At 45.2% G+C, this 576716-nt stretch overlaps 1 protein-coding gene and 1 long non-coding RNA gene across 7 annotated transcripts; both read left to right on the top strand.

The window, feature by feature from the left end:
* Window positions 1-54802: 54802 nt before the first annotated feature.
* LOC138246050 (uncharacterized) lies at window positions 54803-89372 on the top strand. The gene is made up of 3 exons (XR_011194213.1): window positions 54803-54846; window positions 86338-86388; window positions 88942-89372. It is a non-coding gene; the product is annotated as an uncharacterized lncRNA (long non-coding RNA).
* A 102795-nt stretch (window positions 89373-192167) lies between these two features.
* On the top strand, window positions 192168-531576 carry RHBDF2 (rhomboid 5 homolog 2). 6 transcript variants are annotated; one of them, XM_069200228.1, is made up of 19 exons: window positions 192168-192293; window positions 362575-362653; window positions 444666-444822; window positions 446032-446165; window positions 448293-448488; window positions 450461-450694; window positions 452314-452442; window positions 453264-453397; window positions 459513-459722; window positions 467530-467641; window positions 467722-467796; window positions 468625-468786; window positions 472187-472290; window positions 473146-473209; window positions 473709-473803; window positions 477217-477292; window positions 497945-498045; window positions 518807-518960; window positions 529312-531576. In XM_069200228.1, exons 3-19 carry the CDS (start codon window positions 444688-444690, stop codon window positions 529729-529731), a joined length of 2535 nt encoding a protein of 844 aa, XP_069056329.1. In that variant the 5' UTR covers window positions 192168-192293; window positions 362575-362653; window positions 444666-444687; the 3' UTR covers window positions 529732-531576. The 6 variants fall into 6 exon arrangements, with proteins under 6 accessions (XP_069056329.1, XP_069056333.1, XP_069056331.1 ...); XM_069200230.1 differs by lacking the exon at window positions 192168-192293 and adding an exon at window positions 193672-193757; XM_069200231.1 differs by lacking the exon at window positions 192168-192293 and adding an exon at window positions 228223-228291.
* The last annotated feature ends 45140 nt before the right edge of the window (window positions 531577-576716 follow it).

Raw genomic sequence — 576716 nt, 5'->3', positions numbered from 1 at the left:
TTGGAGTATATGGTTTGTGTTGCCCATATACCAATGTGCTTCTATTGCAATCTACTGTAATTCTACACTGTTTGCATTACTTTTCTTGCTATTACTTACCTAATTTTGGTATTGTGTACATATATCTTGTGTATATAACTTATCCTCATACTGAGGGTGCTCACTGAGATACTTTTGGCATATTGTCATAAAAATAAAGTACCTTTATTTTTAGTAACTCTGTGTATTGTGTTTTCTTGTGATATTGTGCATATGACACCAGTGGTATAGTAGGAGCTTTACATGTCTCCTAGTTCAGCCTAAGCTGCTTTGCCATAGCTACCTTCTATCAGCCTAAGCTGCTAGAAACACCTCTTCTACACTAATAAGGGATAACTGGACCTGACACAAGGTGTAAGTACCTCTGGTACCCACTACAAGCCAGGCCAGCCTCCTACAGAGAGTGTCAGTCTGCGTGTGACACTGGTGTTGGAGAGTCTGTCTTGGTGTGAGAGTGAGAGTTTCTGTCTGGGTGTGAGAGTAGGCGTGAGAGTGTCTCTCTGTGTGTGAAACTGCGTGTGAGAGTGCTTGTCTGCGTGTGACAGTGGTTGTGAGAGCATCTGGATGTGTGAGTGCCTGTCTGGATGTAAGTGATTGTGAGAGTGCTTCTCTGGCTGTGAGAGTGAATGTGAAAGTGTCTGGGTGTGACACTGTGCGTGAGAGTGTCTAGGTGTGTGAGTGGATGTGAGAGTGTCTCTCTGGGTGTTTGAGTGGCTGTGAGAGTGTCTGTCTGGAGATGAGCCTGGGTGTGAGTGTGTTTGGTGTGCCACAGGCTGTGAGGGTGTCTGGGTGTGTGAGTGGATGTCAGAGTGTCTACCTGGGTGTGAGAGTATCTCTCTGGGTGTAGTAGTGTCTCTCTGGGCGTGAAAGTAGGTATGAGAGTATCTGACTGGTGTGAAAGTGGGTGTATGAGTGTCTCTGTAGGTGTGTGAGTGGGAGTGAGAGTGTCTGTCTGGATGTGAGACTGGGTGTGAGGGAGTCCGTCTGGGTGTGACACTGGGTGTGAAAGTGTCTGGGTGTGAGAGTTTCTGTCTGAGTGTGAGAGTGGGCGTGAGAGTGTCTCTGGGTGTGTGAGTGGGTGTGAGAGTATCTCTCTGGGTGTGTGAATGGGTGTGAGAGTGTCTGGGTGTGAGACTGGGTGTGAGAGTGTCTGTCTGGGTGTGAGAGTGGGTGTAAGAGTGTCTGTCTAGTCGTGAGAATGGGAGTGAGAGTGTCTCTCTGGGTATGTGAGTGGGTGTGCGCCTGGCTGTGAGAGTATCTAGGTGTGACACAGGCTGTGAGGGTGATTAGGGTGTGTGAGTGAATTTGAGAATGTCTACCTGGGTGTGAGAGTATCTCTCTGGGTGTAAGAGTGTCCCCCTGGGTGTGAGACTAGGTATCTGCCTGGGTGTGAAAGTGGGTGTATGAGTGTCTGTCTGGTTGTGTGAGTGGGTGTGAATGTCTCTTGGGTGTGTGAGTGGGTGTGGGGGTGTCTGTGTGTGAGACTGGGTGTGAGAGTGTCTCTCTGGATGTTATAGTGCCTCTCAAAGTGTTATAGTGTCTTGGCTTGGGAGTGGGTGGGTGAGTGGCTGGGTGTTACAGTGGGTGTAAGAGTGTCTCTCTGGGTGTGAGACATGGTGTGAAAGTGTCTGGGTGTGATAGTGTCTGAGTGTGAGAGTGGGTATGAGCAGTTCCGTCTGTGTTTGAAAGTGGGTGTGAGAGTGTCTCTCTGGGAGTGAGACTGAGTGTGAGAGTGTCTGGCTGTGAAATGGATGTGAGTGTCTGTGTGGGTGTGAGAGTGTCTGAGTGTGAGACAGTGTGACAGTGTTTCTCTGGATGTGAGACTGTCAGGGTGTGAGAGTGGGTGTGAGAATGTCTGTCTGGGTGTAAGAGTGGGTGTGAGAGTGTCTGGTTGTGAGAGTGTTAGAGTGTATCTCTAGGTGTGTGAGTGGGTGTGAGTGTCTCTCTGGGTGTGTGAGTGGGTGTGAGAGTGTCTGTCTGGGTGTGAGCTTGGGTGTGAGAGTCTCAGTCTGGGTGCGGCACTGGGTGTGAAAGTGTCTGAGTGTGAGAGTGGGTGTGAGAGTTTCTATCTGGGTGTGAGAGTGGGTGTGGGAGTGCCTAGGCTTGAGAATGGGTGTGAGTGTTTCCCTGGGTATGTGAGTGGGTGTGAGAGTAGTCCTCTGGGTGTGTGAGTGGGTGTGACAATGTCCAGGCGTGAGAGTGTCTGGGTGTGACCAGGCTGTGAGGGTGTCTAGGTGTGAGTGGATAGGAGAGTGTCTACCTGGGTGTGTGAGTATCTCTCCAGGTATAAGAGTGTCTCTCTGGGTGTGAGACTGCGGTGAGAGTGTCTGTGTGTGACACTGGGTGTAAGAGTGTCTAAGTGTGAGAGTGGGTGTGAGAGTTTCTGTCTGGGTGTGAGAGTGTCTTTCTGAGTGTGAGACTAAGTGTGAGAGTGTCCTTCTGGGTGTGAGATTGTGCATAAGAGTGTGTTTGTGGGCCTGTAATAAGATGTGTCAATGTATAATTATGTTTTTTTGTACTTGCGTCAGGATCTTCGATTTTGCTGTGGATTTACACTGGGGGGCCGCACTGAGAACCGTGGGTTGATCTTCAGTTCTCACAAAGGTTTTTAAAAAACCTTTTCAGGCATTTTGTTCACACAATTCGCACTTTTACCATATTAATAAAAGACACATGGGGTTGGGGAAGCGGTGCCCCAACCCCTTCATTTAAATTCCACGCTAGTTTTCAGCTCCGGGGACCATTTCCCAATAAATAAAATGGCAAGTTTTGTGTCAGGTTGCTGCTACCTAATCAGGACTTTGCTTTAATACGTAGATTGGGTGGATCTGCGGAGGATCTGCATCACTAGGTATCTACTTCTTTTTCCTTTTTTATCTCTAAAACTATTGAATGGATGTACACCAAATTACAAAAGGAGATCTTCCTGGACCAAAAGCTAGCTTTCTGCTAAATTTGGTGTAATTCCATTCAGTAGTTCAGGCTGTAGTTGTGTTCAAAAACCCTATGGGGATTTGTATAGGGAAAACACGTTTTGAGACACCCACCCCGGCCCTGTTTTTTTGTCCCCTGAATCACCCTGAAACTTTTAAGACAGCAGCTGAAGTGACTGGCAAACTGGTTTTGAAAATGTCATTAAGATTTTGTGTGTGTGTGTTTGTGTCTGTGTGTACACTCATTTAAAATACCAAAGGTTACAGGGACATTTTAGTTAGGTTCAGAATTTACTCACACAAAACCAGAGAAATTCAACAGTTATAGTTAGAGTTATTTCAAGTAACTAAAACTTGTGTCCTAAGGTAACTATTCTTCGCGCCCACACCATGCACAGTTATCTGATCAGTAATTTTACTGGAGAGGTTACAGCGACATTATCAATGATTAAAGATGTCACGAGTGCTGTAATTTGTGGGGTAATTAGCAGTGCATGGCAAAGGCGCAAGTCATAGTTACGTTGGGGCACGTTGAGGCACAAGTTATAGTTACTTGAAATAACCTCTAGGGCATGTGTGAACTATACATGTGCACATTTATTTTTTGGGGGGGTGCATCAAAGGGGGCCATAGGCCCCCAACACCCTTGGATTTGCATTACCTAAGTTGCGAATACCTAAAAGTAATTCGCAAATCAGGAAATGCAAAATAATGGAGTCCCATTTCCTAATAGCGATTGCGAATTTTAAGAAATCGCTATTATGGATTTGCTATTTTCTTACATACCATTTTGCATTTCTCAAATAGCGATTTCTTAAAATTCGCTATTTAGGGAATGCAAAATGGTACTTTGATACATCTGGCCCATAGTTCTTTAGTCTGTGGATATCTACATTGCATCATATAACAATATTTGAAAATTGCTGGCAATGTTAAATACATTGAACACATAGGAGAGCAATTCATCAAAATTCAGTTTGATTTTGAAATATAAGGAAATCCTAGCCTCAGTAGGCAATTACAGTATTATAATCCTTTTATTTAACCTGGCTTATCCCAGGTTAAATAAAACACAATATCAAATAATACGAAAATATTAGATAAAAATGTAAAAATGAAATATGAATAATTGAAAATATAGTTTCACTCTCCAACACCAGTGCTTTGCTGGAACAGTCAGTCTGCCCCTGTTAAAAACATCTAGAAAAGAATGTTAAACATAACACAGCCAGAACCTCTTGAGCCATTCTCAAATTCAGGGCAGGGATTCTGACCAATTTGGTGATACAGAGGTTGGTCCGGGAATCTTGGTATATTAGAGGCAGTATTGGGGCAATCTTCTTTTTAATATCATATCTGGCCATATGCAAAGCAAGAACGTTGTAACCCATCGGCCTCTCCTCAGCCCCTCAAACTGTCCCTTCCAATTCTCCTGGCCCCATCCTTGTTTGACCCTCCCCTTTGTTGGGTTCCTTGTCCTTTTCCTTTAATGACTTGCTGCACATGTTGCAATTTCAGAGACATTAATTTGAGTATTCTCTTTCTTTTTCTCCTATGAAGTGACACAGTGATTGGTGACTGTCACCAATTTTGCTCTTTCCATCCAATGCATATGGTGTTTAATTGACTCTTAATATTTGGTATTAATCACTGCACAAAAACAGTCTCATCAACTTCCTGAGCAATTTCCAGTGGACATGCTATCCCTGACTGACATCCCAAAGTATGTTTAAGTAATCAGCTGCTGTCTTTCTTTTATTTTACTTGCAATTCAAAATTTTAGTCAAATTAGTTATCAGTGGGTATACTTGTGAAATCGCCTTTAACAGTGCATCCTTCACTGTATTCAACTGTCCATCATCCTGGGGCTATCCTCCACCATGGTGCATTCCTCACCTGCCTTTCCCTCACCACACTTGGCACCATCAATCACACAAACGAATTCATATCTGCCCAAGTGGGTCTACATACATCAAACACACTCTGTAGTTCTTGTCGCAACTGAGTTGGACTTTCCCAGATGTTGGGGGATCATTTGTTTATGCTCATTACATCACAGGTGCGCAAGGAATGTAAACCACAACTCTACCTGTGAGTGCTGGGTAGTCCCTCAAAGGGAAAAGGTTGGACTCTGTTCATCAGCTTCAGTTGGATGAGGAGGCTGTTAAGACAGCGGTCCTGGAGTTTGTCTCAAACTTTCAAGAAAGATCATAGTACTTTGCTCTTGTCGGTCTCTGCACCCAGGAGCAGAACACGTGTGCTCTAGATTGATCCACAGTAGTGGAATCAGCCTCTGACTTGGACTCTTTGTAGCCATTCACATTGCAGTGCTCACTTGCACATTACTTCCTTGTGCTCCAGCTGCCGGTGATCCTACATCTACTGTTCCATTTTTGAATGCATCATCCTCTGCACCCCCACACTCATCATCCAACACAAGGAACATGCCCAAAAAATCCTTCTCCCTTGTGTGATCCTGTTCTCTTTCTATTGGGTTTTAGTAGTCTGGAAAAATAAATAGGGAGGAGGAGCAGCAATTGGAGCACAGGCCCTAACTCGTAATTTGGCTGATTTGATGTTCCAGTTTTTCCTGAGTATCTTTCATACTGCATACTTGGAATTCATGTTTTTGTTTCTGTGCCTCCTTCTGCCCTTGTACAGAGAATGGCCACTGTTGAGCATATTTTTTATTCCTATGGCCTTTCTGCTAATTATCAGATATTTCATTTTCAACATCCCACCTTCATTAGTGAATTCAACCGACTCATAAATATTTGCACATATGTTTACCATATTGATGGTACATAGTATGAGCGGGAGTCCCTTCCAGTAGGGGCTCACTATGTTTAGATTGTCTGCCCCCCATCATGATTCTTTATAGTCCACTCACATTTTGTGGAAGGGTCTGCATGCCATGTGCCCACAGCTCATCCTGTGGAGGGAGGCAGGAATGGCAACAGAAAAAAGGATAGGATTCCCTCCAGTTATTTCATCTAACTGATCTAACAGATCTTGTGGGGGCAGGTAGGGAAGGTATCATGCACTCACACCCAAAGATCTCATTGTGTTTGACAAACCTTAAGTCTACACCCAAAGCAGCTAATGAATGGGTCAGCGCAGCTATTTCAGAAGGTCTCTTTCACTCAGAAGTTCATCTTGAAGGGTTTGTGCTGTGGTTCGTGAAAGTCCCGCCTATCATCCCTGCTACTGCACTACTTCTAAATCCGACTTGCTCTATAACTTGGGTCCACCCTCATACTAATTTTCCTTTTTTCCCCGGAATCCTCTCAGTTCAACATATATAGCCATTTTCTTTTTTATTAAACCATAGTCTTCTACCCAGATGACAATTGTGTGTCCTGAAAAATACATTAGTCACAGACAATATGCAAGGAAACAACAAACAAATGGTAAATCTAATGTGCAGGTGGCAAGATCTTCTCCCGAATAAGTCATCAACATCTTTGAGGAGAAGATATCATTCATACATACATTAATAGGTTCATTATTCCTCCAAGTTCCCCCTTACACTTGCCAGGTTTGAAAGCAAGATTGCACTGCTAGGAAATGTGCAAAGGTACAACTCTGCGGCTTCAGGCTTCCAGTACATATTAAAGCCTTGAAAATTTGCAAACATACCCAGTGTCACATTAGGTTTTCAAACTAACTTTAAAAAAATCTATATTTGATTAAAATGGTTGATTCATTCAGGGCCACTCAATCAATCAATCAATCAGTATTTGTAAAGCGCGGCACTATCACTACTGGGGGTATCTGGGCGCTGGAGGTGTAAGGTCTGATTCAAAGAGCCAGGCCTTGAGTTTTTTTTTAAGTCTGCAAGGGGGGGGGTTGTTCATAGGGTCAGGGGCAATGCAGGAGAAGGAATGGCCATCACTGCATCTACGATGGTTGCGGGGGGTGTGCGCAGGTTTCTGGCTTGTTGATTGAAGTTCAGGCGGTGGTTGATGTATGCCGGTCCTTTATCATGTAAAACTTTGAAGGCATGCGTTAGGATCTTGAGTATCTTTCATACTGCATACTTGGAATTCATGTTTTGTTTCTGTGCCTCCTTCTGCCCTTGTACAGAGAATGGTCACTGTTGAGCATATTTTTTATTCCTATGGCCTTTCTGCTAATTATCGGAACTTTCATTTTCAACATCCAACCCTTATTAGTGAATCCAACCTACTCATAAATATTTGCACATATGTTTACCATATTGATAGTACATAGTATTTTGAACTGGCATTTCTTTTGGATGGGGAGCCAATGGAGTTTTCTGAGATGGGGGGTGATGTGGGTTTGTTTTGGAAGGTCTAGGGAGAGTCTTGCTACTCTGTTCTGTATGATCTGGGGTCTCTTGAAGAGGTGGGTAGAGGTGCTGGAGTAGAGTTCAGATTATGGGTTTTAACAATGTCTGCGAGGGGTCATGTATGTGTTGAACAGGGAAGGGCTAAGGGATAGTCCTTGGGGTACGTTGCAGATGATATTTGTAGGTTCAGAGGTGAAGGGAGGTAGGCGGAAACTCTGCAGACACTCTGCGTACATCCTGTAAGAAAGTTAGTGATCCACTTGAGGGTGTTCCCCTGGATCCTGATGTTATTGAATCTGTTGATGAGGTTGCGGTGGGATATGGTGTTGAATGCTGCTGAAAGGTTAAGAAGGATCAGAGCGCAGTCTCTCTGCAGTTGAGGAGTGTTCTAATATTGCCTGTGGCTGCGATCAGTGTGGATTCTCCATGCTGTGGTAGGTGCGAAATCCTGATTGGGAGGCATCAAGCAAGTTGTGTTTTTCCAGGTATTCGGTAAGATGTTGGTTGATGGCCTTTTCAAGTACTTTGACAGGATAGGGGAGCAGGATAGGGGAGCAGCGAGATTGGTCAATAATTTTTGAGTTTGCTGGGGTCGGATAAGGGATTCTTTAGCAGGGGTCTGACCTCTGTGTGTTTCCATCTGTCAGCGAAGGCTGCCGTGGTGATTGAGGCGTTGAGGATGCTGGTGAGTTCCATGCCGATTTCATTGGTTCCGAGGTTGAAAAAATGGTGGGGACATAGGTCGGTGGGTGCTCTGGAGTTGATGGGTGACATGATGGCCGTGGTAGTCTGTGTGGAGAGGAGTCCATGTAGTGATTTTTTGGTTGGTGTTCGTGGGTTGGCCGAGGCTGTTGAGGCTGAGATCTGTAGGTTGGGGGTCAAAGTTGTTGTTGATGGTGGCTGTCTTGCTGTGGAAATAGTCCAAGAGGGTGTCTCAAAGTTCTTGGAAAAGGTGGATTTTGTCATATGTGGATGCATGGCTGTGGTACTTCGTTAGTGTGGTTGGCTGCTGTTTCGATGCAATCTGTGAGGGCTGATCTTTTGGCTTCCTTGATGTGCTGGGTTTAGTTACTGAGGGCTGCTTTGTAGGTGGTTTTGTTAGAAAGGTTTCTGGTGGAGCGCCATAATTTCTCTAGTCAATAGCAGTTGTACTTGATGGTTCTGCCCTTTGGGGTGTACCAGCTGGCTTGTCTTGAGGTTTTGTTGGATTTTGCTGCCTCCTTAGTGGTCACTCTGCGCATTTGGCCATCCAGGCAGAGAAGTTCTAGATGGCCTACTCTAGGTCTGACAAGGCTTCGGGCTAGGTGGTGCTGAGGCTCTGAGTGCATTGCGTTTCTGTCATCTTAGTCCATCTTCGGTAAGAGGAGCTGTGGTGCTTGGTGGTGATATGCTGTGCATCGGGGATGGTGAAGTGAACGATGGTGTGGTCGGACCAGATGAGTTCTGTGACGTGGCTGTATTTGACTCTGCCTCTTGAGGTGAAGATGGGGGTCGAGTGTGTGTCCAGCTTTGTGTGTAGGGTTGGTGACCAGTTGGATAAGGCCAATGTTGTTCATGTTCTCCAGGAGAGTGGTGGAGTTGGTGCTGTTGGGTTCATTGTTGGAGATGGCTCTTTTTGCAGGGTTATCCCCCTGTCTTTTTGCTTTTGCCTCCAGTATTTTGGACTATGTGCTGGATTTCGCTTTTTTCTGGTTTTGGTCCTCGGGCACTTTACCACTGTTGATCAGCACTTAAGTGCAAGTGCTCCCTGTGTAAATTGCGATTATGATTGTTCATCCAGGATTGGCATATTTGACTTACTAGTAACCCTCCAGTATAGTGCACCATGTGTGCCCAGGGCCTGTAAATCAAAGGCTTCTAGTGGGCCTGCAGCACTGATTGTGTCACCCACATAAGTAGCCCTGTAAACGTTTATCAGACTTGCCATTGCAGTGTCTCTGTGTGGAGTTTTAAACTGCCTTGTTGACCTGGCAAGTGCACCCATTTGCCAGGCCCAAACCTTTTAGAACACTTCTGGATCAAGAGGAGCCTCTGCCAAGGAGAAGAGCTGAAGAGGGGGAGTACTTCCCCTTTGCTATGTGTGCTTTGCTAGGTTGGCCTGCAGTTGCTGCTTCTGCTTTGGAGATGACAAAGACTGGACTTTGCTGTGTATCCTGCTTGTGAAGTTTCTCCAAGGGCTTGGACTGAGCTTTCCTCCTCTTAAGAAGTTTCAAAGACTTCACCTGCCAGCCCCTGGGTTCTCTAAGGACCCTGACTTGCCAAGAGGTGCCCACTCCAGTTCCTGGGCCCTAGGCGTGAAGTCTGGCAGAAAAACAAGAAGATCCAGGCACACCGACTCCAGAGGACTCTAGAACTGGCACCGCTGCCTGCACCCAAAGCATTGGTCCCCACTGAAGTGTGACGACCGTGACTGACACTGCAGGCCCGATGACACCACAGCACCTTTGAAGTCCCACAACAGTGAGTCCCGAATGCGTGTCACCAACGTTCGTCACACCTGACTTCCCATGCGGCACTTGTGCCCCGTGGTGTGACCGTGACACTGTGAAGCCACCTCATATTCAACCGCTGGACTTATTGACCCCACTGGATTGTAAGGAACTGAAGCCTTGCTGCCAATGCTGCCTCACCTCCACTACCTCCGTAAGGAACCGACGCATCATTTCCCCTGAATAGCAGTAAGGAACCGACGACTCACCTCCTGCATAGCAGTACGGAACAGATGCCACACCAGCTCCAGCGACGCCTCACCTCCCCAACTCCATCTTTGACTCTGCCTCATTTCTGAGGTACTGTACCGGAGGTCCGTGCGACTCCATGACTGATTCTGCACTCCTTCGTGAGTGGTGTTTGACTGTTGGGAACGACTCCAGCACAACGCAGTTGGAGCTATTGTGTTTCTAAGTGATTGTACTGGGATTTAATCTTTTAAAATTCATATTTTTGCTTGTGTATGTCGCATCTTTCTCATTTTGGTCTTGTTTTACTTAGATAAATATTGGCTAGTTTTCTAAACTGGTGTGGTGTTCATTTGTAGTGTTTTCACTGTGTCACTGTCTGTGGGTACAAATACTTAACACATTGTCTCTGAGATAAGCCTGACTGCTCGTGCCAAGCTACCATGGGGTTGAGCAGGGGTTATCTGAGGAGTGTGTCTCCCGTACCCTGACTAGAGTGATGGTTCCTACTTGGACAGGGAGTATACCAACTGCCAACTAGAGCACCTATTTCTAACAGTCATCGATGTGGAAATTGCAGTCATCAAGTAGGATGTAGTGATTTGAGTCAATAGCTAGAGGGACAATAAGGTTGGAGATGGTTACAGAAGGCAGGTCAAGATCCCGGGAAGTCTGTATGCGAGGAGGCCTCTCATTGTTGTCTTGGCCTTGGTCAGAAGTTGGAAGTTGAGGTGGGGTCTTTGTCGGTGGTGATGCAGCAAATTGTTTCCTTGAAGATGTTGGCGTTGTCTCCGTTATGTTTGTTCGTCTGGTCTTGGTGTATCAACTTGTAGCCATCAGGTGTTGCGGTGACGATGTCAGTGTTTTTTGGAAATGAAAGCAATGTTGCAGGAAAGGGTGGTGATGGTGTCCTAGATGTCTGTGGTGTGTTTGCAGAGGGATCAGGCATTGAGCAGGATGCACTGAAGTGGTTCCAGGGTGTTAATGTTTTTCTGGGCAGGTGTTGCATGTGATTCTGTATGGATGTGCAGTCCTGTTCTGCAGGAGAGGCAGCAGTGGGGGCAATTGAAGCATCCTTCGTTTGCTTGAGGGAAGGTGGTGCAGCAGATGCGGTGTGGCCTCCAGGTTAAGGGCCAGGAGCTCCTCAGCAGTGTATCAGTGGGCGGCAGGAGGGTGAGTGTTCCTGCGCTAGGTGCGGTCCAGGCGTGACGGATGCAGATGGGCTTGCCTTTGTCACACTATTGATGCGCCCGCTGTGTGCCTCTGCTGCATGCATCCGCTGTGTTCTGCACTGTAGCCTCCATTCTGTAGGTCTGGGGAGGGGTGCTTGGTGGCGGGAGGGGGGAGGAAGGAAACGGTGGGAAGTGGTTGGGAAGCGAGTGGGAGAGCAATGTGAGGTGAGGAAAAAGGCAACAAAATAAGCAACAGAGGATTATAGTAATGGGACAATAAAGGCGAAAGGCACCAAAATAAGCAAACAGAGGATTATAGTAATGAGGCAATAAAGAATAGTCTAACAATAATGAACACTCACCACAATGAGAACGGGTGAAGGAAAGGCAACAAGAGAAGCTATGTGGAGAATGCGGGTAAATGAACAGCAGTGTCGGGAGACCTGTCGCAGGGGAAACTGGCACAAAGACCTGCACTTATGGAATTATTAACAGTGTATTGTTCACACCCGGAAATGGATTGGCCCAAAATGAAGAGTGCGCCTGAAGGGGATCTGACCTCACAGCTTTCAATTTCAAATAATATTTGTGTCTTCTTTTGAGGGTCTTTCCTATCCGTCTTGTCCATATTTCGTGCTCTTATTCCTTGCAGCTTTGTATTTCATCATGTATTTTGTCTCTTGTTCTCTATTTCCCTTATTCCTTCCTGACCCCCTGATATCTTTTAGTTGTGGGTTACCATCACAGACGTTTGCCGGGGAGGGGGGGATCGACTGGTTTTATGACCAGACCATGCTGCATACTCATAGATGAGAGCAGCGTGTTAAGCCATTCTATTTGTTGGTTGACCATCTTATGGATGCCAATGTGCCTGGATCCTTGATGGCACCGTGTAACCCATCCTTGTTCCGGGATCTCCTATACCTTCACGGGTGTGGTTGTTTTGCATGTTTAACCCGTTGCACCTCTCTGTGTTCCAATGTCAATTCTCTTCCATATCAAAGTGCTGTTGAGTTGTTGGAACGCTGACCAGAAAGGCTACAGGAATAGTCAACCCGCATGTGCTTCCTTGATGATACACTTCCCTGCAAATCCCACAGTTAATGAGAAAGCTGGAAAGAGGAATTACAAAGAAAATGGCGGTTGCATATCTGCTTATTTTTCTGCAAGACAGGGGCATCAGTGTTTAAGGGGAGATCTGCATCCATGTGTTAAGCAACACACCTGGGCACTCGCCTTTACCCACATGGCACGGCCTAGATTGCGACTGCTTTAGGTTTCACCATAGGATTCCTGTGTGGCAGTTCTAGTTAGGACCCATTTTTATTTCCTGACGAGAGCTGTAGACTGAAAAGCCACCAGGCTGCCAGTTTCACAGGCTAGTGCCGACAAAACACACACTCTCCCAGACACGTGCCTTGTGTTGGGGTTTCTCCTTAGTGGCTCGGGTTTTCCAGTAAGGGAGTCCAGTGGGCCTGGAGACTGAAAGAGGAATAGGGAGTGAAATAGGAACAGAAAATGAGGGAGTGATGACGAGACAGGGAGGGAGGCGTACACAGTGCCTAGAGGAATGAATGATGGAGTGAGAGACAGGGAGAGACAGAGAGTGAGTTCGACTGTAATCGTCATCCTGTAGAAATATAAAACGCAGGATGTGTATGGGTATGTTTTATATAATGGTATTTCTTCTCACAAGTGAACATGATCCAATCTTAAAAGGTCTAAAGCATCAGTAGTTAAAGTAGGTTAAAATGCACAATGTCCTGCTTTCCTCATCTGTCTACATTGAGATAAACGTTGGGCAATTTCCTCTTCGAAATATTTTTACTTTCGCGCTCTGCCATCTAGTGGACACAACTCCTGAAAGCTTCATGGACAGCATTATTTAAGCGAGAAAGAAGGGAAATGAGCCACGTACAGTTTTATCTCTCAATATGATTCCTTCGCTGCATAGTGTATATTTTTATTTATTTGAATTTTCTGTTAGCGCGAACAAGACCCACTGGGATTTTAGAACATATGGATACGATTCGATAACAGATTTCACATGCACAATGCCCCAGGAATGAAAATGAAGGTAGGTAGGTGCATGAAACTAAAAGTGTGTGTAACGCGGGCCTCAGTGGAAGGCAACAAGACAAAGTCCAAGCACATATTTATATTTTATTGGACTGCGAAGTTAGTTATAGGTTTTCAGTGGAGCAATGCATAGTGTGAATAAAGACCTGACAACATTTTAGAACTGGAAAGTGGGAGATTTTGAAAAGAAAATCGGGGTGGGGGAATGTAATTTCCCCCTTGACTTCTGTTGAAGCAGATGCAATTTCCGTCGGAAGACAGCCAAAATGAAGCAATTTTTTGCTTAAAAAAATAAGGAGTCGCTCCCCGAATCGGGTCTATTAGCATGTATGTGAATTCATGGTGGACATCTGTCATCCGTACTGAGTGTGAGCACAATGAGCACACGAGGAGATGGTAAGCTGTGAGTAGGCGATTTTTCAGGCGGTTTTGGCACAAAGTGAAGGTTTGGTCATGCCCGATACTTATAGGGTTGTTGTTCCAGATCTTTGGAGAAAAAAGCAGAATACTAAGCCAGTTAAAATGGAGACTTGGTTGCAGTGAATAGGTTTCGATTACCAATTGTAGGTGCTGCGAAGTTTGTCTCCCTCTCCCTGAGATTATGATGCTATATTTTTTTAGATAATAGGAGGCGTTTAGTTTCTTCAGAGCTTTGAATATCGCACCACCAGATCTGTAAGGCTGGGGAAAAAAGCAATTTAAGGTCAACATGTGCTGTGTTGTTGTGATGCTGTGAAATGTCGTTGCCTGTAATCAGTTTTGCTAGTGCATACTTGTAGGAAAGTACCATCTTGCCTGGCATGTTACCACCATATTTCACTGTATGTATGTTGTTTTAGTCCTTGTGTCACTGGGACCCTGCCAGGCAGGGCCTCAGTGCTCATAGTATGTGCCCTGTATGTGTTCCCTGTGTGGTGACTAACTGTCTCACTGAGGCTCTGCTAACCAGAACCTCAGTGGTTATGCTCTCTCTGCTTTCCAAATTTGTCACTACAGGCTAGTGACTAAATTTACCAATTCACATTGGCATACTGGTACACCCATATAATTCCCTTGTATATGGTACTGAGGTACCCAGGGAATTGGGGTTCCAGGAGATCCCTATGGGCTGCAGCATTTCTTTTGCCACCCATAGGGAGCTCTGACAATTCTTACACAGGCCTGCCCCTGCAGCCTGCGTGAAATAACGTCCATGTTATTTCACAGCCATTTACCAGTGCACATTAGTAACTTATAAGTCACCTATATGTCTAACCTTCACCTGGTGAAGGTTGGGTGAAAAGTTACTTAGTGTGTGGGCACCCTGGCACTAGCCAAGGTGCCCCCACATCGTTCAGGGCAAATTCCCCGGACTTTGTGAGTTAGCGTCACAATGGTAACTCCGAACATGGCCATGTAACATGTCTAAGATCATGGAATTGTCACTCCAATGCCATTCTGGCATTGGGGGGAAAATTCCATGATCCCCCGGGTCTCTAGCCCAGAACCCGGGTACTGCCAAACTGCCTTTTCAGGGTTTGCACTGAGGCTGCTGCTGCTGCCAACCCCTCAGACAGGTTTCTGCCCTCCTGGGGTCCAGGCAGCTCTGGCCCAGGAAGGCAGAACAAAGGATTTCCTCTGAGAGAGGGTGTTACACCTTCTCCCTTTGGAAATAGGTGGGAAGGGCTGGGGAGGAGTATCCTCCCCCAGCCTCTGGAAATGCTTTGATGGGCACAGATGGTGCCCATCTCTGCATAAGCCAGTCTACACCGGTTCAGGGATCCCCCAGCCCTGCTCTGGCGCGAAACTGGACAAAGGAAAGGGGAGTGACCACTCCCCTGACCAGTACCTCCCAGGGGAGGTGCCCAGAGCTCCTCCAGTGTGTCCCAGGCCTCTGCCATCTTGGAAACAGAGGTGTTGGGTGCACACTGGACTGCTCTGAGTGGCCAGTGCCAGCAGGTGACGTCAGAGGCTCCTTCTGATAGGCTCTTACCTCTCTTGGTAGTCAAACCTCCTAACTTGGTAGCCAAACCTCCTTTTCTGGCTATTTAGGGTCTCTGCTTTGGGGAATTCTGCAGATAACGAATGCAAGAGCTCATCAGAGTTCCTCTGCATCTCCCTCTTCACCTTCTACCAAAGGATCGACCGCTGACTGCTCCAGGATGCCTGCAAAACCGCAACAAAGTAGCAAGACGACTACCAGCAACATTGTAGTGCCTAATCCTGCCGGCTTTCTCGACTGTTTCCAGGTGGTGCATGCTCTGGAGGTAGCCTGCCTTCACCCTGCACCAGAAGGTCCGAAGAAATCTCCCGTGGGTCGACGGACTCTTCCCCCTGCTAACGCAGGCACCAAAAGACTGCATCACTGGTCCTCTGGGTCCCCTCTCATCCTGACGAGCGTGGTCCCTGGAACACAGAAACTCTGTCCAAGTGACTCCCACAGTCCAGTGACTCTTCAGTACAAGTTTGGTGGAGGTAAGTCCTTGCCTCCCCACGCTAGACTGCAAAGCTGTGTACCGCGTGATTTGCAGCTGCTCCGGCTCCTGTGCAATCTTCCAGGATTTCCTTTGTGCACAGCCTAGCCTGGGTCCCCAGCAGTCCGTTCTGCAGTGCACAACCTTCTGAGTTGTCCTCCGACGTCGTGGGACTCCCTTTTGCAACTTCGCGTGGACTCCGGTTCACTCTTCTTCCAAGTGCCTGTTGGGGTACTTCTGCAGGTGCTGCCTGCTTCTGTAAGGGCTCTCTGAGTTTCTGAGCGCCCCCTGTGTCTCCTCCTCCAAAAGGCGACATCCTGGTTCTTCCTGGTCCTCAGCAGCACCCACAAACCTCTACCTTGACCCTTGCAGCTAGCAGGGCTTGTTTGCAGTATTTATGCGTGGGAACACCTCTGCAAGCTTCATTGTGACGTGGGACATCTGTCTTCCAAAGGAGAAGTTCCTTGTCCTCTTCTTTCTTGCGGAACTCCAAGCTTCTTCCAACCGGAGGCAGCTTCCTTGCACCTTCATCCGGGGTTTCCTGGGCTCCTGCCCCCCTGGACACTGTTGCGACTATTGGACTTGGTCCCCTTGTCTTACAGGTACTCAGGTCCGGAAATCTGTTGTCAGTGCACTGCTGGTGTTTGTTCTTCCTGCAGAATTCCCCTGTCACAACTATTGTGCTCTCTGGGGGTAGTAGGTGTACTTTACTCCTACTTTTCAGAGTCTTGGGGTGGGGTATTTTTCTAACCCTCACTGTTTTCTTACAGTCCCAGCGACCCTCTACAAGCTCACATAGGTCTGGGGTCCATTCGTGGTTTGCATTCCACTTTTGGAGTATATGGTTTGTGTTGCCCCTAAACCTATGCTTGCCTAGGGCAACTGATTGTAATTCTACACTGTTTGCATTACTTTTCTTGCTCTTACTTACCTAATTTTGGTTTGTGTACATATAAATTGTGTATAGTACTTACCTTCTTACTGAGGGTACTCCCTGAGATACTTTTTGCATATTGTCATAAAAATAAAGTAACTTTATTTTTAGTAACTCTGTGTATTGTGTTTTCTTATGATATTGTGTATATGATATAAGTGGTATTGTAGGAGCTTTGCATGTCTCCTAGTTCAGCCTAAGCTGCTTTGCCATAGCTACCTTCTATCAGTCTAAGCTGCTAGAAACACCTCTTCTCTACTAATAAGGGATAACTGGACCTGGCACAAGGTGTAAGTACCTTTGGTACCCACTACAAGCCAGGCCAGCCTCCTACATTGGTTGTGCAGCGTTGGGATAAGTACTTGTAACTACTTACCACTTTGTCATTTTGCACTTTTCATAAGAGAATCATATACCAAACAGTTCAGTGTATGTACACTTAACCAAAACTCTTCTTCCAAGTGCCTGTTGGGGTACTTCTGCAGGTGCTGCCTGCTTCTGTAAGGGCTCTCTGAGTTTCTGAGCGCCCCCTGTGTCTCCTCCTCCAAAAGGCGACATCCTGGTTCTTCCTGGTCCTCAGCAGCACCCACAAACCTCTACCTTGACCCTTGCAGCTAGCAGGGCTTGTTTGCAGTATTTATGCGTGGGAACACCTCTGCAAGCTTCATTGTGACGTGGGACATCTGTCTTCCAAAGGAGAAGTTCCTTGTCCTCTTCTTTCTTGCGGAACTCCAAGCTTCTTCCAACCGGAGGCAGCTTCCTTGCACCTTCATCCGGGGTTTCCTGGGCTCCTGCCCCCCTGGACACTGTTGCGACTATTGGACTTGGTCCCCTTGTCTTACAGGTACTCAGGTCCGGAAATCTGTTGTCAGTGCACTGCTGGTGTTTGTTCTTCCTGCAGAATTCCCCTGTCACAACTATTGTGCTCTCTGGGGGTAGTAGGTGTACTTTACTCCTACTTTTCAGAGTCTTGGGGTGGGGTATTTTTCTAACCCTCACTGTTTTCTTACAGTCCCAGCGACCCTCTACAAGCTCACATAGGTCTGGGGTCCATTCGTGGTTTGCATTCCACTTTTGGAGTATATGGTTTGTGTTGCCCCTAAACCTATGCTTGCCTAGGGCAACTGATTGTAATTCTACACTGTTTGCATTACTTTTCTTGCTCTTACTTACCTAATTTTGGTTTGTGTACATATAAATTGTGTATAGTACTTACCTTCTTACTGAGGGTACTCCCTGAGATACTTTTTGCATATTGTCATAAAAATAAAGTAACTTTATTTTTAGTAACTCTGTGTATTGTGTTTTCTTATGATATTGTGTATATGATATAAGTGGTATTGTAGGAGCTTTGCATGTCTCCTAGTTCAGCCTAAGCTGCTTTGCCATAGCTACCTTCTATCAGTCTAAGCTGCTAGAAACACCTCTTCTCTACTAATAAGGGATAACTGGACCTGGCACAAGGTGTAAGTACCTTTGGTACCCACTACAAGCCAGGCCAGCCTCCTACATTGGTTGTGCAGCGTTGGGATAAGTACTTGTAACTACTTACCACTTTGTCATTTTGCACTTTTCATAAGAGAATCATATACCAAACAGTTCAGTGTATGTACACTTAACCAAAACAGTTTGCTTTTCTTCTCTAAAACGTTTTACAAAGTTCTGAAAAGTTTCTTAAAACTTCTAAAAGTTTTCTAAAAGTTAGAAAACGTTTTTTATCTGTGCTTTAAAAAGTTCTGAAACTTTTTCTCTCTTCTCACCATCTCTAAAACTTTTGCTATCATGTCTGTGGTAGATTCTGCTCCCAAAACTGTCAATGCTACTTATGACATTTTGAATTACAAGAGCTTAAGGAGTCTCTGCTTAGATAGAGGTTTAGTTATAGGAAAGAACCCTATAAAAGAGTTTCTGTATAACATGCTTATGGTGAATGACCAGAACCAGTCTGGTTCATCTAATGAGAGGTTAATAGAAGCCTCCCAGTCTGACTCAGAGGAACCCCTTGAGGAAGCTGGGGAGGGTTCTGACAAGGGTCTGCCCCCTAGCAGGACACCTAGTAATGTTGGTAGTAATGGAGGGTCCCATCTCAGTAGGGCATCCTTTATTCCTAGAGGCCAAGTTACCAGGGTCCAGACAGATAGGGACATGTCCCCCTCTGAAGTTTCCAATTTGTCATCTGTGTCAAAGCATTACCAACCCACCCACCCTGAGGATAACTTGTTAGAAAGGGAACTCAAAAAGTTGAGGGTTGAAGAAACCAGACTGAAGCTTAAACAGCAACAGCTGACTTTAGATAGGGAATCCCTAGACATTGAGAAGGAAAGACAGAGGTTGGGGTTAGTACCCCATGGTGGCAGCAGCAGTATTCCTGATAGTAATCCTGTTAGAGAGCATGATTCCAGGAATCTGCACAAGATAGTCTCCCCTTACAAGGAGGGGGATGACATCAACAAGTGGTTTGCTGCACTTGAGAGGGCCTGTATGGTACAGTTGGTCCCTCAAAGGCAGTGGGCTGCTATTTTGTGGCTATCTTTCACTGGAAAGGGTAGGGATAGGCTCCTTACTGTTAGAGAAAGTGAAGCTAACAATTACACAGTATTGAAGGATGCACTCTTGGATGGATTTGGCTTAACCACTGAACAATACAGGATTAAGTTCAGAGACACCAGAAGAGTCCTCTCAAGACTGGACAGATTTTGTGGACTGTTCAGTGAAGGCCTTGGAAGGGTGGTTACATGGCAGTAAGGTATCTGACTATGAAAGCCTGTATAATCTTATTCTGAGAGAGCATATTCAGAATAACTGTGTGTCTTACTTGTTACACCAATACCTAGTGGACTCGGATCTGACCTCTCCCCAAGAACTGGGAAGGAAGGCAGACAAGTGAACAGAAAAGTTCATACAGGGGGTGACAAGGATGGCAAGAAGAAGGATGGTAAGTCTTCTTACAAGGGTGGGGACAAAGGTAAAAATACTGAGTCTTCATCAGGCCCACAAAAATCCACTGGGTGTGGTTTGCCCAAATCCTCTTCCAATAATCAACCTAAAAAGCCTTGGTGTTATTTGTGTAAAGTCAAAGGCCATTGGGCAACTGATTCCAGTTGTCCAAAGAAAAACACCAAACCTCCCACTACCACAACCCCTGCTGCAAATTCTAGTGCCCCTAGTAATAGCAGTGGTGGTGGGAAACCTACAAATAGCCAATCCAAGGGTGTAGCTGGGCTCACCATTGGCAATGTAGTTGGGGTTGTTCTTGTTAGAGAGACCACAGAGGCTGTTTTAGTCTCTGAAGGTGCCATTGATTTGGCCACCTTGGTTGCTTGTCCCCTTAATATGGATAAGTACAAGCAACTTCCCCTAATAAATGGTGTTGAGGTTCAGGCCTACAGGGACACAGGAGCCAGTGTAACTATGGTGATAGAGAAACTGGTCCACCCTGAACAACACCTACTTGGTCAGCAGTACCAAGTGACAGACGCTCATAACAACTCTCTTAGCCACCCCATGGCTGTTGTGAATCTCAACTGGGCGGGGGGGTTACTGGTCCAAAGAAAGTTGTGGTTGCCTCAGATTTACCTGTAGACTGTCTACTAGGGAATGATTTAGAGACATCAGCTTGGGCAGAAGTGGAGTTGGAGGCTCATGCAGCAATGCTGGGCATTCCTGGGCATATTTTTGCTTTAACCAGGGCTCAGGCCAAAAAGCAAAAAGGACAGGGTAACTTGGATCCTGGAACAATGGACCAAGTGCTACCTAAAGCTAGGGGTAGCAAGGGAAAATCCCTACCCACTATCCTTCCCTCTACAGATGATTCCCCTTCTGGGGAAGAGGAATTTCCTCCCTGTGCAGAACCTTCACCAGATGAGCTGGCAGCAGACACTGCTGAGCTTTTGGGTGGAGGGGGGCCTGCCAGGGAAGAGCTGAGTGTGGCACAGCAAACCTGTCCCACATTAGAGGGTCTCAGACAGCAAGCTGTCAAGCAGCAAAATGGGGATGTCAGTGACAGCCATAGAGTTTACTGGGAGGACAACCTCTTGTACACAGAGGCAAGGGACCCAAAACCTGGAGCAGCCAGGAGATTGGTCATTCCCCTGCAGTACAGAGAGTTCCTCCTAACTCTTGCACATGACATTCCTTTGGCTGGGCATTTGGGCCAGATCAAAACATGGGAAAGACTTGTCCCCTTGTTTCACTGGCCTAGGATGTCAGAGGACACTAAAGATTTTTGCAAGTTTTGTGTGACCTGCCAAGCCAATGGCAAGACTGGTGGCACTCCAAAGGCCCCTCTAATCCCACTTCCAGTGGTTGGGGTGCCCTTTGAAAGGGTAGGGGTTGATATAGTTGGCCCCCTTGACCCTCCTACTGCTTTACGCAATAGGTTTATCTTGGTGGTTGTGGACCATGCCACAAGATATCCTGAAGCAATTCCTCTAAGGACCACTACAGCTCCTGCAGTGGCAAAGGCCCTCCTGGGAATCTTTTCCAGGGTGGGGTTTCCTAAAGAGGTAGTATCAGACAGGGGTAGCAACGTCATGTCTGCATACTTGAAAGCAATGTGGAAGGAGTGTGGTGTTACCTACAAGTTCACCACTCCTTACCATCCACAGACTAATGTACTGGTAGAGAGGTTTAATAAAACTCTCAAAGGTATGATAATCGGACTCCCTGAAAAACTCAGGAGGAGATGGGATGTCCTGTTACCTTGCCTCCTTTTTGCTTACAGGGAGGTACCCCAGAAAGGAGTGGGCTTCAGCCCCTTTGAACTCCTCTTTGGACACCCTGTAAGAGGTCCACTCACTCTTGTGAAGGAGGGTTGGGAACAACCTTTAAAAGCTCCTAAACAGGACATAGTGGATTATGTACTTGGCCTAAGATCCAGAATGGCTGAGTACATGAAAAAGGAAGGTAAAAACATTCAGGCCAGCCAGGAGCTGCAAAAGCAATGGCATGACCAGAAGGCTGTTCTGATCCAGTACCAACCAGGACAGAAGGTGTGGGTATTGGAGCCTGTGGCCCCAAGTGTACTCCAGGACAAATGGAGTGGTCCCCATCTAATTGTTGAGAAAAAGGGTGAGGTTACCTATTTGGTAGACCTGGGCACTGCCAGGAGTCCCCTTAGGGTGATTCATGTCAACCGCCTGAAACCCTACTATGACAGGGCTGACCTCACCCTGCCATGGCAACAGATGAGGGACAGGAAGAAGAGAGTGACCCTCTCCCTGATCTCTTTTCTACCACTAAAGCAGATGCCTTAGTGGAGGGAGTAGTTTTGGCAGATTGTCTGAGTGCAGAACAGAAAGACAACTGCATCAATCTCCTTGGACAATTTTCTGACCTCTTTTCAATTGTGCCAGGTACAACATCCTGGTGTGAACACACAATTGATACTGGAGACAGCTTGCCTGACAAAAGTAAGATTTATAGGCAGCCTGACCATGTCAGGGACTGTATTAAACAAGAGGTGCAGAAAATGTTGGATCTGGGAGTGATTGGGCCTTCTGAAAGCCCATGGGCTAGCCCAGTGGTGCTTGTACCAAAGCCTCACACCAAAGATGGAAAAAAGGAGATGAGGTTTTGTGTAGACTACAGAGGTCTCAATCAGGTAACAAAAACTGATGCTCACCCTATACCCAGGGCAGATGAGCTCATTGATACACTGGCATCTGCCCAGTATCTTAGCACTTTTGATTTGACTGCAGGGTATTGGCAGATCAAATTGGCAGAAGATGCTAAACCTAAGACTGCATTTTCAACTATTGGAGGGCTCTACCAATTTACAGTGATGCCCTTTGGTTTGAAAAATGCACCTGCCACTTTTCAGAGGTTGGTGAACACAGTCCTGCAAGGGTTGGAGGCTTTCAGTGCAGCATATCGTGATGATATTGCTGTCTTTAGCTCCACCTGGGATGAGCACCTGGTCCACCTTTGGAAAGTTTTGGAGGCCCTGCAAAAGGAAGGCCTCACTATCAAGGCCTCAAAGTGCCAGATAGGGCAGGGTAAGGTGGTTTATCTGGGGCACCAGGTAGGTGGAGAACAGATTGCACCACTACAGGGGAAAATCCAAACAATCATGGATTGGGTTCCCCCTACAACTCAGACCCAGGTGAGAGCCTTTTTAGGCCTCACAGGGTATTATATTACAGGAGATTCATTAGAAACTATTGCTCCATAGCAACCCCTCTTACTGATCTCACAAGTAAGAAAATGCCTAAAAAGGTATTATGGACAGCGAGCTGTCAGAAAGTTTTTGAGGAGCTCAAACAGGCCATGTGCTCTGCACCTGTCCTAAAAAGCCCATGTTACTCCAAGAAATTAATTGTTCAAACTGATGCATCTGAATTATGGGTAGGGGCAGTCTTATCACAAATAAATTCTGAGGGCCAGGATCAACCAGTTGCTTTTATCAGCAGAAGGTTGACCCCTAGAGAAAAGCGTTGGTCTGCCATAGAGAGGGAGGCCTTTGCTGTGGTCTGGGCACTGAAAAAGTTGAGGCCATACCTGTTTGGCACTCACTTTATTGTTCAGACAGACCACAAATCTCTACTTTGGCTAAAACAAATGAAAGGTGAAAACCCTAAATTGTTGAGGTGGTCCATATCTCTACAGGGAATGGACTATACAGTGGAACATAGACCTGGGAGTACCTACTCCAATGCAGATGGACTCTCCAGATATTTCCACTTAGACAATGAAGAATCATCAGGTCATGGCTAGTCTTATTGTCCTTCGTTTGGGGGGGGGTTGTGTAGGAAAGTACCATCTTGCCTGGCATGTTACCCCCATATTTCACTGTACGTATGTTGTTTTAGTCCTTGTGTCACTGGGACCCTGCCATGCAGGGCCCCAGTGCTCATAGTATGTGCCCTGTATGTGTTCCCTTTGTGGTGACTAACTGTCTCACTGAGGCTCTGCTAACCACAACCTCAGTGGTTATGCTCTGTCTGCTTTCCAAATTTGTCACTACAGGCTAGTGACTAAATTTACCAATTCACATTGGCATACTGGTAAACCCATATAATTCCCTTATATATGGTACTGAGGTACCCAGGGTATTGGGGTTCCAGGAGATCCCTATGGGCTGCAGCATTTCTTTTGCCACCCATGGGGAGCTCTGACAATTCTTACACAGGCCTGCCACTGCAGCCTGCGTGAAATAACGTCCACGTTATTTCACAGCCGTTTACCACTGCACATAAGTAACTTATAAGTCGCCTATATGTCTAACCTTCACCTGGTGAAGGTTGGGTGCAAAGTTACTTAGTGTGTGGGCACCCTGGCACTAGCCAAGGGGCCCCCACATCGTTCAGGGCAAATTCCCCGGACTTTGTGAGTGCGGGGACACCATTACACGCGTGCACTATACAGAGGTCACTACCTATGTATAGCGTCACAATGGTAACTCCGAACATGGCCATGTAACATGTCTAAGATCATGGAATTGTCACCCCAATACCGTTCTGGGTACCATCCGGGTCTCTAGCACAGAACCCGGGTACTGCCAAACTGCCTTTCCGGGGTCTCCACTGCAGCTGCTGCTGCTGCCAACCCCTCAGACAGGTTTCTGCCCTCCTGGGGTCCAGGCAGCCCTGGCCCAGGAAGGGAGAACAAAGGATTTCCTCTGAGAGAGGGCGTTACACCCTCTCCCTTTGGAAATAGGTGTGAAGGGCTGGGGAGGAGTAGCCTCCCCCAGCCTCTGGAAATGCTTTGATGGGCACAGATGGTGCCCATCTCTGCATAAGCCAGTCTACACCGGTTCAGGGATCCCCCAGCCCTGCTCTGGCACAAAACTGGACAAAGAAAAGGGGAGTGACCACTCCCCTGACCAGTACCTCCCAGGGGAGGTGCCCAGAGCTCCTCCAGTGTGTCCCAGACCTCTGCCATCTTGGAAACAGAGGTGTTGGGGGCACACTGGACTGCTCTGAGGGGCCAGTGCCAGCAGGTGATGTCAGAGACTCCTCCTGATAGGCTCTTACCTGTCTTGGTAGCCAATCCTCCTTTGCTGGTAGCCAAACCTCCTTTTCTGGCTATTTAGGGTCTCTGCTTTGGGGAATTCTTTAGATAACGAATGCAAGAGCTCACCAGAGTTCCTCTGCATCTCCCTCTTCACCTTCTACCAAAGGATCAACCGTTGACTGCTCCAGGACGCCTTCAAAACCGCAACAAAGTAGCAAGACGACTACCAGCAACATTGTAGCGCCTAATCCTGCCGGCTTTCTCGACTGTTTCCAGGTGGTGCATGCTCTGGGGGTAGCCTGCCTTCACCCTGCACCAGAAGCTCAGAAGAAATATCCTGTGGGTTGACAGAATCTTCCCCCTGCTAACACAGGCACCAAAAGACTGCATCACTGGTCCTCTGGGCCCCCTCTCATCCTGACGAGCGTGGTCCCTGGAACACAGCAACTCTGTCTAAGGTACTCCCACAGTCCAGTGACTCTTCAGTCCAAGTTCGGTGGAGGTAAGTCCTTGCCTCCCCACGCTAGACTGCAAAGCTGTGTACCACGTGATTTGCAGCGCCTCCGGCTCCTGTGCACTCTTCCAAGATTTCCTTTGTGCACAGCCTAGCCTGGTTCCCCAGCACTCCGTCCTGCAGTGCACAACCTTCTGAGTTGTCCTCCGACGTCATGGGACTCCCTTTTGTAACTTTGCGTGGACTCCGGTTCTCTCTTCTTCTGAGTGCCTGTTAGGGTACTTCTGCGGGTGCTGCCTGCTTCTGTGAGAGCTCTCTGAGTTGCTGATCGCCCCCTCTGTCTCCTCCTCAAAAAGGCGACATCCTGGTCCTTCCTGGTCCTCAGCAGCACCCAAAAACCTCTACTGCGACCCTTGCAGCTTGCAAGGCTTGTTTGTGGTATTTCTGCGTGGGAACACCTCTGCAAGCTTCATCGTGACGTGGGACATCTGTCTTCCAAAAGAGAAGTTCCCTCTCCTCTTCTTTCTTGCAGAACTCCAATCTTCTTCCAACCGGAGGCAGCTTCCTTGCACATTCATCCGGGGTTTCCTGGGCTCCTGCCCCCCCGGACACTGTCGCAACTATTGGACTTGGTCCCCTTGTCTTACAGGTACTCAGGTCCGGAAATCCGTTGTCAGTGCACTGCTGGTGTTTGTTCTTCCTGCAGAATTCCCCTATCATGACTATTGTGCTCTCTGGGGGTAGAAGGTGTACTTTACTCCTACTTTTCAGGGTCTTGGGGTGGGGTATTTTTCTAACCCTCACTGTTTTCTTACAGTCCTAGCGACCCTCTACAAGCTCACATAGGTCTGGGTTCCATTCGTGATTCGCATTCCACTTTTGGAGTATATGGTTTGTGTGGCCCCTATACCTATGCTTGCCTATGGCAACCTATTGTAATTCTACACTGTTTGCATTACTTTTCTTGCTCTTACTTACCTAATTTTGGTTTGTGTACATATTACTTGTGTATAGTACTTACCTTCTTACTGAGGGGAATCACTGAGATACTTTTGGCATATTGTCATAAAAATAAAGTACCTTTATTTTTAGTAACTCTGTGTATTGTGTTTTCTTATGATATTGTGCATATGATATAAGTGGTATCGTAGGAGCTTTGCATGTCTCCTAGAGCAGCCTAAGCTGCTTTGCCATAGCTACCTTCTATCAGTCTAAGCTGCTAGAAACACCTCTTCTCTACTAATAAGGGATAACTGGACCTGGCACAAGGTGTAAGTACCTTTGGTACCCACTACAAGCCAGGCCAGCCTCTTACAATACTTCCAGTGGAACTGTCCAGATAGCAAAGAGGCCAGTGGGGATGGAACTCCCAGGGGAGCAAGGCAAGCACAACAAGGAGACAGACTCCAGAAGGGCAGTTACAAGCTAGAGTACGATGTAGGTATACTGAGGAAGGACCAGGGAGCAGCTATCAGACCAGAACAAGCAAGGGCAGGCTCGGGACAGTAATCTGGCTCAGGGGAACGGACAGGGTCTGGACAGGCTGATGGGCCCGCTCGGGCATTTCTGAATTCGGGACCTACCAGGGCAAACATTGACAGGCTCTGGACTGGCAAGGACGGGCCAGTGTTGACACACTGACTGACACATGAGTCAATTACCTGACTCTTCCTGCCCCGGAGGAGGGACATTGCGGGATGGAGCCGAACCGACGAGGTGTTGGGCCAGCCCTAGATCCCTGGGGCATCCCCCTCACAGTTTGTCTCTAAGCCTGGGGGTGGGCCCTAGCTGGGATTAGAGGGCTTTCACCTCAGCTTCGGCCGCCCCCTGCCATCCTCACGCCACCCTAAGAACGCCTCGAATAAATCCTTGCCCTTGTCTCTAATCCCTGTAAACGGATCATTAAAGTGTGCCGACAGCGAGGCGAGGACCCAGCGCAGCAGCCTGACCTAGACAGAAGCCGCCTTTCTCAGGCCTCCGCCCGGGCATGCAGCGATGAGCCGTACGCAGCCCGGCGCCTGGTGATGAAGGCTCGGCCATGTGTACAACCATGCTGGTAATCAGCACCCTGGCGATCCTGCTGCGGAGGCGGTTCTTCAACAAGGTGCAACCGTACGTATCGCACACCTGGCTGCCCTGCGGCCCCTCCATCCCCGTCACATTCTCAAAGAAGATTGGACTTCTGGGTCCGGGTCTGACAGTGTCTCTGAGCCAACTTGAGTCCGACCACACGGTAGCTAAGCTCCCGACCGAGTCCCAGAGGCCTAGTTTCTTGGTGGCGTGTGTGTGTGTAGCGGGCGGGCGGGGGGAAGGGTGCGTTATGTATTCTATAGTAAATATTTGGGTACAGGTGTTTTAAGTCGGGTATTGTAAGGTGTTTGTCGGATTTCACTTTGGATTTTTACACACACACACACACGAAAACACGCACACACTCGTCTGTTTTTAAGGACCTAAAGTGGTTAGTATTACTATGTCACCTAAGTCACTGTGCTAGAGTTTCTGAGTGAACACTCCCAGTAACTGAAGCCACCCCATTAATGTACTCAATCCTATTTCCAGCATTTATTAAACCGTTAATACATGCCTCTTACTATAGTGATATTTCCCAATGCACTAAAGTGCAACGCTCCTGCATGTTAAACGCTTACAAGAGACTAGAGTACTTTTGTTCAGGATGTGTGCTCTCTTGTATGCTTTTAATATGCAGGAGTGTTTCAATTTAGTACGCAGGCTGTGCCACTATATTGAGAAGCATTTATTATAACTGTTAAAAATGCCTTTCAATATAGTAATATTAACTGATGTACTAAAGTGAAACACTCCTGAATGGTAAACGCATACAAGAGATTAGAGCACTTTTAAATATGTCACTTCAGGATGCACACATCCTGAACTCACACATTTAAAAGTGCTCTCTTGTATGCTTTTAACATGCGTGTGCGTTTCACTTCAGTACATCAGTTTATATCACTATATTGAGAGGCATTTATTAACCGTTTTAATAAATGCCTCTCAATATAATGATATAAAATGACGTACTAAAGTAAAATGGCACAAATGAAAAGAGCACACAAAAGGAACACTTTTAAATACATGAGTTCAGGATGTGTGCTCTGCTATGCCAGCCTGCGGTTTGTTTTTATTATTTGTAAAACAGTCAAAACAAGTTACAAGCTGGCAAGCATGATAGAAAGCTTCCATGCCCCATTCCACTTACCTAGCAAATCCTGCTCTGGAACACGCATGGCGGCATGCAATAGGGTGTGCTGTTGCCGTTTCTGTCCAGGATGGGAGGCTGGAGGGTGCTACGTGTGCCCTCTCAGCCTCCGATGCAAAAGCATGAATGCGGCTTAAGGTCATGGAGTCTCATGACTGTAACCTCGAGTCACATGCCTTCTGTCTTTCACAGGCTGCCAGCAATACCATTTCCCAACATGTCACAGGTGAGGAATTGGGAAAGGGTGTCGCTTAAAGCCTGTGAAAGGGATGGACAGGCAGTCTATGGAATATAGGGCTTATACCCCAAATGCCCCGGACTCTTTGTAAATATGACGCTGCTGGTGTCTTTAATGAGAGGTCTCTGCAGTCTCCCGAACATTGCAGGCCTGGGCTAGTGCTAGGTCAGTCCTGAGCCTGCATAGGCTTTTTTTTTTTTTTTTAAAGGAAAATGCTGAGGGACACATGCTCTCTAGAGCATGTGTCCCATGCAAAATTGCCTGACTCTCATGTGGCAAGCAGGAACGGAAGCCAGGCACATGAGCAGCAACCCACAGGCTTAAAGCCCTTATTTAATTAAACAAATAACTTATGTGGATGGTAGTTACTGTTTGCAATTATCATCCACATTACTTTAAAACGACAAGTTTGGTGCCGCCCTGGCGCCCTCAAGTGGCAGCCGCTGCTGGTATTGAGTTTTAAGGGCCCTGAATAGTCACCCTCCTCTCCCTTTCTACTGCTCCTTAAGCCCCTCTCAAGTCCAGATTCTCTTATAATGGTTTTTAACCAGTGTGATTGTTGGAAATTCTGAAGCCCCCCCCCCATTTTTACTGCCCAAGCTAGACCCCTGCCGAGTCCTGCCTGAAGCCGCAACAGAGATTATGCCCCTCTGAGCCCAGGCTCTAGACCCTGCAGTTTCACTGCTGTTTCATTTTGCATGAAACATAAACAGCATTTCTCTGCAAATGTCTCTAGTAGACTCACATTATCCACATTAAGAAAATTAAATGAAAATGCTATATACACAACGGTCTGCTTAAGAATTATTCAAAGTCATCAGGGCAAGATTCTCTGCAGAACAGAGCTGGCTGTAGTGTGGGCGGGCTGAAAGGCTGGGGCCCTGAACAGAGCCCACTTTGCTTATGCCTTAAAACGACTCTGCGCCCAAGCCAAATTCCCAGGGTTGAAAAAAAACAGAGATGAGATTCTGTGTAGACTACAGAGGCCTAAATGTACTCACTAAAGTCCACTGCATACCAAGAGCAGATGAGCTCACTGACAAGTTGGGGGCTGAAAAATATCTGAACACCTTTCACCTCCCTTCAGGTTATTGGCAAATAGCCCTCACACAAGAAGCCAAGGAGAGGGCTCCCTTTTCAAATCCTTTTCAATTCACAGCGATGCTCTTTGGGTTGGTAATGCACCGACCTCCTTTTGGGAGTTAGTAAATTGGGTACTTTCAGGCTTACAAAGCTTTAGTGCAGCATATCTGTATGCTAATGCTTTCTTTAGTTCAGTGGAGAGATCACCTGATTCACCTCACGGAAGTGCTTCAAGCCCTTCAACAGGCAGGGCTGACTATCAATGCAAGTGCGTGCCATATAGGGAAAGGGCCAGGAGTGCACTTGGGCCACCAAGTAGGTGAAGGTCATGTTCGACCTCTCCGGTGGAGGCCTGGTGCAACCTCTCCAGCCCAAAATCCAGACAGTTCTGACCTGTGAAGCCCCAATCAGAGCCTTTTGGTGCCTGACTGGGTATTACAGGAGGTTTGTAAAATAATATGGTACCATTGTGGCACTTTTAACAGAGTGAACCTCCAAGAAACTGCCAAGGAGAGTCATATGGACTGTCTTATGTCAAAAGGCCTTTGACACCCTTAAGGATTAAAATTGATCTGGTGCCGGGTTGAATTTAATGTTACAATTAAAGTTAGCAACTTTTAGAAAGTTGCCGCTCTGTGCCTCATCTGGTCACATGGGCTTTGGCACACAGGCAACTTTCTGCCTGCCTGGAGAGACGTGTGAATGACTCCCAGGCTTTAGAACAAAGGCAGTTGCCGCAGAGTGAGGTGTAACTTCCTCTCCCAGGATGGCCACTTGGGGTGTTAGTTCAAATGGCGAGCTTCAAAGGAGAAGCCACCTTTGTTGTAAATGGCGACACACTCCCTGGCAGGCTGCCTTTCGTTAATGTAGACAGGTTCAAGACAGGGACATAGAGAGAATCCCAGTGCCCAAACCAGTTTTCCCGTGGGAGTGTAGCCCCCAGGTAGCCATACCTCCAGGGTAGGCTACCAAGCTCTTGACAACTGAGGAGCGATCCCAACACTGTAGGAAACACATCACCAGAAGAGAAGGAATCTAGTTGCCCATGTCTGGTGACCATGTGGTCCCCACAGGGCACTGTGCCTCAGGGAACTTTCCTGGGATAAAAATGGCACCCTGCCCCTCAGGTCACTTTGGATTGGACAGAAGGACTGTCAAGCTGCCCTTGAACCTGCACAAAGAGAGGCTGCCCCGTTAGAGCGACTGCACATGTTGTACTTTGGTCTAGTGAAGAAGTTTAGACTGTGTCTGTGGCTCCTGGCTTGGGAAAAAGTTAATTCCCAGCCCCAGATCAAAGCAGTGACTCAAGGATCATTTGGCTGATCCCCGATCCCTTCTAACTTGCTCTAGGGACAAAAGAGCTGAAGAAGCCCAAACCAACAGGTTGGTAGCCACCGCAGATGTTTTATCGCTACTAGTGGCCGGGCATACAAAGAGACAAATCCGAGATAACCAAATGTTTCACCTGAGTCTGCTGGACCTGAGAGTGCAATCCAATTCTGGATTCATCACCCACAAGGGACACTAGCCCCCACCTAAGGATTTTGCCCCAACCGCGGTGCAAGGAGACCGGTAGCCAGCATCGGCTGACCAGCTACTGCAATGTAGAGAACTTCGAGAGTCCCTGACCTCTGTGGCGAAAGTCGCCCCACTTCACCCGTGAACCAAGGAGCAACCACAAAGGCACCCACAACCACTGCACCTCAATCGGAGCATCCTTATGAATCCTTTCACCTGTATTGTCAGCTTTGGGACCACTCCATTGAACTCTGACTGTTGTCCTGGAAAGTTTGGAACCTGCACTAAAAATGCTCTGGTGGCCAGGTAACTGTCTAAATTAAACTTTCTGGCACCTAGACCTTCATCCTGTCAGATATGGTCACCCAGTCCTGGCTCGATTCAAACTGGAGTAGCCAAACCAATCTTTTCAAACTTTTCAAAAGTCTACAAACTTTTTGTTGACCAATGCTTGTTTATGGTTGCATTTAAAAGTGATAACACTTTTTAAAATCTGTATCCCTGAAACCCTCCAGTGTATTTTGCTCAACAAGGTCTCTAAAAATGTATACAAATGTACTCTATTTATTTAAATTGGTGTCCCAGTTCTTTCATGTTGTGTGACTTTCTTATTTTGTTGTTTGGTACGGTTAAATGCTTTACACTAAGTTCCTTTGCTAAGCCTTACTGCTCAAAGACACAGCTATCCAGGGTTGAACTAAAGGTGATACAAACAAGCCTGACTGGGCGCAAGACTGTTTTTGCGAGTGTGTTCCACGATAAGGTCCCGCAGCCATATCATATAATACACTCAGATACTCACATTGGTGCCTAGCGATGCAATCCAGAACTTGTGTTTAGCTGTACGATACAAGTAATAAGTTAGTAACCACTGAAAGAACCCGCCAAGTTGACATTGAGCAAGACGTTTAACAAGTTGCAAAGTTCTGAAATTTCAAAGGCACCTGTTTTCCTGAAGTAGCAAAAAGTCTTTGCAAAGCCTTCAAAGATGGAGACCAGGAGAATCAACTTGACTACTTCGCCCACGCTCAAGATTAACATCCTGAGGAATACTGCTTCAAAAGAGGATCTCGAGAAAGCCCTCAAATCTTGGGAAGAATCCAGAGGAACCAGATTTAGCTGGAAAAAGAAATCATCCCTGCCGACAGTGGGAATGAGGAGGATGAGGAGGATCACCTGGAAACAAAAGGGGCAATGAGAGTGGAGTCCCCACAATTTGATCAAGGATCAACTCCCTGTCTGGGAGTGAAAGGAGCTCTTCTTCAGTGAGGAGACCCCAAGACAAAGGAGTCCAGCTCAGCCTCTTAGAGATCCACTAGAAGAAGCTGGCTGTGGAAGAAAAGAAGTTGACCCAAGGACATAGTGACAGCAACAGAAAGGCAGCGGTAACTGCAGAGGATGCCTGTGACCCCAGGTTGCCTAAGGGTATTGTTCCAAAATACAAAGAGTGGGATAACATAGACAAGTGACTGGCATCCTATGAAAGAGCTCTCATAATGAGAAGGGTGGGTGCACAACATTGGAAGTCTTTGCTGTGGGAGCTCATCCCAACAGTATGGAGCGATAAGCTACTGACACTTGAGGATGAGATGGCAGATTCTTTTACCCACATGTAGGGGACACTCATTGAGCTCTTTGGTGTTACCCCAGAAAGGTATAGACAAGAGTTTAGAAGCATATACTATAAGGGAGCAACACAGAAATGTGTTGACATTGTAGATGCCTCTGTGAAGGCCCTTGATGGCTGGATTAATGGTAACAAGGTGGATACTTATGGGCTCTACAATATAGTGAGGAAAACACAAATTACAAATTGTACCTCATAGAAGTTACACCAGCATGTGGTAGACTCTAATTTATCTAGTCCTATAGAGTTGGGAAACATAGCTGATGAGTGGGTGTGCACTAGGTTGCCCAGAAAGTCCCAAGGCGGTGAACACAAGAAAGTGGGGCCAGGTTCCCCCTCAGGAGAAAGAAGGTGACAAGTTTAGAAAGTCAGAAAAGCCCAAAAAGACCCCAAAAGATGCCCAAGGAGGAGAGCCCAGAGGCACATCCCCATCAAAGGGGAGAGGGTACCCCGAAAAGAATTATGACACATTAAAGGCTTGGGTGTGCTATGACTATAAACAACCAGGGCACAAGAGGGGTGATTCTGCATACACCAAAAAGTTACCCACTGGTGACACTCCCAAGGATATTGCCAGTGCTGGGACTAGGGTGGAAGTTGTCCCTGTTGATTGCAGGGGTTATACTGAAGCCTCACTAGTTTCCTTGGGTGGGGAAGAAATTGAACCCGTGGCCCATTGGCCTGCCAGTATGGTGAAATACAGACAGTGACCAAGAATCAACGGGGTTGGACAAGTGATGTAGGTGTTAGCGCGTGTAGCACACAGAGCCCTCCAAGACAAATGGACTGGGCCTTTCCCTATCTTGGAAAAGAAGGGTGAGGTCACATAAATGGTGGATTTGGGAACCGCAAACATCCATTTTGTCCTTTGTCAAATTAAGGGTGGCACACACAGTGCTGCTGCCCTGAGTGGACACTCTGTCTTACATGCCCTGGGGCCCATATACTAGGGACTTATAGGTAAGCCAGACCATGCCAACTGGGTATAGCCAATTCGACTTATATTTTTTAAGGGGTCAGACCACTGGTACTGAAAGCTGGCTAGCAGACCTCAGTGCACTTTTAGAGTCGAAAGACCAGCAGCATCAGTGCAAAACTGTTGAGGTGACAATGCAAAAAGTCACACATGGTCCAGAATAGACTAAAGCCACCCACAAATATGTTGTTAAATGAGGTTTTCTAACATAGAACTCCCTCTTTCTCCCATGTAATTTGTTGTTTTTTCATCTTAAATTCAGACCCACTTATAATAAAAGGCACTACTCTTGTGAAGCAGAAGTGCTGGTTCAGACCGAATCTTGATTTACAAATTATGCTAGAATAGTACCCAGGTTGAAAATAAAAGCAATTGCAGAAATTGGGTGGCAGTAATACTGATTTCTGCAGTAATAGCCCATTTCTCTGTCGACAATTAGTGTCCCTCTTGTAATTGGTAGGTAATTCCAGTACGACAATTACACACAGTATTTGTCTTACCAAAGTCAAGATCCAGCATCCTCGTAACTTGGTTCATGGTATTGCCCTTCTTATCTAACATCCAGTGACTTTTGCAGATACTCTGTCATCACCATCCATGTGACAGAGACAAGGAGAATAGACAGGATGTGGACTGAGTAATAACTGGCAGTTTTGTGCTCCCTTGTTTTCATGCTTGTCTAAGCATTTTACTCCGTGTGCTGGGCCATGTGTGTGTGTTTCCTGATGCTGTTCAAGAAGGTGGAAGGCCATAGCTGCAAAAACATTGCATGGCTTCAGCCCTGCGCAGTGTCTGAAGGGATTTTATGTCAGCAAAAACAGTTGACTTTACTAATCTTTTTTTGATCAGTGAGAGTTCAGCTTTTCTTCCAGAGCTCTAGGCTATGTAAGCTGTACAGTTCATAAGTTCCAACCTTCATAGTAACATGTGAAGGTTTTCTTCATATGTTGGCTGCCCTGGAAAGTTTTTTTTGCATAGTTATCACAATATATTATTTTCTGCCAATCTCCCAGCTCATAGCCAAACCAATTCATTGTTGGGATACATAGACATTCATTCTGACCACTCCTTGAACAATGTTAGGGAACTTCTAACAGGCTGTCCAGAGGAGAGCCTAAACGGGCTGAACCCCACTTTCTTCTGATACTCATCCCTGTGGGATTAAAGTAAATATTGAGGAGATTCCAACCTCCTTTTCTTTAGGTTCTCTAAGGCTCCTCTCATGTTCTTTAATATTGTGTTAAGTCTCTCAGTAAGGCCACTGTGTAGAACACATCTGTAAATCTTTGCTTATCTCCCATAGTGTTCACTTATGCAGACATTAAGTTGGGTTTGTGGAATTTTCACTGATTAAGATACTAATCTGGGTTCTGGTTGTCATTCATCACTCTTCCCATTTAAAGGGCAAAACTTGAGCGTTGTAAATTCCTAACAGAACTTTTCTTGCCACATAAATTTAAATGAAAAGTAAAAAACAGTTGACATAAGCGACCCGATTCAAAGCGCCATGAGCGAAAAGGAGGGAAACAAGAGTAAAAGAAGTTCCCACACAGTCAAATGTATCGGCAATCATGCAATTATCCATGTAACAGGGGCAGTCTGCAAGGCGGTAACAAAACTGCCCCACGGAGGGACAAACGTAAAGCATTTACCAATGATAACAAAGTATTTTTGAAAGGCAGGCCCACGAAAGAGTGAAAGTGATGGGCATGCAGTAGGCATGGTTAAAAGACCACAATACTTATAACAGGTCAAAGCGCGTGCGCACTCGACCTAAAAAAGAACTACCAAAAAAGTATGCTTCAGGCCATAACAAAAAAGTGAAAAAGATGACAGCACTCGAGAATAAACATCCCTTCTTCTCACAGATTCATTTTGATACCTACACTATGTTCAAGTTTGGGAACACAACTGTTGTGGAGGCGTCTCAACAAAAGGCCATGAGTTGCACATAATCATGCTTCCGTTTGCACTAGATGAAATCACAGAGTTGACCACTTACCCCAATCTAAATTTCTCAACAGCCTCATAATATCTGTTAAAGGCTAGGAGTGGAACCCACAGAAAGCCTCTCCGGCTCCCTTCTCTTTAGGGTCCTGCTGCTGCCTTCATGATCCCTGAGACCAGACATAGCAAGCGTCAAGACGGGTACAGGTTTGGTGTAATGATTTTTTAATGTTTTATTTTATTTGAACATTTATAATGTTCACGACCACTCATCACGTCTCAAGGCGCAGTTCACTTGATTCCAGACAGACCAATACCATGCCGCACAGTGGATGAACAGCAAGTTTTCAATTGTTTTCTACATTTCAGGAGATAGGCTTCTGCTCTCAGGTAAAAATGAAGAGAGTACTAAAGTTTAGGCCTAGGGTGGAAAAACTATACCGCCCTATTTTGATCTGAGTGAGCATGTAGGGGTATGCTTCTGTACTTTCTGGAAGAGAACGGCGGCCTAGCTCAGTACTAGATTTTATGAAGTAAGCAAGCAGCTTCGAATTGGATTTGGTGTCTACAGGGAGCACATGCAGTTGCTTTCTGTGATCGGACGCACTGTCGGATTTCTTGATAACGATGGCGTATTGGATGCATTAGAGACACGTGGTTCTTTTATTTGGAAGGCCACGGTAGGTAGCATTACCAAAATATCGCTTAGATAGAATATAGGTGTCGGCTGCTGTGAATTTATGGGAAAAAGATAATAAGGGGAGAATGTTTTTCAGTATCCTAAAATAGTAAAAACAGGAATCGTAACTGTGCCGATTTGCGATTCAGAAATCAAGCATGATACTAGGAGCTGGCGAGACTAGAGTAGGGCCGTCGCCCATTGTGGAAGACCAGAGGCAATTATTCCCTTTTGATGCACCCAGAATCTCAGCTTTTGAAGGGTGTAGCTTCAAAAAATTTTTAGACATTCAGGGGGTCATTCTGTGGCCAGGGTTGGCAGGAGCACCGCCAACAGGCTGGCGGTGCCCCGCAGGGCATTCTGACCGTGGCGGTTTGGCCGCGGTCAGTAGTGGAAAATCGGCGGTCTCCCGCCGGTTTTCCGCTGCCCAAAAGAATCCGCCATGGCGGCGCAGCTCGCTGCGCCGCCATGGGGATTCTGACACCCCATACCGCCATCCTGTTCCTGGCGGCTATGGGGTGTCGTTGGGCCCCTGGGGGCCCCTACAGTGCCCATGCCAATGGCATGGGCACTGCAGGGGCCCCCATAAGAGGGCCCCACAAAGAATTTCACTGTCTGCATTGCAGACAGTGAAATTCGCGACGGGTGCCACTGCACCCGTCGCACCTTCCCACTCCGCCGGCTCAATTCTGAGCCGGCGTCCTCGTGGGAAGGGTGTTTTGCACTGGGCTGGCGGGCGGCCTTTTGGCGGTCGCCCGCCAGCCCAGTGCAAAACCCAAAATACCCTCAGCGGTCTTTCGACCGCGGAGCGGTATTTTGGAGGGGGGAACTCTGGCGGGCGGCCTCCGCCGCCCGTCAGAGTCAGAATCACCCCCTCAGTTTTGAGTGGTGGTAAGTATTACGTTTATATTAGCTTCAGAATCTATGCAACTGGTCTGTAACTTAAACACACATTGCGTCATCTGCATAGCAATAAGTCTTCATATTATAAAGTTGGAGTCAGCCAGAGGGCAGAAATAACATTTAAAATAGAGCCGGAACAAAACTGAAGCCAGCGACACTTCCAAGAATAGCGGTATGGATTGTGGGACAACATCCTGCAACACTACAGTTTGTGATCTTCCTGTCAAAAAAGAGAAACACATTTTAGAGAAGTATAGGCTTTCAAGACGTAATAGAATGCAGTGGTCACACCGAAGCTTGTTTAAAGTGGTCAGGCATAATGCGTCTCGATACACAGGCGTTAAGAATATTACACATCCTCAGAGAAGAAACAACATCGCCGTTTGGGCACCCCCTCCCCGAGCAGCGAACACTTTTTAGAAGTCATGTATTTCGATATGGCATCCTGTAGTGGCCATGTGTGGTGTTACAGTAAAAGCAGTGTATATTGCCCCCCCCGAGCACCCCATCTGTTACTCCTGGCGACACCTGATTGATGTGCATGGACTTTTCCATCACTGTCAAATAGGAAGACCAGATGTCATTGGGGCAGGCCCAGTTTTCAATGCAACTCTCAAGTATCTTTAGGGGAATTGAAATACAATGATTGTCCTGCGTTTTTTCATGTAACAATATTTTTTATGTAACAATTTTAAGTAAGATACTTCTTATTATAGTACATGTATAATAACTATTTGTTATTGACATATTCTGCTATATTGTGAAGCACTCTGATGCCTCCACGAAAGTCCACGCTATGTATAATCACAAAACTTAAAAAATTAATTCTCTGAACACATCTTTTAGGTTACACTGTGTGCTCCGCTGCTCATTCCTGCAGGGAAAGCCCACACGTGCAGGGGTAGCTTCTTCGCAATGGCGAAGGAGCGTCTCCCCACTGGCTGAGCCAGCAGCTGAAAAATAAAATTATATTTTACTATTGTTTTAGTTTTCAGCTGCTGGCTCAGTCAGCAAGTGCAGGGAGGGTGGGCCTTTGAGGGATAGTGGGACAGGGAAGAGAAGTAGAGTGCACCCAAGTGCGCATGTTAGTTTGGCCGGTCGTCTTAGGCCAGCCAAACTGACATGCACACTCGGGTTTCTCTGGCAGACTAAGCCACTCAGACCATTCCTGGTGCTGCTCTAATGCTAGTTATAGCACGATAGCAACGCTAGGATTGCGTGGGGAGTCTGTGCTGGTGTCCCAGAGACTGCTGGGACACCAAACCATCGACAGAAGAGGAGTGATGTGGCAGCAGCAAAGGTACGTTTTTTATTATTAATATTTTATTTTCCCCCCTTCCCCCTTTGCTGTCGGCCCCTCCCCTTGAAATTTGCGGCAGCCGCCACTGTTCATGCAACCAGGACATAGTGAAAGTACACGTTTGAACAACAGTAAACAATATAAAGACCAATAGTCTAACACAAAATAAACGGATTAAATATACAATTGCATTGAGGATTAGAGTTAGAGGTAGCTTACCTTGGGTTGGGGGGGATCTGTGGAATCCATGGGATTTCTGTTGTGGTCTCAGCCTCTGGAAGCCTGGTAGGATGAGGCAGATCCTCACAGCAGAGGGCCTTTCCCCAGTCTTACTTCTCTGATAAAGGCATGTGGAATGTCTCCTGGTTCCCATACACGTCAGTAAACCTCTGAGGATGGGTCAGGAGAAGTTAAAGTGGCTAGGGAAATCAACACCATGCCAGTGTGTAGACAGACAAAGGGAAAGAGAGAGGAAGGTGATAAGGCATTAGAGAAGAGATAAATGAAGAGTGTGCAAAATAATGAAGAAAGGATGAGGAGGAAGAGAAAGTGTATCAAAAAGAAACAGAAGGAGTAGAATGAATTAAAGTAGGGCTTGAAAATAGTTATGAGAGGAAAGAAAAGCATAAATGAGAGAAAGAGTAGAAAATAGTGAAATGTGGGTGAAGAAAGCGAAGTAAGAAAAGTGGGAGGAATACAATGAAAATGTATGAGAGAAGGGAGGATTCAGTATAATGGAAAGTAAAGGAGACCACAAGGTGTAGCATATAATTGAATGAAAGGAAAGAGGAACAATGAGAAAAAATAATGTATCAGCGCAGAGAAAGAATAAATCAAAAAGGCGTTTACAAGGACGTAAGATGGTTTAAAAGGAAAAGCAGACGAGAGAAAAGAGAAATAAATAGAAAAGAAAAGGTCAAGGAAGGTAAATAATAAGAAGGGAAACAAAGCTCTAGTTAAATACAAGGCATAGCAAGTATGAGAGGAAGATGGAAGGGTACAGAATGGAGGAGGAAGAACGTACGAAGTGGAAGGAAGAGAAGAGGAAGTAAGTTAACAATAGAATTTAGGGTAAGAACAGAAAAGGGAAGACTGGACGAGACAAAGCATGAGAAGAAACAGTCTGGAACAGAAGAGAAACATCGGTTGCGCTGAAGGTAAAGCAGTTCTTGGAAGAAGACATGTAAATGAGGGAAAGAGATAGGAGTTTAGGAGAATTTAAGTCATGGGATGAAAGAGTTTTTAAAAAAAAACTCGGAGTGGTAAATTAATGTAAAGGAAACAGAAATGAGGAATTAATAGAAAGAATGGGCGGATTTGAGGGCTGAAAAAAGAAAGGTAATGAATGTCAGAAGTATGAGAGGAGGGAGGAGGCCCGAAAGTGAGAGGAAATGAAAGAAATAAAGATAGTGCAGGAAAAAAGGGACCAAGTGAGATAAAGGATGCTCTGTTACAGGCAAGCAATGGAAAGTAATTGAAGAACAACAAAATGAATGACTATAAAAAGAACGAATCAGGTGGAAAGAATGAGCAACAAACAATTGAATACAAAGAATGAACAAGGGAAGGAATAACAGAAGTGAACGGGAAGGTCTGAGCAAGACAGAAAGAAACAGATTGGAAGCAGGAGACAGGGCAGAGAAGAAGGGAACACAATATTATTAGAGATGAATAGAAAGACCTGAACGAAGGAGATGGCATGAGAAGAGAGAATTGGGGTTGAAAGATAAAGTATGATAATAAATATGAATGAGAAGAGGGAATGTCTTCCTAGAGAAAGGAGTAGAAGTTAAAGAAAAACAAAGAGAATGTCTGTGAGGCAGTAACAATTCCAGTGGTCAGGCCTCAATCCTAGTGTACTGTGCGTTACGCACTATCAACGTTTGTCACTAATATTGTACTTTCGGGTCAATGCAAATGTAGGCCTTTAAATAACAGAATAGCTCTAAAATGGATATTCAAAATGTTTAAGAAAACTTTCATTCATGAAACAGAAACGACTTCATCAAGCCCCATGAGATAGATGCCTGCTTTTGTATTCTGTCTCGTCTGGTCACGATTCTGCCCTTCTCATCCTTTTTTTTTATATATATATGCTGGCTTCCAAATTGTAGGCAGGTCCCGCTTTTTGTGTAGAAAATCTGGTCATCCTACGGTAAGGGTGTTTAAGACCTCGAGGGATAGAAGATAAGAGAGAGAGAGCAAAAGAGAGAGGACAATTTCTGTTCTTGCATTTAGTGTGGGAGTGTAAGGAAATGGCTCCCTGTTGCAGTTAACCCAAACTTTTTGCCTGATACTGATGCTGACTTGACTGAGAAGTGTGCTGGGACCCTGCTCAATAGGCCCCAGCACCAGTGTTCTTTCACCTAAAATGTACCATTGTTTCCACAATTGGCACACCCCTGGCACACAGATAAGTCCCCTGTAAAAGGTACCAGTGGTACCAAGGGCCCTGTGACCAGGGAAGGTCCATAAGGGCTGCAGCATATGTTGTGCCACCCTAAGGGACCCCTCACCTAACACATGCACACTGCCATTGCAGATTGTGTGTGTTGGTGGGGAGAAAAAGGCAAAGTCGACATGGCATCCCCCTCAGGATGCCATGCACACAAAATACTGCCTGTGGCATAGGTAAGTCACCCCTCTAGTAGGCCGTACAGCCCTAAGGCAGGGTGCACTATACCACAGGTGAGGGCATAGCTGCATGAGCAATATGCCCCTACAGTGTCTAAGTCTATTCCTAGACATTGTAAGTACAGTTGTGGCCATATTAAGTATATGGTCTGGGAGTTTGTCAAAAACGAACTCCACAGCTCCATAATGGCTACACTGAATACTGGGAAGTTTGGTATCAAACTTCTCAGAATAATAAACCCACACTGATGCCAGTGTTGGATTTATTAAAAAATGCACACAGAGGGCATCCTAGAGATGCCCCCTGTATTTTACCCAATTGTTCAGTGCAGGACTGACTGGTCTGTGCCAGCCTGCTGCTGAGAGACGAGTTTCTGACCCCATGTGGTGAGGGCCTTTGTGCTCTCTGAGGACAGAAACAAAAGCCTGCTCTGGGTGGAGGTGTTTCACACCTCCCCCTGCAGGAACTGTAACATCTAGCAGTGATCCTCAAAGGCTCAGGCTTCGTGTTACAATGCCTCAGGGCACTCCAGCTAGTGGAGATGCCCGCCCCCTGGACACAGCCCCCACTTTTGGTGGCAAGTCCAGGGGAGATAATGAGAAAAACAAGGAGGAGTCACACACCAGTCAGGACAGCCCCTAAGGTGTCCTGAGCTGAGGTGACCCCTGCCTTTAGAAATCCTCCATCTTGATTTTGGAGGATTCCCCCAATAGGAATAGGGATGTGCTCCCCTCCCCTCAGGGAGGAGGCACAAAGAGGGTGTAGCCACCCTCAAGGACAGTAGCCATTGGCTACTGCTCTCCCAGACCTAAACACAGCCCTAAATTGAGTATTTAGGGGCTCCCAGAACCGAGGAAGATAGATTCCTGCAACCTGAAGACGAAGAAGGACTGCTGACCTGAAGCCCTGCAGAGAAGACGGAGACACCAACTGCTTTGGCCCCAGCCCTACCGGCCTGTCTCCCCACTTCGAGAAAAACTGCAACAGCTACGCGTCCCCCAGGGTCCAGCGACCTCTGAAGCCTCAGAGGACTACCCTGCATCTAAAAGGACCTAGAAACTCCCGAGGACAGCGGCCCTGTTCAACCAACTTGCAACTTTGCAACAAAGAAGCAACTTTTAAAGACCACACGTTTCCCGCCGGAAGCGTGAGACTTTCCACTCTGCAACCGACGTCCCGGCTCGACCTGCAGAAAACCAACACTACAGGGAGGACTCCCCGGCGACTGCGAGCCTGTGAGTAGCCAGAGTTGACCCCCCTGAGACCCCACAGCGACGCCTGCAGAGGGAATCCAGAGGCTCCCCCTGACCGCGACTGCCTGCTTCAAGGAACCCGACGCCTGGGAAACACACTGCACCCGCAGCCCCCAGGACCTGAAGGAACTGAACTCCAGTGCAGGAGCGACCCCCAGGCGGCCCTCTTCCTAGCCCAGGTGGTGGCTACCCCGAGGAGCCCCCCTTGACTGCCTGCATCGCTGAAGAGACCCCCGGGTCTCCCTATTGATCTCTATTGAAAACCCGACGCCTGTTTGCACTCTGCATCCGGCCGCCCCTGTGCCGCTGAGGGTGTACTTTCTGTGCCTGCTTGTGTCCCCCCCGGTGCCCTACAAAACCCCCCTGGTCTGCCCTCCGAAGTCGCGGGTACTTACCTGCTGGCAGACTGTAACCGGGGCACCCCTATTTCCTTTGAAGCCTATGCGTTTTGGGCACCACTTTGACCTCTGCACCTGACCGGCCCTGAGCTGCTGGTGTGGTAACTTTGGGGTTGCCTTGAACCCCCAACGGTGGGCTACCTTGGACCCAACTTTGAACCCTGTAAGTGTTGTACTTACCTGTGAAACTAACATTTACTTACCTCCCAAAGGAACTGCTGATTTTTGCAGTGTCCATTTTCAAAATAGCTTATTGCCATTTTTGCCAAAACTGTACTTGACGATTCAAAGTTCCTAAGATACCTGAGTGAAATACCTTTCATTTAAAGTATTGTTTGTAAATCTTGAACCTGTGGTTCTTAAAATAAACTAAGAAAAGATATTTTTCTATATAAAAACCTATTGGCCTAGAATTGTCTTTGAGTGTGTGTTCCTCATTTATTGCCTGTGTGTGTACAACAAATGCTTAACACTACCCTCTGATAAGCCTACTGCTCGACCACACTACCACAAAATAGAGCATTAGAATTATCTCTTTTTGCCACTATCTTACCTCTAAGGGGAACCCTTGGACTCTGTGCATGCTATTTCTTACTTTGAAATAATACATACAGAGCCAACTTCCTACAGGGAGGAATTAATCGTACTGCGGTTCTGAAAGGAGAGGGGGCACCATAAAGTTTCTTTAAAAAACAAAGCACCATGAGTCCTTGAATACATGAAGAAGTGACACCTTTTTAGGCTCACTCCTATGTTTGGTTGCTAGCCTTTAAGGCCACGCATGTTCATTTCTTGTATTGTTGTAATAGGTTACAAGGGGAGCTTCTCTATTACAAATAAGAGCTCTCAATTTACATTTCACAGTTTGTATGAGAAGGGCATGCAGGAAACACAAAAGAAAGTACACATTGCTTTCTGGGTGCTGTCTTTCCCTGTTAAGGGTAGGTGAGTGATGTGCAAAGTGTGCTTTTCCAATTGCACTATTTATTGCTATGAGACCATCTTTTTGACCGCCAATATCTTGATGCATATTCATTCTGATCATATTTCACCTTTGGAGATGATCAACAAGCGGGGGCTGAAATACCCTGAGTATGAGACTACAATATGCTGCTTTTGACAATTTGAACCACAGACTTCAATACATATTCATATTTTTTGTATTTTTAAATCATGCTAGTCATAAATATTTTATACAATTATTCACAATTCTTGATTTTCTGACCCTTGATATTGCTTCTACGTATTGAGTGCCATAGAACACTTTTTCCACGGATGTTTCGCCGTGTACTAAGTATGATATTGTGACTATCTGATAGGCTCCACTTGGAAGGAAATGTCGTTAGACCTGTGAAGAGTTTGCCATAAAGGAATGGCTTAACGTTCACATAGTTAGCCTTTGAGGGATCGGTCCATTTTTATTTGTTTTAAAGTTCATGAGCATCAGACTGCCTGAAGGTTAGGGGTGTCTGAGGGATCAAGTTACATGAAGTATAGTGTGACATACATTTCCTCATATTCTTTATACAGATTGCAGAGCCGCCAATATCTGCATAATTTTGGAATGATATGTCCATTTCTCTGTGCTTTCAAGTTTAGATTCAGGACTATTACACTCGTGGACTGGAAATGTTCGCCAATAGCTGTGTATCTTTGTTATTTGTCTCCATGGTTAATAGTATAGACTGCACATTAATTTGTTGTTTGAGCATTCCTTTTGTTCGGCAACATAAGCAAAACAAGCTTTGGCAAAGCCAACAGGTCTGGCATTGGCTACGTGACGTTTGGCTTTGTCCGAACTTTTTTCATTTTGTTTTTTGCAAACCTTTCTTGGTGAGGAAGCAGCTGAATGAACCCTGAACAGTCTTAAAAACGTTGGCTAAAAGGAAAGCTATTGTTTTGGTCTCTAAAAGCACACATTGCCATAGTAGACCCTGTACTTTAGAGAACTACTAAATATTCTCCATGTATAAGGGAGAATCCCATCATTCACAGTGACCTTAGTGAATGGCTGAAGTGGGCTACTTGACAGCCCATGACTATCCTGTTGTGAGCGGAAGAAAAATATGAATGACTCAATGAATAAAGAGGCTGCCTGAAAACCCCTGTTGGTAAGTCCAGGATGCATATAATTTTAATAAAATAACGTCTTGGCTATCACGTGACATAACAAACACTGGCAAAGCCAATAAATCTGGCAGCGACTGGGAATCTTTTTGCATGGGCAATGTGTGTTTTGTCTTGTCATTTTTTCTAAAACATTATTCTTAGGGGGACTGCCTGGACCTTCACCAATATAAATAAATGGCTAAAAGCAAAAATATTCTTTTGGTCTCAATAGGCAGACATTGTCACAGTAGTCCCCGAGACTGAAAGGGACTACTTTGTGTGCAGATATGCTCCTGGTCAGAGGACAGAATGCTGTCACTCCTGGTGAATCTAGCCATGCTGAAGGGGATTGGGCCCTTCCCCCATGCTTTGTGCTGCAGTGAGTGGAAGGAAAATATGAAAGACCCAGCACCAGGCCACTGAATGAAAAGTGCTGGCATAAAGCTATTATATGTAAATATAGAACTTTAGTAAAATCAAAAGGTTTTGGCTAACTCCAGAGCCTAAAATGACAGCTGGGCATTTTGTGGATAAACTGGTCTACACCACATCGCCTGATGATCTTGTCAAATGGCTCCGTACGATAGTATTTGAATGATTTTTATTGAATTTGCAAACACGTGGTTATACATGGCATTTTGAAGTATGTACAAGCATATCAAGATGCACACAACATAAAGCATATGTTTTCGCTCATCGTTGGATGTGGGCTAAGGGCACTAAAATTCATCAACGAGTTTCAGTCTCGATCTGTAACCTACCAGTTGCCATGCCACCTGTATAATTTGCTTAACATAAAATATTTAAAAATGAATAGAAAAAAATATATTGTTGCCTTGATGTGCGCACAACGTTTGCACAATTTTTGCTGGCCCATGTACCCTGTCACGCCAGAATCAGGCCCAGTACATTGCTTGACAAAAGTTGTCGCATTTAGGTGTAAATCGGACGATACCACTCCTTAGTTCACTTGGGTGTTCTGTGTTTGAAGCCTGTGTTTTGAATCCTTAGTGCTGATGGAGGTTTTGAAACATTTCAATCACGATGCACGCGTTTAAATTTGATATTTGAATACAGATCATAAATACATTTCTACAAAGGTTTAAGATTGATAATTTGATGCCATACATAAGCTTGCATTAAAACAGTATTTACCAGTACTCGCTGGCTATCAATGTAAAATGATTTGATGTACGGGAGTGCTAAAGTGTTTTTTGACCTTCGTCAGATTTTCAAACAGCCTCGGGTTACCCTGGCCCTGGTGAAGTTTTTCATACGATCGTAAGAACATTTACCTAAGAAGTGCAAAAAATAAACATGCTGCCAAAAATATCTTCTTTCTGCTTGTCACTGTACAGCTAGAAAAACAGAGTAAAACAAAAGCAAGTTCTGATAGAGGCCTTTAACTATTGATTACTCACTCTTTAAATGTTCCCAGGCATCAGACTGGATCCAGAAACTTTTCGTCAGGACCTCTGTGCGCCAGTAGGTGGTGCCAAGCACCTCTACACTGATGCTGTTCTGCTCCAGAAATGACGTGTGGGTCCTATATAGGTGCAACTTCCACAAGCTGTCAGTTCCATTCTTTCTGCGCCACCAAATGGGAATCCAGAGCTACCTCTCATCTCTGTAGAAACCCATTTAACACAGGAATTTGAAAACCCAGTGTGCAAGGGAAATGCCACCTGCCAAAACAACAGGTTTTATACCATAAAGGAGTGTCATGAGCAACAGTTTGTGAAAGATCGTGATGCAGTTTGCCTGTGGTGCCTGAAGTTGAGCCATGACTAAGGCCTGCAGTGACTTGTGACAATAAAACGGAAGGCCATCAGAGGCTGCAAGGCAAAATTCTGTGTTGCACGCACAAGAAGACTCTGTAATGAAACCCGTCCAAGTCAAAGGGTCAGTTCTTGTCCAGAAATCGTAGGAGTCGTACCGAGGTCGGTCATCATTGAGCTCCAAATCTTTGGTAAATCGAAGAGAAGCACAACAAATCCAAGTGGGATTTAGGTCCTTCCTGCCACTAACACACTCCTGAAAAGGCATAAGGGTATCTCCATCCCTTGCAATCTTCTTCAAGAGTCTCTCAAGGTCAGACCTTATCCCACAATTTGCCCTGGCACAACCTGAGTTTCAGGTCCATCTGCGACATTGAGGCAGATTGAAGAGTTCCCCAAGGCTATGATCCAACACTTTGTATCCTTACCAACTCCCTCTGGCACACCTTCGGGCCTCAAGGATTTGAGAAGCCCTCCATTTCGGGTGCCACTGGCAGGTCCACCCCTTCCGAATCCACCACTTGGCCTCCACTGGCTTCTTTTCCGACTGTCTCTGTTGCCATGCTCCATGGTGGCTCCTGGAGCCTTGATGACAATACCAACTACTATCGATGCCAGAGCACCTATTGTGTTTGCCAGCAACAAGTCAGCATCGCTGGGACCTCGATCAAGGCCACACTCAGCTTCCATCAAAGGGCCACCACCCCTGCTGGGCTCGGCACCCCCCATAAGGAAGAACACATATGTGGCATTCCTTGTTTAGCACATACTTAGGCAATGATTGTGATGCAGGTGATGAAATTGGGAAACTGTACCACGAGGAGAATTGGTATGATGACTTTCATGATGCCAGTGGCCTTGATACGTCCCCTCAGAGGGGCCTCCTTTCACCCCCGGTCCTGCCACTGAGGAGAGTGGTTCCTACACAATGGCCATGCTTAGAGCAGCCAAGGTTCTTGACCTTCAGCTCCCCACCTTGGAGGTACAAACCAATGTTTTGGTGGAATTCCTCCAGCCCTTTTGGAATCTGTCTTATGGCAGAAAGTGTAAGCCTTTTTGGCCAAGGTGGCTATCAAGAGTGTGCCTGCACCACAAGTAGGTTGTGATTGTTATTCCTGCTACTTTTGGTGCCCAAGAAGGATGGAGGCCTTTAGTCTATTTTAGACCAATGCCCTCTGAACACCTTCCTGTAGAACGACAACTTCAAGATGCTCACACTGGCCCAGGTCTTGGCTGCCCCAACCCTTGAGACTGGAGGGTGGCATTAGACCGGTAGAATGCCTGTTTCCATATATCTGTCCTGTAGGCCCATCAGGGCAACTTTCGAATCATGGTGGGAGAGGTGCATTTTCAGTTCACTGTGCTCCCTTTTGGTCTGACTAATTGCCCTTGGGCATTCACTAAAGTGATGACAGTGGTAGCAGCACACCTTCAGCCGTGAGTGGTCCCAGTCTTCCCCTGCCTCAAAGACTGGCTGTTGATGGCAGTCTCTCGGCAGGCAGTCCTCAACTATCTCCAGACTGTGCCAAGGCTCCTGTCATCTCCGGAGTTCACTATCAATGTGTCAAAGTCACACATGACACCCACTCAAACACCCCCCTTTATCTGAGCCATCATGGACACTGTTCTGTTTTGTGCTCTTCCCCAAAATGGAGAGTATGGGACATTTAGGCAGTGATCCTGACCTTTCAGCCTCTGTCCTAGATTTCAGTGAGGTGGACTCTGAGGCTGCTTGGACTGATGGCCTACTGCATCCTGCTGGTCAAGCACACCAGGTGGCATATGTGGTCTCTGCAGAGCGATCTAAAGTTTCAGTGGTCCCAACATCATAAGACCTCTCCAACCACATATCAGAGGAGACTGCGAAAGATCTGCAGTTGTGGTTTCTGGACTATGATTGAGCCAGCAGCAGACCTCTCTCCCTACCCTACTTAGATTTGACATTGGTCACCGATATGTCCTTTCTGGGTTGTGGCGGGAGTGGAACTAGGGACTCCACTCCTTCCCACCAATGCCACTCCTGCTCTGAGTTCTGAAGATGATCAAGAATGACTGACCCCAAGTCATCCTAGTGGGCCCAGATTGGTCATGGATAGTATGGTATTAAGAATTCCTGGGCTTAAACATCTTTCCTCTGATCAAGATGCCCCTCTGGGATGATCTGCTGTTGCAACAACAGGGCAGGGTTCTGCACCTGGGCCTTCGCTACCTCCACCTTTGTGTGTGGAGATTGAGCAGTGGCAGCTGAACATTTTGACCTTTCAGAGGTGGTTGATCTTGGCTACCAGTTGTACCTGGATAAAAATTGTATATGTCTGTTGTGGGGACAAATATGGGGTTTTGTGCAGCGCACGCCAGATTAACTTCCTCCAGTCCGTTGTCTTATGTTTTGTTGCTTGTTTTGTCTCTTGCCCAGCAAGGCTTTGCTTTGGGCACAGTTAAGAGGCACCTTTCAGTTATTTTTGTCTTTTTACAGTTGCCAGAACGTCCCTCATTGTTTTAGCCACCAATTGTGATGCATTTTTTGAAAGGTCTCTAACACTTGTTTTCCCCCTCTCCTTTCGTTATGGACCTTAACTTGGTACTCAAATATTTGAAGTGCTCTCCCTATGACACACTTCATAGCTGTCCCTTGCAGCTCCTCGCATCAAGATGGTGTTTCTTGTTGCCATCACCTCAGCCCACTTCAGAGTGCATCTCAGCGAGTGAGCTTCAGGTCCCCTATATTCACCCACCATCACCTTCTTCCCAGACAAATTACTTCTGCGGACACATCATTATTACCAAAACACTATTTCATGACAGTCAAACCATCACCATGCTAGTATTCTATGCTCCACCTCCACACTCTAAGAAGGAGAAGAGACTCCATCGCTTGGACTCTAGAAGAGCACTGAGCTTTTAAATGTGTCATACCAATGAACACCGGGTGGACCATCAACTCTTGTGGGGTTCACTGTGCCAACAAAAAGGCATGGCTGGACAGAAATACTATTTTCCATTGACCGTACTCTGCTTCAAGATCTGATACACAATGGCCAAGAACCAGCCTCCAGAGGGTCTGCCAGCCAACTCCACTAGGGTCAAGTCTGCTACCACTGCGTTAGCATGTGGTATTTCAGTCCTAGACCTCTGCCAGGTGGCAATGTGGGCATCGCTCCATAAGTTCACAAAGCCATAGTGTCTAGACAGCCAGGTTTGAATAAAGGAGACCACAATACTAACAAAAAAGCTTTTCTCACAATAACAAATGGGTATATATTCAATTAAAGAGCTTATTTTATTATTATATATACATAATAAAACCATAATCCTACATAAAAGACATATCAAAGGAAATCCCTATCTCAACACCCTAAAATAGAAGGACAGAAAAAAGTGCAAAGATCAAGTGCTCATGATCAGAAAAAGAAACAAGAGATAATAAATCTCATAACCATCTAACATAACATATTCTAAAAAATAGCCTGTTGGTTAATCTTCTGCATTGAAACAATCCTCAATTCAAGAGGCATTAAATTGCCATTTTAGTCCTTCATCCATACTATATACAGTAACCAAAATCAGGCTACAGCATCACTGCTGACGTTTCGACCCCCTTTCCGCTCTTGGGTCAATTCAAAAGTTTAGGCCTGAAGAAGACCAGTGGATCTCTCTAAAGGGATGGGATGAGAACAATAAAGGGAAAATACAGTTGGAAGCCTGTGATGGGGAAAAAGGGGAGGAGTGGAGTGATGGATGAGGCAGGTCCACAAGGGGATGTAACACGGAGGTGGAGAAAAGGGTGTAATGCGGAGGTGGAAGAGGAGGTGGAACAAGGTGCAGGAAGAGAAGAAAGTTAAACGACCTGAAAAAGTGATGACTGCAAAGAATGGAGTTGGTAAAAGGATGCAGGAGGAGGTGAAAAGATGAGAGGGTGAAGTAAGGGTGCAGGAGAAAATGGAAATTTCAAGAGTAAGAGGAAGTGAAATGATGTACATAAGCGGGAGAAAAGAGGAGGAGGTGAAACGAAACGCCCAAGGTGAGTTTAAACAACGTGCAGCAGGGGTGAAACCAGATGTAAGATGAGCACGAGTTGAAAGATGTGCAGGAAATGGTGAAATGAAGCGGAGGAGGTAGTGAAACGGAAAAGAAGGACAGAGAGAAGGCGGGAGTGGGTCAAAGGTACAGGAGCGAGCAAGTTGGAGAGGAGAGTGTGAAACGAGCAGAGAGCAAAGGGAGAAGGTGAAGGAGTAAAGGCCCACTACACATGCACTTCAACTAAAACACACACACTAACTCCAGGATTACATATTTACATAGATCCAGTTAAATGCACATTACCCCTTGACATCAAGTGGGTATATACGCTGGGCCTACGACTCATACGTGACAGCTGCTGCAAGATGAAACTAAGTTTACAGGTGGAATACAGTTAAAGTATAACACTCTACGCATAATTGTAGAGACATGAGCATGGCTTTTCCCTGAACACGCAACTTAGGTTTTCTAACTAGAAGTAAATCAAAAGTTTAGTGACAAACTTCATTTTTAATTATGAGTTTTGGAGAAAACGAGTGGCAGTGTAAAAAGGGACGGTGCAACTAAACACAATACGTAGTGTGGAAATCATGGTTTATGTTAGCTCAACCAGTTCAAAAGAGTTAACAAAACAGCATAGATGGGCGAAATGTTCCCATCCAAAAGCAACTAACTGCCAGTGGCGTCTTAAAGCCATCGCTTGAAGTAGCGCTGCTTGCCGTGGTCCTGTTTCTAGTCATAGTTTCTTCGGCTTCATTCAAAATATGTCAGATGACATATTTTTCACTTCCAGGTACTGTGGTGAGGATGTTGACGTGGGCCTTGATGCAAGCAAAGAGAATGCACCCTCCCCCCCCCCCCCCTCCAATTTAGACGTGAAAGCCCCCTGGCATCTAAGACTGAGCGGGGGTGGGAGTAGTGGCCCCCCCTGCACCCTGATGTTAGTGTACTTGCTCCTGCAATTGTAGCTATCTGCAAGGTGGTGCACCAGATGGTCTGTGAGGGAGTGTGGATGGTCTGAAGACTGAAGCATGTGTGTGGCGGGGGTTCGGAGGCCCTTCTGAGACGGATATGGATCTGAGAGATCCTCTGAAATGATCTGTAAGGGGCTGCGGCGAGCGCACATGCGCAGAGGTAAAGGACATTACATGCTAATCAATTAATGTGTCTCTTTGCCTCCTGCAGACTCCATGATGGTGTGGAGGAGAACAGGGTCTGCAGCGTGCAGACCGCTCAGCTGCTGTCACCCCACAGGTACCTGTACTGGGCGGGGGACGGAGTCGGGCAGGTAGCACGGCCAGGGCAGATATAGAGGTGCGGTTGAAAATAAACGAAATCCTCCCGACTGGACTCAGCAGGGGAAGTAGAAGACAGGCAAGAAAGGAATGAGTGGGTGCGAAGAGATCAGGAGACGGGGGGCGGAGCATCAAGGAGAAGCAGTCCTTTACAGGTCGTCACTCATTCATTCACTCATTCAGGCTGACAGTAACCTTCGTTGGATTGGTTTTAGTCCAGCTTTTTCCGTTCTCGTTTACATTTACAGAGGTATACTTTGTAAAAAGTATAAAACACCCTTCCACAGTGATTTCTCAACATAAAACAATCAGGGCTGTATGAATGGTGCATTGGTGTGTATATATGTCTCTTAGCCATAAACAGCAATGTGGTGGTTGGGAGACAAGGGGCTGAGGGTACTCGATTGGGCATGTATTAAATTGCATTAACCCTTTTTTTGTAAGAAACGGATGGTTTACATGATTAGGACAGAACTACAGTAATTTTCAGCCAGATCCTAATCTGGAGTTAGAGCCAAAATTCCAGCCTCACCAGTGTTTCAGTATATTGGTATGTTTGTAGCCCATTTACAGAATCTGGACTACCCCATATATGTCGATTTATGATGCAGTCAGCATTATAGTTTATACCTGAATTCAGACATTTCTATAATTTACCATAACAATACTACAGCAATCACCCCACATTTAGGATCCGATAAAGGGTATTTAGATCAATTTCAAGCGCATTCCTTCTGCAAGTACTGAAGAAGATTTACGAGTATTGTATTTTTATTTTACCTTGGTGTTTAGTATAGTGCCACTGTGTTCCCTTTCAGCCACTTTAGAGCAGTTACAGGTTTTGGAGACAGAGGGAGAGAAAATGAGAAGAAAACGGAGGGTGAAAGTAAACACGGGGGGCAAGGGGCAAGCAGAAATTATGGGTCAGGGTTGAAGGATGAAGTTAAATGCAGGGACTTCTTGAAGAGTTAGATTATTGTAGATCAGATCGGTTGTATGATGGAATCACGCATGCTGGAACAACGCATGCCTTAACGCGGTCTGCACCACAACCGTGTTGTTTCCATACATGCCTTTACAACAAATTTTTGTTGTAAAAGCATGCCTAGTAAATGTGTGTGTGGAAACAGCATGCAAAATGGCATGTGTGGTTCTTTCATGCAACCCCCCCCACCTGCCCTGAGGCCCAAAGCGATCCCCACCCAGTGCTTAATTTGTAAATAAAAACGTGCCGGCGCTCAAAGCCCTCCTCTTAAACACGCGGCTGCTGCAATTAAATGTGGGAAAACGGAATACTGCGGCAGCGTAATCCTGAAGCCATCTCGGGCCTCTTCAATCCATTTAAAGCCACTCCCTGCCCCTTCAGCTTACTCTTGCAGCTTTCTGCTTTCTCCCATTGTGGCGCTTTTTTGTTTTTCTCTTCCTCTGTCTTTCCCATGTGTGTCTTTTGCTCGCAGCAAAGGCTTGGGGCAGAAGAATAAGCGCCGGCCCTAAAAAACATAAGTGCTGGTGTTCAGCACCGGAAACAACAAGCACAAATTAAGCACTGCCCCCAACCCATATACCTAAACTACCCCGAGACCCCCACCTGCCCTAAAAACAGAACTACCCCAACCCCCACCCCCACTCCTAAAAATTGAATTACCACGACCCCCCAATCTGCCCTAAGCCCTAAAGAAAACTACCCTAACCCCCCCAGCCCTTCCCCTAAAATCTAAAGTACCCAGACAACCCCCATCCACCCTAAGCCCTAAATCCACCCCACCGCAAAAAACTACCCACAGATCCTCCCCCAACCCCACTTACCTCACTGCGTCCTCTCCCGATCCTTCCTCCTCTTCTCTCCTCCCGCTTCCCGCCCTTCCTTATACCTTCCACCACCTCTTTAAAAATAAACTACTCAACCCTAAGCCCTAGAAAAAAATACCCCGACTTCAACCCCTAGAAAATAAAAAATGTCCCAAGCCGCTCACCCTAAGCCCTAAAAAAAACAAATCCCCCACCCATGCCACCTTAAAAAAAAAAAGCCCTCCCAGACCCCTTCACCCACCCCCACCCCTGCCACTTACCTCACTGCATCCTCCGTGTCCTCTCTCGAACACCACATGGCTGTTTCTGTGCCTTAACCACGCATATTCGTAGTTTAGCACATGCATGGTAGAGGCACAGAAAAAGCCATGCATTGTTCCGGCAAGCGTGGTTACGCTTGCGTGGGAAACGTCTGCGTTGTTAAGGATGTGTGGTTAAGGACGTTTCCCGATCAGAGTCAGTGTCTACGGTAAATTCACTGGGTGGTGGCTAGGAAGAAGCTGGATCGGATGCTCAGAAGTATAAGCTTTGAGTAATGTTTAGACAGTCGGTATGATGGTACAGCGTAGCCCACAGGCCAAGAAGGACAGCCCATATGCGTGCTCTGTGCCTTTGGTGGATGGAAGCCTTAAGGGTGGAAAGTAGTTCAAGTTCTGTGGGCAGAATCAGTTTCAGACTAGCGAGATAAAGTGAAACATTAGGGTCGAACCTGATGTAAAGGCGCGGGTAGTGCGAGGTAGGGTCAGATGAGAAGTATGGGAGAGGGGTAACCTTGGTTCTATGTGTCCTGACTTGTATGTATCATGGCTGAACCGCAGACAGCTCGGAGGGTGGGGCTTGGATTGAAGGCCAGAGAGAATGATCACAGTCTGTCCAGGTCAGGGCTGGGGAACTGCCAGTTTTCAGGTGATCTCTGTAGGGAGGCTCAGGTCTGAGTGTGAAGAATACACAATTAAGTCATATTTGTATTACTTTCTTGTGCTCAGAGAATCCAGACGGTGACGCCCCCAAGTGCAGATGGTCATCCCGATGCAGATGGTGCTAGAAGCAGGTATGATGATGGTAACATGTTTTCATATTACACTGCCCCGAAAGACAGGTCTGTACCACTGTCAGGATGAGCAAGTACAATTGCTGGAGTTAACAGTGTTGGTGCATTAAATAATTCTGCACACTATGCTTCTGTAGCATCATGTCCTTGATACATTCGCCTCCCTATGCAACCTGAGTACGCCGCTTGCACTATACTCGCTTTGGTAGCTTCTGTCATTGTGAAACACGTCGGTGTGGATCTCGTTTCACTGGGGATCCTCTTCTCTGTGGACTGTCTGGTTTCCCTGGACACAGGTTCTTTGTTACAGTGGGGTTGAGTCCAGAGGTTGAACTGAACAGATATCAGCTGCCACTCATCCGTCTGTGCCACAACCAAGTTCCAAACAGTCCTGAGGCGGTTCAACACAGAAAATGGCTGAAAAAGGACGCTCTGGTCAGAGGGCAGGCTATTGTGCACCCCTGCCAAGTGCATGGACCCTTCCAGAAGTGCATTATATGGAGAAGAGAGACCGATATGATGTAAGGCCGTCTATGGTTTTCAAGGCTGTCGTGAACAGGTGGTAGAATATGTCTCTGCGTGTTTCTGATTGACCAGAATGCTCATTAACTTCTTTGTATACTGAAGCGTTTGTCTAAAAAATGATTGGGAGGCTGAGGGTAGGGACTGAAAGAGTGAACAATAGTTAGTCGATGTGAGGTCTTGTGATACTCGACATGGCCTATTATGAGTGCAGTATCTATAAAGCGAGTGTAAACGGAGGACAGTGTTTTTCCACCAGCCGTGACTAAAGGTGATACCAGCTCTGAGATGCCACCCACTGTGGGAGTGATATAACATTGGAAGGTGTGCAGTACTTTCGTATAGTGTTTTTTTCAGTTGCATGCATGCATTAAAACGTGAGATACACACATATATATATATATATATGTATATGTATACTCGTCAAAGTTTAAAGTGAAATTATAGGTAGATTCAAATGTTAGTCAAAACTTAACATTTTAAACTAAAAAACAACTGAAATTCACCAGTTATAGTTTACTGAGGTAACTAGGATTTGTGCCTTCACCATGCTCTGTTTATGACCTCACAGATTACATCACCCACAACATGTTCAGTGACATCATTGATGACAGCACAGGGCATGGTAGGCAAGTTCTAGTTAGCTCAGTAAATTATAACTTGTGAATTTCAGTGTTTTGTTGAGTTTAAAATGTTATGTTTTAACTGCCATTTTCACATCGCTATAATATCACTTTAACCCTTGTTCTTTCATTGAACATATATATTAAAAAGTGGCACTGTGTAATTATGATTTAGACATGCTTTTAATTGAAAAATATTTTTTTCATTTACCTATATTTTTGACCCCATACACGGATCTGCATTGTCACTTGGCGTACAAAGATAACCTCTGGCATGCTAATTTTGGTAAAGATCCATGCAAGAAAAAAGTAAAATAGGGAGGGTGAAAAAATAAGACATTTTACTTTTGCTTACAGCAGTAAAACACTGAATGGAATTACGCCTGATTTGGACTAGAACTTTAATCGGAAAGTGTGCTGTGATGTAAATCAGTTGTGTAGTTTTATTTTGTACAACTCTGACCTTTAAAACGGAGAGTCAAAAATGAATGATTACTATTTGATTTGTTTTTTACAAATGTGATTGGCTGAAGAAACGCTGAGATATTTTTTTTTACCATTTTGAATCCCACAATTCACAGGTTTTGTTCTGTGGAAAATCATACAACAGACATGGTGAGGTATCATAAGAGGTGCCCCACCGAGGGAAGTGCTAGGGGGCACCGAGAGGCATGGACATTTTTACAAAAAACACAAAATATGGATTAAAGGTGCGACACTTGCAACATTAATGAAAACCGCAAGTCTGCACCCGCCATTTTGTGAGAGGAAAATGGCAACTTTTATGCTGAAGCTCACTTTCATTAAAATTGCAAGTTTTCCCCAACCAACCAGCTCAGAGCAGGGGGGGTGCAGACCTGGCTGCAGTAGAGCCCTTGCTGCCCTGACACCAACAGCTGCAGTGTAAAGCTGAATGATGTGCACCGCAGAGTTGATTGCCTGCAGCAGGGTGGGCACAGGGTAGGGGTTCTCCACACACTGGAGGTTGGGCGCAGGGCCCTGCTGTAGTGGAGGCTGCCTGCTCTAAGGGCTGCACATGCAGTTTATGGCCGAAAGCCTTGTGCAGTAGATGTTGGCAGACCATGACGGGTTGGGTGCCTGGCTTAAGGCCGTGCACAGTGGGGATGACTGTACGTGGCAGAGTAGGTGCAAGGTGGGGTATGTCCTGCTGGCAACACCCCCAAAGAATGTGTGTAATGGATGTTGGCTTGCTGAAGTGGGTTGGGCTCAGTGCCTAAATGCCGAAAGCCGTGTGCAGTGGGGGTGGGCGTATGTGGCAGAGCGAGCACGAGGCAGGTGCAGATTGTGGTCATAGGCCAGGAACTTCAGCCAAACCCTTATGCACCTGGCCAGCGGCGACCCAATTGTTGTGTATAGATTTGATGGTAATTAAGTACAATATGAGTTTAACTGAAAAAATACAGTTCAAAAGAGAGTTATGGTTCAGGCTCAAACATAAAAAACACTGAAATTCAGCAGTTATGGTGATTAACACACACAACACACCCGACAACTCAACCAGTCTACCATACTCAAAACAAGAATCTGCCAATTATTAAAAACAGCTAACAAGTCCAACAGTGTTGTCGACTTTGAGATTTTTTTACTGTGTGTTATTATTAATAACTGGTGAAGGTCAGTGTTTTGGGGTTTTTGAACCAGAACAATGCCTCACTTTTTACCTGTGCTTTTTCAGTAAAAAAATATATATATATTACTTAGTGGCAATCGCCACTAGGTAGTAATAGTTAGGACCTAGTTTCTATAGAAGAAGAGTTTTTTTGACTTGCCTATACCTTTAGTGCCCGTTGATAAATCTTCACAACATTTTCCCCAAAAATGTGACGCTCACTTCAGCTGCTGGAAAGTTTCAGGGTGATCCGTCAAGCGGGGGCAAAGAAAAAGTGGGGATCCCAAAACGTGTTTTTCCCAAGTTAATTCCCATAGGATTTCTTTAACATGATTACAGCCAAAACCGCTGGACGGAGTTACACCAAATTTGGCAGAAAGGTGGCTTTTGGTGCAGAAAGGGCCCTTTTTGTTATTTGGTGTAATTCCGTTCAGTAGTTTTTGAGATATTAAAGAAAAATCAAATTTGTATGTATAGGGACGCAAAGGCTCCACAAACCCTCTTGATCTCGTGCTGAGATCTGACTGACTGCCAACACTTCAACCAGGAAGTGTTGGCAGCCATGTTGGGACTCGGCTTTACCTGAGTCCCAGAAAAAAAGACAAAAAAAGGAAAAGGGGCCAGGGTACGGACATCCTGACCCCATAGCTCTGGTGCTGGGGTCCCAGAGGGAAAAGGCATTTTTTTCACCGAAAATCGTGGCGGATCTGCGAATCTGTTGAAAATTATAAAAAAGAAAAACAAGTGCAGGCTCCTGCGCTTGTTTTGAAAAAGGCCCCCAGGTGGGTTAGGTCACGGGGGCATTATTTTAAAAACAGAGGGGGGTGCACAGGGCCCCCCTCCTCAGGCTGTTAGGGCCCGGGGACCACCACCTCCATGGGCCTTTATTTGAAAAAAAGGAGAGGGGCACACGGGCCCCCCTCCCTGAGGCTCTAGAATTTGCGGGGACCACCATCTCTACAAGGCTAAATTAGCTGTAATGGGGGGCGGCACTGAGCCCCAGGGACCACCACCTCTCTGAGACTAAATACAATGTAATGAGGGAGGCCCTGCGGACTCCCCAGGGCCAGATGTTCTAAAGAATGGGAGAGGGCAGCCCTGAAAAGTAAAGGAGGAGACCACAGGGCCCCCTTCTGGAGCCAGTAATTGCCTTGGGGACCGCAGACCCCAGGGCAGGCTCCTGCTATGTCCTGGGGTGCCCACCTCCGGGACATAGTTGTTTGCTCTAACTTGGCAGAAGCTTTGACAGCTCCTGCCAAGTCAGAGAAAACACTCCCCTTCTAGCGGATGAGAGTTGTCAAAGTGCTCTCGCCCTCTGGGAACAGAGATGCAGGCAAGGAAAGAGATGAAACTATTGGTCTTGTACACAGGGAGCTACATGTTTATCAACTCCCTGAGTGCAATAGCTTTGGGGGATCCCACAGTAGCTGGAGATCCCGCTGGGACCCCAGGGGCCTTGAGGCTCCCCCTGCAGTCCCATTGCAAACTGGGTGCCCTGACTGGGACCAGGACATCCAAGGACACATGGCCGAGCCCCGGTGGGTGGAGTTCCTATGGCCAAAATCAGCCCAGGGAGGGGGGCCCGGTGGCCCCCTCCCCTATTGAATTGGGGTGGGCCTCGGGGATGAGGGCAGGACAGCCCTCCTTCCCCATTGAATTGTAGTGGGCCCTAGGGAATGGGGTCCCCGGAGCCAAAATCGTTTGGTGAAGGGGGACTGTACTGTCCCCCTCCCCCATTTCTATAAATAATAAAAGATCTTCTCCTATTGCCAGGATGATGGACAGCTTATCAAAGGGTCCCCCAGAGCATTTGGCACCAATTTTGGGGGTCACGTTTTTGATGCAGATGGATATGAGGACATCTCCACAAAACAAAGAAGCACTTATGTCATATAGATAAGCGGAAGAACCCTGGTTTGGTGAAGATGTACGTCTTTGTAGTCTTGCTGGCCTCTCTATAGCAGGATTCATGTTATCGCAGGATTTTAGAGAAAGATGCACAAGTCATAATCACATTGCTAAACGCACAAAAGGTTGCAGAGACACTTCCTCGTGGTCCGCTACACAGCTGCAGTGTAGAATGCGTACTAGACACTTACCCAAGGAGGCAGATAGAACTCCTCTTGGGTAGATATTTTGTGGAAAAGTGTGGACTCTTGTGGATAAAAGGGCAGGTGAAGTTCCTTTGTGGCTGAGTCACTCACACAGCTACTGACACACACATGCACAGACACTCACATGTCCACTCACAGATGCACTCAGTTATTCGCTCAGACACTCATGCACCCACTCACAGACCCATTCAGATACTCACACACCCACTCACAGACCCACACACACCCACTCACAGACCCACTCAGACAGTCATGCACCCAACCACAGACCCACTCAGACAATCACGTACCTACTCGCATATCCACTCAGACAGTCATAAATCCACTAACAGACCTACTCAAAAAGTCATGCATCCACTCGCACATACACTCAGAGACTCATCCACCCACTCAGTCCCACTCAGAGACCCATGGTCCCACTGACAGACCCACTGAGGTACTCATGCACACACTTGCAGACCTGCTCAAAGACTTATGGATGCAGAGTTGAGTGGTTATAGGGGGTTGGCCGCAGGTGGTTGTAGGGGGATGGCCGTTGGACCTAAGGCCAACCCCTGCTGCTAATGGCCACATGGTTGAGTAGTTATAGCTCCACAGGCCAGGCCCTGTGGCCAACCCCTGCAGCGCATGGCTTTCGGCGGCAAGGGTGAATGGATTAATGTATAGTAATTAAAATTACTTTGCATTAAAAAAACATAGAAATTCACTGGAAAAACCAAAGTTTTGCAGGGGCGTTATAGTTAGATAATAGAATTGAAAAACATAGAAATTAACTTACAAAACTAAGGTTACAGGGATGGTATAGTTAGGTTCTGAATTTACTCACACAAAACCATAGAAATTCAACAGTTATAGTTAGAGTTATTTCGAGTAACTATTGATTCCGCCTTAAGGTAACTATAACTCACGCTCTCACCATGCACTGTTAATTACCCCAGACATTACAGCACTCTTGACAACTTTTATAACATCAATAAAAATATCAATGAAACATTAGCAGTCAAATTATTAAAGAAAAGCTGTCCATGGCAGGGGTGCGAGTTATAGTTACCTAGGGTGCGAGTTATAGTTACTTGAAATAAATCTAACTACTGAATTTCTATGGTTTTGTATGAGTAAATCCAGAACCTAGCCATAATGTGTGACGCCGCGAGGACCTGCGGCACCCCACTTGCGGACCGCGGTCAGATCGGCAGTCCGAGTCCTGGACAGCCGTTTCTGCCGCAGGCCGCGTTTTGAGCCGCGTTTCGGGCCGCTACCTATTTTTCGGTCCACAGTCAATCTTTCTTTGGGAGCTGCTTCGCGCGCCCCCCGCTTTTCGCCCTTATAATCTCTCTTACCTATTCTTCTCCCTTTTTTTCTTTTTTATTGTTTTCTCTTTCTTTATGGTTTTCCTCTTAGACATCTTTTCTTCATCCCAGGAGTCTGTGTTTCCTTCCCTGCATGCTTTGCTTCCTCTTTTACACCATGGCTATTTTTCCATTCACTCAAATGTGGCTTTTCCCAATTCAAGATGGGGTCTTTGGAACTTCCTGCGTGTCACTTCCTGTTTTCCCGTATATAAGCACAGTTGGTCTTCTTTTCCTTGTGTTGGAAACACTTCCGTTCTGGTGGTGCTCCTCTCTCCTGTTTCCGGTGATTCTTGGACTTCTCCTGTTTTTTCTTGGCTGCAGTATTGCTGATTCCAGTTTATATTACGCTTCTCTTTTTTCTTACCTCCTTTCCAAGAGTTCCTTGCTTCTGAGGTTTTTCCCAGGACTGGGTTTTTTCATCTGGGACTCCTTCTGGAGGTCACTGTCTGCTTGGTGTTACTCTATCAGCAGCAACGTGGCTACTGGAAAGGGTTGCCCTTACCTTGGTCAGTCCAGAACCAGCAAGAGACCAGGTGGTGCCTCAAGATTGACAAACAATTGCGGTAAGAAGCATTCAGATCGTGACATAATGTCCCTGTAACCTTTGGCTTTTTAAGTGACTAGATATATATATTACCTAGTGGCGGTTGCCATGAGGTAGTTATAGTTAGGATCTAGTTTCTGTAGAAGAAGTGTTTTTTGTTTTGGTAATAACTTTGGTGCCGTTTGATGAATCTTCACGAAATTTTCTAAGAAAATATAATGCTTACTTCAGCATCTGTCTGGAAAGTTTTGGGGTGATCCGTCAAGCAGGGAAGGAGAAAAAGAGTGTCCCAAAACGCTCTTTACCCATGCATTTTTCCATAGGGATTTTGAACTGGAATAGCGCCTGAACCACTGGAAGGATTTACACCAAATTTTGCAGAAAGGTAGCTCTTAGTCCAGAAAGTGATCTTTTTGTTATTTGTTTTAAATCCATCCAGTAGTTTTTTAGAAATTAAAGAAAACCCATATATAGGGACGTGAAGGCACCGCAAATCCTCCCAATCTCGTGCTAAGATCTGATTGGCTGCCAGCACTTCAACAACTAAATGTTGGCAGCCATGTTGATACTCTGCTTCAGTCGAGTCCCCAAAAAACAAAAATTAAAAAAAAGAAAAGGGGCCAGAGTAGGGACACCCTGACCCTTTAGCTCTGGTGCTGGGGTCCCAGAGAAACCAACCCAGAGCAAAAAAGGATTTTTTTTTTTAGTTTTCAGCCGGAGACGCGTCGGATCCGCCAAAAAAAAGAACCGCGTGATCCAGCACTTATTTTAGTGAAGCACCGAGGTGGGCCAGGTCCTAGGGGCATTTACATTCTGAATATGGGAGGGGGGCACTGCTACCCTCAGCACCGGGGACCACCACCTCCCTAGGGCTTTAAAGTGAAAAAGGGTAGGTGCACCGTCCGGCCCCCCACAGCCCTGGGGATGCCACATCCCCAGAGCTTCAAAGTAAATGGATTCAAAGGGGCCGCGTGGCCCCCGCTTCTACAGCCTGGGGACCACCACCTCCCCGGGGCTTCAAACAAATACAATGTAGGGGGCCACCCTCTCCCACCCACATACACACACACACACACACACAGCCCCAGGGACTACCGCCTTCCTAAGGCTTTAAACAAATACAATGCAGCGGGGGGCATGCACTTTGCCCACACCCCCGGGGACCACCACCTCACTAGGGCTTTAAACAAATGCAATGCAGGGGGGCACAAGGCCTCCCTGCAGCTCCGGGGTCCACCACCTCCCCAGATCTTTATACAAATACAGTGCAGGGGCCACGGAGCCCCCCGCTGCGCTGCCTTGGGGACTGCAACTTACCCAGTGCTACAATAAAAGAATAAGGGGGATCCGTTGCAGACCCCAAATCCCAGGGACCACCCAGCCCTCCTCATGAAGCTAATAATGGCCCGGGGGACCGCCAAACCCCAGGGCCGGCTCCTGCTATGTTCTGTGGTGCCCACCCCGGGACATAGCTGTTTGCTTTCACTTGCCGGGAGCTTTGACAGCTCCCGCCAAGTCAGAGCAAGCACTTCACTACATGCAAGTGATGGCTGTCAAAACAGCTCTCACTTGCAGAAAGTTAAGTTTTCATCTGTTTCCCTGCACGCAAATATGCATGCTGAGAAACTGATTAAAACACTGCTCTCACAAACAGGGAGCTACTATTTTAAGCAGCTCCCTGCTTGTGGGAGCAGTGCCGGCTCCCACATGATGTGTGGAGCCGGCTAGGACCGCGGGCTCTTGAGGCTCCCCCTGCAGTCCTGTCAGTGTTTCTCTCTCTTTTCCATCCCATAATGGGATGGGAGAGAGAGGGATTGTCATTGCAATGGTCTCTCCATGCAGTGACTTCACAGAGTCAGACTAGCAATATGTTAGGTACAAATGTTATAGTTACGTTTGGAGGGAGGGTGGACCAGAGTCACTTCTGGCCTAACAGTCAAGATCTTGTGCTGTCACTCAGTAGGCTGAAGGTTCAAATCCTAGTATTGCCTGGCAATTTGTTTATTTACTAATGTTTTGGCTGTTAAAGCTAGTGATTGAACATTCACATTTCTTATCAATCACATGCGTGACTTAACTGTCCTAGGTATGCCTGGAAGCATCACAGTAACGAGTCACCTAAAGCCTAAAGGTTAATGTCACAGACCCTCACACTCATTTTCATTCTTTAATTTCTTTTAAACTTCAAAAGTTTAAGGCTCATACTGAAGGTGATCTCACTCGTTTTGAATGACAAATACACTTTTATTTTTACTTTGCCCTAAAATATCTCATTCTACGTATATATTTCATCAAAGCCTAAAAACTGCTCTCCCTCTCTCTCTCTCAAGTTCTCTCTGTCAATCTCTTTCTCTTAATTTCTCTCCCTATCTCTCAATCTCTCACTTTCTGTGTGTGTATGTGTGTGTGTGTGTCTTGCTCTCTTCCATCCCATACTGGAATAGAAGAGAAAGAGAGATTGTTATTGCAATGATCCCTTCATACAATTACTTCAAAGAGTGAGACTAGCAAGATGTTTGATAAGAATGTTACAGTTACGTTTGGATGCAGAGTAGAACAGTCACTTCTGGCCTAATGGTCAAGGTCTTGTGCTGTCACTCAGTAAGCTGACGGTTCAAATCCTAGTATTACTTGTGTCTGTTTGTTTTCACTGTTAAACATTTCTAGTGATGGAACATTGAAGTCTGTTTCCCCTCAGAATCTGTGGGTTGAAGGTCATAGCTAAGTCTGGACACAATACACTAAGTAGTCACCTCTGGCCTGGTGGTCAAGATTTTAGACATGCACACTAAAGGTTAAGGGTTCTAGTCTAGGTGAGTCTGTGGTCATTTCCTGCTTTAGTTTCTTTTCAACCATAAATATTTAATTTACATACTGAAAGGTGATCTCACTATTTTTAATTGACAAAAACGTCTTTCTTTTCAATTTGTCCGGAAATATCTCATTCTAAGTATATCATTCATCAAAGCCTAAATCGCACTATTTCTCTCTCAATCTCTCACTTCTGCTCTCTCTCTCTCTCGCTCTCTTAGGGTTGGGTGGTTAGTGGGGTTGGCCACAGGGACTGGCTGACTGGATTAACGCATAGGAATGAAATTTACTTTATATTAAAAAACCCATAGGAACTCACTGAAAAAAACAAAGGTTACAAGGACATTATAGTATGGAAATCATATTTTTTTTAAACATACAAATTAACTTAAAAAAACAAAGGTTACGAAGACGTTATAGTTAGGCTCACATTTTAAATGTACCAAACCATAGACATAGACAATTTAAACCAGGAAGTGTTGGCAGCTATCTTGGGATGCATATTGAGCCGAGTCCCCCCAAAAAAGAATAAAAAATACAAAAGGGGCCAGGGTATGAAGACCCTGACCCCTTAGCCCTAGTGCTGGGGTCCCAAAAGGACCCCCCAGGGATAAAAAGCATTTTGTATAACTTTTTACCATTGAAATTCGAAGGGGTCGCAAATCCACGCTAAAAATTAACAGAAAAAAAAGCCTGTGCCTGTTTTTTAAAAAAGCCCCCAGGTGGGCCAGGTCCTGGGGACACTCTTTTATTTTTAATAAGGGGGCTTCCTGGACCACCACGTCCCTGGGACACATAATAAAATATGAGTGGGGGTCCCAGGCAGCCCCCCACACCCAGGGGACCACCACCCCTGGGGGCAAAAATGCTTTTATCATGTGGGGGAGGCCCGATGGCCTCCCTCACAGCCCATGGACCACCAGCTCCCCGGGGCTATAATGAATTATCAGCGGGGGTGCGCGGCCCATGGTCCACCACCCCCCAGGGCAAAAATGCTTTTCAAATGTGGGGGAGACACAATGGCCTCCCCCACAGCTCTGGGGACCACCCCCTCCCTGGGGCTATAATGATTTATGAGCAGGGGGCTGTGCGGCCCCCGTGCCCCTGGGACCACCACCCCCTGGGGCAAAAATGCTTTTCATATGTGGGGGAGTCCCAATGACCTCCCCCTCCTCCACAGCCCAAGGGACCACCTCCTCCCAGGGGCTACAATGAATTATGAGCCTGCCCATGCCCCAGTGATTACCACCTCCTGGTGCACATACTAAATAATGTAAAGGGGGTCTGTTTTGGACCCCCATTAGCCACGGGGATCACCACCTCCCAGGGGCTATGACTACATTGGAGGGGGCGGCACAGCCCTCCTCGAGGTGCCACTGATGGCCCTGGGGACCGCCAACACCGTGGGCTGCCTCCTGATGTGTACCGGGGTGCCCACCCTTGGGACATATCTGTTTGCTGTGGCTTTGAAGTTGCAGCCAAGTCTGCAAACACTCCACTTTTTGACAGCAGGATCTGTAAAGCAGGTCCACCTGTCAGGGAACAGAGATGAAATACTTCAGCCAGCAGGGAGCTGCTGTTAAAAGCAGCTCCTTGCTTGCTGGAGGACTGGCACCCCAAGGTAAGTCCTGAGGCTTACCCCGTGGTGCCAGATAGCCTGAAAAGGGCATTTTCCTAAATAATAAAAAAATATATATATATATAATCCCTGCAGGGGAGCCCTCAAGGTCCCACATAGCCCATAAAGGGCTAATAAAGAAAAGAAAATTGAAAGCAATAGCTCAGTGTGAAGGTTACAGACCTTCACGCTGAGCATTTAGGGTTTGAGTCCAGCTGGACTTGCGTCCCTCTTTTTTTTTTTTTTTTTTAAGTACAAATTATTTAAATGTTTAAAAATGACAGATACATTTTTTTATTTAAAATTGTGCAGAAATATCTCTTTCTAAGTATTTCATACGTCAAAGCCTAAAAAACCTCCTATCTCTCTCCCTCTCACTTTCTCTCTCTCTTTCAATCAATGCTGCCCACTCACACACCCACTCAGACACTTATGCACCCACTCACACTCAAGCACTCACTCACAGACCCACTAGGACCCTTGTGCACCTACTCACAGCCCCAGTCAGAACCTCACTGACCCACTCACATAGTTACGCCCCCACCCACTCACTGGTCCACTTGTCTGTATCATTGTTTTAGTGGGTGTGTCAGTATGTGCTTGGGCCTCTGAGTGGGTGCATAAAGCTGTAAGTGGGTCTGGGAGTGGATGTGTGAGTCTGAGTGGGTATGTGAGTGGGTGCGTAACTGTCTGAGTAGGTCTGTGAGTAGGTACATGAGGGCCTGAGTGCATGTGGGAGTGGGAGAAAAAGATTGAAAGAGAGAGAAAAAGAGCGAGAGGAAGAGAGATAGGGATTTTTTTAGGTTTTGATGTTTGGTCTACTTATAATGACATATTTCCGTACAATTTAAAATAAAAAATGTATCTGTCATTTTTACAAATTAAAATAATTTTTAATTTAAAACAAATAAATAAAAGATATGTGAGTCTGGCTGGTTTTGGAGACCTTCACACTGAGCTATTGCTTTTTAACGTTTTTGTTTTTTTCAGCCCTTTATAGGCTTTTTGGGACCACGAGGGAGCCCTGAAATTGCTCTCCCATGGTCCCTACTGATTTATTTCTATTTTTATTTTTAATGAAAAGCCCTTTACGAGCTATCTGGCACCGCGGTGGAAGCCTTAAGACATCCCTTGCTGTGCCATTGCTTCAGCAAGCAGGAAGCTGCTTTAACAGCAGCTCCCTGCTTGTTGAAGCATTTCATCTCTGTCCCCTGCACGCGTGCAGGGAAAAAGAGATTAAAGCTTCGGATTTTGACAGCGGGACCTGCTTTACAGGTCCCGCTGTAAAAATCCAAAGTGTTGCTTTGTCTTGGCTGTTGAGCTGCAGCCACATCACACCAAACAGCTATGTCCTGGGGGTGGGCACGCCAAGACATAGCAGGAGCCAGCCCTGGCGGGTGTCGGTCCCAAGGGGCATCAGAGGCTCCTCAAGGAGGTCCATGGAGACCCCCCTCCAACATATGCATAGTTCCAGGATGGTGGTAATCTTCTGGTCTTGGGGGTCCCAAAGGAACCCTTTTCTTTTTTCAAATATTTTCCCTGAGGAGGTGGTGATCCCCAGGACAGTGGTGGGGGGGTATGCGGCCCCTGCAAATCAATTACATTTTGCCCCGGGGAGGTGGTGGTCCCCAGGGTAACAGGGGCCACATGCCCCCGCACATATTATTACAGGAATGCCCCGGGGAGGTGGTGGTCACCGGGGCAGTGAGAGGGGGCTGGGGCCCCCGCATATTATAGCACAGCCCTTGGTGGTAGGCCCCAGGGCAGCTGGGTGGCACGTGCCCCTGCATATAAATTATAAGCCCCGGGGGGTGGTCCCCGGGGCAGCAAGAGAGGGCTAGGAGGTCTCCCAGCATTTGTAAATAAATGCCCCAGGACTTTGCCCACCCGGGAGCTTAGTTGAAAACAAGCGCAGGAGCCTGTGCTTTTAAAAAAAAAAATGTTTTACAGTGGATTCGAGACCCCGTCTCGAATTTGTGGTTTACATTTTTGTAAAATCCTTTTTAGCCCCTGGGGGTTCCCTTTGGGACCCCAGCACCAGAGCTAAGGGGTCATGGTGTTTGTACCCTGGCTCCTTTTATATATATATTTTTTTTTTTTCTGGGACTCAGCTTCAGCCAAGTCCCAAGATGGCTGACAACACTTCAACGGCTTCTGTTGTAGAAGTGTTATCAGCTAATCAGATCTCAGCATGCGATCGGGAGGGGTCACGAATTCTTTGCGTCCTGATATACACTAATTTGGATTTTCTTTAATTTCTCTAAAACTACTGAACTGAATTTCACCAAAACAAAAAAAGGGTTGCTTTCTGGACCAAGACCTACTTTTATGCCACATTTGGTGTAATTCTGTCCAGTAGTTTCTGTGCCATCACTGTTCAAAATCCCTGTGGAAAAATGAATGGGGAAAACGTGTTTTAGGACCCCCCTTTTTTCTCGGCCCTCCCTGGACGGTTCACTCCGAAACGTTCCAGACAGCAGCTGACGTGATTGGCGCCAAAGATATAGGCAAGTAAAAAAAAACGCTTTTTATATAGAAACTAGGTCCTAACTTTAACTACCTAGTAGCGACCACCACTGTTACATATAGGACCTAGTTTCCATTGAAGAAGCGTTTTGGTAGCTGCCCATATCTTTAGCGCCAGTTGATAAATCTTCATGAAACTTTCCCAAAAAAATGTGATGCTCACTTCAGCTGCTGTTTGGAAAGTTTTGGGGTGATCAAGCGAGGGTTGGGAAGAAGGGGGTGGGGGGGCATGTTAATTTCCATAGGGATTTTGAACATGACTGCAGCCCGAACTGCTGGATGGATTTACACCAAGTTTGGCAGAAAATTAGCTCTTGTTCCAGACAGCACCCTTTATGATTTGGTGTAAATCTGTCAAGTAATTTTCTAGTTATTAAATGAAAACCAAATTTGTATATATAGAGACACGGATCCTTCTTGGAACCTCCTTGGATTCTCTGCGGATTTGAAGGAAAAGCAAGGCGCTGATTGGTTGGCCACAACCTGACAGAAATGTTGTGACAGCCATTTTGTTTCTTGCATTGCCTGGGGTGTGTGAAAAAACAGTGTAAAAAATATAAGGGGTCAATCTACAGGTATCCTGACCCCATAGGACACATGGGGGATGCTTTAGGGACCAATTTGTGGTTCCTCAATCCTCTGTGGATCCTCCTTGTATCCCAGGCAAAAGCAAGGCCCTGTGTGTGTTACATAAACCATAGAATTTCATTAAAAAAAAGAAGCTTACAAGATGTTATAGTTAGGTTGACGGTTTACCCATACAAACCCATAGAACTTTAGCAGTTGTAGTTATACTCATCTGAAGAAATTATAACTCGAGACGTAAAGTAACTTTGGGCAACAAGTTATAGTTTCTTAATATAAGTATAACTGTAAGTATAACTATAACTGCTGAATGTCTATGGTTTTGTATGGGTAAAACGTCACCCTAACTATAACATCCTGGAACCTTTGATTTTGTCAGTGATATATATATATATTCACTTTAAAAAACCAAAGGTTACAGGGACATTATAATTAGTTAGGCTCACATCTTAAATGTACAAAACAATAGAAATTCACCAGTTATAGTTATAGTTACCTCAAGTAACTATAACTCGTGCCCTGAGGTAACTATAACTCATGCCCTCGCCATGCACAGGTTTTTCGACAAAAATGTTACTGCAAATATTACATTGATATTATCAATGATGTTATCAAAGACGGCATGAGTGCCGTAATTTGTGGGGTAATTAGCAGTGCAGGCCAGCGCACTAGTTATAGTTACCTTAGGGCACGAGTTAGTGACATCTGACTGAGATCCCTCTAAAAAGAAAAGGAGAAATCCTGAAGTTTGGGCTCTTCGAACCTGCAAACTGGCCCCTTCACTCTGTGACTCTGCTGCCTGTGATGACCACCAATGCGAAGCTCCAGTGTAGATCTGCTTTTCATGCTATGGTGACCACCGGCTACGACCAGTAATGGGAGATCTACACTTTGTGCTACAGTTACGATAGCCCACAGTGAACGCCAACATGAAGCTCGAGCAATGACTGTCCGCAACGCACGGTCTGCTCTTCTCGCTGCAGAGACCATCATCAGCGACTCACCTCCTGATTCTCTCGGCCTCCTCCACTCCAACGGAACTCTTTGAGCCTGAGTTTGAGAAGTTAACTCCTTCAGCAGGACTAACCTGATTCCTGTAACCGACCCATGCTCCATTGCAGTCAGCCAGAGCTTGTGACTCCCCCCCTCAACTCCTACACACACCCCAAACCCCCCTCCCAGCTAATGCGACCAGATGATCATGAGTGGCGCTTTGCACTTTTAGGTGGTATAGTTACCTTCAAAACTGAATATCTCCTGTTCTTCTCATTGTATTTTTGTCATTCTGGTATCATTTTATGTATTTAAATGTTCTCTATTTTTAAAATAGGTTTGGGATTTTGCTTGTATTTTGTTTCACTTTACTACTGTTTGTGCACTGCATAAATAATTCACACATTGCCTTTGACTTAAGCCTGACTGCTTCTGCGCCACATAACTATACGGTTAAACACAGGTTAATTTAGTGGCTTTTAGTTGCTCATCTCGACAAAGATTGTGGTTGTTGCTTGAGTGGGTGTCCTACCCCCTCAACCAATAACCCAGTATCTCACATAGTCCAATATTGCAATCAACTGTTTCCTTTGACATTCTAAAGCAAGAAGCTGAAGCTTGAATGGTCGAGATGTCTCTAGAAACCAGAGATGGCAATAAAGGACATATTACCCATAACATATTTTTTATGTTACGTGTTTATTTTGGGGTAGTTATCTTGGAAAATGCGTTTCTTCAAACAGAGAAAAGTCTATTTAAAGTGGTAAATAAACACTGTACTATACCAGCGGTTCCCAACCACCTTTTGACTTCTGTGGACCCCCACTTTATCAATGTTGGAATCTGGGGACCCCCCCACTGAGTCATTACTGGAACCCGGGGACCCCGGCCTAAATAATGTTGATGATTTGAATCGCAAAACAATACAGAAACAATCATTCATCAAACACATAAACAAATGTCAAAACCTTTTATTTCATTTGAAAACAAATATAAATAAATAAATAAAAAAATTATCGGAAGGTTGGAGTTTTTTTAAATTCAATTGAAGCCACACATCGTTCATATTATATTCTGTATGATTCACCTGCACTGCTCGCACAAATCAATCTGAGGATACTATTTTAATTTTGATTAGATTTTTAGCCCCCAATTTCAAATTCCTTGACATTTACAGTATATTTTAAAACTTTAAATTATACATTTAGCCACTCTATTTATACTCTATGTATATACACTTTGTTAATCTTTTAATATTATTTCATTTTCGAAGTAGTCGCAGACCCTCTGAGGAGGCTTTGTGGACCCCCAGGGGTCCCCTGACCTCAGGTTGGGAACCACTGGACTATACTATGTGCTTATGTGCTTATGTGCGAAGGACAATTTTAGAAAAAAATGTCTTTGTGTTGTTAGAAAGCACATTTTGTCTGCAGAAGGGAGCGATTGTTGACACTGTTCTCTTCAAGTTAAATTTAGCAAGGGTGACTCATTGGAATTCGAAAGTTAAGGTTTGTTTACATTTCATGAATGCATTGTTAGATCATTTTCACATCCTGTGGAATAATGTGCTGCAGCATTTACTTATGATTATGGTTTTACTTTAATTAGGAGATTTAAAAAAAATTGTGTTTCTACCTCAAATGAATCAAAATCACACTGCCAGAGAATGTACATCATTTTTTAAGGCCTAATTTATAGTGTAATTTGGTACTCCTTCATCTAGTGGCCCTGAAAATGGTAAGGCTAGCATGATTTTACTGGTCCCAGCGAAATATGGGTTTTTAATACCACTGCATTTTGTATATTAGAAGTACCCAATATATGGAGAGAGGAAGAAAAAGAAAAGACAGAGGAGAAAGAGAGAGAAAGGTGGAAAGGGAGCGAAACAAAAAGACAGCATCTTTTCTAATGCAGACATCTTACTGGAAAGGGAATGTAGGTATAATGTTTAGGTGTTTTCATTAATTTATTAGGTATTTTTGGAAGACCATACTCTTATCTAAATAGAGCTTGGGTGGTAGAACTTCACTGCTTTAACAGCCAGAGTGTTTTTCCCAAAGACAAGGAATGATTGTGGGTGTTTGCTCTGAAGCAGGAAGTCCACTTGTCAGCTGAAAAGCAACCAACCATTTGCACCAATACAACAAGCATTGGCAAAGCCACTAGGTCTCGCCTACACAAGAGCTTTTGGCTTTGGCAATGTGTTTTTGCCATGTTGTACACCAGTGTGGTTGCGTTTAGCATGGCTAATAGTTGGTGGCATGTAGTGTCATAGAGTAGAGTGTTGTAGAATGGAGTAGGAGGATAGAGTGTGTAGAGTTGAGTAGAGGGGAGTAGAGTTCAGTGATTCGGAGATAGAATGTCATAGCCTGCAGTATTGAAGAGTGGAGTGGCGTACATTGGAGTGGTGTGAGGTGGATTGAGATAGTGGGGTGAATTGGATTGGAGTAGAGTGGGGTGGACTGGTTTGGGGAGGAGGGGGTGGATAGCAGGGTGGATTGATGTGGGTGGACTGCATGGGGTGTATTGGATTTGGGGGGATGGATTGGAGTGGGGTGGATTAGATTGGATTGGGGTGAGTTGATTGGATTGCAGTGATATGACTGGGGTGGGGTGGGGTGGATTGGATTAAAGTGTGGTGGTTTGGAGCAGGTGGAGTGAACTGGAATGAAGGAAGGAGGATTGGATTGGAGTGGAGTGGATTGGAGAGGGTGAATTGGAATGGAGTGGGTGTACTGGATTAGAGTGGGTGGATTGGACTGGAGTGGACCAGAGTGGAATGGACTGGAATCAGCTGGATTGGACTGGAGTGGGATGAACTGGAGTGGGGCTGAGAGGGTTGAGGTGGGTTGGATGGATTGAATGAGTGGAGTGTACTGAACTAGGGTGGGGTGGATTGGAGTAGAGTGAGGTGGGATTGAAATGGAGCGGGGTGGATTGGATGGGGTAGACTGGATATGGTGGACTGAATTGGAGTGGTGTTGATTGAAATGGGGTAAGGGATTGGGATGGGTTGGACTGGAGTGAGGTGGGTTTGAGTAGGGTGGATTGGACTGGAATGGGGTGGGGTGGATTGGAGTGGAGTGGGTAAAATGGATTTAGTGGTGTGCATTGGATTGGATTGGGGTCGATTGGAGTGGGGTGAAATAAATTGAGTGGTGTGGAGAGGAGTGGGGTGGATTGGATTGGCTTGGCATGGGATGATGTTGAGTAGAGAGGACTGGATTGCAGTGGGATGGATTGGATTTGAGTGAGGTGGATTGGACTGAGTAGGGTAGATTGACGTCCATTGGATTGAGGTGGATTGGGGTAGGGTGCATTGGATTGGGGTGGGGTGGACTGGATTGAGGTGAGGTGGATTGGATTTGATGGGTTGGGGTGGGATGTGTGGATTGGGTTGGGTGGATTGGATTGGTGGGGTGAATTGGAATGGGGTGGATAGTTTTGATTTGTATGGGGCAGATTGGGGTGAAGTAGATTGTATTGGATTGGAGCAGAACAGATTGTCTTGGGTTGGAGCAGGGTAGATTATTTTGGATAGGAGTAGAGTAGATTGTGTTAAATTGGAGTGGGTCAGATAGGAGTGAGGCAGATTGGTTGGCATTGGAATGGGGCAGATTGGAGTGGGGCATATTGTTTTAGATTGGAGAGAGGCAGATTGGAGTGATGCAGATTGTTTTGGATTGGAGTTGTGCAGATTGTTTTGGACTGGAGTGGGCCAAATTGTTTTGTTTGGAGCGGGCAGATTGTTTTGGATTGTAGTGGGACAGATTGGAGTAGGACCGACTGGAGTAGGGCAGATTGTTTTAATTGGAATGGGGCAGATTGGAGTGGGGCAGATTGTTTTGGATTGGAATGGGGAAAATTGTTTTGCATTGGAGTGGGGCAAATTGCATAGGGGTAAATTGTTTTTGATTGGGGTAAGGCAGGTTTGGGTGGGGCAGAATGGAGTAGAGCTAATTGTTTTGAGTTGAAGTGGGGCAGATTGCCTGGGATTGAAATGGGGCAGACTGGAGTGAGGCAGACTGTTTTGGATTGGAGTGGGCAGATTATTTGGATTGGAGTGGGGCAGATTGTTTTGAATTGGAGTGGGGCTGATTAGATTGGATTTGAGTGGGAGTTGGGTAGATTGTTTTGGACTGGTGTGACGCAGATTGTTTTGGATCAGAGTGTGACTGATTGAAGTGGGGTGAGTGGGAGGATTGGAGTGAATTGGGATGAGTGGTTTGGATTGGAGTGGTTTGGATTGGAGTGGGGCAGATTGTTTTGGATTTGAGTGGGGCAGATTGAAGTGGGGCTGATTGTTTTGGATTGAGTGGGATAGATTGGAGTGGAGTGAGGCAGATTGTTTTAGATTGGAGTGGGACGGATAGTTTTGGATTGGAGTGGGGGAGATTTGAGTGGAGTAGATTGTTTTGGATTGGAGCATGGCAGATTGTTTTGGATTGGAGCGGGGCAGATTGTTTTGGGTTGGGGCAGGGCAGATTGTTTTGGATCGGAGTGGAACTGATTGTTTAGGATTGGAATGTGGCTGATTAAAGTGGGTTAGATTGTTTTGGATTGGCATAGGGCAGATTGGAGTGAGGCAGATTGTTTTGGAGTGGAGAAGATTGTTTAGGATTGGAGTGGGCCAGATTGTTTTGGATTGGAGCGGCCAGATTGTTTTGGATTAGAGTGGAATGGGCAGAATGGAATGGGGCAGATTGTTTTGGTTTGGAGGGGGGCAGATTGCAGTGGGGCAGATTAGAGTGTGGCTGATTGTGTTGGATAGGAGTAGGATAGACTTAAGTGGATCAGATTGCTTTGGATTGGACTGGGGCAAATTGTTTTAGATTGGAGCAGAATGGAGTGGGGCAAATTATTTTGGAGTGGGGCAGATTGTTTTGAATTGGAGTGGGGCTGATTAGTTTGGATTGGAGTGGGAGTTGGGTAGATTGATTTGGACTGGAGTGACGCAGATTGTTTTGGATCCGAGTGTGACTGATTGAAGTGGGGTGGGTGGGAGGATTGGAGTGAATTGGGATGAGTGGTTTGGATTGGAGTGGTCTGGATTAGAGTGGGCAGATTGGAGTGGGGCTGATTGTTTTGGATTGAGTGGGATTGATTGGAGTGGAGTGGAGCAGATTGTTTTATATTGGAGTGGGACAGATAGGTTTGGATTTGAGTGGGGGAGATTTGAGTGCAGTAGATTGTTTTGGATTGGAGCATGGCAGATTGTTTTGGATTGGAGCGGGCAGATTGTTTTGGATTGGGGAAGGGCAGATTATTTTGGATCGGAGTGGAGCTGATTGTTTAGGGTTGGAATGGGGCTGATTAAAGTGGGGTAGATTGTTTTGGATTGGCATGGGGCAGATTGGAGTGAGGCAGATTGTTTTGGAGTGGAGCAGATTGTTTAGGATTGGAGTGGGCCAGATCGTTTTGGATTGGAGCGGGCAGATTGTTTTGGATTGGAGTGGAGTGGGCAAACTTGAGTGGGGCAGATTGTTTTGGTTTGGAGGGGGGCAGATTGCAGTGGGGCAGATTAGAGTGTGGCCAATTATTTTGGATTGGAGTAGGATAGACTAAAGTGGGGCAGATTGCTTTGGATTGGATTTGGGCAAATTGTTTTGGATTGGAGCACAATGGAGTGGGGCAAATCATTTTGGAGTGGGCAGATTGTTTTGAATTGGAGTGGGAGTTGGGTAGATTGTTTTGGACTGGAGTGATGCAGATTGTTTTGGATCAGAGTGTGACTGATTGAAGTGGGGTGGGTGGTAGGATTGGAGTGAATTGGGATGAGTGGTTTGGATTGGAGTGGTTTGGATTGGAGTGGGGCAGATTGTTTTGGATTGGAGTGGGGCAGATTGGAGTGGGGCTGATTGTTTTGGATTGAGTGGAATAGACGAGTGGGGTGGGGCAGATTGTTTTAGATTGGAGTAGGGCAGATTGGAGTGGGACAGATAGGTTTGGATTGGAGTGGGGGAGATTTGAGTGGAGTAGATTGTTTTGGATTGGAGCATGGCAGATTATTTTGGATTGGAGCTGGGCAGATTGTTTTGGATTGGGGCAGGGCAGATTGTTTTGGATCGAAGTGGAGCTGATTCTTTAGGATTGGAATGGGGCTGATTAAAGTGGGGTAAGATTGTTTTGGATTGGCATGGGGCAGATTGGAGTGAGGCAGATTGTTTTGGAGTGGAGCAGATTGTTTAGGATTGAAGTGGGCCAGATTGTTTTGGATTGGAGTGGGCAGATTGTTTTGGATTGGAGTGGAATGGGCAGACTGGAGTGGGGCAGATTGTTTTGGTTTGGAGGGGGCAGATTGCAGTGGGGCAGATTAGAGTGTGGCCGATTATTTTGGATTGGAGTAGAATAGATTGAAGTGGGGCAGATTGCTTTGGATTGGACTGGGGCAAATTATTTTGGATTGGAGCAGAATGGAGTGGGGCAAATTATTTTGGAGTGGGGCAAATTGTTTTGGATTGGAGTGGGACGGATTGTTTTAGACTGGAGTGGGACAGATTGTTTTGTACTGGAAGTGGTGTAGAATGGAGTGGGAAAGATTGTTTTGGATTGGAGTGGGGCAGATTGCAGTGGGGTCCATTGTTTTGGATTGGAGTGGAGCAGATTGGATTTATGGCAGATTGTTTTGGATTGGTGCAGATTTTTTTGGATTGGAGTGAGGCAGATTGTTTGGTTTTGGGTGGGGCATATTGGATGGGGCCGAATGTTTTGATTTGGAGTGGGATAGATTAGAGTGGGCAGATTGTTTTAGATTGGAGTGGGGCAGGTTGGAGTGGGGCAGATCGGTTTGGATTGGAGTGGGGCAGATTGTTTTAGATTGGACTGGGGCAGATTGTTTTGCAGTGGGGCAGATTGTTTTGGATTGGAGTGGGGCAGTTTGTTTTGGATTGGAGTGGGGCAGATTGGAATGGGACAGATTATTTTGGATTGAAGTGGGGCAGATTGTTTTGGATAGGAGCTGGGAGGGTTGTTTTGGAATGGGGCATATTGTTTTGAATTAGAGTGGGGCAGATTGTTTTAGGTTCGAGTGGGGCAGATTGAAATGGGACAGATTGTTTTGGATTGGAGCAGGGTAGATTGTTTTGGACTGGAGCAGGGAAGATTGTTTTGGATCAGAGTGGAGCTGATTGTTTAAGATTGGAATGGGGCTGATTTGAGTGGGGTAGATTTTTTGGATTGGGAAGGGGCAGATTGGAGTGAGGCAGATTGTTTTGGATTGAAGTGGGGCAGATTGTTTTGGATTGAAGTGGGGCAGATTGTTTTGGAATGGGGCAGATTGTTTTGGATTGGACTGGGGAAGATTGTTATGGATTCGAGTGGGGCAGACTGGAATGGGACAGATTGTTTTGAATTGGTTTGGGACAGATTGGAGTAGGACAGACTGGAGTAGGGCAGATTGTTTTAATTGGAATGGGGCAGATTGTAGTGGGGCAGATTGTTTTGGACTGGAATGGGGGAAATTGTTTTGGATTGGAGTGGGGCAAATTGCATAGGGGTAAATTATTTTTGATTGGGGTAAGGCAGGTTTGGGTGGGGCAGAATGGAGTGGAGCTAATTGTTTTGAGTTGAAGTGGGCAGATTGCTTGGGATTGAAATGGGGCAGATTGGAGGGGGCAGATTGTTTTAGAATGGAGTGGGGCAGACTGGATTGAGTTAGACTGTTTTGGATTGGAGTGGGAAGATTATTTGGAGTGGAGTGAGGCAGATTGTTTTAGATTGGAGTGGGACAGATAGTTTTGGATTGGAGTGGGGGAGATTTGAGTGGAGTAGATTGTTTTGGATTGGAGCATGGCAGATTGTTTTGGATTGGGGCAGGGCAGATTGTTTTGGATTGGGGCAGGACAGATTGTTTTGGATCGGAGTGGAGCTGATTGTTTAGGATTGAAATGTGGCTGATTAAAGAGGGGTAGATTGTTTTGGATTGGCATGGGGCAGATTGGAGTGAGGCAGATTGTTTTGGAGTGGAGCAGATTGTTTAGGATTGGAGTGGGCCAGATTGTTTTGGATTGGAGCGGACAGATTGTTTTCGATTGGAGTGGAATGGGCAGACTGGAATGGGGCAGATTGTTTTGGTTTGGAGGGGGCAGATTGCAGTGGGGCAGACTGGAGTGTGGCTGATTATTTTGGATTGGAGTAGGATAGACTGAAGTGGGTCAGATTGCTTTGGATTGGGCTGGGGCAAATTGTTTTAGATTGGAGCAAAATGGAGTGGGGCAAATTATTTTGGAGTGGGGCAGATTGTTTTGAATTGGAGTGGGGCTGATTAGTTTGGATTGGAGTGGGAGTTGGGTAGATTGTTTTGGACTGGAGTGACGCAGATTGTTTTGGATCACAGTGTGACTGATTGAATTGGGGTGAGTGGGAGGATTGGAGTGAATTGGGGATGAGTGGTTTGGATGGGAGTGGTTTGGATTGGAGTGGGGCAGATTGTTTTGGATTTGAGTGGGGCAGATTGAAGTGGGGCTGATTGTTTTGGATTGAGTGGGATAGATTGGAGTGGAGTGAGGCAGATTGTTTTAGATTGGAGTGGGACAGGTAGTTTTGGATTGGAGTGGGGGAGATTTGAGTGGAGTAGATTGTTTTGGATTGGAGCATGGCAGATTGTTTTGGATTGGAGCGGGGTAAATTGTTTTGGCTTGGGGCAGGGCAGATTGTTTTGGATCGGAGTGGAACTGATTGTTTAGGATTGGAATGTGGCTGATTAAAGTGGGGTAGATTGTTTTGGATTGGCATGGGGCAGATGGGAGTGAGGCAGATTGTTTTGGAGTGGAGCAGATTGTTTAGGATTGGAGTGGGCTAGATTGTTTTGCATTGGAGCGGGCAGATTGTTTTGGATTGGAGTGGAGTGGGCAAACTGGAGTGGGGCAGATAGTTTTGGTTTGGAGGGGGGCAGATTAGAGTGTGGCCATATCTTTTGGATTGGATTAGGACAGACTGAAGTGGGGCAGATTGCTTTGGATTGGACTTGGGCAAATTGTTTTGGATTGGAGCACAATGGAGTGGGGCAAATTATTTTGGAGTGGGGCAGATTTTTTGAATTGGAGTTGGGCTGATTAGTTTGGATTGGAGTGGGAGTTGGGTAGATTGTTTTGGACTGGAGTGACAGATTGTTTTGGATCAGAGTGGGACTGATTGAAGTGGGGTGGGTGAGAGGATTGGAGTTAATTGGGATGAGTGTTTTGGATGTGAGTGGGGCAGATTGTTTTGGATGTGAGTGGGGCAGATTGGAGTGGGGCTGATTGTTTTGGATTGAGTGGGATAGATTGGAGTGGAGTGGGGCAGATTGTTTTAGATTGGAGTAGGGCAGATTGGAGTGGGACAGATAGGTTTGGATTGGAGTGGGGGAGATTTGAGTGGAGTAGATTGTTTTGGATTGGAGCATGGCAGATTATTTTGGATTGGAGCTGGGCAGATTGTTTTGGATCGGAGTGGAGCTGATTGTTTAGGATTGGAATGGGGCTGATTAAAGTGGGGTAGATGGTTTTGGATTGGCATGGGGCAGATTGGAGTGAGGCAGATTGTTTTGGAGTGGAGCAGATTGTTTAGGATTGGAGTGGGCCAGATTGTTTTGGATTGGAGTGGGAAGATTGTTTTGGATTGGAGTGGGACAGATTGTTTTGGTTTGGAGGGGCAGATTGCAGTGGGGCAGATTAGAGTGTGGCCGATTATTTTGGATTGGAGTAGGATAGACTGAAGTGGATCAGATTGCTTTGGATTGGACTGGGGCAAATTGTTTTGGATTGGAGCAGAATGGAGTGGGGCAATGTATTTTGGAGTGGGGCAAATTGTTTTGGATTGGAGTTGGGCAGATTGTTTTAGACTGGAGTGGGACAGATTGTTTTGCACTGGAAGTGGTGTAGAATGGAGTGGGGTCAATTGTTTTGGATTGGAGTGGGGCAGATTGCAGTGGGGTCAATTGTTTTGGATTGGAGCAGATTGGATTTGGGGCAGATTGTTTTGGATTGGTGCAGATTTATTTGGATTGGAGTGAGGCAGATTGTTTTGGTTTTGGGTGGGGCATATTGGATGGGGCCAATGGTTTTGATTTGGAGGGGGATAGATTAGAGTGGGGAAGATTGTTTTAGATTGGTGTGGGTCAGGTTGGAGTGGGTCAGGTTGTTTTGGAGTGGGGCAGATTGGTTTGGATTGGAGTGGGGCAGATTGGTTTAGATTGGACTGGGGCAGATTGTTTTGCAGTGGGGCAGATTGTTTTGGATTGGAGTGGGGCAGACTGTTTTGGATTTAAGTGGGGCAGATTGGAATGGGACAGATTCTTTTGGATTGAAGTTGGGCAGATTGTTTTGGATAGGAGCTGGGAGGGTTGTTTTGGAATGGGGCATATTGTTTTGAATTAGAGTGGGGCAGATTGTTTTAGGTTCGAGTGGGGCAGATTGAAATGGGACAGATTGTTTTGGATTGGAGCAGGGTAGATTGTTTTGGACTGGAGTAGGGAAGATTGTTTTGGATCAGAGTGGAACTGATTGTTTAAGATTGTAGTGAGGCTTATTGGAATGGGCTAGATTGTTTTGGATTGGCGATGGGCAGATTGGAGTGAGGAAGATTGTTTTGGATTGGAGCGGGCAGATTGTTTTGTATTGGAGTGGGGCAGAGGAGCTGATTGTTTAAGATTGGAGTGGGGCTGGTTTAAGTGGGGCAGATTGTTTTGGAATGGGGCAGATTGTTTTGGATTGGTGGGGGGAGATTGTTTTGGATTCGAGTGGGGCAGACTGGAATGGGACAGATTGTTTTGGATTGGAGCATGGCAGATTGTTTTGGATTGGAGCGGGACCGGTTGTTTTGGACTGGAGCGAGGCAGATTGTTTTGGATCTGAGTGGAGCTGATTGTTTAGGTTTGGAGTGGGGCTGATTGGAATGGGGTAGATTGTTTTTGATTGTGGTGGGGCAGATTGGAGTGAGGCAGATTGTTTTGGATTGGATCGCACAGATTGTTTTGGTTTGGAGTGGGGCAGATTGAAATGGGGCAGACTGGAGTGGGGCAAATTGTTTTGGATTGGAGGGGGGCAGATTGGAGTGGGCCGATTGTTTTGGATTGAGTTAGGATAGATGGTAGTGGGTCAGATTGCTTTGGATTGGAGTGGGGCAAATAGTTTTGGACTGGAGTGGGGCAGGTTGGAGTGAGGCAAATTGTTTTGGAATGGAGTGGGGCAGATTGCTTCAGACTGGAGTGGAGCAAATTGTTTTGGACTGGGGCAGATTGCTTGGGAGTGGGGCAGATTGTTTTGGATGGGAGTATTGCAGATTGGAGTGGGACAGATTGTTTTGGATTGGAGTGGGACAGATTGCAGAGACATCAATTGTTTTGGATTGGAGTGTAGGAGATTGTTGTTGGGCAGATTGTGTTGGAGTGATGCAGATTGTTTTGGAGTGATGCAGATTGTTTTGGATTGGAGTGGGGCAGATTGTTTTGGATTTGATTGGGGCCGATTGTCTTGATTTGGAGTAGGATAGATTGGAGTTGGGCAGATTGTTTTGGATTGGAGTGGGGCAGCTTGGAGTGGGTCAGATTGTTTTGTAGAGGGGCAGATTGTTTTGGATTGAAATTGGGCAGATTGCTTTGGAATGGGGCAGATTGTTTTGGATTGGAGTGGGGCGGATTGTTTTGGATTCGAGTGGGGCAGATTAGAATGGGACAGATTGTTTTTCGATTGGCAAAGGGCAGATTGTTTTGGTTTGGAGTGGGGTAGATTGTTTTGGAATGGACAGATTGTTTTGGATTGGACTTGACAGATTGTTTTGGATTTGAGTGGGGCAGACTAGAATGGGACAGATTGTTTTGAACTGGAGTGGGGCGGATTGTTTTGGATTTGAGTGGGGCATGGATTGGGACAGATTGTTTTCAGGTGGAGTGGGGCAAATTGTTTTGGATTGGAGCATTGCAGATTGTTTTGGATTAGAGTGGGCAGATTGTTTTAGATAGGAGCGGGGCAGATTGGACTGGGCCAGATTGCTTTTGAATGGGCAGATTGTTTTGGATTATGTGGCAGATTGTTTTAGACTGGAGTGGGACAGACTGTTTTGGATTGGAGTGGGGCAGATTATTTTGGACTGGAGCAATCCAGATTGTTTTGGAGTGGTGCAGATTGTTTTGGATTGGAGTGAGGCTGATTAATTTGGATTGAAGTGGGAGTGGGGTAGATTGTTTTGAACTGGAGTGGGGCAGATTGTTTTCGATCAGAGTGGGACTGATTGGAGTGGGGTGGGTGGGAGGATTGGAGTGAATTGGGATGAGTGATTTGGATTGGAGTGGTTTACACTGGAGTGGGACAGATTGTTTTGGATTTGAGTGGGACAGATTGGAGTGGGTCTGATTGTTTTTGATTGGAGTGGGGTAGATTGTTTTTGATTGGAGTGGGGCAAATTGTTTTGTCTGGGACAGATTGTTTTAGATTGGAATGGGACAGATAGATTTGGATTGGAGTGGGGCAGATTTGAGTTGGGTAAATTGTTGGATTGGAGTGGGGCAGATTGTTTTTGACTGGAGCATGGTAGATTGTTTTGGATTGGAGCAGGGTAGATTGTTTTGGATTGGATCAGGGCAGATTGTTTTGGATCGGAGTGGGGCTGATTGTTTAGGATTGGAGTGGGGCTGATTGGAGTTGGGTAGATTGTTTTGAATTGGCATGGGGCAGATTAGAGTGAGACAGATTGTTTTGAATTGGAGTGGGGCAGATTGTTTTGGATTGGAGTGGGCCAATTGTTTTGGATTGGATTGGGGCAGATTGGAATGGGCAGACTGGACTGGGACAGATTGTTTTGGTTTGGAGGAGGGGCAGATTGGAGTGGGGCATATTAGAGTTTTGCAGATTGTTTTGGATTGAAGTAGGATAGACTGGAGTGGGGCAGTGTGCTTCGGATTGGAGTGGGGCAAATTGTTTTGGATTGGAGTGGGACAGGTTAGAGTGGGGCAAATCGTAGTGGGGCAGGTTGAAGTGGGGCAAACTGTTTTAGATTGGAGTGGACAGATTATTTGAGTCTGGAGTGGGGCAGATTGTTTTGGACTGGGGCATATTGCATGGGAGTTGGGCAGATTGTTTTGGATGGTGTGTTGCAGATAGATTTGGATTGAGTGGGGCAGATTTGAGTGGGGTAAATTGTTTTGGATTGGAGTGGGGCAGATTGTTTTCGACTGGAGCATGGTAGATTGTTTTGGATTGGAGCAGGGTAGATTGTTTTGGATTGGATCAGGGCAGATTGTTTTGGATTGGAGTGGGGCAGATTGCAGAGACGTCAATTGTTTTGGATTGGAGGGGAGCAGATTAGAGTGGGGCAGATTGTTTTGGAGTGATGCAAATTGTTTTGGAGTGATGCAGATTGTTTTAGATTGGAGTGGGGCAGTTTGTTTTGGATTTGAGTGGGGCCGATTGTCTTGATTTGGAGTAGGATAGATTGGAGTTGGGCAGATTGTTTTGGATTGGAGTGGGTCAGATTGTTTTGTAGTAGGGCAGATTGTTTTGGATTGAAATTGAGGAGATTGTTTTGGAATGGGGCAGATTGTTTTGGATTGGAGTGGGGCTGATTGTTTTGGATTCAAGTGGGGCAGATTGTTTTGATTTGGAGTGGGGCAGATTGTTTTGGAATGGGCAGATTGTTTTGGATTGGACTGGACAGATTGTTTTGGATTCGATTGGGGCAGACTGGAATGGGACAGATTGTTTTAAACTGGAGTAGGGCGGATTGTTTTGGATTTGAGTGGGGCAGACTGGATTGGGACAGATTGTTTTTGACTGGAGTGGGGCAAATTGTTTTGAATTGGAGCAGGCAGATTGTTTTGGATTGGAGCGGGCAGATTGTTTTGGATAGCAGCAGGGCAGATTGTTTTTGATCAGAGTGGAGCTGATTGTTTAGGGTTGGAGTGTGGCTGATTGGAATGGGGTTGATTGTTTTGGATTGGAGTGGGGCAGATTGGAGTGGGGCAAATTGTTTTGGATTGGAGTGGGGCAAATTCTTTCTGAGTGGGGCAGATTGATTTAGAATGGAGTGGGGCAGATTGGAGTGGGACAGATAGATTTGGATTGGAGTGAGGCAAATTTGAGTGGGATAAATTGTTTTGGATTGGAGCATGGCAGATTGATTTGGATTGGAGCGGGCAGATTGTTTTGGATTGGATCAGGGCAGATTGTTTTGGATCAAAGTGGGGCTGATTGGAGTGGGGTAGATTTTTTTGGATTGGCGTGGGGCAGATTGGAGTGAGGCAGAATACTTTGGATCGGAGGGGGCCCGATTGTTTTGGACTGGAGTGGGGCAGATTGGAACAGGGCAGACGGGAGTGGGGCAGATTGTTTTGGATTGGAGGGGGGGAAGATCAGATTGGGGCCGATTGTTCTGGATTGGGGTAGGATAGACTCTAGTGGGGCAGATTACTTTGGATTGTAGTGGGGCAAATAGTTTTGGATTGGAGTGGGGAAAGTTATTTTGGATTGAGGCAAACTGTTTTGGAATGGAGTGGGGCAGATTGTTTTAGACTGGAATGGAGCAAATTGTTTAGGACTGGGGCAGATTGCTTGGGAGTGGGGCAGATTGTTTTTGATGGGAGTGGGGCAGACTGCAGTGGGGTCAACTGTTTTGGATTGATATGTAGCACTTCGGAGTGGGGCAGATTGTTTTGGAGTGGTGCAGCTTGTTTTGGATCGGAGTGGGGCAGATTGTTTTGGATTTGAATGGGCAGCTTGGAGTGGGGCTGATTGTTTTGATATGGAGTGGGATTGACTGGATTAGGGCAGATTGTTTTGGATTGGGGTGGGGCAGGTTGGAGCGGGTCAGATTGTGTTGGAGTGGGGCAGATTGTTTTGGAATGGGGCAGAATTTTTGGATTACAGTGGGGTGGATTGTTTTGGATTGGAGTGGGGCAGATTGGAATAGGACATATTGTTTTGGATTGGAGTGGGGCAGATTGATTTATATTCAAGTGGGGCAGATTGTTTTGGATTGGGGTGGGGCAGAATGTTTTAGACTGGAATGGGGTGGATTGTTTTGGAGTGGGCCTGATCTTTTCGGATTGGTGTGGGACAGACTTGAGTGGGGCAGATTTTTTGGGACTGGAGTGGGGCAGATTGTTTTGGATTAAAGTGGGGCAGATTGTTTTGGTTTGGAGTCGGACAGATTTTGGGTGGTGGTTTGGATTTTTTGGAGTGGGTTGGGGTGAGTTGTTTGGATTGGAGTGGGGTGGCTTGGATTGAGTAGGGAGGATTGAGTGGGGTGGATTTGAGTGTGTTGCACAATTATGTGTTAAAACAGTTTCGGAAATTACACATAACAAAGAAATAATGTCACTTTGCAATAGTTAGAACAAGATAACGTCATCTTTCAAGGACAGCGACCACGAGCAAAAACAAAACAAAACATGAGTGCAAAATGAAGAAAGAAGACTTGGAAAATTTAAAGAAACAATTTACCTATAGAAAATAAAACTTTGCAATTTTGTTTGGCCTGCTAGGCACTTTTTTGCCAGTCACACACCGTCTGTTTGCAGGGCCTATAAGTTAAAAAGAAGTACCACAATCATTTAGGGAGCAGCGGACAGGCACTGATTAAGTTGAATCAATCAGTGCTTGGAAACCTGCTCCACAGACAGGAACGGAAATGATGCTAGGCCAGCTGTGACCAATTATGGGGCTGTTAAAGGTGAGTGCCATGCAAGCCAACAAATGGGAAGCAACAGCAGGCTTCAAGACCTTTTTTGTTAACATAAGTGTCTGGCAAGCGAAACACATGTGCCAGCGCATGCTCTCGCAAGCTCAACCCTAAAAACTGTTGGTTCACTGGAAGATAAAATATTTCTGGATGGTATCCCAGTTAAGAAGAGAGCACAACAGGTTCTGGTGGACTCACTTGTGAGTAATCAGACTTTGCATCAGATCCCCTAAATAGGATATCCTGCATTATGATTTTGTGTTAATCTTGAAGGGTTACTTGACACTCAGTGCGTTAAAATCATGCTATTTGTATGCCAGTAACGAATGTTACCATTTTTTATGTCAGGGACACTGGAGGATCAGGAACTAACATTCTAGAAATGGTTGCCTGGCTTCTGTTTGCAGATGTCCTTATGATGTAAGGGACAAAGGGGAAGAACAGTGGAGGGGCATTCATGAGGAAATGAAACTTGAAAAGCAGCAACACCCTGACTCCCATCTCTCTACCTCTCTTCTCTAGGTGTGGGCCCTAGGAATGCAGTGCACCTTACTGAACATGGCTAGAAAACTGGTGAGTAGAATGCCTCTTTCTACGAAATGGCAGAGCCGAGCAGGAAAGACTACTGCAATAGAAACTGATGCCGGCCGGTAGGTTGTTACTTAACTAGTATTATCCATAGGTGAGGGTGCCCCCTGGTAGTTATTGACCAGGCAAGGGTGAATCCAAGGGCCCTGCTTCACTCCTGTCTACCTGGAAGTGCTCTCCACCTTGCATAACAGAGCTACCGTAAATGAGACCCTTCAAATATTGGGTGAAATCCTATACATTGTTAAATAGTGTGTGTTTTGTGGTAGTATTTAAGTGGAAAGTTACAAGCATTGTGGCTGCATTTTTCTTTGGTGGTAAAGTTCAGTTGTTTTTCCCATTTAAATGCAGGGTAGTGAATGGCTGCTATTGAGGATCACAAAAAGGGTCATGTAGAAAGGGAGATAACAGATTTCAAGCACAATAGACATCGTGTATTGGTGTTGCCAAATTAATTGTAGGAATTGTGGTGAATTATAGGGTGAAAAGATTGATCCTGTCCTGGCTTTTGATTAACAATCTTTGTTTATTAGAGGTGTAGGCAATAAAAGGAGGACACCTTTTCTATAATTTCACGCATATCTTCCTCATCCATTTGAGGAAAAAAGCCTGAAATGCTATGCAAAACCTGTACTAACAAAATCAGCATTCCATCAGTTGATTTCCCAGTGTTGTACCACAGAGTTCTAATGATCCGCTAGAATGCTAGCGTTCTATATTATTAGCAAAAAGGGCTCGCTGTTTAAAAAATGTGAGGTAAAGTATGCGTTTTTGTTTTTTCTTATGGTATTATGAATTTCTAAAAGGCTACAATTAGTTAGAGATATGCCTGCCTATGTCCAGCATCTCCTTTCTATAACTATTCCCTCAGGCTGTCTTTGCTATCCGTCTATATCACTGCCTTACATTTTAAATAGTAATATTTCGATTAACATGGAAGATATGTTTTATCTTCCATTTAAATGCATGGCAGTACAGTTTTTTAGAGGTGCAAGAAGCTATTTGCAGACAGAGCTTGTATTTAAAATGAACACATTTGTGCTCTTGTTAGTAGTGAGATCCCTCCCAAATGAGTTGCTGTTTGGACATTCAGTATTTCTTTCTACTTCTCCCATTTCCTTTTGTTATTAGTTGTATATCCCTTCATGATATTAAACTGGCTTTAAAATAATTCTTATTTAAAGTTAAATACAAGGAAACAATATAACACATTTAAAAATATTCACTTAATGCCTGTACGGCATCTATCTCTGTAAACCTTATGACTAACCAGAATTTAAAGTTAATTTTTTTTAAAGTATTTTAAAATGAGTGATATTGTAAAAGAGACAGAACAATTAGGCAACTATTTTAAAATACAGTGAAAACTGGTATGCCCTACACAGTTTACACATAATGTGAACTCTTTAAACATAGAATACAAACAAAAGAAAAGGAATTTTCTCGGGGACTCGTTCAGGGGCTTGCAGCAGTACAGAGAGAGAACCATTTTCATGTACCAACAGTGCCCCTGCGTCCTAATCATTGGAGCCAGTGTTCCTTTTCAGAAGCCTGGCAGCACACTCCCTGTTCCATGACGGCTCTAAACCTGCACCTATGAGAGAATCTAGTGGTCATCAAGGAAGCCAGTGAGCTCTTGGGTAACTGATTATTCCAGCAACTTCACCAGAATGGAGATGTACATAATAGGACGAGAATTAGAGGACCCTGTGTTTGAAAGGTTACATTTCTTCCAAAGTGGAGTAACTAATCCGTTATTGGCTAAGGATAAGTGACTTTTTGATGAATACGTTAATCACAATTTTGTTAGAAGAAGCAGCATGTTGTTTCCCTGCAGCACTGAGCCAGCCATAATAATAATTCTGAATGAAAACTCCTCATAACAAACAAAGAGAATACTGAAATACAATCAATCCAGACGTCTCTGCAGTCTGCAGTGTAATTGCCCTTGGGGTCCATCATCTTTTACTTAGATGAGATTAATGGCCTGCAGCTGGTCTGTCTGGGTGTCGTCCTAAAGAACAGGTGCCAATCCCTCTAAGCCCACTCATAGACCAATGCGTGGTATTATACAGCCAATACTGTTCCACAGACTGTTTGGTACATACATGGACCCACTGAAAAATCTGATAACCCCGCATTCCACTTCTGCCCCCCAGCAGATGGAAGATACGTGTGTGGGTCTTCTTAAAATCGTCTGTAAACTCAAGCTTAAATAAATAAACTTCGAGCTAAACGTTGTGTCACACAGAGAATCACTGGGACTAAAATCTATTTCATAATGTAGCACGAAATTGAGGACAGACCAAGCACCTTGCTTCTCGGAATCTCTATACTACCCATCTGAGGCATCCATTTCAGCATTAGATAATGTATCTGCCCCCCACTCAGTTCTTATTGTCCTCATTGTACCATGGATCTTCTGTAGAAATTGGTACACACATCGAGTAGTAAAGACTTTGGCAGGCAGTCATTTACTGTTCTAAAATTGTATTTGAAAGCTTCAGTTCTAGTCAAATTTTCGACCTTTTTTCACAGCGTGAGTCCTTGGATCGCTACCCCAACCCAAATGAGGATCTACACTCCACCCTATCACAAGCAGACCTGGCCTTCCAGCATCAAGCCTGTCGGCGACAGCTCTTACACCTCCTGGGGCATGAAGACTGGGAGCCAGAAGACCTTGGTGGTGGTCCAACTGAGTCTGTGTCACACTCATGAGGAGGGGAGGGCACTTCTACCTTCAACACAAAGGGAAGGATAAAGAAATCTTGAGTGCACCAACTCAGCACCTCCTGATACTTCAAGTTTCACTCATTGTGAGTCCCACACTTTGGAATGTCACCTTACTCACACTTGGAAACTACCGTTTTACTGTTCAAAAGACCCCCTCTCCGACACCTAATGGCACCCAGGACTTTTACCTTAGGGTATTGTAGATCTCATTCAAAATAAAAGGCGGTTCCATCATTCTCCAGTCATATATTAAATGCTTTTCACCTCCCTTTGGAAGGCTGGTCTGGAGTGTTTCTCTGGTGGTACATGCTGCAAATGCAGAGACTGCATTGTTTGTGATGGTGGCTTAAGCTATAGATGTGCTGCAATGCAGCCCACACTATGAAAAGCTAAAGGGTGGAGGGTACTGTGGACTGCATGGAGAAGACAGATAGTTATGTTTCTAGACAAAAAATCGCACACTAGCATTCTCTTTGTCTCTCTTTGTAATGTCACGGTTAGATGTCTACCTCTATACTAAAAATTCATACACTCACACTCACTGTTTCATATTCATTGGTCAACATCAGTGCTTAATTTGTACTTGTTGTTTCTGGTGCTGAACACCGGCACTTATTTTTTGAGGGCCGGCGCTTATTTCTCTACCACAAGCATTTACTGCGAGCGAAAGACACATATGGGAAAGACGGATGAAGAGAAAAACGAAAAAGTGTCACAATGGGAGAAAGCAAAAAGCTGCAAGAGTGAACTGAAGGGGCATGCAGTGGCTTTAAAAGGATTGAAGAGGCCCGAGGTGGCTTCAGGATTACGCTGCCGGAGTTTTGTGTGCTTGCACATGTAATTGCAGCAGCCGCATGTTTAAGTGGAAGGCTTTGGGAACCGGCGCGTTTTTAATTACAAATTAAGCACTGGTCAACATACTCCTATCACAAGGAAAATAGGTATTCAACAAGTCATACTAGTGCAGGCTTTCCTCAGATACAGAGCATTTGAACGGGAGATGCAGCAGCTTGCATTCATACTTCACACACAGGTAGGGTGCAGGCATCTGCAGTACACGTGTCCCTCACATACATAGAACAGATACAGCATGAGTAGAAGTAGTGCAAGATTCTCTCGCATGAAGGAAAGATACAGTGCAGGCAGCAATAGTGCCAGTACGCAAGTTCCCCCACAAGGAAGAGATGCAGCACGGGCAACAGCAGTGCAAGCTTCCCTCATACAAAGAACAGGTACAACACAAACAGCTGTAGTGCAGGCATACCTGATAGGCAAAGCACAGGCAGCAGGAGTGAACTCACAGCTTATGTGCAGTTCAACTAAAGTACAGGCATCAACAGTGTAAGTGCCCCTTCTGCACAAAACAAACAGTAGTGCACAAAGTATTCATACAAAAAAACAGTAATAGCACAGACAACAGCAATGCAAGCGTCTCCCACAAACAGAATAGTCAGAGGACTACAAGAAGCAGGTCATGCCTTCCTCTTCCGCAGCTAACCAAGGGTCTGTGTTAGTCAGTGCGACTGGACGAAGGGATAGGAGTCTGAGATTTCCCGACATAATAACTGATTGTGCACTGAGCAAGGGCGAGTTCTACTGAGGTGAACTGGTAGGGTAGAGGGCTGGGGGACCTTTAGGGTGGTAGTGAGAATCAGAACATTGCATTTTAGGTAAACATTATACTTGACTGACATCATTAACTTGTAGAACCACTAGCTACTCCATAAGTAAATATAGGGCTCTGTCAGATTAAATCACATCCCGTCTCCACCACTGAATTACACACCTTGCCACAGACAAGTGTGCCTGTGTGTCTACCTAATGCCAAGGAACAGCTGAATATTTCAAGCCGCATTTTGATGTCAGCAGGAGCATTTCGTATATGAACAACTGTGTGTGGTCATGTTGGTGGTCCAGAGCAAACCAGACTAAAAAATATATACTGTGTGATGGACAGCAATATGCTCTTAGCCCAACACTGGACAGCCCACTTTATAGTTAGTTTTTATATTGTATGTGTACATTATACATATTTACGTTATTAAATGCCACGTCACATGCTTACAGCAGGAGTAGAACTCAAGTCTTTTATGTTCCAATGTCATAATGGTTTCCTTTGACTATGCTGATAATGAACGCAGTTGCTCGAATTAGGAGGTAGGATGCAGGAGCCTGGAGACGTTTAACATGCTACTTACTCAACCGTATCACTCTCTAACAATAGAAAAGGGTTCTTTCCAACATTCACCAGAATAGAATTTCAAGAAAAAAGAGAAGTAAAATGTACTTACATTTGCCAAATACAGATTTGAACGTATAATATAAATTGTATTTTGATAGCACAAATTTAGCCAAAAGGCAGATGAACTCTGTGCATGGCCATAGATCAGCATTAAGTCAAGGAGAAACAGGAGGGGAAGCTGGCTTGTAAACAATTAATGCATTGTGATGTAGTGTCCATTAAAGAAGTGAGTCTTCAACTCTTTCCTAAAATGGAGCAACATTGGGATGGTTCAGATAGATACAGGCATGTAGTTCCAGATCCTGGGTGCCTGGGTGGAAAAGCCTGCTGTCCTGCTTTTTTCCTTTTTACACTTCATAGTCTGCATTTTGATGTTATTCTGGCTGTGAGTGTGCCGAGAACCACCAGAGGTGGTAAGCTTATCTACAAGACAAACAGGGGTGCTGGTTGTGACAGCTTTTTTGAAGGTGGCGTGGGGCGGCAGGGTGAGCCAATGGAATTACATAAGTATGGGGGTGATGTGATCATATTTCTTGAGGCCCTGGATGAGACGTGCTGCAGTCTGTAGGATGCCCCTAAGGGGTGCCAGTGTGGCCTGTGGGAAACAATGGAGTAAGGCATTCATTACCACTGTCCAGATGTGAGAGTATGGGGGCTTGAACAGGAATTCTGAAGTTGCTTTCTGGAAGAAATGTAAAGTCGGGATTGCTTTGCTGAAGAGGAACAGCTTGCAAGCATTAACATATATTTGGAGGGCTTTAAGTACATTTCCCCATTCTTCCTGTAACAAAACTTAGAGGCTTTCCACTTGGCATCCCTCCTCCCTCCTAAATACCTCAAGTTTTGATATGTCCTTTGCTCTACCCCTTCTACTCACAATAGGATACTTTGACAATGTGTGTTTATTAACCTCTAAGTAGCCATCATAGTATAACACATTTACTTTACATAGAGGAAGGGAAAAGGATGAGCAGGTTCACAACGTGAAAGGTTTCTTTGAGATGGCTCCCAAGTCACCAATAAGTGTTACTGCACATTCATTATTTACTTTGTTTCACCATCCTGTGGCATCCGGGATGGGTTGGTGTGGTCAGTCAAAATAAATTAAAACTTTAAAGGTTCAGGGGGATATGTGTCTGTTTGTGCTGTTGCTGATGCTAAGGACGCATGAGCATAGAACGTTCCATGCCCACTTGAGGGCCAAAGACCCGCCGGCCAACTTGCGAATGCTTGTTCGGAGCAACACATCACACAACCACTCTGCAGATAGGCCCTTGTGGCTAGTGCAGACATCAGCAGCACAGACTTCTGCCAAATAAAGAACACTCATACGAGACACAAGATCAGTGCAGGTTCATGCACATGAGCATGATTAGCACATACACTACGCTTTCATCAATGCATGGAATAGGTGAATAGAGGCGGTTTACCATAAAGTGTGGCAAATAACTGTTCATTCATGTAGCATATGGACAGCAGCACAGCAAGATTCCCTAAAATGCAGAACAGGTACACTGTTGGAAGCAGCAGCACTAGCTTCCTTTATAGAGAATGTACAACATGGGAGGCAGCAGTGCACGGTTCTGATTCGGGAGGTAGCAGGACAAGATTCACTTATGCACATAGTGTAAAATACAGGTACAGCATGAGAGAACATCTCTCTAAAACATAACGGACATCACAAGGAGCATCAATGCAGAAAAATAAATAAATGCGGGTAACATATATAGCACAAAGTTCTGCCATTCAAGAGTTTTTCATACATTTAACCAGTACACCAAGGCAGCAGCAAAACCAGCCTTACTTAGTAACCTTTTATTACGTAGCTTGCAGTCGACTTTGAAGATCTAAATCGAGGTTATCTCTCTGTATCGCACTATCTAACATTGCCAGTTCATGTTTGCAATGAGTGCAGGCGTATGCTAGAACTTGGTTTCGGAATTCCTTTAGGTGCAGCATCAGCAGTGATGCCAAATGAGTCTAATGTACCGAGGCATGCAGGGGGTTAGGACAAAGACCAGATTGACATTATGTGAGGCTCGTAGGCTGGAGCTTAGGAGTTCTATTATAGAAAAGGCCCTAGGGGAACAACCAGATTTGTATGCCCCTGGTGAACTTTGGCATTAAGAAGGGGGTGCAGACAATTGTGTCGTTCTTCCTGTAGTATCGATCGCGCCAATGCTGTATGTGCTCCAGAGTGATCTCAAGGGGGCAATCCCTCATTTGCATGGGGTGATGGCCAGGTAATTAGTTGCCTTTGCACCTATGTCGTATTACAGATGTGGGAGCAGTGTCATGTTCATCCCCATATTAATAAGGTTACACTAGGTAGATCCACTAAGTCGCAAAATGAAATGATGCCTTTTCTGAAAAAAGGAGAATTTACAGGTATCTTTCACTCCTCCTCTTGCTAGCTTCCTCGGTCAGAGAGTATATTAAGATACTCTGTTAAGATGCTTTCTGATACTGTTGGTATTTTGCTATGAAATTATTGTTTATTTTGCAGTACTTGTCTACAAATCATGTGTATCAGAATGATTATAATGATCATAAACAACTCAGCAGATAATATGCAGACTAGGGAAAATGTTAAACAGGCCCCATTCATATTTCATTTCATTCCACATTTCTAACCTGTAAGTTTATTCCCAACACAGAAGGCCCTGATTACAAGTGTAGGTGCTATTTATCACACCTTATAAATAGTGATGGGTGACATTATCTATCTGGTGTGATAAATTGCACATATTCATGGTTCTTGTGATATACAATGTTTTTTTGTGGTTTGTGTATCAAAATGTGCATGTGACTGTCAATACCGTACCCTTTTCCTCTGTTTAATTCCACCAGAATTGACCTGCTCAAATGTAATGACCGGTAAGGTATTTAATGCTTGCGATGATTACCAGGTATGTTAAATAGAACTGAACTCAAAACTTTGACCCCTGAGTAAAAAATAATTTTACACAGATGTCGGAAAGCACCAAACCACTCATAATCAGGGTCAACGTTTCCACAATGTTGTGGGTCGCCCAATTAATATGGTTGTTTTAATTCACTAAGCCTAAATGATGCCATGATATGTATAATTTCTCAGGATACTTGTTCCTTCATGGGGTCAGCAGTTGAAAGGCATTAATTCAGCACCTCCCCTCAGCAACTAGTCCTACCTTTTCACTGGTACCTTTTATATACCTTTATCACCAGTGATGACGTTTGACTTGAGGAGAGGATCACTCGTGTTCGACTCCTGCTTTGTTTTGCTTCAGAGATGTGCAAAAATGCTAACTCTTGCAGAAATATACAGAAACAAATCTTGTTTAAATATTCTTCCTTTCAATTGTGAATACAACGTGTGCACCAGAGAAATGTAATATTTCCCTTCTCAGTTCTGTTCGTTTAAATGGTATCAGAAAGCATGGAGTTTCTAAATAGAAAACATGGGGATTAAGCAAACTTGTAATTAGCATTACAATTCTAATATTTAGTATGTTTTTCTAGGCCCTATCCTTATTACACACACTCCTATATAATGATACCATGTTTACATACAATCAGGCTTGTCTTTTAATAAATACAATTATCACAAAAATCCTACAACACATGACAGCAGAGGCAAACAGACTGTTAGTAGGTACACTGAATGTGTACCACATAGAGGTGGCATACAATCAGTGCACCCCTAACAGCGGGTGTGATCAAGAAGGGCCTGAGGAAGGAGCAGGGGCAGATACCCCCTGCTGCATAAAGCTGCGCTGAGCCCCTTGTGTCGAGCCAAATCCAGCAGCTCACAGCTGAGTGTCCTTCACTGCAGCGCCTTTTCCTAGTCCCTGAGCTTTCCTCTGCTGATGCTGCGACTGGTAGCTTATCTTCCCTTTACTCCACTAGTTTATTTATTTATTTATTTATAAAGAGCAACCACTTCACAGATATCCTGGCACTTTTATTACTGGGTAGAGAGATTAAAGGATTCAGTACGGTGTGACAAGTCCAAACAGAGCTATTTAATACGAGGCAAATTTAGGAAAAAGCCAGGTTTTTAAGGCCTTTCTGAAATGCATTAGCTCATTAGAAGATGTCCGGAAGTCTGGAAGATGATTCCAGAGTCAGGCTGCTTCAGTCATGAAGGCTGGTCCCCCTTGTTGGTCTTTTTCTGAATTGAGCCACTGTTAAAGTGGCAGCCAGGCTGTCAATGATGTAATGAAGGAATAATAGTTAAAGTTGAAGCTGAATGACACAGAGAAAGGAAAAGAAAACTGAAAACAGAAATTATGACAAATAGAGGATTAGAAGAAGAGAATCAAAAGTGTAAATGAAAGTGAAGGTAGAAGAGTGAGTAAAACAATTTATACAGAAGATGACTTCAAGGATAGAGAAGAAAATCTGGTAAGTGTAGCATGGGATGCAGTTGATACAACATCCCACAGAGGCTGAGGATTCTTGCTACAATTCCATTGGGTGCCTGCAGGAGCTTCCTTGCTGGTCTGCAGAGGCTTGATATCACCTGAAGAAGCTACATCCCATGCCTGTAGAAGCTCAGTAAGTTGCCTGTGGGATCTACAATGTGTGCCTGCTACAGATATATTTTGTAACAATTAAAATGATGGAAGGAATGTGTGAATTAATCATAGCCACTGGCTCGCTCTGGCTTCAATCCAGTCCATCATTTTTCGCCCATTATGCCATTCTGGACTGATTATTGGTCTTGGGATGCTTGTATCAAATTTAGAAGGAACCTGGCTTAGCTGTTTATGTTGGACATAAGTTCCATGTTCACTGTGACACAAAACTCAAAATTTGCATCACTAACCAAGTAGGCCAAAACTGGTCCAGGGTTGCTTATGTTTTCGTTCAGAGGAGGCTGGCTTGGCGGTTTGGTTAAATGGTCCCTATTGGCATAGGGGCAAGCCTGATTTGTATATAGCTGATCTCTATCTGCAGTAGCATAGTGGGCAAGGAACAATGGACTGGAGTGCGGCCAAGAGTGATTGCCAATGGGTATATCCAGACGTGGATTCTGATCTCACTGCACTACAGAATGTACGCTGTACTTCACTGATTACTCTTAAGTGGTCTGAGGTTGTTTGTGCTCTCATTCAGAGGGGACCTTGTTTGCAAAGGCAGCTACAATGTGTATGTTATGCAGCTCTATTTTAACACATTGATGTAAGGAATAAATTAATGACAGCATCTGGTGCTCTCTCGGGCCTCAATCCAGTCCATTGTTTTTCACCCATTATGACATTCCCTAGACACCTCAGTGCCTTGAAACGGCTCTTGTGCAAAGTAAGCTTGCATTGTATGTATGAGATGTGTACACCGTAAGCCTGTCTACAAACCAGCAAAGCTGTGTGCAAGACAAATGGTTTATAATAAGACTTGTGACATGACAAGGAGGCACAGGCTAAAAGGGGAAATAAACGGGTAATGCTTACAGTAATGGGGAGAAAACTGAGGTTCCATAATAGCTCAAATGAGGGAAGGGACAGGATTATTTTCAGAAGGAAATGGTAGTGTGGTACCTTGAGGTCATAAAGTGATAGGGTGTTATTTGAAAAGATGGGTGTTGAGCCTTGCTCAGAAGTCAAGAAGGGATGGTGGCCACCACATGTGAATCAGGGTGGACTTCAGATGGATATAGAATGCCTGATATCTTTTTTCTCCTTCTTGTATTCTCTGGTTTTAAACGTGGCTATGTTGCTGCTGTAGGTGTTGTGTTGTCCACCAGGTCTTAACCTTGGTTGCCAGATATTGTGTTTGAGTTGACTGCATCACAGATGGTGCAGCTGGTATTAAATGGGCCTAAAGGGAGCCAGTGGAGATCCCTGTGAAAAGATTTGACTGTCATACTTACAAAGATCTTTCATCAGGCTTGTTGCAGCATAGAGGATGTTCTTCATCATGCTCCACAACTGATGTTTTGTCATACATGCTGTTTGGAGAGAGATGCTTGCAATAATATTGTCTGTGCTACACCTGCTTTGTGTGTAAGAGGGAAGGTTTCCATCACTAAGTCATTACAATAGCTCAGTGGACTAATCCATTAATTAGATACATCTGTGTTCACCTTGAAGGTCACAAATGTCTAATAAGCCTTTCATCCTTCGAAGATTGGTAAAAGGAGCACCATTGAGGAACAACACTTTATCATCACATAGAGACCAAAATGGTACACTATGCTGTGTAAGGAATAATGTATTTTCACTAACTGTGCTGCACATCTAATTTGTAATATTTGCTGTGCACGTTCTCTCTGCACTTGAATGAAGCTTATTCGATTTGCTGGTCTTCTGGTTTATATTAATGTTCTTGAGATCACATTATGTGTTGGGCACTGGCAGCAATGCTTTACGTATACTACACTGCAGCATCAGTATGTAGAAAGAAGGCCAGCACTGCTGCTGTTTGATGTATGAGGCACATTATTTTGCCTCTGATGTGCATGTGTGTGTGTTTGTGTGAAACTTGCACAGTTGCTAGTTTTCAGGTATGGAATAAACTGCTATTTGAGTACTGGGTGAATTGCTGCTGTCCAAGCTGTACCTTTCAATAAGTTGGATTCTGTGGCTCCTACCTCAGAGTAATACTGGTATGCTGCCCTCAGTAGATTCAGGTAGAGAAAGCCAAGCCTATGTCATCCTCCTGATTTCTAGGCAATTGGTGGAAGTGAGCTCCATAATTTAGTTGCTTACATGGAAAAGGATGTGGCATTGATTGTTTTTTTCTTGTAGGGTGGAATGACTCATTTATTGTGCTAGTCTGGAACGCAATATAGTTTTCTGTACCTTTTTAGCTTCATCTGCAGGAACACTGGTCTTTCGATTTAAGGGTAAGCTCCCTGTCGCTTCTGGGTGAACTCTTCATTGTAAGTGTCATGGTTGGTCATATTATGCCCATTTTTGTGGTTTGATCTGTAGACACTCCTTTGTTAATGCTGCTGAACATGTATCAGGGCTGGTTATATACAGCCCATCCCTATGGTTTTCTCCCTGTCTCTCTAGATAGACTACATAGAGAACATATATTTTGGCTGGCTGCATTATGACCATTGCTAATGATTGCTACTGTACCCCTCCTGTATTCACCCAAAAGCATATCATTTAGCTGATGCAAGATGGCACTACCCTGGGAAGGCATCTTTCAGATCTGGATGCTTGCTATGCCTTATTCAATGTAGTTTAAATTGTATGATGCAGTTCAGTCCGAAAATATTACGCATCCACATGCATGTATGACTGTGCCTTTTTCACACTTTCTTCATACAGACGTGCACGCGAGTACCTCAAGACTTGCTTCAATGTGGCTTGAGCATCCTTTGTCATATCTGCACTATATCAAAACAGTACCAACGTAGGCCACACTGCGCTTACTCTCTTTCTGTTCATCCACTCACAAACATCTAATGGATAAGCATCCTATCCACAACGTTTTGCTTCAAATTCACATATTTGTGTAGTGACAAAAGGCAACAAGAGCACCACTGTGATCTTCATGCATAACATTTAAAAAACTGTCCATGGAGGCAATGCGCTCTTCCTTCCAAAGCACTAACACGCAAAAGGGTTCCACCCTTTCACAAATGCAGTTCTGCGCCTCATGTGGAGTATGCACCATTATATAAATGTAACTATATTACAGACCTGCTCAGTTTAAGGAAAGCTTGCACTGCTGCTGTGCTTCTGTGTGTGGAAAGCGCTGTGCTTCTGTGTGTGGAAAGCTTTCACTGATGCTGTGCTTCTGTGTGTGGAAAGCTTTCACTGATGCTGACCATACGTTGTGTTGTTCGTGAGAGGGAATCTTCTGGTGCTTTTGCCAACGCTGCACCAGCTCAGAGTGTGAGGGAAGCTTGCACTGCTGCCGTCTGTTTAGTACCTTTTCTGAGGGTGAAGGAGAGTAAGATGGACGCTCGCGGTGCTGGCTGGGTGTGTTTGCAAATAAGATTAGTGTACACCACTCTTTGTACGGAGGAATTCTTCACAATTGTTGCATGTACTGGTCGGTGCTAGAAGCTTGCACTTGTGATGCATGTGTACACTTGTTCTGTGTGTGAGGGAAGCTTGCTGCACTCGGTTCACGCTGTTTGTGGTATGCGTCTGAGGAGAGCAAAGTGCTGCTTCCCGTAATGTACCCTTTTTGTGTGTGGGTGGTGTGGGACCTGCTCACCCACCTGCACGTGTTCTCACCCCCTCTTTCCTAGCGCCTGGAGGGCTGCATTACTTCTTGATGGTCTGTGTCAGACCTAAGCCGCCTGCACGCTGGCAGCAGCAGGTAATTAGTGCCGGCTGACCCAGCGCTGTTGAAGCTCTGTCACCTCCACCTCACCTTGGCTGAGCCCAGCACGTGCCGGCGGGGACAAGGGATAAGAGCCTGCCGGAGGAGCACTGATGGACCAGATAAGAGGCTGGAAGAGGAGCCCCGGGGAGCCGACGGCTGATGGACTCTACGCTCTAGCATTAGAGGAGCACTTCAAGGACACGCATGAGTGGCGGGGGCTGGGAGGGATGGCCCTTTGAAAGGAAAAGTAGACACCTTCACTGAATCACACGACTCAACTCACACAGGGACAACAACGACAGTTAACAAGTGGCCGCTGAAGTAATGATGGTTGCTACCAAGGCAGCCGTTTGTATTCCTCATGTGAGAAGTTTCATCCGTAACACATTTGGAAAATCTGCGTCTTATTATTTCTGTATGTTCTTTCCTCTGGATCACTCTCTGTGTCCACCCTTTGTTAAATATGATTTATTTGATTCCAGTGCACTTTGCAACGGATTAAGGAAATCATTGAGCAGATACAACAGCTGCACGTAAGACGCCTTGTCTCTTGGGGGTCCAGCCCTCCTGTGCTCAGAGTACGCCTATAACCCATCTATCGTTCAGGGTGCCTGGGTTTTAGGTGGGTTCATACTTGTACACATCTCGATATGTTTGGTGAGCGGGGCCACCGAAGAAAAAGTTGAGATATCTGGGCGTGTTTCAGAAAGCCTTACCTGGGTCCAGTCGTGTTGAGAATGAGAATCTCAAATCCCATTTTTGTTTTTATTAATACTTGAGATGCAGATGTGGTCTCATGCCCCGCGGGTTTCACAGCGGCTTTTCGTGATAGCATATCACCTTTGCCTTTCTTTTGTTCTTTCTAGACCATGGGTACTCACAAACTTTTTCTCGGGGGCTAAAATTGCAGTATGGTTTGCGGCCGAGGGCCGCACTGAAGTGACAGCGGGGGGCAGGGCTTAGAGGGGGCGGGGCTTAGAGGGGGAACAACCACCCGCCCCCTTTTTCAAAACATTGCTAAACAATGCTGCATTTTGAATCCAGGTATAACTACAAACCTACAAAGAGGACATTTTGAAAAACATTTTTATTATCAGACAATGGTAATCTTAAGAGGCATGGCATGGTAATTCTTGTGAACAGGATATTCAGCACAGGCCCAATGCAGCACAGTTTTCTCTGAGTCTGGAAAATAGGTATGTCAAAGGAAGACATACTAAGAACTTATTTTGCACTTCATGTCTCTTATTAGTGTTCTGTAATCTGGTATTATGTCTGAAACGGCAAGCCTTAAGAGCTGATCCAGATGTAAGTCTGTTAGCTTATTTCTGAATTTACTCTTCAAAAGTCCCATTGTGGAAAACGAACTTTCGCAAACATATGTCGACCCAAACATACAAATTATTTTCTGGGCCACTGTAAAAAAGAACAGGAAATTTGTCAGAAGGCACAGTGTTCCAGAATTCTTCTGGTGCCTGCCCCAAAAAAGATGCTTCGAGAGCTGAGTTGTGCTGCATGTCTATCAGCTCCATTTGTGCTTGCGGTCTTTTCACGCCAATAAGTTCAACAGCATCAAGATTTCGTGCACTCACCATCCAGGGGTTTTCAACCAGCCTGAACAGGGGGGTGAGGGTTCTGAATTGAGAAAATCGCCTTTTGATCTCCCCAGAAATTTCCTCAAGACATGCACCAAGATTTAGCGTTGGCAGCATTTCTTGTGCATTTGGAAACCTCTGAGTCACAGCCAACAGTTTTGGAAAGTGGGTGAAGTCAGCAACATCCAGTTGTTCTTTGAATAGCACAAGCTTACTTTCAAATGAGTAAATACCATTCATCATGGACCACACAAGCTGTTGTTTGCCTTGCAGCATCAAATTAAGAGCATTGAAGTGTGCAAATAGATCTGAAAGAAAATGGAGCATTAAAAGCCATTTCACATCCTTTAGATCTGGGAATGTTTGACCTCTGCTGTTTGTAAAGTATTCAATTTCAGGAAGCAAAGCAATGAACCGCTCCAGAACTTTCCCTTTGCTTAGCCATCGCACTTCAGTGTGCATCAAGAGGTCTGTATATTCAGCTTCAGAATCCTGCAGCATAGCCTTAAAAAGTCTATGGTTAAGGGCTTTGGCACGAATAAAATTAACAATTTTCACTGCAAGTTTTAGGACGTTATTCAGTTCTCCATGCTTTCATTTTGCACACAGAACTTCCTGATGAATAATGCAGTGGTAGTCTATTACAGGCTGTCCAGTGAGCTTCTTTTTAAGCAAAGATACAAAGCCTCTGTCATGGCCTACCATAGCAGGCACGCCATCTGTTGTGATGCTAACAAGACTGTCCAGTGGTATGTGATGTGTTTCGAAGTAGTTGCAGATACTGTCCAGAATATCTTCTCCTCTTGTGTGCCCGTGCAGTGGTAGAAGGCACAGGAGCTCTTCTTTGGGATGAAGCGATTGGTCCAAATACCTCACCCAAACTAATAACTGGGCCACATCGCCTATATCTGTGGACTCATCCATGGCAATGCTGAAGAACGGTGACTCTCTGACAACTTTGATCACCTGCTCCTGGATATTTTCACCCTTTGCCTCTATTCTGCGTGCACAAGTGGAATCCGATAGCTGTAATGCTCCAATTTCTTTTAAAATGCTGGATTTGTTGCTATAGTTTTCAAACAAAATTTCAGCTGCTGAAAGGAAACATTTCTTCACCAGCTCTGCCTCCGTGAATGGCTTCTTATGTTTGGCAAGCAGGTAGCATATTTTGAATGATGCTTCTGTAACAGCCTCAGATTCCTTCATTTGGCAAAGGAAGAGCTTCTGCTGGGAAAGAAGTGTTTGCTTTAACGATGCCACTTTTGCTGAACGCAGTTGTGAGTGCAATGGGAAGTTCTCACTATAACTTGCGTGTCGAGTTTTGTAGTGCCGTTCCAGGTTATATCTCTTAAGAACATTTACTTTCTCTTTGCAAAGCAAACAGGTAGCTTTCTCCTTTGGCCATTCAACAAACAAGTACTCTTCTTCCCATGTTGCCTGGAATGATCTGTGTTCACTCTGTATGGATCTTGGTCGTTTGCAAGGCTTGGTAACTGGACTGTAGGCCATTGGTCTCAGCGAGTTTGTGCAATGATTTTCAAGGGTCAGGAATCAGATTTTCCCCTCACAGCCAAAGGACCGACACCACTTCACGACCGACAACACTTCACGAGCGACCGATGGACCGACACCGCCTCACGACCAATGGACCAACACTGCGTCTCGCTACAGACCTCTGTGCACAACACCAAAGTAATATAAAGTGATGTGTAAAAGGAAACAAAGCATACCGTGATCTAACAATTGGCAACACACATGCTGGCCTTTGCTGATTCCCAGAGGACCATGTTATAAAAAGTATTTTTTGCAATTATGCTTGCAACCTGCTAGGCATACTAGAGTGATAATGAGGCCAATGAATGGTATACGGGCCCCTTTTTGGAGACTGTTTTTTTTCAGCATGCTGGGTCACACAGCAATAGAAATCAACTGTGCACGAAATGCCAGGGGCCAGATAAAAATAAGTGTATTATTGTAAGACATTTTCAACAGCCCTGGCTCTAGTAGTATATTCCTACACTAATAACAAGAGCCAAATGGGAATGTTCCAGAGTATATCCCTATCCTAATCACAAGAGACATTTAATTAGATGCAGCAGCCATTTATCAACCGCACCCCTGGGAGGAGGAATAAGCTGAAGGTGTTTGCCCATCACACAAAGTGTACCCCACTGGACACTTCACAAATGGTTTGATTTATATTGGGTTTGTCATCTGATTTTTGGTAGTTTTCATGGGTGGGTGGTTTCTCTCTGGCTGTACTGGGTTGGTGGGTATGGGTTATAAAAGTAAGCATTATTGTTTGGAGATTGCACAAACAAAGGTATAACTTGGTGCCTAAGCATTACAAGACAAAGATACAGCAGCACAGTTCTTACCCTTGCAGGGTCCAGTCTATCACACACAGCGCCATCTGCTCTCACCCCTATCGCCATCTGCACATAGCGCCATCAGCACTCACCCCTACCCCAGTAACACACACAGCTATCTGCACACAGCGCCATCTGCACACAGCGCCATCTGCTCTCACCCCTACCCCAGTAACACACACTGCGCCATCTGCACACAGCGCCATCAGCTCTCACCCCTACCCCAGTAACACACACAGCGCCATCTGCACACAGCGCCATCTGCACACAGCGCCATCAGCACTCACCCCTACCCCAGTAACACATACAGCGCCATCTGCACACAGCGCCATCTGCTCTCACCCCTACCCCAGTAACACACACTGCGCCATCTGCACACAGCGCCATCTGCTCTCACCCCTACCCCAGTAAGACACACAGCGCCATCTGCACACAGCGCCATCAGCACTCACCCCTACCCCAGTAACACACACAGCGCCATCTGCACACAGCGCCATCTGCACACAGTGCCATCTGCTCTCACCCCTACCCCAGTAACACACACAGCGCCATCTGCACACAATGCCATCAGCACTCTCCCCTACCCCAGTAACACACACAGCGCCATCTGCACACAGCGCCATCAGCACTCACCCCTACCCCAGTAACACACACAGCGCCATCTGCACACAGCGACATCTGCACACAGCGCATCTGCTCTCACCCCTACCCCAGTAACACACACAGTGCCATCTGCACACAGCGCCATCAGCACTCACCCCTACCCCAGTAACACACACAGCGCCATCTGCACCCAGCGCCATCTGCACACAGCGCCATCAGCACTCACCCCTACCCCAGTAACACACACAGCGCCATCTGCACACAGCGCCATCTGCTCTCACCCCTACCCCAGTAACACACACAGCGCCATCTGCACACAGCACCATCAGCACTCTCCCCTACCCTAGTAACACACACTGCGCCATCTGCACACAGCGCCATCAGCACTCACCCCTACCCCAGTAACACACACAGCGCCATCTGCACACAGCGCCATTAGCACTCACCCCTACCCCAGTAACACACACAGCGCCATCTGCACACAGCGCCATCTGCACACAGCGCCATCAGCACTCACCCCTACCCCAGTAACACACACTGCGCCATCTGCACACAGCGCCATCTGCACACAGCGCCATCTGCTCTCACCCCTACCCCAGTAACACACACAGCGCCATCAGCACTCTCCCCTACCCCAGTAACACACACAGCGCCATCTGCACACAGCGCCATCAGCACTCACCCCTACCCCAGTAACACACACAGCGCCATCTGCTCTCACCCCTACCCCAGTAACACACACAGCGCCATCTGCACACAGCGCCATCTGCTCCCACCCCTACCCCAGTAACACACACAGCGCCATCTGCACACAGCGCCATCTTCTCTCACCCCTACCCCAGTAACAAACACACACTGCGCCATCTGCACACAGCGCCATCTGCTCTCACCCCTACCCCAGTAACACACACTGCGCCATCTGCACACAGCACCATCTGCTCCCACCCCTACCCCAGTAACACACACAGCGCAATCTGCTCTCACCCCTACCCCAGTAACACACACAGCGCCATCTGCACACAGCGCCATCTGCTCTCACCCCTACCCCAGTAACACACACACAGCGCACACACACAGCGCCATCTGCTCTCACCCCAACCCCAGTAACACACACACAGCGCACACACACACAGCGCCATCTGCTCTCACCCCTACCCCAGTAACACACACACACAGCGCACACACACAGCGCAATCTGCTCTCACCCCTACCCCAGTAACACACACTACATTAAAAACAAATAAATAAATAACCAAAGAGCCTTACCTGACTCAAAGCACTGTAAAGATGCCACAAATGTAGAACGGCAGGCAGGCAGGCGGGCAGCAGACGTGGAGCCGGTGACAGGAAGCAGACGACAAAGCCCCGTAAAAGTTAGCTGCAAGCGCTGACTTTTATGGGGCTTTGGCTTCCAGGATCGTCACGGTAACGCCATAAACAATGGCCGCCGTAAGTAAACATAGAGGAGGGACGCGGGAGCATGCGCAAAGAAGCCACTGTTGCGCATGCTCCCGCGGCCCTCTTCTATGTTTACATACTGCGGCCATTATCATATGGCGTTTGTTGTGCGTCTCGCGGGCCGCCAAGGTAGGTCCGTGGGGCCGCTAGCGGCCCGCGGGCCGTACTTTGAGTAACGTCGTTCTAGACTATCACTGCTCCCACCCTCACTCAGGGAACGAGACCGGCTGCCACAGCGTTACCTGTGCCCGCTGAATCATGTAAATGTCTGATCAACTGGAAGGGTTGGTTCTGCAGCTGTGCCTACAGTCCATAACACAACACTTCTCTTGAAGCTGTCCTGGACCTGGCGTTGCTTTGTCACACAGAACCAGACATTCATTTTCTAACAAACTATGCATGAGGAAGCTGTTCAATCAGGGTCAAATACACCTTGTGGATAAGCACCAGAGCGGTTACTGAAACGCTAAATTAAGGGAACACCACCACCTCTGCCCTGCATAAAATAACCCCAACACTTTCCTCAGCCATTGCGAATTTCCATAACACGCCCTTTCAGTTTCCTGCACTGGGAGAAGGCCACATGCTTTCTGGTGTCACAGTTCATAGAATCCGGAGGCCACCAGAAGGCCCTCGCCCCAACACCCGCCACAGGCAGACCGACAAAGACTGTCTGTTATTTCATTGGAAGGAATTTGTTTACAACGTTGGGATTAAAACACTCAGTTAATTTCAATTAATCATCACATCAATAAATTCATAACATTTCAATAAAAAACTTCAATCAATCAAGCTATAAATCTTGCTAACACCCCGACATCCAAAGGATCCCTCTGCGTCCCGAACTTCTGTTGGACCACACAGGTGAACCGTACCTCACCTGTATCCAGTGCTTAATTTGTAAATAAAAGCGTGCCGGTGCTCAAAGCCCTCCTCGTCAACATGCGGCTGCTGCAATTAAATACGGAAATACGGAATATTGAGGCAGCGTCATCTTGAAGCCATCTCGGGCCTCTTTAATCCATTTAAAGCCACTCTTTCCCCTTCAGCTCACCTTGCAGCTTCCTTCTTTCTCCCATTGTGAAGCTTTTTCGTTTTTCTCTTCCTCCGTATTTCCATATGTGTCTTTTGCTCGCAGCAAATGCTTAAGGCAGAAGAATAAACGCCTGGCCCTCAAAAATAGGTGCTGGTGCTCTGCACCACCGGAAACAACAAGCGCTAATTAAGCACTGTGTGTATCCCTGGGGGCGGTTCCCCACACTTCACCATCCCTTATCCTCGTGCTCTGGTTTCCGCCCCCTCCCCAAATACCAATCCACTGTGGGGGTGTAATGGGGCGGCCAGGAGCGGGAGCCCCATGTCCACCCCAGCGATCTGGGCTCCTTGACCCCCAAGCAGGTGTGTACATCCGCAGGTTGGTTCAGGACTGCAGGATCCTACCTTTGGTGTTATCCAGGAGACCCTGCCTTGGGGACCCCTCTGTTGCTTAGAATGACTTTAGTATCTCCTCTCCCACCAGACTCTAAACCTAAAACCAGGGGATAGGAGGGTGGGTTATGCCGTTCCAGGCCCCGAGCCGCCAAATACGCATCCACAAAAAGGCTGGGGCCCTTTCTGGGGGGCACCTAAGTACCCCCCCCCAACGGTTGCAGTGCTGGCGGCCGGACCCGTAAATGACAAGGCCCACACAACCCCTGTAACAAGCACTTCTGCCCTCCCACCTTGTGAGGTGAGAGGGCGGAAGTGCCCATGGCCAGCCAACGCACAACTATTGTGCAGGGCTCGGGCCACGGCGGCCCCGTGCTCTAAGAGCCACGCCCCCCCCCCCCCCCCCCAATTGGGTGGGTGTTCTACCAGAAAAGGGATGCTTCAATCAGGCTACGCTGAGCAGGTAGAGATTGCTGAAAACCAAGGCTGTCTAGCTTTGATTCAACCTCATGTCTCTTTCTTCTACTGTTCCACACTCCCTGTCTCTTTTTCTTACTCTTGCAGGTTCATGCCTGCTCTCCCCCCACCCAAGGTGTCTCTGTTTCCCTTTCTTTCTTTCTTTCTTTCTTTTGATATTTCATCAGGGTCAATAAGTCAATCAATTTCCAAGAAACATTTCTCATAAAGATAAAATAATTAAAACAAAGCCACTGCCACATTGTACAAAAGTTTAAAAACTATTGACAATATACAAATTTAAATATGTAATAAAATACATGTAAAGTAATAGTGATATTTGTTAATATCGTTCATCATCCATTGGATCAGATATATCATCAAACATATTTGGTTAAAAAATAAAATAGAAAACAACTGTATACAATCAAAATACTGAAAAAAGTTATTGTGTCACTAGCATGTTATGTGTATGTTCTCAAATATTTCTGAGATTCTAAATATTGTGGTTGGAGCTTAATTAGTTATTTTTTTAGATCGAAGTTGTATCTAATGTTCTTGTGTTGATAATTAAGCATCTGTAGGAAAGTACCATCTTTCTTGGCATGTTACCCCCAATTTTACATGAATGCGAGTATGTTTTTGCCTGTCTCACTGGGATCCTGCTAGCTAGGACCCTAGTGCTCATAGTTTGTGGCCTAAATGTGTATGCCTGTGTAGTGCCTAACTGTGTCACTGAGGCTCTGCTAATCAGAACCTCAGTGCTCATGCTCTCTCTGCCTTTACATTTGTCACTATAGGCTAGTGACTACATTTACCAATTCTGACTGGCATACTGGACCCCCCTTATAAGTCCCTAGTATATGATACCTAGGTACCCAGGGCACTGGGATTCCAGGAGATTCATATGGGCTGCAGCATTTATTTTGCCACCCATAGGGAGCTCAGACAAACCTTTACACAGGACTGCCATTACAGCCTCAGTGAAATATCGCACATGTTATTTCACAGCCATTTTCACTGCACTTAAGTAACTTATAAGTCACCTATATGTCTAACCTTCACTTGCTGAAGGTTAGGTGCAAAGTTACTAAGTGTGAGGGCACCCCTGCACTAGCAAAGGTGTCCCCACATAGTTCAGGGCCATTTCCCCGGACTTTGTGAGTGCGGGGACACCATTACACGCATGCACTACATATAGGTCAATACCTATATGTAGCTTCACAATGGTAACTCCGAATACGGCCATGCAACATGTCTAAGATCATGTGATTGTCCCCCCATTCCAAATCTGGTATTAGGGAGCCAATTCCATGCACCCTGGGGGCTCCACTATGGATCCCCAGTACTGCCAAACCAGCTCTCTGGGGTTTTCTCTGCAGCTACAGTTGCTGCCATCCCACAGACAGGGTTCTACCCTCCAGGGGTCTGGGTAGCCCAATCCCAGAAAGGCAGAACAAAGCATTTCCTCTGAGAGCAGGGTGATAAACCCTCTCTCCTTGGAAATAGGAGTTAAAGCCTGTGGTATTGGAGCCTGTGGCACCAAGAGCACTCTAAGACAAATGGAGTGGACCCCATCTCATTGTGGAGAAAAAAGTGAGGTCACCTATATGGCAGACCTGGGCACTGCCAGAAGCCCCCTTAGGGTGCTTCATGTCAATCGCCTTAAACCTTACTATGACAGGGCTGACCTAACCCTGCTCATGGCCACAGATGAGGGGCAGGAGGAAGAGAGTGACCCTCTCCCTGACCTCTTCTCCACCACTGAAGCTAATGGCTTAGTGGAGGGAGTTGTACTAGCAGATTACCTTACTGCTGAGCAGAAGGACAACTGCATAAATCTCCTTGGACAATTCTCTGACTTCTTCTCACTAGTTTCAGGTACAACTACCTGGTGTGAGCACACAATTGACACGGGAGACAGTTTACTTGTCAAAAGTAAAATTTATAGACAGCCTGACCATGTCAGAGACTGTATCAAACAAGAGGTACATAAAATGTTGGACTTTGGAGTGATTGAACCCTCTGAAAGCCCCTGGGCCAGCCCAGTGGTGCTTGTCCCCAAACCTCATAGTAAAGAAGGAAAGAAGGAAATGTGGTTTTCTGTGGACTATAGGGGTCTCAATCAAGTAACAAAAACTGATGCTCACCCTATACCCAGGGCAGATGAGCTGATAGATACACTGGCTTCTGCCAAGTATCTAAGCACTTTTGATTTAATTGCAGGGTATTGGTAGATCAGAAGATGCAAAACCAAAGACAGCATTTTCAACCATTGGAGGGCATTATCAGTTCACAGTTATGCCCTTTGGATTGAAAAATGCACCTGCCACTTTTCAAAGGTTGGTGAATACAGTCCTCCAAGGATTGGAAACCTTTAGTGCAGCATATCTAGACGATATTGCTGTCTTTAGCTCCACCTGGGATGATCACTTGGTCCACCTGAGGAACGTTTTGGAGGCCCTGCAAAAGGCAGGCCTCACTATCAAGGCCTCAAAGTGCCAGATAGGGCAGGGGAAAGTGGTTTATCTGGGCCACCTGGTAGATGGAGAACAGATTGCACCACTGCAGGGGAAGATCCAAACCATTATGGAATGGACTCCCCCTACAACTCACGCCCAAGTGAGAGCCTTCCTAAGCCTCACTGGGTACTACAGGAGGTTCATCAAGAATGATGGCACTATAGCTGCCCCTCTTAATGACCTCACATCAAAGAAGATGCCTAAGAAGGTATTGTGGACAGCTAGCTGTCAAAAGGCTTTTGATGAGCTCAAACAGGCCATGTGCTCTCCTGGGGTCTGGGCAGCCCAGTCCCAGAAAGGCAGAACAAAGCATTTCCTCTGAGAGCAGGGTGTTACACCCTCTCCCTTTGGAAGTAGGTGTTAAAGGCTGGGGAGGGGTAGCCTCTCCCAGCCTCTGGAAATGCTTTGAAGGGCACAGATGGTGCCCTCCTTGCATAAGCCAGTCTACACCGGTTTAGGAAACCCCCAGTCCCTGCTCTGGCGGGAAACTGGACAAAGGAAACGGGAGTGACCACTCCCCTGTCCATCACCACCCCAGGGGTGGTGCCCAGAGCTCCTCCAGTGTGTCTCAGACCTCTGCCATCTTGTATTCAGAGGTGTGGGGGCACTCTGGAGGCCTCTGAGTGGCCGGTGCCAGCAGGTGACATCAGAGACCCCTCCTGATAGGTGCATACCTGACTAGGTGGCCAATCCTCCTCTGAGGGTTCTTTAGGGTCACTCCAGTGGGCTTTTCCTCAGATTACGACTTGCAAGAATTCATCAGGGTTCCTCTGCACTTCTCTCTTCAACTTCTACCAAGGAGCTGACTGCTCCAGGACGCCTGCAAAACTGCAACAAAGTAGCCAGAAGACTACCAGCGACATTGTAGTGCCTAATTCTGCCGGATTTCTTGACTGTTTCCTGGTGGTGCATGCTCTGGGGGCTGCCTGCCTTCACCCTGCACTGGAAGCCATGAAGAAATCTCCAGTGGGTTGACGGAATCTTCCCCATGCTCCAGCAGGCACCAAACTTCAGCTTCACTGGTACTCTGGGTTCCCTATCCTCCTGACAAGCGTGGCCCCTGGAACACAGGTGGTAGACCCAAGGGACCCAGACTGTCCAGTGGTCCATCTGTCCAAATTTGGATGAGGTAAGTCCTTGCCTCCCCTCCCCAGACAGTAATCCTGTGCACCATGTGATCTGCAGCTACAAGGGCTTCTGTGCACATTTCCAAGAAATCCTGCATGCATAGCCGAGCCTAGGTCCCTAGCACTCTATCCTATGATGCTCAGCTCCCTGAGTTGATCTCCAGTGTTGTGGGACCTCTCTTTGCAGTGTTGAGATGATCGCCATGTTCAGTCTTCTTGAACCCGTGTTCAAGGACTTCTGCAGGTGCTTCCTTCCTGTCCGAGGGCTCTCTGTGTTGCTGAGGGCCCCCTCTGTCTCCTCTCCCATGTGGCGACAACCTGGTCCTTCCTGGGCCCAGGCAGCACCCTCTTTCTCCAACTGAGACTCTTGCAGCTAGCAAGGCTTGCTTGTGGTATTTTGCCAATGAAACAACTCTGCATCCTCTAGCAAGCCATTGGTCATCTTCTGCATGAAGAAGAACTTCCTACCTCCTTTCGTTGTTGCAAAACCTGCAGCTTCTTCCAACCAGAGGCAGCCATTTTGCACCTTCATCCGGTGTTTAGTGCGCTCCTGCCCCCCCTGGACATTTTAGCGACTCATAGACTTGGTCCCCTTCCTTTGCAGGTCTTCAGGTCCAGGAATCCGTCTTCAGTGCTTTGCAGTCTGTTGTGGTCCTTGCAAAATCCTTTATCATGAATTTAGTGTGTTTTGGGGTGGGGGGTCTCCTTTACGCCATTAGTGTTTTCTCACACTCCCAGCGACCATCTACACCGGTGGTTCCCAACCTGTGGTCTGGGGACCCCTGGGGGTCCACAAAGCTTCCTCAGGTGGTCCGCGACTGCTTAGAAAATTAAATAATATCAACAGATTAGGTCCTCAGCTTTCAGTAATGACTCAGTGGGGGGATCCCCAAATTCCACTAATGATTCAGTGGGGGTCCCAAGTTCCAGTAATGATAAAGTGGGGGTCCACATAAGTCAAAAGGTTGGGAACCACTGATCTACACACTACACTTGACTAGGGGTCCATTCATGGTTCGCATTCCACTTTCTTAGTATATGGTTTGTGTTGCCCCTAGGCCGATTGCATCCTATTGTGTTTTGCAGTGTTTGCACTACTTTCTGACTGTTTTACGTACCTGATTTGGTTAGTTGTGTATGTTACTTACCTCCTAAGGGAGTATATCCTCTGAGATATTTTTGGCACATTGTCACTAAAATAAAGTACCCTTATTTTTAGTAACTATGAGTATTGTCTTTCTTATGATATAGTACCTATATGATATAAGTGGTATTGCATGAGCTTTGCATGTCTCCTAGTTCAGCCTTGGTTGCTCTGCTATGGCTACCTCTATCAGCCTAAGATGCTAGAACACTACTACACTCTACTAATAAGGGATAACCGGAGCTGGCATAAGGTGTAAGTACTATTGGTACCCAGTGCAAGCCAGGCCAGCCTCCTACAGCATCCGCATGGTGAAGTTTGGATTTTAACAATAAGTCCAGGGGAAAAAACGTTGGTATTGATTTGTCTTGATCACAACATAGCTCCTCCCACATTCGTTTATGCTCATAGTGAAAGAGTAAGGTCTCCCCAGTTAATAAAAATTAAGGGCATGGATGGTTTGTTGAATTTGAAGAGTTGCTATTTTTTGGTGTAGTCAGTCTGTGTCGTAGTTCTATATTATAAGTCATAACATAGTTATTATGTGATTAGCTAGTTTGAGCATATACTGCCTGGTAGGCATTCACTTCCACAGGAAGTTCTACTGCGTTCTCAACTACAATCAGGAATTGCAAATCCAGGGCCTAACAAACCTAATATTAGAAATGGTCTCCCATCCCAGCAGTCCCTTTCAACTGTAAAAGCTTGCAGCTGCATTTAGCCTTGCAGCAGCTATGCTCACCTCATTCCACATTGTGACTAACACCCTGTAATAAAAACCTAGTCCAGTCTGTAACTTTTGCAACTGTTATATTGAGTCCCTACTGAGGAAGCGGTTATGCTGGGCTCAAAGAGAAAATAAATCCTGAGTTTGGCGTGAATTATCACTAAAACCATTTACTGGAGGACCGCAGTTATTTACGAATTATTTATTTAATAAGAGTTTTTCAATAGAGCTCCAAACTCCTTTCCATTAATTCAGTCCAAGACAATATGCTCAGGAGAGTGAGTGGTACATCAGAGCATATGCGAAACATCATCCAATCCAGAGAGCACCTTATAGAGCTCTACCTAATCTCAATCTAGATGGATGAAGGAGTACAGTGCAGATCAAAGCATGGTCATGTCCTGAGGTACAGAGCCCAATTCACATACACATTCATAACTTTTGTGCACCTGAAAAGTCATGTACTTGCCCAGTGGTGGATTTACCACTTTGAACAATTCTTTCCTGTAATATGCCTGACAAGTTGTACCTGTCACAGGTAGCCTCTTTTGGATTGTTTTTTGTGTCTGTAAATTGGCACTTCAGTCAGTGGTGTAACAAAGCCCCCGCGGTGCGTGGGGGGCAGGGCCTGAGCTCCACGGGTCCCCCTCAGCACAGACAACTGTGCACGAGCAGCAGACCCCTGACTGAGTCCATGGCGAAGGACGGAGGAGGCCCCCACAAGGTGCTTTGCAGGGGGGCCTCCCTCTCAACTTTCGTTACGCCACTGATTTCAGTCAGCATAAATATGTACATTGTACAATTCTGCCTGCTGAAATACGACTGATTTTGTGCAATGACACATTTCTGAAGGAGAAACTCTTCGCTCTGCAACCCCGTAAATGTTGAAGGTCACAACTTTAGCTTCCCAATCTGGAAATGGGTTTACTCCTACACTGAGACGGAGTTAATTTTCAACCATTTTCATTCATTTCCATGGTGAGAATCGGTTGAAATGAGTTTGAACAATCCACAAACTGTTGAGCTTATGGCTGTACCCAAACATTTCTGGGGAACCTGGCTATGGATTGCCCAATCCCCTAAACCAATTGAATGTAATTTGCTTCGGTTTAATATCACACTATTGTAGGGTAATATCAGGTGTGAGTCAAATCATTCACTAATGCAGAGTATTCTTTTGAGAATGCCTTACCCCCATAAATCCAGACATTTGCACATGTAAATCAAATTATTTATCTAGAAGTATAATTATCTATGTCTTTCAGCTAAACTCTCCCCAGTTATTTTTAAAGTGCTTATATAGGTTGGGTGCTGCTCTGGTCTAACCCTAGCATGTTGTTTCAAACTCATATACATAATTGAACATGGTTCAACAACAACAATGGCTCCCACTGAGAGGCTTCAAGTGACATTATACATGAGGAGAGCAAAACTTGAGCTCTTAAGTCCACTTTGAACTCTGAAGGGGAACCTATCTTTCTGTAGACACTGACCCATGTACAGTTTCATGTTGTCCATGATTGCCTCCAGCCCCTCTAAATTCCTCATGGAGAAGCACAAAAAGGCATGAGGAGCGGTGTTTTGCCACAAACAGACATGCTCCTAGTAGAAGGTGGAGGAGGTGCTGGTGGCAGCAGGAGAACTTCCCACTTCTCTTCTGTCCATGGAGACCCAGGCAGCTTGCGCTCATCAGTGCACTAGCCTCACAGAGGAATCACTAGTGTGCCAGATAATTATACTCGTAAGCTCATGACCTGGTGCAGTAAGCAGGAAGGACCTGGCTCCATATGTTTACAGTTCCTTAAAATAATCACAAACCGACTTCCAGAGTGCATTGTTCATTGGAGTTCCCCCTTGCTTACTTAAACTTGGTACAAAGGTGCAAAATCTACAAACAGTTGCTGAAGGCAGAATGCAGATGGTGTAGAGGCCTGGACGGTGAAGGGAGGATGGATTTGGTTGCATTACATGACTGTGTTATAAAACTAGTCTCTTGTCGTGTTATCAGATAAAGCCATGGTGCAAGGAGCCTGTAGTCACACAGAAACAATATGAGCAAATGGCCATATCTGTGTGACAGTGATTGTTGCGTTGAGTCAGAATTAGTGGTATGATATGCAAGTAGCAGAGTTTTAAACAACTCTTAGCACTGTGGTGAATTCCGCTAGGGCGTACCAAGTAGTTGCCTAGTACACAGGGAGAATGGGGGGTTATTAAATTGCCTGGCCTGGAGGTTCCTCAAAGTCTAGTAGACAGAGCAGAGTACAAGACTAAAACGTCAGTGTCCTGGGCAAAACTTAGTAAAATCTTTATAATACTGAACAGGTCAAACTATCATTCAATATTCAGAATCCCTGAAGAAACTCTCTTAAAAATATTCCATTAGTGAACAGCTTTTTGATCAAGAACCCTTTACTGGATTCCAAAGGGGGGAGGAGACTGACAACTCCTGATAAAGAATCCTCGCCCTTCTACCTGCAGCCCACTAGGCCTGCCGAATCAGAATAATGGGAAAGGATTGGGCAAATTGTCAGTTCAACAGTACTAGATGATCTCTGTGTCAGCAGACACCAGGAGTGCAGGCTAGGTGAGATGTGGGACTGATCAGAGGCCTCCCAGCTCAAGAGAGGTGCGGTCTCTGGTGCTCCACTGCTTGCTAAGAAGGGGCTGTCCTTCCTTAAGAGTAGGTTATACATTGAAAAGAGCTAACACCCAGTTTGGTGGAAGAATGCAACCATGCCCCACACCCCTCTCATGCCCTGTTTTAGTGCCCTGTTTTCCTCTCCTATTATAATCCTCCCCTAATTGTTAATAATTATTTTCCTAATTAATTAGTGCCTTTGGTATGCCCATCTAGGTTACCTTTTAGGTCTGGTGTTCGACACGACCTTTTGATTTTTAGGTCTGGCATTAGCCAAGACATTTTTATTTTACTAAAATAATATGTATAGTATACCTACTTAAAGGGGCTTTCAGCCACCTCTCTTTACCCATTGGTCAGTTGTGTATCATTCACATTTTGCTCCCGCCCACTACAGCATACATCATGGGGCAATGGGTCAGCCTACTTAAGCCTCTGGTTAAAGTCACATTGAGTGACTGCATTTTTCTTTTTTTCAAGGTGCACATCTGCGCACAAGCAGTTCTCTTTAGTGCCAGTGTTGCCTGATGTGAAAGTAGGATGCATTTGAAGTAAGCACAGGGCACATTCCAGCTTTATCAGTTCCTGTCTCATTCCAGTGCAGTTGTAAATTAATTTTTAAGTGGACTGCTGCTATTTCACAACATACCATATTTTGTTCCTGGTTTCACCAATGCTTCTTTGATAAACTTTGCCCAGGAAGCAAACCGAACATTATGGTGTTTGATTTACAGCACACTTGTAACAGTTTTATTTAAAAATAGGTGAGTGTAATTTGGGTTTAAGTATCTGATATTTTGTACTTTGAACCCTCTTTCCCTCCTTCTTTCCTTTTTTCTTTCCTTCTTTCTCTTTTGCCTACTTTCCTTCTGTTTTACTTCTCTTCTTTCTTTATTTCCCTTTCTTTTTTTTAGGGCCGAGTCTGCGAGTGCATGTGCTACCGCATGCGTCTCACTTGCAAGATCATGTTGTATAGAGGAAAAGGGCATGGAGCCCTCCCATTTACCATTTGTGTGCTGCAGCATCACTCTTCCTTCCAGCATCGCTAATTCAACCGAAAGGTCACTTCCGGTGCTTGCAGTGGAGCACAGGCCAAGCACAGATTGATTAAACAATCAGTGCTCATCCGCTGCTCCAGACGCATTTGAGGTACTATTTCTTCCCCCCTCCTGCTGCTCCCTCTTTAACGTTTTTTTCTTGTTGCAGTTTTTATATTGCACAAACTTGACCCAAAGGTATTGGAGTGCTTTACATGAGCACCAGTTTACACTTTTTTTGTACTTAATTACCCTTCTGTCTTCAAGCTACCTCTGCTTCTGCACTTTTTTGCCCCTGTGTGTTCATTTATGTAGTTTGAGGAAAGCGGGCTGGTGTCACCTGCCCACAGACCCATACCTTTCCTCTCATTATGTAATTCTTGGAACATTTCTGTGGTGACAGCCAGAATGGGAAAAAGTCACAACCATTTTCAGTTCTTTGTGGAAAGGTGAGCTCAAGTGATTGCTTGCATTCGGAAGGGCGCAGTGATAACTAGCCAGCATCTCTTTGATGACATTCACACAACAAAGTGAGAGGAGCAAGCTGACGTGTAATCTGTGTGAAACATATTGTTTATTTCCCATTTCAAAGGGAGAGTATACATAACACCTGCTCGGTCAACAGTCTGCAGCCAGTATCTCCATGCATAATGTTTGCGGTTTCTGAGTGGCCATGGTTTAGAAGGCAAACTCCTCAACTTTCACAAACCTTGCTAAAGGGCATCTTACTTGGTGTTCAGAAGGGAATTATTTTCTGGAAACACCAAATACGTTTTTTTTAAATATAGATATGTTTTAAGGACAGACAACTGACTGAAAATACATAGCAGAAAAAGAAGTACCAAAAAAAGTGTATTTGTGCTGATTGTGTACTATTTGTCATTTGAAAAATTCTGATATTAAATCAATTACTTAGTAGTAGTCGTACTAGACATATTAGTAATATTACTGGTAATGTACTAATATAAGTCCTACTACTCCTATCCATCAAGTCCAGCAAACAAATCTGCAGCGTCTTCGTCAATACGATTTCCTTGTCAACCAATGGAGTTCTGAGATAGCGATCAGTCACGTGAATTGCCAGTGTTGCTCCTGGACAGCACATTGCAGAATGCAATGGTGCAACTGAATGTTTGGGATGTGCAGGTATGCCTCCTGCAGCAGCGTTTCCCACCGGTGGATGATGGATTGCAGCAGCGTCACACATTGTCCTGTATAGCTTTCTATTGCAGAGGGATTCAGCGCCACTTGGAAACAGCATTGCTGAAGTTTGTGATACTGAAAGGCAGTAGGTCAGCATTGTAGTGTGCACATGACCTCACAATAAAGGCACCAACCAGTAACCAGTCCAATGTGTAACTGCCTCTGCAGAGCAGCAAATCGCTCTCTTCTGTGCTGCTTTAGTAGAGATAAGCACTTCAATGTTTGTTTTTTTTCTTCACATGTTTATTTTGGCTATGTATCAATAGTTCTCTTCCAGGGGATCCTCATCAATAGTCATAAACATTTAATATTCCCGCCCTCGTGCGGGGACCCCGGAGCATACATAAAATACACACATGTAAAAGTATGAAATATGCACGAAAAATATATATATAGCATTTTTAGAAGACAATTTTCATACCAAACTCATGTATACGTGTGTACAACAGCAATGCAGACTATGGGGGTGATTCTAATTCTGGCGGGCGGCGGAGGCCGCCCGCCAGAATTCCGCCCCCATAATACCGCTCCGCGGTCAGAAGACCGCGGAGGGTATTATGAGTTTTTCCCTGGGCTGGCGGGCGGTCTCCAAAAGACCGCCCGCCAGCCCAGGGAAAAACTCCCTTCCCACGAGGATGCCGGCTCGTAATCGAGCCGGCGGAGTGGGAAGGTGCGACGGGTGCAGTAGCACCCGTCGCGTATTTCAGTGTCTGCAAGGCAGACACTGAAATACCTTGCGGGGCCCTCTTACGGGGGCCCCTGCCGTGCCCCCGCGACCCCCCCTACCGCCATCCTGTTCATGGCGGCTTTCCCGCCATGAACAGGATGGCGGTAGGGGGGGTCAGAATCCCCCATGGCGGCGCAGCAAGCTGCGCCGCCATGGGGGATTCTGAGGGCAGCGGTAAACCGGCGGGAGACCGCCGGTTTACCCTTTCTGACCGCGGCCAAAGCGCTGCGGTCAGAATGCCCTGCAGGGCACCGCCAGCCTGTCGGCGGTGCTCCCGCCGACCCTCGCCCCGGCGGTCGAAGACCGCCGGGGTTAGAATCAGCCCCTATATTCATAAACAGGCTAAAATGCTTTATTTCTATTTTTATTTTTTTATTTTTTTTAAGCAGTCCCTTTCAAAATTACAATAAGAGAAAAACTTTCCAAAGCCCCAAAGCTGGGCCCAGGGAAAGAAGCAGTAGTAACATCAGTGAAAAAAGAGAAAAAACTGCATTGAAAACAATGGAGCATTATTAGCCAATATGCTGCATGCAGGTTAACACAGGAGAACCATAAAATTCTGGCACCGTGCCTTTAAGACCCTGAGCACCTCCAGTATCCCACCATGCCTCAGGGGTGAAGGAAAGGTGACAGTTGGTTCACAGTTAGGTCAGTTCTTTTTTCCGGCTTCTTCTGAGAGGATCCTGGAGCATTGAGCTCTCAGTTTTTCTGAGTTTTTCTCAGGAAAATATTTAAAAACAGTGTTTTTTCTACCTTCACTCGACATTTCACACCTTTGTCTGAGTCAAGGGATTTTTTCCTGACTGGAAAATGCCTTCTCTTTTTGTGAAGTGCCCTTCCTGTGGGAAGAAGAAGGCACAGTCTGATCCACACTCTCTCTGCATTGTGTGTTTACCTCAGAGTCACTGCCCTGACACTTGCAGACACTGCAAGAACATGTCAAAAAGAACTTTGAAGGACAGGGAGAAGATCAGACTTCATGGTCTTCATGAGAGACAGAAGACATCATCCTCTTCGCTTCCCAGGCAGCCAACAAGCCATTCTCAGGAGAGACAGGCTAGATCGACGTCAGCCGGTAGGAAGGTGCCTGTTTGTTCCACGTCGACGTCATCGCTGCCACTGTCACATCGTCATAGATCGGCGTCAACGGCGACCCGACTGACGTCGAGGGATACGACGTCGAAGGTACAGAGCCATCATAAGGGCAGATCTCCGTTGACGGCAACCCAGCGATCGACGTCGAGCCAGCACCGCCGTGCTCATACGCCATCGAAGGCCTCACATCCCTCGACGGCACGGAAGACGACGTCGAGATCGCCTCAACGGTGAGAGCAAAGACGTCCGTCGTCAGCGGCCCATCATTCGACGGCGAGGCACACGACGTCAAGCAGGTCGCGGTCAAGGGACCACCGGTCACCGTCGAGGCACTCGACGTCGAGACCAGAGCAGTCCGTGGTACTCCCTTCGACGTCGTTGCAACTTTCGACGTCGACACAAGTGTTGCTTATCTCATAAGGAGAAGAGCGTTGGCTACCGCCGGCTGATAAAAACACTCCAACAAGTCCAGTGGTCTCCATAAGGAGTGGTTTGTCTGGGCGGTCGAGAGTCGCATCGTCTGGGCACATCTCGCCCATCAACTTATCGCCAAGGTGGTTGGAGAGTCTTAATAAAACGACTGCTTCTCCAGACTCGCAATACTCGAGAATGTACTCACCTTCGGCTTCTCTCCCGAGGACACCATCGCCAACAGCGCGGACAGAACGGGCTCGTTCTGCGTCTCGCCAGCCTGTCGCTAGGCCTCGCGTGCTGTAACAAGATCTCGGAGCAGGTCACGCTCCCAGAGAAGATCCAGATCAAGATCACGCCGTCACAGAAGGTCTCCTTCTTGGTCCACATCGTCGGGGTCTTCAGTAAGAGGGTACTCCCCGACTCTAACGGATTCTCCACCAGCTAGAGTTTCCCCAGTGGACGACATCACAACCTTTAATGAGGTGCTTTTCAGGGGAGCACAGAAGCTGAATATTGAGGTCCCAGAGCCTTCAACCGCCTCATCCGTAATCTTTGAAACCCTGCAACACAGGGCGGTTTCAAAGAAATTGTTACCGCTGTTGCGTGGTCTTCTACAACCAACCATGGACACCTTTTTAGCACCAGGCAACCTCCGATCAGCTCCTGCTAGGATCTTAAAGAAATACAAGGCACCTGATCAAGATCCTTTGTTTCTCAGGACTGATCCACCGCCAGACTCAGTCATATTGGCCACAGTCCGGAAGACGCACTCAGTGGCATCATCCTCCACGGTCCCACCGGACAAGGAGAGTAGACACCTGGACTCTCTGGGGAGGAAGATGTGTGGCACGGCGGCTTCCATGATGAAGGTCTCCAGCGCCTCCGCACTCCTAGGCAGATACGATCGGTAACTCTGGGACTCACTGAGCAGGTTTACAGAAAAGCTGCCTAGAGAGGACAGGCAGGATTTTCAGGAGATCCTTCAGGAGGGAAGTCTGGTCTCCAATCAGGTCATCAGTGCAGCAGCAGATGGTGCAGACTTAGCAGCACATGGTTACGCGGATGGGGTTTGTGCGAAAAGGTCTTCCTGGCTAAGACTCACAGGATTGAAGCAGGAAGCGCAGCAGCGTATCCTAAACCTTCCGTTTAATGGAAACTCGCTTTTCGGAACCCACACAGATGAGGAGATGGCGCGTATGAAGGCGGAGGTGGACACCATGAGGGCAGTGGGCCTCGAGAGAAGGGAGGACTTCAGGCGAAGATATAGGCCTTACGACAGACGCCCATTCCAACACAGGGTTCAAACCTCTCATTGGTCCCAGAGGCCACAACAGAAACAAGGGCGTCCGCTCTTCCAGTCTCATAAAGCCACAAGAGACAGAGGGTCAAGCAGACCTCAGCAGTCTACACCCAAAGCTCCTGCAAAACAATGAGGATTTGCTTCCCTTAATACCGTGCACCACTCCGGTTGGGGGAAGTATCACAGCGTTCATTCACGAGTGGCGTGGAATAACAAAAGACAAATGGGTGCTGAACATTGTAGAGAATGGGTACTCTCTTCTTTTCCGGCAACCTCCTCCTCACTTGCCTCCAACCAAATGCAATACAGCTCACATGAGCTTATTACGCAAAGAGGCTCATGCTCTGTTACAGAAAAAAGCAATAGAAAAGGTTCCAGTAGCACACAGAGGGAAAGGAGTGTACTCCCGCTATTTCCTAGTAGCAAAGAAGGGTCGGGAAGGAGTTTTCAGACCGATCCTAGACTTGAGACTGCTGAACAAGTACATAAAGAAGCAAAAGTTCAGGATGCTGGCCCTCCACCAGATTTTCCCTCAACTGCATCGAGGAGACTGGATGTGCTCCGTAGATCTGCAAGATGCGTATTTTCATATCCCGATCATTCCCAAACACCGGAACTTTCTATGATTTCTGATAGCCTCCCAACACTATCAGTTCAAGGTGCTTCCTTTCGGCCTAAAATCTGCCCCTCGCGTTTTCTCCAAATGTGTAGCAATGGTAGCGGCGCATTTAAGGAAGCAGAAAATCTTCATTTATCCATACCAAGACGACTGGCTACTGAAAGCCTCCTCTCCGGAGCAGGCGAAAAACCATCTGGACATTGTGCTCAGTGTTTTCCGATCTCTAGGTCTACCAAAAGTCCACCCTCATCCCAACACAAACCCTCCACTACCTGGGAGCAATACTGAATACAGAGCTCGAAAGAGTGTATCCTTCGGAGGAACGACTGTTATCAATAAGGAGGAAGTGTCAAGACCTTCTGAGTTCCCACGCACCTACGGCCCGTCAGGTGACATCTATGTTGGGCTCCATGGCCTCTTGCATTTTCATTGTCCCGAACAACAGATTTCATATGAGGCCTCTTCAAGAGGCTCTGGAGAACAACTGGAACCAGCGCACAGGCCACTTGGAAGACAGAATGCCTCTTCCGATAGGAGCACGACAGTCGTCACGATGGTGGATGCACAGACATCACCTGTCAGTAGGAGTTCCTTTTCATCAGCCGATCCCGTCCGACACTCTGGTAACGGATGCGTCGCTTCAGGGCTTGGGAGCTCATCTAGGTTCCCTTCAAGCTCAAGGTCTGTGGTCCAACAAAGAAAGAGCGTACCACATCAAGCTGCTGGAGCTCAGAGCAGTTCATCTGGCTCTCAAGTCTTTCGCTCCATCGGTTCAGGGGAAATCTCTCCTAGTACAAAAGGACAATACGACGACAATGTATTATCTGAACAAGCAAGGAGGAACGAGATCCCTGCCCCTGTCTCTGGAGTCTCAGGCCATTTGGCATTGGCTCTTAGCGAGGGGAATGTCTCTTACAGCAATTCATCTCCCAGGGCAGCAAAACGTGGAGGCGGACTTCCTAAGCAGAACCCACGAGGACGCCCACGATTGGGTTCTTCATGACGAGGTCGTTGAAGACATCTTCGTTCAATGGGGTCGGCCTCAGTTAGATCTCTTCGCAGACGAGGTAAACAAGAAATGCCCAGACTTCGCGTCCAGGTTCTACCGTCCGGGGTCTCGAAGGAATGCCCTGTTGATCGACTGGTCAGGGATATTTCTCTACGCCTTTCCACCGATTCCCCTCATACCAGCTGTGATAAACAAACTCTACAGATCCAGCACAAGAATGATTCTCATAGCCCCGCAATGGCCTCGTCAGTTCTGGTACACGGATCTCCTCAACCTATCAGAACAACCGCACAGGAGGCTGCCATGCAGACCGGATCTCCTTTGCAGGCCGGGAGGCAGGATACTTCACCCCAACCTTCCCTCTCTGAGCTTGACGGCATGGCTCCTGAATTCCTGCAGTATGGGCATCTAGGGCTCTCGCAGGAGTGCATGAACATCTTAAAGGAGTCCAGACGACCTTCCACGCGGCGTTCTTGAGCGTTCAAGTGGAAGTGGTTCTACATATGGTGTCGTCAGCAAGGTCAGAATCCTATACTAGCTCAGGAGGAGGTCATACTGTCTTACCTGCTCCATCTGGGGCGAAATCGGGTCTGCAAGTGTCATCTATTAAGGTACATTTATCTGCTATTACAGCCTATCGTAAGTCACCTTCTCAGGAATCCTTTTTTACAAGACCAGCAGTCAAGGATTTCTTAGAAGGTTTGAAGAAGGTTTTTCCACCCATTCGAAAACCCTCTCCTCCATGGGAACTAAACATAGTATTATCTAGACTCATGGGCCCTCCTTTCGAACCTATCCACAAAGCTTCTTTGCAACACCTTACGTGGAAGACAGCTTTCCTCGTAGCCATTACTTCAGCGAGGAAGGTCAGTGAAATTCAGGCTTTGTCTTCCAAGGAACCGTTCACGGTTTTCCATGAAAATAGAGTGGTTCTGCCAACTCATCCGTCATTCTTACCGAAGGTGGTGTCGGATTTTCACATTAATCAGACTATTTCACTACCAACTTTTTTCCCCAATCCAGATACTCCGGCGGAAAAAGTTTTACACTCTCTGGATTTGAAAAGAGTGCTAAAATTTGACTTGGATAAGACCAAATTGATTAGACGATCTCACCACCTATTTGTAAATTACGGTCATATGAGAACAGGCGATGCAGCCTCGAAACGAACAATATCTAGATGAATAGTTTCATGTATTGGTACTGCATATCATTTGGCTAACAGTTATTAGCTAGACCTAAGGCTCATTCGACAAGAGGAAAAGCGGCTACTGCTGCCCTCCTTAATAATGTTCCAATCTCTGAAATCTGTAAGGCTGCTACATGGAAGTCTGTACATACATTTACTAGGCATTACTGTTTGGACTCAGATGCCAGAGCGGACGCTCAAGTTGGGCAAGCGTCTCTGAGAAATTTGTTTGCATAGTGTATATCTTTTCCTGCACTTCTATTGGACAGTCCGCAGAGTTAAGGGATGGGGTTGCTAATCTATTCAATGTTTATGATTATTGATGAGGATCCCGTGGAAGAGAAGGATAAGTTACTTACCTGTAAATCCTAGTTCTCTTCCAGGGGTATCCTCATCAAAGTCGTAAACATCCCACCCTCCTCCCCGGACGCAAATCTCCTAGAAGTGCACGTAAAAAAGAACTGACCTAACTGTGAACCAACTGTCACCTCTCCTTCACCCCTGAGGCATGGTGGGATACTGGAGGTGCTCCGGGTCTTAAAGGCACGGTGCCAGAATCTTATGGTTCTCCTGTGTTAACCTGCATGCAGCCTATTGGCTAATAATGCTCCATTGTTTTCAATGCAGTTTTTTCTTTTTTTTCACGGATGTTGCTACTGCTTCTTTCCCTGGGCCCAGCTTTGGGGCTTTGGAAAGTTTTTTCCTTATTGTAATTTTGAAAGGGACTGTTTTAAAAAAAAAAAAACTCCATAGAAATAAAGCATTTTAGCCTGTTTATGAATATAGTCTGCATTGCTGTTGTACACACGTACACATGAGTTTGGTATGAAAATTATCTACTAAAAATGCAATATGTATATTTTTCGTGCATATTTCATATCTTTACATGTGTGTATTTTATGTATGCTCCGGGGTCCCTGCACGAGGGCGGGAATATTCAATGTTTATGACTTTGATGAGGATACCCCTGGAAGAGAACAATGATTTACAGGTAAGCAACTTATCCTTCTCCCTATTGCAATTTTGCCTTTGTGACTTGTATGTCATCTTGCTTTTTGGGATTTTCTCCTATTTTGACCAAGTAACATATTTCTCACTCTGAACTAATTGTCGACCAAACTAACCATGCTTTTGTATTTGTTACTCGTCAGAAATGTATTTGATGGTAGAGCCTTAAATGCTGATAACATGTCGTCCTCTCAGCAGGGGGTTACTTTCTATGTGACTAAGCATACCAAGACAATATCCTCGTCAATTTTGTAATCTAGAATATCATGATTGCAAAATATTATGGGCCTGATTACAACTTTGGAGGAGGTGTTAATCCGTCCCAAATGTGACGGATATACCACCAGCCGTATTACGAGTTCCATAGGATATAATGGACTCGTAATACGGCTGGTGGTATATCCGTCACTTTACCGTCACTTTTGGGACGGATTAACACCTCCTCCAAAGTTGTAATCAGGCCCTATGTGTTGTTTTATGTCTCCATTACTACTAACCCCACACTTCTGCTTTTCCTCCTCCTTTTGCTTCTCAATTGCTGATTTCTCACAAGTCCCATTTCAAACTAGTGTCTCCTTCTACTCTTACCAGATGGGTTAGATGGATTATGGCTGAAGCTGGCATTGATGTTTCTTTATTTAGTGCCCACTCTGTCAGAGGAGCCATGGCATCAAAAGCATTTATTTTTGCGGGATGCCTAGAGGACATTCCCAAAGCAGCAGATGAGTCTATGGAATCTAAGTTTAAAAGACTTTGGGGGTCATTCTGACCCTGGCGGTCGGCGGTGAAGCGGCGGGAAGACCGCCAACAGGCTGGCGGTCTTTTTTCATGTATTCTGACCATGGCGGTTACCGCCATGGTCAGCCGCCGATTCACCGTTCTGACCGCCACGGCGGTAACGACCGCCGGGCTGGAGACCTGGGTCTCCAGCCCGGCGGTCGTCACATACCGCCGGCGGTATTCCAACCCGCCTGACCCCGGCTTACCGCCATGGATTTCATGCAGTTGGGGACCGCCATTCAATCCATGGCGGTAAGCACTATCAGTGCCAGGGAATCCCTTCCCTGGCACTGATAGGGGTCTCCCCCAACCCCCACCCTGACTCCCTCCGCTACCCCCCCACCACCCCTGCCACCCCCAAAAGGTTGCAGGACCCCCGTCCCCCACCCTGACCCCCAACATATACACACACATACACACATACAGGCACGCATTCATGCACATACACACACACCCCCGCATTCATGCACGCATGCATGCACATACACACACACCCCCGCATTCATGCACGCATACATGCACATACACACACACCCCCGCATTCATGCACGCATTCACACGCCCCCTCAATATACACACACGCACACCCCCATGTACGCACACAACTCACAATATCCCCCCACCCCCCTTCCCTAGCGGACGATCACCTTACCTGTTCCGGTGATCCTCCGGGAGGGAACGGGACCCATGGGGGCAGCTCCGCCGACACCGCAACGCCAACAGAACACCGCCACAGCGAATCACAGGTCGTGATTCGCTGGGCGGTGTTCTGTTGGCGTGGCGGTGGAGGTGGAGCTACCTCCACTTCCCCGCCTGCCGCCAGTATGGCTGTTGGCGGCTCTTCGTCCGGAAACGGGCAGAGCGCTGCCAACAGTCAGAATGGCCCATGCGGAAGACCGCCAGCACTGGCGCTATTCCGTACGGCGGTCCCTCGGCGGTCTATTGAAAAGACCGCCGAGGTCGGAATGACCCCCTTTATTATAAGCCAATCATAAACTTATCTTGAAATATTACTTCAAAGCTTTAAATCTTGCTATCATTGAGAATCTGGTCTTGTAACAGAATGGAAATCTCTCACATTAACGTGGCACCAGCTATGGATTCTACGAAAGGCACAAAAGATAAAAAACACCCCTCTCCCCATCCATTTTACAACCTCTAATTTATATTCCAGTTTAATCTGAACAGATGTTTCTGCTGGAAAGAGGAGCTATTTTCTGGGGTTGATCACCTCAAAGATCCTTCACCCATGATTCAGAGTATCATCACAACAGTACAAAATGTTACCTGGTGGATTTCAAGGACTGCTAATTTTTTACCATTGCAAAGAAGAGGGTTATAGGTTGAACTGGTCACTGATTAGTGACTTTAGTATGGGTCTTTGGTACACTGGATTGCTGATCGATTATTGATTATGAAGGTGTAATGTTGTCATCCAAGTTATGTATGCTAATGCTTTCTTTGTTGCTAGTGAAAAAATAAAAACGAGATAAAGTCATAATAAAGTCTCTGGCCTTGTAATGGAATTTGCAATCTACTTCTCCGAAATATAACAAGCAAGCAAGCACCAATCTGCAAGTTAGTGCCATGCCTGACCTAATCTGGCAGAGTAAAGGGCGTCATGGTGAATGAGAGGTCTGGGGACATGTAAGAGTGCCATATATTGGGAAGTTGAAGAATCCCCTCTACTTCCTGCTGTTCACTGAACTGCTCCCTTGGCTTGTGAAAGTAGTGGTCAGAAATGGGAGAAGACAAGAGGACCACATATTAAGGTAACTCCAAAAGGGAAAATAATATTTTCAATCTTGACATCTGTAATCTACAAGGAAGCTAGGAGCACTTATGTCTTGTCACTCTGGCACATTGGCATCTAAACAGAAAGCAAAGAGACAATATCAACACAGAAAACCACTTAGAGACAACATCAACACAGTAAACCACTTCCTTTTAAAGAATTAATATCCCCTGATGAATCGCACAACCCAAAATGCATTGAGATGGGGTGTATCAGTTCAACTGGAATGAAATTAACACTCTTGCAAAGAATAAAAAAGTTAATAATCTACAGTATAGTTCATGAGTTTCATTGATGTACCTTCACATAACTGATCAAATAAATTGGAATTGATTTTTTGGTTTATAACGTCAATGGCCTTTTAGTTAAATTGAATAGTATTCCCCATTGGGACTATTCGTGGTTCATTCAGGGGATGCTGTCCCTGTGATAGGGGAGCGCTAACTTTGACAATCTGCTCTACGCTACTGCACTGTATGATGCTGTGCTCAACTATGTGACACTCTATGCCACTGAACTCTACTCTTCACCAATGCCCTCTACACCACTGCACCCTGACACTGCATTGCACCTCCTTTATTATGATATTGGGATGGTCGATAAAAAATAAATATTGCAGATAATCAATGGTGATGCCAAATAGCCCTCTATTGTGCCTCTCTAGAAGCTTTCGCCTTTAGATCAAACTGTTGTGCGCTTTTAGCTCTTCATGCATAAAGTCTATTGTTGTGAAACTGCATATGTGCACCTCTTTAACAAACCCTTTAATTTGGAGGGTGGGGGAGATACAGGATAGTTGATCACCAAAGCAATGCAACAGAGGCAGTCAGTGTTAAAATGTATGTTCTTAAATGCACAGGTAGCGTGGATTTTTTTTCCCTGTGCATTTTTTTTAACTCACACTAATATTCCTTTATTAAGCAGCAAACTCAATTAGGAAGTTGAGAAATCTGGAAATTGAAACCTATTTCTACACACCACATATTTCACTACCACGCAACTCAAACCACCCAACATAATTATACTCCATATAATGCCACTCAACGCAACATGGTTTAACTTCACTTAATTAAACTCTACCCAATATCACATAAATACACCCCGCATAAAACCACTCTATGCCACATAGAAACAATCCACATAAATAAACTCCACACCATGCCACATAATTGCAATCAGCATAATTTCACTCAACACATCACAGTTCCATGCCACACACAATTCAACTCCACACAGTTCTACAACTAACAATTCCAATCCAACCCACACCACTCCAAACCAAAACAAATTGGTAAAAGACATGTCATTTACAGCGCATATAGCTCTCTCACAAATGTCAGACCTATTGCATTGCAAATGTTAATCTTTCCTTTTTTTTGCCTTAGTCCCTTTGTTCTTCCTTTTTGCCTTCTTTTGTTTTTCCTTTCTTTCCTTGTTTCTTGTTTTGCCTTCTTTCTTTCCTTCTTTATTTTTTCTGACTTGCCTTCTCTGCTTTTTTTCTCTGCTTTCTTTCTTTTTTGCATTGTTTTGCTTTCTTTCTACTGCTTTTTTCTTTTTACCTTCTTTCTTTGCTCCCTTATTTAATTCCTCTCTTCTTTCTGTCTCTTTTCTTTCTCTCTTTCCCATTCATTCTTTCCGCCTTTTCCTTTCTCCCTTTTTTGCCTTCTTTCCTTCCCCTTTTACCTCCCTCCTATCCTTCTCCCTTTTCCTTTTTTGCACTTCTTTTGTTCTTGTCTGCCTTCCTTCCTTTTCTCCTTCCTTCCCTTCTTTCTTGCCTTCTTTCTGAAAGATGAGGCTAGGGCTAGTAGTGAATGCCAAACCAATGTTGAATGTATAACATAGTTACTTATAGGGGTTTTCAGACAGACTTCGTCCACTAGTCAGATTGTGTCATTCACATTTTTCTTCCACTCCCACTTCAGTATGCATCAAGGGGCAATATTAGCCCACTTTAGTCACTGACTGACTCTTTCACAAGGAGCACAACCACACACAAGGTATTCCCTCCACTACCAGGTGTACCATGAAAATGTCTACTTTTCGGATACAAGGAAAACACTTTTGCTTTTAGCCATCATTTTGTTTTAGATTTAATGAGGGCCAGGCAGCTTCCCAAACAATAAAGTTTTGCATAATCTGTGAAAACAACAAACAATATTGACAAAAGGCTGGTGGCCTATGCCACACCTATGGGCTTTGCCAGTGCTTGTTTCAACAGTGTTTCTACATTCACCACGTGAAACACCTAGGATTAATCTAATAATCCACAGTGCAGTGGTCCCTGCCCACACACACACACACACACACACACACACACTACACTTTCCCTCCTTGGTGGTTAGGGCCACAGTACCATGCACTGTGGATACACCTTTTAGAAATGCTTCAAAATTGAGCAATGGATTCCTGTTTCTGGTACCTACCTGTTCGGCAAAATTCACACTGTTGTCTGTGATGGAGGCTGAGCATAACCAAGATATAATATTTTTCTAGGGATGTTTACTGAACCTTTTATAGATGGGGAACAGTAATGCACCCTTCCACAAGTCTGGCTACTTACATGAAGGTATTACTGACTCAAGACTGGGAGTAAGCTCCATCGGGCTTAATGCTGCTGGATGGTTTATTTGACTCTGTTTCACAGTTTCCCTAGTTATTTTCAGGCAAATTTGTTCCTGGTTCAACACGTTTGGATTCTCATTGGAAGTAATGTCAAGCGTTAAGGACTAGAAGTGGTGAAGATCTGTTTTGTTTACCTCTAGAATGCCAGAGGAAAAGGCAATGGTCATGGTGTGTTTTATGAAATGGGTAAGGTGTCTCCTTAAGAGGGTCACAGTTAGAGGGGGAAAGGATAAAGTAAAAACAAATACTCAGAAATGTGATAATGCTTGATTACAGGCGTTCAGATAATCTAGAAGAGCCAAGCCAAAGACTACAGGACAAGAAGCCTGATGGAAACCAGATGCAATGAGCAGAGAATCAAGGGCAAACATAAAGAACAAGTGGGGGAAGGACCCACGAAAAATAGGGAACAAACGTATAGTAAAGCATCTTACCCTTGTGATTGCTTCCTTCATATATGATTCAAACAGGAACTGACATCAGAGGAAAGACTTGTACTTCCAATACTATCCTCTTGACAATCCGCTATCTTCGGAAGTGTAGTTTATAGGCTTGACAATGCCTCTTCATTCAGAATCATGGCATTGGCTATACATGTGAAGAAGGCCAAGATTGACATGCTTCTTCTTCTGCTGGATTTTGCAGTTTCACTAACGTCTCAAACTTATTGTGGAACACCCTTCTCCGTGACCATGAATAAAGAATAATCAGCACAGCTCAAGCTGCAAGTACAGTGGGCTACTCGCTGGGTGAATCACCCAGCACATGCAATCTGAATGTGCAGTATGTACACAGGCTTCCTCTAGCTGTGTTTTGGGTACAGCTGTGCCACCAAGGATAACTGCTTTGCCCACCTCTCTTCTGTAATCGATGTAACAAGATAATCCATCTGGCCAGTTTTTTAAGTTATTCTAATCATACAGCAGAAATCCTTTCAATTTCCTCATATAAGGATTAAAAACGTGTTTTCACCACATAAGACTCCTGTTTTATTACTTTTTTTACTAAAAATGTTTGCCCTTATATTTTTTATGTAGACCAGATATTCAAGCCATCTAATTTCATCTGTACACTAAGGGGGTCATTCTGACCTCAGCGGTAAAAGTTGCATACCGCCGTCCAGAAGACCGCCATAACACCGCCGCGGCCGCGGTAAACCGCCACAGTCATTCTGACCCGCAACTGGCAAACCGCCAAATACCCGACATCAACAAAAGTCCGCCACACCAAAGGTCAGCGGGAAACTGGCGATGACCAAACCTCCACCGTCACGCCAACAGACATACGCCCATACCAATCCGACCCACAAATCCCTGCAGCGGTCTTTCAACCGCGGTATTCCATTGGCGGTACTAACCGCCGCGCTCAAAATACACACACCTTTACAAAACACTACCACATTGGATAATTCAAAAGACATACACCTGAGACACATACACACACCACTCCCACACACCCAATTAAATATAAAACACACACCCACATCACCCACAAACCCCTACGACCACAATTGCGAGTGAAGGACAGAGAGAGAGAGCACAGCATAGAGTACACCATCACACAGAGGCAAATCACAACATCACCCACACAATTTCCACGCACAAAACACTATACACCACCACACCCACCACACTCTACAACACATACACCACCCCTCACCTCAACCACACCACCCCATGGCACCCCAAAGACACCCCAGGTTCTCTGACGCAGAACTCAGGGTCATGGTGGAGGAAATAGTTTGTGTAGAGCCCCAGCTCTTCGGGGCACAGGTGCAGCACACCACCATTGCCAGGAAGATGGAGCTATGGCAAAGGATAGTTGACAGGATCAACGCTGTGGGACAGCATCCACGCAATCGGGAGGACATCAGGAAGCGGTGGAACGACCTACGGGGGAAGGTGCGTTCCATGGTATCAAGGCACAACATTGCGGTGCAGAAGACTGGCGGCGGACCCCTACCTACTCCCCCCGAATTCACAGCATGGGAGGAGGAAGTCTTGCACATCCTGCATCCTGAGGGCCTCGCAGGAGTAGGCGGAGGAATGGACTCTGGTAAGTCAAAACTTCACTACTTCATTCCCCCCACCCCACCTGCATGCCAAATCATACCCCCACCCTCACCCCCACCCCCATCACACCAACTCCTTGCAAATGGCTCACCATCACATCCCACCCATCCCAAAACCTAGCCCTGCGTGCGTCCCCAAAGCATGGACACCCATCCCCAAAGCATGCCCACTGCACACACTCATCACCCCCACAAGCCACCATCACAAAAGCCCCCACAAGGGAATGCCAGCACTGGGGGACACGGCCACCCACCCATTACACGAAATGCCACACACAGAAGCAATAACCAAACTCTTATACCCCTGCAGGACCCGAACGCCACCACACCGCCACGGACGGTCCAGAGATGTCCATCCCACCCCCAGAAGAGGCCCCCAGTGATGACAGCAGCTCTGTCTCCCTGGACCCTGATGACCAGCCTGGCCCATCGGGGACCTCGGGACAGTCGGTTCCCCACAGATAGCCACAGGCTACACCAGACCTAACCCCCTCTGTGAACACCAGCACAGCTCCCACCCAGCGGGCACATGCCTCTGTCTCCAGGACACGTCAATCAGCGGTGTGTCCACCACTACAGGGGACCCAGGTTGACCCACCACCCCAACAACAACAGGGACCTGGAGGCAGTGGTACTGGGCACACCGTCCAGGGGACAGAGGCCCAGGGAAACAGGGCAACTGGGAGGGCTGCTGTGCGACAGGGGGGGGACAGGCCCAGGGAACCGACTCTCCAAGAGGCCCTCTCCTCCATCATGGGAGCATACCACCACTCCCAGGAGACGATGGCTACGGTACTGGCCAGGTTCCAGGAGATCCAGGTCATGCAGAAGCAACAGTACATGAGGTTCAGAGAGGAACTGAGGAACATTAGTTCCGCAATGGGGACCATCGTCCTGGCCCTAACCCAGATAGTCACCACATTGCGGGACCATGTGGCACCACAAAGGGCCCCTGTCACTAGCCTGGACCAGGAACAGCCTACCACCTCCGCCGGCGCTAGTGGACAGGAGGCCCCCACACAACGACGGGCCACCAGAACCCCACCTCCTGCAGAAGAAGAACCACCCCGCAAGCGGAACCTGAGATCTCACAAGAAGACAGAGTAGGATTGCAAGACCCCCGCCAGCAAACGATACCCCCTGATGTCATCCCACTGTCCCACATTGTCACCCTGTCCGACCTTGAACTGCCCCTGCTCCATCCTTCCACAGGCATATGGACAAAGCACCTGTGCGACTGAGAACTGGACTCTGCCATGGACATTACTCCACCATCACCCATCCCCGTTTTACAATCATGTTCCTTAAATTTAGCACTTTAATTAAATCACTTCTTGCACTAAAAAAATCTGGAGTCTGCTTGTATTTTTAACAAATGTATTAGACATAACGGTGCCAAAATGTTCAGTTACATTGTGATGACAACATACCACTGTCACACAGCGGTAGTCCATGGGCAAACAAAGCAGAGGTCACGCAGTGGGGCCCACAGCTCTGAAAACGGAAGGGAAAGTCACAACTCAGTTAACAGGAACTGGGGGGAACTCAGACAGTAGAGAGGCAGGAGACTTTAAGTAAATGTAAAATGGCGTGGTTGATTCGTACCTGTGTGCTACTGAAAATACTGTTGTATCACTGTGTCCCTGTTGTCTGTGTCGTCCCCGTCGTCTTCCTCCTCTTCACTCTCCACAGGCTCCACAGCTGCTACAACACCACCATCTGGGCCATCCTCCTGCAGGAAAGGCACCTGGCGTCGCAAAGCCAGGTTGTGAAGCATACAGCAGGCCACGATGATATGGCACACCTTCTTTGGTGAGTACATTAGGGATCCACCTGTCATATGCAGACACCTAAACCTGGCCTTCAGGAGGCCGAAGGTTCTTTCTATAATCCTCCTAGTTCACCCATGGGCCTCATTGTACCGTTCCTCTGCCCTTGTCCTGGGATTCCTCACTGGGGTAAGTAGCCACGAGAGGTTGGGGTAACCAGAGTCACCTATTAGCCACACACGGTGTCTCTGTAGCTGTTCCATCACACAAGGGATGCTGCTATTTCGCATGATGTACGCGTCATGCACAGACCCAGGGAACTTGGCATTTACATGGGAGATGTACTGGTCAGCCAAACAGACCACCTGGACATTCATCGAATGATAACTTTTTCTGTTCCTGTACACCTGCTCACTTCCACTGGGGGGAACCAAGGCCACATGGGTCCCATCAATGGCACCAATGATGTTGGGGATATGTCCAAGGGCATAGAAATCACCCTTCACTGTAGCCAAATCGCCCACCTCAGGGAAAACAATGTAGCTCCGCATGTATTTCATCAGGGCAGACAACACTCTGGACAAAACCTTAGAAAACATAGGCTGAGACATCCCTGATGATATGGCCACTGTTGTTTGGAATGATCCACTTGCCAAAAAATGGAGTACTGACAGAACCTGCACCAGAGGGGGAATCCCTGTGGGTTGGCGAATGGGGGACATCAGGTCTGGCTCCAGCTGGGCACACAGTTCCTGTATAGTGGCTCGGTCAAGACGGTATGTCAGTATGACATGTCGTTCTTCCATTGTCGACAGGTCCACCAGCGGTCTGTACACGGGAGGATTCCTCCATCTCCTCGCAAGTCCCAGCAAACGGTGCCTAGGAAGAACAACATGGAGCACAGAGTCAAGCAACCCACAGGTACGTAACCACAGCTTGCACAAAACACGATTCGCTATGCATTGAATGGCTTGTATGAGTGGCAATGCAAGGCCTAGGCCTGTGTGACGCAGTAGAAATTAAGCCATGTGGGCCCTTGAAATGGCGGCTGCCTGACCTGTGAAGTGTGACAATGGGATGTGAGGTCAATGCGCTGGCGTGGCACACCGTGGCGGTAGACGGTCGAAGACCGCGGCGCAAAGCAGCATTGGTTAACATTGAACCCTATGGGTCTCAGGAGCCAATGACGATGTGCGCCGGCGGTCGCGGTACGCACCGCCGTGGGCGTGACCGCCATTTTCTAACTGCTTAATCACTCGAGACCTGATCATCCACAGGAAAGGACCTATACTGCAAGTGCTGCTGTGACCTCGATCTGGGAGATACAATGGCTGCTGCGACTGGGGAAAGGGCCCCTGCCTTCACATCTGAGGAATTGGAGAAACTTGTGGATGGGGTCCTCCCCCAGTATGCGCTACTCTACGGTCCTCCAGACCAACAGGTAAGTACACAGGGAGCACAGCTCCTAGGGCAGGAACATTGGCCAGCAGCAAGGGGACAGCCAGCCTACCCCCTGGGAAAAAAAACAAAAAAGGGAAGGGCCGGCGCGACAGGCCTGAGACGGCTGCCCCCAAGGACTCCACCCTTGCACCGTCACCTGGCCCATCCACAAAGGGAGGCAAGGGCCCCAGAGATTCCGCCAAGGGGGGCAAGGGCAGCAGGGCGGACAAGTCCGGCAGCAGGAGGGCCCCACCAGCCCCATTTGGGGTGTGACGGAGGACACCCAGGGGCCCAGGAGTCCTGCACAGGAGGGCCCCGCAAGCGATAGGTCGGATGGCGACTGAGCGGGAATGATTGCCCAGATCTGGTTCCCTAGGAACACAAGAGAAGCACCGCTGAACAGGGCCCCGCCGTGAGAAGCACCGCAGAACAGGGCCCCGCCAAGAGAAGCACCGCTGAACAGGGCCCCGCCAAGAGAAGCACCGCTGAACAGGGCCCCGCCGTGAGAAGCACCGCTGAACAGGGCCCCGCCGTGAGAAGCACCGCTGAACAGGGCCCCGCCGTGAGAAGCACCTCTGAACAGGGCCCTGCCAAGACAAGCACCGCTGAACAGGGCCCCGCCGTGAGAAGCACCGCTGAACAGGGCCCCGCCAAGAGAAGTACCGCTGAACAGGGCCCCGCCGTGAGAAGCACCGCTGAACAGGGCCCCGCCGTGAGAAGCACCGCTGAACAGGGCCCCGCCGTGAGAAGCACCGCTGAACAGGGCCCCGCCGTGAGAAGCACCGCTGAACAGGGCCCTTCCTGTCAAGCACCGCTCCGCTGGGCCTTCATCTCAAGCACCGCTCCGCTGGGCCCTTCATCTCAAGCACCGCTCCGCTGGGCCCCGCCGTCTCTGCACCGCTCCGCTGGGCCCTTCCTGTCAAGCACCGCTCCGCTGGGCCCTTCATCTCAGGCACCGCTCCGCTGGGCCCTTCATCTAAAGCACCGCTCCGCTGGGCCCCGCCGTCTCTGCACCGCTCCGCTGGGCCCTTCATCTCAAGCACCGCTCCGCTGGGCCATTCATCTCAAGCACTGCTCCGCTGGGCCCTTCATCTCAGGCACCGCTCCGCTGGGCCCTTCATCTCAAGCACCGCTCCGCTGGGCCCCGCCGTCTCTGCACCGCTCCGCTGGGCCCTTCCTGTCAAGCACCGCTACGCTGGGCCTTCATTTCAAGCACCGCTCCTCTGGGCCCTTCCTGTCAAGCACCGCTCCACTGGGCCCCGCCGTCTCTGCACCGCTCCGCTGGGCCCTTCCTGTCAAGCACCGCTGGCCCATTGGCAGGGCCGGATCTGTGTCGGGCAGGGCTTCACGAAGCACTCTGGGCACCATGCCTCCTCCATAACCAGTGGAGTCTGTAATCCACCAGATGGACTGTGGCTTTGCACTCCCCAGGATGGTACAGTGGCCAACCCACCCACTGTAGAGACTTGAGAGACTGTGGCTTTGCACTCCCCAGGATGGTACAGTGGGCATGGAGGCCCCTCGTGGATCTGGCGTCGTGGACTCATGTGGCTGAGGTGCCCCCCCTTCCCTTCCCCCTGAGGTGCCTGTGGTTTTATTATCTGATGCCCCAGCAGTGTTCTCTCCAATGGAATCGGGTCTCGTGTGTGGGCTTTGCCCATGTGTTAGTGCACATTGGCCCACGAACAATGGCATGTACCCAATATGTGCTGGACTTTTGGACTATGTATACATTGTTCATGTTGTGATTTATTTATTTAAAATATCTCATATTTCACTTCAGTTCAAATATGCTTTAATATACGTCTATTTTAATTATCATTTTATTTTGTCTTTGAATTATTCCGGGGGGTTTGGGGAGTGTAAATCTGACTTGTTGCTCTGCTTTGGTGTGTGGGGATTTGGGGGGGGGGGGTGGGTGTGTCGCGTATGTGTGTGCCCGTTACCTTTTCTCCTCCCCCCTCCCCTGTGTCGTAGGTGCAGTACTCACCGTTGTCTCCTGCGGCGGCGTTCGTGCTCCTGGTAGAGGAGCAGGTAGACAATCGCTGGTAGGATGTTTAATTCGGGTTCCATGCTGTCCAGATTGCTCGTGGAGTGTATAAAGGTGAGCGTTTTCCCGTTCGTGGTCTGTTTCCGCCGTGTTTTTATCGGCGGGGCTCCCGCCCCGGAAAAGGTGGCGGATTGGTGGGTCGTGATAGGGTGGGCGGTACATTGTCTGCTGCCTGTCTGTTGGCGGTGACCGCCGCGCTGTTTGTTTGCCCCGCCTTGGCGGTCGGAGTGTTAAAGTGGCGGGCTGTGTTGGCGGTTCCCGCCAGGGTCAGAATTCCATTTTTTTTACCACCTGCCTGTTGGCGGGTTGGCCGCCGCTTTAACACCGACCGCCAGGGTTGGAATGACCCCCTAAGTTTCCTGTACCATATGAATGGAGCAACACAACAGAAAAACTAGTTTCATGTTTCAGTTTAGGATCATTATCATTGGTGGAAAGAGGCAGTCATCAATCTGTTCGAAGAGAGACATTTATCTTGCGCTGAGCAATAATAAACTAATGTAGGGCATCCAAATCCTAGTTTAACACTAATTAGACATCATCTAAACTAATTTGTCATGTTATTAGGAGGGCAAGCACACAGGCATATGTATATACATCACTCTTATAATGATGACCAGAGGAGGTTGGCCTTAGAAGGTGGTGTTCATTGATCTTAAACTTTGTTACTTTCTCTCACAAAATTGTTATCTGCTGCAGATACTTTTAGATTTGTTATTTTCTTTGCTTCGGTGCAATTTGATTAACATAACCACAAATGTTAATGGTTGTATTGTATTGCAGATGTTTTAGGTAGCACTTCACAATCCTGACAAGACACCGAAGCAAAGTGCCAGAAGGGTAACACGCAACACAGTGGAGGAGTACTTGGTTGAAAGTGTTGAATTACAGTATGATGTATGTGGCCATTTTTTTGGTGTCATGTGTGATATAGTAAGAGCACAAGAGTGATGCTCTCACCTTGTCTTAGTTCACTGCACCTAGCCGTAGCCGTATGAAAGCAGGAAACGCAATGAGAAATAGTACACATGCACTTTTACTAACGTAGTTGTGCCTGCTTGAGCAGTTGCTATAGGATCCAGTCAGAAGCAATAAAGAAGAAGCCCACTGCATGCCCTGGAGACAGGCATTTGCGGCAAATGCACTATATTGTATGCTAGAGAACAAGTACACGGCCACAGTGATGGATTTCTCCAGAAGCGATTGGAATTACCCCACAGCCGTGCACAAAACTGACACAACCTTAGTGAAAGTCCTTCAGGAACGAGTCATGCGACAGAGGAGCGACCACAGAGTGCACCTGTTACAGGCGACCGGAGTGAAGCTCCCAAGAGAAGCAGTCCATGGACAGGTGGTCCATGTAAATAATTGAGAGGGTGTATTTATGAGTGACTGTGGAGTCAATCCACAGCATGCACTGCATGCAGGCAGCCATTACAAATGAGAGTTTTGTAAGAAGTAAGAAAGTAACTTGTACCCCTCTTCCACTTGGACATGTAGTGGGAAAGAGAATGCGAACAGCAACGAGGGAAGGTGGTGGTTGTCAAGAATTAACTTTCAGCTGATAAACTAGTGTAAAGACAGCTACAAGTTACACTGGAGAAAATAAAAAGACTTCATGATTATGGGAGAGATCAGTGTGCGCCATTCAAAGTTTAAAATGTGTTGAACTTCCCCTTTAAGAAAATGTATGTGCCTTACTTGTTAAATGCTTAATGTTTTCCTTTATGGACATCCACAATACAATATGCTTGTACAACATTATTGAGGAAACAGTTAGGATTCTGCACCTGAACAGCCATTATCGGTACAGATACCCTCCCCAGTAGCTCTGTTAGGGAATATTTACAATCATCTTAATAGGTCAGGAGCAGATTGTTCTCTTCACCTTGTCTTTTAACTCACATAACAATGCTGGTGTGAAACTAGAATAAACCAGCAATGTAAGGCGGCCTGTATCCTGTAACATGACTCTTTTCACTAGCACATGATGTGCCCTCCTGAAAGCGATACCAGGGGAGGACAAGAGCAACATTGAGGTAAAGTAAAACATACAAATATTTGTTAGAAATACATTCTGCTCCGTTCTCCGCAGTGAGTGACATCGGATACATGGGAACAAAATGGTGAACGGCAGTCAGCAGCATATCTTTTGTGAACTTAATTAAAATGTACACATAGCATTAATAGTGTGTACTGTCGTAGCTGATTAGTGAAACATTTGGTATTTTTTGAAAGACACACGGGTGAGTAGCACGACTCCCATCAGCCAAGTAGACAACAAAAACCTACATTTCTCTGAAGGTCTGAGAAAATGAGAAGCCAATGAACAGACAGTTTGGGTGACCAATAGTCACAGTCTCAAAACCCAGCCTGGAGACAGAGGGTCCCCTTTTCTTGATGTTAGTAAATTAAAACTGCTGAGTATGACAGAAATAACACAATATCAACAGTATATAACCATCGAGGAGGCTATCCACAGGAACAAATATGTGTTTATTCTCAGCATTTATGGCACAGTCACAACCAACACGTGTTTAGAGGATCACCCTCTTTCTCAAGGCTGAAAATGAAAACAGATCCACATTTTTATAAAGAATATATAGATACCATACAAATATTACATTACTTAGTTAATTACTCAAGTATATTATCATCTTCTTCAACATGATTGTCTAAGCTATATTACATCTCAGATGTTAACTCATTCCATAATAACATTATGTTCATTTCAGTCCCATTAGAAGGTCTCCACATGTACAGTTCAAATTTTACCCAATATTAAATGAAACAACAGACATAGGGGGTCATTCTGACCCTGACGGGCGGCGGAGGCCGCCCGCCAGAGTTCCCCCACCAAAATACCGCTCCGCGGTCGAAAGACCGCTGAGGGTATTTTGGGATTTGCCCTGGGCTGGCGGGCGACCGCCAAAAGGCCGCCCGCCAGCCCAGGGCAAATCAACCTTCCCACGAGGACGCCGGCTCAGAATTGAGCCGGCGGAGTGGGAAGGTGCGACGGGTGCTGTTGCACCCGTCGCGTATTTCAGTGTCTGCATAGCAGACACTGAAATACTAAGTGGGGCCCTCTTACGGGGGCCCCTGCAGTGCCCATGCCATGCCATTGGTAGGGGGTGCCCCGCGGCACCCCCTACCGCCATCCTGTTCCTGGCAGGAGACCCGCCAGGAACAGGATGGCGGTAGGGGGTGTCAGAATCCCCATGGCGGCGGAGCGCGCTCCGCCGCCATGAAGGATTCTTATGGGCAGCGGAAAACCGGCGGGAGACCGCCGGTTTTCTGCATCTGACCGCGGCCGAACCGCTGCGGTCAGAATGCCCTGTGGGGCACCGCCGGCCTGTCGGCGGTGCTCCCGCCGACCCTGGCCCCGGCGGTCTCTGACCGCCGGGGTCAGAATCACCCCCATAATTATACCGAGGCCATTGGGATTATGAGGCCACTCGTAAGGGACAGTACAGGCCACATGATGCCATGCAGTGACATAACTAAAGGGCTGCAAATATTTTGCTACACAAGCAAAGTTTAGCAAAATTGATGCTCGCTAAGTAGTTAGAAGAATTCTGCAACTTGCCTTTAACTTACGCTCTCCAGGGGTGGAGCCAAAATGGCGGCCGGGAAGGACGCCTAATCTGTGAGCTCCGTCCCGGACTCGCTATAAACATCCTGTAGGGCGCCCCCGGAGCCCCATCGGCGCTTGGGAGTGCGAGATCTGCCCCCGGCGGATCAGCGCGGACTGGAGGAGCCGAGAACCTGCAGAATCTGTGCTGTGGCGACAGAGCCTGCCTCGCGGCCGGGAGATGGCACGCAAGGCGCCTGGGCTGGCGGCGCTCGGTGAGACGCGGACCGCGCTCGGAGGACCCGATCGCGGGCGCTCGGGCGAAGCGCCGTTGTGAAACTGCTCACATCGGTGAGCGATCGGCGTTGTCAGCGCACTTGGATCGAGGGAAGTCCTTTCTCTCACCCCCCGGCCGGAGCTCCTTCGTGCTGCGCGAGGGGCTGGAGCGGATCCCGGCGCGCCCGCGGGCGCGGAGTGACACCCGAAACCGGTGTGGTGGCGGCCCCCGGCTGGGGTATTGAAAATAGAAACAACTTACCAGGAGCTGAATTGCCCACCGGGGCTTCGGTGAGGAGTAAAGCCTGTGCTGGAACAGGCCGGGACGCCTGCCTGAGGTACGACGCCAGAGCGGGCCTGCCCGGAGGTGGGACGGGCGCTCGGGGACCGCGGCTCCTGGCTTGCAGCGGTGAATGCTGCGCACAGAGCCAGCATCTGCACATAAGTGAGGTACGGGGGGCACGACTGGGGCGCACAGTTTCCGGCTGCGGGAGGAGTGGAGTGGCTGGGATTACCCCCCCACCCCGATCCCTTCCATCGAGGCACCGACATCTGGAAACTCGGATAAAGGCGCATCATATGCAAAACTCTGCCCCCGCGCTTGCAGCGCGTTGCTAACAGAGCGGTATACAGGAGACTTATGGGCCCCAGCCCAGGAGGCCACCAAGCGAAGGAGCGGGCCTGGGTCGTGAGTGGGGAGGACACACCTAAGTACTGAGCTTGCTGCCACTGGGCGGATACAGCCAGCTGATCCCCCTCCCGGCCCGGGAGCCCTCGGACTTTGGCCAAACAGATGTAAGGGTGGATGTGAGCCCGGTTGGGGGACAGATCTCTGCTCCCCTTTTGATTTGCTTTGCTTCCCTCGCTCTATTCCCTGCCGGTACCCCCATCGAGCAACTGCTGCCTGCCTTCACCGATGTCTCCAGGGCGGTTGGCATACTAGCTCAGGAGGCACATGACTCCGATACTACAAGGGGTACATCATACATTTCTAGGGCAACTCAATGCTGGGGTCGCCCGACTGGTCGGTAGCCCCTGCATTAGTCCGTGAACAAGCAGGAGCACGTGCTGGACAACTAAAGTTAAGAACAAGCCCCGTCTAAGCTCCACTTGCCTAAGTGAAACCCAGAGTGCAAGGGAGTATACACTGAGCCAATAACGAACAGTAAAAGGGCAATTTGCTGAGAGGACAGCGCCAGGACGTAATTCGCTGCACCCCACAAGGCACCTCTCGGACTGGCACAATGGCTGGTAGGCCCAAAACAACCAAGAATCAAGACCGAAATACTCATGGAACGGCACCCAATGACCAACAGACAAACCTGACCCTACAAACACTAGAAAGCACACTTACGACACACTGAACACAATTCAAGAAAATATTACAGGCGATTATGGACACTAAATCCTCTCTGGAAAACAGAATAGATGCAGTTTCACAAGACCTGAATTTACCTCGTGTGGATCATCATAAACTGTTGGAAAGAGTGAAAACGGCAGAAGAGGGGATGTCCGAACTTACTCCTATGGTCCAGGACAATCAAAAACAAATCCAATGTCTGGATGCGGAGCTGAAGGTGCTTTGGAGATGGACGGAGGAGGCGGAGAGTAGATCGCGCCGCAACAACGTTCGCTTTCTGGGGTTTCCTGAAAAAATGCAGGAACTAAGCACGGAAATATTCCTAGAACAATGGCTAATCAAAGAAGTACTAAATGGGGCTCCATCCAAGTTTTTTTCCGTGGAAAGGGTGCACAGAATTCCGGGCAGACCTCTGGCCCCCGGACAACCACCCTGATTGCCAGATTTTTAAATTAAAGGGATCGAGACGCAATATTACAACAGTTCCGCAACAAAGGTCCATTTAATTACGAGGACTCAGTCATTAATGCATACCCAGACTTCACACAGGAAGTGCAAAGACAACGTAACCCTTATGTTAAAATCAAGCAGCGTCTGCGTGAACACAACATTAAATACGCTTTATTGTTCCCTGCTAATCTAAGAGTGGCAACAGAGGATCGTACCCACATATTCACTTCTCCTGAGGACGCCTGGACATGGCTGCACGCCAAGGGCCTTGCGCGTCCCCAAGAGGGCACGTAGGGAGATGAGGAATGGCTAGCCTCCACCACAAGGAGACGATCCAGGAGGCGCACTAGGGGACAACCTACTGACCAACAAGTAGCAGAAGAAAGAGCAAAAGTGTTGAAAGAGACTCCCCTAATAACGCAAAACAACTTTGAGGCAAACAGGACGACCCCTGAGAACAGCATGGACTCAGACACGGCCAGCTCCGACTCTACAATAACAGGAGAGCTGAAAGGACCGAAAGTTACCCCCAGTACTGCAGACGAACTCTAACCACACACAACCGTATCACCTCCTCACCAGCACTCATAGTAGATGTGGCTGGATGGCACGGGAGGTTCCAGGGCAGCGGAGGACGCCGGAGACCGCGTACCCCCAACAACGAGTATCTTTTGTACAAACTCACATCTGACAGATTAAGTGCACTTCGGGGGCTGACGAGGGAGGGGGAGGTAGGATCATACACTCTGGGGGCGCCCAATTGCATTGGCAGACTAAGGCTAAGGCCCTCATTCTAACCCTGGCGGTGTAACACCGCCAGGGCAGAGGGCAGAGGAAGCACAGGCTGGCGGTGCTTCCAGGGCCATTCTTACCGCCGCGGTCAGAAAAGGGGAACCGGCGGTTTCCCGCCGGTTTTCCCCTGGCCCAGGGAATCCCCATGGGGATTCCGACCCCCTTACCGCCAGCCTGTTCCTGGCGGTTTTCACCAGGAATAGGCTGGCGGTAACGGGTGTCGTGGGGCCCCTGGCATGGGCATGGGCATGGGCATGGGCAGTGCAGGGGCCCCCTAACGGAGCAGACAGTGAAAATCGCGACGGGTGCCACTGCACCCGTCGCACCCCTGCAACTCCGCCGGCTCCATTCAGAGCCGGCATCCTCGTTGCAGGGGCATTTCCGCTGGGCCGGCGGGCGCTCTTTTGGAGAGCGCCCGCCGGCCCAGCGGAAATGTATGAATGGCCGCCGCGGTCTTTTGACCGCGGTGCGGTCATTTGTCGGGGGGCGGCCGCCTGCCAAGGTCTGAATCAGGCCCTAAGTCTGCGGAAAGATGTGAGCCCCGCAAAAGAGCCACATCTGGTCAACATGATACCACCACCACGGATATCCAGACGGAGACAGGTTTTTTCATACACTCACGGGTTGAGTAGTTTCACACAAGTTGATAGTTGGGTTGGGGAACCAGTTGGGGTGGGAGGGAGAAGTAAACCAATAAAAATGCACACTACAGATCCATTCAAAATACAGGGAACACTGCTGCAAATGGTAACTTTAATAAATAGCACTGCTGGAGGGGCTGCAGACTGGAAGGCCTTGTTGTATGGCAGAAATCCACGACTAGGCATAATTTATAAACTCACATGGCACCACACGCGAAACGCAACATAAATCAGTATGATATAGTGACATGGAATGTGAGGGGCATGGGAGCGCCGAGTAAAAGATCTCGAGTTTATGCACGCCTCAGGCGACTGGGCATACATATTGCTATTCTACAAGAGACACGTTTGCTGGAGCCAGACTTGCGGGAGCTGCGCGCGAAGTGGGGAGGACAGTTGATAGGCACAACATACTCAGCTTTCGCAAGAGGAGTATTGATATGGATTGCAGGAGGCGTCTCATTTCTTCAAACGGCACACAGAATAGATCATGGGGGCAGATTCGTGGTGGTGGAAGGCCAGCTGGATGGCAGACCTGTCTGTAGTTGGCATATATGCCCCAAACAGCGGGATAGCGGGATTCCTGGGCACGCTCACGCCGACACTACTGACAAATCCATCGGCTCCGGCCATCTGGGGCAGAGATTTTAACAGCACACCGACTGCAACACTAGACAGGTCCAGCGTCCAAGAGAGCTCGATAGCGAAGAGAAACACCACAAGTCCATTGCAGACATGGGCAGATGATATGAGACTCTACGATATATGGCGCATGAGACACCCGCAACAGAGGGAATACTCATTTTATTCAGCCCCACACAAAACACACACTAGAATAGATATAATATGGGGAACTCAGGACATAGGAGCACTGGTCAATGGGACAGAATACTTAGCAAAGACTTTGTCAGATCACTCCCCATTGAAAGTAACATTGGATTGGGGCAGGAGACGACAGGGGATCCCCACGTGGTGACTGCAGGTGGACGCTCTTCAAGACCATGCATTTGTAGAAACACTGAACACTACATTGAGACAGTACTGGGAAACAAATGACTCAAACTCAAACTCACGAGCTGTAGAGTGGGATGCCCACAAAGCGGTGGTAAGAGGGCAATGTATCTCCACCACATGGGGAGTAAGACGCACCTTGCATGCGGAAATTGGTAAATTAGAAAAGGAGCTTAGAACAGCAGAAACAGCAGTAGCGCGTAAGGAAGTTCCCTATACAGCGCTAAAAGAAGTGCGCACAAAATATAACGAGGTAGATATTAGACTTCGTCGTCACGACTATAATTATCACTTAATGCGACTGCAAACAGAAGGCGATAGGTCGGGAAGACTGCTGGCGTGGCTGCTACGGGAGGATAGACAGCAATCCCCCATCGGGGCTATACGGGTTGGCACACACACTACGGTCACTACGCAAGATGAGATAAACGAAACGTTTAGAGAATATTACGCAAATTTATATACCAAACGCACCTCGTGTAGGTCTCTACAACTTGAGACCTTTCTTGGGGGCTCACCCCTACCGCAACTATCTCAAACCGACAGGGACACACTCGAAGTTCCTGTGACAACGGGGGAAATAGACTTAGCTTTAGCGCAGATGCCCAGGAATAAAGCGCCGGGCATAGATGGCCTCCCGATAGAGTATTACACTACCTACTCGTCTCGCTTGAAGCCCCATCTGTTGAAGGTGTTTGAAGAGGCGTGGGCCAATGAACTACTGCCCCCATCCCAGAGAGAAGCAATGATAGTGGTACTCCCCAAACAGGGCCGGGACCCCACAGATGTCAAATCTTATAGACCACTCTCGCTCTTAAACTTAGACTGTAAAATATTGGGCAAAATACTGGCAAATAGACTAGCTCCCATCATGTACAACCTAATACATGACGACCAAAACGGATTCATCCCGAAGCGTAACACCTTCTTAAATATTCGCAGATTGCTGAGCATAATGGAAGACACTCCCCCGGACGCACATGACAAAATGGTGCTATCACTGGATATTGAAAAGGCATTCGATACGCTAGAGTGGGACTTCCTACTAGCCACAATGCGGCGAATGGGAATAGGCCCCAATTATACGCGTTGGGTCCAGACACTATCCTCCAATCCACAAGCCAGAGTGAAAACGGGTGGAGTTATATCTGACAGTTTCCCAATCTCCAGGGGCACGAGACAGGGCTGCCCCCTCTCCCCATTGTTGTTTGCTATAGCAATGGAACCATTAGCGTCAAGAGTACGCTCCATGGAAAACAGATGGGGAATAGTCAGGAATGGGATACATCATGCAATCTCGCTATATGCTGATGATGCCTTAATATACACCCGGAAAGGTAACGAGGCGATACCCTCAGTAATATCATTACTGGCTGAGTATGGAGGGATATCCGGCTTAGTGGTAAATTGGGAAACGTCGTGTGTGTTCCCATTGGTCAGGTGGCCACTGGGAAGACAGGAGACTTCTCCGCTGGGGCGTCTGAAATGGTGCTTCGAAACTTTCAAATACCTCCGGGTACACATATATCACAATACCGAGGACCTCAGAGACGGTAATCTGGGGAGAGCGCTGGCCTCCGTGAAGGGCTCGTTATACTTCTGGAATAAATTGCTGTTATCGCCACCCGGCAGGGTGGCGGTCGCGAACATGCTGATATTGCCTAGGCTGTTATATTATTTTGCGACCTTGCCAATTAACATCCCCAAAAGTTTCTTCAGTAATCTGAATGCAACGTTGCTACAACTCATATGGGGTGGGGGCAGAGCGCGTGTGGCACTAACTACACTGCAACGCCCAATGGATGCAGGTTGACTGGGAGCTCCCAACTTTGAACTTTATTATGCAGCTGCACAGCTGCAGTGGTTACAGAACTGGATCCACAGACCGGCGTTAGCTGAGTCCGTATGGCCGGAGACCCGGCTGCAAGGGACCCCACTGTTTACATGGCTGACAAACAAACACCCCAAAAGCGAACCTGTTAACCCACTGCTGGCAGTGGCAAATGCATGCTGGGGGAAATATGTTCAGAAGGGGCATAAGACGCTCCCCTACACCCCGCATATCCCACTGGACCGTCTCCCAGGGTGGACCGCAGCCGCGACGCACCCACCGTCTGTGTGGTCAGAGGCGGGCATACAGTCAGTGGGCGACTGCTTTGAAGACGGTAAGCTAATGACATTTGAAGGCATACAGGCTCTCACTGCAGTGAACCCTGGACAATTCTTGGCCTACCATGCCATATGTCACGCAATAAAAAAAACGTGGGGGGCAGGATCCCTAGAACCAGAGACCTCTCCCATAATACCACACATACTACAATACGATGCCCAAACAAAAGTAATATTGAGCCTATATAAGATCCTTAGCAAGCCCTCTGAGACTCACTTGGAGAGGGCCAGGGAGAGGTGGAACACTGTCCTCCCTGACCCGATCCCTCAAGAAGATTGGCCGAAAGCTCTGTATCATGCTCGGGGGGTGTCAAGGAACCCCAGATTTCGCTACACCCAGTTTAATTTCACACATCAAATGTATTTATCCCCAGCCAGGATAAAGCGAATGTTCCCCGAAACGGAGCCGGCATGCCCTAGATGCAAAGCGCCACTGGCACACTTTTACCATATGGTCTGGGAATGCCCCCGAATACAAATAGTATGGAATGAGGTGGTAAAAGAGATCTCAGAATTGACAGGAGTCGTGTTAGCAGTAGATCCTAAATCCTGCCTATTGGGGCTGAGGATAAGAGTAAAAAAACACAGACATTTACACAAATTTGTAGACCTAGCCTGCGTGATGTATAAAAGACTGATAGCAATGCACTGGAAAGCGCCCAAAGCACCTGATCAGAAATCCTGGCACACCCTCACATTGCGCTGGGCCCGCACAGAATATCAGGTACTAAAAAAACTGGCACGAGATGGTCAACAACATACAGGGTGCGACGCTTGGGAAACATTGGTAACCAAACTTGAGGCCAAAAATGATGATAAGCCTCCATGAAGTGGGGAATACATCAAATAAAATGCACTCAGTAGAAACCTGCCTACACATAGTACGACAGGGCAACACCCTGACGCGTAACTCACTGACACGGAGTAAGCTCCCACACCCCTCGCGACAGTTGTTTGCTCGATCACTAGCTCAAGTGTACTAGACAACATACGGTGCAAATACTCATGCATCGCCATCGCTTCCCATTACTGAACCCACAAAAGGGTACCACTAGTCACTACAAAGGCTAGGCTCAGCAGAAGATAGACCATCCTAGTAAGAGCGTGAGGGACTCCTCAGCGCCACAATACATGCTTAAGAACCTAGCCACTACAGCAGGAAATAATATTGAATGTTACAAGCGGATTTAAAATGTGTGTAATTAGGGGGGTTTAGTTGTTTGAATGTAACCTAATCAGATAAATGTGATCAGGTTGAAGACATGATAAAAGCCTGCAATATGTATCTGAAATGTAAAACCAATAAAATATTTAAAAAAAAAAAAAAAAACTTACCCTCTCCAATACTTTCCATGGTTTTCTCAATATGGTGGTAAACGGTTCTATCTGATGTTGGTATTGCACCGAATCTGCTTGCTTTTTCTCAGAGGTTGGTTTTAAGACCAGATATGCGCTTGCTACCTTGCCTTGCAACTTTGAAACTGGATAGACGGTCTTAACTGGGGAAAGTCTTAATTATCCCATGAAATGCCAAACACATGTAACTACGCAACCTGGTTGTATTTTTTAGGCCTGGGCATAGAACTCTGCTTCGCCAGGGAAGTTTGCGTAATTCAGGCACTCCGTGCTATGGAAAGTAGTATGGAGTTCCCAAATTCCACTCTCCGGCTCAGAACGGAGTTAGTTAGCGCTCACGCGTTTGGGTTTTGGTGATCCCTAGTGAGCGTGATAACTCTCCTTGGCCGCTAGCGAGCACGCGTGAGACCTCGCATTCTCTCACGTTGCTTCCAACAGCGCCAGCTGACAACACGATTTTCTACTCCAGAGCCACTAAATCTTATACAAAAAGCGCTTGTTTGACTAGATTTTTTTCTCTCATAGACCCTGCAATTTGTTTTTCAGATTGAGAATGCTTTTTTTTTTTTTCCAAACAGGAAGGAAGTGTGCCAGAGACTCCAACTTCCTGTTCCTGTCCAACAGGCTCCTCCCAGTGCTTTGTCCATCTCCTGGCCACTTTTCACTTGGATTTCGAGGTGGAATGATCATTTTTGTCTCCTGGATATACCTTTGGATTTAAGGATTTTGGGGCATATTTATACTTTTTGATGCAAAACTGCACTAACACAGTTTTGCACCAAAAGGTTTAGCACCGGCTTGCGCCATTCCTGAGCACCAGCCGGTCACCATATTTATGGAATGGCACAAGCCAGTGCAGAGGGTGGGCTTGCGCAAATAAAAATGACGTTAGCCGGGTGGGGCTGGCATTATCGGAGAAGGGGGGTTTGCACCAAAAAATGACATTAGGCACAAAAAAAAACATCCATACCACATGACTCCTGTCTTTGAAAAGACAGGAGTCATGCCCACCACCCCAATGGCCAGAACAGGGGACCAGTGTCCCCTGGGCATAGCCACTGCACCCTGTGCCATGCAGGGGGCCCCAAGTTGGGCCCCCCATGGCACTTTAATTTTTTTTTTAAAAGGATGACTTACTTATACTTACCCTACTTATCTGGGATGGGGTCCCCCATCCTCTGGTGTTCCTCTAGTGTGGGTGTCCCTGGGGCCTGAGGAGGGCACGTGTGGACCCATTCAATGGTGTTTAACCAAAGAAAGTTGGTGCCTAGAAAGTGGCCAGTGAGAAGAAGCAGCTTTCCACCAGTGGTGAGCCAACCGCAACCTTTTTTGGGAGACTTGTGCCTGCTGCCACACCAGCCTCTGGGGAGGAACCTGAGAGACGTGTGCCTGCTACTGCACCAGCCTCCGGGGAGGAACCTTGGAGCACTACTCCATCATCAACAGCACCACTCCAACCCAAGCCCAAGACAATATCTGTCAGAAAGGTAGCCACTGCAGTCATGCCTACCCAGACGAGGAGTGATGTTGAATTGGATTTGTCCCTTTTACAAAGTAGTATTTAATTGGTTCAGGAAACAGAGCAAAGTGGACAGCAGCCGCAGCCAGATCTTTCCGAAGTTGAAGCAGAAAGGGAGGTTGAGCTTTCTGTCAAGCAAGAACCTTCTCTTTTAGAATCAAGGGCTCCCAGATCCCCAGCAAGAAAAGGAAGGGTACTACTACACCATCTTCTCCAAGCACCACTTCTGATGAAGATGATAGGGACATGAAGTGGACCCCGCCAGAGTCCGGGAGATACCAGGAGAGGCAAGGGAAAAGAAAAGTTCCACAAAGCCTTGGAATCATGGAGGGGAATGAAGATGATCATGATGACAACAACACAGTCATTGTAGAAGCTGGCACAGAGGAGTCTGACAATACTATCCAACCTGTTCCGATGGATGTGGCACAGACAGCACCACCAGCTCCCATATTTGTAAGGCCCCAGCAGAGACCTGTACCAACCCCTAACTGCAGCGAGGCAATTGACACACCCACGGCCACCTACATCAACTTCTTCTTTAGGCATTTGCAGTGGCCCAATAAGAAAGTACTCCTCCCCAGTTTGGGACTTTTTATGATTAGCAAACAGGCGGAGAACTTTGCCATATGCCCCATTTGCTATCCAAGTGTTCATTGAGGTAAGCTTGGTTCACATTATAGTACTGGAGGCCAGATGACCCATATGAAAAAACATCATTCAATCGAGTTGGAGCAGCACCTTGAACGGCTCAAAGTGGTTGTGGTGATGAAGGTGAGGAGATCCAGGAAACATCAGCTACACCTGGTCAACTCACAGTGGAAGGTGAAGAAAAGGAGGGTGACATCATCCTCACGCAAAGCAGCTCTGTCCCCAGCAGTGCGCCCGAATCACCCACCTCAGCGACCTCACAATGGCACAGGAAGACTCAGAATAAGATGGAGACATCACAGCATACGGTGATTGCAGCACCATGACGCACATAGAGTCTACCACCACCTACATCTGAAAAGTCGCATGCATTAGTGGCCCCACAAAAGAAGAAAATCCAGGTTACAATTACAGGCATGTTTAGGCACGAGGGGCCATATGACCACAACCACCCAACGGCATGTTTGTACAATGGCAAACTGGCAAAAATGTTAGCACTGGACCTCCTCACTTTTTCTTTTGTAGAAGGAGTGGTATTCCTGGGGTTTGTGGCAGCCCTCTGCCTGAAATGGAAGGTTCCAAGCCAGACCTATTTTGCCATAGTTGCTGTTCCAGCACTGCATCATGATATGCTGCAATTAGTTGGACAAGCTTTGCAGCAAACTGTTGTCCACACTATCCACATGACGACAGACATGTGGAAAAGTTGTCAGGGGACTGATGACATGCATCACTGCACACTGGATTTCTTTTCTAGGGGTAAAGTAAAAGCTAGCTACAGGTCTTGGCCCTGAAGAAATTTCTAAGAGCATTCAGCGGCATGCAACAGTAGCCATGTTCACATGGAGAAGTCACAGCTGCAGACATCTTGGAGGAATTTAATAACAAGGTGTCTAAATGCCTGCGACCCAGAGTTCTTCAAGTTGGATTTGTTGCCACGGACAATGGCAGTAACATAGTCAAGGCCATGGCAGATAGTGGCTATTTCAGGGTCCAGTGTTTGGCACACAGCATTAACCTGGTTGTGCAAGACTTTCTTTAAAAAGAAGATATAGGCCCTCATTCTAACCCTGGCGGTTTGTAACCGCCAGGGCAGAGGGCAGAGGAAGCACCGCCAACAGGCTGGCGGTGCTTCCGGGGCAATTCTGACCGCGGCGGTAAAGCCGCGGTCAGAAAAGGGGAACCAGCGGTTTCCCGCCGGTTTTCCCCTGCCCCAGGGAATCCTCCATGGCGGCGCTGCATGCAGCGCCGCCATGGGGATTCCGACCCCCTTCCCGCCAGCCTATTCCTGGTGGTTTACACCGCCAGAAAGAGGCTGGCGGGAACGGGTGTCGTGGGGCCCCTGGGGGCCCCTGCAGTGCCCATGCCATTGGCATGGGCACTGCAGGGGCCCCCTAACAGGGCCCCATTAAGATTTTCAGTGTCTGCTTGGCAGACACTGAAAATCGTGACGGGTGCAACTGCACCCGTTGCACCCCAGCAAATCCGCCGGCTCCATTCGGAGCCGGCTTCATCTTTGCTGGGGCTTTCCCGCTGGGCCGGCGGGCGATCTTTTGAAGATCGCCCGCCGGCCCAGCGGGAAAGTTAGAATGCTCCCCGCGGTCATTTGACCGCGGGGCGGTGTTTGGGCGGTTTCCGCCCGGCGGGCGGCGCCCGCCGGGGTCGGAATGACCCCCATAGTCAGTAACATACTGACCACCTGCATACGCATCTGCACTCATTATAGCCATTCTTTTAAAGCCCGGAAACAGTTGTGGATTATTCAGCGTCATAATAGAGTACCAGTTAAAGCCCTGATACAGGAAGTGCCAACATGTTGGAACTCAACTTATTATATGTTGCAATGTTGGTTTGAGCAGTACAAACAGATCAATGACTCTCATTGAAAGAGAAGGTTATGCAAATGGGAGAGCTATGACCATGGATGTGGACAAATGGGGCCTAGTCAAATGCCTCACACAAATGCTGCTCCCTTTTGAGGTTTTTACGCAGGAAGTTAGCAAGGAGGACAGTACAATGGGCCAAGCTATCCCGTTATTGCATCTGCTACAGGAGCAACTAAAGAAGGCATCTGAAAGGTTTGCATTAAGGGGTACAAACGAAAACCCAGAATCGCATGCCTTGGATGTTAGCATATGCTATCTATTTGGCTTGTAATGCAAGGCTGCAAAATGCCATCATCTCGTCCAAAGAGTACATCTGTGCCAGCCTGCTTGATCTAGGCTACAAAAAAAATCTCCCCACAATCATTCCTTTTTTCTGAAGAGGATGTTTCACAATACAAGAGGTGGATTGTTGAGCAAGCAGGAGAACTGGGAGCAGAACGGCTGGAACTTAGAGTCCCACTCCACAGTTCTGCGGTGCCGCCTTCAACTTCTAGAGAGGGCAGTCTTGTCTCACATCCGCCAACCCCACCAACAAGAAAACCGGTGACAACAACAACAGAAGGATCAGACCCAACCTCTGCATTGGCTTGGTTTCAAGTGGGAGGTCTTAAGTCCTGTGCAGAGGCCAAGAAAAAAGCGGTCGAGAAGGCGGCAGCACCAATGACCATTCAGAGGATGTTCCATGAGTATCTGGATGACCCAAAAGAGTCTATGTGGAACAAAACCCATTGGTGTACTGGTATGGGAAGATAGGCCAATGGCCAGAGCTCAGCAGGCTGGCAAGGTTTCTTGCTTGTCCTGTAGCCGGCCTGTCTGATGAACGTGTATTCAGTGCAGCTGGTTCAGTTGTTACAGTGAAAAGGACCAGACTCTCTTCTCAAAACGTGGAGAGATTAACCAGGATCAAAATGAACCAGTATTTAATACCACCTGATTGCATCATTCCTAAAACACCACAGGAGGAGGAAGACGATGATTGGTCCGAATCAAGCATGTTGGCTGACCAACTTCTGGGTGAACCACCAGAGTTTGACGACTTGTGTCATAATTTCTTACTTACCACTTTGTTTCCTTCCACAACAGATTGGTGATGGTGTGCTACTTAGCAGCCCAACAAATATTGTTGTAGTTTCTTTTGTGGAGTGTTTGTCTTTGTCACACTTATCCCCTTTCCCATCCATTCATTGAGCCCCTAACCCTCTTCCCCTGGGCTGTGTGATTTGAGGTGTGACCTAATTTTACACCATAAATGAATCACACACTTACTTGTGCGGATGTGGTGAAAACAAGTAAGCAACACCAACTCACTGCATGACCTTCTACTATCTCTTACCTGAGCAACATTCCACACCGCCCCATCAGTGAGTGTGTTTCATAAATGCATACCTGGTCCAAACACTTTTGAGTTTGAACCCACTTCTCACTCCATGATCTCATTTCCTAAATTTTGTTTTATTATACTATGGCTCCCCACCATTGCTCAGAAGAAATTGATATTCTTATATTTTTCATTATATCAGGTCTTCTTCTTTGCTGTGTGCCAATACTGTCATTGTGGTAGTCTGGTCTCAGCCTTCCTACAGTTATGATGTATGATGATGACCCACTAACTCTCTCTTTTCTTTCAATCATGTTGATAGTGATGGATAACCCTTTGATCAATCCTGTAGCTGGGGTTTGCATAGGTGGGAATGGCCCTTTCTCTCAAATTCTGTCTTCCCTGTTAGCGTGCTAGCCTGCTACTACTACTACCTATGAGCCCCCGAAGGTTTCATCTTGGGAAAGCCTTGCAGTAAGAAGAAGACTCCCTCCCTTCATTTATTCAGGTAGGAGAAGTACTATGGATTGAAGTGAATTTGTTTAGTTGTATTTAACTCTTCTGAAGAAGATGTTGTCTGTGTGTACAGGTTTTATTTAGTCAAAATAGGCAATCATCCCCTAATGGTCAATAATAGTTGCAGAGAGCAATAGAGCAAGGGTCTAAGTAAATGACATACACTTTGTATAGCAGAAAAAATAACAGGCTACACTAAAAGACAGCAGTGCAAACTAAAAGTCTAAAACACCAAAATAAAGATTTGAGACGCAAATGAAGTAAAAAAATGAATATCCCGTTTATTCTTTACAAATATAAAACCCTCCCTCTCCACCCACAAGAGTCCCACACCTCTCCCCAAACAAATATAACCCCATCCCCAAAAAGTTGAACAAAAAGTCCAAACCTGAAGTCCATCCCAACTCCCTCTCCACCCACAAGCCCTTCCCACCAAAACATTTTTTTTTTAAAGGGCTTAAACAAATGGCACTGTCTATATGGGTCGGGAGCTGGTCGATGCTCTGCTCTATTCTGGCAAGCCGGGTCTCAAAATGGTCCATCCTCTGCAAGATGTGTCTTTGAAATGACCTGGTGGAGCGTTAGGGTGCCGCAGCAAGTGTAGTCAGGGTTCTGACTGCTGGCTGCAGTACCAGCAATATAGTGGCCAGGAGGCTGGTGGCTGGTGTGCTCTTCTGCTGGGTCCTGGGTTCGAGGCAGCTGTTTTGGCATCTTTCTCCTCCAGGATCACCAGGCGCTAGTACGCGCTCCAAATGTTCCCCAGCCCCTGCTGCTGCAGACGGGCTTCTAGCTCCTACCTAGTTGGTGGTGGTCATTGGGCAGGAGTAGCTATATCAAGAAAAAGAAGAATAACAAAAGACAAATTATAAACTATGATCTGAACAAACACTTGTTCGAATGATAGATAGTGGGTGGCACAGTAGCAATACATAGCATTTCCCCTAGGGATGATGGAATGTGGTGCGATTATTATTTAGGATTAGGAGAGTCACAGGGCCATTATTTTATTTGTTTACCTACATATGGCTCACATAAGGAGAATTAATTCTCTGGTAGAAAAGAATTAAGGCAGAATAAGACCAGATTAAAAAGCTGCTGATTTCATTTTTTTTCCTTTAAAGGCTTTTCCAGTAACTAATTAGACACATTTAGTGGAAAAATAAAAAAGAATTACCTCTCATTATATGAGTAAGGCATTATGCACTTTGGAGTACAAGTTGCTGTGCCAAATAATTGGAGGCATGCTAGCCAGCGCTTCAAGTACATTGCTACTATCTGCAGCTCGGGCAGCTGTAGCTGACAATTATCTATCTTGAATTCCAATGGCCCTGCTCTTCCCCACATGCCTTTCACTTACTTCAGTTTCTACCCTGACTCCAAAGAGGCAGATGAGTAAATAAGATACATCACACGTGTTGTGTATAAAATGCGGATATATTTTCCTGTTTGCCGTAAGTAGATGGGGGAAAAACGATGCACTGAACTACAGGGAAAGGAATGGGCTATATAGACTGTATTTGGCATGGTCATCACAGAGTATCCCCTGTGCCAAACTTGAAATCAAATCGGGCACTTAGTAGTCCCATTTTACTCACTGGTCTCGCCCACCATCACAAATTCTTTCCAATAATTTGATTTGCTGGGCAGTATGGAAAGTAATGAAACATGTCTTACTCTACTGCAGAGTAAGGCAGATGGATTAGGAAGGCAGGTAGGTGGAGCTTTCACTATAGTAGAATATAGGGACATTACAGATCTATCTACAAAAGAAGAGCTCCCTTCTTTAGTTATCCAAGCAAATTATTCAATCGTCCTTTCAATCTTCCCCTATATACTGTATACACCATAGTCGCCATGATTTAAGCTTTACATTCTCTCATCCAGTCTTCCACTCAACTTCACAATCCTTTATCCATCGATTCAGTACCCACAATATCCACCCTTTCTTTTAATCATCCTTTCACCCATCCATCTATTTACCCAGTACCAATACTCATCCGTGCACCCTTTTTCATCCACCCATGCATCCTTTCTTTTCACTCCTTTCACCCATCCTTTTCAACCTTCTGTTCTTTCCCATTTCCATCAAGCCATCATTTTTAGCATACATTATGTGTGCTTTTGCTGAGTTGCAGAAAGAAGAGGCTTTAAGTAACCCAAACACCACTGTAACTGTAATGCAGGGGGTTCATGAATCCGATCATGAAAACGGTCTTGTAGCTAGTGAGTAATAGTAATTGTCAATAAGCAAGCAATTTGACTTACCAGTGCCTGGCCATGCTGTCGTGTTTCCCTTTGCTCCATCTGCTCCTGCAGCGATGGCACTTGAGCCGGCTCCTCTTGCTCCACTGGTGGTTAGTGTGGCAATAAAAAAAAACAGTGTACAGTTTTTAGATGGCAGAACCCATTCTTAATTTTTTTTTTTAATGCAACCACAATCGTTACACAGTTTGGTTAACACTGCAGTATCTTCTGTCAAAAATATCACTCTGGGCATGTTAGAAAAGCCAGGTAGACATAACAGAGGGGCATACAAGTCAACCAAAAGCTTCACATAATAGAGGGGCAGAGCTATAGCCTATGATTGATGATGACTCAGAATCATTGAAGAGCAACTTAGGGGTGCAATACAAAATAGTCAATAAAAGACAGAAAAAAGATAATGCAGGGCTTAACAGGAATTAATGAAACAAAACTTGGATAGGGGAGTTGATAAAAGGAAGACCGTATAGTTAAAGAAAACAACGCAAAATTGAAAGTAGTAGAAAAGTGGGGAGAGGTAAATGTTAGGGAAATACTAATAATATTAAATAATAGGACAAACTGGGATGAGCAGAGTCATCAGCATCGGAGCTGGGGGTTGGCGCCTCCCCAGCTCCTGCCGGACCCACTGGTGCAGTGCCATTATTCTGGTCTTTGGGTGCTGATGTAAGATTAGAAAGAAAATAAAAAAATACATTAGTGGTACTGTTAATCTCCAGAAAATTATTATATAGCAGCCAAAAGCAATAACATTGAACTTAAATCAGATCACCTATGGTACTATACTAGTTTGCTCAACTATCGTTGAGTTGGCTATACTCCTAAAATCCCTATTCCAAATTTCCTTAAGAAAATCCACATTTAGAACTAATGCATTTCAATGAATGATCTTTCATTCTATTCTCATTTGTCAAGTCCCTTAATGGACCAACTCAGTCTCCCTTTTTTGCAATGCATGCATACTCTCATCAATGTGAAGTTGTTTGGGAATTACGCACTACATAAAGTCACAGAGAACGCTAACTCACTGATATCCCTAATGCACTATGGAGTTAGGAGGAGGGAAGAAGAGTCTGTGTTGCAATGGTTTCTTAAATAATCAGCCAAAGTGAGTGCCTACCTACGAATATAAAATCAATGATGTAGCACCTGGCTAGCTCTAACTGGATCACATAAATAATAATCTAACGTAAACTAAACATAACTTACCCCTGAGTGGAAGCTGCATGCTAGTCAGAAAAAAAGTTAGCATTGTAGAACACAAACGCAATAAAAATATGAAACTCACCAAGCCCCGGGATCTCCACGTCGAGAAGATCCTGCTCGCAGTCAATGATAACCAACCAGCGGTGCATCAACTGCTGGGTGGTGCGCTGGACCTGGGTGGCAGCCCTGACCAAACAGCGCACCGATTCCCAGCACTGCAGATGCTCCCACAGGGGGTACCCGCTTCCAGGCCTGCAACCTGCTGTCAGAATGGAGGGGAGGTGGCGCTGCATATAAAAAACAAGTGCTGCCAACTCCTGCTTGCTGAAGATCAGGTGAGGGTGCACTCCTTGATGGCGGTGCCACCCACAAGGCAGGTGACCGCTCTTGCCCTGCTTCTGCTCTGCCATGGTGCTGAGTGTGTAGCATAGGAGAAAAGAAAAGAAAAAAAAAAAAAGGAGGAGAAGGAAGGAAAAAAGGGAAAAGTAACAAAAATATAAAACGTCAAAAAAACAAAAAGAAAACAAAAAATGAGAGACAAAAAGAAACACTAATACAATAAATAAAAATATAGGGATAGATGAAGTATGGGGCAGAGGATTGCAAAGATTGAGGGCAGACAGAAGTAGAAGTCCCAGTACAATAAACAGGGTGAAAAACAAGATGTCAGCGCCCTTGCGAACCGCGCTGTGCCATTCACGTGAGATGTTGAACGCCAGCACCCACTTTGTGTTGCGTGTGACGTCAAATGTGACCTAAATGGGTGGAAAGGAGAAATCTGCCCACTAGCAGAACTCCACAGAGTGTGGCGGAGTTTTTTGCCACTTTGCAGAGTTCTGCATAGCGCTACTCCACGCACTCCGCCGAGGCCTCATATTCTTCATGGCTTTGTCAGAAATTGGTGAGTCAAAAGAAGGAAAGAGAGATGTGGGAGGATGAAAGGGGAGCTATAATAGAACAGGTGGGAGTGGAGGCAGACAATGTAATGAGAAAAGTGTTTGGGTGACTTTTGAACGAGACTCAGGTAAAACTGCAAACTAGGGGTGAAGTGCCAGAGAAGGATATGTGACAGAATGGAAATACGCAGGAGAGAAGGACAAGAAATTAAAGAGAATAGGTGAGGGAATGGAAAGGGGGAGCCAAAAAATGCAGAAGGGGAGGTGGCAGAGAGAATGGAAAAGTGCAGGAGGAAGGGGGAAAGGTGAAGAGGTGATCGGGACAGACACTGAGGAGTCGATTAAGTGACACAAGTCCAGTCTGAAGTCTTAGGTGACTATGCTTGTGGAAGAGGTAGGGAGGAGGTATGGAGTAGAAAGGCCAGTGTAGCTGTACCATGTGTTACTGGAAGGTACTGAGACATTTTTCTGTTGGGGGTATTAGGTAAGATATATGAGGGAGGTACGGGGGAATTAACTGTGATGAGATGCCTGTATGTTGCCCATGTATTGTCCGTGTATAACCTGTTGCCAGGGCACAAGTAGGGGGTGCACACAGGTGGACAGCACCCACCCACTGATTTCAGAGGGTGGACACTGTCCCCCCTGCAAAGAAGTTGGACCCAAGTAAAATAAATGTCTCTGTGTAATTTGTGGATACCTGGACACAGCAGCATCTGCAGCTGTCTGTTTCCCTTCACAACAGCCAAGTGCAGACAGGGAAGGAGGCATTTATGTTTAAAATTCCAGCTGAGCCAAAAATAAAGGGGGAGTATATTAGGCCATCATCTCTCCTGCTGTTTTAGAGTAATCCTGCCTGTGAGCCTCACAGATAGGTACCAAAGCAATGTAGAGGAAACAAAGGCACAGGTTATCTTTTCACTAGTACTTCAAGGAAGCTAGAGACGTGGAGGCAAGCTTTAGACTTTGTTCAACTGCTGTGCATATGCATGCACTTTAAGAATTTAAGAATGTCCAATGCATTGTTTTTTATGAGTATTTACACACACAAAAATGTAAATACCACTATTTAAATTAATTCTTTTATAGTGCAACTCATCCCAATTAGGGTGTCTGTGTGCTTTACATCACACACACATTTTAAATTACGAATAAATCATACAACTGTGTAAATCGATGTGCAGGATGTAATTGTAATTATAGTTATATAGCACTTACTACCCCTGGCAAGGCGTCAGTGTGCATTTCAACGAGTAGCATGCTACTGCAGAACCCCAAAAGGATTAGTGATGGATTAGTGTAGGGAAATATGATTATGTGTTACAGACATTGAGGATTACAATGTGTACGAGTCACATGTCGTTCATATATCACTGTGCTATAGAAGGAGAGTTGTACTATATTAGAAGGGTTACAATTTATGAACTGCAGGTAGCACAAGGATCTGTGTTAAAATCAGGAACCCACTTACATTTTTATATAAAATAAAAATCTGCCATCTGCATTTACAAGTGGTGCTTTGCAGAAAACACATTAAGCGTCCATGCCACTTAGAGTCAAAACTGTGACTAGACAAAACTTTGATCTCTCCAGCAAGTACAGAGTCATCTTTCCATTACTATTACCACATGAGATTTACCAGATACACCGAGATCTCTGCAGCAGGTGCCTTAAACCCAATAAGATATTTTAAAATGTAGTCTATGCAACCAATTAAGCCAGAACTGATTTACTGTCACGTTTCTCCTTGTTGCCACTTTTTTGGAGCAGTCTAAAAAGAAAAAAAGAAGAAGAAAAAAAAAAAAAGAATACGTTGACCATCAGAGTGCTTTCCATGACTCCAGCCCTTGTGAATCTACCCCCTTTTCATTGCCACATCTTCATCCCAAAATTATGGGTTCCCAAATTAAAGATTTTCAAATTACAGCTCTGCTATCAGAATTAAAGCTGCAAAGCGTTTTCACCCTGGGATGTAGCTTCAGGGGGTGAGGGTGTGGGGAATAGGGTAGGATACCCCTTTAATCATTTTTTAGTCAGGTCTTAGCCTGATAGTAAAAGAGGGATTGATTGTGTGCTGCAACAGTGGCCTCAAATCACTGCAGACTGAGTATTGTTGGGTGAGTCACTATATTAATTTTGGATAGCTGAGCAGAGGGTGTTGCTTGGCTCAAGGAGCCCCGCATGAGCAGAGCCATGAAAATATATGCCATGTAAAAAAAGATATAAAAAATATGACAAAGTTGCTTCAAAAAAATGTCTAAAGTATATTTTTGTAATATGTGGAAGCTTTTCACCTTAGTATTCAGATTAAATCAATGCAACTCTTAACAGTAATAATTTGAAAACTTGAATTTAGAAATAGTGAGGGTTCCTGACATGCTGATAATGCCACTAGTGAAATCACACTTAAGTATATGAAAAAGTGATGGATGGAATGCTTGTGGGTATTCTGGTGGTACAGATTCCAGGGAGAGCTATCCTTCGGTTAGACTGGTCAATGTGAGATTGGTTTAGATATAGATATGCCAAGAATAAGAACAAGATAAATATCTGCTACTAAATGTGGGTGGCAACCTTTTCTGGGGGCAGTGTGTGTGCCGAGCTTGTAGCACTTAGTGGTTTATCTACTCTAATTAGCAAGACACCAAACATCATCCCCTTTTGGGCTTTTAATTCCTTTAGACTGGGAACTTAAATAACAGGCTTAAGTAGTGACCAGCTTTCATTTGTTAAATCTCGTAAGGTGCTCAAATGTACTTGTGATAGATGTGTGAGGTCTTAAGATCTGATGTCACTTCCTATGCTATAAGTTCCTGTGAAGTCATGGATCATGATGCCACTTCCTGTAATGTCATGCACGATGTTACATGCCGCAAATTGTATATTGCCTTAGGTGGTTAGTCCCCCCACTTCTCTTTTTTACGATGTTTGCCCTGGATACAGGCAGTGCTTTAAATGGGCCGGTACTGTCCGCTACTGAGTACCGGCACTTTTTTATTTTGCACTTCTCAAGACAATGTAATACTTTTCATTGGAAAGTACCAGCACTTGTCAGAAGCAAGCAGGTACTCTGGCACAGAGTACCTGCACTTCTATTTTTCCATTTCAAGCACTGGATACAGGCATTATCTACATGGTAACTTGGAAAATGTTAGCAGCACCAGGTCACCCCTCGGTGTTGCAGGAAGATTGGACTGGCATTCATGCCTTATGGTGATTTCCATCTCATGGTCAATGAAGCTTTCAAACCCGGGAGCATACTTGAGCACCCGGTCCTTCCGCACCCTGAGGGGCACCTGCTTAACGCCACGAGAAGTGCTTCAGAAACTTTGAAACTGGCTTAGTTTTTCTCGAAGTGGCCATTATCTAAAGAAGGTTGGGGGTGCCTAAAACCTCGTTTTGCACAAAATTAAACAGCTGCATAACAAATGCGTAAATACTGAGGAGAAACTTCACTACATCAGGCTAGGGTGACCACCCGTCCGTAAATTTCACGGACTGCCCGTAATTTTGCCCTGCCGTCTGTTGTCCGTGATGAAAAGCTTAACGGACAGCATTTGTCCGTAATTTTAGCCTTTCACCAAAATGACAACTGATGGCAGGGCTAAATTACAGGCAGGTCAGTTTCCGCAGCTGGACTGAAAGGCAGGGAGTCTCCTGTGCTCTGAGGGAGGGAGGGACCGACAGATAAGAAAAGGCCTTCTTGCCAGGGTGTCTCCTTCCCTAAAGAAATGCAAATGTGGGCAATCTGCAAATGTAAAGGGGCTTGAAAACCTGCATTGACTTTCACCAAAGGAGTCACTGGAAGCTTTCTGAGGGCAAAGACATCTTCTTTTAGAGAGGTACCTTAAGGGTGTTCCATGGGGAGCTGTGGAGTGTGTAATTTTAATGGAGTGTTATATAAAATGTTAGTACTATGTATAAACTGCATATTATTCAAATCTGTATTTGAAAAGCACTTTTTTAAATTTAACCTAAATGTATTTGCGCATTTTGTAGCAACCTATATTATGATGTAACTGTATTTATATAGTGCTTACTACCCCTGACAAGGTGTTGAATGCATGTTTAAAATAAGGACTTACACATTCACAGTTCTTTCAGGGACATCAGTACCTTATAGTACTAACAAACATTGGCAAAGCCAATAGGTCCCGTCTACGAAAGTGTTATTGGCTTTGCTAATGTGTTTTAGCCATGTTATACACCAGAGTGGCTGCTGTTCAGCATGGCTAAAAGTTAGACGCATAGTAGTGTGGAGTGGAGTAGAGTGGCATAGGAGCAGTAGCATAGTGGTGCAGAGTACAGTGCAGTGGGGTACAGTGCAGTTGTGTAGAGTGCATTTGCAAAGAGTGCAGTGAGTGGCGTGGCATGGGACAGAGTAGAGTGACAGTGCAGTGGATTAGTGTGACATACAATAGAGTGTCAGAGAGTGCAGTAGTGTTGAGTGGTGCAGTGGCATAGGGTGCAGAGTACACTTACGTGGCAGAGAGTGCAGTGGCGTAGTGTAGAGCGGTACAGTGCAGAGTAGAGTATAGTGCTGTAGAGTGCAGTCGCGTAGAGCGGAGTTTGCAGAGCAGAGTGGCATGAAGTGCAGTGGCATAGAATGCAGTAGCGTACAATGCAGTAGTACAGAGTAGATTGGTGTACAATACAGTGGCAGAGAGTGCAATGTTGCAGAGTAGAGTGTCAGTGCAGTGATGTAGAGTGGCACAGAGAGCAGTGCCATAGAGTAGAGGGCAGTGGCGTACAGTGCAGTTGTTCAGAGTGCATTGGTGCAGAGTGCAGTGGCATAGAGTGGCATGGGGCAGAGTAGCATAGAGTGCAGTGGAGTAGAGTGGCATACAATAGAGTGGCAGAGAGTGCAGTAATGCCGAGTGGTGCAGATTGTCATAGAGTGCAGAGTAGACTCGTGGCATAGAGTGCAGTGGCATAGAAAGGTGCAGAATAAAGTATTGTAAAGTGGTGCAGTGCAGAGTAGAGTATAGTGCCTAGAGTGCAGTGATGCACAGTGCATGGGCATAACGTGCAGTGGTACGGAATGCAGTAGTACAGAGTAGAGTGGTGTAGAGTGCAGTGTTGTGGAGTGTCAGTGCAGTGGTGTAGAGTGGTACAGAGAACAGTGCCATATAGTACAGTGGTGCAGAGTAAAGGGCAGTGGCATACAGTGCTGTTGTTTAGAGTGCACTGGTGTATAGTGAAGTGGCATAGAGTGGCATGGGGCAGAGTAGAGTGGCATAGAGTGTATTGGTGCAGAATTTAGTAGTACAGAGTACAGTGGTGTAGAATATAGTGGTGGCCAGTGCAGTGTTGCAGAGTAGAGTGTCAGCGTGAAGTGGTGTAGAGTGCATTGAACTAGAGCACAGTGGTTAGAGTGGCATAGATTGCAGTGGCGTAGAATAGATTGTTTCAGAGTAGAGTGCAGCTGCATAGAGTGGAAAGGTGCAGGGTGGAGTGCAGTGGCATAGAATGCAGTGGCACAGAGTGCAGTGGCATAAAGTAGATTGTTTCACAGTAGAGTGAAGTGGCTTAGGGTGGAGAGGTGCAGGTTAGAGTGGAGTTGCATAGAGTGGCATAGAGTGTGATGGCATAGAGTAAAGTGGTGCAGAGTGCTGTGGCATAGAGTGCAGAAGAGTAGATTAGAGTGACGTACAGTGTATTGATGTAGAGTGCAGGGGCATAGAGTTGTGTGTTATAGAGTAAAGCGCACTAGCATAGAGTGTATTAACATAGAGTGCAATGGTGTACAGTGCAGGGTTGCAGAGTGGCATAGAGTGGAGTTGTGCAGACTAGAATGGTGTTACCCAGACTGGAGTGGTATAGCATGCAAAGGAGTAGAGCGCCGTGGTGTAGAGAGGCTTAAAGTGCATTGGCATAGAGTACAGTGGTACAGAGTAGAGTAGAGAGGCATAGTGTGAAGTAGCTTAGAGGGAAGTGGAATAATGTGAAGTGGTTCAGGATGGAGAAGAGTGCAGTGCAGTGGCGTAAAGTGGAGTGATAAAGAGTAGGGTGCAGTGGTGTGGAGTGGTGCAGAGCAGAGTGGAGTATGCATGGTGTGGTAACACACTGCCATTACAGACAACACATTTTTATTATTGAAATTACCATTACATTGCACAGATATACAGTTTTTCAAATCAAACTATACTGTGCACAGACGATGATGTATGAAAATTGCATCACCTGATGCAATGATTTGTTTTAATCGTATAAAGGTATTTGTTTCCAGCACAGTCCAGAATTAACAAAAATGTGCTTCATTTGATCTCCTAATTGTGATATGCTCTGAAGTGTATTTAAATGTTGTCATGTGATAGAAAAAACGATTTCCGAACCCTAGTATCCAACAAGATTGTTGTATAAATCCTCCCACTTTGAAGTCAGAGAAAGAAAAGTAAACACTAAGTTCCCACCGAAGACAGAGCTTGACAATTAAGTTTGTTCTTTGAATGCACAGCAAATCTAGCCCTTGCTCACCCTTTATAAGCACAAACAGCAGACCATTGCACCAGAAGAGTTTGCCAAGGTGAATGGGTGTTGCTTGTTCAACCACTTGACAGTGCCTCTTCTGTTTCTCTCCTGTGTGCAGAGACAAATCCCCAGGTACCCAATACCTTCCGATAGTCTTGGTGGACCCATCTTGTCTGATTTTAGGAATTGTCCCACCTTGTTCTTCTCTTTCTTATTTATCCACTTCCTAGCAACAACCCTTTGAATTACTTGCCTTGGATCTCCTACTTGATCTTGATTTCATCCTCCTCTATTATTATCTTCGATTGGTAGTCCAGGCTCCCATTTCTGAGATAAATGTAGAGTCCCAGAACATACACTCTAGTGCTGTGAGACTACAAACAAGTTGTGGGTACCTCACATCCTGACATTAGATGTGAGACTGTCGCCAACACCATCTGCCCTGCCTCTTTAAAAAAAAAAAATAGGTTTAAAGTCCATGGGCGGTTGGGGTAAGCCAGGTGTTTTTTTAAACTAGCTTAAGATTAATTACCTTAATGTTTCCCAAACTGTTTGCTAGGGGTTTTTAAATGTTCAGAAACATAATCAAAATGTTGCTTTTACTGTCTCTTCAAGAACGATTGGGTATATTTGGGTAGAGGTGATGGCCTTGTCGCAGTACTGAAGGGCATTAATTTACTACTGAACAAGGACGTAATGTGACACCTGAATGTAGCATACCAGGAGGCAATCCCAAAAAGACCACAGTGAATAAATAGTGATTTGTTAAAAAAGAGTAAATAAATGCACTGATAACACAGTGAGGCTTGGCCTCTCTTGCTTGTGTCTGTAAAACTGATGTTTGTTCTTGAATTTTTGTCCTGAATTTTTACCCTTTGTCCTGAATTTTTGTCCTGAATTTTTACCCTTTGTCCTGAATTTTTTACAGTCCTGTCCAGAATTTGCCTCAATGCCAGGTGGTCACCCTACATCAGGCACAGAAACTACCATCTCATTGAACTCGTCCAGGTGATTGATTATTCACTGTGACGCGACGAGAGGCTGTTTTGGTCTCTGTCCGCTAGATGGGGCGATAACACTACAGCACGTCTGATGTATCTAGGCAGCAGCTGGCTGACTATCGATTGCTGACACAGAGGGACTATACATAATCATAGCAGTCATTGTTAAGTACACGCCTGTAGATTGTTAGCGTGCATGATATTAGAACCCTTGTGCAAGCCTACATGTGCGTGGCCACTTTTAGCACCTTGAAAAGAATCAAGCGCCGCAATGGAAATTGAACTGACGGCACTGAGTGAGGTTTTATCTTCGCTGTGCATATGCTCCCATCCCAGTGTTAATGAAAAGAAACATTCACTTAAGCGACTAACAGCATCACTCCTCCTCACCCTCTCCTTCCACACTCCTCAGTCACACTTGTCGTCTCTGTCTGTAAATTACACATTTATAACACAAGCAATGAGATACGCTAAAAACGTGAGTGTTGTGCAAATGACAGCGCAAAGAAGTAGAGTTTGCAGAGCTGAGCACAAACGGACCATGGCAGGGGCATCATCATAGAGCCAGCACAGCCCCCCTCCCCGCTCTCTTCAGCCCTTCCCATAGTGATGCCACTGGAAACGAGGGAACAGCTTGTCAAGGGCATCCCTGGCCGCAGGCAAAATGACTATCAAATAGCGGCTTTCCATCCTCCAATAACAAGACGATGCTGTACAATTTGTGGAAACTCGGTGCACTCTTGTAGCAGTGGTCATTATGTAGCCGTGGTCACTGGTGTGGGATATTTTAAATACTAAATGCAGTAGACCACAGTCGTCTTCCTTCCGGTCCATATCATTAGGTCTAAGGGCCCCGAGTTTTTTGTCGACGCTTTCTGAAGGGCGGGGTTGGTCACCAGATACCAGGTGTGTCTAGTTTTCATTCCATCTCCTTCCGGTTTCTCCCACCCCAGACGTTCTGTGTTTTTATCTTGCATGTTTTGTTTTTATCCGTGCTTTCCCACGGCCACTGTTTTCCAGTCGTTCTCCCCCGCCTTTTTTTCTCACTTTTCAGAATGTCTCTGGCGCTGGTTCAAATTTTGAAGGTGAAAAATAAGTTCCAGCCGCAACAATGAGTGCCGGTGCTCTCCACCAGCAAGCGCGGGACACAGCGAGTACTGACGCGGCACCTGATTGGCAGCTCTCCAGTCGGAGAGTCATGAATAGAGCGGGGCCCTAGTTCGCCTCAGTTCTGTGCTCTCTATAGCAGAAGAGGCAGGAAAGAGGCCTGCTCGATCACGTCACTCGCCAGGACTGTGCCATGTTTGTCAAATGCAAAGGGCGTGGCTTCCTAGAGATCATGGCTTAGACAGGAGATGGCATTTTTGGCGATGCGTGAGTGCTTGAGAGGTAACACACCTCTTTCAGTGCCCGGAGGTATCAGCGAGAGGAGATGCCTTCAGTGCACGCTGCCAGCCTGCACACACCATCTCACTGTCATCCCTCATGTCAGACCCTAAAATCACAGACGTTTTAAGGCATGGGCAAAGTGGCCTCTGGCCGAGGGCCCCAGCCTTTCAGGCACCCCCTGATGGAACCGGCTCTGTTCTGCAGGAGCGTGCCCTGATGGCCTTGAATAATTTTTAAATAGGTTGTTTTAAATAGTGTTTTCCTTTCATTTACTTTTAATGTGAGTGATGTGTGAGAGTCGTTTACAGACATTTTGCAGAGAAATGTGCTAATGCTTCATGCAACATCTATTAAAAAAAAGTTTCTTTTAAATCAAAACAGGACCTCAAATATAAGAAACGGGAGTGTGTCCCAGAGATTATTTTTCCAGTAATATCAATGAGCTGCTGCAGTGTTACAGCATTAAAAATACATATTCCTATCCCTAAAATATTAGGTGCAACCATATTTACAATGTGGACCAGTGTGCCTGTGCACGTCAGTCATCTAGAGAAAGAGGGCATGAAAGAGCTGAAAATTGGATCATAAATTAAAAGCGGTTCCGTAAAGGGGGGCCCAAAATATGTTTGCCCAGGGCCTTCCAAATCCCTAAAATGAGCCCGCGTACAATATTGCCTCCTGGGGCAAATCTCAAGTTACAATTCGTCAATTCATTCATTAGCATCAAGGAAGCTCTGTTCACACCCACCATGGTGTGCCACAGGGTCATGCAGTCCAACTAGTGCTCTTATTATCTTGGTATAGGAAGAAGAGGGTACGAAATCATGGGCAGAAGTTTCATGTTCCTTAAAACGTCCCAGCAAGGCCCCAAGGCCGGAGTTCTTCGACAAAAAAGGAAGGCAGACTCTCCTGTCTCTCAGAGCAGACACGAGCCGCAGTGTGCAGAGGACTGCACAACGCACCTGCCTGCCGCATCTGTATCAAAAGTTAAGGATGCACAAACTCACTAACTGGCAGTGATCATCGCAGCCTTCAACCTCATAATGCCGATAAAGGCAGTGTGCCAGTGATATCTCTGCAATTGTAAGGGAGAGCAGGATGTGCCCAAGAATCAGGGAGGCTGGCACACTACACTGTGACCAAAGCCGCAGAAGAGCAAAGCAGAAGGGGCATTATTCCACAGGCCCCACTGTTTTTCAATGCCCTATGTTCTTGTTGGAAAATCTAATTTTGAAACAAGCCTGTTTGTTTATGGTGAGGCTGATATTGGGGCTGAAACCACTAGCTGGCACAAGGTTCTCCGGCTGCTGTGCTTCACCAGGGTCTGTCTCTAATCACAAACAAGCATTTCCAATGCCAACAGTCTCGCGTTTGCTTGAGCTCGAGCAATTAGCATTGTAAACTCCTAACCGGACTTTTCTCGCCACATTAATTGAAAATGAAAATAAAAAGGTTTCACATAACTAACTGGACTTTTCTTGCCATATAAACTGAAAAGTAAAAGTTTCACATAAGCGAGCTGACGGCCGCCATCAGTGCAAAGCAGACACACAAACGGAAATAACAGTTCACTCGTAGAGAAACCTATTGGCAAAAGTTCAATTATCTACGTAACCAGCAAAAGTGCAATTAACTATGTAACAGGGTCGATGTCATGCAAAGCGCTCGACTTCTGCCAAGCAAGATCGCGCTGCGAAAAAGAGAAAAAGTAGTCCACAAACCGGACGGAAAAAAAGCGAGCCTCATATGTTTTCAGTACTTGGTCGCTGCGCTCGAGGAGGGCTAACCACCAGGTTAAAAGTCAAGCCCACGAACCAGTGAAAGACACTGATGTGACATGGGCATGGTTTGAAGCCCAAAGAGAGATAACACGGAACGGAGCGCTTTGCGCTTGCCCGTAAAAACAATTTCTCAAAAGCCGGGTTTACCTCTGTTTTATTCATGTTTAGCTCTCACTGCAGAATCCCAAGTGCTAACGTTTTACTAAACCTCAGTGGATAGGCTGCTCCCTCTAAATATTGGTATTGTATATATATATAACACCATTGTCATTTTTTACTGTAATATTTGAGAGTGTCATGTTAAATAGTTCAGCACTATGCATCTTCCTTGAGCGAATTGTCACTGAATGCAACTGTTACTTTATATTTTTGAGTCAGAATAATTTCTCCCTCCACTGAAAATTGGAGATATCAGTTTAAATGTGAAATACAAATGTCATATCATAATGCAAAATACTGAGTGCTGAAAGGAACATCCACTGCAGGGTTCTAAATAATTCTTAACTTTGCTGCCGGTTTAAACCTCTCTTTTTTGATTAATATATCAGTTTCTGGTAACAGTTTATCATAACGGTGAGAAACACAGCATCTATAAAAGAGTACAAAAGTAATGTGTTGCTTGTCATTTTTGACTAACACAGAAAACAAATAAACTCTTTTAGTTCAATTTTCACTCTTTCAATCAGTAAAACACCAAGAAACGCAATTTGTATACCTGAATGCCTGTTTCCACATTTTCTTAAGGGAAGGATTGGGGGGCAGCTTAAGTCTAAAAAATCGGACCAGATGACGTCACAGGAAATAATATAATAAGAACAAACATCACCAGCAGAGGCACCACCTGAACAGATGTCACAAGAAGTGATGTCACTGGCGATGAGGCAATATTAGGAAATCACTTGGCAGAACTAGATGCTTATGACCTAACTGAGTGGCACCCTGTGATGAAAAGCACCCCATGGCGCATTGGGAAGCCTTTTCCCAGTAAGTGACTGAGCAGCACATCAGTATAAAATTATCTGTAGAGGTCCACAAAGATAGGGCGTGATTAGTTCATTTAGATTTGTTCAAAGCTTGGACAGCAATACTAGATTTTCTAATAGAACCTCTCGATATGGATATTCATAATTAAACTGTACCTTATTACTCCTGTTTAAGGGGCTAGGGATAAAGATGTTTAACAGGCAGCAGGTCTGTGCTGCCTGCAAGACAATCAGTTTAGCAGCTCGGTGTGGCACACTGTGCACTGCTGAGCTTGCCTATCGAAGATGCCACCTACTGGCATGGCTCACACATTGAACAATAGTGCAATAGCGTAAACGTCGGGGGGGCCACACAAGGAGCTGGGCCTCCAAATAAGATACAGGAACCCTGACCACCCACTTGGGTCTTTCTTTCCATAGAGATGTAAAGTGGCCTGGCTCATGCTGCCTCTTGAGCCTGATGATTGCGTGTTCACTCCCCATTGGTGGATCCTACGGGTTGTCCAGTCAGCATGATGGGTAGATCTTATGCTGATCCAGTCAGCATGTTGCTGTGACGAGTTCCAGACACACATCTTGCTTCAGCTCCACTAGAGGGAAACGACTGGTATTATTAAAGAGGGGCCTGTGACACATTTTGATTCTCTGTTAAAGAGCTCTCCCATTGCTGTTTTTGCAAATTGTTGTGAGCTTGTTTCAAGGAGCCTGTTTTGTGCAAATTAATGCCCCACAAGGAGTAATGTTTTTAACACTTCACCGACCATCAAAGACTACTTAGCCCATGTCTCGACCATTTCTCACTGCCAGGGCATCTCCCATAGTCTGCTCTCAAGCCAAACCATCAGAAGCGAGGACTTCTTGTTGCACAAGACAAGCTGCCTCCCACCCTCTGCTTGGCTCTCTGCACCACTATATAGTGGCTTTTATCTGCAGTATCCCACTGCCCGAGGGCTTTGGCTGTACTTGTGAACATGTGCAAAGGATGAGCATTTGCCGACTCAAGACCATAATTACATTATTATTGTGCTTTGTCCTTAAATGTAGGCTCAAACAAATCTCTCTTCCGAACTACGTGGCCCTTTGAGGGTAGTTGCACATTCGGTTCTTGATAGGATCTACTGGAATGCACAGACGGACAGCAGTGTTTAGTGCATTATAAGAGCAGAGGAGACTCGTCGGGCCAGCCTACTGAGCATCCTGGGGGTCAGGTATTGGGTTCTGCAGTCGAGTCCTGCAACCTGAAGCTAGACGAGGGCCAGGGCTGGACCTTCAATCTCCACCTTTAGCCACAATACTTCTAATCCCCCATAAGCACACATGCCATGAAAATGAAGGCTTGGTAATTGTTCGCCAGCTTTTTCATGCTTTTTCTGACTTCGACAGCTGTGGGTGTGCAAGTAAATGTATTGGTTAGAGGGAGGCAGCATGTAAAGTATGAATGCAAAGACTGGTGGAGGGGCACTCTGCAGCTTCCCAAAGTTTTCTCTAGCTTGACTCTGTATATGCAGGATGCTATACATTTTAAACTCTTTGTCTACCACAGCTTCCTCACGGGTGCCTCGCTGAGCCCCGATGCCTATATCCCAACCTGTCCGGCAGTCTCATCTACCTTCCTCGTCTCCTCTGCTTCCTTCTTCCCAGTTTTAGGTCAGGTACCCACAAATTAATGACAAGAGCATTACCTTTACTAGGCTCTGCCTCTTCAGGAAGTGACATCACTAGTTCCCTGCCAAAACCAGCTTTAACAGAAAACACCAGAGGCGTGGATCTCATTTAACAGCATTTACCTCTATAGAAAATTACATCAGTTCGTTTTCCAGCATCAACCTCTTCAGGAAGTGACATCACTGACTTCCTGCCAAAAGCAGCTTTAAAATAAGAAGCCAGTGAAGCGCATTTTTTTTTGCTTGCACCTCTACAGAAATTGGCACTTCCCAGACATGTCTTCACCACAAAAAGCAGCACCAATTATCTCCCACAAAGGTCCCACCAACTCACCCAAGTGGTTGTCCCCTCATCCATCTCCTTGTCCTTTTTGACTTCTTCACAGTGCTCTCACACTAGACAAAGACGCCATTTGAATCCTCTAATCATTAAATACCTTTGGTTGTCACTGTTCTGCAATGGTTCACTGCCTGTTTATATAGCAGATACCAGGTCATCCAAACATCTTAAGGTCAGAATGCACCCTGCTGTCTGTGGCATACTGTTGGAAATGGCCTCTCTGCAGGGTCACCCCCAAACTTTTTGCCTTCCTCCTCTTCTTTGTCTGACCTCATTTTTGCTGGCTTAAGGACCCTAGACACTTTGCCACTGCTAACCAGTGCTAAAGTGCATGTGCTCTCTCCCTAAAAACAAAGTAACATTGGCTCATACCCAATTGGCATATTTGATTTACTTGTAAATCTAAGTAAAGTGAACTACAAGTGCCCAGGGCCTGTAAATTGAATGCTACTAGTGGGCCTGCAGCACTGGTTGTGCCTTCCACATAAGTAGCCCCTTAACCATGTCTCAGGCCTGTCACTGCAAGGCCTGTGTGTAGTTTCACGGCCACATCGACTTGGCATTTAAAAGTACTTGCCAAGCTCTGAACTCCCTTCTTTCTACATATAATTCGCCCCTAAGGTAGGGCCTAGGTAACCCATAAGGCAGGGTGCTATGTAGATAAAAGGCAGGACAGGTACATGTGTGTTTTAAATGTCCTGGAAGTGGAAAACTCCTAAATTCGTTTTCCACTACTGTGAGACCTGCTCCTTTAAATGATAGCTTTAGGGCTACCCTCATATACTGTTTGAGTGGAAGATTCTGATCAGGAAGGGGTAACCAGGTCACATTTAGTATGGCCAGAATGGTAATAGAAAATCCTGCTTATTGGTGAGGTTGGATTTTATGTTACCATTTTAGAAATGCCACTTTTAGGAAGTGAGCATGTCTCTGTACTTTAATCCATCTGTGCCTCACAATCAACTTCTGGGCTGGGCTGGTTGACAGCTTCCTTATGCATTTCACCCAGACAACCACAAACACAGGATACTCAGTCACACCTGCACTCATCTGCATACTGAATGGGTCTTCCTGGGTTAAAAGGGTGGACGGCCTGCCCTCACACAATGGACTGCCAGACTCCCTACTGGGATGCTGGCAAACAGACCTGTACTGAAAGGGGACCTTGTGCACTTCAAAACCATTCTTTGAAGTCTCCTCCATTCAAAGGCATTTTTGGGTTTATAAACTGGGTCCCTGACCCCACCAACTCAGACACTTCTGGACCTGAACCTGCAACCTGTCAAGAGGAACTGCCTGGCTGCCCAAAGGACTCCTCTGGACTGCCTTGCTGAGAAGGAATGCTGCCCTGCTGCCCTTTGACTTTGCTGAGAAGTGCTCTCCAAGGGCTTGGATTGTGCTTGCCTCCTGTTTTCTGAAATCTCAGGGCCAAAAAGACTTCATCTCTTCAGGAAACTCTTTGTGCACCGAAAATTGATGCTCAGCCTGCCGGAAATGACGCACAGCCGTTTTGTGACTGAGATATTGCCACAAGGCTGAGCCGGAATGACGCAGCCAGACTTCCTGAATGAAGAGTCGACGCAACGCCTGCCGTGCAACAGAAAATTCAATGCATCGCCTACTGGATCAACCCAATGCCTGTGACTTCTTCCCGCACGCCCAGGATTTTCTCTGCATAGTCCCTGGGCGTCAAAAAGATCACCACATCACAGTGAGGAACCAAGACTGCGTGCCGGAAATCTACACAAAGCCCCTTGCAGCATGGAAAGAAACAACACATCATCTGTATTGCACCAGAAAATCCGATGCACATCCTATTTTTCCACGCACCTCCTCCTCTGCAGTGTCCGTGCGTGTTATTTTTTATGCAAACCAGGTACTTTGTGCAAACAAGAGACAACTGTTGATTTCTAAGATGTAAGACTCTTTTTAATTTTGCAAAGTGATACCTAAACTTGTGCTTATTGAATCTTTATCGTTTTGACTTCAATTTAACCAGATAAATATCATATATTTTTCTTAAAACTGTGTGGTGTAATTTTGTGGTGTTTTCACTGTGTTACTCTATGATTTATTGCACAAGTGTTTTACACATTGCCTTCTAAGGTAAGCCTGACTGCTCAGTGCCAAGCTACCAGAGGGTGGGCACAGGATAATTTGGATTTTGTGTAACTTCCCCTGACTAGGACTGTGGGCCCTACTTGGACAAGGGTGTATACCTCTGCTGACTAGAGACCCCATTTCTAACACATACTTTCAGATTTCATCCTGGCAAACCCATATACAAGTTGAAATGTCAGGCACACCTCTAGCCACATGCACGTTCAACAGTATGAGAACACAGCTCTATCTGACGTTCAATGTCCTCTACATCAACCGAGCCTGGATGTCCAGTGCCATCTGAATATAAATCCCTCAAAAAGGGAGTTTGTTCCGTTTGCCAATGACAACAGACAAATACTAGAATAGCTCACAGCAATGATGCTTAATGGATTTATTCCTCAACACTAATGTGTGCCAAATCACTCACATTCCATACTGACAGCAGCCTTGGCTTCAAGACTCACATTGCTAAGAAGACTGTGACAGGCTTGCACCAGCCTTCTCTTTTCTATAGAACAGTAGACTTAAGCAACCCAAACCTTGGCAATATCAAACCTGGACAACAGAAACACATTGCTCATTGGCATCCCAGGCACCAACATCACACCACAGAAGTATGACCTCCACACATCTGCATGAGTCATTAAAGGCAAGATAAATTCTAATGGATCACACCCACTTCATGAGCTACTTTGGCTGCCATCCCCTTTCTGTCTCACCTTCAATTTGTGTGGAGTCTTCTTGAAGGCCACTAACTCCAGCACAGCACCCTACCCAGCTGTCAAGATCAAAGTCACCAGTGAGCAGCACAACAAACACAGCCTGGACATCGCTGGGCCTGAAACCTAGAAGTGCAATAAGAAAAGGACTATACGACTGGTATCCTATTACTGCACCACAGGGACCTGGTGTCTTACTCAGATGTGACAAGCACAATTGGCAAGAAGGGGGTGATTCATTGCTTCAAAGTACATCTGGGCCACAAGTAACCCATACCATGATGCGTTAGACAGAAACCATCAAAAGAGAACCCATCACTTGTAAGCAAGTTGCTCTTGCCCCATCATTGTTACCTCTCAGTGCCTTATTTGTAAAATAATAATAAAAAAAAAAATAGAAGTGGAAGCCACTGCAACTTGTACCACCCATTGCCGCTGTCAGTGCTGCTAATGACTTACCAGCATAACTACTAACCATCACACTCCTACAAGTGTGACAATTCACACTATTCCAGGCCTGCAAAGCTATAAGAGTGGCTTGGGCGGTAGGTATTAATCATTTGAATGTACATTCAATTAATAAACAACTATTGCTGAGCTCATCTTTAAATTAAACAAACAGCGCCACCACCTGGCAGATTATCTTAAGTGCCAATGTTGACAATTAAGTGCCGATGCTGAGCACCGGAAACCAAAGTCTCAAGTTAAGCACTGCTCTTGTCCTTATTTCACTTGCATGGCACTCTGCTGTTTTCAGCTTGGTTTACACTTCATAAATACCCATAGATCATACACATTGACACTGACTAAGCCAACAATCTGACAGTCATACAATAACCTACTCATCCATCCATTCACCCACGTTCTCACACACATTCACTTATGCGTTCCCAGCCATTATTCCACAGCCCATCAACACGACACCACACATAGAAACTCACCCTTCAATAATAAACGCCCTTACTAATTACAAAAGTCCTATTACCGGTATCAATTATTACTTAAAATCAATGACATTTTTGCTCTCTTATCTGAGCCACACAGGAACCTTCCTATGGAAGCTATCTAGATCTTTAAAAATGCTTATAGCATTGATTGTAACTTTGAAAGCTCCTATACTTTCATTGACGACAAAATCAGTAATGTGCTTTAAAAGATACAATGTGCAGGCTAAATATTATGTAAAAATTACATTACTTTTTATGACTGTCCCTCTCTTCCTCTTCTCCCTGTCTACTCCCTTGCACTATCTATCCAAAGTCAGCTGGGTTGTTCTACCTGTCTGCCTTTCTCCTTCTTTTCCAACAGTATCAGTCAATCACTTCTCCCTCTCCCCTGTCTACCTACCCTCCCTGTCTGAGTGTTCTACCTGTCTGCCCCTTCACCTTCTCTGTCCTTTCTCCATGCCTACCACTTCTTCCTATCCAACCCATCTTTCTGTCTGACCCATCTCCCTGTCTCCCCTTCTGCAGCACCATATTAGAGCAGTAGTCTTCAAACCTTTTAATGCTGCACCCCTGTGAAAAAAAATCATTGGCCCTCCCTCAGAATTTTTCACAATTATTCCATTAAATTGTCAATGCTTGAATATGTCTACACCTACTTAAAAATTCCAGTTACCTTCTGTTGCTGTTTTAAAAATGCAATTAAATGCCAAACATACTATTCTGGTCAGGCAGGCCTTGATAAGTATCCACAGTGTGATTATTATAATTGGTCGTGGGGGTTCAGAAGAGTTTTTGGAGTCCCTGCCCTTTTGACACACATACCTCCAGCTTGGATGTAAATGATAAAAACTATTAGTGATGGCCCATTACAGAGCAATTTACTGCAGCTCATTTGTTTCACCTTAAAACAACGCACTGTTATTAGCATAATGTTTCATTTGTCCAGAGCCTGGCGCCCTCCCTGGGATCACTTGAGGCCCCCACCCCCCACTATGGGGCCAACTCGCTAGTTTGAAGACCTCTGTATTAGAGTATGTTCAGGGAACTTTGCACTATTGTGAAATATGAGAAACCTTTTCACTACACAAACGCACAAACTGTTAACTTTGTCAATGCTTGTTGTTCAGGGACACTCAGAAACCAGGGCAGTGAATGTTTCAAACTTGGCACATCACAGCATTGCGTTTGACAACTTTGCTCCACTGACTGAACATTGTAAATACAATCAATGTTCAAGACTCAAGACCACAATATACAGGAATACAGCCAAAGAAATGCAAACTCTTCCCTGTAGACAAGGAGTAACTTTGCCATAGATTCCGGATCTGTAATTGATGTGACTGTGTTTTGGGTCATATCTTACACCAGAATGTTGTGTGATCACCTGTTTTCAGTGGAGCTCCTTATTGTGACTGCTTTAATTCCTGACTGTAGAATACAGACCTGGGCCATTGCTTCATTTAGACAACCTAAGTGGTTGCTTTTAGTACCCCCTTCTGAGAGGTCATACAAGTGCCAGCAACACGCAGTCCTCCAGGTCAGGAGTGGAGCATGTGAAAGAAAGTGCTAAGGACGGTGCAAAAAAACACATCTTGAAGCAAAGAGAGCCATTCTTCCTATTTTATACTAAACCTCGTACAGGTGGGAAAGCACACAGCTTTTCTTGTACAACCCTCACCCACCGGGGTTACCCCTTAGTGGCATCCTGCATCATAGAGTTCCTCCACTTCCATTAAGGAATGGGACATGCTACCACTGGTGGAAGACAGTGGAGCACTGAAAGTTAAATACTAAATGAAGTTTGAAGAGTTGGTGTTTAGGCAAGGTAAAAATAACTGCCTGGTAGGAAAACTATGTATTGATTCTGCTGTATGATTAAAAATGGAAGAAACGTTGATGATCTATATAGTTTCAATGACCCTTCCTTCTACTAGGTCTACATGTTTCAAGCCACTCTTCCCCATGTCTATCATCAGGGCCAAGGATCTGACTGCCTAATTCCACTCCTAGCCTAGTTAAGGGTATTGCAGTGACTGCAGGGTGTAGCAACTTCACACACACTGCATGCTTAAGCATAAACACCTACTTGGCTGAGTGTTCTTTCGTACCTGTAACATACAATGGGAGAATTAGTTTGCCATGAACCATTACACAATATGTGTGACACCCCATACATTAGATAAGTATGGGACACTGGCCAAAATTGCTTTGAGAAAAAACCTCGAAGTGATTAAAGCCGGCAGGCTAAATGCAGATACTTCATAGAGTGTATCCAGTGAGCACTTCTACTTAAAGTAGTGATACACCCTGCAGTTTGACACTCAGTAGCAACACACACACTTGACAAAACAATTTTAACAGACATTACACATATCGAAGGACCATGGCATGCAAATAAAAATCCTCTAATTTGCCCCATAGATCCTCCCGTTGCATGTCGCGTCTGTAGTCACACTGTTTAAAACAAATTAAAAAAGGGGTGGTGCAATCATTATTAATCATGTACACTTCATCCTCCTATATACTCATGTATCGGCTATGCCATACTTACTACTCCATTGTCTTTTCTTGGCTTAGTAACCTACCGCAACATCACTGGGGTCTGAATGTTACCTGCTGCCCCCATTTGTCAGGTTTTCATTTGTGCCGAGTGGAAAGGGCATGCTTTGCCTCATGCAATTTGCATCCCATGTCTAGTGCTGGAAAAACTAGTGCATCCACCACACAAACATGGTGGCACCGGATGGAACTATTTCCTGGTTTCCGTATCAACCTCGTGCTCTACGCATGTCTGTTGTCAGAAAAAAATAATGACTGCACCTTCAAAAACATAGCAGCACCTGATGGAACCATTTCCTGGTGTCCATCCCGCCACTATGTTCTACGCATCTCTCTTCATAGAGAGGAGCCACATCTAGACCATGCCAGCCTTATGTTAAGGCTCAACTTCGGGTGGACGATGTAAAAAAAAAAAAAAAAGTACTCCGGAATCATCATATTAAAAAAGAAAACTGGTACCAGGTATTCTATTTGTGTAGTTGCTTGTCTTTTTTTCCAATATTATTTTTGGGTTGCATCTCTTAAATATAGGGGAGATGTTAGAAATGGGGTCTCTAGTTGGCAGTCGGTTGGCACTCTGTCCAAGTAGGGACCCTCACTCTAGTCAGGATAAGGGAGATACCTGCTCAGATGACCCCTGCTCACCCCCTTGGTATCTTAGCACCAGCAATCAGGCTTATCTCAGAAGCAATGTGTAAAGCATTTGTACTTAACATACAGTAACACAGTGAAAACACTACAAAAGGACACCACACTAGTTTTAGAAAAATAGCCAATATTTATCTATTTAAAACAAGGCTGAATACTATAAAAATCCAACATACAGTAATAAAAAATTAACTCTGCAAGATTTACAAAAATATAGTTCCTTGAAGTCAATAGTTCCACCTGGGGTTATCACGACATTGTGATCAACAAAACCAACAGTTCAGGCCGGCCACGGCGTCACAGGCCAGCTACTGGGTTGGGTACCTGCAAACAGTACCTTGGATTTGAAGGGCGTCGTGACCCTCACTGTGAGCTCCGGAGAGTGGCGTCGCTGACGTCGCGGTGTTGGTTCCAGAGTTGGTGCAAGCAGGACTATGCGACGCGCGGTGCCCACAGGTCACGGTGCAGAAGGCGGCTCGGTGACGGCATCCAGCGGTGTCGGTGAGACCAGAGCTGTGGTGTGAAGCAGGGCAATGAGACATGCTGTGCCACCAGGTTACGGTACAGGCAGCGGCGTCATAGTTGCTGAAGCGCTGTTACCAGTAGGCCCAAGCCAGCGGTGTGGGACGGGACGGTGCTTCATGAGCTGTGTCCACAGGCCACGGTGCAGTCAGGATGCCTGGTGACGACACTGGAGTCAATGATGCTGGCGTCAGTAGACCGGGGCTGAGGTGTGGGATGGGACAGTACTTCATGTACCTCACGAGTGGTGTCCACAGGCCACAGGGCAGGCAGCAGCGCTGGTGTCAGCAGGAGCAGCAGCATCAGGGATGCCCAGGCTGCAGTGTGAGCAGGCAATGCCAGAGTGCGGGGCCCACAGGTCGCGGTGAGAGCAGCGGCTCGGTGAAGTCGTCCGATGACAGCATCGGTGAGACCAGGGTCACAGTGCAAAATGGGGAAATGCGACTCCCTGCGGTGTTGGCAGGTCACGGTGCAGGCCAGCGGCGTCAATGGCAGTGTTGCAGTGGTTTCTCCTCTTGAGGAGCACAAAACACACAGTTCCCAGTGCTGCAGGTCAAGGAAACTGAAGTCTTTGGTGTCCCTGAGACTTCCAACAGGAGGCAAGCTCTACTCCAAGCCCTTGGAGAACTTTCTCAAGCAGGACATACAGCAAAGTTCACCCTTTGCACTCTTTTCAGGCAGAAGCAGTAACTGCAGTCCAGTCCAGCAAAGCAACGCAGCAAAGGGACAGTATTCCTCCTCCAGCTCTTCAGCTCTTCTCCTTGGCAGAGGTTCCTCTTGATTCCAGAAAGATTCTAAATGTCTGAGGTTTTGGGTCTTCTTCTTAAACCCTGTTCTGCCTTTGAAGTTGGCAAACTTCAAAGCAAAGTCTCAAGTGTGTGCAAGATCCTTCTTTGTCCAGGCCAGGCCCCAGATGAACACCAGGGGGTCAGAGACTGCACTGTGTGGGGACAAGCAGTCCATTCAGGTGTGAACAACAACTCCTCCCTCCCCTCTAGCTCAGATGGCTCATCAGGATATGCAGACTACATACCCGCCCCCTTTTGTCTCACTGTCTAGAGAGGTGCAAAACAGCCCAGCTGTCAAACTGACCCAGGCAGACAATCCTCAAACAGGCAGAGTCATAGAACGGTTTAAGCAAGAAAATGCCTACTTTCTAAAAGTGGCATTTTCAAGCAGACAATTTAAAAACCAACTTCACTAAAAGATGTATTTTTAAATTGTGAGTTTAGAGACCGTAAACACCCTCTTTTCATCTGCTCTCAATGGGAAACTGCACTTTAAGGATATTTAAAGGTAGCCCCATGTTAACCTATGAGAGAGATAGGCCTTGCAAAGTGAAAACCTAATTTGGCAGTATTTCACTGTTAGGCCATCTACAACACACTAGTATATGTCCTAACTTAAACATACAGGGCACCCTACCCCTGGGGCTACATAGAGCCTACCTTAGGGGTGCCTGACATGTAGTAAAAGGGAAGGTTTAGGCCTGGCAAGTGGGTACACTTGCCAAGTCGACTTGGCAGTTTAAAACTGCACACAGACACTGCAGTGGCAGGTCTGAGCCATGTTTACAGGGCTACTAATGTGGGTGGCACAACCAGTGCTGCAGGCCCACTAGTAGCATTTGATTTACAGGCCCTTGGCACCTCTGGCGCACTTTACCAGGGACTTACCTGTAAATCAAATGTGGCAATTATGGATAAACCAATCAACAGTGCAATTTACACAGAGAGCATATGCACTTTAGCACTGAATAGCAGTGATAAAGTGCCCATAGTACTAAAGCCAACAAAAACGGGTCAGAAAAATTAGGAGGAAGGAGGCAAAAAGATTTGGGATAACCTTGCAAAAAGAGGCAGGTGCAACAGGAGCCATTACAATCTTTTAGGCAGGATCTGTTGGGGCAAACAAGAGAAATCACCTAGCAGAAAAAAACTTTATAAAATGAGTCCTATGTGATAGAAAAAAACAGCATTGAAGGTTCAAAAACTACTAGCTATTGCACTAATGTGCTTTCATTGTAGTTGTGCCATTCTACTGCAAGATGATAGGAGGGCCTAAGTTGCCAATTGGCCACACGGGATGTTGTGATTAAGACCAGTATTGTGAGTGCTAAGTTTAAAGACCATTGTTGTTCTTTTTCAAGGAGCCTCTTCTCACAGTTAACCATTTCAGGAACATGCTCTAGAATCACCTATTGATAATCAGAGACTATGGGGGTCATTCTAACCCTGGCGGTTGTCGACCGCCAGGGCTAAAATGACGGGGGCACCGCCAACAGGCTGGCGGTGCCCCGCAGGGCATTCTGACCGCGGCGGTTCTGCCGCGGTCAGAAGTGGAAAACCGGCGGTCTCCCGCCGGTTTTCCGCTGCCCTTCTGAATCCTCATGGGGATTCAGACACCCCATACCGCCATCCTGTTCCTGGCGGTTTGCCCGCCAGGAACAGGATGGCGGTATGGGGTGTCGTGGGGCACCTGGGGGCCCCTGCAGTGCCCATGCCAATGGCATGGGCACTGCAGGGGCCCCCGTAAGAGGGCCCCAAAATGAATTTCACTGTCTGCATTGCAGACAGTGAAATTCGCGACGGGTGCCACTGCACCCGTCGCACCTTCCCACTCCGCCGGCTCCATTCGGAGCCGGCGTCCTCGTGGGAAGGTTGTTTTACACTGGGCTGGCGGGCGGCCTTTTGGCGGTCGCCCGCCAGCCCAGTGTAAAACCCAGAATACCCGCAGCGGTCTAATGACCGCGGTGCGGTATTCTGGAGGGGGGAACTCTGGCGGGTGGCCTCCGCCGCCCGCCAGGGTGAGAATCACCCACTATGACTCTTTTCAACATAGTGGGTAGACATTTTACCCACATCTAAGGTTGCTACAGCATTCCTCTATTTGGGTTTTCATCTTATGGGTGGTGTAATGTAGCTTACATGGACAGGTGATCATTTATACTACTCCTGGTGTGTTGCAAGTGGTGAAATTCCTTAATTCCCAATGGGTATTGTTGTTAAAGGTGATTGTTTTTGTGGCATTAGTCAGATGGCAAACATTGCATCCCCCACATGGATAGTGACTTACTACTTGTTGGAATGTGTCCACAGTCTGTCTGGTACTGGTTAGTAATTTCTGAGGATGAGTGTGTACAAGGGAGTCCTTCTTCTTTGTCTGTGAGAAAACAAAGGGTTGGTAGATTAAGGGGATTGCTGTTCAGGATCTGCCAGTGTTTCTTGATAATCTTACTAACCTCCTTGGGAATCCCTCTTATCTCTCCCTTTTTGATGCAAAAAAAATACAAACAAAATATGCTGAAATGGCCCTGAACTGGTAACTTAGGTTATTGCATGTAGTTACTTCGATTACATATTGCGTCCCAGGCCCTCGAACAACTCCCGGAGTAACTTTGATTGATTGTCTGCCCAACCCATGGCGAATCCTGGAGTAGTAAGCTATGGCTGCCTGCCCTCACAACCTGTGGAGAATCCTGGTGTAAGCTATGACTACTCCATAACCCATAGAGAATAATGGAGTAATCTATGACTACTTGTCTTTACAATCCATGGAGAATCTTGGAGTAAGCTATGACTGCTTGCATGTGCACACTATGGAGAATCCTGGAGTAAGCTATGACTACTCCACAACCCATGGATAGTGATGGAGTAAGCTATGACTTCTTGCCCTTACAACCTGTAGAAAATTGACGAGTAAGAAATGACTACTTCACAACCTATGAAGATTCCTGAAGTAATCTATGACTGCTTGCCCTTACAACCCATGGAGAATCCTGGAGTAAGTTAGGACTACTTGACCTGGCAACCCATGGAGAATCCTGGAATAAGATATGACGGCTCCACAACCCATGGAAAATCATGGAGTAAGCTATGATTCTTGCCCTTACCACCCATGGAAAATCCTGGAGTAAGATATGACTACTCCACAACCCATGGAGAATCCTGGAGTAAACTAAGACTTCTTGCCCTTACTCCCCATGGAGAATCCTGGAGTAAGTTATGACTGCTTACCAACTCATGGAGAATCCTGGAGTGAGATATGACTGCTTACCCTCAACCCATGGAGAATCCTAGGGTAAGCTATGACTGCTTGCCCTCACGACCCATGGAGGGTCCTGGACTAACCTTGGACAGCTTGCCCTCAGAACCCATGGAAGATCCTGGAGTAAGCTATGATTGCTTGCCCTTACAACCCATGGAGAATCCTGGGGTAATATATGACTACTCCACAGCCCATGGGGAACCTGGAGTAAGCTATGATTACATGGACTTTCCAAAGGCTGTGAACACAAGTAGTCATGGTCTTCTCCAGGACTCTTGACATACTGCAAGATCAAACAGTTTACAAAGAGGCTGTCCACAGGGTTGTGTGTGGACTCACAACCCATGCATAGTCCTGTAGTAAACATTGACTGGATGGCCTTGGAGAATGCCTTGACTACTTGGACTCACAAATCTTGGTGAGTCAAACATGCAATCTTAATAACGTGGTATCCAAATGAAGTACAATAGTAGCCAAGTCCCTGGCAAACCAGTGCTGCCAGTAACTGTCCCATGACCCCGAGAAAATCCTCACGAGCATCACAGATCTACAGCCTACCATGCATAACATTCAGTCAATAATGCCTGACATGGACTGGCCTTAGAATTCTATCAAGGGACTTTCTGGTGTATCTGAAAGACAAGTAAACATAATGTACACACCTAACAAGTTAATAACTCTTTATCGTCCATACCAGTATTTCTCGGTCACCTTTATGAGTGACTGGGTATGTATACTGCCTGGCTGTGAGAAGTAACAGGCAACTAATGACGGACTCCAACCCAGCCAGACCAACCGTTCAAATGGATAGCCTGAAATTGAATTGGCTCTGGATTTGGGCCACTTGCCTTTGAAAGGTACCATTCCGATATGTGACTGACTCCACTCCAGCCTGTAGAGAATAAGCGGAGAGCCATGCGGGCTCTCCTTGTGTGTAAAACGTGCTCTGCGTGTCCAGGAGGGGGCACGGAGCACCACTATATAATAAAGTGGGAGCTGCGGTGACGCACTCTCGGGTGTGGCGTGAAGCACAACAAGTCTCCGTGTCCGTTTGTCATATGGTCGAAGTCGCAAGACTGCAATGGCGACGAGCGGGATCTCGATATCCCATGTGTTGATAGAAGAGTGTTTTAAGTGAGGAACGAACTTGTAAAAGAAAAAAATAATAACGGAAAAAAAAAACCTACCGACAGCGTGCGGTGTTGGCCGCCTGCAGGAGAAGTTGTTTGCCCGGTGTGGTGTACCCGGAGAGTGCGCGGTTTGGCCCCCTGCCTGGGGAAGCCGAAAACAGGAAGCTGCGAGACACGCCCTGCCTCGCCTTCGAAAAAAAAGGGAGACGCTCCGTCGAGCGCTGTACGGTGAGACACGCCCTGCCTCAAAAATAAAGAAAGAAACGCTCCGTCGAGCGGTTTCGTTTGGAAATCCTGCTGCCGGGAGATCCTGGCTCCCAATGACACACCCTGCCCCGCCCTAAAAGAAAAAAAAAGACAAGAAAGAAACGCTCCGTCGAGCGGTTTTATTGGGAAATCCTGCTGCCGGGAGATCCTGGCTCCCAATGACACGCCCTGCCCCGCCCTAAAAGAAAAAAAAAGAAAGAAACGCTCCGTCGAACGTTTTGTCTACAGTGTTCTGTTGCCGGGGAGCCTGGTATCGAGCGTGTGCCTGAGCTTAGCGTCCTGTTGCCAGGAGAGCAACAGTGACGCAGGTGCCGTCGAATCGGGTGTCCCCTCTGCAACAGTGTTGCCGCTGCAAAGTGCAGTGAGTTGAGTGTTTCACCTGGAGCTGGGGAGACGAAGTAAGAAAAAAAAACCCTAAGGGACAAAAGAGTGAGGCAACTGCCTCTGATTACGGGAGACAAGTGCCTGTGAAAGTTGGAGTCATTAATGGCCGGCAGAGGCCTGTGGAAAAAAAAAAGTAATAGTTAAATAAATAAAGAGAGTTTTTTTTTGTTTTTTTCTCTCTCTCTCTCTCTCTTCAATATATCTGTGTATGGGCTACGATCTGGTCAACAGTGTTCTAAAGACAATAAATCGAAGTTCATTTCAAATTCTGTAATTCAGTGGTGAGAGCAAGTATGAGTGCCCCGCCCCAGGACAATGCCGATCCGCCACCACCACCACCAGGGAATCCCCAACTCCCTACACACATGAATAACAGTTTGCACTCCTCCATTACGTCGTTACCACCGTTTAGCCAATTGATTGACCCGGCCACCGCTGCGCCTAGATGGCGCTTATGGATAAATCGCCTAGAGAACTATTTTTGCGCAACTAGGGAAACGGATGGAGCCGTACGTAGGTCCGTAATGCTGTTAATGGGAGGAGATGAACTGCAGGAGCTGTTTGATTCTCTCCCTGATACAGGAGATAAGTCTGATTTTGATGCAGCGGTCACTGCTTTAAATAGACACTTTGATCCTCAACTTAATTCTGATTTTGAACGTTTTAAATTAAGACAGGCCCAACAGACAGAAGTCGAATCAATGGATATGTTTTATGCCAGGTTGAGAAAGCTAGCGAGCTCGTGCACAGGACTCAACCAGCAAGAGGAAATTCGAGCGCAAATCATACAAGGTTGCCGATCCAATGCCTTAAGGAAGCTTATTCTTCGACAGCAGGGTATGTCACTCGACGATATTTTAATTCTTGCGCGGTCGCATGAACTATCTGCGGTACGAGCAGATGCCATGGCAGCCGTAAGAGGTCAGTCGTTAGCGGCGGCGTCTTCAACTCGCGCTGTACAGGTTAAGGAAGAACAAGTGGATGCTGTTCAGACACGCCGGATGGTGCAGCGTAATCCAAACCCGGCCAAATCCAAGGACAGGGTTTGTGGAAGCTGTGGATATGAGCACCGAGCGAACATGGGGTGCCCGGCGAAAGGACAATCGTGCAACCGCTGTGGTAAAGCAAACCATTTTGCTAAGGTGTGTAGATCCCGAAGAAATGTGACATCTGACCCGAAAGGAAAAGATGCTAGTGTCAGAGCTGTATCCAAAAGCACGGAAGAAGTAAGGGACCATGTCATGGTGAGTGGCCCAGCTGGTGATGAAGACGAAGAGGAAGACATCTTTGTAATTTCTTTCACTGGAGGGAGGCCATTAAAGAAGCGATCGCCTCCCATGAGCGATGTTCAAGTAAATGGCATGCCTGTATCCGTACTCATCGATACAGGGGCGTCTGTCAATGTCATGGATGAAACTCTTTTCAAGAAGCTAGTGCGGGCCCCGATACTCACTCCAACGTCGACAAAAATATATAACTATGGAGGACGAGACCCCCTTCCTCTCAAAGGAACAGTAGAGGTGTCAGTGCATAGCGGGGGTAAGTCAACGGATGCAAGATTCTATGTGGTGTCTGGGGATCGTGGCACTCTACTAGGGTGTTACACGGCGGAAGAGTTAGAATTGGTGTTCTTCGCACGTCAAGTTCATGACGCTCAAGTGGAACAACTACTCAATGAGTTCTCGCAGCTCTTCGAAGGGTTAGGACGGCTGAAAGGAAAGCGTATCAAACTGCACATAGACCGAAGTGTGGTTCCGGTGGCACTAAGACATCGTCGAGTACCATTCCATTTGCGTCCTGCTGTCGAAAAAGAATTGCAACTACTGGAGGACCAAGGAGTAATTGAAAAGGTAGAAGGACCTACACCTTGGGTGTCACCGTTGGTGATTGCGCCAAAACCTAAACAACCGGGAGCAATTCGTCTCTGTGTTGACATGAGGCTGCCAAACAAAGCCATCAAAAGAGAGAGACATATAACGCCCACAATGGATGATATCATTGCAGATCTAAATGGAGCCCAGTGGTTTTCGAAACTGGATCTTAATGCGGGGTATCATCAGTTGGAACTGGACCCTGGAAGTAGGAATATCACCACGTTCTCAACCCATGTGGGCCTGAGACGATATAAGAGATTAAGTTTTGGAGTATCTTCGGCTGCTGAGGTTTTTCAGAATGCAATCAGAGAGACCTTGTCTGGACTACCGGGAGTGATCAATTTAAGTGACGATATCTTGATATATTCCCGGACGAGAGAAGAGCATCATCGCTATCTGAGATCGACTTTGCAGAGGTTAGCTAATGCGGGACTGACGTTGCACAAAAAGAAGTGTGCGTTTTATCAAACGTCTGTAGATTTTTTTGGTTACATCTTCTCGAAAGATGGCCTGCAAGTGGATCCACGGAAGGCAGAGGCGATCCGACAAGCCCCCGTTCCACAAAGTCCCACGGAAGTTCGTAGTTTTCTAGGAATGGCCACCTATTGTGGAAGGTTTATACCACAACTTGCTACTATGGCTGAACCTCTTCGACAGCTAACCAAAGGGCAACATCGCTGGGACTGGACTCAAGAGGCTCACAAGGCATTTGCGGACATTAAGGCTGCACTGCTTGATAGGTCAACAATGGCTTATTTCAACCCCCGCAGGAGAACAGAAGTGGTGGTAGATGCAAGCCCCGTTGGGCTAGGCGCGGTGTTATTGCAAGAACAAAGGCATCAAGAGTGGATCCCTGTTGCATATGCTAGTAGGGCTCTGTCGGCGGTAGAGACCAGATATGCGCAAATTGAACGCGAAGCGCTGGCTATTCGCTGGGCGTGCCGCCATTTTCATCTCTATTTGTATGGGCATGAATTTCAGGTGGTCACTGATCACAAGCCGTTGGTATCGTTGTTTGCGGGCAGTCCACGCCTTGCTCCCCCAAGAATTGAGCGATGGACCGTTTTACTTCAGCCCTATCGCTTCACGGTCGTGTACCGCCCTGGGGCAAGTAATCCTGCAGACTATCTATCTCGTCATCCTGCTCCACAGGCATTTGATGCACACCAGGAACAAGATGAGGAAAGCACCGAAGTCTTTGTCAGCATGGTTGTACAGTCGGCATGTCCCAATGCTCTGCTTATCTCTGACATCGTCACCGCTACCCGGGATGACGTGGTGCTGGGTCATGTCAAGGAAGCGTTGACCCATAAGAAGTGGAAGTACTTTCTAGAGAAAACTAGTATGTCGTGCTCAGGTCAAAAGTTGGCTATGCAAGGTATCTGGAAGGTGCGTGATGAGTTATCTACGGACAATGATGGTTTGGTCTTAAGAGGAAGAAGAATCGTACTTCCACAGTGTCTATGGTCTAGAGTGATTGAATTGGCTCATCAAGGACATCAAGGTGCTGGGAAAACTAAAGCGAGGCTACGTGCCAAAGTGTGGTTCCCTGGCATGGATAAGCAAGTGGATGACGTGGTGGGGAGGTGTCATTCCTGTATTATCACATCGATGGAACCTCCGAGTTGCCCTGTGGCAACGGAACCAGCCACTTTGAAACCTTGGGCAAAGGTGAGCATGGATTTCGGAAGTTTTCCGGATGGAAGATTGACGGCTGTCCTAATTGATTCATACACCAAATTCCCGGTGGTCGAGTTTGTATCGTCTACGGCGTTTGAAAATGTAAAACCAGTTCTGCAAAAGACGTTTGCATTGTTTGGTCTGCCCGACGAAATTAGAACAGACAATGGGCCTCCATTTCAAGGACAAGAGTTTCGCGCGTATCTTGATGGGTTGGCAGTTCGTCATCGTAAGATAATGCCCTATTGGCCTCAGGCAAATGGGGATGTTGAAAGGTTTATGCGAACTTTGAATAGGGCTCTCCGTATTGGAGTTGAACAGAAGGAAGACAGTGAACAATGTATGCATCAGTTCTTGAGTGCTTATCGTCAAACGCCGCACAGTACTACTGGGTGTGCTCCGTCTGCTCTGATGTTCAAGGTGTCTCCACGTGACTGCATTCCCGCTGGTGCCAAATGGAAACCTCCTGCGCTGGATGTCAAGGCAACTCAACAACGACGAGTAATCACTAATCAGAAGGCCAGTTTGAAACGAAGATCCAAATATCGAGGGTTTCAAGAAGGTGATCAAGTAGTAATAAGATGTAGAAGAGGTGGAGGAAAGTTTAGGACACCGTTTGAGCCTGAAGTATGGGAGGTCATTGGAGTAAAAGGGTCCATGATAACTGCGTCCAGAGGTAGACAGAGAGTGACCCGAAATGTGTCACATTTTCGGAGGGCTGGCTGGAGAGAATTGGAAGAAGATGAAGAAGAATGCGAGATGGAGGATGCCAATGATGGTCCCTCAATGATACCTGGAGAGATGGAAAGTACATCCGGGTCAGCTGTGACTGAACAAACACAGCCTAATTGTGTTCCGGGGCCTGGGAATGTGCCCACTAGAAGTGTGAGGTATGACTTACGCCCCAATCCTGCACCAAGCAGCAAGCTAAAAGACTTTGTCTGTCAAGTTGAGTAGTCATAAGCTACGTATCATCATCTTCTTTTGATGACGGAACACTGTTGGAGACTGATGGGGACAGTGTGAGAATGTCTCCAGGCATCTAAAGAGGACAGTGTGAAAAGATGGTGTACTTGTTATTACAGAGTTGCACTGTTTGGGTTTTGTTGTTTGGTTTGTTCTTTTACGTTTTTGTTACTCAGTTAATTCATCTCCATGTGAAGTAAAACATGGGGGGGGAATGTAGAGAATAAGCGGAGAGCCATGTGGGCTCTCCTTGTGTGTAAAACGTGCTCTGCGTGTCCAGGAGGGGGCACGGAGCACCACTATATAATAAAGTGGGAGCTGCGGTGACGCACTCTCGGGTGTGGCGTGAAGCACAACAAGTCTCCGTGTCCGTTTGTCATATGGTCGAAGTCGCAAGACTACACAGCCCTACCAACCTATGATGTGCAAACTTGACAGATCATTGACTATGTACTTGCCTCTTTCGCCTTTTAAAGTTGCCATCCTGAGCTGAGACTAACTCCACTCCATCCTTCCTTGCCTTTAAACGGATTCTTATCACGTGATTTACTCCTTGTGAACGTTTCAGTCTCTCTGGCCTGCCTAAAAACGCCTAGTGTCTCTCTTTACCTATGAGTAAATGGTACATGCTCGTTCGGTGCTCTCGCTTGGGATACGGTGCCACAGGTAGGTAACGTGCTCTCTTCGTTTCACCAGAGAATCTGAGGCAGCACAACCCACCGCTGAGGGGTGTAGCTGGGGTTCCCAAAGCCCTCCTTCGAGTGTTGAGAGACCCGAGCTCGGGAGCTGCCTGAGAATTATGCGGCCGGCAGCTGTTCCAGAAATGCCACCCAGCAGGGCGAGTCCTGCTCAGGTTACACCACAACGAGAAACCCCGAGCCCTGTGGAATGGCGCTTGAGCGCGCGGCTTGTCTGGGCAGACCCCGGAGGGGCGTGGCCGCGCAGGAATGTCCGGAATCCAGAAACCGGTGCACCTGGATCCCGGCTCTGACTCGCTTGTGATCTCGGGCAAGGGGACGTTGCTTTCCTCGGGAACCATGATTTCGTTTCCAAAGAAGGGGGAGCAGTCGTAGATTCATCTTCCTTAGGTGAGTTTTACGCTCCATTCATTCTTATATGGCTTATTAAAATGTACACGTGTTTATGAAGTGCTGTTTTCATGTAAACCCAGTTAGTTCCGTTTAAATGTGAAGAATGCAACAGCTTAGTAAAGAATAATCCCGGCCTGGAAGACTGTGTCCTCGAACACAATTCTGTTAAGATTATGAATAATTCTTACAAACTCACAATTTTGGGAAAAGTCCGTGAAATGACGAGCAGGAGGACAAAGGGATGTGCTAAGGTTGCACAATATTGCAAAATTAGGAATTCTTGATCAAAATTCATATATGGCGATTCCACCTTGGGTAGTGCATGACTGTTAAGAGGCATAATGTCATGAGAGGCAGCTTCGGAAGTCCTCGTATTGTATGTAAGCAAGGAAACTACAAGTACCAGAATGCAAAGTGTTGTTAGCTTAAAAGCGAGGGGTTGGCTAAAGGTGCCATACGTGCCACTTGGTACGTGTACCACATCTGTTACTATTGTAAGACAGCCTGTGTACATCTGGCCCCACTTGGCAGTTCACCTCGCCCGCTCCCAGCAGTGACTTTTTTTCCTGTAAATGAGACTAAAGAGGTTCTGGCCTAGTGGCCTAATGGGGCACGGAGTGTGCTCTAGTGGGTCGCAGTGCCTCTTGAGCGCCAGTAGAGCCGATGAATAAGCAATCAATATATGCAAAAGGAACATCCCTCGAAAGGCTGGCAGGGCTGGGGACATAGCATGTATCCACCATTGAATGGTGGATACATGCTTATTCATAAATATTCATAAATCTTGAACCCTCAACAGGCCTTTCTTGCCATCTCTGGTGGACCCATCTACTCAAGGGAGTAAAATATGAGAATTAATGAGGGCCCGCTTGATGTTTCTTCCTCTCAGCCAGATAGCGGTGTGCTGCTGGTTTGGGTAACGAAGTATGTTATAGGTTTTCCTACTACAAATGTTAATTCAGGGATCGATTGTTATTTGAATGATAAACAATAAGGGGGACCTTGAGAGGTTTTCGTGCTATAATCCACTTGCTGCTTTGCGCCCTGGTGAGTACCGCAGGATCCCGTGAGGACCACTCAGAGTCGGAAGCTGGTAATAATCCCCTCAGCTCCTGTCTCTGGTCCTGAATCTGGCACCCAGGGATTTATAGCCACGCTCATCTTCACACAGGAAACCACGCCCTTCAGGTGTGAGGGCGGAGTCAAAAGCTGACGCACCCTTCCAAGGAACTCCGGGCGACCACGCAAAGCCTCAGGTGAGGGCGGGAAGGAGGAGGAAGAAGAAGAGATATGGCACCGGAAGTGGATGGGGGCTGAGGGTGTGTGACCAAATGAAGGGGCGAGGAGGCAGAACGTATGCCTGTGGGCGGTGTGTGAGGGAGGAGGAACTGGGATATCTGGGGCATGGCGAGGGTACGAAGATGGGGAGTTGAGGTGGATGAGGGACAGCCCTCAGTCCAGGTGAGCTGAAGGACTCCGCCTGAGGGCAGGTTATTGGCAAGAGGGGGCGGAACGCGAGGGGACAAAGAACTACAGGGGGGTGCAACCCAGGTGAGGGGGAGAGGCGGGAAACATGAATCCTGTGCGAGGAAGGGTGGGCTGCGGTCCTGGGAGGGGAAGCTCGGGTGAAGGGGAGCTAAGGCTCGAGCGCACAGGTCGGGGAGATGGGACAGGATGATCAGGGGTGAAGGTGGGCGCGAGCTCAGGATAGGATTGAAGAGGCGGCTAAGGCTACAGAACAGAGAGAGCTAAGGTCATAGTGGGGCTAAGTGAATGGGAAGACCAGAAGAAGGTGAACTGAGGCCAGGCAGAAGAGAGTGGGAGGGCAATCGGCAAAGCAACGAGGGAGGGAGGGAGGGAGGGGGGGGGGGGGGGGTGAGGAGACGCGACGTGTTGGTTTGGTGTCCGCATCTTTCACGTATTAGAAATGTTTAAGTATTATTCTGCCCTATTATAAACCCGTGTAATGAGTGCATCACTTTGCATTTAAAGGGAGACGGATTAAACGCCCGATTACCAGTTCAGGTGTTATTCAACGCATCTGATAAATACCACGGGGTACGTTATATATAGGGTCAGACAAATAACGACTAATACTAGATTGTTCTGAGTTACGTGGAATTTAGTGTTTAATGCGCCAAAATCTGCAGGATGGGGTAAGTAGCGTATGCTTTCCCACCCCCCCTCCCCCCCCAATACAATTTTTATAGGTTTGACCTGATGAAATTTAGCTAAGGTGGGGTTATTTAACGCCGCTGGTAAATATCAGATGCTTTAAAAACCTTCAAATGTGTAATTCTGATCCTTGCATAAACAAGGGTTTATGCATGTATTGGAATTAACCGACCCACTTGTAATCGGGCCCTAAGTCTCTTTGGTGAGGACAGGGGTTGGACTTTTAAAACCACATAGCCGAAAGCAACCACTCTGTTGTGTAAATCGTACAGTTGGATAAGTTACAAACAGGGTGGTATGTGCGGGTTGGGGGAGGGAGGTAGTACGGCTTCTGGCCCGGAGTCAGTCACCATGTGAGCCAAGCCGAGTCATAAAAACGCACGTTGTGAGTCGTGCACAGTTGACTTATAAAAGATGAGTGCATTCTTCAAAATTAAATACGCATTTTTTTATATCTCTGAATATGTAATCATGATGCTCACAGAGCACGCTGAACTGAATCCCTCAGAGGCGTTTCCCAATGAAAAGAAAAATGACTGAGTGAATAAAATGGCTTTTCCAGGACCACGTATTGCAGTCAAGTGAGGAGGCTGTGATCTGAACCCAGTCAGTCTCTAATGTTAGTGTTTGTTTGTCTTAAGGTGACCAGAGCTTGAGGAGCAAAAACCGGGACAGGTCAGACATAAAAGGAGGACTAAATACTTTATACTTGTATATCTGGCATGTCCCGTTTTTTTGCGTAGCTTTGTAAATGTGTGCCTATACAGGTGTGTGTTATTATTTATATATATATATAAGACTAAATATATCATATTAGCTATGGCTTGACCCCCACCCACCTCTCTCTGCTCCCCACTCCATCTCTCTGCTGGGAGCAAACAAGGATCTGTGTTGCCTGACAGAAACCAATAAATTACTTATTTCATACTTTGTAGGCGTTTTTAATTTATGCTTCCTTAGGTGATCTGACCTTTGTCCCAAAAACCGGAACCTTTATTTAAAAATAAGAGAAGCGTCAGGACACAGGGACAGTTCACTAAAAACCGGGACGCCTGGTCACCCTAGGGCCTAGACCTACGCTACTGCATTGTATTCAATAACAGCGACTGGTAATGCTTACAAATCACATGATTGGTCAGACTGACGCTACGGAAGAAATGTTTATTGACGCAAAACGACTCCACCACGAAGGAGTACCGCTCTTTGAGTTAGTGAGACAGAAAATATTGATGCCCGGCAAGGGGCAGCTGGGAGTCCGAGTGAAAGCTGCTTTGCCATTTGCTCTTGCTGTCGACCCGGGCACACCCTTTAAACAAACTTGCCGATCCGACTGCAGTTTGGCAGGAGCCCCCTTCAGAGTCTCTGCACCCTGCCCACGCTTTGCTTATCTGTCCCTCTTACGTGCCGTCTCTCTGACGCCCCTCCACGCTGCGCCCCCTCTGTCCCCTGTCCACGCTCTGCCTCTTCACATGTTGCCCTCTGTCCTCCAGCCACTGTGCGTGCCCCTCTCCGCGCTATGCCTCCCTGTTCCCCTGTCCATGCTGCAGGCCCTTCTATCCCTTCCCATGCTGCGGGCCCCTCTCGTGCTTGCTGCGTGCATCCCTCTCCATCTTAGATGTGTCTCCATCCCTGCTACGTGTCCGTCACTGCTCACGCAGCACCTTTTCACCACCATCCACACAAGGCTTCTCCATCACTAGGCCCGCTGCCCTCGGGAGTGCCCCTCCCCGAGCACAGCTATATCTGCTCTCGTTTGTGACGCTGCCTGGTCTCCATGACTCTCCACCCTCCCCTGGCACCCTTGCATCACCCCTCCACCGGGCACCCTTGCTTTTTCATCCCTCGCTGTAAAGTTCCCCCACACTGGGCCATTTTTCAGGCCAAGACGAGTGGCGCCTGCCAACTTTGATAGCAGATCTTCCATAGAACAAAAAAAATCACAATTCCGGGCCCTGCTGGCGTTCCCGTCACTCTGCCACCCTCCTTGGAATCAGCAGCCTGTTCTTGGCAACGAAGCGTCCTTGTGGGAATTTCTTCCAGTTGGAAAGCACCAGGCTGAGCCCGCAGCCTTCCTTTAAAGCCGCAGCAGCTGCTTCTGTTTCTCAGTAACTTTTTCCAAGAGGCACTCGATCTCAACGGCGCACCTAAGCCTTCGTTTTCTCATACTGCTGTGTTCTTGGATGCCGGGCTTTAGACAGACCCCCGCCTCCTGCTCCAGGGTTGGTGAGTGATGATAGCAGTTATGTGGCGCACGCACGTGCTTCAGGCCCCGCCCTCTTTAGACACTAGACTAGTGGTTATCTAAACTGGTGTCAGGCTGTCGAAAAGGCGCATTAAGCGCTTTTCTGAAGCTTGTAAGATTAGGTCTGTCTCAGTGTAAGCAGGAGAAACGTCCGGGTGCTTGGGGCCTAGATTACCAAAGCTCTCTCTTTTAGTTGAAGAACATAAGACAACAAGCATTTGCAAGAGTTAGAGCTATTAGTGTTGTAAATGCTAAATTGGAATTTTATAGTTACATAAATTGGTCTACCATGCCTAATAATTTGGTCCTTTCCTGCCACATAATTCCAGTGACCTTGCATATAACTAAAGCACTTCTATTTACCTTCTTCCTCTTTCTGCCTCAAAAAATAAAAATGTTGCCTTTTAGCATCCTAATTTAAATCTGCCAAGCTAATAACAATAGAATTCCACTTTCACCACTGCACCATCAGAATTGACAGCCCCAGAGATTGAACTAATCAGTTCAGCTGAGAGAGAGAAACAGAGAACTTACTACTCTGTAGAAGTACCCGGGTTTCTGAAAAGTGGCTGTCTCATGTTATGGTACTTTATTTAGTCTGGCATTCTGTGAAAGAAAACTATTCCCCTCTGAGAATGGAACACAATGCAAAATTACTGGTTTATAACTGACTGTAGAAAACATTACAGTCAACATAGGATGGTAAAATGTACTAAAAGCACCAGATTCTTTGTTTAACTATAATTTCTAAAAATATACATAGGTTTCACTGCAATAAATCAATAATGAAAATATCAAACCTGGACTGGCCTGTGCTGCTTTTGTGAGCAGGGACTTCTAACGCCACATTTATGACCAATGTCTTTAAGTGGACTGAAAACTGGAAGAAATATGCAAACAGCGATAAATATCATAGAACTTGACTCGAGTCAGAGCGAACACCTCGATCAATCCTTGACATCCACATTACATGCCTTCAGACATAAAGTAGCACTGATGATTAATGTACCTGCTGCAAAGAATGCCAGCCTATTGATGACGGAATTGTATATATTTTTTAAAAGCGCAGCAGTAAGCATTTGCAATGGTGTCCCGAACGAAGAAAGAAAATGTATTTACAAAATTGAAGAATACCACGAATGCCGAAAAGTATTGTGAATAGGAAAGCCCTCAATAGGGATATGATACTGTTTGCTCATTAAATGGAGGGGTTATGCCCAGTGAAGAGCGCTGCACATATATGGATGACAAAAACACTATCTCCCACTGTTTGGGTTGACATAATGTCAAAAGGCAAGTGTCACAGAAGAGAAGCTTTACCTCAGATGGCTTCGAGGAGCTCTCGCATGGGACTTCTGGCAGTTATCTTGCAATTCAGCTTATTGCCGGCCTCCCTGCTGTGATCAGCTTTTTAGCTTATTAGTGGGCAAGCACTGGAGTGAAATAACAAGCATGTCACATGGTACAGCCGGGGAAAAGTCACCTGACCGCATTGGAGATAAAATGTATTTCAGTGAGGATAAGTGACATAAAAGAAAGACTTTGCCAACACTTGCACGTATTAATAGCTGTTCCACCAATACTTTTTTGAGAAAGTGAAAATCAATTAAATATAAAAGAGAGGTGTGCAAGCCGTGTAGACCAAAAGAAAGGCGCAGCTGCGATATGTAAACATAAAGCACAGCCTGTGGCGCTGCAACTACTAAAGGACCTGGACTGACACATGCACTTCACAGAAACATGGTAGAACAGGAAGAAGGTGCGGTGCAGGTACCAGAGCTGCCAAGATTGGAGCTGAGGAACTGAGTTCAAGTCACGGCATTGGCTCAACATCACTTAATCTCCTCGTGCCTACAAAAAATTAATATGTCCTTGTGTAATCTAGCTGATGCTCATGTAAAGCCTCCAAAGTTAAAACAAGTAATTAGAAAAACAAGCAGGCCTCCATCCTCCCTTCCACCACCGGGGACCTCATGCAGGCCCACTCGGTGCAGAGAACCGACAAACAGCAATTGTGACCAAGATAACAGCCTGATTTACAACCTTGTTTACAGCTATGCTAAGAGCTAAAATGCTCTGCAAATGAAAACTGAAGCTTCACTGAACACGATCAGGAAACAAAGAAAAAAAAAGTCTGTTAAAGAAGAGATATACAGGACAAAGTGTAAGTATACAGTAGTTAGGCCCTGCTCCTAAAGATAAAAAGGAGGGACAAAGGTGCATGGCTGACCACTAGCAAAGAAGGATTCTTAAATTACACTGAAACAAGCAAATGATATGGCTTTAAGCCCGGAAAAGAAGTATACTTAAAAGTATGCAAGAGGCCGTATGCTTACGCTCAACCTAAAAATGAGACCGGCTTTCACGAGTGGTGTACATGTGGCATGGCCCTGGAAAGATTGGAAAAGGTGTTGTGGTCTATTGTGTGCTCCTGTTTGCATGTTTCTATGTAGTCCACGCTGCGTGCTCCTGTTGTTGTGTTTGTCTGAAATCTGTTGCTTCGTCTGCTCCTATCCTTGTGTTACACAGTCCTTATTGTGTTTGCTCTTGCATTTGTATCCTGTTCTTGTACTCCGTAGAATAGAATGAAACTGTTCCTGTTAGTTCTATCCCGCCACAGCATGCAGCACGGGGCAATGGGTCAGCGCGCTTCATCATGGGCGTCGATTGACCAAAATGCCAAGGGTAGTGGAAGTGAGCTCACATACCTTTTTAGCCTTAACAACATAACAGGAAGTGATGTCATGGCCCTCTACCCTGATATTTTGTCCAGAAAGCTATGTCACATGACCTTTACTCTCATGACATCACAGTAATTGACATTACTGGAGTTCCATTAAAACTGCATGATCAATATAACACGCAGGCATAGGTCTATTTTTGATACTGTCTATTATTCTACTGACAATCTTTGAAAGTTCTGGGACGTAGGACTTGCTCTGAATTGTACTGAGTAAGTGAGGTGAGAAAGTCAGACCACTACTTGGGGGTTGGGACGGGGGTCCCCTCTGAGAAATGTTTGACAGAATGTTGTAAAATAATGCATTTTGCCAATAATTATCTCTAGTATGCTAACACCTGTATTTTATTGTGGGTGTCCATTATGTCAAGACTTACCTCCAGTACTTTGTCACAGGTGTCTGTCATGCAAAGAAATTCCTCAAGAATGCAAGCCCCAGTATTTTTACTATAGCTGTCTCTATAAAACAAGAATTGCTTTCAGTAGGTTGGGGCAAATAGACTTGCCAGCATAACATCACATTGTCACTCACACACATTCATTAATTGTCACTCACACTATTACTTCCATACATAGATTTTTATTCATACTCACTCAATTACAGTGACTCATTTTCACTCATTATAACCCACTCATATTTACTGACACTCAGTATAACACATTCCCACTCTCAGGGCGTAGCTTCAGGGGGGTTTGGACTGGTACACCCCATTACAAATGTATTCTGTAGTAAATATGTGGGTACAAATGCTTTCAGTCGGGTATGGTGATGTTTGTTGTATTTATCCTGGGAGTTTTTACATTTTTAACATCTGTCTAAAAAATCCTTTTGTTTCAGTTTTAGAGCTGGTTCACACCCCTTTTATAGTTTCTTATAAAGTGTATAAGTGACACTATTTTAGTTGCCTTCAATTTGAGTACTTTGTTAGGTGGTAGTTTCTTTTATTCTTCATAAATGCTATTGATAATATCAAGGAATGATTTTCATATTCGCTATGTATAAGTCCTTACATGTACTTAATCAAGATCTGTGTCACACTTCTCATCCGTTCCAAATTAGCTGCCGCATTTTATGCATTTCAGTAATTAGATAACACACATTCTAGCAGCATTTTTTTCCCAAAAATATTCTATCTTCTTTTTTTAATTGGCCAGTATTGTCTTTCATGTTAAATTAATCTGTTATATCAAGCCTGTAACAGTGGACATTACCAAGTGTGACTGCAAATTATTTTTAAATCCTTTTTGTAAGCCAGAAACTGAAAAAGATCCTCATGGGCCTACAAGCCCCAGAAATCAAAGGATTTTGGCTAAAAAGTCAGAACTGTGCTGCAGTTTCACCAGCCATGAAATTGCTAATAACTGGATATTTCCAGGGAGGTTTCCGATTCTGTGAAGGATGTCACATTTCCGCACATAAGTACAATGAGTGGGTCAGGGGTCTTGTGTGTTTGGGGGTGGCGGGAAGGGTGAGAAGCTCTGGGTGTGTGGAGCTTATAAGCCTAATGACGGGGTCACTCACCCTCTTTGTTCCTGTGGCCCATATAGTTGCTCCCTGGAACATTGACCCTCTCACCCTCCTCCATTGTGATGACCCATCTCCCGTCCTTAATTTTGTTTTTCACTGAGTTTCTCAGGGTTACACAATTTTAGATTGTGTACTGGGGTGATATTATTTTGTGAGTGAGTTTGTTTGTATTTTGGCTCAGTGTGGGCCGATGGTACACAGGTGAGTGAAAACCACACCATACTTCAGACAAATTTCCCCCTTTTGTTGGTTTTTACCCGAGGTGTGGCTTCAGGTATGTTTGGTAGCTAGAATCTAGGGGGGCATTTAAGCGGCTAATCAGGACCTACAGAAGGTACTTCACCCTAAGTTCACTGCATGCAAGGTGAGATTTGGACCTGCTCTGGGGACCAAGATATTGCCTAGTTGCCTAGGGTCTCGGGGTGTACTTGATGTTGGGTTCAGTCAGTGGCTGAAGTGAGCTAACATTGTCCCTGGATGCATGTTGAAGTGGGTGGCAGAAAAATGTGAATGACACAATCACAAACTAATTGATGGAGTCTGGCTGAAAACACCCTACAGGTAATTATGTTTTACATGGTTCTAGAAAAAAAATTAAAAGTTCTTGGCTAACACAGGCCTAACAAAAAAGCCGCAGGTCTAGTATTGGCTGCCAGCCTCGTCTTTGAGAGAGAAGGTAAGGAAGGTAGGAGAAAAAGAAGCAGGGCAGACAAGGAAGGAAGGCACACAACAGAAGGAAGAAGGGCAAAAAGGGAAAGAGGGCAAAACAGAAAAGCAGATTGGAAAAAGGGGAAGGAAGACAATTTTGATGCAAAAAGAAGTAAAGAAGGCAAGAAAGGAGTGGAAAAAAAGAAATCAAAATAGAAAGAAGGAAAAACTTGAGGAAAGCAGGGAGGAAAGAAAAGGCAAAAGAAGGAAAGAAAAAAAGCAAAGAAGGCATACATGAAAGAAGGAATCAAAGAAGGCAGAACAGAAAGAAGAGGAGAAGGAAAGAACAAGGGAAAGAAGTCAGAAAGAAAGAAACAGGGCAATAAGATGAAAAAAGTAAAGAAGCTGATAAATTAAGATGCAATTAAATAGGAAAGAAAAATAAATTAAGGCAACGGAAAGAAAGAATTAGAATTGAGGAAAGGAGGCAAAAAGAAAGAATGAGTGGCAAAAAAAAGCAACGCGAATTAAATAAAAATGAGTAGAGAATAAAGGAAAGAAATTAGATCACAAAGAAATAAATAGAATGAAAGGAAAGAAGATAAATAGGAAAAAAGAAACAAAAGAAAATGCAAGGGAAGAAGGCAAGAAAGAGGGAAAGAAAAACAAAAGAACCAGAAAAGAAAATAAGGAATTAAATAAGGCAAAAGAACAAAGGAAGCATGAAAAAAGGAATAAAAGAAAGGCAAAAGGAAGAAGACAAAAATAGAATGATATAAAGGAAAGAAAGTAACGAAAGTAAAGAAAAGGGGGGCAAAACAGAGAAGAAAGGGGAAGAAAAGAAAGGGTTCATATTACATAATATTGGATACTAAAACCCAACTAAGACCCCACCTATGTTTAAATAACATTGTTATAACTGTGCTGCAAATTGAGCAGCACAAAGTTTAGTTTTCTTCGTGGACAACGTTTTTATGAAAGAACGATTGGTGAAACTGAGTTCGGGAACACAATATGGCTTGCTGTGAAATAACTACAGTTCACTTGAGAAGGAATTTATAACAGCATTGGACGGAGACAGGAAGCGACAAAGCTGGAATGTGCCCTACTGTTACTTTAAATGTGTCCTACTATCACAAGGCAGCGCTGGCTCTCAAGACGGCCCCTTGTGCGGATGTGCACCTTTTGAAAGAACAAAATGCAGTCACTCAGTCACCTTGACCAGAGGCTTAGGTGGGCTGAACAAATGCCCCATGCAGTATGCTATAGTGACAATATTTTAGTAATATCAGAGGCCTCGGCTAAGGCCAGCCTACAGCCTGGTGCCTCAGTAAATTGCACGCTCCAACTTAATGCAGGAAACAAATTCTCAACTAGTTCATTGGCTGATTGGGTCAAATCGAAAGTGGTGTGTGGCCGTCACTGCACTGTGAACTGGCAGTGGCTGAATAATTACACCAACCCCAAACCCTCTGGAAACTTTGCATTACTTGCAAGGCCTGCATCTTGGCTCTCACAGACATTTTAGGTGAGTTTCTGCCAAGTGACATGTTTAGAAGTATGTGGGCACAGTAACTCGATAAGATTAGCACGCACATTTACAGAGGGTTTTTAGCGTTCTCCACAGTAGGTTTGAGTAAGAGTTAATGTTTAACAGTAATGGTGCACTTTACAGTTTTTTGGACCAGTACAGTTGGTCAAAGCTTTCTACGGTTTCTTCACGCGAATGCAGGAGGGAGGTAGGAGGAGGTAGGGGGGGGGGGGGGGGCGGAGGGAGGTGAAACCGTGCATGGCTAAGCAATTTGCTATAGTACTGGTCCTTTAAACTGGACTGAATTTAAATACTATTATAGGGAAGCATTGTGAGCTTTCCACAAGGAATTTCCTGGGGGAAAAGCTACATTGTACTTATTGAAGCACTTGGAGCCAGATGTGCTAGACTGGATTTGGAGACATTAGCATTGGCCTTTATGTGAATCCAATCTGATTTAGTGAATCTGTGTACTAATAGGTCAGACGGCAAACTGAGGAATGGCAGGGGCTGGCACACAACCTTCCTAATTAATATTCATTTGAGAGGTTGCGATTTGTTATCCGCTGCAATTGCTACACTCGCAGGAATGGTCGCTTGCAAGGGACCTTGGGATTGCATTTCAATAATATGGAAAACTTTTAAAATCTGTTACCCTAAAAGAAACGGGGCTTCAGTTAAGAAAAAACACGTTTTCTATTGTGAAAATCTTAAATCAGAGTTGCCATTGATCCCCCTGGACACAACCTCTTCCCTCAGAAGTTGACACCTGGATTCCTAATGGAGAAGGGGCCCAAAAGGTACCCCTTACCTTTAACAAAACAGTTACCAGCTCAACATGCGACTCAGTAACCAATCAAAGGTTTATGACAGGAATTGCAGTTGCAAACTATTGATATGCTTGTTACAGATTAACTGTCTGGAAGGAACACGCATGACACGCCTCTTCCAAATTGCAAATATGTAATAATTTCAATACTCATTTTGCAGTTTAATTAAACTTTTCAAAATCGCAAAATGAGTTTAAAACGTAGGAAAACGTGATTTAATGGCTGCAAACACTGTAATGTAGTGGCTCAGAGGATTGGAGCCTCCTATAACAATTACACTTACTAGATTTTTGTTTTTGGGGGGGGTGGGGGGAGAGTTAAATTTTCAAGCCTGAGCTCAAAAATTGTCATTAGCGTCATGAAATGATAGAATTGATTTAGTCTCTGCAGATTGGACATATTTCAGTTGAGCTGATTTTCCACAGTTGTAGTTACACAAATGACTGCTCCCATTGCTTTTGTAGTGACCTCTTACAAAAGTCTAAATTTGTGGTCATTCCCAACACGTGGCCCTTCTAAACCCATGTGTACTGCAGGAGACGTCAGTGGACCAAGGCGAAGCTGCTGCCCAACATCCTCCTTTAAGTGCTCTAAGTGATCGATTTCTGCACATGGAAAATGTTCATAGGGGAAAAATAGAGAGGGGAAATACATTTTCAATCCCACATACTTGACTTTTTCACTGCAGATTTTGCGGCCTGTGTATGCTCTGCTATTGCAGAGTTGAGGCTGTTGAAGATGTAACTTGTTTAGTAGATTGTGCGTCATATGGAAAGTGCTGTAAATTGATATTTATGGAAGACAATGCTGCAGAATCCTATAATTCCAATGGGACTGCCTATAGTCCGGTGACTTTCAAATGCCATAAGGACTTAAGCTGAGAAAGGCACAAGGTACCCGATGTGTGACTCGCTCAAACCATGTGAGGTCGCTGTTGCAACCTCTGGTCTCTCCCCTGGCATTGTTCTTGTGACCCCTGCCCTCCAGGGACACCTTAAGGATTTTGGAGGCCCTGGGCCAAACATGTATTTTGGGAGCCCCTGTTCCGGACAGTATTGACTTTATGATCTAATTTCAGCTCTTTCATGCCCTCTTTGGCTAGGTCACTGACATCAAACAGGCAAACTTGCCCAAATTTCTAAATGTTTTTACATCTAATACTCGGGGATAGTGCTGTGTGTTTTAGTATTGTAACACAGCAGCTGCTCAGTGGCGTAACAACACTTAGAGGCCCCCTGCAAAGTACCTGTAGGGCAGAGGTCTTCAAACTGGGGGGCGGGCCCCCCTAGGGGGGCCTCAAGTGATCCCAGGGGGGGCCCCAGACTCTGGCCAAAATAAATATTATACAGATAACAGGCCTTTATTTTAAGCAGAAGCATGTTTTTGCAGTTTTAAAAAGGTAACAGTACTTAACTGCAATGTTTAAATAGGTTTAGACATATTTAAACATTGCTATGTTTATAAAATAATTGTGAAAAATTCTGAGGGGGGGGCCAATGATTTTTATTTTTCAACTGGGGGGGCGCAGCATTAAAAAGTTTGGAGACCTCTGATGTAGGGGGTCCCCTTCCCCTGGAAGAAGTCAGAGGTTGTGCCCCTGCACGGTGTACTGTCCTGAGGGGGTCCTCTGGAGCTCGCACAAGCCCCCCACCCCCCTGTGAGTTGTGGGGGCCTTTGTTTCTCCCCCTGCAGCTGCTCATTAATATTACTGAAAATAATCTCTGCAACACCTTACAATTTCTCATAAGTCCTGTTTTGACGTAAAAGAAACATTTTTATGGATGGTGGATGTAACATAAAACATTTCGCTGCAAAATGTCTGTAATAGACTCTCATAAATCACCCACATTAAAAATAAAGGAAAACATTATTTAAAACGATATGTTTAAGGTCATCAGGGCAGGACTGACTCTGCTTAACAGAGCTGGCTCCATCAGATGGCCACCTGAAATGCGGGGGCCATGGGCCAGAGCCCACTTTGCCTGTGACTCAAAGCGTCTCTGAGGTCTGTAGGAACCCACAGACTTGACTATTTGCACCGTGCGCCTCGCCTAAAAATAAATAAATAAATAATAGTATTAATAAAAAAAAAAGAAATGCCTGTACGTTGGATCACTGAGAATGTAAACAGTTGCACTGAAACTTACAATTTGTCTAGCTCTACAGAGCCCAGGTCCACTGAAGCTTCCCCACAGTGTAACTATTTGTTACAATACTACACATTGTGTCAGCTTCAGTGCTAGCATCCGGTAGCGATGAGCTTCACAGAACTGGCAATGATGAAAGAGGGAGTATCTCTGGGAAAATACTGTATGCAAATGTTGTTTTAAATCCTTGCCGACCTGTGCCTTTATGCAACAGTAAACTGTATTAATCCTAACAATGCATTGGAGCCATTCATGTTGACAATTCTGTGAACTGAAACTAATTTCTGGCGCACTGGAATTACGTTTCTCTTCATAAACTGTGAGACCACCTGGAGGTGGACAGTGAAGAGATACAATGGAGAGATCTGTCATCGACACAGTAGTGGAAACCCACCCTGTTGGGCACAAGATCTCTGCCCTCTGATGTTTTTTTGCCCCTTTTTTTACTTACTCTCATAATGAATATGAACCTTATTATAGGGTGACCACATTTTGAGGAGCAAAAACCTGGACAGGTCAGACATAAAAGGACTAAAGACTTTACTCACTTTTATATCTGCCCTGTCCTGTTTTATTTTTTTGCGTAGCTGTGTGAATGTGTGCCTATACGTGTGTGTGTGTATATATATATATATAATATATACACACACACACATATTTACAAGACTACATATATACTATTAGCTATGGCTTCACCTCCCACCCTGCACCCCTAACCCACCCCCACTCACCTCTCTCACCTCTCTACTGGGAGCAGACGGGGGACTGTGTTACTTTAATTATTTCATACTTTGTAGGTGTCTTTAACTTTATCCTTCCCTAGATGATCCTGACTTTTGTCCCAAAAAACAGGACATTTATTTAAAACTAAGCGCAGCGTCGGGACGCTGGAGCAGTCCTCTTTAAAACCGGCACTACCCGGGGAAATCCGGGACATCTGGTCACCCTACCTTATTATTCTCTTTTCGTATCATCAACACACACAGACTCTCGCAGCAAGAGTCGAGCATCACTGCCGGGCAGATGATCTGTCTGGCACCAGGCTCAGATGCATAGAGGCTCCATCACCAACCAGCAGAGATTGTACCGAGCCCACAGACTCCCACCCTGGCCTCAGTCGTCGCACACACCCAGGTGCCTTCCCTCCTATGCTGCTCTGCGAGTCCTCTAGGTGCAAGCTCTGCAGTGCCCCGGGCTATCTTTTACTCGGGCTACCTTACATCTCGTCGCAGGGTGGGGTCCGAAGCCTCATAGACCTCACCCCACACTGTGACAAGATGGGAGAGGATGAGTTGAAAAAGTGAAGTCTGTTCTCTATGAAGACAACAGCTTTCAGTGGTTGCCTCGGAGTTTGAGGCGGAAGGAACTGTGTTCCCGCCTGAGGGTCCACGCACCAGCAGCTGAAAAGCTGCAGTGGACTGGTGCAGGCAGGCGAAGCGCAGTAAGGGGGAAACTGTTAAATATTGTATCCGTGTGTGTGAGCGAGAGAAAGCAAGCATGTGTATGTGTATGTGTATGTGTGCATATGTAAGTGAAACTTCCAAAAGTCTGGCACTGGCGTACGCCAGTAGTTTTGGCAGAAGGGGGTACACCCTTTTCATTCTGGATGTACACATTGGCACACAGGAGACATCCACTCCACAATTTGAAAAAAAAAATGGATAAATTCCTGGAGAGACTGGCTACACCAGTGCCTTTTTGAACCAATTTGTGTGAAATTTTACCCCATTATTTTCAAACTTCTCCCAGGTGAGAATCCCCAAGAAACCTCCTGGAAGAATCCTCAGATAGAAGCCTGCACTGCCTCTGCCGTCCCTGATCTATGTGCCTTCAGTCTCAGCTGTGCCTTTTATGTGGCGGCGCTGCCAGCATTAGGGGCAGCAATTGGACATTGGTGGCTGTGGCGAGGAAGCATAGCATGGCCATTTGGCAAATGATGGCTGCTCCTGGCAATGTGATGGCTGTAGCACTGATGTGACTGCAGCCTCGTTGGAATAGGTATAATAACTAAAATAGACCTGTACCTCCTCCAGCAATTTGTGTACTATTTTATAAACTCTGGTTTTAATTCTGCTTTTGTTTCCAACATTGGTGATGTCGCTACCTATGACTTCAGAATCAAAGCTCAAATGATATACTTGCTTTAATGCTATGGGGGTGATGTGTGATGTCACATTCGATGATGTCGTGAAAGGGCATGCCATGTCAATTCTGCTACCCCCGGGCATTTTGGTGAATCATCGTCCGTGGTGGTGAGCGCTCTTCCGTAGAACTGTGGGTGACGCATAAAAGAGTGAGCGAAAACAGTGTAGATCTGATGCTAAACAATGCAGACTGGAATATTTGCAACATAAGCACTTTAGTATTTCACTTTTTTGTTTTCATTATCTTTTCTCCTTCAGAATTGGTCGAGGAACTTCAGTACCTGAATCTGCGCAATTTTACTGAAATGCCAATACCTTTTAAATAATATTTTTCCAGCTCCCATTTTCATGAGGTTTTATTAGTTTAGTGTTTTTGTCGTCCTCCCCTAAAGTTTGTTGTGTCGGGACAAACCCTTTGTGTCATAACACAAACAAGCAGTACTTTAAACGAGCTGGCACTCACCAGTGCTGAGAACTGGCAATTCTAAACTTTTGAGTGCCTACAATTCTGTTGCCAAGAAGAATTCCGCACTCGGATGCAGACAGGCAGGCCCAACAGTTTTGGCAGGGGCACGTGCCTCCAGAGACATTTTAGGCTTGGGCAAAGTGGGCAATTGCCCAGGGCCCTACCTTCAAATGGGCCCCCAGGGAAGCTGGTCTTTCTCCTTATGGCCTCTGTTTATTCCTCTATCCCATTCTTTCTCTCCTACTGTAAGCATAAGAATTTTTGGGGCCCAGGCATGATTGTGTGCTTCAATTCCTCAAAGTTGAATATAATTTACTACTTTTGGGCATTACACTAGTTTCAGTTAGCACAAATAGGTAATAAGATTAATTATTATTCTAAATAGAGGGCCCCAAAATATGACTTGCCCAGGGCCTCAAAAATCCTGAAGACGCCCGTGTGTGCCTCCGACATCCCGGCTGCCCTGGAGCAGAATAGCCGTGAGCTTCTCTGGCAAAAGAACAGCAGCCGAGGCTCTCTGTGAACTGATTCACCTTCAGCATTGCCAGGGCTTCTGGCTAATGGGAGGCTGCACCCACTGTGATTGGCAGCGTAAAGTCCAGTCGGGTCCACATTGCTAATCGCTCTGTGCATGTGAAGCAGGCCCTGCCGCCTCCAGCTTCTGTGCATGTAAGTCCAGTCTGCTCAGAGTGGCAAATCCGATGGCAGAGCAAAATATTTGAATTGCAAGTATGGCTAAAATGTCCTGTACGTACTAGTGTACCCCAGGTTAAATTATTATAATGTTCATCCTGAACCCTTCCCTCTCCTGCATCAGCCAAGCCTTGCCTTAAGCTCAATACATAAAGGAGCATCTGAAAAATGTCAGAGCTCCAGGACAGCATGGCCACTTTTTAGGTTGAGCGCGCAAGCTCTTTGACCTGTTGTAAGTATTGTGGGCTTTTAACCATGCCCACCACACGCCCATCACTTTCATTTGTTCGTGGACTTGTCTTTCAAAAATCACTTGATGTAATTGGTAAATGCTTCACGTTTGTTCCGACTTGGGGCAGTTTAGTTACCGCCTTTGGACGCCAACTCTGTTACAGGGATAATTGCAGAATTGGCAATATACTTCAGAGTGGGCGAACTGCTTTTTTTTCTTTTGTCTGGGCTTAATGGCTGTCATGACGCTCAGAGCGTGAACTTGATCGTGGCATAGTTTTTACATCATATGCACTCTGATCTGTACACATTCTTTGCATCAGGCATATTAACCCTTTGCAGTAACTTATGATGACTCCAAGCCTCCACCAGACAAAAGTACGTTCTCTTGGCTACCATGGCGCTTACAGCGCTCAGAACGCGAACTCGATTGGCGGTATCTTTTTTTTTTTTACATTATATGCACTCTGATCTGCTTAGTACACGTTCTTTGTAGCAGGCACATTAACCCTGTGCACTACCTTATGAGTCCAAGCTTCCAATAGAAAAAAGTATGTTCTCTCTCCAGAAAGAACGCTAGAGTTATTTTGACATTTCTTACATTACATGCACTTTGATTTGCCTAGTAAACATTTTTTGTAGCAGGCGCATTAGCCTTGTGTGCTACCTTATGACTCCAAGCTTCCACTAGACCAAAGAACATTCCCTCTCCAGAAAGAACATAAATCACCAAAGTTATTTCACATTTTTATATTACTTGCACTTTGTGATTTGGTTTGTACATGTTCTTTGCATAAGGCACATTAACCCTGTGCACTACCTTATGATGACTCCAAGCTTCCACTAGACAAGTGTACGTTCTCTCTCCAGAAAGAACATTAACCCTCTGCGCTACCTTACGAGTACAAACTTCCACTAGACAAAAGTACGTTCTCTCTTCAAATAGAACATTAATTGCCAGAGCTATTTTGTCATTTTTTTTTTTTACATCATATGCTTCCTGATCTGCTTAGCACACGTTCTTTGCAGTACACATATTTATTCTGGGACTTGTAGTTTTATTTTTATAATGTGCTACAAGCTGGAAGACAGCCTTTGGAGCATTATTTGTAGAGTTGTCCAGCTCCCTAGTTCGATGCATGATTTTTTCATTTAGTTCGTTTCAGCTTTGCATTCTGGGACTTGTAGTTTTTTTTATTTTTTATAACTTGATACACGCTGTGAAAACAAAGCAGAAACCTGACTAGATGAACTACACACATTTCAGTCTGTGAAACTAGAGCTGTGTGTGCGCATGTATTTATAAAATTAACCTCAAGCAGAGCTTACAGTAACTTATGGTGTACAATGGTCAATATTTAATAACTAGTATTTCAGTTCAAGACTGACTGAGGATCATTAGTATCCTGTGAGGTGGCTCTCCTCATGCGTGTGAAAAATCATGGGTGTTTTTGTTCGATGTTCCCCAGACTGCAGTAAGGGGACAGTGATACAGTAAACGCACATTCTTGGATAACAATTATTTACTCATTGCGCCACGGGCAATGTCACCTGTGCCAAGTAAATATGTTTTGCACCTGGGAGTAGTTTGTGTTTTAAGGGCCTTGTTGAAAAAAATATTCCAGTAGGCTTACTAGCCCTTTAGGTATATGCAGGGCCACTGGAATTATATGGCAGGGTTGACCAATTAATGTGGCAAAAAAACAGTCTAGTTAGTTATTTGCAATGCCAATAACTCCAACTCAAGTAAATGCAAAACCTATTGGATTGCAAATGCTTGTTTTTTGTTTGTTTGTTTGTGTTTGTGTTTTTTTTGTTGTTGTTTTTTTTAACGATCATCATCCACAACTGAAAACATAATGGAATGAGAACATTTTGGAGCCTAAAAGTATGCTGATATGTGGTCCATACTCTGTGTAGCTGAAATGCATATGATTGGAACTTTTTTCCCAGCTGGCAAAGCTCATTCGTACTCCCTTTTTGTGGAGTAAACTCTAGCCAATCATTTTTCACCTGGTTCTGTTCTCGATTTGTGCCAGACATTTACAATGCACATGTGGTAGGAACAGGTTGGTTCCCTGGAAACTATCAACCTACCTCGTCTTAGGTCCAATTCAACTTTTAGCCGTTATCAGGCTTCATTTGCATTAACGTGCATAATTTATCTTAACTGCCTTGCATCCACCTTTTTAAAATGTAAGCTGTAGGAAGTTGGCTCTGTATATACTATTTCAAAGTAAGAAATAGTGTGCACAGAGTCCAAGGGTTCCCCTTAGAGGTAAGATAGTGGCAAAAAGAGATCATTCTAATGCTCTATTTTGTGGTGGTGTGGTCGAGCAGTAGGCTTATCAGAGGGTAGTGTTAAGCATTTGTTGTACACACACAGGCAATAAATGAGGAGCACACACACTCAAAGACTTACTCCAGGCCAATAGGTTTTTATATAGAAAAATATATTTTCTTAGTTTATTTTATGAACCACAGGTTCAAGATTTACAAGTAATACTTCAAATGAAAGGTATTTCACTTGGGTATTCTAGGAACTTTGAATAATCACAATAGCATGTACAGTTTTGACAAAAATGGCAATAAGCTATTTTAAAAGTGGACACTGCAAAAATCAACAGTTCCTGGGGGAGGTAAGTAATTGTTAAGTTCACAGGTAAGTAAAACACTTACAGGGTTCAAGGTTGTGTCCAAGGTAGCCCACCGTTGGGGGTTCAAGGCAACCCCAAAGTTATCACACCAGCAGCTCAGGGCGGTCAGGTGCAGAGGTCAAAGAGGTGCCCAAAACACATAGACTTCAATGGAGAACAGGGGTGCCCCGGTTCCAGTCTGCCAGCAGGTAAGTACCCACCTCCTTTGAGGGCAGACCAGGGGGGTTTTGTAGGGCACTGGGGGGGGGGGGGACACAAGCAGGCACAGAAAGTACACCCTCAGCGGCACAGGGGCAGCCGGGTGCAGAGTGCAAACAGGCATCTGATTTTGTATTGAAAGCAATGGGGAGACCCGGGGGTCTCTTCAATGATGCAGGCAGGCACAGGGTGGGCTCCTCGGGGTAGCCACCAACTGGGCTAGGCAGAGGGTCACTTGGAGGTCGCTCCTGCACTTGAGTTTGGTTCCTTCTGGTCCTGGGGGCTGCGGGTGCAGTGTTGGTTCCAGGCGTCGGGTCCCTTGTTACAGGCAGTCGCGTTCAGGGGGAGCCTCTGGATTTCCTCTGCAGGTGTTGCTGTGCGGGCTCAGGGGGGTCAACTCTGGCTACTCACAGGCTCGCAGTCGCCGGGGAGCTCTTCCTGTAGTGTTGGTCGAGCCGGGGGCATCTGGTGCAGAGTAGAAAGTCTCATGCTTCCGGCAGGAAACGTGAAGTCCTTGAAGTTGTTTCTTTGTTGCAAGAAAGTTGCAGATAGTTGAACAGAGCCGCTGTTCACTGGAGTTTCTTGGTCCTTGGGTGCAGGGCAGTCCTCTGAGGCTTCAGAGGTCGCTGGTCCCTGTTGGATGCGTCGCTGTTGCAGTTTTTCTTCAAAGTTGGGAGACAGGCCGGTAGGGCTGGGGCCAAAGCAGTTGTCATCTACGTCTTCACTGCAGGGCTTCAGGTCAGCAGTCCTTCTTCCTCTTTAGTTTGCAGGAATCTAGTTTCCTAGGTTCTGGGGAGCACATAAATACTGAATTTAGGGGTGTGTTTAGGTCTGGGAGGTCAGTAGCCAATGGCTACTGTCCTTGAGGGTGGCTTCACCCTCTTTGTGCCTCCTCCCTGAGGGGAGGGGGGGCACATCCCTAATCCTATTGGGTGAATCCTCCATCTGCAAGATGGAGGATTTCTAAAAGTAAGAGTCACCTCAGCTCAGGACACCTTAGGGGCTATCCTGACTGGTGGGTGACTCCTCCTTGTTTTTCTCATTATCTCCTGCAGCCTTCCCGCCAAAAGTGGGGGCAGTTGCCGGAGGGGCGGGCATCTCCACTAGCTGGGATGCCCTGGGGCGATGTAACAAAAGGGATGAGCCTTTGAGGCTCACCGCCAGGTGTTACAGTTCCTGCAGGTGGAGGTGAAAAGCACCTCCACCCAGTACAGGCTTTGTTCCTTGCCACAGAGTGACAAAGGCACTCTCCCCATGTGGCCAGCAACATGTCTGGTGTGTGGCAGGCTGGCAAAAACTAGTCAGCCTACATTGGAAGTCGGTTATGTTTTCAGGGGGCATCTCTAAGATGCCCTCTGGGTGTATTTTACAATAAATTGCACACCGGCAGCAGTGTGCATTCATTGTGCTGAGAAGTTTGATACCAAACTTCCCAGTTTTCAGTGTAGCCATTATGGTGCTGTGGAGTTTGTGTTTGACAAACTCCCAGACCATGTACTCTTATGGCTACCTTGCACTTAAAATGTCTAAGGTTTTGCTTAGACACTGTAGGGGCATAGTGCTCATGCACTTATGCCCTCACCTGTGGTATAGTGCACCCTGCCTTAGTGCTGTAAGGCCTGCTAGAGGGGTGACTTACCTATGCAATAGGCAGTGTGAGATTGGCATGGCACTTTGAGGGGAGGGCCATGTCGACTTAGTCATTTTCTCCCCACCAGCACACACAAGCTGTGAAGCAGTGTGCATGTGCTGAGTGAGGGGTCCCCAGGGTGGTATAAGACATGCTGCAGCCCTTAGAGACCTTCCCTGGCATCAGGGCCCTTGGTACCAGGGGTACCAGTTACAAGGGACTTACCCGAGTGCCAGAGTTGTGCCAATTGTGGAGACAAAGGTACAGTTTAGGGAAAGAACACTGATGCTGGGGCCTGATTAGCAGGGTCCCAGCACACTTTCTAGTCATAACTTAGCATCAGCAAAGGCAAAAAGTCAGGGGGTAACCATGCCAAGGAGGCATTTCCTTACATAAGCCTAATGTAGTACCAGCATTGAATCAATTTTAATCACTCACATTTTTGACAGAAAAGTGAGATGAACGGCGTACAGACCCTGGAATGTTGTTTAAGATCACACAAAGTGGTCAAGCAGTAAAGTTCCACTTAGATGTGAGTTGTCGTGGTTCTGAAAACATCTTTCCGTTTGAGAATAGATCTTCTATTTTACTTATCAATAAGTAGTATCCAGGGGAGGCTCCTCCGCATTGGTGGAGGAGCATCACCGTACTGGCTAAGAGTCAGCAGCAGAAAAATAAAACGATATTTCATTGTAATTTTATTTTTCTGCTGGTGGCACAGCCAGCATGTGTAGGAAGGGGTGGGGCTGGGCCGTGGGAGGGGTGAGAAGTAGTAGAGTGCACTATGTGCACATGTGTCTTTGCCAGCCAAACACACGTGCACTTAGGTTTCTCAAACCCAGCTGTGTTCCACAGCCAGGCTGGAGAAACTGCACAGACCCACAGTACACTTTCTGACATGCAGATCAAGCCTGTGCTGGTGTCCCAGTGGATGCTGGGACACCAGAAGAACAGAGGAGAAAGGCGGCAGGAGGCAGCATCAGAAACGGTAAGTGTTATGTTTTTCCCCTGTTGCCACCCCCTCCCTCCCTGATTGACATTTTCGGCAGCCGCCACGTGTAGTATCAAATTTTTTCTTAAAATCATATAGAATAACTGACCCTTGCTACATCTGTTCTACTTCCTTTCTTCAAAAGAAGAAGCTCATACTCTATAAATTCTGCTCGGTTAACTTCAGTTTCAGGAAGAGACCCACCATTTGCATAATTAAGTGGAAGGTTTAGCTGTCAAGATGCTTTAACAAAAAGCTGTATATTTTCTAACAGTTTGAAAAAGTCTTAACTTATCTTTCACACAAAATTGTAGAAATCTCATTGCTTTTCACTGGACGTGTTGTTAGCAAATAAAGTATATTTTCTCAGAAAGCTTCAGGTACAGAGGTTGCAGTGTGCCCCACTCTTTCAAAGACTACAAGGATGGCCAGCTTTAGGGGGGTGCGACTGTTGTGGCTGCACTGGGCACTGATCTTAAGGGAGGGGGTGCTGTTCTCTGCAATAACTTACAATTTAAAAGCTCCTGAAGCAAAGTTCCATGTGCACCAGCTGTCAGGCAACAATAAAAATGCCAAGATAACTTGTGATTAATGTTCCTCTTAGAGAGAGAGAGCTCTTTTGTCTGGGGTCAGTTTTGACTATAAAGTTGCACAGAGGGTTAATATGCCTGCTGCAAAGAACAGCTCTGTATTTTAGTGGATTAGCAAAGCTGGCCTTTACCAGAGCATTAAAACAAATGACATTTATGTGAGAGGTGCTATGGAAAGGTTAGACATTTGCCCAGTGGTAGTGAGGGAATCCGAAGAGGTCATGGGGTGGGGGTGCCAGAAAGGTTGTTGCACAGGGTGTCACCAGTGCTAAAGGCAGCCCTGAACTCAAGTGCCTGTTTTGTTGTATCAAGAAAATCTGGATTCCTTTAAGTGTCCACCCTAGCCACATCTTTAACCCACCCACTTAATCCACCCCTGTCAGGTTGGTGAGTACCTACACCTCTTTTGTCCCGTTGAAAGCACTGCAGACAATGTAGGTAGGATTATGTATCCTTCAAAGTCACAGATGGTGTTGTATTTTGTGTTCATCTGTTCCTTTTGTGGCAGATCCAACACTAATTTTTAGATGGTTGTATGTCATGTTGCAAGTGAGTTCTAAACCATGGAATGAAATGTGACCAGAAGAATTACAAGTGGTTCAAATGGGGTCAGAGATTGCAGTGGATTACTTTGTTGCAGTCTGTGCAAAACCAACTCGGTCCACACCAGGATCAGAGAGTTGGCTTGTAGATGTAGAATATATCACCTGTGCAGATATTGAAACCCCTTGAAATAATCCCGGATTTTCTTAACAAATTGAATGGATACATTTAAATTGGATATGATCTTCCTACTTGGAAAAATGAGACCATGTATAAGTAATTACTTTTAGGAGTGGTCTTTGAGCACACAGTCTGTGCCAAGGACATGCAGAAATCTAATTGTAAATAATTTGCACACCTCCAGAAATACAGTATCCTCAGCGTATGGCATTTTGTACTGATTTGGGGCAAAATGAGAACTAAGGTGAGATGGGGTAAACGCTGGTCTTACCAAGGCAAAGAAGAGCCAATTGTTAAATCCTTCATCAGAGAAGACTGTGCTTGTATTGGCATCTTCCACCTCTGGGCGCACATTGATGAGTCCTCCTGATTGTAGGAGGCTGGCCCCATATGTAGTGTGCAAAGCTAGGCATACTGTGCATGGGGTCCAGGCAACCATATGTTGGTTTACCTAATGCTCTAATTTTTATGGTAGCTTAGTTGAGCAGTTAGGCAAATCTTGGAGAAGTGCAAAGCATTAGTTGTAAATCAGTATCAATCCTCCAACTCACACATTGGAAGAAATAACTTGAGACCAATTTATAAAAATACTTCAAATTATTATTTATTTATTTTTTATATACATTTTAAGACCAAGATTATCAAAACTGGTTAAGTACTCTTGGAGATCTGGATTTTTGAAGTTTAATAAAAATAGTCTTTTCGTGCGTAATTATGCACCATAGGAATCAATGAAGTCACCTTTAAAAATACATATAAAATCAGACATTTGCTTTACCAAGTTCTTCTTTTGCAGGTTGGTCGAGGTTGTTGGTGGGCACACTGTGCCAGCTGGAGAAGTTCGAGTGGCTCTTGCTTCCAGCAGGAGCAGCTGGTAAAAGTCTCTGGAGCTGGTGCAGGGCCACCACGAGGGGATCACTTGGAAAAGGTCTGCGCAGGTAAGTTTAGAGGTGGTTCCTTGGGGTCCCCTTGGAGTGACCAGGTCGCAAGGAGTGGGGGACCCTTAGGGTACAGCAGTTTCTTTATTGCGGGCACAGGGCAGCTGGGTGCAGAGCAAATCGTTGAGACAGGAGCTGTGCGCAAAGATGCCCTTTGGATCTGGAGGTAAGTCACTTTAGGGGTCACTTACAGTACAACGGGGACACTCGGGTGGGAGGTCCAAGGTGTTCCTGAAGTCCCTCAACTGGGACTTCCTCCTGGTCCTTTTTCAGTCCTGGGTGGACTGGTTTTCTTAGTGTCCCATGTCAGCTGACCAGTTTCCAGGGTATTGATTTGGTTCGGCCACTGGAGGGTGCAGTGTCATCAAGCTTGACACACTTGCAGGGTTTGTCCTTTTGGTCATTGTTTTGTCGTTTGGTCTGGCTGTGACCTCTGGTTCAGGAGTTATCGGTCCGTCAGTGAAGTGACCTCCACTGGGTTGTTGGTTTCTTCTTTGTTGCAGAGTGGTGTCTCCACTCTGGAGGGAGTTCTTAGGCGATTGGTGAAGCCTGGAGGTCTTCTGGGTTTAAGGTCAACCCAGTTGTCCAGCACCTCTTCAGCTGTGCTTTTCGGGTCCTGGGTGCATGGCTGTGCTGTTTGTCATCCAGAATTGCACTGGGTGGATCACTCTAGTCCGGATACTGTACAAAGGCAGGCGAGAACCCTTTAAATACAGAAAATGATGAGAATAACAGGTGCTCACCTGCTGTGCTCCAAAGCTGATTCAGATGTTGGAATTAAAAACATTACATTATGAAAAATCAAAATGCGATTCTGACAGAGGGACACTGAAAGATGGATAGATGCAACATTCAGGCAGCCTCAACTTCATAAAGGGCAGATGTTCTAGTCTTTGCTGGATTGATTTCGTAGATAGTGTTCCTTCTTCTAGCCCTGTGTTTTGGTGGCCTGGCTGTCCATTCGCCGCTGTGCGTAGTAGTGCGAAAGGGCATCTATTCAGGGACTGACATCAAACGTGATACAACTGATTTTGTGTATTGGTTCCCCCAAAATAACTAGGTATTAGAAAGTTGGTTTCAGAGCAGTGAGCTAATATATTCAGCCGAAAATGCATTTCTCTTTCCGCTAAAGTTCTGCAGTAATTTACCACTTCAGTGATGTTCTGGTGCCATTCGGATCATTTTCTGTGTGATTTGTATGTAATTGAATCCATGCAGATTAAGTTTCACGGTTTAGTTAATGAACGTCCTGGCTCTGTGCTTTACAGTTAAAGTCTGTCTGTGGCTGTTTCGCAGCAAATTATGTCATTTGTGGGCTACAACTCCTGGCTAGACACACTGATGGCTGTGATTGAAATCCACGCTCTCTCCTATCGGGGTGTTTGAACCGTTGCGCTCTCTTTAAACACAATACTGGGCACATGTTTGCTCAGTGATAACTGCAGTCTTTCAGCTTACCAGGCAGATATGCGGGCTGTTTTGCAATGTTGCTCTGTATCATTTACATGGTCAATTAACCTGTTCATTGAACAGTTGTGTGCGTGACTTGCAGTATGCAGGATCACTTCTGCATGTGTGAACATTTCCTAGTGTTGTTGTTTTTTTGTTTTTGTTTTTTACATAGCGCTCGCCCAGATGGGATGACTTCATAGCGCTCAATAATACATCACCCGATCGCAGACCTTTATGTGAACTGCACTCGTATTGCATGTCACTTTTTTTTAACAAATAATACTTACTTGGTTTTTAGGTTTTGCATACAGAGCACATTCGCTGTCAGTGAAAGCTAATGTTTCTTAACAAAAAAATTGAAAAAGGGCTTAGAATTCACCCCTTACTTCACATTTCTATATTTACCACTGGTCAGCACCTCCTTCTCACATCAGTTTTCTTCTGGGGCTTCTCTGTGTCCTGGAGTATGAACTAAGTTCAGCTTCCCGTGGTCAGTGTCCATCCACTGGCCACAGGCTCTTGAAGGTACTCTTTTGTTACATTTGGTTATCCACTCTTATTGAGTGCATGTCCTAAAGTAACTCTTCTTCATCCGCCTGTGTTTTCCCCCGCCCCCCTCCGTTGCATTATTATTATTATTATTATATTTTTTTTACTTTAAGCCTCGTTGCACAGCAGCCTGAGCCTATTGGCTTTCCAGTGTTTGTGTTTTTTTTTAAATGTAAACTTGTGTATCGTCTTACACAATGATTCATCTGTGGTGACAAACAACTAGCAAAGCATGACTGTATGGTTTGCATGTGACGACATACACTGTATATATGTATACTGTCCAAAACCACTGCTTTTACAAGGTTTCCCTAGCAGGAGTGGCGCGTTTTATCGTACGCGGCTGCCAACAATAGATCATCAAAAGTCAGAATCACGCGATCTTGGAGTGAAATATCCTTTTGATTTTATTTTAACGAGTCCAGCCCCTGCAGTGCGTTTCAGCACTAAGCCTTGATCGCGCATGGGGTGGCTGTGTTTCACAAACCTTTTATATCTTCCAACCATGTGAATAAATAAACACTGAGGAAGGACCATTATGTTCTGTAATACCGGTCTAAACACAAGCGCCTATTGGACTGTGAAATCATTTCATTGTCAAATGGTATATGCATTAGTAAATATAACAAAACATACTCCACAAACAAACTTCCTCTGTCAAAATGATATTATTACCATCTTATTTAGTACTATATATTGTTAAACAGAGTTTGTATCATTTGACGTAATTTACACAATTTTGCAATAATTTATCCTTAAAATAAACTCTTGTTGTTGATATGTTGTGACGTTAAAATGATACAATGTCAACACAATATTGAATTATTGTAATATCGGAAATCCCAGAGTAGCCTAAATAGGTCTCGCCCTGGTAAACCAAGCCAATAGGGTCTCACCACCCTAAAGGCATCGTCCTGGGCTTCAGAAAAAAATGATATCCTCAATTATTAGGGCTACGACTGAATGGGCTAACAGTACCACGTCCCATCTGGATAAAAAGGAATGCTAAACTAGACTTAAGGAGTAACTGAAAAATATAACTAGAAATTCTACCTAAGTGGGCTATCCCAACCGAGGATGGGTGGCACCCACAATTCTTGGGATTAAGCTCGTAATATGCCATGACAAGATAATGCAGAGTTGCTGGAATTATGCCCAAGTTGGCCACTGTTGTTGACCACAAACAAGAATATAGGGTCTACACATATTTCACTACTTCCTGTCCATGACACCACACATATGATACTATACATAAAACTCTTATGTTTGCAGTTAAACTGGGGAGAATATAAGCACAATATAATATGTATTTAACAGAACCTGAACAGGTAAGCATTCATACATCAGAACAAAGTGTCATCCCGCAGACTATCTTCATTGCCACAAATGGACATGTCATTCTTCATCAGATTTAAACCATAAGGGACATTGTATTGAGTTGTATGATACATTTAGACTCATGTTTTCTTAACAAGGAAACCCGATCACCACCCCATGGGTTAACAGCAATATCCTCTACCCCAATGTATTTAAGAAGGTTCCTGTTGCTGGAATGATGTCTTATAATGTCTAGCTACAGGGTAATGTTCTTCCTGATTACCAATTGCTCTCTCATGTTCAAGAATTCTTCTACTTACTGGATGAATTATACTTCCAACATACCAAAGACAATAGTCATTGTTAGTTACCCCCACTTGGATATCAGTTTTCACAAGCATGTCTCTTGGAGAGTTGGTTATACAATGTTATCTTTGGTCTATCTCCCATTTTTTATGGACTTTAGGTACATATGTATAGTACATCTGCGGAGTGTAAAATACAGTTTATTTGAAATGTTCAGTGTGGAGAGTGGCTGCAACCCACGTAAGATGAAAACTTGACAAATACATTTGCATTGTCGTCATAATGTCAATTTTCAAGATATTGTATTTTAAAAATAAACATTAATTTGTTCTGAGCCGATGTAACCATGGCTGAAGCATGTTTCATTTAAAAAAAAAAAAAAAAAAAATCTTGATTACAACCTGCTCATATCTGTTTTTGAAAGACCTATTGCGTACTATACCACAAACATATAGTAGGCTTTGGTCCAATCCACTGCTTACCATTGCTTGGCTTTGTCACATTCATTTGCTTGCTTCTTATTTGATGGCTTCTGTTTGACCAGCACCTGTAACATGGCTTTACCTTGCCTTTGATTGGATAACTTGTATACTTCCAATGCTTACATTCAGGGAGCTAATTTAGGTCTCGCCTATCTGACCGCTTTTAGCAGTCAGTAGGCAAAAGCCTCCTGTGGACCATACTAAAAACGTACAGCGGGCTTTGACCATTGCTTGCCATTTGTTAGCTTTAGTTTTACTCTTATTTCTTGCTTTCTGCATGTGTTTGTCCATTTCCTGTAGCATAGCCTCCTTTTGACTGACTAACTTGTATCTTTCCATTGCCCACAGTTAGAGTACTATTTTTTTTTCTTTTGTTTTAAGCACTGCAATTGCATGCTTGTGTTTTCAGGATCTTTACCTTTGGTGCTGCTTCATCCCCACCAAATTCTCCCACCACCCTTCTCTGAGAGCCCCACTTTCTCTCTTCCTCATGTGCAGTGATTTATTCTTTCCTGTCCTACTGCATGCGCTGCATGGTTTTCCCTCCTCCCACAACCCTGTCCATTGCTTTGTTTTATAAATGATTCCCCTTTCCCCGTCCATTGCTCCCCCAGTCCTCACTTTTGTTGCATTCCCTATCCCTGTGGTCAAAAAATGCATGGTAGGCACTATTGTGCAAGTGAAACATATTTTTGATATTTACTACTTCAAGAAGAATCTGCCATCTTGGATTAGTAATAAAACGAGAAGAAAAAAAAACCAATGCCAATTGGTAGGCATGTGCATACATGGTGATGCATATGTGCGCATACATCATTACACATTCGGTCAAGCCTACTGAATGACACCATGCCAGTAGCCATTTTTTGCCAATCCTGCACAGAATTGGCAAAGCCACTAGTTCACAAAGGTAATTGTAACACCTTTTTAGCTTTGCCAGTGCTTGTTTTATAATGCTATTTTGCATGAGTCCTCATCTCACCCAAAGCAGGTGTGGACGACCTTTGGATTGTGCCCATTGTAGTGATTCTGAGACATCCCATTCCATCAAATCAGCTGTGGACTCTGGGCGTTTGGCCTAACCTGGGTACAAGACCTTAGGCTAGGTTCTGCACTAAACCCTCATTCCATCCAAAGCATCTGTGCTAGAAGTCTAGCCCTATGTCCACAGTGCTCATTGCACTAGCCCATGGCTGTATGCAGTTGGATAGTGCAATTCATAATTATTTTTATAGGATAGGCTCCCTGTGATTGGCGAATCTCTGGCAGATTCGCAGTTTACAGAACTTGTAAATCAGCATGTGGATAAGAGGATCCTATGACGAGAACAGTAGTTTTTTTCTTCTTTGTGGGTGCAACATCAGTATTCTTAGCCACTTATCCGCATATTCTTAATCAATGGATGTGCCTTACTCTTTTTAGGCCTCAGCTCAGACAGCACATTGCTTTCAACAATCCATTGTTTCTAAACAAAGAAAACAAAACTCTAAAAAGGAGCTTTTAAGCCCATGCATTCCTTGCCATTGGCTGGCTTCCTTGTCAGTCTTGTTTTCATTGGTGACCACAGTCTGCTTTACTGTGGCCGTGTTTTAGTTTTCTGCGCTGGAGCATGGACCTAGTACTGACTGATTAGTGTTCTTCTGTGTTGCTTGCACTCTGATTATGGTACTTCATGTGTGAATCTGTATTGTTAGTATGTTCTATTTAAATTCTTCTATGCCTCTCTATCTTGTTTATCACTTGCTTTTATGCCCCTTCGTTTATGCTTTTTTTTTTTGTCTTGGGACCAATGCTTCTATGCTTGTTTTTTGTTTTCTAGATTTTTCAAAACTTCAGTTTCTAGTAAGCTACTTTTCTCTGGCAAGTATTTTTCCAATCCACATGACAAAAAATTGTATTACTCCTAACAAAGTTACATGTTGCAGCATTTACCAAGGGTGCATTTGTTTGTGACTTTTCCTCGTTTTGGTCGCAGTCCGAGTAATAGGTCATAATATAAAATGTTATACAATAAAAGCCATACCATACTATACAATAACGTGCCATACCATTCATTACAACAGTCTGTATCATATTGCACCATGCTATACAATAATATGCCATACCATAACTTACTTTACTATAAGGTGACAGGCTGTACTGTACAATGACAAGCCGAACCGTACAATGACAAGCCGTACCATATCATACTATTCAGTCCAGTCACCCTCACCTCCCTTTATCTCTAGCCACCCCTGAACCCCAAGTCACCCTGGCCTCCCTTTACCTCTACCCACCCCTTAACCCTAGGTTTCCTAACTTTCAGCCATGCTGCATAGCAGCCACATTGCTGTACAACAGGGCTGATAGAAAATGACAACGCCAATAGCTCTCTTGTAGGTGAGACTTAATGGCGTTGCCAGCACTTGTGATATATATATTTTTTTCTATGATGCTTGCTTCAGTGCCTAATATCAACACAAAAGGATGATGGACGGAGTGCTGAAACTTTTCAAACACTCACCCTCAGTCACAGATCTAGGTTTAATCCATCATTCTTTTCCTCACCATGCCACCCAAGTTTGGACCCAGCAATATCAAATCAACTTTGGCCCTTTTTCCCCAGGGGAACAGTCCAGCCCAAACTGCCAGTCCAGATATTCCCTGGACCGTAAACAAGCATCCTGTGACCAGTTTGGGGGTAACACCCCTCTCCCCTCCTAAGCTAGGCTAACTTGAATCCAGTGGCAGAGTGAGCAAGGAACCCACATCTGGGCATACCCTGGCCACTTAGGCCGACTTTAGCAACACAAAAGGCTAATGGACGGAATGCTGAAACTTTTCAAACACCCCCCCCCCGTCACAGATCTGGGTTTAATCCATTGTTCTTTTGCTCACCCTGCCACTCCAGCTTGTACCCAGCCATATGCAAATCAGTCTTGACACTGTTCCCCATGGGAACAGTCTAGTTCGAACTGCCAGGCCAGGTCCTCTGTATTCAAGCTAGCCTGGCTGATGAGGGGTGATACCCCGAAAACAGTCACAGGATGCTTGTGTCTGATCTGGGAAGGACCTGGCCTGGAAGTTGGGCTGGATTGTTCCTTTGGGGAACAGGGTCAAGACTGATTTGCATATGGCTGGGTCCAAACTGGGGTAGCATGGTGAGTGTCACAGTTTCACTCCTACAGAAGTGAACATGGGGTTTAATAATTTTTGGGACTTCCCTATTATCTTTGTACCTATTGACGTACCTCTGCCAAACTCTCTCAGATAGTCATAATGGATGCTTTGTAGTTTAAAAAAATGTTGTTAAATGTAACAGGAGTTATGATTGGTAGAAAATGTCCTTCCTACATTCTCTGTTGCTAGCGCTTTAATAATTGTATACATTTATTTGTTCATTGTGGATTTTTGTGTAACCGCGCTTGCATGTAGGACTTTGGAAGGGGAAGCTGGCGCCCACTCAGGCAGGGTGAGCATCTCAGCCCATTTTCTTCGGCACAACCCTTCTTCCTAGCTATCTCAGTTCAAGGCGGTTCATTTTGCAGGAGTCACTTGAATTTCATGTGGTTGGCTTCTGCTCTTGAGGGCATTCCAGCGTCTAGAGCCCAGTATACCCAGAGATCTGCCCCGAAGTAGGCAGCTGTGTTTCTACCACGCCTTTAACAGGTAAACAACCTCACTCCAATTGAAAAGAAGGGCGATATACGGTTGTGAAAGCGTTTCCTGTGACATCGATGCGTGTTAATTCCTCATGCGTTACTTCTGCTATTTAGTCACTGCAATTATTTTTAGCACCGGTGATCTGGATGTGACACTGCGCTTCATGACTGTTCTACCCGTAACAAAAAACAAATGGAGAAGAGGGTGGGGAGTAAAGGGAGTAAAAAGAAGAGAGATGACTGGGAAAGTATGAAAAGAGCAGAGACGAGAAGGGCGTAAGAAATGGCACTGGGTGAGTAATCCCTGAGTGAGAATAGAGTGGGAGAAAACAAGTCACTAGGCTCCTTAGAAATAGTTTTCCTTTGAACTAAGACAGACCCTTACATAATATATTTCATTAGCTCCCCTTCACTACTGCTTGTTAAATAAATGGCTAATCAGCCATGATATGTTAAAATACATGCAACAAATGCATAGTTTATGACTTTTTGTTCAAAATTGTCTTCTCTTGAGTGCCCACAAATCCCCCTCCCCCCCAATCACCCTGAGCGAGTTGGACTGGCCTAGTAAAATGTGGGTCCTGTGTTGAATGCTGTAACAAGGCTTTTCTGGTTCTGCAATTACCGCTCTCTAAAATAGCATTTACAAACAGATTCTGCTGTACACATCTTGGTGAATTGTGGGTACGCTTATGTCACGGTGACATGGAGGAGTGGGGCTTGCAAAAGCTTGCCCTGGCTCAGGACGTTGCTATACACAAACATGAGTATAGCCACTGATAACTGCTTCGCATAAAGTGGTCCTGCAGGATAGTGATTCCAGAACATCGGGTGGGGCTGCCAGCATTGCTTGTCGCATGGTGGGTGTGTTTTAGCTGTTTCCAAAACAGAGCATGCAGGCAGCTGCCGTGTGCCAGCAGTTGGCTCCAATGCCTCAGTCAGTGCCACTGTTGACTGGACCACAGTACTTCTTCATTAACCTCTTGAAGCCTGTACAGGGTGGACCTCCTGGAGCTAACACACATCTAGTGCCTGTGAGCCATACCTACAGAGAGGGAAGTGATGGTTGCCAGCTCAGGCCTGGGCACCAGATAATACAGCCCGCACATGCAGAATGGCTGCTAAAGAAAAATGGGAGATTGTGGGTGGAGGGGGCAATCACTGAACAGGCCATGAAAAACGAATAAGCTTTTGGCCTACTTTGCCCATGTCCAGTTGACTTGGGGGGGAAAGAACAGCACTCCCAGGGGGCTAGCTCTGTCTCCTTCGGCAGTCAATTTGGCATACTCGGTGTGTTTTCATGGTATTTGAAGGATAGTCACATTTTCCTAGGGATTGAAGTTCCATTTAGAATTTCAAAGGGATGCAGTGGACACATCTTAAAGATAGGTCGAGCACCCCTACCATAGTGATTTCTGTTGTACGCATTGATCAGAGCCCTGACTGTAACATTTTATAGGTTAGAGGTCATCAGCTGTTGTCCCAGGATGTTTTTCAGCTGACCTATACTTGATCTGTCCATGATTTTGACATAGTATGTTAGACGCACACAAGGCGTAATCTGGTAGAGATCAAACCTGTTTTTATCCAGATCCTTGCATGCTTTCCTTGCCTTTTCAGGAGCTTGGGACCTCCCTGACTGACGGATCTCAGTCGCATACCATGAGCCCATCTCCACCTTGTATTTCGTAATTACGTTGCAAGCGGATCTGTGGCTTTGAGGGAGGAGCAGACAGCTCACCTCCAAGTGACGCGTGAGGGACTAAATTTGTACCTAAGGCTGTAAGGAACAGTGCCTTGGTGGTGTTGCTGGTAACCTATAATCTGGCTTCCTGCTTATCCTTTAACTGATGTTTGATCACCTCACACTAATGCTTGTAAGCTCTACTTGGGTGGCAGGACGGTGTTGGGCTTGAAACAGGAACAGCAGCTGGAACGGAGCCTCTGCTTTATTTGTACTGCGCTTCAGCTGCCCTGAGGGTGCCTCAAAGCCCTGACACTAACTCCAGCAGTGATGCTGAGGGAATGAAGCAGCGTAAGCCTTGTGTGCGTTGGCGAGCTGCCTTGTCACGGCCACACAAACCAGTCTGGACATTCTGTAGGTGAGCCTGTGTTCCTCCTCCTTTTTAAATTGAGAGGCATCATGGGATTATAATAGGCCCCTCGAAGTCTGCTTCGGTCTGGACCACACATGATTTCAGGTGCATCACTGTCGCTTACCTGTTCCTCTCTGGGATAACAAAAAATAGTGCCATCAAACTGGTGGCTTCTGGGGAATGTTACTTCCAAGAAGCGAGAAGGTCCATTGATGGACTCCTCTGGTAGCTGCACCAGCGAGCTGGATGCTTTGTTATCTCCCTTATGCAGGTCTTCTTAAGGCCTGCCCCAGGCAATCAGTACACATATAAACCGCCTTGGTGGGCTTTAAGAGCATGGCAGCGACGCAGTATTGTGAACAACGTAGCATCTGATGCTCCTTTTTGTCCCATCATTCGTGGGGACCAGCCATGAGTTGCCTGGGTTTTCACCCCCTGCTTCGCTGGCCCTTCTCCAGCCAGGACACCTTGCACAGCCATTCTAAACTCTCGTGTGCAGGACGCCTTTGTTTTGTAGCCAAGCTCGTGCTGCATAAATTCCACACATTCGTATTACTGCCGGACTTGGAGAGCACCCAAAATATGCTGCAGTTTTCTACATATGCTCTCGATTTATCTGCTATCCAGTCTGTTTTTTTATTCTATTTATTTTGAAATGGGGTTCTATGATCTATGGGATGTCTACGTTTGAATCCAATTCAAGAGTAAAATCTTGCCAGTGTCACTTCCTGCAGTCTCTTTGTGTCTTTCTCCCGGTTTGCTATTTAACCCTCTGGGGCCCACAAGCTTGGCGCGAGCCGGGCACCTCGGGCTGGTTCACATGATGCGATAGTAGATCTGTATGAAAAGCCAGCCAAGCCGGTTTCTGAGCACCTGGCTGGGCAGGAGGGGCTCTTCGGTGGGAGCGGAGCCCTGGGCTTGCCTGGATTGGAGAGGCTTCAGAGCACAGCTACATAGATCACAAACGTGTCAAAGGGGGAAGGGGACAGTCCCAGGGTTGGACTGGCCCACAGGGCAATCAAGCGGTCTGAGCGGGCTGTCCTGGCACAGGTCTGTGAGCCGATTTTTTGTTTGAGTGTGTGTGGGGAGGGGGCGTTGTATTATTATTTTTTTATTTTTATTTTTTTGTTTTTTTTGGGGCGCCTGTTTTATGGTCTGCTTGGGCCGGTTTGTGTTACTGATTGATGTTCACCAATGGGGGCCACTTTTATTTGGTGTCCGGGCCTATTTTCTGTCCCAGTCTGACCCTGTCAGGCCCTGTCACCTGGGTCTTAACACTTCTCTGAGGAGACTCGCCTCACTCCAATCCCAAAAAAAACTCGGGCCACTCCAATCCAAAACAATCTGCCCCAATCATAACCAAAAAAATCTGCTTTACTCCAATCTGCCCCAATCCATTCCAAAACAGTCTGCTCTATTCTAATCTGCCCCGCAAGGGGGGGGGGGGGGCGGATAGCCAGGGCTTTTTCCTCCAGGCACTGTGCTTTTCAAGGCCCCCTTAGTCTTCCTTATATTCATTTATAGAAAATGAAGCAAACCTACTCCTTTATGATGAGGTGGTATGGCGTCTGTATCCCTAAGTAGTGCTAAAGGCTGGGGCTGCCTACCAAAGGGGCACAGCATAGTTTTTAAACCCTCGCCCCACAAAAGCTTCTGTCTGCCAGAGGAGTAGAGCTATAATGGGCACAAACGGTATTTATGCCTGTTTGAGCACTATTAGAAGCTGTGCAAAGTGTGCTCAAAACATATTTGAGGGTGGTGATGGTAAAAAACAAGAAATTGCAATTTAATGCAGGCAAAATGGGTGAAAACCCTTCTGCGTCTGTTCCTTTCCGTTTTCCCACCAGCGTGTTAATCTGGTTTTAAACATACTCGTTTGATCGTTGGTGCCTGAGTGTTTTTGCCCTCCTAATTAATTTATTGGTGTAAATGGTCTTCTTGTTAAGAATTAGGACCTAGTTACGTTAAACTCCTTGAGGGGCATCGTGGAATCCAAGCAAAATGCCTCCCCCAGTGAAAGGCTGGTAGGGTTGGGGCAGTGTCACTCACACACTTAAACCTACCAGCATTTCAGAGGCCCAGGTGTTCAGATTAATTCGTCTTGCTATATTACACACTCGCTCACACTAATGACTTGCAGGTGGCATATTTATGTGTCCAAACCAGCGATGTTAATTTAACAAAAGCAAATGAAATATTTCTATCTTTATATATTAAAAAAAAAAAAACATTCTCACAGCATATACTTAATGTGGTAGGGGAGGCAGTGCCCATTAGAATAAGATGCCTCCTGGTACAAGGCTGCTGCTCTCTTTGTATCAGCAGGTGAAGGACATGAAGGCGGTTTGCTGAAGATATGTGATCTGGAGGCCAAGTCTGACATTTCTGCATTAGAATGTCTGTGAATTCATATTTGCCTAAAGTGTGTGATCCTGGGCTAATCACTTAGCACGTGATTTCGTTTGGACCTTCTAGGGTGGATCAGTTACTAGTGTGAGCTGGACGAGGCCCACTCGTGTTTTAGTCTAGTAGCAAGCTTAGGGCAGGACAACATATGCAAACAGGGAGTCCTATTTTGGCAGGTGAAGTATTTTTAGCTGAAGGGAATTATGTCCGAGCAAGTGTAACCATCAGCGTGACAAAATGGTAGGAGGCCGAGTTTGCAGATCTGTGACCTTTAACCTTTGTTTTGCCATGACACACACAGCTGTGGAGATTAAAATGGTCCATACTTGTGGGGTATGTGTCATTAATGTCCATATAATGTCGGAGACGCTTTAATGAACGAGCTTCCAATGGACAACGTTTCTGTTTTTGTTTTGTTTGTGGAGTAACATTTTCTCGCTTGCTTTGTGTTGGTACAGCTGCAAATTAGTTTTGAGGTACCTATAGTGTAATGTAGTAGTGTATTAGGGTGAAGGAATAATTGTTGTGTAGGTACCTTTCTTTATAACACTCCAGAAACTTTTCCCATCTTGAGGTTAATTTCAGCCCCTCCAGTGACGCCTAGGAGGGTAACTGTCAGATGATCAATACATACAAAAAACTGACATGTACCCCAAAATGTAGGGACAGTGGTCATTCAGGAGCAAGGCACCGAAATGTGAGTGTCACCTGGCAATCTGGTAGGATTGGCAACCTTGCACTCCAGTGAACACAAAGGGCAGTCCTTTGCTTGAAACCCAACCAGAGTGTCTGAGTTCTTGTAACTGACTGCAAGCAGCACCAATGCAGACCACGCCACTGAGCCGTAACATCTAGCACTGTTGCCTGCTGCACAATCTGAAGGGAGGAGCAGACAGCTCGCCTCATCTTCTTCGCTTCAACTCACTCAGGATTGGTCACATGGGCAGCGTCCTAGAGGTACATGGTCTAGTAGCTGCCAAGTGCAGCTCTGTTCCTTTCCCAGTGTCACCTTGGGAGATGGAGACGCCCAGCCGTGGAGTGCTACTCGCTCAGGCCTCGTGGAAGCTGTTATTCTCGTTCTGCCCATTATTACTCTGGGAGGTACCCCACCCTTTCACCAGCATGTCCACCCTCCCTATGGCTGCATTTGTTTCATTAAAATTAAACTTCAGTGGTGATCAAGCACAATGTACCCTGGTTCTGTGGTCCCCTCCAGATGGGCCAAGTGATCAATCCCCTGCGCCTCTCAGTCTTTGGTGCGGACCAGGAGAAGGTCCCCATGGGGCAGTTTCCACTCACACCTCGTGCCGCACAGCACGTGTCACTTCACCCACCTGTGTTCCAGCCTTGTGGCGGAGGCCGGGCACTGGTGGGCGCCCAACCCTTCTGGGCTCCCCCAGCCCTTTTGTTCATGGCGGAGGGCATTTCCCCCAAGGCTAACTAATATCTGAAATATGGGACACTGGTGCCCATCTCTACATTCTGTGGGGGCGGGGATGCTATTTTACAATGCACCACTGCCTTGTAGGTCATCCATGTATTGACAATGCTGTCAGCAGTTAAAACAAGCATTGGCAAAGCCAATAGGTTTCACCTTTGTTTTTTCTTTTGCATTCTATCTTAGTAACTGGATTATGAATATTAGAAAAGATTGTTATAATGTATGTTTTAAATTTGATAAACCATCAACAGTTGTGTGTCGTGATGTGTGTTGAAATATTATCCCAGGGTTCCAAACTCGTACTTTGTGCCTTAATTAATATGGCATTGTATTAGAGTGTAGTAATGTGTAGTTAGTAGACACCCACTGCTCCTGCTGCATTATTCAAATGATGCCCCTTTTAACTGCAAGGTAACCACAGTTGTTACTACCTGTTTAGTAGTAAAATGTAGCAACATTTGGTGTTTGGAGGAGTTATGACAACTTTTGGCCCCGGTGCCACTGCAGTTGCTGAACCATTCAAATCATGACCCTAGTGCCTGCAAGATAACTGCACATGTGACTGCCGGTTTAGAAGTAAAATTTAGTAATAATGTGGGCTTAGTGGGGTTCCTAGAGCTTTTGGGCATGGTGCCACTGCACCGGCTGCATCATTCAAATCATGACCCTACTGCCTGCAAGATGACTGCACTTGTGACTGCTTGTTTAGTAGTAAAATATATAAATATTTGATGTTTTCGAAGGGTTCCTAGAGTTTTTGACCCTATGTCACTACACCAGCTGCACCATTAAAATCCTGACCCTAGTGCCTGCAAGTTAACTACACTTGTGACTGCCTGTTTAGAAGTAAAATGTAGCAATAGTCTGTTTTTAGAGGCAATCTGACACCTTGTAGCATCGGTGCCACTGCACCCGCTGCACCTTTCAAATCATGACCCTAGAGCCTGCAAGATAAATGCACTTGTGACTGCCTGTTTAGTAGTAAAATAAAGCAATATTTAGTGTTTAGAGGTTTCTAGAGCTTTCTTGCCCCAGTTCACTGCACCTGCTGCACTATTGGAGTCATATCCCTAGGGCCTGCTAGATAACTACACTCTTGACTGCCTGTGTAGTAGTAAACTATAGCAGTATTTGGTGTTCAGAGGAGTTATGACAACTTTCGGCCCAAGTGCCACTGTACCTGCTCCATCATTCAAATCATGACCCTAGTGCCTGCAAGACAACTGCACTTGTGACTACTGGTTTAGTTGTAAAATATAGTAATAATCAGTGTTAAGTGGGGTTCCTAGAGCATTTGGTCTCAATGCCACTGCACCTGCTGCACTATTGAAATCATGACCCTAGTGCCCGCTATATAACTGCACTTATGACTGCCTGTTTAGTAGTAAAATTTAGCAATAATCTGTGTTTATTGGTGTCCCTAGAACTTTTGGCCCCGGAATTACTGCACCTGCTCCACCATTCAAATCATTTCCCTTTTAACTGAAAGGTAACTGCAATTGTGACTGCCTGTTTAGTAGTCAAATATAGCAATATTAGGTGCATAGAGGAGTTCTGACAACGTTTGGACCCGGAGCCACTGCTCCCGCTGCAGTTGTATGATGGAACCATGCATGCATGCCTTAACCCTCGGAACCACGACCGCGTTGTTTCCACGCATACCTTTACAACGAATTTTGTTGTAAAAGCATGCCTAGTAAAGGCACGTGTGGAAATGGCATGTGAAACGGCATGCTTGATTCTTTAATACAACCCCCCCAACCCACCCTGGGGCCCAAAACTACTCCCGCCCCTAATACCTAAACTAACCTGGTCCACCCACCCTGAGCCCTAAAAAAAAAAAATATATAAAAAAAAACACTGCCTCTAAAAACTAAAGTTCCCTGACCCCCCCCCCACCCCTACCACATAAAACTAAAATACTCTGACACCCCCCACTGTCCCTAAAAACTAAACTACCCCAACACCCTCTACACACCCTGAGCCCTAAACCCTTCTCTCCTAATAAGTAAACTACCTTGACTCACCCCACCCGCCCTAAGCCCTAAAAACACTATCCCTACCCCTAAAGACAAAATTACCCCTATTGAGCCTTAAACAAAACTACCCTGACCCCATCCCTTCCCCTAAAAACTAAAGTACCCTGACACTCCCCACCCACCCTAAGCCCTTAATCCACTCACACTGCTAAACACTACCCACCAACCCTGCCCCAACCCCACTTACCTTACTGTGTCCTCACCCGATCCTTCCTGCTCTTCTCTCCTCCCGCCCTTCCTTGAACCTTCCCCCACCTGTTTATAAATAAAGTAACCGGCCCCTCCCCGTAAGCCCTAAATAAAATGAATATCCTGACCCCCTCCTTAAACAAAAAAATTGCCCAACCCCTCCACCCCCCTAATACCCCAATCCCTTAATCCACCCCAGCCCGCTTATCTCACTGCATCTTCTCCCAAACAACGCATGGCTTTTTCTGTGCCTTAATGATGCATATGTGTACTTAAACACATGTGTGGTTAAGGCACATAAAAAGCCATGTGTTGTTCCTGCAAGCGTGGTTACGCTTGCATGGGAAACGTCTGCACCATTAAGGACGTATCCTTCCTGCTGCACCATTCAAATAATGACCCTAGTGTCTGCAAGATAACTATCCTTGTGACAGCCTGTTTAGTAGTATAATATAGCAATATTTGGTGTTTAGAGAGGTTCCTAGAGCTTTTAGCTCCAGTGTCACTGCACCTGCTGCACCATTAAAAGCAGGACCCTAGTGCCTGCAAGATAACTGCACTTGTGACTGCCTGCTTAGTAGTAACTTTTAGCAATCATCTGCATCTAGAGGGGTTCCGACACCTTGGGGTCCCGGTGCCACTGCACCATTAAATTCCAAATTTAAAATAAATCAAGGTACTGTTAAATATGTACGTCTTAAAGTGATAAACCCAAAGCAATTACATGTGTAGCAGAAACTTGATTGAAAGGCTAAAGGGCAATAGGATGTAATGATATGTAAACAGCTACAGGAAGAACGTTTGTGTTTTGTCTGAATCGGGTTTATTCTTTTAAAGGTTATTGTTTTTTACTTCCTTGGGCAGGAGCACACAATGCCTGCTTGTTTAATACATTCAAATGTTGGAGAAAAAAAAATAATATTAAATAGGAAAAGGCTGGAATGCGAAAGTACATTGTGGATGCTCCACAGATTTGCAACCATGTGAAAGCGAGCGGCCTTCGGAAAAAATACACAGTGTAAAGAACATGCTCTTGCATAAAGTGCTCATTCTGTAGGTGAAAAAAACTAGATTAACAAGTGGAAGAACAATAACAAGTAACCAATCACCAAAAACCAAAAGGTCTACTTCGGCCACACTCCATGCAACGGCAGGAACAGAAAGCAGAACAGAGGGGCAGGAATTGACATGTTAGCCAATAAAAATAAAAAAAATTCAAGAGACGTTGGAATAAAGAAATGGGAGGTTGAGGTAAGCAAGGGGCGAAGTAAGGGCGGGTTCTAAGTCCCTTTAAATATATATATATATATATATATATATATATGTATATATATATATATATATATATATATAATTTTTTTTTTTTAGAAAGAAAAGACTTCGCAAGCACTGTACAGGCAAAACCTGAAAAGAGGACTAGTCTGAGGGTAGGCTCAAGGGGATCACCCTTGCACAGGTGAAAGGGCCCTGCACAAGGCTGTTGCACTGCAAGGCTAGTTCAACCCCCTATCCCGCTGAAGATGAAGGCAAGATTCTAGCCATTGCCTTCTGCTGGAGTAATTTACAGCTAGAGGAGACAACTACTTAAATCAGTCCATGCTAAATGCAGCCCTTCCTGGATGCAGCAACCTCCTCAGTCCACCGTGGTGCAACACTCAGCAGACAGACTGTACCGTCCCTGATGCCTACTCTAGCCGCAGGTCCTGGGTGTTACTCTTGCACTGTACTCACTAGCCTCCTCCAGGAGATAAGATGTTCAATGTTTAGGTCTCCAGGTTATATTTCCTATCTCAGCAAAAACAGGCCATGATATATCTATTAACTGAACACAGATATATATATTTTTCTATATTAAAAAACAGAGCTGTTGTTGTCATTCAAGAAGGAGCGAAAACACTGAAATAAGCCCAAGTACTAAAAAACAGAGCGTGGTGGGTGAGAAACCCCCTCCACACAAAAGGTGGTGTAGTTTGAGGTTGCTGCAGGAAAAGGATTCTTCGGCTTCTCTGTGACTGATCGGAGGCCATTGACAGTGCTGTCTTTCAGGTGCTGTACAGAGCACCGCACCATTTTGCTTTTCTGATGCTGTATGTAACCCACTTAGTTGTTGTAGGAAAGTACCATCTTGCCTGGCATGTTACCCCCATTTTTCACTGTATATATGTTGTTTTAGTTGTATGTGTCACTGGGACCCTGCCAGCCAGGGCCCCAGTGCTCATAAGTGTGCCTGAATGTGTTACCTGTGTTATGACTAACTGTCTCACTGAGGCTCTGCTATCCAGAACCTCAGTGGTTATGCTCTCTCATTTCTTTCAAATTGTCACTAACAGGCTAGTGACCATTTTTACCAATTTACATTGGCATACTGGAACACCCTTATAATTCCCTATGGTACTGAGGTACCCAGGGTATTGGGGTTCCAGGAGATCCCTATGGGCTGCAGCATTTCTTTTGCCACCCATAGGGAGCTCTGACAATTCTTACACAGGCCGGCCACTGCAGCCTGAGTGAAATAACGTCCACGTTATTTCACAGCCGTTTTACACTGCACTTAAGTAACTTATAAGTCACCTATATGTCTAACCTTTACCTGGTAAAGGTTGGGTGCTAAGTTACTTAGTGTGTGGGTACCCTGGCACTAGCCAAGGTGCCCCCACATTGTTCAGGGCCAATTCCCCGGACTTTGTGAGTGCGGGGACATCATTACACGCGTGCACTACATATAGGTCACTACCTATGTGTAGCTTCACAATGGTAACTCTGAATATGGCCATGTAACATGTCTATGATCATGGAATTGCCCCCTCTATGCCATCCTGGCATAGTTGGCACAATCCCATGATCCCACGGGTCTCTAGCACAGACCCTAGTACTGCCAAACTGCCTTTCCCGGGGTTTCACTGCAGCTGCTGCTGCTGCCAACCCCTCAGACAGGTTTCTGCCCTCCTGGGGTCCAGCCAGGCCTGGCCCAGGAAGGCAGAAGAAAGGACTTCCTCAGAGAGAGGGTGATACACCCTCTCCCTTTGGAAAATGCTGTTAGGGCTGGGGAGGAGTAGCCTCCCCCAGCCTCTGGAAATGCTTTCATGGGCACAGATGGTGCCCATTTCTGCATAAGCCAGTCTACACCAGTTCAGGGACCCCTCAGCCCTGCTCTGGCGCGAAACTGGACAAAGGAAAGGGGAGTGACCACTCCCCTGACCTGCACCTCTCCTGGGAGGTGCCCAGAGCTCCTCCAGTGTGCTCCAGACCTCTGCCATCTTGGAAACAGAGGTGCTGCTGGCACACTGGACTGCTCTGACTGGCCAGGGCCAGCAGGTGATGTCAGAGACTCCTTCTGATAGGCTCCTTCAGGTGTTGCTAGCCTATCTTCTCTCCTAAGTAGCCAAACCCTCTTTTCTGGCTATTTAGGGTCTCTGCTTTGGGGATTTCCTTAGATAACGAATGCAAGAGCTCATCCGAGTTCCTCTGCATCTCTCTCTTCACCTTCTGCCAAGGAATCGACTGCTGACCGCGCTGGAAGCCTGCAAAACTGCAACAAAGTAGCGAAGACGACTACTGCAACTCTGTAACGCTGATCCTGCCGCCTTCTCGACTGCTTTCCTGGTGGTGCATGCTGTGGGGGTAGTCTGCCTCCTCTCTGCACTAGAAGCTCCGATGAAATCTCCCGTGGGTCGACGGAATCGTCCCCCTGCTACCACAGACACCAAAGAACTGCATCACCGGTACACTGGGTCTCCTCTCAGCACGACGAGCGAGGTCCCTTGAATCCAGCAACTCTGTACAAGTGACTCCCACAGTCCAGTGACTCTTCAGTCCAAGTTTGGTGGAGGTAAGTCCTTGCCTCCCCACGCCAGACTGCATTGCTGGGAACTGCAACTTTTGCAGCTACTCCGGCCTCTGTGCACTTCCAGCGGAAATCCTTTGTGCACAGCCAAGCCTGGGTCCACGGCACTCTAACTTGCATTGCACGACTTTCTAAGTTGTCCTCCGGCGGCGTGGGACTCCTTTGTGCAACTTCGGGTGAGCACTGTTTCACTCCTCTTCGTAGTGCCTGTTCTGGCATTTCTGCGGATGCTGCCTGCTTCTGAGAGGGCTCCTTGTCTTGCTGGGCGCCCCCTCTGTCCCCTGACGCAATTGGCGACATCCTGGTCCCTCCTGGGCCACAGCAGCATCCAAAAACCCTAACCGCACGACTTGCAGCTAGCAAGGCTTGTTTGCGGTCTTTCTTCAGGAAAACACTTCTGCACCACTCTCCACGGCGTGAGGGATCCATCCTCCAAAGGGGAAGTCTGTAGCCCTTGTCGTTCCTGCAGAATCTTCAGCTTCTACATCCTAGTAGAAGCTTCTTTGCACCCACAGCTGGCATTTCCTGGGCATCTGCCCGTCTCCGACTTGCTTGTGACTTTTGGACTTGGTCCCCTTGTTCCACAGGTACCCTCGTTTGGAAATCCATCGTTGTTGCATTGCTGATTTGTGTCTTCCCTGCAGAATTCCCCTATCACGACTTCTGTGTTCTTTGGGGAACTTTAGTGCACTTTGCACTCACTTTTCAGGGTCTTGGGGTGGGCTATTTTTCTAACCCTCACTGTTTTCTTACAGTCCCAGCGACCCTCTACGAGGTCACATAGGTTTGGGGTCCATTCGTGGTTCGCATTCCACTTTTGGAGTATATGGTTTGTGTTGCCCCTATCCCTATGTGTCCCCATTGCATCCTATTGTAACTATACATTGTTTGCACTGTTTTCTAATACTATACTGCATATTTTTGGTATTGTGTACATATATCTTGTGTATATTTGCTATCCTCATACTGAGGATACTCACTGAGATACTTTTGGCATATTGTCATAAAAATAAAGTACCTTTATTTTTATTATATCTGTGTATTGTGTTTTCTTATGATATTGTGCATATGACACTAGTGGTACTGTAGGAGCTTCACTCGTCTCCTAGTTCACCCTAAGCTGCTCTGCTAAGCTACCATTATCTATCCGCCTAAGCTGCTAGACACCCTATACACTAATAAGGGATAACTGGGCCTGGTGCAAGGTGTAAGTACCCCTAGGTACTCACTACAAGCCAGTCCAGCATCCTACAGTTGTACCACAGGTGAACACACCACTGACCCAGGGAGTGGGTTGAAGTAAACAAAAGGGGGTTGGTGGGATGCTTGAATTAATCTCAGCCTCTGGTAATTACTTCCCAGTCCATCTTTTTTTGTACACAATGTCACCTCACATTAAACCTAGCCATGTGCATATCAGCCTTAATCATGCTCCAATAGGAAGAGTAAAGACCCAGCGGCAAAGCCAGATTCTCTGAACCAGAACCCCAAGCAACCAAAGACTGGATTCACCTTAGTTGGGTCTCTTCAGTCAGGTGCAGTTTGGTTCTAGAGGCAAAGTGAGCAAAAGACACACATCAGGGCATATACATTGCTTTTAAGGTGGTGCATTTTTTTGTACTTCAGTATGATGCCCTAAATGGGATGGGTTTTAAGCATTGAAAACTTGAAATCATAAAATCTGCAGTTATGGTGTGAAACAGAACAGTTGGAGAATTAGAAAGAGGGGTGCTCCATTCAGCAACTTGCAGTGTTGTGGGGTTGGTTCATAGACATTGTAGGCTTGACTCCATGAAATGTCCTCCTTCACCTTGAACCTGTGTATTCAAAGTACAAGCAAGCATTGGCAACAAAATTGGTCTGGCATTGAACACCAGTCTTTTGGCTTTCTCAGTGCTTGTTTTGTTTTGTCACGGCTTTTGCAAATCTTTGCTGTTGGGAAAGCTGCTGGACCATCTAAAAAGCAATTTGCCAAAAGGATAGCTACACTTTTTTGGTTTGACACATAGTACCTTAGTAGTTCCTGGTATATTCAGAGACATACTATGTATGTGGCTGTTCTCCTTGTGAAAGGGCAAATAGCTGCGACCACAGTGAACTTAGCCCACGGCTAAATTAGACTGGCACATTATCCCATGCTGTGGAGGGTGGAAGAAAAGTATGAATGGCACAACACCAGACCAATGGATAAGAGGGCTGTCTGTCTGAAAGCCTATAGAGAGATGTTCTACATATAATTTTAGTAAAATCAAATGGTCTTGTCTAACATCCAACCTAAAAAGAATCCATTAGTGCAACAGCTGCAGTGGTGCTGGGCCAAACGGTGTGAGAGGACCACTGCACTACAAATATGCATGTATTGTACTGCTATTTGGGTGGGGGCTTTTTCTTGCTTGCTTGCCTTGGGGCCCTTGGCAAAAAAAAAAAAAAAACTAACAATTCTTTGTACTGACAAAGACCTCTGAGATTACACCTATTCTTCTGTGAAAGGAAAGTTTAGCTATACCTCCTAGATATTGAGATATCCACCAGAAACGGTGGCATGGGCAGCAACTTAGGTATATATGTCTCAAAACGTAAACCGCATAAAAAAGAACTATTGACAAAGCCAAAGGTTTTGGCTTTTGTATAGTTAGAGTTTTGCAATTCTTTATTAGCACACGTGAAACACTGCTACAGCGTGCACAGCACTAGTGAAAACTGCCTTAACACACAGAATAGGTATAGCAAGCCCAGGGCATTATCCAGGCTCCCCCACAACACATAGGCCAGTTTCAGCAGAGGCGAAAGCAGCAATGTAATCTTCTCTTTCCCATGTGCTTATTTGTGTTTTTCATATTGGATTATCTCAAAGTAAACCAACCGTGTAAAGCCAAGGTAGGATGGAATGTTGGTTGGGGATCAGCAGCAAAGATGATAAACCTAGCAGAATTAAGTTGTGCAATTGGGCATCCTACACATCACCGGGGAGGCCTCATGTGGAGTACCATGTCCAGTCAAATAGGGCTATTATGTAATGCTGTGTAGATCTCGAGGCTTCATCCAGAGTATTGCTAATACTCTTACGGAGATCACCTGGAGTACTGTGTCCAGTTTTGGAGGCCACATCTAGAGCCTTATCTAGTTTTTAAAGACACCAGCCGTATGTACGATCATTGGACTACTAGTGCATGTGAGTTGAGGTGAGGAGAAGCTCAGGTTCCAAACCAGGGCCGACTCTAGGGCGGTGCGACCGGTGCCACTGCACAAGGTGCTGACTTTGAGAGGGGTCTCCCTGTTTGCAAGTATATTTTAGTTCTAAAAGCCGTTTCCTTGCCTCCAGCAATTTTCAGGCAGCAATAAAAATGTATAGATATCTGTGGTGATTAATGTTCTGCCTGGAGAGGGTTTAGAGTTTTCTACTGTGGATGTTTTAAGATAGTGAAAGAACAAGTACCATGCAGATCACACAGTGCATAAAATCCAAATAGGTCAAGAGGTTACTGCTTTTGTCAGAGAGGTGCTTTTGTTACTTACAGTTGTACGTTAAAATCCTAATACAGAACAGTAAACTATTAACTATCATCAAAGAACTGCTTGCGTTACTCAAGGTATAGACTAGAACCTTTATTTTTTTTCCCCACGCTTTCATTATCCTAATTTTTCAAAAAGGGTTCAATTGGATATAAATCATTTCTTGTTATTAAAGAGAACCAACAACCATGGTGTTACGGTGCACTCTTAAACTATACAGCCTACCAATATGGATGACATGTGACTCCTACATCTTGTAGTGCTCTGGCTTGTGTAACATTTCTTATACACTGATTTACACACTAAAGATTGATTGGCTCTGTGTGATGCAAAGTGCTCTGACACCCTACACGGGAATGAGTGGTGCTACAAAACTAATTAAATGCACCTGCGAGAGAGTGGTAATGGAGACTTGAGGGGCACTGTTAAAGGGTGGTAGTGAGAGGATCCGTGGCGGAGGTAGTCATTGGGGGGGCACCAACAAACATTGCGGCACAGGGTGCCACCAGTGCTAAGGCCGGCCCTGTTCCGAACCCCTGAAATAGGGCTACTACAGTACTACCTAGTAAGCATGGACCGTGCTATAGTGCCACACGTAAAAGAGTCTGTACACAGAAGTGCACTTTCCTCCAAACTTTCAGCTTCCTTACTCTTGTTGTTTACAAGAACATAGATTCCAGCTTTGCTAATTTCGATACAGAGGTCGTGGGAAATGACTCTTCTCCTTCCCTATTATAGAATTTCAAATAAGGAATGCCATTTTTTTTTTTTTTTGCATTATATGGTGCACTATATTGGGCACTGCTTTGCTGATCTAGCACAAATATTTTTCTACAAGACGCTTCCACGAGGACATTAGTTTGGAGTGACCCATAAAATTCCAAACCCTCTGCAAATCTTTTTATACAGAGCTCAGAAAAACAAGAGCAGCAGACTTCATCCCGGTAATTACCAGCTACAATATAGTCCAATCCCAGGAGTTACATTTTGGCAGGTCAGTCCTGCTGGAATGCAATATTGAAAGGACGTGTAATAAGCACCAACATTCCCATGTAATGCCCGAAAACGCGGCGTAGTTGCTATTAATCGGTCCCAATACTTGCGGTGGCGGAATGAACCAGGTGTGATCAGTATCTCACATGCCTCCCAGACACTTGGCCACTGTAATGAAGACCTACGTATTTTTCTCACAACAGGACCCGACCTGTCTCGCTGAATAGAAATACCAGAGATATGAGAGAGGTCTTGTTCATACATTTCCGAGAAGCATCATTGTTGTCAGGGCTGAGTAGCAAATCCAGTACTCTGGCAGGTACCATGTATTCAAGCATCCGGCACGGACTCAGCACCGCTACCATAAACCACCGTCCAACACTTTGATACCTTGAAACATCCCCATATCTCATGTTTTGAATGTACCTGCTGAGAGTGGGCATCTGGGAAAGACAGTACTACACGGGGGGGGGGAGGGGCATTTTATTCAGTGCAAGTGGAGTCCCATAAACCTTGTATGAAAACTTACAATGAGTTATTGTAAACCTGTTATTACGGTTTAAATTCCACTATGGGTTGAAATGCTCCTCCAGTTTCTACTTACAGTATTACGTGATTATGTGCATTCATGTAATCGGCACCCAAAAGGCACAACACCTTCTATACAAAAACAAAATAAACAAATGAATTGACCTATCCGGAGTTATTTAAAGTCAGCATTGCCAAAGCAAATATATTAGACTTTAGTAGAGTCCAAATATTTTACCTAGCTTTACTACTGCACAGACACAAGTACTATATTGGCACCAGCAGTTCATGATGCCTCACATGGAAGAGATACAGCATAGGCATCGTTACAAGCGTTTCGCACACAAACGGGTAGAGCACTGCCAGCAGCCATACTTTCTTTTTTGTGTACATTGCACAGTTCTAGGACGGACACCAGCAGGGCAGAGTTCATTGTCCCTCTCTCTTTTTAGGTGGAAGCCTATCCGAGAGTGCAGCTGTCTGGTTTGCTGAAGACCTCTTGGGGGCATTCGGAAAGCTTCCCTGGGAACGCGTTCCAGCCATTGCTTACCATTGGCTTTGTAACTCACAGTTGGTTGCTTTCTATTTACTGGCTTTGTTTGTTTTAGGCTCTCCAGCTTCAGTTAGTTCCTCCCGTGAAGCGTACCCTGTTTTATGTATTCTTCCACAAGTGCTCACTTTTGTAAATAGTCCTTTAAATCTTGTCCCATTTGCTGTGCATTCAAAGACAGAGGACAAATGTCAGGCTGTATCTTCGGAGGGAACTTGGTGTTTACTTTTCCTTCTCTGACTTCAAAGTGAGAGGATTTATCTGACAATCTGGGATTGAAAAAAGAAAGGCTTTTTCTAGCGCACAACAAAACATAAATGTCTGTAAGTGAATTGTGCAGATATTTCTGAATATATCACAATTAGGAAAGAACAAATGAAACACATTTTTTGGTAATTCTGAAGTGTTTTTAGGAAGATCAAAACAAATCAATACACTAGCTGATGACATTTCCATACATTATCGTTTGTGCACCGTATAGTTTCATCAGTAAAACTGGATGCCTGTGCAAGTATAATGATCATTTCAATTGAATGTGTTAACTAATAGCAGAACGCTACAACAACATGCATACTCCACTCTATACCCCTCCACTCTCTATTTTGACACACTACTCTGACACTCTACTCTACTCCAAGACACACCACTCTATGACCTTCTAACCCCTCCACTTCACTCTAAAACACTCCACTCTAGGACACTTTACTCTCTCCATTTCACTCTAGGACACTCTACTCCCTCCACTTCACCATGGGACACTCCGACACGTTACTGCACTCTAATTAGCTCCCTCTATGCCACTCCATGGCACTTAACTCTACTCCACTTTGACACTCCACTCAATGACACTCCCTTTTTGCCACTTCACGTCCCTTTACTCCCCTCTATGCCATTCTGTGCCACCCTGTTTTATGCCACTCTACACCCTTCCACTACTACACTATGCCACTTTACTCCCTCCACAACATTCCACTCTACAACACTCCACTCTATGCCCTTCCACTCTTTTCCACTCTGACACTCTACTCCCTCCATTCCACGCTACTCCATGACATGCCTTTTAACACCATTACATACCACTCTACTCCAATCCATCCTACTATTTTCCACTGTACGCAACTTCCTCTACACCATTCCACTTTGCCACTCCATTCTCCTCTACGCCACTAACTGTTAGCCATGCTGAACAGCAGCCGCGGTGATGTACAACATGGCTAAAACACATTGGGAAGGCAAATAGCTCTTCCATAGGTGAGACTTATTGCCTTTGCCAATGCTAGTTTCTCCCTCTTGTTCTCTGAGCAGATCCAGTGGAAGATTCTGTCACATAAATAGAATGGGAACAGTATAGGCCATGTCTCTGCAGGATTCTCCTGATGCACCAAACTAGTACAGCATGGGCATTAAGAAGGGTTCATTCAATTTCACACAACAGGTCCACAGCAGGAATTAGTAATGCAACGTTATCTTAAAGTTCTCTAGCTGGGTAACCTTAGCTTGAGAAAGCTCCAGTGTTGTTGAGGAGAGAAGTAAGCCACAGGAAAGGGACCTTTTGTTACCACTGTTAAGGATACGCCTCACTGTAACGCATCATCAGGAATGCAGCTTAATTTTCTTTTTGAATGGAATTGGACAAGTATCCTGCAACAATCTAAAAACTGCTATGAGATTGACAACCCCCATCCAAGAGGTAGACCACCCAAGCCACAACTGTTGTGACTGACTTCAAGCAGCCATTCAGACTGATTCTTCTGCAGGGCCCTATTCTGATTGGATGGAAGGTTTCAGAAGTTCTAAGTGACCACCATTTTTGCTGAGTGAAACATGGTTTGAAAGGAAAGGAAAGGAAAGGAAAGGTGGAAAGTGGTATTCTGCATTACAACCTCATCTTCCAGACTTAACCCTGACGAAAAGTGGGGGCAATACTGGTTTAAGTTACCACAATTGTAACTGACAGGGCAGGCTTCTTGAAAAACTTAACTTGGCAAAACACGTCTTTCTATTGTGTTCTTGACCAACAGTGTTGGCACAGTGGGCACGCAATGACTAGCTGGTGCCTGTGAAGCCTTAGAAGGCATGCTGTGGGCAGCAAAAAGGTGTTTGGATGACAGTGTAATCATGCCTCTCTATGGATGTGAAGTGTGCAGTACCTTCCAATCATCTTTGAGATACGGAAAACTTTGCAGAGGAGTGGATAGAGGGATCTGCTGTTTATCTCAGACACCAGGATCTGAACTTCTGCATCAGCAATGGGAAAGAACCAGTCTGAGTGAGAGCAGCTCACCAGAATAGGCAGCCACAAATGATAGTTTATTTGTGACTGGGTGCTCATAAAATCCTTAATAGACAGCTTCTTGCCAAAAATGATGCTTTTGAAAGTCAGCACAAAGGAGCATCTGAAAATATTAATTAGGCTTGGGTGAAGTTTGCGGAGTTCCAGACATAACCCTGACGAAAAGGGTCAGGAGTTCTGCTATTCGGAACTCTGTGAAGTCCGAAAAAACTCTGCCGCCCTACGCAGAATTCTGCAGCAGCGGAGTTTGGGTGAGTCGCACTGTTCGTGCTGATTTTCAGTGACAGGTGTTTCTCCTGCGCTGTAAAATCAGTGTGAACTGCATCACGTGGAGTGCCAGAGGGTGCTAACTTCTTTCTGCCACTCGAGTAGATTTTCTACTTAAGTGGCAGCTTCCTCAACATGAGCAGCAGCTTTTTCAAAGCAAGCGACCTGCCGCAACCACCTGCGTTCAGAAATCACGCTCACGTTCACCAACTTATTGATTTCTCTCACTCGTGCTCGCCAACTTAATGTTGGTGAGCTGCCCGAGAGTAAAAACTCTGCTGCGCACTGCTTTGCTGAGTTTTTCGGACCTCTGCGCGGAGTGGGGAAAACTCGGTGAACTCCACCAGCGGAACGGAATTCCTTGCCAACCCTAATATTAATTAGTTTTAAATAGCACTCGTGCTCCCATGGGTATAGGCCCTATCCCACACTTAACTAGATACTTATAATAAAGGAAGGCTAAACACCATCTCATACTGGCTGCTGATAGGCCAAAACCCTACATATAATTGCACTTGTGCATGCTATGGCAAGAGGGAAGACAATCAGTTGCTTTGCAGTGCTTCTTCAAGCTTCGGATAGAAGAATAAAGCCATTCTTTATGCAAAGCTGAAAGTACAGTCATTCTTCATTCAAAGTTTGAAGTACAGCCATTCTTTATCTAAAGCTTGAAGTACAGCCATTCCTGAACTAAATCTTGAAGTAAAGCCATTCTTCATTCAGATCTTGAAGTACAGCTATTCTTTATCCAAACCTTGAAGTACAGCTTTTCTTTGTCCAAAGCTTGAAGTACAGCCATTCTTCATTCAAAGCTTGAAGTACAGCCTTTCATCATTCAAAGCTTGAACTACAGTAATTATTTATCCAAAGCTTGAAGCACAGCCATTCTTTTACCCAGCGACTGAAGTACAGCCATTCTTTTACCCAGCGACTGAAGTACAGCCATTCTTTTACCCAGCGACTGAAGTACAGCCATTCTTTTACCCAGCGACTGAAGTACAGCCATTCTTTTACCCAGCGACTGAAGTACAGCCATTCTCTATCCAAAGCTTAAAGTACAGCCATTCTCTATCCAAAGCTTGAAGTACAGCCATTCTCTATCCAAAGCTTGAAGTACAGCCATTCTCTATCCAAAGCTTGAAGTACAGCCATTCTCTATCCAAAGCTTGAAGTACAGCCATTCTCTATCCAAAGCTTGAAGTACAGCCATTCTCTATCCAAAGCTTGAAGTACAGCCATTCCCTATCCAAAGCTTGAAGTACAGCCATTCCCTATCCAAAGCTTGAAGTACAGCCATTCCCTATCCAAAGCTTGAAGAACAGCCATTCCTTATCCAAAGCTTGAAGAACAGCCATTCCTTATCCAAAGCTTGAAGAACAGCCATTCCTTATCCAAAGCTTGAAGAACAGCCATTCCTTATCCAAAGCTTGAAGAACAGCCATTCCTTATCCAAAGCTTGAAGAACAGCCATTCCTTATCCAAAGCTTGAAGAACAGCCATTCCTTATCCAAAGCTTGAAGAACAGCCATTCCTTATCCAAAGCTTGAAGAACAGCCATTCCTTATCCAAAGCTTGAAGAACAGCCATTCCTTATCCAAAGCTTGAAGAACAGCCATTCCTTATCCAAAGCTTGAAGAACAGCCATTCCTTATCCAAAGCTTGAAGAACAGCCATTCCTTATCCAAAGCTTGAAGAACAGCCATTCCTTATCCAAAGCTTGAAGAACAGCCATTCCTTATTTTAAACTTCAAGTATGGCTGCTCTTTAACCAAAGGTTAATGTATAGCTATGTTACTTAAAACAAGGCTGTTGTTATGGGAAGCAGCCTGAACCACGACTCCCAAACAACGAAGTTGTGGACAACGAAAGGAGAACAACACTTTTGTTAACCACGACTTCCTTGTTCGGTGCCTTAACCATGCATGTGCTGCACCACGCACATGGGTGGTTAAGGCACAGAAGAAGGGAGTCAGCTGAGGAGGAGGACGTCATCAGGTAAGTGGGACTGGGGCTGTTTTAGGGGCGGGGAGGAGGAGTCGGGGCATTTTTAGTTTTAGGGGCGGGGGTCAGGGTATTTTTAGGTTTTTGGGGTGTGGGTCGGGGTGGATTAGGGGTGGTGGAGGGGTCGGTATTTTTAGTTTTTTGGGGTGGAGGGTCGGGTTGGTTTTAGGGGTGGAGGGTCACGGTAATTTTAGGGGCAGGGTGGGGATTGGTTTTAGGGGCAGGGTGGGGGTTCGGGGTAATTTTAGGGGTGGAGGTTGGGGTGATTTTGGGGTGGGGTAGGGGGAGGTCAGGGCATTTTTAGTTTTAGGGGCGGGGTGGGTATTTTTAGTTTTTGGGGTGGGGGTCGGAATATTTTTAGCTTTTCGGGGTGGGGTCGGGGTATTTTTAGTTTTTGGGGGTGGGGTTGGGGTATTTTTAGTTTTTGGGGTAGGGGCGTGGTTTTAGGGGCAGGGGTGGGAGGGTCACAGTAATTTTAGGGGTGGGGGTGAATTAAGATTTTAGGGGTGGGGTCGGGGTAATTTTAGGGCGGGTGGGGGGGTTGGGGTAGTTTTAGGGCAGGGGTGGGAGGTCGGGGTACTTTTAGGTCAGGGGTGGGGTGGTTGGGGGGGTTTTAGGGGCGGGGTGGGGGGTTGGGGTCGTTTTAGGTTTTGGGGATGAGGTGGGGGTTGGGGTGGTTTTAGGGGTGGGGGTTGGAGTTGTTTTAGGTTTTGGGTGGTGGGTGATTTTAGGGACGTGGGGTTGGGGTGGTTTTAGGGGTGGGGTTTGGGGTAGTTTTGGGGGTGGTGGGGTGGTTTTAGGTTTTAGGGACAGGGTGGGGGGTTGGGGTGGTCGGGTTGGGGTGGTAGGGGTGGGGAGTCGCTATAATTTAGGGGTGGGGTGTTGGGCCGATTTTAGGATTTAGGGCCGGGGTGTGGGTCGCGGTAATTGTAGGGGCGGGGTGGGGGGTCGTGGTGGTTTTAGGGGTGGGGGGGTCGTGGTGGTTTTAGGTTTTGGGGGTGGGGGTTGGAGTGGTTTTAGGTTTTTGGGGACAGGATGGGGTGGTTTTAGGTTTTGGGGACGGGGTGGGGGTTTCGGAGTGGTTTTAGGGGTGAGGGTTGGGGTAGTTTTAGGGGTAGGGTGGTGGGGTTGGGGTGGTTTTAGGGACAGGGTAGGGGTTGGGGTGGTTTTAGGGGTGGGGTTGGGGTGGTTTTAGGTTTTTGAGACAGGGTGGGGGGTTGGGGTGGTTTTAAGGGTGGGGTGGTTGGGGTGGTGGGGGTGGGGAGTCGCAGTAATTTAGGGGCGGAGTGGGGGGGTTTGGGATGGTTTTAGGGGTGGGGTGTCAGGGGGTCGCATGCTGGAACCAGGCACACCGTTCACTAATGCCTTTACAACGAAAAATCGTTAAGGCATTCGTAGTGAAGGCATTGATGGTAACAACGCAGTTGTTGTTCCGACTGTGTTGTTCTGGCATGCGTGATTCCAGCATGCGTTGTTCTGACATACATTCTGTTGTTACAAGTAACCACGTGATAACCTGCAAGAAACAAAAAGGACAACTGCTATTCTGCACACAAAGGATGCCCCCATTACTGAAGACACTCAATGATGATGATTACAAAAGTATGCGATTGGTTTCACCTGTTGCAGTATACACTGTGCAGCAGATATCACTTGTCTGAAAATTACTGGAGTGAAGAACCAAGTGTAAGTGAGAAGCAACAAGTCTGCCAAACCTAGTTTTAGAACGTTGCGTGTACCAACCCTGTGTGGCTACTTAAAGTAAAAGTGGTTTGGGTGCCGGGATTCTGCCGCCACTCTGGATGTTCTCGAAGGGTAACAGGACCCATGATTTAGAGTGAGGACATATGAAAGGGCAGTGCTGGGAGCGCATAACCTCCCGTTCTCTGGGACTGGTAACATACCTACAGTCATGCTTGTGAGATTTTCTCACCGCAGTGGCAGTCGCTTCTGCTCAGGTTTTATATTTTAGTAACCGCATCACTTTGTGACATAAGAATTCAGTGAAGATTTTTTTTCTTGCATTAGGCCAGATCTCCCTTTAGCGGCGCTTTACATGAAAAAGTTCAACTTGCGAGAATTCAAAAGTGAGAGCTTGTTCTCTCCTAATCTGTCTTTTACACAAATAATATTAATAATGGAATATATCAGGTTCTACCCCAGTATCAAGGCCGTTTCCAATTGATTTGTTGCTATTCCATTTTGAAATATTTTCACCTACTTTTGAAAGAAAAACAATGTCTCTTGCTGTAAAATGGGTGTAAGTGTCATATAATCAGTACCTGTGACAGCAAAAGCACCCAAATGTGTTTTAATGTGACCAGTGGGGTAAGCGTTGTTTTCCATTGTGTGGGGCTAGCTTGGTGCACGAGGGCCTGCTGTTTTCAACCACTGATGGGAGGCCTCCTGCGGCCATGTTTTTAGATCGAGCATAGCGCGCAAGTTCTGCTTTTCTGACGTGTTAGTATGTATCTGGGCTTTTAACCACTACCAACGCACGCCCACCACTATCACTCGTTCATGGGGTTGCCTTTCAAAAATCCTTTCTCTTCCTTTATGTTTGCCTGTCCATAGGGCGGTTTTGTTCCCGCCTTGGCCATCGACCCTGTTATATGGTGATACTTTTGCCGATAACTTTGACTGCAAGCGAACTTCTTTTTCCTTTTGTTTGTCTCCTTCACGCTTACCGCGGCAATTTGAAATGGCATGCTTATGTCAACTGTTTTACTTTTTATTTTCAGTTTGCGTGGCAAGAAGTCATTTTCAACACAGACTGCTCTAACTCGAGCAAACGCGAGACCCATCGCATTGCAAATGCTTCTTTTGTTTAGTTTTTAATGCCGTCTGATGCTGCTGGATTGACCTGGATGCTGGAAGTGCAGAAGTTGTTGCCCTTGGCGTCCCTTGTCGATTTCTGTGCATCTTTGGACACTCGCCATAACCTCATCTGAGACGACTGGGATGGGATAATGTGCTGAGACCCCTGGCACACAGACCACTTCCACCGCCTACTGTGCACTGCCGCCATGCAGGAAATGAGGGCACAAAAAGGGTTTTCTGCTACAGACCCACTCGGTAATGGTGACCTGGAAATGTGTGTTAGCTTAAAGGAGCGCCTACGTCAAGGTGGAAATTTAGCTTTTTTCCTCATTTGGCAAGTGTTGGAGGAGGCTGAGCAGGAAGAGTCTCTGGGGTTGGAGGAAGGTGGGATTAATATCTGAGTTTATGCAAACGAAGCATTCTCCATGAAAGAACTCCTTCAACCCAAGGTTTCCCTCCGGTTCCACTTCCCAGTCTGTCTGGAGAAGAAATGGCGGGAGCAGACTCCTCACGCGCCAGAAACTACGATCCAGTCCCTGCCCATTGGCGCCCTGGCATGGAGAAGAGTGGCAAGACCTGTACCAGTCTCTGAAATCTGTATTTTCCTTGCAGCAGGGACGCAAACGCCAACCAAGGCTACTTTAGGACCCCACCGCGCCTCTCCTCCAGGTCATCTGGTGTTTCACAGAATAGTTACAGAGAAGAAATATAAAGTAATATTTGTCTCCATACATATGGATAGAATTTGCTTCTGAATGAATTTACAATAAATGGGAGATTTGTTTGACAAAGCAGTTATTTTTGGCAATGTATGGGTTGGAAAACGGAGTACATTTTCATAGATATTTGGAAAAGTGAATTATCACGTTTGTAACAGTCTGCCTAATAATGTGCTGTAACCACAGCTAGGTGCAAAACCAGTGAAAGATGGGCAGGGTGTACTGCCCAGTTTTTAAAACCACATCATATAAAGCTAGTGGTGTGCTTGGACATATACCACGTTGAGACGTTACACCCTATAAGAACAAAGGTATACATAAGCTCATTTTGCTTATCATTTGCAGTATATCGGTGTCAACGGCTCTTCGTGTGTTGTCCGTTATCCATGCAAGCCTTCATCAGTGCTGTGAGTAAGGTACTACTTCGTCAGGGTGGGAAAGTACCAGAAATCAACAGTGCTTTGAGGCCAGGCCACACTGCTATAAAATCTCTGCGGAAAAAATAACAAAAAGCATTCCTTTGGTTGGTTTTATACCCATCCCTTATTTCTAGAGGAAAGTATGTAGTTATGTCCACAAACTTCCTCGGTGTTTCCCCACATATGAAGTTCCATAACTAGAGCTAAGGTTGACTACTGTAACCCACTGCTGAGCAGCTGCACAAACAGACCCTGGCCATGCTCCGAGCAACTAAAACTGCAGCCTTGTGAGCAGTGACTAACAGCTCCCCGGCAACATGTTCCTTGGGATTATATTGGTTGTCAGTGATGGAAAGAGTGCAATCCAGTGTTCCTACAGTGACAGGCTGGGCATCGTGAGGAACTGGGCTCTGGAATATCTAACAAGTAGCTGTACCTCGCACGGCACATGAAGAAGTAGCTGCTGAAATGTCTAGTGTTACTCAAGGTTGGCATCAGTTGGGTAGTGGGGTGGAAATTTCCATTGTGGGCGTCTAAGCTGTGTAACAACTTTCCTTATGATTGACGCCTAAACAAGAAGTTACCATGATTTTGACAGAACATTGAAAGTCAACCTGTCCAGTTGATCCAGACATTTCAATAACTTGGAAAGCAGATACTTGGGTGTGTGCACCTTTTAAGTGCTATTCCAGCATCTTTAGGCTTGTGTGTATGTGTTTAGGAGCTGTTTGTACAGTGCAAAATCTAGCCAAAAGTCAGTGGGGAGCTGTATAGGGTCAAAGGCAAGGTTCTACAGGTCAAGTATTGCAGTGGTCCCTTTTGAGACAGTGTTTATTGTACATGGGTTATTGTTAGGTGTTTTCCCCCAACTTTCTCAGCTGCAGCAGGGGTGGGGATGATTACTGGGCTGATGGTATGCCGGCACATAGGCAACAAAAACATCATTACTGTCCTGTTAGAGTTCATGCTGACAGTCGGCACCAGCTTGGTCTGCCAGCAAGAGCTGCATGAGGCACCACTGATTTTTGGGGTAATAGTTCAAAAACCTATACTTTTTGCTGGTGACTGGCCTCTCTAGAACCAGACGGCTTTCCTAGGGCTCCTTTCTTGAACGTGTGGTGCTAGGTACAGAGACATCAACCATACTCCTATTGGCTGCCGCAACAGTCAGTCAGTAGTCTGTTCTTTTGGCGTAGGGAGACCAGGCCTTGCTTTCCACGTTTAGTGTTAAATCTCTGGGTGAAAAGTCACCCAGCATTTGCCTGTGCTCTAAGAGGGCAATTTTAGTTCTGCCTTGGTACCCAAGTTATCCTGATACAAATTCCAGTGCAGAGCCTTTTTGGTCTTTCTCAGTGGACATTTTCCAGACAGAGGATCTGTTTAAAAAAAAAAAAAAAAACGGATATAAGGCTTAGTCAGGCTGTGGAAGGGGTAGTCAACTTAACATGCTATGAAACTATTAAGTTGCTACTGTGCCCCCACCTACGTATTTTCTTTCAGTGTGCACTACACACACAGTAGCAGGGCATTAGCATTTGTTAGTGGGTGGCACCTGCATACATTGCCTCCATTCACTTTCTGTTTACTTTTCTCTAACCCATTTGCTCTCTCTAGCTCTCCTCTTTACTATCGCAAGAAATTTTAAAGTTCCCACTAACCATTCTAATCCAGCCCTTTTTCTGAGATTTCTTGGACTTGTAGTCCTGATTTGATAGTTGGGTAAACAAAACTACAAATCCCAGAGCACATAAGAAAATACTGAATTGGATTAGCTACTCGCACATGGAAGTGGAATATCTAAGAGCTCAGTATCTCTTTTCCTCTTGTGCGTGAATTGCATTTTTTCACAGTCTGAGAAGTGAAGGTTTTCAATATTAACTATTTACAACAAAGTCTGTGTTGTTACTTCATTGTCTTAAACAGTGAACAATCACTGACAAATCCAATAGTCCTGGCTGGTTTTAGGTGTATATCAGTTGCTCTGTTATTTATCTGTCAGTTGTTGTGTTATATAAGTGGATGCAATAACAAAGTTTTGAGGGGCAACAAAATACCAGTTGGGTGGCACATTATGGGAATCACAGAAAATTAGTTTGTGTTTAAGCCATGCCTTTAGTTACACGGGCCACTTTTTCATCCCACTTAAAGCCCTGCCTGTTCTGGCCCTCACATGCTGTATTACTGAACCCTAGCGGTCACTGGCGTAGGAAGTGTGGGGGACGCGTGGTATGTATTCCCTCCCACCCACAGATTTTGTAGTGTGGGGGGACCGATGGTGATGGAATGAAGGTGTCTCAGGTGGTCACCTACGCCCTCTGCCCCTTTGTTTGTGCTGTTTACAGCTGCCCACATTAAACACCTGTGAGAACAGAGAGAGAGAGGAGCAGACAACAGTGTTTGCTGATTGCGGCCATCCTCGTCCCTAACCCCCACCTGCTACCTTGAAGACGAGCCTTACAGGACAATGAGGAAGAAGTAAAGAGGGAGCAGAGTCCCACTCAGCCTGATGCCTGCAGGCTAGAAAGGAGAGTCTCAGAAATGCAGTATTTGTGTTTGCCGAGGATCACACCACTTGGTGAAAGAGGGAAGGTGAGATTGATCCCAGATTTTATCTTTTTACACTACACAGGCTACAAGAAGGGTATCCCTAACATTTACACTTAATGTGTTTTTATCTACATAATGAAAGGATAGATTACAGCGTGGGTAACTGGGAGAAGCCATGTTTATTTTTGGGCCGTTTTGCCTAGTATTATTATTATTTATGTTATCATTGTAAGCATATTGAAGTATATTATCTTGTCCATTGTTTAACATTCTTGTTTGACTTGTATTATAATTTTGTTTTATTCAATTTTCAAGTTTCATGAGTACAGACAGAAACAATTAGCAAACAAAAAATAACAGTTACGTGTGGATACATTGGTAATAGGTCCATTGGAATTATGAGGCAGGAGATGGCCAAATTATGTTGACTAAATTATGCAGCAAGCAGAGACAAATTATTCATCATGTGATAGTATTTTATTTTGTCATTTTTGCACTTGTAAACACTCTCTCTGGTCTTAGGCTGCACCTTACTAGTACCTGTTTAAAACCTAAATATAGCAACAAGTAAAAGAAAGGCTACCAATCACCTTTTGCAAAGAGACCTTCCACCTTGCAGTAACTTGTCACTGCATTTTTAGTAACTTTTGAACCGTTTGAATTAGAAGTGTTTGAATCTGCAGATTATTCAGCAGATGATGTATTTTGTGGCAAATGCGGCAAATCCATAATTATGTGAAAAACACTGCAGCGCACAAACTCATTACTCCAGTGGCCCTGTTGATAGTCAACCAAGCCATCAGCAATATCGTGTTCATATCACTGCATTAGCATGAATCTGCACACATTTCACAGTTTTACAGGAAAATACAGTGAGTGGGGTCCATGCCCATAAGAGCATGTGTAAAAGGCCCTAAATAGCAAGGTGCATTTTGACTATTGCAGTGGATAGATGGCATATTGTATTCCAGTCTATCAGCTATCCAAGCAATGGCAGCATTAGCATTTCATGGCCACAGGATTCTTACTCTTGTATGTGGGTTAGGCTAGAGGAGGTTGATGTTTCAACATCATCCTCTTCAGCAGCGTGGACTATAAATGTGCATAGCAGACTTTGAAAATCTTTGTGTCTCAAGGAAGGGCGTGTTCTGCATATATTTTAATCTGTGTTAAAGAGGGCAAGGTATCTCAGACAATCTTCTGATGTGTATCGTATTTGATTCACCATAAATATCCCATTTCGCACAGTGGCCCTCTAACTGATGTAGGTGTTGCGGACAGTGCACATGTCCAGGAGATGGGGGTATGGAGGTTCAGTGTGCAGGTTCACCCAACCTTGCATGAGGTTTTAACATTGAGTACACAGTTCTTAATATAAGGGATAAAGTACCCCTTGTCGTACATTATAAGGAGTTCCATAACTATATAGAGGTTGAAGCCTATCCGACAGCACAGCTGTCTGGTTTGCTAAAGACATTTACTGGACTTTGGAAAGCTTCCCTGGAAAAGCATTACAACCCTTGCTTACCATTGGCTTTGTGGTTTGTAACTCACATTTGCTTCATTTCTGTTTGCTAGCTGTATTTGTTTTAGGCTGTCCAGCTTGCGTTTGTCCCTCCCCTAGAGCATTTCTTGTTTATTGTATCCTTCCACCTATTTTTGATTTCTGTAAACCAGCGTTTAAATCTTGTTCTCATCTTGTCACGTTTCCTGTGCATTCAAAGACCAAGGTCAAATGACAGGGTCTGTCTTCCCGCAGAGCTTGGTGTTTCTTTCTTTGGCGTCAAAGTAAAACGATTTATAAGACAGTGATGCCGGCTGCTGGGGGTGTGCTGGAGAAAGGCTGAAGAATGCTGTTTTTCACCACACAACAAAATTTAAATGACTGTAAATTAAATGTGCAGATATTTAAGAATATTTGTGGTGGAAACGAATATTATAATATGATCAAAACAAATCAATACACTAGGTAATGGCATTTCCACATATTAACGTGTGTGCTATGTACTTTTAGCAGTAAAACTGTATGTCTGTGCAAATTAAATATTCATTTAAATTGAAGATGTGGTGTTCGTAATGGCAGGTTGGTACCACACCATGCATACTCCATTTTCTGCCACTCCATGCCGCTACACTCAACCCTGCACCACTCTACGCCACTTCACTCTACGCCACTTCACTCTACTCTGAAACAACCTACTCTGTGACACAGCACTCTGTCACTCTTCTCCACTCTGTGCTATTCTATGCCACTGCACTCTATGCCACTTTAGTCTACTCTGCACCTCTGCACTTTATGCCACTGCTTTCTACATCACTCTACACCACTGCACTCTACGACCCTCTACTCTGCAACACTACAAACTACAGCATTCTGTTCTGCCCTGCACCACTCTACACAACTGCACTCTACGCTAGTGCATTCTATGCCACTCTGCTCTACACCACTGCCCTTTACGACACTCTACTCTGCAACACTGCACTCTTTCCCACTGAACTCAACGCCATTCTACTCTGCACTGCTCAACTCTGTGCCACTTTACTGCACTCTACAACAGTGCAGTCTATGCTGCTACACTCTATGCCACTCAACTCTCCAACACAGCACTCTTCCCCACTGTACTCTATACCACTGTAATCTACCTTGCACCACTCCAGTCTACCATGCACCACATTGCTCTAAAACACACCACTCTGCACCATTGCACTCTGTGCAGGGCCACGCCACTCGGTGCCCACGAGTCTTCACCACTCTACACTATTATACTCTACTCTAAACCAGTGCACTCTACACCACTTTACTCCAAACCAATGCACTCTATGCCACTGCATTCTATACCAGCTACTCTGTACCACTGTACTCTATGCCACTTCACTCTAAATCACTCGACTTCACTCTACGACATTACACTCCATGACATTCTACTCTTTTAAATTCTACTCCACTGTATGACACTTTACTCTAGTCTGTGTCTCTAAGCAACTCTTTCTAAGCCACTCCATGCCACTTTACTCCACTCTATTCTATGACACACTACTTCCCTCTGTGCCACTCCAATCTATGCCACTCCACTCTATGCCACTTCAATCTATAATCTACTCAACACTGACACTTTATGCCACTCCACAACAATGTACTACGCTCAAAGATACTCAATTCGCTCTATGCCACTCCATGTTACTTTACTCCACTCACTGACAATCCACTGTTCTTTCTGCCTCTCCACTCTGACACTTCACTCTAACACTCTACTCCGCTCTGATACTACTCCACTCTACAACACACTACTCACTCTGTGTCACTCTAAACCACACCAATCAATGACACTCTACGGCACACCATTCTCCTTTACACCCTTTAACCATGCTGAACAATAACCACACTAGTGTACACATGGCTAAAACACATTAGCAAAGCCAATACCTCTTGCATAGGAGTGATTTATTGGCTTTGCCAATGCCTGTTTATAAGGTATAGAACTCCGCTGTGACTTACCATATCCTTATCATGAACGCCAGGGGGTACTTTATCCCATATAATACATGGTCACACCGTCAACTTTCCCGCAAACCAGTTAAAATGTTAGTGCATAACTTCTATCATTGTAAGCTACTACAATAGAGCATATGAAAGAAAAGCAACATTTCATTTGTTGCTTTAAACAGCTCCATTAATTATGCTCCGTGACCTGACCTGACCTGCCTTTCACCTTGGCTGCTGGCTCTGGCAGCAGGCATTGTGACATCAGAACTCAACTGTAATACCATTATAATAGTCGAGTTCTGACTTTTCTTTATAATCAGTGACTTGGTGCATCACAAGTAGCTGATTATAAAGAAATTAGTGACTGCTATTTATTCAGGGATTACAGAATCCCATGCATTTTATCTAGCTTGTAACACCAAGAGGTTCTTCAGTGTGAATGGTCCCAGTTTTGACTGATGTGGAGCTGAGCTGCCCAAGATCACACAGAATAGAAGTGTGTATTAGAACTATAGTTTCAGAGCACAGTCTATAATTGTTGTACCTGATCATTTTTTATATCTCCAGTGCGGTTTCAATTTGAATGAGGCGAAGGGCATGATTGGTGTGGGGAACAAAGGGTTTGATCATTTTGTTTTTTCTTTTTCTTTTTTTATTCTTGGCTTTATTTGCTTGGTGCATGAAGGTGCAAGGTTAATGAACATTGTATTGTAACAGTATTTATATAGCACTTACTACCCCTGATGAGGCGTGGAAAACAAGTCTTTTTTCGCATTTGGTCTAATTACTTTGTGAACGTAAATAATACTAAACCATATTTTCAAACTGTGATTGCATGTCTTCATTTCATGTCCAGACTATATGTTTGTGTACATTATAGGAGCCTGCAGTTCGCAAACAACGGGCGATAGAATCGATGGAAAAGTCCCCATGGCCTCCCCTCTTCCCCCCCCCAATATAAATGCCTTATCTGGTACGCCCCAACCAGCGGTGATGGGCTTTGTACCCCTGTTCTTCGCCTTCATTCTTCCCCCAAACACCTTCTCTCCCCTCTCCCCCATCCCCCCCTTCTCTTCCTGAGCCCACAAGCTGCAGAGGTGACAGGGTCTCCAAGTGCCAACCCACACATGACCTCTTCGTGAGCCCTCGAGCCCAGGGGAGACAGGCTCTGTACCCCTGTGCCCCTCCCTCATATCTCTACCCAGGCAAGCTCTTTACCTGGCCCACTCAATACCCCTGTTCCCCTCCCTCATTCCTTTAGCCCCACTGGTTCTCTTCTGAGCCGGAAAGGTGAGGGGCTTCGTATACCCGTGCCAGCCCTGACCGGTTCCCTTCCTGAGCCCTCATGCCGCAGGGGTGACGGGCTGTGTACCACCCCACCCCTCCCTCATTCTTCTACCGACAAGTCCCCTTCCCGGGCCTCGGAGGTGAGGGGCTCCGTGTCCTCGTGCCAGCGCTGACGGGCTCCCGTCCCGAGTTCTCCAGTCCTGGGGGCACCGGCTGGAGCCGCCTCTGGTCCGCCCGCCTCCGCCCCGCCCGCTGGCGGCGGATTTCCTCACATGTGGGCAGCCTCGGCTCCGTCATGTCAGTCAGTGCCTGAGAGTGAGACTTTTGCTGTCCGCGCTCTCGGCACTGGTGCCCCCCTCGGTGAGCTCCGCAAGCGTGGCTCGGCAGGAAGGACCGGGTGCTGCCGAGAGGTAGGGTGGCAGGCTCGGGGGTGAGGGGCTGGCTCCGACAGGTGGGCGGGGAGAGTTTACCAAGCGCCTCCTTGGCAGCAGTTGGGCTGAAAATAGGTTTGGGGGATGGCACTGAGCTGCCAGGAAGCCCCCTTCCTTGTGGATACTGTTGTCGTGCTCTTGGTTTGTTTGTTTTCCCTTGCTGTGCTCGGCCGCTTTGCCGTGCAGGACTCTTTTGCTATTTCTTGTTTCCGTCTGACAGCACAATAGCGCGTTTCTTGCTCTCTGGACGTTTGCGTTTGTTCTGTTGGCGCTATGTTTATGGTAAATTTCTTGAACGTTTTCCAAAAGAGCCTCTACCCCTCCCTCCCCACCTAGTATATTTGTTTTCTTCAACTTATTGCAAGTAGCTGCTTAGTGGTGAGCTTGTTGGTTTTCTATTTTTGTCTCCTGGTGGCTCTTCAGCACTGGCTCTTTGCTTTTTTTTTTATTCTGCCTTTCTTCAGAGCTTTTTGCATTTGTTTTCCCTGGCTTCCGTTCGCAGTCTCTTCTGCCGCCCTTGCGGACTTTTCTCTTCCTTACTCCGATGTTTCCTTCAGTATCCTTTTGGCATAGGCTTCTATTTTCCATTGTTTACTTCCAATGGCCTCTTTTCATTGGGTTCGCAGGTGTGTTCCGTGGCTTCGTGGCGCTAGACTCGTGTTTATTAAATGCGAGTAACATCCAGATGCCTTTTAGAGGTGGTCATGGTTGTTTGTTTTCAGTGGCATTCTTTCATAATCTCTTAACACTATGCACTTTCTGTGGCATTTGGTGGTTTGCTTTCTGAGGCGCTCTTTGGGCCTGATCCTTCAGTGAGCTCGTCTTTCGTTTGTTGGTTATTTGACACTACACATATTTTTCTGAGAGATCCTTCAGATGGCCTTTTGGCGCTAGGTTTACGGCTATTGCCAGTGTTTTACTTCAGATGATGTCATGGGCCTGGCTTGTGTTAGACGTGGCTTCCAAGACCAATTGTCTAGGCTCTTAATCGGTACAGTTGAGTGACTTTTTTTATTAAATGACTTCTAGGAGGTAGGCTTTGTCAAATCTATTGCAAGAGGACTAGTGTTGGCCTTTAGTGCCTTTCCTTGAACAGTATCTTGGAGCTGAACATGTGTTATTCCTTGAAAAGACATAAGGCAGCTGGATAGCCAAGGAACTTTGGGGAAAAAAAAATATTTTCCCAAGTGGAAAACTTCCTGACCTAGAGGCTCAAACAGAGATATTTGAGAGGTGAGGAGACCTCTCAAATATCTCTGGTTGAGCCCATAAGTCAGGATTTTTTTCCATTTGGGAAAAAAATGTTTTGTTTTTTTCACCATGTTTCTTGGGCTTTTATTGTACAAGTAGGAGCAGGTGCTTGGGTTTGTTTCCCCTCTTTCCCCCTTTGGGATAACATCCATTAATTCCTTGTCATAGGCTTCTTGGCACATGATTTTGTTTTAGGCCAACACTTTTCCTTCACCCTGGCCAGTGATTTTGATGAGATCCTCCCTAACTGACACCGAGTCACATTAGTTGAGAAATCAAATCACCACCACCAACTTCCTGTTGCACACTTGAAAAAAGCCTGTTGTTGCACAATACACGTGTGTCTCAAGGGTAACGTTGCACCCTGACACCCCCGCTTGCAGAGGCAACTGTGGAGTGCATGTTTTGAGAAGGATGGCCAGGGAAATCCGAGATGCTTTGGGACAATGGGTATTGGCGATTGTAAGTTTGGTGTTTCCCAAAATTCCTTTTTCAGTGCATGAAGTTTTGTGGCGATTCCTGATGGGGAAGAGAAGTGGGCGTGATTCTGGGGGAGGAAGAGACACTTAAACATCCTGTATTCTCCACATTTCTTCGTCCTACTGGAAATGACGTCTTACGCCACTGGGATTTCTGCACAGTCAGTCTTTTTCTCCACATGCATGGAGCCCTAAACCCTCTGCCTGCTTTCATGCTGCAGTGAGCTGTGAACTTCCAGAGGTGCTTTCCAGGGCCCTGATTCCGTATTTTTTCACCTCTGCAGCGCGATTTTTCAGCGACGTGTTCGTCAGCTCAGCACGGAAAAAGATATTTGCATCAACCAGGTTAAAAACGTCCGGTGCTAAACTGCACTGCACCGTTTATTGTAGTATCTGACCTCTGGTGCAGGGAGCTGTGTAATCTGGTGGAGTTCTCCTTGTATCCTGTCATCAGCGCCCTCATTCAGGCTTTCCTTGTAAAGTGAGAGACACTTTATCTCGTACTGCATCGACTTCCTCAGTTGTGCTTTCCTGAAGCAGTGAGCTGTGCACTCTGTCATGCTTCCTGGTGTGGGGCTTTGCCAGCCGTCTGTTGTGCTTTCCGGAGTCAGTGAGCTGTGCAACATTAGTCATGCTTTCTGCTGCACAGAACTGCCCAACCACAGTAGGATCCGGAGGCCTCCAGACGGCCCACACTCCCCCCACCAGAAATACACAGATCGACAAACTTAACTCGTTGGAAGTGGTTTTTATTATTAAAAACATTTCATCATGAGAGTTTAGTGACCATAAATCAAATCTGACAGGATCCCTTCCCGTCCTGAACCACCATTGGACCACACAGGTGACCCATGTCTCACCTGTATCCATAGGAGGGGCGGTTACCCTGACTACACCGTACCTTGTCCTAATGTTTCGGGTTCCGCCCCCCCCTCCAAACACCAATCAGACTCTGGGTGTAACGGGGCAGCCAAGAGCCGGAGCCCCATGTCCCCCCCCCAGCGATCTGAGCTCTCTTACCCCCTGATCTGGTGTGTACATCCGCTGGTTGGCTCAGAGCGTCCGGATCCTATCCCAGGTGTCCTCCCGGGGGCCACACCTTGGGGACCCCCCTGTTGTTTCTAGTCACATTTATATCTCAATTTCCGCTAAACCATACTTCACAACTTAACTAAAGGAGAGGGTGGGTGGGTCAATCGCGGGCTCCCGCGTGAACCCGGCCGCCACAAAAGGTAAAGAAGGGCTTGCCTTCTTGGGGGGGGCTCTTAAATAGCCCCCCCACCGGATTGCAGCGGCCGGATCCGGCCAGAAACCAACGATGGCCCCACGTTTGGCCCCCTGCTGTACTTCCGCCCCATGCCTCGCGAGGCACGGGGGCGGAAGTCCGGCCAGCACTGTGCACCTCCGGTGCGAAGAAAGGGGGAGTGAGCCATGGGCCTCGGAGGCCCCGCCCCCTAACGGGCCGCACCCCCCCATTTTGGTGAGGGCGCTTTTCCCTTATCCTACTCTGGACCTGTAATCTGTGCACTACAATAATGCTTCTTGGTGCAGAACTGGTGCAGCACCCTGCCAATGGGCAGCAGTGCTTTCCTTGTGCAACTAGCTAAACATTGCCAGTGATGCCGCCTGGTGTTGTGATTGTCCACCATTAGTTGTGCTTTCATGGAGGAATGAGATGTGCAGTGGCGATGATGCTGCCTGGTGCATGTGAATTCCCACCATCCCCGGTACATCATCAGGGATTCTGCCTGGTGCAAGTGACTGCCCAGTTGTCCTTTCCAGAAGGAGTGAGATGTGCATAGCCATTGATGCTGCCTGGTGGTACATATGACTGCTCACCATTAGTTGTACTTCCTCCGAAACAGTGACATGTGCTTGTCAGTGATGCTCCATGGTACTAGTGAATGGCCACCATCAGGTGTGTGCTTTCTTGGAGCAGTGAGGTGCATTGTCAGTGATGCTGCCCGGTCGTGCATGTGACTGCCCATCGTCATTGTACCTGATGCTCACCTACCAGATGTGCATCGTAGGAGATGCTGCCTGGTGCACTTGACTCTCCTTCATCAGTTGTGATTTTCTGAAGCAGCAAGTTGGGCAGTCTCCAGCAGACAAGTGTTCACCTAGTGCTTGGTGGGGACATGTGGCGTTTTTCTGCCTCTGGTGGTTTGAGTTTCTCTGTTGTATCTTGAACCAAGTGAACTTCCACTTCCTCTGGAAACAGGGTAAGGCTCTCTAATGACGCTAGATATCCTTTTTACCTCTGTTGATCAGTGATATCTTTGCAGCCTGTGGGGTTTATGTTGTTCTGCATCTGAGGAATGGTGCTATTTTGCTTTCTTCGAGGACTAGTGACGTCTTGATGTCCTAGGGGGTGAGGGGATACTCTGATGCCCCAGGAGATGGGCGCCATACTATCCACACTGCGCGTGAGAGCCATTTTTATTGCCCTTCTGGGGTAGGTGCTATGTTTTCCCCTTTGTAGATAAGTGATGTTACGATGTCTCTTAGGAACCAGTGCTATTTTGCTTACCTCTTTGGAATAGTGCTTCATCTGAGGGATATTGTCATTACTCTCCCTGATCAGCAGCTTCCCTGGGGTGGATGGGTGATTTGCTTGAACAGTTGAGCACAGGGCAGAATTTGATGTCTTAATTTAGTTCTCAAATGGAAGTTAAGACATATAATTAAAAAAATGTAGACAACGTTTTTTTTTTCTTCGTCTTTTTGTTGTTGTTGCAATCTACCTGTATTTCTGTGCCAGGCCAGGTTATGTTATGTTAAAAAGCTCTTATAGAGCGTAAACAGCTATCCAACTGAAGTACATCACGGTGCTATAGAAAAGCACAGAACCATCATTCTCTTGTCATTTTCAGTTGGCTCTAAACAAATAGGTGAGTTTTTAATTGCTTTCTAAAATTGAGCAAATTACTGTTGGACCTAAGCTTAAGTGGTAAGAATTCCAAAATACCACGGCCCCGTAGGCAAAGGATCGACCTCTTCCTCTCTTCATTCTAGGAACATTCAAAAGGGAGAGTTTATTGGATCTTACCACTCTTTTGGCAACAAGCAGGGTGATCAGCTGCTGCAGGGGATGCGTGCCTGATGAATGTTTCAGTAGCAAAGTTTGATGTTCAGCTATAGTGGGGTTTCATATCTTCAGTTAACTCTTGCAGACACTGACCACCTAATAATCAGCGGAGGGCATCTATACAACACAACTTTCACAAGGCTATACTGTGATCAGTAAAAACGAGGAGTCTGACCACGTAAGCAAGCTTTCTGGGTCCATCCACTTCAAAATCCGTAGTTGCTTCTTTCAGCCAGTAAGCACATCAAGCAGGTCACAGTGATCACACCGGGATGCAGATTCCCCCGTTTGTAAAAAAAAAAAAAAAATGATAGATTGATTAGACACCAGAGAGTCCGTTCTTTCTGTAGAGTTTGTCCAGTGCTAATCTTGAAAGCCAGTCTTTGTGTAGAGTTCCTTCAGTGCTGATCTGGAGAGTCTGTTCTTGGTGTAAAGTTCATTCAGTACTCCTTCAGGTTCCAGGATGGTTCTGAAGTCCGCTGGCCAGGGCAGGAATGGTTGTTGTAGCTGTTCTCACGCACCCCAGTAGAACATGTCTACATGGGGCCCTTAATCTTGGCTGCCACTAGGCCAATATTGCTTGTCTGTATGTAGATGACCCGCAGCTTTAACTTAAAATCTCTTCCCTAGAGGATCTACTTCACCTAAATCAAACTCTATAGAAGTACCATCTTGTCTATCCACAAACCACCTGAAACATAACGTGGTGAAGACAGACGTCCTTCTCTTTTGTCCATCACAACTCTCCTCCAATGCAAAACTGTCTCAAATATCCATAAAATCCTTTACTTTACCAAATCTCTTAGAATCTTAATAGATAAACACTTGAACATGGTAGCTCACATTAATTCCACTACCAAGGGCACTCAATACCAACTCGGGCTACTCAAAACATTCAAGCCTTTCATCCCTCTGCACGACCTTAAATGTGCTCAAATAACGGCCATGCTCAATGCCCTGCCCAACTTGAGTTGGGAGCGAGTCTATTTGAACATACGACTCTTACCTATCACACTCAAGTGGTGACCTGTTGAAGCACACAGCATATTACAAAAAGCCTTACTCACCCGCAAAGCACTTGACTACGCAACTCCAAAATACTTGCCCCAGAACTCTCCATCTCTGAAGGATGCCACTCCCTGAGAGGCTCAAACATTCCACTCCTAGAGCTAGATGGATTAAAGAACGATCCTACTCTTGACCCTTCACTGGAGGTACACCCAGGGTTAGGAACTCTCAGCCACTGGAGGTGCACACAGACTTCTTTCTGGCTTTCATGAAGAGGGTGAAATATCTTCTCTTCGAAAGCTACCCAGTGCCATGACAGGGCATGATTATGCAATGAGAGCTGCTATTGACTCCCCTCCAATAGCAATATTGGACCTGCCCTTCCCCTACAACCGTTGCAACACAATTACCCTATCCTCTTTGGTACTCATTTTGTTACCTTGTTGTACCAGGCTTAACTGTCCTCTTGATTACTCATTTTTGTTTGTTGTTTATTCGGTACAGTGATCTAATAGTTCCAGGACATGTCTACGCTTTATAAAAGTCTCAATAAATAAATAAGCATGCACTCTTGTACAGTACTATGCAACATGGTACAAATAGTAATTCTGTCAGGGATCAGGTATCCTCTTGCAGAGCTCTGACCAGGCTCTATTCCCCCTCATCTGCTTACAACATCCCCACTGAGAAGCAAACTCCTTTTAACTCTTACCTGCTAACAAATGTCCGTCCCGTGCTGTGCACCCGGAGTCCCCCTCGCCCTGGAGGAGGGCTGGAACGGAAGTAACACTTCATTTCCTTGGGTCACTGCTGCTTCCACTGACAGGCCATTCTCCAGAACAGCCTTCCTGCTTGCAGCCCAATAACTGATGTAAGCATTTGCATCACATAACTAAGATCTTCTCATACACTGCAGTGTAAATTCCCTTCAACATATGTAGCTGCAGAACGGCATATTTTTCCTTCTTTGATGCTCTTGGCTGCAAAGTGTTCTCAAACATTCAGTTGCAAAATCGGACCCAAGATATAGAGATGCCGTCTGTGGCTTAAATCACCAGCTAAGAAAGAATAGCTTTGTGTAGATTTTACAGGCTGCCCTTCAGAAGAGATGTCTGAGGACGACTGGGAGCCTCGCCAAATATATGCCTTATGTGACCTTTTCCAAATAAGGGGCAATTTGTCTTACTACATTAGGAACCAGGGTACTTGCCGTTAACGGTTGAGTGAGTGTCACTTACGAGTATTTTGTTACTTACTGTTCAGATGCTGCAGACCAGATCTGTTTACAAAGGCTGTGCTGAAGGGCAGATAGATTATAGTTGTAAACACGACGGACACACCTCTGGGGCTTCTTTATCAGGCCTCGGGGGAAGAGGCTAAACGCACATTGAAAGCTGGGAGCCTTCATTAAAAATGAAAAACGTAAAGCTAAAGGGAGATCTAACAGTAACATTATTATTATTATAAGATTTCGATGAACAAAACGAGTGCATTCTTCTGGGGTTCAGTACAATCCAGCTGTTGTCCTACATGACATTTAAAGCCTGCTGCAAATTAGCTCATTTTATTCAGAGGCCTTCCTCTTATTATGTTCTAGTAATGGTGAACAAGATCATGGGTTAAAAAGAGGATAATGTTTACGGGAAGACCTCAAAAAGTGAGGGGTGTCTGAAGTAATGGACTCACATTTATATTCAGACACAGATAGTCAATACAAATTAGCTTTCAGTTCAACAAGGCAAGCTTTTGTCTGGGCTAGCAGGTGAAACGGGATCCTCAGCCGGTGTCCTAACACAATCCCAATGCTATAATAATTCATTCTTCGCACAACCCCTCGCTTTTTAAAGCTGCAGTAACTTCCTCTGATCAACCCCAACACAGTTAGTGGTGAAGTCCAAATGCGTTAAACATGGATCCACTCTCCTGTAGCTTGATCCTCCCTGACTTCACTCAGAGTAACAGTTTGTCATCATTCCGCAACACACAGCATGATGCTAATGTTTAGTGTGCAATTCTTTAAAAGACTATTCTCACTCCCCTCCCCCCCCCCCCCCCCCCCCCCAATCAAATCCAGACTTCTGGAGTAACTGAACCAAGAGATCTCTGGTTAATCCACTGAATCCGTGAGTCTTTCTGATGCCAGCCACTAGGGTGAGGTTTGGTTGCGCTTTAATGTTGCTTATTTGTAGGCGTGTACCTGAAGAAGGAAATGCACCTCCTTTTTCAAATAGGTGCACTTTGTGAAAGGTGGTTAGGCATTTTTCAGACGTGCATTATTCAGAGAGAGAAGGTGGTGCGAGTTGCACTTAGTTGTACATTGAAGTTGAGTATACTTGACCCACAGAGCGCCTTTCGGTGCTGTGCTACCTAGTGCCTCCTATTACTAGCTGTGGAGTTCATAGCAATGAATATGTTTGGAAGCACCCCCACTTCCACCCCCAGGAGGAGATATGCCGTTAGTTTCCTCATAAGAGTGGTCTGTTCTGCTTAGTGGTCACTGAATATTAACCTCTGCGTTGGTGCCTGTATATCACTGTACACAAATATATGCTGAAGTCCTTATCCAAGGATTCTGTCATGAGTCATCATGGAGTGTCAGGAAGAATACTCTATTTCTGTTACCTTGGCGCTGAACAATATCTTTCTTAAATAGCTGTGCTGTAGATCTTCCAAACTTGTTTACAGTTATTTGAAAGCCTTTTTAATGTGCAGCAGGATGGTTGTTCTTCTAACCTTTGTTCCATGCTGGTTTGTTTTGTTCCTCACCTCAAGCTTTGTCTCAGGTTCACAGAGCTCTTGCTAACACTAGCCTGGTGACACAGTAATGCTGATACCAAATTGTGTAGATATGCCTTTTTCTCTGGTATAGCACACAAATACTTCTTGTATTGATTCCTGCTGTGTTTGGATTAACAGTATTCATATTGCAGTGATAAGCCGTTGCCTCCATATGCGACCTTCAGATACCGTGTTTTACTAAGAGTCTGTAGTAAATCTGAGCGTTTTTAGATAGACATTGGCGGGGAGGAATGAATGTGCATTAACTCTATATTGGTCAATCCAAGTATGTGTGTGCATCATGAAATGGTAATAGTAGAGGATCGTCTTAGGGCAATGACATTTCTAGGCTTCACTAGTCTAGACCTAATTTGTTTTTAATCTTATGTATTCTCATGTATACCCTGGTAAGTAGTCCGCATTTCACAAATGATTTATCTAGACATTTTTCAGACTTTTTTTTTTTTTTTTCTTTCTCACTTTTTTTCCCTTCCTCGCTTCAGACCTAAAAGGTCTGTGGCGCAGTGGTTTCATAGGCCAGTAATTTGCCTAGTATGTTGTGTGTTGCAGTCTCCTGGTCAAGGGGAGTTGTAGCAGATTTCAGTTCCGTTGTTAAATGTGTGCATAAGTGGAATCAGTTGGGCTTGCACTTATGTGCTAAAATGCTATCCATTTTTTGTGATGGTTGCTTCATGTAATGGTAATTGTTATATAGTTTAAAGCTACCTTGTTAAGGCTGTTTTTGGGCGATGTGAAAAGGGGTACCAGCATTGAGTCAGGTTTTTCTCTGCAGTCCAGCTGGCTCTGAGGCCAGATCCTTTATTATTACTATTTAAAAAAAATATAAAATAAGTCTTTTATAGAGTGCATTAAAACCCAGGTTCTGGGTGTCCTGGCACTAGACTGAAAATTGCTGGCCAGGATAAGAATGAGAGAACTTTTCAGGGAGCCAGGTGTCCAGCTTTTTCTTGAAAAATGGGAAAGAACTTGTCAAATAGAAATAGGAAGAGCCTTCCATACTTTTTGGGCAAGAAAGAAGGCTTGGCCTTTGGCCGACCGCCAAATTTGAGGAACTGCCAACAAACAGATCTTGACTGACTCCAGATTCCTATTCAGGAGATAGAGCGCAATAGTATTGGTGATCTATCCTGAACCCTTCCTGTATAAGATCCTATGCACCAGGCAAAGAAACTTTAATAAAAAGTGCTCTTGGAAATGGGGAGCCAATAGAGGGCCTTCAGAATTCCCCATGGCTGCTGTACTTATAATCTAGACGAGACCTTGATAGGGCTTTGCGTTCCTATGCCAAATAGACTGTCTATTTATCTTGTGCCTTTCTACTACGTGAACAATGCAATCTGCTACCCTGTTACACCATTGTATAAGCCACTAATATACTGCCAGTTTTTTTGTTCTTCTGAATTATCTTTGCTTATTTTATATTTAGATGGCTCCGTTGAGATGTTCAGATACAATTGCAATTGTGTAATTAAGGAAGGCAGCAAAAGAGCCTGTTGATGCACTCAGCAGCCTTCTACCACACTCCTCGTCTCTCTTATGAATTTAAAAGGAATGTTACCAAGAAAAAGTGGGTAGCGGCCAGCCGCTGACAGTGCTGTAAATGTTGCCGAATCGTGCAACTGTCATGCTTGGTTCCTATTGTGCAACTGTCATGCTTGGTTCCTCCTAATTCCTCTTTTTTCCACCAGCCTACATTACCTGTCTCTTTATCTCACTCTTGCAGCTTCTTTTTTTCGTCCCTGCCTGCCTTTTTTTCCTTTTCCTCTTTTCTTCTTTCTTTCCTGTTTTTCTTGCTGCCTCTGAAATGTTTTTTCCAGATCCGCAGCGATCCTGAAAGAGGTTTTTTTTTTAAATGTTATTTATGTAGTCGTTTTAGAGAACACTGCCAAATTGCTTGCTGGACAATTTGCTGCGTTTGAGTCTGTTCAAAAAGCTTGGTGTTGACCACTGGAAAAGCAGTGATTATTCAGCTAATCAATATGGAGGTCTGATGCAACTGTTGATTAGCACAGGCTATCTTTGTGTCCGAGTCCTTTCTTGAAGAAATGTGGATGATCCTTGAGGTGGTGTTTGGGTCATGAAGATCCACTTTCCTTAATGATGGCCAGCTGGGATGGAGGAAGCAGTGGTGGGTTCAGCGCATACCTGGTTTTAACCCTCCGTTTGTTATCGTGGTCTGACATTGTTACTTTTAGGTATCACTAGGCTGCTTGTTTTTGAATCCCCTGAAGTTTTTGGTAACTGCATACACTAGATTATAGTAATCCAAGTCATCTAATATCTAAGACCGTTATCCGATTACTCCATGTAACTGGTACACGAAAAGTGTAAACTGACTTTTCCTCATGAAAATCAGTTGTCTTCAGGTGTACTTGTCTGATTGGAACCTTTGAAGTGAACTAAGGTTTCAACTCTCACTATATGACCATTTGTTAACTGAAAAATCGTCAGTGAATACTAGAAACCCCGGGGTCAGTGAGGCCTCTGGTCGAATGCAAAATGAAATACTTCAGGGTGAATCAGATCTTCCTTGGGGAGGAAGGCATTTGTGGGTAAACAGGACGTGAATCCCCTGCGTCTACACATTGCATTGAAGTACTTTAATACTTTGTCAAAGGGTTGGATTCTTTTGAGGTCCTGTTCTGAAGGTGAGGAGTCTGATCCTTTCTTCAAAAGATCAACACACTATGATTTAGCGCGAAGGTCAGTCCTATAATGTCCTAAGACATGTTTACTAGGGATCCTTCGAAAAGGTGCCTGAAACCCATATGACTGTGTTGGTAGGTGGGGTATTTAGCTCTCGCATAAGGAGTGGGAACCACAGGTCTCTAAAAGAACATCCACAATGTAGTCCCTGTGGCTAATTTTGCGTTCTGAGCCATGATGTACTGTCACTACAAGAACTGTCCACAGAACGACTTGACTTCATGGATAGAGCACGGTGTTCTAGTGCTGAAGGAACTGAATGTAACATCACTTCATAAGGCTGTAGTGGTCTTCATGGTGGTTTCTCTGGTGGTGCCACTTAGATCTCCCTTGTTGCTACAACCCATAAAAGTCTTACAGGGTCAAAGGCTGATGTTGGTGGATGTAAAAGGGTCTTCTGTTCCTGGGGGTTCAATTTCTCAAAGATATGCATTGTGCTGGCAAACCCTTATACAGATATTGTGTAGGGTCTTAGTTGGTGATGGAGCCTCTCTAAGTCATGTGTTAGGAACACAGATCCTATCTCAGTAAACTATGTGTAAAGAATTTGTAGAGTTCTTAGGCTAATTTTCGATCTCTGTTTTGTGACAAGTAGGGATCCAGACCTATATTAACCCCCCCCCCCTACTCTTTTGTCTTGAACTGGGAGTGGAGCTCCTCCTTCGAAATGGATCTCTAGGATTGCAGAGCTGATATTGGAGCTCCTTCTAAGAGATGTGTAGTGGCGGGTCAGCATGCTCATATTACTGGTCTTGTTTCTAAGGTGTGTGTGGGGGTCTTGAATTTATATTTGGTTCCTTCACTCTGTGATGTAGTTTTGGGCTTTGGTGGTTGTCCCTTTTTAGTGGTTAGTGGAGATCTTGGGTTGTTGCTGGACACGCTCTGTCTCTAACAGGCATGCGCAGATATTATTACCCATAGAAGGGATATGTAGATGCTTGTGCCTGACAATCGTGCTCCTCTCCCTTAGGGATGTGTAGGGCATTGAGCTGATCTTGGCGCTCCTCTCTCTTAAAAGATGTGGTAACATATTAGTATGTCCTGCCCATTTCAAATTAGTGCTTTAAAGGTCTTAGCCTGATTTGAATGAAATCTGCCTTGCTTAGCTGTGTCTACTACCTTCTGGGTTACTATTGGCACCCATCCTCCCCCTTCATGCCCCCAGAATGGTAGCCAGACCAGGGTTCAGATTACAGTCTCCTCTCTAGGGAATGTGTGTGTGGGGTGGGGTGTTAATTGTTAAATTAATGTCTCTGCATGGATTTTTCCGGAGTGGTACTTTTTTGGTCTGATTTACCACTGCCAGGACTTTCCATCTGTTCTTTTTCAACAGAGGGAGAATCTTGGTAGCGTTTCAGCTTCTTCTTAACCCTCTCGAGGCAGGCATTTGATAAAATCAGTGCTTCTGATTCGAGTTGCGCTTCGTGGGTGCGGACTATATAGGATTAGAAAATGTCCTTGTTTGATGTACTAGGTCCGGTGTTTACCCTTGTGCTTCTCTACATTTCAGTATTGCACTGAGGTGAGTACTGGGGTGCAGCCCCGAAGTGCCTCTGCACCAGGATTTCCCTTCCTGTCGTCTTCAGTGCTTCGACCTCCCCTGTTGTGGTACATCAGGGTTCCATACACATGCTGCACCTGTGTATAAAACTGGCACGTACGTGTGAGCTGTCTGTGCTCCCATTACCACTGGTGGAAGGATTCCATAACTGGGTTTGATCCTTTCATGATGTTGCTGCAAAATATTCACAAGAGGTCATTTGGGTGAAGGGTGGCCGGGGGTATGGCCATTTACCATCTATACGTCATTTGCCTCTCTCAGGAGACGTCCTCGTTAATATCCTATCTTATAGGAACACAGTAATCCTGGAGAATGGAGACACGGATGGGAATGGTTAGGGAGAGGGACCGATACTGACCATAGGATAAGGAGACGCACATATTTGCACCTTAAGCAAGAAGGTGGAGATACTAACAATTTGGCAAGGAGAAGCATTCACACAGTAGGAAAGGAGACTCCTACTGACAATGGGACAAGGAGATTCATACTGACACTGAGGCTATGAGATGCCACCCGGGGGACGAGGGTCAAAGAGACTAGAGTAGAGTTGGTGCAGTGCCCTGTTTTTCATTAGGTACCTTCATATGCAGATGGAGGCGTGTAGACTTTGCACCTCAGAAGGCTACAACTTTCGATGCACTGTGGCATGCCTTATCCCGAAAAGCAGATTACCAGTGCAGCCCGATAGTGTAGAACATGTAACTCTATGTTCCAGGACTCTTCCACATCCAATTCCAGGCAGCAGCATTCAGCAGTAGATGACATCTATTAGTCAAGAGCGATTTCAAGACACGTTGGAACAGCAGTAAGCAGCAATTGCTCCACAGACAGACACATACAGGTCCACTGAAAAGAGAGACGAGTTTTCATGATCTATAGTTAGTTACCTGTAGTAAGCCTGTGATCCATGTGCCTCTATCCTAACCAGTGGACTTTTAGCTAGTAATGTGGTGTCTACTTTCTGCCCTGTCTTTCATTGGCCTGCGTGGTTAGGTCACAACTAGAGGAGGCCCTGGGATGCACTCTGCGCCTATTCTTCCATGGGCCTTCCTCTTGTTAGATTTCTCTCGAAGGCATCAGTTGGTTGCACAGCCCTAAAAATACCAGTTGAGTCCATAGTGGGGGGACCTTTTTGATGCCCTCTGAAACAGTTTTATGTTCAATTTAAACTGCATCTTGACTGTTGCATGTTAGCCGCTAATGGCCAGTCCCAGAATCACCACAGGAAGAGCAGAAGATATGTTTCTCATAAAACTCTCCACTGTGACAAGATAGGCTGGGGACAGTAAACAAAGTCTTTTAGTTTCCAGCACAAGTGAGGTTAGCAGGTCCTTTTTCTCTAGCCTTGCATTATTTTATCTGGTGGGAGATGTGGGGATCACACACACTGATTCACACCTCAGCGTTCAAGGACCCAGCCCTGGGGAATTTTATATTGCAGAACAACAAGACACGTGACGTGCCAGATGACATTAAAGGTAAGTGCCCCCTGCTACCACCCCCGGATCTCCCTCACCAACCACTGACTGAGCCATGATAGCTGAATCGGTGGCCCAGAGGACACCAGCACTGTTTAACACTACGGGCAGAGGCCTCTGTGCTACACATTTACTGCTGTGGAGATTGAGGCACGTTCAGCATCCGATCAGAAGCAGTCTGCTCCATTGCTTTTTCCCCAGGATTTCTATCACAGCAAGGGGAGGCGAGACAGCCTTTTAGGTGGGTGGAATTAGTGTCCTGCTATGCGCTCATACGTGGTGTCCAGAGAGTTTCACCCTTCCCATAGCTACCCATGTCTACAGAGTTTTTGACCTACAAAGGACTCTCTAATTTGTTAAATGGGAATCTGGCATTACCAGAGGGGGCTTCAATTCCAGTATCTGGAAAACAATAGACTTAAGCATTTTAAATAGAAGTGGTTGTGGTGTTGCCACTCCAAAGGAATGGGAAGGATGTGAAGTTGCTTTTTGTATTGTGGGCCATGGAATGCTCAACTACTGCTGCACTACTTGTTTTGTGTGTGGGGGGAGCGGGCATGTATGTTTGTCCTGCATTATTGCTGTGCAGGTTTAGTCTATTCTGTTTGCAAGAAAAGCTTAGACAACTCTTGCTGTTGCTTTACCTGTTTGTGCAAAACCAGCCCATCTAAATTGATGAACTAGGCAAAAGAGTGCTAAGTTATTCTGTTAGGTGCCTAAATCGTAGCCGCTGGCCCACAGGCCAAGCATTGGAACTTGTTAAGTTGTTTACAGTTCGTTTATGCATTGCCTCTTGCTGTGTGTGTATTTCCCACCCGGGTACAAGATCGAAGTAGTGATACGTCTTGAGCCCCCTTCCTCCCACCTCGATTTAGGGCAAGAGATAGAGTCATACACAACCCCTACTTTTGAGAACAAAGTTTCTGTTTCAAATATTGATTTATTAGCTACGTTTTAAGGTTATATCCTAATACATTTCATTCAATTTATTGTGCGAATTAAGATTACTCAGTCTGCAGTGTTGATCAGAAATAACTCTGGCGTGATATGAAGCATATCCGCCAGCCAGGAGAGCTGTACTGTTTAGGGTCCCCTCGCTCCGATATGCATCAAGGTGGCCTGGATGGACGTTCACGTGGAGCAGAGATATCTCGATTTGATACTAGTCATTTTTTCCACCACCTCACACGTAGTTGGCCAAGAATTGACCAGAGTACAATGATACATTATGTTTGCTGGTGCCAAGGTAAATAATAGGTTATTTCAGCATTACAATGCAAAATGTGAGCATCTTTTTAATCATTAACGTTCATATCGTCCTGATTAATTACCTTTTTTCTCTCAACGGAGTTCACATTTGATCCATATGGTCCATTTATACAAAAAAAGTTTGATAGCGCTTTTTTAACGGTAACCGATAATGCTTAATAAATTGTGGCTATGATGAGGTAAAGTGGATAACCGGGAGGAAGAGATTTACTTTCAAACCATCTGTGTCCCTGACCTCAAGTCTGATGTGGCACAGCTTTACATAGTGCTAGAGCTTGCTAGTATAAACTTGTCTGTTTATATCAGGACCCCTGTTTTTAGATACAAAACGTAAGTTTCAATGCTCGATTGATTAGCTGTGCTGATCACCAAAATCCTCAGCTTAGTTCTACTGTGGTGTGGGTACCAGTTGCATAGTTTGCCTCTGAGGTTGCTGACTCCAGTCCACGGCCACCCTGGTCAGTAGGTAAGGAAGGCTTTCCGTGTGGCCAACTCGTCCTTACCCGTTGAGTCTGTCTGATGGACGCCTGCATCTAGCCGCAGTCTGAGCTTTACCTGTTCTTTGTAGATAAAGAAGCTTGCGCTGCTCCTGCCTAGGTTATGTGCTCTGTGTTGAGGGGAGGCTTGCAGTACCTGATCAGCTTCCCGAGGTGGAGACCGCACGTTGCATGTCCGCCATTTCACAGGCTCTCTAGACCTGCTGAATAACTTAAAATGGAGCGGATCCCCATCAGCAATGTATATCATGCAGTGCATGGAGGGATACAAGGAAAGTCACCCGCCACCCTCTCCAAGCAGTTCGCCATCTGTGGGACACCCGTGGGTGTCGAGAGGATACCGGCTGTCGGTCCTGGCTCCTCAGTCATCCATCTGCTGCTTCTGCTTTATGGCTGCTGCCTCCATCTGAGATCTCTCGGGTGCAGAGCTGCATGGGTATATAACTGGGCCTGGTGTGGCCGTGGGATCAGAGTCCTGCCCGGGGCTTGTCCAGTGACCAGCCACCCCTTCTGTGTGCAGAGAGTATGCAGAGTGTGACTTCATTGTAGCCCAATAGAAAGTGCACATTAATACGAGAGCCTGGTAGAACATAGGTAGCAAAATATGCCTTTTGCTATGGTCGTCTGCAGAATGGGCTACTTCTTCTCACCGCCTGGCAGTCGAGTTCGATCATACAACATATGATAGGGCTCCCACCTCGCTGGATGTTCGGAAGTTGTGGCCAGGAAATGGATATTGTTCAGTTCCCCATCTGAGGTGTGCCAAACAAGAGCTGTGCTGCCTTTGCAAGGCGGTTCACTTAAGAACTGGTGTTAAACGCTGTACAGCAGCAAGCCCTCCGGAACCTTCAAAAACATACCAGTGATGGGCATTTACAAGGCACTAATAGCACAGAGAATACAATCCAGTCTACGAGACTGCAGACAGACGTAGGGGTCTACTGCTTCTGCCCTGGTTTTAAGTTCTAGCATAGTGGCACTTAAAAGCACCTCCAAGGAGCCATTGCACTGGCATTAACCAGCAAATTGCAACGAGGAAAGGAAATTGGATCTTCGCATAGCGTTGTTCTGCCAAGGAGTGCCTTCAGCTGAATGTGTGCATGCTGCACTGCACATCAGTATTATCAAGGTGTGATGAAAATTATTTATGCAAATTGATGCTTAGCAAAAAAAAATAGCCTTTTCATGGCAGTGTCAGAAGGTGATCCAATGACACAAAACACACACCTCATTATTTTATCATTTTTGCACTTGTTAACCCTGCCTGGCCATAGGCTTCACCTCATTAGTACTAGTGTGACCCCCACATTTTAGCAATAAGCAGAGGAAAGGTGACCAATCAACCTTTAAAAAGGGCCTTCCTCTGTGCAGCAACACACCTCACCATTTTTTAGTAACATTTGCTCACTTTAAACTAGAAACAACGTTTTTTGTTAACATCTGCATTTATTATGCACCAGATGATGGATTATGTGGAGTTACGCAGCTAATCCATAATTATGCAGCAAGCACAACAGCCAGAAAATCGCATAATTACAGTGGCTCTAATTATAGCTTTGGTTATATATTTATTTATTTGCTTGCACTGGTTTCGTAGTTTTAGAAACGTGGTTGTAACGCAGAAGTATTAGAATGCAAAGAGTAAACCCTAATTGGATGTGCTGTGACACCTAACGGGGTTTGTAAGTAGAGATGTAGTTAACAGTAACTAGTAGAGTGGGTCACAATGTATTAAACCCAGAGATATCAGGTTGCCCCAGTTGGATGGTGTATTTCACGCTGTCCCATGTATTTTTTTGGACAAGTTATTTTTAAATATCGAGGACAAAACCGTGTGTAAGAGTCATTCTCACGCCTAACAAAGGGCAGCTTCCCATAGCTGTAAACACTCTTGCATGGTATCAAATCTTGAGACAATTGTAAAAAATGCCGTATGATAGCTTTTTAGGGTTGAGCCTGCGTCGCTTGAGCATGTGTTTCGCCAAGCGAGCCGCTTTAGTAAATAAAAAGGGCTCGGAGCCCTGTCCAAGTCACGTCAGTGTCTGTCATTGGCTTGTGGGCTTTCCTGTTAGAATCTGCTTGATTTCATTAGTGGAAGGCATGCACATGTCATGCCTTTTCCGGTGGATAGCCCTCCTCGAGCGCATCGACCAAGTACAGAAAACATGCGAAGCTCGCGGTTTTCTGTCCGGCTCGTGGACTACTTTTTCTCTATTTTCCCAGCACGACCGCGCTTGGCAGAAGTCGAGCACTTTGCACAGTTAATTGTACTTTTTCAGGTTACGTACATAAATGCACTTTTGCCGATAGGTTTCATTACCAGTGAAAAGTCGGGTTAGGAGTTTACAACGCTATCAGTTCTAACACGAGCAAACGCGAGACCCGTTGCATTGTAAATGCTTGTTTCATTGGTTGTTTCGTGTAGTAGGTAATGATTTAATAATGCTTTGCATAGGGTAACTAGGCGTGCAGTCCCAGGTGTACCCTGTTAGAATGCCAGACCAGATGACCTCATAGAAGCAGTGATCTGGCGGCTTCAGAAAGTATGAAAAGAACACAGTTGCAGGTTGAGGTTTAGTTTACCTTTCACTTCCTACAGACGGTCGTTTGCTCCTCAGCCAAAAGCGAGGCAAGGAGTGTTTGCTGTGGAAAGCACAGGCACAGGCTGTTAACGACCCAAACATTCGTTTAAAGTATCTTTCTCAAATATTGACTGCTCTCTGTGCAGGCTGGATCCAGCTCTTCGGATGGGGCCCTGCTCAACCTCTTTCCAATGTCTGTGTGTAGCATCACTCCTGAGTGAATTTCCGGGTTCCCCACATGAATTATGACACTCCAGCCCTCCATTCTCTCTCACTATTGGGAATCCTGCGATGCTCCGAAGATATCCGAGCTCTAAAAGCAATACTCAAACCAAGCCAGGTTTAAATGAGATTTGCCAAAAATATGAAAGTGCTGCACGGATCGAGCCCCTTCCTGAGAAGAGGGTCCCGGCTGGAGGAAGCTGCCTGCTGCAGGTTCTGTGATGGCTCTGGCCACGGCAGGCGGTCCCCAGACAAGATTTAAAGCCACGCCAAGCATGTAGTGGGCTAGTTCAAGCGCCTACCATCTCACCATGGCCTGCTGCACAGATAGAGCACCTTCCTGAGAAGAGGGTTCGGTTCACTGGCTCAGTCTCTCCCCTTTCCCCTCCATCTCTCACTCCCACTCCTGCACCCCACCCGATCTAGTGACTAGTCCCTGTCACAGGGCTGAACAATCTAAGAACATTTACACTTCCAGGAGTTTCTTTAGTCACACGGCGGCTGAAGAATAGCAATACCTGTAGACACTGTCACCACCGGAGCAACCAGAGACCCCGGTGAGAGGGACCACATTGGCCACAATATGTGTAGCTCAAGACGGAGGACGGACAGCTCTTTGAAGCCCGTGAGGGAATTGCACCAAAGTCCAAACAAGCATTTGCAATGCAACAGGTCTCATTTGATTGAATTAGAGCTATTGGTGTTGTAAATGCATAACTGTACTTTTCATGCCACATAAATTGGTCAACCCTGCTGCATATTTTGGTTCTCTCTGCCACATAATTCCAGTGGCCCTGCATAGAACTAAAGCACTTCCATTTACCTTTTTCCTCAATCTGCAGCAAAAAAATGAAAATATTGCCATTTATTCTATTTATTTATATTATTACTATGGACCCCCAAACCTAGTTTTGGAACCCAGAGATGACCTAGGCAGAGTGTGTCGTGCTGACAGTTTTGATGGTGGTCCCATTGTCCTAGGACCACCACACGGTGAGTTATGGGCAAGGGTGTTTAGTAAAAGGAATGACCCGCAAAGCATTATGGGTCGAGTTTCCGAGTGAATAGAATTTTGTAGTATCTAGACTGTAATGCTTAGAAAAGCCCCTAGAGGGCACCACAATAAAAATCTATTTTGTAAGAAACATGGTCATGTAACCATATAGTCAGCCCTAGAGAGCATAACCACATGGAAAGAGAATAGCAGAAACTAATGCAATGTCACCATATAGTTAGCCCCTATAGGACATAGTGCTTTACACATGTTCAGACCTAGCAGGCCTACTACAATAATATTACAACCAAGGCCCTAAAAAACACAAACCACTCCCAACCGTTAAACAAAAGTTCTAGCCATGAGAGCTTAAAAAGACATTGAATGGTGGGAGAGGTTACTATTTTCCCCCACCCCGCCACCAACCTAGTGTGGGGACCCAGAGATGACCTAGACAGAATGAGTGTGTCGTGCGGACCATTTTGGTCCCATTGTCGTAGAACCACCACAGGCTGAGTTAGGGGCCAAAATGTTTTGTAAAAGAAATGCATCGCAAAGCATTATGGGGTGAGGTTCCTGAGTGCAGTGAATATTGTAGTGTTGGCTCTCCTGCTGTGCCAGAAGAGCTGCGTAAAGGATTTCTGTGTTTTTTCTGTTTAAAAAGCGCCAATTTGTATATATTTCAGCAGCTAAACTTGTACGTAAGTGGTGCTCATGTAAAGCTCTCCTACGATCAAGTTTGCCCTATATGAAACTTTTTTTTTTTTTTTAAAAGAACCTCTCTCCAGCTTTCAGCCTTTGAGTGCAGACACCACAAAGAAACAGCTGCATGCCCAAAAACAAGGCAGAGGAACAAACAACATACAGACACACCAGGCTATATGGCCGACCATGCAATAATCCATGTAACCGGGTCAGTCTCCAAGGCGGCAACAAAGCAGCCTTAAGGCAGGACAAACTTAAAGCATTTATCTATGAATTCAAGAGAATTTTGAAAGGCAGACCAATGAACAAATGAAAGTGATGGGAGTGGTGAAAGTCCACAGAAGTAGAATACAACATGTTGAGAGACTACGCGTGTGCGCTGCCTAAACTCAACATAAAAACAAGAAAAGACACAGGCTGTGAGCACTGGTGGTCCAGTCGGGCGGCGGCATTCCCACGACTACTGCTGCGGAGACCCTATGATGTACAGAGGGCAGGTCAATGACTGGTCTTGCTGTCAGTGCTCCTATCAGGGGCTCTTGGTGAGATATGACAATAAGAGAGGAAAGGCAAGGCGCAATGATAGGAAAGTGAAGGGTATTCTGAACTGCTCTCCCCATTTCTGATTAGTTCGAGAGGTCAGACTAAAAGAAGTCTTAGCAGCACGGTTAAGCTAAGTGCATACACAGCCTAAAAAGGCATGTGCTACATCAAAGTGCTACATCTTCCTATTACCATTTTGTTTAGCTTTTATTTACTTTGCTTTTGCTTTTATTAAGCCCAGCTCAGACCAAAGTTATGTGCACGTTTAATCCATTAATGTGCACATACGAATGGGTGGCCCAAGTACACAAAGGAAGAGTTGCAGTAAATGATCTATCTTTATGTCTCTCCATCTCGCTCTCTATACCTCTCTGTCTGTCTTTCTCCATCCATCTCTCCCCTTTCCCCCTTCCTATGGTGTACCCGAATGCATGTCTTTCTATTATCTTGACTTTCACTTCGTCTCTGTCCTGGGTATAGCACCTAAGGTGGAGGTGGCCGTATATCATGTTTTGGGAGCAGACCATGCTCGGAAGAAGAGTCTGGGAGAGGAACTATGTGAAGCTGAGAAATAACAGAAAATGCTGCAGAATACTTAGCCATGTGTAATGACCCGGAGCAGCCAAAACTCCATGAAAGGGAAGTTCGAAACTGTGCGAACCGTAAAACTCCTTTGTACACTGTTGTGCTTTAAACGGCAAATTATCAGTGTGCCCTCTTTCTTCTCACTTAATAAAATATATAGAACTTGTATCACAAATGTTAAGATATAAATATTATGCACGTGAATTCATTTTTTGAAGGACTTTGCAACTTGTTTCAGTCTACTGGCATGTATAATTGTTCAATGCTTGGTTTCAAGTGGCTAACTTTCGAGCTACCTTTTCTAATGATGTGGCTTTGATGCCATTCCATGTGTTTGTTGATGTGGTAGGTGAAATCAAACTTGTTCACAATCAATCTGTAGACTGATGCTATGATATCATTTGTCAGTTTAACTTGAAAGGGTGGACCATTACAGGAGCAAACACTTTGACAACTGTATGATTGCAATCTGTACTGTGCATATGATGGTGACAGGAATTGTGTCTAATGTACTATTTTCAAGTGTGGCTTGAGCTGCTTGTACAACTGATCTCGCAAACACCAGCCCATCTGGATAGCTTTTAGCTGACTGAGGGCCACAGGGGTCTCTCCTGACCCTCTGGCATGTGACGGGATACTGCGATGTGATGACTTGAAGGGAGATGCTGATAGAAAGGGAACCTAGAACAAGGCCAAGTCAGGAAGACAAGGAGACACCGAATCCAAGTCAGCATCACCCCGGCCACCCCCAATGCAGCAGATGAATAGGGGGCTTCAGACAGGCATCAAAGTAAGGGAGCAGGTAGGAGTAAAGCATCACAAAAACATATAACAAAAGCATTAACCCACTAAACTATTTTAAACTGTAAATTTGGGATGCATTATATGTAATGCCGTGGCACAGCTACATTACCCATTCAGGCTATTTCAAGAGCATTGAGACCTTGGCATTGCCCTGGCAGGATTCCCCTGCCAAATCGTGTAAAAAAAAAAAAAAAAAAAAAAAAAAAAAATTTAAAATGAGAATCACAATCCAGTATTTTCACTTTAAAATATAAACTTAAAACGGCAACTACAAAATGAAAATGTGTCAAAAGTATTTTAGGGCTGTCTAGACTATTCCTAAATATTTTACTGCAAATACAGTCTAAATTACTATGGCAAAGAAAAAGATAAATGCTGATGGTTTTACACAAACCGCTATTTAAGTACCATATTCCGTCCCTTTAGAAACCTCAGAATACGCAGATAGTCCAGTATTTTTTTTCTGAGGAAAGTGACAGTCCTTCCTGTAGGTCTTCGAATAAGAGGAGCACACCCACTGGAAGCTCAGTCATGATTTGAACCCACCTCCAGGCAGGGATGGACAGCTGCACAGCAGTGGGAGTGATTAAAGTTTCTGAAACATGGGAAGGGACGTGTCTGTACAAGCTTCTCTTTCCTACAGGGATAGATACATCACACCATCAGTACTGCAAGTGGCACTCGTAGAACAGGCAGAGTCTGGCATTGACAGTTCATTTTGTCCGCTTTCACAGACAGATATATCTTGTGGATCAGTTGACAAGCATCTTCCTGGTGGTAGTACACCACACCATCCCTCACGCAACAGGGATATCTGGCCATCAGCAGTGCAGGCTTCCGTGCCTTGTGAAACAGGTATCGCACAGGCAGAAGTGCAAGCTTTCCTCCTTTACAGGAACAAGTGCAGCATAGTAACAGCAGTGGAGGCTTCCTTCCCTGAATCCCTGAAAGAAGACTTGTAATTCTACATCAGCATCGTACGGTCACAGAATAGGCAATGGTCATGAAGTATGGGTGAAGCCTTCTCACATAACTGGTTCAGTACAGTCTGCAGCGCAGTGCAAACACCCTTGCTTGTTTCATGTGTTAGTTTCAGTATTGTGTGGATCGGTAAGTGCATGCATGGTTGAGCAAGTAAACAGTTAAGTATGGATGGCTGAGCATACGTATATGTTATTTCAGGCCAAGTTACCCCAAGGGGTGAACTTGCAATATACAAATACATATGTCATGTTATTTTATGTGTGGTTGACTGAATAGCTGTATTGATAAATGAGTAAATGATGGAGACGTAAGGAAGGGAACGAGGCTGCCTGTCTGTAGAGATGGTTTGATAACCTATGTAATGTATCAGGTAATACTAGAACTTAATGAGGAGATGGTATTCTAGAATGGAACAGGGAAGCTGGAGAGAGGAGAAGGGAGAAGAAGGTGGGAGCTGTGCCGGTGATACTGTACATTGCTGTGCTGGAGATGCTGTACATTAGATTTAAAATAAAAGAAAGATGGAATTAAACTTTGCTGGAAGACTCCTCTTTACATTGGCGACGAGGATCATGCCGTGCAGGAGACGGATTGAAATTGAATAGAGCATCTCTACTCCTGGAAACAAATTCAGCGCAATAATCTATAAATTCAAAAAAAAAAAAAAAAGAAAAAAAAGGAAGAAGGAGACTACTAATGGAAACTTCAAACATTGATTTTTCTTTGAACTGGTGAGCAAAAAGTTATTATTTGAAACCTGACGGTTTGTTCTTGAAGTCAAATAATTTTATGGGAGGAAAATATTTGACGGACCTTGTGGAGAAACTGAATCGGATTACTAAAGGCGAAGCTAAGCGGCTCCATAAAGGTAATTGATAACACTTTTAAACAATGTATGCCCGCGCGTCTGTAAAGGACTGTGTATGTTTTTGAAATCTTCAACCGAAGTAAGCGCGTGCTGTTGTCAGCGCTTTTCTAGCAGCGTGTGCACACAGCAGGCGAAGAAAGCAGTGTAGTACTCGCGGTCAGCATTCTTCAAAAACAAACATACCGCAAGCAGATTCGTGCCGCTCTCAGGATTAATGCAGCTTCCTTGTGCGAGTGACAACAATTAGCACAAATAAAATACGGATTGTTAAACAAATAAAAGGAAAGAACTCACGTGTGCACCTAACGTCTCTGTCTTGCACGTAATCTCCATACTAGAAAATCGAAATCGAAGAAGGACTTAATAGAAGTTAGAGGAAATTGAAGAAAGACTTAATAGAGGTTCAATACTGCTCTAAGGAAAGACTTAAAAAACAAAAAAAAGAATATTTAGAAGATAAAGGAAGAAAAAAGATATGTATATAAAAAGTGTATAGATCAAAATTATTAATATAATTGATTAATATTTATAACAATAATATTGAAAAACGATCTAAAGAAATTATGGGTGATCAAAGTATGTCTTCACCACCACCCTTTTTGCCAACCCCTGGAGAGCCATCCATTCCATGGAAACAGTGGAGAAAGATGTTTTCTACCTACTTGCTAGCAATTGGGGGTGATCTCACCAGTCCAATCAGAAGACAAGCAATTCTTCTTCATCATTTAGGTATAGAGGGAAGAAGAATCTATGAGGACCTACCTGAGGTTTCCTTGGGTATGGGTATGGGTATGGGTGATGGTCAGCCCTCCAATCTATTCGATATGTCCTTACAAATGCTAGATTTGCAGTTTACACCTAAAACTAACTTGTTTTTAGAATGTTATAAGTTCTTCTCGAGGATGCAGAATGCTGAGGAAGATATAGCATCGTATGTAGCAACCTTACGTGGACTCGCATTGTCTTGCTGCTTCGAACAGTTATCTAATTCTCTGATAAGGGACCAGATCGAAAGGTGTGCCTACAACAAAAAGATAAGGGAGAAATTACTAATGAAAGATCTAAATTTGGATGAGACTATACAAATCGCTAAAGCTATGGAGCACACGGCTGTATGGCTACTGGAAATGGATGCTTCGAATAAAGAAGGAAAGCAGAATATTGTTCATGAAATAAGAGATAAGAGCAAAGTCCCAATTGGGGAAATGAAGAGAAAATCAACAAGGAATTGGGAAGACCTGAATCGAGGAAGATTTGACTCAAGGGAAGTAAAATGCTATAGGTGTGGAGCGCCTGGACACATTGCATCAAGCAAAATGTGTGCTGCAAAAACCGTTATATATGTCGCAATTGTGGAATTCAGGATGTATGTGGGAATTTGGAAGAAATAATATTAACTGTGGAAGGAAGCTTCATTGATCCAGCGCCTAAAGTTATAACTGCGAGTGTAAAGGATTTGATACACAATGTTGATCTGGAAAGTACAAGTGTTTTAGAGAAACCTCATGCTCAGGTGTTATTGAATGACATACCAGTTAAATTGTTGGTGGATTCTGGGAGTCTCTTTACCCTCATTTAAAGAAAAACTTATGAGGAATTGTGAAATAATGTGGAAGAGGAGAAAATGTTGGAACCCGATATAAAAGCCGTGGGGTATGCAGGGAAAAGAATAGTGATGATAGGCATGATTTGGATGACGATTGTTTTCAAAGGGAGAGCAGTGAAAGGAAGAATATATATCACAGACTTTGGTACCAATCTATCGGGCTGGCGTCACCAGAAAGATTTAGGGATAGTCCTGAATCCCAATGCCAAAGAGCCTGTAATGATAATGGAAAAAGGAAAAATTTGTGAAGTCAATGAAAACTCTCGTCATCCTTTGATTCAAAAGCATCCACAAGTTTTTCCTCCAAGATTAGGCATCTTGAAAGGATTTTCTCATAAAATTGTATAAAGAGAGATGCAAAACCGGTTGTTCACAGAGTACGTGGCATACCTAACTTGATGAAAGAACCTTTAAAAAAGGAATTGGATAGATTGTTGCAAGATGGCATCATTGAACCTATTGAGTCTTCAGAATGGCTTGCTCCAATTGTGGTAGCACCCAAGGAAGGAGGGAGGATTTGTCTATGCATCGACCTTAGAGATTGGAACAAAAATATTTGGGTGGACAGACAACCATTGCCAAATATTTCTCAGATGTTGTCTGTAAAAGGAAAAGGGTGCATTTTTAGTGTGTTGGATATGTCTTCAGCATATCATCAGATTAATTTACATGAAGATTCTCGGCACTTGACATCCTTTGTGATGCCTCTGGGAGCATTTCGCAATAAGAGGATGCCTTTTGGATTAGCCTTTCCAAAGACTGATGGAGGAGATTTTTGGATATTTGGAAAAAGTGTTATGCTTTCAGGATGACATTTTGAGTGTGGGTAATGATGAAAGAGAGCATAACCACTTATTTGAGGAAGTGATATCCAGATTGGAGAAGAGAGGCTTAACCATTAAGGAGGAGAAGTGCCAAATTGGAAAATCTGAAGTAACTTATCTGGGACACTCTATTAGTAGAAATGGTATTAGACCTAAGAAAAGCATAGTGGCTGCAATTGAGAAAGCACCAGAGCCAACTAACAAGGATGTGTTAAGATCTTTTTTGGGTCTTGCAGAGTATTGTGCCTAATTCATAAGGAATTTCACAGAGATTGTAGAACCTTTAAGTAGATTGATGAAGAAAGGAGTAATATATGAGTGGAGTGAGGACTGCAGATGCACGTTTCAGAATGTGAAAAAGTATATTTTGAGTGCTCCTACTTTAGGCGTCTTTGATGTAACAGCAAAGACGTATGTGACTTCGGATGCGAGCAATGTAGGAGTGGGAGCGGTCTTAACGCAGGTAAAGGGTGGTGATGAGTACGTTGTAGGTTTCGCTTCCAGACGATTGCAGGGTGCAGAATTATCGTATTCTGTAATTGAGAGAGAGGCCTTGGCTTGTTGCTGGGGAATCAATCATTTCAAGTTTTACTTGTGGGGAGTGCCTTTTAAATTGAAGACATATCATAAGCCCTTGATTTATATTTTTAAAGGGGGGCGTGGTTTATAAGGGAATGTAACACCGCAAATTTCAAGATGGTTATTATCTGTAATGGAATATAATTTTGATGTGGAGTTTGTAAAAGGTAATAGAAATGTGGTGGCGGATTGTTTATCTAGAATGCATGTGGATGAAATCGTGAGTGAAGTAGTTGAGAATTTTGTGGGAACCATCTTGGGTGAACTGGCCTTGAGCGAGAGTGAATGGGCCAATGCTAAAGCGAACGATTTGGTTATGAATAAGGTGGAAAGTAAAATAATTAACGGGTGGACATATGAGGATGAACATGATAGTGATTGTGTCTTCTTACTGTAGGATCAAGGATCAACTGAGTATATGTAGGAAAGTACCATCTTGCCTAGCATGCTACCCCCATTTTTCACTGTATATATGTTGTTTTAGTTGTATGTGTCACTGGGACCCTGCTAGTCAGGGACCCAGTGCTCATAAGTTTGCCTGAATGTGTTACCTGTGTTATGACTAACTGTCTCACTGAGGCTCTGCTAATCAGAACCTCAGTGGTTATGCTCTCTCATTACTTTCAAATTGTCACTAACAGGCTAGTGACCAATTTTACCAATTTACATTGGCTTACTGGAACACCCTTATAATTCCCTAGTATATGGTACTGAGGTACCCAGGGTATTGGGGTTCCAGGAGATCCCTATGGGATGCAGCATTTCTTTTGCCACCCATAGGGAGCTCTGACAATTCTTACACAGGCCTGCCACTGCAGCCTGAGTGAAATAACGTCCACGTTATTTCACAGCCATTTTACACTGCACTTAAGTAACTTATAAGTCACCTATATGTCTAACCTTTACCTGGTAAAGGTTGGGTGCTAAGTTACTTAGTGTGTGGGCACCCTGGCACTAGCCAAGGTGCCCCCACATTGTTCAGGGCCAATTCCCCGGACTTTGTGAGTGCGGGGACACCATTACACGCGTGCACTACATATAGGTCACTACCTATATGTAGCTTCACAATGGTAACTCCGAATATGGCCATGTAATATGTCTATGATCATGGAATTGCCCCCTCTATACCATCCTGGCATAGTTGGCACAATCCCATGATCCCAGTGGTCTGTAGCACAGACCCTGGTACTGCCAAACTGCCTTTCCCGGGGTTTCACTGCAGCTGCTGCTGCTGCCAACCCCTCAGACAGGCATCTGCCCTCCTGGGGTCCAGCCAGGCCTGGCCCAGGATGGCAGAACAAAGGACTTCCTCTGAGAGAGGATGTTACACCCTCTCCCTTTGGAAAATGGTGTGAAGGCAGGGGAGGAGTAGCCTCCCCCAGCCTCTGGAAAAGCTTTCATGGGCACATTTGGTGCCCATTTCTGCATAAGCCAGTCTACACCGGTTCAGGGACCCCTTAGCCCTGCTCTGGCGCGAAACTGGACAAAGGAAAGGGGAGTGACCACTCCCCTGACCTGTACTTCCCCTGGGAGGTGCCCAGAGCTCCTCCAGTGTGCTCCAGACCTCTGCCATCTTGGAAACAGAGGTGCTGCTGGCACACTGGACTGCTCTGAGTGGCCAGTGCCATCAGGTGACGTCAGAGACTTCTCCTGATAGGCTCCTTCAGGTGTTGCTAGCCTATCCTCTCTCCTAGGTAGCCAAACCCTCTTTTCTGGCTATTTAGGGTCTCTGTCTCTTGGGATTCCTTAGATAACGAATGCAAGAGCTCATCCGAGTTCCTCTGCATCTCTCTCTTCACCTTCTGCCAAGGAATCGACTGCTGACCGCGCTGGAAGCCTGCAAAACTGCAACATAGTAGCAAAGACGACTACTGCAACTCTGTAACGCTGATCCTGCCGCCTTCTCGACTGTTTTCCTGGTGGTGCATGCTGTGGGGGTAGTCTGCCTCCTCTCTGCACTAGAAGCTCCGAAGAAATCTCCCGTGGGTCGACGGAATCTTCCCCCTGCAACCGCAGGCACCAAAGAACTGCATCACCGGTAACTTGGGACTCCTCTCAGCACGACGAGCGAGGTCCCTTGAATCCAGCAACTCTGTCCAAGTGACTCCCACAGTCCAGTGACTCTTCAGTCCAAGTTTGGTGGAGGTAAGTCCTTGCCTCCCCACGCCAGACTGCATTGCTGGGAACCGCGACTTTTGCAGCTACTCCGGCCTCCGTGCACTTCCGGCGGAAATCCTTTGTGCACAGTCCAGCCTGGGTCCACGGTACTCTAACCTGCATTGCACGACCTTCTAAGTTGTTCTCCGGCGACGTGGGACTCCTTTGTGCGAATTCGGGTGAGCACCGTTTCATGCATCCTCGTAGTGCCTGTTTCTGGCACGTCTCTGGGTGCTACCTGCTGCTGAGAGGGCTCCTTGTCTTGCTCGACGTCCCCTCTGTCCCCTGACGCAATTTGCGACATCCTGGTCCCTTCTGGGCCACAGCAGCATCCAAAAACCCTTACCGCACAATTTGCAGCTAGCAAGGCTTGTTGGCGGTCTTTCGGCGGGAAAACACTTCTGCACGAGACTCCACAGCGTGAGGGATCCGCTCTCCAAAGGGGAAGTCTCTAGCCCTTGTCGTTCTTGCAGAAACCTATGCTTCTACTGTCCAGTAGCAGCATCTTTGCGCCTACATCTGGCATTTCCTGGGCATCTGCCCATCTCCGACTTGCTTGTGACTTTTGGACTTGGTCCCCTTGTTCCACAGGTACCCTCGACTGGAAATCCATCGTTGTTGCATTGTTGGTTTGTGTCTTTCCTGCAGAATTCCCCTATCACGACTTCTATGTCCTTTGGGGAACTTTAGTGCACTTAGCACTCACTTTTCAGGGTCTTGGGGTGGGCTATTTTTCTAACCCTTACTATTTTCTAATAGTCCAGCGACCCTCTACAAAGTCACATAGGTTTGGGGTCCATTCGTGGTTCGCATTCCACTTTTGGAGTATATGGTTTGTGTTGCCCCTATCCCTATGTGTCTCCATTGCATCCTATTGTAACTATACATTGTTTGCACTGTTTTCTAATACTATTACTGCATATTTTGGTATTGTGTACATATATCTTGTGTATATTTGCTATCCTCATACTGAGGGTACTCACGGAGATACTTTTGGCATATTGTCACAAAAATAAAGTACCTTTATTTTTAGTATATCTGTGTATTGTGTTTTCTTATGATACTGTGCATATGACACTAAGTGGTATTGTAGGAGCTTCACTCGTCTCCTAGTTCAGCCTAAGCTGCTCTGCTAAGCTACCATTATCTATCAGCCTATGCTGCTAGACACCCTATACACTAATAAGGGATAACTGGGCCTGGTGCAAGGTGCAAGTACCCCTTGGTACTCACTACAAGCCAGTCCAGCCTCCTACATTGGTTGTGCAGCGGTGGGATAAGTGCTTTGAGACTGCTTACCACTCTTGTCATTGTACTTTTCATAAGAGAAAAATATACAAAACAAGTTCAGTGTGTGTACACATAACTAAAACGTTTAGCATTTCCTCTTTTCACTCTTTTCTAAAGTGCTGAAAAGTACTTCTAAACTTTCAAAAAGCTCTAAAAAGTTTTAAAAGTTTTTTCTCTGTCTTCTAAAAGCTCTGGCAAACTTTTTTTTCTTTTTCTATCACTTTAACTCACTCTAAAAATGTCTGGCACAGGCCAAAATGTTGATCTGTCCAAACTTGCATATGATCACTTTAGCTGGAAAGGAGCAAGGAGTCTCTGCATAGAGAGAGGTTTGAGTGTAGGGAAGAATCCTTCCTTGGAATTGTTACTTAACATGCTTAGAGAACAAGATAAGGCTAAAAGTGCCCCATCTGTTGAAAAAGTAGCTAATGGTTCCCAATCTGATCCAGGGACTCCCCCAGGAAAAGATTCAGGAAAGAAACTTCTTAGCCTGCCCATTACTAGACAGTCTAGCATAGTTGGTACTGAGGTGGAGTCACATCATACAGATGGTGTGCTCTCACATTACACTGTCAGACAAGCTGTTAGGGTGCCCTCTGTAAGGGACAGGTCTCCTTCTGTTCATTCTCATCATACTTCTGTGTCTAGGAATGTCCCTCCCACCCACCCTGATGACCGATTGTTAGAAAGGGAGCTCAATAGATTGAGTGTGGAACAAACCAGACTGAAGCTCAAGAAGCAACAGCTGGATTTGGATAGACAGTCCTTAGAAGTAGATAAGGAGAGACAGAAACTGGGTTTAGAAACCCATGGTGGCAGCAGCAGTATTCCCAATAATCATCCTGCAAAAGAGCATGATTCTAGGAATCTGCACAAGATAGTTCCCCCTTATAAGGAGGGGGATGACATTAACAAGTGGTTTGCTGCACTTGAGAGGGCCTGTGTTGTACAGGATGTCCCTCAAAGGCAGTGGGTTGCTATCCTATGGCTATCATTTAGTGGAAAGGGTAGGGATAGGCTCCTTACTGTGAAAGAAAGTGATGCCAATAATTTTACAGTTCTTAAGAATGCACTCCTGGATGGTTATGGCTTAACCACTGAACAATACAGGATAAAGTTCAGAGAGACCAAAAAGGAGTCTTCACAAGACTGGGTTGATTTCATTGACCATTCAGTGAAGGCCTTGGAGGGGTGGTTACATGGCAGTAAAGGTACTGATTATGACAGCCTGTATAACTTGATCCTGAGAGAGCATATTCTTAATAATTGTGTGTCTGATTTGTTGCACCAGTATTTGGTGGACTCTGATCTGACCTCTCCCCAAGAATTGGGAAAGAAGGCAGACAAATGGGTCAGAACAAGGGTGAACAGAAAAGTTCATACAGGGGGTGACAAAGATGGCAACAAGAAGAAGGATGGTAAGTCTTCTGACAAGGGTGGGGACAAATCTAAAAATGAGTCTTCATCAGGCCCACAAAAACACTCTGGTGGGGGTGGTGGGCCCAAATCCTCTTCAAATCAAAACAAAGAAAAGAAACCATGGTGCTATTTATGTAAAATAAAAGGCCATTGGACAACAGATCCCAGTTGTCCAAAGAAAAGTACCAAGCCTCCTACCACTACAACCCCTACTGCTACACCTAGTGTCCCTACTAATAGCAGTGGTGGTGGGAGCAAACCTACTAATAGCCAATCCAAGGGAGTAGCTGGGCTCACTTTTGGTAACTTAGTTGGGGTTGGTCTGATTAGGGAGACCACAGAGGCTGTGTTAGTCTCTGAGGGGGCTATTGATTTAGCCACCTTGGTTGCTTGTCCCCTTAACATGGATAAGTACAAGCAACTACCCCTAATAAATGGTGTTGAGGTTCAGGCCTACAGGGACACTGGAGCCAGTGTAACTATGGTGATAGAGAAACTGGTCCACCCTGAACAACACCTACTTGGTCACCAGTACCAAGTAACCGATGCTCACAACAACACACTTAGCCACCCCATGGCTGTTGTAAATCTCAACTGGGGGGGGGTTACTGGTCCAAAGAAAGTTGTGGTAGCTTCAGATTTACCTGTAGACTGTCTATTAGGGAATGATTTGGAGACATCAGCTTGGTCAGATGTGGAGTTGGAGGCCCATGCAGCAATGCTGGGCATCCCAGGGCATATTTTTGCTTTAACCAGGGCTCAGGCCAAAAAGCAAAAAGGACAGGGAAGCTTGGATCCTGGAACAATGGACCAAGTGCTCCCTAAAGCTAGGGCTAGTAGAAGTAAAGCACTTCCTACTATCCCTCCCTCTACAGTGGATTCTACTTCTGAGGAAGAAGAATTTCCACCCTGTGCAGAACCTACACCAGAGGAGCTGGAAGCAGACACTGCTGAGCTTTTGGGTGAAGGGGGGCCTGCCAGGGAGGAGCTGAGTGTGGCACAGCAAACCTTTCCCACACTAGAGGGTCTAAGACAGCAAGCTGTCAAACAGGCTAATGGGGATGTCAGTGACTCTCACAGAGTTTACTGGGAGGACAACCTCTTGTACACTGAAGCAAGGGATCCTAAACCTGGAACTGCCAGGAGGTTAGTGATTCCTCAGGAGTACAGAAAGTTCCTCCTAACCCTAGCCCACGACATTCCCCTAGCTGGACATCTGGGACAAATGAAAACTTGGGACAGGCTTGTTCCCTTGTTTCATTGGCCTAGAATGTCTGAGGACACAAAAGAATTTTGTAAGTCCTGTGAAACCTGTCAAGCCAGTGGCAAGACAGGTGGCACCCCAAAGGCACCCCTTATTCCACTGCCTGTGGTTGGGGTTCCCTTTGAAAGGGTAGGGGTTGACATAGTTGGCCCCCTTGACCCTCCTACTGCTTCAGGCAATAGGTTTATCTTGGTGGTAGTGGACCATGCCACAAGATATCCTGAAGCAATTCCTTTAAGGACCACTACAGCACCTGCAGTGGCAAAGGCCCTCCTGGGAATATTTTCCAGGGTGGGCTTCCCAAAGGAAGTAGTATCAGACAGGGGAAGCAATTTCATGTCTGCATACTTAAAGGCCATGTGGAAGGAGTGTGGTGTGACTTACAAGTTCACTGCACCCTATCATCCAAAAACAAATGGACTGGTGGAGAGATTTAACAAAACTCTCAAAGGCATGATTATGGGTCTCCCTGAAAAACTCCGCAGGAGATGGGATATCCTGTTACCATGCCTCCTTTTTGCCTACAGGGAGGTACCCCAGAAAGGAGTGGGCTTCAGCCCCTTTGAACTCCTCTTTGGTCACCCTGTTAGGGGTCCACTAACACTTGTCAAGGAGGGTTGGGAACAACCTTTAAAAGCTCCAAAACAAGATATTGTGGATTATGTACTTGGCCTCAGATCAAGGATGGCTGAGTATATGAAAAAGGCCAGTAAAAACCTTCAGGCCAGCCAAGAGCTCCAGAAGCAATGGCATGATCAGAAGGCTGTTTTGGTTCAGTACAAACCAGGGCAGAAAGTGTGGGTCTTGGAGCCTGTGGCCCCAAGAGCACTCCAAGATAAATGGAGTGGACCCCACATAATTGTTGAAAAAAAGGGTGAAGTCACCTACTTAGTTGACTTAGGCACTGCCAGGAGTCCCCTTAGGGTGCTCCATGTCAATCGCCTGAAACCCTACTATGACAGGGCTGATCTCACCCTGCTCATGGCAACTGATGAGGGACAGGAAGAAGACAGTGATCCTCTACCTGATCTCTTCTCTTCCACAGAACAAGATGCTCTTGTGGAAGGTGTAGTTTTGGCTGATTGTCTTACTGCTGAGCAGAAAGACCATTGCATAAATCTCCTGGGTCAGTTTTCTGAACTCTTCTCTACTGTGCCAGGTACCACTTCTTGGTGTGAGCACACTATAGATACTGGAGATAGCTTGCCTGTCAAAAGTAAAATCTATAGGCAGCCTGACCATGTCAGGGACTGCATAAAGCAAGAGGTGCAGAAAATGTTAGAACTGGGAGTGGTTGAGCACTCTGAAAGTCCATGGGCCTCTCCTGTGGTACTTGTACCAAAACCTCATTCCAAGGATGGAAAGAAGGAAATGCGGTTTTGTGTAGATTATAGAGGTCTCAACCAGGTAACCAAAACTGATGCTCACCCTATACCCAGCACAGATGAGCTCATAGATACACTGGCATCTGCCAAGTATCTAAGCACTTTTGATTTGACTGCAGGGTATTGGCAGATCAAATTGTCAGAAGATGCTAAACCTAAAACTGCATTTTCAACCATTGGAGGCCATTACCAATTCGCAGTAATGCCTTTTGGATTGAAAAATGCACCTGCCACTTTTCAGAGGTTGGTGAATACAGTCCTGCAAGGGCTGGAAGCTTTTAGTGCAGCATATTTGGACGATATAGCTGTCTTTAGCTCCAGTTGGGATGATCACCTGGTCCACCTATGGAAAGTTTTAGAGGCCCTGCAAAAGGCAGGCCTCACTATCAAGGCTTCAAAGTGCCAGATAGGGCAGGGGAAGGTGGTTTATCTGGGACACCTTGTTGGTGGGAAACAGATTGCACCACTTCAGGGGAAAATCCAAACTATTATAGATTGGGTTCCCCCTACTACTCAGACTCAGGTGAGAGCCTTTCTAGGCCTCACTGGGTATTACAGGAGGTTCATTAAGAACTATGGCTCCATTGCAGCCCCTCTTAATGACCTCACATCCAAAAAGATGCCTAAAAAGGTATTGTGGACAGCTAGCTGTCAGAAAGCTTTTGAGGAGCTGAAGCAGGCCATGTGCTCTGCACCTGTCCTGAAAAGCCCTTGTTACTCTAAAAAATTCTATGTCCAAACTGATGCATCTGAATTAGGAGTAGGGGCAGTCCTATCACAACTTAATTCTGAGGGCCAGGATAAACCTGTTGCTTTTATTAGTAGGAGGTTGACCCCTAGAGAAAAGCGTTGGTCTGCCATTGAGAGGGAGGCCTTTGCTGTGGTCTGGGCACTGAAGAAGTTGAGGCCATACTTGTTTGGCACTCACTTCATTGTTCAGACAGACCACAAACCTCTACTTTCGCTAAAACAAATGAAAGGTGAAAATCCTAAATTATTCAGGTGGTCCATATCCCTACAGGGAATGGACTATACAGTGGAACATAGACCTGGGAGTAGCCACTCCAATGCAGATGGACTCTCCAGATATTTCCACTTAGACAATGAAGACTCATCAGGTCATGGCTAGTCTTATTGTCCTTCGTTTGGGGGGGGTTGTGTAGGAAAGTACCATCTTGCCTGGCATGTTACCCCCATTTTTCACTGTATATATGTTGTTTTAGTTGTATGTGTCACTGGGACCCTGCTAGTCAGGGACCCAGTGCTCATAAGTGTGCCTGAGTGTGTTACCTGTGTTATGACTAACTGTCTCACTGAGGCTCTGCTAATCAGAACCTCAGTGGTTATGCTCTCTCATTACTTTCAAATTGTCACTAACAGGCTAGTGACCAATTTTACCAATTTACATTGGCTTACTGGAACACCCTTATAATTCCCTAGTATATGGTACTGAGGTACCCAGGGTATTGGGGTTCCAGGAGATCCCTATGGGCTGCAGCATTTCTTTTGCCACCCATAGGGAGCTCTGACAATTCTTACACAGGCCTGCCACTGCAGCCTGAGTGAAATAACGTCCACGTTATTTCACAGCCATTTTACACTGCACTTAAGTAACTTATAAGTCACCTATATGTCTAACCTTTACCTGGTAAAGGTTGGGTGCTAAGTTACTTAGTGTGAGGGCACCCTGGCACTAGCCAAGGTGCCCCCACATTGTTCAGGGCCAATTCCCCGGACTTTGTGAGTGCGGGGACACCATTACACGCGTGCACTACATATAGGTCACTACCTATATGTAGCTTCACAATGGTAACTCTAAATATGGCCATGTAATATGTCTATGATCATGGAATTGCCCCCTCTATACCATCCTGGCATAGTTGGCACAATCCCATGATCCCAGTGGTCTGTAGCACAGACCCTGGTACTGCCAAACTGCCTTTCCCGGGGTTTCACTGCAGCTGCTGCTGCTGCCAACCCCTCAGACAGGCATCTGCCCTCCTTGGGTCCAGCCAGGCCTGGCCCAGGATGGCAGAACAAAGGACTTCCTCTTAGAGAGGATGTTACACCCTCTCCCTTTGGAAAATGGTGTGAAGGCAGGGGAGGAGTAGCCTCCCCCAGCCTCTGGAAATGCTTTCATGGGCACATTTGGTGCCCATTTCTGCATAAGCCAGTCTACACCGGTTCAGGGACCCCTTAGCCCTGCTCTGGCGCGAAACTGGACAAAGGAAAGGGGAGTGACCACTCCCCTGACCTGTACCTCCCCTGGGAGGTGCCCAGAGCTCCTCCAGTGTGCTCCAGACCTCTGCCATCTTGGAAACAGAGGTGCTGCTGGCACACTGGACTGCTCTGAGTGGCCAGTGCCATCAGGTGACGTCAGAGACTCCTCCTGATAGGCTCCTTCAGGTGTTGCTAGCCTATCCTCTCTCCTAGGTAGCCAAACCCTCTTTTCTGGCTATTTAGGGTCTCTGTCTCTTGGGATTCCTTAGATAACGAATGCAAGAGCTCATCTGAGTTCCTCTGCATCTCTCTCTTCACCTTCTGCCAAGGAATCGACTGCTGACCGCGCTGGAAGCCTGCAAAACTGCAACATAGTAGCAAAGACGACTACTGCAACTCTGTAACGCTGATCCTGCCGCCTTCTCGACTGTTTTCCTGGTGGTGCATGCTGTGGGGGTAGTCTGCCTCCTCTCTGCACTAGACGCTCCGAAAAAATCTCCCGTGGGTCGACGGAATCTTCCCCCTGCAACCGCAGGCACCAAAGAACTGCATCACCGGTAACTTGGGACTCCTCTCAGCACGACGAGCGAGGTCCCTTGAATCCAGCAACTCTGTCCAAGTGACTCCCACAGTCCAGTGACTCTTCAGTCCAAGTTTGGTGGAGGTAAGTCCTTGCCTCCCCACGCCAGACTGCATTGCTGGGAACCGTGACTTTTGTAGCTACTCCGGCCTCCGTGCACTTCCGGCGGAAATCCTTTGTGCACAGTCCAGCCTGGGTCCACGGCACTCTAACCTGCATTGCACGACCTTCTAAGTTGTTCTCCGGCGACGTGGGACTCCTTTGTGCGACTTCGGGTGAGCACCATTTCACGCATCCTTGTAGTGCCTGTTTCTGGCACTTCTCCGGGTGCTACCTGCTGCTGAGAGGGCTCCTTGTCTTGCTCGACGTCCCCTCTGTCCCCTGACGCGATTTGCGACATCCTGGTCCCTCCTGGGCCACAGCAGCATCCAAAAACCCTTACCGCACGATTTGCAGCTAGCAAGGCTTGTTGGCGGTCTTTCGGCGGGAAAATACTTCTGCACGACTCTCCACGGCGTGAGGGATCCGTCCTCCAAAGGGGAAGTCTCTAGCCCTTGTTGTTCTTGCAGAAACCTATGCTTCTACTGTCCAGTAGCAGCATCTTTGCGCCTACAGCTGGCATTTCCTGGGCATCTGCCCATCTCCGACTTGCTTGTGACTTTTGGACTTGGTCCCCTTGTTCCACAGGTACCCTCGACTGGAAATCCATCGTTGTTGCATTGTTGGTTTGTGTCTTTCCTGCAGAATTCCCCTATCACGACTTCTATGTCCTTTGGGGAACTTTAGTGCACTTAGCACTCACTTTTCAGGGTCTTGGGGTGGGCTATTTTTCTAACCCTTACTATTTTCTAATAGTCCCAGCGACCCTCTACAAGGTCACATAGGTTTGGGGTCCATTCGTGGTTCGCATTCCACTTTTGGAGTATATGGTTTGTGTTGCCCCTATCCCTATGTGTCTCCATTGCATCCTATTGTAACTATACATTGTTTGCACTGTTTTCTAATACTATTACTGCATATTTTGGTATTGTGTACATATATCTTGTGTATATTTGCTATCCTCATACTGAGGGTACTCACTGAGATACTTTTGGCATATTGTCACAAAAATAAAGTACCTTTATTTTTAGTATATCTGTGTATTGTGTTTTCTTATGATATTGTGCATATGACACTAAGTGGTATTGTAGGAGCTTCACTCGTCTCCTAGTTCAGCCTAAGCTGCTCTGCTAAGCTACCATTATCTATCAGCCTATGCTGCTAGACACCCTATACACTAATAAGGGATAACTGGGCCTGATGCAAGGTGCAAGTACCCCTTGGTACTCACTACAAGCCAGTCCAGCCTCCTACAGTATACTAGAGGGTAGGCTGTATAGGAAGAGTCAAATTGTTCCTCCAGAGGGTGTTAGGAAGCACAATATTGACATAACACACCAGGGACATTTAGGGCAAGGAGTAATGAAAAGGAAAATAAGACAATTGTTCTGGTGGCCAGGAATAGACAAACAAGTAGAAGAGACAGTAAAACATTGTGTACCTTGTGGTAATAGTGACAAAACCAAGATCCTAAGGCAAACACCTCTAGCTCCCATGAGTTTTCCAAAAAGACCCTGGGAAAAACTAGCTGTAGATTTCATTGGTCCCGTCTTCAAGTTGGGTGCTAGGAGCAAGTTCATTATTGTACTAGTTGACTATCACTCAAAGTGGTTTGTAGTCAAAATTGTTGACCAGGTGGACACTGCAAGAGTCATAGAATTCTTTGAAGAAGTTTTCTTAGAAGAGGGAATTCCGAAAACTATTGTGTCTGATAATGGCGTACAGTTTGTGTCACGTGAAATGGTGGAATATTTATGGAGGATGGGTATTAATCATGAAAGAGTTGCTCTCTTTCGGCCACAGGCCAATGGTTTGGTTGAAAGGGTGAACAGACTGATAATGGACAATATTCAATTGTCTTTGGCTAATCATCTCTCTTGGAAAAGAGAATTATGTAAAATGATGTGGACATATCGCACAACTCCACATTCGGTCACTGGCGTGGCACCGTTTGTGTCTCAGAAGGGGAGAATGCCTGGTGTGCAAGAATGCCCAGTGTGGTTAAAAACTGAAAGGAATGTAAGAGTGGACAGGGAAGCAATGGTAAAGAAAGTAGAAGAGATGCAAAGGAAAAATATCCAACAATATAACAAAAGAATGTGTGTGAAATATGGCCACATAAATAAAGGAGATTGGGTAGTGACAAGGAGAAGTGGAATAGTTGTGAAGGGAGACAGCAAGTACTCTGCTCCTCAACTTGTGAAGGAGGTCAAACGAAATGTGGTAGTTTTAGAGGATGGCTCTTCCTGGAGTATGGGAAGTGTGTGCAAAGTTCATCGTTAAAATGCTGAAATGCAAAGTTTCTTAATTATTTTGTAGAACTTTTATTGTAAGCTTGTGTCAATGATATTGTCTTATTTCTATGTATCTAATCTTATTTATGCTTTTCTTTATTTTGTTATGCGTTGCATATCATATAGGGGGGAGAAGTGTAGAGATGGTTTGATAAGCTATGTAATGTAGTAGGTAATACTAGAACTTTATGAGGAGATGGTATTCTAGAATGGAACAGGGAGGCTGGAGAGAGGAGAAGGGAGAAGAAGGTGGGAGCTGTGCCGGTGATACTGTACATTGCTGTGCTGGAGATGCTGTACATTAGATGTGAAATAAAAGAAAGATGGAATTAAACTTCACTGGAAGACTTATCTTTACACTGTCCCTTCATGAGGAGAGACTGTGTATGGGAGAAGCCCAGAATGTTCTTAGATGGAGGGACGCTAAGAGAAGGCAGACTCTTGCAGAGTGAAGCAAGGAGTGACCACTGCTGAAGAGGGTCACTTGGTCTCTCTGCAGGTTCTTGGCAATAACCCCTACAACTAATGTGAGGTTTGCAGCGGTCCAATTAATAGTTATAACTGCATGAACATTGCAGTGGCCAAATCTGTACTATATCTGATGTGAACCGTATTGCTGTTGTGGCTGCTGCAATTCTTACAACAGCCCAATCGAGGGTGCAATTGAGGCTACAACTGCTGCGGGGTGGGGGCTTGGCCTTGCTGTGGCTGCAATGACCATGCTGCCAGCAGTTGCCCCACTTAGGCTGCCTCTTGCTCATTGGCTGAACGGCCATGCAAGTGCTGAGCCGGTGCCTACATGAGCACCCAAACAGAGAGCCATCATACCTATCTGGCATATACAGGGCGGAGGCAAAACACGCCCAGCCTCCTATGTGGCCTACGAGCAACAGCATCTGACTACTACATGTCGGTCTGCGGTGAAGTAAGGCCACTGAGTTTGCGCTAACTGAACATTAGGCAGTATTAACTGAATTTTTACCCACTCAGCCACAAAAAGTAGGACCTCGAACAAACAAGTGAACTAATTGAGCATTTGACTTGTGGCACCCATAATCTGCTCCCGAGCCTTTATTCATGCTTCTGCAGTAATTATTGTGGAGCACGTGTGCCTAGGATCACAGGGGAGGGAGATGGCACGGAGGCACATATAGGTTGTAGCGCCATGAGAAAGTTATGATCAAGGTCAGTGCTCTCTATGCCGGATTGAATTGTGCAGCCTAAAGTAATACTGTGAAATTAAAAAGTACTTTATGTTCTAAAGAAACCAGCACTGTAATGGACATTGAGATGATTGTTGATTGACTGCTGAGTTCTGAGCTCATTCCCTCACACTACCTTCTTGAGAGTCAAGTGTGGAAAGGGTTGTTCTTAGCTCAGTTTGCAGAACCAAAGTAGCACAGACCCCAGACACCTGTGGCAAACAACCTCCACCATCACTGTTGGGGCCCAGTAGCCCCTGTCTACCATGTGGCCCCTGAACAGGATCTGATAATGATAACTGCAAAACAGTATTATGGGATTTGAATGAGTCTTTTTACGTTTACTTTCCATAGGATCATCTCACATTTTGTATTTTAGGGCCAAGCTAGATCCTTCATATTGTCCTGGCTAGGCTCTCTTTATACCTCTTGTCTATGACTTGTGTCCTTTCACTGTGGTTCTTCCTGCCTGCACATGTTTGTTTCCCATACTCTTGGCTCCTCTTTCCCTTCTCTTCCTGATGTAGTTGGCTTTCATTGTGGTCACGCCCGCCTTTGCCTTTTGTTCCTGTAAAGTTTGCATACACAAATACTGCAGTATGGAGGTGGTTTGCTCAACACACAGGATGCTGTGACGTATAGACAGGGTTTCTGGTCACAGGGCTGGAGTGACTCAGGAGATCTCAAACTGCTGTGCCGGTTTGTTGGATCCCAGCCACAGTGTGACAAATCCACCACAAAACCATTGCTTCCTCTAAGTGCTGCCACTTTCTTGGTGCTGCCCTCTGTGGAAGGGGTGAGTGGTCAGTCACACTGAGAACAGATACAAGGAAATGTACATGTCATAATGGTGGGTCTGGCCCATAACGTTTTGCTCGCTGCCCCCGGCATCGTCCGGTGTGATGGATTCCCCTGCAGGGGTTCAAGTTGAGGCCAGACTTTCATGCTACATCAGAACCTTCCGGCCTGTGTTTAATAAATAAATGAAGGATTAACATTAATTTCTCTCTGTGAGGTTTGAGTATGTTTATTTTAAAAAAGGCTAGTCACACAGTCCCGATTGGTTCCTAAAGTTGCTGCATGATCACTTATGCAGGAAGATTCTTAAAGATGTTATGATGTTCATATCATAAGGGGGTACCAAGATGTTAAGCATGTCTATGCAGTCTTGCGACTGGAAAGAGCCTGAGCTTCCCCTTGTGCTTGTCAGACAAGGCCACTCTATATTCACGTGTCTCCAGACCTCAAAACACTGCACGATTCAAAGGTGCAGGTGTTTCTTCTGGCATGAACAAAGGTGTATTCACGCTCCAACATCATAGAGGATCCTCTAGGCAAGAATCCCATATATCTGGACTTCGAATGGGCAAGGAGCCAACTTGACTTTCTCAAAAAAGAAGTGGAAGGCAAAGGAAGATCCCTCTTCTCTATTTTCAGATTTGTCTATATTGTATTATGCACCTTATGAACTACACTTCAGGGAAGAATTAAATGGATGTAGGCAACAAAGCCAAACTGAGTTGACAGTCTGGGGGTAAAAAGATTAGGCATTCTGTCTTCCTGTCGAAAATTACAAATTGGATTAAATTCGTGTCTGACAAACTGTTTTAATACTAATGACGAAGGTGGCTGCAGCAGGTGGAGCATACCTTGAGGGTGGATGAGAAAGTGCCATGTGGCCTGTTTCACTCCAGCTGATGAAATGATCCCTCCATATCTTGTTCCTAGCTCCAATGCACAAATCTATCTCAGGTGTAGGTCTGTGACCTGCAAGTCTCATTTCTATTTCCACTACCTGCAATAGAATAGGGCCCTTAGACATAGCCCAGAACAATCTGGGGAAGTGCCTACACTGGCGCCAGGCACCGCATGCAGAGATGTAGTCCCACTGCAACAGTTTGAGTGGTGAGGCTGAAAACTGGTTAATGTAACAAATGCAAGTACAGGAGAGAAGTGGTGAGACTGTGGCGCTGTCACCTGCCACAGACAAAGGGTAATGAAAACCTTCTTGTAATTATGCATTTTGTGCTAAATAATTCTAATATTTTAACAATTTGCCATTTTTTTTTTATTCCTCATCATCACAGAAATCTAATGTCTCTAAGTGCTTATTTGTGATTAGTGTAAGGAGTAAATAATGTATGCCCTGACCGCTGATGAAATCTGCTGTCCTCCCTTTCCATGGAGCCATACCCTTGCCGTGGCCACTGTTCGCCAGTATTCTTTTTCTTTTCCCTCCAACTTCCCAGGACAATGTCATTAACTTTGATATTTACACCATCTTTAACCTCTCTACAGGCCCTCCATCTTCTGGCACCAACGTACAGGCCCTCGCCAGCACCAGGTTGACTGGTTATTGGCTAAATACTGGGCCCTCTGCAGCTTTCCCAGCTTGGTCTTGAAAGCGATCTGAGGTACTGCTCCGACCTGCCTCTTCAAAACCTGAGCTAGATACACTCCTGCCACCTCACCTCTGTTGTCCAAATCGGCGGTTTTCCATGCCTCCTCAAAACCACTAAACTGCAGGGTCGCAGGGTCGGGCTGGCCCATATGCGCTGGTCTGACAAGTCAGTGTGTGGGACGTATTTTTGGTCGTTTTGGGTCTGTGTTATGGTCTGCTGGGCTGTGTGTGTTTTTTTTTGTTGTTGTTGTTTTTTACTGGTAATTGCCCTGATACTACAACAAACCTTGCCTGCAGCGAGCTCAAGTCCACGCAGTCTTCCATACTTTGAAAAATATTTCTGCAGTGTATTTTGCAAGTTCAAACAGCCCCAATTTGTAAACCTGAGCCACTTTTTTTTAGCTTTCTAATTCACTAATGAGGGCTACTTTTAATTTGGTGCCTGGGTCTATTTTCTGTCCCACTCCAACCCTCAGCAGGGTTTCCAGACCTTCAGTCTATTAGGACCACAGCTATCACCACGGTGCCTCCTCCTTTCTCCATTCATTAAAATCATCCTCAGAACCTACCTGTCTGGATAAAACTCCAGAATGAATGTCAACGTATCAATTAAACCACCTTAGCTGCTCTTGTTGTGATACGCCTGTGCACCGACCTGTAACAGGACATACAAGTAACAGTGCAAAGAGGTGCGTGTGTTATCATGTCCCGCTCACTGTTCTTGGCTACCCAGCCCTTTCCACTAGCGCTGAAGCTTCCTCGGTCCATGTGTGCGTAGCTTATCCACCATTGGTAGTTTCCAATGCATCCTGGTGCTTGAAGTCTTGAATTCATATTGGGTTAAAAAGAACTAAATGTGGCGCAATACAAAGAAAAATCCTGGCCTTTGAGAAATACTTTCACGTGGACTTAGGAGACGAGCCTTGACTGGGAAGCTCTGTCTCTCCCTTTAATGTCCCAAATTGACAATGCCTCTCTATACCACAGATCTGTTCAAATGGAAGGCTTGTGAAATAAAGTATTTTTGAGTTTAAAAACACTCGGACGTAAGTAGGAATGCACAAATCTGACTAGGGTGTTGGTGGTTGCTTCCAGGCATTGATTGTTGTAAACTACTGTAGTAATCCGGGTGAAAGAAACTGCACATGGGCATGCTTTGCTGGTGTTGGGGGGTCTCAGCAGGACTATGGGTGTGCGATTTACACCGCCGTTTACAATTTTATTTTCATATGACCATTGTGATTGGATGATGAGCCTTCTACTTTGTTAAAACTGCCAGGGCTTCTATTCATTGCTTATTAATCCCCCTGTGTGCTGTCTGTTCAGTGTTAGGGGGTTCGGCCACGTCAGTGTGTTAGGAGGGTTCGGCCACGACCATCCACTCGGTCTCTGGCCCCCTCTTTCTTCAGAGCTCAGGAGAATCATTCCCTTTTTTTTTTTTTTTTTTTTTTTTTTTTTTTTAAAGAAGGCGCAGGGGTTCTCTTTCGCTGAATCTACAGTGTTACTGTTGCGTCATTTGTGTTTGTGTGTTTTTTTTTTAGTCTAACTCTGTGTTTCTAATGTAACCCGTTTCTTCTGTCGCCGCCACCCCCCCTCCGGTTGTTTGGTTGGGGGGGGTGGAATTTTTCAGTGAGACAGGGCACTGACGCATGGCAGCTCTGGTTAAGTGTGTCCTTGCAGCCTCCCACCGCCTCAGTGTGCGACCACCAGTCAGAGTGGAGGTGCTGAGGGGCTGATAGAAGGCACCCACAAGCAGATACATTGCTACAAACACACGAATGTTACAACCGGGACTCTCCACGTTCTCCCATGGGGCCTCACTCGCGAGTGACCCCCATCCCCTGCCTGCCTCGCTGCTGACCTTGCGATGCAGGAGGCCCTGGGAACGCCCCGCCCTCCCCCGACTCCCCAGTGAGGGTGAGTGAATGGAAGCTTTGTGAGATCATGCAGTGAGCTCACGGAGGTGGGTTCCTCTGAGGCCTCCGCTGCTGTCAGGCCGCACCAGGCCAGCTGTTGTCAAAGCACTGCAGAGGGCGCTAGGTTGTGATTACCGGGCACTATTCATGCATTGGGCGCGCACCTCCACAGCAGCATAGCTAGCAATAGTGCAGCAGGTGCAGCGGCGCAGAGGGCCGCCATTTGCGCCTCAGTTATGGCCGTCTTTAACTACCTAACTAGTTTTATAGAGCACACCTCCCTTGCGTGATTTCCGACCCATGCCCCCTTGTAGGCCCCTGCTTCCTCAAGACAAGCGTGGCACGAGAGTAGAGCTCAGACCGCCATTTCGGGAATTCCTTAACTCCAATTGCGTGGCCGGATCCAAAGGAGAAACGGGGAGAAGCAGGCCGTGAATCCACGTTGGGTTAAACATGGCGTTGTGTGAAAATGAAGACATCGTAATAAAGAAATACAGAACTGACAAATCCAAAACGAAGAAATGATATAACGAAGAAAATCATGAGTATCCAGGCAATGTATATTTAAAAAAAAAAATGTAACGCTAGGTTTTCAGTTGAATTAAGGGTAAACGTTTGCATTAGAGTTAGTAAGGGGGTTCGGATAAGTGAAAAGGTGTTAGGTTTATAATCAGTAATTTTTCAGCTGCTTCTTCAACTTTTCCTCACTCACCCCTAAAATATCCTATTCCTGTATCCAGAGCCGAGACTGAATGCCAGATCATGCGAAGACTTAGGCTGGGCATAAACCCCTTAATTTGCTGTAGCATAATTTCAACACAATTATGCAAGGTTATGTAGAATTACGCAAGGAGCGTATCCCAGTATTTACCACAAATTACTTAGTGCAAAATTACGCTCATGTCCGTAATGGACCCCAAAATGCATTTTGGGCTAAAAAAAAAATAGCAAGCTCGAGCAGCTGCTGCTGTTCATGTTCTGTTGCATTTAGTGCTAAATTTGTTGTTCCCTTGCTCCTGCGGTGGGATTTTTGTGGCAAATTACTCATAATTATGCAAACGAGCATTTGTATAATTTTCAGTAATTTCACATCCAAAGAGAAATGCAAAATTACTGGAACTACTCAGATAACTGCGGCATACTTAAAATTCCATCCAGGCCTAAGAAAGACCCAAGTAAAAGTTCCTGCTCCATGTAGTAACACTCCGTACGAGGCCGGTGTACAGATCTCCCAGAATCCGCGCTCTCTATCCTGTTGCATAGGCTGACATTTTTTCCTTTTATCTTCTGGAGAATGCATTTATTATGGAAGCTTTTAAAGGTGAGACATTTGGCCTCTGTGGTTCCACAACAAATGCTAAGCAACAAGTCCCTTGTTAAAGTGGCCTCGTGAGGCCTTTGCTGTGGAGCGTTCGAAGAAGCGCAACATCTATGTGGGAAATAAGATGGGAGAGTCCACATGCCCCTTTAGGTGGTACCTTTATAGAGTAGGACAGAACTCCAGTACTTCTGGAGATACTTTTTTTTGTTTTTGTTTTTAAATGCTTAAGCACTCCAGGAGAGCGCATTTCTTTTCCAGTTGTCTCCCTTATGTGCTTCTCTCCCCACCGCCTGCCCTTGTGCTGCTCTCTTGTACATGTTCCTCCCTTCCCCTCCACTTTGCTCTCTCATCCTCATTTGTGCTTCTTTGTATTTCTCTCCCTCCTTCACCCTCAAACCGCCCTCCCACCAGACTTGTGCCCTATTTTTTACTTTCCCTACCCTTCATGTTGCTTCAGTGATTCACCTCTCCAATGCTCCCTCCCACTTGGAGATGCTCCGCTTGGATTGTTTTATGTGTTTAATTTTTACTCCCTTCAAATCTTCTGCTACTGCCGCCGCTCTCCTTTACTCTTAAACTACCCACCCTTCACTCCGTTGCTTCTTCCTGTTATCTTTGTTGTCGTCGTTATGGAGACTGTAGATGCGCTAAATACCTTTAATGTCCATTCTAAAATGACTACAAGACATGCATGCTGTGTAAACCCAGCAATGCACATGACTTGCAGCCGTGTCTCTTAAGGCAGTGGTTCCCAACCTGGAGTCCAGGGACACCTGGGGGTCCGCGAAGCATCCTCAGGGGGTCTGTGACTGCTTAGAAAATGTAATAATAGTAACAGATTAGGTCCCAACTTTCAGTAATGGATCAGTAGGGGGGTCGCCGGATTCTAATAATGATTCAGTGGGGGTTCCTGTGTTCCAGTAATGATAAAGTGGGGGTCCACAGATATCAGAAGGTTGGGAACCACTGTTTTAAGGGATTACACTGGCGTTTTTTATTTTTTATTTTAAAGAATTATTATATGGTCTGCAAAGTGCACATTTGTTTTAGGTTTGGTTACATAGCAGGCCTATGATAATGCAAACAAGCAAATTCTTAGTACATGAGTAATTTCCAGATTGCTGTCACATTATTTTTATAGCAGTCCCTCTTCAGGTTTTCTCCCCAATGTGATGCCTTGAATGATCAGAGCCTTGAGCTGATGTACTGCTGTGTGTAAAATGGGCACGGGTATTCTCATTTTCATATGGCTTTTGTCTCCATTGTTAAGCCAGCACTGGCAAATACAGTAGGTTTAGCCTGTGCAAAATCTATTGGTTTTGTCAATGTGATATTTTTTGCTATGTTGCAAAGCAGCACGGGTGCTGATCAGCATTGGCTGAAAGTTTAAACAAACAAAAAGGGCTAGGGTGCAGCCAGCGTAAACCTCATCATAGCCCTTTTTTCACTTTAAACCTTGCTGCACAGCTGTACAACATGGCTTAAAAACATTGGCAAGGGCAAATAACGATATTTGGCTTTGTCTGTTTACTTTGCCATGTTATATAGCAGCGTGGCTGAAAGTAAATAAAACTCAACTAAAAAAACTGATGCGTTCAGCGTTGACCACGCCCTTGTGCTTATTTTTCTTTTTTTTTACTTTCAGTCACATTGCACATCAGCCATGCTGCTGTACAATATGTATAAAAAAATCAGAAAGCCAATAGATTTCGCATAGGCGAGACCTATTGTCTTTGCTAGTGCGTTTACCCCTAGTGCTAGCTCTTTTTTTTTTTTTTTTTTTTTTTTTGTTTTTGTGCTTTTCGAAGCAGTTGAGTTCACTAATCATCCTTACTAGACTGAGTTTTCTGTACTTGCACTTCTTTAATGAATCAAATTAAGCATAACAACGGAACTTTTTTAGCTTCCGATTTCACATCCCTTTAAATAACGTTTTAAAACTTTAAATTTTCGTTTGTGCTTTTTGGTGTATATGTATGTATTAATCTGCAAATTTTTAATTTTCGAAACAGCTGCTGACCCCCTGAGTAGGTTTCACAGGCCCCCCAGGGGTCTATAGGCCGCAGGTAAAGAATACAAAATCAAATGCTACTTTTGGTTTAGACTGAGGTAAAGAATCACTGCCTTATACTAAAAACTAAGGCACGTACCCCTTATTCCCTGAACAAAACACCCCCCTTTGAACTTGTCTCCAAGGCCACCCCTTAACAAACTCCGGTCTTCAGTCACGCTTAAAAGCCTCTTTAATGATTACCTGGCCTTCCTCCGCCTTTGGGCAGATGTATGGTGTCATATTAGGCCTATTTATACAGGATATTCTGCCATTAGTGCGGCTGCGCAGTACCCACCGGGATTCACCTGTGGAGCGGAGCGTGGTTGGGTTTGGAAAGGCCGTGGAGTTTTTATGGTTCTGTTTACGGATGAGTGTGTCTTAATAGTAGATCAGCAGGTTATGGAGTTCAGCGAGTGTGTTTGGAAATCATGCCAAAAGCACTGTGTCAGATGATACCCACACTCGCCAGCCAATCAGGAGGCAGGGACTGTGCGACGAGTCACCTGGGTCCCCTCCCTCATCCCCAACACAAGTGCCCTCGAGACAGGGAGAGCTATCTCCCCTCCCCAGGGCCTCCTTGTGGTGACAAGTCCAATTAGCGTTGCCACCTCGCTCCACCACGCCATCTTTTACAAATCATTATCGGGTGAGTTAGTCCGATGGAAGAAAACCAAGACAACAATTCCCAGAATGTACGAGGTTGTCAAATGAAAGCACAAGAGTGAAAACAAGGAGCCCTGCTGACACTGAGCAAGGAGCCCAAAGTAATTCTAAGTGTTGTTTTAGATCTGTTGTTCACATTTGTGGCCGGTCCGTTGGTGAAGTTTAGAGTTGTCGCGTTTGCCTTGTCACGCGTGAATAGCGCAGCAGCCCAGGTTCACGCTTTGGATTCTAGGAGCTATTATAACGGGGGAAGCAGGACAACACATCACATAATAAACACGAGCTACATAAGTCTCCATGCATGGGCACAGGAGTGTTCAAGTTATGAAGGACCCCTAAAACTACAACCTGCATCTAAAATAGGATGTCCTGGACCAGAGACCCAAGCCCAGATTCTGTTCTATACAAAGTAGATATAGGCTAGAGCAGTGGCTCCCAACCTGTGGTGCATGGACCCCTGGGGGTTCGTGAAACCTCCTCAGGGGGTCCGTGACTGCTTAGAAATTTGAATAATATTAACAGATTAGGTCCCCAGCTCTAAGTAATGACTCAGTGGGGGGGTCCCCGGATTCCAATAATGATTCAGTGGGGGTCACTGGGTTCCAGTAATGATAAAGCGGGGGCCACAGAAGTCAAAAGGTTGGGAACCACTGGGCTAGAGTACATGACAAGGGCCGGGGCAGTACTGAGTAGCGTGACAAAGCAGTCTGACCTATGAAAACCACGGGACGCTCCAGCGGTGACACCCCACCCCTCCCTCCTGACAGTATCGGACCAACTTCCTTTGTCCCGGCTTCCATTCATGTGCACAATGTGCTCTGAGTCACCATCCTCTGACCCAAACGGCTGAGACTGTCTGGAGAAAAGCCTCTCCTTATAGTTCACAATTTCGTGGTTTGAGCCTCTACAGCCACTAAAGTCGATGCACCTGCAACAGGGTCACGATATGGAATTGCATGACCTCGGAGCTACCATCTTTTAGGTGGTTGTTATTACAGCATAGCTTAGCTGTCAAACAATACTTTTTGCTAATAATGTACACAGAGTGGGCTCTGTGTCTGCTCTTTTGCAAATTGTGATTTTTGTTTTTTGATCAGTCTCTTTCAGCCACCGCTGAACACTTTGTCAATCACGTCTTGGCTAAGCACAGTCCAGCGCTTGGAATTGTATTTATGTAGCAATTACTATATCTGACGAGGCGTTGAAGCGCTTTATGGTGAGTAGCACGCTACTTCCAAATTAAACAAGCATTTACAATGCATCGGGTCTCGCGTTTGCTCATGTTAGAGCTGATCGCGTTTTAAACTCCTAACCCGACTTTTCACCTATCGGGCAAAAGTGCATTTATGTGCATAACCCGAAAAAGTGAAATCAAGTACGTAAAGCGCTCGACTTCTGCCAAGCGAGATCGGGCTCGTAAATTAGAGAAAAAAAAGTCCACGAGCCCGATGGAAAACAGCGAGCCTCGCATGTTTTCTGTACTTGGTCGCTGCGCTGGAGGAGGGCTAGCCACCGGAAAAGGCATGCCATATGCGTGCCTTCGACTAATGAAAGCAAGCAGATTTTACTAGGGAAGCCCACCAACCAATAAAAAACACTGATGTGAAGTTGACAGGGCTCCGAGCCCTTTTATAAATACAAAAGAGTCTCCCTGCGAAACGCATGCACGAGCGCATGCAACGCAGGCTCGACCCTAAAAAGGATTAGTGCCCAATCTCAAGCTCGACGAGTACAACGTAGGGTCTGTGCTCCCAAGCAGGTCATGTTCGCCAAGCTGAACCACAACATCTGCCAGAACTTTAATCTTAAGCAGCTGGCTTTTTTGGTATGTGGTTCTGCCTCCAGTCCAGGGCTTGAATTAACTGCATAATGGACTACTTAACAAGTACAGCCTTTTCCGTCCACTCCTGCTGTCTCATTCCCAAGTGACTAGCATACTGCATTAGGATCTATTTGCTTTGCCATTACTACTTTTAATGTGGCAACAGAAGTAGTCGGTGATTCTATATATGGGAAATGGTCTTTTATTTTTGCTGGGCTTCTCTGCTGCCATGAACTCAGTTGGCCATCTCACTTTCAGCCGCACCCTGGAATCTTGAATGCGATTCACTGATTATGTCCTTCAGTGGTTCTCGATCTTAACATTCCACAAGAGCAGTTTGTCCATGTGGGTACCTCAAGGTAATGAAAAACTCCCCATCACCTGAGAAGCCCCCGAGGGTTCCATATCGTCCCCTGTCCTCCACCCTCTACATGAAGCACTTAGGGGCTCTTTTCACAGATAACATGACAATTTACCAATATGCTGACAATATATTAGTCGATTTGAAACTCTCCTCTGATCCAGGCACCCAACACCGCAAACACTGCCTGCGTCACATCAAACTGCCTTCCTGAAGCTCAACCTATTCAAGACATAATTCCTGCTATTTTCCAAGAGGAAGGAATAGTACTAACCTGATTCAATCACATGAACCTTGACAGCTTTGAACCCAAACTTTCAACGAATGCCAAGTCAATTGGGTTTACCTTGGACACTAACCTCCCATTCAAGGAGCACGTTACCAAAATAGGACTAAATATTACCAGCTCTGGTCTTCTAAAGAAAGCAAAATAGTTTCCACCATAAAGTAACTTATGAATTGCTTTTCAAGCCCTTGTACTCTCTCATCTGGATGCTGGTAGCCCCCTCCTCCCCGACTTTCTACAATGGGCCCCATTAAGGGCATCCTACATCTTGCTGCACTTCTCAGAGCCTGATGAAATATGATTTTTGTATCCACATCCTAATGGAACATCATTGGTTCCTCTTTGAACCTAGCCCTTTTTGCAGTGTTATCCCCAAACATTTTGCCTTTTTCCTCCTGTTTTTTTCTGACTTTTTGTTGGTTGTAGGGCTCTGGGCACTTTACCACTGCTAACCAGTGCTAAAGTGCATATGCTCTCTGTCTAAAATGTATTGGTGATTGAATATTTGATTTGCTAGTAAGTCCAATCATGGATAAACCAAAGTAAAGTGCACTATGTGAGCCCAGGGCCTGTGAATCAAATGCTACTAGTGGGCCTGCAACACTGATTGTGCCACCCACATGAGTAGCCCTATACACATGTCTCGGACCTGCCACTGCAGTGTCTTTGTGTGCAGTTTTAAGCTGCCATTTCGACATGGCAAGTGCACCAACTTGCCAGGCCCAAATCTTTCCTTTTACTACATGTAAGGCACCCCTAAGTTAGGCCCAAGGCAGCCCCTTGGGTAAAATGTATGCTGCATATTCTATTACTTGACTGTATGCATGCCTTTGACCCCGAACAGCGGTTCTCTGCCTTTTGGCTAGGTCTGCACGATACAAATACCACATACATACAAAAAATCTTTTTCCTAATATATTGGTTAAGATCCTCTCTTATTGTTCTTTTGTAAATTTGGATGCTGATCACCTTTTGTGCAGAGAGGACCTGTTTCAGGTGAGGGGTCACAACTCCAGTGAAGGTGTCATGTTTCAGCCACAAATTGTCACAACATGTATACCTATTGGCCTGTGGACACTAGTTGGCAGTAGGTTCCATAGTTAAAGTCGGACTTTAATTTTGAAACAGTCTTGTCTTGAGCTTGGGAGCCATGTTATAACATTTTTGGTGGTGTGGGTGATGTTCAGGTCAGGGTCATGTGATAAACACAAACAAACACAATGAAACTGTGCCCCACAAAGGTGTGAGTTAGGAATGCCTGGTTGGCACAGGGTTATGAGGTCTGGTGGTGCACAATCAGTGCCATTGTTCCCTTGCAGATTGTTGGAAATTTGTCAGTTCTGCAGGATCACCGTAGATTTTTCCTGCCTTTTTGCTCAACCATGTTTTTGCTGGCTACAGAATACTGTACACTTTACCCCTGCTAGCCAGTAGTAAAGTGCTTGTACTTCTCCTTTCAACATGTTGAAATTGGCATACACCTAATTGGTTTATTTAAATTGCCTATAAGGTCCTAGTATATTGTACCAAATGTTCCTATAGCTGGTAAATTGAATGTTACCAGTCGACTGCAGCTCCCATTGTGCCGTCCTCTGCAGTGGCATTGTAAAGCAGATCTCCAGGCCAACCAGTAGCCTGGCTGTGCAGGTTTAAACTGCAAATTTAATTTGACAAAATAACACCTTTTTGGAAGATCTAAACTTTCCTTTCATTTATTTGTCACCCATAAGTAGGCCATGCTGCCCATAGGACATAGTGCATTGTATTTGAAAGTAGGGCATGTAAAAGTTTGTTAATCAAATCCTTACAGTGAAAATGCCCTCAAAACGATTTTTTCGGTAGCACAGTTGACTGTTCCATAGGAAAGCATTGGGATACAATATTAAGTTTAATAAGGCAAATCACTAGGCTGACCTGAATGGGCAGAGATTACTCCTATGAATCTGACAGAATATGCAAGTGTTAGACCTATCAGCCTTAGGGTGGTCTTCCCCCAATTGTTTTGCCTACTTACCTCCAATTGTTTCTGGATGTTGACCTTAGGACTCTGTGCACTTTAGCACTACTACCAAGTGCTAAAGTGCTTGTACTTACTCCCCTAAACATGGTTCCATTGGCATATACCTAATTAGCATATTTAATTTACATGTAAGTCCCTAGTCAAGTGGCACTACATGTCCCCAGGCCCTGTAAATTAAATACTACCTGTGGTCTTGCAGAACTTATTGGGCCACCTACCTAAATAGCACTTTAAAACGTGTCCCACGCTTGTCATTGCAGCCTGAATGCAGTGTTACATTGCCATATTGACTTTGCATTTAACCCCCTTGCCAAGCCTTAAATTCCACTTTATTACATATGTCACCTCTAAGGTAGACCCTGGGTAGCCCACAGTGCAGGGTGTTGTGTAATTGAAAGGTTGGACATGTACTTTTAAGTTTTTCATGTCACAGATTTGTTTTTCACTACTGCGCAGCCTACCCCTCCCATAGGATATTGATGGGGATTCCTTATTACATTTAACAAGATTTAATTCCTAATTGAGAGGAACTTGATACATCATATTTGATACCTTTGGAATTGTAATGATAAACCTACTGTGATGGTAAAGCCAGATCTTTCATTACACTTTTGAAAATTCCACTTATAGAAACTTGACATTTTTCTGCATTTAGCTCTGTGCCTCCAGGTTGCCCTGGGTCACATGACTGAGTGTAGAGGACAGTTGGACTTTGTGAATTCCTCCCAGCCAGTCACCCAGTCGAAGGATTAGGTGTGCCTGAATGGGCCATCTGCTAGTAGGATGGGGGTCGGGGGAACTGAGTACAGTCCCACTTACACCTGAGTAGACTGTGCTCTTCTTTCAGGTAAAGGGCCTAACCACCCTATATCATCACTGCAGCCAGCTTGGAGGTAGGGTGTTGGGAAATTCCAAGAACTTCAAAGAACCTTTCCAAAAACTTCTCCCACCTTCCAGAAGAAGGGCACCAGAAGATAAAAATAGTGCATTCAGACCCACTCTTCAGTTCACTACTGGACCTGTGTAAGGACTCTCTGAAGACTGCCTGCTGCTGTGGCTTGCTGTGCACTCTGCCCACTGCTGCTGTACCTGGAAGGATTGTCCTGCTGGCCTGGGGCCTGCCTTGAACCTTCAGAGGCCAGCCCTGCTGTTGAGCCCTACATCTACACCTGCACTCAGACCTATCAGAAGTTCTGGCCTCAAGTTCAGAGCCACAGGGACAAAACAGACTCCCACCATCTTGAACCCACACCTGGACCCAGCCTGAGTGATTCCTGAACCCCCAAGAGGTGTCCCAACAGTCCTGGGCCCTTGGTTGTGGTGCCAAAGGTGCCCAGATGGTCTTTCTCTAAAACCGAGGGCAAAATTTGACCCAAACTGCTCTGAGAACCAAGAGGAATCCAAGGCCAGCCTGTGCGCCTTCCACCTGAGGTGCATCACCGGTCAACTTGACTTTGCAGCTTCTCCCACAATGTTCTCTGCAGCAGCAAATACATTTCAGCGGCTCTTTGCCAAAGGGGAATCTGACCTTGTGGAACAGTCTTTAATTACAGCCCTCTGCCTCATCCCACTTGAGTTTTTCAACTTCCATTTTAGTGACTAAGTCCAAACACAGAAATCTTCACCATAGCTTTGACCCACAGCCATCTGATGATGACGCTCCCTCCTCAGGCACCTCCTGCAGCCTTGGCCTGCTGAACTTTACCTTATCAGAACTTTTTCTTCACATTTCTTTTAAGTACAAAGGTAAGTGCTTACCGGTCCCAATCCACTTCTTGTACCCGATTCGTGCTTCGTCTCAGTTGGCTTTAATTCTCAACTTTGACCCAGTCTCATTTGACTAGATGTCCACAGTTGTCTCTTTGCTCTTTTAAGCACTAGAGTTCACTTAAAACTTAAAAAATTCAAAGCTCTGACTCCACTGATTGGATTTCTGTTGTATTGGTGTCAAATAGTTTACTTAATATTTACTCAATTTTTCTATATTGGTTTGGGATTTTTCTTGTGTTGCATTTTCAGTTTATTACTGTTTGTGTGTTGCATAAATATTTTACACATTGCCTCAGTGTTAAGCCTGGCTGTTTTTGTGCCAATCTATCCAAGTTTAAGCTTGGGTTAAATTAGTGACTTTTATGGTTCAATCTGCAAGAGATTGTGGCTGTTGCTTGACCAGGACTCACGCTCCAGTCAATCAATCAACCCAATTTCTCACAGCAAGGGTGGGTGGAAGGCCCTTCTTTGACATTAAAGTGTCAAGCCCTGCTTAGATGTCACATCCTGCTTGACACGTCTGCTGGGCCTTTTCATATGACACTTGGGACACACATAAAGGAGGCCTCATAGGCCACACATATCACAGGCAAATGATTAGCTGACACTTAGCGGAGCCCATTTTGCCCTGCCCCCCTCCTTAGCCACACCGACCTCTATCACAGTGGGGTTCTTATTGACATCAGTGTTGAGTCCTGCTGGAATGTCAAGACCTGCTTGACAGGTCTGCTGAGGTTTTCTTATGATAGTTATGGTGCACTTTAAAGGAGAGAAGCAGAACGCTCAAATATTTTTTGTATCTGCTGTTTGGTTGATGAAAGCTCCAATTTGCCCTACAAGACTTCTATCTCTGAGTTTGTTGGGGGTACAGGGATTACATAAAACTGTGTGTTAGAGGTGGGAAAATACAAGTATTACCATAGTTCACCCCCCACACACAGTTCCAGGCTTCAGAGTTTCCATTTGGTGTAGCCACGTTGAAAAGGCTCAAAGTGTGTAAGATTAGCACCGGTAACCTTTGGTTAGGGTGTCCCCAGGGTTCATTCCTACCAACTATTTTGTGCCAGGCATAAATGTGGCATATCCAGCTACCAACATCAGAACACATCTGGACCTAAGGAAACTCAGATGAGAACTGAACCTGCTATTGGCATCTTTAGAAAAGCCTTGAAGCACTGGACTTGCTCTCTCTTGTACTCAGGACAAAGATGTGGACTCCAAGGATCATAAGGCTGGCCTCCTGTTCAAGCTTCAGGAACACAACAAGCTACAATAGATCTCTTTCTGCCACTGACAAGTGGCAACTGGACCTGATCGACCAGTGTCAACTAGACCTGAACTGAACCTTCTGTCTGCAATCCTGTTAGCCTGTATGTGCCTCTCCTGAGTTCCTATGGGACATCAGAAGTGTACTCCTGTGGTGGATTGAGATTTAAAGGACTAAGGTCAGAAAGAAAAATCTTAGCCCAAGATAGACCTGGTTTGTGTATCTGACCGCCACTCCATCCCGGTCACCATCAAGTTTCACCTAGGTTCTGTTCTACAGTGACATTTGATTTACACTGGCACTTAGTGCTTCTTGGTGCTATTTGTACTCCAAACTTTAAAAAGTCATATCTCCAGTTCCCCTTATTGGATTTTGTCATTCTAATTCCATTTAATTTATTAAAAGTTTATTTTTCTAATTCGTTTTGGGATTTTTATTGTTTTGTATTTCAACTTTATTACTGTTTTAGTACTGTATAAATATTTTCCTTAAAGGTAAGCCTGTCTGCTCTGGGTCCTAGCTACCAGTGGATTGATCTCTGATTTAGTTAGTGATTTTAGTGGTTCGCCCTGACGGGGACTGTTATTATTAATTGAGATGGATACTTACCCCCTTCAACTAATAACCCCATTTCTTATGCAGATGATCGTATTTCTCTCTCTACTCTCTGTTTGTCCTATCAGCCTTTGTTCTATTTCTAATACCCCTTATCGCTGCTCTAGAGTCCACCTCGAGTTCTTTCCATCTAGTGTTATCCTTTAGTTCCTCCCACACTCCTGCTTGTCTCCATTTCTGCATTGTGCTCTCTTAAACCCCATTCCTGTTGAGTACCTCAAATGTAGTGATAGTGAAATCTCTTATTTACAGCTCTTAGAAATGGCAAACGATGCATTCCACATAAAAATTATTATGCCCTCCATTACTTTTTTCCTCGATCTGCTTCTCTTTTCTCAAGAATTACCATTCTTCCTCTCACTTCCCTATCCTATCATGCTCTTTCTCTTTCTGTAATATTATTCTCACACTTATTCCCCATCTTTCCATTCTATTTCCTACCATTTTCCTCTTTGAATTCATGCTGCTTTCATCCATCTGGGCATCTACTTTTTTTCTCTTTATTTGGCCTGCTCTTCTGCCTCCCTTCCTCTGCGCTCCCTCCCTCTAGGACCATCCTCCTAGGACATTAAGTGACTCGAGGAAGTTTTTATCACTTTTGTACTTTCAAACGGTATACTGCACTTGTTAAAATGGAAGCTGTTTCTTTCAGCTTCTACTTGTAAACGCCCCAAGTATGGTTAGTTTACTAGTTTGAGGATGTGCCAGTACGAGGCTGGACCAAGTGAAATGTATTCAGTTGTGCATCTAGTTGTCAATGAACCTTCATTACACAAGTCCGGTATATATATTTTTTTTTTTACAAAAGGCTGTTTGTTGATTTACAATTCGAGCTATTGAGTTGTTCATTGCGAGAGACTGGCACGCTAAAGATCAGGTCAGGCCAGAACTTTTGTTTCTTCTATATGAGTGGTTCCCAACCTTTTGACTTCCGTGGACCCCCATTTTATCATTACTGGAATCCAGGGACCACCCCTCCTGAGTCATTACTGAAAGCCGAGGACTCCAACCTAAACACTGTCCATGATCTGAAATGCAAAACAATACACAAAAAACACAGAAACAAGCATTCATCATACACGTACACAAATAACACTTCATTTAATTTGCAAAAAAATACAAATAAAAAAAAATACAAAAGATTTTAATAGAAAGGTTGGAGCTTTTCTAAATTCAATTGAAGCTGTCCATCGTCCATACTATATTGTGTTTGGTGCACCTGCACTGCTGCCACAAATCAATCTGAGGATACGGATTTAATTTGTAGCCTCCAGTTTCAAATTCCTCCACATATACAGTGCCACAGCCCGGGCACTGGGTCTGCTCGTTGTTTGTGTTTCCATCTGGAGGGTACTTGGCCCGACAGTTCGACTGGATGTCCCCTAGAGGAGCAAGTCCTAGACTAATTTGTATATGGCTATTACCTGACGCAGAGGGCAAGAAATAGTCCCTGAGCAATTGCTAGGGGTTGAGATTACGTCAAGAATTCCTTTTTTTTTTTCTTCTTTTTTTTTTACTGGCGTCTGAGTATGCACAGCATTGGGTCCTATGGTCCCTGTGCCATAGGACTCAAGCTCTTTCTCACTGATGTGACCTATGACGTTGCTTGTGTACCATTTGGAGGGGACATGGCCTTGTGGGGACAGTTTCTAAATCCTGATAGACTGGGATATGGCCTGAACAAGTGACAATGGCTGAGGTTAATTCAAGCATTCCTTCCATCGCTTTGTTTTTGTTGCATTAAACCTGAGCAGCGCCTAGAACTCCAGAGTGGTATTGAGTGCATTGGCCCTTCATCAGTACAGTGGACGGACTCTGTTGCATGTCTCAAGTCCTGCCTTTTGAAGGGGGTAAGCAGACTGCGGAAGTAGGGTTATTAAAAAACAGTCTGTTCCTCTGGGAGTGCTGCAGTCCACAGAGCAGACCACTTCCATGCCACTGAGATCCCCTATTATGGATCCACTAAGACACATCAGAATACATTTCAGCATTAAAGGTTCACTGCTTCCTTTAACGTTGTCCTTCTGTGTTAGCTGAACATTTAATTGCCTTGTTTTTTGCACTGCACTTTGGCGTATTTTACTTACTATACGGCAAAAACACTTCCGATCTACGACTTTCTGTAGTGTTGAAAAATAGCTTATTGGTGACAAAAATTAATTCCATCACTCACAGAAAAGGAGTTCTTTAAAAAAAATAATAATAATAATAACCCAGCAGGCAGCGTAACTTAATTTGCGTATGACTCAGAAGCACGAGCCAGCTGTGGTTACATCATCGTGTGGTAACTATACACCAAATAGTAATGTCACATTCATCACTTAACAAATACAGGCGAGTAAGGCCGCTGAGTCATCCTGACCTGTCCATGATGAGATATTACTGAAACCCAGGTCCCACGGGCACTTACAATCTGGGTCCTAGTGCTTAATTTGTGGAAAATGAAGTGCCAGGGCCCACGGTATTTCACTGGAGCCCACGGCAGCTGGTTCCAGTCACCCCTCCTGCCACCATTGCTGGATTCCAGTGCCAGCCTTACTGTCGCACACCTCAAACTAGCGCAACATTTTCAACTATCTCACCTCACCTCAAACTGTAGGGATGGCCTGAAAGTGCTGGCAGTGTGTGTGTACATGTATGTATATATACATACATGGATGGATGGATGTGTGTATATGTATATGTGTGTATATATATATATATATATATATATATATATATATATATATATATATATATATATATATATATATATATATATATATATATATATATATATATATATATATAGCACTGGAATAACATACTGCTTTCTTGAGGGTTCTACGAGAGGCTTGCTAATCGATTTATAGGATCCTAAGATTAAAACGTATATATTCCTATTGCTTTAGCGTGCAAATAGGCATACCATTAATTCGACAGGGATGTGAAATGTTGGCATGAGTGGCAGATCCCCATGCCACGTTTTCCAGACCTTCATTAAATGAATCATAGAGTAAATCTAATTAGTAACTGGCTATCCAGAAAATCGAAATTGGAAGAACACTCCCGGACCCGGGTTACAGTCCCCCGGTACTTCTAGCCTCCAGTTCACTCTTTGTGCTTTGTTGGGCTTTTTCTGCAGGTGGTAGCACTGGGTAGGTTCAGTGGATGTCTTTTATCCCCACTGTTCTAGGGTAATGGATACTATTTCTAGAAAAAGTTAAGCACGGTTCCCCTCGTTTGTTGACCTTCCTGTGATCCATCAGCAAGGCTTACCCAAATGAGGAAATGTGATGGGTGGTTCCAGGTTTTGAATAACACCTAGTGTGTGTACAGTAAAGGATCTCTAGACCCTCTCAACAGGCTCTGGTAAAGTACCTGATAAGCTCACTGTCCTTCTTGATCTCATTATACAGTAAGGTGCAGACAGTCAGTCCATGTTCCGTCTCTTCCTGAGACCTAGTTGTTGTTGGGGCACCTATGAAGCCAGGCACTGGTTTTAGCTAATTTGTTCACCTATTAAGCAACGGTGTAGGAGAAGGTGGCCTAGTTCACAGTCCTAAATCGGGAACTGTGCTGAAGTGCGTCTTCTTTCCAGACTCCTCACATCCCTGCCGGCAGTGTAAAACCCTTCAAATCGGGTGCATGAGGCAGAAGACCCTCGGGCATGTGCAAAGCCAGGATCACAAAGTCCAAGTCTGGAAACGGGCTTGAGGCAGTCAGATACTGGCCCATCCATTCCCAGATACCATGACCCATTGGCCCAGGAGAAATCTCAGAGACCCTATCAAAGGGTCAAAATGAGATTTTTTTTTTTTTTCCCGCTGTGCAAAACATTTTTAAAAAGAAGATCGTGGGCTTTTGGGTCAGTGCAGGGCAGGGGATTGGTTTCCCGTAGAGGGTTAGGTGCAAGGCATGGCAGCAGGCCAGGTGCAGATGTATCATCAGATATCACTTATGTTAAAAAAGATATTGAAATTCTATAAAAAAAGAGGTTTAAAGTGGAGTTATACATAAGTAACGTAGTGAGATTATAACTAATGTTAAGAAATCTTTACAAATTCTCTGAAAAGACAAAGGTTAAATTAGAGTTATGTGTAGGTCTTCTAATAATGAAAAAAGGAAAAAAGAAAAAGTAAAAAACACTGAAATTAACCAGTAACGGACATAAATACAATTTGCACTGCTAAGATGGACTGCTTTTGACCTCCTATATTACATCACTGATCACCTCTGAACTTTATGACGGTGCAAATTAAACTTATGTCGGTTACATATAACGTTTACATTTTTTTATTAGAAAATCTAAATATAACTACATTTTAATCTTTACTTTTTTTCTGTAAACAGATGTATATTCATATTGTATTGTGTTTTAATCGTATTTATATAGCGCTTACTACCCCTGACGAGGCGTTGAAGCGCTTTTCGATGAGTAGCACGCTACCCTGGAACCCAACAAAAATTAGTGATGGATTAGTATCGGGAAATAATGAGTACAGTTTTAGTATTATTATGAGTTAATTTGAGCCGCGGATATGAGAGTTTGTTAGTTAGATTGACTGGAGTAATGGAGGGGTGGAGGAGGAAAGAAATCCAGAAGTGTTAATTGGGAGTATATCCTTCATTTACTCAACCCAAATGCTTGGGATGAGTAAAGGGGGGTGGAGGAGGGAAGAGTATGTGGAAGGGTTAGGGAGAGCATTGTAGCAGGGTGAGATAAATGTTGGAGAATTTAGTAGGGTTGTGTGGGAGGTCACAGTAGTAGAGTGAGGTTTGGTGAATTCGATGTGGAAGCGGAGGGAAGAGCTTAGGCAGAGTTATTTAGGAGATGAAAGTAGTAGAAGGGATTTGGGATGAGTCAGAGTGGGAATGGAGGATAGTTTGATAGAGACATGACATATGATGATGGGTAGATAAGTGTGATAAGATGAGAGCTGGAATTCAGATATCTAGTATAACAACCCATCCAGGAGCCATGCAATGATCCACGAACATGCCAAGCACAGAAACAACATATGTTCTTGAATTTGTGGTGGGCAAGGGTCAGAAGGGCAACCAGAAGGTCTGCTTGCTTTGACCAAAGGGGTTGGTGCTGATGGTTTTCTTCTGTTTTAAATAGGAGTCCAATGTGTCTGCCTTGGTTGTGTAGTGAGTTGCTAATTTGTTTGTGAAATCTTGAGTAGTGGGATGACTTCCTTCCATGCATGTAGGTTTTTGAAATTCATTGAGAATTTTATAAAATTCCTTGGTTGTAGATTGAGCATTTTGAATTCTGTCTGAGGAGTATCTTTTTTTAGCTTTTTTGATTGATGATTTGTATATTCTGTTAAGTTTGTGTAGTTGCAGTTTGTCTTGACTGTTGTTTGTTTTGAGCCAGGTCCGCTGCAACTTTCTGATTTGCTGCTTTATCTTTTTAAGTTATATGTTTCTCCAAGGTGTTGGTTTTCTTTTGTCGTGTTTAGTTTTTATGAGTGGTATTAGGATATCAAAAGCTTCCTGTAGCCACTCATAAAGTTTTGGCACAGAATTAATTGTATCTAGATCTGTGTTTTCTGTTAGTTGTGTTTCTAAGTGATCCAAATTGAGTTTGCTCCATGGTCGATAGGTGTATTTATGTATGTAAGTAGTTGTGGGGTGTGTTGATTTGTGGAGTTGTATGTTGGAAAGTTATCATGGTGGTCTGACCAAGTGATTGGCGTGATGCTATGAATGGTAACTAGTTCAGGCTTAGCAAAAATGACATTTAGGATGGGACCAGCGATATGTGTGGGATTGTGTACAATCTGATTTAGGTTCAATGCGACTAGGCCAGTGGTGATAGCTTTTGGATGGGGCATATTGGGGTTGTCAAACCAAATGTTTAGATCCCCAAGAATGCATAGTTTGGAGTATAGTGTAATAAGGTTTGAGACTGTGTCTAGAAAAGCATCTGGGAATGTGGAGTTGTTAGGTGGAGGTCTGTAAAGGAGGAGAAAGTTACAGGAGGAAGTTGGAGTAGGGTGGCATCTGGTAAGGAGGGCTTCACAACCTTGTATGGAGATGTTGTCTGTTTTACTGAGGTTCATTGCCTGTTTGAATATAATAGCTAGTCCACCTCCTCTCTTGCCTATACAGTTTTGAGTGATGGTTTGATAGCCCGGAGGAACGGCTTCGTGCAACACTGGTGCCATGTCATCTCCCAACCAGGATTCAGTTATGAATAGTAAGTCAGGTTGTGTGTCTGTGAGCAGGTCATAGATGTGGTGCTTGTTTTTTGAGAGTGATCAAGCATTTATGAGCTGGCAGTTTAGAAAAGGTGTGTTAGTGGTAGTGTTGTTTTGTTTAGGAGAAGGGTAAGTAGTGTAATGTGAGCTTGAAGCAGGAGTGTTGCTAGTTGTGATAACTGTTTGAGGCTCACAATAGTCTTGCTTTTCAATATAGTGTTCCTCTTCCAGCAGGTTAAGGAGGCATTTTGTTGGTTGTGTGTGTGTGTGTGTGGGTGGTGGACTTGGTGGCTGAGAGAGACATGAAGAGTGTACTATTTTTTGTAGGGTAGTTTTTATTATGTAACAGACAAGGGGATGCAAGGTTGCTATGAGTGGCATGTTTTTTATTTTGTTTGCGTTTGTTTAGTGTGGATGGAGTATGGGTTAGGGGTGGTGGAGGAGCATGTGTATCATGATGTAAGGCTCTAAATTGTGCAATGGAGGAGAGGCGAGTGAATGGAAGTTGCTGGGTTGGGGTGCTTGTGGTAGGTGTTTGTGAAGAGTGAAAAAGTAAGGGTGGAGATAGGATGGAATTTGTATTCTTTCTGTAGTCCTGAGGGTGGGAGTGGGTATGACGATAAGTGTAATGTAAGTTTGTGTTGCTTTGATGTGCTGATGTTTGTGGTCGGTATTGTTTTTGTGGAATAGTGAGAGGGGATATTGGTGTAGTTGTTTTTGGTGAGGGATTTGTATGTGAGTTAGTGCTGGTAAGTGGAATTTGAGTGTTAGATGGGGTGTTGATGTGTTTTGGAGATGAATGTACGAGGTGTGTAAGAGGTGATGGGTGTGTGTCAGGGGAGTTAGTATTAGTTGTGATGACTGGAAGAGGTAATGTGTGGTGGAGTGAAATGTGGGGATTGTATGGTTGTGTGTAATTGGTGAGGAGAGGGGAAGAGTGTTTGTAGATGGTGTGTTTGAAGGCAGGGTTTGGGCATTGTTATGATGACAGGTGGTCTGTGTGGAGCAAACAGCGGATAGTGTTGTTAGTTAGTATGAGCAGAGAGTGTTTATCTGTAAGGCTGAGAGAAATGTAAACTGTAGTTTTGTATTGTGTGGGTGATGGCAGGTTGTGCTAGTGGGAGTGGACTGAGTAGTGTTGGCTGTGAGAATGCCGGTGTTTGACTGTAGTAGTTGTGGGGGATATGTGTATGTGTTGTATATAGGGTATTGTGTTGGGTGATGGGGCAATGCAATCTGTCTGTGGTCAGTTTGTGATGCATGTGTTGGATGTCTTTGTAGAATATGTGTTTGCATGTTGAGGGATGTGTAGGGGCTGGAACCATTCTTGGTCCATTGAGAATTGGGCAGCATTTCTGGCCCCAGTCCCTACCTGTCCTGAACAGGCCCAAACAGGCAGCTGCCCTTGCCCTCTCTGCCCTTTGCCTCGACGCTCGGGCTGAGACGCCCCGAGTCCTAGCCTTTTATAGCCCTACTGGCCAATAAGAAGATGGTCCTAACCCTAGCCAATCCAATTTCAAGCCCTGATTTAAACAACTAATGGGAGACCGAGCCCTAAACACCAATCATAGCCCTATTCCTGACCACCAATCACAGCCCCAGCCCTAAAACGAGCAACCAATCAGGATCCCAGCCCTATCCACCAATCACAACCCTATAACCAACAGCCAATCAGGAACCAACAGCCAATCAGGATCCCAGACCTATCCACCAATCACAGCCCTAGAACCAACAGCCAATCAAGACCCCAGACCTATCCACCAATCACAGCCCTAGAACCAACAGCCAATCAGGATCCCACACCTATCCACCAATCACAGCCCTAGAAACCAACAGCCAATCAGAATCTCAGACCTAGAACCAACAGCCAATCAGATTCCCAGCCCTATCCACCATTCATAACTGCAGCTCTGGAGCCAGCAACCAATGAAAGACCATCTCCCAACAACCTATCACAACAACATATGCAATAACCAATAGGAACTTATATAAGGAGCAAGTTAACTGAAGTCCAGTCCCTGTAGTCAGGGGGGAAGGCAACTGCTGCTCTATTCAGAATCTCCTTGGATACAGACAGGCTGAATCCACACTTCCAATCTAGCAGAGTCTACTTTCCAGGTAAGGGAGGGATTATTTAAGAAACAAACACTGCAATAGTGCTGGGCGCGCACACTAAAATCTGGCTTTTTTAAAGGCAAAAATACAGGGAGGCAGACCGTTTTTAAGCACAATTTAAAACACAGAAACAGATTAAAACAGTCTCCTAAAAACACACTCTGCAAGATGTATGTAGCCTTTTTACTTAGAAGTAAAAAAAAGGGGGTGGGTGCCACAAACTAGCAAGGCAATTCACACAGTCACGGCAAAAACGAATTAAAAAAAAAAAACACCACTTTAAAAGAGGCCAGGCTACCTGAAACACAGAGAGTCCACAGTAAAACAGACATAGGTAGCTGAAACAAACACTTTTGAACAAATAATACTATTTACCCAGAAAAACACATATTATCTCCTTACAGTTCATGCTTATTGCTTACATACAGAGCTTGGAAAAGTTAAAAACCTGCCTCCAGATCATACTTTAGTTCCAGTACTAGTGAAGTAACAAGCTGATTGTCTGTTTCCTCGATACATTGGCAGCAAGGTGTTAAGCTCCAGCTAGCTCCAAGCCAGGATGAGAGGAGACTCTAACAAAAGGAGTGCTGATGGCCCTTGAAGTAAGACATGTGTTGGGCGCAGTTAGAACTGAAACTTAGGAGACTTCAATCACCCTCTGTAAGCTGCTGCGATGAACACAAAGCAAGCAAAGTGCAGGCGCTGCTGAATATGTCCTGGTAGTTGGCAAATTTCCCCGGGACAAAGTCAGCATATTTAACTCATGCCGGCCGGATCTGGGATCAGGCAACTAACAAAAGCTTGAGGTCATTCTATTGTGGTGATGAGTCTCTCAGGAAGTGCAGTGCACTAGGACTGACAGACGTTCCCAGTCAGGCTGTGGAGGAGAGGTGGGAGCTGGAAGAAGGGATGGAGTGCAAAGTCACCTGATGGAGTTGATCCTTGAAATATGTCAATGGCTTACAGCTCCTCACTCACTAAGAGGTCACTGAGGTCTCTTTTTAGCACGAAGAACTATGAAGAGCTATGGGTGATGGTGTGCCTGTCTCCGTAGGCTATGAGCATGGAGCTCTGAGTGTTACTGTTAATGGTTCAAGAGCAAAAGAAGAGTAATCACTGCGTAAACATTTTGAATGTGTAAACGCTTGATCTCCAAGACAGAGTTGTTTGCTTGTCGCTGTTGTTGTGTGTGGTCTTTTATCTTCTTTTTCTTATGGCATTCACACTCCTTCCATAACTGTCGTGTTGCAGTCCAGGTGTGGCAGGGAGAAGTCAAGGTATTAATTTATGGACAAACAGCAGCGGCCGGAGACTTCAGTCATGCAGTGATGGGTGTCAGAATCTGACACATCTGCATGGCTTTTTGTCAGCATGACCATAAAAGGCTCCACAATTCAATTTGGTTGTAGTCAGCGGGGTTGACCCTCGAACTGATGTAGCCCATTTATTCTGCAAACCCTTGTCAGATTTGGCAATTAAGTGGATGCAAAATGTTGAGAATCTATTTTCTTCAGCACTGATATCATTCATCCTCTGATGTACAGGGCCCAGCCTTGACTTCAGGGAACATGGAAATTAATCTATATCAAGATGTTGACCCTTGGTGATGAGGCCAAAGAAGTTCATAGAACTTCTCTCCAGATTGACCCCAGGACCTCTGATGAGGACAGCGGAACGTAAGGGCTGCTGTTCCTCAGGGCCTGGGGAAACACGATGGTTGCCCAATATTTTCTCCTGCAAATCTGAAATTTTAGTTGTGGTTTCTGCCTTTGTTCCCTTTTGAACCACTTCCACAATTTATATTCTCATGTTTCGAGGAATGACAAGGCGAGTTATCTTTAGAATCCAGTCCTTTCTTTGGGACTTAAGTCCCACTTGCCATTGCCGAAATGCACATGGTTCATGTAAGCTACGGCCCGGTCTTGATCTGTTCAAGATTTTGCCACGATTAGGAGCTGATCAGTTCAGCCACCCCCATGGTGGGTTTTATTTGTAAAGGCGTGATGATGTCGTCTTTGTCCATGGTCAAAGGGCGCGCATGTCTCACCAATGCCGGATGTATTCTCATGCAGACAAGGGCGTGTTAGCGGCTCAGTATGTTAGTAGAGTTCTGATGAGTAGCGTAGCCTGGGTGTCAGGGGGCCTAGAGCAGCAAGGAAACTGGCTCCCCAAGTTGGTATTAAAATAATGGTATAAATGAAGTGCCCTGGGCCTAACACACCCCTTGAGCCTGGTGGCTCTGCACCTCCTGCACTAATGATAGCTCTTCTCCTGCTTGCAAGTTTAAAAGTTCTTCAGTTTACCGTTTTTTCCTTCTTGTGTTTTATCTCCACCCCTCCATCTTCCTATGCCCTTCATCCCTTTCATTCTACATTCTGCAAATAAAGGCAGAATTGCTGTGCTAGAAAAAGAACATAGAGGGCTTTACACAAACGATTATAAGAGGCAGCATCTCCTAGCCCTGAAGAACCCCAGAACATGCAAAAATGGTCCGTATTTTCTCTGAAAAAGGTGTCAGCCCGAGCAGCGACGCTCTCAGGGTCATGCACATGCCATCTTTAGAGAAAATATGCCCATAAAACATAAGCGTATGTGTGCAGATTTCTCATTTCTCATTGTGCAGTATCATGTCCATCTCATGGAGAACACCCCAAACTTCGACAAGTGTCACCAGGTTCCTCTTTATTCTTCCAACAAACAAGACACTGTAGTTGAAACATTTCTCATGATTTCTTCTTCCTTCCTGCAATGTGCAATAGTCAACAACCACTCAGCAGTGCCAGAAGCTGTTACCATGTTGCGAATGTCTTACAGCTAGGAAGGTTTCTGCAAGAGTTTCTTCCTGAATGATGACTCACGCCAAGCAATGATCTAGGCTTTCAGTGCTTCCTTACTGTTGTACATGTCAAATTTACAGTGCTCAATGAGCGCTTTCAGGTGAGCAGCAATGGGTTCAGTGGGTTCACCTGGGTACAGATGTTATTAAATGAAACATGTTGCACTTATAGTAGAAGTTTTAATGGGTATAAGCTACATAATGAGTCACTTTGCCAGGCCACTGTATGCCTCTTTGACATCCTCCTCAAATTCAGATATACTGTGCGCTAGTCAGTGTATCAACAGACCTTGTAAATGCTTCCGGGAGGGTCAGGCAAGATATCTGACTTCCTCTGCACCAGGCTGCAATCTGTCCTTCTCACTTCTGTCCATCGGTCCCAAAGACGAGCACACTGGACGTGTCAGCCTGAGCCCTCTTGGTACCACGTGCCATCCGGGCAACACTACGATTTGGTTACATTCTTACTAATTCTGGAATGTATGAGATCTGAAATCAGGAGTCTGAAGGGACTTGGACAATCAGGTTGCCTCGAGTCCTTCGATCAGGGCAATATGTGCTCTCTCTAAATAGTTGTATAGGAATTTATGGAGTTTGTGACCCGAATTAGTCATAAGAACACTATAAAGCAACCATTGAGGCACAACCTTTTATATGGAGCCTGAAATGATTAAGCTAACCAGGGCTGAGATCCAAATTGGAGTCTTTGGCCCTCTGAGTAGTGCAATACTATCCAAGGCCATTGGATACTGGATATACCAGGAATATACAGTCACTCCCTTGAACTTCCCTGTAATCAGGGACTTCCCATGACCTCCAGAAAGCTTCAACAGCCTATGTGCATTCTGCAGCCTTCCTTATACCACTTTGTTGTTCTCAACATCCATGCACTTTGACTTCTCCCTGTACCAGTCCATATAAATTACCCAGCTGGTTTCCCTGTTCCCTTTGTCAAAAACCATACTCATGCATCTCTTCTTCCCTTTGCCTACTAATATCAGTCCCCTGTTATCCGCTTCCGAAGGCCTCGTTACACATAAGTCGTCACCTGCATACTGCTTGAGTCAGTTAAAGGCACAGCTACATAACAGCCTGCACTCCAAAACAATGTTGATAAAATATTCGCTACTCTGTTGCAAACCCAATTTCCTGGGCCTAGACTCGTAGAGACTCATAGGAACAGCAAAACACACTTACACTGGGACAGCTAACAAGAACACAACTCTGTTATAGAAGTGCAACTTGCAATGAGGGACACCATTGAGTCATGGTGGCCCGTCCTGCTCTGAAAGCAGCGCTGCGGTCTGCAGTCTACTGGGAAAGTGCTGGAGTGTCAGAATGACCAATCTGGTCCTGTTTCATTTTTAGGTCAAGCGTAAGCGTATGATCTTTTTGTATACTTTTAAGTATACTTCTTCTGTGAGCTTCGAGCTATTTCATGTGTTAGTTTGTGTCATTTACAAATACTTGTTTGCTAGTAGTCAGTCATGCCTTTTTGTCCCCCCTTCTTCTGTGTGGAAGCAGGGACCAACTACTGTATAATTACTCTTTGTCCTGTTTAGCTGGTCTGTAAAGACTTGCTTTTTTTTTACTTTGTTTCCTGCTCCTGTCCAGGGAAGCTCCCCTTTTCATTTGCAGAGCATTCTTCCTCTGAGCTAGCTGTAAACAGTGCTATAAATCAGGCTATCTTGCTCTTTGTCAGTGCACCTGAACCCTAGCCTGCAGTACCCCATTATTTAAATACCAGGAATTACAAGGCACTCCGTTTCTCATTCCTCACCTGCTGCCTTTCTGTTGTTCCAGCACTGGGCCAGGACACAGCTCTGGCTATACCCCCCAATCCTGATCAGAAGCAGCCCAGTATTGCGGTATTGGGGTTCACATACAACTCTGCTAATGCACCACCTGCTGTTCTGCAGTGCCCTTCGCTGTTACACACTCTGACGTCGGTTTGAGGATTTGGGGGAGACAATTAAATCTATTCTTAACTGCCATCTTTAATTGGGAGGCTCTGTTTCGTTTACTTGGTTTACGCTCAATGTTTTCTTTCTTCCCCCTTTTTCTCTTTCCAGTTCTTAAAATCCACATGTTAACAGTTTTGCTCTTTCTTTCAATTGTTTATTTCTACTTCTTTCCCTTTTTTTATTTACCTCTTCCTCTTGCTACCGCCTCTTTCAAACTCACAACTTGGTTATTTCTTTCCTTGTTTTGTTCCTCTCTTTTTTTCTTCATCAGATGTTCATTCTTTCACTATTTTTCCTCTTCCCTTCCTTCTTTCAGTTTTTTTTTTATAAACCATTTTTTATTGGCTTTGTTGAAAGGAGAGAAGGAAGGAGAAGAAAAAAGGAGAAAAAAAATTGCACAGGTAGCTTAGTCATACTTATAATGGCAATATCCTTTAACCATATGACAGATCCACCACATTGTTATACAGTAGAGAAATACACAGTCATGTTCATTCACGGGAGAAGACCCAACCATCTTCCTCACACCTTTGTGTGCTTATGGGGACAGCCCCTCGCTCACAGACCAATTTTTCCTAGTTTGCATACCAGTCAACTCTGCGCCTCCATTTTTGGAGGGACGGCCCATTGGGAGAGTTCCAGGTGGCTGCAATGTCTCTCTTGGCCACCAGCATGGCAGCACCAACAAACATGCGATCTGCTCTTGTGCCTCCCAACTCCTCCATCATGCCCAGCAGGGCCAATTTTGGGGACATCTGTTGCTCCCTCCCCAGCACTACATTCAATTCGCAATTTATCTTACCCCAGTACACCTGTATTAGCAGGCATGCCCAGACCGTATGAAGGAAGTCTGCAGAGTCCCTTGCACACCGTGGACATTGAGTGGAAGGGTGAAGACCAGCCTGATATAGCCGGTCAGAGGATAGATATGCCCCATACAAAAAGTATAGCTGCACCTCACACAGTCTTGCAGACACCGCCAGTAGTCTGGGTGCCATTAGCGCTTCCACCCAGTCAGTCTCCTCGATGGGTCCCAACCAGCCCTGCCACTTGTTCCTGATATGGTTTAGGTGGCCTGGAGTGTTGTTAATTAACATCTTGTAGATTTGGGAGACCCCCTTTCTCCCCAAGGCTCCCACTAGCAGCTTAGCCTCTAGTGGTCTGTATTCACGCACCAAGTCTGTGAGGGACATGTGCTTGCCCAGGGCATGTCAGAGTTGGAGGTATCTGAAGAACTGTGTGCGGGAGAGTTGAAAGTCAGATTGCAAATCTTGAAAGGATTGCATGGCATCTCCCCTTCATACATCCCCTAGATGCGAAATGCCCACGAGGCCCCATTTCACAAACCCTCCCAAAGCAGCCAATTCGCTCAGCCATGTGCCGTGCCACAGTGGAGTCTGTTGGTTGATGACATTGTTCCACTGAGTATGTGCAGTGTCGCTCGCCAAGCAATAAAGACCCCTTTGGTCACTCGATCCATTTTTTGGGGAAGTGGTGAGCCATAAAGAAGATATAGAATATGTGGAAATCCCAGTGTGTTTAGCTCTAACTGATAGGCCAGTTCAGTCCACCCCACATTAAACCAGTCGTGCACCGCCAGTAATTGTGTTGCTAAGTAGTACAGGTAGGGGTTAGCCATACCCATCCCCCATCATATACCTCCCTCCGGCAGTGCTATAGTGGTATCCGGTGTCTTGCGCCATACCAGAGGAATGAGGTGGTAGTTCTCTTCAGTGCCTGGAACCAAAAATTGAAAATTTTGAAGCACATACAAAAGGCATGGTAGTACCCTTATTTCATATAAGGGCACGGGCCCAGGATGTTAAACTGCAATACTTGCCATCTTTGTAAATCTGCCTTGATGTGGGATAGTAGTGGTGTCAGATTTAGGGTCCATGTGAGTTCCAGACGGAAGGCCACCATATATCAAGGAACTTAAAGCTCAGCCAGCGAATGGATACCACCCCCTGCTAATCATAGCAATCTCACGACTGCGCCAGGGGCACCAATACCAATTTGGCGGGGTTCATTTTGAGCCCGATGCCTCTTTATTGCAACGCAGGAGGTGGAAGGTCCTTGGGCCAGTTTCACTGGGCTCCCTCCTATAGAGCAGAACATCGTCGGCATACAGGGCCACTCGGTCTTCAGAGGATGCTCCCCAATTCCAACCGCGATATAGTGGGTCTATTCTAATCAGCTGTGCCAAAGATTCAATGGCCAGGGCAAAAAGGAGAGGGGACAGTGGGTAGCCTTGGCGTGTTCCCCGGTGGATAGGAAATATAGAGGATAGGGTACCGTTGACCTGCACTCGGGCCCCGTGGGGTTGGCATATAAGGCATGGACTAGTTGGCGGAATCTCAGCCTCAAACCTGCACGCTGTAATACTAGGAAGAAATCCCCAGTCAGCAGTGTTGAAGGCCTTTTCAAAATCAATAAATAGAAGAGCTAGGTTCTGGTGCCACTGGTGGCGCCGAGCTAGGGCCATGTGTGAACGACATATGCAGCGCTGCGTGCTTCGGTTGGCCATGAATCTACACTGATCCAAGTGAATCAGCAGCGGCCTCACCCTTTTAAGATGTGAGGCAAGAATTGCAGCATCAATTTTCACTTCGCTATTAATAAGGGATATTGGTCTGTAATTTGCACATTGCCATGACAGTGGTTGAGTTTTGGGAAGCACCAATATAATGGCTACATCTAACCCTTCTGGAAAGGAGCCCCATCGGTCCACTTCCTCATATAAGGCTGTAAGGTACGGTATCAGGTCGTCTTGGAACACTTTAAAAAATATTCCGACAGGAACATGTCGGGTCCAGGAGTCTTACCCACCCCCAGTGAGGAAATGGCCTCCCCGATTTCTTCACTTGTTAGAGGTTCGTCAAGTATTTTTGCCTCTCGTGGGAGCAGTTCGGGGAGGAGATTCTGTTAAGAATTGGCGGGCATGATCTGAATCAATCACCGCCTGATAAAGCACCTTGTAATATGAGGCAAACGTGTCTGCCACTTCTTGGAGCTTGGAGACAGGTTCTCCGTGTGCGTTAAAGATTTTGGGGATAATTCTAGATGATTGAGGATGGGAAGCCAACCAGTAAAGCAGCTTCCCATGTTTGTCCCCCCATCCATACACCCTGGCATTGGTCGCTCGCCAAAGGTCTTTAGCCGCCTCCAGAGAGTGGTCATGGATCTTCTCTCAGATCAGTAGGAGTTGTCTGGCCATTACTTCGCTTGGCTGCGCACTCTGTTCCTCTTCCAGATGGATGGCCTGGGCCTCCAGCTGAGTAATGTGAAGGGTCTGGGACCACTCTCGGAGCAGACAAGGCTCCTGGCTGTCCCCTGCATCACCGCCTTACGGGCGGCCCAAAGAACTCCAGGTGAGGGAACCAAATCCCTGTTTAGGGTGAAATATTCCTGGAGCGCCTGTTTCAATTGTTAGACATGAGGTTTGTGCTGCAGGTGCCACGCATTCATTTGCTACGTAGGGCGGACCCCATATCAAACCGGAGTGGCGCATGTTCAGATATCCCACGCAGTAAAATTTTAATATGTGTGAGATGGTGGCAATCTGTGGCCAGCAAAAAAAAAGGTGGTAAATTCTAGACTGTGTATGATGGGCTGCCGAAGTGTGCGTAAAGTGACGGTGCCGTGGGTGTCACACCCTCCACGCATCACATAGCCATGTGGACACCAGCCACCCCGACAATCCAGCCTGTGGCCTGCCTGTGGGCTGATGGGGACCCAGTCACATCCAGCGTGGTGTTGAGGTGCACTGAAGTCTCCCCCTAACATGGTGGCTCCCCCGGGAAGATCCATGAGAAGGTTGGCAAGATCATTTAGTCCCACGTACTGCCACAGGTGGGGTATGTACACTAATGGCATTGATCGTGAGGCCCTCAACATTCCCAGTCAGGGGCACAAATAGCCCCTGTGTCCCTCCACACTTGGGTGACAGCCATAGGAAATGAGCGGTGGAGCAGTATCGCTACTCCCCTCAAGCTGCGCACAAACCTGGCATGGTATACTCTGTCAAAGCTCTTACGAGCCAGAAATGGACAGCAGTCCCTTAGGAGATGAATCTCTTGCAGCATAAGCATGTCAGTCTGGTGGCGGTGAACATATACAAATACACCTGCATGCCTGATCTGGTCTGGAAGACCATTAACGTTCCATGAGATAATGTGTACCGGCCTCATTTTGTCTGTGGGTGTATGGCAATCAAACTTCTACCCATGGGTCCTCCCAGGTATCCTTTGGGTCCCCCCCAGTAGTGTAAGCATAGCGTCTCAGTGTGTGTCGTACTCTCTGTTGTACAGCAGGGTATACCAACCTCCCTGTGCATTTGTTAGTAAACGATAAACCTAGACAACAATAACGAATGCCTTGTTACATGGCCTGAACTCCCATACCCCCCAACTCCCACTCCATACTTCTCCCAAGAAGCATCTGTCGCCCTTATTAAACATCTTACTCACTAACACAGCGAGTTCTAAACACCAATCTATTGGGCAGTGGTGGACCCCTCCATAGCGTCAGATTAAAGAGCATTGGATACTATGCAGTTATAGTGTAACGTGTGCTTAGTGTGGGTTTTACTCTCCCTCCCCCCCTTCCCATTTTTTAATTTACAGCACTAGACTTCGGGACAGATCGGAGTCACTTGCTGCTTGCAAGCACTCAGGCATCGGCCCCTTTGCCCGTGGCTCCTCCTCCACTCCTCCAGGGCCATTGCTTGCTGATTGCTCTAGTAGAGTCCCTGGTGTGGTACCCCCAGATGAAGGCCCCACGGGGGAGCCAGGGCACGAGCTCCGCCGTGCCCTGCACCTCCTGGAGCACGTATGCTGCCATGGGCCCAGTGGCCACCTCTGCTGACTGTCCATTGGTAATCTTTCCCGAGTCTGTCGTGGGCCACTACTGCGGGGACCCAGAGGGACAGCCTTGGTTATCCATGTCCATGCCACCGTAGGGTTCTAAAAAAAATGGGTCTTATTGTTATGCACCACTCGAAGCATCGCAGGAAAAAGAAGACGGTAGGGTATCTCCAAGGCTCTCAGTTTCTGCTTGACATCTCTGTAGGATCGGCGTTGAAATTGAACATCTCTCATGTAATCTGGAAATATAAGGAGCGTGCCTCCTATAGTACTGCATCCCTGTCTTTTAAATTGAAGAAACAAAGTATCAGCGGTCTCCAGGCATTCAGGATCTGAACCAATCCGCCAAGAGAGGCTAGAGAGGAGGCCGCTGTGTTCTCTGGAAGGCCTATGGTACGAAAGTTATTGTGCCTGGATCGGTTTTCAGCTTCATCTGCCATGTGATGTTGTTCTGAAGGGGCGATAACGTGGACACTTGTGTTTTCAAGGCAATCAATTCATCTTACATGGCAGATATTCTTGATTACGCTTCTGTGATCGAGCAGTAGCATTGCGGAGATCCTGGCGCACTACCGCCACATCTACCCTGACTTTTCCAATTTTGGCTTCCACCGCTGTCTGGGACGTTTGGATGGCCTGATTAATGGTTGCCAGGTCGCAGGTGGACACTGATTTCCCGCCGGAATGCCCGGTGCCAGGTCTCCGACATGAGTCGCGTTGGGGCCCGTAGCAAATTGAGCATTTGTGCTGAGGCGGTCCACACTGGCTTGTCCTTGCCCATTATAGCTCTCGTAATATACAGTTACCGCAGCAGCCCGTGGCAGCAGTGCCTGGGTCATGAGCAAGATGCATATAGTCACTGCTGCTTCACCTGGCTGCATCACTCTCTGACCTGCTGCAATCCTGTATCCAATGGCGGGGGGATTGCCTGGCCTCAGCCTCTAGGTATGGGACCTTCACTTGGAGCGGTCACTCCAACCACCTCCGTCCAGCAATGATGCAGCCACTCCATCTCTGCAGCCACGCTGCCCCGCTGTCCACACTCTGCTCTTCGGTGCCGCCTGGCCTCAGGGGCACTTCAAAGGGAGCCTGGGCCCATATCCAGGACCTGCAGCAGCCCTCACCCTGGGCCTGTGCATGCACCCACCACCATTCTCCAGCTGCGTCACCTCTCGCCGCCGCCCGTGGCAGGAGGAGGGTCAGTGCACTTCTACCCTGCCACCGGGGGCTCTCCAGGCCCCAGTACTGCTGTCAGCTGGGGCCCCAGGCACACTTCAGAGGGGCTGACGGGTGTAGGCCCAGGGCCAGCTGCTCTCTCCTCCCTGAGCTTCACGCACAAGCCCGGCCTGACTGCTTCACTCCAGGATCCATGGCGTGGCCCGGGCGCCCCAGTCTCAGGCCAGGCAGCACCGTCTCATTCCCGCCCCACCTCTCCGTCCTCCGCTCGCTGCCTGTCGCCGCCTGAGCTGCCCCTCCTGCCAGACGGCCTCTGTACTAACTTGGTGGCAGGTGGAGAGGCCGCTCACCTCTCCTCACCGGGGCCCCAGGAACACTTCAGAGAGGCTGGGATGTCTTGGCAGCTGCTATCTCCTCCTCAGGCCTGAGGCAAGTGCCCCGGGATCTGTGGTGCGGCACAGGTGCCTCGCTCCAGGCCCACCCGTCGCAGTCTCTCGTCGGCCCGGACTCCTCACCTTCCCCTCGCCACCTACCGCTGCCCGGGCTTTCTTTCCAACCGGCCCGCCTCTGATCTTTCTTGGCGTGGGTGGGGAAGCCACTCACCTCTCTTCCTCGCCAGGGCTTCCGATGCCCCGGCACAGCCGTTGGCCGAGTGCCCTGTCAGTGGTGCCCAGCTGTCATTTTAGGCATGGCCTGTTCTGCGCCGCCCTGCTGAACGCCTGGTCCCCGTGCTCCATTCTTCAGGTCAGACACTCTGGGGACGTCAGATGGTCTCCCGGCACCTTCCTCGGCTTAGGAGAAGGGCTGAGATGGGTGCTGCCTGAGGCGGATGACAGAGGGGTCCGGAGCACTACAAAAGTGCGACTGCCATCTTGACGCCTTGGCCACGCCCCTTTTCTGTGTTTATTTGCTCTTTCCTTTGCTATGAATCCTTTCACTTTTTTTTATTTTTTATCTCTCTTCCTTCCCTTCTCAGGTGTATTTCTTATCTTTATCTGGCAATTCACGTTTTACTATAAATCCCTTTTTTTCCTGTCTGACACTTCGGGCCGACAAGTAACTGCTTCCACATACAAAGTTGTTTTCCCATTCTGTGTCTATGGGAAATGTGTCAGAAGCAGCAAAACAACCAGGGCATGTATGTGCTTTCTCTCACCATCTCTCTTTTTTCCTAATGCTCATTTTTCTCTTTATTTTCACACTTCTTTCATTATTTTTTCTTCTTTATCTTTTGTTCGCTAGCATCCTTCCCTTTTTTTTTCTTTTGTCTCACACATTTGCTCTTTTTCTTCTTAGTTGTATTTCATTTTCTCGTTCTTTCTTTCCCTTCTATCTTTTATTTCTTTGCGACCCCTTCTCTTTCTTCTTATTGTCGGTTGTATTCCTTTTGCTTCTCTTTTTCTGCCCCATCCACTTTCTCACCTGAGGCCTAGTTATCAATGGAGCAACAGGTGCAGTAGCAATGGGGCCCAGAGACCTATGGACCTCACTCAACTCTAAATACTGCTGTATTTTCCTCCAGAAATTGCACTTAACCATTTTCCTTTCTTACTCCCGGGCCCATGAAACCGTTACTACGCCACTTGTCCTTTCCATCTTTACTCCCGACTCCCTCTTTCCTTTCACCCTCCAATCTGTCCCAAATGATATTTTTGTTATTGTGTTTTGAGCATTACACTCTAATGCCAAGCATTTATTTCTGATAAAGGTTTTTATAATTGTATATGTTTTAAGATAGAGGAAGAAGGTAAATGGAAGTGGCTTGGTTAAATGCAGGGCCACTGGAATTCTGTGGCAGGAAAAGATGAACTTATGAGGTAGGGTTGACCAATTTATGTGGCAAGAAAAGTCCAGTTATGAATTTACAATGCCAATAGCTTTATCTAAAAAAAAAAATGTGATACCTATTGCATTGTAAATGCTTGTTTCCTTTTATATTTGTGTGTCCAGGGGAGGAGGCGCCATACCGGGAGTAAAGCAGCAAGCCAAACTGCCTACCAATGACACAGTAAAGGTAGCATGTAAAGACAAGGTTACATTGTCACACACAGCAAGAGCAACATTTCCAGCCGCAAATAAAGGGTGTTATGCCATCAAGACATCCCACAACTAAAACATAAAACTTCTTTCCAACACAAAATCATCTGGGGGTTAATTGCACCAAGACTTAGAAAACCTACGTCAAAATACATAAAAATACAGTGCGAACTAGAGAGAACATTGAGGTTAACTACCTGACAAGACGGGCATCGGGCACTGGGCATTGCAATGAAATAAGCCAGGAGAGCAAAACTAGACGGACCACAGTCCGAGAGGAGCACGACATGAAGGGCAATACAAGTTAGTGCATGTGGTTACCGAAAATCTTCAGAACAATCACGCCTTGAATGATAAAATGTAAATAACAAACAACATGCCAACCACAAAAACATGGAATGCATGGAATAAATGCCCCTTGAGGTGAATCCTGTACGGCAGAAAACATAAAAACGCTTTATTAGAAGCTCTATGTAGTGCTGAATGGCTCAAAGGCCGTGTATTGGGAGCCACCAGAAGCGAGAATAGCCACATGTTTGTACTTCATATGTGTACTCCGTCCGGATGCTGGCACTGGTAGCCCCTGGGAGTTAGCTTTGGGCCTTACCTCCTGGACACCAACCAAGATGTTTCCCACAATAATAAGTTGGAACATGCATGCCCTGCCTACAGCTGACTTTGAACAGAACATAAACCTGTGTTATATATCTTCTTCAAGAGCTGTATGTAAGCATTTACTTCAAGCATAGTGCCGTATCTCACTGTGAGCTCCGTGTTCCGCCCTGGTCCAGATCACGGTCCAATGCTCGGGAGGCAGCCGCGGCCTAGTCTTGGATGCGAGTCTTTGAAACCAGAAGGCTGCCTTCGGATCCCTGCCTCTGTGCGTGGCCACACGTTGCGCGATTCCGGGTTAATCACACGGTATCCTAAATTGTAAATATGTGCAATGCCATGTAAATATTTGTTTTATAAATGTGCTATTCACACTGCATTGTCTATTACTGGCCCAAAGACAAGTTCCCACACCACCTCCAGCTATCTATAATCAGGCTTCACCCAGAACCAAAACCCGCATGCGCGCGCACGCTACCGCACCCGAATCTTTCTTGTACTTCACCTGCTGCAACATCAGTCTCGAGCTGCATATTGTCAATTGATGAGACAAATATAATAGGGCAACCATAGACGTCAGTTCACCAGAATGCCAGTGGTAGCGGAAGGGACATCACATGCCCTTTGACCTTCACTTTCACTCATACCCACGTGTATACATAGACATTATACACACTTTTACATAAACACACACTCACCCACAGGTACGCATATAATACACATTTGAAAGCATTTTTTTTTTACTTACCTCCGATGTCAAGGAAGTTCATATTCCAGCTCACTGTATTCCTTGTTTTATTAAACTAATAGTGACTAATGTCACATTATTCACTATTAGTGTAATAAAAAAAAATGTTAGAATACAAAGAGCATGGCATCCCAACCACCGTCCATTAAGATGAGCCGCCACTGTGTTCCTGGCACTGATTTTGCCACCTCTTAGACCAGGGGTCATAAGGGTAGAGAGGGGTTCCAAAGGGCAAGCCACGGGATGCAATTACAACCACTGGTGACTCCATCCATGACAACTTACATTCAACTGGACTGTGGCGTCTGTGGAATTAACGTTAGTACCACTGATTTCGCCTCTCTTAGATTCATGCTATGGCAATCAAAGAGCAGTCGCTGGTCTTAAGCCATTGCCAAATACCTCTGTATATCAAAACCATCCCAACCTGTCACACAAGAATCTCCATAAACTGAGGCCAGACTATAACCAGGGTCATTGGAATTATGCAATTCTGCAGCCACAGCATTTGCCACATAATTATGTATGTGGTGCATTTGCCACATGATCCATCATCTGCTGCATAATCTCCATATTTAAAAAAAATGTTTCTGGCTCAAGCAGATTAGTTAGTATTAAAAGCGTAGTGACGTGCATTCAAGCACAGTGGTATGCTATTTGCAAAGTTTGAATGGACATCTTCCAGTTGATTATTGCTCCATTTGGTTGTCAAAATTAGTACTAATGAGGCGGTATCTTTGCCCAGACAGTGTTAGCATGTGTTAAAACTGAAAAATAATGAAGTAATGCTATCACAATATGTGCTGCATAATTTGCCTTTCCTTGCTTCATAATTTAGTCAACCCTGGTGTATAATGTGGTGCTCCCCAATTTCGTAATCCCATTGGCCCTGAATAACAAAAAATCAGCCCTGCAGATGTTCAAGCCAACTCCAAACTACAGGAAGCCACATCTACAATGTACGATGAATGCATCCTGCAGCCCATCCTGATCTGATAAACTTGACCTGGTCTACATGCTGGAGCTGCAAATGGCCATCAGTCTGGGCCTGTCCAGATCCTTCCTATATTTCTCTGTCCAGAGAAGGAGCAAATAAATATTTGTGACTGCTCTTGGATGAGCTATGAAACATGGCCACTAGTTTCCTTAATTAAGAATATACTCTGATCATAGCACATGCGCCCACCACGCTGTCCGAAAGACAAACTATTTGATCAGGAGAAAACACATTAACTTGTGGTACAACAGCTGAAAAAAAATATATAACCCACTGAACACGTAGTTTGAATATAGCTGCGTAAAAACTGTGGCAGATGCGTAGATACCCATCTGAACCTAAACCACAGGGACCAGCCCAGAAAACCATGGCTTGTTCTCAGAATATCTTGGCACACTAGGGGAATCTAAACACCACTACAAAAGCAACAAAAAAAAAGACTTAAGTGAGATGATGCACAGGAAAGCGGGTCCTCCTGAGAGCTTTTAAGATATTAAATAAGTTTAAAAAAATGATCCATAGCTACAACACTGGTCAGATAAAGACATGGCCAGGGGGATTATGCAATGCTGCAACATTTCTGAATAATTATATATTTACTGTACTTGCTACATAATACACTCCCTGTTGCATATTTTGCAAATTTTAATTCCAAACATGTTTGTTTCTAGCTCAAACAAGCTGAATTCACTAAACATAGTACACCAAGTGATGCTGTATAATCGCAATCCATTTCCTAGGGTTAACTGCTCACCTTTGTGTTGTTGATTGCCATATTCATGTGTTAAACCATTATGTTATTTGTAAATCACACTATCACCTGCAAAGGTATCCTGGTGCTGAGCAGGTGTGTGCCTAGCCCTGCCTATAACAGGTTGGTTAATTGAAAAGCCCAGTGTCCAGGTTCTTGTGCAATTCAAGAAAAGCGGAGGGGGCTCTGATGTGGAATTGGTGCCCCATGCTTTAGGAGTGATGTAACCGAATGTCTATCCTCCTGATCTGGTTTGGTTAATGCTTGGAATCTGTGTGGTTAAGAGTCCTGCAGAGCAGATGTGGCTGGGTGGTTGGTGTGAGGAGATGTGACTGTTCTGGTAGGTAGGTTTTAAGTTGTCTAGTGCCTTGAATGTGTGTGAGATGCTTGAAATGAGCACATTTGTGTAGCAGGAGCCAGTGGAGCTCTTTGAGGTGCGGTGTGATGGGAGTTGTGCGAGAGGTTGAGAATGAGCCTGGCTGCTGAGATATGGATGGTTTGTAATCATTTAGTGAGTCGCTTGGTGATCTCGGTGTAGAGTGATCTCAGAGTCCAACTTGCTGGTGATTAGTGTCTGAGTAACTGTTTTTCTAGTATTGCTTGGGAGCCATTTGAAGATGTTCCTCAGTATCTTCAAGGTGTGGAAGCAGGATACAGTGATGGTGTTGACTTGTGCAGTTACACTCACTTTCCTGTTTATGATGAATCCTAGGTTCCTGTTGTGGGTAAGAGTTTTGTTGGCCTCCTGTTGGAGTCCTGTGGTGAAATGTTCTTGCTGAAGATCACTACCTTTCGTTTGCTAGTGCTGAGTTGGAGACAATTGGATTTCATCCAGTTAGCAACTTCAGTCATACATGCAGTGAACTGGTTTCTTGCTTTGGGGTTCTTGTCAAAGAGGGAGAGAGTATAAGTTGCATGCCATTGGCGTGGGAGAGGATGTTGATGTAATGTGCTCAAATGACTTTGGTGATGGGGATCATGTATGCTTTGAAGATGGTGGGACTGAGCAATCAACTTTGGGGCACTCCGCAGGTGAGTTTGCAGGCTTCTGTGGAGTATGGTGCGGGCTGACAGCTTGTGTTTTCTCCATTAAGAAGGAGCAGATCCACTGGATGCCTATCTTGCGCAGGCGCCTGAGAAGGATGGGATTTGAGATCATGTCTAATGCTGCAGAGAGGTCCAGTATAATGAGGGCTGCCATGCCTCCTCTGTCAATGATCATGCAGATGTGTCTGTGGCAGGAATAAGTGCTGTTTCTGTACTGTTTGGGCCTGAATCAGTACAGTGGCACAGAAGACCTGGTGGTCGGTTAGGCATCAGTTAATTACTTTCTCCAAAACCTTTGCCAGGTGTGGTAGGAGGGAGATGGGTCACAGGTTGGAAAGCGTGGCTGGGTCTGCCAATGGTTTCTGGAGCAGGGGCATGATGGTGGCATGTTTCTAGGTGTCTGGGAATGTGGCTGAGTCAATGGAGGTGTTGAGGATTGGTGTACTGTTGACTGATTGGTAGGAGTCCTTTTGTGAAAGGGCGGTGCGGCAAGGGTCAGATGACCTTTCCCCCCCCCCTGGAATAAGTGGTCTTCGTGTTAGCAGCGATTTCAACAGTGGTGACAGTGGGCCATGAGGACAGGATTCGTTCTAAGGCTATGATTGGCAGTTGAGTTACAATGGCGATGGGGTCCGGTTGATGGTCAAAGTTGTCATATAGGCAGGCGACTAATGTGTTAAACATTTGCCCAGGTGGCATTAATAACAATCAAATAATAATGCCACTGAAAGTGCTGCATTATGCCTCATTATTTCTCGTTTCTTGTGGTGTAATTTAACAAACCCAACTGCCTAATTTGGTCCTGCATTGCTACATAATTTCAGAGATCCTTGATGTAGACAGAGCACTTTAGAAATATATCACAAAGAAAACCCCTGAGATGGCCTGAAAAATATTATGACACCACTAAAATTCTCCAATACCAATCGGTAATGGAGATTAAACTAAGAGCGAAGTCAAAAATCAATAGCAATGGAAACTTGCTTGTGAAGCCAGACAGAATACCAGATGAGATGCTGAACAATGCTAATACTAAAAACACTAGTGGAACTTTTCCCCATTGTGGCACTCTAGACGTCTGGTCCAAAGAGGTCAATGTCTCCACCCTTAAAGATGAGGATATACAGTTCTTAACTTACTGGTGGGCCCCACCTGCAACCACCAACTCACTTATTTTGGAGGACCAGTACTTACTCTTTCTCATCAGACTTTGTCACAGAGCAGGATAGAAAAACACAAAAGGAAGAAAGCAGGGATGAAATGAACTTGCAAGGATGAAATAAAGGGGCAGGGAGTGTCGTGTCTGATGGTGGTATTAAGCGGTCCCAGCATTCACCAGTGCTGTTTGCAAGCTTCTGCGAAAAACTTTGGGCGCCAGCACTTACTGTACACATTAAGCACTGAGGAGGTCCATGAACCAAAGAACTTCAAACACACATACAGTAATAAAGCAAAGTTGTGTGTGACTTCATAAACAAGCAGTGAAGTCCACAAATTACATTAATATTTTATGCTGCTAGATTTACTACCAGACTTCAAGTAACAAATATAAATAGAATGAAAACAAGGGGGAAAGGTTTGCTTATTCTATTGACTTCTGAAAAGCATTCGCTTTATTCAGTGACCCGTGATTAAACGTAAAAGTCCTAAAGGCTGGGATAGAGGCAAAGACAATCTCCGTTTGTCTCTCCCAGCTGTGATGCGAACAGACTGTTCCTTGGAGCTGTGACGTGGAGTCGGACGCGAGTGCACCTTAGCCCGACCTTGATCACCCTGTGGTACCCATGACCTGCCGCCCCTGCTAGAGAAATCCAAGCCAGAAACCAGATCAAAGTATGTTTTAATGGGACCGAGGTCGAGTACACCACAAACGACACTTACTCGTAGCTCAAAATAAGTGCCCCACGAAGTTTTACGTTGCCAGTAAAAACACTTGAAGAAATGCCCTCTGCACATGGTCACATCAAGGAGAAAACATGCGCCCTTCAGTCCACCAGTGAAGTGAGTGCAAAACCTCACAGACTACATCTTCTGCCCAGGCTTTCTCCATGGGAGTGGAGTTTGGGGTATTGGATCTGGAAATCAGGGTAAGCAAAAAAAGACCAAAATCACCCCCAACCCGCACCTCTGCACATGAAGGGCTTGGTGATACTTTTTACAAAATCTTTGAAAAATACTTGTGGCCAAAAGTCTATTCCTTTTTCAGAGACTTCCATCATTGCCAACTGTTCATCTCCGTTTCCATTGTACCCGTTTTCTATTAAATACAAAATAGCATGTCAAATATCTGCAATGCTCCATTGTTAAATAGTGAAAGTACAGCAAACTGAAATTGTATGGACTGCAAGCGAAATGAGTCCTATTGAGGCAGTTATTTTGAGGACGAACTGGCACTTCATAAATAAATGAATGAGTTGTTTGAGGTATAGGTCTTTATGAGCAAAGACGGTTAGAGGGTGGCCTGTTGTGCAGCTGCTCATTAGAAATTAGTTCCCCCTTCCACACTCAAATGATCCTTTTTAGGGTTGAGCGCAAAGCGCTCCGTCAGTTATCTCTCTATGGGCTTGTAACCATGTCCTGCCCATCAGTTTGGTTGGTTCGTCAGCTTGCCTTCTACAATTCACTTGATTTCATAAGTGAAAGGCATGCTTATGTCATGCCTTTTCCAGTGTTTAACCTGCCTCAAGTGCACCGACCAACTACTGAAAACATACGAGGCTCCATGTTTTCCGTATGGTATCTTAACTACTTTTTCTCTTTAGTTCATAGGCAGCGCGATCTCGCTGGGCAGTAGTTGAGTGCTTTGCATGACATTGACTCAGTTACATGGATAATTGCACTTTTGCCGATACGTTCAATTGTAAGCGAACTTCTGATTCCTTTTGTGTGTTAGCTTTGTGCTAATGGCGTCCGTCGGTTCGCTTATGTGAAACTGTTTTACCTTTCAGTTTATGTGGCAAGAAATGTCCGGTTAGGCTCTACAACACTAATAGCTTTAACTTGAGTAAACGCGAGACCCATTGCATTGCAAATGTTTGTTTAATCTGGACATTGTTGCACTAAGAGTCTGGCACAACACCCAGTTCTTTTATCTTCCCTTGTCTTTTGTCTCTTATGGACTTTAAAAACATCCTGTCCTGTGTCTAAAATATCCACCAGCATCACCAGTCAAATTGGAGCTGCTAAACCTGTAAGAGTAATGATTAGCGCCTGAGTATCTGTGATGTATCTGCAAGACACTGAGCTTATTTACAGAGCGCACTGAGGTGGCCACAACGTGGGGACATCATAAATACAAAAAGTAAATGCATAACAAGAAGTCTGATAGGATTTAGTTGATGAAATTATATTGTGGGTCAAAATGGCAGACTACACAGCTATGCCTCAGGTGGTGCTGCTCTCAGTAACGCAACAAAACTTGAATTTCCCTCATATTACACAGTTCTCAGTGAGTCATTAGCCATAAGTTCTCACTCAAGTCACACAGCTCTAAGTAACTCTTTAGACAATACACTTAATCATCTGTGATGTACTTCCTGTCAGCACACCAGTCTTGGCCTTCAGTGCCTCACTGGGCAGGTGCTGTGGTCACTCAAGGATGAGTGTCGCGTAGCCACTTTCAGATTTGATTCCAAGAGCTTCACCTGGACCTCTGGTGCAAGAGCACCATGAGGGGCATCCAAGCACAGAAAGATTTGGCCTTGTGCACCAGTCTGTGCAGCTTTTAGGGACCACTGGCGCATACTCAGGCTTACTGTATGTGTAACTCTATTACCATCTAATACAGTCACTGTGCTGTACTGCTACAGTGTGTGTTGATGCGACTAGTAACAGTTGACTTCTACGCCCGTAAGAGCAATGGTGGCTGGTGAGCTAGCAATACTTGACCTGAATTCCAGTGCGCAAGCGCGCCAGGGTTTGTTCTAAAAGGGTGTTTGTGTGATTAGGGAAGGGAGCCCTTTTTTGCTAAAACGCCTTAGGATTTAAAAGGCCACTCATTACATGTTCCAGTGCTATCATGGTATGTAAAGCCAATAAAGTCTAGTGCTCCAGAAGAGTTGACTGCATTTTTTTCAAAATGTTCTAAGCATGTTCTCACATGTAAAAAATTACCTCCAGTGTGCCAGAGCCAGCATTTTGTCATCTGTACTCCAATATGCTATGGGTGCTCCCCTTATGCCAAGATTTACCTAAAATATACCAGTGCTAGAACTTTGCCATTGGTGCCGTCCATATATCATTTGTCACCAAGATCAAAAAATTATACCTTGTGTGTTTGGGCCAGAACTTTCTTACTGCATCCCCACACAATTACACAATTTTGCTTTCTTATACCAAGGCTTACCTCCTTTTTGTCAGCACCAGCATTTTGTCATGGGTGCCATCCCAATTATCTCGAAAATGGGAGCACTTGCATGTTGCCAGCTGTTCTGTGTTTCACAAACTACCTCCTCTGTGCTAGGCCAGTGGCAGACTCAAATGCATCACATGCACACACTCTTGCTGTCACATACTCACACACGTTCATACACTGTTAGACTATGAATGAGAGTGAGAGCTTGTGAATGAGACTAACATGCTAACTCACTATTTCTTTTCTACTCTCATTTGCACATTTACTCGCATGTTCACTCAGTTTTACTCACTCTCATTCTCACACACAGCTTCATTTGCATGGCTCAGTTCAGTTCAGGAAAGACCTCAAGACCTGGCTCTTTGACTGGCCTGTGCCCCCAAGCTAGCCCATTAATACCCTCTAGGTGATAAGCTGCGCTTTATAAATGATTGATTGACTGACATGCTCACTCACATTCTCAGTCTCACTTACAAAGTGTCTCCCATACTGCCTAACATACTCACTTACTCAATTACTGTCTCACTCACAAGCTCTCCTCTGCTCTCACATGCTCCCTCATGCTGGGTCTCATTCATATACAGCGTCGCTCACCTTCACACATTCTCACACACAGTATCACTCACTGTTTCCCCTCATATACTGTCTCACTCACTCTCACACACGTTCACACTCATTCACAGTTAGTCTCCGTGTCCCACGCTCATGCACACATACATTTGAGAGCAGTCGTGTTCCCACTTCTGCTTCTAAGCTGCTGGAGCTCCACCTGTAGTTCTCCCATTTAGCACTAAAGCAGGATTCGGAGAGCTGGAGCCTGGCGTGCGTGCGTGCGTGCGTGCGTGGACCACACGTCCCAGGGTCCCAGGCGATGCGCCGCACAGACTCCAGCTTTCAGTGATGAGTTGGGAAAGGGCAGAGTGACACGCGGATTGGTATGTAGCCCCAGGCACTACAGGGCGGCTGAAGCCTAAAGTATCTTTAACAGTGACGCTGCAGCACAACATAACCGGGGAGGCAGTGACGCATTGCAGTCCCCATGAGGCCAGGGCTGGGACGTCCCAGCCCTGGACAATTTGGCTAATAGCTGGTGCAGATGCTTCTATGGATCTACAACAGGCAGATGTCTCTGCTTGCCTCAGGCTGCTTGAATCTTGTAGAGGTCAGCATTTTGTTATACTAATAACTTATTATTCACTGTAAGTGTAGTAAAAAAAAAAAAAACGCTGAAAATAACTAGAGTGGAATCCCTGCACCCATACTGGCGATCTGCCAGTGGTCGGGTTACGTTCTGGGAATCTCGGCGAATTCCAGTTTTTTTTTAATGTGGTTAAGTTTTTGATTTATTAAACTTTGTAATTGTATTTTAACTGGAAAGACTGGACCCTGTTCTTTACTACGTTCCAGTGTAGTGTTTAACTATTCCACCCGTACACTTTCCAGAAGAAATACTACACCCTCACCTGCTATGTAAAGGAGAATAAGGTTGGTGCTGCATTTCTTTCTGCCGGAATAAATCAGACTGATTTGGCGGGAGTTCACAGTAGCCTGCTACTGACACATTCTGTAGAGGTTACTTAAAACGTTATGTGCAACATATAGTTACACCACATTTGAAATAGACCTATCACTTGAGGTGGCACTGTATGTTTGTAGGCATATAGATGTATATAGCGAAAGCCTAGCTACAAATCAACAGAGAAGTGTATAGTAGATGAGATTTACAATTCAGCAAGTGATGGAACAGGAGAGGGGCGTTGGTAGGAGACAAGAGGTGGTGGGGCCTTGCAGGTTAGCAAGCAGCTAAGAGATTGGGTATGTGTAGTGGGGTGTTCGACATCTCAGAACAACTTTACCCATTCGACTCTTGGTAGCCATGTTTCTGATGGTATTTGATCATATTTGAAATTGAAATAGTGGTTTACAGAATTAGGACATCAGCACTACTTATTGAGCTCAAACGTGGTTACAAGTGGGTTTTAAAAGGGTAAACCTACTGTTTATTGTTAAAACATTAATGTACTACTTTGAAAACTCTACACAGTAAGATATACTTTTGCAGTGCATCACAATAGGTAAAATATGATTTTGTTTTGAATTGCCCAAAAAAAAAAAAACATCCCAGGCAAGGCATCTATGACCAGGCCACATACCATCGATCCAGGAAAAAATAATTAGTGTTATTCCTTCTTGTTGGCCATGCTTGAAACCTCTGCCTTGTGCATGCCTATGTGGGTCTCAGCCGACTGTGCTCGGGTCACTGCTCACAAGGTGGAGTTGTGCCCTCAGGCACACTCTACAGTTCCCACTGATAACCTCTGTGTCAACCGGACCATGCAATAATCCGAGACAGTGCACATCAATTCCTGGCATTTTCCTGACCTGAAATCCTGCTTGCCATTATTCAACCTTCATGACATCTTCCAGCATATTCCAGAGGAAGCGAAGCTTTCTTTTCTCCAGACCAATTCAAAACGTTGATATAAGATGTCTCTTTCCTTTCATCTATCTAAATCCAAGATGGATGACAGGACAGTTTATGGGATAGCTTGCTTCCTGAAATTTAGATGAAGTTGAAACCTGTGGAAGACAGTGCGGAAACTCATCTGGAGTATTATTATTTTTTTTGGTTCCATCCATCGCCCACTTGTTTAATTTCCCTAGTTTTATAGCTGAATCTTGGACTTTCTGCCTTTTTGGCCTTTTTAGCCTGTCCTTCTGCCTTAGATTCCTGGACCTCCTCAGTCCTGATCATCTTCTTTCTGGAAAGTTTCTTCTACTGTTCAGCCATTCAGGGGCTCGTTCTAGAAGGCGCCCATTGTCTGAGCTTGTAAGCACTGGGTAATACTGTAACTACTGGAAGGGGTCACCCATATCTCTGGCAGCCTCACTGGAAAAAGAAAAATCTATAAGGTCAATATTTAGTCCTGGACAGTTTCAAAGCGCTGAATTGCTTTGCATAACAAGTCTGAAGTCAAAGATGATCCATCATCACAGAGTTGACTACCTGCATATCTCTCCTTCCCAAGCCACAGTTAAATATATATTGGCCTCACTCTTTGTCAGAACCCTAGCTAAGACCGGGACGAGACTATTATGGGGACTTGTCCTCTGCGGGAATAAGGGAATTCCGGTGGATGTGACCGGCACACAGAAAGGAGTACCTGAAAAACTGGAAGAAGAAGGGCATAAACTGAAGATGTGAGCAGGCTAATGCGAACCGGGATTGTGACATTGGAATGCCTTCAAAAGCCAACGTTAGAAAGACAATGCAGACATGATCCAATAAACAATTGGAAGGCGTTAGGAAAGTACTAGGCAGAAGAACAATAGACAAAGTACCATAAATATTAGTCTGGACGCTCTGTGGAAAATAATCGGTTTAAAACGGAAAACATCTAACAATAGAGCAAGCAGTGGGTAATCTCATAGTCTTGGAAGACACCCAGAAGTTTTTATCGAAATGGGTGCTCAGTGAGTCTCTAGGCACAGAGCACCAAACCAGAGAGCTCACTGTCACCTTCTGATAATAGTAACTGAGATTTCAACATAAACACGAGAGAACAAACAGAATGAAGCAAGAAGAATTGAAACGAGGCTGAGGAAATAGCAGGGCTGGATTCTATGAAACAAGAATAGGACTGAAGAATGCAGATCGAACAACGCTGAAACACAGAACAAAGTATCTGCACACAAACAAGCGAAGGACTGGAAGTACGTGGACACAATTATGAACACTAGAATACAAGACACCGAATCTCCCCAGGGAGAATCCTAGAAGTATGCAGACTAAACTAAGAGCAAAAGACTACATGACAAAGCATCAGCATACAGCTGAGGACAGGACTGGAGGATGCATATTTAAGTAGGAACATTGAAATACAAGAAATACAGGGGGGCTTGAATAAGGAACAAGACGAAAGAAGCTAATGTAGCAATACAGATATTGGAACATAGAAGAATAGAGAATGCCCAAATGACACAGAAACTAGGAGCAAGCCTCAAAGCTACAAGACCACACTGGTTAGCACAGATCTCCAGCATTAAAACAGTTGGGAGAATGGCACACTGTTGGAACTGGCCCTTTCCACAGGGTTATCCCCAAACTTTTTGCCTTCTCCTCCTATTTTTCTGACCCTCTTTTTGTTGGCTTTTTGACTCTAGGCACTTTACCATTGCTAATCGGTGCTAAAGTGCATGTGCTAGCTTCCCTACAACTTGGTATATTTGGTGTGCACCTGTTTGGCTTATTTACTTTACCTATAAGTCCCTTGTAAAGTAATATACCAGGTACTCAGGACCTGTAAATTAAATTCTACTAGTGGGCCTGCAGTTCAAATTGCGCTACCCACAGAAGTAGCTTTTCAAACTTGTCTCAGACCTGTCACTGCAGTGCCTGTGTGCACAGTTTACTGCCCGACTGGCTTGGCAAGTTAAACTACTTTCTAAGTCACCCCTAAGGTAGGTCCTAGATAGCCCTATGGAAATGGTGCTGTGTATGTAAAAGGTAGGACATAGGTCTTTATGTACTACATGCCCTAGAAGTGACAAACAGCCTATTTAGTTTCTTAATACTGTGAGTGCTGTTCCTCTCATAGTATTACAATGGAAATGCCCTGACATATGTCTAGGTGGTATCTTTGAAATATAAAGAGTAGCATGGGCTTGTTTAGTATGTTTGGAATGGTAGTGAGAAATCCCGTTTACTGGTGTATGTGGACTTATTTTTAACTATTTTAGAAATGCCACTTTTAGAAAGTTGACATTTCTTAGTGCTTTGCAGCCTGACTCCAATCCAGCTCTCCCCACTTTCAGCTGGGGGGGACACATGTTAGACCTGACAGCCTTAGGGTAGTCACCCCTAACTTTTTGCCTACCTCCCTCCACTTTTTGGACACTCTTTTTGCTGGCTTTTAGACTCTGCGCACTTTACCACTGCTAACCAGTGCTAAAGTGCATATGCTCTCTCCCCTAAAACATAGTAACCTTGAATCATACCTGATTGGACTATTAATTTACTTATAAGTCCCTAGTAATGTGCACTTTATGTGCATAGGGCCGGTAGATTAAATGCTACTAGTGGGCCTGCAGCACTGGTTGTGCCACCCACTTAAGTAGCCCCTTTTCCTTGTCTCCGGCCTGCCATTGCAGGGCCTGTGTGTGCAGTTTCACTGCCACCTCGCCTTGGCATTTAAAAGTACTTGCCAAGCCTAAACCTCCCCTTTCTCCACATATAAGTCACCTCTAATGTGTGCCCTAGGTAACCCCTAGAGCAGGGTGCTGTGTGGGTGAAAGGCAGGGCATGTACCTGTGTAGTTTACATGTCCTGGTAGTGTAAAACTCCTAAATTCATTTTGCACTACTGTGAGGCCTGCTCCCTTCATAGGCTAACATTGGGGCTGCCCTCATACAGTATTGAAGTGGTAGCTGCTGATCTGAAAGGAGTAGGAATGTCATATTTAGTATGGCCAGAATGGTAATATAAAATCCTGCTGACTGGTGAAGTTGGATTTAATATTACTATTCTAGAAATGCCACTTTTTGAAAGTGAGCATTTCTTTGCACTTAAATCTTTCTGTGCCTTACAATCCACGTCTGGCTGGGCTTAGTTGACAGCTCCTTGTGCATTCACTCAGACACATCCCAAACACAGGGTACTCAGCCTCACTTGCATACATCTGCATTTTGAATGGGTCTTCCTGGGCTGGGAGGGTGGAGGGCCTGCTCTCACACAAAGGACTGCCACACCCCCTACTGGGACCCTGGCAGACAGGATTGGACTGAAAGGGGACCTGATGCACTTCTTAGCCACTCTTTGAAGTCTCCCCCACTTCAAAGGCACATTTGTGTATAAAACAGGGCCTCTGCCCTACCTCATCAGACACTTGCTGGAGAAGAAACCTGAACCAGAAACTACATCCTGCCAAGAAGAACTGCCTGGCTGCTCAAAGGACTCACCTGTCTGCTTTCTACAAAGGACTGCTGCCTTGCTGAGCTCTTGTCTGGCTGTGAAAGTGCTCTCCAAGGGCTTGGATAGAGCTTGCCTCCTGTTCCCTGAAGTCTCAGGACCAAAAAGACTTCTCTTTTTCACTTGGACCCTCCGTGCGCCGAAAATTTCGACGCACAGCTTGTTCCGCGGCGAGAAAAATGCCGCACACCGACGCTGATCGACGCCTTCGGGACGACCGAAACTTTGACGCACGGCCTCGCAAGGACAACGCCACCCGACTTCCAAGGAGAAATCGACGCGACGCCTGCCGTGAGATCGAAACTTTGACGCACGGCCTCCCAAGGACAACGCCGCCCGACCTCTAGAGGAGCAATCGACGCGACGCCTGCCGTGAGATCGAAACTTCGGCGCGCAGCCCCGCAGAACGACGCGCAGCCAGAAAACAAGCAGGAAAATCCACGCACAGACCTGGGACATCTGGTAATCCCCGCGATCCACAGAAAGAGACTGTCCGCGCGCCGGAAAACGACGCACGACCTCCCCACGTGAAAAATAACGACGCAAGTCCGTGTGTGCTGGGGAGAAATCGACGCACACACCCTTTTTCCACGCATCTCTTCTTTTGTGGCCCTCTGAGGAGATTTTCCACTCCAAACCAGGTACTTGTGCTTGAAAGAGACTTTGTTTACATTTGTAAAAACTTAAGACACTTTATATCACTTTTCAGTGATATCTCTACAATTTCACATTGCAACTTTATTTTTTTGACATACAATTATCCTGATAAATATTATATATTTTTCTAAACACTGTGTGGTGTATTTTTGTGGTGCTATATGGTGGTATTGTATGATTTATTGCACAAATACTTTACACATTGCCTTCTAAGTTAAGCCTGACTGCTCGTGCCAAGCTACCAGAGGGTGGGCACAGGATAATCTTGGATTGTGTGTGACTTACCCTGACTAGAGTGAGGGCTTTTGCTTGGACAGGGGGTAACCTGACTGCCAACCAAAAACCCCATTTCTAACAACCATTGTATAATCTGATTTAAGAAAGTGTTAGTAGAATCACTAATATAACATGTCTCAAAGTCAGCCATGAACAAATACACTAGGTCTGATGCAAAGATAGCCCCCATCGCTACATCTTTCACTTGGAAATAAAATAAATCATCAAACTGAAAAACATTTGTTGTCAATGCCAATTCAATTAATGAAATTACGAACTAAGTGGGGACATGTACTGGTTGAGTGCGGGAGTCTAATATATTTTCAATAACATGTACAGCTTCTTGCTGAGGATGGTTTGTGTATAAGGACTGCATATCCATAGTAACCAAAAGGTCTGTGGTGGTGTCGAAAGGCATGCCTTCAAACATAGTAATATGATGCATGATGTCTCTCACATATGAGCTTGTCAGTGGTACAAATGGTTTCAAGAAAAAGTATGTGTACTGGCAAAGTGGTTCTAGAATGGACCCACATCCTGACACTATTGGTCTACCAGGGGGATTTTCCAATCTTTTATGTATCTTTGGTACAGTATATATCACCAGTATTCTGGGATTTTCTCTATTCAGAAATGCTCGTTCTTACTTAAGAATACTTGATCTAAGCCCAATTTGGTCACTTCAGAATCTTCATTTTGAGGTCATTAGTTGGATTACTTCAAATTTGTTGATAACAGCGGTGTGTCACTCGGTTCAAAATTTCTTGTTGGTAATCTGTGATGTTCCGTAGGACTGTGCCGCCACCCCTTCCCCCCACACACACCTTTATCATGGCCACAAGAGGGTGCAATCTAGTCTGTGTAATGCCTCCTCTTAGAGTCTGATAGGAAGGCAAGACAGTTGGTCACTGCAGAGTTAGGGTTCTGTCCAGCTGCAGTTTCTTCTCGAGGGCAAGCCACGCAGGCAAGAATAGCATGGTAATGGAAAGATTTCAGCTTAGAGGCATGCTGGGTGTGTCCTCTGCTGCCGATTGGCAAGGCAGCAGAGGACTGGAACAGTGGCTTGACTAGGTGCTGCAAAGTGCCACGTCACTTTGGCCAGCTGTTTTGCACCAGCCAAAGTGACGTGCACATTTTGGAGCTCTCCACTCAGTTGTCTTAAGACAGCTGGGTGGAGACAACACACAGGCCTCCAGGGCCTGAAGGAGCGTCCAGCCAGGCCACTCCATCTAATCCAGGTGCTTCTCTCATGCTGGTTAACAGCATGAGAGCAGCATCTGGATTGGTTATGGGAGCTCTTCTGGCATCGGAGAAGGAAAAGAGAACCGATGAGGGCACAGAGCCTGTGGGTAATTGACGTTTTTATTTTTTTATTTTACATTTTTAAATGTCATGTATGTGTGTGTAATGCATGTCGCGTAGTTGTTATGTTTATTTTATATCTAGTGTTATGGTTTTATTTGGGCTTTTGGAGGGAGGGGTGGACTATTTTGGGGTTTTAGAGGGAGCGGGTATTTTATTTATTTATTTATTTATTGGGGGAAGTGTTGGGGCACTTCACTGCCCCCCCCAACCACTGTCAAAGGGTACAAGCCGCCCCTATTTCTGCCACTGATTTGCTACAGATTATTGATGGTATTTTAGGTTCATCTTGAAATTCAGAAGTGACTTACCAACTTTAGGGTATTGCTTGAATATTAACTCTTCATGGGCAGAGCTTTTCTTGCACTTGAGGATTTCAAGTTGCAATGGAGGTTTGCCCTTTGAAGCAGTGTTTCCCCAAGAGAGATTGAGGTTGTACGCAATGTATTCTGTTGTGAACAAAGGTGGCACTTTAAAGGTGTTGCAGGAGGCTTTGCAGGGGCTGCTTGGCTCTACAGGTGACCACTTTAAGAAGGCCAAAAAGTGGTTTAATGTGGTTCTGGGGCTGGCCAGAAGAATGTGGGATTTTTATGAAGAACGCCAGTTGGGCGTTGAGGATGCCAAGGAGTAAACCTTTTCCATATTTGATTTTTGAAGTGATCATAGCTCGAAATGTGTGAATATCTCATTGCAAAATACATTTAGCAAACTGGGCTACTGCCTATTCAGCATGCTGTCCCCTTCTCAGCGTGTGATGAGATGACGGACTCCTCGTGGTTCCACGTGTCCGCTCATTGCTGTTTAGTTAAAAGGAGTGCATCATAGAGCTGCCGCTTTAGCAGTTGAGGTGAACTGTAACGGACAGAACACGATGTCATAGAATACCTACATCATACTCTTCTGCAAACACAGTAGACCTAGAAAAAAGACCACACGATGTCCGCCACAACAAATGAATTATCTGTAAAAGGAAAATCCGCACCAAGACCTCTGGTAGCCATAAACTCACTCCACATTCCCTCTCTTCGTACCTCCCTCTCAGCGGCGTTACAAAGGCTCCCGCAGCCGCCGCCGTTTGGGCGAGCTCAAGCGGGCCTCCTTAGCACAGTACACCCTGCAAGGGCGGCAGGCCCCTAGCTGGGTCGAGAGAAGGGGTCTCTCAAGGCACTTAGTAGCCTGCCCCTAAAGTTTCGTTAAGCTACTACCCCCGCCCCAAATCACTCTCTAGTCCCCTTCTGGTGCGCCTCTCCCGTGACCTGTGATTGGTCTCCTGTTTCAGCGCTCCTACTATGACTTCTCAGCAGTGTCGTACCGATACTGTGGGCTGGAAGGAATGAGGAAACGGTGGGGGTGCAATGCAGCCAGCAGCTTCTTGTGAAACATGCGGCAGTTTGTAATCAGCATTAAACACGAGTTTCTTATCTCCGCGTGTTCGTCTGCTTGCTCGGCGTTAGCCTAGGTCTTGTTGTCACTCGAGTGTCATTTAAAAAAAAAATGAGTTAAGGTTCTTAATCATGATTAGTTACTTAAAACTTTAACATGACATGCTAGGGACACAGTGTAAGCGAATACAATGTACACAATACAAACTGCCTAGCATTCACTGCTAGTGCGTACATTGTGGTAATGGATACTTCACATCTCTTGGTTGAAAGGTTGGCTGGGGAATTGGAGCAAGCTTTTATGATAGCTGTCATCTGAAATACGCTTAACAGTAACACTTGGAGAAAGAACACGGGTTGTGAAGTGGACCCCTGTTACTAGCAGCGTCTTAAGCCTTTGCTGCTTTGTTACTGAGCGTCCATTTACTTGTAATCACCAGCAGCATCTCCAGCCCTTTTCCAGTTTGTTTCACAGCAGCACTCTACACTCGGGGACTTATAATCACCAGCAGCATCTTCAACCTTTGCTGCTGTGTTCCACAGCAGCACTCCATTCGTGGGATTGTACTCAGCAGCAGAATCTTCAGCCTTTTGCTGGTTTGTTTGACAGCAGCACTCTACACTCAGGGACTTGTAGTTACCAGCAGCATCTTAATCCTTTGCCGGTTTTGTTTCACAGCAGCACTCTACTCCCAGGGACTTGAAATCACCAGAAGCATCTTCGGCCTTTGCTTGTTACCCAGCAGCACTCAACACGCAGGGGCTTTTAAGCCGCTGCATTATTAGGCCTTGTCTACAGCTCGGTGTAGCTGTCAGGAAAGAGCTCATGGCATTAGTCACATAGAACACACAAATATATACAAATACAGAAAGAGGCATTTGGGCAGCCCCCTGTCCGCTAGTATTGGCTACTGTCCTTCAGGTGACTTTTGGCATGGGCTGTCTCTGCTAGTATCATCCCATGGCATTCTGCAGATATCAAAGTTTTTAAACTATAGTTTACATCTGTGCTAGCATTAATTCTGTTATTTATGATTTTTACAGTGCCCCTGTCCCTTTGCGGGAGGTGAAAGAAGAGTGGCCAGGGCACACCAGTAGCATGAGTCCTGATCCTGATAATGTTCAAGAATAAATAGAAAGTTCGTTCTTGGAAGATGATGTGTAGATATTTATTATAAGTGCAGGTAGAAAGTAGAAATCTCAATCAAAAGATTGTGTTGTACAAAATGACCATGTGTCCAGAGCAGCCAGATGGTGATAAATGGTCAAAGTTACAATAGGATGTTCGAATGTAACAATAAGTCCATACAGCAAAACGGCCAACACGTGTTTCGTCTTCCAGACTTTGTCAAGGCTTCAGATGTATACAAAACATTATATGTAAACACGAAAGGTACATAGATCAAGCTGCTAGTAGTCATGAGTCCTTGGGAGAAATCAAATAGTATTGGCAAATGATGGCCATGATAAGCCTCAAGTATTTGTGGAGCGAATAAACCCGTGCCGTGCGCATCGGGGTTTTGGCAGAGTGTATTTAGGCAACCACCCACTCTTCAGTGTGTGGCCCTCCGACACCTGTGGTGGCAGGTGTTGGGCTAGCCTGGCACCCAACACCATATTGTTTAAATTTTATGACTTTGCTCGGATTTCACTATTGACATACGCTTTGCAGATGTGCAAGCACTCTCTGGCATCCGCCACGTTCTTCGCCTGACTTACTCTTGCAGGAGGTGTCCAGTTGTAACCCTGATTGCCCAACCTCCACCCAGGCCATACACTATGTGCAGTTGGCTCACTCCTATCATGGCCTTGGCCATTGAAACATTGCCAAAGTAAGAGAGAGCCAGTGCTTGTTTCTGTCTTAATTATTTGGCCCTGCAGAGTTGTCTGTGAGGTACCTTTTCCAGGACCACCCTAGTGTACTCCAGTGACAGAATGCCTTTGAGGCCGTTCTCCATTGAAGCACTCTTCCCTCTGGGTTGTAACCTTTCACCCCAGCTGAAGGAATCATGTCCTGTATCTGAGTTTCCAAGGAAGTGCTCTGTGGGTCAAGGATGAAATAACCTCTGCGAGAATGTTCTGGTTTCCTACAATAGTCGTACATTTGTATGTGTGGAGCAGGGCAGTTTACTAGCACGGCACTTTACTCCCTTTCCTCCTTTTGTGATCTTTGTTAGTTGTTCAACAGTGGAAGCTGTATACGTTTTTTTCAGTTTCCAATGTGCTTTAATTGGTAACTTGATGTGTTAAGTGACACTGTTAGGCTCGCTTTCCAAGCACAGAACATGCTTGACTTAAGCACTCTGAGCTGTAGATAAGTTACCATGTATCTCTGACAAGCTGATAATAAGAAATAATGTTTGTTAAGGAGGACAATAAGAGATCACCCCTTTATATTGCCCACATTAACCCCTGCACATGGCCAGCGGGTGGGTGTATGAAGGTGCGATGCACTGTGCACCTTTAAATACCAGCGGCGGCCACTGCATAACTCAAGAGGAGGGGCGGATGGTGGGGGGGAGTGGAGGTGACGGAGACGAGGTAAAAATATATTTTTTTAAAGCAATTACCTTGCTTCTCTCCCCGCCGCCTCACGCGTATCTTCTTCTGGTGTCCCAGCATTCACTGCTGGGACACAGGCACAGGCTCCCTAGCAATCCCGACACTGCTTTCATGCAAAGCCTTGCATGAAAGCAGTGTCAGGATTGGTCTGAGCGGCACAGACACAGCCCCGGGGTCTGTGCAGTTTCTCCAGCCTGGCTGTTGAACACAGCCGGGCTGGAGAAACTTAAGTGCGCATGTGTCTTTGGCTGGCATCAGATGGCCAGCCAAACACACATGCGCACTTAGGTGCACTCTTCCCTCCTCCCGTGACCCAGCCCCGCCCCTCCCTGCTGGCTGTGCCAGAAGCAGAAAAATAAAATGATAGTAAACTATTGTTTTTGTTTTTCAGCTTCTGGCACAGTCAGTGGGGCAACGCTTCTTCGCCGTAGCGAAGGAGCCGCCCCGTTAAATACCAGTGTGAGCATTTTCTACGGTGGCCTGGTTTTGGTGGGTGACCAGCTGGCTTGGTGTCAGATTAGCACAGTAGATGATAGTCTGGGCACATTGAGGTAAATCCATGAGAAAGCTGTTTATATAGTCCAACATAATCATTTTCATTGTGTTGCTAGGGACGTGACCGATTGTAGCAAGAGGAGTTGGCAACATTTTTAAATGTTGAGTAGATTTAACCTAGAAGGTGTGATCGAATCACTTTAAAAGGCTGGTTCTGTCAAGGGATGATCTTATCAGGGGTGAGCTTATTCTAGGAAGTACCTTCCATAGGGGTGGGATAGGCTAGGGTTACAGATAGTGCCTCTCTGCTCTCTTTGATTTCTGGGCCTGACTGTTGGACTCAAGATGTTGCCACTCATGAAGAGCAGCAGGCTAGTCATGTCTAAGGCATACTTTGGCCAGCATATTTGTGGACCCAAGGCTAAGCCTGGGGCCTGGCCTGTAAGGGTCATCTATGACCTGCCCTGTGGGATTGCCTTAGCCTGGCTCTGGAGCTAGCACCTGCTGCTGCTTATGGGCACAAGCTAAGCATTGTGAACTGGATGGCCTGGTCTGGCAGTCACTACTCTGGAATTCAAAATATTGCTGGGCAATTAGTCTGCTCTGGTTTCTTCTCTGCTGGATCGCCATCTATTGTAGTCAAGACGTCTGTCCTTTGGTCTGAGGCCTGCTCTGGGCTACCATGGTCTCATCTCCTTTCTGCTGTTTCTCTGGGCCTCGTCTGCTGTCTGGCTTTCTGTTGGCCTCATCCCATCTCCAGGCTACCCCACTTTCTTGGCCTACTTGCTGCCTTCCTCTATCTTGGTCTGCATACCAGTTCCCGCACCTTTGATATCTTCGATAGTTGAAGGCCATGTCACTGCTCTTCAGTTTTTTACTGCATCCTGGTAGTCTCTCTGGCCTTTTCCCCAGATTGGTTCTCCCCTCTGGCTTTTTTTCTGCAGGCCTGTGCTCATTGCCTTCTCTTCTATGGTCACAGGTTTACTCTTTCACTTTTCTAGTAATGTCCCTTAAACTCTGCACTGGCATATCATGGCCTTGGGTGTTTTTTTTTCTCTTACTGGTCTGCTCTCCGGCCTATATTTTATCTTGTGTAGAGCCCTTCCTTGCAACTGATTGGTTTACGCCTCTAGCCTAGGGGTCTTCAAAATGGGGGACAGGACCTTCTAGGGGGCCTTAAATGATCCCAGTGGGGGCACCATGCTCTGGCCAAAAAAACACATTATGCAGATAACAGTGCTTTGTTTTAAGCAGAAAAACATGTATTGCATATTTAAAAAGGTAACGGAGCTTAGCTGCAATCCTTACATAAGTCTAGACATATTTAAACATTGACAACTTAAAAGAATAATTGTGTAAAAATCTGTGAAAGGCCTGATGATGTTTTTTTTTCCTTTGGGGGGTGGGGGTGCAGCATTAAAAGGTTTGCAAAACACTGCCTTAGCCTGTTTCCCAGGCACCTCTACGTTATCTCGCGTCTTCCCAATCTATGAAGTGTGCACTCTTGACTCCGTAGTTTCCTCTTTGACCATTCTTCTGTAAATGAATTCCTCATCATCTTCTCACTGGTCTCCATATTTGGTCTCTTTGGGCCTTAGTTCTATTCCCTAATCTCCTTTGTAGCCTTAATCTGGTCTCCAGTCAGCCTCCAACTATTTGCTGGTCCCTAACTTTAATTGCTAGCAATAACCTCCTCTCCAATAGTTTTCGAGTACTCAAACTCCCTTCAGCCCTCCTGTCATCCCCATTTTCATTTCCAACAGTCTCCTACAACCTTTCACAGGTGCCCTGTCTCCTGTTTAGCCTTCTCCAGCCCCTATCCTCTTCTCCACCCAATGTTCTGTGCCAGTTTCCTCCAACCTTTCACAGGCAACTAGTCCCTTGCCTAGTTTTTCTCTGGTCTCCATACTTTTCTCTGACCATTGTTCTGAATCTCGGTCTCCCTTCCTATCTTTCTGTGGTCCCCTGACCTCCGTCTCTACTCCAGCCTTTATCTAGTCCCTAAATTTCCTTTCTGGCTTAGATTTCTATCATCTCTCTAGGCCTCTGTCTGCTTCCTGCCTTTTTGGCTTTATAGTTCTCTGGCCTCCAATATTCACTGCAACCGTTCTCCGGTCCCTAGCCTGCATGGAGCATTGCTCCAGACCAGGGTTGGACTGGCCTATACAGGCAATCTCACGGTGCCAGACAGGCTGGTCTGACAGGTCAGTGTGTGGTATTTTTACAGCACAAGAGCGACCCAAATGTCCATGTGAACTTGGATATCAAAGCACATTTTAAACAAGTGTTCACATGAAACTCATATCTGTGGTTATAACTGTCGTTAATCAGAAGAGAACCAGCATGTTATTGACCAACAATCATGTCACATTTACTGTGCACACAATGCAACTGCATAGACAGACTTTGCAAATCGGTGAAAACAGCAATTCTAAGTTCTGTCACTCCCACAAAAGGGCCATTGTCCTTCAGAGGACTATGTGAACACAGTTCAGTGTTGCTGTATTTGTAAGGATTGTATTGTATTTGCCTGTTTGTTTGTACCAATAATCCTGTATAATACACACGGATTTCACTTACCCTGTTTTCCTTTATGGTTTGTTTCTTGGGGTAATGTGCACTTTTCACCGATATTTACGGTTGCATTCTATGCACAATAAATGTGACATATTTGCTGGTCAATAACAGTAACTTGCTAGTTCTCTTCTGAATCATTTGACAGCTATTCTGCTGTTGTATTGATAACCACAGATATGAGTTGCATGTGAACGCTTAAGTTGTTCTAGGTCAGCACGTGGGCCATTTTTTTGGCTGCGGGTGGGCCTGTTTTATGGCCCGCAACGGTCTGCTGGGCTTTTTTTTTTTTTTTTTTTAAATTTTATTTTATTTATTACTGTTGATTACTTGATTTCCCTCCTACTTAAACACACATTGTTTGAAGTAAGCTCAAATCCATGAAATCTCCCATACCTTGGAAGAGACTTATTCAACGTGCCTTCACAAGTTCAAAACTATCCCAGTTTAGACAGATGGGCCACGTTTCTAGCTATTTATTTAACTAAACAGTGCTAGCTTTATTTGGGTGTCCAGGTCTATTTTCTGTCCCAGCTCGACCCTGCCCGGGACTCTTGGGGCCGCTCCCCGGTGTCTGCTCCAGACATCCCCCCGGGCCGCTACTGTACCAGTGTAAAGTTACTGTGAATTGAACTTCCTGCTTTGTGGGCGTGGAGAGGCGGGCGGAGGGCTGTCTCCTTGCTGCACTTGTCATGAGTGTGTTTTCATATTTCCCAAGCTGTGTCATGCTGCATTAAGCAGGATTTCTCTGTCCCGCAGGGTTGAGCCCCGCCGTCTGCGCCATGTGCTGACACCTACCCGGACCGGCCGAGAGGAGGGGCCTCGAGGAGCGGTGCAGGTAAGGGGCCAGGAGCCAACCCTTCACTCCAGCTTTCTGTACGGCGCTACAACGGAGGTGGGAGGCTGCTGGTTAGAGCCGCCCCAAAGACAGACCAGGGTGGGATCCTCGACAGCCGGGGCGCCCTGGACCGCGGGGCACGACGATGTTCCCGCCCACGACCTCTGTCCGCCGGGAAGGGCTGGAGTGTCGGGTGTGCCTGGCTGCCTTTGTCGCTCTCCTCCCCTCTGTACCGTCCCTTTCTCTTCCCTCCCTCACGGCCTCACCTTCACCTCTCCCTCTTCACCTCCAGGCTTTCTCTCGCACCCAACCACCACCACCCCTCGCGCTTTCTCGCTCATGCTTTGCCGGCCAGCACCTGGAGAGCCACTTTGTATCTCACCTGTCTGTCTCGCGGCTGTCACTGTTTGTCGCTCTCTCTGCATATATATGTATACCATTACTGTCTTCCCCCGTTCAGTCTGACCTCGTGCTCACCCACAGGCTCCCCTTCAGCCCCCCTTCCATTACTCCCAAGTCCTGGCAGCGACGCAACTTTCCCATCTGTGCGATTTTCTCTCTGCCTCGCGTTCCCTCCCCAGCCATGTGCTCGTCTCCGCAGAAAGAACGGCAGCTTTGCATGAACCCCCCTCTCCCTCCCAGCCCTCCTCTAGGCACATGTGCCACGGTGCTCGCATATGCTGGTAGGTTTCGTTGGCAGATGGCGTGAGTTCACCTCGGAGACTTTCGGGGAAATGTTTGAAGGCTCTTGGGACTCGCTGCTGACACTATTTCTCCGTCTGTGTCTCTCTCTTTCTCGACCTGTGTCTCTCTGCATTCTCTTGTGTGCCTGTTTTGGCTGTTTCTGTGCCCGTTTGTTTCTGTGTCGGTGTGGTGTTACTATGTGGGCGAGTGCCGCGAGCATTATTTGCCTTGCGGCATGTCCTGTGGTGGTGTGCTGTGAAATTCTGTGGCGTGGGGCAGTCCCAAAAGTGGGTGATCCGAGGGGGGCTTGGGCGCTGCATCTTCAGCCGAATCCAGGTGCATGAATGCCAGTGTCCTGTTCCTGACAGCCCACCTACCAAATGCAATGTGGTATGTGACTGTTATTTAGTGGGAATAGACTTGGACTCTGGAGTGAATATCCGTTTTCAGGTGCTGTAGTTTCATGCAGGCCGAAGTGACTTTTACTCGAGAAGTTGGGTGGGTGTCAGGGGAGCATATATTGCTCGTCTTCAATGTGAACACGGCACATCATTAATGTTCGAGGTACTGGTTCTGACTGTTACACAGTCTTTGTAGGTTATGAAGTTGTTGCCTTGGGTACATTCTGCTGCCCTTAATTTTGCGTTGGCTGCTTTTTGAAGAGCGAAGAATTGCTTTAGCTGGTTGGGTTGCTTCTGAAGTGCAGATATGATATTTTTAGATATTTATAGTGTTGAATGATATTTATAGAGCTGGCAGTTGTGGTTTGTAGTATCTGGAAGTGAGAGTTCTTAACCAGCATCCAAATAAGCTTTTTGTTGTGTTGTATTTGGTGATGCAGTTTTAGGTAAAGACATATTTGTTGGATGGTAGTTGCAGAGGGGGAAGTTGTACCAGATGTTATAGATTTCAGTTATTTATTTGGTAGTTGTGTAGTGTGATCCTACTCGAAAGGCAATCGAGTGCTTTACTGTGTCAAAAGCAAAGATCTGGTCAACAACTGATTTAGGTTTAGCTGGATTCTGAGAGTGGAACTGGACTGTTTATACCATGGGTACTCGCAAACTTTTTAACAGGGGCCGCAAGTTTCGTGTGTGATGTGAATGAGGGCCGCATTGATGTCAGCAGGGTGGGAGTTGGGCGGGGTGGAAAGTAAGGTTGGTGTAGGGGAAGGGAAGCATGCATCTAGGGTCCTGTTTATGAAGTAGTTGCATCGCTTTTGCACCATGCAACGAGGTGCAAGCATGATGCAACTACTAAACATGATTTATCAGTTCATGTAAGGCCACCTTGCATGGCCTGGAGTTGCTTGATAAATCCAGAGTACTGCAACGCAGCACAAATCACTGTGTTACGTTACTCTGCCCCAGGGAGACATTCCATTGGTGGTGCATGCCTGTTCCCACGCATCACTGATGGAATTTGACACATTCCCATATTTACCAGTAGTGGTAGACCTGGGAATCCACCACATCTGCTACGTATCCCAGGTGAAAGGTAACAAGGAGAAATACATTTATTTCTCCTGGTTACTTCCTCTTTCTATGTGTGCTGCATTCTGCAGCTTACTTTGAAAGAGGAAAATGCCTTAAGGGATTGTTTTTGTGCAGGAAGGTGTCCCTTTCTTCCCAAAAACAATCCTTTGTGCAATGCAGGCACCCTTGCACCATGGTGCAAAGGTGCCTGCGTTGGCACTAGGCAGCCAAAAGTGCACCAGCGCTGAGAAAAGGCAGGAATGCGCCATATTATTTTAAAATGGTGCATTCCTGGCCTTTTCCTGGCATGCAGCACAGCAAGGTGACTTGGTGAACTGCGCTGCGTGACAATTTCATAAAAATGCCCCAAGTGTCTAAATTGCACAATGTGAAACCAAAAACTTGGGATTAATCCTGCCTTCTCCACTTAGCCAAAGTGTGTGATCCTAGGCAATTGTTTTATTTCATTTTCCCTCCTTTTTCTTCATTATCACCCATAAGAGGACTTCAAATTACATGACTTTAGGATGTTTGCTGTACAAAACCTCCTCCTGTGTTTGAGTTAATAAATATTAATGTTATTCTTGTATAATACAATCCAGGGTACCCAAAGAATGCACATAACTGGACTATTGGCACTGTTGTCGGTGGGTGGGGTGGATGAATGTTTCTGCATTCTTGTTTGAAAATATAATTTTCAAAAATACTTCTTAATACTCTGATCTAATCTGATGTACTAAGGGGTGAAATGGTTCTGCATGTTCATGAAATCCCTTTTTTTTAAAGTTTTGAACAGACTTTTATACTTTTGCTGCAAGACATCTTTAAAATTGTGTTTTTAATTTTAAGTAGTGCAGGGCACCCTAGTTACTTCCTTTCTTGAACTTCAATTAACCGTTAAATACGTTCGTCCCTGTTTAACATCTTTTTAATGTTAGTGTTTTGTCAATTAAACAGCAGCCCAGTGCTGCTGTTGACCAGGGGGCAGCATGCAAAGGTCAGGGGGGCTGCATGAGCCCCCTCCGCCGTACTTGAGTATCACTTGTTCATACTTTGTGATATAGTGGTCTCTAAAGACTTTGCCTTCAGCTCTTCACTAAATTGGAGGAGGGTTGTGGTGGTCTTGATGGATATGGGAATGTGACTCCAGATTATGGGTGCATAGATGGAGTACACTTTTTACCATTTTTTTAAAGTCTGAGTTTTGACAGTAAAGCTGCCAAGCAAGCCTACCAAAGCTTACTGATAACAATATGTATAGACTGGTCCTTGCTTCTGCTACTTTCAACAGTTGGCATTCGTTGACCAGCCTCTTTTACCCATTGGCCTGAGACGTTTTACATTAAATCTTGTCTCAGTGCAGTAGAGTATTCATCTGTCAACTAATGCTATTCCTCCCCAGTGCATGCATGGAACTGCATGAAGAACCACTTCACAATAATAGCTCTCTGCTCTTGCTTGCCGCTTCCTGTGTCTCACTATATTGTACTAATGCTTCATGCATTAGCATGTTATTCCCTAATCTTTTGGTTGTGCCAGTGCTTGTTTTTTTTTGCATGTCTGTCTCGGGTATGATGGTGTGTTGAATGCAGGCATGCGAAGAGCCACCAGAGAAGTGAGCTAGTCAGGCAGGTTTGAGGGGAGGGGGGCCAGGGAAATGCTGATCTTGATGATTTTATATATCATGCTAGTTTTAAAGATGTCTGGCAGGGGAAGCCACAGGTGTTTTATCAGGGTGAGGCAGTCATATTCCAAAAGCCGCGTCATGAGACGTGTTGTGTAGGATGCTCTCAAGGGGGTTGGTTTACTGTGGACTCTGGGAGGCAATGAAGCATGGGATTGCTACAAATTAGATGCAAGAGAATGAAGGCTTGAAATATATTTGGGAGGAATGGTTTCACTTTCTTTAATTGAGAGAGAATTGCTACCAGGCCATCTTGGTTTTGTTTGTAATGTGTTCCTTGAGGGCGAGGTTGGTGTATAATTTGAGTGACTTGGGTTTGAATCCAACTTAGGTTCATTTAATTGAGCCAGCTTTGCATTACTTGTTGCTTGTTGTTTTATGTGAATGGCCAAAATTTAGTTTCGGTCAGGTTGAGCTACAGGTAGGTGCTGGAATTCCGTGCCTGGGTGAAGTACAAGAAGTGTATGAGGTATTGGGTGTTGGAGGGGAGGAGACTGTCTGTTGTCACCGTATTGTTGAATTTTGATGTCCCTCTCATTGAGTATAATCTTAAGGGGCTACATGTAAAGCTTGAGTATGACTGAGAGCAAGAGTGAATCATGGGGACACCACAAGTGATATGGATCTTCCGGGGCTAGAAGATGGCTGTGTGGATTGGATTGTTGCCAGTCAAGCCCACTTTGGAGTTCCAGGTGTGGCATATGATTGATGGTCAGCACTATTAAAAGTAGCTGAGAGGCTTGCAATATCAGGAGGCAGGTGTAGTGTAGCCATTTTTAATATAGCCTTTGCGCGTTTGCTTAAAGCATTAGCCTCTGTGCACTTTGCCCTAGATGCATTTTATTCCGCCTCGCACTGTTATTTTTCAATAACTAGTTTCACGGTCTTGTTTTATTTTCTTCTATCACACTGTTTAGCTTACTTCAGCACCGGAGTTCTCAAACAATACATTCTTGCTCGCGCTGTGGTTCAGTCAAGGATACAGTCTGGTACATTGCCAATAGACGTGGTAGGAGTTTTAGTCTTTAGGGTTCGTAGAAAGTACAAATTCTTACGTAGGGACGTTTCTTAGAACACCGGCATGTTAATTATAAAAACACTTCCTAGTCCTGGTACACGTAAGAGGGAGATTCCGACCAGGGAACCACAACTAGACTCTGACTGCCCTGTTGCAGATGCTGGTCCAGATCACAGGCCTTTGCTCAGGTATGAGGGTTGATGTCCTCCCGGGGGAACCTGAAAGGCAGGCTTAGAGCTTAACATGCTGTGCTCAAAATAGAACTTAGAAGAGAGAACGTAATCTAGTAGCACTATGATAGCGTTATTCTTATGTTTCACTCTCCTCGTTACTATTTCAATCCTACTGTGTTGTATGGTTCTGGTTATTGCGGCTCACGCCTTGCTATCTAAAATGCAGTCGTTTTATTAAACCAATCTTTAAAACTCAAACTGCCTTTGTCATTTATATATGAGACCACACTGTGTATGAGAGAACTGGTTGGGATCTGAGTGACCACGACTTCCCTGGGAAGCCATAAGATGTCATGCGCTCGGCTGCCCAATTGTCTCTTCCCTTTGGGAGAGATGAGGCACTGCTAGTTAGCGGGAGCTCAACCCGGATTTGGGGTGACGAGGGTCCTTCGCTGTGGGTTAGACTTAGTCCCCCACACTGTGAACAATCCTGCCACCCAAAAATCCAGTAGTCTCATTAGGATAATGAGAGCCTACGCGACACAGGGATCATCTTTATCTTTGGTCAGAAAGGCGTTATCCACAATATCTAAGGTACTGGATTGGTAGTTGTACAGGAGATAGTTGGCGGTGATGTGATATTGGAGTTTAGCCTAGACGTCTTTTTCAATGATCTTGCCAATGAAGGGCAGGTTGGTGATGGCCCGGTATTTGGCAAGATCATCAGATTCCAGTGTGGGCCCCTTCAAGAGTGGAAAGATCTGGGCTCTTGTCTGAGCTTCTGGCAAGAAGCCTTGATTGAGGGAAGAACTGACAAGTGAGAGTGGGGTGTCAAGCCTTCTCTAGAAAGGATTTTGGTGAAAGATAAGTGTAATAAATAGTCATACGAGGTGACTTTGAGAGAGTTGAGGATGTCAACAAGAGACTTGTGTTTGAAAGATGTCCATTGCTGGGAGTTGCATGGAGTGGGGAAGCAGGCTTGGTATTGTCAATGTGATGTTCTGTATGTTTTTCACAGAAGAATCGCTTTAGTGTCTAAGGGGCATGAAATAGGAGGATCTGCCTGAGAGTTGAGCTAGATCTTGATAGTCTGAATGGTATAGACCTGGCTTTGTCTGATTTGTTATGCCATCTCCTTATTGCGCAGAGGGTGTTAGGTAGCTTAAGGTTGTGAGGACATCTGTTTTTGTTCCATTTTCTTTTCTGGTCTGTGGGTGTAGCATTCGTTGTCAGTGAGGTCTCTTGAGCAACAGACCTCACAGACAACAAATGCTACAGCCACAAACTGGAAAATAAAATGAAGCAGCTTTGGGCAACAGGGTGCTGAAAGATTTGTTTTGTACTTAGCTTGGTTTGGTAGGAGCTTAGGTGTTCACATGTTTTTCCAAAAAGGTAGTGAAGTCCATTAGAAGGTTGTTGATATTGGATTTAAAAGTGCCAGGGCTCGACATGAGTCTCAGTTTGTTTGTCAATAGAGAAGTCTGTAAAGGTTCAAGCAATTTTTCTCTTTTGGGTTGACCTTGATGTGTTGGTTAGAGGCTGAGCATAGTTGGTTCAGTACAGTGGTGTGGATGCTTACATTGAGTGGTTGGTGATGTCAAGAAGAATAGGTTGAGGATTTGGCCTTTGGACTGTGTTGGTTGGGTGACATACTGTACCACTTTGAATATGCTGATGAGGCTGAGGAGGGTGTGTTTTTTATTTGTTTTGTGCTCAAGTTTGTCTATTATGTATTTGTTCTTTTTCGGAAGCCTATAGATAAGGTCAGAGAGGGTGGGCTGAGATGCAGAGAATGAGAAGTGGCCTGTGTGAGCTCCATGTGGTTTGCTGTTTCTTGCTTGCCCAGGGTGCAGGCCCTGATTTCTCCAGTCTTATGTGATGGTTGTGGACACTGGGTGCTGTGACCTGTAAGACTTGGGATCTCAAGGATGTTTTATTGCAAAAAATGTTCCTGTGACGAGGTGTGTGTCAAGTTTGTGATGGGTGATGAGGTCTGCGATCCCATGTGCACAGAGTGCTGTAGAGTGTCTGTTAAGGAGCATAAGTTGGAGAGTGTGTTTGGTCGTTTGTGGGAGTGTTGGTTAGTGGAATATGAATGAGGTTCCGTTTGTGTGTTTAGAATGGGGTGTGTTGGTGTGGTCTGGGTGTGATTGTGCGGATATGTAGTGTGGATTTCTGGACAAGTTATATGGTGAGGAGGGTGTTGGCTGCATATGAAGCAGAGCATGGGTTCTGACCCAAGGCTCTCATTGGTTCAAACAGGTGACACACTTGCCTGTCCTTATCTTGAGAAGCTGGTTCAGTGGGACACACTGAGGATTTGCCTGATGTTCAGAACGAAGCAAGACATTTCAGTTTAAAAACCAGTGACATGGCTTTCTATAAAATTAAGTCTGCTTGTCTGGTTTGCTTAAAAGATGGTTTTGGTAGCAAAACAGTTACCTCACTTCCTGTAGCGATGGATGCTGGAAAATGCAGTGATGTCATTTCCTTTAGAGCTGGTTACTATGTACAGAAAATTCACTGGGGATTGTCTTTTGGGCTTTAAGTATGGTATTAAAGATCTCATCCTCCACCTTGTACTTCAGTTTATCAACAGTAAGATAAAAATCTCCCCGGTCAGTGTCTCACATCACTTGAAGAATAGCTGTCTGCTTTCTGTGAGAGTACGAAGTCGAGGATGTTGCCCTAGTTTTCAATTTGCTGGTGACAATTCTAGCTGGATAGCTCAGCTTTTTACACTATTCTTCTCTAGATCCTGGAATCCAGGTGAAGTGATGTTCTTGAACCTCAGGAATGTGGTACATGAGGATGCCTCAGAGGCTTTGTTGTTTACCCAAGGGGATTGTTGTGCTGCTTCTACATAAAAGGTGGTTTGCCCTAAGATAAATATTAGGATTTTCATTGGTTCATTGCTAACTTGGTCGAATGGATCAAAAGGGTTTTTGCCAATAATTGGAGTATTCTTTGTAATCATTAGTTGCACCACTGGCAGATATTGCTGCTATAAGGTTCACCACTGGCATCCTGTGAACCACATATAACTCAGCCACCTGTCCCGGCCTTTGTGAAGATTTTTATGACCACTGCACCAGTGATAGCCACATTTGTGAGATCAATGTGTGGTTGGGTGGTTTTCAGTGTCTCTAAAAGAGGCTCCAAGGAACCAGCCACTGTGACTATCACCTCTAGTCAAAGCTGAAATCAATCACAATTCGGTCCCTCTCATGGAGTCTGTCGTAGAATATATGGTTACATTCAGAACGTCATTAATCTTGGGTATGAATACTTGTTTGTCACCTTGTCTTGTATATGTTGTTGCAGGACAAAGTCTGTTTTCTTCTGTGTAGCTGATGATTGTTCATGAGCACAAACGGAGAATCTCCTACTCTGTTGTTGCTGGACCTGTGACCATCATCACTTTACATCGGATTACTGTGCCTAGGTGGACTTAGACAGTGGGGGTACTGCCAACCTGCATGAATAACCTTGTTCTACTAGGAGAAGGCTCACCAGGCTATCATGCGTTACATGACTAGAGCCAGACCATTCTCAGACTGGCGAGGAGAAGATATAAGAAAAAGTAACAGGCCTTCCTCGTGTATTCAACCAGAATCTGAAACAATCTGCCTGTATCCATCACATTGGCCCCAAACCTCCTACTACTGGGAGGTGTGCATCCTGAATATCGAGGCATGCAAATGTCAACGACAAAATATCAAATCCAAAAAATTGAAAGGTAAGAGCAGATTTCCTATACCCAACTCCACATATATTTACTTACCTTGGTGAGATATATATATATATATATATATATATATATATATATATATATATATATATATTCAAGACACACAGATGTGGAGTAGGAAATAGTGAATCTATTCTTCCCCATATGCTCTTACTGTTCAACATTTTCCCCGCGACCATATTCTTGTAGTTCTTTATGCTTGGGCTCGATATTGAGTAGCACACCCAACTTAGAAAATAACTTAAGATCTCCCTCTTCAAAAAACATGACATCGTGGCACTTTAGAAATCCCATTCTGTCAGCTCTGCAAATTACCTTGTATCCACATTAAATAAATATCCACATACGAACATCCATGCGATACCGTGGGTTGGTCAGGAAACTCACCAATAATTGTGTTTCCCTCAAATCATCAACACTCTTGTTTATTGACTGTTAGCAAGGGCTAGGCATGCAATGCAGGACTCAATCCAGCCTTAGGTCAGATGCCTGGCTCTTGTACCATGGGGACTGGCGAGCCGAAATAGAGCCAAGTCAGGCATCCCAGCTTTGCCATTGTATTCCCTAATGCATTTTAAAAGACACATTCAAACGGACACGGAGCAGCTAAGTGCTTGAAAAGTAAAAAGGTGGTCTGTGCTGCGTGTGTCTGCAGCTGTACTGAGCTGCATTTCTCATGTGTTTGATGGCACAGCAGCAATTGGAGAGCAGCCTGAGTTAGATGTTAGTCCTCTTTGTTTTCATGATCAATGTAATTGCCATCATTGGGGTGCTTACCCGCTGTACTTTAAGTCAATGAATGGCAGTAATCGCAGCTTAAAATTGGTCCCTTGCCTTCGCTTACTCTTAACTTTTTAAAAGAAAAATATGGTCACGATTTATAAATATTTTGTAACAGATTGAATTAACATAAGATACCGATATCCACAGAACCTAGTGGTACTCCTGTAGGCTATGAAATAAACAGAATACTGTCCTTTGGTGGTAAAAGGAAGGCGGGAGGTGCTCATCCATTGGCTGAATTTGTACAGTGGGAAACCAGGATCCCAGGACTCAAATTCCCTTTGTGACGTAAGTGTGTGACACTACTGAAATCCCTGCATCTCATTTTCATTGAAAGTCAAATCTGAGACCACTTTGAAGGAGTTCAATTCAGGCTGTGTGCTACGTAAAAACCTCACTTGTGTATGGGTAATTAGACAATTGATGTTACACATATAACATCAGTATTGGCCATACCTAAAGTGCACATGACTAACTAGCATCTCTTGGTTCCCTCACAGCAGTGTAGTTAGGGCAGTGGGGGTGTTGGAAGGGTCCTGCTTAAAAACGATTACTTTTAACAGATATCAACGTAGTAAACCCAAATGTAAAAGAAATAACCTATATTTATTATGAAGGAGTCTTTAAGATAATTTACATGATGTTTTCTGAAACTTTGAAAGGTCGAATCTTGTGATGCTCAGCTCATGTTTTGCTGTAAGAAGCAATACGGACCCCCAGCTCAGCTCTTGCTTGCTATACCATTGTAAGATACAAAATGTAGTGCCACCAACATGCTGTAGACACCTACATTTGTGTTTGTTTCATTGGCGGCATTAAAAAGGCAAGCTCAACCCTGTCGGTGTACAGTTCAGGCCATATTGGGGCCATTTATACCTAGGCAGATGGTCTGTCAGGGAGGCAGAGCCAGGGCCCCCATCCCACTGTTGGAACTCCATCTGCCCTATTGAGAGATTCCCACATGCCTTGTGGGGACTTCTGTGCTGTGAGTGGAACCATCACTGGTCTTGTCACAACACTAAAGGTTTGCCAAAAGGGCACAATGTTCAAAGAACCTGCTCAACAAACTTTTTGTTTAGAGAAAACAAACATCTAATGGAGGAGTTTGTTCTCTCTAAACATAAAATAAATGAGTTCGTCAATGTAGGGGTTTTCTTCCTGGGCGTTGGAGTCATTCTACATTTTCTGTGTCTGCCATATCTTGAATGGCGGACATGGGCACGGAAAATCAGTAGCAGTTACCCTGTTCTTAATAGGGCAGAATGGCAGTCACTATGACCTGGTTTCCTGTGGGGGATATACAGCTGAGTCAAAGACCAGAGTGAGTAGAGCCATTTGTGGCTTTCCCTTATGCAGTGTTTATGTGGAGTGGAAAACTTTAAGGGCTAGGTACCCTTGCCCAACCTTAGGATGCCAAATCATCCCTCCACCCTTGTCCCAACTCTCCTGCACACCATTCTGGGACAATCCAAATTAGTGACTGCAGGTTGACTCTGGTAAGAGCTCCCCTTAGCTCTGCCCCTAGGTGACACAACTGCCTGATTCCTTTCCACCAAAACTTTAAAGGTTAGCCCCTCCTGTGTTGGCTCCAGAGGCCTTTGTTCCAGTGGGTCTGGGCTGTCCTAGCCCAGGTGCAGTGTGGCAAGCTAATTATCAAATGCATCTTTTCTCTCTGCCCCTCTCTTTTTCCAGGAACTGTCAGGTACTGCTAATTGCTCTGTGTGGAGCAGCCTTTGATTCCTCTCCTGGGCCACAGAGGAATTGCCATGGCCCATTAAGGGGACAACAGCCTGGAATTTGATTTTTGAGTTGGGCCAGGGAAATATGATACATTTTACAGTGCAATGAGATGTGTATGTGGAATGTTGAGAACTAGAAATGTATACTCTGGATGCATGTTTTACCCCAGATTGATACCCTCCCGGACTTTATAGGTGTAAGTAGCATAAACCTTTACCGAAAGCCAGATATTGCCTATAATGTGTAGACAGTGGAAAACAACAGAGACCTCAGTAAGCACTAAAGACCTACACTGTAGATGCGCACTCTCATTATAAGCCCTCATGAACACCTCAATTTAGGTGTAACCTGCCCAGTACCTGTTCCCATAGCTGTGCAGCAGTACCTTCTCCTAAAAGGCAAACGCTTGTGATTAACACGGTCAGTCCAGTTGCCATAAGTGAGACTCGAGTAGCGAGCCTCTCTAACAGTAAAAGTCCAAAAAACAAGTAGTCAATATGAAAAAAATCCTGATAGACTAAATAACTGCAACCCACTTGCTGCACATACATCCAGCAGCTGTGGGTCAGCTCTCTTCATCCATCGATCTGTTAAACTATCATTCACAATTTTGCTTCCTCCAACCACAGAATGCGGAACATTTCAGCCACTGGCTCTCTTGCACTGTGAGTAATGGCACTTTGTCTGATCACACGTGCATCTTGACTGAAAAGAAGTCCACTTTCTTGTCAAGGATGATGGCCTACTACTTTTTTCAGATGCTTTTTCCCCTCCTTAACTTGTTTTTCTCAATACTGCTGAAGTGATGATTGCTGACCATCACCTTTGCAGACGTGTAGGGAATTGAGGGTAATTTAGGGTACTTTTGACATTTGTAGGGCATTCTATGTAAGAAAGTGTGAAGGGTTCATTGCCCAGTGTCTGTAGTTTTCTGAACTGCCCTAGGTGGGTATGGGTCTCTAGGTGTCAGATGATCTCCCTATCTTCAATACTGCTGGCACTGTCATTGGAAATTAGAAACCCATTTTTTTTTTTTTTTTTTTTGGCACAGCATTGGTGTTTGCAAAGAATTCTGTTTGGGAAAACTTGCTTGGGTCCATGTAGGCCACACCACCCTGGTCTTCCCTAGATGTCTGGTTTTCAGAAATGTCAAAGGTTAGCAGGGTTCTCTGTGTGTTGGCTGACTGCAGGCCCAAACACTGGAGTCATCTTAGTTAGTTTGTTGGGCTCACGTTGTTGCTGTTTGCACAGCATTGTAGGAATGAAAACATGAAAGGATCCAGGGAAGCCACACCATCTTGATTTCATGGGGTCCATAGTACTCATAAATGCTAATGGGTGAAAGGGTTGCCAGGATATCAGCCAAGCCCAGAGCCCAAGTTCGGAAGCCATCACCCTTGGACATGAAAACTGAGATGCAGTTGTTGGGAGTGGTAGGGATACTTATTGGGCATCCCTCACAACCTGCAGAAAGATAAACTGTGCCCTGAAGGTGGTGGTGTGTGGCTCAAAGTCTGCATACGCTTGATAAAGCCCAATCTTCTTACCCACTAACCATGTGTTTCAATAAAGTGCAATGCCCACAAGTAGTGTAGGAGTAAATGCCCATGCACGGAGGAAATCCCCACCCATCTAGAACAAAAAGAACCTTTGTGTCTAGTTACACTTCCTGCCCCGTTGTTTTCGGGCACATTGGAGTAAACTCATCAGTATTCTTCCCTGAGAGGGTAGAAAGACTGTGTGGGCTTCTTGGGTGGAGGGATGTGCCAGATACCAATGTGGGCTAGCCTCAAACGTAATAGTCATCTTTGTGGCTAGTGGTGCCTAGAGCCTCATTGATTGTGCAGTTTGCGAGTAAGATCCCCAGTCTGCCTCCCAACAAGCTGCTGGGGTAGAGGAGTGAGACCCAATGCCAATGCAGGCTTGCCTTTGACCCTTTTTCTTACAAATATCCTCCGGTAGTTAGTGGTGGAATTTGCCAGGCCCACCCATCGCTTTTTTGTTTACTTCAGTGGGACACGCTAAGACTGGTATGCCCAGATGTGGATCCCCTGTTTACTTTGCAACTGGAACCAAGCTGTACCTCTCTGAAGAGCCCCAACTAAAGTGAAACTGGTCTTAGGTTGCTTGTGTTCTAGTTCAGAGAGGGCCTGGCGTGGCAGTTCAGGCTGAACTGTTCGTTTGGAGCAGGATCAAGACTGATTTGCATATGGCTGGCTCTAATCTGAGCTGGCATTGTGAGCATAGCAAAACAATGGACTGAGATGAGGCCTGCGTAATTACCAGAGGCAGAGATTATTTCAAGCATTCCACGCTACACATTTTTGTTTACTTCATTGCAGCAGGTATGCCCAGACAAGGATTGAGTGCTCACTTTGCCACTAGAACCAAGCTACACTTTGCAACTAGAACCAAGCTAAACCCAATTGAAGAGCCCCAACTTGGGCAAAAACTGTCTTGGGTTGCTTGTGTTCCAATTCAGAGAGGACCTGTCTTGGTCTTCATCCTTCTCCAATAGGAACAGTCCAGCCCAAACTGTTGCTTTGGATATGGCTTAGTCTAATCTGAGGCGGGATTGTATGCAAAAAGACGATCGACTGGGTTGAAGACTAATTACCAGTAGATGAGATTAATTCAAGCGTCTCACCCATCACTTTTTTGTTAACTCTTCAATAAGATAACATACTTAAGATGCTAATTGGCTGTGTAAGTGGAGTGAAAGTAGTTTAAAGTCACTCATAGTTTTCTATGCACAGATCAGGAACAGAAACAAAATGTGGCTCGGTTCATCCTTTGCAAGCTTGGTCTCTTTTTTGGCCTTCTTTTTAATTTTCTTTTTTTATATTATTCCTCACCATCCTTAATCTCCTCTGTTGCTCCTCTGCCCATTCCCCATAGTTGCCCGCGTTGACTTTTCTCCTACTGGCTCCTCCATTGGTCTCCACCCCTCCCATTGCAGTTCTTAAAATATAAACATGTACATATACATTCACTTAAAAAAAACAAAGGTCACAGAAACTTTATAGTTAGGCTCACATTTTAAACGTGCAACACCATAGAAATCCACCTGTTAAAGTTAGTTAGCTCAAGTAACTATAACTCGTGCACTAAGGTAACAAGTTGTGCCCCAACCATGCAGTTATTTCATCAAAATTTTTACTGCAAATATTACATTGATATTATCAAGGATGTCATGAGTGCCATAATTTGTGGGGTAATTAGCAATGCATGGCAAGGAAACCAGTTATAGTTACCTTCGAGCATGAGTTATAGTTACTTGAGAAAACTATAACTATAACTGATGAATTTCTACGGTTTTGTATGTTTAAAATGTGAGCCTTACTAAAACGTCCCTGTAACTTTTTTTTTTTCAGTGCATTTCTATGTTTTGTTTTCACATATAGTAATTTTCATTACTGTACGTTAATCCAACCACTGGTGTGTGTGTGTGTGTGTGTGTGTGTGTGTGTGTGTGAACTTTGAAGAATGATATACTTAGATGGAGATAGTTGTGGACAATTTAAAAAGAAAAATGTTTTTGTCAATTTAAAGAGTGGGATCATCTTTCAATATGGAACTTAGATATTTATTGTTGAAAAGAAACGAAAGCAGAAAATGACCACAGACTCACCTCGACTGGAATCCTTAGCCTTCACTGTGCATGTCTGAGACCTTAACCATGAGACCAGAGGTGACTACTTACTGTGAAGTGGCCAGACTTGGCTTGGACATTCAACCCACAGATTTTGAGGGGAAAAAGACTAGGAATGTTTAACAATCAGAACACCAGAAAATAAATAGACACACTGACATCTTCCTAGTGTGACACTTTAATGTTATTGCACGGAGAGACCATTGCAATAACAATCTCTCTCTCTTCCATCCCATTATGGGATGGAAGAGAAAGAGAGTGACACGTCCAAGGAGGGAACCTCAAGGCCCCGCAGTCCTAAACGGCATTGCTCCCACAAGTAGGGAGCTACTTTAAATAGCAACTGCATATTTGCGTGCAGGGAAACAGACGAAAACGTCACTTTCTCCAAGTGAGATATATTTGACAGCTCTCACTTGCAAAAACCGAAGTGTTTGTTCTGGCATGGCAGGAGCTGTCAAAGCTCCCGCCAAGCCAGGGCAAACAGCTATGTCCCAGGAGTGGGCACCCTGGGACATAGCAGGAGCTGGCCCTGGGGTGTGGCAGTTCTCCTGGAGGGAGGCACCCCACCCCACCTCAACTTAAAATAACCCCAGGGAGGTCGTGGTACCTGGGGCCGGGGGCCGCAATAAATTCTTTTAATTCAGCTACAAGGAGGTGGTGGTCCCCGGGGTTGCGGGGACGCCTCATAGCCCCCCACATTGTATTTGATTAAAGCCCTGGGGTGGTGGCGGTCCTCAGGGCTGTGGGGGTGGGAGGGGAGTGCGTGCTCCCCCGCATTCAGTATAATTAAAGCCCTGGAGAGGTGGTGATCCATGGGGCATCAAAATGCCCTGGGGGGGGCATGCCCTCACCCCCCCCCCCCCCCTTTATTTGTACATGCCCCAGGACCTGGCCCACTCTGGGGCTTTACAAAAACAAGCGCAGGAACATCATAGTAATGTGAGCAGTGTTGTGAATTTTGTAATAGACGCAATTACAGCCCACATGAGAGGAGACAATAGGGAAAAGGCGTTAAGGAAGCTGGAATAGAGGTACATCATTGAATTAGACACCCAAAGTCCCAATGGCCTGAAGAGGACATGCACACACATCTATAGAGTAATAATATAACATGGTTGTCTGTAAGACCTCAGAAGATGTGTGTTAAGTGTTTTGTTTTTAAACTCACTTGGGCGTGCGGCTGTTTTTAATTATTTTTATTGTTTGTAGACATCAATGTTTACATGGTTAAATGAACTGCCACTGGCGGGTTATATTGGTATTTGGTAATTTTATAAGCATTAGGTATAAAAAGAATATGTGCAATTGTTAATAAAGTAATCTTGTATTTTAATTAGCCCACTTGGGCTCAATGGTATAGTTTAGTCGACATTTACATCCATTGGGGGTTATTTGCATATTATCTGTATGATTGTAATCTGCAGATTTTGATGGGACTGGTTTTTTTTTTTTAGACTTTTATTTTTTAAATATGAAAAAAAATATTTTCAAAATATATTTGCACATTCCTTTGTAGGCGACGTATTATTTTCATTAAAAAAATTGAAATTATTAGTAGCATCTGTATATCAGTCTATTTGCACTCACTGTTGTAGTTTGACCGTTAGATATGCCCACTAGGGCTTAATTGTGTGTGTATATTACGTTTATGGTTTAAAGCAGGAGGTTTGGATGAAATGAGTTCTTTCAATAATAACTGCACGTTGCACAATATTTTGATTTCCAGTAATATTTACTAGAGAATGGTTGATTCAAATCGTATTAAGTTCACAGAGTAAAGTATGTGTAGACCCATATGGACGTTGTACAGGGCAAAGGTCAAAGTAACATTCGAAGGTGGTAACACTAATATTATCTAATGAACTTTCTAGTATAAGCAATAGGAGTAATTGTGAACGGATTGTGCTGCTTGTGCAGGTCCCAATGGTCTGTTTTCTGTGGTGCTAATGATGTCACATGCCAACACTGTGTAAATATTTGCACAAAATGGTGCTTCGCTGTCAGTGATCACAATAAAGTGTATGGAAGAAAAAAAACATGGCAAGTGTTGACTCCTTTGTTGAAGTGGATTCGAAGGACAGGCTAGGTCTATACGCTGACGCAAACCCTGTTCAGAAGCACGGCTGGGTTTAGCAAACTTGTGTGAAAGGTTAGATATGATATGATATATATATATTTTAACCAAATGGTCAGAGTTATTTTCTCAAAGGCTCACTCAGCTGCCGGTGCTGGTAACAAAGGAGACCACCCTCGAAAATATTGTATATCCAAGAATTAATTTACTGCACTCCAAAAATCCTTTTAGGGAGGTTTATTTTATAAAACAGCACCTGGTAGTTGCTGTTTTCTAAATAAACCAGCCTAAAGGATTTTTGGAGTGCAGTAAATTAATTCTTGGATATAATATATATATATATTGGGTGGGGGGACACCACTGCCATTTGCTTCCAGAACACAGTGTTTTGGAAAATTGCATTATTAAGTTTACTATTGCTAGTGGCTTCTGCCATCTTGGAAGCATAAATAAATAATAAACAAAATGAATTCACCATCACACCATACCATATGCACGCATGCATGGTGAATCATGCCACACATACCTCATCACACTAGGCCACCATAGCGTCATTACGTGTACTCCCACATGTGCCCACACATGTCGTGCTCTTTGGTCATATCTTTTATTTTTGAGGCACTGGCAAAAGGTATTTCTTTTTGATGATGCTAATCAGGATCAGCCAAAAACATTGGCATAGCTAAAATCCTTAAAATGTGAGACCTGTTGGCTTTGCCAGTGCTTGTTTTTATATGCACAGCATACATGCTGCGTTGATAAGAAGAAACAAGCCTCGAGTCCACTGTCCATCAACAGTACCCATTGGAGGGAGGAGGAGCCGTGGAAGGAAGGCCAGGTCTTGCCTTTCAGTCCTCTACACACACACACACACACACACACACACACACACGCATCCCCCCGTACTCTGTACCCCTTCCCCCTCCCCCCAAACTCTTCCCTGGAAGCAGCCACAGATGATGAAGAGCCGGGAGCCCAAACCATACTGCTCTCCAGCCTCCTCCACAACTACACTGGAGACACACATGGTCTGTTGTGACTTGATTTGTTCTGAGAACCAATAGCTAGGCAGCATTTTAAAGAAAAGCAGACACAACAAGTAAGTAGTTATAGTTAGGACCATGTTTCAATAGGAAAAGTGTTTTTTGAATTGCCTATATCTTTGGCACCGTGTTTTTTATTGTTTCTTTCACTTAGTTGAAAGAGTTTTTTTTATATAGGTCACTCTGGTAAAAGTAATAGAAATCATGGCTTCACTTAAACAGTCTTTATAGTAAATTTTGGGGCGTTTTGTTAATGTATTGCATACCGCCTTGGTATATCTAATCCCTGCATAATATTTGGTCCCGTGTACCAGGGTTGGCTGCAAGGCTTGGACTTTTGCTAGGCCCGGCACACAGCACCCCATGCTTGCTGAATTTTCACTGTATGGTACCATCAACCCTGCACAGTGATGGTGGCCACAAAGCTTGCACGCAGTTCCTGTGCAGCCCAAACTTCGTAAAGGCCCAACAGATCTGTGCGTGGCCTCGAGCCGTGCACAGCTTTGCTTCACAGCCTGTACCCAACCCCCAAACACACCCAACCTTGCCTATGTTCCACCCTTGCACACACCCAAACCCACTGTGCACAGCCTTTGACCACAACCACCATAGATTCTCTGAAGGCCTGGCCAAGCACCCATCCTCTTCACATGCTCCATGCCTGCTGCACATGGTTATTGTCCTTGGCCTGCTGATGTGCACTACGTGTATATTTTATTTAATGAAAATTCATGGATCCTGGGCCAGATATACACATTCGGAGACGTCCTGAAGGATCTGTAGAAGTACTGGCAGGCCCTGGTCCAAATTTGCACAATTTGGATCCTCTTTAGACTGCACAAACTTCACTTTAAAAAAATGAATTTTAATGGCAGAGCTTAGCTTTCTTTATTTTTCCCAAAGTGGCGCCCCGTGCACCACAATGGGAAATGGCAGCCACAACAGAAAGGTTTTTCTGCCAGTCATCCAGTAGGAGCATGCAGAATCTGCAATGGGACAAAAGCTTCCTTGTCTAATGGAGTTTATTTTTAAAATGCATTCAGGGATCCACAGATGATCCGGGAATTGGCAGTCCTAATCTCCCTATATTTAACTCTTTGAATACAACTGCCATATTCTTGTTGTAATCCCAGTAATCTCGAATTAAACAGATTTGCACCAAACCAGGCATCCGCGCTCCTCGCAGTAAAGATGTAGTTCCATGCCAAATTTGTTTAAATAGTTCTATGCCAAGTATGTTAAAATTCCATTCAGCCTTTTTTTTTGCTGCAGCAAATAGCAACGTTTCCTTTGAGAGTTAAAATGGAAAATGTATGTGTTTATTTCTCCCCCCCTATATTTTCACTCTCCCAGACAGATCTGCATGAATCTTGACATGCAGTGACTTAGCACTAATGCTAATTGATTTGATGGTTTTGTACTGATCTGTCAAACTGTGCTAAAGTTTTATATTTCAAGCAACAATGTACAGTTTGCTATAAACGTAATTATATATGGCCAGTGTGCATTATATGTGTCTAGCCAGTGAAAATGTATGTGGCCTTAAAAGGCAAGTTCTTTTGAACGGCTCTACTGATAAAGACAAATCCATACATTTCTTACTGCTCTTGAAGTTTCCAGTGGCTTATTACCATGGTACAGCTTAAGTGGTTTAAGAAAAGAATCATAAAAGATAACTGGGACCATAATCACAAAGCTTAATTAGAAACATTGCATGGATTTAACCTTTTGCCCTGGTTAGGATTAAAACATATACTTATATTTTGTGTGTCAGAAACAGCATTGCACATGCCATGCATGCAAACAAGGTCTGTGTAATATGCTGTTTATTACCATTGTGGAGGGAGGAAAAGGGCATTATGACAGACTTGAGGTTTCACCTCTTGTGAGTCATCATCCGTTCTCACACTCCTCAATGGTAGTAAACAGTAGGATATTATCCTGTGTGGATGTGCTTATCTACCATTTGCTTATGTATGTATGTACTTTTTTAGGTCGCGGCCTATCACAGAGCGGAGTCGTCTGGTTTGCTAAAGATGTATTGGGGACATTCAGAAAGTTGACCTAGGAATCCATTCTCCCTGTTGCTTGCCATTGGCTTTGCGACTCGTTTTCTTGCTTTCCATTTGCTGGCTTTATTTGTTTTAGACTGGCCAGCTTGAGTTTGGTCTCCCTTGCCAAAACCGTATTCACAGAATCCTTCCGAGGTGTCCTTTTCTGTAAACAGGGCTGTAAATCTTGTTCTTATCTTGTCACGTTTGCTGTACATTCAAAGACCAAGGTCAAATGCCAGCCGCTGCCTTCCAAGGGCTTTTTTTACTTTTCTTTCTCTGACTTCAAAGTGAGAGGATTTGTGTAACAACTTTGCTGGATAGTGAGGGTACGAAAGAGTGTTTTTTCCTAGCACACAATAACATTTAAATGAACTGTGTAAGTGTTTCAGAATATATCAGGATTATGAACGCACAAACTATGCACATTTTTTGTTATTTCTGAAGGCTGATGGAAATAAATAATTTAAAATGATCAAAATGAATCATTAAACTAGGTGATGTAATTTCCACACATTTGTGCAGTGTATATTTGTATTAGTAAAACTATGTCTATACAAATGTAATGGTCATTTCAATTGCAGGTGTGTTGTCTGTAATGGCAGTGTGCTACCACACCATGAATAATCCACTCCACACCACTGCACTCTCCCCTGTACCACTCCACTCTGCACCACTGCACTCAACATCCATTCACACTACACCTCTCTGCTCTACTCTTTACTCTATGCCAATGCACTCTTTGCCACTCTACTCTTCACCACTGCACTCTATAGCATTCCAGTCTAGGCCACACCAATCTACTGTGCACATCTTCACTGTACGGTGCTGTACTCTGACACTCTGCAACACTGCCCTCTATGCCAATACACTATGCCCTTGCACTTTATTCTGTAACACTCAACTCTATGCCCCAGCACTCTACGCCAATCCACTGTACACCACTCTAATCTACTCTCCATCCCTGCACTCCATGGCACTGCACTCTACACCATTGCACTCTGTGCAACTGCACTCCTCCCTGCACCACTCAACTCTACGCCGATTCGCTCTACTCGAAAACAATCTACACTATGCCACTGCACTCTACGACACTCTATACCACTCTACTCCATGCCACAGCACTCTATGCCACTATTCTCTTAACCACTGCACTCTATGCTAAAGCATGCTCCCCAACTGCACTCTGTCACTGCACACTACACCCTACTCTGCATCACTGTACTCTGCATCACTGCTCTTTATGCCACTGTACTCTACACCACTGCACTGTATGGCACTATAATCTACTCTGCACCACTCTACGCCACTGCAACCCATGCCACTTGACTCAACTCTGTACTCTACACCACTGCACTCTATGCCAATCAACTCTATGCCACTGCCCTCTGCATCACTCAAGTCTGTCACTTCACTCAGCACCACTCTATGCCACTCAATGCCACTTTACCCTGCACCTCTCTACTCTTTGCCATTAGCCACTCTGCTCTACGACACTGCATTGTATGCCCCTGAATTCAGTGCCACTGCACTCTCACTATACTCTGCAACACTGTCAATGCACTCTGCACCAGTCCTCTCTACTCTTTGCCACTCCAGTGTATGCCACTTCACTCTAAAACACTCTTCTCCTCTCTTCAGCATTCCTCTTGACAACACTCCACGCTACTCTTCTCCATGGCACTAACTTTCAGCCAGGCTGAACAGCACACATGCTGGTGTACAACATAGCTATAACACACTGGCAATGCCGGTAGCTCTTTGTCGATGTTTGTCATAGTTGGCTAGTGTTAGTCCTTAGTTCTCAGCAATGGGGCTATATCTACATTTACGTTTTCACCTCTGCACCTTTTCCAGAGTTCATAGGGCCTCTTTCCAGGTTTCATCCGTTCGTTTGCAAGCGACTCTGCTCCTCCTCCAACTCGCGAGGATAAAATAAATCTTTCTTCCTTGGGGGGAATTTGTATTCCCCTGATCACAGGAGGGGTTCTACAAATATCACTTATTGCACTAGAGAGGACGCTGTTGCCATGGTGATGTTCCAGGGGCAGCAAAAGAGGAGGGGAGTGAAGTGACACATGCCCAGATAGTGAAAAGCATTAGGGAGAGAAGAGGCGCTACCTCCCTTTGTGCCCACCACTGCTGGGACGGTAAAACATTTACTCGGGGTCCCCATAACTGAGGATCAAGGGGTGGCAGTGGAAGAGGAGGTAGAGACGCGAGGGCGGACTCCTACAAAGCAGCCTGACAGTCAAACCATTCATTTGTTTGGGTTTTTTTTGTTTGTTTTTTAAATCAGCCACAAAGAAATTGTCAGCAAGTTTAAATCTGGCAGTAAATCTGTTGGACCTTAATTGAGTACAAATAGGCTGCATTTTTAAATAGCTCAACCACCTGCTGCAGTGATCTGTGTATGCTCAGTAAATTTGAGATGATCTTGATAATGGTAAGAAAACTCTGGTGGTTAATGCACTTGCTGGGCAGATCTATGCGCTGTCTAGTCACAGTTTTGACTCATAAAATAGCATAGATGGTTACTGTGCTTGCTGCAAAGCACATAGAGTAAAATATATATTACCCTATAAACCAGTTCCCCCCCCTGCCCCCCCCCCCCCCCCCCCCGTGCGGGTGAGGAAACCTAATCATATGCTTTCGCTGCCCTCCCTCCACACTTAAAGAAACATGTTTGTACCAGTTCTCTCTTAACAGATGCCTGATAACAGAAGATAGTGCCTGGACAAGCTCCCCGCACCACTCATTGCAGCGCGCACTGTGAGCACGAGATAAGGTTGTGAACCCGACCTGCTTACACAGCTCATCTCCCGCTCAGCGCGCGCTCTCAAACGCACGGTCATTGCTCTCACTTTCTGAAGCTCGTTCTTCATATTTAACTTTACAGGAGTTTGCACACGCACACACCTTGACTGAGCTGGTGCGAGGGACAAACCAGGAATGTTCAAATGGCGCATTATACCTAAAGCAGTCCATGATGTTCCTCTTACCCTGCCCCCCACGTTTGTTGGTGCATACTGTCTCAAACATTCTCTCGTGGTCTCACAAGCACAGCTGGTTCCAAAACCCGCTCTCGCACACAGAGCGTCACACACGGATGTTCAGTGCCACCAAAGTGGCTAGTTTCTCTGCACGCACAGATCCTGATGTATGTATAATGTCTTACGCGAACGTAGCTTCTAGTCGCACCGATCTGTTACTTTACAGGGATACTACTCAAATAGGTGCAAAACCAAAACTGCAGCACATAGTACAGGAGTTTGTAAATTGGCCAAGCCTTTATTTTACTTCTTTTGCAAAACGTAATATTCATCTAGACGTCATTGCTACGTTGACATAAGGTTTACAATCCTGCGTATAATTTTCTCTTCAGGCGTCCACAGCAGGACCACTAAGTCGATAGTGTCTAATTGGGAAATGTGTTTGCACTGGTGATATTTATGGAGCATAAAAATAGTCACGCTGGTACGTGCATGCGCGCTAGTAGAGAGCGAAAATGTGTTTGTAAAGGATGATAAAATGTGTGACAGGGGAGAGAAAGAGGGCGTGGGAAAAGGGAAGCGATAAGGGTATCCACGAGAGAAAGAGGAATTTGATAGAGGGAAGACTTTGTGTGTCTAACAGGGGGAAAAAGAGTATGTCTGTGTGTGGGTGGGGTGGGGGGGGGGGGGGTATGAGAGACAGTAGTCTGATAGGAATAGAGGTGCGTGTGTCCTTCCTTCCAGAATGAGGGAAAAGAGATGGGGCGTGTAAATGAAGAGTGAGATTTGAGGGTTAGAGAGGAGGGAATAAGAGGTAAACCGGTGGCAACGGGAAGATGCGACGAACGTGCAATTAAGAAGAGGAAGCGAGACGAATGACGCAAAAGACACAACATGCATGCTAAAAACATGTTATTGGTAAGAAGGAGAGGCTGCACCAATCTCCAACCGTCTCGTGATGAATACTTAGTTCACTATGTCTGCAGAGATACGGCGCCGCCTCCCTAGCTCAGTCTCAACCTGCAGTTGCTTTACATGCCAAGCCTTGAGCAGGGCAGCGTGTGTTGCCACCAGGACGCCATTGGCTGCAGTGATTGTCAAGGGCCTGCAGTCTTGTGTACTACAAACCGCTGCAGCTAAACCCAGGGAAGGGACTTCACCCAAGTACAAACGCGAAGGGCCGTAGTGAAATCAAACAGTGCTTAATTTGGGAAAAAAAACAACATAAGTGTGGAGGCCTAAGGTTTTTTTAGGGTCGAGCGCCACAAGCGCTCTGTCCCTGTTGCAGTCTCTCTTTAGGTTTTTAACCACACCCATGTCACACCTGTCACTTTAATTGGTTCGTGGGATTGCGTTTTAAAATCACTTGATTTTATTCGTGAAAGGCATGCATACGTCATGCCTTTTCTGGTGTTTAGCCCTCCTCAAGCGCACTGGCCAACTACTGAAAACATACAGGGCCCTATGTTTTCAGCATGGCTTCCGGACACTTTATCTATTTATTTTCTATGCAGCACAATTGAGCTGGGTTTTACATAGCACGATTGCGCTAGTTTTGTTTTTTTCCAATTTCAGCGTGATCGCGCTGCGTTTTACATAGCTATCGTGCTCGTTTTTTTTCTTTCAATTTGTGTGGCAAGAAAAGTCCAGTTAGGATTTTGCAATGCTAATAGCTCTAACTCGAGCAAATGCGAGACCTGTTGCATTGCAAATGCTTGTTTTAGGATGTTGCCTCTGGTGCCGAGGAATGACGGGTTTGCAGGATACCAAGACTGCACAGTCTTCATTCCACCGCACTCCTCTTCATTCCACCAATGTACACTTTCTAGGTATTTAGCTCATTCTTGCATGTTTCTTCACCCCTTCTTCCTCCCTTCGTTACTGTTTTCATGTCTTTCTCTTCCTTCATTTTGTCTCCCTTTTTGTTTTCCTCTCCTTTGCTCTTGGTCAAAGTCTGAGGGTGATAAATAAGTTTCACCCCCCAAAAATGAGTGCTGCGCTGCACAAATTAAGCTAAATATTGCTTAGCATGAGACATGCGTTGATAATCCTTCAGGCTGATCAGCATTTCATTGCCTTAAGGTAGCTTGAAGAGCTCTGATTTCACAACTTTTCCTGGGGCTTGGCATTTGTGTAAAATTAGACCTTGGAGCATTCCACCTCAGGGCACCTAAGAGCTGAGCTCCAGATGTGTTTCATGAAGGGGTGGTACATTTTTTGTGGCAGTTGTGGGTGACTATCCTCAACGTCTTTTGGTTGGCATCCTGTAGCTCAGATTTTGGATATGTAGTTTATTGGTTCACCACCAGCGTACCCAGGTAAAGACTCTGGAGAGAAAAGTCACTGGTTCTGTGGCATTTCTGTGCTTGTTAAAGATGGGATCTTGGCTAAGGCGATCCTTCAGTAGCTGGCAGAGTATGAATATGCCATATAACCACCCTGGGTTCAGTTTTAAAAGTGTACTAATCTGCAGTGGCGAGGGCCTTGTTTCTTTACGTCTTGTTTGAAAAGTAGATGATGGATGTATAATGGGTGGGGTAATTTTCCACGGTGCGCCTTGTACCAACCAGATTGAAGGGTTTTGGTTAGGAGACAATGAATGGTTCAGGCTATTTGTACTAGGGAGCAAATAGGTCTGTGGCAAGCAGGCATATTTGCTTAGACGGTTCTTAACGAGGGCTTGCTGCACCTGGCCAGGAAGCAGGTGCTCTGAGGAAAACATTTTTTTAGCAGGGTCTCAGTAACTACTCCTCTGCCTGGTGCACGAAACCCTCACCAGAGACCTTCCTTGGATGAGTACCGTGCAAATAAACAATATTTGGAGCCAAGCCTTTGGTTCCAGTAGGCCCTATGTAGAATGTAGAGCACATCTGAATGGTAGAAACATCATTGGTTCAAGTAGTCAGGGGTGCTGTAATATGCAACATTTCATAGGCCCTGGGCTAGGATGAGATTATGAAGCTGGAAATTACGAGAGCAATGCTTCCATCTTGCCCGCAGAGTCATGCTGTGTATTCTGCATCAATGAATTCTTGACAACACTCACCCAGCCCTGCAGATCTAATTGGTGTGTCCTTTTAAGAGCGATGTCCCTTTGAGAGTAGAACATGCAATTATCACATCTTTACTGAAGAGACCCACTTCCAAAGTCCCAGTGGCATTCAACTGTCAATCCATTGTAAGCCTTGTTATGGACAAGAAGGATACTACGAAGGTGAGTCGAAGCTTTGCAAGTATGCGGAACAACAAAATCTATGTCATTATCACCTAGACAAACAGATACTGCTCAAGCAAACATCAGCAAGGGGTGTCCGACCCTTCCCTAGATAAAGCTATTGATGCACCTTGTAATGGTCAAGCCAGAGCAGGAGTGGGACCACCATGAACTGGATCTGGTCATTCCAGCAAAATCGCAGCCAACAAATCATGAAGGAGTCGGTTTAATCCAGCCAGATATTGGTATTTTGCAGCGTGCTTCTGGACTCTTCAAAACCACTTCGGATATCCAAATGTAGAAGCACCCACTGGTACGTGCAGTAATAAAACAAAACCACCAACTTCCAAATGTACGCAGATAAGGCCCTGACTCACCTCCTTGTAAAAAATGAATTTAGAAACTAACTCATAGTCACTAATTGCATGTTGTTCCCCATAAGCCCCAAAAATGTAACAAGCATTGGCATAGCCAATAGGTCTCACCTTTGGGGCCTTAGATTTAGCCATGCAACCCATTAAACCTTTATCAGAAATAAACTGTTTGTGCATTCCTTCATACACTTGGCTGTAGACTAATAGTCAGAACATCCTTAGGGCACCACTATAAAAATAGCATTTGGAAGAAACATGGTCATATAACTATATAATCAGCCCGTAGAGGACATAACCACATGAAAAGAGAAGAGCACAGTGTAGTGAAACCTTATATTAGAGGGCATAGTACATTACACATTTTCAGAACTACCAGGCCTTCTAGCATATTATTACAAACAAGGCCCTAAGAACACAACCTACTCCCAGCTGTAAAGCAAAAGCTCCAGCCATGAGCCAGCTTAAAAAGACATTGAATGGTGATAGAGGTTATGATTTTGGGATCCCACAACCTAGTGTGGGGATCCAGAAGATGAGCTGGACGTGATATAAAGAGCACAACATGCTGAACGTTTTGGTGGTGGTCCCATTATCCTAGGACCACCACAGGCTGAATTATGGGCAAAAATGTGTTGTAAAAGGAATTCCTGCAAAGTATTATGGGGCAAGTTTCCAGATTGCAGTGAATATTGTAGTATTTGCTCTCCCGCTGTGCTGGGGAGAGCTGTGTTAAGGGTTTTCCTAGTGTTTTTTTCAATTTAAAGGCACCAGTTTGTACATTTTCAAACTGCTAACCTTGGGAAGAATTTAGGAATGGGGCTGCAAATTTAACCCATGCTCATGTAAAGGCCTCCAATCTTCCGGTCGAGTTAGTGATATACAAGTAAATAAAAAGAACCCCCCACCAGCTTGTAGCCTTTGTCGGGTGCAGGCATCCAAAGAAACAGCGAGATGACAGAGGCAGAAACAGCATATGGCCGTTAGCCAGAAGCAGAGAGACAAATGAAAAAAAATAGTGCGCTCACACTGAGGTATATGGCCGACCTTGGATCGGTCTCCAAGGCGATAACAAAACAGTTTCAAGGCGAGACAAACCTAAAGCATTAACCTAACATACCAAATTAATTTTGAAAGGCATGCCAAGGAACAAATGGAAGTGATGGGTGTGTTGAAAGCCCACAGAAGTAGATTACAGCATGTAGAGAGACAGCACATGTGCGCTACCTAAGTTCAACCTAAAAACGTAACACTGACACTGGCCTTAAACTGAGGTCTGGCACTAAGTGGTACTTGCCATACGATGATACATTTCATGCATCCCATAATCACAGAAGCAGACATAGCCTAGTGCTGTGGTTCCCAACCTTTTGACTTCTGTGGATCCCCAGTTTATCATTTCTGGATCCCAGGGACCCCCACTGAATCATTGGAATTCCCCCCCTGCCCTCCCCCCTCCACTGAGTCAGTACTGAAAGCTGGGGGTCTTAATCTGTTAATATTATTTAATTTTCTAAGCAGTTGCAGACCCCCTGAGGAGCCTTCGCAGACCCCCAGGGGTCACCGGACCACCGGTTGGGAACCACTGGCCTAATGGAAATGTAAAGTAAATGCATGATCCTTGAGTTATTATAACCCTCACAGAATCTTGTTTTAACCTTTACGTCTAGTGGGCAAGATAGCCATTTTCCAGGTACTGTATTCTCAAATTTCCCACCACTCGTACAAATTTATTGCTTACAACCCTCAACATGGCTGGGCTTGAAAATGGTAACATGTTTCACCCTGGCCTCTACAAAAAAACTTGTCTCCCAAATACGATACAGCTTGTTTAGTCTCAACATGAAAACGCCATAACCCACTCCACGGCCTAGTAGCCTAGTTCATTGTGAAATGCAAGCAGCGTGCAACATGCAGAACACTCAAAGATTTTCGGGCTATCCATAGAATTTGGCCCCACTAAATACTGATTAATACTTTTCTGACAAGCAACACCCTAACAGCCCCACAACGAATATTCCCTTAGAAAAACCACCAGTAGGTCAGTCAGAGCATAGGGCCCCTGGGTCTGGAGCTGTTACATCTGTGTCACATACTTACTAGAGGCGGTGTGCTCTTGGAAAAAGGCCGCCTGCCTCTGGCTACTTGTGCTTGCAGTGTGGTGGTGCGAGTGTGGAAGACTGCATGGGAATGGAAATACCAAACATTGGATTATTCTTCTCATGCCTACAAGACACCATACTTCTGAAGAGGTAGATGTGACTGGCCTTATGTATGGCCTTTTCAAAGATTGTGGCTTTACCACGGATTAGTGCCTGGAATTCCCAAATCCCACACCAAGATGGAGCTAATCTTTTTCTTGAGGTGTCCTTTCCCAGTTTAATTACATATTAGGAGTCATTGATGAGATGATGCATCACTACACATTTTCCCTTATTTGTGTTGCATTAACTGTCCATTCAGTGCACTTATAGCTCAAACTAAATACTCAGAGAAAACTCCTTACAGTCCTCCTGCAGTGCGTGTCTGTTTACAGACTGTGTATGAGAGTTTATGCCATAGTGTGTGTCCAGCTTTTGGAAAGTGTGTATCATGCGTTTCGGGGGAAGGCATTATTTGTTTGGGTAGTGAGTCAGAAATCTCGTCTTTCGTTAAACCTGCTCCAGTTTATTAATGTATTGCAGCATTCTACTGTGTTTCTGTAAACCAACTTCATAAAACTCCCAGGTAAGAGTATTATTTTTCAGTTTTGCAATGTTCACCAACTTGTGCGTTTCATTTTTGATACTGCTGATTCATTTTGCAAGTCTTGTTTCTACCACATAGAAGATCAGAGGCAAGCACTAAATACATATAATTAACCACATCAGTGGATGCGTAGCAAAAGAGTTTTGTTTTTTGAAGTTTTCATTCTTTTGTATATTTAGGATTGTCTGTTTCCTTGATTTGTGTACAAGTTTTGCAGTTTGTGCTGTGCGTTGGACGAAGAACATCCAAAGTTCTGTTGGGAGGCTAGTTGACGTGCTTTACATAGCTTGTTGTAGATAATTCAGATGTCTTATGTTATCTTTTGTTTCATATTGGAAGGGGCCAGGCCATCAAATGTGATAAACAAAAATCATTTAGAAAGTGTACAAGACGTGCACGTGTTAATACCACCACCAATGCCACCATACCACTATCCCAATACTAATATTACCACCACAATACCCCTACCTCTCCTAATGCCATCACCACCACCAATACCACCATTAATACTATAGGCAATAATAGCACCACCAACAATTCTAATAACACTAAGACAAACACCAATAACACATACCACAACAATACACCATTGGTACTAACCACACCAATACTACAGTGTTATCACCAACCAATACTACCACTAGGAACACAATACCACCACAAATACCAGTCACTGACACCAGACACCACCAGCACAACCAACAATACAACATTGTTACCAATGCCACAACCAGAATACCAATACCACCAACACTACTACCATCGCTGCCACTGTCAAGAATTGTCAAAGCAAGTAGGTACGACTTCTGTGTGAAATCACAAGGAAACATAAAAGCTGCATCCCTATATTTGCATGAACTCTCATCAATCACCTACGCCAGATTGGAATAACAGACGACACGTTCAGGTAGATGGCATTCTTCCTCACCTGGATACACCCAGAAAATTCGCCTCCCTGCCCTTCACTTCTCAAGCCAAGCAAATTGTATGCAATGTCCCCAAAGGCTCATCCATCAGCCCCACACTCGTCAACATCTAAATGACTCCTCCCGCAGACATCGTCTGAGCGCACATCAATATAATTTCCTACACCAACGACACCCAGCTAGTCCTATTGTTCTCCGCCGACCCCTCGGCAACTGAGATTAACTTCCTCAACTGCATGAAGAACGTCTCAGCATGGATGAGGGAGAACTGCCCAAACCTTGACACTGACAAAACAGGGGTCCTCCTCTTTGAAAAACACACATCCTTCTGTAACGGCTCCTGGTGGCCGTCAGAACTCTGACCCATGCCCACTCTGAAAGACCTCCCCCACAAACCTCGGCATCATATTAGACGGCAAGCTCTCCATGAAATGACAGGTCAACGCCATATCCTCAGCCTGCTTCCACACGCACCGCATGCTCCGCAAAATCTTCAAGTGGCTCCCCATCAACACCAGTAAGACAGTGACGCACGCCCTCATCACCAGCCAACTGGACTACGGCAACACACCAAGCAGGCACCTCTACTGAATTTTGCAAAGGCTCCAGTCGATCCAGAATGCAGCTGAGAGACTGATCCTCTACCTGCCCAGAAGAGCCCACATCACCCAGCACCTGTGCTCTGACTGTATGTAGCTGCACGTCGCGAGTTCCACTGTGCTCTTACTATATGTAGCTGCACATGGCAAGTTCCACTGTGCTCTCACTGTATGTAGCTGCACGTGGCATGCTCCACTGTGCTGTTACTGTATGTAGCTGCATGTGGCAAGCTCCAGTGTGCTCTTACTATATGCAGCTGCATGTGGTAAGCTTCAGTGTGCTTTTACTATATGCAGCTACATGTGGCAAGCTCCAGTGTGCTCTTACTAAATGCAGCTGCATGTGGCAAGCTAAAGTGTGCTCTTGTAGCTGCACATGGGAAGCTCCATTGTGCTATTACTGTAGCTGCACATGGCAAGCTTCAGTGTGCTCCTAATAAATGCAGCTACATGTGGCAAGCTCCATTGTGCTCTTACTATATGCAGCTGCATGTGGCAAACTAAAGTGTGCTCTTGTAGCTGCACATGGGAAGCTCCATTGTGCTATTACTGTAGCTGCACATGGCAAGCTTCAGTGTGCTCTTACTATATGCAGCTACATGTGGCAAGCTCCATTGTGCTCTTACTATATGCAGCTGCATGTGGCAAACTAAAGTGTGCTGTTATTGTAGCTGCATGTGGCAAGCTCCATTGTGCTCTTACTGTATTCAGCTGCATGTGGCAATCTCCAGTGTGCTCTTACTGTTTGTTGCTCAACGTGGCAAGCTCTACTGTGTTCTTACTGTATGTAGCTGCACGTGGCACGCACCAGTGTGCTCTTACTGCCAGGAACCCACAGGATGGGGCTCGGAAGAGGTGTTTGTGGTTGCGGAGACTCCACTACAGGGACAACCTTGACTTTCAAGATGAATATGAGGGGGTAGATCCTGACATAAGGATGCACATTGTGGACTGAGGAAAGATGATTAGACTGCACCCAGATACCATATAGTTCATTTTTATTTTTTTATCATGCAGCAATTTGAAAAGTGATTAAATACTCCAAGAAATTTTATATAATTGGTTTAAATTTGTTGCCATTAACCCGAGAATCATTAAAATAAACATTCTGTAGTTTTTGTTTGTTTTTTGTGCAGAAATGTAAATATATAATTGTGACTTTCTCACACATTTTTCCAAAGATTTGAACTGCTTTAAATATTTTGAATTTTGCTAGGTGGCTTTAAGGATGGCTTCTCTCAGAACGTGACCAAAGACATAAACTTTATGCAGTAGATTGGTGGTATCCTGGAAGAAGTTATTTGTTTTCTTTTACAGATCTCAAAAAATCATAAAAATGTTACTAGACCTTCAAGTCGAGTAGCTTGAATAATCTACTCGACCTAACTTTAATGTACTTGACCCGGAAACGAGTCTCAAATTGTGTGGTCCTAGGCAAATATTGTATTTTACAGTCGCCTCTTTCTTCATTCTCACATGAGTGCACCTTCAAATATGTGAGTTCAGCATTAATGCTGTAAAAAAAAAAAAAAAAAAAAAAAAAAAACATTTTTTTGTTTGATTAAATACACTAAGTTGGCTCCATGTATAATCTAGCACACATATAGGGAACACATGATCCATGCATGACATGCCTCTTAGTTTACTAATAGCTTTGCCATCAGGGCAGGAGTGTTTCTCAGTTTATGTTTAAACATTCACTTGTAATAAATATATTACTAAAGCATGATGTGGTAGCGCACTGTCATTTACAGAGAGTCAATTTCCAAGAAATGTCTAAAAACCTTCCCACTAACTTGCAGCTTTACTGATAAAACTATAAAATGTATTAAAAGTAATCTGTGAAAATTGGGTTTCAGAAAACATTTATCATTTGCACTTCACCAAGTAAAGTGTTCTGACTTTTTTTGAATCCTATTAAAATATTTTTTTCATCACACACAAGTACAAAAAATGATCTTTCATGGCTACTGAAATATATTTTGAAATGTTAGTAAAGTTGACGGATTTATATAAATGTTGTGTGCTAGGTAAAACGCTGATACCAAAAGCCTTTCACTTCACATAGGACAGAAAGTTCACCTTACAAAATCCTTGAACTCTGCAGTCACAAGGAAAAGTATTTCTATTGCAAGAAGACAAACTGACATTTGACCTCTGTCTCCAAACACAGAGCAGATGTGACAAGAATAAGATGTAAAAGCATCTTAATTGCTAATTCAGTTTCTGACTGAACAGAACATTTGTTCTATGTCCACTGGCCAGAAGGGTCCAGTGAAATCTAAAAATCACTCAACCTCATAAATTAAAACTCATGGTTGAGTAGATTTTTTTAGCCCTTTTTTACACTGTCCTATACTTGGCAGTCAGTATGGAGCTGCTAGAGTATAGCCTGTGGAGCTCTGAGTGGTGTTTTCATGTAGTTTGGAGAGAATGGAAATAGTACACTAAACTTTTAGGATTAGTTTACTGCACTGATTGCACTGAAGACCTCGTATCTCCCCTCCCCCCAATTTTCTGTGCCTCCTGAAGTGCAGCATGATCCGTTTTAGGGTTGAGCCCGCGAGTGCATGCACTAGCACATGCGTTTCGCTTTCGAGACTCTGTTGTGTAAAATAAGGGGCCTGGAGCACACCTGTCACTTACTATTTGTTGGTTTGCGTGACACTCTTCTTTACAGCGTTCTAATTTGTCACTGCAGGGAAAGCATCATTTCCGTTCCTTTCTGTGGAGCAGGGACCAAGCACTGATTGATTCAACTTAATCAGTGTCCGTCCGCTGCTCCAGATGAGATTGAGGTACTGTTTTGTTATTTTTAAGTTAGTGTCATGCAAACAGAAGGCTTGTAACTTGTGAAAACATGCACAGCAGGACAAACAAAATTGCTAAGTTTTATTTTTCATTGCTAACTTTTTTATATTTTGCCAAGTCGCCTTTCCTCACTTTCCACTCCTGTTTTCTTTTGTTTTTGCTTGTGGGCACTCTTTTCTCAATAGATGATGATTATCTTTTTTTAAATATTGCAAAGCAACATTGTTTCTTTATAAAGTGTAATTTCTGAAATTATGCCATAATACTTAATTGTGTAGTACATTCCAATCCACCCCACTCCAATCTGCCCCACGGCAATCCACCTCACCTTACTCCACACTATTCCACCCCACTCCTATCCAAACCACTCACCCCAATCCAGTCCAATCCACCCTACTTCAGTCCTCCCAACCCACCCCGATCTAATCTGCCCCACTCAATTCACCCCACTACAAAACAATCAGCACCACTACAAAACAATTTGCCCCACTCCAATCCAAAGCAATCTGCTCCAAAACTGTCTGCCCCACTGCAATCTGCTGCCATTCAATCACTCCAATCTGCCCCACTGCAATCCAAAACAATCTTCCCCACTCCAATCCAAAACAATCTGCCCCACTTCAATCTGCCCCACTCCCACCTGCCAAACTCCCATCTGCCCCACTCCAATCCAAAACAATCTGCCCCATTGCAGCCTGCTACACTGCAATCCAGAACAATCTGTCTCACTCCAGTCTGCCCCATTCCAATCCAAGCCATATGCCCCAATCCAGTCCACCTCACCCCAATCCAATCCAGTCCACCCCACTTCATCCAGTCCACCCCACACCAACCCAATCCACCCCACTCCAATCCATCTCACTCCAACCTACCCTTCTACAATCTGCCCCACTCCAATCTGCCTCATTCCTATTCAAAACAATCTGTCCCACTCCAACCCAAAACAATCTGTCCCACTCCAATCAAAAACAACCTGTCCCTCTCCAATATGTTTCAATCTGCCCACTCCAATCTGCACCACTTTAATCCAAAAAAACCTGCACCACTTCACCTTCTCCGACTCCAATCCCAAACAAGTCACTCCAATCCAAAACAATCTGCTCCACTCCAATCCACCTCACCCTAATCCAGTACACCCCACTCCGTTAAAATTCACCCCACTCCAGTCCACCACAATCCACCTCACACTAATCTAATCCATTCCACTCCAATCCACGCAGTCCAGTCTACCCTACTCACTATCCACTCCAGTCAAATTCTCCCCACTCCAGTTCAATCCACTCAAATCCATGTCACCCACTCCACTCCCATCATGTCCACATTAGTCCAACCCTCTCCAATCAATCTACCCCACACCAATCCAATCCAAACCAATCCACACCAGTCCAATCCACACCACTCCAATCCAGTCCCCCCAATTCTAATCCAACCCAACCTAGTCCACCCCACTCTGGTCCAATCTATCACAACCCACCCCACCCCAATCCACCACACTCAACCCAATCCATCCCACCCTAATCCATTCCAAACAGTCCTTTCCACTCAGTCCAATCCACCTCACTCCAGTGCACTCCAATCCACCACACTCCAATCCAGATAACCCTGTACCAATCCACCTCACTCCAGTTTAACCCATCCCACCCCAGTCCAGTCCACCCCCTCCTGTCCACCCTGCCCCAATCCACCCCCCCCATTTCATTCCACTTCACTCCACTCCTCTCCAATCTGCCACACTGCAGTCCAATCCACCCCACCTCACTCTACCACAATCCACCCCACCTCATCCAAGTTCATTTCAACACACTCCAATCCAGTTCATCCAGCCTACCCCAATCCAACCCACCGCACGCCATCCCAGTTAAGCCCACCCCACCACACTTCTGTCTACCTCAGTGCAATCCATCCCATCCCACTCCAGTCCATCCCACTCCAATCTGCCCCACTTTAATCCACCTCATTTCAATCCAGCCCAGTCCAATCCACCCACTGCACTCCACCCCTATCAAATCCAGCCCACTTCAATCCAGTCCAATCCACCCCACTTGCTCCAATCCACCACAGTCTACTCCAATCCACCCACCCTATCCCAATTAAATGTTCCCTATCCTAGTTCAGTCCACCCCACTCCAATCCATCCAGCCTTCCCAACTTCAATTCAACCATTTTACTATAATCCAGACCACTCCAATTCAAGTAACCCCACTCCAAACCAATCCAGTCTTCCCCACTCCAGACGTATCCACCCCACCCCACTCCAGTCCACCCCACCCCACTCCAATTCAGTAAATCCAATCCACCTCACTCGAATCCAACCCACCCCAATCCCACTGCAGCCCTGTCACTCCATTCCCAACTACTCAATGCAATCTAGTCCACCCCACTCAAATCCACCCCAATCCCATCCACCTCACCATATTTCAACCTACCCCTCCAATTCACCCCACTCTACTCCAATCCACCCCACTCTTTCAATTGAACTCACCCTACTACCTCAATCCACTCCTACCCACTCCACCCTATTTTACCCCACTCCACGACACACTCTGCCACTGAACGCTACTCCCCTTTACTCAACTGACGCACTAAACCTCATACTCCATTGTGACATTCAAAAAAATCCACTCTGACATTCTGTTTCCCTACTCCACTCTGACACTCCCCACCACTAACTTTTAGGCATGCTGAACGGCTGCCACACTGGTGTACAACATTGCAAAACATATTGCCAAAGCCAATAGCTCTTGTATAGGCGAGGCCTATTGGCTTTGCCAATGCTTGTTAAGACTTGCCTACTAGATAGAACATCCATGATCTGTTGTGAGATTAATGTCAGCATACAATGGGAATAGAGCCAGCCTGCTGCTTACCTATCAGTTGGTTTCATCGTCAGTTGGTTTCATCGTCACTCATTTGCTTGCTTTTATTGTTTGGCGTGTGTGGGCTTTCTTCCTTCTTCTTTTTCCTTCCAGTGGAGCATGGATGCATTACTAGTTAACTTCACTGCTCCTTTTTGAGCTGCTAACTTTTTCATTTTGTTTAAGCACTCTTAGAGTCCATGTTTTCCAGCAGTCTCACTTTTATACTCACCCCGTCGCTGTGCTCGCTTGAGTTGCTCTTCTGCTGCCCATGTGCATCTCCCCTGCCCCCCCCCCAATGTCCTCATGCGCTTCTCCCCCAGCTCCACATTGTTCATTCTCCCTTGACTTTTTGCTCCCCCTATGTTCCTCTCTCTGGGCGTTCCTCCCCCCCACCCCTGTGCTGCTTAGCTTCCTCCCTGCAGACGTCTGATCGAGGGTCTGGGCTAGCATGGACAGGCTTCTAAATCTGATCGAGGGTCTGGGCTGGCAAGGACAGGCTTGTACATGTTATCGTGGGTCTGGGCTGGTGTGAACAGGCCTATATGTCTGAAGGGGGGTTTGTGGTGGCATGGACTGACTGGTATGTCTGAACGACAGTTGGGGTTATATCTATGTTCATATTGCACATAGCATTTGTGGTACATCAAAGCTATTTGTTTCAATGTACATGCTCCAGGCAGATCACTCTCCTGCACTCAGGTGTGACCCTCAAAGATATATCCACTTTAGTGCAATTTAAGATAAGAGATGTTGACTTTTGGCAAAAGATTAATCTAGGAACAATATAATTTGAATGGTATTTGCTGCTTTTCCCTCTTGGTGTTGTGTGAACCTTGGCAAACCACTTCCTTCCGGTGCCTCAGTTCCCCTATCTTCAAAGTGAAGTGCTTAAAAACAAGATGATGAAGTTAAGCACACAATAGCCCTAGCTGTGGGTCTTAACTATAAAGATATATCACAAACCTTCTAAAATGGCATCTTCAGCACTTTTCCTGGGAGGAAGAATAGCTATAATTAGAATGACAACTCTCCCCAAAGTTCTCCATCTTTTTCAGCCCTCCCAATCGTAATTCATTGGTCTATGTTAAGCCAAATGCAGTCCCTAATGAATAATTACATAGGGAGGAATAAAGCTTGGAGAATAGCAGCGAAACGCACATCTAAATTAGTCGCACATGGCGGCCTAGAAATACCTGTTATAAACCAATCAATCAGGGTTCTTGTAGAGTGCGGCTAATCACCTGTTCGGGTCTCAAGGCGCTGAGGGTGGGGGTTGGAGGTTTTGCAGCTTAGACAAAGCACTGGATGGCTGATTCGGTCAAAGAGCCAGGTCTTAAGGTCCTTCCTGAATTGAGGCAGTGAGGAAGACTGCCTGAGATGAGGAGGAAGAAAGTTACAGGTTTTAGCAGAGAGGTAGGCGAAGGATCTTCCTCCAACTGTGGTCTTGCAGATCCATGGGATGGTGGCCAAGCCCAGGTGAGTGGAGCGGAGTTGTCTGGTGGGTGTGTGGAAGGCAAGGCGGTGGTTGAGGTATGCTGGTCCGATGTTTTGGAGGACCTTGTAGGCATGCGTGAGGAGCTTGAAGGCAATTCTTTTGTTGGTTGGGAGCCAGTGTAGGTCTCCGGTGCTCAGAGATGTGTTTACAGTGAGGGATGTCTAGGATAAGTCTAGCGGCAGTGTTCTAGACTCTTTGCATCTTCTTTTGGAGTTTCTGGGTTGTGCCTGTGTAGAGTGCATTGCCGTAGTTGAGCTTGCTGCAGACAAGCGCGTGGGTGACTGTTCTTCTGGATTTGATGGGGATCCACTTACACAAACATATTGCCAAGTGGCAGTGCTGATATATCTGGTACACTGGGGAAAGATCAAGGCAAACAGTGTACTGGATTGAAACGTGATAGCAGGTGTCCACCTGTAGCATGTTCCATGGTTACCCTGTTGTCATCGAACCATAACTTGGGTTACAATGCCAGTATGGGATAGGGTTGCAGCTAAGAAGAGGTTAATCACTTCCCTTCCCCATTTTTGCCAATGTACTGTAATCCAGGTTTTTCCCAAGCTTTGGACAAACACATCTTTTTTAAGTGGAGAGGAAATATATGTGTAATGGCACTGTCCTTATTCCAAAATGGGCAAATTAAACAATTTGTGGATATTAAGTACTAAAATAACCTCTCTGAGACCGAGCCTTGCTCATACAACTAAGTGAGACATTACATACTTCAACCCTCGCTTCAATAGTGGATGTCAGGCCCAATGATTACCTTTGACAAGTGGCTAAGAGGCGCCACACAAAACTGACACACTACATCTGCTATCTGTAAACACTTGACACCTACACAAAACACATCAGCCCAAATTAGATGAGAACTAGAATCGGGCAAGACATTTACCACTAAGGAGTAGGAGAGACTCCACAACAGAGACTGGGTTAACTCACGCAACTGCACAGTGAAGAAAACACAAGATAAGGCTTTGGTATAGAATATTGCAGAAGACAGCAGAGTGGAACAAAACTTCTTGGAGGGATGCAAAGTCTCAGGGTCCTTCTCTCATGCATTATGGCATTATCCTGATCTAGAGAGATCCCAGGAGGAGATAATTGAGGAGCTTGAGACCCTTTTACCAATGGACACTGGAGTAGTACTGTGAGGCCTACCAATTCTGGGAGAGAGATCATACACGTCACTTAGAGGCAAACAACTTGCCTTGGCCTTGATGGCAGCTCTGTACATGTTGTTGTGGTTAGATGGGGGTAAACCCACACCACCTACTCTTCTAGTCTGGCTTAAGAAATTGTAGGACTTATTAGCAATGGAGAAAATAATGTAATGCCTAGAGCATTGCCAAAAATCATATGATGCTGACTGGCTGCCATATGTAACAACCCTGTCATAGGAGTATCTGGAACTCTAACAACCTAGATGTCTCCAGTCCCTTCAGCTTATACCGGAAGTGTGCACTCAGTTGATTTTGAGAACATTGGCCCGACTCAAGGGATACCGTTATAGTGAGCCTCTGGGCACCATCATTAATGCCACCTATGTAGCAGACGCTAGGTTGCCTTAGATTGACATATGTTGCGAGGGGCATGGGGGAAGGAAGGGCATATCGGGATGTTGGTTGACATATTTAGCAATTGGATACCTCATCGGTTGGCAGTTGTGTGTGAGAGAATTTGTAATTGCAAAAAAACTTGGTAAAAATATCAAACTGAAAACAGACTGAACACTAATATTAAGTACTGTTGACAAACACTTATTCAAGATGTATGCTAAAGGAAATATTTCAAGTTGGAGATCCCCCAGCACACCTTCAGCAAGTGGGAAGCTATTTCTGGAGAATGAACTGATAACATAGTGTGTCTGCTGTAGCCTGGCTTGCCTTCTAGCTGTACTTGGTGTGTTGCAAGCCATCCCTGCATGTCCTTGTATGATCCCACGGTGGCCAGAATTCCTTGTGTCCGGGGCTGTCCCTTGTGCTCTTAGCTGTGTGTTTGGGATGTGTCCAGATGGCCCGCCGTGCCCCAGCTGTCCCTTTACTGGACTAGGCTGCCCCCTTTCCTACTGTCCCTGTACTGTAGTAGACTACCCCTCTCTTAACGTTCCCAAAATCACCCCTCAAGTGCAGCTCGGGCCTTCCTGTTCCTGTACCCTGCGGCTCCCTGCTCCAGAGATCGGTATGTAGCCTACATGTCACTCATGACTTAAATGTACATGTTTTGTGAGCAATGAAAGCTTTTACTACTCACCCTGGCTGAATCTGTTCTGCAGGGAAAGTAAGTTTGCACATTCTGCCGTCTGCGAGAGAGGTAAACTTGCTTTGCTACAGCCATGTTGTAATTGAAGAAAGTTTACATGGCTGCTGCCTGATTTGTATGTGTCCTGTAATAAAGAAACGTACTGCTACCCGAGCTGCACCTATATTCTGGAGGAGGGAAACGTGAATTGTTTCGGCCCAGGGTGTTCCTGTTCTATGAAGAAGAGGTGTTTATAATGCTGTTGCCGCACCTTATTAAAAAAAAAAACAAAGGAGGTTGAATGCAGTTACATAAAATGCCCTGTGAACAACAAGTGTTACAGAATATTTGATGTGAGATACCAAGATACAGATGACGGTCCCTGACCCTTTAGTGCAGTAGTCAAAAACTAAAACATGCTGACTGAAAGAGAAGCAGTACCAACTGTTCAACTCCACCCGCCTCCCCCCATTTTTAATCCAGTCGAATGAAAATCCCAGTAAAACTATTTTAGCTCGCCTGCACGCAATTGTAATCGAGGTATCACAGTTTTACAAAGGGAGAACATAAATATCAACATACAGAGACACAACCTCTCCCAAACTATATAACCTATAAGCGGACTGCACAACCAGTGAACAGTAGTACTCTGAAATACTTCCTAGTCTCAGATTTGGAAGCAATTGAGAAAGTATAGCACACTATGGGATGATGGTTCATCATCCTGTGCGAGAACATGAATGTATGGTAATTCCATTAGATGGTTGGCTGTGTCTTCCAGTAGTTTTGCACTTGTTTGTCTTTTCAATTAGATTATACAAAAGTCCTTCGACTCCTCCTCTCTCCCTCTTCAGAGTGTTGGCTTCCTGTACATGTGACCATCATGTGACATTCTTGTTGCTACTGCCACTTATCCCTTCCTTACCCCTTGTGGTAGGAAGGGCTGCGCGGCTGCTGTACATATTGGGTCTTTGTTGTGAGGCTCAGGATGAACGTTCCCATTAAACTAACGACCACAAGACTGGCATCGCCGAAGTTCGTTTCAAAGACTGATCCCCACATAAAATAGGTGGACAGAGATTACTGTAGGTTTTACGTTTTCTAAATGGACTAGGCGACTTTTAGAACACAGCCGAGGAGTGGCTCCGTGTCATATAAAAACCTTTGGGCCACTGGCATTTTAGCCAACAGCTCTTTGGATGCTGGAATTTTAAGCCCAAAAAGACACTGCTTAAAGCAAAGCTACAAGCCCTGCATTGCAACATGATGTTGGCTGAAAAGTCAGGAATGGCTAAAAGTATTGTACATCATAGTGTCGCTTAGCAGAATAGTGAAATGCAACAAAAAAAAATGTAGGACTTGCCATTATTTGTTTTTGTTCTTGTAAACAGCCCAGCCCAGTGGGTGAGAGGACAGAAATAACCTTTTAAATGCAAATTCGATCCTCTTGCTGCTCGTGCGCAAAGGGTAACAGTCCTAGCAAAAACCAGCCAGTGTCTAACAAGACAATACCATAACCATTTCAGCAGAAGATGCTGAAAGTGTGTGAAGAGAAACAGAAAAAGGAAAAACATGGTACTGACATTCCTTTTACAGAGGTAAGAGATTGGTGTGAATTGGGTTGGGAACCTTCAACACTACCAGGATAAGGCCTGCTATTAACAGGTACAGCATGTGCTGCACGCATCGCCCCTCAAAGGCAGCCAGTGTATTTTTGCATAGACTTGGGCAAGGCATTAAAAGTTCATGCCAGGGGCCCTGCTGTGGCTCAGCTCGAGGTCCTCTTAAACCCTGGAGCCCAAAATAAGCTGAGATTTCATCTCTCTTTCGGCTACCCAAGCCCATGCTCAAACCTCATGTACCAAGACGTCAAGAAAAAACAGCTGTACGTCAAAGGTTATTCTCTACTGCAGTGCTTGATTTACAAAACGGTAAGTGCCGATTCTTCTCAGAAGGCCACTGCAGCTTGAATCACTCATTACTTCTGCCAGCTCTGCCAATGATAGCACCAACACAACTATCAACCATCACACTCCTATAAGTGTGACAACATAGACTATTGCAGGCTACCCAAAGCTATAGGAATGGTGTGGGTGGCAGGTATTATTCAATTTAGTGTATATTTAAATATAAGACACCACAGCGGTGTCGCAAAACAAGACCGTGCCAACATGTAGTGGCCTGTCATTAGTCCAGTTTTGAGAAGTAAGTGCCAGTGCGGAACGCTAGAAACCACTGGCTCAAATTAAGCACTGATCTAGTGGTTGAATTGCACAACATGGAACCAGAAAACTTAGGATCAATCCCAGCTTTCCTGCTTCACTAAATTGGTCAATACTTTATTTCACCAAGCCATGTTTTAATTCATTGTCACATAAGACAGTACCTTCAGATATGTCAGTTGTGCGCTGAACAAAAACCTGTTTTTGTATAAGATTATAATGTATAACAAGAAGCTAGGCAACATATTTGTTGCACATGACAGCTTCCTTGGCTCTTGATTTATTAATGGCTTTCTCGTCAAACTATCACTTTAAATAAATGCAGTGATCTCATCCGAAAAACTTCTCCATCTTAAAAAAAAAAAAAACACTTTTTGAACTTTGAAGAGACTTTGCCATATTTGCACATTACGTTTGTTGCATAATTTACATGACAAATATTTTCAAGGCTGAGCGCGTGCTCTTGGAGCCGAGCCAGGCCCTCGTCTGGGTCTTCCTGTTAATAAATTAACTTGCCCACCTTTACTTTTTCCTCGTCAGACTAGCCCTCCATAGCAGTGGTTCCCAACCTGTGTTCCGGCGACCCCTGGGGGTCCATGAAGCCTCCTTAGGGGATCCACGACTCTTAGAAAATGAAATATTATTACACGATTAGGCCCCCGGCTTTCAGTAATGACTCGGGGAGGGGGGGAGCTCCCCTGATTCCAATAATGATTAAGTGGGGATCCTCTGGTTCCAGTAATGTTAAAGTGGGGTCCACAAAAGTCAAAAGGTTGGGAACCACTGCTCTAGAGCATGCCAGCCCACGGGAGGCACAGGTTTCTTTAAAGCACCAGTAACGGCCCATGTGGCGTGGGAAAGAAGCCCCCCAGGACCGCAATGCTGGGTGTTTGTCGTTTGAACACCAGCGGTCTTGATTTATCCTCCCGGGCCGCTCCCGCCACAAGATGCCATGGTTCTTGCTTGCACATCCCCTCAGCTTCATCTTTCCTGTTTCAACGCGCTACCATTTCTGTGTTCCAGCATAATTTACTGACCCACCTTCCAGGAGTACCAGACATACTTTCTGAAAGCCCCGGGACTGTGCCCCCGGCTGCCTTTCTGCAACACTATCATGTCAGCTCAACACAACAGCCTATGATCCACTGTTAGTTATGTCTGATGGGAGACTGCCATCTGCTGGTGAATAAAAGAGGTCTGGGCATAAAACAACTGCTGATACCAACGAAGTATTTTTGTCCCATTTATCGCGTTTCTGATGATAAAAGTACCATATTGAGCATTTCACGCAATTGTCGATTGTGTACAAAATGGAATGTTTTTGTGCCATTTAAGAAAATCATTGAACTCGGATGTTTATGAAACAGATTATCTGTGATACTGACGGGGCTTATTTTGTCAGGCTTGGTTGATAATATTGTAAAGTGCACCCTGGTAGTAAAGGACGCCTTTGAGCATGTGTTTTCTCTTTGGGGAACAGTCATACACAAATTTGTTTTCTGAACTGCCGTTTACATTGAATGTCACCCAAGTGATGTGATTGTACGTTCCAGGAGTGACAGACACGAACTCTGAAAACCTGGCCTCCAGGGCCGAAGGCCGTGGCTGTGGGAATGTCATGTGTGGCAGACTAGTAGACGCGCAAGGGCATTTCCGGAAAACAGTGACTGAGTTTTTGGCGCCATATAATCAGTCCACGCCTTCGAGTGACGGGTCATACAAAGAATCGCAAGGCCGCCAAGGATGAGCCAAGGCGGCGGTCACTTTTGCTCCCTCCCATCAGCAGTCATTAAGTTTGCACATTCCTGTAATGTCTGTACCCGTTTAAGGCGTCAAGGGAGGGAGGTGTAGACGCAGAATCGAGTTATGATACCAACAGCAGTGGCATCTGAGGGACGGCTCAATATGAAAAATCTTCCTCGAGTTTCTGGTTCTTCTATATTTCTTTGTAAGAACAGAGTTTCTAAAATTGAAATGATGCTTTACAAGAGTTATTAAGGACAGCATTGTTGATTACAGGAACTGATGGGTAATGGCGTTGGACTTGTGACTGATACGGACATATATGAACATGTTAAATATTTGCTTCCAGGTGACGGTTTCCTCGAGGGCCAGGCTGCTTTTGGCTGCAGGTTGTTGGTGCAGGCCACTGCCCAGCGGGTCTCCAGGGCCCGGCGGTGACCTTAGGAGCCTTCCCTAGCTCTAGTTTGTAAAGAACTTTCCGGCCTAGAGGTAGCGTTCAGTACACCAGGACTGTGATGAGGCTGCTCGTGGAGGTGCGGGGTTGGCTGGGCCTACGGGGTAATTTATTCAAATTCAGGGGCTGGACAATAGGGAAACGTGTCGCCTATCCTATAAAAAGGTGCAAGGCGTTGAAGTGCTGGCTGAGGGACTTGGACAGGATCCTGGTTTGGCCTGAGAGCTAGACTGCCTGGTAGAAACAGTTGGACGTGGGATTATCGAATCATCATGAACAATTTACATGTGAAGACTTTTTCCAGGGGACCAAGCACACTGGGAAATTCTGGGAGGAGAGAATTGAACACTCACCTTTATTTAGGTTCTGGGAGCTGATCAGAATCTGATTGAAGGGAAGAAGTGACATTTGATGGGTTCTTTGTATGGAAAGGTGTTTGAAGAAGGCATCAGTTTCCACAGGTTTCATGGCCATTTTCATTTTGGAGTTAAAATAGGCCCCAAAGCTCCGGGTCGAAGATGTCAACAAGGGAAGGGCGCAGGAAGAGTTATTGAAACAGGTGCAGTAGATGAGGGGAAGTGGTAATATTGGCATTGTCTGAGTTCGCTTTGAGGGTGGAGAAGACCAAGTGGGGTAAAGGTCTCCTGGCCAGTCGGCCACTCTGGCATTTCCCCATGGGCTGCAGGCTCCTTTCAGAGCACGATGAGCTGCAGTGACCCAGACATGTGACAAAGACCCCGTTACCCTGCAGTAGTAGGCTAGTTGAAACATTTTTGAGATCAGTCATGACTGAACCGAACTGAACGTCTAGAGCTGCCTGTTTATAGGCAGCCATGTGTAGACAAGCTATCCTTAACTCACTGTTGGTAACTTGGTCCAAGAAGCAATAGAGGCCTTCAACGAAAAGTGTGTTGGTGGCGTGAAATGCAAAAAAACACAAGCAACATTACAGTTTAAGAAGGTAGAGCTCCACAGCAAGTTAATTAAAAAGATACAGTTTATAATTAAAGTGCCACAGAGAGGGGGGCGGGGAATTTGAGGGGAAAAAAAGTCCTGGACGGATATTACAAAAAAATGTCAGCAGCAAACAAGAGCATTATCTAAAGTGTCAGCTATAAAAGTTCTTTGCACCTTGATAATCAATTAAAGAGGATCCGCTCTCAGAGGCCTGCGGAGCTGTGATGGAAGGTGGTTACCTTATTTGATGCATGCAGGTTCTGTTTGCGATGTTGGAGGTGTTCTATTACGGGTTTGCCAAAGACTCCTTATTCTGGTCTCTTGAAGATCAGCATCCCTTTAGAAATGTTTTAGAGGGCGCAGTAGTGTCTCTTTGGTGGAAGGGTGGGGGTGACTGGGGCATTCTCTGGCTGGTAATAAGGGACTTCAGTCAGGTGTGGTCGTGTCTGTTTCGAGTTTCACCAGGATTAGCATCACTTGCCTAGCTGAATGTGTTTCTGAATCTAAGACCAGACCTTATGCCTCCCTCCTACACACCAGTGGGTAAGAGGAATACTTTCTCTTTAATGACTTGCTGCAGGAAGACCTTTCAGGTTTTAAAGCTACTTTTTGCATTTCCTGCCTGTTAGAAATGGGATCTCTAGTTGGCAGACGGTTTGCACCCTGTCCAAGAAGGGATCCTCACTTTAGTCAGGATAAGGGAGGTACCCACTCACATAAACCATGCTCACCCCCTGGTAGCTTGGCACAAGCAGTCCGGCTTATCTCAGAAGCAATGTGTAAAGCATTTGCACATAACACACAGTAACACTACAAAAGGACACCACACCAGTTTTAGAAAGATAGCCAATATTTATCTATACAAAACAAGACCAAATATGATAAAAATGCAACATACGGTAATAAAAATATGAATTCTGTAATATTTACTCAAAAATACAGTTCCTTGAAGTCGATAGCCCCAGGTGGAGCTATCACGGCATCGTGATCAATGAAACCAACAGTTCAGGCCAGCCGCAGCGTCGTAGGCAGCTACGGTGTTGGGAAGAACCCGTAAACAGTACCTTTGGAATTGCAGGGCATCGTGATCCTCGCGGTGAGCTCCGGAGAGCAGCGTCACTGGCATCCCGGTGTAGGTTCCAGAGTCTGTGCAGGAGTCGTAGGGTCCTTGAAGTCACACGCGTTGCCGATTGAGCTCTGGGCTGATGAAGTCAGGTGCGATGGCGTCGGGGCTGCGGTGCGAAGTGGGATGATGTGACGTGCGGTGCCCATAGGTCACGGTGCAGGCAGCGGTGTCGTTGTTGCTGAAGCGTTGTCATCAGTAGGCCCAAGATGACGGGATGGTGCTTCGTGACCCTCATGAGCGGTGTCCTCAGGCCACAGTGCAGGAAGGATGCCTGGTGACGACACTGGAGTCGATGATGCTTGCGTTGGTGGACCGGGGCTGCGGTGCGGGATGGGACGGTGCTTTGTGTACCTCACGAGCAGTGTCCACAGGCCACAGTGCAGGCAGCTGCTGGTGTGAGCAGGAGCGACGTCGTTGGGGATGCCTAGGCTGCGGTGTGAGCCTGCGATGCTGGAGTGCACGGCCCATAGGTCGCAGTGCGAGCAGCGGCTCAGTGAAGTTGTCTGATGACGGTGTCTGTAAGACTAGGGTCGTGGTGTGAAGCGGGGTAGTCCGGCCTCCGTGTGGCATCAGCAGGTCACGGTGCAGGCCAGCAGCATCGTTGACGGCGTCGCAGTGGTTTTTCTTCTTGAACAGCACAAAACACACAGTTCACAGTGCTGTAGGAAGAGGAAACTAAAGTCTTTGATATCCACAAGACTTCCAACAGGAGGCAAGCTCTACTCCAAGCCCTTAGAGAACTTTCTCAAGCAGGGCACACATCAAAGTTAACCTTTTGCACTCTTTTCAGGCAGAAGCAGCAACTGCAGGCCAGTCCACTAAAGCAACACAGCAAAGGGACAATACTCCTCCAGCTCTTCTCCTGGGCAGAGGTTCCTCTTAATTCCAGAAAGATTCTAAAAGTATGGGGTATGTGGTCCTCTTCTTATACCCCTTTCAGCCTTTGAAGTTGGCATACTTCAAAGAAGAGTCTCAAGTGTTTGCAAGATCCTTCCTTGTCCAGGCCAGGCCCCAGACACACATCTGGGGGTTGGAGACTGCATTGTGTTAAGGGCAGGCACAGTCTTTTCAGGTACAAGCGACCACTCCTCCCTCCACTGTAGATCAGATTGCTCATCAGGATATGCAGACTGCACTTCAGCTCCCTTTGTGTCACTGTCTAGAGGAGAGGTGTAAACAGTGCAACTGTCAAACTGACCCATGCGGGGAATCCACAAACATGCAGTCACAGAATGGTTTAAGCAAGAAAATGCCAAAAACCAACTTCACTAAAAGATGTATTTTTAAATTGTGAGCTCAGAGACCCCAACTCCATATTTCTATCTGCCCTCAAAGGGAATCTGCGCTTTAAAGTTATTTCAAGGCAGCGCCCATTTAAACATGTGAGGAAGATAGGCCTTGCAACATTGAAAAACGAATTTGACAGTATTTCACTGTTAGGACATGTAAAACACACTTGCACGTGTCCTACCTTTTAAATACACTGCACCCTGCCCATGGGCTAACTTAAGGGTGCCTTACATGTGTGCCTGGTAAGTGGGTGCACATGCCAGGTTGAACTGGCAGTTTAAAACTGCACACACAGACACTGCAGTGACAGGTCTGAGCCATGTTTACGGGGCTACTTTATGTGGGCAGCACAATCAGTGCTGCATGCCCACTAGTAGAATTTGATTTACAGGTCCTTGGCACCTCTGGTGCACTTTACTAGGGACTTACAAGTAAATCAACTATGCTAATCATGGATAAACCAATCAACAGTACAATATACCTAGGGGGCACTTGCACTTTAGCACTGATCAGCAGTGGTAAAGTGCACAGAGACAATAAACCAGCAAAAACAGAGTCCAGTAAATCATAAAACCAAGAGGTTAGAAGGCAAAAAGACAGGGAAGACACGCCAAAAAGCTGCCAGGTCTAACACTGCCCGAGACCATTTTTCTCTTGTTCGTTTTCATTGGCTGTTTTTTAGGCTCAGACACAAAACCTGAAAATACCTGTGCTATGATGGGAAAGGGAGACCGGCAGAGGGCCGGTCCTGTCCATAGCTACTCTGATTCTATTGTTTTTTGGGAGTGTGGTGGGAGAGCAAGAAAAAAATGCACATCGTCGTCCCATATATATTTATGGGTAGGAAGTCAGGAATGATCTTAGAAGCCTAAGGACCCCATTTATATTTGTCGAATATGTATATATGGTTGTAATTTTTTGCTTCTTAAAAATCCATTCTGTTGATAGCAAAAGGCACCTTTTTAGGGTCGAGCGCACAAGCGCTCTGGTCTGTTGTAATTTCTCTGTGGGCTTTTAAGCACGCCCACTCTTGCTATTCATTCTTTCTTGTTCTTGTCTTAAATGCTTCATCTTTATTGGTGCATTTTATGAAATGTCCCTCCTTTGTGTGCTGAGTTCCCTCCTAGGATTTCACTGTGTCACTCTTCCTCTTGTAACAGCATGTGATGGCCCCTCCTCTGGTTTCGGTTTGCCTTTCATCCCAGCCACAATCCTTTCTAGACATTCAAGTAGAGAGCTAATAACTCTTGCGCTCATGGTGGCTGTGGCACTTTAAATTGACTTGCTTCTGTCAACAGTTTTACTTTTCATTTTCAATTTATGTGGCAAGAAAAGTCCAGTTAGGAATTTACAACGCCAATAGCTCTAACTCAAGCAAACGGGAGACCCACTGCATTACAAGTGCTTCTTTCTATTATTGGTGAAGAGGAAAAGGCAATAAGGTTATGCTACTTCAGCTCTTTTCCTCATTTCCAACGTCTTCGCTCATTTTGCTCTTGAATCCCTAGGACTACGTTCTAATTTAATTTGAGTATGTCATGAGATTGTGGGCGAATCAATACATCTCCAGTTATAACGTTTAACAACTACCTGTTCTGTGTTCTGCCTATTAATGTTGCACTAAAAGTTGCCTAGGACTGGCTTTAGTGTTGGTGGTGCCCAGTGCAACAGTATATATCGACGCTGCCGCTAGGTCCCAGTGACATTCTTCTCCATGGATTCCCTCACTACCATTCTTCAATGGTTCCCCTCTCTCAAGCTTTCTCAGTTCCTTTTGTAGTACTACCCATACAAATGCAGGGTGTCCGAGCATTTTACGTCACACACAAATTATGCAGAGGCAGTGAACGAATGTGAAAATCAATGGATAGGGCATCTTACATTATGCAATGCCACCACAAGGTCTAGGAGTCCAATGTCACCCATACTGGGTGGCAGTTTTTTTTCTTTCAGAGAAAGAAAGGGTCTGATTCACTAAGTTTTTACACAAGATAGCACAGCAGAAGACAAAGCTGCTGCACTGCCTTGTGTGAATAGAAGAGAGCACAACACCGTCATCTATAGTAAGATATGGTGCTGTTACACTCCCCCCATCCCCCCCAGGGCTGACTTACCTTAGGCTGACTTACCTGAGTCTGCCTTGTGTCGACGCACACATTCCAGTGCAAAATTCTATGCTTTGACAAGGTTTAACATATTACCCACTTTGTATGTGTGCAGAGCGGTTAAACCTGTTATGAGGAAATGTAGTTTTTTTTTTTTTTTTTTTTTTTTTTTTTTTTACACACATCCTTTTCTACCAGTGATAGTGGATAGGGATTAGCTTCAAAATTCCTGAGTGGTTGCATGGAAACGTCCATGTACCAACCAGGATACGTCCCCCTGACACAAAGTAGCGCTGAGTAAAGTACAGTGCTACTTCACATTGCCCTACACCCACTTTCCAACACATGTGTGCTGGAAATAAATCCCAAAATAACACTTTGCCACATTTGTGTTACTTCAGTGATGCAAATCAGGTGCAAAGTATATCTGCCCCACAAACTCAGGATATAAAACATAATACAGTGGTTGGGGTTATCTATTCCATTAAAACGTATTACTACTCAAAGGAAGCCTTTTCCTAGCAACCTTAGAATAACGAAAGATTGAGGAAAAAAGCAAAAAGCGTTCTGAATCTTTGCCTTGCAGTTTGCATGCACAACTTTGATGCCAGTTCATAGCTCACTGTGCCATGTTGGGATTAACCCACTGAGCTATCTCAAACAAATACAAATCTGCAATATGCTTGTTACAACTTGAGCAAGAACACTAACCGTTAATGCTATTTTAGCATAAATCCAGACTGTCGCTAGATCAGGGTCTCCAACCTTCTCTGTAATAAGAGCTACTTATGTTCAATCTAAATCACCCTGAGTTACAAATATCATATGTGCTATAATAGTGACCGTATCAGACAATATTACATAATTGACACTATGTGAAGGATTACCAAAAGTGATCACCTGAGTGCATCAGACACACTTGCCAGCAGTAATGTAAACAAAAAAGCAATATTATTAGCAATGGGTCTTCCCAGCAGTGCATGATTTATCACTCGAATATCAGCTGGGAATATATTTTGAAATTTCACCCATTTGTGTCGAGATATCAGAGTATGATTTCTGAAAATGCACAATTTGATTTCAAATATATACGTATTCAGTATTGGTGTGCATATATTAATTCAAACATTCAAAAACGTCTAATTTAGTCAGCTTGGCTGCACACAGGAGAGCTACTTATAGGTAGATACTTGTTGCAAAAGCCTGAATTAGACACATCACCAAATCTCTCCAAGTGCATTCATCACCAGAGTTAGCATGCTGTTTCCCCTGAAAATGCAACACACACAAAGATGCTACTTTGAACTTTTTTCAGTCTGTAATTCAAATGCTGCCCCTTGGACCTTGGAAGTCAGTGCCATGACACAGGCTGCACTGTCATAAAGCCGGCTCCCATCCCTGCAACAAATTCTAGTTTAGTTTTCTGGCCTCATTGAGAACTCATGCAGACAATACTGTCCTTTGTTGAGCATACCAGGTTTGAAAGGCTTCGCCTGAATAAAAACATACACTGTAAAACCACCCACGTTTCTTTGTTGGTTCATCCTATATCAAACACTTAACATGAAATTAAAATTATCTTGAGGGGTTTTCTCTCACTCTCTCTCACCCAGAGTGTGCACCAGGTGCTTTTACCTGCTAAGCTGCTTTACTGGCATTAGAACCTGTGACTTGCAGATTATGCAGAAGTCATTGTAGTAAGCACTCAATATCCTTAACAGTTTCAGTGTTTATTTACTCAGTGTCTCACTCTCACACTCCAGTGTTACTGAATAAGATGCACCCCACATCTGATAGAAGAACCACTACGTCTTTCCTGTACTGTTTCAGGCAAATGGGAATTGTCAGCCTGGTCGGCAGGCCTCCTCTGACTCCAGGGACCTCCATCTCCAGACATTGCAGGCGACAGATGGCTGAAACCCCATCAGGTGGAAGTCGTCCACACCAAGATCCCAGTGACCTTGAGTGTCAACTCAGGCATCTGTGTCCCACAGTTCAGGAGCAAATCCTTCGAGGTCGACATTGGGTTAGAGGCTTGGGTGGCTCTCTCACTTCATGCAGCATAGATAACAAGAAAAATCTGCTATATTACATTATATGGGATTCTGTAGTCCCTGTATAAACTTCAGTTACTTATCTATTTACAATAAGCAACTTGCGACACACTAAGTCATTGATTATAAACAAAAGACATCAGAACTAAATTTTTATGAGTTATTACAGTCAAGTTAGTCACAATGCCTGCTGCCAGAGCCAGCAGATGAGGTGAAAGGCAGATCAGATCATGAGGCATAATTAAAGCAGCTGTTTAAAGCAACAAACAGAAGTTGCTTTTCTTTTGTTAGCTCTATCTCAATAGCTTAAAATGACAAGCAGAGGAATGTTTATTTTGCACTTCACAGAAAGAGAAAAGCTAGAATCTTTCTGCATGTTTCTACACATTCTGAGCTACTGCAGCTTTTGTTTTAAAAATAACTGACTTGTATTGAACAGTTTCTAATATCTGTTTGCAAGAAATACCTAACAGGTTTTTTATGTGTTTAATTTTGCACTAGAGGTTTTATTTGTATTCTTTATGTTTGCAATCATTCTCGGTCTTTCATATGAAACCAAGGTTTTAAGAGGATTGTGTGGAAAGGGGATGGTGTGCCCATGTATTTTATGGGATAAAATACCCCCTGGTGTACAAGATAAGGATATTGCAAGTTACCTCAGAGTTCCATAACCTTTTGAAGGAACTCCTCAGTGACTTGCAGTATCCTTATAATGTATAGCAGGGGTACTTTATCCCTTTTATAATGTGATACACAATAAAAATATGAAACTCCGCTGGTCCAATTCACCACAAAGTGTAAGCAAGAAACTCTACATTTAAAAATTCAATGAGTTTATAGCTTTAATTTCTTCTTCACTCTTTCTTGTATGCCATATAGTCTCTATTATTGCATTAGTTTTGACAGACACAAACTGCAGCCAACGCATGTTTCACGGAAACTTGCTTAACCAGGGCTGTAAAATGACATCAAAGAAAAAACAATATTACTTCTGTGTATACAGAAATTCACAAACACTCATGTATACACATAAAATATACATGTTCGTCAGTAATTACTGTATAGTTATTTTTTTTTAATCCTCAAATTTCTGTGGAGTTGCCATTCTCTAAATACATTTATCAAGCAATCATAATCATATTATTAATGAAAAGAATGTATTTATTACATCATTTCTGCTAAATACAATACCATTTCTTTCCAAAATTAATAAATGTGCCCCCACCCTTAGTCCAGCATTACTTTTAAACACCCACATTTCATTTATTGGACCTCACATCTTAAACCCCTTAATGATTTATTTATATTATTTGTTAATAAGGCTAATACCAATTTCTTCTTATGTGCTGACCTTTCCATTAATCTTATCGTATGTTCTTAGGTCTCTGCAGCTCCATTCGGATCTTTGATGACACTCACATGCCTTCCAGTATCAATAATTAATGGCTGTATTTTATCAGAATCTTGACAGTCCTAATGCCGCATGAGACACTCCCAACAGAATACCTCCGGTCCCTGTGGCTCCAGCAGATCTTCTATTAACGATATCAAAAAAAGTATTATATCCCAGTCTAATCCTCATAATAGTAACATACCCAACGCTCCCATCAATTCAAGACAAGATAATTGCAGATTGAATACAATCAACGTCAAGTCATAATTACCATTATAACTAGCCATATTGGTAATTATGACGCTGTTGATTTTATTCAGCCTGAAAAGTAAACATGTAAAGTAAGGTGGATTTGTAGAGCCCTGCTTGCCCCTACTGAGGGTATCTAGGCACTGGAGTGGTCAGTTCAAACTACTGGTTAGCTTTTATTGTGCCATTTGTTAATATTTATACAGCTGAATGTCATTCTGGGGCGGTAACGCATCGTTAGACCAGTATGAGGGACACCTGCACAAGACCCGTCAATGGTATTTAAAGCATCAGGTGTGACCGACTACTGCTCAGCAGGTTTCAGGACACAGCATAAAAGAAACTACAGGTTAAGACTATTATAAAAACGGTGCAGCAGTGATGACTTAGTTGAAGATGTTGGTGGAATCTTGACTAAGGGAGTCTTAGCAGGTTCAACTCTACCCTTTGTAGCATTTTAGAGAATAGCAGGGTTGAGGTAAAGCACTCGAATAGACGGATCCTCACTGTGGGGTTATCATGTATGCTCTACACGTGGGTATAGAATGCAGTCTTTATCGAGGCACTTTAAAGTGCATTTGATGGTTTATAATTAAGTGATGCTATGCAATCTTTACCTAGTTAGAAGATTGTGAGGCGTAATCATTGGCTGAATTTCCAATGATATTCTTCTTGAAGGGTTCTCTCACTCTTTCTTGCACTAAGGGCCTCATTTACAAAGATTTGGTGTAGGGCAGAGGCGCAAGTCTTTTTGCCGTGTTGCCCCACGCCAAATCAAAAGGGCAGGAATGCCCCGTATCTATGAGATACAGTGCATTCCTGTCCTTTCAGCAGGCACACAATTTGGTGCCTAGCGCCCTAGCAGGCACCCTTGTTCAGAATTGTTGGCAGGATTGTTTTTGTGAAGGGAGACCTTTGTGCATAAAACCAATCATGAAGATGTTGACCTCATTCCATGTGGGTGGTAAAATGCAGCACACATGAAAAGAGGGAAAAAAAAGGAGAAATGAAAACGTATCTCCTCGATAACGCCTGCTCAGGGGAGGCGGAAGGTTTTGGCTCTTCTCAGGTTTACATGACTTTGTAAGTCTGGGGCAGCATCAAAATCCATGAGTGTTGCATTGGAACACCCACTGCAAACCATGGAACGCCTCCTTGACACAGAGTAAGGGAATGCAGCACTTTGCGCTGCCTTACTCCATATCTATGAGGCCATGCAAAGCCACGCAGGGTGGCTTTGCATTACCTGATAAGATTGAGAGGCCTGCACAACAGGAGCGTCTAAAAAAAAAAAAAAAAAAAAAGTGATGCTCCGGCAGTGCAGGCCTCTTGTTAATAACCCCGAAGTTTACTGTCTCAGTTTGACTCACTCAGTGTCACAAATTCACACAGTCTCGCTCATTCTACTCTGACACACTCTGTCTCATTCAGTTACACTCATTCTCACTACTCAGTCTTACTGTGACTCACTCAGTCTCACACACAGTTACACTCATTTACGCTCACTGTCATTCTTCCTCACTCACATTAATTCTAACACATATTGGTCCTTACTGTCGCTCATTCCCACTAACTCTGACTCACTCCTTCACAGACTCTCTCTCACTGTAACTCATACACAGTCACACAGACATGCTCACAGTGCTGGAATTTCACCAGCTCTACACAATCTCTCTGTCTGGCGCAGGCACTTTCATGCACCTGTGTCAGCAGTCAGACAATGTCACTAGCTGCCTCAGTTTGTTGCTGGACCTGAAGCGGTCTGCATTTTACTTTTATTATACTAAGAGTGAATAATTATTCACTCTTGATACTATAAAAATTGACCACAAAAGAAGGCTGGTGTAGTGTAGCCGTGGAGCCCAAAAAGGAGAGCTGCCACCGGCCCAGAGGCACTCATCCACCAAACCAATCCATCCACTCAATAATTCATCCTTTCACTTATCCACCCCATTTCATCCATCCATCCTTTCAATCATCCTTCAATCCTTTCAATACATCTATCTATCCTTTTGCTCATCTTTCCATCCATCATCCTCCCTTTGGCTCATCCATCTATCCACCATTTCACTAAGCCATCCATCCTTACACCCTTCCATCCACCCACCCTTCATCCCATCCATCCATCTATCCATTCACTCATGCATCCCTCCATTTACCCTTTTACTCTTCCATCCATCCTTTTATCCAGATATCCTACCTTTCACTCATCCATCCATTGTTTTACTCATCCATCTTTACATACATCCTTTCACTCATCCATCTATATTTTCACTCCATCCACTCATCCATCCTTTTATTATCCATCGATTCATGCTTTCACTTATCTATCGAGTCTTTCATCTATCCATCCACCCACCTATCCATTCACCCTCCCTTTCATTCATACACCCTCTCTCCCTTTCAATCATACACCATCACTTGCTTTCAATCATACACCATCACTCCCTTTCCCTCTTCCATTCTTACACCCATCCTTTCATTCATTGATCCGTACATCTATCCAAAACCATTTTATCCACCCATCCTTTCACTCACTCACCCTCCCAAGTAAATTATGAGCAGTTGTCTGCTGAGGTGCAAACAGAAGAGGCCCATCAAGAACTCCACCCTACTATAGCTGCTAAAGGGGGAGGGTGGCAATGCCCCTGATGCAGGCAGAAGCTTAACTGCACACTTACCCTTAGTCCACTAGTGGAATTCTTTGCAGCTGGTTCCTTCCTTTTCTTAGGCCTCTGTGGAGCAAAATAAGGAGAACTCTGTGCTCAGCTCCATAATGTTTTTTTCAAAGTGAAACCAAATACAGTACTAAACTTGCTGTTACTGCCAGGGGAGCACCCCCTGCACCCCCCCTACAGCCTGTCCCTCTCTGATAATCAACAAATTGTTACTACCCACTCCCTCTTTGTCCTCATCAGCCTGCCCCACACCCAGCCATTGAAGTTAATGGAACTTTGCCACCTCCCCCCAGGGCTGCTGTTCACGCTCCCCAAAAGCTACCAGATTCATAGCAATCTAATTTAGCACTCCCTCTCCGATGATGTTAATGCTGTAGCATGTGCCTACAGGTTAAAATAAAAAACCCTGGCCTAGCTGGCTCTTGTGCAGTATTTCATCTGAAAAGTTCACTAGAGTTCACCCAGGAGATTCAGCCCAATGACTCAGAGCAGTAATCTATATTCAGCTGCTCTGTTTTTATTTTCCATGTTCTTGCTTCTCCCCTGAGGGTGGCAGTCCAACACCCCTTTTGCCTATGAACAGGAGTCTCCCCTGATTCTTGTATAACACAAATTCAGCTGAGGGGCATCACAGCTTTTTACATGAGCACCAGTTACAATACACAAGGTCACTTTCTGTTTCTAGACGTAGGGAGATTAAGTGATTTGCGAGAATCACAGGATGTTGTGCCAATGGCGTGACTCGAACCTGGTTCCCCAGTTATAGCATCTGCAGCTTTGGCAGTAACGCCACAACGTCTCCCCTGACTAAGCAAACCATGCAACATGCTGACATTTCCTAGGCTTTTTGCTGTGGCCAGGGCAGAAGTATTAGATTTAATTGGAGGTTTGACTTATTTGAAGACGTTGACCTCTTACCTCTCCAACCCAGGAGTCTCTATCGCCTTGGCCTTTGCACCTCAGCTGCCGAGTTTACATAGGCTTTCCCCCACATAAACTTATTTCAGTCCAGGGTCAGTGTTGGACAAAAAACAGATACAAGCAGATGTCAAAATGGGCGGGATCTGAGGGGCATGATGTGCCCATGTTTTTTTCATTTGACAAAAACAGTTCCCCTACTTTATTTTAAAAGGCATCTGTCCCAGGTCGTTAATTCTGACATTTGAGATGCCTCAGCTGAAGTGGAATGCAGGGAGTATCCTCTGAAGCTATCCTTTTTGCCAGGGTGCCTTCTGCCTGAAAGAAATGTAACTCTTTGCATTTGAATCTGCAAATGTAAAGGCTGCTTGGAAGCCATGGTTGGCTTTAATTGATGGAGTCACGGGACCTCTTTGAGAGGTATTGAAAGGTGACCAACTGAGCTGTGAAGTGTGTGCTGTTAATGGACAGTTATATACAAATTAGCTACAGTAGGTGCAGTCTGAACTTTACGGGGATCTATATTTTGAAAGCACTTTTATTTCTTATACCTAAACCTTTTTTGCACACTTCGTGGCAGCCTAATTTATACTGCCTGTAATGCAAGTTTAAAATAATGACATACATATTCACAGTGCTTTCTGTCACAGGCTTAGACCTTCACACTAAAACCCACAAGTCACTATACCCTACTGCACCAACCAGAATTCAATTCTGTGGCTCTCTGGTTACAAAGAAAGATATCTCCAGTGACCACATTAAGCAACAGACGTTTCACAACGTGAAATGTTGCATCTCTTACTGATTATTTTAACTTGCATTTATTTTTCATTTATGGTGTGTGTTATTTCATAAGTAGTTTCATGAAGGTGAAAGACCACCAAATAGTTATGGAATATTTTGGACTTTAGACACACCTTCAAACACGCCCCGCGCTACTGACCACTCCTCCATTGCACTCAGAATCACAATTCCCATACTTTTTTTTTTTATGCATTTCAATCGCGGCCCAACACTACAAAAAGTGTTCCACATCCACAAAATCTGTTTTCTCACAGCACACGGTCTTAGCTGAATCTCGGCGAATCACTTTTAGGTAGTTTTGAGGTGTGCATCCGTCTCTTCACTGCTGCATATCTACATGCATGCGTATAGCCCATGCATACGCACCATATTACCAGTGCTTAATTTGTAAATAAAAACGTGCCGGTGCCGAAAGCTCTCCTCTGAAACAAACAGCTGCTGCAATTAAATGTGCATGCACAGAATGCTGAGGCAGCATAATCCTGAAGCAATCTCTGGCCTCTTTAATCCATTTACGGCCACTCCCTGCCCCTTCACCTCACTCTTGCTGCTTTCTCCTTTCTCTCTTTGTGATGCTTTTTCGTTTTTCTCTTCCTCCGTCTTTCCATATGAGTCTTTTGCTCGCAGTAAATGCTTGAGGCAGAAAAATAAGTGCCGGCCCTCAAAAATAAGTGCTGGTGCTCTGCATGTGAGGCCACCAGCACACATTAACCTCTGCATATTACTAAATGGGCTAGCCAGAGCCTTTATCATATCATTTCAATATGGTGTGCATAGAACGATGTCCAGTCATTGGAAAGTAGCTAGTCATAGCTCGCGGGCGACTGACGCTTGCTGGTGAACGAGGGCAGAGAACTGTTTGTAGCAAGCGAAGACATGAAAATACTTTGTCGTTTTTCTATGTGACAACTTCGATGTAAAGCTAGTGTTTTCCATTGTGTATATCATTTCAGAGAAAATTGACTTAAATTTAACTGCCCCAAACCCACCAGCGTTAAGATGTACAGACTGACATTATTTTAACTTTGTTGTGTATAGGACTTCATACTGTACCATTCCTGTTTCTAAATATCGTAAATAATTTCCAGTAACCAACTTATGGTGCTTAATTTGTTGACATTTGAAAGATTAGCGTGACCAGATGTCCAAAAAACTGTGACAGACACAGAGGTAAGATTAAATGTTGCCACTGACCGTAAACTGGAGGCACCACACTGACACGTGCCACAGACCTGTGAGACAGCCGATATGTAAGATAAACAAGCACAAAAAGATCAGTGTTTTAGAGTTTGTGTCTTTTTTCCATTTCAGAAAGCCTTGTGAAGCCCAAGGAAAAAAAACATAAAACCTGAAGTTAGTAGTTATTTCTGATTTTCTTCCCATTCTGGAACTTTGAGACATGTGGTTTTTAAATATAAAAACAGAACTACTTGTACCAGGAAGCAAAGTCAAGCCCTACTAAGCATCAATATGTGTGTGCTAGGGGGAAGAGGGCAATGTTATAAAGATGCACATGGTCCATATAGTTAAATATTTGAATGCCATACAATATGGAATTAAAAAAAAAAAAAAATCAGGCTCCCTTTTTTAGGTCTAAGCCTACCAGACAGTGCAGCAGTCTGGTTTGCTAAAGACTTCTTGGGGACATTCTAAAAGCTTCCCAGGGAATTCATTCTGTCTGTTGCTTACCATTGGCTTTGTGTTTTGTAACTCACAGTTGCTTGGTTTCTGTTTGTTGGCTTTATTTGCATTAGGCTGTCCAGCTTGAGTTAGTACCTCCCGTGAAGCATAGCTTGTTTATCACCGCTCCTTGTATTTGTCCACAAATGCTTGCTTTCTATAAACAGGCCTTTAAATCTTGTTCTTATCTTGCCACATTTGCTGTGCATTCAAAGACAGAGGTCAAATGTCAGGCTCTGTCCTCTGAGGGAGCTTGGTGTTTAGTTTTTCTTCTCTGACTTCAAGGTGAGAGGGTTTATGTGACAACCTTTGGCTACAGGGGTTGTGAAAGGAAAGGCTTTTTACTAGCACACAACAAAATATAAATGTCTAAATGAACTGTGAAGCTATTTCGGTATATACCATAATTAAGAAAGCACGAATGAAGCACTTTATGTAATAAGTAAGTGTGATGGAAACAAATATTTTAATGCAGTCAAACAAATCAATACACTAGGTGATGCTATTTCCATATATTATCATTTATGCTCTGTATAGTTTCAGTAAAAGTTTGTCTGTGCAAATATAGTGGTCATTGCAATTAAAAATGTGTTGCCTGTAATGGAAGTGAACTACCACACCATGCATACTCCACGCTACACCACTATACACCATTCCACTATGACACTCCACTCCGACACACTACTACACTCTTTGCTAGTCCGCTCCATTCTACAACATTCTATGTCACTTTAAGACACTCTGCTTCACTTTGCGACACTCTACGCAACTTCCTCTACACCACTCCACATCACTTTACTCTACTCTATGCCACTCTAGTCAATGCCATTCTACTCCACGCCACTCTACAACACTTCATTCCACTCTACACCACTCAGTGATACTTCTCCATTCTACAACACTCCACTCTGACAATCCACTTTATGCCACTCCATCTGTACCACTACACTCAACTCTCTCTGTGCCACTCCATGCCACTTTACTCCACTCTACGACACTCCATGACTGTAGGAGGCTGGCCTGGTTTGTAGTGAGTACCAAGGGGTACTTACACTCTGCACCAGGTCCAGTTATCCCTTATTAGTGTAGAAGAGGTGTCTAGCAGCTTAGGCTGATAGAAAAGGGTAGCTTAGCAGAGCAGCTTAGGCTGAACTAGGAGACATGCAAAGCTCCCACTATACCACTAGTGTCATATGCACAATATCATAAGAAAACACAATACACAGATATACTAAAAATAAAGGTACTTTATTTATATGACAATATGCCAAAAGTATCTCAGTGAGTACCCTCAGTATGAGGATGCCAAATATACACAAGATATATGTACACAATACCAAAAATATGCAGTAATAGCAATAGAAAGCAATGCAAGCAATGTACAGTCACAATAGATTGCAATGAGAGCACATAGGTATAGGGGCAACACAAGCCATAGGAATGCGAACCATGAATGGACCCCAAACCTATGTGAGCTTGTAGAGGGTCGCTGGGACTGTAAGAAAACAGTGAGGGTTAGTAAAATAGCCGACCCTGAAAAGTAGGTGTAAAGTGCACCTAAGTTCCCCAGAGAGCACAGAAGTTGTGATAGGGGAATTCTGCAAGGAAGACCAACACCAGCAATGCAACAACGATGGATTTCCGGACGAGAGTACCTGTGAAACAAGGGGACCAAGTCCAAGAGTCGCGACAAAGTCGAGATTGGGCAGATACCCAGGAAATGCCAGCTGAGGGTGCAAAGAAGCTGCCACCGGATGGTAGAAGCTGTGGATTCTGCAAGAACGAAGAGGACTAGGAACTTCCCCTTTGGAGGATGGATGTGCCACGTCGTGAAGAAGCTTGCAGAGGTGTTCCCACGCAGAAAGACCGCAAACAAGCCTTGCTAGCTGCAAGGGTCACGGTTAGGGTTTTTGAATGCTGCTGTGGCCCAGGAGGGACCAGGATGTCGCCAATTGCGTGAGGAGACAGAGGGGGCGCCCAGCAAGACAAGGAGCCCTCTCAGAAGCAGGCACCACCCGCAGAAGTGCCAGAACAGGCACTACGAAGAAGAGTGAACCAGAGCTCACCCGAAGTCACAAAAGAAGGTCCCACGACGCCGGAGGACAACTCAGGAGGTCGTGCACTGCAGGTTAGAGTGTCGGGGACCCAGGCTTGGCTGTGCACAAAGGAAATCCTGGAAGAGTGCACAGGAGCCGGAGCAGCTGCAAATCACACGGTACCCAGAAATGCAGTCTAGCGTGGTGAGGCAAGGACTTACCTCCACCAAACTTGGACTGAAGAGTCACTGGACTGTGGGAGTCACTTGGACAGAGTTGCTGAGTTCCAGGGACCACGCTCGTCGTGCTGAGAGGGGACCCAGAGGACCGGTGATAGTCTTTTGGTGCCTGCGGTTGCAGGGGGAAGAATCCGTCGACCCACAGGAGATTTCTTCGGAGCTTCTAGTGCAGAGAGGAGGCAGACTACCCCCACAGCATGCACCACCAGGAAAACAGTCGAAGGCGGCTGGATCAGCGATACAAGGTTGCAGTAGTCGTCTTAGCTACTTTGTTGCAGTTTTGTAGGTGTCCAGAGCAGTCAGCGGTCGATTCCTTGGCAGAAGGTGAAGAGAGAGATGCAGAGGAACTCTGATGAGCTCTTGCATTCGTTATCTAAAGAATTCCCCAAAGCAGAGACCCTAAATAGCCAGAAAAGGAGGTTTGGCTACTTAGGAAGGAGGATAGGACAGCAACACAGGTAAGAGCCTATCAGAAGGAGTCTCTGACGTCACCTGCTGGCACTGGCCACTCAGAGCAGTCCAGTGTGCCAGCAGCACCTCTGTTTCCAAGATGGCAGAGGTCTGGAGCACACTGGAGGAGCTCTGGGCACCTCCCAGGGGAGGTGCAGGTCAGGGGAGTGGTCACTCCCCTTTCCTTTGTCCAGTTTCGCACCAGAGCAGGGCTGGGGGATCCCTGAACCGGTGTAGACTGGCTTATGCAGAGATGGGCACCATCTGTGCCCATCAAAGCATTTCCAGAGGCTGGGGGAGGCTACTCCTCCCGAGCCCTGACACCTTTTTCCAAAGGGAGAGGGTGTAACACCCTCTCTCTGAGGAAGTCCTTTGTTCTGCCTTCCTGGGTCAAGCCTGGCTGGACCCCAGGAGGGCAGAAACCTGTCTGAGGGGTTGGCAGCAGCAGCAGCTGCAGTGAAACCCCGGGAAAGGTAGTTTGGCAGTACCCGGGTCTGTGCTAGAGACTCGGGGGGGATCGTGGAATTGTCTCCCCAATGCCAGAATGGCATTGGGGTGACAATTCCATGATCTTAGACATGTTACATGGCCATGTTCGGAGTTACTATTGTGACGCTGTACATAGGTAGTGACCTATGTACAGTGCACGCGTGTAATGGTGTCCCGCACTCACAAAGTCCGGGGAATTTGCCCTGAACAATGTGGGGGCACCTTGGCTAGTGCCAGGGTGCCCACACACTAAGTAACTTTGCAACTAACTAAGTAACTTTGCACCTAACCTTTACCAGGTAAAGGTTAGATATATAGGTGACTTATAAGTTACTTAAGTGCAGTGGTAAATGGCTATGAAATAACGTGGACGTTATTTCACTCAGGCTGCATTGGCAAGCCTGTGTAAGAATAGTCAGAGCTCGTTATGAGTGGCAAAAGAAATACTGCAGCCCATAGGGATCTCCTGGAACCCCAATACCCTGGGTACCTCAGTACCATATACTAGGGAATTATAAGGGTGTTCCAGTATGCCAATGTGAATTGGTGAAATTGGTCACTAGCCTTTTAGTGACAATTTGGAAAGCAAAGAGAGAGCATAACCACTGAGGTTCTGGTTAGCAGAGCCTCAGTGAGACAGTTAGTCATCACACAGGGAACACATACAGGGCACACTTATGAGCACTGGGGCCCTGGCTGGCAGGGTCCCAGTGACACAAAGAACTAAAACAACATATATACAGTGAAATATGGGGGTAACATGCCAGGCAAGATGGTACTTTCCTACAATGACATTCTATTCCACAACACTATTTGTCAGTCCACTCCACCCCACCCTAGAACACATTCTACTCTACTCTTCTCTCTACCCCTCTACTTTATCCCCCTCCACTCTTTGACACTCTACTCCCTTCACATTTTCTTCTCTCTGTGCCACTCCACTCTGACACTCCACTCCACTTTACACAACTCCCTCTATGCCACTCTGACACTCTGCCGTATGCCCCTCCACTCTACAACACTCTAGTCTACTCAACTCCCTCTCTGCCTCTCCACTCCGCGCCTCTTCACTCCACGACACTCTGCTCCACTTTGGACTCTGACAATCTGCCACTCAACGCCACTGTACTATTTCATTCCACTCTACAATACTTTACACCACTCCAATCTGACACTCTCTTCCACTCTATAACACTCTACTTCCTCCACCACACTACATGCCACACCACTCTACAGTACTCCACAGCACGCCACCCCATGACCACACCACTCTACTCTGCTGTTGAACCTGGCTAAGCATTGCCAAAGCCAGTAGCTCTTGTATATGGAAGAGCTATTGGCTTTGCCAATGCTTGTTTAAATTTAATCTAGCATTAAGATTGTGCCAAATTCTATTACATGTCAGATGAAAGACGTGCATATTCTCACATCGCTCTCTCCAACGCCGGGACAGGTATTACATTAGAAATTAATGGTGGAATGCTAGAACCATCCTAGTTGTATTGTGGCACAAACAGCAAATCACCAACTCGGCACAGCTTGACCAGCCTCCCCGAGACACAATCCTGTTTTATTGGCTTGGACTATCTGAGCCCTTTGGAAGCACCCGCATGCCTGGATTCCCCTCATGGCCCAGAGTAAGGGGTGCTTCTGGTGGACCCTGCTCCTCCTTACTTGGAGGGTTTCGGTTATGACTGCTAGAGTATGATTCTCCTCTGCCGCTCCCCCAACCCCTTTTTTAGGGTAGAGCGCATGCAAGGGATCTGGCCCCTGTTGTAATCTATTTGTGGGCTTTAAACCACGCCCAGTTTGGTTGGTTTGTGGGTTTGCCTTTTAAGATTTGCTTGATTTTATTAGTGAAAGACATGCGTACGTCATGCTTTTTCCAGTGTTTAGCCCTCCTCGAGCACACCGGCCAACAACTGAAAACATATGAGGCTCCGTGTTTTCCGAATGGCTTCCGCACTATTTGTTTATTTCCTGCGCAGCGCGATCTCGCTGGGCAGTAGTCCAGTGCTTTCCATGACATCGACCCTGTTACATGGATAATTCTACTTTTGCCGGTTACATGAATAATTGCACTTTCGCTGATAAGTTTGACTGCGAGCGAACTTCTGTTTCCTTTTGTGTGTCTCCTTTGCGCTCACGGCGGCCGTAGGCTCGCTTATGTGAAACTGTTTTACTTTTCATTATCAATTTCTGTGGCAAGAAAAGTCCGGTTAGGAGTTTAGAGCGCTAATAGCTCTAACTCGAGCAAATGCGAGACCTATTGCATTGCAAACGGTTGTTCATTTTCTCAAAGTTATGAGAGTGATCCTGCCTGTATCTTCTCTCTACAAACATAAAACCTATCTTATTTACACTTCCCCGCGTACATTTATCTACCCTGCGCTACATGTAAGGCCGGAAAGGAGCCTTTTTGTAACCAATTAAATGAGAACATGCTCCCGAGACTAAAGCCGGCCAGTTCTGTGTTGACACTTATCAAAGTATGGATAGTGTCAAAGTTCAGGCCAGTGGGTACCGGAATGAATGTATAAAACCATTGTCACAGCATCACACCCACATCAACAATCTCTACTTATCAGTTTGGGAGCAGCAATAACCTTTTACAGTGGTTCTTATAATGTTTGCGGTTCCATGATCCCTTCTTAAATTGCCTCTGTGGTTAGTCTGTAAAGGAAGTGCTGCAGAAGGAGAGCCTCCAGGCCCCGCCATAAAACTCCCACTCATCAGTCTTTCCAAGCTAGAAAGACAGCTCAGTGGGTAGCGTGCATGCTCCGTAGAGATGTTGTCTGCAGGTAACAGGCTCGTCTCCGATGTGGTGTATGTTGACCCCTTTGAGGTTGATGTAACAAGATCACTCATTGATCGTAATGTCTTCAAACAATACATTTTGTAAGCTATGCTACATAAGAGAGTACTGTAGGAAGGTAGCCTCTTCCTAGCCTTGTTACCCCCACTTTTAGCCTGTTTGTGAGTATATGTCAGGGTGTTTTTACTGTCTCACTCGGATCCTGCTAACCAGGACCCCAGTGCTCATAGTGAAAACCCTATTTGTCAGTGTGTGTTATATGTCTCACTGCGATCCTGCTAGCCAGGACCCCCCAGTGCTCATAGTTTGTGGCCTGAATGTGTTCCCTTTGTGTTGCCTAACTGTGTCACTGAGGCTCTGCTAACCAGAACCTCAGTGCTTATGCTCTCTCTGCTTTTAAAATTGTCACTGCAGGATAGTGACCATTTTCACGAATTATGATTGGCACACTGGAACACCCTTATAATTCCCTAGTATGTGGTACCTAGGTACCCAGGGTATTGGGGTCCCAGGAGATCCCTATGGGCTGCAGCATTTCTTTTGCCACCCATAGGGAGCTCAGACAATTCTTACACAGGATTGCCACTGCAGCCTGAGTGAAATAACATCCATGTTATTTCACAGCCATTTTACACTGCACTTAAGTAACTTATAAGTCACCTATATGTCTAAACCTCACCTAGTGAAGGTTAGGTGCAAAGTTACTAAGTGTGAGGGCACCCTGGCACTAGCCAAGGTGCCCCCACATTGTTCAGGGCAATTTCCCTGGACTTTGTGAGTGCGGGAACACCATTACACGCATGCACTACATATAGGACAATACCTATATGTAGATTCACAATGGTAACTCCAAATATGGCCACGTAACATGTCTAAGATTATGGAATTTCTACCCCATGCCAAATCTGGTATTGGGGTGCCAATCCCAAGCATCCCCGGGGCTCCAGCATGGACCCCGGGTACTGCCAAACTAACTCTCTGGGGTTTTCACTGCAGCTACCGCTGCTGCCAACCCACAGACAGGCTTCTGCCCTCCTGGGGTCTGGGCAGCCCAGTCCCAGGAAGGTCAGAACAAAGAATTTCCTCTGAGAGAGGGTGTTACACCCTCTCTCTTTGGAAATAGGTGTTAAGGGCTGGGGAGGAGTAGCCTCCCCCAGCCTCTGGAAATGCTTTGAAGGGCACAGGTGGTGCCCTCCTTGCATAAGCCAGTCTACACCGGTTCAGGGATCCCCCAGCCCCTGCTCTGGCGTGAAACTGGACAAAGGAAAGGGGAGTGACCACTCCCCTGTCCATCACCACCCCAGGGGTAGTGCCCAGAGCTCCTCCAGTGTGTCCCAGACCTCTGCCATCTTGAATGCAGAGGTGTGAGGGCACAATGGAGGCCTCTGAGTGGCCAGTGCCTGCAGGTGACATCAGAGACCCCTCCTGATAGGTGCTTACCTGGTTAGGTGGCCAATTCTCCTCTGAGGGCTATTTAGGGTCTCTCCTGTGGGTTTCTCTTCAGATAACAAATGCAAGAGCTCACCAGAGTTCCTCTGCATCTCTCTCTTTGACTTCTGCCAAGGACACCTGCAAAACCTCAACAAAGTAGCAAGACGACTACCAGCAACATTGTAGCGCCTAATCCTGCCGGCTTTCTCAACTGTTTCCTGGTGGTGCATGCTCTGAGGGCTGTCTGCCTTCACCCTGCACTGGAAGCCAAGAAGAAATCTCCCGTGGGTCGACTGAATTTTCCCCCTGCTAATGCAGGCACCAAACTTCTGCATCACTGGTCCTCGGGTCCCCTCTCATCTTGACAAGCGTGGTCCCTGGAACACAGTAGCTGGATCCAAGTGACCCCGACAGTCCAGTGGTCCTTCTGTCCATATTTGGTGGAGGTAAGTCCTTGCCTCCCCATGCCAGATAGTAATCCTGTGTACTGCGTGATCTGCAGCTGCTAGGGCTTCTGTGCACTTTTGCAAGGAATCCTTCGTGCACAGCATAGCCCAGGTCCCCAGAACTCTGTCCTGCATTGCTCAACTCGCTGAGTTGACCACCGGCTTCGTGGGACCCTCCTTTGTAGTGTTGAGACGACCGCTGTGCTCAGATTTCTTGAACGCCTGTTCAAGTGCTTCTGCGGGTGCTGCCTGCTTCTGCGTGGACTCTCTGTGGTGCTGAGCGCCCCCACTGTCTCATCCTCCAAGGGGTGACCTTCTGGTCCTTCCTGGGCCCGGGCAGCACCCATTTTCTTCAACTGCGACCTTTGCAGCTAGCAAGGCTTGTTTGCAGTCTTTCTGCATGGAAACAACTCTGCATCCTCCAGCACGCCGTGGGACATCTTCTGTGCAAAGGAGAAGTTCCTGGCATCTTCCGTTGTTGCAGAATCTTCAGCTTCTTCCACCCGGAGGCAGCCCTTTTGCACCTTCATCCGGGGTTTAGTGGGCTCCTGCCCCCCCCGGACCCTTTCGTGACTCTTGGACTTGGTCCCCTTCCTTTACAGGTCCTCAGGAGATTCTGCAAAGACAACAACTGAATGCAAAGCACTGAAGATGGATTCCTGGACCCATCACGACTCTAGTGTGTTTCTGGGGAAGTAGGGTAACTTTACTCCTACTTTTCAGGGTCTTGGGGTGGGTATCTTGGACACCCTTAGTGTTTTCTAACACTCCCAGCAACCCTCTACACACTATACTAGGCCTGGGGTCCATTTGTGGTTTGCATTCCACTTTTAGAGCATATGGTTTGTGTTGCCCCTAGGCCTATTGCATCCTATTGTATTCTACAGTGTTTGCACTACTTTTCTAACTGTTTGCTTGCCTGATTTTGGTTTGTGTTTATATTTTGTGTATTTTACTTACCTCCTAAGGGAGTATATCCTCTGAGATATTTCTGACACATTGTCACTAAAATAAAGTACCTTTATTTTTAGTAACTCTGAGTATTGTGATTCTTATTATATAGTGCTATGTGATATAAGTGGTATAGTAGGAGCTTTGCATGTCTCCTAGTTCAGCCTAAGCTGCTTTGCTATAGCTACCTCTATCAGCCTAAGCTGCTAGAACACTGCTAATCTACTAATAAAGGATAACTGGACCTGGCACAAAGTGTAAGTACCATCAGGTACCCACTATAAGCCAGGCCAGCCTCCTACATGTACGACAGACGATAATGAATGGGAACCATGCATTATGGTGCTGACTATTAAGGTGCTATGGTGGCTTGTTGGTAGACCACCAGCCTTTAGGTCTTGTGCGTTTTTGGCACCAGTCTTACAAAATGGCACTCTGAACAGAGGAACAAGCCCACAGGCAGTTATGTAGCAGTACGCCGAGGTTACCTGCAATTGCGGTACTTTATTAATTGCATCACATGGTTGTCCCCCTCCTATAGTGCGTTGGGCCAGATCGAGGCCAGCATATTTCTGTGCTGAAATTTGTAGATACAATGAGAGAGCAGAACTGCGGAAATGATACTGCAAATTCCCATTTCATAATGATTTGTAAGATTGTATTGATTGTATTGAAACCATCTCCCTGCGGAATGATTTCCAAGTGGACTGTTTTTTTTGGGGGGGTGGGAGGGGTTTTGCGTTCTGCCACTGTGCAGCCGTAGTCTGTGGGTCTCGGAGATGGTTCTCCAGCTGCCCAAGAGCAGGTTGCTGTTCCGCTACCGGTTGGACGGGGTAGACCTCAGACACGACAAGCTGGGCAGGGAAATGGTTGGTTTTGTGGAGGAATAGTCTTGAGTTTTCTTTAAAGGAATACACATTGGACAGTCCTCTAGGAGATAGTTTTTGTTCATTACAGATTTGCGTTCCCAGCGCTCCATGGTTTTCCTTAATGTCTGTCTGTTTTGAATGTCATGGTGCGTCTGTTTGGTGAGGTGGATGTCCGGATTTGGGCGTACACTGAATGGGGACAGGGGAGCTTTTATAATTATGTTCTCAGACGCTCCATCTGCTGTCACTGCTGTCCATTGTTTTCATTTGGCCTATGGCAGTGCTTCATGAACCAATACATTAGTTTACAACAATCATATATCAACAGTAAATGTGAAAATTAAAAAGGGTATGTTATACCAGGGTACTAAGATGAAAAAACAGTAATAAGTTATTAATACTTTACATCTTTGAGTAAGAACGACATAGGTATAAGAAATTACAAATGTGAGAAAACGTATGCTCAAGGCTGTTGTGATTAGCAATGCAATTTACAATTTTAAAACCGTGTAAAAACAGGGGATACAACTGTTTGAACTAGAATCCGTGTAGGGTTGTGTTTCAAAATAAGTATAATCACAACAAAAGTAAGAGTCAGTCAGATATATATCATACGGGTGTAGTCAACAATGTTTCGACATGCGCCTATAGTAGGGCCATCATCAGGGCCTGGCTTCTTAAGGGAACGAAGGGAACGAGTAGAAGGATCAGAATCACTGTTACAAAGGTAACAGGCCCAAAAGGACAAAAATAACTTGTGTGGCGATGGGACCGGGGTGCCCCAATCCCAGTATGTAAGCAAGCCAAAGGTCAGTTAACAAGGGCAAAATGATTCAATGTGAGCACATGGTGAGGGCAGGGCTACTTACACTTTGGAGAAATAGTCTAGGGGAAATATTAGGAAGAGGTTAGGAACTAAAAGAACACAGACAAATTGATAATGAAATTAATTCAGTCCATTTGATTACTTACGAAGAAGTAAGAGAAGGTTGTGCCACTGTGATGGTGTGACTAGGGGATTACAACAGGGAAGGCAACAAGAGAGGCACTTGTCCAAGCTGCATTTAAATTTCCTGAAACCGCATCTGGCCTCGCTCATCGCTTCCTACACAGCAGGTTTTTAATCCCAACCTGGAAACCGTAATCAAATCAAAACTGATTCCAGCGCTTTCATACGGATCAGTGGCCTTTCCGGGGCAGTGGAATTATCTCCCTAACAGCGCCCAGAGCAAAGTTTATCACCTAATATTCAATCTGCTTCAACATACTTCACCTGTGCAAATCAGAGTAGAGTTTGGGCTTCTCGATCAAGAACAAACGCAACAATGGGCAGTCCTAAAATATCTGTCATCTACCTGAGCTTGTCCATCCAATGCCTTGAAATCTCTCGCCTGGAAAGAGATCCAGGACCACAGCCACTCAGATCACTGGGCCAAGGCGAGCGGAGAGAGGCCCTGAAAACACTGTCTGTGCAGCACCTGTAGGATCTGCCAATATAATACCAGGCTTTCAGACTAGCAATGAACAAACGAGTCAAGTTCCTATCCTGGAAGCAGGACAAGGAACGCTTCTGCAAACGCAGTCCTGCATGGCGGTGCATCAACACTTACACATCCCTAACTCCCCAGAACTATCGGTTTGAAACTATTAGCGGCTTCCATAAATCGAAATTTTTTGTACTACGACTTGTCCTGCTTCCAACTAATGACGCAACACCTCCATGGGCCTCAAAGCCTACCACTCTGTCATGCAAGCTACGCCTCGGACCGCAAGAATCCTTTATGCACTTAATATGCATCTGTCCCACGTTGCTAACTGCACGCAGAAAGCTTCTACTGGACTTGTTTATCATAGAGTCAGAATGTGTCGCCAATCCACGTGATTCTGTTTACAGGAACAAAAACCCCAAGTAATGGCCCGCCTGACAAAGTTTGTCATCTTTGATGAACAACAGAACAAGGCAACTACGCTCTCAAAGGTAGGGGGTGATTTTTAAAACTGCATATCCCGTATGCTGGCACAGGCATTTGAAACTAAAACTTTCTCCGGGAACTGCACCAATTACATTATTCTATATCCTCTTGTTTTGCTAAATTAATAGCTTAATCGTAGAGGTAAAAGCACTTTAGATATTTGAAATATTTGTATTTTCAGTATTAAGTTTACCGGTTTTAAAAAATTGTCTTTTTTATCATATCGTAAGGTTTTAAGTAACTATATCCTGATGAATAAATTAATTCATTCGTGTGACTCAGAAGGTTCACCATATATAAGCCGTTCCGGGTCCTCCTCCCAAGTACCCCAGGGGTCCACCACTCCCAGGTGTCTAGGAAATACTCCTCCCAGTTCCCCAGGGCACATGCCCCGGTGGGCCCTCTGACATATGTACTCCGGGGGTTCACCCCCCAGTGTGTATTCTAAGGTTAACCTCACCTGTTCCCCAGGGCCCCCCTCTTGCATGTCCCCGCGGGGTCATTCTTCCCACGGCCCCTCTCACTGTTGTCGTGTCCTCGTGCGGTTAGATCACACCACCTGCCCTTGACCTTGGAGTTCGTTAGCTTCCCCCTAAAGTCTCCACAACACACAGATTAGTCTGGTACTTTCACACAATCTGTCTGAGCGTCTGCAGCATGAAGACGGTGTTCTGGGTCAGCGAGAGAGAGCCGGGCAGAGCCTGCCCCCTCCACTGCTCGCTCGCTGTCACGTATCCTGCCTTGAGCAATGGAACAACAAGGTGTTATCCTGTGGCCCCGAGGTTTCAGATATCTGTGTCTAGGACTAAGGGTACACCAGGGTATCACTGCTCGGGGAATGTCACAGTGCACCTCTGTACTCGAGGAAGGGCACAGTGCCCGTTGTCCTCGAGGAAATGCATGCTCGTGGACTGCCACAGTACTCCTGTGCTAGAGGAAATGCTGCGGTGCTCCTACCTGCTTTAGAAAATGTTGGGGTGCTCCTGCCTGCTCGAAGAAACGCCAGGTTCCCCTGCGGGTTCGAGTAATTGTTGCACCAGCCATATTTGCCCGAGTTAGATGCCACGCTATCCATGCCGCAAAAAGAAGCAGAGGGACGTCTGCATGTGTAAATAAAAGCTGCATTCAGGACTACCACAGTTTTTGACTGTACTCCAGCCCGAATATAGAGGCTGCAGTATTCCTGCCCGCTTATGTGATCGCCACGGTGTCCTGCCTGCTCAAATTATGCTGTAGTATCCGAGTTCACTTCAGAACATGATGCTATATATGCCTTCTCCCTCCAGTAAATGGTGCGGTAACTCTGCCCTTACATCTAGTATAAATCCTGTCATTGCCTGCTCGAGTAACTTCATTACACCTGCTGAAGGTGTAAAACCACAGTATAATGTAGTGCTTGTACTAGTACTGCATGTGACATACCGAAGCAGGGCAGGTGATACCAGCCTTGCCTTTTTCTGCCCCCCCCCCCCCCACCACCACCACCACACCACGTGGCCGAACAAAGCCTAGGGGTCTTTCTGTTCCTATAAGATGCACAGAAAGGTCACTGCAAATAATAAGCAAGGGGTATTTTGGACCATATTGTCTCTACCCACCACATGCAGGAACAAAATAAGTGGCTAGTTCTTGGTGACTGTAATAAAACTTGTTAAACATGGCCATCGTATGTTTGTAATACAAATGATAAAAGTAAACGTTCACTGATATGGCTGTTTTACTAGTTATGTTTTTTTTGTTTTTAACTAAAAAAGCTTTTCTGTGCACCACGTCTTTTATTATTATTGTTGTTTGTGAATGAGACAATATTAAATTATGACGTAACCAAGCACACATAGGTCAATGTCAGTTATACTTTACAACATAAACTATAAATAAAAAAGATGGAAAATAAACTCCCAGCAAACTGGGCACTCAAGGTGCAGGCAAAATAAATAACGTATTTAAAATTAACATAAAAAATAAACACTATTGAAAGCACGCTTTAAACCAGCTTTGTCACTGAAGAGTTAAGCACTATTTGAACAGTGTGCATACGCTTTGTGCAGTCGCTGAAAGTGAAGGAAGCCGGTGTTGACAGTGGGTGGGCCCAATGTTCTGTGCTGCATGGTATAGTGGGCGGATGCAAACTGTGAATGCCAACTAACAAATTAATGAGTGAAGGTCACTGACCAAAAATCTCTTTATGTATGTGTACTTTGTAAGTTTTTTCGGGAAACACAATAGTCTGTCGAGACAGATAAAACTGTCTCAAAGGCCAGACCTACAAATTGTAATACAAATTCAATAGAACACGTATATCATCTTTTGCATAGCACTGCAAGAATTACTGATGGCAAAACAACATAATCATGGAGTATAACTAGTTGTACACGCAGTTTATGTAAGAATAATAGAAGATGCTTATCCATAACATTCGGGGCACCTTGAAATGTAGCATTCATTGACGCACGCGGGTCAGCCGAAGATTATGTTGTAGCATCAGGCCTCTGATCATTGAGGACGCCAGCTATTGGCGCGTTAATAATAGATTTACACATTCAGAACGATTGACTGATCTTGCAGTCTGTTGAGAATTTAAGTTTCTACCATTAGCCATTTCTGCACTTTTGACGATTCTGATCCCTAGTTCTAAAAACATTTGTTTAAAAAGTGTGTTGCTTAAACCATAGTCTAGGACACAAACAAAGAATGTGTGTTTTCAAATTGCGCCCCCATCATAAGTGACATTCACCAGCTAGAGCTCCGTAAGCAAGCAAGTCAGCCATGCTGGAACGAAAATATCCGGTCACGTTCTAGCCTAATGTGGCCTTATCTGACATTGTTTCAAAGAACATGGAAGTAAAAGCACAGTCCTAAACTGGGAGTACTGAGCAAAGGGCACCCATTTTACAGTCTACCACGGAATTCCTCATGTAAATATATGAAGGTGGGAATACATTGTGCCTGTATTGGGTTAAGAAAAATTTGAGATTAAGCACTTGTTTCTTAAGAGCATGTTATGCGTAACTCCAATAGGTCCTTTGAAGATTATTTCTCGCTCAGGACTTGAGTGTGTCTATTTGTTTTCCACATAGTAGGGTAGGTGCTAGTACACCTCTCATAAATAGGAATCCGTATCCCTTAAGAATGCCCCAGACTAGGATAGCCTTAGAGTGAGGGCAGAAACATGTTGGCTTTCTGAAGATGGGTTGAGTCATTATGCTCACATTTGGCATCAATACGTTTTTAACCATATCCACAGGCACCACTATTAAAGGTAATATCTACCAGTAGTCTGTGAAGTATTGTTAACTGATCTCGATCCCACTACTATTCAGTAGTTCTTATCTAAGAACTCCCTCTGGTGTAGGTTTACTGAGAGGTTGAGTCCGCCCTGGTGTCCTACTAGGGGAGGGAGAGGTGTTCAATGATGAAGCATGACACAGCTAAGTGTGTGAGACCACCTCTTCCATAAGGATGAATCCCCTGCCAACCTAGAAAACACAGTGATTCCCAAAATGAGCATCAATAATAAATTGGTTATAATCAAATAGGTAATGACCATTTGTTAAAAATCCTTGTCCCCACCACACCGTTTGAGTTTATCATATATGATGTAAGCCAAATGGTAGGCATTTAGCTCTCTCTTAACTTTAGATAACAGCATTGTGTACTACCTTCATCTTCTCTCCAAACGGGAAGAACATTGTAACCTGAAACCCAATCTATTGGGCCATTATTCAGATGCCAAGTAAATGCCTTTACTTTTGTTGGGCCATGAATGTCGTATGGTATACAAGTGTATTCCCCTGCTGGAAGTGCCCAACTGCATGTAATTCTTGTGCTCTGACTTTTATTTGGCCTAAAATCACGCTACTATGAGTTTACGCTAAGCCCAAGGCCTGTCTCTGACTATGAAAGGTCCTGGACCTGTTCTTTGATCTGAATAAGTGCATCAAGAATACCCTTATAGAAGACAGATAACTACTGTCCTTGTACTTGATAGAGAGCATAAAGTGGTGATTGCAGCATACAGTGTTTTCAAAATTGACAGTGTGATCTGACCTTTTTTATCTGTGTTACTGAGAGTGTAGCCTTACAGGCTCACTTATGTAAAGTTGTTAATTGTATTCCTAAAACCCTGCACAGGCTTCTGTATGTGTCGAGAGCATGTTTGTGGCATGTGTGCAATAGTAGGGGTTTTTGTGTGAGTGAGCCTGAGTACTGCAGTCAGTGGGATCCATCTTGAATGCCTCTGGTTTCACACAAGATAGATGTTGAGGGCAGCTTCCCCAGTGTAAGTGTATTGTCTGCATTCATGTGGCTGAAGGGTGGAGATACAGACACTGAAATGAAGAGGATGGAGACAGGACTACTATTAAATATTTTATAAGGACTTTTTTTTATGAAGAGGCTGCTGATTAATTATTGCTGAGCAGTGGCATTTAGTTGTTTGTAGACTATAGAGGTGAGGGGGGGTTGTAGACTCAGTTGTGCTAGGTGAGGAAGCTTCTAGGTCAGGTCTGCCCTGCTGTTTAAACCTGATTGCCACGTTAAAGGGGTTAATGACAGGCAGGTGCTGTAACCTCACATTTCATTGTACCTATGTTGTGCCACAGTTCTACTTGCTATGAGAAGCATCACTACACAAAGGCTGTGTCTGGGGAAAAGCCTGAGAGGGACTCTTGAATCGAGAAATACCTCAAACTGTTTTATGAAGTTTGAGACAGTGGATCAACATTTTTCTGGCGCGAGGTTATGTATAAAAGTGGGGCACAAACCCTCCCACTTAGTTCCAGTTACAAGTCCTTCATGAGTAAGGAAGTGCGTGCTCTGCAGAGTACTTGTCTGACTGCTGTGTGACGGGGGCTGGTGTTGGCCTGACAGTCTGTCCCCCAGAGGCTGTATGACTTGCAAAAACCTGTCTGAAAGAGGGGAATCAGGTTATTCCTCTTAGTCAGCTTCTTCAAATTTGTCTGAAGCAATCAAGCATAAAAGGTTCTTTCGACCTCCAGAAGGGCAGTCATGTTATAATTACTTAGCTTAGCGTGTTCTCCCTTTTTAAACAAAGGGCACATGATAGATCCTGCCCATGAGTCAGAAATGCAAGCTGTTGCCAAGCATGATCGATACAAGGGTAACAGACTGCTGTTCTAAAATTCTATATCTTGTGTCACTAGGGCAGATGGCATGCCATTTGGGCTTGGTGCATAATTCAGTCTGCTGGCAGAGAAGGAATCTTCAGAGATAACGCCTTGAGAGACTTATGCTGCCTGTATCAGTGCTTGATTGTGTGCAATTTATCCTCTCCCTTTCTACGTACATAAAGCATATGTGTTGTTACCAAGTCTCCTCTGAAATAATAGTATGTTAAGCTTGTACACTATTAGTACCCAGTGCATCCACAAATTTCCTAACTTTACTCCAGTCACAAGATTGGCAAATCCCAAACAAAATTACCCACTGTATGTTAAAATATTCTTTTTTGCTGTTTCTATCAATTTGTTACTTTTTTTCTTTACCAGCATAATCTCTCTTGTTGCTCTCTTCTCCTGTAGCTGCTTTATTGAACGTCAAGCTTTTATTTTTTTATATGATGTCTTAGTTCTGTGAACTTTCTGAAATACTTGGTCCTAGGGCAAATTTGCTTCCCTATTAGTATTCCTTGAACAGGGCTGTGATTGTAATGTGCAGTCAACGATTTTTCCCCAGATTATTGCATTCAAACACATTTATAAGGCTACTGGTCCTATGTTTTGAGGCTTGAGTGGAGACCATACAAGAAGAGGACCACTCTCTGTGCCTAATGTTGGGAAGTCCTAGCTTGCAAACAATACATGCTAGTTGTTAAAATGTTTGAGCATGAGTAGTGATTAAGAAAAGTGAGCACTTTTAACTCTGGGAATTACCATGACACCATAACGATAGGAACCACAAAAATATATTCTAGTACTGCTTGTCATTGATGTAGGAAGCTGACCTGGTGTATGGTGTTATCACCTTTATACTGCTTTCCCCTAGTAGTGAAGTGTAGGCAGTGTCTAGGAAGCCAGGGCTCTCTAGAGGTAGCTGTGGATGAGCAGCCAAGACTTCTCTAGGAGACATGCAAAGCTCAAGCAATGCCATTGTAGTCACACAGCACGATCATACAGGAAAGAACCACACAGTGTTACAAAAATAAAGGTACTTCATTATAGTAACACAATTGCTAGAATACCGAATAGGCAATCCCCCAACTGGAGGTAAGTAAACACACTATTTTATACACATTAGTAATCAGTAAAGAGCATAGAAAGCAATAACCATTGGTAAAAGTATAGGTAAACAGTGAGGGCCCTAGTGGAGGGCCAAACCATGTACTAAAAAAGTGGTGTGTGAAAGGCACTCCCCGACCCAGGGAAGTAGACTCAGTAGTGGGGAGCTGGACGAACTAGGGACCTCAAGATGTGAGTACCAAAGTGACTCCTAGTGACCAGGAGAGCAGAGGTGATAAGTACCTGGTTTCCCCCAAACCCAACAGGAGAAATTTGGAAAAGGATTATGTAAGACCCAGCCAAGACTGGAAGAACCCAATGGTGGCCCCCCAGTACATGGGTAAAATGGCTTCCCCGCACTTACGAAGTCCAGTGTAATGGCGCTGGAGTTCATAGGGGCACCTCTGCTCATGCAGGGGTGCCCTCACACACAGGTACCAGAACCCTGCCCTCTGGGCTAGAAGGGCCTACCATAGGGGTCACTTGCAGTGACTTTATAATGAATTCTCACCTCTCCTTTAACTCAGCAGTGTATTTAAACGGTATTAGTAAGCATTGCAGTACTTACCCGTATCGGTTTTTCTTAGGGTTTTTAAATATTTTTTTAGCACCTGCTCTTAACACATTTTTTTTGCTTAAGAGGTGGCACTAAACTGATCCCATAAATGCTATAATTACTCTAGCTTGGAGTAGAAAAAGCAACAAGTGTGAGGTACGCAAGGTAATAACTCAGTGCCCTGGTATATATGAGGAGCTGTTGTTTAGCTAGCTGCAAAGAGGTACCTCGACTTCTTGAAAAATCTGTTGATTTATGTGCCTCCAAACAATGGTTTGTTGAGGGGGTGACTGATGCTTGATTCTTTAAGGTCTGTTCTGCTGGGGTATCTAAGCTGCATGAAGTCTAAAGGCCTTATTATGAGTTTTGCGGTCCGAGGGCTGCCAAACATTTGGTGAGAGTCAGACCACTGCACTCCTGGCACCAAACCGCCAGATTACAACCCTGGCAACTGTGGCTACCATCAGGATCATATATCCTGGCGGGGTGCCGGCTGGTGGAGTTGTAACCAGCCATGGCGGCTCTGAACTCAGTGTCGCCTGGCTGATTACAACCCCAATTTCCACCAGCCTTTTCATGACGGGGACCCCACCAAGAAAAGGCTGGCGGAAAGTCAGTGCCGAGGGGCCACAGGTGAGGCCCCCTGTACTGCCCATGGCATGGGCAGTGCAGGGGTCCCCCTGCCCAGCACTGTCGGAATGCGCACTGTCTGCTTTGCAGACATTGTGCATTCCAAGGGTGCTGGTTGGCCCCCTGTATACTACAGTATAGGACTCAGCTCCCGTAAGCCCTGCCTTAAGGGAACCGAGTCCTTTACCGTAGCACTATTCCCGCCAGACTGACCGGTGGGAACGCTCTATTACAATGTTTCTGCCGGTCAGCCCGGTGGAACATTCCAATAAGGAGGGGGGAGCCACTGGTATGACGGTGGCGTCCCCCCCACGGCTTTGGCGGTCCTGTGGTGGGACCACCAAAGTTGTAACTAGGCCATAAGTCTGTAGAACAGGGGTCTTCAACTTTTACAGATACAATCACAATAGTAGCTATATCATGTAGAATAACTAGTAGCGACCACCCAAAAGTAGGTTACAGTATTGAGTGATGGTGAAATATATTGTTCATAATATTGACTAATACATTATCATGAATGTACATATAGAGGTAAGCATAGATTTACAATTCCAAACTCCACATCCACATACCTTGAATATTTATATATTCAAGATAAATAGATATGGAGTTAAGAACGTACATAAAACTATACTTACCTTTACATACTTGTCTTCATGGTATTGTGGCAGTCTGCATGCTGCAAACATTATTTTGGCTGGACAATATTTAGAATTAAATTTTGTAGTTGAGCACCAACAACCAGGCGCCTTACACTTTATCATAATAAAACTCCTCCACATTACTGATATATACTGAACATAAGGATCAGCCCATACACCCATTACGGAACCCGGGTCAACTTGTTAAAGAAATACACAATGGTCCCGTGGGTCTAATGTTTTCAAAGATCTGCCACCCCACTGGTACCTGATCCACTATGGGTGTGGAAGCGTATCAATAAATGCAATTATAGGCCTAAAGTATAATCACAAGATGATTATTATTTTTTTTACAGCATCATGAATCTGAAAAATCAGTGCATGCCTCTCAAGGTGCAAAATGTGCTCTGTGCAACAGAACATATTTACATATATACATCTGAATAACACGAGTTCCAACATTAACACAAGGGTATCCATAGCTTGAGTTCTGTAGTTCGGATATCCCCATGATATGTCGATGTGTCAACCCAAAGGGAACTAGTCCACTGGTCTCAGTAGGACAGCGTAGACTTACTGATATTCTACAAAATAATAACAGGGCCCTTAACGTTACAATAATGTATTAGCAACGAAAATAACAAGAAAAAGGTATAGATGCTCCTCATACCTTGAACGGTAGCAGATTCAGCAGCCACAAATACAAACCATAGATCAGTGGTTCCCAACCTGTGGTCTGGGGATCCTCTTCAGGGGGTCCATAACTGCTTAGAAAATGTAATAATATTAACAGATTAGATCCCCAGCTTTCAGTAATGACTCAATGGGGGGGTTCCCAGATTCCAATAATAATTCAGTGGGGGGTCCCCGGGTTCCAGTAATGATAAAGTGGGGGTCCGCAGAAGTGAATAGGTTGGGAACCACAGCCATAGATACAATCCGTGTGGTTGTCTGCTAAACAATCCGAGAGAAGAGTCAGTGCAAGATCCGAAAATAAATAAGAAAATATTCCGCGTGCAGGTATAGTGTTCACTCCGTCACCACTGCATTACATGCAGTCCAGTGCCCAAACACACGGTTACGTGCCAGGATTAGCACTACAGTGCTCACAATAGTGATATCTTCCTCTGGGACGCAACATGTGAACAAACGATACCATCTCCCGGAGAGTCCTGCATGTAGCACAAGTGGAGTAGCGCACAATCCGCGGCACACCACGTCCCAGACCTGCACAGAATGGTTTATGGCTAAACAAGACCCTAGAATTGAGTACCATGCTGCACGTCAGGCAGCACCCCATGGTACTGGCAAGCTACTCCTCGGAGACTCCTGCTGTAGAATATTATGAGATGCGTAAAAGGAGACATTGCTTTGTTGCCCGAGGCATGTTTGATCTGCACATTCAGAGGGGTGAATCCAGTGCTTAATTTGAGCCGGTGGTTTGCGGTGTGCGGCGCCGGCCCTTATTTTTGAGGGCCGGCAGGTTTTTTTTTTCTGCGTCAAGCATTTACTGCTAGCAAATGAGAATTATGGGAAAGACGGAAGAAGAGAAAAACGAAAAAGTGTTACAAAGGGAGAAATCTGAAAGCTGCAAGAGTGCGCTAAAGGGGCAGGGAGCGGCTGTAAATAGATTAAAATAGACTGATGGCGTCAGGGTTATGCTGCCTCAGTATTCGGTGCTCGCACATTTAAGCAGCAGCGTGTTTCAGAGGAGAGCTTCGGGCACAGGCACGTTTTTATTTACAGATTAAGCACTGGGTGAATCTACCATGAAAATGCTGAAATCTGAGTCGATGCCTTTGTTTTCTGAGTTATATAAGGTGGAAAGGACTTTGTAACATGGCAGTTTGCATAACTGCAAAACGGGACCTAAGGAGATTCTTCTCTGACATATGACTATTTTGTTGACTGAAGTATGAACCTGTGAAATCTGTGTAACCTAAAAGATCGCTCTGTTGTATCAAACACGAGTGTGTAATATCCCTGGGCAGCATGTGTCACCTGAAAGATAGCTGTCCCTTGTCTTAGGCTCCAACAATCGACGCTTTCCTATTTCACATTCATAATTTGAAATCGTGTCGGGTGCATTTGGATCAGTTGAGGTTGCAGGATTGTCATCAAGTGATGCTAGAACGAAAGCCACTCGTGTACTCATCGGTGGCTTCGTGTCTCTCTCCTTCTCCCCTGTAGGTCCACCAAAACCATTTACAAGATGTCGTCCTCCAAAGATAACGAGCTGAATAACCAGAGCAGCAGTCGCCTTCAGAGCCGGAAGCCCCCCAATTTGTCCATCACGATCCCGCCAACAGAAGAACACAGAGCCCGCAAGATGACGGAGCTGACACAGGTATGATGGCGCTCAAGTTCGTAACTGATTCATGGGGGATTGGGGCAATGGGGAGATAGAAAACAAATTCATGGTTGTAACACCCTCACTCCATGGAGATGAATTGATATCTGCTGCTGTACAGCAAGTGCTAGCCAAACAGCAAAAATATCTGAAACCTGTTTTACACTTAATAATTCTGGTTGTCCCTTGCATTCCCTTAATTAGAATAGGCAAGCTTACATTTTATGCTTACATTTTGTGCCTACATTTCTCAGTGTATATGGGTATTTATAGAGTGAACCTAGCCAGTGGCAGTAGAGCACTGTAAATCATCAGAGGCAAAAATACCTTAGTGAAGATGCTCAAGGTCAGGGAGTTATAGAATTTTCTGAGGGGAAGAGCATATTCTGCATCGGCAAAACTATATTTTTCTCTTAGGAGGCGTGTTCAGCTCTTTCCTGAATTAAAATAGTATTGGGGTGGTCCAGCTGGGTGTTGAGATGTTGTTTAATTGTTCTGCTTCCTGTTTTATCCTTTTTTACATTTTTCTTCCCTAGTCTCACAACCAGGAGAGGTGGAGCACTTATCAGCCAGAGAGGCTAAGGAGCCGTTCATGATGCAGCTGGTCCTTAAATAAAACCCATGCACTTCTTAGTCTTAGAACTTCCTCTTGTGATCCTATAATCTTCTACTCCTTTAAAGTCCATCCTCACTGGTTCATGGATTGACTGTCTGCATCAACCCTTTTGCAGGGACAGAGGCCACTAACAGAACACCAGGCTCCCACCAGATCATCCCTCTTCTGGTGTGGTGATGTTAGCCCTACTCAGCCTTCAGTATTAGCAGGACAAGATGCCCCACTGTCCGCCACATTGAGGTGCAAGTTGTTTGAGGGAGAGAGAATATTGTTTCATGTCTATGCCTTCTTTTTGCCGTACTTTTCTCCCACCCCGTGAACTCCTTATCTCTGCTTCCCCCCGATTATTTTCTCCCAGGCATTTTCATTTTATCTGTGTTTTCTCATTTTCTTCCTGTCTGCTGTCTCTCTCACTTTCTGTTTTGTACATTTTCCGACTTTTCTCCCCTCTTCCTACATTGTTCAAATCAGCCCCCTGTTTTTATTACCTTTCCCTCTTTTCCCCTTTCTCTTTCAATCTTCTACTTCTTTGGAGAGTTAGAATAGTTAGAATGGGGGATTTCACGTTGATTCTTTTTCTTCCTCTGCAGCCCCTGAACAAACCAGTGTACCAAAAGAGTGTGAGCCTGCAGGAGCCACAGGAGCGTCGAAGGAACGAAAGCCATGCTTCTGGAAAGCGACCGGGTCTGCACAGGCAAGGATCCCTGTCCCAGAGCATCCGCAGGTAACCATTCACTGGACCACTTGCCTTGAGCATAATTTTCTTGTGTCTAGGCGAGAGGACAGAAGAGCACTGAGAGTCAGGCCTTCATCCACCGTGGGGATGCATGTCTCAGAAGTATTTCATGTAGTCTCTCTGACACTACTGAGGATACCCATCTGATCGATTTCATAAGACTACTCACCCAATCCTTCTGAAGTGGCTGCTCCCCTGAGGAGTCGCCTGGGTTGAAATTTTAAATTTGCACACATGGTAGCAAGAATATGACCTGACTCCCAACCAGGGCAGGGGCTGGTGTTTTTTGACAGTCAAAAAGTGTCATTTCCCAGCCCCTCTTCAAGTGCAATGTGGCCATATTCGATACCTCTAGATGAGGTATGGCACCTCATTTACTGTCAGTGCCAAAAACAGAATCCTAGAATTGCCTTTAGTTAGCAGCTCTCTAGCTCTGCTGAACTTCAAAAAGGAAGAACAGAAGTCCTCCAAAAACTTGTCTTTTGATACTTGGTTAAGGTTCAGAAATTAAATTTAAAAGCACTTCCCACTCTCACGATGAAAGTTTCAGAGTGTGTCGCCTCTAGACGGATGTGAGGCACAAAGAGTCTAACCCAAAGGACAGAAGCCATGATATTCTTGGCAAGGGGACTGCTGAGTAAAAGCAGGTATACACCTCAGACAGAGTAAGCGTCACAAAAGGAAACCCCGAAAGTAACAACTGTACCATAACGTTTAACTGGGGCAATTGTCTGCCCCTTCCCGCCTTCCTCGTTCCTCTTCTCTGATGGAGTTCTATTGTTCGCTTACTCTTCTTATTGGTATCCTCTCAAACCACAGCATGTGCTGAAGTTATCCTTTGACATAAAACACCTAAGGGATCCAGCACTGTATAAGAGTGCTACATAAATAAAGACTTACAGTTAATAACATACAGCTAAAAGCGGGCCGTCTTTTGCGGTGTAAATCCCTGGGATGGGTAGCTAATCAACCACGAGGACTTTGGTTAGTTCAAGGTCTAACCTTAATGAATAGCAGGAACAGGAACTGTATTTTGGTGTCCTGGGAAGCTGCTCATGCCTGAATCTTCGGAATACTCTTGAATACATGATAGAAATGCACATGAGCTTTCAGATACTACTTGAAAAAAGTTCTGAACAGGCCAGATGCTTTTCCGATCTGTGAGAAAAGGCGATTTTAGTTCATGAAACAAACAGAATCAAAAGTGATCCGAGCTTTAGGTGAGCTTAACTGCCTAAGTAAAAAATACTCTTCCTAATGGGTTGGATTAAATTAAACATCACCATAGACCGCAGTTAATGAGATGGCCTTAATAAAACATGTACCATCTGGGTGATTACAGAAACACAATATTTAGTACACATTTGCAAACTGCCCATAGAACAAATTCATGTTCACTCATATAAGCCAATTATTGCCTGTTTTTCACAGGTATTTATGCTACTAGCTTGGATTCCTAATGCGTCCTGAAACATTATCCACTGGAGACCCTGTCATTTCATTTATATTTCTGAACACATTTTATCTATGAAACTGAGCCATTTTCAAACTGCTATCTGAAATGATGTAGAGTGGAGAAGTGTCTCGTATAATAAAGCACTGAGAGGGTTGTTTGATGTAGTCACTCAGAACTTTGAAGTCTCTTCTACTTAGAATAGGTCTCTGTTTAAAATGAAAAACAAGCCAAAATGTAGGCGCCATTGCAAAGTAAGAGTGAAATTAATATACTGTCCTTTCTTATATTAAACATTTTAGGATACACTTTATGTCTGGACACTGTTCTAAGTAATTATCTGCAGTGAAGGTTCATTTTTTTTAATGTCTAATTGTATCTTTTTGCCTTGTGTACCCTGTAACATGTATTTTTTTGTTAACATGAAATCCACTGTAAGGCTTTGTATGGCAAACAGTATGGGTTTTGCCATCTCCAGTGGGGTTTGGTGCAGCTGTACGCACAAAGAGTCACTTGATCTGATGTCCTAGTTGAACCTTTCAGCTTCTTTGGTGGGTGTAACTGCAAGTGCCCTGTGTATATAACCTACCTCACTGATAGATTCCAGCTTGGCGAGGATAGTGAAAGTTATTAAGCGATTCATCCTGTCCTTGTTTCACTAGGGGGACCGCACAGTGGTTTGGTGTCAGTGGTGACTGGGAAGGTAAGCGTCAGCAGTGGCAGCGGAAGAGCTTGCAGCATTGCAGCCAGAGATATGGGAAACTCAAGACCCAATATCAGCGGGACGTTGAACTGCCAAGCCAGGAGACTCCATCCTTCCAAGCAACTGAGTCGCCTGCCCCCTGCAAGTTTCCAAAGGTAAGACCCTTATCATTCCAAGCCATCGAACCGTGCCACATGGAAGCTTCATAAGGTACAACACTGCTTAATGACTAGAATTCGGTGTCATCCCTGCACCCTACTTGGTTCCTTATCAGCCTTCTTTCATCATTCCAAAACCCTGAATGGTCCACAAAGCAAGCCCTTTACATCATTCAAAATGGTTGCCAAATGGTATTTCTGTATGAAAAAACCTTGTTTAATCTTACAAAGATTCAATGCAAGCATATGCCTCAATTGCACAGTAACAAAGTAACCCAACTCTACAGCACAACCTCTCATTATTATTCAAAGCCAATCAGTTACCTTCTTTTGTAAATTCTCTTTACTATGCTGCCCATCCAAGCCAGGCATTCATCTTCTAGTTTCCAAGGGGAACGCCTCTTTACATATTCGTAACCCACCAGGTGAGGTAGTCATTGGCACCTTTAAAGAAAATAGCTTCCTTTATCATTCTACAATACCATGTCACCCTCCCTATGTACGGTAACAAAGGAAACAACCATACTGTAACAGTAACTGTAACTGTTTGTAATGCAGTCAGTTTTTGGCTGCACCAAAGACATTTCCAGCACCGAAAGTGCACTGGCAACAATGAAGAGAAGCCACAGAAGGGGGTGGAGGCAGGGGTAGGAGTACTTCTTGAGCCACATGCATGTAGGGCGATGCAAGACTTGGTAATGGTATGGGGGGGGTAGGTGATTCAAAACGTATCCACAAAGCTGTGGTATATGCCAAAAAAAGGAGGATGGAGGCCATGCAGCACAAAGCTAGAAAAGGAGTAGAAAAGGATTAGGGTACTCTGAGACCGTCCATAGCATTCCGGAGCTCATGGGAGTAGGAGTTAAACCCTCCATGCGTGAAAGAAAAACATATCTGCCATGCAGGGAATGTAGCATGGGAAGGATAATAACATTGACTTTTGAAATTATGAACTTCCCACAGTGAATTTAGCTAGAGCAGACCTGAACTTTCCATCAGTCTGTACTAGATAAGCATTTGAATCAGCTGGCCGCTCGGCTGCTCAGCGGGACATTAGCCAAGCCATCCATGAATAACCGGATCAGAGATCTGATTTTACAGCTCCGGGATGTTGTATTTGTAAGCTCCCTCCGTCCATTGGCCCATCCTAAAGACATTTGTTAGGACTTCGGCTATGTAGATTACAGGGCATTTCAAGAGTGAACGCATCCCTACCATTTGCTGCACTCAGCCCTTCCAGAGTCCAAAATCCATCCTGATCGATATCATGTTCCCTGTTGGTCATTTCATCACCGTTATATTACATTGAGTTGTTACGCATCTTCATTCCAGCCATTAGTACCACTTTTTTTTGGGGCAATTTGCTCTGTAACTGTGTGATGCACGTCTCAATTTTCCTGCTTCCAATCCTTTCGCCTCCATTCATCAACCTCTTCACAGTATACGATTGTCTCCCAGCAGCATCTGCATCCCTTCCTAGCATCATTGTCTTGTCTATCATTTTATATCTGCACTTATTCTTTTAATCTGTTTCCATTATGCCCTCCTGTACCCCTTCTCTTTTCTGAAATCAACAGTTAAATGCCGACATTTTCCCCTTTTCTCATCTTCTGCAAGGTGTCCTGTACATTCTATGAGCCCCCTTACTTGTTACCCCTCCTGTAATTTACTCTATTCTTTGCCTGCCATGTCCTTTTCACATAGGCATCTATGAAGCAGGACAAACCCGCAGAGTGCAACTGATGCGTTTATGATTTATTCCCGGTAACACCTTATAGGAGAGTAGGGGCACTCCATTTACTACTAGGGGTCCACAGCCATTAGCCCCTTGTTCATACCGATGAGTGATATTCTGTGAAATGCTCACTTTCTGCCATGGATTCTGCTTCCAGTACCACATGCTAACATGCCTCTTACTTTTGCTGAGTTGACTTTCTTAGTATTCTTTTTTTTCACTTACTTGTATAAGATTGTGGATCCCTTGGCCAAAGGTCGTGCATTTCGGCACCTAGATGAAGTCGATCACCCACGGACACCCCATTCTGTTCTTCCCACGCCACGTTCTGTGCTCCCACCAGTGACACCTGGAGTCATGTCTCTGACTTCCTTCACCAGTGCCCGGTCTGGGTACTCCCGCCTGCCTCGACGAAAGAGGGAGTCTGTAGCCCACATGAGCTTCCGGGCAGCAGCTGCCATTATTAAGGTGAGTCCCTTCTCCCAAAATTTATGTTACTACATTGTACATGCTCTGTTGTTCATTTATATGGCCTTAGAACCCAGTTGGGCCGCTAACTACAATGCACGTTGGGGCATCATGATATTGGGTTGTGTTTAGCTATCAAGATGGGATTTGTTGGGTGTTTTGTAGGTTTGATATGTTGAATTGTTGATGACAATTGGGAGCCCACCCTAGCTTATGCTTGTTCCAAAAGGATCATCCATTCTTACTGAAACTACAGAAAGAAGGTATTTTAAGGATGGTCTGTACCTGGGATGAGTTTTGAACTGCTTTGCTAGTCTGTCATTGATTTCCTATTGGTGGCTTTCAATGTGATGGGTATCAGTGATTAGACAGCTCACCCTGAAACACAGATTCAAGTTAAATGTCAGATGCCACATGACAACTTCGGAATATGTTTGACAGCTAATAGATATTGGAGGGTGCAGCCAGGTGCTGGGGCCAGTGCTTTACTTAGTCAGTCTTTTCCATTTTTCATCATTTTTTTATTCATTACGTGTTTAAATCACGTTTTTAGATTACAGGAATTCTAAGGCAATAGTACCTTTTTATTTGCACAAAAAAGAAACATATTTTGTATTAGAAGTAAAAGGACTGTCTATACCTGTTCTGAATACACCTCCCTGCTGGGAAGCATCGGTTCTGTGCTAATAAAAGTATCTGCATATGCAATGGGAAATTAAAAAAAAATAATAAAAATACAGTTGTTATTGCAAGCATATAACTACCAAATTTAGACAGACGCATGACTGCCTTTTTTCTTTTTGAGTAATTTCCTTGCAATTAAATGAAAAAATAACCATTGCAACAGCTTTCGAAGGACACGCCTGTTGGTTTTGCCACTGCTTGTTTAAAATGTTTTTATTTTTATTTTTATGAAACCTGGATATAATTTCCGATAAACCTATTGGACCATGACAATCTCAAGGTCCCAAATGTCACTTTGCAGCAGTGCCTTGTCTATCATTGTCTTTCCTTTTGAAGGATGTGTGTTCTCCATGTCATTCCTAACCTTGTAAACATACAGAAGCATGATAGCTTAGTGTCCGGAGGAAACGCATACTGCGGCCCAGTCTCTGTGGTACCCACTGAGTGACTGGTCCCTTATCCCTGCCCATTCAGTCTTCCTACATGTCTTGGACCATAAAAATTACTAGGTGAGAGAAGATTTGTGTTACCATGCCCGTTCATTCCTTGCTATTTTTTTCTCCATTGCCATCACTTCTGAAAACGTGTGGCAAAAGTCCACTATTCAGACAGTTTTTGACCTTTGAGTTCCCTTGTGGTAAATCATTCCTTTAAGTGAAGCATGTTAAGAAGAGGCAGTGACACTTAAGTGTGAATGTACATGTTGAAGTTGTGTTGATATCTGGGCCTTCGGAGCTGTCTGTAAGAGGTTCCACACAAATGAAGAGATGCCAGAAATCTTACATCCTCCTGCCACAGTCATTACCTGAAATAGTTCCACTCATCCTTTTCCCTCCCTCCAACTAGATCGGGATTTCAGGAACACCGAGATGTGAAGGTAGGGGGGAATTATACAAATCTGTGTTTTGATTGTATTGGATCTGTTGCTTCACCAGGGTCGACCGGTGCTGGAGACTCCACATTCCAGGCGAATGACTCAGAAGCGGAGCTTCATTTATCCCAGCTTTATTGACGAGGACACGGTGGATGCCCCTGAAAGCCTGGACTCCTCGTTCTTCAGTAAGGCAAGCATGGTTCCATGGTGAATTTTCGGTGCTTTATACGTTCGCAGCTATGACCATTACTAGTATTGCACCGCTTAAGCGTAGTAGAGGAGGAAACATAAGTCCTGCGACTCTTCATTAGAGTTACACGTCTCTTGAGGAGCCATCCCCGTGCCTGCTCTGGGAAGAAGGGATTGAGAAAAAGTGAGCGTTCATGAGTTGGCCTGAATGGATTAGATTCTTACTTTCCAGAAACGTTTTGCAGCAGAGGAAGGAAACTGAAACTTGTTTTTTGATGGGTGATGATGACAGATCAAAGACTCTGGAGTAGTTATTCTCATTGAGGGTTAGTTTTATCTTCTATGCCCTCTTCTGCAAGAACCCTGATGAAGCAGGAAACTGACAGTCCTGTTTGTGGAGGAGCAGCTGTAAATGAAAGCAAGAAAATTGTAGTGGATGGGTGCTTGGTTCATGCATCTATTGCTTGGTGACCGGTGGTACTTCTTCGCACCGTTTGCAGGTGCCTCTGATTTGCGAGGGAGAACACTTTGGGGCAGATATATACACTTTACCAGGGGGTGCTATATCCAACATGTACATATTCACAGAAACAGGCCCATATGATGAGAAGTGCGGATACACTAGCAACAAACCAGCACATTATTTTATGTATTGCCCCTCGTTGTTTGCTTTCCCTTACACACAATGAAATGGAGTTAAATTTACTGCTTTTGTACGTATTGGTCACCATGCCTGATTGCACTTTTTCTCAGACCTTCTCTTCACCGTTGTGACCCCATGCTCCTCTTCCACCCTTCCTTCTCCTCTCACTCTCCTCACAGGTAGATATGCCAGATGAGATGTTCTCCATGACTGATGATGTATTTGAGTCTCCTCCCCTCTCTGCTGCCTATTTCCGGACCCACCTCTACCATGTTGATGATGGGCCTCCCAGGGAACCAATTATAATCTCCAGGTAAGTGTCGGCTCAAGTGGAGAGCAAAGCAGGGGTTAGTTGTGGAGTGATTGCTTATGAGTGTGTAAACAGGTGCTGTTTTCTCCTTTTTTTGTTGTTGTTGTTGTTGTTGCAAAGACTGCCTGCTTACGTGGCTTCACGACTAATCTTTGTATAGATTTTCGTGACATTGACCTCAGACAGACATGCGGCAATTGCTATAAAGATTTTTACGTTTTTAGATTCTAATCTTGATTTTTTTCCATATAATTGATATGTTTTTCATTCCCGTTTGTGTATGTTGGTCAAGTTGTCAAGTGGTCTGTGTGCCTCGCTGGAGCATCGGTGGGCTAACTGTGCAAATAAACATATTGCCTGATGATACATAAGTTATAATAAGACAACCCATTTCATGTAAATGACCCACTTGCGCTCCTAATGAAACTGGAAACAGCATTCAGAATTAAAGGACTAGCTCCATCATTTCTAGCCCTTAACCTGCCTTACACTGTCGCACACCCGCTCAGGCTGGAAAGGCATCTATATGCACTAAATCTGAAGAGCATCTCACTGGATTTGTACTTGGTTTGCTCCCGTTGTGACGTTGTGGTTGAATGTCAGGGTTGTTTGAATCTGTGCCCTGGCACCACTCTTCGACATACAGACCAGTATCCTTAAACCCCAGTGCTTTTCTGTGCTCAAAAGGACCAGATACAATTTGGCACCCTGTGTCTGACCATGCTTGTACTTTTTCTATATCTGTTGTTAGCTTTTGTTATTTTGTACTCAATATCTTTTTCTGTCTTCTTCACTTGGTCATTGCACTCCTGCAGCAAATAAATAGTTATTGCAATATGGATCTTGTTTGTACCATATCCCTTTGGTGTTATTAAAGGTGCTGGGAGCTTGATCCACCCTTCTGTGCATGTATTATTTTCTTTAGGTATTATTCTCTCAGGGACCACTCAAATCATATACTTTGGTAGAAAGACTTCACCAGGCCTTTTGAAATCAAACTTGCGTAAAACAAACTATTGTCACACACTCCCCATGTCTTTCTGGAAAGATCTAGGGGACCTGAAAGGACTTAAGAAGTCTAAGGATATCTTGCTTTGCAAATGCCTAGCTGCAAACAACACTGGTGTGCCCCCACGCCCTAACACAAAGCATCGTTCAGTGATGCTTCAAAGTCTTTTACCCAGGATCTTGCTAAAGTCTCAAACCCCAGGGGTGCTGGTGTACCCTAATACCGGATTGAGCCTTGAGCTGCTCAGAAAACGTAAAATTGCTGCCAGGTTCAGTGATGCTGCTCAGACACACAGACTTGGATGCCTGTTCAGGTGGACATCTCATGCTCTTCTGGAGTAAATGTGTGGTTCGATGGGGTAGGACTTAGAGCCCTTGCTACTGACTTTCCCACATGCAGTAACTGTACCCAAAGAATTGTAGGATCCACCGCATCAGCAGCTGGGAGAGTCATACGGGATTTTACAACATTTGTGAAAGAAATCTCTATTCAAAGATTAGCTCAAGAATTATTCACGTTTGATGTGAGGCAACATATAAAAGGATTCATGCTCCGAGATCCTTTGGGCTGTCCCGCTCCATGATAACTTTGACACAAGAGAACATTAATTATTTCCTTTTTCACCTTCCACTTCCTCGGTCATTATGCTTCCAAAGCCTATAGCCAACAGGAAATCCTCCTGATTCTGACACTTTGCCTTTACCATACGGTAGGGCCCAAACTTTAAACAATCTTTTCAGCACTGACTCAGGCAATGAGAGTTAATATAAAAGGGATGATTATATCCCACAATATAATTAGGAAAATTAGTGTGAAGAACTCCAAGATGCCAGTGATAAGGATACTTCTCCACATACAGACATTGTGTCTCTCCCAGGTTCTGCTATGGAGAAAAATGCCTTAGATTTACAGCTCCTCGTTGTAGAGGCAAAAACTGATGTTTTTTTGCCAGGCTCCTAAAGAGCATCTATTTCTATTTAATTTAGGCAGTTGGGCGAAACCATGTTCAGGCCCACCTGTTAATAGGCAAATTGCTTGGTACCATCGTCCTGCACCAGGCGGCCCAGCTTTTTTTTTTTTACACAGTATCCAATGCCAGAGAGTTCGTGGTGCAGGAGTCTACCAGTATAGTCAATCCTGATGCCTTTGCCAGCACTCCACCTGAGTGTAAGTCAAAACGTATAGAGATAATTTGACAAGCAGATTTTCTCTTCTACAAGCCTTGCTCTGAGGTCAGTGAATGCTTGCTGTCTTCTAGGCTGCTACTCCAATGCCCCTTGGGACACAGTGGCATACGTTTTACTGACTGATCCAGATGAACTTTGGGTGTCACTTACTCAAGCTATTCAGAATGTTTGTGATGCAGCAGAGGTTAGGGTACCAGTGTTCCCCTGCCTCGACAACTGACTAGTGAAAGCAAACTCATCCCAGAAAGTCACACCGACTACTTCGTAAATGCTCCTGTTCATCTGAGCTACTCTGAATATGGTGCAGTTTTGTGCCGATTGTTCGCAGAGGAGAGTCAGGACATTTAGGCTACGATGCCAATGTTTCAGCCTCGGTCCTGGACCTCAGTGCTAATGACTGAGGCTCCTGTGATTGTTGGCCTCCTACATCCTGCTGACAAATATACCAGGTGACAAATGCAAGCTCTGCAGTGAGACCTCAAATCCCAGAAGGCACAGCATCAGGGTAATCTGTTGGATTGTATACAGATTTCGGAGGAGACTGCAAAAGATCTGCTGTACTGGCTGCTGGACAGTTACTGATCGGTGGCATACCCTCTCTTTACCCCACCCAAAGCTGACAAGGGACACAGAAACATCACTACTGGATTGGGGAGGCCATCTGGGAGAGGTGGAGATCAGAGGCCTCCACACCAATTTGTTGGAGTTAAGGGTGGTTCCCTTGGCATTGAAGACCTTCCTAACCACCATCAGAAGAAGGTTGTCTGCACAATTTATATCTCCATGATTGGAGATTGAGCAGCAGCAGCTGACCTCCTTCAAACTCCCTCCTGGGGACATAGATGTCATCTTGGTGTATGGTGTCCCTTTGCAAAATCAGTGTATGCCAGTCATTGGGATAAATGTGTGGCTTGGCACAACACATGACATATTGCCCCTCTACAAGCCAAGTATTGTTGTTTTTGTTCTTGGCCCAGGAAGGACTTGCTTTGGCCTTTGGTAGAGGCTATTTGGTGGCTCTTTCTGCCTTTTTGTTGCTGTATCAGCTTCTTTATTTAAATCACTTGTAATAATGACATTTTTTTAAAGGGTTGCAACATTTGTTCCGCCAAAACCCTTTGTGATGCCACAGAGGGACTTGAACTTAGTTCTCACTTTTTCAATGTGCAATCCTTTGGAGCCACTGGCAGTTGTCTCTTAAGACTCTTGACATTGAAACCTTTCATTCTCATCTCCATAAAATTGTCTAGGCATGTGAGCAAGCTGCAGAATATTTCTCTCGAACCACCTTATATGACATTCTTTCCAGATAAGTTGGTGCTGAGGACTTGCACTTCCTTTCTACCAAAAGTGGTCACTTCATTACAAATTGGGCACCATATTACTCTTTTGGCATTCTTTGCCCCACCTCATCCCTCAAAGGAGGAGGAGGAGAGACTTCATCGCATGGACCTTAAGAGGGTAATAAGTTTTTATAATAATCACAGCAAGGGATACCAGGTGAAGAATCATCTCTTTGTAGGGTTCGCTGGACAATGAAGGGCAAGGCAATGCAAAAACAGGCCCTTTACCAGTGGATTGTTCTCTGCATCAAAATCTGCTATGCATTGGTAAAGAAGCAGCCTCCAGAAGGCTTACAGACTCATTGCACCAAAGCTGCACGCTGCGCTAGTGCATGTATAACTGTGTTGGACATTTGTTAGGCGACTACGTTGGGATTGTTTCTTACATTTCTGAAGCACTACTACCTCATCAGTTAATTCCGTCAAGAAGGATTTTTTTGCCCACTCGGCTCTACAGTTTTTCAGTATGAGCCATTTTACAGACCCACCACCTGAGGTGTACTTCCATAGTATCTACTCACGAGGTGAGGAATCTGTAGTAAGAAGTATCCATCAGAAGAACAAGTTACTTACTTCCAGTAAATGTTTCTCTGTTGGATACTCTGTCTATCTACAGATTACTCACCAATCTTCCCACCTCACCATTCTGTGAACCGGAAACTTTTTTCCATCTAAGAAGTTCCCAATTTAGGGATCTGCCAACTGGTTATGCTAATCTTCTGATTAGCTCTACATCTGATGGCACTGAAAGCCTAAGAATGCAACAGATGTCAGTACTCATGAGCAGTGCTTATACGCAGCTCCGCTCATCACTTTGAGTGAAACAATGTCGGCACGGAGCTACACAACGCCACTTACTGGTGCACAGGAGCAATGCTTTAAGTTCCGGGTCAAGTCTGATGCCTGGGGAATATTCACAAGGTGACAGATCTGTGGTTAGAGTATTCACCGCAAAGATACTTACCAAGGGTAAGTAACTTGTTCTTTTCATACTGGGGTAGTGCATAGCTGAAGGCCAGTGACTGTGGTATGCTTATGTCTTGTGAGTGCTGGGAGCAGGCCTTGGCCTCCATTCTGTGCGGCTACAAGGAAAGAGGAGGCTTGAGGAAAGCACTACACTGTGTACTGTTGCTCACACTACCTGAAGGCAATCAAGTTTGGCCGTGCCCTGCAAGTATCATATGTACCCGTGCCCACTGCCCTTGTTTACAATGACAGCAGGGCATTGCTTGTGGCCATGTGCTACAAGTACTGGACATATGACATTTCTGGTCTCCAGTAACCTTTTAGTTCTTTTGTTTTATTTTGATGGTTTGTGCCTCCCAATCCTCATTCATCCTAGTCATAAACTACACTTTTTAATTGGCTTAATTCCATCCCTTTTGTTTTTTTCTTTTGGACCTCTTGGAGGGTGTGTTGCCACCCTGCCCCCGTTTTACGCAGCGTGGTTCACAGACCCAAGATGGATAGTGAAGCAAAGACTGTTGAACTTCTGTAATCTAATTAGATGGCTTGTACTGAACAAAAGTGAACTACCAATTCACCACAAATTTTCTGGTAGATATGTTTTGTAGTTTTTTTCAATTAGCACTGGATGGATTTTCACTAGTGCACAAAAGAGTGTAAGTCAAAGCACATGTGATCTTCTGGTCAAAGTGTGGAATTGATAGTTTGCAAAGAAATCTACTTCTGAGATCTTGTCATATGACTCCCTTCCTCGCCCCCAATCCAGACACATTTGTCCCAAGATAAACCTTAGGTGAGGAAATACTTTTTAAACTTTTTGTGTAGATTCATTGCATGGGCTGGCTTAAAGTATTAGTGATAAGAAAACGCTATTAATTTGGAGTAAAGGATTTGCTACCCAGAGCTATGCAGTCACGGTTGGAGATTCTGCAAGATTTATATGTGTGTGAGTTGAACTCGAGGTACAAAGTTTCATATACATTTTAATAAACCTATGTCTGCATGTATGTGTCATTTGTATAGTTAAGGTTGTGTTCCACTTTCCATGGGGACTTAAGATATCATATGTTCCTATCATTTGGTAAATGTATGAGCTATATGTCCACTAAATTCAGAAAAGCCTCCTCAAAATCCCATTTGAAATTTTGCAAACATTGGTTCTGTTTATAGAATTATGGACTGAGCCCTTTTACCACATCACACATGGCAGGTGGGTTGAGGTGGGATGGTATTTCTGGTTGCTGCCTCTCTATTGCTTTCTCTCTCTCTCTCATGTTTCTCCTGGCGACTTAATTGCTCCTTTGCAGCACATTGCTGCCCCTACCATGGAATGTCTGCACTCCAGTCTCCTCCATTCCCTCGCGCTTGCTCTCTATTGTCCTTCGTACTTCTCTTGTCTCTCGCCTCCTTCATTAACTTCCCCCTTCATGTCAAGCCACACCTCTTGTGTGCCCTTATCTATTCTTCTGTTCATTCTCCAACCATCCCTTGCAACTAAACTCCTGTGCTTCGGCACCTCAGCTTCTTCTTCTATTGTCGTATCATTCTCCCCCACCCTGCTCCTAAGGTAAGTGTGTGCAGCTCAAATAAATGATGCTTGTTATTTTCCATAGGAAGGAGTCTGCAAAGAGCCCACTGTCTGCAGCACCCTCATTGGGTCCTAGGAGAGGAAAGCGCATCGCATCTCAAGTGAAGCACTTCGCCTTCGACCGCAAGAAGCGTTACTATGGGCTGGGTATGGTGGGGAACTGGCTGAATCGCACATACCGGCGCAGCATCAGCAGTGTAGTTCAAAGCAAACTGGAGCACGTTGACAGTCACAGGTGAGAACACTGTGGGTACCATTAAAACTGCTGGCAGGGATGCAAGACAAAACCCAAAGTTGTGCTGAAGTCTTAGCTGGCACAGCAGAATGAGGTGTAGAGCTAGACAGGCAGTAAGAGCTTGAGAAAGCCACACATCCAAGAGCACATGACCCGAAGGTTAATGTGGGCACTAGATGAACTTTGAAAATCCATTAAGTCCCTCTGCCGCAGTAATGTGTGGCAGCAGAACGGAATGAACTATAGGTGTGACAGTTGTTCATGCAAGACATGGCGGTGGTTCCAGAGCAGGCCCAGACTGGCCGTTTATTTTACTAGGCATTTCCCCAGGGGCCTGGAGCCAGTGAAGGCCAGAGAGAAGAGGGCAAAGGAAAGAGCAAAATGAGAGAAGGAAGGGAGCAGGGCTGGGTTGAATATTTTAACCAGGGCTGCTTTTGAGTCCCAGTGTGGTGCTGTTCGAGAGAATGGCGTATGAGAACCAAGCGGGTATCAAGGGTCTAAGGACGAGAAGAGCAAAGGAATAGGAAGTGAGCTCATAGCACATGATTTTGAAGTTGTCCTAAACACCTGGCTTTGCTGACGTTTTGCAGTTGTTCTAAACTCTTGGCTTTAGCTAACTCCATTATTTGCACTATTAAAAGTGGGCATGCTTTGCACAAGTTGGAGACCTAAGGGTTAGGACCAGTGATTTTGTGAAGTGTTTGGCTAACACAAGACCACTGGAAAAATAAAGCCATAGTTGGAATGTGTAAATTAATTTCAGGTGCTGATAATTACAGTAGATTGCGTTCCAATCAAACTAAAGACGGTCAATAAGGTTCAGGGGGTGCGAATCTCAAATTTCCCCAACTAAAAAATAAATACATTAAAAAACAAAACAGTGGTTGCTGAGTGAATGGGTGAGATGACCATGGTTCAGGATGGACTGTTCCCATGAGGTGCAGGGTCAATACTGATCTGCATTAGGTGGACCTCTGGGGTTTGATTAAGAGCTTGACACTCCACTGCAGCAGCGACGGAATACCTTGTCTGCCAAATTCAAGGTGTGTCCGTCTCATTTTTAGTCAGACAGGCTGCAACTTTTACTCTGATAGAGTAAATTTTACTCTATCAGTGTGAAACTTCCTCCGACAGCACAACAAAGTAGGTGCCATCCGGGGTAATCCATCTGACCGTCCAACCTATTTAGAGTGGACAGTTGAACTTTTCAACACAGCCAGGTATATCCTGTCAGTGAGGGACAGTATAAGAAGAATAATGACCTCCATGACATCAGAGATGACTCCCATGGTGTGGGGGTCATTTGTTTTTCAATTTTGGAAGTTTGTATTTGAAGAATAAAAAACTTTACCTTCCTGCATCATGTTTTACTCAGCTGTCCTTCAAACTTTTCCTACATTCATAGAAACCACCACGACAGTGGTTCCTACTAATGTATAGAGAAGTTGGTGGGCTGGCGGAGATCTCTAAATTTGGCGGGTAGAGTAATCACAGGGTGGCAGACTTAATGTCCGCTGCCTTGTCTATGTTTACTCTGACTGACAAACCCTAAATCGGGTCCTCTGTCATGAGTGGCACAGTGGATGAAAAATAATAGTTTGGAATGCTACTCCAAGGAATTGCCAGTGGCTAGACTATTTAAAGAATATGTCCCAATACCATTTAGTTGTTTGTTTGCCAGTAGTGTACCTGAAAACCTGAGGGGTGCAGCTTTCCAAGCCTACTATTGCCAATGTTAGTGAATTCTGAAAAAGTAGTGCATTTGCATCCATAGAATGATTACTTCTGTGGGTGCAGATTTGCGACTTTTTTGGTAAACTGGTTACTGTATATATTTAAGTTTCAGATCCCCAAAATCAACATGTTTATGCGCCTGAGTGAAATCAGGAGGTCGAGGGGAAAAAACATCACAGACGTAGCAGACCCGACCCAGGGCCCTTGGAGCCGACTACCAAGTCAAGAAAGCATTCATATGGAGGTTGTTACATCCCAGACCCCCCCCAGGTCCCGAAGCTACTCTTCTGCATGCAATTTAGTCTTGCTTTAGTTCCAATGTCCACTTGAAAACACTGGCCTTTCGTACTCCGGATCCTCTGTCTTCCTCAGTCTCCACTCCACCATCAGCAATGCTAATACCTCTTCATGGACCCTCCCTGTAGTTAGAATCAGCATGGCACACATGACCATCACATAACATCCCAAGCAAACATTTGGATTTGTTCTGTACATGTTTATGGTACTCCATGTGAAAGCACAAAATATACGTCTCTACCAGTTGATGCAATTTGCTCACACCCTTTTAACAGCCTGAATTGGTGGGTGCAGAAGGAAATGGCATTGCACGTTTTTGTTTGCTGTAGTTGAATTTAGCGTATGCTGGACCTGTGGTGTAAATATTCTCCCACCAGTTCTAAAGGCCAAGAAGATGCTCCACAAAGGAGAGGGTCCAAGCCACAAACTTCCTGTATAAAATGCCTATTTCGTAACTGTGGGAGCTTAACCAGGGGACATGGACCCAAGTCCCCCAAAAAAGAGATACACTTATGAACAAAAAGGTAAGGTCCCACTGAAAAGATTAGATAATCTCTGGTTATCGTACAGTCAGTAAAGTTACTAAAAGAAACTGCAAAGAAGTCTTGAATGCTCTGAAACGAATCCTTTATTTTGGAAAGCAGGTGAGCCCCTGGTTGAAATATAACCAAGTAGGTCCCACAAAAAAGCAGAAACTCAGCCAACACGTGTTTCGCCCCACAGGCACGTACGCCGGGGCTTTCTCAAGGCATGATGTCGACAAAATTCATTTTGCTCAATACATTTTTTCGTTATGTAAACACTATTTATATTGGGTAATCTTTAATAATCGGAGCCGGTCAGGTATTTTAAATAATCGCGCCCGTCGCCATTTCCATGAAAGGGGCCTACTTTGCCTTGAGAAAGCCCCGGCGTACGTGCCTGTGGGGTGAAACATGTGTTGGCTGAGTTTCTACTTTTTTTGTGGGACCTACTTCGTTATATTTCAACCAGGAGCTCACCTGCGTTCCAAAATAAAGGATTCGTTTCAGAGCATTCAAGACTTCTTTGCAGTTTCTTTTAGTAACTTTACTGACTGTACGATAACCAAAGATTATCTAATCTTTTCAGTGGGACCTTACCTTTTTGTTCATAAGTGCAGTTCTAAAGGCCAGCCTGGCAAGGCTGAAATATTCTTAATTCCTTTATCAATCCACCTTCTCCATTCTCCTTAATCGCCCATTTTCCTTCTCCAGTGTTGGAATATCAGTTGACCTAGCCATGTGAACTCTGGTAGAGTGTGCAGTGGCTTTTACAAGTAGTCATCCGTGCTGCTAATCTGCTTCTTTAAATGTAATGATTCACTGGTAGAAGTTAATGACACAGTACATATGTGACATCTAATGCTGACACACATTGTCCTTGAATATGTTTAATTGTGTGTGCCCAATATAAAATAGTACATTTTTGTTCCAAAATGTGAATTTGGAAAAAGACCAGGAAAAAGAAACGTATCTTGGACCCCAGAATCTGTGTAATGGGTAGTATCTGACATTTTAGGATTTTGGGGGGCTTTGTTGTCCCACCCAACAGCCTCAGCACATGAAAGAAGAGAATACGGCAGAGGGTGTGGTACTTAGAACAGATAAACAAGAACATACCAAATACCAAAAGCAAAATACAGTGGCATGAAATGGATGTGTGATTGAAAGCTAGTATGGTGCAAACTCAAAAGGGTCACGTGTAACAGACACTGGATCATTATCTAATTTGTAACAAAATAAGAGCTAGAGCGCCAGAAACCACTATCTCAAATTATGCACAGCACTGGATCCAACTACGACGAGTACAGAAGTTCTGAGGTATCCAGAGAAAGCTGTTAAGTGACCAAAGAAACAGCCTCTCAAGAAGTTCTAGAATACGACATGAATTCTAAGCACAACATAAATTTGAAATGCTATGTTAAGCCTCACTAAATGCAAATGAAACACCCAATAAAGCCTACTTCACGCAGCCCCAAAAAAATGGCGCATCTCGAACTGCAAATTCAACAGCCACCAGGTAGAGACTAAGCAAAGTTCAGACGAATAAAATATAATCAAGGCATATACAAAGTAAAAGCATGCATAGTAAAGACGTGCATGGTAAAATATTTGTGTTGTAAAGATTTTGTGGTAAAGGCATTGCATTGAAAAAACATTGTTGTAAAAGTTGTTGGTCAAAGCAAATTGTAGGAATAAGGCATTGTTGCATCCGATCACCTCACTTTAATGCAAAGACGTTTGCTAATTAGAAAATCAAATAAAATTAGCTTACCAAATCATACCCATTCCTGGAGTAATTGGTGTCAATGTTTGGTCTCTTCTTCTGGTTACATTTTGCTGCCCCCTTCCCGGCCCCTCTGAACCAGGTACAACTAGCCCATGGCACTGCTTCCTGGTGCACCTTCAAGGTTAGCAGACCTTTCCAGCCCCACAGCTCTAAACTCTGGACTGCATTTCCTTCCTTTAAGAAGGTAAGTATTTCTAAATCCAAAACTAGAGGCCGTTTCTGGAGCTTATTACTTCAAAGCATTCGCACTCTAGCAGGCATCTAAGAGACATTAAATGTGGGACTTGATTATTACCATTTTTAGTGTAACAAATGATTCCTGTGGCATTGGCCTAGGGTCCGAGATAAGACTACATTGGCAAGATTAGAACAGTCCTGTCGCTGTAACCTGCCTGGTCCTGCCAAATCTATTTTCATGGTGTGTAATATCTGAAGTGGGTGACATTAGTTAACCATATAGGTAAACCAGTAGAACCTGTTTTTCTCGGGTCTGAAGTAAATGCTGTCAGTGACATCTTTGACTGTGAAGTGGATTCCCTTTGCCTATTTTGTCTTTTAAACAAAGCTTTCACTTTGAATGTGCCAATTGAAAAGCATAATGCACTGGTTCTTATTTTTATTTTGTTTCTTTTATAAAAACACAAGTCGAAAAACAATGTACAGGTGCTGTAGATGTTTCAAAATGATGCAGCTGGGCTTCATTGAAAGTGCTGAATGTCTTTAAATACACTATTGCAATAGAACTGTTGACTTGAGTTGTGTAGGTACATAGAGGTGTACCAAGCAAGCATTACTCCCTAATCCTCATGAAAGCAGTAGGCAATGCAAGTGGGCGTCTCTCTTAAAAACCTGGGGCATGGGATTATTATGAGACTCGCTTTACTTCACTTGTGCATAAATATATTACTGCAAGCAACTTTTTTGAAGATTGTGGAAATCTACCTCAGGCATGTTAAACTTGTGCTATTGTCAGTGCTGCTACAATATAAAAAGTGTCTGTACCCCAAGAATGCTGTCCAAAGATGAAGAATGAGCATTACCACTGGTTAGAACTGACAGATTCTTCGGTTGTAGGGACTACAAAATACCTGTGTATCAGTGGCTAAATACTAGACTGGATCAGAGTCTGCGAACCACATCTTATCCCACCTCAAAATCTTAAACACGCATTGGATCATTCTTCACTGGGAGTAAATAGCCATCCTCAGCCTGCAGCATTGATAATACAGAATATTGATACTGAAGCCGTTGAAAAGTAAAAAGTAATCCTGCAGGGCCTTTTAATGATCACTGTACATTTTTCTGTACATCTCAGTTCATTCATATCTTTTGAATCCAACTTCATCTGGTAAAATTCTAATTCTACCCATCTTTGCCACCACCCTCTTAAGCAGCACCCTATCCGAAGACTTTTCTCATCTAATGAAAGTTCTAGTGAAAGTTCAACAGGCCTCTCACATGGTTCTTCCTTGTAGCATTTTCTGAGAATGGGAGCACAGAGAATGCTTGCAGAGCCTAGTATCTTGCCCCCAGAGAAATACCCAATCACAAAGGTCCATCCAGGCACTTCACACTCCCTCCTTCTTACATAGCTAGCCTAGTTCATTTCATCCCTTCTGTCTTGGCAATCTACAGGACACTGCAAGCAGGAGAAGATTTCAGTTGATAGAAAGAACCACTTGGTGAATACTAAAACAAACAGTGCACACACATCTACCAGTGTAATACAGAACGAAAACGAGCTGGCTAAGCTGTAACTTAACACATAAAAGATAGTGAAAAGGAGAACAGCTTTAGTGTTTTTTGCAAACCGCAATCAATCAGAACCCAGACCTGGGTATTCTGTTCATATAGCTTATGATACCGGATAGGTTATGAAGGTAGATATTCGCGTCATCACCACTGGGTACTGACAACTGTTGAGTAGGCTAGCCCTTTCGTGAGGTGCACCCAAAACATCCATCCCCAACAACCCTCTGTTCACATCTCTGTGGGACATAACTATGGGGTGGTTGGACTTGGATCATCCCAGTTTCTTTTCCTTATCTGTTATGACAATGTCCACCATACTCTGGGTTCTGGTGGTCACTGGAGGCTTTTCTTTACAGATCTGTGGCCACACAATGTACCAAATAGGCTGGGTGACCTCCAATGAATATGGTGCTAGCAAAAAGTCCTGCATTGCTGCCCCAGAACTTAAAATCCTCACATATTCTGTTTATCAAACACTCACCAGAAGGGAAGAAGCACAAGGCAGACTAGTGGTTGAGTTGTGACATCATACTTATTCCACCATAAGTATGTCACCATGATGACAATCTTGGTATGGCTATATAATAGCACTGTTCCACTCACTTCAGATGTGGTCAACAAAAGAACTAGATGAGTCCGTGCAAAATAAGATAATCTTCCTAATAAATGGTCATGGCATAGGAGCTACTAAGAGTTTCATATGGATAAAGAAGAAAAAACAGGTTTGTTTTTAAAGCTTCAGAGCCTGATTTAGAGTTTGGCAGGGAAGTAAGGCAATGGAGTAAATCTCCACCCGACTGAAGTTCCACCTTCCTTATTTAGAGTTGGGTGGAACTGAAGTATGTCAGTGGCGGGGACTACTATGATGGCCCGACCAAGAGAGGGCAGTTGGAGGTTTGGCCACTTGACCACCTGCCTGATTTAAAGTGAGGGGGTTAAATGGCCAGTTCTCAATGTCCATCACTGCTAGGTAACACTTGGCCTGTAAAGGGCAGTAAAAATGTGTAAGTGACCCCCACGCCATGGGAGACATCATTATTTGCCACTAAGGGATTTTGTTTTTGAAAAAAACTTTGTAAAATATTTGCATACGGCTCCATCATGCTGATTGAAAACTCTGTTAAACGTTCAATGCAGTGAAAGGAACTGCTGTGACAGTGGTTCCTGCCAATGCAAGAGATGTCCTCTGGGCTGGGTGATACCTCTAAATTCGGCAGGTGAAGTACCCTCGGCATGTCGGTAGTAAAGTACTCTGCCATGCCAACGGTACATACTTCACCTCCAGAACTCTAAATAAGGTGCCTACTTAATTTCTTGTCCAGGTAGCTACACTATTCCTCACCAGTATGACCTTTTATCAGCACCAGTAAGCATGAAAAAGACGTTTGCTTAACACATTTAGTTTTTACTGCTTTCAACCATAAACTGCTTTGTTAAACAAATATTATGTATGACAAATCATGTTAGCAACTGTAAATGTTGGCATTGAACAAGGAAAGTCCTAGTTACAGAATGTAAATGTAAAACCTTTTGCTGTATACGGTCAAAGGGCAGATTTGAACTAGTGCCTCGAGTGTAGGGTATTTGTGCAGCACTGTGCATTAAATGCTGCCCTGTGTAGTCCTTTAATAGAGGCTGCTGTTTCTAATTTCTAGATTCAAATGCTGTCATGTTATTTGCATTTCATGCTTTGCTTCCATCGACCATTTCTCAGGCCATATTTCACATACTGGATAACCTGCGTCCACTTGATCATCACCCTGCTGTCCATCTGCACATATGGCATCGCACCTATTGGATTTGCACAACACGTGAAAGCAGAGCTGGTAAGGCAAGCACCGGCAGTGTTCCGCTTTCGGTGTACTCTTGTGCCACATCCATGATAGCTTATGTTGTCTGCTTTTAGGTGTTAAGAAACAAAGGTGTCTATGAAAGCGTGAAGTACATCCAACAGGAGAACTTCTGGATCGGACCCAGTTCGGTGAGCCATAGCCGTGCTCGGCTCTGTGTGTGATGAGTATTGGACTACGGGAGTTAGAGGCACAAGGAAAGTGAGCAAGTTAATGGGTTTATGGGTATTATGTGTGGGTAGAGAACATGGTCATTCAGGATGATAACGGTGAGGGAGAAGCATGTAAGAGTGCCAATCTCCCTGACATTATTAAACCTAATATTGTTAAATCTTGCTCAATGTCTTATGTATATAATTGCACACACAGCCATGACAAAGCTTCACACCAAACCTGCAGTATCTCCTCTGCCACCATTATACACCACCTACACAAAGTGTCGACTCTGCACCGCAATCCTTATATTCTGCATCTTCTGCTGCATCTCTTCTCTTCTTGTATTATGATTCACACAAAACATGCCACATTGTTTCACAGCTTGCTGTGGTTGCCATGCCCTTCTAAGTACTAAGATCTTCATAGCCTGATCAAAGCACCTCATAGTGTTATAGCACTGGGACCCTGCTTAAAGATCAACTTGCTGTAGCCCCTCAGTTTCCACTGTTTGGTGAGAAAAGGTAGCATAGTGTCAGTGCAAGTCAGACCTCAACTGCAGTACTCCCACTATTCCAGTATTGGAACCTGTATCTACCTACCAATGTGCTTCTAGCCCAATCTGTTGTACAGACTCCTATTCTAGAACTTGAATCTGCACTAAGTACTTCCATTGCACCTCAGTGTGAGTTTTCAGATCCCCATACTGTTCTGAGTTACCTCATTCATTACATGAATCCTTCCCTGTGTTTCCAAACCTGGCACCCACACAGATCACTACTTATACTTTTTTTGACTGATTTCAGATCTCCTTGATCCATCTCGGGGCAAAATTCTCTCCGTGCATTCGACGGGATTTGCAGATCGAGAAGCTGACCCAGCGGCAGCGTGACCGTGAGCGCGAATCTGGCTGCTGTGTTCAGAATGATAAATCTGGCTGTGTGCAGACATTGAGGGAGGACTGCTCGGTGAGTCCATTTCGAAGTGCATTCCATGGATTTGAACTTATTCTCTAGTCTTTATCCACCACACTTTTGTACCCATGTTCGATCTTCCCAGAGCTAGTAGTTAGCATTGTGGGTGGTCATCCTCCCACTGCTCACCTTATCCGAATATACAGGTAAAGACTTTCAGGTGGATGGGCTGAGTCCATGGAATAAGGATGAAAGGCAGTTGTTTCTCGTAGTTAGTGCAGATAGCATACTATAGCTAGCTTCCAGAGTGTCCCTTAAATCCATTCTACAACATGTGACACTTTTCTCTCTTTACCCATGGGCCTAGATGTGCTTTTGGTTCTCAGATTTTAGATTTGTTTCTAGAATTTGGAGTTTGTGCACCAACAAATCCTTCTTCTTATACATTTTATTTCCTTGAGGAATTTGAATGGCTCTATCTCACTCACCCAACCCTCTTTCCTTCAATGTATACATATATATTTTTGAGCCGCTCTTATTGGCCATACAGTATCAACCTCACTCCTATTTATTAGCCCATCTCTGGTCTCCCACCAGTATGTTTTTAATCCTTCTAGCGAGGAGACTTACAGATCTGGACACTGCACCCAATTTGGCATCTACAACTTGACTGCCCACTCAAGATGCCTCTTCCAGAAAAATATTGTGCCTAGCCCTGCCACTGACAGGGAAAGGGTTAACACAAACTCAATGTTTGCGCTTTTATTAACCTCTCCTTAAGTTTCATGGCCGTCTCTCAGTTCTCACCACAACCTTCATATCGGTTGCCCTCTGAGACAAGAACCGTAAAGTATTGCTCCTGTGTGGTGACCTTCAAGACTTTGCTTTCCATCCTGCACGTCTCAGGATTTATCTGCCCTACTGTAAATGTATTCCTTTGCATTTATCCACATTAAATGAGAGCACTTGGCTGCTTTTCCATCTTTATAAGTCGTTCCTCATTCCATTTATCTCATTCTGGGACAGAAGCATTGTGAAAGACCTTAACGCTATCTACAGATTGCCATACCATCCCACTCAGCTTCTCAATAGTAGAGTGTCTGAATGCATTGAGGATCATCAGATAGGCCCGACCCCGCTAGCACAAAATGAGTCCTTTCCTTGTACTGAAATTTTACTCAGTTTACTAGCCCTCCTAAACTAGTATCAATGTCTTGGTGAAATGCACTGTATACTTCTATCTGGTGTGTCCTTGTCTAGTTAAAATATTGTCAACTAGGGCTTTCTCCTTATGAAACCATGTTGTTACTGAGCAAGCGGAAGAGAGAAATAAAAGGAGGAAAATTAGTTTGTGTTTAGAGTCAGGCTCATTTAAAATCAATCAATCAGAGTTTGTAAAGCGCAACTACTACGTAAGGGTCTCAAGGCGCTAAGGGGGTGGGGTTTCTCCTCTGATCTTCAGTTGAAGCGCCAGGTTTAAAGGTCCTTCCCTAATTGAGGTATTGATGGGGACTGCCTGAGGTGCAGGGGCAGGGTGTTCCAGCTCTTTGCTGCGAGGTAGGTGAAGGATCTCCCACCAGCCAAGGTCTTCCATATGCAGGGTACGGTGGCTAGTGCTTGTTGTGCGGAGCGGTCTGGTAGGAGAGTAGAAGGTGATGTGGTGGTTGATATAGGTGGATCCTAGGTCGTAAAGTGCCTTGAAGTTAATTCTCTTCTCCATAGGGAGCCAGTGAAGGTCCCTTAGGTTACTGGCAATATGTTTGTGGCGGGGAATGTCAAGGTTGAGTCGGGCGGAGGCGTTGTGGATGTGATGTAATTTCTTGAGGTTCTTCTGGGTGGTAACGGCATAGAGGGTGTTTCCATAGTCGAGTCTGCTGGTAACCAGGGCATAGGTTACAGTTTTGCAGCAGTCCTTTGGGATCCATTTGTAGATCTTCTGGAGAAGTCAGAATGTGTGAAAGCAGGAGGATGTCACTGAGTTGACTTGGTGGGTCATGGTGAGCAATGAGTCCAGGATGACGGAGAGGTTGCGTGCATGGCTTGTTGGGGTGGGGGGTGCCGAGCGTCGATGGCCACCAGGAGTTGTCTCGTAGCTGAGCTTAAGGCAGCTGTCCTTAATCCAGGCGGTGACGGCTTCCATCCCGTTGTGGAAGTTCTTCTTGGCAGTAGTGGGTTTTTTGGTCAGTGAGATGATTAGCTCGGTTTAGGAGACGATGTTCTATCGGTGGTCCCTGACGATGGTAGCGAGTGGGGCCATGTAGACGTTGAAGAGTGTGGGGCTCAGGGAGGAGCACTATGGGTCTCTGCAGCTGATCTCCGTAGGTTCTGACAGGTAAGGTGGAAGCCTGACTCTGTGTTCGGCCAGACAGGAAGGAGAAAATCCATTTTAGGGCCTTTCCGCAGATGTTGGCTGCGTGGAGCCTGGAGCAGAGTGTGAGACTGTGTCGAAGGTGGTCGATAGATCCAGTAGGGTGAGGGCTGCTGTATGGCCACTGATGAGGAGTTGAGCGGATGTTATCTGGCGATGAGGAGGGCACTCTCTGTGTTGTGATTCTCCCTGAAGCCTGATTGAGAGGTGTCTAGGATGTTGTTGTCCTCGATGTGCTTACAGAGCTGAGTGTTGGAGGCTTTTTTGATGACCTTGGCTGGGAAAGGCAGTAGAGAGATGGGACAGTAATTCTTGAGGTCCAGGGGGCCGGCTGTGTGTTTCTTCAAGAGCAGGCGGATCTCTGCATACCTCCAGTGTTCTGGGAAAGTGGCTGTCACCTTGGAACAGTTCAGGGTGTGTCAGAGCTCGGGTGCGATGGATGTGTTGGCATTATTAAAAATGTGGTGAGGACAGGGGTCCATAGGGGCTTCCAAGTGGATGCTGCTCATGATGGTGCGGATCTCGTCTGTGGTGAGGGTGGTCCAGTGGTGTAGAGTCTGTGGTGGTTCAATGGGATGGATCTGGGGAGTTGTTGAAGGGCTCGGAGGGTCTTGGTGTCCGAAGCTGTCGTGTTTGTCTTTGATTTTCCGGTGGAATTCCTATGCTTAAGGCACAAGTTTAAATTAACTTACTGTGCAGTTCCGGAGCCCACTGTGTGACTTCTAGTCATCGGTCTGTGAGAAAGAGTTGAAATTGTACATTTCTGCCATCGTGGAACATCAAACGGCTTTCTACGTGCCATTTGAGGGTATCGATTTGTGATCCTTCCCTAGTTACCCCAAACACACATTTACAGATCGCCAATATGTTATTCGCTGAAGCTGAAACACAACATTTGGTGGCTGGGTGTTGCAGTGGAACAATGGAAACATATTTGGATCTGGTCCGTGTGAAGAAGATAGGATGAACTGCTAGTTATTGGGAAGTTTGTAGGATTGGTGATGAGATTGAGTTGAGCGCAGCGCATTTCAGTTAGGAAAAGGGAAAAATGCTTGTGAGATGAACCTCTGCTTCTCTCTACTGCAGGAGACTTTGGCAACCTTCGTAAAATGGCCAGATTTTAATGCTCCACTCAGGGAATCTACAACAGAAAGACGGCAGTCCGGAGCTGTATGTCACCAAGACCCCAGGTGAGCCACCCTTTATATGCTCTCTCACCAGAGATGCAGACTGTCAGATGATGAATCAGCTCTGTTCTTCAAGGAACTTGTGTTTTTTAAGTTGAGATGAGTGGCGCAGAGTATGCTACGGCTGGCCTCCTGTGGTTAATAGGAACGAGGACAATGTAAGAGCCTTGGAGGGGAGTAGAGCCATTACAGAGAAAGGTTGGTGGTAGTTAAAGGGTCTTAGGTAGAGGATATAGTGAGCCAATGCAATAGACGTAAATATGAGGGGATTGTGTAGTGAGAAATGTGAAGGGGTAAGACAGGAGGTGCACAGAAGCTAAAAATGGAAAATGTGAAGACAGGAGGAATTTATAGCATATATTGTGGATGAGCTGGCACAGTTGTAGGGGATAGGGACTAGTTGGAGTAAGTTATAGAGTTTCGGAAAATAAGTGAGGCTCAAGGCATTTCTAGCTGTATAGAGAATGGCGGCTGAGGTGGTGGAGTCAATTTTAAGGGATAAGGTATGAGTGACCAGGTGTAATAACGGGACAGAGCCCTTGTGGAATCAGGAGAAATAGTGGTTGAATGTGTTTTGAAAGGATTTGGCCACCAGTGGAATCAAGATACAGTGGGTATGGGACAGAATAAAGGCCTCTGTAGAGGATCGGATAGAGTAAGAAACAATATGGCGCAGTTCTAGCTGTAGGAGGAGTTACAGGATGAATTGGGCAGTTAAAGGATAGAAAGGAGTGCAGCACTTGGAAGCAATTTTCGTTAGGAGATTCTCAGATCAGTTGGTAAAGCCTGGGAGGGGGTGTATGCTAGACGGCTGGCATTGTGTTCTCATTTATTACTGAGAGTGACTTTCACTTTCAGGACCTGCGAGGAGCCGGCCTCAATTGCCCCGCATGTCTGGGAAGATGACATCACCAAGTGGCCGGTAAGGTTGCAATGACTAGTACCAGGGACATCTTTCTGCATCATACATTCTGCCGCTTATCATGTAGTACCATTTCCTACAGTAGTCCACACCTCCTGAAACCACCTTTACAAGAGTCAGCTTCACTCTGATCTTGTACTCTTCCTTCACTGAATGTACCAGCCTGATGTGACTTACTGCCCTCTTCATACCTGTCTTCCAGAGATAAGATTGACATTCTGCTGAAACTGCCATATGTTAGCCAAACTGTCAGTGCAGTCCATGCAGGGCCATCAGCTATTTCTTCAGTCAGCATTGTAGAGAATCTCAATTGTCAAAAAATATTCCCATTTCCTACAATTAGGATAATAGGTTTGTTGTATCGTAACAAACAGCCACCTGTACCCTTACCAACCTATCTGCCGGTCATAGCCACTCCAAATCACAAAGCCATTTCAGTTAACCTTCTATTTTTTATTTTTTTTTATTTAAATTTTTTACTCCATTTCCTTTTCTCCAGATTTGCACTTATGAGCCAAAAAAAAATCTCACAGGTTTGATGCACATGGACTGTGACATCACAGGGCGGCCATGCTGTATCGGGACCAAGGGCAGGTAAGAAACTGGAAAATGGGAGTTCAGATTGTGAATGATGACATCTTTTAAAAACACCCTCCACTCCCTGAAACGGGCTATATGGTCTTCCTGCTGATGATAGAACTAATGCAGAATTTTGCTTCGGTGTGGTGGTGCAAGAGCGCCGCTCAGGAAAGGGAGAATAGTAAGGGTCATCCTGATCTCTACATCTAAAGCAGCTTGCACATCATCAGGACAAGTGACCTCTAGATTATATCTACAGTTGGATAGTTCCGACTTCATGGGGGCCGTAAGATGTACTATCACTAATGCAGATCCTGTTGCACTTCAAGGAGACATCCAGGTCCACTCTAGTCTCACTATTCCCATCGAGCTCCCTCAGCATAGGGCAAGGTTAACCCAAGGTTATACTTAATGGTAATTATCACTGACAAAGCTCCCACTACATACGGTGAGGTCAGCTGTAGGTTCTGCATCTCTAAACCAACTCTCAGGTTACAGGGTTGGTATTTGCAAATGCTTGCCCATCACTCATCCTCCCCAGACAGCTCTTGCTGCTTTGAGTAGAGTGATCCATAGATTTCACCATCTTTAATGCAACTAGCGTCTAGTGGGGTAGAGCCATCAGAGGTCCTCAGATTGATCCATTGCATAAGGCAGAGCCAATCATGTGTTCATCATCTTCCCTCCAACAAACTCTGAATGTGGATGATTGGCTGGAGACTTGATACCGAAGTAGCTTCTGCTGCAGATAGGGCAGAATTAGCCTAGGTCAGCTGTAGATTTGACCTCATGTAGCAGCAGTAAGAAGAGGATCAGTCCTTGACCTATTCTATCCAAGACCAACTAACAGCCAACCACCCTTCCCATCATCTCTTTATTAACATTGTTTTATAGTGGGCTAAGTATGTGTATGGCCTCTGGCTTGAAGTTATTTCCTTTCTTCATCTGAATAGTAAGTAAGGTATCTTTACAAAGCATTAGGTATCAGCTAGTGTAATTGTGATAATGTGGGCATAGAGACTATATTAGACAGCTAATTATACAAACATTAAGATGAATTACAGACCTGCACATTATGCTCTAAAGGTTAAGACCATGGGAGTTGAAATATGTATAGTGTACGGTTAGAACATTGTTTCCCAAAATGTGGCTCAGTCGCAAGCCAATTGTTTTGAGGGTCATAAAGTCCAAACAATAAATGGAGATACCGTTAAATTCTGTATTTATCTTGCCACATTTGCTATGTTTTAAAGACAGAGGTCAAACGTCAGGCCATGTCTTCTGACAATTTGCTGCTTATTCTCTTAACATGGGGATTGGCGTTTACAAACTCCTCATTTGAAGTCAGAGAAAGTAAAGTGAATATGTGACAATCTTGCTGGGGCTACAGGGAATGTGAAAGGAAAGGCTGTAATATGTCATTTGTTTCTTACACACAACAAAATATCTAAACCTATAAATGTACTGTACACATTCAGCAGTTACAAAACAATGTGCTTCATCTTCGCTTTTCTAATTCTGAAATATGATGAAAACATAGACTTTAATAGAATCGAAGCAAATCAAGACTTGGTCATGCACAAATGCTAAATATGCACTGAAACCTGATTTCTACACATTCATTTGTGTTTAATATAGTTTTATCAGCAAAACTGTACGCCTGTGCAAATTTAATGCACAGTTTGATGGAAATGGGCTATCTCTAAGTGTCAGTGCGCTACTTCACAATGCTTTAATTACATTAAAAAACAACTGCCTCATGCCCATTAAAGCTAGGTGGGTCGTGACCGTTTGTCATTCTGATAGTTAGGTCATGCTTCAAAAAAGTTTGCTTTAGAGTATTTGTTAGGACTTGTTCAAAAGTGGGGCACTGGGGCATGAGGTATTTTTGTTAAATACCAGCACCATGGTGCTCAAGTGTTTACGGAGTCCGGTAAATATTTAGAGTTAGCTTAACTTTGGAACTTGGTGCCTACCGCAAGGATTCAGCATGTCTTGGTAATCACTGGTCGTTTTACCCCTGGCATATTTCAGCTGGTTTGATCTGCCGAAATTAACCTGGTTTAAATTGTGGGAGTAATTATGGAGTGCGACAAACTGTGCAGTATTTGGAAGTCCAATTCTTATGCAAACTGTGTGTTGTCCAGATATTTATATTTGTTTGCCTACTTGTCATAATGGCTCGGGTCTCTGAGCTGCTTCAAAATTCACTTTTTTATTTTTTATACTTCAGACACGATAGATGTATCCCATTAATCATCGCTACGAAAAAAAGCCACAGTGTGCATGACATCGACACTATTTTAGCACATTACATATGCATATCAGAATTAAAACGATGTTTTGAACTGTAGGTTTAACCAGACGTTGGAGAAGCATGCAGGCTTCTTGCATATCAATAATTTTTGTTAGATGCAAATACACGAGTTTTATGCAGTGTGTTCCACACTTTTGGAGAGAAGATGGTACTCAGAATTCACCCATTTGATTCTGCTTTTCTACAGTACTACACTCTGCCTCCAGGCCTGACTTACCTTGCTTGGTCTTTCTGATATGGGCTTTTTTCAAAGTGCCTTGGGAACGAGCTTGACAGAGGCTTGTGGCAGATGAGTTAGACGGGAGCAACAGTATATAAGGGGCTAGCTTAAATGGAGGCATTGCACTTACTTTGGTGGGATGCTAAGAGTGGGTTCACACATACAAGTGAATCCTAGTGAATTATCCTTTGACTTTAGGATACTGCCAGCTGGCTCCATCTTCCTGGGTGACTTTTAGGAGTGTGGGATACGAAACGACGACAGTAGAGCTCTTGAGGGAAACCTTCATCTTCGTGTTAGGCCACGTTGTCTTCTGCATACTAAAGTCATAAGAGGATTTGCCTTTGAACCAGGCATTCCGTAGGAAGGCGCTAAGTCTAAGGCAATGAGAATATGCTACCCTTAGGCATGTAGGTGAAATGATATTACAAAAATGAGAAAATACAGCTATGCTAGGCCATTTTTCTATTGAAAGTGCTGTTTGACTGAGAATTCTCACTAGAGGGCCAGAGGTGTATTAGGTTCCTTTCTCCTCTGCTGGCCAGGTGACGCTAACTGCACTTCAGTGGGTCGAGGTGTGAGGAGTCCGTTCCTTTTTGTTAGAGTTCATCCAAGAGAGGTGTAATTCCGAGATTGTATAGGGACATTCTTTCTACTTGGCAGAATACTTTATTTCTCTGTATACAAAATGTATCTTCAATGAATTCTTAGAATGGTTCTTAACTAGGAGCTCAAGGCCGGGTGTTCAATGTATGTCCGTTTATTGGAGTTGAGATGGAGCATGAGCTGTTAAATAACTGGGATGACTTTCTTTCTCCTTCCTTCTCACCCTGATACCCACTCTGTCTGTCTTGGCCTTTTTCGCCTCCCTCTCTCCACCTTCTATTCTAGTTGTGAGATCTCGACGAGGGAATACTGTGACTTCATGCACGGCTACTTCCATGAGGAGGCGACACTTTGTTCACAGGTGAAGTATTGAAAAGTGGATGCTGGATTCTTCTAGGACACTTGCATTCTCAAGTTTCCTTAATGAGATTAATTGGTGGCACAAGTCTTTTCCTTACCACTCCTAAAATATTGCATGTGCTTAATGACTTCACATCTCGCTGTGCCAAGTTCTTTCTCTTATATACTTGCTTTACTGCCGTCCGCGTCCTATTTTCCTCCTAAGCAGAATTAGTTATTGAGTCAGTTTGTCACTTACTTCACTGACAGCCTTGAAAAATGTAACACTTCTTAAATTAACAGAGTTTGCTTTTATTAATATGTTTTGGACATATGTTGAAGGAAGTTAAAAGAAATGAAGTTAAATAATTTATTAACAAATGTTGCTTTGCTGGTAAAATCACTTGGCCAGAGGACTTCACAGTTTTGATACATATTTGCATGTTTTAAAGAAGTTGATGGTTGATTACCATGTCGTTACACCCTTCGCTGGGCATCTCCCTCTTCTCCCTGGATGTAGGTGATATCTGTGGTGCCCCACTCAGTTACCACTACTATTCCAGTGTCTCGGGTATGTTTCCACCCCACTGCATCCAAGTTATGTCTTTTGAACAACATATTCTCTAAAAGTGGCGTTGCTGAGCAGTTAGAACTTTCCCCACGTGGTGATAGAGGGTTTTTAACTCTGCTGCAGTATAACAGAGTAATCCTACCATAAACGGAATGTGGAGTTACAGCTATGGCTTTTGACAATAAATGGTCTTTCTGCACATATAGGGCATATAGTCGCTTCTGTGGTTGAAATTTGAACCTCAAAATGTTTTGTAGTACTTACATGATACAGTGGTACAATTTAAAAAAAAAAAAAAAAAAAAAAAAATTATGCTATGGCCAGTCTTACTCTGTGGTTATCAACTGAAACATCTTACCTCTTACTATGGCTTTTCTACATTTCCTAGGTAATGGAACAAAAGAGGCGAACAGAATGCTACAAATGTATTGGTTTTGAGGGGGGCATGGCTACAAGGGCTAAGATGGCGGATGTTTAATTGCTTCCTCCACTGCTCTAGCCCTTAATCCACTGTAAATCGTTGTGTGGTGCTCTGTCCTGCTTAACTGTACACATCTGAGGCCACTTCTCCATCCTGTGCTAGGGGAAGAGCCACTGTAGCAGCAAAGCCCTTGTGGCGTTGCAGTGAATCCTGCGGCCTCCCAGGCTTGCGCCACTGAGTCGGGCCTGCGGACCACATAGAGTCCCCTTGACCAGCACAAAGGTGCAGCAGCGACTTAACATTCTCGGAGACCCTTATGCGGACCCTGTTAATGGTCTGTTGGCCCCAGCTTAGCATGTGGCCGCAGCAGTGGATGAAGGTAATCGGTGACACATTACTGTTTTGTGACCCCTCTTATGGCTGCGTCACTGTGGCAATGCCACTCCCACCTCAGGCAGGCCTAGTGCAGCAGGTACCTCGTGCCACATCACCTTGGCCCTTCTGCCTTCATTTGTAGCACATGGCGGAGGGGAAAAATTGAAGGAGGGGTACCGCTCATCTCACAAAATGGACACATTTGGTGGGGGAGCCAGGAGGAAGGGACTTCTTGAGTAGCTCACTGCTGGGGCTACGGTGGAAGAGGAATCTTGGGAGTCCAGCTCTGGTGAGGCAACCCCCGCAGCAGATTAAAACTTGCCACAGCTACATCGCTCCCTAACAAACGTGAGCTACCTGCGTCCTTCTCCCCACATTAATGTGTATGCGGGCCACTGCTGGCAAAACCTTGGGCCACCACTATGGACTGTGAAGCCAGCTGACCCTGAACAGTGGAGACCCCATACCTTGCCACAACATTTGAAAATGAGCCACGTGAAAGTGGCCTCGCCTTTGGTCCCCCTACCTTCTACGGAGAACTGTCTGCGTGGACAGAGGCATTCAATGACACAAGAATCTACTGGTCTCTGTCCTGAAGCCAGGCAGGGAAGCCTCTAAGCTGGAATCTTACTGGATGCTTGCAATCTTTAATATGGATTAAAAGATTGAGCAGGATTCTAGCAGATAGATTGCTCCTTCTACATTCCCAGCTTGTTCACCCTGACCCGAATGGCTTCGTACCAGAGAGAGCACAGCCTTGAACATTCAGCCCCTATTTCATGTGATGGAATTTGCACCACATGCCTTTGAAAGTGCGGCCTGTCTAGTGCCTGAAATAGGAAAGGCATTTGATTCTCTTAGCTGGGATTCCCAACTTTTAATTGCTTCCTGGCTGGGATTGGGCAACTACATTCTGAAAATTATTCAACTACGCTACGCACACCCCTTGCCTTGAGGGAAGAACATGCGGTATTCTTTTTGGGAGATTGAACACTTGTTGCCTCCCTCCATGCAGAAAACATGCTTCTGTAACTGAAGAATGTCACAAGGGACCACGCAGATATCACAGCCTTGAGGTGTTTAGTAAAATTTCTGACTCCACTGTCAACTGGTAGGGATCTTGCCTTGTTCCCTTAAGCCTCGCAGCCTTGGAGATGGAATTGGGAGGTAGCACTATCTATTGGCAACAACACACTTTGAGATATCTGTGTATACCCATTTACCATGACTACAGAGATTTACTGGACGGAAATGAAACATGCACCGTTGCAGCTCTTGGAAGCCAGGTGTCATTTTAGAGGATGTTGGCTCTCTCTGTGATGGGCAAAATTGCCCTATCAAAGAAGGTAATGCTCCCTCGCCTACTTTACTACTTAGCCAACCTGCCCAAATACCTTCCTGCAAAGTTTTTTTTAGGCTCACTAGTCACCCTAGTAGTGGAGTTGATTTGGAACAATGGCCAATATAGAGTGGCATTCGCTAAGATCACATATTCCACGGTCATTAAAATTCTTGGGCAATGCCAAAGTTTGAGCACAACGTTCTTGTTTGCTTTTATGAATACATTTTGGAAATATGCCAAAGGAAGTTAAATGAAATGAAGTTACGTAGTTTATTACCTAATGTTGCTTTGCTGGGAAAATCACTTAGCTGGAGGCCTACACTGTTCTGATACATATTTGCATGTTTTAAAGAAGGTGATTGTTGATTAACATGTCATTAGACCTTTCTCTGGGTATCTCCCTCTTCTCCCTTATCTCGCTCTTCTCTCTGGATGTGAATGTTATCTGTGGTGAGCCTATTTATTTAACACTGGTATTCCAGTGTGGCAGGTATGGACCCAAGTTATGTTTTTGAACAACTTATTCTCTAAAGGTGACTATGTTGAGCAGTCAGAGCTTACTCCATGTGGTGGTAAAGGGTTTCTAACTCTGGTGCACTATGACTGAGAAATACCATACAATAAACGGATTGTGCAGTCATACCTATGGCTTTTGACACACATAGGACATGAACAGCACTTGAAAATAAACACAAACGTGCATAGACCCTTCTGTGGTTGAGACCTGACCCTTGATAACGTGTCCCTTACCAGATAACTTAGACTGGGACTCGTTTTAGGCCAATGACCTTTTTGACCCTGATTGAAGACACCTTAGGACGAGACAATTAATCAACATACCAATCAATAGATCAATAACATCATCGATATTCACCATAACAAATCGATTCAATCTAAATAATGACATTAATGAGAATCGGGACACACCATGTCCTTCCAGTCATGAATAACCACACAGAATTTATAAGGGTTATGATATTTATTCCCTATTGGTTACAATCTACTAGCAAGTTTATTAGTCTCAAAACCATAAAACACATCAACACTGTTATAATATGACAACTCGAATAAGATTTCAGCACTGCAAAAATCATAAACATTAGAACAAAGCAGGACGTCAACATGGATTAACTTTAGCAGAGTATCATTAGCGCATTATTCAACGAAGCATTGTATCAGTCATTTGTCTATTTGCGTCCGTTTTAGTGAACTCCTTGACTAACCTCGAATTAGCATTAGCATGTTGGGCTTCATGCAAAACAATTTAGCAACACAAATTTAGAAAACATCTAACTAAGGTCTCTATCAAAAGAAGCAGTTGGTACCTAGGATGGAAAGGCAAACAGACAATTACAATGTCATCATCATATAGTTACCCTCCGTAATGGGTCAGCATACAGAGTCAGTCTTCGTCCTCAGGACATCAGTTGATTCGCTATCAGCCAGGAAGCACAGCAAAGTTCAGCAAGACTGGGCAATAAGGAATACCTCCCTCATAAGGAGGAAAGGTATAGATAGGGCAAGGCAAAGTAAGGATGGTTCGAAGAATCAAACAGCAAAGTCAAAGTGACAAAGTGGCTGGGTAATAACAAAAAGACACATAACGGCTGATTTCTCCTCGTGTCCAAGAATTATATCGATCTTGTTGTACAGTCCCCTGATTTCCAATTGGGCAAATTTTGGTGCACCCTTATCTTCATCCAATGGTTTACTCGTCACCTTATTAAGATTGTCACCTTAGAACAGTTCTAACACAGTTTATTGGCTCCTGTAATTGACGTCTCCAACGGGTAGAATGTCAGGTACGAGTTTTTACTCTCCCAGGCTCAGTCAGTAGTTCAATTGTCTTTACCAGTTCAGGCGACCTTGTACCTGTTGCAAGTTTAAAACTGTTGCATTCAGCAAGAATGTCTCTTTGAGCAAGTCAAGTCTCATGAGAAAGAATTTACTACGGCTACACACATCTTCTGGCTTCTGGAAAAGTACGGCTACATGTCCTTCAACAAGTCAGCACATTGCACGTTAGAAAAACATGTTTAATATGAAACCGGGCAGCTAGGCCCTGACTCATGCTAACTAAGGCCTATTAATTAATTTAGCAAAAATCTTAACATATAACTCTTAATGCTAATACAGAACCACACATTAGTACATCAATAATCCATTATTAGTCAATTTAATTTAACATCATATACATTGGTGCCACTCCCCGTGGGCTAATTCCAAACGCACGTTTAGTGAAACACAGCAATACATTTTCTATGCGGCATCATTAGGCATTCATTTGCAAACATTTCATTGTTAACTCTGATTATAAAAACTACACTCCAACAATCCCTCCTCTGGCACTTGTCATCACACAAATTTATTCCTTAACAATCTTTACTTTTTCAATTCCCTCATTTCGATTTCTTCTTTCTGTTTCGCCTTTTCATACCTTGTTCTGAACATTTTGTCTCTTTTCTTGTCTTCCCTCCTCTCTTTATGTTTTGCTCATCTAGTTTTAACCCTTTTGATACATTTGCTCAATATCCATAGTCCAAACAAACAACCCAAAACAATTACTATTCCCTGTATTAGTTTTCCCAGGAACCCATGCCAAAGACCACTAACCCAGCTTCCCACACGTGCAAATCCTTCTCCAACCTTTTCCCAGACTCCTGGTTCTTTCAGTTCCTTCAAATCTGCACTATCTCGTGTTAGGTTAGTAAGCATACTTCTAATCTCACTACTATTATCTGGTATATAGGCACAACAGTGGCGCTCATTAAGTATCTTACAGACTCCGCCACTTTTCGCTAAAAGAATGTCTAAAGCAAGCCTATTTTGAAGAGTCATAGCCCTCTCCGCAGCAAGTTCGGTATCCATCAGGAGTATAGCCCCTGTAAAGTTTGTCAGCATGTTATCCACAATAGTAGACAACTTTCAAATCTTTACAGAGTTCAAAACAACTCCCACTGAAGGAATTATTGCTCCAAATATATCTCCTACTACACCAGCAGCAGTTTCTCTCTTTTGTCTAGCACGAAGTAATTCCGTCACTTTCGGAAACTTCTTTAAATCATCTAGTTGATAGATCTTTGGAAAAACTATTCCCAAATAACGTGTCCCATACCATCCCTTAGGAAGACGGTAAAAACCACTAAGTCCACAAATATAATAGACCCCTGGGATCGCTTGATCCATTCCATTCAGCATGAAAGTCCATTTATTCTGAAACAAAAACACATGCTTACACTCACTCATTCCCACAAACACATTATCATAATATGACTTAGGTCGTGTAATGCAAAGCTTACCTACATGTTTCGCATCTAAAGCTAGCTTCCCTTGTTCCCTAACCCCATTATTGCTATTACTAAGGAATGTTCGTTGCTGCAAGCCCTTTTCTAATTTCCCCTTTAAAACCCTCCTTCTGTCTTCAGTGTGATCTAAAAAGCTCTTTTCTACAGGTGTAAGCAAGCATGTCAAATTATTGCGGTGCGCATATGATGTACTAATTGTCATTCTAGGCTCGAAGAAACCCTTAACCAGTTTTATGGCATAATATTTAGCTACACTATTTAAATCTTCTATAATAGGTGCATACGAAAACACTAAATCATAATTCGAATAAAAATATTGCACTTCTTCTTGATTATAAAAACATGTTAGTAGCAGACTACAACTAATCCCATACGTTAATGGAAAGCTGTGATAGGTAACTCCCTCCTGGACTGAAAGGGGAATTTGTGTACACACATAACAAGCCTTCGTATCCATAGTGTCAACATACTCACACAGCAGGCGATCAAAAACGTTAGTAGACAGCTCCCCCTTTGCATTACTCTCGCCATGCAAATACTTCGCATCCTGCTCAAATCTATCCCACGGTGTTAATGTAGTAGTCTCAGAAACCATAGCATTGTTAGCTTCACTCTCATCCACCAAACGCATTTCTACAAATATAGCTATAACGAATATCACACATACAACAGCCAAAGCACCACCCAAATATTTACAACGCTTATTCCCCTCAACGTCATCTCCTAACCTAGGCATGATCTGTAGAGAATCAGAAAGTAAAGTACTATAAACAAACAACTAATGTGAGGATGGTTAATAACTCCCCTTTCCTCTGCAAAGCTAAGCAAAGTCTTTCTTCAGCAAGTATTTACAGCTTTCTCATTCACTCCAGGGTCTTTGTCGAATCGGGTTAGCAGCTTGTCACAATCGTTTTTCAAAGTCAATTCAGGTTAACAGTGTCACATCCGGTAATTTCATTCGTTTATTTTCTCAGGTTTCCCCTTTATTCAATTTCAGCTTAACACAGTCTCATTTTATTAATTGCCAACTTCAGGTGCCATAATATTGACCTGGAACTTCACGATCAAAACAGAACGCCAAAAACTCTTGTTGCAACTCGGCTGTCATTGCATAAGCTGATTCAGGACCTGAGTACCTTCTGTTTGCAACTCTCTTTCTTTTCAGTTTGTGATCACCCTGCAACTCTCCCTCACTGTGATCTTCTTTCCTTGTAGTATCAACCTCTTCCTCTATCGTTTCATTTATGGCCACTTTCTCTTTCGCAGCTTGTGGCTCTGGCCATTTATCTCCTTTAAGTGGTTTCCTACCGCTCGGCTTTTCAGGATGCTGATCAATGCCCTTCTCTTGTGCTATGGTGTTTTCTCTTGATGGATCTGCAAGTGGCTCAGGAGGAGTTGGAACACTTCGACTTCCCTCTGTTTCACCTCCTTCGCCTTCCGGGTCTGTCAGGGGTTCAACTTCAAACCCGTATCCGTCTGCTTCTGGGAGAACCTCTCTTTGGGATGGTCCTCCTGGTGCCTCAGTTGAGATAGGCTCACCTTCACCCTTCTGGATCTTGTTTACTGGTTGAGTGACCAAGCCGTCCTCAACGGGCTTTCCTTCAGTCTGTTTCCTTTTGATTACTCTCCGTCCCTGAGACTTCCTTTTCTGTAGCTGTTATTTTTAACAACTCAAGTTCCTCATCAGTTGGACACGTCACCTTCTTTGTGTGACTGGCATGGATCCAGTTTGGAATTCCCGCGCATTTCACAGCAGTAGTAGTCGTCCGTATCACTTGATACGGCCCCTTCCAACGTGGCTCCAAACACGACTTCCTCATGTGTTTCTTGACATAACCCAGTCACCGGCTTTTAGATTGTGACCTGAATCATTTATCGGTGACAGTGTGGTTGCTTCCACCTGGTGAGAGAAAGAGCGGACCACGCCAGCCAGACCCTTGCAGTAGTCCAACACCATATCATCCGTGATATTCACAAGAGCATTTGCAGGCACTGCGGGCAATCTCATAGCTCGGCCCATGAGAATTTCATGAGGACAGTCCTGTTTTCTTGTTAGGTGTATTTCTCATTGACATTAGCACTAAAGGCAATGCATCTGGCCACTTCAAATTTGTAGCTGCGCACATTTTTGCCATTCTCGATTTCAAGGTACCGTTCATCTGCTCCACTAGCCCTGAGGCTTCAGGACGGTAGCTACAATGCAACTTCTGTTCAATGTTCAGTGTGGCACACAACAGCTTAACCACCTCATTGTTGAAGTGACTTCCTCTATCTGATTCTAAAGAGATCGGGAACCCGAAACGTGGTATCAATTCCCTAAGCAACAACTTCGCTACTGTGAGACTGTCATTCCTACGTGTAGGGTAAGTTTCAATCCAGTGGCTAAAAATGCACACAATCACCAACACGTACCTCAAGCCTCCACACACAGGCATTTCAATAAAATCCATCTGCATCCTGCTGAATGGACCTCCTGCTCTCCCAATGTGGCTCAAATTCACCACAGTCCCTTTCCCCTCATTCATCTGCTGACAGATGATGCACATGTGACAGATTACTTCCGCAGCTTGCCTGAATTTTGGATTGAACCAATCGACTTTGCACAACCTGATCATGGCATCTCTCCCAATATGTGCTTGACCATGGTAAAACCTTGCAAACTGTGACAAGAGACTGTTTGGCAAAACCATTTTCCCCTCATCTAAAACCCACAAATCATCAGGTCTTTGTACACATTGCATTTTAAGACAAGAACGTTTCTCCTCTTTGCTGGCACGTCCCTGCAACAATTTTAACTCTTCCAATGTGTCAACTACCCTCAATGCATAACCTGTGCATGTCTCATTCTCTGTTTCAGGTAACAATTCCCACTGATCCTTGAACGATATACAGTTCAATGCACAAAACCTTGCAACTTGATCTGCATATCCATTTCCCATTGACACAGTCTTGTGATTTCACATAAGCGCTGCATTTCACCACGGCAATTTCAAGAGGTAACAGAATCGCATGGAACAACTCCTTGATTTTTTCACCATTTTTCACTGGAGAACCAGAAGAGGTCATGAAACCCCTGCGTGACCATAGCTGGCCAAAATCATGGGCAATTCCAAATCCGTATCTGCTGTCAGTATAGATAGTCACTTCCAATTTGTCAGCAGCATGCATTGCCCTAGTAAGAGCAACCAATTCAGCCACTTGAGCAGAGTATACTCTCGAGAGCCAAGATGCTTCTAGGATACTAGTGATTGTACACACAGCATATCCCACTCTCAGTACTCCCACTGAGTCTCTCAGGCATGAACCATCAACAAAGATAATGTAATCATTTTCCTCCAATTGAGTATCTTTAATGTCCGGTCTCGGTTTGGTGCACAGTTCTGTTACCTCAAGACAATCATGTTCTACTTCCTCAGCATCATCAACATCTGTATTCTCATTAGGAAGCAAAGTTGCCGGGTTTAACACAGTACAGCGTTTCAAAGACACGTTGGGTGACGCCAGTATAATCGTTTCGTATTTGGTCATGCGGGCAGTTGTCATGTGCTGCGTCTTGGTTTGAGTGAGTAGTATTTTGACTGAGTGTGGGACCATAACTGTTAGGGGATGTCCCATCACTATACCTTCACATTGAGTGAGGCTTTGACCAGCTGCTGCAACTGCACGCAGACAACCAGGTAAGGCTGCTGCAACTGGGTCCAAAGTAGCTGAAAAATAGGCTACTGGGCGGTTTGCACCTCCATGGACCTGTGTCAGGACAGACAAAATAAGCATCACGTTCATGACCCACCAGGACAAAAGGCTACGTGTAATCAGGCATACCTAAAGCTGGAGCCCTACACATACATTCTCTCAGTTCAATGAATGCCCTCATCTCTTTCTCGGACATAGTCATGGTATCTGGGCCATCCTTAACCTCCTTGACAGTCAACCTCACCAAAGGCTTAGAGATAATCGAGAGGTTGGGAATCCACTGGCGACAGTAGCCCACCATTCCCCAAAACATCCTAACGTCTCTCTTGGATGCCAGGGGATTCATCTGCAGTATGGCTGTCACTCTTTCTTTGGATATTTTCCTTGATCCCTTCTCAATCAGATGGCCTAAGTACTTCACTTCTTTCTGACAGTACTGCAGTTTCTTTGGGGACACTTTGTCCGTTCTTTCCCAAATGATTCAGTAAGGCAATAGTATTGTACCTACAGTCATCTTTTGTTTTGGACGCAATCAACAAATCATCAATATACTGCACTAGAGTCGAATTAAAAGGCAGTTCCAATGACTCCAAGTCCTTCTTCAATATCTGATTGAAGATGGAAGGAGATTCCGAAAACCCTTGAGGAATTCAACACCAACTGTAAACCTTGTCCAAGAATTTGAAACTGAAGAGAAATTGGCTATCCTCATGGAGAGGCACAGAAAAGAACGCTTGAGACAGGTCCACGACTGTGAACCACTCCGCGTCACATTGAACCTGAAACATGATCACGGCTGGATTTGGCACTATGGGGCAACATTTTACCACTATCTCATTAAATTTCCTCAGATCTTGGACAATTCGGACTTTCCCACAATCCCATTATTGATGAATTACATGGACTGCTCATCACTTCTTTTAGGACCCCCTGCTTCACAAAATCGGCAATTATCTGTGTCACCTGTATAAGGACATCTTGTGCCATGTGGTACTGCGGTACCTGGGGAAACACGGCATTTGGCTTCACATCTACTTTGACTGGTTCTACTCCTTTTATCAATCCCACTTCCTTTCCTGTCAAGTCCCACACTTTCTCTGTCACTGTTCCCTGTAATTCTGTTGGCAAATCGGTCACTGTGAACATCGGGAAGAAGCTTATCAAAGGGTACTCCTCATATGTGGTCTCCGTCTCAGGTTCTGAGATCTGACCTTCATCCCCCTTCATCATCACTGTTTGTCTGCACTTCAGTTCCTTCATTGGAACAGGTGATCAAACACCTCGTCTTACACAGCAAGTCTCTTCCCAGTAGGGATATGAGACTTGAATCACAGACTGCAAACCTGTGCAATCCCTGAAAGGTACCAATTTCAACCGGGACCGGATCTGTAATCTGATTTGTCAGGAGCTGATTCGCTACTCCTACCACCTTTATAGTACGCCCCGAAAGTGGTAATTTCGGAACCTCTGCACTTCTGACTGTAGAGTGTGTAGCTCCTGTATCATCCAAAAATGAAACCTTGTGACCCATCACCTTCCCTTACACATAGGGTCCCCTCTGATCTACTTCTAGGGACGCTGCAAGCCTGCACTCCTCACTATCTGAACAATCATCCGACCATTCATTGTTTATTCCATTCTCACCATGCAATGGGAACTGTTGTACTGTATTATTTTGACTCATTGGTTGGCCTGTGACCTGTTGAGGAAGCCTCACCTGTTGCTGTCCCATCGGAGCTAAAGGCAACTGCATTTGCTGTCTAGGTACCATGGGAATCTGCTGTTGCACTTGCTGCATCTGCTCTGGTTGAACACGTGGCATTTGCATTTGTTGTATGGGCTGGAGACCCTGCATCTGCACCTTGTTATTCTGGAAGTTTGGATTTGGACCCCTCATTCTTGGACCCCTTACATTTTTAAATGCACTGACATCATTGCTTTGTTGAACAACACCATCCTGAACCATCATCGGACATTCCCGCTTCCAGTGTCCCACTCCCCCGCATGCATGGTGACATCTTTTTCATCCCTTGTACGTCATTTTGAACCACAACCGTATTCAAATCTGGACCACGATTCACAAAACCTCCCCGACCTCTGCCTCTCGTTTGCAGCTGAAACATTCTGTTTCCTTGAGGTTGCTGCTGTACAATCTGTTGTATTCCATTTCCCTGCATCCCTGCCTGAGCTGCCTTAATTTGCATCACCATCACCTTCTCTTTTAGCTTCCTTTGCTTCAACTCAATCTCATCACTACAGTATTTTGCGTACTGCAACACCTCATCAATCTGTTTCGCTTGCCAACAAATCAAATGATTCTTAATCATCTGGCTAATCTCTCGCCTCAACCCTTCAACAAACCTGAACACAAGAGGATTCATGTCTTTTGGTTCTACGACCTCGGTGCCACTGTAGTGTTTGAACGCTTTTAACAACCTCTCATAGTAAGCATGTATTGACTCTTTGCCTTCTTGTGCCGTTCGATCAATTTTCTGCCAATCAATATTCTGCGTCGACACCTTCTGCTTCAAAAACTCGATCACTTTATAGTAGTGTTTCATAACCTCAGGAGACTGTGCTCCCATAGCCCGGTCCCTTGCTGGTTCCGTCGTCGGCCAATCCACACTCCTCTTGCCCTCAAGCCATAAATCAGCTGGAACTATAATCTCAAACAGTGTGTTCAAGTCTTCCCAGAGACACTTTGCAAGTTTCACAAACCTGTCCGTTTGCTGATACCACTCTATCGGCTTGTCCCTCAACCTGGGATAATCATTTGTGAATGACAGAATGTCACCTCTAGACCATGGTACATGAACTAGAACCCCTCCAGCTGTCTCTCTCATCAGTAACATCTTTATTGTCCCCGTGTCTGGCGCAGCTTTCATCTGCTGCTGTTCCAGGCACTCACTTTTCCTTTTATCTCTCTTCTTTGCCCATCTACCTTCCCACTTCTCTAATGCTCCCCAAACTTGAGCACTCTGTAGTATCTCTTTAAGGTGTGCCTTCATCCCGGTAGACCTCATGTGATCAAAATCTTTAGGTTCGATGTCTAACCTGTAACTCCTCTTCAGATGCTTAGTATTGTCTAAGTCTATACCGTATTTGTCTGCCACGTTCGCTAACCTCTGGTGCACCTTACTCACTTCTTTTGTTATTTTCGGGCACAGATACCTTAATTCTGCTTCAGTGTATGATTGTAATCTATTCACTCCCATGCTTCCTTCTACTAGCTCAGCTGCTTCCACCCCAACCTCACAAAATTCAGGTATTCCTCTCCTTCTGACCGCTCTGCTGTCGCAGGAGTAGTCTGTGGAGTGTTAAGCTTGTCTAACCATTCATTCAGTTGTTGCGCAGTTAAACCTTGCAACAAGATATTTCCAGCCTGCATCATTGGGGTTTGCGACGTGTTTGTACTCATTACCTGTGGAGTCAATAGCCCCAAACCTGCTTGTCTCATAGTTTCTAAAGGAACCCCAATCGGACTGAAGTCCAACAAGGATCTAGATCTCTCGACTGTCTGTTCTCCCGGTATCCTCCCATGAGAGCTTCCTGTGAACCCTCCTCTTATCACCTCTTGAGTCATTACTCCTTGATCGCACACACTAGGCTTTGCCTGCGCATATAGCGGTACTGGTGGACCAACAGTAATCGGCAAGGATATAGCAGCTTGTGTTTGTCCATTTCCCAATCCTGGTGGAGCACTAACTCCCATTACAGGTGCTGTAACTGCCTGCGGTCCTGTGACCGAAGTATAATTCGGAACCATCTGTTGCTGCGGCTGGGGCAGCAAATGTGGAGTTGGCTCAATCTGCACTAACTTTGATCTCCTGTATACTGGGTCAGGTGGCACCATCAAATTCGTAGTTGTCTCTAATACTGGGACATCTGGATAGAGCCTCTGAACTGGTGGTGGCTGCAACTGTACCTGCTTCTCGGGTGCAGTGGATACACTAGCACCATTCTGTATCGGAGCTGATGTGATAACATTATTTGCCTGCGCTGCATTCGTGGTCCACTGATTTTGTGTCGAATTTACAGGACCTGCACTAGTACTCAGTCTGTTGTCATTCATGGCATATGGTGGCGGTCGATCATGTAACAACTGATTAAGAAACTCATCATCTGAATCATCTGCATCTACCCAAGACTTCTGAGTCTCATTCTGCTTGCTAGAGCCCTTCTCTGATTTTCCAAGTGGCCTTTCTTCCCTGTGTTTCGGCTTCTTGAGTTATTGCCGGAAACATCCTAACTCTGTCTATTATTTCCCTTCTCCACATCCTAATCTCACTATACCATCTAGCCCCCGCTAGAGTCTTTTCTGCTTTTCTCATTCTCCTCTCGAATTTTTGTTGCCTCTGTCGTATGGCCATTAATTCCCAAATTGCTAACGTCTCAAACTGAGCTGGTCTCGGAGGCGGCTTCTGCTCATTTAGCACCTTCCTCAAATTCTCTAGAACCCCCCTATGTTAAAGGTTCCATTCTCTGGAAACGCCAAACACCCATCTTTCTCTGTTAATTTGCACCAATGCTTTAGCCAAAGACATGGCACGACTCTCTTCTCCTCCATTACGGCATAAGCCGGAGTATCCTCTGGCAGTGTAGGCTCCCCCACACTCGCGGTAATATAGGTATCTCCCCTCAAAGCACTCTTCAAAGCCTTGAAAAACTTCATTTTTGCATCTTTTATTTTGTTTATAATTGAATCAGGAAGTGATTTTAATGCCCAGAACACTCTTTGCCTACCTTCTCAACCAATTGCCTCTCACGGACGGCTGCCAATCCGTGCGCGACCCTTCTTACTAGCTGGCCTATCCCAGCGCAGCTCCAACGACGTCACATTCACACACACTGCGGCTGACAAAGTCTTGCAGCTTGTCTTCCTCGCTCTAAATCCACACAAACTAATGCAATATATTGCGAGCACCTTAACAAACTCAAATTTGCCGGTTTACTACAGGAAGGGTAACACAATTGCTTCAGAACTTTACCGAGATTTCACTTGAAGCCTCGGCCGCTACTCTCGCCTTCTCAGATCCCGCACTTGCAAGCAAAATATGACCCGCAAATTTCACTCTTGACTTGTCAGTGGTTTGTCATAGTGCACTTTAGAATTTACCAAATCTCCATCGAAGGTTTCACTCACACACTTTGACCCAAAACTCGACTTGTCAACCACGCACAATTGACCTATTAAACCGAGCAAATTACAACATAAACCAGGTGTCTCATACACTTCTCAATATACTCCGGAGTCTTAGACCACACCGGGTCCGTACATCACCAACAACCACATGGACAATTTTTTAGCACAAAGCGCCACACTCACATGAAGTTCGCTGACTTCCCTACTCTCATACTGCGGAGCACGCCCACTCCTACTAAAACATTACCTGGCCTATAATCTCACAAACCTTCACAATTCACCTGCGATACGCATAAGCTGAGCAAGCGCAAATTCTACATCACACATACTTGTCGCTAGAACGCAGAGAACATACCCAACTCACTTCGGTAAGCTCCGAGATTCCGGGAGAGTCATTTGGGACTTAGGGGCACATCATACCTCCAATCTGCATTATTTCAAAAACAATTCTAAAACAATGGTCCCTCGTCCTAGGGCCCCAAAGGGCCTAAACCGTCCTCTGCTACCAGAAATGATAATGCATCCCTTACCGGATAACTTACTTACACTGGGACTCGTTTTAGGCCAATGAACCTTTTGACCCTGATTGAAGACACCTTAGGACGAGACAATTAATCAACATACCAATCAATAGATAAATAACATCATTGATATTCACCATAACAAATCGATTCAATCTAAATAATGACATTAATGAGAATCGGGACACACCATGACCTTTCAGTCATGAATAACCACACAGAATTTATAAGGGTTAGGATATTTATTCCCTATTGGTTACAATCTACTAGCAAGTTTATTAGTCTCAAAACCATAAAACACATCAACACTGGTATAATATGGCAACTCAAATAAGATTTCAGCAATGCAAAAATCATAAACATTAGAACAAAGCATGACGTCAACATGGATTAACTTTAGCAGAGTATCATTAGCGCATTATTCAACGAAGCATTGTATCAGTCATTTGTCTATTTGCGTCCGTTTTAGTGAACTCCGTGACTAACCTCGAATTAGCATTAGCATGTTGGGCTTCATGCAAAACAGTTTAGCAACACAAATTTAGAAAACATCTAACTAAGGTCTCTATCAAAAGAAGCAGTTGGTACCTAGAAAGGAAAGGCAAACAGACAATTACAATTTCATCATCATATAGTTACCCTCCATAATGGGTCAGCATACACAGTCAGTCTTCGTCCTCATGACATCAGTTGATTCGCCATCAGCCAGGAAACACAGCAAAGTTCAGCAAGACGGGGCAATAAGGAAAACCTCCCTCATAAGGAGGAAAGGTATAGATCGGGCAAGGCAAAGTAAGGATGGTTTGAAGAATCAAACAGCAAAGTCAAAGTGACAAAGTGGCTGGGTAATAACAAAAAGGCACATAACGGCTGATTTCTCCTCGTGTCCAAGAATTATATCGATCTTGTTGTACAGTCCCCTAATTTCCAATTGGGCAAATTTTGGTGCACCCTTATCTTCATCCAATGGTTTACTCGTCACCTTATAAAGATTGTCACCTTAGAACAGTTCTCATATAGTTTATTGGCTCCTGTAATTGACGTCTCCAATGGGTAGAATGTCAGGTATGAGTTTTTACTCTCCCAGGCTCAGTCAGTAGTTCCATTGTCTTTACCAGTTCAGGTGACCTTGTACCTGTTGCAAGTTTACACTGTTGCATTCTGCAAGAATGTCTCCTTGAGTAAGTCGAGTCTCATGAGAAAGAATTTACTACGGCTACACACATCTTCTAGCTTCTGGAAAAGTACAACTACATGTCCTTCAACAAGTCAGTACATTGCACGTTAGAAAAACACGTTTAATGTGAAACCGGGCAGCTGGGCCCTGACTCATGCTAACTAAGGCCTAGTAATTAATTTAGCAAAAATCTTAACATATAGCTCTTAATGCTAATGCAGAACCACAATTTAGTACATCAATAATCCATTATTAGTCAATTTCATTTAACATCGTATACATTGGTGGCCACTCCCCATGGGCACATTCCAAACGCACGTTTAGTGAAATACAGCAATACATTTTCTATGCGGCACCATTAGGCATTAATTCGCAAACATTTCATTGTTAATTCTGATTATAAAAACTACACTCCAACACCCTCAAAATGTTTTTTTTAATACTTATATTGCACAATGGTACAATTCAAAAGCTTGTACACTACAGCCAGCCTCATTCTGTGGTTATCAACTGTCCTCTAAAACATCTCACCTCTTACACGATACTGCAATAATACTAGTGTCATGTTCAACAACCATGGTGCTCCAGCCTTTCCACGTAGTGAGACATGCTGCCTGTCCATCCACTCGACTAATACTTGTTGTTCACCTATGGTACCACTGAGCCTTAATTCCTATGGCTTGAATCATCCATATGTCCTGCCAATTCCCCTTCAGAGCCTGACCCACATAGGAGGAATAACAGTTCCTTGCTGGTCTCAAACAGTTCCCTGCCCTTCACCTGGAAACCTTCCAGGACATTTTTCAGGAGAGACACTCATTGACCCTCAAGGCGCTGTACTAACCTACACATTGCGGCGTTGCTGACAAATCATACATGATGACTACCTACATGTGAGGTAATGGAAACGATATACACACGGAGTTCAGTACCACTGAATGGGACTAGATATTAGCACACGCCTCTGCTGTACACAGAAACACCAGGTTCAAGCACATCACATTTTGCATACATTACAGAGCATACCTGACTCCTTAGAAAATCAACAGTCTTTTCCAGACATTTATGCTTCGTGTCCAAGATGCAGCCAACTAAAAGCAGACATACAACGCATGTTCTGGAACTCCCCCAAAATGTTTCTGGGCTGCAATTACTGACCAGCTGAGCAGGTATCTGGATTTAATAACTTACGCAACTGGAAGATCTGTTCTCTACGCTTGTTCAACGGTCTAAAAAAAAACATAAAACCATTGCTTCCTAGATTCAGCCCTTATTTTAACCATGCGCCCCATAATCCGACAATAGAAAACCATTTCCCCCTCTTTCCTAGAGCACTGATGTGGCATTGCTTGGTTGTCTCTTGGGCTGAATCCAAGAGTAGACTGCTCAGACATGAGGACGCCAGAGACCTTAGAAAGCGCCCTTATGTCACATGAATGGGATGAACTACTCGTTCCCTGGCAGTTCGAGAAGCCTTTCACTGGAATAGACTACCTGTATGACTAGTGACTTACCTCCTCAAGTCCTTCAAAACAAGTGAAGTGTGGCAATGCATTTACCTCCTATATCACACCCATGTCTAGCACACTTTCATTGTTGCGTGACTCAAACCAATCTGCAATATGCAGTCAGTCTCTCCTCCCTAGAATTACCCGAGTTTTTGTTGTTTCATAAGGTTTCTTATTTGGAACTCACAAGTACTCAAACAACTTTGCAAAAATGACAATGATTTTTTTTTTACACATGCCAAAGATGTAGACCTCATCTATGTCGCAATAGGTAAGAGAGAATTAAAAATCAGTAAAAACGTGTAAAAAAAAACAAATGTATTGAGTTTAGTCTCATAAGTGTGCTCTTCACTTGCTTTCTTAAAGGCCTGGAGTACAAGGACTGTGGATTCAGTGGGCTCATGCTGCATTAGCAGAAAATATGCCAGAAATACCATTCAGCACAACATTATTTAAAATGTAAACACCCAACTCGTCAATCAAAAGTGACTTGAAAATCCCACCACTGCAAAATGATGGATTTAGGGAACTAAATGATTACTCTGAAGTCACTGTGTTCTGGTGATGTGTGACAGTGGTTGGCTAGGTGTGTGGTAGGACACATTTTAAAGGCAAGGAGAGTTACTCCAGAACTGGTTTCCAAAGTCCAAATAAGTAAACTCCCAGTACTGAAAATGGGCTAGCACCACCAAAGGTGCAAAACCATAGGCCCACTTGTCCCATGCATTGCTATTTGCAGTTGAAATTTGGATTAGTGGAGGCACCCATGAGACAACAGACCCAAGTGACCCACCAGCTCTCAGTAGCCACTGAGGAACTGGGATTTACCAATCTCGCATTTCGACTGCAATAAGTCTGAAACCATAATGAATAGCACAATAGTTCAATGGTTCTGCATTTAGAGCACCTGCATTTAGGTCAGAGTTAAAGGGAATGACAACCCTTTTTTCTCTTGGGCTGAAAGTAAGGTGCTATTTTTATTAGTGTGATGCAGACCGCCACACTTAAAATCCTGAAGTGTCACCTACAGATCTTCGACCTTCTTGCAAAACTGATGTCTGCAGTTAATTTCTGGTCTACTGGACTGTCAAATTCTCTTTCATACTTCGCAATGACCCCCTCATGGGCTTTAGTCCTCTCTGCATTGTTTCATTTCTTCCTGATAAGAGGTCCGATCCTCTTCTCATATCAAGCAGCAGAGCCTCCGCTAGAGTTCTAGACAGTTTCCATGTCATGGAGGGGGAAAAATAGAAACTTGAGTCTTGTTCTTATCATGTGTCCTTTTCAGGCTGCAGAACTTCAGCTGAAGTAGCCAAATACACCTTATTGGCCCAAAGAGATCAGTGATTATCCAAAATGGGAGCGCTCTAGGAGGAACCTTGAGCCAATCGACTATGGTGCTAGGGTAAAAAAAGAAAAACACAACCCTCATCAACTAAAGCCTTCAGCGGAGCAAAAAGGATGAAGCTATAGATGGCCACAAAATGGGGTTTGGCCTCACACACAAGCTAATCGCCTCGAATGTGGGTAACATAAATCCAGGCAGATCTGGATGCAGATCGTCTCAGGCAATTAGACTGCTTTAGGTCAGTGGTTTGTGTTAAAGCAAGACTTTGGGCTGGGTGTGTATTGCAGACTGAATCCAAAACATGTGAACCAGCTTTGAAGTGTTTAGTTGCAGCTGCAATCACATGGAACCTGTAATGGTCTTAACCCTACTCGAGTAACCACCATTTTACGTACTGTATTATAGACTAGGCCAATGTTGATAGTACCCAGCACCACATGCTTACCACAGGTCAGCCAAATAACTCACTGTATACACAAGGAAGGGAAATTACCCCAGTTAGGGACTCTGACAGATCTTACATGGGCTGGTTTAGGTGAATCATTTCCTACTGATACACGTAATAAAGACTGTGTTCCTGATTAGACTTTCAGATGATACCAGCCATGTGTCTACCCATAGTCTGGCATTGGAGCTGTTGGCAGGCACATCTATGGATGAGGGATATACTTTGGCTGTGCACCCTGGCCACCACTAACTTATGATGTATGATTGAACTTCAAAACACACAGAGCGTCCTCAGGGGAATCACAGATTGTCAAGAACAGTGAGAGAATGCATGGCAGGATAGGAAGATGTCAAACAATGGTGGGATGGCACAGATTCCTTTCTATTCAAAGACTGATATAACCGTTCCCAATGTTGTATTTGTAAAACAACACCAAGAAGCACTTGTAACATTAATTAAAATGACCATTCAACTGTCTACACTTTTACTATTGTTACACTGTAGTGTGGTAGAAGTTGCACTGATCGCTTTTGCACTCTCTTGTAGGCTGCTTACTTACTACAGTTTTTCTTTATACTGGAAAACTCCAGTTTTTTTTTTTGTTGGTTTCATGGCATATGTAATTGTCTGTCTTATTCTGTCTTTATATTCTGAAAGATGACACTCAGGAAAGACTTGAATCATTCAGAACATTAATGTGTGTTAAAGATCCCTACCAATTATTATTCTTAATATTGTAGATGCTTTGCTTTCCATGGGAAAGTTACCTTCTACCAGAGGTCCAGTGATCTATTATACCCTTTGTATTTCTGTCCTTTACAGGTTCACTGCATGGATGAAGTCTGCGGACTGCTGCCCTTCCTCAATCCGGAAATCCCGGACCAGTTCTACCGTCTTTGGTTGTCGCTGTTTCTACATGCAGGGTATGTAGTTTGCCCTAGTCTGTAGTTATAAAAATGGTAAATAGGAGTGTAGTTTCAGGGGTGAAAAAAACTGATGGCCAGAAGGATACTTGTGCAGACCTTTTCATAATACAGCACCAGTCATTCTCTGGCTCCTATCTTTATTCGATCTCACGATGTGAGGATTTGGATCTACTATATGATGTGGCTGTGGGGACTTATTGTGCAATACACTCACAGATACCATCTTGTGTCTAGTCAGCACTCATTAACTTAACCTCAAGCTCAACCCTGGGTAGCTGTGGCTGTGAACAGTATGGCTTAGCAAAGGAATCATGTGTAAAGCATTTAACAGCACCAAACAACAAAATAAGAAAGCAGCTTCACATGAAGGAGAGAAGACACCCATTTATAAAAATAGATTTTATTTTAATGAATTTTTATAGACCTTGATCAACAAAATCCCCTAGAAGGGATCCGGGAATGTAGATTTTAGAAGATATCACTATTAAATGCAACTGTAAACAAGTATTGGTTAACAAAAACACTTTTGAACATTCTGAAACAGTTTGACTGCTCCAACGTGTGTTGGGTGACCAGTTCCGGCAGGTCAGAGGTCTAGGGGGCCAAAGTGGACAATTTACCAGTTACCTGGCATCAGAACATTTTTAAAACAAAATCCAAACTTTACAGGACAGCCTTCATAGACGTCAGTAGAGTGGTCTTGATGCTGAGGGTTGCCGGTCAAAGATGCTCAAGGGATGCTCCAGTTGTGGTGCGGTCGACAGGGGTGTCTTTGTGGGTGCTTCTGAGTCCACAGGTGAAGTGGGGGTAAACTTGGCCACAGAGATCAGGGTCCGTCAAAGTCCTCTACTTTGCAGTAGCAGGCCAGCCGATGCTGGCTACTGGTCTGTCTGCAACACGGTTGGGTTGAAATCCTTAAGTGGGGGGCTAGTGCCCCTTGGGTGCGACATTTAGGACTCGGATAGCACTCCTGTGTCGGGCAGACTGGGGTGCAACATTTTGCTATCTCAGATTTGTCTTCTTGTGTGCCTGGTGATTGGTAGCGGCAAAACATCTGCTATGGCGAACAACTTGTTGGTTTGGGTTACTTCAGCTCTTGTGCCCCTGAATCAGGTCCAGAAGATCAACCGATAGATCCTTGCAGTCACTGCTGTAGGTTGGGAATCAAATTTTTGAGCCAGAAACTATAGGCACAGTCCAAACCTTGCTAGCCCAAAGTGCAGCAGGTGCAGTCCTTCCGACAATGTAGGCACTCTTTATGTGGGTCCAAGGGCAGCTGGGTAGTCCTTCTTAGATCATTATGAAATTGGAGAGAAAGGATCTGAGGGTCAGAGTGCCAGGGGTGCCATATTTATCGCAGGAAAGGACCACACAGCCATTAGCCAATGGGCTGCTGGGTCCCCTCCTACCTAGCGGCGAAGTTCCTGTGATGTGTGGTATTTCGCTATCCCAGAGTGCCACATTGTTGCCCCTTTCAAGATAGCACGACCCTTCCTTGGTCGTTAGGAGCTTGGTAGCCCACCCTAGAGCTGTGGCTGCTAGAGGGCTACACACCCACGGTAGAACCAGTTTGAGGCAAGTTTTTTCTCCTTGATCCTGTCTCTACTTTGTCTGCAGGAACAAAAGGCATCCTTCTCAAGGGTGTTACTTTCTTCACAAATGCGGCTTCATCTTTGAATCTCACCTTTTGAGCTAACATCCCGAGTGGCCATCCTGGGAGAGGAGGTTACACCTTACTCTGCAGCAACTGCCATTGTTCCTGTGCTGGGGAGTCGTTCACACGTCTCCCCAGGTAGCCCAAAACCTGTCTGTGTGCCAGGGCCTTTGTGAGGCCGCTGGGCTACCTAGAGTACAGAGTGGCAACTTTCTAAAAGTTGCCTTCTTTAATAGTGGTAATAAATTTAACCTGGACATCAGGTCAGGTTTAATGTCACAATTAATTGGATACCGTACATGATCCTGTTATGTAGTCCCATTCAGGATTTAGCGGGTTGGGGTGCCAGCCCGAAACTCTGTATTAGCCAGTAAGGCTCCTAACTTTATCAATAGCAAAACAACAATTTGGATGTGTTGCTTCTAAAACATATTAAAAATATGTGTTACTTAAAATACAGCTCCCGCCATTGAACTCTATAGGCCTTCCATAGGGGAGACTTACATATAGTGTTAAGGGATAGGGTGGCTTTGCAATTGGTGTGAATGGCAAAAATCAAACTGGCAGTGAAAACACTGTCCTTCCAAGCTGCAGTGGCAGACTGGGTGCCATTTTGTACTTTGTCTCACACACAGGGTGGCACAAATAATACTGCAGCTCTGGGTGGGCACTCTGCCTTGCATGCCCTGGGTATTCTGGGATTTATAAATTAGTCAGTCCTTGCCAATTGGCTGGATCGAATTTGACGTGTAATTTTATAGGGTCAGACCACTGGCATTTAGGTCTGGTTAGCAGGCCTGAGTGCACTTTCAGAGTTGCAGAACCAGCGGCATCAGTCCAAAAATGTGCGTGTGGGCATGCAAAAAAAGAGGCATTTCCTTACACGCATACTGGGTAAATGCTTGGTATTTAAAATGTCTGATTCATATGTGAAGTGTGTTACGTATGGGAACAATGGTTGTGCATTTAGAGGGATAGAAGTGATGTTTGATTAATATCAGTTAAATGGGAACCCACATGTTGTCTGAGAGCCTGCATCTGCTCAATCTGTGTATTCCAAAGAGAAATGGATGTCCGGAGACCTTCATCTGTTATACATGTAACCTTATGTGCAGCTCTGCTGTCTGAGGCTTGAGCCTAAAAGATCTATATAGCCTAATTGATAGATTACTGGCTGAACACTGAACGTTTGATCCAATAATATTTATATTACATCTAAACCTTCCAGCATCAACATGCTTGTTAGCATGATGTCACTCTTTCCTCAATTATGTAAAGATATCCTTGAAGCTATTGGTAAAAAAAAATGCACAACGTTAAGGGTGTGCATGATGACGACTATTCTACTCTTATTTCATGATTCATTCAAGAGGAAAAAATCACAACAGGTCCACAGAGAAAAGAAGAGATTTGGGTTCCCCAGGGAAGACTTGCAAGCGGAATGGAGCGCCAAAGGGGGAGGGGGGGGTTGAGAGAGTCAGCTGGAAGGGTAGTTGGAGGACAGAGGGCTGAGAGCATTAACAAGATAGTGAATGCAATAAGCACCTCCTCCTACCACTACCCAGCATGCATGAAGTGACACAGAGGTTTGCTTGGCTTTGTTAGATCTAGATGGACCTTTTTAGGAGTGTGAATGGTCAGAATATAATTGGGTGATTAAGGCAGGTGGGTGTTTGCAAGACTAAAACAAAGGGGAGTGTCTGATAGCTGAGGGCATCCATGCTCGAGTCTTGCAGGTTGGCTAAGGAGTCCCATCTCCTACCTAACAATTGTTTGTGTGGGAGATGCAGTGGAGGTGGGAGGGCTGGAGGGAGAATTAGTTTTAATTATTGTTATAAAACTGGGAAGCTCTGTGGCCTTTCACTCAGTGCTAAAAGTACGCTGGAGAATTATAATATTCTGTTTGACAAGAAGAATCTGGCCCAGCTCATTCAGTCCCTGAAGTAGCATCTCCTGGTGATTAGGTCAAACATGATGTACTAGTCTACTAACCCTAAAACTGATGTTTGAACCTTGGCTAGCTGCAAAGAAATGTTACAATCTTCTTCGTCTCTCTCTCAATAATTCATGGAACTCTAAATAATAGCTCAACTAAATAGGGACCCTTAATTGTATCCAGGAACTTGGCTCTTGAGTTTGGTGGATAGCTCATTGTGCTTTAGTGTCTCAGTAGGCTTGCTTGGTGCTGTGAATAATGGTGTAATCATTACCTGTAAAAGTCCTAATGGCAGCATGTTGCAAACAAAAGATGTACAGTGTTTCCTATTTTGACACTAATCCACAAGAGGGTATTTGCACAATTATACATAGTATCATGGGACACCTGTCCACCAAATGGGTTTGAACCTCCTCTGGTGTTTGAGGAAGAATGAGGGGTGACAAGATGTTGTACTTGCAAGGGAGGAGTTTATCTGCCTTTCTACCATCCCTCAGTCTGTCTTGGTTACAAGTCACATTTGCAATATCCATATTAATTCTCATTGGGATGTTGAAAATTGTATTTCCAAGGAAACCATCAATCCTGTTCCTCTAATGTGTTGGATTCTTTGGTTCAAATACCCCATAGTGCAATGTGCACAGTGGTTTCTCTTAGCCTTCTCAATAGCTGTCCTTCAATTCCATCTCAGCACATGCCCAAAATGTATCTTGGTCAAAAGTTCTCTTTACCACATTTTGGCTGTAGCTGAGCATAGTTTAGCCTCAAGATAGTTGATGTTCTGCACGGCGTATTTTGTGAGGGCATTTTCTTGCCCCTATTTATAAAAGTTATCATTATTAAATGAAACTAGATCATTCACAGTATCCTTTCAGAGTTAGATGTTCAGGTGTACAAGAAGACATTAGGTAATTTTTCTATTGATATTTTTTATATTTTGTTGTCGATGATATTGCAGATATGTCCAATCTGGGTCTTCTACTTACTCTGTCCAGATAGTAGACACCTGTAATCACAGGTTTCCTAAATCAGTTCATCAAGGAATTTAATACCCTCTCCTACCCTTCTCCAGATTGCCCGCCGTGCCCCCTCACTGCACTTATTCTCAGTCACAAGGCCAGAGATTCCATTTCAAAAGAATCCAGAACAAAGGATCAATTTACTGTCTGAGCAACCAGTGACATTTTTTCCCTGGATTATACCAAACTAGTTCAGATGCAGAAGAAAGTGTTCAGAGATGTGAAAAAGAAAATAAAGACACCGAGATTGGATTATATATATGCTTATGTTGCCTTCACAACTCAAGATGATGCACAGCCCTGAAACATTTTTCTTTCACACCCTAGTTGTGCCTTGGTAATGGGTGGTAGAATAAAATGGCCTGTCAAGACCTATGCAGGGACACCTGTATCCTGAATGTAACCCTTCAAGGGAGAGCACACAGGCCCAGTAGCTGGGAAGCAGTGACAAAGAGACCGACTTAAACTGCAAACTGTTTGTGTCCCCTCCTGGGGCACCAGGTGACAGAAGGCTGGAAGATGACAATCTCATATTCCACTGAGGGCGCTCTGTTTTTTTTTAAGTTCGGCCATACTTCATAAGGTATAGAATGACTTTGCCATTGAAAAGATGTCAAGCATGAAGACTGACCTAGCTGTGGTGTCCATTGCAATGATCTTGCTGGGATACGAGTCCTTGATTTGGCCATGCATCAGCATTACTGTGTGAAACTCAAGCAGGGTTTGAATCCTGGCCAGAAAGCCTCCCCCTTCTTAGTAAAAGAAAAATAGATTGACTCTTGTGTTCTACATGGGCATAAATGTGACATGGAGCAGGACAGTTTTAAATTGTATTTAATGTGTATGCCCTGCCAAGTTTCCAAAATACAAAAGCATACCCTGGATGAAGTTGGCATCCTGATTTTGGGGACACCTCCATCCCTGCATACTATTGGCAAGATTTTTAAGGATGTTATGGAGCCCATTTAAGATATATTGACTGACGTCACAAATAATAAGGGCGTCTGATTTAATTGGCCCAATAAATGGAAACCCTGGGGTTGACTGGTGTATGACAACTACTGCATGCCGCTGATCGCCAATACCCAGCTTTCTTTATTTTTAATTCCAATGGTTGACAGTCACAAAATTCTGAGGGTTGATTACTTGGTGAGAGGGGTCTCTGACCATTTCCCCCAATGCTAATGATAGGCACACTGGACGACTCGATGCATGGGAATCAGTCTTCAGTGCTTTGCAGTCTGTTGTGGTCTTTGCAAAATCCTCTATCACGACTTTAGTGTGTTTCTGGGGAAATAGTAGTACTTTACTCCTACTTTCCAGGGTCTTGGGGTGGGGTATCTTTGACACCCTTAGTGTTTTCTTACACTCCCAGCGACCCTCTACACACTACACTAGCCTAGGGGCCCATTCGTGGTTCGCATTCCACTTTTAGAGTATATGGTTTGTGTTGCCCCTAGGCCTATTGCATCCTATTGTATTCTACAGTGTTTACACTACTTTCTGACTGTTTTACTTACCTGATTTTGGTTTGTATGTATATTTTGTGTATTTACTTACCTCCTAAGGAAGTATATCCTCTGAGATAGTATTGGCACATTGTCACTAAAATAAAGTACCTTTATTTTTAGTAACTCTGAGTATTATGACATAGTACCTATATGATATAAGTGGTATAGTAGGTGCTTTGCATGTCTCCTAGTTCAGCCTAAGCCGCTCTGCTATAGCTACCTCTCTCAGCCTAAGCTGCTAGAACACTACTAATAAGGGATAACTGGACCTGGCACAACGAGTAAGTACCATTGGTACCCACTATAAGCCAGGCCAGCCTCCTACATTGGCAGCAGCGGTGGGATAAGTACTTGTAACTGCTTTACCACTTTGTCATTGGTGCTTTTCATAAGAAAACCATATTCTAAATACTTAGAATTATACACAGTTAACCTAAACAGTCTTACTTTCTTTCTAAAAACTTTCTAAAAAGTTTCAGAAAAGTTTGAAAATGTTTCTCTTTTTTCTAAAGGTTTTCTAAACTTTTTATCTCTCCCCTAAACTATTTCTTTCAACTATGTCTGTAGTACAGGCCACTCCCAAAGTTGTGCAGACAACGTATGACAATTTAAACTTCAAAAGTTTGAGGGGTCTTTGTATAGAAAGGAGTTTAGGGATTGGTAAGAACCCTACCAAAGATCTCCTTCTTAGCCATCTCCTTGAAAGTGACCAGAACCAGACTGGTCAAACCCAGGATCAGGAGGTTGCATCAGTACTTGGTAGACTCAGATCTGACCTCTCCCCAAGAATTGGGAAAGAAGGCCGACAAATGGGTCAGAACAAGAGTGAGCAGAAGGTGGTGACGAGGATGGCAAGAAGAAGGATGGTAAGTCTTCTGACGAGGGTAGGGACAAAGATAAAAATAATTCAGTCTTCTTCAGGCCCACAAAAATCCTCTGGGGGAGGTGGGTCCAAATCCTCTTCAAACAATCAAAATAAGCCATGGTGTTATTTATGTAAAAGTAAAGGCCATTGGGCAAGTGATTCCACTTGTCCAAAGAAAAACACCAAGGCTCCCACTACCACAACCCCAACTGAGTCCTCTAGTGCCCCTAGTAATAGCAGTGGTGGTGGGAAGAACACTACAAATAGCCAATCAAAGTGTGTAGCTGGGCTCACCATTGGTAATGTAGTTGGGGTTGGTTTTGTTAGGGAGACCACAGAGGCTGTTTTAGTCTCTGATGGTGGTTTTTATTTTGCCAATTTGTTTGCTTGTCCCCTTAATATGGGTAAGTACAAGCAACTGCCCCTAATAAATGGTGTTGAGGTTGAGGCCTACAGGGATACAGGAGCCAATGTCACTATGGTATTGAGAAACTGGTTGCCCCTGAACAACACCTACTTGGTCAGCAGTACCAAGTGACTAATGCTCATAACCACACTCTTAGCCATCCCATGGCTGTTGTGAATCTCAACTGGTGAGGGGGGGGGGGGGGTACTGGTCCAAAGAAAGTTGTGGTAGCCACTGATTTACCTGTAGACCGCTTACTAGGCAATGATTTGGAGACACCAGCTTGGGCTGAAGTGGAGTTGGGGGCACATGCATTAATGCTGGGCATTCCAGGGCATACCTTTGCTCTCACAAGGGCTCAGGCCCAGAAGCACAGAGGACAGGGAAACGTGGATCCTGGAAAAATGGACCAAGTGCTCCCAAAAGCTAGGGGTAGAAAGGGTAAATCCTTGCCCACTATCCCTCCCTCTCCAGAAGATTCCCCTTTTGAGGAAGAGGAATCCTCTCCCTGTGCAGAACCTACACCAGATGCGCTGGCAGCAGACACTGCTGAGCTTTTGGGTGCAGGGGGGCCTGCTAGGGAAGAGCTGAGTGTGGCACAGCAGACCTGTCCTACACTAGAGGGTTTAAGACAGCAAGCTGTCAAACAGCAGAATGGGGATATCACTGATAGCTATAAAGTCTATTGGGAAGACAACCTGCTCTATACTGAGTCAAGGCACCCTAAGCCTGGAGCTGCCCGGAGATTGGTCATCCCTTTGCAGTATAGGGAGTTTCTTCTGACTTTGGCTCATGATATTGATTTGGCTAGGAATCTGGGCTAAAGTAAGACTTGGGACATATCTGTTCCATTGTTTCACTGGCCTCATATCAGAGGACACCAAGGAGTTTTGTCGCCCCTGTATGACCTGCCAAGCCAGTGGCAAGACTGGTGGCACACCTAAGGCCCCCTTAATCCCACTTCCAGTAGTTGGGGTGCCCTTTGAGAGGGTAGGGGTTGACATTGTTGGCCCCTGTGACCCTCCAGCAGCTTCAGGAAATAGGTTTATCCTGGTGGTAGTGGACCATGCCACTAGGTATCCTGAAGCTATACCCTTAAGGACCATTACAGCTCCTGCAGTGGCAAAAGCCCTCCTGGGAATATTTTCCAGAGTGGGTTTCCCTAAGTAAGTTGTATCAGACAGAGGTAGTAACTTCATGTCTGCATACCTCAAAACTATGTGGAAGGAGTGTGGTGTAACTTACAAGTTCACTACTCCTTATCATCCACAGACAAATGGACTGGTTGAGAGGTTTAATAAAACTCTCAAAGGCATGGTCATGGGACTCCCTGAAAAACTCAGGAGGAGACTGGATGTCCTGTTGCCATGCCTCCTTTTTGCTTATAGGGAGGCACCCCAGAAAGGAGTGGGCTTCGGCCCCTTTGAACTCCTTTTTGGACACCCTGTAAGAGGTCCCCTTGCTCTTGTAAAGGAGGGTTGGGAACAACCTTTAAAAGCTCCCAAACAAGACATTGTGGATTATGTACTTGGCCTCAAATCAAGGATGGCTGAGTACATGAAAAAGGGCAGTAAAAAACTTCAGGCCAGCCAAGAGCTCCAAAAGCAATGGCATGACCAGAAGGCTGTCCTGGCTCTGTACCACCCAGGACAGAAGGTGCGAGTATTGGAGCCTGTGGCCCCAAGAGCACTCCAGGACAAATGGAGTGGACCCCATCTCATTGTGGAGAAAAAAGGTGAGGTCACATATTTGGTAGACCTAGGCACTGCCAGAAGTCCCCTTAGGGTGCTTCATGTCACTCGCCTGAAACCTTATTATGACAGGGCTGGCTTAACCCTGCTCTTGGCCACTGATGAGGGGCAGGAAGAAGAGAGTGACCCTCTCCCTGACATATTCTCCACCACTGAAGCTGATGGCTTAGTGGAGGGAGTTGTACTTGCAGATTGTCTTACTGCTGAGCAGAAGGACAATTGCATAAATCTCCTTGAACAGTTCTCTGAACTCTTCTCACTGATCCCAGGTACAACTACCTGGTGTGAGCACATAATCGACACTGGAGACAGTTTATCTGTCAAAAGTAAGATTTATATGCAGCCTGACCATGTCAGAGATTGATTGCATTAAACAAGAGGTACAGAAAATGTTAGATCTGAGAGTGATTGAACCTTCTGAAAGTCCCTGGGCTAGCCCAGTGGTGCTTGTCCCCAAACCTCACAGTAAAGATTGCAAAAAGGAAATTAGGTTCTGTGTGGCTTATAGGGGTCTCAATGAAGTAACCAAAACTGATGCTCACCCTATACCCAGGGCAGATGAGCTAATAGATACACTGGCTTCTGCCTAGTATCTAAGCACTTTTGACTTAACTGCAGGGTATTGGTAGATTAAGTTGTCAGAAGATGCTAAGCCTAAAGCAGCATTTTCAACCATTGGAGGACACTATCAGTTCACTGTTATGCCCTTTGGATTGAAAAATGCACCTGCCACTTTTCAGAGGTTGGTGAATACAGTCCTCAAAGGATTAGAAGCATTTAGTGCAGCATATCTAGATGATATAGCGGTCTATAGCTCCACCTGGGAAGATCACCTGGTCCACCTCTGGAAAGTTTTGGAGGCCCTGCAAAAGGCAGGCCTCACTATCAAGGCTTTAAAGTGCCAGATAGGGCAGGGGAAAGTGGTTTATCTGGGCCACCTGGTAGGTGGGGGAACAGATTGCACCACTGCAGGGGAAGTTCCAAACCATTATGGAATGGGCTCTCCCTACAACTCAAACCCAAGTGAGAGCCTTCCTAGGCCTCACAGGGTACCATAGGAGGTTCATTAAGAATTATGGCACTATAGCTGCCCCTCTTAATGACCTCACATCCAAAAAGATGCCTAAAAGGGTATTATGGCTAGCTAACTGTCAAAAGGCTTTTGATGAGCTCAAACAGGCCATGTGCTCTGCACCTGTCCTAAAAAGCCCTTGTTACTCCAACACATTCATAGTTCAAACTGATGCTTCTGAATTAGGGGTAGGGGCAGTTCTATCACAACTTAACACTGAAGGCCAGGATCAACCTGTTGCTTTTATCAGCAGGAGGGTGACCCCTAGAGAAAAGCATTGGTCTGCCATAGAGAGGGAGGCCTTTACTGTGTTCTGGGCCCTGAAAAGTTCAGACCATACCTCTCTGGTACTCACTTTATTGTTCAGACAGACCACAAACCTCTATTATGGCTTAAACAAATGAAAGGTAAAAACCCTAAATTGTTGAGGTGGTCCATCTCCCTACAGGGAATGGACTACACAGTGGAACATAGACCTGGGAGTACCCACTCCAGTGCAGATGGACTCTCCAGATATTTCCACTTAGACAATGAAGACTCATCTGGGCAAGGTTAGCCTTATTGTCCCTCGTTTTTTTTTGGGGGGGGGAGATTGTGTAGGAATGTACCATCTTGCCTGGCATGTTACCCCCGTTTTTACATGTATATAAGTTTGTTTTTGCCTGTGTCACCTGGATCCTGCTAGCCAGAACCCCAGTGCTCATAGTTTGTGGTCTGAATGTGTATACCTGTGTAGTGACTAACTGTGTCACTGAGGCTCTGCTAACCAGAACCTCAGTACTTATGCACTCTCTGCCTTTAAATTTGTCACTATAGGCTAGTGACCACTTTTACCAATTCTCATTGGCACACTGGTACCACCATATAATTCCCTAGTACATGGTACCTAGGTACCCAGGGTACAGGGGTTCCAGGAGATCCCTATGGGCTGCAGCATTTCTTTTGCCACCCATAGGGAGCTCAGATAAACCTTTACACAGGACTGACATTGCAGCCTGAGTGAAATAACGCACACCTTATTTCACAGCCATTTTCACTGCACTTAAGTAACTTATAAGTCACCTATATGTCTAACCTTCACTTACTGAAGGTTAGGTGCAAAGTTACTAAGTGTGAGGGCACCCTTGCACTAGCAAAGGTGCCCCCACATAGTTAAGGGCCATTTCCCCGGACCTTGTGAGTGCAGAGACGCCATTACACGCTTGCACTACATATAGGTCAATACCTATATGTAACTTCACAATGTTAACTCCTAATATGGCCATGTAACATGTCTGAGATCATGGAATTGTCCCCCCATTCCAAATCTGGTATTCTGGAGCCAATTCCATGCATCCCCGGGGCTCCACATGGCCCCTGGGTACTGCCAAACCAGCTCTCTGAGGTTTTTCCCGCAGCTACCGCTGCTGTCACCCCACAGACAGGGTTCTGCCCTCTTGGGGTCTGGGCAGCCCAGTCCCAGGAAGGCAGAACAAAGAATTTCCTCTGAGAGAGGGTGTTACACCCTCTCCCTTTGGAAATAGGTGTTAATGGCTGGGGAGGGGTAGCCTCCCCCAGCCTCTGGAAATGCTTTGAAGGGCACAGATGGTGCCCTCCTTGCATAAGCCAGTCTACACCGGTTCAGGGAACCCCCAGTCCCTGCTCTGGCGCGAAACTGGACTAAGGAAAGGGGAGTGACCACTCCCCTGTCCATCACCACCCCAGGGGTGGTGCCCAGAGCTCCTCCAGTGTGTCCCAGACCTCTGCCATCTTGGATCCTGAGGTGTGAGGGCACTCTGGAGGCCTCTGAGTGGCCAGTGCCAGCATGTGATGTCAGAGACCCCTCCTGATAGGTGCATACCTCACGCCGGTTTCCTGGTGGTGCATGCTTTGGGGGCTGCCTGCCTTCATCCTGCACTGGAAGCCACAAAGAAATCTCCTGTGGGTCGACGTACTCTTCCCCCTGCTTCAGCAGGCACCAAACTTCAGCATCACTGGTACTCTGGGACCCCTCTCATCCTGACTAGCGTGGCCCCTGGAACACAGGTGGTGGACCCAAGTGATACAGACTGTCCAGTGGTCCAACTTCCCAAATTTTGGAGGAGGTAAGTCCTTGCCTCCCCAGACAGTAATTCCTGTGCACCGCGTGAACAGCAGCTACAAGGGCTTCTGTGCACATTTGCACGAAATCCTGCATGCACAGCCAAGCCTAGGTCCCCAGCACTCTGTCCTGCGACGCTCAGCTCCCTCAGTTGATCTCCGGTAATGTGGGACCCTCTTTCTCAGTGTTGAGACGACCGCCGTGTTCAGACTTCTTGAACCCATGTTCAAAGACTTCTGCGGGTGCTACCTTCTTGTGCGTGGGCTCTCTACGTTGCCGAATGCCCCCTCTGTCTCCTCTCCCAAGTGGCGACATCCTGGTCCTTCCTGGGCCCGGGCAGGACCCTTTTTCTTCATACGCGACTCTTGCAGCTAGCAAGGCTTGTTTGCGGTACTTTGATAAGGAAACAACTCTGCAAACTCCAGCACTCGTGGGACATCTTCTGCACGAAGGAGAAGTTCCTAGCACCTTTCGCTGTTGCAGAATCTTCAGCTTCTTCCATCCAAAGGCAGCCATTTTGCACCTTCATCCTGGGTTTAGTGGGCTACTGCCCCTCCCCCCCGACACCTTCGCGACTCTTGGACTTGGTCCCCTTCCTTTGCAGGTCCTCAGGTCAAGGAATCCATCTCCAGTGCTTTGCAGTCTGTTGTGGTCTTTGCAAAATCCTCTATCACGACTTTAGTGTGTTTCTGGGGAAATAGTAGTACTTTACTCATACTTTCCAGGGACTTGGGGTGGGGTCTCTTGGACACCCTTAGTGTTTTCTAACACTCCCAGCAACCGTCTACACACTATACTACGCCTGGGGTCCATTTGTGGTTTGCATTCCACTTTTAGAGTATATGGTTTGTGTTGCCACTAGGCCTATTGCATCCTATTGTATTCTACAGTGTTTGCACTTCTTTCTGACTGTTTTACTTACCTGATTTTGGTTTGTGTATATATTTTGTGTATTTTACTTACCTTCTATGGCACATTGTCACTAAAATAAAGTACCTTTATTTTTACTAACTCGGAGTATTGTCTTTCTTATGATATAGTACCTATATGATATAGGTGGTATAGTAGGAGCTTTGCATGTCTCCTAGTTCAGCCTAAGCTGCTCTGCTATAGCTACCTCTATGAGCCTAAGCTGCTAGAACACTACTAATCTACTAATAAGGGATAACTGGACCTGGCACAAGGTGTAAGTACCATTGGTACCCACTATAAGCTAGGCCAGCCTTCTACAGGGAGGCTGCTCAGCCTCCAGAGAAGTGACTATTAATTACTTTAAAGAGAAAGTGGGATCCGTGCAGTCAGGCATCAGGTGATGGGAGGCGTACAAGACAGTGCTGAGAGACACACAGCCCAAGATATAATAGGTGTAAAATAAGGGTGAGGCATGTTTTGGAAGGGAGCATAACCAAGCTTTAGATACTCATGAGCCCCTGTCACATGGAGAGAGATACCTGGCTGCTGAGACAAGTCCATATAGATCACAGGGATGAGGTAGGAAACAATGCCAGAATACATTATATGAGCACACAAAAGAAACTACATGAAGTGGGAACTAAGGCAAGTCAACCGCTGCCATGGCTAGATAGGTGGGTTGGAGAAGTCATCTATGATGAGGGAGTGAGAGAAGGTATTGATGATGAGGCGGTGATGGTGTGCACAGAGTGGCACATGGATCAGACTTTTTCCAGTTACTATATGGAACTGCATGCAACTAGGGAAACAGAAGAGTACTTGTGACTTCCAAAGCATTTTTGGGAGGATAGGGAAGCCATAGACAGTAACATAGAGATTAATTAAATATCACACGCCATTCAAGAGCCACAGGTTGAATGGGTCCCTGGCCCTAATGGCCTACTTGCAGAATCCCTTAAGTGGTTGGCATCCAAACTAGGGCTCCTAGTGACTGGACATGTTCAAGGAGGAATGCAAAATGCTGGAACTAAATGGTGACCTTACACACCCCATAAGAATGGCAAACCTAGGTCATCACAATGCTGCTCATACCATCAGATTCTACTCCTTAATATGGAGATGAAAGTACTTGTTATAATTATGGCAAGTAGACTCCTAAGTGTGATTGCAACTCTAATGCACATGGACCAAATATGCTTCATGATCGGGTCCGCGAGACTTAACCTACACAGACTCTAAAATTGGTTGGACAGGACAAGACAAACCCTTTGGGAAATGTATTCATTAGATGTGAAAAAAAGGAGCCTGGCAATAATTGTACCTAGACCTTTTGAGTACTTTGGTGTGGGTCTAGTGATCAGAGCCTTGGTAGACCTCTTATATATGGTAGTGATCACAGTGAATGGAAAGCTATCTGATTCTTTTGCACTGGAGAGAAGAACAAGGCTTGAATATCCACTCTCTCCACTCTTGGTTTGTTGGATTAGGTCTACAACTCAAATAAGTGGATTCAAGAAGCATGACAAAACACTCTATGCAGGTGGCATTCTTTTTATAATTTGTATTTTTACTACCCTTATAGCTGTAGCACACGTGCTGGTATTAATGTTTCGCATGATTCCAATCCTACTATTTGGGACCAGACATAAACATTAAATTTACAACTTCATGTAATACAATACAATTATTGGGGATGAAAAAAAGGAAAAAGTTTGTAGTGGGACGTTATAGTTGAGTTCGGAATTTACTCGCACAAAACCTTAGAAATTCAGCAGTTATAGTTAGTTATTTCAAGTATCTATAACTCTCACCCTAAGGTAACTATAACTCGCGCCCTCGCCATGCACAGCTTTCCGATCAATAATTGTATTGCAAATATTGCAGTGATAATATCAAAGATGCCAAAGAAGGTGTCATCAGTGATATCAAATGTGAAGTAATTAGCTGCGCATGGCGAAGGCGCAAGTTATAGTTTCATTAGGGCGTGAGTTATAGTTACTTGAAATAACTATAAATGCTGAATTTCTAAGGTTTTGTGTGAGTAACTTCAGAACCTAACTATAACATCCCTGTAACCTTTGAATTTGTTTAGTAAATTTCTATGTTTTTTTTTTTTTTGGCATGCACAGACGTGAATATAAGCAGCGATGCGCACAGCCCAGGGGCCAACCCTCCTGCATGCACCCAAACTGCGCATGTCCTTTGGCCATGCACAACATGAATTTGGATACAGTGGGTGGTTTTTTTTGTTTTGTTTTTAAATAAATCTATGGATTTGTGAATCCTCAAGTGGATTGGCGAATTTGGGATCCGTGGATCCATCTGTGGGTCCGCGAATTGGATGAAGAAAAAAATAATTGGGCAGTTGTTGCCCACGAAGGGTCCCTAAGGGATCCTTTGGGGTCAGGATACAAGTATCCTGACCCCTCTATGTGTTCCTTCTCTCCTTTTCCCATCCCTGAGCCGATGCGACAAACAAAATGGCGGCTGCAACTTTTCTGTCAGGTTGCAGCCAGCCAATCAGATTCTTCTTGTGATGCATAAATCGATCCACAGAGGATCCGCGCCCCTATATATCAGTATTTTTTAGCCTTAAATTACTCCAAAACTACTGAACGGATTTACACCAAATCTCAAAAAGCATGATCTGTGCAACAGAATCTACCTTTGTGCCAAATTTGGTGTAATTTCGTTCAGTGGTTCGGGCTGTAGGCATTTCTAAAGGTCCTATGGAAAAATGAATGGGGAAAATGCATTTTAGGACCCCCCTTTTTTCTCGGCTGTTGCTTGTCAGATCACCCTGAAACTTTCAAGACAGAAGTTGAACTTAGCAAAGTATAAGTTTTGACAATTTCGTGAAGATTCATCAAACCGCGCCAAAGTTCTTAGCAAAACAAAAAAACGCTTTTTCGATGGAAACTAGGTCCTAACTATAACTACTTAGTGCCGACTACCACTAGATAATAGAATATATATGGATATGAAACAAACTTGCCTAGTATACCGAAATGACCTATGGCATTGTCTTAAAACAGTTACTTAAATTTCAGTAGCTCCCAAAATCCCAATTTGTGCTCATCTTTAAAAAAAAAAAAAAAGAAAAAAAAAAGAGAAACTTATCAGAGCCAATATCAAGAGACCTGGGGCCAGATGTAGCAAAGGGTTTTACCCATTCTGTGTCTATGGGAAAATGTGTTTGTACATATGGCCCCTGATTTCTTAAAAGTTCCCTTTTCCATAATCTAAAGGAGGGATTATGCAGTTGATTGTAAAAATATGGCACAAAACAATGACTGCACAGACTGATGCAGAAGGCTTACAAAAGAAATCCTTGTACGGGTGGGAGCCTTGTTGGAAGGTGTGCTCAGGTTAAAGGGCTTTCCTATAGGGGGTGGTAAAGGCACCTCCAGAGTGGGTGACATGTATAGTGTTGATGACATATGACCAAATGCAGGATGCATACAAAATAAACACCTCTCAAGGATTTAAATACATACTACTAGAGCATGCAGTAGCCATCTCTTTAGAATGCAAGGTATTATCTGAGAAATTGAACAGTGGTACAGCATCTGCCATTTTCCAGACTGTAGTGAATAAAGTAATATACCAGTGATGTGGAGGTGGGAGACATCACCCCCTGGAGGCGGTGGACTGGTAAGCATGCCAGGTAAGTTGCCGTTTAGGTGAGCATACATTTGAAACACTTTAAAATTGTACATAGAGCTTTCAATAATAGGACTATGCTGTACAAGATGAGACTTGCACCTTCAGGCAGATGTTTAAAATGTACAGACAGAGACGGCACTTTCATACACACAATCTGGAATTGCAGGGTGATGCAATTCTATGCAATTAGCATTGGAGGTGACCTTGCTAAGCTCCGTAGCATAGCTATCCCAACAGCACCTTAATTTTGTTATATTAAGTATTCCTATTGATGTTGACCTAACCGATGCACACTTGCTTTATGCACTCTGGGGCTGATGATTGCAAAATAAGATATTGCTAGGGAGTGTGGGAACCTCCTTTGTTCTGTCCTTAAAATTAATGCATGGCTGTAGAAACTGGTGTACGAAAACAGGAAATCCCCTTGGAAATTCACAAACATATGGGGACTCTGGGGGAACCACTAAGGCCTTGACACTGTAGGAGGCTGGCCTGGTTTGTAGTGGGTACCTAAGGTACTTACACCTTATACCAGGTCCAGTTATCCCTTGTTAGTGAAGTGTAGGCAGGGTCTAGAAGCCAGGCTGTCTAGAGGTAGCTGTAGGCAGAGCAGCCAAGGCTGAACTAGGAGACATGCAAAGCTCTTGCAATACCACTTTAGTCACACAGTACTTATACACAAGAAAGACAATACTCAGTGTTACCAAAAATAAAGGTACTTTATTTTAGTGACACAAGGCCAAAAATATCTTAGAGGCTATACTCCCTTAGGAGATAAGTATTATACATAAAATATACACTACTAACCATAATCAGGTAAGTAAACAGTCATAAAATAGTGGAAATCACCATAGGTTACAATGGGCCTGGGTGAACACAAACCATATACTAGAATAGTGGAATGTGAATGTTGGTTTCCCACCTAGGCAAGAGTAGTGTGTAGAGGAGCGCTGGGAGTGTAAGAAAACACCAAAGGTACGTGAAGTACCCCACCCCAGAGCCCAGGAAAGCAGGAGTAAAGTACAGCACGTTTCCTCAGAACACACTAGAAGTCATGATAAAGAATTATGCAAAAACCAAGCAAGACGGCAAGATACGATGGATTCCTGGACCTGAAGACCTGCGGAGAGAGGAGACTAAGTCCAAGAACAGCTGAAGAGTCCAGGAGTAACAGGAGCCCCTTCTAACCCGGATTAAGGTGCAAAAGTGTAACCTCCAGTTGGAAGAAAAAGTCAGAGGTGCACCAAAGAAGACCGCTGCGAGTTCTTGCTTGGATGGATGCAGGCTGGGCCTTAGCTCACACAAAAGATGCGTTTGGTGGGAAAAGACACTACTTGGGCCCAGGAGGGACCTGGGGGTCTCAACTCGGACTGAGGAGACAGAGGGGGCTCTCAGCACTTCACACAGCCCTCAGAAGACCAGGCAGCACCCACAGGAGTCCCAGGACATGGGGACAAAGGAGTTGCAAATCGCGGTAATCGCAGCACTACACAAAGGGATCCCACGCCACCGGAGAACAAGTTAGGGAGCTTAGCATCGCAGGATAGAGTGCTGGGGACCTGGGCTATGCTGTGCACAAAGGATTCCTTGGAAAAACACACAGAAGCCCTAGGAGATGCAAAACACACAGTGCACAGGGGTACTGTCTGGCTCGGGGAGGCAAGCTCTTACCTCCACCAAATTTGGAAAGTTGGACCTTTGGACAGTCAGGGTCACTTCGGTCCACCACCTGTGTTCCAGAATCCACCCTCGTCATCAGGAGAGGGGACCCAGAGTACTGGTCGTCGCTGCAGAGAGGTGCCTGCTGAAGCAGGGAATCGGCTTAGTCACTCCTCGGAGATTCCTTCTGTCCTTCTGGTGCAGGATGAAAACGGGCAGTCCTCGGAGCGTGCATGACCTAGAAACTGTTGCAGTTACTGGCAGGAGCTTAAGTTAGAGTTGCAGCAGCCTTCTTGGATACTTTGTTGCCGTTGTAGAGTTACTGGAGCAGTTCTGCGGTTGATCCGTCGGTAGAAGGTGGAGCAGAGGATTCGTGCTGGAGTCTTGCAATCCGGATCTGAGGAAACACCCACAGGAGAGACCCTAAATAGCCCTCAGAGGAGGATTGGTTACCTAACCAGGTATGGACCTATCAGTAGGGGTCTCTGACGTCACCTGCTGGCACTGGCCACTCAGATGCTCCCAGAGTTCCCTGACCATCCTGAAAACAAGATGGCAGAACCCAGTGGCACTCTGGAGGAGCTCTGGGCACCACCCCTGGGGTGGTGATGGACAGGGGAGTGGTCACTCCCCTTTTTCCTTTGTTCATTTGCATGCCAGAGCAGGGAATGGGGGTCCCTGAACCAGTGTAGACTGGATTATGCAAGGAGGGCACCATCTGTGCCCATGCCTTAACAGCTATTTGCAAAGGGAGAGGGTTTAACACCCCTGTCCCAAAGGAACAGGGGTTCTGTTCTGCCTTCCTGGGATTGGGCTGTCCAAGCCCCAGGAGGGCAGAAGCCTGCCTGTGAGGTGGCAGCAGCTGGGGCTGCAGTGGAATCCTCAGAGGGTTGGTTTGGCAGTACTGGGGGTCAATGGTGGAGCCCCCGGGGTGCATTGACTTGGCCCCCCAATGTCAGATTCAGATTGGGGGTACAATTTCCAGTTCCTAGACACCTCACATGGCCATATTCGGGGTTACCATGTGAAGCTACATATATGTATTGACCTATATGTAGTGCACACTTATAATGGCGTCCCCACACTCACGAAGGTCAGGAAAATTCGCCTGGAATGCTAGTGCAGGGGTGCCCTCACACACAGGTACTACGCATCTAGCCTTCAGGGTCTGAAGGTTGGATATATAGGTGACTTATAAATGACCTGGTGCAGTGAAAATGGCTGAGAAATAGTGCTTACACTATTTCACTCAGGCTGCAATGGCAGTCCTGAAGAAGTGTTTGTATGAGCTCCTTTTGGGTGGCAAAGGAAATGCGGCAACCCATAAGGATCTCCTGGAACCCCAATGCACTGGGTACCTAGGTATTATATACCAGGGACTTATAAGGTGGGTCCAGTATGCCAATCTGGAGTGAAATATGTAGTCACTAGACTATAGTGACAAATGTGGAAACCGAGAGAGTGCATAAGCACTGGAGTTCTGATTAGCAGGACTCCAGTGACACAGTCCAGCATACTGACAAAACAGGAAAACATACTGACATGTGGGCCACAAACCATAAGCACTGGGGTCCTGACTAGCGGGATCCCGGTGACACAGTCAAAACACACTGACAATCAGGCAGAAATTGGGGATAACATGCCAAGAAAGATGCTACTTTCCTACAGACATTCAATCCCTCAAACTTTGAGGTCCTTAGGAAACAGCACATCACGCAAGCCACACATTCCCATCATAACTGTAGGAGCAAATGTGCACTCAGCTGCACTAGTTGTGTATTTGGATCTTTTACTAAGTGAGTACTCTAATTAGTATAACAGAAAATAATGCTTTGCCTCATTAATTTTATGATGTAAATGTTTGCTTCATGCAATTAAAAACAAATATGTATATATTTTTTTTAACTTGACTAACAGTCCTAAAGTAAAATAATATTTGTAAAAATGTTTGTCAGAACGACAGCTGTTATTGTGATATCTCACTCATCACATCACCCTAAACTTGTTTTTTGGATGGTTCCTAATGGGAAGGGGTGGGCAAGGGCCTTGCATGTTTTTTTGTGGTGTCTGCAGAGTGTTCTGCAGCTGACTAGGGGACATTCGAGGTTAATAAATGTTGATGATGGATAACGCCACAATCTAGATGGTCCATTTTAGCCTGCTAGGAGGAAAGTGGATACAGGGGTAATTCCTTAAATAACAAGCATTTCTATTTTGGTTCCTATAGGATCATCCACTGCTTGGTTTCTGTAATTTTCCAGATGACTGTGCTCAGGGATCTTGAGAAGCTAGCTGGCTGGCTGAGAATCTCCATCATTTACATCCTCAGTGGGATTACTGGTAACCTAGCCAGTGCGCTCTTCCTGCCATACAGAGCAGAGGTAAGGCTTTTCGATGAGGAGAGCATGAAGGGTGGGAAGGTTGTGAAAACAAGGGATGAGAGATCTGCTGACTTTTAATGGGCCAAGAAAGTAGACCAAGAATTCAGGAGCTCCAACAAGACCAAGAGTTACTGCAATGGGTAGATCCACAGCATTGGAGTCAGAACACATTTTTAACACATAGTGGGTCAAAGGGTGAGGATATGTATGTGTATTCCAGATCCTAAAATGAATAAGACCAGTGACCTATAAGCACTCACATAGAGCACAGGATGAGGGAACAGTGGGCCCCACAATCAATGACTGAGTGAAACTAGTAGCTATTTTTATAAGATCTAGATTTCTCCAGTACATTGGAGGATGCAGAAGCTCAAGTTTAACATATGAAGGCATTGCTAAGTCGACTACATGTGTTTAAACAAATGTTCTTTTAATATGATTCGCTCACGTAAGAATCGCTTTAAGTATAGACAGAAGGTTTTGCGTGCACTTGAAATTCAGCTTTTAGACGTAAAATTCTCAGATATTTAGGAATATAATGGATATCAGTGTAGGTTGGAAAAGAGAGTTTGCAAGAGAAAAAAACCTGAAGGATACAGAACTTCAATGGGAGAACTCTTGTGTCAAACTAGGAAGGCTATGACATGGTCCATTCTCATTAAATGCTTCAAGAACTTGACATTGGGGACTCCCACACAGCTTAGGTTGTATGGGACCTAGGGGCCACAGTCCATTATTGTTATGAGGAATCATATAAAATCAAGGACTAAGACACCTAGGGAGGTCAGCCACATTACTTGGTAAGATTTCTGAAGTTATATGAAGAGATTTAAAGAAATAATTACGTAACCTAAAGAGGCCTATGAGGATATTAAAATTGACCAGCTGTGACTGATCTAAGGAGATGTGATATGTTGGATGTTGCAAATTTTAGTGGGATCAAGTAAATCTTGAGATAATGCCTCAGGCCAATATATTACATCAAGGGATGAGGGTTCTCAGATGGAATGTAGTACATTAAGACATGAAGAACCTTCGAGATCTAGTTGCTTAAGATATTGATTTATGACGATCTCTCACTTTGTGAGGTCCTCTGAGGAGACCTTAAAAACTCAAGAGTTGGTGCAGCTAGGGATGCTTTGAACATCAACAGATGGCAGATGTAGCCCATCGGGCCAATAAAACACTGTCTCTCCCATGCTTCTCTGTAGAGTGGAAATAGATTACAATTTGAGGGAATCAGACCTCCATATCAGTGATCTATTACTTAAACATCAAGGGTGCCAAAGCCCATTATAAGGTGCATTCTTGAAGCCCTGACAGAGAAGAAGACACTGAAAAGTAAGCGTGTTGATTTCATCCTTTTGTGCAGTCCGCTAACACTCAAGGATCAAAATCCCTTGACGAAGAGCACAATGTATAGAGTAGACTCCTAGGGCTTTATGCATAGACCAGGCTTCTCCAATGAGTAGCTCGTGAGCTATTGGTAGCTCTCTTCTTTGCAGCTCACCCTTCTAAATTAGAGGTTTTCACTCAGTTGAATTAACATATGTATACCAGAATTGGCAAGTGTCTATTCAAGAAAACAAATGTGTATTTCCTGAACTCATATATACTGATGTTCGGATAAATATTGTTTAATTTCTAAAATGTATTAAAAACTTATATTTTTGTGATGAATCATGCAGTGTTGGTGATACTTCTCATTATCTTGCTGGCAGGGGCAAGTTATGGTTGTTGTGCATTACCCATTTAGAGGCATTATATATTGACAACCCTTTTTAACTGGCAACAGTGACTGTTACTCTGAGGTAACCATTGATGGTAATGTTGCATTTGATGGCAAGTAATGTAATCTTGTCTCATGTGGTCACTTGTGGTCACTGTTACAGCACTAATAATTTAATTGCTCTGGAACATTTTCACTGAACGTACGTAGGTCTTGTTACAGAAAAGGTTGGAGACCCCTGGCATAGACACATCAGAGAGTTACAGACCACCTGGATACCAAGTGAAGATGAGGGGTGTATCTTCCAAGAGATTGAGGTGTAATGGATAAGAATCCCTAAGGAACCTCCAGTATGTCAAATGGGGAAATCTCTGAGCAGATTAAATATTTATAACATTTTTTTTTTTTTAAGTGAACCAGAGACTTCACTTATGAAATGGTTCTTTGGATTTTAAGGGCCCAGCCCTTCAAACCACAAGGTACCTTGTGAAGGCTCATCCAGGTATCTTCACATCTGACATTGAGTGATAAGAGATCTGGGGGAATATATTTTCTTATGGATCGAACAGATATGGGGAAGACTAGTACACATAGGACGTAAGGAGCTCACATATTACAAGGGATGAGCCCTCTGAACCCTAAGAGTTTTAAGCTGACAAGGTACACAAAAGTCGGGTGATGTTCGTAGCCTCTCTGGCCTTGGGAGGGAAGTGTGGTGGTCTAAATCATGCGTGGTCAGGTCCCAGGGGGTTTTCATAACTTCGTAAATTGAGACCCTGCTACCTCGATCTAAGATCATTTTGGACCCCTGGTGAGTTGCCTTTTTCGTGACCATATGTAGCTCTACCTCTTCACGGTGACCTTTTGATACTCTGACTTCTAAACACATGTTGAGGCAACATATATGAGGGCTATTGATTGGAGAAAAGTTTGTAGACTGCCTTGGCAATGGCACAATTTTCCACTGCCTCGGCGTTAATGTTAGGAATGATTTTCCCTTCAAAGCTAATTCTTTCTAGCCACATCTCAGGCTGTACTGCGGAGCGAGGGTTACGACTCCTAGCATTCCCTGGAAACAAGGTTGCATTTTAAGCCCTTTCATTACCTAGAGGAGTAATTAAATGTTCTGTTCTTGCCCTTTCTTGAATAACCCTCTCTCGGTTCCAGGAAAAATATATTGCACAAAAGAGGGAAGCAGAAAACAAGCTAATAATGCTCACCGTATTGAAAGACACTTAGAGGTTTTTAAGGGAACGATGTCACAATGTCTAAATACCCCCAGCAGACGCCGTGAAAGAAAGCAACGTTTTAAAATGTTTGTTAGGTGATAGTTAGTAATGCTGGACTTCTGTTCACAAGTCTGAGGAAGTTACCCACGGTGCTACAGGAAAGTAACCTTTGACCTCCGCGCAGAGGCCAGGTGTATTCATGGCATGCGGGTTACCTTCCGCGAGGACTTCAACGTGCACAGCCTGCACGTGCCTGCCCATGGAGCGCACCTGTGGAGGCTTTGATGGAGATTAGTATCAGCAAGTGACACCACAGGGCTTTAGGCGGCTCATTGTCTTCCTGTTAATCCGTTTGTCCCGAGCAATGGGCGCCTGCAGCGAAACTTTAGGCCCCGGGATTGAGGGGGCGTTTGAGAAGGTTGTTAGCAGACAATGTTGATAACCTACCCTGGAGTTCAACCGATGGGATGAGCTTCGAACTCACTCCTTCAACCTCCCTCGGAGCCCGTCTCATGTTATGGAAACCTTGGGACAGTGGGGTACAGTGAACAGGAGGAGCTCTGGACTTGAGAAGGGAGGTAGAAGACCAGACAAAATATTAGAGAGAGGCAGCGACGAAGGGGTGAGAGGAGTATAATGTATCATGGCCATGAAAGAATGAGACCAGAAGAAATGTTGGAAGGGAAGCCGTAGTCATCAAGGGAGGCGGCGCTGGGCATCAAGTGGGCAAAACCATAAACTATTTTAGAGAGTGGCCACAGTACCAAAAAGAAAAATGAGGGCGAAAGGCGACTTGTGGAGGGAGAAGTGCAACTTGTTCAGAAGGGAGATGAGTGAGGGGGAGGATGTGGCATGGATAGAGTGATGAAAGTAATGAGTGAGCGGCAAAGCCACTGACGCCTGTTCCATTTTTACACACCGGGCTGTGCTGTACCCCACTGACCCTCGGCATCAGAAACGCAGGCCTCGGCAGCACGAAAGCGCGCTAAACAGCATGCACAGCCTCTCATCGGAACACAGCTCTGAGCACTAAACAGCCATTAGTACAAAGGAGGCGTGTTACTCATGCACTCTCTCCACGGCAATAGGAACACATCTGCGCTGTACACCCTCCCTGCCAGTGGTAGGGAACAAGGGAGACGTCAGAAAAATAAAATAATCCCACTTCCAAATTTATCCCAAATGGCAGTGAATGAGGTGAGTGAGCCTGGGAGGCGTTCAGACGACTTCTACCCCAAAATGGAATTACGGAATCTCCTACGTTCTCTCCATCCTATTAGTATCTTTTTCACTTCTTTCCTTCTCTAGTTCATTATTTCAGTCTTTTTCTATGTTCCTTTTCTCCTTCCTTCTCTCCATCCCTTCGTCTGTCCTTGTATCCATCTACCCATCAATCCATTCTTCCATCCATCATTTCTTGTTCTTTCCCTCCTTCTTTCTTTCATCCTTCTCTCCTGCGATGTATATATCTTTCTGTACACCCACCCATTCGATAAATTGTAATTTTCTTAATCTTTCCAGCCACCCATTCACTCTTTTCTCTAAATCCACCCATCTCTCCTTGTCTTTATACATTCACCCGTTAGCTCTTCATTGAATGCATTCTCTTCCGTCCATCCATCCTTCTCCCCAGCCATTGTCAAGCCACCATTCTCTCAATCCATCTCTAGCCCTCCATCTCAGCCTCTATGCATCCATCTACCTTGCCAACCATCACGCATCTATCCTTCCCTCCCGCCATCAATCCATCCATCAATTCATCCTTCCCTCTGCCATCCGCCCCTCTCCTTCCTTCCATGCTCTTGTGTTTCATTTGTTTCTTCACCTCACTGCTCCATCATAATATTCCTTGTTCAGTGGTACTTACGAGCTGCTGTTTGGAGACCGTGTCCGGTCACCCTCGGAGGACCTAAAAACCGAGCTGTAGATGTTTTATGTTATTCTGAACTGCACAGTGGCACCCCTGCTCAAGCTGCCAAAGTGGAGGGTTCATGGCTCCCTGGGAGGGAGACAGCCACTGCCCCCTGCCTGCTAACGCACCGTCGCGCAGCGGCGTAGTCTCTGCAGTGGGGCTGGGTAAGGTAGTTCCCCAGGGGGACTAGCAGGGCACATGATCCACGAACTTCAGAGCCAACAGCTGGCCGGAGTATGTGAGTGAAGCCTGGGTACCGAGAAAAGATACATTGGTGTGACTATATGATAGGTTTTATATTCGGCTGTAGAATGGTATACCCAAGCTATGATGAATCTGTCCCCACCTCACCCGCTTTTACTGGTGTCTGGTAACGATGAAAGAATGAAAGGAGGGTCCTATCCATGGGAACACCGGTCCGATTGTAGGTCAGGTAAAGGTGGGGTGAGTGCCTACTCTTCCACTGTAGCTGCCCGGACCGTGTACAGTAAATGATCATAATTGCACACAAACTTAAGCTCATTTCGTCTTCACTTCTTGTATCTACTGTTGGTGTGGCACTTCTAGATCTGAAAGTCTTTGGTGAACTTCTCTCTGTCACCTTGCTCCCGCTTTTCCAATGTCTGATGTCGGGCATGTTTCCTGCAGAGGAGGTCCCCATCCTGAGTCATGTAAAGGGAGCTGTACGTGAGATTGTGTTTTACTCAGCAGTGCAGGACTCTGCTGGAGATGGGGGGGTCAATCCAAAGTATAACCACTTATAACATGGGTACATACCACCACAGGTCTAGCCCATGACACAGCTACTTAATACTTGAAGGTACTAGAGCCATTTTTCCCGCACCTTTAGTACTGCTTAAATAGCGGAGGCATTGAGTTTGCTGTCTCGTCCATTGCTTGGGATGCCTTTAGGCTGCTCACCCCTCTTTCTCTCCCTGCGCATACCATTGTAGGCAGGTGTCCTGTCTCGTTCTGAATACTAAAACGAAGTGGGACAGGGCGAGATCCATTGCATGTACCCTGCTGGGTAAGAGCAGCTTGGATAAGTCCCCCTGTAACCTACGATGAAGAATCAACAGTGAGAGAAACCTGAAGAAGTGCCCATCCATCACCCCCGGGACTGAACTCTGGCAGAAGCACGGCATCAAATTCCTGATTGGCTGCAGGGTTGTAGACTGAATCTAGAAGCCCTGTGGTATGGGATGTCTGCAGTCACAGAGGGACTTGGGCTCTTAGATATTATGGGAAGTTCGTTGTTGCAAAGAGACCAACTGAACTTTGAGCAAGAGGCACTTGAACCTAATTTGATTCCTCAAAAACATGTAATCACTATAACAGTCTTGAGGTTCCAATTGAAGCCTCAATCGGTGTATGGGGATATAAGCTGTTTCTGTGAGCCAAAATAATATATCCAGCGTTGACTTATAGTGGAAGAAAGCTGTGTGCCCAGCCAGAGAATAGTAACAAGAAGATTTCTAGCCTTTCCGCAAATACTGGACAAATGTAAGATTGTAGCCATGAAAGCCTTTTCTGCACAAACTGAAGGAGGGATGGCACAGTACTGCTTTCCCTGCTGAGAGCATTCCTTATCAGCTCACAGAATGCAGACCCTGCTGCTTGAGGGCTACTGTGAGAATCACTCTGAAGAAATGAGTGCTGCTAAGACTGGAGACTGGTGTCACTACCCAGTGCAACACTGCTGAGAGTGGGGCTTTCACTGACCTGTGCTGAGGGACAAGAAGAGATGAGCCCTTGCTCCTGAAGCCAGATGTGACGGTGAAGAACTGAGGACACCACAACTTGAGTCAGTGTGCATTATGGTTTGCCGAAGGTGTTCCTCCTGCCTCTGACACCAGTGTGCTGCTTGTGTTCCCAATACAGTGTTCAGACCAGGTTGCACCTTGGTGTGATTTCCCTGGTGTTAAACTGCTGACAATGAAGGTCCTGTCACACCCACAAAGTCGTGTTCACCCATTTCTCTAAGTGCATCTAGGAGTTGGACCATGTTCGCAGGATCGTTGGCTCGGCCAGGGTTAGGATAGCCACCTCCCTCCAGGTCATTAGACTGTCTCGAGTTGTGGGCTGCCTGTATAGTGCATGGCAATCTGAGTGATGTAGTCTTCTTTTATTTCCATTGAAGTAATTAGACTAATGCCTGAAATCAGTCATGTGTTGGTAAAAAGTTCAGGACTGAATACAGAGTCCATAATGATCTGGAGCGAGGAGGTAATTTGAGTTGGGACATTGAATAGCTGTAGTCTCACTGCACAGCTTGATCACTGCAAAAGAGGATTCTCTCCACATTTCTGAACTTCGGTAGGCACACAAAAAAGCCAATGCCCAGATGTGGGTCCACCAGAACAAAGTAGGACTCTCTCTTGCTAGATCTCCCGAGAACCATAAATTAGTTTGGGATATTTGACTATACTATAAAACCTTTAATTGTGAATTAAAGTTTTATAACTTTGGTCAAAATTACAACACTGCATTTATTGCATGCTATTCTAATTTTAACTTAATTTTTTTTATTCCACACCAATCTTCGAGAGCAGGGGTTTCCAACCTTTTCTGTAGCAAGAACTACTTCTGATTAGTGCATATCATTGTGAGCTGCTAAAGGCTAAACAACTTGTGCATTATTAACAGACACCTCCATGCCAGCTTCCTTGACTTTCAGCCTGATGTCCATAAAGCCAGATACTATGATTTGAACTAAATACTTTGACTAGGTGTACTATGACAGGGCTGCAGTGTGTGTGTGTGTGTGTGTGTGTATGTAAGTGAATGAGTGGCCTTTGGGGATGTATGAACATGTGTACGTATAAATGGGCTATATGTGTATGGGTAACAGAGCCTGTGTTGAATTTATTTGTAGCACAGAACATACCTTTTGCCATATGTGGCACAGTTACATGTATAACACAAACATACAACCATGTTTTTAAATGGGAGCAATTTAAAGTGCAAAAATGTTAATGATGTTTGACATTTTTCTGCACTTTAAATTTCTCCCATTTAAAAAAATGACTGTATTTTTCAGTTCTAATTATTGCACAGTGTTCTACTGGGAGCAAGAGGACTAGTGTTTCTAAATGCAACAATTTGAAAAAAATTGAGAACATTAAAATGAAAAGTCAACTTAATCATTAAGGTAATGTTTCATTTTAATTTTAACTTTCTCCGATCTAAAAGTATTGAGAAACACCATTTTGTTCTTGTGCTCCAATACAGAGCTGACATTGACTTTTAGTTAAGGTTTAAAAACTTCAGGGCTTCAATTCTTCATCTCTGTGCCCTGGGTCATAAATCTGACTCCAGCACTGCTCCTTATCAGGCCCTGCTATCTGCAGCCTGATGATGACAATGTAACATAAATGCAGTCTTCACTTAACTTTAAAAAGAAAAATGTGACCCTGTGCCCATTTAAACATGAACTCCAGGCTGTGAACTACTCTGAAAGGGTCTGGGAACTACTAGTAGCTCGCAATCAACTGGTTGGAGACATCCATTCTAGAGGGAGCCTAGCCTGCTGTCTGTCACTTTCCTCTTGAGAAGTAAAGCATAAAAAGGCGATTAGTAGGATTAGGTGATCTTGAAGCAGTATACAATTCCCAATCATCCACGGACAACAAGGCAATACTTGTTACAAGAATTGCCCAGCTGCCCCAATTTCCTTAGTCCATGAAGCACTGTCCTGATGCATGCTATCTAGGTAATTAGATGTCAGGCTCTTGCTTGAAGTAAATTTCCCTCTTTTATTTTTGTCTTCCACTCGAGCTCATCATACCTAACTTCCCAGAGGGCCAGCCATTCTCTCTCTGACCCAAACAAATATATCCCAAGGTCCAAATTCACAATAAGTCCCTATGAGACAGGTTTTCCTTCTGACCTAAATAGACCTCCTAAAAGTCTATGGTTAAACTCAGATGGAGCAACACGATCCTCGAGTATTTCAGAGCTCTCTAAACTCCTTAATCTGTGCTAGAGCAAATAAAAACACAGTTGTCATGACAGTTATAAATAAAGCAGCATGTCAGCCAATTTTTATTAAAGTAGCAGCTCCTGTTACTTACAGGTTTTCATATCAGTAACGAATAGCCTGCTTTAAAAAAAAAAAAAAAAAAAAAAAAAAAAAAAGATTTTACAAAGGTAAAATTCTTCACAATCCTTTATCTACTTTCAGAGGACTGGGGCTTGCGCCCTGCACTCTGGCTTCTCAAAACCCCTAGTTTAGTGCTCTCCCTTCCAAGGGTCCTTGGTCTAAAACTCCCTTTAAGGATTTTTGTCTAGGCTTTTGCCCTCTTAGAGAGCACTTAGATCAAATTTTGCTTGTTTTCTGAAGTTTTCAGTTGAAACACCTGCCCCCTTTATTTTCAGGCTCTCTGCTCAAGCACAGCCTCGCCCACTCCTAAGCTACCATCCCCCGTTTCATCAACCCTCCAAGTTCCTACCCCCAAAATTTCCAAGCTCATCCCAAAGTGTGGCCATTGACTGTCTGTACCCAATTGTCTATCCACTCCACTTCCAAAGCTCCAAGATCCGATCTCCTATCACCTGAGTTTGTGAGTGCCCCATCCAAACCTCATTCCCCCTCCCTGACCTCATGCCCCCCCCCATTTGCATGTTTTTTATGGCAAAGCCCAAGTTCATGTTCCCTATTTTTCAGATCTCTGGTTTCCCTTTCCCCAAAACAGCACCAGGGATTTGGTTCCTGTCATATGTAACTTAACCTCCTGTCACTTCTTCCCAGATCTTTCCTACCAAACTCATGCTGCCTTCTTTCTCAGACCTATCATTTCAACAGCCCCCCCCCCCTAAAAGCCGTCCAATGTCAGCATTAGAGCTATATGCCAGGCTTCAGTGTACTTCATTTCAAAGATGTTAGCGAAGCTCCTATCTCTCTTTGCAGAGCCATGAGCACCAACTGCATTGTTATAGGGTTGCAGCTGACTAGCTACTAGAGCTTCAAGCCTTGACTTATTCCATCATTCATGTCTGGAGGTCTCCCCAAGTCTAGTGCACTCTCTCTTCACAGCCTGTTTATCCTAAGCTTAACCCCTTGTCCCGTTCCACATGGAGCTTACGATCGCACATACTTTTTATTTTTTTATTTTTTAATAAGGAACATGATTGTGCAAGGGAAATGTGCCCTATCAAATCATAAAAGGAAGCACAAAATAATATGTCTGAATGTAGCATACTGTTGAATGAACCAACTAAGCTCAAAGATTTATGATCCATCAATTAATTAACCATGAAGAAGACATTAGGAAGGTAACCAAATATGAAACTCGCATGAATGACTACTAAAAATGCTGAGCATTGATACTGTATTGGACGCAGCATACCATAACAGTGCAGAAACAGTGACCAGATTTTATGTTATCATTTGGGCTTAAATTTGCCCTTTTGGCATTTTCAAAGTTGGTACCATTGATTAGATATTTGAAACTTCTGACTTTCTCTGGTTTTCCTCAACAGGTGGGACCTGCCGGTTCCCAGTTCGGCCTGCTGGCATGCCTCTTTGTAGAGCTTTTTCAGAGCTGGCAAATCCTGGCCAAACCTTGGAAGGCCTTCTTCAAGCTTCTAGGAACCCTCCTGTTTCTCTTCGCCTTTGGCCTGCTTCCTTGGATTGACAACATAGCACACATCTTTGGCTTCCTGAGTGGTTTGCTTCTCTCTTTTGCCTTTCTGCCTTACATCACCTTTGGGACCGCTGATAAGTACCGCAAGCGTGTGATGATCATTGTCTCACTTATCCTCTTCCTGGGGTTCTTCACGTCATTGGTCATTTGGCTGTATGTCCACCCAATCAACTGGCCTTGGATTGAGTACCTCACTTGCCTTCCCTTTACCAGCAAGTTTTGCGAGAAATATGACCTGGACCAGGTCCTACACTAACACTTCAAGGAGTGAAGGTTAGAGGCTGTAATGTGATGGCTCCTTCTACCCACTGACCAAAGAAATGGGATCTGCAGAGGGCTCAACCAGTGACTGAAGAGTCCTCACTGAGTGTGGGTGAGGGACGCGAAGCGGGAACAATGTGTAGTTGGCACCAAAATAAGTCTGTAATGAAACATTTTTTGTTTGCCACTGGAACAAGATTGACCTAAGTCACCACTGCCATTCTGTAAAGGTACACTCGGTGGCTGCCAGCTGCAGGTACCAATGGGCTGGCCAACACTGAGATGAAGGAGTCCAGCCATGGTGACCTTGTCAATAGAGGTAGGGGCAGAAAGCAAAAAGCCGACCATCTCAGTTTGTGAATCAGGACAAAATGCACTGTAATGAGATCCTTGACACAGGTCCACGCCAAAACTGTGTATGTCAGAAGGGGTGAAGCGAGGTGCAGGAGGCTGATCTGGCAATACCATACAACACAACCATCAAATGGCCCTCCAAATGACTTATGATCAAAGGAAGAAGGGTCTCTATAACCCAGATCAGTGCAGCAAGAGAGACTATTAATCTCTGAAGCACATCCATATGGAAAGCAGGGCCAGAAAGGTTTCACAAAACCCTGGGCAAGCTCTTTTTAGCCGTGCTTGCAGATGCATTGATGGCAGGTTGTAGGCAAATGGTTTGAACCTATAACGTTTAAGGTCCTATTCACATGCCTTACTGCCAGAGAAATGACTGTGAGCTGCATCACTCACTGTTTTGCACTAGACACTCATCGGGTTTTCCCAGTGTACCAGAATCTGAACAGCACCAACGGCTTTTCTAAAACTAGGAATTACGCTGCTCGAACCATGGATTTCTTATGTGTTGAGCACTTTTTTCCTGTTTTAGCCAAGTGCACACTGGGGCTTACAGTGGTCTTGGAAATTAGAGGCTATGACTCGCACTGCTATTGCACCTCGTTAATCCTCAGCATCACCTCTAATATTTCAGTAGTAGGACCTACATGAATTCTTCCCAGTGCCCTCCAACCCTGCAAAATCAAAACACAGACCCCAGACAGCACCATTCCAGTGTGTACCTCACTTCAAAACTGCAATACCACCCACTAATCTATTATTGGATCCCACCCATTGCTCTGCTACTGTACCTCGCTACTCCACTATAGTACCATCTTCTCCACCAGCATTGAGCCTGCCCTGAAGAAATGTGCCAAAGCTGTGTGCCAGTTTTGCCACAAAGTTGACAATCATTAAGTCTTGCACTAGAGACCTTGGGATCATTGTGAAGTCTATTTTGCAGAGGCTGAAGTTTTATCCACAGTTGATGAACGTGTTTGCTCCCAAGACGCAAGGAATCCTGTTGCTTGGATGAGTGAGGCTGTTTACTAGCAAGCTACTCTCTCTTTCTTCTGCCGAGAAAGCTTTATCTACTCGTGCATAGGTTTGTCAACTTTCTCCTCATCTCAAAGTGTTGTATGTAGGCTGCATCTCTTCCCTCTTCACCAGCCCAGTGGTGGGATGGCTCTTCTTCTAAGGTACCTTGAGCTAGCCCAGTGCCATCTTTTCTCATCCTGCACAGCGCATGGCAGATTATTGGTCTTGTCATATTCATCAAGAGATTCTCAGGCGTCCTGCTATTTATTTATTTAACATGAAGCAAGAGTGTTTTATATGAATGTATATATCGAATGAAGCATCTCCTAATTTCTACACACTAACTCGTGCAATTTCTCCATTAATCTTTGTATCCACAGCACCTTAAGGTGTTTTTGAAGGCCTGTTTTTAGGGGCCTGTCTGACTGTATTGGGAGATACACTTTGTTTAATAAAAATGAAACACATATTGGACTTGTCATTGTTTTTCTTCTGTGTCTTTAAGATGTAAAGTCTGGCCAGCTACACCTATGTTTCACTGTTTTAATTGTCACATAGCTAAGCACAAACTCTGACATTTGTAGTGTGGAAACTCCATAGAGCACTTCTCTGAGGTGATGATGGCCTGCTGTCGGTGGGGATTTTCAGGTCCACCACACAGAAGAAGGGCAGTGGAATGATCTTAGGCTAACCTTAAAAAGGCAAGAAAGACAAGAGAGAAAAATATACATAAATAAGAAGCCAGCCGAATCTAGTCCAGCACACTATTTCCTCAGTATAAAAAAGTCTACTCTGAATGCTTCTAAATTGCCTAACCATAGACCTGTTTCGTTTGCCCCTTTCCTGGGAATATAGTTGTCTAGATACTGACAGGAAAACTCCCTTGGTGTACAATCTAGATTGGCTCTCTTCAGAGGGCCCCTGCCCTACACCTTAGTGCCAGGTCCGTACATTAGACATGATACCTGATGAACACCTTGTCCTTGATCCCAGCTTAAATTGATTCATGTGGTCCTCAGTTTTGTTGATTCCTTTTGTCACACTTCAGTGGTTTTAGTGCTAGTTCAATTACAAAGAGATTGCGAAAATAGTACTTACCTAGGCCCCCTATAAAGGTATCGCATAAACTGCAAGTGGCTCTGAATAAAGCAACCAGACTCATTACAGGCACTTGGAAGTGGGATCATATTTCCCCAGTTCTTCGTACTGGCTCCTGTGAAAGAACGTGTAATATTTAAATTACTAACTCTTGCTCACATAGCCATTCGTGTTGCTTCTCCAACATCCCTAGCCTCTAAATTCAGTCACCACCTCCAGATAGGCACCCTTAGGTCAGCCTCTCTTCCGGTCGTCTCTTTCCCAGAAAAAGAAGGAACATAAAGAGCCTTCCCGGTGTTTGCAACTTATCTCCTCTGGAGCTTTATACTGTGCCTCTTCACTCACTGTCTTCAGGAAGCAACTAACGACCTACCTCTTTCCACAATGGACCTCCAGCAAATTGCATGCTAATCTTTGTTAGAGCATTAGTGCCCTAAAACTCCGACAGCTACGTGATCTGTAAATACCCTTACAAATACAAACTTTTGAATAAAAGTACAAAGTGTTGCACAGAATGAAATCACCAAACCCCAGTTTGTCAGCAATGAAGTCATGAAGCAATAGTAAAGACCAAGACCACAAGGACGTTTCTTGTCTCAGAAGAACTTCTTTATGCCTGCTGAATATCTACAGCTCTGCAACCTAAGCCACTGAACCAAGGTGACATCTAGCAGCGGTGATCATGGAAGGAGCAAAATCTACCAAAAAATCTTTAGTATTGGCTTTGAAATATAGCCTAAACCCCAGAAATACAAACTAGCTACGGCCCACGAGTGGTCATCACCAGTGAAATAAAACATAGGATTTAGCTTCAGAAGTACAAGATTAGAAAATACACTTTGCCGTAATCTAATCTAAATGTGTGTACATACATCCTAACCGTATCCTACCCATGCCTGCAACCCCTCATCCGACTGTAAACATTTAAGTGGGCACAGAGAAGAACAAAGATCAACATAAACATGGTCTTGGAGCGGCAACAACTTTTCGCTATTTTTTTTCTATGACTGGAAGCTGGGTAATAGGTCTGTAGTGCGACTAAGCAGTGAATGATAGTGTTCCTTTTCTTGACTGAACATGGAACTGACCCAGCGAGCCTGATTTAGAATTTGGCAGATAGGTTTCTCTGTCACAAACGAGACAGGTATCCTGTCTGCCTTATGATAAGTGCATTATATTCTTCAGCACTTGTAATAAGGCTCCCAGACTATCCATCATGTTTGATGCAGAGTACCCATCCACCAAACTTTAAATCAGTTTAAAAGTTTGGCTTCCTTCAATAGTGCTCTGCTTTTTGTTGGAGAATACATTGATAACGTTTTTTTCACAGGTTGGCTTTGGCTGAGATGATGAAAAGCCGGAGTGTGGAAAAGAGTGTTTTGGGGAGATTAAGATAGGGGTATTGATCTTGGATGTACAACGGTGTTGAGGGCCTGAACTTGGAGAATATTGTTTGCAGGTGTGCATTGCTGTCCACAGGTTGGTGTTAATTGAGCGTGTTGAATCTGTTTGCTCTTGATTGGTGGTGAGCTTTGAGTTTTTCATGAAGAAGTTCTGGGGTAGTCTTTTTAGGATGTATACATGTGTTTTCCTCATTTGGATTGTCCATGACATGCTCATGTGGAGGACAGAGAAGGGGGTGGTGGGATTGTCTGTCCTTTCTGGCGGAGATTTGGGAGATTGCATTAGATTGATGAAGAGGCTTTTCTTGTGAAGTTGAGAATGTTGTCTTTGGATTGGGTGGGTTGGACAGCTAATGTGTAGCTACATGTTGAGATTATTGAGTGGCATAAATGATTCTTTCAGTTTCATGTTGCCTGGGCTCTGCGGGCATTGAAGCCTCAGGAATGTGTGCCTTGGTGTCCTGTACAGATGCAATAATGATGACATTTGAGATTTCATCAGTTAAGTCTGTGTTGATTACGGGCTGTCTGTAGCTCAGGCTAAAGGCGGATTACTTAGATGGTGAGAGTAGAAAGTGGCAGATGACGAGCTAAAATGACTTATGTGCTGCTGTATCTTTAATGGCACAGGGCCCAGCAGTTTTACATGTGCATTCTGCACGTTAGATTTTGTAGCTTGTTTGGTTAGAACGTCTAAAATGGGCATGGAGGAGGATGGAAGTCAAGTTTCAGTGATTGAGTGCATACAGGCTAAGTTGTGTGTTAATGTTTATAATGGCCAGCGTACTGAGGACTGGAGGATGTAAGTTAACTAACATGCGGTGTAGGATTTGGTCTATTGCTAAATGTATGTTAGTAAGATAGATGTGGGTGAGGTACTCTGTCTTTGTTGTGCCGGTGTGGTGCATGATTGTGTGATTTGGGTGTGCATGTGCATCTAGAGGTGGCATAGGTCTGGGACACACTGGAGGAGCTCTGAGCACCTCCCCTGGGAGGTGCAGGTCAGTGGGGTGGTCACTCCCCTTTCCTTTGTCAAGTTTCGCGCCAGAGCAGGGCTGGGGGATCCCTGAACCGGTGTAGACTGGCTTATGCAGAGATGAGCACCATCTGTGCCCATCAAAGCATTTCCAGAGGCTGGGGGAGGCTACTCCTCCCCAGCCCTCACACCTATTTCCAAAGGGAGAGGGTGTTACACCCTCTCAGAGGAAGTCCTTTGTTCTGCCTTCCTGTGCCAGGGCTGCCTGGACCCCAGGAGGGCAGAAACCTGTCTGAGGGGTTGGCAGCAGCTGCAGTGGAGACCCCGGAAAGGCAGTTTGGCAGTACCCGGGTACTATGCTAGAGACCTGGGGGATCATGGAAATGTCCCCCCAATGCCAGAATGGCACTGGGGGTGACAATTCCATGATCTTAGACATGTTACATGGCCATGTTCGGAGTTACCATTGTGACGCTATACATAGGTAGTGACCTATATATAGTGCACGCGTGTAATGGTGTCCCCGCACTCACAAAGTCTGGGGAATTTGCCCTTAACGATGTGGGGGCACCTTGGCTAGTGCCAGGGTGCCCACACACTAAGTAACTTTGCACCCAACCTTCACCAGGTGAAGGTTAGACATATAGGTGACTTATAAGTTACTTAAGTGCAGTGGTAAATGGCTGTGAAATAACATGGACGTTATTTCTCTCAGGCTGCAGTGGCAGGCCTGTGTAAGAATTGTCAGAGCTCCCTATGGGTGGCAAAAGAAATGCTACAGCCCATAGGGATCTCCTGGAACCCCAATACCCTGGGTACCTCAGTACCATATACTAGGAAATTAAATGGGTGCACCAGTATGCCAATGTGAATTGATAAATTTAGTCACTAGCCTGTTAGTGACAAATTTGGAAAGCAGAGAGAGCATAACCACTGAGATTCTGGTTAGCAGAGCCTCAGTGAGACAGTTAGGCATCACACAGGGAACAAATACAGGGCACATACTTATGAGCACTGGGGCCCTGCCTGGCAGGGTCCCAGTGACACATAGACTAAAACAATATATATATACAGTGAAATATGGGGGTAACATGCCAGGCAAGATGGTACTTTCCTACACTACATTGGACAGGCATTGCCACTCTTCAATGAATTCTCTATACAGGTGTTGCCTATTGAGAAGAGACGTTAACCACACCTTTGTGTCAAGTCCAAAGTTGTTTTTTCACTTTCTTGCCACGATCTGCATCCTATACACCAGGGGAGAAATATCTTGTCACAGCAAGATGTCAATGTTCCTTAACCATCGCATCGGTGGCTTCCCTTACATTACTGAATGTTAATCCCTCACCACACAAGAGGAACATGGATTCCCTCTAGCTCATAGGTGGTCCCATTCCTGATAGAAATGGGTTAGGAGTCACAGCAGGGTCCACTTCTCAAAAGAGAACAGTCCCTGCCACTCAGTATATGAGATCACCCGGTACGATTCCTTCTGCTTTAGTCCAAACCAAATAAAACTATTATGTACTGCTAGCAAGGTTGTACACAGCTAAAATGCGGCATTTATATAATAAGAAACCTTGGCTTGTAGGTATTTGATTGGAAATATGAGTCTTCTTTTGACATTTTCTTAGTATATACTTGGCACATGGCATTGCCGCACCAGGGTGAGTTGCACAAACTCGGTCCATAATTAGCTGGGACTTGGCATCAGTTAGTATTTAGTGGTCAGCGTCATCTCAAGCTAAAAAAAAAAAAAAGTGTAAAGTTTTCAGCTACTTAGAGTACTTTTCGCTATGCTTTGTTTGTAGTGTTACTCAGTCGTTTTTGTTTTTTGGCCTCATGCACATCCATCTGTACTAGAACATTATAATCAGGAAAGGGATTACAGATGGAGCAAGTAAGGTAAGAGATAATGCCTTAGAATGTTGGAATGTCCCTCTGCCTGGGAAGTGGTTTGACATCTCTTGACTCCTCACATACATGCTGTAACATGAGATAGGGAGATCCTGCCTACTTGAGCAAGCACATTCCTGGGAATTAATTGGTGTCATGCGCGTTACATCAAAGTTATTAATGGTTTCACTGAAATGGCGAGGTTCAATGTTCAACACCTGTGGAACCCAGTTAAACAAGCAACTGTTGTTAACATACAGGAGAGACTTAATTAGCAAGAAATGTATTTCTACAAAGGCTTTCAAACTCAGAAGAAACCATAAGTGGTTGGGATGGAGCTACACAATTGGTCCCCATATTGATTGGAAAACATGGGTTTTAAATGAACACACATTCAGGCGAAACCTGGAGTCCCTGGGACCCCAAATGGAGTGATTGTAGGTCTCCATTTACTAGTATGTGGACGACATTTAATTGTCCTTGGGGACATCATATCTCAGTGATGTCTACCACCTAAACTCCTGTTTGAAAAAGGCTCAGTGTTGAATGTCACTATACTTTTACGTGCTTAACGCAAAAACCGAATACACCCTCCTAACTTCATAGTACTTTCTGTGATGTGATTCTCTAGGGCTAATAGAGCAACAAATTAACGCTTTTCACTGAGCGTTCTCACTGGTCCCACCTCACCATGGATGCTGACGTCAAGCACGTCACAGAGTTGTCCAAGTACCAACCTCTGGTGAAAGTGATTTCGGGTTGATCCTGCACACTTTGGTTGTTTCATGTGTTCATTCTGGAAATGCCATTCTTGCAGGTCTACCCACATCTACAGTCGCTCTTACTAGAATTGTCATTTACACATCTTCCAGGCTCATCAACATTACTGAATATTGTTCACCTTACCCCAATCTCTAAGGAACCTTAAAAGCTCTGTCTCGAGGCCAGAAGAACTTTCAAACCAGCTTCTAAGACCGCTTTCCAAGACAGTAAACAATCACAAGCTCTCATTTTTAGTTAATCGTTTTTCTATCACTGTCCCATGTCACTTAGAAGCCAAACAGCCTTAAGGTTGGAAATGTCGAGGTTTAGTACAATACTAGCCTTCAATCAGCCATTTCTTAGTGTAGCAGTAAGAATATATAATGACCTACCTTATGATCTTCGCCCTTAGCCTTCATTCTTGTCTTTCCTTAAAAACATAAAAGCATTCCTCGTCCACAAATGCCAATTGACTGATCTCCTGCTTTTTTTTCAACACTTGTCTTCTTCCCCTAGTTTCTGGCATCCCTTTTTAACTACTCCAGGTAGCTAGCTTATTGGTATTTGCAAAGTACTTTTTCCCTTATCTGATATTAAAAACCACGAACTAAACTCCATAATTTCCATAATGACAAGAGGGTAGAAGAGCCCTGATCCAAGGCCAAATAAGTTGAAAGTGAGATCACCACACTGGAGCTCTTCGCTCAGGTAGCAGATATTTGTGATGTCTTTATCAATTTCCTTACAAACTGCTCCCAGTTTTATTCACAATTTGCAATCATTGGGTAGTGATTGTTCTAGTTTTTGGGCCCGAGTCGAATAAACACTACCAATTTCCCACTAAGCTAAAATTCTATTCAGGTCCCTGCAAAAGCTGTTGTAAGGGAGTTCTCCACCAACCATACTAAGAAAGTCGCCCAAACTATGTAGCAGATCATGTCCTTGACCTTCTGGGATAGAGTACCAAACTTTCCTTATCCTATCCAAAGATGAAATTTCATTTTCGTAGAAATGAAGCATCTAGAGGTTTTTAGATCCGTCACAAATAAAGATTATTGGGAACTTAAAAATTAGCTATTAAATGTTCCCAGCTGTTCTCTGAGAATCTGTGAAAGTGGTTTCTAAAGAGCTTTGTATGTCCGTTTTGTCAGCCAAAGTTCGACTTCATATGTAAAGAGCTATCACTGCTATCTTTTACCACAGATCGGCAGCCACACAAGGTGTCAGGAACAGTTCTAGACTTGGTAAAAATACTCAAGGAATTTACACAGAGGGAAAATGCCGATGTCACCGGCTAACATTAAAGGCACAATATCTGCACAGCATCTAGCCTTACTTCATATGTCTAATGTCGCACACAAGTATCCCCTCTGTTCTTGAAATTGGAGGCTAAAAAATAGTTGGAATCCTTCACTTAATTTGTGGGAGCAGCGCAAGCACATAAAAAAGAATATAGCCTGGATGACTGATGCCCTTAAAGTACTTGTCTGCATTGACAATGTAGAGCATGCCCTCTGATTAAAAAAAAAAAGACTAGTATTATCACTGCGTCCTTTAGAAATAAAACCAAATATTGGAAAGCTCCAACATTTCCATTGAAATAAAAACTTGATTTTGTAGGTTGTTTGTTAATTACATAAAATGTGTCCTAATGTGTGTATTTGTTTGATGCGTGCCTCCTTCTGCATTTTCCTTTTTTATTTTTTTTATTTATTTATTTCCTTAGGAATGGTGTCCCCAGCTTCAGTAGCGAATCTTTGAGGGCCAGCAGAAGTCAAGAGGTTAGGAACCAATGAAGTAGAGGCTTAGGTTTTGAGATGACTTGTGATCTCTCCCCAAACAGCCACAATCGAACAGGACATAGACTCTACCTCAGTTTTTTTTCCAGTCATTAGGCTTGGGTATAACTTTCAGAGCTCTTGTCCCATCACACTAAAGAAGGATAAATCTTCTACATCAACGTACTGAAACACAAGAAGACGACATGGTAGTATCAACTGCTTTGGAACCAACTTGGACCAAAACGTTTTAGGACAGATTGCATAAAAATGACCCATGAGGAGGCTCTACTGAACGCACCACCATGTTTCTCCCAAACCATCCACTGAAGCTGGTATTGAAGACATTGAAGGCACAGACTCTGATGGAGAAAGTGAAAAGCCTTCCGGTATCCAGAGGGCCCAAGGGTAGTGGGGTCCAGAGTGTTACCTCCACTCATTCTGACCTTGGAGAAAATCCTTGAGGGCTCTGAGTGAAGTCCACACCAAAGACAAATACTATGCCTTATTTTCCCCATCAACACCTTTTAAGGATCCTCCCTCCAAGGGTCAATCTCGAGCATAGCCTGTGTCCCAAGGTAGGGGAGGGCCTTGAGAGGGTCATTCTTCACATCCTCAAACACCTCTGAAAATACCTCAACAGTCTGCACTAACCACTAAGCCATCTCGGCCACAAAAATAAGTCATGGCCCCATAAGAAGTCCCGAAACAGGGACCTAAACATTGATGTGCCTGAGAATCAAAATTGCCCACCTCGGATCCAAAGTAGACTCTGTAGTCAGTTTGGAACCTCAAGCTCCCTCAACGCCACATTCCACCCCACACCACCAAAAGGGCAAGGTGAGCACCCTGACATGAGGCAGAGAAGAGTCTACATACCCCCGTGACAGGACACATTTTAGCTCATCCACCACAACCTACAAAACCAGGTCAACCCAACACCAAGAAAAGGGGACTCACATTTGAAGAGGCAATCTTGAAGCATTCTGAACCTTTCCTGTCCCTATAAAGCCTAGGCCTAAGATGCATAGCTCACCCTCTGCACACATGTGTAGAGTTTCAGTCCCATATGCACAGATTCAAAGCTTGATCCCATAAAGGATCTTCTGGACCCCTAATATGAGCCTGTCCTGACATAACAGAGACGACCCTTGGCTTGATTAGAATGTTGGAGTCCACTATGCAGTGCACCATCACAAAGTCTAACTCCATGTAGTTGAAGAGGAGGAGGATTTTCATATTGAGACAATCTTGAAAGAAGAGCTGTTGGTACAGCACTTGCCAGTGCTGGAAAGGATGTTGAAATGCTGTTCTGAGAATTTCAAAGAACCTTGTGATAATCAGGGTGGTGATACCAGGGGTTGAGAAGAGGTACAAGGCAGCACCACAGGATCCCATACACATCACCCGATTCGCTGTTTGGCCACAACTTCCTAAATAGGGCTTTTACCCAAGGGCATGGGATGCCCCTCTGCCTGGCAAAAAGAGCAAGCACATTAATACCTCTGCAAAAAGGTAACTATGTATGCTCAATGGAACATATTTAATTCGGTTGTACTACTGTCCAGCTATGACGGGTACGACTAGAAGGAGATGGAGAAGCAGGTAAAACACCATCCAAATGTATACAAGAAGCAAGGAAGAACTCATTTAGAAGGAGAAGACCATCTCTAGTATCCTCATTTGGTGTCCACTGATGCTGGTGGCACTGCCTCCTGAGAAACGAACACTAGCATGCTCCTCCAAAGCCTGAATGACTATGGATTCTGACCAAAAAGTTCAGCAATACCATGTAAGTGTGCCTTTTGATGGTAAACATAGTTTTGTGCCTCGGGTGGCTTAATCCAGATCATATATTGTTTCAAAGGCAACAAGCCCAAGCAGGAACAGTATCAGCAACTACATCAGAGAGAGGTCATGCAAGTCCTACTCTAAATCTAAAGGAGGCTTCCAGCACATCAGCTAGGGTAAAGCAAAAGTTACCCAAAACAAGGGCACCTCTGCATCAAGCAATGACTTTCCACACATTCCCCCCCAATTACACAACACCTCTCAGAGAATGAATTTGGTCCTGTCTTCCCTAGTAGGAACATATAACACAGACATTAGGGTACTTCCCATAATCACCTATGACTATTGCCTAGTGTTTCATACCACACTACCCAGCAATCCATCCCACTGCCATGAACCCCAAAGGCTACTGCAAAATAAATTAATGGCATTGCTTCAAAAGGAGGCAATAGAAACAGTTCCCTTCACACCAGTATGGAGAAGGCGTTTACTTCCTGTACTTTCTAATCCCCAAGAAAGATGGGATGCTGAAGCCAATCATTTACTCCTTAGAGACTTAATGGAAGGCCTCCAAAGAATAATGCCTCCAAGAATCACATTGGTTTCTTCCTGGGACCTCAACATTGTTCTCACTAGTGTCATTGGGTCACCATATGAGCTTTTGTTCTTTTACCCACTGCACAGTTTATTTCCTGGAAGGTGCCCTTCACCATTGCTATCACTTCACTTTAAAGAGCTAGTGAACTGCAAGCTCTCAGTGGAGGATCCATTCATTAAAGTGCAGAAAGTTCAGGTCATCTTTAGACAAACCTTGGTTTTCTGCCAAGGTGGTCTTCCGTTCCATGTCGATCAAACCATTGAGTGGCATTTATTTTTCATATAACCTCAGTTGGTTGTGTAAAAGACAAAGCAACTTGACAGACACTGTAGAATGGGGCCACTGATCTGATAGGGGCTACTGTTTATCAACCAAGATAGTTGTGGTTGTTTACCTCTGGTGTTCTGTAATTCATTCTATTATGGCTCTGCAAACTTGGGTAGGCTATGCTGCTTTAGGTTTAAACCTATATTAACGGATAAACCCCAGCCGAAAGGGAAACAGCCTTAATCAGCCTAGTCACTGATAAACACCTGCACAATCACAAACTAAAATGCCATTCAAAGAAAGGAATGTGAGAGAGAATTATTCTGTTTTGTTTCGTTCTGAAGGGCCCAACACAATGTAGCATTGTTATACAAGGTATCAGCAAGAAAGACTGGTCTAAGGTTATTCTGCTTGAGTTTTGTATTTTAGGGATGTCCATAAAACATTGTTTATTCTTCCATTTGTTTCCTCCTGTGTTGTGTGCTTGGATTAAAGATGCAGGGTTTAGAAATAGGTACATTAAAATCATATTTCATCTTTGGGCGGTGTTTAACTCTTTTACTGATTGGTGAAATGGCTGGCTCATAAGACTGTTGGCTAATATGTACGATCACATTTACTCACAAACAAAGAATGGATAAAACCTGTGATAACATCAGCCCCCTTTCTTATCATGTCCGAATCAATAGCAGATCAACTGCCAAATACCCCAGGCTATAAACATTCAGTGGAAGGTGTAGTGACATGTAACTTTGAAAAGAGTGCTGTCACTATGCACATGGGATAGTGGTGAAAACATGCCTCAGGAGTTTCCACATACCAACAATATTCGTAACCTCAAGGTGTCCCATTGTTACCTGTGATAGCCTTGGCTAATCCTGGTGTAATTCACTGCTGAAGTGTTTTGAGCACATAGTTACAAAGTTAACAACAAAGTCTCAAGTCCCAGAATACACTATGATGTCTATTAAAAGGTCATGACTGACTTAGTGTGACATTTTCAATTGAGACACCTGGCAGCTATGAAAGTCCACTCAACAGAAGCACTCCCTTAACATAGACAGGCAAATAATGGAGATAAGCAGTGGTGAGCATGCTTGAAGCAGCTTTAAGAAAAATAAAGTACTTTTAATCACACAGTGGTAATACATGCTACACAAGTCAATATAAGGTATAAAACAGTGGACCCAGGTGACTTCTTCCTCCGGGGGCTCAACACTGTCTGATTTATCCTTCTGTGCAAAACCCACCCAGATGCCTCCCCTAATGGCTGGATACCCCTAGCAGTGATGGCAAAGTGTGAGTCAGGTACAGGAGCAATCTCTAATGCCCCCTCCAAATCATAAGTGCGCTCCGTGCACTTTGTTTTCAAGCATCTTACTCCTGGTGTTTTTGTGGGTTTGCAGGGGTTTGTGGTGCTCTCTCTCTCTGAGCATATTGCCCTCTTTGGAGTCCTTCCCATAGATAAGCTAGGGCAAGAAAAATAAACTTTGGGGTCGGTAAGGGAGTCAGTGCAGCTGCATCTCTGGGTGCACCACTATCTGGTCCAATCTGCCATGCAGTGACCAAACCAGACAAAGCGCAGAAGGTGTCCCTGGCAAGCGAACATCTCCATACAGCAGGTGCAAAGCCAAGTGAAACATGCAGATAGTTGCAGCCCTTGTTGAGCTGATGCTGCATGGCAGTAGCATTTCTGCTGGGCCAGTAAGGTAGCGGTGGCTCTGGTCAGCCAAATGTTGTCATACAGCAGTTGCTGCCCTAATTGGGCAGAGGTGATTGTACAGCATTCACATCCCCATCCAGAATGAGCAGGTGTTTTCACAGGTCGCATTCTGCCAGGAACCAGGCGTGAGAGACCAGGTAAACCCTCCAAAGCATTGATCATTCTAAACTCGCTGACAGCAGCCCACTTCCTCTGAATGTCCCACAGCCCCAAGGACATACTGGAGTTCTCCTGGACAGCGTCTCCTCCTGCAGAGCCAGACAGACTCTTTCCCTCTCTGTCGGCAAGCAGACTTCTAGGCACTCAGACAGACCCTCGGCTCCACCAGCAGAAAGTGTGGCTTTCAGGTGATGTCCCTCACACCTGACTCTCAAGCAGACACCAGTCTGGTCAGAGCTGGTTTTCAACTTGGAACTAGATCAAAGCAGGGTGGTTTTGGTACCACTTTTTCTCACATTTTCTATATACAGGATGCGGATCCACTGTCTTAAACTGTCCTTCTGAAGCTCCTGTCTGGACATAGCCTTTGTGTGGAGTGATGCTTCTCACAACACATGGCTGGGTCAGTCTCTAAACTGGAGCATCTATTACAAAGGTGTAATGAAGTGTGAGGTAACTGCACCTGTCAACAGCCCAATCTAAGCAGCAGTCCGGGTCAAAGAGAATGGCTGATCTTGAAACATCCTCCCCTTAACAACAGAAACTGCAGTCCCACCCCTCACAGCTGCTATCAGGCAAATGGTAGACCTTTGGAATAACTAATCAGATCCCCTTCAGTGCCTCTATCTTCCACCTCCAGCCACAGGAATGCAAGCAATACACTTCTGCAGTCGGGGGAAGTGGTCCTTGTAGTCCATCTTGTGCTATGCCAAGCCATGGGTATTCAAAATAGATCCCACTGGCTTCAGGACTTGTGCTTACACACCTAGCCCTACTGGAACTTTGCACAAGTGGATCTTATTTTAGCGACACAAGTAAAAAGGTCTGGCAACACTATTCATCTTGCAGAACACAGTATACTGCTACCACCGCTTTATCTGCTATACCCCGGACAGCAACCAGAAGCCTCTGTCTACAATGCAGTCAGTCATGCTTGGAGACCTCTTCAGGTCACTGGACAGGTCCAGGATCTCATAGGCAAGTACAAGACTGGGACTGAGCACACATAGATTAGCATGTCGCCAGGGCCCAATAAAGTGAAGATACCATAAATGCATGCAGTAGCCGCTTAGAGCAAGATAGCATGCCTCTATGCCATACAGGAGATGTTCCCATCCCAACGCTACTCTGTAGCTTTTGGCAAATCCCATTTAGGAAAACCCATTTTAAAAGCATGCCTTGCTAGATGGATTGTCAAATGTATTCAAGTTTGCTATGCCAATGGTAAAAGTACTCTACTCTCAGAGAAAAAAAGAGCCACTATGGTTTCTTAGGCAATATCCCACTTGCAGACACATGTAAAGCTGTAGCATGGGCTACCGTTCACACTTTTATCAAACATTATTGCTTGGACATTCATGCCTGCCAAGAAGCACAAGTTGGACAAACTTGTTAAAATTATTTTCCCAAAGATGGCTGCTGGAGAGCGCAAGCCACTGCTTTAGAGGGAAGGGCATTGCACGGAGTCTACACACAGCACTTACAATCATTTCACCATTTTTGATTGGCTCTAAACCTCAAAGAAACGCAAACAGAAAATGTTACAATCTGTAGATTCCCATGCACTCTTCCCTTATGCATAAATAATATTTACATTTTAAATACCTTTTATGTTAAACTAGTATACATAGTACTCTGCTTCACAGTATTACACTTACTCTAACCTGTTTGGGAAAACAGCCTGAGTTGGAGTCTATTCCATGGGTGTTGTGGGATTGGGGGGAGACTCACTAGTGACCTTGAAACAAAAACCTCTACTTCAAGGAACAGCTTGCAATAGCTGCACCCAACACTAGATGGCAGCAGTGTGCAAAGCATGTGAATCTACATCATTACACGCTCAGTGCTCAAACATCCTGATTTGGCCAACAGGATTATGATATGTACTTTGGTTTCAATTTATAGCAGTGCTATTGGATGGTACTTAGCTGAGCTGAATATAGAACCTTTTTTGAAGAGTGGGAGAGAATGGACCTATCTGGAAAGAGGCTGTATAAACTGGTGCTAATCATCGTCCCCAATAGACATCATCAAACCTAACAAGCATTTGCAATGCAATAGATCCCACATTTGCTTGAGTTGGCGCCATTGGCATTGTATTTTTTTAAAAAAATCTCTTTTATTGCTTTATACTTGTATGAAAACGCATACAGAACAAAATAACTTCCCATCTTTTTGTGACCCCCCCCCCTCTCACTCATCCCTTCTGCAAATTCTATCAGTTACATAGAGGTGTTTGTTCAGTTCACAAATGAGTTACATATTTGGTCTCTAGTACAGTCTTCAATGGGAATGTCTTAGTCAGCTATACATGGTCTGGTTCTGATATATTATCCTCTGTATCAGAGTTAGTATTGTCGGGTGTTCTAAAATTGTCCAGTATCGTGTTCCAATGCTGAGCATTGTCTCTAGTTCCTAGGCCCCTAAGTGCCTCTTTTAGTAGTACTGTCCCTTCAATTTCCACCCATTTAATTAATGCATTTCTCCAACGATTTCTGTGGGCCCTTTGGGTCTTTCCAGTGCGAGGTTATTTCTCTCCTTGCCAGTATCAGGGCCAAGTCTATGAATCGGTTTGTAATTTTATGCTTGCTAGGACGTGGGAAATCCCCCAAAACCGCCACTATGGCTGATCGGGGTATTGTTCTGCCCGTGCAGGTGGAGAGTGCCTCAAATATCCCTGTCCAGTATTCCCCAATTAGTGAGCAACTCCAGAGCATGTGCAACAACTCTGCTGCTAATTCTGCACATCGAGGGCAGCTGGCATTTTCTACACCGTAGATCTTTGATATCATATATGGGGTTAGGAAGGCCCTATGAAAGACATATAAGTTTATTAATTTAAACCTGGCATTTCTGGAAACTGTATGTATGTGTGAGGTTATTCTGGACCACTGTGCGTCATCTATTGTAATATCTAGCTCCCCCTGCCATTTGGTCCTAAGTTTATTCAAGGGAAGGCATGTGCTGTTTAGTAGAGATGTATATATCCCTGAGATCAACCTCCCTTGGTCTCCTATAGTGCATATTTGGTCGCAGGTAGTATGTCTGGGGGGTTCCTCCAGCCCTGTGCCCCATTGTCTACGAAGAGTTCTGGCAATCGCGTTAAAGGTTAGGAACAGCCCTGGTGGTAGCTGGAACCTTTCCTGCAGTTCCGCATAGGAGCACAGTTTCCCATTATTATATAGGGCCCCTATGGTATCGATCTGAAATGCCATGAATCGGCTGATACCCCCTATCACATGATTTCCTGCAATAGCTCCCACACAGATCAGGGGTGCCTCTGGTGAGTACGGTGTTCTGGTGTGTGTTCGTTTTAGGTATTGTTCCCAGCAGTGACGTGATGCCTCCCATTCCACCGTGAGCGGTTTATTCTGTTTCTTGGGGTTTAGTAGGATGCCCAGAATTCTATCTCTAGTGCAGTGGAGAGGGACACTCAGTGCTTCCCCCACTGTGGGTGCTCTGATAAATCGTGCCAGCCATTGGAGTTGGCTCGCCCAATAGTATAGTTCGAAGTTGGGGACAGCCAAACCACCCTCTGCTGTCGTTCTCTGGAGGGTGCGCAATGCTATTCTTTGTCTGTTGGTTCCCCATATAAATCCTGTAATCAAGGATGAGATTGTTTTAAATACTACCCTCGGTATTATGAGTGGGATGGTTGTGAAGTAATATAACACTCTAGGCAATACTATCATCTTAATCAGTGCAACTCTCCCAGTGACCGCTAGTGGAAGTGTCTGCCAGAATATCATGCTGTTTTTAATACTCCTAATCGTGCTCTGTATGTTCCCTTCTAGTAGATCCTCAGCTGAGTGATAGATATTAACCCCTAGGTATTTGAATGTGGACGGGGACCACGGGAGGCCCTGATTGTCCACTGGTTCTTCAATACCCCTTGTAGCTGGAAAAATGGACAGCTTCCCCCAGTTTATCCGGAGTCCGGATGCAGCGCCAAAGTTATCTAACATTGTCATTGCTCCTGGTAGGTCGGCCTCCACGTTCCAGAGAAAGAGTAACATGTCATCCGCATATAGAGCAATATGATGTGTCCAGGCATTGATTGTAATGCCTTCATAAAACCTCTGGGACCTAGCCGACTGGGCGAGAGGCTCAACTGCCAACGCAAAAAGTAAAGGTGATAGCGGGCAGCCCTGTCTTGTGCCCCTACCTATGGTAAAGGAAGGGGATATTGTACGGCCAGTGCGCACTCTCGCTGTGGGGTTTGTATAGAGAAGCCTCGTCCATTTGACAAACCCTTCCCCTAGACCTAGTTGCAGCATGACTCGTTCTAGGTAGTCCCACCGTAAGCTATCAAAAGCTTTCTCGACATCTATCGAGATGATTACTGCTCTGGCTGCATCAGAGGGCAGAGCATGAAGGAGTGAAATCAATCGACATGTTTTGGGCAGTGCTTCGCTGTGGGATAAATCCCGATTGGTCCTGATGGATTAAGGAGGACATGTGCGGTAAAAGTCTGTTAGCTAGCACCCTACTTAGTATTTTATAATCTATGTTCAACATTGATAGTGGTCGGTATGATCGAACTTCTGTGGGGGATTTGGTGGGTTTCAGAAGAGGAATCATTATGGCTTCTGTAGTGGAAGGAGGTAGGCTGTTGTTATTCCATGCCTCCGCATATAGTATGCTGAGCTGGGGGGGCTAATGAGTCCTGATACGTAAGATAGAACTCCAAGGGGAGGCCATCTGCTCCTGGTACCTTGCCCCTGGCCATACTCTGGATTCCGGTCTTTATTTCTTGTAAGCGATATGGGGCTCGACAGGGCTATTCTATCCTCTTCTCCCAGTGCTGGGAGGTTGAGGCTTCCCAGATCTTGTAATTGAGCGTCGCTCAGTACTTTGGTGGGGGGGGGGGGGGCATATAGCTCTGAGTAATATTTAAGAAAGGTGGCATTGATCTCCTTCTGCCCATATACTTTAATCCCCGGGGTGGCCAACCAGGCCAATAGGGCACCTGCTTTGTCACCCTCTGTATGTTGCTTCTGCAAGAATTGCTTGTAATCGAAATGAGACAATCTAGTGTTAGTTTCTGTTATTCTAGGCCTTGTCTCTTCTAGTTGTGTTGAGAGGTCGGGTTGTGTCGGGAGCTTACGTTCGAGATCCCTAAGGGATTTCTCGAGATCGCCTAGTTCTGTCTCTAACACTTTCCGTACTCCTACAGTTGTGCTAATACAATATCCCCTGATCACTGTTTTAAAGGATTCCCATTCAATGGATCTTGACGAAGCAGTTCCAGCATTGTTCCCAAAGAAGTCTGTGATCTGCGTATTCAGTTGAGCCCTAAAAGCTTCGTCTTCAAGTGACTATGCTCTTAGACGCCAAGTGGGAATCAGAGGTCTCTCGCCGCACCAGGCCAAAGAAATCAATAATGGATTATGATCTGAGATGGTGCGGCTAAGATACTCAGCCTTCGCCACCACAGATTGCACTTCTGGAGACGCCAGAAAGGTGTCCAGTCGTACATGCAGGTCGTGAACTGCTGAATAGAAAGAGTATTCTCTATTGGGGGGATTAAGTTTGCGCCAGCAATCCGTTAATTGCCAGTGTTTTTGCCACTGCTGGAAGTGCAGTGCTGTTTTATAGGTTGCGGATTGTGACAGCGGTGGGTACGATCTATCCATTGCGGTGTCCATTACACAATTAAAGTCTCCTCCAATTAATGTGGTGCTGGTGAGGAGTGTGCTCATGACCAGTGATAGTCGGTCAAAGAATCTTCCCTGTTCGTGGTTAGGGGCGTATAGTCCTGCAAGGGTTACCTCTCTCCCGTCCAATCTACCAGAAATCACTACATACCTCCCCTCAGTGTCGATCAAGGTATGGAGAACCTGTAATGGAACGCCTGGTCTTATCCATATCAACACTCCCCTCGCAAATGCTGAGTGGGTAGTGGCAAATATTAGTCCCCCTCCTGCGCTTTTTCAAGGCCTTGATTTCCTGCTCCAACAAGTGAGTTTCTTGTAAGATAGCTATGTGCACTCCTCTTCGTTTAAGAAAACTGTGAACCTTGTACCTCTTGGACATGTTATTTAGGCCCCTGACATTCCATGTGATTATCTTGTATTCTGTGGTCATAATTTAAGGAGGGATGTAAAGGTGGCCTACTGACGCCGCTCTATTACTACCGCTGGACAATCCAAATGAGTTTCGTAATCTAAAGTGTGAACCGTTTTGACTGTGAGATAGATGTGCCTGATATACCCTTAAAACAACAAAAACAAAATCAAACCCCCTTTGTAACTCCCTCTCCCCAGGACCGGTACCTACAACTCTCCCCGTCCAAACCATTACAACTAGTGTAATCTTAATTATCAACCTATTGGAGGGAGGCATGCCAGAGACCAAGAGGCAGCGCCCCGGGCCCTTCCCCAGGCCCGATCACGTGTGATGTGCCGGTTAGGTAGTGTCATCCAGAGTCATATCGCTATATATTCACGGTTGGAATCCAGCAAGGTCCCCAAACAGAGTGAGGTTCCCCCACAGACGTCAGCTCACTTGTCAACTTGTTCTTTCAACAAGGTCAAATAATCTCGTCCGCTGTTCTTGAGGTGATCGCTGGCAAGCCGATGAGAGTGTCCTGGGAGGATATTGAGGAGTGTTCGCTGTTTGAATCAACATCCGATGTAGCATCTGGGGTCCGACATGTGTGGAAGTCTCCTCCGCTCAGCGCTGCTGCTGTTTCCACCGCATCACGCATCTCCTGTTGTGACTGACGTTTCGATGGAGCCGCTTCTGTAGTCTTCTTCCGGGATCTACTGCGTTTCTTCCCGGGGTTTCGAAATGTTCGGTCGCAGGTTGATCTGCAGTGGATGTTCAGCGATTCGAGCCATTCCATCGCCAGCTGAGGTGTGAGAAAAAAGTGGGTCCTGTTATCGTACTCCACTCAGAGTTTTGCCGGAAAGAGCATGGCATACTTTATACCATGCTCACGCATGGTACGTTTTACTGCAATGTAGGATGCCCTTTGTGCTTGTGTCTCTCTTGTAAAGTCTGGGAATATCATGACCTTTTGGCCATCCAAATGCATCTCCCCTTGTTGGCGGGATTGTGATAGTACGTAGTCTCTATCTTTGTGGTGGAGTAACTTAGCGATTATTGGTCGTGGCCTGGCTCCCGGTGGAGATGGCCTGCCGGGAACTCTGTGGGCTCGTTCCACCGCAAAAAATGGTGAGAAGCCCTCTAATGCCATCGTGTCTCTAAGCCACTGTTCCAGGAATGTTTCTGTATTAGCTGCGGTGGACTCCGCCCCCTCTGGAAACCCCCACCAGTCTAATGTTGTTCCGTCGGGCTCGGTTTTTGGCATCTTCTGCCCTTGCCTCCAATGTTTTCAGCCGGGTGGTCAGGTCTTTAATTTCTAAGGATGCATCTTTGTGCGCCCCTAATACCCCTATCAGCGTAGTCTCGTGCAAACCCTCCGTTTCCTTTAATTTACGGTGGTCGTCTCGTAAAAGGGAAAGGTCCGCGGTAAGGTTATCGATTTTACGCTCAAGCGCTTCGCAGGAATCTTTAATGGCCAGCAGCACAGTGTCCAGGGTAGTTTCTTGTTGTTCGTGCCCCGCTTGTGATTCTCTGGCTGGCGTTGGGGGTGGATTCTCAGTGGGCGAGGAGTCTCCCCCGCTGGTGGTTTGTCGTGTTTTTTGGGTTTTACCATTGTAATAGGTCACCGGTTGGCGAAGGCCGTATGTACTAGTGGGAGGTGGTGTCGTTTGACCAGACTGTATGTCGCCTGTTCCAATCCCGATGTTCTCACATGAAGAGCACTGTTAGAAGTTCACCGTTGAGCTGTTTGACCACGAGGGGGTTCTTTCATAATTAAAGTCGCCGGCAAGGGCAGTTTTAGAATGCCGAAAAACAGTATTACATTCTCACCTTTGGTCGGGCTTTGGATGTTGGCATTTGCATACTGTTCTGTTACCAGGGGGAGGTTCTGTACCGGTGTTCCCGATCTCCCCTTCCAGCACGAGACTGCAGTCTCTGATTCCCCTCAATATGCTAGTATTAGTTCCTGTCCTGGCATGTGGCCTCCGCGTTCTCCCTGGTCTTGCGGTAGCCGGTAATCCGACTCATCGGAGCCATTTCTCTCTCACTCAAAGCTCCGGTGACTTCGCTCTTCATCCGCTCCTCACCACTCCTTCTGAATTCGCAAATGTTTCGTATTGTTGCCCTCGCCGTTGGTGGAAAAGGTGTCTGGGCCCCCTGTGCTCCTCTATGGATGATGGGGGGGGTCCTCACCTCCACGGGGCCTTCGTATCCTCCCAGCCGATGGTCGCGGTTGCAATGAGTTCACTGTTCTGTCGCAGCCGCCATTTTGGATCGCGGCAGCTGCGAAGTTGCCGGGGTGTTTTCCAGGTAAATTCTGCCTCAAAGTGGGTCGCCACGGTCCCTACTCATGCTGTATGTTCTCCGTTCATTTCTCTTCAGTTTTTAAGACCTCCGGTCGCTATTATGGCAGGATTTAAGCTTCGGGCCTGGATTTTGGCCCGAGAGCGCCACACTACGTGTGCAGCTCCATCGGTCCCAGGCCACGCCCCCGCACCATTGGCATTGTAAATGCATACCTGGATGTTTTTTTTGCCACATTAATTGGTCAACCCTGCTGCATATTTTGGTCCTTTCTGCCCGTGGCCCTGCATATACCTAAAGGGCTAGTAGGCCTACTGGAATTTTTTTTTTAAACAAGGTCATTAAAGCACAAACTACTCGCAGGTGAAAACATATTTACTTCTCAGTTGGTACAGGCGACATTGCCCGCGGGGCAATTAATAAATAATTGTACCCCAAGAATGCATGCTGACTGGATCACTGTCCCTTTACTGTAGTCTGGGGAGTTGAACAAAAAAAAGTCTTTAGGAGAGCCACCTCACATAGGGGGTTATTCTAACTTTGGAGGAGAGTTAATCCGTCCCAAAAGTGACGGATATACCACCAGCCGTATTACGAGTTCCATAGGATATAATGGACTCGTAATACGGCTGGTGGTAAATCTGTCACTTTTCCGTCACTTTTGGGACGGATTAACACCTCCTCCAAAGTTAGAATAACCCCCATAATATTAATGATCCTCAGTCTGTAATGAACCGAAATATTAGCTATAAAATACTGACCATTGTACAGCATAATCAATTGTAAGCTCTCCTCAAGGTTAGTTTTATAAATACATGCGCACACAGTTCAAGTTTCACAGACTCAAACATGTATAGTTCATCTAGTCAGGTTTCTGCTTTGCATTTGCAGCTTTTATCATGTTATAAAATCAAAACTACAAGTCCCAGAATGCAAAGCTGAAACAAACAAAATGAGTGAATCACGCATCAAACTAGGGAGCTGGACAACTGTACGAATACTACTCCAAGGGCCGGTTTCCAGCTTGTATCACCTTATAAAAATAAAACTACAAGTCCAAGAATGAATATGTCAATCAATCAGGAATTTGTAAAGCACACTACTCACCCGTGAGGGTCTCAAGGCGCTGAGGAGGAGGAGGAGGGGTAGGGGGAGCTGCTGCTACTGCTCGAACAGCCAGGCCTTGAGAAGTTTTCTGAAGGTAAGGAGGTCTTTGGTCTGGTGCAGGTGTGTGGGAAGAGTGTTCCACGTTTTGGCGGCGAGGTGCAAGAATGATCTACCGCCAGTTGTAGTTCTGCGGATGAGTGGGACGGTTGAGAGGGCGAGGTCGACGGAGCAGAGATGCTGGATCGGGGTGTAGAAGGAGAGCCGTCTGTTGAGGTATTCTGGTGCGGTGTTGTGCAGTGCTTTGTGAGCATGTGTGAGGAGTTTGAAGGTGAGTCTCTTGTTGACTGCGATCCAGTGCAGGTTTCTCAGGTGGTGTGTGATGTGGCGGGGGATGTCCAGGATGAGACGTGCGGAGGCGTTCTGGATGCGTTGCAGCCTTTTCTGGAGTTTGGCTGTGGTTCCTGCATAGAGGGCATTGCTGTAGTCCAGTTTGCTGCTTACGAGGGCTTGGGTGACTGTTCTTCTGGTTTCGGTGGGTATCCATTTGTAGATATTTCAGAGCATGCAGAGGGTGTTGAAGCAGGAGGAGGAGGTGGCGTTGACTTGCTGGGTCATGGATAATGAGGAGTCCAAGATGAATCTTAGGTTGCGTGTGTGGTCGGTGGGAGTCAGAGCGGCTCCGAGAGTCATCCCATGCGGAGGGTGTGGAGCCGAAGATGAGGACTTCCGTCTTGTCAGAATTGTGTTTGAGGCAGCTGCTCTTCATCCATTCGGCGATGGCCTTCATTCCTCCGTGGAGGTTGGTCTTGGCGGAGTCCTTGTAAGGGATAGGATCAGCTGGGTGTCGGCGTATGAGATGATTTTGAGGTTGTGGGATCGGGCGATGTTAGCGAGCGGAGCAATGTAGACATTGAAGAGGGTCGGGCTGAGGGACGAACCCTGGGGTGCTGCAAAGAGTGTGTACTAAGCAGATCAGAGTGCATATAATGTCAAAATGTCAAAATAATTCCGGCGATTAATGGTCTTTTTGGATAGAGAACATACTTTAGTCTAGTGGAAGTTTGGACTCAAGGTAGCCCAGAGGATTAATGTTCTTTCTGGAGAGAGAACATACTTTTGTCTAGTGGAAGCTTGGAGTCATAAGGTAGTGCAAAGGGTTAATGTGTCTGCTGCAAAGAACTTGTACTAGGCAAATCACAAAGTGCATGTAATGTAAAAATGTCAAAATAACTCTGGGGATTTATGTTCTTTCTGGAAAGAGAATGTACTATTGTCCAGTGGAAGCTTGGAGTCATCATGAGTTAGTGCACAGGGTTAATATGCCTGCTGCAAAGAACGTATACTAAGCAGATCAGAGTGCATATAACGTAACACAATACCGCCGATCGAGTTCGCACTCTGAGCGCCATGGCAGCAACGAAGCGCAGACAAAAGAAAAAAGTAGTTCGTCCACACTGAAGTATATCGGCAATCATGCAATTATCCCTGTAACAGGGTCAGTGTCCAAGGTGGTAACCAAACAGCCCCAAGGCAGGACAAACGTAATGCATTTACCAATGACATCAGGTGATTTTTGAAAGGCAAGACCACGAACGAATGAAAGTGATTGTTGTGAAGTGGGCGTGGGTAATAGCACACAATACTTACAACAGGTCAAAACACTTGGGTGCTCAACCTAAAAATTGAGCCTGGTAAAGCTTTCACAAGAGCACTGGTACAAAGATTCCTTATGGGGAAAAGCTCTGATAGATCACAACCTGGGAGGAATTACTGACAGGTTGTAATGACGTATATCCTGGCATTAAGTTGTACAGTTTGGTCAACCCAGATAACATAGCATGCTGTTACAGATTGAAACTACATTGCTCAAACAATCCTGGAGTGATGGCCATTTTCCACAAAGTGTCATTTTCAGGGAGAAACAAGAGACATTCAATTTGAAATACTATAAAAAATCGAATTGTGCTTGTCTGGATTTCACTGAAACACAGGGCAGGGAGCCAGGTACTCACACCGCACCTTCCCCTTTCAGTCACATAAGATCTTTAATGAACTCCAGAATCTGAAGTTACTATACAGGGGGGAAACGGGAAGGGAGAGAGAGAGAAAATACACTCCATGGGTGTCTCGACCTCCAGATACCAGGAGCATGAGCTGGTGGGAGGCATGAGGCAAGGACCCTTGTTATGCAATGGACTGACTGGTTACCCCATAATCCTATGAAACAAGCCATCCTTACTGTAAATATACTTATGTACTTGTGTAATATGTATGCCTTGTGAGTATCAGTAAAAAGGTTTAGCAGAGTATTGAAAGCAGAGAGGCCGTGACTAACCTCCAGGCAGATAGGATACAGTCTGGAAACGGAATATGAAGATCTGCCTGCAATAGAAGAGACTCGGAGTGAGAATGAATTGGGGTGCATAAAGTTGAAGCTGAAATTCCAGAACAGCAGCAAGCAAAGCTCTCTGTTGAAGGAGGAGTTGACCGGAGCTGCCCTAATCATCCCAGGGAACCAAAGGGAAGCAAAACAAAAATGTCTAGGAACACAAACAGTGAAAACTATGTGACCAAAATAGAGATCTTATCTAACGGGCGAAGTGTAATACTGTGACTGGAGGCTTTATTCTTCCAAGATTTTACTGAGCAGAATTATCCCAAAACTTCAGGCTTCTTCCGGGATGTTCAAACTAGTCCAGAATACTCTGGATCCTTCCACCTTGCCCCACAAGTGCTAACCTATTTTACCCTGTAAATCCAAAATCCTCTGCCTCCACAGTCACCAATGGCTCATCTGCCACAGTCTGCAATGCCTGCCCATAGCAGTCTTTTACCGTGGAGTCTGAGAAATGTGACCATATCCCTGCGACAATGGGCAAAATCCCTAGTGAGCACATACTCCAGGACTCCAGACAGTGCGCACCATCCAGACTGCAAGTTTGGAGAAAGGATCAAATGTATCAAGGTTGTGTATTCATTTGATAGTACCCTCTCCTCTACAACGAAGAACCTAGTAACGTCTTTAGGAAGTGAGGGTGATACCAAGTTGGCTGTCTCCCATTTATGTGCCTGCAAGAGGGGTGGCTTCTATAGGCCATGCCACTCCCAAGTTTTGGAAGTGTGTGTGTGTGTGCATTACACAAATATTTTACACAGTTCTCCCATTCAAGACTTCAGTTTGAGTCCCTTGGCTCACCTCAGAGTTGAAAGCTGATGAGGGCTGAGACCAGCCACTAACTTTTTAGCACTTATTCACTTAATCAAGATTAGACATTTAGTTCCAATCTTTGTTTTCCTTGAGTTGAAGGACTTTGCCATTTTACATTAAACAATGTCATGGAATAAGTCTTATTATTTATCACCAGTTTCAACATACAATTGAGGAGAATACTAATATTTGTAAGAGTCAGGAAAACCAGTGCAGGAGTAAACGGTCAAAGAGGGTATCATTGACCTAATAGAGACATCTGGTTGGAACTTCACCTATTGTAATTACAGACAAGGCACATTGCTATTTGAGATTCAGTGTACACCCACAGAGTCTTAATCAAAACATTGTTGTGGATAACATTCCCTTACCAAACTTCAATGAACTCATCTTATTCTTGAAGGGATGGACATATTTTTTCAAACTGACTTGCGCAACACACATTGTCAAATCCAAATACACAATGGGCATAAGCCCCTTAGGGCAGTGTTGTCCAACCTTTTTATCGCTGCGGACCGGTAAATGTTTGATAATTTTTCCGTGGCCCGCTTGTCCCATTGTGTGACAAGCGGGCCACGGAAAAATTATCAAACATTTACCGCCCGCCACAGTGGGGCGGCCCGGTGCCGATTGATCCACGGACCGGCACCGGTCCGCGGCCCGGGGGTTGGGGAACACTGCCTTAGGGCATTTATCACACAGGAGGATGCATGTTAATTTATGAGAATGCCCTTTGTCCTTTCTTCAGCTGTGAGTGTTTTTTTAAAGAATGATGGCTGAAACTTTTAAGAGGATATTGAACACGCAAAAGGTGATGGGAGGATTCTTGCAATAAGTCTAACCACTGGCAATCATTTGGGGTAGCATTCCAACCCATCATTCTTTTGCCCACCATATCCCCTCAGATTAGGCCCAGCTATATTAAAATCAGTCTTGACCCTGCTCCAATAAGAACAGTCCAGCCCGAACTGCCAAGTCTGGTCTCCTCTGAAACAGAACATAAGCAACCCAACCCAAGACCTGTTTCACCCCTTAAGGGTGTAAAACAATGGTATTTACTTTCAAGATGTTATATTGATGTTTAGTAAGACTGTTGAAGAGTATAATTTAACACTTAAGCTTTCTTGACGGGTTTTCTGAGGCAGGGCTCGCTGTGAGAAAAGGCTAATACAAATTTTTAGTGGGAGAAATTTATTTTTTGGACAACTAGCATAAGTCAACAGAAAGTTTAAGTTTTTCCCTTTTTCTGGTGAGGTTGATGAAGGTGAAATGACCACTATCGTGACCATTAATGTGCTGGAGAAAATTTGTATGGGGTAGGGTTTCCCTTCACTTCACTAGAGGTGAAGGAGTTTCTGGCATTGTGCAAGATTAAGCATAGTGGCACGGCATTTTATAACCCTCAAGCCAACAGGATTGTGGAGAGGGCCAGGAGAATGGACAAGGGGATAATCAAAATAGCACTGGCATATGCAAAGAATTGTTGTAGAAATGGTGTGGTTTTACCACAGGACTGTTAATAGTGAGACCCAGCAATCACTGTTTGTGATTATAGGGGGGAAGAACCAAATACTCAAATGGTTCCCACATTGATGAAGGAATTGGTTTTGAGTGTAAATTTGAAGTTATATTTCATATAGGAGGTTGTGTGAAGTTCAATGATTGGGTCAAAGTTTAAGTTTGGCTGGGGGAGGAAGGGTCAGTTTGTCTAAATTCACAGGCTCATTCAAGGTTAAGGAGGTGCATGATTTGCATGAGATCTTGGAGAATGGTGAAAAGTGGAACCGTAGGAGTGTGGCACAAGAGCTGGAACAACCTTTCCCTGCACCTCAGACAAAGCTCATCGCTCACCATCTTCAGGAAGAACCTCAAGACGTGGCTCTTCAATGAGGCTGTTCTGATGAGGCACCCCCTTGCCCCCTCCCACCCCAGCACCTTGAGACCTTCACAGATTGATTGATTGGCACTCTACCAGAGAGGTGGTAGTTATAAGCACAGTGTGAGTGAAAATTGCTGTAGTTTCTGGCTGGTGGCTGACTGAATTGTGTAGCTCTCGAGGGGAAACAGTTGAGGGGCGGTCTAAGAGTGAGTGGTGAGGTTGGGGTTGCTGGCTCTTTGAGCAGAGGGTTATCTTCTGAGCATTCTTCTTTACAAGGAGACTGCATTGTTTTGCATGAACAGAGGGCTTATAGACCCACGTGTCCTTACATGGTTATGTAGGATATGAAACCTTGTCCTGGGTTGAGGATGCCACACCCTTTTCGTTTTTGTGTATGTTAAGTCTTTTCTCTTGTTTTTATGTTGGGATCTCTGTTACATTTAGTTTCCATTTTATTTTTACAATTCTATTGTTTTCTTTGTGTTCTGAATATTCAGTGGAAGAGGATATGTTATGTCTTTAAGGCATGCAAGGAATGCTAATGTGTATTTTGTTCTTCTGTTGTTTCTTGAGTGCTAGCAGTCCATGTCCAGGCAGTTGATTCCTGGCTGGCCTTGGATTACCGTGCTCAGGTTGTGCTCTACGATACTTCAGGCTGCATCCTAACTTCCTTCATAACGGGTGATTAAACCCATTGACTGTTTCACTATCTGATACTTGGTCAGCAGCTGTGGTGTTCCTATATAGCAGTGGGATCAATGTTCATACTTTGGAAATATGTGTTGGATATGATGGTCACAAGTTTAGTTCTCACAACAAACTCCTCTTTTCATCGTTCTAAGGGTGACTTAATACCATTTTGTTTGATCACACATACGCATATAATTTACAGTACTCCTTAACTGCAAAATTGTGCTTACACATACCATATAACAATACAAGAACACGTGTCTACTTACGCACCTACATATGTATGCACTGGGTTGGTTGAACTAAAGCAGGAGAGGAACTTCGCATATTCTCCCCTGCCAAACTAGTCTTGTGATTCAATCAATGTGTTAGCCTAAGCCCTTGGGCCCCTCTTTTGCCTGATTTTAACATTTCCCTTGGGTAAGGATGGGGAGGTTGGTGAGGGTGCTGCATGGTATCTAATGGTATTTCTGTAGCACAAACCTAGCTGGGAAGCAATGAAGTGCCCAACGGTACACTTCTGGATCATTTGCAAGGTGACTGTTATAAAGTAAGTTTCCATTATGTGAGGAGGTAATGCTCTTTGTGGGGCTTTGGCTAGATTTTTGTTATGAATTGTAGGAGGGGTAAAGGAGTTATGAATTGGGAAGTATTTCCATATCCAGGAGGAATATACTGGGAATGCTAGCCTTCTAGTCTAGGATTTTTCTTCTGTTTCCTTGTCTCCAGTCTGGTGATATCCTAGATATTGGTATGAGAGCACACAGAAGCACCCCAAATGCTCCCATCTGGATGCTTGGCTAGCTCTAGCCTTTCTTCATACATACTGAATAAATACCACTTCCAGACTGACAGAAAGCTCCTCTTATACTTTATGCAAAAGCCCATTTGCCTTATTGTATAAGTCAAGTCAAGTCAAAGAAGTCTTTATTCGATATTTCATCATAAAAGACATGCTACACGTCATAATACTTATAAAATTGTCAGTGCTAATGATTATAACAATAAATACAATATTTCATAAAAGCTACTAAGAACGTATTAAATCTATCTAATGCATCATTTGTTAAATATTTTAACATAATAATAAAAAGGAGTACATTACTTTAAAAAGGCTCAGTTCTAAAATTCAGGATAATTTACTTATCTAAAACATGTAGCTGTTTTAGTGATTCAAAACGAATTATCCATGCCCACCCCAGGAATTTGGCCACCCCTATTGCTATAGTAGGTGAAGGATCAGTTTTAAGGATCCTACAAGCAGTCTCGGCCGATTGTGTGCCCAGACTTTTGCACAGGGGTACCAACCACTTCTTCCTTGGGGCAGCATATAATGGACAAACAAAAAACAAATGGCTCACATTTTCCCGCATTTCAGTACACAATGGGCATTTATCTGGGCCACCAGTACCCCAGGTGGAGGTTAAACACCTTAATGGTAATGAGCCCACTCTAACTTGGTGATATAATTTACGGTCCATGGGTTTTGTTATAACATCCCAGTACTTTTCAATTGCAGAGGCATCTTTCACGTGTAAAAATGTTGTTGTAAGGGAACTACCTATAAGGGATGAGTGTCTTGTGCCTACCACCCATTCCCAATATAGTTGTTTCAGCACTTTTTTTGAAGGAAAGGTAGCTGAGTCAGGGTTGTGCCAAAGGGCACCTAGACCCATGGCACAAAGAGTGGTTCTAACACCCTTAAACCAGCCAATCTTATCAGATCCTAGGGTGTCCCTTACCTTGAGACATGCTTTCGCATATAATAACAGCTCTGGGGTAGACCACAACCTCCGCCAGAAGGCCAAGGGCCGAAATCTGGCTTGGTCTTCCACCGGTTGGAGCCCAAGGTCATAAAGGAGCGGAATACGTGGGGATGACCTCGGAAGACCAACCGCCCCTCTTGTAAATTTGTTTTGGGCCAGCATCAGTCGGTCCAGATTGCTATAACCCCAAAGCTCTGCCCCATACAAGACTGAGGGAAGAATTTTTGACCCATAGATTTCCATAAGTGGGGACATCGGGCGGGTAAATGATCTTTTATATTCCTTAAGAAGGGCTCCGCCTAGATGAGCATGTTTAAGTGCTTGGATATCAATCTGGGGTTTCCAACTAAAATTGTCACTAAAATGCACACCCAGATATGTAAATTCATTAGTTTGCTCAAGAATAGCACCACACATTTTGACCCTTGCCACAGTTTGTGTTCGACCTCTTAGTACCATAAATTTTGTTTTAGAAACATTTACTTCTAGCTCATGCTCGTCACAAAATAACTCAAATCTGAGTAGGGCCTGCTGGAGCCCTTGCCTAGTCTTTGATAATAACAAGGTATCATCCGCGAACATGAGCAATGGTACTTTCATTCCCGCTATCTGGGGAGCATCCGTGGGATGTGTTGCAAAATATTTGGTAACCCCGTTAATAAACAGGGAAAACAAAGTGGGAGCCAGGACACATCCTTGTCTAACACCTTTCAAAACATGGAACCTGTCCGTAACCTCGCCAGGCTTACCCCAGCGGACTTGGGCATAGGTGTGTGCATGAAGATTCACTAGGAGTCGCACTAGAGCCCTGGGCATTCCCTGTTCCAGTATGCAATCCCATAATTTAGGCCTAGGAACCAAGTCTAATGCAGATCTTAGATCCACAAAAGCTGCATATAACTTGCCCTTACCCAAGAAAACTGTTTTCCAATATAAGAGGGCAAAACGAAAGGCTTGATCAAGGGTGCTTACATGAGGTCTAAAGCCCGCCTGCAACGGAGTCAAAATATCTGAGTCTGTTATCCATTCCTGTATCCTCCCTAAGACGAGGCGCGCTATAATTTTTTGGATCGCATCAATAAGGCTGATAGGCCGGTAGTTTGAGGGTACTGAGCGATCGCCTTTCTTGTATATAGGAAGGATTTCTGCCCCATACCATGAATCAGGAATTTTAGCGCCTGCAGCAACTGCATTCACCAGGTGGAGTATATAAGGTACCCATAGGTCCTGGTCTTCCAAAAAAATGTCTGCTGGAATACCATCTGGGCCAGGGGCCCTCCCTTTGGGAATATTTTGCAGGCAATTGATAACTTCAGTAGCTGAGAATATTAACAGCTCGGCGGGCTCAAGACGGTAGGGTATAGTCACTTCTACTGTATAACACTTAAACTGATCCTCAAAAATTTTTACCCACTGATGATTAGAGACAGATGCTGGGCTATAGTGGGCGTCCTGCGAGATACCCCATCTCATGAGATACCAAAACTGTTGCATGTTGCGTTTACCACAGGCTTCTGACAGCATAAGCCAGCGTTCCTCGTCCCACTTTTGTTTTGCTTTGCGTTTTGCCTCATTATAGAGTTTTCTACAAGATCTAATCTGGCTATGATTTTTGTTTTTAATAGCCTCAAAGAGAACTCTTTTTGTCAAACTACACTCTTTATCAAACCAAGTAGGGGATGAGTATTTCTTGGGCCTAGGTTGTTTAGGGATATGTTTGATGAACAACTTTTTAAGTTCCTGAAACAAGTCAGAGTGGGTACGTATAAGTTTGCTGTTAATCTCGTCCTGTGAGCCACAATTGTTTAAAAGCTCCACAGAGCTAGACACTAAGGTTCTTATCGCCCTACGGGCCCCAACGTCCACGGCTATTTTGGGCCAACGTACCCTGCGCATGTCATTGCTCACAATGACCTCTCGTGCTGTTATATTAGGACCACTACCCTCTGACCTCTGAAAGCTGGAATCCCTTAAGGTCAAAACCAGCGGGTCATGATCACTCTCTGGGCGTTCCGTAACTAGCATATCAACAACTGCAAACCACTGCCTCACATCGACCAAAATATAGTTGATACGACTACTGTGTCTGCCGTTGTTGAACGTATGCCTGCCCTTCCTATCTGACTTGACCCTTCCATTAACAGCTCTTAGACCCATATCCAGGCATAGCCCCTTGATATAGATGGCTGAGCTCGACCACTTAGCAATCGAGGGTATCTCAAGTTGGGGAATACCCCAGGATAGATCCTCCTCCTCGGTGAGCGGGCCGTCCTCAATACCCAAGGGCTCAAAACAAGTATTAAAATCCCCCATCACAATCTTGTGGCCATCGGTCGTTGATCCTGATAAAATGTCATCCAACAGGAGGAGGGTCGGAGAAACCGTTCCTCCCTGGAGGCCCCTGACATAAATATTAACCAACAGGATGTTTGTACCTTGGTTGGACTTTATCGTTAAGGCAATTATGTCTGGACTATCAATTGACACTTCTTCAACTCTTACACCCGCACTTTGGCGGACCCAAATTGTAAGACGTCCAACAGGACGCCCTTTCTGGCCTCTAATTGCTGGCTTGCTAAAGTTCAGATACCCCACCCAAAATATCGGTGTGATAGCCCATGTTTCCTGGAATGCAATTATATCGCCCTGATCAATGAAGTCCCTCCAATCAGGAATACACTGGCTGGACTCCAGACCGGCTATGTTCCAGGATATATACCTGGATAACATGTCAACAGGCTCAGCTAAAGCAGTGGGTGAGTCCATACTAAAATTGGGTAATGCAGACAATGTACCAACAGGGGAAATGTCAGGATTATTACTTGGATCTGTGGCAATAGCCTTCCAGCTTATATCTTCCATGTGGGGGGATTTCAATAAAGTTAAATTAACTATTTCTTCTCTACCAATCAGTCAATCATTCTCATCTAGACAGGATAACGGCCCATATCTCCCGGCAGTAATCAAGGGTTCAATGCTTTCTGGTGCGAACCAGCCCCTGGGAGGGTTAATGACATTTTTATTAATCTGGGAAGGCACCTTCACCTCGGGATACACCGTAGGATAAAAATCTGGGAGTTCCCAAGTGACTATTGGTCCATCTGCAAGTTGCGGGCACCAGCCTCGCAAAAATGGGACCACATTTGTACTCCTGAAATTAACTATTACCAGATCACCTGGAATATCTTTAATCATGTGGCCAAGCCAACCCACCCTTCTCACATTTAAAATTTTACCATCAATGGTAGGGGGGAGGGGTCTATTCTTAGTAAGCCAGAAGGCTACTTTATTTTTTAAGTCATTGTAACCTTCTTTTTTACCTGAACTAAGTTCTGGCACTCCTGACAATATACATACAAATGGAGCGGCCTCAGGTGGGAGATCAATCCTAACATTATAATTATTGATGTGCTCTCTTACTTCCTTGTGGACTCGAGTTGGTTGTGGCCTACCCTCTAGGGACCCTCGAATCACTTCGGGTACCCTAGGTATAGTGGGCTCAGCCTCCAAACTTGTTTCGTTACATGGGGCTTTATGTCTTAAACTGCTGCCCGTGAGTATTGCCTGCTCAACACAATTTCCAGATGGTAAACCAAGAGGTACCGTTAGTACAGCTGCTGGTGTCGATGTGGCTTGTACCCTCAAACTGTGGACCTCTTGGGTAAGTACTTCAATTTTCAACAATAGTGTGCTAAAAATTTCAGCCATTTTTGCCGCTAACTTATCCTCTACTGTTGCCAGTATATTTTCTATATACTGCCTGTTGTGACAGCAACCCGCTGGCTTATCAGATCCCCCGTCTAATCCCTTTGGTTTAATAGTATGGGTTTTTGCTTCGAGGGACTTTCGAGAATTGCTGACCTTCCCCGCTCCTCTTTTGCCCAACGACTTTCTACAAGCCCTAACTGCTCTTGCTGGTTGGGGGGGAGTATCTGCCATAACCACGGGGCTAAATGGGCTCTCGCCGGTTGTACCCATTGAGTCTAAGGGATTAGAATATATCTGTGCCTCAGTTAGTATCATATCCTGATCAGTGATGGCGCCCAGATCCTCAAAGGTAGACACTGTATGTGGGGAGGAACTAGGGTGTGTCTGAACAGGGGAACCTCCTTTCCCTAGGGAGACTCTACGATCACTATTAATCTTTTTAACCACTTTAACCAGGTAGTTATCAAGCATAGTAGCCCCTGTTTTTTTGGCGGAGTTATTACAGTTAGCCATCATAGGTTGGTTGGCTGCAGTAAGTACCACCAGCTATAATTCAGCAATACAAAACACAAAACCGCGTAGTCAAGATGTACTACAAATAATTTACAGTTTAGGCCCAGTCCCGTCTCTTCCCCCTGCCCGGTGCAGTGTACCTTGTTGCAGTTTAAGGGCCCGGGGGGCGTGGCAGCACTTTCGCGCCACTTAGCGCACAGGAAACCCAGAGAATTCGGAGTATTGTAGATCTCCCTGCGTGTTTTAGCAGGCAGCAGGCAGCCTACTACGGCGGCGGCGATCCGAACCGGCAACCCGGTGCCCTGCAAGAGTGTGCTGCTGGTTGTCTCCAGTGCCGGGGTCTGCCTCTTGTGCCCGGGGTCAGTCTCTGATGCGGGTCCTGTCACGGTGCTCGGGGTCAGTCACTAGTACCCAAGTTGTGGTGCCTGGAGGTCAGTCACTTGTGGTGCCTGTGGCCTGTGGCCAGGATCAGGCTCTAGCGCCCAAGGCCAGTCTGTGGTAAGGGATCAGACACCGGGACCTCTCTCTGATGCCACAGTCAGTTTCCGGTGCTCGGATCGCTGGCTCCTCAGGCCCCTCCTCGGGTCCTTTTAGGTGAAGGAGTGTGTAATGAGGTCTACTATGACACCCTTGGGGCTCTGTGGAAGTCTCGGAAAAGTCTCGGAAAGTCTCCGTGGAAGTCTCTGTGGAGGGCGCAGGTCACCGGCTACCCCTGCACGCAACGGGACTGCGGGTCAGCGATCTCTCCGGGGGCGCAGTCAATCACCTCCAAGGGTCTCAGCCCTGCCCTGCCCGGGAGTCGACGGGGCGTCAGAGGGCCTAACAAGGGTCCCCGTTGTCCTCAGCCTGTCTCTTTCTCTGTCTCTGGGTCCTGAGGGGCCTCTGACTCTCCCTCGGTCTTGCCCCTCGGCCGCTCTCAGTCACCGGGCCCCAGGGTCGTCCCTCGGCGTTCTCGGGTGCAACGCAGGGGGATCTCGTAGGGGGGCGCGTACCGGTGAGAAGCCGCTCGATCCAGCTCCAAGCTCCTCGCCTTTCCCACGGGCCCTCGCGCCCCCCCCAAATGCAGCAGTAGCGGTGGTGGAGGCAGCTGCACTCTGACGTGAGCCAGAGAGATCTCGCGCTGGGGGGCGCGCGCCGGCTCCAAGTTTCTCCCCCCACAGGCCCTCACGCCCCCCCCCAAATGCAGCAGTAGCGGTGGTGGAGGCGGCGGCAGCGGCAGCGTCCGTGCTCTGCGCCGCGCCGCGCTGCACTCCGACGTGAGCCACCCGGCACCTGCGTGAGTTTCAGCGTTTCGCGTACGGTCTTTCCTCTTTCCAGTTTCTGCCCTTTTGCATCTAGAGAACACAGAGTTTCCTGTTCCAGAGGTGACGCAAGGTGGCCATTTTTTGCCCCCCTCTTATTGTATAATACCAATATAGCTGGTTACCCTATTGCATAGAGTTTGAGCACCTAATTTTCACCAGAGTGTGTCTAGCAAATTTCTTCCATTGCTGGTACATACTTATTATCCCACGTGAGGGTCATGTTGGGTAGCAGCTCAAACAAAACTATCCACTATACTGTAATTTTCTGTGCCTGTTAAGGTCCCCACTTACAATGCAAACTTCTTTGTATGAATGCTTTTTATAATACTGTCTCATGTGGGAACAACTTAACTCTGCTTATTTAGGTAGGGCCTGATTTAGATTTTGGTGGATGGGTTATTCCACCACAAACGTGATGGATGCCTGTCCACTGTATTGCGATCTCCTTAGGCTATAATGAGATCATAATACAGCAGACGGAATATCTGTCATGTTTGTGATTGAGTAACTCCCTTCGCCAAATTCTAAATAAGGCCCTTAGTCATTTCGGCAAAGGGGCCCCATTTTCCAGCATCCACATTGTTGTAGCGCAAAAAATTGCTTCATTGCAGTATTTTATTTCCATAACAGCTAGGGCCACCATATCACACAGCTTTCAACCTAATACCAAATCATTACTGTAGCAAAATGTCAGACCTGTTGGCTCTGCCAGTACTTATTCTAAACTGCTCCCTACTCTCTTAGCACTCGCATCTGTTCCTCCCTTCACCCATTCCCATTCTTCTTTGTCTCTTTTCTTGTTCTCTCATTTGTCTATCTTGCCCTTCAGCTCCTGCTTTCTGTTTAGGGGTGTAAGCAGAGATAGGAAACAGACTAACTGCAACCCTTACATCGTAGTCTACAATTCACCTTTACCCTGCCTCATGTTGTGCTTTGCACAAGCTTCCAATTCTCTAAATTTTAGGACTTGGAATTTTTGGGGGATTTTTGATAACACACACCCACTTTCATGGATGGGCTATTTTTACGAAGAGGAAGCCATTAAAGCATCTTCGCTTTAGGAAAATGTTTGCATGTCCTTAAAAGGCAGGGGTGCAATGTGCAAGACTGAATTATCTTCAGCACCTCTTCCCTCTAAGGTAGCTGCAATAGTAGCCTCAGGGCTGAGTTTCTTGTGGCAGTGACTGAGGTGCAGTCTCCACACCAATCAGGATTCTCCTGTCGGGTGACTCTGCAAATGTGTCCTTCGCAGTGGCAATATCTGTATCTCAAGCCGGTGGCAAACTACTCTCCTACATGCTCTGGTAGAGTGCTCTGGCACCCCACCTTGTTTCCAGCATGGGTCACTCCTGTATCATTCTCTCAGATAGTCTTCTTCTTCCTGGGAGCCTCACCCCAGCAGCATGCTGGTCTCTCTTCACCATCTAGACAGTCTCTCTTGATGCAGGACAATACACACTCCTTCCCTCTCTCAGCAGATTGGTGGGCTTCTAGAGTCTTTTACAGACCCACAGCTCTTCCAGCAAAAAGTACTCACTTCAAGTGATATCTCCCTCATCATTGGGGGACTGATTGTCAGCCAGGTGCCAGCCCTGGCTGCACAGCAGTTTTTTGAGTACTTTGTGGAGCACTCCCTTCCTTCGTCAAGAAGAACTTGGAAAAGGAACACAACAGGGTGGTTTGGATCCCACATTTACACACATTTATCAGACAAGTTTGGGTTTGTGTCCTTTCAAAAGTAATTTACAGACTGATCGTCAGACACAGCCTTTTGTGTTAAGCGATGCTCCTCACAGTAGGAAGCACAGGGGTTGAAAGAAACTTCCTCACTTTGAACAACCAAAATTGCAGCCTCACCTCTCACACCACTAACCACCAAAAAGGTATTGACCAGGAAGAACTAATACGTAGCCCCATGCTAACAAAGTCTTCATGGAGTACCTAAAGATATCCCTGTCTCCATCATCCTCACTTCAATGTCTAGGTCTCCACTTGGCAGCCAAAGGACTGCAATCTATATACTGTCACTGTCTGGGTAAATTATCCTCACCCTCCAACCTGTACCATGCGAACACTAGGGGCATCCAAATGGATCCCACTAACTTCAATACTGAGAAACATACACATACCGCCTGCAACATATTATCATTCATGAATCACTTGACCACTGGACATGTATGCATTCCACTTGTGCCCCAAATATCAGTGTTACGGTCTGGGTCCACATACAGCATACATTTACAAAGTGGGGCAGTTGATGGCCCTCTCACTGACCAAGAGAAAAAGGTTGAGTCACACTGTAAAGCACACACATTGTATGCTATCAGCACTGCTTTACTTGATAAACTCAACACAGAGACAGTAGTCCACTATCTGCTATAAGCCTAAGCTCTTGTAACCCTCTTTTCCCTGACCTTAACATATCGTCTATTGGTCTCAGCACAGGTGCCGAATCTCTTGTTTTCATGAGCAGACCTAGGCCTCTGTGCATACACTAGATTAGTGTGATGCCAGTGTCAAAATCAAAGTCAGGACACCAAGTTCACGTGCAGTTGAGTATTCAGGACAGAGGTGTATGCCAATTTACCATGCAGATCACATTACCATCCCCAAACTTGTGGTACACATGCCCTTTGATGTGGTGGTGTGCTTTCATAAGGCTTGTCTGTCTTGTCTGTTCCTTCCTGGTATGTTGTGAGCTGCAGAAAACCTGGGAGAGGGCAAATGTGAGCCTCCTGAAAAAGACAGGGCTCAAAGTGACTTGACTGTACTTAGGACATTGTCCCTTGTAAGAAAATTGTTGTACGGTGGGAAACTGTAATGAAGGAGAAGGCCGTCTGAAGAGGCACCTCCTTTGACTTTTTTTTTTAAAGCCATCAAGGTTTGGTTGATCGGGTTTGGGATACTGAGTTCAAGAGTTTTTCATCGATTTGCAGTGGACCACACTTGACTTAAATTGTTCTGCCTCTTTGAGATTTCCAGTTGAATCTCCTTTGTATGAAGAAGTCGCTTGTGCATGATCCCGAAATTTTATTTGGAAATATAAAATCTTGGTGAAATATGTGAAAGCTAAGCATATGATGACCGTGGATTTCTTCTCTTCTGCTGTTGTGGATTTGGGATTAATGAATGTTGTTTGTGTGGAAGAGGAAATGTGGGTTGTGTGATTCTGAGGACAAAGGGCAAAATTAAACTTTGCAGGCAGTCGTGAAACCATCTTGTGGTGGAGGCAGTTACTTTCTCTACACCATCGGCAGCCATTGTAATGGACATCTTTCTTCCCAAGCCCTCCCAGCATGCATGACAGGAGCAGCTTTGATGGGAAATTGTGGCATCATACCTGCCTTGCCAGCATAGTGGAACTGTTGTTACTTATGTTATTCCTGGTGATGGACGCCCAAAGTGGGGGCCAATATCCAGGGAGCATACAAAAAATGTCCCCATGTGCTGGTGTTTACTTGCACATGGGGGATAGTTAGAAGGTTTACTGGGTAGGACAGACATGGTTTCAAACAGCAACCTCAGAGAGAAAGGCCACAATCAGGAATGACATTGGATTTGAGGGGCTGTCCTCACTTGATGGCAATTCTGTCATTGTAAGGTCTGCTAAAAGGGTACCCTAGGTAGTGGTGCTGGTCGGCACCACTGCACTTCGGCACACTACAAGCCACCACCCTCTAAATAGGGGAGAGGATCAGAGAGGTATGAGGGTTATACCTCTTTTTAAGGACTGTCCTGTTACTGTCCACCTCTCCGTAATGCTCAGAATATTGATACTGCCACAAACACCGTGCAGCAAGAATGACTGTGTCCCAAGGCATTTCCATCCGAGCTTTAAATATGTTTCTCAGGAATTGTTGGGTGGGAGAGGTTTATTGCTGTCAATAAAACAGATCGTTCTGGTTTTACATGAACCGTTAGAGTGAATCGTTAATGAATTAGTAAAAATAAATATATTAAATTCAAAAGAGGACTTTGTTCTAATATTTAAGACTATTACAGTGGAATTTTGGTGGCCTGAAATTGATCATGAAGTTGATTGGCTGAACTTGACAGACTGATTCGAGAATGCAAGCTTCATGCAGGCATGAACAAGGTATTGGGTGCACTTTGCCTCCAGTGGTTTCTGTTTGTTGGAGGAAAGGTATGTTGCATTAACTTCTTTGGATATATTAGGCCCATTTAAAATATTACCTATGACACAGAGTTATATAGTTTACAAATGGTTATTTACGGTCAGGTTTACGGTCAGGTTTGGAGAGAGGCAGCTAAGGCCATCAGAAAAGGGGTGAAGACAGGCCATTATTTTTCAGACACCGGGTTTTTCCAGAACTCTGCTCGCTCCAAAATGTATTTTGAAGCAAACATGCCTTACTTATTGTTGCCAACTAATATGATTTGCACAATTAAAAGACAGCACATGCTGACATGCGGACCTGGCATAACATTTTTGTGCGAAGTCCGACAAAAACTTCTGTAGTTGTTTTAGTTCCTGTAGGCAACTACCATGCAACATGTGATCAAATGTTTCAATTGGGTTTCCACAAGCGACTGACAGATAATGGTATCATAAGCATCTCTCCCACTGCTTTGGGTGCTGCCTTTGTAGCACATCTGCGACCGTGTCACTTACAGGTCATCAGGTCCGTAAATGGTAAATGCAAAGACATGCAATGAAAACAGCCCAATGCAAAAATGGTGAACAGGGATCATGGAAAAGTTAATCAAATATTGTGCGCCCGCACTGCAGTTTTTCTCTTTTCCTTGGCCTCTGTGTACAGTCACCTCCTGGCCTCAGGCTCAGCCTATAGAACAGCACTCACTATTCAACAAGTCTCTGTGCAACTACCTCCTGGGTGCAGATTCAGACGGACTTTAGCTATTTTGCGACAGCTGCCAGTGAAACATCCAAGTGGAAGGATTCAATCATGTGCTGAAAAGAAAGCCATCAGTTGGCCAATTGTTCTCTTGAAAGGACAAAACTGGTTGCAGGTGGATTTAGAGGATGATGTTGTGACGGACAGAATGTAGAGTGCTGGTGAACCAGTAAGTTGCTGTATGAAGTATTATCTCAAGAAGAATTAGTAATGGATTGGTGATCGGATCATGGTGAACATTTTGGGGTTTTGGTGTTGAAATGAATTTTGGTTTTTGTGGACCAACAAAGGTGAGCGTGTGAAGGATCCCAAGCTGATGGTGTGATGTTATAGGATGAGATGAAGACAGTGGAATGACTACTTTGCGGTTGAGCTCCCCAGCTAGAGATAGATTACCAGGTACACTTCCTGGTGTATAAGCTGTGGAGTGGTGGAGCCAGAAGTAGGGATCCTGTGGGCAGGTATCCTTGGAAAAGAGGAGCGTTGGAGCCAGGGTAAAGAGTTCCATAGAGAGAACATTTTATAGGGACACGGTGAAACTATGTTTTGCATTCATTATGCTAACTTTGTACTTTAGTTGCATAAATCATAGTATTTAAAAATATATTTATATATATATATTTATGGAGCTTATGAAAAGAGGGTGATATATCCGTGACTATCATCAGTGATGAAAATGTTTAACAGGTCTCTATGAAGGTGTCCCTTGCTACAAAGCATGAATAACTCAAACAAGTGAGTTAAAGAAATTATTTTTATATTTTTTATTTTGGAAGATCGCCAGCAAAACGCTTGTATAAAGAAAGAGAGGGCTTATAAAATAAGTTTGCCTTCACAAAGTCAAGAGTTAAAACTACAGCAGGACATTCCTACAAGGCATGCCCTTCTCGAAGAGATCCGTCTTCAAAAGAAAGAAAAAAGGGACAGAAAACATTTATAGGAAGATCTCGGTGTTTTTGCTTTCGTCCTTAGGTAACCAGGCGTCTATGAAGTGTAAGCATTTAAAATTCTTTTAACCATGGTTTTGACATTAAGCCAATAACTTCTCCGTCTAGTCAGCTAGGATTTGGCCTGACCCGGTGGGACTTCTTTCTGCCCCTGTTCACAAAACAAAAAAACAGAGTGTGAGGAAACAGGTTTTCCCCCACTTTTTGTCCCCATCTGGACTGAGCTGCTGTTTTTCCGACCCTGAGAGTGCACTAAGGCCTGCTAACCAGACCTCATTGCCAGTGTCCTAACACTTAACAAAATGTATGTTGAATTGTCTACGCCCAGTTGGCGTAATCTGACTTGCTTATAAGTCCCTAGAATAGAGTACCAAAGGCCTATAAGACTTTGGGCCTGATTTAGAACTCAGAGGACAGGTTACTCCGTCATGACAATAACAAATATCCTGTCCGCCAAAATATATATCCCATAGAATATAATGGGATTTAGATTTCAGCAGACTGGATATCCGTCGTTGTGACAGAGTAATCTGTCTGCCGAGTTCTAAATCGGGCTCAAAGCGTCCCCCATGACTTCAGCACTGTTTGTGCCGGCCTGTGTGTGACAAAGCACAAAATGGCTCCCAGCCTGACGCTGCAGCCTGGAAGAGCAGTTTTAAAACTGCTAGGTCGACATTGCCATTTAACCCAATAGCAAAGCCCCAACTTGCCTTAACAATATATATGAGTCTCCCCTATGAAAAGCCTATGGAGCCCTAAGGCAGAAAGCTGTGTATTAACAAGTATGGCAGATACCTTTAATATGTCCTAAAACCAAAACTACCAAGTTGCCTTTTTTGCTGTGGAAAAGTTAGTAGCCCCATTGGCTAACACAGAATTACCGGCTGACTTCTCAATGTGGAATGTGACTCCTAAAATGGGTACTTCAAGGTATAAAATTAACTGTGGCATTAAACCCGACCTAATGCCCAAGTAAATTTAAAATGAAAGCTGAAAAAGCCCACTCTGGCAAATCATTTGCATCATTCTTCCAATCATTGCCACTGGGCCACCCAAGAGACTGATCCTTGATGGCCAAAATTTGCACCCAAGTCTGCTGGACTCAGGGTTGTCCTCTGGTCACTAAAGACAGACAGCAGCCTTAACCAAAGGATACCGCTGGGCCCACTGGAGATCACAGCCCAGCCGCAACGGGCCTTCGTGTGGAACTGGACTTGCAGCTTGACAGCTTTTGTGACCAGGTAACTGTCAAGATATTCCTTAGTGACCCTCTTGACCGTCTTCCTTCCAGATCTGGTCACCCTATTTGTGCCAGAGCATCCGAACACAACTCTTTCAAACTTTTCGAAAGTTTCTAAACGTTACAGTTCCAATGCTTGTTTGCACTTTTGATTAAAAAGCTGAGATTTACATTCTACTTAAAAATCTATAACTCTGAAACCCTCTGGTGGATTTTGCTCATGTTGCTGTCTAAAAATTCAGAAAAATATAATCTATTGTTAAAAATTGGGGTTGGATTTCTTTCGTGTTGCATGACGCATGACGTATATTTTGTTGTTTGATGCTTCTAAATGCTGTTCCTTTGTTTAAGTCTTGTTGCTTCAAGTCACAGCTACCTAGGATTGAGCTAAAGGTTTTACAAACGAGCCAGAGCGAATCAAAGACAGTTTTGAAAATGTATTACAGGGTAAGGTTGTACCACTGTGCCATTTAATACACCACAATCCTCACACAGAGCAAAGCATCATAATTGACCAAAAGCTGTCCTTTTCAGGTGCAAAAGGTAGTATTACATCTTCCCTTGTTGCCCAATTCTAATCATGCCTCATTGATGGCAGTGCTTTAAATGAGCTGATGTTACAGGTAGTGAGGACTGGTACTTATTTTTGTTGACCAGGACTTATTTTTCATTATCAGAGCTTGACTGAGAGCAAGAGAGAGAAAGTCAGGAAAGCGAAAAGGAAGGATGAAGATAGAATTAGGGCAACAGTTCTAATGGAGAAACAGGATTGGAAAACAGCCTACAAACGTGATAGACACAGGAAGTGTAGGACTGTTGAAGAAAGAAGAGTGAGGAACTTCAAGGCTTGGTAGCCTTGGGATTTGACAACCCAATTTTTGGCAGTGCAGGCAAGATTTTAAGAAACACTTTGGGTGCTTCCACTTTTTGTTTTTCAGATTATAGCCCTCACTGCAGTCTTGTCTTTGAGCTTCCACTTAAAGAATGGCTCCAGAAGCTGCAGAACTTGACCGTGAGGCTGATGTGCAATTAATTTTTTTTAATGATGTCTCCATGGCTCGCCATGTGATGTATTGGATTGTGGTTGAGAATCAATCCAGTTTATGCCCTACCACTCATTCCAATGGATAGGCCCTGCACTTTTTAACTCCCTTGATGGTCCCTTACATCTCAGCTCAGATCCTTCTGATCTTGTCAGCCATTTCTTTTGCGGGTCCTGAGTTGTAAAGTTGCTCATTGCAGGAGTAGGGCATGTACAGTGTTAGCTCATCAGCCCTAGAACTCCCTCTATCTGGTACTTTGTTCTATTATAGATTACATTTGATTCAGAACGAGCCTAAAAACGCAGTCAATTCTTATTCATCACAGCTTTGATAGCCTAAACTCAACCTGAGATATTTTTATATTAATCTTGCGATCCATCCATTTTCAAGTCTTTCATTGTATTATCGGCCTAGAGTTATAATTGAACGCCTAAATCGAAATGATGGTAAATACGTGTCCAACCTTTTCATGACAGCGTCTGAGAGAAACAAGCCTCTCCATATCTCTGCATGTTTGGGGGTGTCCTGTAACAGATCTTCTCATGGTGTCCAATATCATTCAGCAGGAACAGTAGGATTTGTTCTTTTAGAAGTAACTGAAAAGTCCTGTCTGTGATTAAGCTGTAATCTGCAATTAATGCTTGTTCTAGGTTGCTACCTAGTCTTCGGTCCTGATGATGACTCTTTCAATTCAATACGTTAGGGTCGAAACACCGACGATTTTACTAGAGGACTGTTTAGAATTATGATTTTATGTACACCATACTTTAAACAAGAGTTTTATTGTTGAGTCCGTTCCTGTATTAGTCCTAGATTTATATTTATGCTTTGTATATATTACCTGTGCACCATAAGCTCGCTCATTTCACTGGCACTGAACCATTTTTTTGAGTACCTCTCTTTTATGATACAATGTGTTCATGTATTCATGAAACAATTGTACAGTAAATAACTCTGACCGTACTCTTTACAAGTACTATATGTAATTTGCCAAAAGTTAAGGCTTACATGTCCCCTGAGGTGACTAGTTTTTGATGTTATTATTGATATACCCCGGTCCCCAGAGCTACAGGGTTGCCCCTTATTTCCCTAACACAGCCAGGATGGAGGTGAAACTATCATAAGTATAATAGTCTTAGTAGGCCTAGTTGTGCTTGTGGTTACTACTTTTTCAGGAATTTTACTGATCACTGGTAACCCCACAGTGGGGCAATAGCTATCCAGGTCTTCCAAACTCAGTGTTTCTCAACAGAGTCGTACTATTCTGCTGGACATTCATTGTCAATTTTTTTTTAACTGAATAGGAGTTATTACAGCACTATTACTTCCCAGCAGACACACTAGAACAGTGGTTCCCAACCTTTTGACTTCTGTGGACCCCCACTTTATCATTACTGGAACCTGGAAACCCCTACTGAATCATTATTGGAATCTGGAGACCCCGGCCTAAACATTGTTGATGTTTTGCAACTAAAAAACTAAACACAAAAACTGCAGAAGCAAGCATTTGTCAATCACATACACAAATGATACATTTTATTTCCTTTAAAATTAAATATAATAAAAAAAAAAAACATTTAAATGTAAAAGGGAGGTTGGAGCTTTTCTGAATGCAATTGAAGCCACACAACGTATGTACTATATTCTGTCTGATGCCTCTGCACTGCTCCCATGAATCAGTCTGAGGATACTAATTTAATGTTTACCCTCCAATTTCGAATTCCTTGACATTTACAGTACACTTTAAAATTTTAAGTTGTAGGGTTTGCCACTTTATTCATATAAACTTTATTAATCTGTTAATATTATTTAATTTTCTAAACAGTTGCAGACCCCCTGAAGAGGCTTGGCAGACCCCAAGGGTCCCCGTACTACAGGTTAGGAATCACTATAGAAGGATGAAGCTTCAGGATGTAGCATCCATGTTTTTGTGAACCTGAAACGACCCCACCCACATCCCATGGATATAAGCTAGTATACATGAATACATGTCGGACCAACGCATGCCTGAACAATGCAGTCAGAACAACAGCGTTGTCACCACCAATGCCTTTACCATGAATGCCTTAACAACGATTTTTCATGGTGAAGGCATTCTGGTGAAGGAATTCCTGGTAAAGGCATGCATGGAGTGGCATGCATGGTTCCAGCATGTGACCACCCCCAAACCGACTGTAAAACTATAGTGACCTCCCCCACCCCACCCTAAAACCACCCTGACCCCTAAAACCTAAACTACCCCTAACCCTGCCCCTAAAACCTAAGCTGCGACCCCCACCCCGCCCCCAAAACCTAAACTACCCCAGCCTCCCACCCCACCCCTAAAACTACTGCGACCACCCACCATGCCCCAAAACCTAAAACTACACCAACCCCCATCCCGACACTAAAACCTAAAACTACAGCGACCCCATCCCTGCCCCTTAAACTTAAAAGCACCCCAACCCCGGCCCTAAAATTACAGCAACCCCCACACCTAAAACCACCCTAGCCCCCCCACCTCTGTCCCTATAACCAC

This window comes from Pleurodeles waltl, chromosome 7 (assembly GCF_031143425.1).
Source record: "Pleurodeles waltl isolate 20211129_DDA chromosome 7, aPleWal1.hap1.20221129, whole genome shotgun sequence".
Classification (NCBI taxonomy): domain Eukaryota; kingdom Metazoa; phylum Chordata; class Amphibia; order Caudata; family Salamandridae; genus Pleurodeles; species Pleurodeles waltl.
This window is presented reverse-complemented; position numbering and strand designations above follow the sequence as displayed.

What these genes read in the sequence shown, in the direction of transcription:
- RHBDF2 (XM_069200232.1), top strand. Translation starts at nt 444,688, where the DNA reads ATGTCGTCCTCCAAAGATAACGAGCTGAATAACCAGAGCAGCAGTCGC. An exon ending in CAGCAGCTGCCATTATTAAG is followed by an intron (nt 450,695 to 452,313) that starts GTGAGTCCCTTC and finishes TTGCTTCACCAG; the next exon opens with GGTCGACCGGTGCTGGAGAC. An exon ending in ACTCCTCGTTCTTCAGTAAG is followed by an intron (nt 452,443 to 453,263) that starts GCAAGCATGGTT and finishes CTCTCCTCACAG; the next exon opens with GTAGATATGCCAGATGAGAT.